The sequence below is a fragment of the Urocitellus parryii genome, chromosome 3 (assembly GCF_045843805.1).
Source record: "Urocitellus parryii isolate mUroPar1 chromosome 3, mUroPar1.hap1, whole genome shotgun sequence".
NCBI classification, from domain to species: Eukaryota; Metazoa; Chordata; class Mammalia; order Rodentia; family Sciuridae; genus Urocitellus; species Urocitellus parryii.
Genome location: NC_135533.1, coordinates 193607781 through 194091408, shown reverse-complemented (window position 1 = coordinate 194091408; position 483628 = coordinate 193607781). Strand labels below are relative to the sequence as shown.

The window sequence follows — 483628 nt, the reverse complement described above, 5'->3', positions numbered from 1 at the left end:
CTGACCCCAGATCTTACTGTTGTACAGCATCCTTCCCACCGACTGATATTATCAAAAACAGGGCCTCAAATGGGTCAGTGGTCCAGCAGGTACAGCCTGCCCCCTGGTGGCTACCATGTTGTAAGGTCTTTTTGGTGTTTAGCTGGATATGGAAAAAGACTTGTCTACCTGCCAGCTCTTTGGGGTATGTCATAGCCAGAGTGGGTCCAGTCATATCTCCCACTCCACCCAGCTGACATGATTTGCTCATCTTGTCAGTTTTCCTCAGGGTATTAACAGGAAAGACCTCAGGAATGTGAGGACCTGTGTGCTTGTCTGGAAGGTTAGAGAACAGGGGACCTGGAGTGATGTGCCCCATTTGGCAGCCAATCTTGGAAGAGGGAGTTAAAAAGGAAGAGTGGACGCTGGCTACTGGCATAGGAGAAAAGGGCAGCCAGCCAGGACTCCTGAGCACTGAGGAGAAAAGGACGTTTGGTCTAAAGTTGGTGTTACAAAGTGCTTTGGGGAATTTGAGAGCAAGACAAAGTCTGATCTGAGATAGACTCTGAACCCTTGGGGCTGAGATGGAACATTATCAGGGTACCCCAAAACCCAAGAAGACTCGATGGAGAATATGCCTTTCTCTTCCCTACTACCTGCAAAATTCCAGCCTTGCCCTACCCAGAGAACTTTTGTACAAAAAAGAGCACTGCTCTAGACTCAGCCCCAGGAACCCTGGGTTTGGGGGAAGACATGCCCCACCCTGAAACCTTATTACAAAGGAATAACCCCTGGAGCAATGTAGGAAGGCCCTGTGTGCCCTCAGCCCAGGAGTGGTTTAATCTCTTGAAAGAACGGAGTCTTGGTCTGGGGTTGTGGCTCAATGGTAGAGTGCTTGCCTGACATGTGTGAGGCACTGGGTTTGATTCTCAGTACTACATACAAATAAATGAATAAAATAAAGGTCTATCAATGACTTAAAAAAAAAAAGAACAGAGTCTTTAGTTGACTCTGAGCCCCTTGAGGTGGGACCTCATACTTTTAGCCACCACATAGATTGTCCTTTAATGCCTCTTACATATCTTAGGTACCAGCTATCACCTGGCCAGGATGATAGAGGCTACTGTTGCTTGGCTACTAACATCTGTGGCCTCTCTCACCCAAACTTCCCAGGTCCTGAGGTCTGGCTCAGTCATAGGTTTCTGGTGGTCTCTGCCAATATGGGCTGTGTTGGATTGCAGGTAGACAGAGCAGATAATGGCCAAAGTTTGCATCATTCCCAGGCTACTGATAAAGTACAATCATAGTGTGTGTGTGTGTGTGTGTGTGTGTGTGTGTTCTCGCACACATGCACAGCCCCACTGGAAGGAAAGAATGCTGCCTTCTCAAGTCATTTATAGTACCAGCTTTGACAGGAGGCTGCCTGTGGCAGAACCTCCCACTGGCACCATTCCCATAGGTGGGGCCCTGGCCAGGCAGCTTTGGCCTTAGATGCACATCTTGGCACATGCGGCTACATGCTCACTTGCACACAGGCTCACATACATGTCAGGACACAAGGTCCACGTGATAAGGTCGAGTCTGCCCAGGCTGGTTTCTCTATGTTGGTGCTGCCTGTTTCCCTCCCATCTTCCCAAGTGGCAGACCTGACAAGCACTATCCTACCCCTTCGGCTGTCCTCAAATGTAGCCTCCTGCCCTCTTAGTTCTGGACAGACTCTCAGAGCCTCCCTTATGTGCATAATCACAAGTGAGAGCAAAGGAGCCACTAAAGACAATGTCTACTTTTCACCAGGACTTACTGGGAGATCTTAGGGAGACCTCCCTAAGACCTTCCTATTAAAAACTGCATTCTGGAGAAATGGAGATACTATCCACCTGGATTTTGCTAGACCTTGAGGGTTCCCAGAGCTTTATAATGCCCACTGTCTATGAGTCCCTGATGGCTTTTGATAAGATAAATGAAGGGAGGTGTGGCACCCATCTACCAGCTTATTGTATACCAAGCTCTGGCTGGGTACCATGTGCCCCCAAAGATGAGAGGCCTCCTTGGCTACAAGGAATGGAGACTCTCAGGGAAGGACCAGTAGGAGGGTCCTGCAGCTCGGGTCTCTGCCCATCCAAGGCCTCCCAGCAACCTAGCACAGACCATGGAGAAACCTATTACCTGTCAGGCTTCAGGGTGACCAGGCCCCACAGCTGAGCTCTGGAAACTGGGTCATTCAGGGCCAGGGCCACTCCTGACCAGAATTCCTGAAACCCCAGACAAGTCATTTGTAATGAATGTGACACAGCTGCATCCCGCATCTCTGCTTCTCTTTTGGTCTGACCATTTATCTTCCTGTTAACAATTCAGTAATTTTCCTACTTTATATTCTGGAGAGAGAGAAAAAAATTAGTTTGGCTAAATTCATTATCATTTTTCAAGTGATTATGGATGTGCAAAAAAAAAATTATCCCCAAACTTAGTGCCTTAAAAAAAAGCAAAACTATTTATATGCCTATGGGCTTGCAATTTGGGCAAGGCTTGGTGGGGATAGCTCATCCTGCTCACCTGTGGTGCTGGGAGGCTGAGTGCTGGAATCGTCTGAAGCCTTACTTTCTCACATGCCACGCTGATGCTGGCTCTCAGTTGAGACCTTTGGACATTTACTGGGACACCTACAAATGATTGTATTTAGCCAAGTCTTACTTTTCATATGCTGATGTTTTAATATCTTGCAAGTCTTGCTGACCTTGGAGATATTATTCCTTTCAGAGATGATTCCTGGCAAACAACTCACCTGTGAGGGTGTCTTTCATATGAAAAACAACCAATCCAGAGCTCACACTGAAACCACCTTCTTCACCAAACAATTATGTTCCAGGGACCCCTATATTCTTGACCTAGAAACCCCAGAACTGGATAATTTGGGACAACCCTATGTCCCAGGGCTGCTGAAATGATTTAAACTTGCAGGTCCTGAATCTGTACCCTGTCTCACCTGTTCCTTCCTGTGGAAACTGCAATAAAGGCTCTTACCCTGATTTCCCCTCCTCTGGCTTCTGGATCAATCTTGATAATTCTTTCCTTGGAGGCCCCCATGGCGTGATGTTCCCTCTTCTTTCAGTGTGTAACATACTGTCTCTTCAGTGTCTCCTGTTTTCCTGTTGACTTCACTAGATCCGAATAATAACAATAATAAACACTATGTTTTTAAATAGGGGTTTCTCCAGTGGCCTGAGCTTCCTCATGATCTGGTGGCTGAGTTTCAAGGTGGGTGTCCTCTGAACAAGAGTCCCAAGTGGAAGCCATATCACATCTTATAATCAAGGCTCAGAAATTACTCGGTGTCATTTCTGTTGCATTCTGTTCACCAAAACAACCACAAAGCCCTGCCTGGGTTCAGGGGAACAAGTAGCCTCCACTTCCTGAAGGGGTGTGGTGAGATGTAAGAAGAGCATGTTAATTGAAATATTTGGTCAATTTTGGAAAATACAGTCCAGTTCTCCACTGTCCTCTCTGGGCAGAGCTCTTCATGCCAGCCCATCTCAGGGATCACAGGTCAGTTAGTGATTGGGCTGTTTACAAATTAGGTGACTAATCTGATCCCTAGTGTTGCTCTTAGACATGACCAAGGAGGGGTTCATTCAAGCCTTTGTCCTCTTCTTCATGGAATGAGAAATTTGCAGGATACTATGTGAAGTTTATGCAACCACAGTCCTGTTACAGAATGCACTTTGGGTACCCAGACTCTAGAAGCTCCTATCCAAACAGCTCTGAACGCACTTCTAAGAGGGATAGGAATCTCTTCAGCAGATCTGTTTCTTGAAGGCAAATCATACTATGGTGAGGAGAGGTTAAAAGGTGGTTATTCTCAGAGTGGAGTGGGGTGAAGATGCAGCTTGAACATATCTGCTGTGGAAGAGCCTACCTGCATGAGCATAGACTCACATGTCAGAGAGAAGGGAGGTTGGTTGTAGACCAGTAGCCTGATGCTCTGGGCCTGATGCTCTCTATGTTGTCTCCCAGTGCAGTACTCTTAAGAAGTCTGATCATTTTAAGTTTGAACCTGGTCTTTCAGCCTCATTAGATTAGATGGTGTGTGGGGGGGTCCCACTTAATTCTCTCGTGCCACAAATGACAGAGGTAGTCCAATCAGCATGGTTCAATCAGCTATGGGGAATGGGTGTAGAGAGTATGCTCCCCTGTTTTGGATAGATCCTAAGGCAGCTGGAGATGTATAAAGCCCTGTCATGGGACTCAGCCTTCAATACCCCTCTTGGAGACAGAGATGAATAATGACATTTTACAGATGAGGACACAGGCTTAGTGAGGTTAAGTGGCTTGCTCAGTCACACAACTGGCGTGTGGAGATGAGATGACAATGACTGCCCTCGTTCCTGGGTCTCCTTTCTGTCCAGGAAGCTGCTGCTCAAGATTATAGGCAGGTCTCTGGGAGACTTTCCAGATCTTGCCTCTTAGCTCCTGTCAATATTGTACATTTAAGTAGGTGGCTTAGAAAAGGATTCTACTAGATTTGTTTGAAGAAGGGATGGCATTGACAAAAATCTAGAAAATTACTCTGGGATAAATAATAATAGCACCCTTCAACCTGAGTGGAGATGTGTTTATTTGGGGTGAGTAGCAGATAGTCAGGCTGAGATGCATCCTGAAAAAGTAGGCCTGAGACCCAAAATTTAGTATATATGTGCCTACTGGGCTTCGATATCCTCAGGAAGCAAAACTCACAACTCTAGACTGCATATCTGTTGAATTGTCCCCAGAAAAATATGAAGAGAGAGATCTGACAGGCTCAAAGTTATATCCATTGTGTGCTTAGTTCTTGGCATCTTCCTTTCCCTCAGTCAGGAATGCCTTTCCCTGCCTCCCAAGGCCTGGACCATCAGGGAGCCTGGTCTGTGCTCTCCTTGGGCTATGAGCTTGTTAATAAGCAGAAAAGAGTGATTGAAGGCTGGGAAGGGGGAGGTAGCATGAACATCCCTTAGATCAATGTGCAAACTTATTTAGCACCTCCTGGCTCTGGCAAATTGGGCTGCATGCACCGAGGTAACCATCTCAAGCTGCACAGGGGCCCTGAAGGAGGCCCTGCTACTCACCTGGGTTTTCTTTCCTCCTTGAAAGGCTTGATATGCCAAGAACAACATTTCCCTTTTCAATAATAAAAACTACTTTCCTTTTTTTCATAACTTTATTCATTCACTTTATAAGTTAAAGTTTCTTTTTCCCCTTTATTTACATAAACATTTTTTTTTCTTCAACAGTGGGGCTCTGAAAGATTGGGAGATACCCCTCTAGCACTGTGTGTGTGTGTCTGAGACCAGAAACCAGAAGGGTAGATTGCTTGCACCTTTCTGAGGCAGCTAATGAAATGCAGGCCTTCCGTGGGGGAAGACTGTCTGGACCGCAGCCGCTTGTTTTCATCCCTGAGGACTGGAGCTGCCTTCAGATTTCAACTGCTTTATTGTCAAATTGATTATTTATATAAGAGCTGTCTCTGCTTCCTCACTGATGCTAGGCTAGTTTAAAAGTTCCAGATGCAGCAAAGCATGCACTGGCAATAGTTGTTATCAGCAAGACTGCTTAAGATCAAATCAAGAAAACAGCTTGAAACCAGAGACTGCCACTGAAGCAAAATCCAGCCCAGCAGTCTGTACTAGTGGCAGACACAATTTGTTGTTGTTCTTGTTGTTTTTTGCCTGTATGGTGCAGACTCTCACAGTGTTTTGTTGTCATTATTCTTTGTCATCTGTTAGCAGAGCCTCAGACATGCTAGGCAAGCACTCTACCCCTGAGCCACACCCCTCGCCCCTTTTAAACAATAATAATAATTACAGACCAAAGGAAACATTATGAAAATAAAGAATTCCTATAAACTTTAATTAGATTCCCCAAATATCAATGTTTATTCCCCCAGTTTATTATTGAAAGTGCTTGAAAATAAGCTGTGGACTTACCCTATTTACTTCAAATTTTCCTAAAATACAAAAACAGCCTTTATATAATCACAATACAATTATCAAATCAGGAAACTGATGCAGTTTGATTATCTAATCTATAGACCATATTCCCATTTCACTAATAGACCTACTCTGTCCCTTAAAGCAATAGAGAAAATTGATTTTTTGTGGTTTAGGATCCAATGAGAGTTTATGTCGCCAAGTTTCTTTGTTTTCCTTTAATCTGTATTATTATTATTATTATTATTATTATTATTATTATTATTTCTTCATGACATTGATATCAGTTTTTAAAACTACAAGCTAGTTATTTTGTAGAATGTCCCTTAGTATGGGTTTTTCCATTGTTTCCTCAATCTCATGATGACATTGAGGTTGTGCATTTGGGCACAGACACTCAACAGTGTGTGTCATCCTCAGCAGTGCGTGGTCTGAGGAGGCACACGTGTAGCTGTATGGCACTATTGGTGATAATTAACTTTGATCACTTGGTTAAGGCAATGTCTTTAAGGTTTCTACACTGCAAATTCTGTCCCTTTGTATTCTGTCCTTTGTAGCATTTTCTAAGCATGGGGGAGGTACTTTGAGATCACACAAAAATCTTTGTTCTCATTATTCTTGCCTGAATCAGTTATTGTTACCAGATTGACCCAGTTTGTCCAGAGAAATTGGATCAACTTGGCTTTTGAATGTTTTTGGAGTATCCCCTTTCTTCTTTGAGTTCATCCTTACTCTCTGCTATGAGATGCTCTAAGCTCATATTGTTCTTTCCTTCTACTAACCCTGGAATCAGTCATCTCTCCAAGGAACCCCCATTCTGTTTGATGGAGAATAGTATTTAGAAACCAAGAGCTGGGTACTGGATATGCTCATGGCTACTGCAGTATCATTGATTCTAGGCTCACTTGATGGACACAGCTATGTAAGTTTATATATCATCTATCTGTGTCAATCCATCTATCTGTCTACATCTCTGTTAACCAATCATCTATCTATGCTCCACCTCCTAAAACCATGAATTTATAAAGACACCTCAAATTCCTATCCCCAAACATGTGGGATATAGCTACCACTTTTGCCATATTTGTAACTCCCTTCTGATAGTGAGAAATTGATCCCATTATCTATGGTATGTTATTTATACATATACATGTATACTCAGTCTTACTTACAATGTCCAGAAAGTAGCTTCAGAATTGCTAACCCATTTCACCACATAACAAAAGCAAATCCAAAAAAAGTCAACTTGCCTTTTGTCAAAATAATGTATTCAAATGTTATTTGCTTTCATTCTTCTACACTTAAACTAGGGTAACTTTTTTCTGTTTATATTCCATTTTACGCCACTGCCACCAATCCTATTGATGATTAGTTTTTAGGTAATACGAACTTGATTCCAAAAGTGAGAGCTACACAGAAAGGTATTCCTAGAGAAGTGTTGTTGCCCTTGGACCTCAGTCTCAACCTCACCACCTTCTCTGACCACTTCAGGTAACCAGTCTCATTAGTTTCTGATTTATCTTGCCTGTGTTTTATGTTGCTCTTCTTATTTCTCATTTCACACATAAAAGGTAGCATACAATAGATATGCATTTGTGCCTTTCACTTAACAATACAATATAGCCTGCAAATCACTCCATTTTAGTCCACAGGGATTTTCCTCTTTCTTTCTCTTTATCATTGCATAGCACATACTCCACTGTGTAGATTTACCATGGTTTATTCAACCACCCTTCCATGTATGACATTTTGTCTGTTTATCAAATTTTGCATTAAAAACAACACTGCAGTAATTACTTTCTATGTTGTTGGAAGAGGATCTTAAGGGTAAAATTCTGGAAAACTGGGTCAAAAGGTCAACATATGTATCTTTGCTAGAAATTGCATTTCCTCCAGACATGTTCTGTGGAGTGGCATTTTCACCAGCCTCATAGCAGAGTGCCACTTTCCCCATAATCTGTAGAATGTGTGGTTATGTTAATTTTTTGCCAATCTCCCAGGAAAGATTGGCAAAAGTTTAAAATTGCATTTCCCTTGTAATTTGAACCTTTTTTAAAAAAATAAGCTTAAGCCTACTTTAATCTTTTGTAGTGAACCACTGACTCATGTTGTTTGCTTATTTTCCTATTCCTTTTAAAATCTCACCTCTCCCATTTTTGAAAGTTTTTTTTCCTATATTAACGATTTGGCCCTTTATCTGTAACATAGACTGAAAATATCTTCTTCCATTTGGTCATTTGACTTTTGATTTTGTTTATGGTGTATTTTGCCCAGAAAAAAGTTTTAGTTTTTTTGTGGTTAAATCAATCTGTTCCTTTATTGCTACTAGATTTGACTCATAGTTAGAAAGCCTTTCTCTATACCCAGATTTTGCAGGAATCCATACTAGTATTTGTACGTTTTCTCTTTTATAGTTAGATCTCTGTTCCATTTAGATTTTATGAGGTATGAATGTGGTTTTATCTGTTAGAGTAAGTCTTTGAGATTGCTACCTATATCGTATGCTACTCTTCTATGTTTTTGGGTTGAGCTCTAGACTTTTTATTTTGTTCTGCTGCTCTGTCTATTCATGAACTAATACCATACTGTTCTAATTTTAGAGGGTTTAAAATATGTTTTAATATATACTAGGGCTGGTCTCCTATCTCCATGGTAGCTTTTGTTTTTTTTTTTTAATTTCCCCTCACTATTTTTGTAAATATTCTTGCATATTTGTTTGTTCATACAAACTGTAGTATCACTGGTGGTGTGAAACTCCACATCATATAAAAACCACAAGAATGGAGATCTCAACTAGAATAAGTTATACTCTATGTATGCATAATTTGTCAAAGTACACTCTTTTGTCATGTATATCTAAAATGAACAAATAAAAAAAACTTTAGTGTCAATTTGTCTATTCTATTTAAAGAAATAAGTTGTCCTTGAAGTGTTTTTAAATTTTTAAATTAATTTCCAACATTTAAAATGGGAGAGACATCACATGAAAATCTGGATTTCTGGTTTTTCTTGAAAATTGAGAAGATCTATCAACACAGACCTTTTCTCTCCTCATGACCTAATAGCGTAAGGCCATTAGCTGCTACAGCCCTCACATGGGCCTTGTGTCTTCTGTCCTCCAGTTCCTCTGACTTCTCACCTTGATCCCTCACACATTTAAGGTCCCTCATGGCATCTGAATTGGTGACTCTGCCTTTAAATGATCGGGAAAGAATACTCCATGCCGTCCTTTAGTCCTCCGTCTCTCTATCTTACAATACAGATGTTATAAAGGGGATTTGTGTAAGCTTTGTTCACTGCTGCATCTCCAGGGCCTAAGAAGAGGGCATGGGGCATAGTTGGCACTAGGTCAATATTTGTTCAATGACTCAAAGTTTATAGATAGGAAACAAGTAATGGTCAAATGTGTTCTATATCTATAAAGTCATTGAAAACATATCAAATAGAACCAGAACACTGTTGGTGGGAGTAAGTCAGTATAGCCCTTAGAGAAGGCAATTTGGCATTATCTATCAAAATTACAAATGTATCAACCAGCTGTCTTCCCAGTTCCATTTTTAGAAATTTCTCCTAAACTATGTTTGCACTCAGGTAAAATGATAATGTACAGGATTAGTTATTGAAGTAGTAACAAAAGATTGGAAAGAACATAAATTTTCCTCAAAAGGAGGCTGATTGCATAAATTATGGTTTGTTCACATATTAGAACAAAACAATATTACAGCAGTGGAAAAGAATGATGATCCCTGTGAACTAAGAGGGAAAAACACAAAGTATAGAATAGTATACATCATAGGCTACTTTTTGTATATAAAATGAACACAGACCAAAAAATCCATATCATATTTGCTTATAAGTACATAAAGAAAATCTGGATGCATTCATAGGAAACAACAGAGAGAGCTGGGGGTGTAGCTCAGTAGTAGAGTGCCTGTTTGGCACACATGAGACCCTGGGTCAATGACCAGCACCCCCACACAAAGGAAACAATACGGAGAGAGGATGATGAAGAAGCTGGGCATATGGAGACAGGGCGGGAGGGAGAATTTCTTTCCATGGTTCTGAGGAGTAGGCTTTAAACCAAATGCACACACACACACACACACACACACACACACACACACTGTGTAAGTACAAATACATACACCTATAACAACTGTCAAACTAAAGTGACACCAGAAGAAGCCATCAAACTCTGGAGACAACTATCCAGCTGGGACACTATAGACAACTAGATGATGGAGACTCTGAATCACACACTGGAATGTTCATCCACTCATGCTACAAGATGATATACTGTGCTTGCTAATTCTAGCTGGACAGAAAAGACAATGAAATATGTTTCCACTCCTATTATCTTGCATCAGATAATCCCAGAGAGCACTTTACAAATTGACAGTTAATAAACCACTTCACCCAGTGGGGGGAGAGAGAGCAGATTCCAAGATGGAATGGTGATACCCTTGCCACAGGGGATGGCCCTCCAGATGCTTTATGATAATAAAGGGAAATATCCAGCTAGTGAAAACAGCACTGGGAATTTAGCAAAGAAATAATTTATCAAGGAACTATAATTCTAGAATGATAGAAAGCAAGATTTTCTAAACTATTGAAATGCAAATTTAAGAAACCTAAAGAGAATATGTTGTACAGAGTCTATCACATGGCATATGATGAATGTAAAACAAATAAAAAAAGAAAATTTATTAAATGGAGTGCCATTGCTCAAATAAATTAAGTAGATGGATCTGTCTCTGTCATAGCATATATAAAATATTTTAAATTGGAAAGCCCAGAGAATAATTAGAGTAAATATTGTGACAGATAATATTTTTGGATGTATGTATGTCTCAATAACTTTTGTCCTTTTGGAATTTATAATTTAATTTTCTTCTGGGATTGCAATAGTTTGTTTGGTGTTACTAGCTTTAAAAAAAAAAACTCTCAAATGTCAAGTCATACCTTTGCCATGGTCCAGTAAAAACAAATGTTAACATTTTTGGTAGGCAGAATTCTGGCATTTTAATTCATTATGTCACATCTTAAGGTCATATTGTCAAAATAAAATATTTACATACAATCAAAAGTATTTTAAATGGATAGGCTCAGAGCACACAGTTAAGTATCCATACACACACAAACTAGATGTCTGAAGGAATCTGCACTGAGCACAAGAAGAATGTAAATAGCTGAGAATCAAAGTACATCTCTTCTACTTCATGAGATGCATTTAAAATTAACATTTTTAAAGTAATTCCAACAAAATTGTAGAGAAAATACTGCAAAGAGGTTCCCATTGATTTAAGGCATTTTGCCCATTGTTACAAGCAGATTAAGAATGAATCCCCTTGACAATGATAAAATTGGTGGGGAGGGAGTGGGGAAAATAGGTTTCACAATGGTATATAGAAAATGGTCTCTTTTCAGAATGGATCATATCTTACACTTCATCAGAATTCTGCATTTCTCAAGAGTTCTGCAACTTGAAATGAATGCCCCGTTTTAAATCTGCTTTTATAAGTTCATGGTTGAAGTATCTTGTTCTTTTAAAAGGTACTTGCTTTCTTTTCTTTTCCCGTTGCTACCACTAATTGCATAACTTCATTTTCTTGACTATTGTCCCTCAGCGTTACTTCACTGAAGTTTTAGAAAGTTAACCCATTATGTTCCATCGTCCTATATGTAGGACAACTATAAAAACATCTATAAAGTTTTTATAGGTGTCCTATATACAGGATGACAATGGAACATAATGGGAGAATTTCTGTTCCCATAAACACCAAACATCCATACAATTGGAAAAGCTGCACTGAGGTGTCCTGGCCACCAGGGGACGGCTGATAGTCAGATTATTTAATTGATAAGGCACTGCTTTTGAACAGGCAGGGAGGGCCTATTCTTGCAGCCTCCTGCTAGCATCAAATATGAAGCGAAGGCCTGGGATGTTACCCTGGGAAGTCCTGAGCCCGTCCTGGATGGACACACTCCCACAGCCAAACTTAGAATAAACATATGGACTGATAGAGGATGTTTTACAGGGAAAGCCATGACAATCAGTAGCAACTTTGGTGGCCATGAAATTTGGATGCAGAGGTTTAAGGCCAGATACATCTGTTGCCGATGTAGAGGGCTACACCTCTGGAACTCAGATGCTGTGGTTAATGAGCCAAGCTCTGTATCAGACACCTCTTCTGTGTGGTCCTCCAAGACACTTCTGTGGGCCCTTAGCTCATCAGTGTAGCTAGCACCTGGCTCTGGGTTCTGATGAATACTGCAGTGACTTTGTGAGGACTTTGTCTTGCTACTGCTGCTGCCTGTCAATGCTTTAGGACTTAGGCAAGCTTCATGACATAGGACATGGGATCTGACTCTCCAGCAGCTGGTAAAGGAGCTCATATCATCATTTACTCCCAGAGGATGGGAGAGTTAACTTCCAGTGAAGCAGACTGTGACCACTGGATCCAGGAAATGGAGGAGAATCAGATAAATTACCTCTATTTCAAATGCCCACTGAGCTCCATTGTTAATGCATTGAGCAGTGGCCACCTCTGTTTATTGCTTTCCTTTCTTTGAGCCACACTCTTTTCCCTTCACATTTGCTTCCCTGGGATCACACTCCCAGTAAAATGTTCACATATAAATCTTTGCCTCAAGTTCTCTTTTCTGGGGAATCTGGGCTAGGACAGCCCCGACTCCACACACACTGCAATTGCTCCCTTGCAGAGCTCCCCTGTGACTTGTCCAGGCTCCCAACACTGCACTGCACTTCCATCAGCCAGGCACGCTTTCTTTGGACAGTGCAATCGATTAGACTGACCCTTATTTCATTATAACCACAAATCTGTCCTGATTCTCAGAGACCTATGTTAGCCTGTGATAGATAATTCCTTTAGTTTTATTATTTCTTCAGGTAGTTGATATTATCCTTCACAAACGATTTTAAAATTTAGTTATTAATTAACTCGTATCAAAATTACAAACCACAAAGTTTAAAGAATCAAGGAATTCTATAACGTCTGGCACAGATGCCTACCTGTTGTCACTCACTTCCATTCCCCACTCCCCAGGGGCAATCATTTTCAACTAATATTTAGGTATTTGTGATCATCCTTCTAAATAACAATAGGCATTGCCTATTGATTTCCCCCAAAGGAATAAGATCTAGTTCATTTTTACAAACCGCATGTCCACCTGTAGTGCACACATGCAGACTTCCTGTCCTCTTTCCTCCTAATGTTGCAGTGTCAGTTAGATCAATATTCAGTGTTTGCTTTATTATGACTACAGACAGCTGTTCAGAGATGATACAAGTGGTAAACTACGGATCATTTTCCCTATTCTGTTCAAATTTTGTTTTCCTTGAAATTAATAATCGTCTGTTTGGGGCTCTAGTCTGGACATTTGTGTCCTCCTAGAGTTCATATGTTGAATACCCATGAGAAGAGCTCTCATGATTGGAATTATAAAAGAAAATCTAGAGAGATGCTTGTGTCTTTCGCCATGTGAGGACACAGCTAGAAGCCACCATCTACAAACCAGAAAGTGGGCCCTTACCAGACACCAAATCTCTGGGTACCTTGAATGTGGATGTCCTAGGCTTCAGAACAGTGAGAAATACATTTCTATTCCTTATAAGCTGCCTGATTGACGGTTATTTGTGGTGTTTTAGCAGCCCAAATGGACTAAGGTACTTGTTTTTTTCTCTGTAATTCATCCTTGAATTTAGCTTGGGCAGTATGTATCTTTCTCCTGCCTTTATATCCCACATGTTAGGCATTCTTTATCTTTGATTTCCTGACGAAACAGCATCTCCAGAGCCTCCTCACCTGCTCAGTAGGACTGCTTAACTCACCATAGTGCCCGCTCCACGGCCAAATTGGTTATGGTTCTTCCTCAGCACACTGGCCTTTTGCTTTTTTCTTTTTTTACTTTTTTTTACTTTTTTTTTTATTGGTTGTTCAAAACCTTACAAAGCTCTTGACACATCATATTTCAAACATTAGTTTCAAGTGAGTTATGAACTCCCATTTTTACCCCAAATACAGATTACAGAATCACATCGGTTACACATTCACATTTTTACATAATGCCCTATTAGTAACTGTTGTATTCTGCCACCTTTCCTATCCCCTATTATCCCCCCTCCTCTCCCCTCCCATCTTTTCTTTCTACCCCATCTACTGTAATTCATTTCTCTCCTTATTTTTCTTCCAATTCCCATCACAACCTCTTTTATGTAGTTTTTTATAACAATGAGGGTCTCTTTCCATTTCCATGCAATTCCCCTTTTCTCTCTCTTTCCCTCCCATCTCGTGCCTCTGTTTAATGTCAGTCTTTTCTTCCTGCTCTTCCTCCCTGCTCTATTCTTAGTTGCTCTCATTATATCAAAGAAGACATTTGGTATTTGTTTTTTAGGGATTGGCTGGCTTCACTAAGCATAATCTGCTCTAGTGCCATCCATTTCCCTGCAAATTCCATGATTTTGTCATTTTTTAGTGCTGCGTAATACTCCATAGTGTATAAATGCCACATTTTTTAATCCATTCATCCATTGAAGGGCATCTGGGTTGGTTCCACAGTCTAGCTATTGTGAATTGTGCTGCTATGAACATCGATGTGGCAGTATCCCTGTAGTACGCTCTTTTAAGGTCTTCAGGGAATAGACCAAGAAGGGCAATAACTGGGTCAAATGGTGGTTCCATTCCTAGCTTTCCCAGGAATCTCCATACTGCTTTCCAAATTGGCCGAACCAATTTGCAGTCCCACCAGCAATGTACAAGTGTACCCTTTTCCCCACATCCTCTCCAGCACTTGTTATTGTTTGACTTCATAATGGCTGCCAATCTTACTGGAGTGAGATGGTATCTTAGGGTAGTTTTGATTTGCATTTCTCTGACTGCTAGAGATGGTGAGCATTTTTTCATGTATTTGTTGATTGATTGTATGTCCTCCTCTGAGAAGTGTCTGTTCAGGTCCTTGGCCCATTTGTTGATTGGGTTATTTGTTGTCTTATTGTCTAATTTTTTGAGTTCTTTGTAAACCCTGGATATTAAGGCTCTATCTGAAGTGTGAGGGGTAAAAATTTGTTCCCATGATGTAGGCTCCCGATTTACTTCTCTTATTGTTTCTCTTGCTGTGAAAAAACTTTTTAGTTTAAGTAAGTCCCATTTGTTGATTCTTGCTATTAACTCTTGTGCTATGGGTGTCCTGTTAAGGAATTTGGAGCCTGATCCCACGATATGTAGATCGGAGCCAACTTTTTCTTCTATCAGACGCAGAGTCTCTGATTTGATATCAAGGTCCTTGATCCATTTTGAGCTAATTTTTGTGCATGGTGAGAGGAGGGGATTCAGTTTCATTTTGTTGCATATGGATTTCCAGTTTTCCCAACACCATTTGTTGAAGATGCTATCCTTCCTCCATTGCATGCTTTTAGCCCCTTTATCGAATATAAGATAGTTGTAACTTTGTGGATTAGTCTCTGTATCCTCTATTCTGTACCATTGGTCCACCCGCCTGTTTTGGTACCAGTACCATGCTGTTTTTGTTACTATTGCTTTGTAGTATAGTTTGAAATCTGGTATTGCTATACCACCTGATTCACACTTCCTGCTTAGAATTGCTTTTGCTATTCTGGGTCTTTTATTTTTCCATATGAATTTCATGATTGCTTTATCTATTTCTACAAGCAATGCCATTGGAATTTTGATTGGCATTGCATTAAACCTATAGAGGACTTTTGGTAATATCGCCATTTTGATGATGTTAGTTCTGCCTATCCATGAACAGGGTATATCTTTCCATTTTCTAAGATCTTCTTCTACTTCTCTTTTTAGGGTTCTGTAGTTTTCATTGTATAAATCTTTCACCTCTTTTGTTAGGTTGATTCCCAAGTATTTTATTTTTTTTGAGGATATTGTGAATGGAGTGGTTTTCCTTATTTCCATTTCAGAGGTTTTGTTGCTGATATACAGAAATGCCTTTGATTTGTGAGTGTTGATTTTAAATCCTGCCACTTTGCTGAATTCATTTATTAGTTCTAGTAGTTTCTTTGTAGACCCTTTTGGGTCTTCTAGGTATAGAATCATGTCATCTGCAAATAGTGATAATTTAAGTTCTTCCTTTCCAATTTTTATGCCTTTAATTTCTTTCGTTTGTCTAATTGCTCTGGCCAGTGTTTCGAGAACTATATTGAATAGAAGTGGTGATAGAGGGCATCCCTGTCTTGTTCCTGATTTTAGGGGGAATGCCTTCAATTTTTCTCCGTTCAGAATGATGCTAGCCTGGGGCTTAGCGTAGATAGCTTTTACAATATCAAGGTAAGTTCCTGTTATCCCTAGTTTTTATAATGTTTTGAACATAAAGGGATGCTGTACTTTGTCGAATGCTTTTTCTGCGTCTATCGAGATGATCATATGGTTCTTATCTTTAAGTCTATTGATATGGTGAATAACATTTATTGATTTCCGTATATTGAACCATCCCTGCATCCCAGGGATGAATCCTACTTGATCATGGTGCACAATTTTTTTGATGTGACACTGGCCTTTTTCTAAAGAATTTTTGTGATTGGTGATGTGATTGGCCTCCAGGTGGGTCTGACTTCTCCCAGAGATTTGAAGGCATTGGAGGAGTTAGATAAGAGAGTCACACAAAGAGTAGGTAACTGCATTGTTATTTCAGGGTCTTCAGGCAAAATAGGAGTGGCCTCACCATACAGGGGCAGAGGAGGCTTGTGGAATCCTCTCACAAATCCCCATCCCCAAATCCCATTCCCACTCATGGTCGCACTCATTTTTTTTTTTTTTTTAAATCAGTGGCCTACATTTCACATGAAAGATCTGAGGACCTGTGGATTTAAAGAACTTTACAATTTGACCACCCATAGGATTCAGAGTCTAACTTTTGCCAACCTCAATCCTGTGGCTGCCTGAGAGATTCTTTTAGCCCCTTCATACAAGTGTCTTGTTCCCTGAACTCACCCTGAACCAAGAATTTTGAATTTGAGCTGCTTGTTCTTTTTCATTAAGTTGTCCAGGGCAATTAGAAATAACCAGGCTACCCTATAGTCTTTCAGATCCTGGCACTCTCCCTGGAGTTCAGGAGAGTGGCCTCTCCAAGCCTTGAGCCCTCTCCAAGCCTTGCCTTCATTCCAGTGGGCTCCTATTTTGATAACCTGCTTCAGGCTTCTGGAACATCACCCTTTGACATCTAATGGATCCTAACTGCTTTCAGGCTCAAGATAAATAACAAGTCCAGATCCCCATCTCCCTGAGGGGCTATCATGTGCCATCACTCCTGGTCCTAGCCTCCAGGTCAGACAGGATTCTGAATTGCAACAAACAGAACACACTTCTGCTAGGTTAAGCATAAAATGATTGTTGACCTAGAGAAAGAGTCTTGATGGCTCCACAGATAGTTCCAAGACCTTGGTTACGCTGCTGAAGAACTTGAGATTTTTTTTTTCCTTTTGCCAGTGCTGGATTTGTGGTACTACTTCAGGAGCCTCTGCCATCGCCAACTCTGAAGGCTTAGTGCTTCTCCACCTTGACCCCTCCTTCCCTATCACCTACTTCCACGTCAAAGCTTTTTCCAGCTATATTTCACCGGCAGTGCCTGGGTCCTTCAGCTTTAAGAGCGGCTGGAAAAAATGAGTATCTGGCTTACAATTTGTAGGGGCAACATATAAGATGGAAAATCCCCAATGCATCATAAGTAGTTGAAAATCTTTTTTAAAACATATTTATTTGTACATGGATACAACACAATGCCTTTATTTTTATGTGGTGCTGAGAATCGAACCCGGGTCCTGCATGTGTTTGGTGAGCTCTCTACCGCTGAGCCACAATCCCAGCCCCAGTAGTTGAAAATCTTAACAAAATTTCTGCTGTGGTTTAGATTTGGAACATCCCCCAAAGGTCCACGTGTGAAAGGCTTGGTCCCCAGCCCATGGTTCTGTTAGAAGTGATAAACCTTTAGGAGGAGGTGCCTAGTGGAAGAAAGATAGGCCATTAAGGGTATGCCCTGGGAGATAGTGGGACCCTGGCCCCTCAGCTCTCTCCTTTTTTGCTTCCTGATCACAAAGAGTGATGTAGGTCTAAATTATTTGCTAAAATCACTGAAGAGCAGATAAAAATCTTTGTGGCCATCACAAGGAAACTGCTTAGCTAAATTACGGCTCATTCACTCAGTGGAATACTGAGTAGTTGTAAACCGTGAGCATGATCTCCAAGATATGGTGTTAAATGGAAAATGCATGGTGCAGGACAGAGTCTAGAGCAGGCAACTCTGTGAAGGAAAAATGGAAATGAAGAAAAGAATAACCATGTGCAGTCACTTATTTAGGCCTAGAATAATCTTTGGAAAGACCTTAGAAAACTGGTCAGGTGTGACCTCTGGGAGCTGAGGAAAGGGAGCATCTCACTGATGAAGCCACTGTTTACCATGATAAAGAAGCTTTGGCAGTGGTCCTCACACTCTCCTGTGGTCCCTTCCATGAGGTTCTGGGACATGGAAGGTTTTGGAGGTAGTGAGGATTGTATTTCCACTCATCAAGGCTCCTCCTTTCTCCCTCAGGGCCCTGGTGGGTGTGGCCCTCTGCTGTCCCTGGGTGCTTCTCTCCTGCTGGGCATTCTCCCATGATCTGTCTACTTCAAAAGCTCATCCTCTCACCCACCCCTACGCTGTACACGTCACACATCTTCATGCCAACAGGTTTGGTCGCAACCTGTGACATGAGAGAATATTTGATATTGCAAATAACCTGGGAAGGTCTTGGGTGGAGAGTCCATGGATAGCTTGGGAAACAGCCTGTAATTCTGTTATAGAAGGGCTTACTATGCATTTCAATATGTCTTAGAGCTAACGCCTGTCCTGAGAATGTGTGGTCCATTTAGGAAGCTGGATCACTCCTTATACTTGGGTTATGTAATATACATTGTGATTCCCACAACTCAAGGGAGCTAACCTAACAGGCACCAAAAGAGGACAGAGAAAAAGTCTAAAAATGCAAACACAACCAGCAAATCACCTCTGCTTGATCTTTGACACCTTTCAGAGACCTGACCACCATTCACTAGTTGAAGAACAATTCAACACAGAAGCAAAATCACATAATCAGATAACTGTATTCCAAGATACATACTCATTTTCAGAGGTCTAGAGCAACCCAACCCTTGTGGTCCTGAATAAATATTGTTATACTGCCTCAAGAACCTTCAAGGAGCACTCAAGAAATTATTTGGCATCTATAAGGGTATACTTTCTTAACCCCGTATAGAGAAAGACCCTACATACGTCTGAAATTATGTATCTTTTTCAGATCCCACCCTTCTTAGACATTTCCAGTAAGTTTGGGTTTCCAATATTTGCTATGGCTACATGAGCACCATAAAAATCTATCCTAATAATTATTGCTGCTGATATTACACATTGACAAGTGGGATTTTAATTTATACCCTGTTTCCATCAGTTCATATGTTCACATGCATTTCAGCACACAATTAATCACAAGTGCAATATAAAATTAGTTTTACTACAGAGAGCTACTGCCAATAGCTACATCGAGAGCAGCATCATTAATAAAACCCTTCAACTAAAAGGCAGAACTCTAAAATGAAAAACCCAGAGGAAGCAAATAATTTTAGAAATGTTATACAGTTATTTCTCATCTTCTTTGCTTTTGGAATCTGATAAAAATCAGTTTTTACACGTGTAATCAGAGTTTTACTGAGTAAGCTCTTAATAGGGTACGTGAGAATTACTTGATACTAGAAGACATTAGTAGGTTTTCCTTTTATTAGATTAAAAAGTATGACATCTTCAGATTTATGGAAAAATACAGACTTTCAGCTCTGACTTGCTGAAATCATCTAAAAGTGAAAGATAAAATCTTTCATATTTTTTTTTCTTAAATTCCTGGTGAAATGGCAAGGAAATAAGACATCTCAAGCTAAGCACTCAGTTAAAGAGGGTCCCGGGTGGGGGTTGGAGGGGGTTGGTAAGCAGAATGCTAGAGCCAACTTCTGCCCTGGGATATTGCTGGACTGAGCAAACCCGAGCGTCAGTTTTCACATCGTGGGGCACAAGGAGCTGAGATGCAGTCCTGGAATCACTCAAGGAGGGGAATCTTGAAAGTAGTCTCTTCTTTCCAGAGGGCTGCATCTTCAGTGTGAGGGCAAATCAGAAATAAGCTTCTTGCCACTCCACTTCCAAGATGTATACCAAGGAAACTGCCAAACTAGAACCCTGGTTTTGAACAGAGAGGGAATAGCTCCTGAGAGAATTCGAAACCTCAAGCCTTCTCTGACCTCAGTCTTCAGACTGACTAAACATGTCCTGGGTGGTCTGAAAAACCTCAAGGCAAGAATTAAGTTGAAAATGGTTTCAGCTTATTAATTCTCTCAGGCACTTTGTAGAAGTAAATGAAAATCTTCTATGGAGAAAACTCTCTCAAATTCCCACAGATATGTTCTAAGGAAAATGAGCAGTTTATAGTAAAAAAAAAATTATAAAACATGAAAGGAACAAGGCACTGAGAGCCACAGAATCCAGCAGACAATGACCCCAAAGACATCAGTTCTTGGAAATAACATACATGACATAAAATAATTAAGCTTAATGTGCTTAAGGCAATAAAAGAAGGGCTTGGGTATAGAGTTCAGTGGCAGAGCACTTGCCTGGCACTGCAAAAAATAAGATAGAATAAAAAATAAGTAAATAAATAAAAGAAAAGCTGAACACATGTGCAGGGCAGAAAAACAAAACAAAATAAAAACCCAAGTAGGGTAAAAAAGAATCCTTAAGTTACAAAAATAAAAGCTATGATTGCATGAAGAACTCAAATGGATACATAGAAACACTGACATTCAGAGAAAACTACATTCCACCTGAAACTTACTGATATGCATAAAAACAACATAAATGAATGGGTGGGGAGAGGGATATCTAAATCATGGCAAATCAAATATGATAAAATTTTGGTAGATGCTAGACGGTAAGTACAGGTGTTCACTGTAAAACTCTTTCAAATTTTCTGTATACTTGAAAATTTTTGTAATAAAGGAGATGATGAAACTAGACATTTGAAAAGTAGATATTAAGATTTTTTTGATTCAGGAATACAGGTAGACCAATCCCCCTAATAATATCAACAACCCACTAAAAATTAAGAACAAAAGATTTTAAGCCACATGTTTTATTTATTTATTTGGTAGCAGGGTTTGAACCCAGGGGCACTCTACCACTGAGCCACATACCCAGCCCACCCCTCTTTAAAAAAAAAATTTGCTCCTTTTCTGTTTGCAGCTTCGCTTTTTTTTTTTTTTTTTTTTTTTTTTGGTACTGGGGACTGAACTCAGGGGCACTCAACCGCTGAACCACATCCCCAACCCTATTTTGTATTTTATTTAGAGACAGGGTTTTACTGAGTTGCTAAGTGCCTCACCATTGCTGAGGCTGGCTTTGAACTCACAATCCTCTTGTCTCACTTTTTTTTTTAACATTTTTTCTTTTAGTTGCAGTTGGACACAATAACTTTATTTTTATGTGGTGCTGAGGATTGAACCTCATACATGCTAGGTGAGCGCTCTACCACTGAGCCACAACCCCAGCTCATCCCCAACCCTTTTTATTTTTTATTTTGAAACAGGGTCTCACTAAGTTACCAAGGTTGACCTTGAACTTGCAATGCTCCTGCCTCAGCCTCCTGAGTTACTGGGAGCAACACATTCTTAAAAGCACTGAAGAGATAACAAAACTGAATTTCTCAAGCCAAAACCGGATGAAGGTGGCCATGCTGAGGCCAAAGTGGAGAGCTTCAGTCCCTTTAGTGCTGAGCATACATCAAATCTACCAAAATTGAGATTTGGTTTGCACAGCTTTGCAGGACCCAGGGGTCATAAAGTGCCACTGTAAGTCTCAACCCCAAATAGACATGCCATTCTTGCCAGCACTCCTAGAGGACCAAGGGACTTTGAAGAAAGTTGCCTTGGTGCTGAGTCAAGGGTAGGTGGCTGTGGTGAAAGGAAATTCTATCCCTGGGAAGAACCCACCAGGGCAGGTCTTGACATGGATCTGTGGCTCACATTACGGGGGTCCATACATGCTCAAGGTTTGATGCCAGATGGGGACCTGGCAGAGGTGGAGGCAAATGATCCCTAAAGAAATACATTTCATCCCAGGCCTCAAAGAATTACCATGAAAAATTTCCCAAGCAAAAAGAAACAATAACCCACTAGGAACAAAAGGTAAGAAAGCCCCCTGAGTGAGAATCCTCAGGGAATAAAGCTCTGAAAATAGACTCGCACAAACTTTACTGTGCTTATCCAGACACAAAAATAGAAACTATGATTATCATGTTTAAAGAAACAAAATTGAATGGAAATTATAAAAAGTGAGAAATAAAACACAAAGAATTTCCAATTGTATTTGAAGGAGAACTAATTAGATCGTTTTGTTGTAAGAGTAAAATAATTGACATTCAAATATCAATAACAGGTCTAAAAGCAGATTTGACACAGCTGAAAAGACAGTCGATGCAAAAATAGGCCAGGTAGTCCAAAATGCTGCAAAGAGAGAAAATGAGAAGAATTAGGGACAGAAGGTAAAGAAGCAAGAAGGAAAGCAATAATAGAATATTTAATCAGAGTGAGGGAAGGAGAGACAGTGGAGCAGAGATAGTATATGTTTATTTATTTTCATTTTTAAAAATATTTTTTATTTGTCCATGGACCTTTATTTTATTTATTCATATGCGGTGCTGAGAATCGAACCCAGTGCCTCACACATGCTAGGTAAGGGCTCTACCCCTGAGCCACAACTCCAGCACCCAGAGATAATATTTAAAGAGATGAAGCAAACTGATGAAAGACATCACACCACAGTAGCCCAGTGAATCTCAAGCAGAATAAGTAAAAACAAATTCCACGTGTTTATCCCTCTGCCTTGTTCCCCTCTTATTTGCTCTAGCTTCCACATATGTGAGAAAACATTAGACCCTTGACTTTCTGATCTTGCTTATTTCACTCATCATGATGTTCCCAGTTCCATCCATTAACCCGCAAATGCCATTATTTCATTCTTCTTTATGGCTGAATAAAACTCCATTGTGTGTGTACACCACATTTTTTTGTATCCATTCATTTGTTGATTGGCACCTGGGTGGGTTCCATAACTTGGCTATCATGAATCATACTATCAGAAACATTGATGTGATTGTATCACTACAGTATGCACTGGAGTTCTTTTGGATAAATGCTGAGGAGTGAGATAGCTGGGTCATATGGTAGTTCCATTCCTAGTCTTTTGAGGAATCTTCATGAAAATAGAAGAGAGATCAGTGGAGTAGAGGAAGGGGATGGAGGGGAGGGAAGAGGCATAGAAAAGAGGAGGAAGGATGGGATAAAATTGACAAAACTAGCCTATGTACACATATGGATATGCCACAGTGAATTTCACCTTTATTAAAAATTAATTTGAAAAACTATAGATTGATAGAAGGAGTAGAGTATAGGAAAGGGAACATGGGGAGGTGAAGGGGAAGTACTGGGGACTAAATCAGAGAAAATTATATTCCATGCTTGTATAATTATGTCAAAATGAATCCCAATATTATGTATAACTATAATCTAATAATAAAAAAATAAATTCTACCTAACACATCAGGGTGAAACTATAGTGATGAGAGAAAGAGAGAGAGAGAGAGAGAGAGAAAGAGAGAGAGAGAGAGAGAGAGAATGTTTTAAAAAGCCTAAGAAAAATGACACATCTTTTTAAAAGAAGTGACAAATGGGCTGTCTGATGACTTCTTTTTTTTTTTTTTTTTTTTTTTTTTTAATGTGGTGCTAAGGATCGAGCCCAGGACCTTGCACATGCGAGGCGAGCGCTCTACCACCGAGCTACAACCCCAGCCCCTGTCTGATGACTTCTTAACAGTAAAAATAGGTGCCACAATGATATATCCCATCCACTGAGAGAAAACTGCTGGTCTAGAATTCCATACAAGCAAAGAGTCAAGAATACAGGCAAATTAAAGACAGCTTCAGATGAAAGTGAAACATTGTCCCTAGCAGAGTCTCACTGAAGGGAGCTCTAAAGCATATAATAGGCATGAGGAAAATGATCCCAGGAAAAATGATCTGAGGTGCAAGAAGCCATTAAGAGCAAAGAAAGCAGCAAATACATGGGCAAATCTAGCCAAACTCTTATTACAGAAAAACTATTAAAACAACAGTGTATGTAGCTTAAACATAGAATTTAAATACATCAAATGATAGCAATTAACTTTAGATTGTGGTCTGTTAAATAAGTGACTGTGAACCTTCAAGTTCTAGAGTATCTGGTGTCTGCTTAAAGAATAAAAGGAGAAGGAATAATGAAGGTGAGGAATAGAATGTGAAAAAAGAAGAGAGGCAGGGAAAAGAAACCCAAAAAGATGAGTGAAAGTAAACACAAAACAAGATAATAGAAATAAGTCAGATATTTTCATTAATAACAATAAATATAAATAAACTAAATATTTTGGCAAAGTGACAAAGATTGTTAGAGTGGATTTTAAAAAAAAAATCCAACTATATACTGTTTACAAGTGACATATCCAAAACTTTAGAATGTAGAACTGTTATAATTAAAAGTATGGAAAAAGACATGTTGTGCAAATAGTACCCAAAATAGACTTCGAGTCAAGAAAGTGCTGCTATATATAAGGAAGGAAAACTGCAGAGGGATAGAATGATCAGTTTCATTTGTCAAAAATAACTAATTCTAAACTTTTGGATACACAATAAAATATCCTCCACCCTAAATAAAAGGCAAAAAAAAAATGGACAGGATTTAAAAAAAGATAAAGAAAAATCCATAGCAATAATGGATACGAACAAAGAAACAGGATTGTGGCTGAATGATCCTGAGAGCCCCTCAGGGCCTGGCCATAAGTTGAAAGGTCCAGATGCTCTGTTTCCCCCAGGAGGAGGGTATCATGGCCTGACTTCTCCAGACGCCAGTAAAGGGTGTTCTATTGTGCAATTCCCCTGAACATTTGTCTCTCAAGCTTGCTTCTACCTCCACTCCCTACTTATACATAGACTCTTGATGGTGCTGCAGAAGGCAGGTGGGTTTGTTCTCCAGGAGCACGATCCATTATTCTTTCAGCCACACCCAGACAAACATGCCTCTTCAAGGGAAGCAGAGAGCCTGGGTGGGAGTCTGTACATCCTCTGGCCTCGCTGGGCTATGCCCCAGGCCCTCCTCTCTCTTGTAGGTGGGAGATTTGCACACATCTCTCTGAGTAACTGATAGATCAAGCAGACAAATAGGATTTTGAAGATTTGTTGTAATAAGCACCTATAGAGCAATGCATCCCATAGTGGCAGGGTATGTTTTTTTTTTTTTTAAGTACTCATGGGACAAAGATGAAAATTGACTACATATTGGGTTATAAAGTCTCATTCCAAATGATTGCTGTAATACAAATTACCATTTCTAACCACTATGCGATTAAATAAAAATGGCAAACTAGATAAAACCATATGTTTTATGTTTAGAAATTAAGATATTTACTTCTAAATAACTCATGGAACAAAGAAGAAGTCAAAAGGAAAAATAAAAAAAAAAACATTTGGAATGAGCATATCCAAATGTGTGGGACACAGCCACAGAGACATATGTAGCATTAAATACCCAATATAGACAAAAAGATGGAAAGTTGACGAGTTAAGCATTCATTTTAAGTTAGAAAAAGAATAAATCCACTAATTCAGCCATTTGGCACTGAGTACTTTGATGTGCCATATGCTCCACAGTGTCCTGTGAATACAGTTGTGAACAAAGCAAGGTAGTGGGGTACACCAAGATGGGAGCCATCACCTGGCTTGAGCAAAGGATCAACATGGTGTGACTTGCATCACTAGGACCTGTTGGCTGCTGTTGAGAATACATAGAAGGAGCAGTAGCACAGAGACCACTGAGGAGGTTTGCAATAATATAGCCAAGGGATGACGATGGCTTGGTCCAGAGCAGTCATGGTGGATCTAGTGATGTAGTTAGGTTCTGTCTCTATGATTACAGTAAATTTGGCAAGAATTTTCAGTGGATGGGATATAGGGTGGAGAGGGATGAGTCAAGGATGACTACAAGGTTTTTGGCCAGAGCCACCGGGAGAATAAAGCTACTGTTTCCTGAGATGGGGACAGAAGTGGCTCAGTTTAAAAGTTCTGTGGTCTGAGTGAGCAGTTTGATAAGTGAGTTGAGAGTTTAGTCACAAGGGCCAGGCTGGGGACCCATATTTGGTGACAGTTCAGGCCAGGAGCTTGGGGGTGGGGATGTGTATGGAACATAGATAAAGAAGTCTTCAGGACGGGATGTTCTCCCAACTTAAGAGACTGGGAAGAAGAGTAGGAGCCAGCTGAGAAGTGGCCAGGAAGCTCAGAGGGTGGGTGATTCTGGAAATCAAATGGAGAGAGTGTTCAAGAAGGTCAGAGTGTTTCCAGAAGAGGAAACCCAGACGGCTAAGAAGATGAAGAGACGTTTGTGTATGGCAACCAAAAATGCTCCAACCGAACTGAACTTCATACTTTATACACGGGACTGGCACAAAAGTCATATAATTCATGTTGGGAAAGGATATGGGAACAAGCACTGCTGCTTGGAGTGTCTACTGTATGGTCATTTGAGAAGGAATATAGCAGAAAAATGACACCTTAAGATGTAATACATGTCACATGTATCAAGAGAGATCCTGGCTCCATGTTCCTGAGAATCTCATCCCCCATCTTCACCCTAAAGGTTTTCCTCTTGCTTAAATCTTGCCAGACTTACAGATTTAAAGGCACATGTTTAGAGCTTAGGGCAGCTATAGATTCTGAAATATCTTGGTGGGTGTGGTAACTGTTAGTCGTCTCCAATACGTACTCTCCTCTTAGTCTTTAATACATTGCCCACCCTCCTTTGTGGATGGCGCATCTATGATTAATTTCTGACCAATTTATACTAGACTCCTGGGAAGGCTAGTTAAAAAGAAGGGAGCACATGCTATTTTATCCTCCTCTGCTGTTGGCTTGAAATGATGGTTGGTGCCCTAGTAGCCGTATGACACCAAGAGGCAACCCTGAGGATGGAATCCACATGTGAGAAAGACAGGAGCTGGTGTCCTGATTACCCCTGAGATGGCTACACCAGAACCTGATGACTCACATCTGGTCTTCTTTTATGTGAATGAGGGATACCATCTGTGTTTAAACCATTGTTATTTTGGAGTTTTATCTGGAGCCAAATATTCTCCTAACTGATCAGGTGGATTCTGAATAGATGTGGGATTGGAGAGAAGTTCATTTTTTTCCTCCTCTGCCATTTCTAAGAAGAAAGGTTTCCTAGAGATCCTTTGTGAAATGCCTCCAATTTCTTCACCAGATTGGTGTCTTCTAGAGGCAGTAATTAAACCTCTACTGAGATTTGTTTTAAATTTTAGAATTTTTCAATTACTGAAGAGTCAAAAGTATGAAAGAATTTGGATTAGACTCAGGTGAAGCAGAGTCTGGCAGCAGGCCCAGATTCCAGAACAGAGCTAGCAATATCACATTATATACTTTCTAGTTGGATGTGCCCATCGAGTGATCCAACGTGATCTTAGGGCCACCTAGTAATCTTGCTGATGGAGGGCCACCTTTTGGTTTGCTAGTGTAGATTCAGCTCTCAGTAAGCAGTTGTGTGAATTCTATTACTAAACGCAGTTAACCTGATGAACAGAAGGACTTCAAGGGTGAGAGGTAACCTGGTGGTTAAAATTCTGACTGATCAGGAAGCAGAGCCCTAATGCATGATTTCTCTTCTTTTTAATTTTGTATCTTTTGATTCCTTTGAGTTTGTTGAGGCCCTTTCCTGGTTTAGGAAAAATGAACTGGGCCAACATAGAGGAGCATGTTTAATTAGTATTAGAGAGGGAGGCAGGTTTGTTAAACCAGGAAGCCCCCGGATTTAAAATGCTTGAAACTGTTCACTAGATCAGTGTCCTGAAGGGTCAGACTCACCCGTGCTCTTTGCTGAAGCATGTTTCCTTTCTTTCCAGACTTACAATTTGAGGTCTCTTTTAGCTCAGCAATTCATATTCTCCTAGATGTAATTTTGTTTCTTCTTTTGAGGATTGAATCCAGGGCCTCATTCCTATGAGACAAGCACCCTACCATTGAGCCATGTCCCCAGCTCTCCTGGATATAATTTTATTTATATCCTGAATATACTTCTGTTTAAATAAGACCTGAGATGGGAATGTCATACTTGGTACTGAAAGGCAAAAATCAAATAGGCTTCAAAAGGGAGAGAAAGGTATTGTCTATGGTTCAAAGGATTCAACCTGAGATAAAATATACACACAAGCATGCATGTAGCTCAAAAAAATAAATAAAAATAAATAAAAAATAAATAAATGGATTATTCTAGGTTCTGACTTCTTGTTGGCTTCCTCTCCATATGCATTCCCTGTGCCATTCTGTACATAGGATGAACCAGAACCAAGGCGGTACAAATGACCACGATATTTGGCATCATCAATGTTTTTCAAACAACATTTCTCTCCTTTTGAAAAAAGCCATTCTTGTAAGAAATGGATCAGATCCTGTCGGATGTTGTGGTCCTATCCAGCTCTAACTTTTGAGCAACTTGCTATAATCCACTTTTAAGATTTTTTTGCAAAAGAGGTACAGTAGTAAATGCCTGTAACCCCAATGGCTCTGGGGGCTGAGGTAGGAGGATCGTGAGTTCAAAGTCAGCCTCAGCAACTTAGCGAGGCCCTAAGCATCTCAGCAAGACCCTGTCTCAAAATAAAAAGGAATGGGGATGTGGCCAAGTGGCTAAGTGCCCCTAGGTTCAATCCCTAGTATCCCCCCCCCCCAAAAAAAAAAAAAGAAAAAGATTTTTGCAGCTCTTCATGAGTTACTTCACCTCGTAAGTGACAGGAGAAAAACAATCGAAGGATCTCAAAGAAGTCAAGTTCTTCTTTGGGCAAATTAGAGTTGGTCAGGATTTCTGTTCAATTGCCCAAGTCAGTCATGACTTATGAAATGATAATTGGACCCCTTTGCAGAGGACCACTCCTGAAATCATTCATAAGTTCTGCAAAGTACTGAGTCTCAACTCCTTCCTTCTTATGTTTCCTAAACTGGATTCTAAATGTTGTTAGTAGCTCTACAGAGCCATCAAATTAAATTTTAAATTAAACCGCCAGGTTGAAGTACCTGGAGGGTAATGTCAGTCCTAGCTGAATTATCTCGAACAAGTCTACATTACATCACAAAAGCTGGTACCGATAGTCAGCATTAGTCCTGTATTCCCTCCTGGCTCTTGCAACCACACCTGGCATCTCGGTGCCCATAGCCACTTAATTATATTTTTGGATAACTTGGCAGATTTTCTTCATCTAGGGTACAAGCCCAAACTTCACAGATCCCTTGACCATGATCTAAAGTTGTTGCTGGCACACTGAGGGCACAGGGGAGTCTAGATGCCAAATAGCAAAATGTTCTATTTGATTGCTGAATTGTTTGATAAAATACTTTGTTCTTCATTTGTGTACTTATGTCTCTGAACGTGCACTCCTCCTCCTCCTCTTTCTCTTCCTCAAATAGAAGCAGCATCCAGCAGTGGGTGGCAGTGGAGGTATTGGTGGAGTAGGTGCCCCACAGACACTGCTTGCCCAGCAACTGGGAAAGGGGAGCCAGAGCTCCACCACACCGTAGCTTCTTGCACATCCTCCTGGATGCAATTTTATTTAAAAATAATTTGCTTGTTTCATTGCTACAGAATAAATGCTTACTATAAAAAACGAAAACTCAGATGAGTAAAAACAAAACATAAAGCAAAAACATTGACAACCCTGCCTACGTAAAGACAACCATGCTTAAACTGTGTGTACCTTTTCATACCTCTTTGTGGTGTATGTGTGAATTTTAAAAATAAAGGCAGTTAAAGATTTTAATTCCTATAAAAACCATTTAGTGATGAAACAAAGCAAAAACCAGTAGATTTGATTGGTACAGCCAAAGGCCTATTCTCGAAAAAGACTAATGTAACAGATGGATTTTGTTGGTGCCATCTAAGAAAAAACAAAAACAAATGAACAATATTTGTGTTAAGAACAAGTTATAACTAGGCAGGTGGAGATTAAAAAAAAAACTGGAGAAGATGCAATAGCTATAAATGTGTAAGATTACTACCAAAGAGCTTCTGGAGAAATGCTTAGTGACTGGGGGACACACATAGGAGAAGTCTATGAAGAATGAGAAAATCTGTGCATTTAATTTGGGCACATTTATCTCCAGATCCAGATCCCAGGTGTAGCCCTTGGGTGGGAGGAGGGTGATAAAGAGAAGGTGGTGGCCACAGCAGGATTAGGGCAAGGATTAGGGACATTTCAGCCACATCAAGAGAGTTGTTCATGTGGAATTAGATGGACATTGAAGTGCTCTTGAATGCTCCTGTTTTATTACAACTTAGAAAGTTCTTATTAGCAGAGAAATTGCAGACTGAACTCCTGAATCATTTGCAGCCATTTTTTGTTTATTCCAAACATGTATTTTTGTAAACCTGACATTTCCCAAACAGTGCAAGTGAATTAGAAGTGACTGCGTAGACTTTAATAAAGGAGACATCATACAGAGGAACACCCTTCCCACCCAATTCCTCCACAGAAATGTACACGGATGCCTCAGTAAAGTTCTGTAAGTGGAGAGAGCGTGGGTGCACTGCCATGCAATTAATCACTCTTAAAGCTTTTTAACTTATGCTGCCAATCACACCGTGCACATTAGAATTAAAAACAAAACACCTTAACAAAATCTGAAATCTAGATCATTGTGCTATAAAGCATTGCACCATGTTGGGAAATTTGCTCCTTATCCCTCCCATGTGCTGAAAAGTCAGAAGACATTCTAGAAGGTTCAGTTTGGCCCTATGGGCTCCGTCTCCTCCTTTCAGCTATTGTTGCAGAAAATATTCTCAACTGTGTATATTATTACCCTATAGATCAAAACAAGACCAACTAAAACATCAGTTAAAACTGCATTCGTGGGGCACGTCTGAAATAATGCTCACTTCCTGCCTTCTGTCTGCTAAAGGGGCCATTTCTCCCAAATGGCAATTTCTGATGTTGTTGTTATGCTGGGGATTGAACCTAAGGCCAAGTGCATATTAGACAAGTGCTCTGCCACTAAGCTACATCCTTAGCCCATTCCCCAAATGAGAATTCTTTGTAGCACCTATATATTCTGGGAAACTGGAACCAGGAAATCAGGACTGGTTTACCAGGTGTACATTTCACAAGTAATCAGGCATAACTGCATTACCTGGCCATAATGCCTCACCCCAAAATAAAAGTTATGAATACCTTTTAAAAACCCACCATGCTGGGGTTCAACAGGTGGCACACAGCACCTGGGTCATGGGAAGTCCACCTTAATTAATTGTGCATGGAAGACAAGCCCCAGGTGTTTTGGGAGTGCCACAGCTTTTCTGTTTCCTGCCAACCTCCTTTGCCTTTGCTTCTAGAACAGCAGACTACCCATGACTCCGTGGAAGAGGACTTTCTAAAAGTTTGCCAAATCTCTAAAAACACTGGTGGTGCCAAGAGAGGTTTCCTGAAGCATTGTCAAAGGAAATCTCAGTGGCAGTGATTCTGAATGTGCCTGTCCATAACCACAAAGCCAGTGGACCCTGCTCCTTCCTACTAGTGTCTCCTTGCATCTGAACTTCATGGATACTTCTTGATGACAGGTCCAGGGCTCACTGTATGAATTGAGCATAGGGGAATCTATTTTTGGAAAAGGGGCATTATCTTACTCAATTTCTCCTAAGTTTTTTTTTCCATATTTAAAAAGCATGTTAGTCCTTCAATAGCTGATTGAAACCTGAAACAGACTGGAATAATGGTACCCAAGAGAATATGTGAAGATTCCACAATAAACCTATCCATAGAAGCAAGAAGGGTGGAATGGGATACAGGGTGGGATTTAGAGAGAATCCTTGGAGAGGCAATGCAGACACACTAGCCAGGCCTGTCTGCTTCCCAACCCCAAGACTAAGGAGAGCTATGGGGTTGGAATGGAGCAGTGAACTGTCCAGAGCACTTCTTTCTCCATCACTGTGCTAAATGACTACCTCCCGGTCTCTGTAGTCCCACCAGCCACTCAGCAGGATCTGACAAGCAGAGGTACCATCCTTTCCCAGATGGGTCCTTGGGTGGCTTCCAGTATTTGCTCCTGGTGGTATCAAGTATAGTTCTCCTAAAAACTGCCTTATGGAGTCTGAGTGACCTCCTGAGTATGTAACCACTCAAGTGGGTCTACTCTTCAGAATCAAGCAGAAGTGCACGGATCCCAGCTCCAGGACTGCCCACAGGGGTCCACAAATGGGGCTTTGCTTTCTAGCTGGCAGAACCATGGACCTTGTGAGTCACCCTTCTACACTGTGATGGATGAGTCTGAACCTTTCTCAGGAAAAGGTTAGTGGCAATAAATGCATTTGGCCAAAGCTGATAATGGAGCTGTCCTGGGTTTACCACCTAAGAATCTTAAATGATTTGCTAAAGGAAAACATGGTAAAATTAATGAGAGTCCATCCAAGGAAAGTTGCAAATGGAGTCTCATAACAGAATCCACACTCTACACCCATTAAGGGAGGGCCCGACATACCTGTGATAATCTCTGGGGACCCTCTGGACCATCTGTATGTAGCTGGGGCTTCAGCAGGCTCAAATGAGTCATTGAGACCCTTTGTCAGACTCTCTGCCTAGCCCCAATTTCTGTCTTGTTCGATGGTTATCCAGCAGCAGGGACAGCAACCATAGCTTCTAGTAGCTACCGAGCATTCATCAGGGGCCAGGTGCAGTATTGAGCATGCTCCATCCAGCATCTCAGTGCCCTTTTAGAAATTTGCACCACACTTAGAACTGGACAGCACAGTGTATCTGACACCAAATACCATCAAGTAGACAGTTTGAATACTGATGGCCATAACTCAGCATTACCGCATGTGGGAGACCAGGGGCACATCGGTACTCTGCTCAGATCTCTGCATACTTTCTTTTGCACCATTTCTATTTTCCTGGGCTGGGGGTGCACCTGTAGCTCTCCTGGGGAGGCGAGAGCCATCTACCCCCAGCTGTAGGCTGTGGAAATACCAAAGCCCAGCTGGCTTATCTCCAGTTGGGACAACTCTGAGGCATCATTTGCCCTGAAATGGCCCATTTGCCTGGCTTCCTCCCTGCCAGGTCCTACTCCCCCTCCTCCCTCACTGGTATTCACCCTCCTGCCCCCAGAACACTTCCTTAATAAGTTACTTGCAAATGAATCTGATTTTAGGGTCTACTTCTGGAGAATTCCACCTAAAACATTTGAAATAATAAAAACAATTTTAAGAGAACAGTTGAAAGTCATCTCTAAGAAGGAATCTGCAATCAGCATGAGTTGGGAAAGCAAGAGTAGCAGGAAATGGAGTCCTCTGAACCAAAGCAACCATGGAAAGGCAATGCCTCAGAGCTTTCAGAATCATGTCTTTGTGTGGGAGACACTGATGGAGCCCTGGTCGGGCGTGAACACTGATGCACGGTGTCCAGGAGAATATGCCACCTTGAGGTTTACCAGATGACCAGCTGGCATTGCTCCAGGCTTTCATCCATCAATTCAAGCAGAAAGAGGGGGAGATGTCTGCTGCATAGAGGTGACGCAGAGTAGACTTGCTGCTAGGAATCAGGTTTTCCATCCAAATTCCTGTTGAGAATCTTCCATTGAAAGGTACAGTTGAAAAAGCAGTTATAATTCTTTAGCACATGACTCCAAAACTTGACTCCAGGCAATAACGATGAGAAGTGTCTTGGGAGGGTCTTGCCACATCCACAGTTTCTATGCGGTACTGCTCATTCAGTGGATTTGTTTCATGAGGTTTCTTCAGCTTATTTTATCTGCAAGTGCTTTTTTTTTTTTTTTAATTTTTTAACAGCAAGTTCCAAAGTACAATAAGATTTTTGTCCTTTAAATTTTGTATACAGGTACATGTATTTCCAAGATTTCAGGCCAGATATCAGTGCTTGAGTGAATTATATAACTATTTAATAGAAATAATAAAACATTGATACAAATATAAAGACATAATCAGTATAAAAGGCTTATATTTATAAAAATACTTTTAGGTAACAGTTTTCCCCTGAGGGTTGACCACGCATGTTGCATCCATAAATATTGCTCGGCTCTGTAGCTCCTTTCCAAAGTTCAGAGTTCATCTTCAGAAGGAAGTGGTGGTGGCTCCCGGTCACGGGACCTGGCTGAAGTGGCTGCTTGGGCCTGACACCTGGGCTTTGACACAACGAGGAAGAGAACAGCATCAGTGGGGCCTCCGAAAAATCTGGAGAAGATTTTTTTTTTCTTCCAAATATGGAAGATACAAGGATCAAGGATGACAGGCCCGTGATTGGGTCATGAGAATGGTGTGGCAGGTCACTGGTTTTTCTGGACCCAGTCCCAACTGTCTTCGTTCTCTTTCCGGTTCTTCTCAGCTTCAATGATTTCTTTGTACCTTCTGCGGAAGAAGCCCATCTGAAAGGCAGAGAGAGGAAGAGCCGGATTAGTAATGTGGGAGGATTGGCTATTTTGATTCCAAGACATCCTGGCCTATGACTGATCCCCTAGGCCCGGAAAGCCTTGAGTACTCCTCAGATGAGAAAACACACCGGAAAGCGAAGCATTATATGAAGCCACTTTTCAAAATGCACGGACATTCTGCAGGCTATTTTGTGGCAACCTGTTTGGTCCTTGAAACATGCTTCTGGTATACTGTTTCCCAAGCTGGGTGCCGGGGAACACCAGTTACTGAGAGTTACTCACAGGAATTCGGGAGTAAGAAAAGGCCTGATGGTCAAATAAGTTTGGAAAATATTCCATCCTTTCTTCGAGAGATTTGCAATCTATAGTAGAAGACCAAAGGATCTCTGGTGGGAAAGAAACTCAGGGGCCTAACATTTCCTCGGCTTATTCAATTTTTGACGAACTTACCGATATCCTGAGAGTTATTACACATGTGTGGGACAATTTGACAAATAACGCTCTGATATGATAGGCTTTTGAAAGCACCTGCAGGTCCGCAGTCTGCCTTGCTGTCATCTAGATCTCTCTCTCATGCCTGTAGAGCTCGTGGGGTCTGTGCAGCGGAGTCGTCAGTGTGGACTCCCTAGAGCTGATTCTAGCTGTGGGGGGAAAACGGCCCCCTCCTCTGATGTCACATATGGTCTTCTGACTTGTCACATATGCTAAGACAGTTTCCAGTTTTTCCTCACACGATCATCATAGGAACAATGGCCAGGCATTTAAACAACTTTTGGTAGACCAGATCTCACCTTTTCTCCCATGCCCAGAGAAATCTGGCATCTCTTGTTCTTTGTGAACCAGCATAAGAGGTCTCTGTTTCTCAGGTCAGACATCCCTCCCTGTATCTGCCCTTCACCATGACTCACTAGAGCCGGTGCACAAATACCCCAGCTCCCTTTCACCTGGGCTGGGAGATCCCTCCTCAGGGACATGTTCTACACATTTTCCCAGTGACACTTGCCCACAGTGGTGGCCAGCTCCATAGAACACCTTTATTGCTTCCTTCCTGTCCCTGCCTCACTCCCGTCTTCCAGAAAGTGTTTTTTGAGCTCACTTCCTAAAAAAATGAGTTGCATTCAAGTCCTTGTTTCAATGCCCTTGAATAGGGAAATCAAACAGTGGTACACACTTGACCTGCTTCTAGCAGAGCTGCTGTACCACAGCGTTCGGCTCCACAATATCATTTAGTTTGTAATTCCCATGGTCATATTTGAAAACCCTCGAGACTAACCATCTCTGCAATCTGCTGCCAACAGTGAGTGCAAATAAAAAGCCTGCCCTCAACAAATCATGCAGCAAAATCAGTTCTCACAGGCACACTTAGCCTCTTTGTTCTGTGTGCACGTGTCCTCTAGCTTCTGCCTTATGAGCCAGGAATTCAAGGAAGCATCCATAGTCACTGTATTGGTCCATTTTTCCTTGCTATAATGAAATACCTGAGACTAGATCCTGGGTAAAGAAAAGGGGTTTATTTAGCCCATAGTTTTGAAGGCTGAAAGTCCAAAAGAGGGTAGAACCATTGATTCAGTCTCTGGCAAGGGCCTCACGGTGAATGGGAGCCCATGCAAGAGGGAGAGATTACGCAAGATAGGAAGCCAGAGAATGAGTAAGGGTCAGGCTTATTCTAATAACCTTTTGATGAGAACTAACAGGCGTCCCACAGGAACTAAAACAGTTTTTTTCAAGGGCAGCATCTCCACTGACTCAATCACCTCATTAGGTTCCACCTCCCACCCACCATTTTTTTTTTTTTTTTGGTATCAGGGATCGATCCCAGAGGTGTTTAACCACTGAGATTCATCCTCAGCCCTTATTATATTTTATTTAGAGACAGGGTCTTGCTGAATTGCTTAGGGCCTTGCTAAGTTGCTGAGGCTGGCTTTGAACTCATGATCCTCCTACCACAGCCTCCTGAGCTGCTGGGATTACAGACATGTGCCACCACGCCCGGCAGGTTCCACTGCTTAAAGGTCCAAATACCTCTTAACATTGTCTTACTGGGGACCAGGCTTCCAACATATGAACTCTTGGGGAACACACTCATAGCATATATCCAAACCACAGTAGTTACCCTGATAGCCACAAGTTCCCCCAGAGTAGAGAAGCAAGGTAGAGATTAGGAATTGCCTGGCTGTGCCACCTCCCTATCATTCAGAAGGGGTGTCACTGGCCTAGCTGAACATGAGAACTGTCAAGAGGCTGCCAGGTACTTCCCACATTGCCAAAGGAACCCCGAGCATTTTCTTTAAGTAGGGTTGCCAAGGCAGCACAATTTGAAGGACTCAGGGGAGCAGGGACAGAAGCCTTCTTAAAACATCTGGCCAGAGTCCCATGTCTTGAGCTTTAATAATGAGGTCGTTTCTGTAAAGAGACACTGAATTCCTGGTGTCTCCAGCCCTAGAGGTTCCTTCCTAGCATAAGAGCACCTTCGTCAGAACCCTACCTTCTGATGTCCCCACGCATACACTTTTCTCTCCTTAAACCTTGACCACCTTCTCTCTTCTGCAGGGGATGAGGGAAGGGGGCTTGACATGAATATTCTGGATCATTAGCAAAAGTTACCAGGTAAGGAACCAGAAATAAAGATCAAGACTCAATGGGTAGATGAAAAGGTCTCCCTAAGAAGCGACTGCTGGAATTAAAAAAAAAAAATTTGTAGTTGTCGATGGACAGCATGCCTTTATTTTTATGTGGTGCTGAGGATCAAACCCAGTGCCTCACATGTGCCAGGCAAGCACTCTGCCACTGAGTTACAGCCCCAGTCCTTGAACTATTCTTTAGAGATGGAGATGTGTCTAATTGGGCACCTCCTCTGATGAGAGGAATATACTCATGAAACTTAGGCTCATACCTCTGGCTGCTGATAGTGTAAAGTCTCAATAATCCCAGCTGACTCAGTTTTAATTATAGAGAAATGACATATACCTACAGTGGCATCAATTAAGCCAAATGGCCACAGGCTGCTCCCATGTTAGCTTCTGCATTTGTCTTAGGATTCCTTGAGGGTAGGACTTGGATCATGCTGTCATTGGTACCAGTGATAAGTTGCAAAAATGCCCACAATCCTTCATTCTCTGGCATCCCTGCCCTTGACCATATATCTGCAGCTATTTCCAAGGGGCTCCTGACTTGGGCCCAACCTTGATTTTTCACCAAGGCTTGCTTTGATAATTGGATGTGAGGGAGGTGTTGCTGTATCTCAAGCACCAAGGGGCTTTGCATACTTCCAGTTACTTTCTCAGAACCTTTCCCTGCTTCCCTGCAAACAGAGGGGTCCAGCTGTTGCAAGATGAGCCCCCAGCAGAGGCCCTCCCAGACCAATCAGCCTCTAACTGTTTGCAAGCACACGTGGGAGTTCAGCAAAGACTGAAGAGCTGCCCAGTTGAGCTGGGTCCAGATGGCCAACCATGGAACTGTGAGTTACCTAGATGGATGCTTCTCTCAGGCCACTGGACTTCAGGGTGGCTGGTTGTGCAGCAGAAGTTAGCTGGTACAGAAATCAGTTATTTGTTGGTTGACTCACTGAATGAATTGGAGGATTCTAGAAGGAAAGGGCATCAATGTGCCTTGTCCTGCAGAACCAGAATTGTTCATCTTTAGGAAGGAAAAAATTGGCTCACTTCTAGCCATGCTAGTGAAGGGATCTGCTATGGAGTATGGTTCACAAGTGAGGATTTAGAGCACTTACTTAGTCTAACTAGTGCTTTCACGTGGCTCTCATGTCTCATGCTTTTCTTTCCTTCCTTCTTCCTTTTATTTTTTTTTTTTTCTTTTTTCAGTGCTGGGGATTGAACCAGGACCTCATGCATGCCAGGCTTATGTTCATGTTTTTATGGATGTCATTTTTGTTTCCAACACAGTGAAGGCCCTGTCATCTCTCATACGCATACAGAAGCAAGCTCTCTTCTTTAGTGGAATGACGTTGGCATTAGGCCTGAACGCCCCAGCTGGCAGTGCTCTCAGAAAAAAAGCCTTGTATGAGGATGTGGGGGGAAATGTACACTCCTACATTGTTGGGGAGACTGTAAATTAGTACGACGACTCTGGAAAGCAGTATGGAGACTCCTCATATGGAATGGAACCACCATATGATCCAGCTATCCCACTCCTTGGTATATATCCAAAAGAACTAAAATCAGCAAACTATGGGGATATAGCCACATTGGTATTTATAGCAGTGCACTTCGTGATAGCCAAGTAGTGAAATCAGCTTAGGTGCCTGTCAACAGATGAATGGATAAAGGAAAGAAATATGGCATATACACAATGGAGTTTTACTCAACCATAAGGAAGAATGAAATTAAATCATTTGCTAGTAAATGAATGGAATTGGAGAATATCACGCTAAGTGAAATAAGCCTGACTCAGAACACTAAGGTTTGAATGTTTTCTTATGCAGAAGCTAGAGAGAAATAAGGAATTAACAAAAAAGAGAGGGATCTCATCTCATGAAAACAGAAGGTCAATAGAGTAGATGGGAAAATGGAGGAACAGTGGAATGAAATTAACCAAATGATGTTATGTGTATGAACATTTCATAATGAATTTCACTTTTATGTATAACCATAATGCACCAATTAAACACACACACACACACACACACACACACACACACACACACACACACACCATCCTTGCAACCTTCATATTCCACTCTACCACTGAAGGGTCTCAAGAGTCCTGTTCCCAAACAACCTGCATGTGACCTCTTGGATGGAAGTTAGTTTCTGCTGTTGATGTACATCTGTCTCTGAAACCCAAAGATCATTTCTCAAAATAGGGTGCACTCTTGTGAGTAGAGAGTGCAACTTGGCAGTATAGTCTGAGCACTGTGTAGGCTGGGTGGGGTGCCACTCACCTTACGGATGTATACGTTTGTTACAACTATTTCCCAACAGATGGCAGTAGAGTGTCTTATTCTAACAAAATCAGTATATGTACTGATTTTTTTTTTGACAGATGGAAATAAAGAGTCTTGAAGAAGTGGTTGCTATTGACTAGCTGGCCCAAAGGTGCCATTTGGTCTAGTGGTGACCTGTCAAACTAACATGGTTTCTTATGTGATAAAACCAATTCTATTTCAGGAAAGGAGCATGTTACTCTTGTGCTTTGGTTTAGAGACTGGTTCTGGCTTTGGTATGGAGCCCATTGACAGAGAGCATTGGTTCCCCAAACATGGTCATTGCAGGCTTACCTGGTACCATGAAGGCCAAATTACAAGGGATGTAGGAAAGAGATGTGGCAAAAGAGTGCAGAGTCCTGATTACTATACAAGCTCCAACTAATCCTCTCTGCCCCATAGGAGAGGTCGTTTTCTTGAGTCCCAGCATCTTTATTTCTACCCCCAGAGGTCAAGGGCATCCTCAGACCTCTTCCATCCCTGAAACAGGATGACAGCTCTTTCTCTTGCCCCCCCCCCAAATTCAGAGTTTCTGATTGTAGGCCATATAACTATATACTCTGGACTCACACAAAGGTTGGACAAGAACCTGGCTCAGTGGCTGGGGAGGCTGAGACAGGAGGACTGCGAGTTCAAAGCCAGCTTCAGCCACGACGAGGCACTAAGCAACTCAGTGAGATCCTGACTCTAAATAAAATACAAAATAGGGCTGGGGATGTGGCTCAGTGGTACACAGTGTCTTAATCCTGGTAGTCACCCCCCCCCAAAAAAAAAAAGTTGGACAAAGTGTAGAATTCTTGACCAGTATGGATTTTTCTCAAAGATTTTTAGAAAATTGAAATCTTAGTTTTCCAAGAAAACAAGTACAACATAGTTTAATGATATTTTAAGTAATTATGAGGCTTTTGAATTCATAAAACATATGCAGGTATAGTCATTAACTTTTATAGGCTTTTGAATTACAGTGTTTTAATCTCAACTTCACCAATAAGGAAAGTAGACAAGCTTTGAAAGAGCTGAAGCTCTTGATCAGATATAAGTGTCAGAGTCCTATGTAAGTCTAAGACTCTTAGGTAACAGTGACCTATAATTTCATCAGGAATGGGGAAAATATCAATCCTTTTGTAAAAATGTCAGAATGAACAACTTGTGAGAACAAGCCACCTAAAGTAATGTGCAATAACTGGAGAGACCTCTAAGTCCCCCGTAGGTGTAATATTGTGTTCAACTGGTCTTAATAAGCACAAATCAACAAATCAAGAAGATCTGCCCAGCTAACATTTTCTAATAAAATGTCAATTAAGAATGGGACAGTGGAAAACTAAACTTAGCAAGCTTTTGTCATCCCTTGAGATAAATGATAAAGATAAATGACTTCGGCCAGGTTTGGTGGCATCTGCCTATAACCCTGGAGACTTGGGAGGGAGGCCGAGGTAAGAAAACCACAAGTTCAAGGTCAGCCTCAGCAACCTAGCAATTTCGTGAGACCCTGTCTCAAAATAAAAAATAAAGGGACTGGGGTATAGCTCAGTGATAATGCTCCCATGAGTTCAATTCTCAGTACTAAAAAGAAACAAACAAAAAAACCAACTCTGAATTTAATCATCTAACAAGTATTTACACCTAAGAGACACTTGTTTTATATCATAGCTCTTAATCTACTGCCAGAGGAGGCTCACAAGACCCTTTGACCTGCTATAGTGTCTCATAGCTACTGCACAGCCATCCCCACCTATTCCAGTAGTCAGTACACCCCAAAGTCAAGCATTTGAGAAAGGACATCAGTTCACCTGTCAGGCATGTGTGACTAGAAATGTCACCTCCTTCCTTTCCATTAGCCATCTTCACATCATAAAAGTTTACAAACTGGCTTAGGAACTTATAGACAGTTCCTAAGGATCATAATCAAGAGAGTTCTCTGATAAGTTCTGAGAGCTGGAATATTGAAAGAAGACACAAAAATTAGATATTTATGAATAAGGAAAAAACTGTTGCTAATAGGTAGAGAATCAGGAACACCTTTATCTTCCACAAAATCATCCACCTGCTTTACTGAGGCCCGACTGATAGTTTTTAAAAGTGTAAAATGTGTCGGGCTGGGGATGTGGCTCAAGCGGTAGCGTGCTCACCTGACATGCATGTGGCCCGGGTTCGATCCTCAGCACCACATACAAACAAAGATGTTGTGTCCGCCGAAAACTAAAAAATAAGTATTAAAATTCTCTCCCTCTCTCTTAAAAAAAAGTATAAAATGTGATATTTTGCTACATGCATATATTAGGAAATAATGAGTCCAATCAAAATAATTAATATACCCATCACCTCACATGGTAATCCTTTTTTTGTGTGTTTGGTGACAATATTTCAGATCTGCTCTCATAGCCAATTTCCAGTACCCATCTATGAGTTATCTTTTATATTAAAGTATCTATGTATTATAAAGCAGAAAGAATTGTACAATTCTTAACAATGATGTTAAATCAAGACTTGAAGTACATTTCCCTCCCTCAGGCCCCTCTCAGCACACACAGTGGCTTCTGTTAGTATTCTTGGGTATTTGGGAGAAAACTTGGAGAAGTGCTGGGCAAATCTGCCCTTGCTGCCAACTGAGCCTACACCAAGGCTGCCAGGAAATGATTAATAATGAGGTTCAGTTGTACCCACAGCAACCCCACACTCGCCTCCAATCCAATGGAGTCAATGTTTTCCTGAACTTTTTTTTTGAATCTTTTGGGGCTTGTTCTGCTGCTTGAGGGGCAAGAGGCTCTGTTTATGACTATTCTGTTTGTAACAGACGAAACAGAAACCCTAGATGAGAAGCCTCAAGCCAAGCTTTGCTCGGCTGGAGGCCCAGGGAGCAGCGTGCTTTCTGGTTCTGTGTCTGTGCTGATCCTCATGGGGGCCTGCATCCCAGAGAGCAGCTTCCTGAAACGTCCTGACTTACATGATTTTCTGATACAATCTTGTATTCAAAAGCCTTCCAGAAAACTCCTTGAGAAACAGCAGTTTCCCCCTGAATAGCCCTTAAGGGTGGCTGCTGCCTGAGGCAGGGGACCTAGGAGATGTGGCCTGATGGGATTCTGGGGGTGCTGGCCTTGGAGCATGAGCCTCTTCCTTCCCAGCCTCCTCTGGATGAACAACTGTAGGACATCTGGTGTCTTGGGGGACACCCCTCCTCCGCTTCCTGGGCAGCCATTTCAGCGACCTTGGCTTAGTCCTTCTTTGGACTAACTCAAGGCCTCGTGTTTACCAGTCTCTTCAGTTACTCGACTATTTACACAGCATGTCTCTGTCTAGAGATGTTGACAATGCGACATCAGAGCAATATTTACTTCCAAACATAAACAAGCTCCCGCTGAAGGCCTTTGGCACATGGTTTTAATTGAGGCAGTGTTAGGGCATATATGCACGTGAACACGTGTATGGTTTCTCTCTGGGGAAAAAAGCTAGGATGGCTTTTCCAAGGCTGGTCTGGAGGTAAGGTGATAACCTTGGTGACCCATGCAGGGGTCATCAAGCCTTGCACATTCTCTGGGCCATTCCACAGAGGCAGCTCACTAAGGTTTTTTTTTTTTTTTTTTTTTTTTTGAGGTCAGAAGTAATGCTGTCAAATACAGACCATGAGCCCAAAGAAAGCCCCATACGCAGCAGGCACTTGGAAGGGCCCCAGCTGATAGAGAGCTGGAGGCAGCCTCGTGTGAGCATCGTGAACGTGTTCCACAGCCTGCCTGTTCGCCACTTAAGAAGCAGGCCCAGGCCTGTGGGGAAGATAGCCACAGAACTGGCAGAGCAAAGGCAATTGGCTCTGTTGCAAGCCATCTTGGTTTGCAAAAGGGTGACGCAGGAGAGAGGGAAAGAGATGGAGGGTCCTTGGCTAAAAGCGATAGAGGAGGATTTCTCTTTCATTAAGTGAGGACAAACTGCACACAAACGGGGACAGGAGGAAGAGTAGATGGAGGGACAGAGAGGGGCAGAAAGGGGAAAGGGGTCCCCTAGCATCTCTTTGCTGTATTGCCATAGAGCCCAGAGGCTGGCTGGTGTAATGAGCTGAAAGCATTTCTTAATGGTGCAGATTACAAAGTTCTCCTGCTACCTTTGAGCCATTAAACTTTCTCCTCATAAACAGGCCTTTTATGAAAGAGGCACAGGGCTCAGGCATCTTCGAACCCAGTCAGGAGCTGGAGGAAAGGAGAGGGGATTCATCTGGATTTTTCTCCCGCAAAAGAGTTTCATATTTCAAAGTTTTCTTCCTGCATGGTGGTTTGGCAGGCTACTGTAATCTTTGCACATAAAATTTAAATTATGGCTCCCAGTGTCTGCTAACATCTCGGCTTTGGGAAGGCTGATGAGGATCCATTTCAGTATTTGAAGAAGGGTCTGGTTAGCTTGGGGGCCCAGTGTGGATTTTGTGTGAAAGCCAGGGATAGTGAACGCCAAGCATGAGAGAGTGCCTGAGATGCCAGCAAGGGGCCTTCTGGAAGGTCCTGGGGGAGCTGCAGAGGCCGGGGGGAGGCTGGGGGGAGGCCGGGCTAGCCTGGAGTTAAGCTCTGAAGAAGGCATTTGCTGACCCTACCAGGGGTTTCTGTTGTAGATAAACATGTGCACATGCAGGATGGGCCAGGAACTGGTATCCCAGGCCAATTCCTGTTTGCCTCTCAGGTCTCTGGTCAGTCACCATCTCTAGTCATTATACTGCCTCTCAGAGGTTTTCAAGATTGTATGAAGCTCTGCTATTCATCTCTGTCCCCTTGCCCAGGGCCTGCCAGCTGGCAGGGGCTAAGTACTGTCTGCTGAATGAAGGCACCAGTCATCTTGTGAGCATCAGGTGTGCAGCCCTGCAGGCCCGTGCATACTCTGAGCGCAAAAGCATGGCCGGCTGCTTTGCTAAGCATTACTACGGCATCAGGATTCACTTTTTTTTATGCCACACTTTTGGAACAACCACTTGTGGCTTGACCATGAGGTCAAGGCAGTGGCAAGCAACCACAGGTAGCAATGTTATGAGCTACTCTGAAAGGAAATTTAAGAGGTGTGCCCTATGAAGGGAAGAGGACTTGAACACTGGCCACCCGTCTTCACATCCCCTCAGTGAAGCCTTCCCAGGTCGGCTGTGGCAGTTGGCTTCCCTTTGAAAGGAAGGGAGGGAATTTGATACACAATAAGGTAATAAGCCAGAACCACCGAGACCACCCATGCGAGTCAAATACTGGGCTGGACTTGAGCCCCATTAGTGGGCAGGTTTCAGGGCACTGCTCTGTCTATGTGGGGTTGGATCTCTACTCGCTGCACATGATACATCATTCTTAAACACAGAAATCAGTGTTGACGAGAGGTCTGTAGCTAAAGCTTTAGGAATACACAGGTCTTTAAAATAATACTGCATTTCATTTTCCCTTGTCGACCTCTTCTAAAGTTGTTAGATAGCTGGGCACAGCGGTGCACACCTGTAATCCCGGTGGCTTAGGAGGCTGAGGCAGGAGGACTGTGAGTTCAAAGCCAGCCTCCCCAAAAGTGAGGCACTAAGCAACTCAGGGAGACCCTGTCTCTAAAATAGGGCTTGGATAGGGCTCAGTGGTCGAGTGCCCCCGAGTTCAATCCCTGATACCAATCAATCAATAATTTGTTATATAATTAGCCCTTTAAGAATATTTTTTTTCTAAACAGCCCCCTCTGTCCAGCCCCTTACCACCTTTAGCTGTCCCTGAACAGGTTGCCCACTCTGACAGGAATGCTGATCCAGGACTCACTCTCTTTCTACCTCGTCCCCAAAGGAGTTCAATTATGATCTTTGCCTTTGACACTGTAGAAGACAGGTGACATCTCATCTACTTAAAAACAGAATAAAACTGGTAGTTAGGTGAATCTTCCTTTATAATCATGACTACTAAAAGAGGAAGATGTTGTCCCTATTGCTGGACATGATGTTTGTAACAGATAAAAGATGACCACCAAGCCTCTGTCACTCCTCCCATTGAGAAGCGGGCCCCTGTCCCTTCCCTTGACTGGGCTGGCATGTGACTGCTTTGGCCAAGAGAATATGGCAGAATGATGCTGAGCCTGTTCCAGGCTGGCCCGTAGAGAAGGGGCAGCTTTGACTGGGCTCTGTTGAAAGGTCAGCCACCATATACTCTGGGGGAGGACCACCTGGAAGGGCCCCGAGTTGACATGGACAGGAAGAAAGGGCCTGGTGGTGCCCAGCCTTCCACTGACCCCACCAAGCGACTAGGAACATGAGGTAAGCTGTATTGGACTTTAAGACCATCTCAGCCACAGGGAAATGCACTAAGAGACCCTACTCATTGCCATGTGGAGAAGACTCCCAGCCAAACCCTTCCTGAATCCCTGGCCCATGCACTTGTGAGATATGACATTATAATTGTTTTAAGCCACTTGATTTGGGGGGCAGCTTGTTATGCAGCATTACTAACTGGATGATATAAATGCAGTGTCCCCACCACTGACCATGCTGTCCTGCTGGAGTGAGCACCTTTGGAGGCTCTGTCTTAGTTTCCGTCTTTCCAGAGAGACCCCTGCTATCCTGTACTCTTCTCTGACTCCAGCCTGAGCTGTCTGGGTTTGTGGGAGATAGGCAAGCCAAGCTGGGTGACCCAGGCAGATTCTGTCAACTCCTACCTCTAGCCACAGTTGGCAGAGGTGGACAGTGACTTAACCTGGACCAGAGAGATCCTCTCTCCTGGACATGTGGACCCAGGAATCAGAAACGGCTGACCCTTTTATGTCTCTGATTAGGAGTTGCTGAGATGTAGATCAGGAGGGCTGGAGGTGATCATTTTCTAGTGTGTGTAGGGAAATGAATGCAGAGAGAGCCAGCGTGCGCTCTGGGGGAAGCATGATACGGTGTGCAGAGTCGAGGGGAGGAGCTGGCAGAGAGAAGCAAGCAAGGGACGCAGGCAGCTGGCTATGGGTTTGGATGTACACATTTCCTTGGGATCTATAGGGCTGCCCCTGAACCCTTAGAATCCTCTTTCTTTCTCTTGCTTGAGCAGTCGAAAGGATCTTTTTTTTTTTTTTTTTTTTTTTTGCAACTGGAAAAAATGGCCTATGTGATGTCTGGATGTCTGAGGTAAGAAAGAATGCTCAGCCCTGGAAACAGAAGAGAAGACTGCCCAGGCCAGCGGGGTGACAGTAGTGTCCTTCTGTTGGCCTTCCCTCTACAGGACAGGGGTGGTGGTGACTGGGTGCCAATCAAGCCCTGGTGTCCTGCAGCCACCGCACAATAGGAAAGCACAACACCACACTTGTCCTCTTCCCAAAGGCCTTCCAGTCCTACCTCTGTCCTCTAGGGTGGCTGTCCACTGTCTGAGCTAGAAACAGGAACAGCTGCGACCTCTCAAGTTCAAGTGGTCACCAGACCTAGGACCACAAGGCCCCAGCTCTCATCCACGCATGCTCCCTTGTTGTCGAGGTGGGGACTTGCAGCACCTCCTCTATTTCCAGAGCAGCACTTGCCACTCTCCATTGTGTTCACTAGTCTACCTGGGGAGGGTTCGAGGGCAGGGCAGGGACATAGTCATCCGTGCACCCCAATGCCTTGTCCAGTGTTTGGGTCAGAGCCAGAGTTCAAAGAGCACGGACTGAAACGAAACCCTGCTCTCTGATGACTTGCAAAGCTATTTGACCCATGCGGCCTCCTGCGACAGCTTCCTCAAAGCTTTCCTTCCACCCTTGAGCTGTGGCAAGGTCTTGTCAGGGTTAAGGCACATAGGGTGACCTCCGATGGCAGTGACCCTGTTCTTTCTCCAAGTCTGCCTCAGTAGGTGATGTCTGGCTTCTCAGATCCTCCCTTTTTGGATTTCACTCAGCTGAGGGACCTCAAGGTTCTGGTCACACTATGACAGAGATCTCCTGCAATTACCCTTTCTTAAGCAAATGTGACAAGAGCAAAGCAAAGCAGATGGCAGGTGGGACCAGGCAGGACAGCACCCACAGGAGCTGGGACACCCCTGAGAGAAAGGGGCGTGCACTCCACAAAACAGAAGTGGGGACATGACCATGATGTTCCCTGCTCTGTGTCCCTGTCTGGTCCCCTACGCTCAGCCATGGAGAAGGAAAGCACTGCCTCTCATTTCAAGAACCCATAGAAAGACAGAAGGAAGTCTCCTTCTCTGTCTCTCTCTCTCTCTCTCTCACCCTTCAGCTGGAAGCCTGTCTCTGTGGATTCCAAACACTGAGCAGGCTTTGTTCTCTACCGCAGACCAGAGGCCCTCCCGGCGGGAAGGAGTTGGAGTTGAGAAAAGGGAGAATTCAGAACCCATGTGGCAATGAAGATTAAATAAACAGCCAATTAGTGGATTAAAACAAAAAGGTAATAATATTCACTGTTGGCAAGTAGGCAGGAAAATGGACGCTTCAGACACACGGCTCCTGGGAGGGAGTCTGTAGAACCTTTCCAAAGGGCAATTGGCAACATAAGATAAAAGGCACAGTCATTCCATTTCTAGGGTTTCGTTCTAAGGATATAACAAAGTATTTGTGCAAATATTTGGCTCCAGAGTTATCCACTCTTAAAGGAAGTGTGCAACCAGGAGCAACCTAAATTCCAGCCCCAAGGGACCAGATGAATAAACAGCAGACTCTCTGTAGCTTTAAGATGTGTCTGGAAGTGGGCTCTTCACGGTATGGAAAGACAGTCACAGTATTATCTTCAGGGGATAATAGCTTGCAAAATAGCACCCAGGATGCCTAAAAAGCATGGGAAATGCATTTTCAAGTAATATGCTTAAAATTTCTTCCACGTCAAGACACCTTTTCAGATGAAGTAACCTTAAGTTTAAAGCAATGGTCTGATTGCTAACCTGAGATAAGTACAGTACATGCATTATTTTTTCCCTGTATTTCTAGACATTTTGGCTACGCTTCTGAAATATATTTATTATGCTGGGAAAATCTAACTAAAGCATTATTGAGAACTAAGTTGATCCTATGAGAACCCCTGGTTTAGGTCTGTATATGCAGAGGAAAAGGTCAAGAGAGACAGTGCTACACTCACTGTGGTTATTTCTGGGATGTGGACATATAGGTATTTTATATTTTTTCCCTTAATGATATGTTATTATGTTTGATCAGTACCTACTATTATCTTGTAATCCCAAAGAAATTAATAATTTGAATTTAATGTATTCATCTATAATAATCTAGGATAACCTGAGAGTTAGACACTGGAGAAGTCTGGGGGCTTTGGTGTCACGAACTCCCAGTGATGGTCCCTGGTGCTGTTTTGGATCTGGGGACACAGTGGAAATAAGGAAAAGACAGGCCCCACTCACCTGGCCCATCACTGCCCCGTGGAGGGGACAGACCTTCATCAGATGACAACTCTGATACCATTGTTGATGAAGATGGAGACTCTGACATAAAAAGACTCCAGATCTCAGAGAGTCAAGCAAAGAAATCACCCTAGGCTTGGGGGTGAGGATACCCCTTTCAACTTGAGAGAATGATGCTTGACATGAATGATGAGTAGGTGTGCCCTGGTGACAGGGATAGGGCGATTCTATACCCTGGCTCAACTCCAAATGGACCACTACAGAGTTGGGGGAACAGAGCTCTAGACCTGTGGCCATCTCAGTTACTGAGTCTTCTGGGCAGAAATCTTTCTCATATGCCATGGGGGAGGAGGAGGTGGGAAGAAAAAAATACATGGCTCTGTGGTTTCCTTTTTTATTCTTTCTTCAAGCAAATGATAAACCACTCTTCTCCCAGCTGGTACCTCCCAAGGTTGTTCTGGAGTTGGGTTCCCAACATCCCACATCAGGACTGGTGTAACTCTCTTAGAAAAAAAGAGGAGAAGAAACTGAGACCTTTGTTCTCTCTCTCTAAAGTGGTCCAAATCCTCAGTTGTGCATGGCCTCAAGAGCAGCAAGATTCCATTCCCTGCCTGAAGAAGACACTGACGTCCCCTGTACCTTCTACCACAAAGGGAGTTCCCTATAGGAAACCTCTTCCAAGGTGCACCCACCCCGGAGAGGCAGGAGAGCTGGGTGTCTACCGATGGTGACTCCATGGAGACCTGTGATCTCCAGACTCACCTTCCAGAGCAGCACAGCCAGCAGCAGGAAGATGAGGATCCCCACCAGCAAACTTATGGCAATGATCCACCCCACGACGTAGCCACGGGGCTCCAGATTGTGCAAGGCTTCAAAGACCACCTAGGAGGCAAAGCAAAAATGAAAACATAAAAAATAAGTCCCAGGTCTTGAAGGCACTGTAATGATAATCACCTTGATTTAAGTATCATGGAGTGAATACAAGTGTACTGAAAAACTGAAAAACACATGCTACTTTTTTTTTTTTTTAATTTTGATATTGGGGATTGAACTCAGGGGCACTTGACCACTGAACCACATTCCCAGCCCTATTTGTTGCATTTCATTTAGAGACAGGGTCTCATTGAGTTGCTTAGTACCTCTATTTTGCTGAGGCTAGCTTTGAACTTGTGATCCTCCTGCCTCAGCTTTCCAAGCTGCTGGGATTACAGGCATGCATCACCGCACCAATTACACACTACATTCTCAATTGAGAACAGATGACAACAGTCTACCTTACATTTTTTTTTTTAAAGAGAGAGGTGTGTGTGTGTGTGTGTGTGTGTGTGTGTGTGTGTGTGTGTGTGAGAGAGAGAGAGAGAGAGAGAGAGAGAGAGAGAGAGAGAGAGAGAGAGAGAATATGAGAATTTTTAATATTTTCATTTTTTAGTTTTTGGTGGACATAACATCTTTGTTGGTATGTGGTACTGAGGATTGAACCCGGGCTGCACGCATGTCAGGCGAGCGCGCTACCGCTTGAGCCACACGCCCTGCCCTGCATTTTGGTTTTGAAACAAAGAACGTAGGGTGCATTCCATGCAAGATAATACTTCTTTTGGGGCATTGAGCTCAATGTGTAGTTTAGTGGAATTATCTGACTCATGCCAGTTTACCCAATAGATTTTGGACCCTTCCAGGGTCTGAATGCATTCTGTCTTGCGTCTCATGTTGGTGCCTAACAAACGGAAGGAACTCACTCAGGAAGCCATGCTGTCTGTGGTTTCTAGTGTGAGCCATATACCAGTGGAGCACATGTCTCAATGAGGCAAGTATTTCCAACTTTTATGGAAATTCAGTGGCTCACATCAACTCATGACAGCCAAGTGTGTGTCTCTTCCCTATTCCATATCAGGAATATTTACACCATGGAAATTGGCAAACACATCAGGGTTTCCCTACCCTCCTGCCAGAGAACCAATTGCTAAGCATACATCAACTCACCTCTGACAGCATCCTTCAGCTTGCTTTAGCTCCACTGGCCACAGAGGAGTGTGGTTTGCAGAATTCAAAGCATCTATTGTGCCCTCTGCTGCTAAATAATCCTTCCCAGCTCTCCCTAACACAGGGTCTCGTTCAAACTCCTTACTGCTGAGGAGATGAAAATCCTAGGCCTGGGCAGTCATCTCTCTTGGCTCCGAACTGGCTGGCCTGACCGCAGGCCTCTGCCCAAGGAGTGGCTGTCCTTGGAGCTCCCATCCCCTCTCAGCCTTGCTTGATCCTCAAGGCCAACTGACCTTCCGCCTCTGCCAGGAGACTCCACTGCTCTCAGGAGACTGTCGGTCCAGTCCCACACTCAAGTCCAAGCAGTGATATTGCCCTGCTCCTGCTGCCCAGGACTGCTCATTTTACCTTTTTAGGGTTTGGCTTCCACTCTTTCTAGTATTTGCCAAATGTTCCTCTGTGCCAGGTTCTGTGCTTCTCTTGGGATCTCTTGTCTAATTCACACAATCACCCCATGATGGTTTTCTTTTTTCTTTTTTTTTTTTTTTTTGTATCAGGGATTGAACTCAGGGGCACTTGACCACTGAGTCACATCCCCAGCCCTATTTGTATTTTATTTAGAGATAGGGTCTCACTGAGTTGCTTAGCGCCTCGCTTTTGCTCAGGCTGGTTTTGAATTCACAATCCTCCGGCCTCATTCTCCTGAGCTGCTGAGATTACAGGCATGTGCCACCACGCCTGGCCCCCCATGAGGTCTTCAACATCTATTTTATAGAGAGGGACATGGACATCAGGGGTGGGGGACATGGCTGTAGGCTATGTAGCTGAAGTACAGAGTCAGAATTTGAACCCAGGTCTTGCCAACATAAAACCCTTAAATCTGAAATTGTAACCAACACCACAGAGTACCTGGCTGATGGTGGCCCTTTTTGTCAATTAAATGGATTATTTACTTGGTTCTTCCCTGGTGGCAAGGCAAGAAAATACAGACATCTCCATCTCCCTCTTTGCCTCCCTTCCTACAGCTGGGGTAGCAGGGAGTTTGTATGTGCTGAGGATTAGTGGGGGCAGTCATCCATAAGACAGATAGGCTGCCAGTTTCACCTATGGATCCTGAATCCAGAAGATTATCTTAAGGAAAATGAGGCAGAGCATAAACCACACCTTGCTTCATGGAGAAAAATGAGAGAAAACTGCCTATAAAACATAGCAGGCCCTTCTGAGAACAGACATGGGGACTCTTTATAGAACTTACTAGCTGAGTGATCTTGGGTGAAGTACTTAATCTCCCTGAGCCTCAGTTCTCTCAACTGTGCAACAGGAACACAATAGCACCTCCCCAGTGGATTAAAAGGAATGATGTGTACAGGCCCCAACAGCACTTGGCACAGAGACCATGCTGACGAGTGAGATGTGCTCCTGTTAGCATCATTATCATTGCTTTTGAGGTTATGCATGCCTTGCTCTATTTAATTCTTAAAAATTATTGAAGTCTACCTAGAGAAAACCTACAATTGACTGTGGGGTTCGGATAAGCAATTCCTGTCTTTAAAGGTTCATGTCGTTGGGTTCTTGCTGTGGATCAAATCGCCTCTCCCACGCTCAGGATCCCTCATCCTGCCTTGTCCAGATGAGTCTGGAAGCACTACAACCAAGTGAGAAGATGTGGAGGGAGGAGGGCCCGCCTGGACCCTGTCCTGGTGTGACCGAGGGCAACTGGAACACTACTTTGTTTCTTTCCCTGTGAAATGGGGAAAATACCATAGTTCTACTAGAGTGCCTGGAGCCTGGTGGTGAACGTAAGCCCGATAAGCCTTCCCATCGACAGTGCAGGGCTGGGCCAGGCTGCTGCTTGGGCGGGGGAGGAGGGTGAATTGTAAAGCAATTTACCATGTTAACCCAGATGGCTCAGGGATACTGAAATCCCGGCCCTGGCAAACCCGTGTTGGAGGTCTGGCTTTGTGGATACAGAGACAGAGTAGCTGCTACAGTTTAGTCTGGCCAATTCCACCAGCCTGCCCTGTCACTCCCCTGGAATGCGCCTCATCTTTTTGATTATTTTTCAGTGATGTCCCCGGTCCTCTTGGACGCGTGCTGTATGCTTTGGCAAAGCCCAGACTCTCACATCACGACTCTGGCGAGCTCGTCTGCGGGTGATGATCTGAGTGTCTTGCAGTTCTAAGAAGTCATCTCTTACATTGAAACCAAACCAAACAAACAAAACATAGAAGGGTCAGCAGCAGGGACCCCCCCCAGGTCCTGACTCCACCACTAGGGAGAAGTGATCCTGGCCAAGGCTCTGGGCCTCTCCTCTGCTCTCCATCCTCTGGTTTCCACCCCCCGTTACTGCCCCAGTTCAGGCCTGGTCCTTAGCTCACCAGCGCTATCTCAGGAGCCTTGGAGAGCCTACCTGCCATGAGAATTGTCTTTCTAAAAAAGCATGTGTCTCACCAGCTCACTTCTCTCAGCTCACACTATTGATGGCTTCCTTTTATACTGAGCATCTAATTCAGGACACAAGGCCCTATGACCTGGTCTTCTTCCTTCCTTGACAGCCCCTCCCAGGACATGAATTCATATTCCAGCCATCTTCCTGTGAGGCCAGAGGTCCCCTGCCTCTCTGCAGGCTTCTTTTGCCATCTGGAATGTCCTTCCATCCTGGTCCCTTTGATAGGCTCCATTATAGCTCATCTTTAAAATGTTCATACTTTTCTTTGTTTGGTACCAGGGATTAAACCCAGACCTGCTTACCCACTGAGCCACATCCCCAGCCTTTTTTTTTTTTTTTTTTTTTTTAAATATAGGATCTCACTAAGTTGCTGAAGCTGGCTTTGAACTTGTGATCTCCCTGCCTCAGCCTTCCGAGCCTCTGGGATTATGGGCGTGCATCATCAAGCCTGGCAATGTTCATATTTTCTGATTCACTAATTCTGTACTTGAAAACATGCCCCAAGGCAAGAAATATAAACTACAGAAAGATAAAACTGCAGAAAAAATTTTAATGCTCACTCCAGAATTATCCATACTGATGCAGAATCAGAAATATTCAAAAATAATAGGGCAATAGATGAATAAATTTATGATCAATCAAAATGGAATATCATAGAATGAATAGAAATGATGACAAAAAAACTGACAAAGCACATTTTTAACAAGTTAAAAACATGACAAATATACAGTGAATGCATGCGAATGATTTATATAATTCATTATGGAGGCAGTAAAATGGTGAAACTAGGTCAAAGAGGGATCTGAAAAAAAATGTATAGTCATAGAAAAAAAAGAGAGTTCTGAAATCAGATACAAAACTGTCCAATACCCTACAGGGTGATAAACTATCATCTTTGGGATTATGTTTTTGGTCAGACAGAAATTACTTTTATTTTTACTGGCAAGAGTCATTTATAACCTATTAGTATTCTACAAATTAATGTGTAACATCACAGAATCTGAGCCCCAGAGAACTGGGCAGGCTTGCTAGATGAGTGCTTCTCAAAGTTTACTGTTTACGAATAGCATGAGGTAGCTTGTTAAAAATGTAGATTCCGGGATGTTCACGGTGATGCAAACATGTAATCCCAGTGGCTTGGGAGGCTGAGGCAAGAGGATTCCAAGTTCAAAGCCAGCTTCGGCAACTTTGATGAGGCCCTGTGCAACTCAGAGAGACCCTGTCTCAAAATAAAATATAAAAGAGGGCTAGGCTCAGTAGTTAAGTGCCCCTGGGTTCACTCCCTGGTACCAAAAAGGAAAAAAAAAAAAAAAAAAGGTAGTTCTGAGTTGGATGAGGCTTGAGAGTCTACATTTCAAAGAAGTTGCCCATGATATGGATACTATTGGCCCATGGTCCATGCTTTGAGAAGAAAGGGGACAAGAGAATGCTCCAGTATGTCCATGTAATCATTGTTTTGCTTGATTTCCAAATTTTAGGTACTTCTGAAACCATGGAAATAATGTGGGAAAAATGATTAGTGTCATGATAATAAATTAAGAATCAGAAACATCAATATATAAAAGAGTTTTAAGAAAATGGAATGAAATTTAAAAACCAAAAGGCATGTTTTGAGATTGTAGGTAGTTTTTCCTCATAATTTGTACTATTTAGCTTTCTTTTGAACGGAGCATTTTAAAGTCAAGGCAAAAAAATTTTTCCTTTGAGAGACTCTTCTCTAAGGCAGTGATGACCTTTCTGTCTGTGGGTTCTAGGCAACTGTTCATTCTTACAAGAAGAGGACTGCATATATTCTTGTCTTCTGGACCAATATAGTGATTCATAAATGAACAGATTAATAAATGCAACATCCTTTCTATTGTAACATCAGATGAAGTATGACTATGACCCAGTCTGCAACCAAAGAGATGACAAGATCTGAAGGTAGAGTATCTGGGTGGGTAGAGTATCTGATTTTTTTTTTCTCTCAAAATCTATTTGTTTTTTCTTTTGAGGATGGGGTTTGACCATCCATCTTCTGTCCACCCATCCTTCTATCATTCCATCCATTAGCCCATTCACCCTGTTCATCTAAGTATTTGTTTGTCCATCCGTCCGTCCGTCCATCCATCCATCCAACAAATGTGTGTGTGGCGTCTATGTGCCAGATACTGTGGAAATTCACCAATGAATAAAACAGGCAGTCTTCAGCCTCATACAACCTGCAGCTCCCAGAGAATACTGGCCAATCAGACAAATAAATGCAAAATTACAATTGTGGAAAGTACAAATAGGGAGAGGATCGTGGCTATGAAAGACTCTGAGATGGGCATGCAGGTCAGAAGAGTTCCTGGAGGAACTGCTTGAGAGAGGGCTAAAGGAGAGCAGAAGTTAGCCAGTAAAGAGAGAAGGGAAGCTCATCCTAAGGGAGGGACCACCATGTGCAGCACCCCTTCGGCAGGAGCGAGCTTGGTAAGGGTGAGATGCTGTTCTCAGCCAGCAAACAGAATAGACAAGAAGCCACAGGACGAGGTTCAGAAGAACTGGAAGTGGCATTCAGAATTCTGTTTGAATGGGAGCTGTGGCTCAGTGGCAGAATGCTTGCCAAGCATACACGAGATCCTGGATTTAATTCCCAGCACTGCTGAAATGAAAAAAAAAATGATGTCTATCTGGGCATGGTGGCACATGCCCATAGTCTGAGTTACTTAGGAAGCTGATCCCTTGAGCCTACGAGCTCCAGGTCAGCTTGGCAACACCATAAGACCCTGTCCACAACAACAACAACAGAATTATATGCTTTATCTTAAGCAGGATGGAAAGACAATGGAGGGTCTCCAATGGCCAAGTAAGGGCATGGCATGATTTCCATTTTGCAAAGCTCACTGCAGCTGCAGAAAGAATCCAGGCTAGAAGGCAGAGGTGGGTGTGGGGGTCCAAGGAACAAGCAGCCCAGTGAGAGGGTTGCAGGGAAGTGGTTTCCCCAGGGTAGGTTTCTGCTTCCAATAAGAAAGGAGGTAGTATGAAAGGAGATGTAGGGCTGAGCATTGGAGTGGAGTGTCTGCCAGCACTGGGGGAGCAGCTGGGAGCATGGTAGGAGGCTGAGAGATGGGAAAGGCAAAATTTTGAGTAGCGAAGACATTGATAATGACATGGTCATGGACTGCAGCTGAGGGCTTATGGACTGGACACAAACAAAATGAGCAGCCTGAGGCTGTCTCAATGGAGTCTTAGAGGAGCCAGGCACTGGGCATCCTGCCAGCCGCTGTAAAGTTTAATGCACCTGGGATTGGCAAGCTGCTGTCAGAGAATGACCACAACCCAACTTGCAGCCTGAGGCAGCTGGTGAACCTCAACCGTAGCACTTGGTTTACTCCTGTGTTTCTGGGAACTTTTATGTTCTTACCACTGCAAATACATTTCATGCAATTGCTAGAAATACCCAGGTCTCCATAAGGCCCGAGAACACGAGCAACATGAGGGTACAGCTGGACAGAGGGTTTCCAGTGATGGAGAAGACACCATGGACAGCACTGTCAGAGGGGATATTCAAGCCCAATGCCAGGCCTGCCAAAGGTCAATTACAATGACAAGATGCTCTCAGTGGGTGAACATCGCATGCTTGTTTCAACAGAAATCAGGAAATCGGATAATTTTTTTTTTTTTAAGTAGAAAGAGAAGAATATCTGGGACAAAAAAAAAAATTGACATTTTCACCTGCTTCTGATTACATCCAGTAGCTAACGGAGGTATCAGGGAGGGAGGAGGGAGAAAGGGCTGTGGGGGTTGTAAGAAATGTCAGCAGAACAGGTCTTCCATCACTCTCCAAACACAGCTCAGAATGCATGCCAGCTGAGAGGCAGAGAGAGATTAATGGAGATGATAGGAGTGAACTGTGCCTCTGACAAGGTGGACCCTGTAAGTCTCTGCCATGATAAGCAGAGACATGCCCTGTGCCTGCCAGGTCTGGGTTTTAGAAATCTCTTGTTTGGTTAGAATTTGTCAAGGAGTGATCTGGGAAGATGCTAGTTCCTTTGTTACGAACCACGGTGGAGCCATTTGTGAGACCCATTACTATGAGCCAAGCTCTTTGCTGAGAAGTTTTATATCTATGACCCCTGATGATACTCATGACCACTCTCTAAAGGAAAAAGGAAAGATGGGGACTCCCTGACTTCACACGATGAAGGGTCTCCCAGGAGGGGTGATTCTTCTCTTGACTGTGTATCTGGAACAGGCCACAAAAGAAAGAGTTCCATAGTCAACTGGCCACTGTGTCGGAATGTGACGTGCTTCTCAAGCCACCAGAGCCTGTGAACACAGTTATGTATCACCCTACGATTCCTGCTGCCTGATCAGGGAGGGGCTCCCATTGCACGGCACACTGAGCAACAGGAGCAGGGATTCAAGATAATTCGGGGCTCCTCTGTGGGCCGTTTGGGTGACCAGTCCTGGATCATCCAATGACAAGCTGTGAGCTTATAGGCAGGGCCCTTCACGTCCCAGAGCCTCAGTTTCCTCAACAGAAAATGGAAGTGATAGGAGCTATTAGAAAGTGACAGGAGACAATCACACCAGAGAAATGAGCAGAGACCAGCATATATAAAGCAACAATAGAGACACAGCATAGAGCACCCAAGGCCTAAGCACAGAATAGTTCCATATGTAGCACGTGCTCTGCTCCGAGCCTCCTGGGTCCTCTGTGTGGGGTCAGAATGCCCAACCCCAGCTTTTGAAGGCTTTCCCTTCTAATGGCATTCTGCCCCAGACAGAGAGTCAGTCAAGTGCCCTGGAGTGCACCACCTCAGGGACAGCCTCTTGCCAATGACCAATGAATAAAGAAATATGAAAGCCCAGGTCCCACACTTCAAGGCAGGATGAACTCCAAAGGGCTATTTGTGCTTCATAGTCCCCTCTAGGATCCAGTAGAGGCTAGAATGTCCCCTCAAATCTCGCTCTTGCTTCTCTCTTCCTTTTCCTATCCTGCCCCCACTTTTTTTTTTTTTTTTGGATCTCACCAGGAGCACCTTCCTACTAAACCACACAGGTTGTGCTTCTTGAGAATACATCCCCAAGACACCACCTGACTTTAGTTCAAGAGTCTGGCCTTCCCTGGTCCACCTAGAATATTCCTTCTATACTTGTTCAGAGGTCATTTCTCCCAAGAAACTGACTGGACCTCTTCAGCACAGGTGCTCTAAGCACATTGGCATACTGTGCTGCAAGGGTGTGTGTGTTTGAATGTGTGTGTGTCCATGCACACGTGTGCATATCTATGTACTGTGCAATGAGTGTGGGTCTGTGCATCTGTGTGTGTGCATGGGTCCATGTCTGTGTATGTGCCTGAGAGTCCCTGTGTGTGCTTGTCTGGGTGTTCATGCATGTGCATGTCTGTGTGTCCACAATTGTGTGTGTCTGTGCATGTGCTTGTGAACCAAATGGTTTTAGAGAACAAGCAGTTGGAACATGCTGTTCTGGCCACTGAGTGCTTGACTGGGCAGGTTTCTTTAGACGTGAGAGCAGGAATGTGGTGCTGAGGCTAATGCTGGGATGGAATGCAGACTTAGAAGGGAAGCCCAAGCTAGGAGGAGAGCCACTTGCAGCCTGGAGGAGCTGGCTGGGCTACACACACACCTAAGGAGTTTGAACAGAGAGACTTTAACACAAATCTGTTTCCTTTCCACATTGGACACTTTTGCCTCTGACTAGCTCCTTCATCCGGAATGGCTCAGTGCCTTCCTAGGTGACTGAGTGGCTGCAGTGAAGAGGGGAAAGGACCAACACACTGGGAGTCCAGAGTCCTACCTTATCCTTGTCTCAGCCACGGTGAGACCTTGGGCAGGTCATTTCTTCTCCCCATATGTCAGAGACTCTGTGATTCCCTAGAGGAAGGGGCTTAGTGGTTCTCACCAGGGAAGGCACAGTGGACTCTCTTAAAATTATGCCTTCTCTCTGTGCAGAGCCAGGGCGACTGATGGCATGTGATACGTGAAGGAAGCAAATCTCTCTCTAGACATATGGTCCCCGTGACATTAAAACTTATGAATTTTTTATTTCTGGAATTTTCTATGTGATATTTTCTGATTGTGATTGACCACAGGTAACGGAAACTGTGAAAAGTGAAAAATTGTGGATAAGAAGGGACTCCTGCACCTTTCTGAGATGAATTCCTACTCTTCATGAGGACCCACGTTCTGGGGCACAGTCAGATGTTTCCCTTGTTCTTAATCTCTATGATATTTGTGAACTCCAATCAGTACTCAGACAGAGGGCAAAGGCCCTCAAATGTTCGCTCCATTAAATGAGAGAGGCGGCGTTGTTCATTTGAGCACATTGCTTCTTAAAAGAGAACAAAGCAAAGAGCTTGCACCCTCCCCAACTACCTTAGGACAAAGATTTTTGTGTTCTCTCCTTAAGATTGCAACTTGCCCAGGAAGCGGCCATCAAAAAAGAAAAAAAAAAAAAAGGTCGAAATGATTGAACAAAGACTTTCACTCAGGCCTGCTCCTGAACTTCACTAAAACAAAAAGAATGTAAACCAAAAAAAAAAAAAAAAAAAAGCCCCCAGCATGTCCAAAGAGACAACTGTCGCTTTTCAGCCTGGTATGCAAACCCATTCTGGTGTTGGAGAATCCTCCACTGTGTAAGACACAGGGAAACGTAGGGTCCCTCCTCCCCACTACAAAGTCCAATAATGCTGGTGATCTGGTCCCCCAGGGACAGAGGCCTAATTTTAGTCAGCAAGAGGCTTTAGCCTGACTCTGGAGCAAGAGGTCCAGAGAGGCCAGGATAGCTGGGTCTCATGTCTAGGGTTCTGAATTCTTCTTGGGGCTGGACCCGGTCTGTGGTCCTGACCTCCCACATTTCTTGACCCCTCTTCGTGACCCCCCGTCTGGTTCTCTGGCAATTCTGAGGGTCTCCCAGGTATCCTTCTAACCTATTCTGATTCTGCTCAAGCAAGACAGAGGGGATCTCTCCTCTTGTACCTAAGATCTCATATGGTTCTACTCCCATGGCCACAATCACTTCGTCATCTGTGGACTTACATGTTTATCATACCATCTGCTACTGGGAAAATACAAAGAAAATAGCAAGGATTCATGTCAGTTTCTAATACAGACTGAAAAGGGAATTTGAGATGGTGTCTTAACACTGCTTATTAGAACAAAAATTCTATAGTGCAAGACTCCAAGAGTTTGCGTTGGTGGAATTCCTGGCCGCAGCTGTTGGTTGCTCTTCTTAAAAATATAGGGTACTTCCTGAGTCTCAGTAGTAGCCAATTCAGGCGTTAGAGAAGTTCCCTCCCCAAATCTTTTGATGCCTTTTTAATGACTGTAAGATTAGAGCTAAACATTTTTGAAACCCATCCTTATTTTCATTCTGTAGGACAGCTGTCTCCTTCTCTAGGACCCCCAGTGGGTACCTGAAACTGTGGATAGGACTGAACCCTATATATACTATTTCTTTCCTATACATATATACCTCTGAAAAAGTTTAATTTATAAATTAGGCTCAGTAAGATGAAAACAATAAAATAGAACAATTATAATAATATCGTATAACAAAAAAATATTTAAAACTTATGAATTATTTATTTCTGGAACTTTCTATGTGATATTTTCAGATTGTGATTGACCACAGGTAACGGAAACTGTGGAAAGTAAAAAATGGTGAATAAGAAGGGACTCCTGCACCTTTCTGAGATGAATTCCTATTCTTCACGAGGACCAACTTTCTGGGGCCTAATCAGCTATGTTTCCCTTGTTCTTAATCTTTATGATATTTATGAACCCCTACCATTACCTTTTTCCCCTTTTCCCTCAGACCTGTAACTCATTCCCTGTTTTTGGATCTTCAATGTCCCCTGAGAAACTCATGTTAGGTAAATACAGGAATGTTCAAGGTGAAATGATTTGATTATGAGAGGTGTAACCTCATCAGTGGATTAATCCACTTGATGGATTCATCATTTGAATGAACTAGTGGGTAGTAACGGTAGGCAGGTGGGGTGTGGCTGGAGGGAGGTCACTGGGGATGTGGCCTGGACTACATCTGTCCATAGCCCCTTTCTCACCCCCAATCCTCCCCTCCTTTCTCTTTCTCTCTCTGCTTCCTGGCTGCCATGAGCCGAGCAACTTCCCTCCACCATGCCCTTCTGCCATGACATTCTGCCTCACCGAGTTCTAGAGCAACGGAGTGGACCCACCATGGACTGAACCTCGGAAGTCATAAGCCCCCAATAATCTTTTCTTCCTCTTAAGTTGTTCTTGTCAGGTATTCTGGTCACAGTGACAAAATACTGGCTACGAAATTCCCTGAAAAGTCAAGTCAGGTTGGGTTGAATATGACATTCAATGAATTATTGGCACCTAACCACCAGTACTCACAAAGGTCTTGTCTGGAATTCTCAGGTTTGGGTCTGTATGAACCAGATGAACTTGCTGTGGTTGGGCCTGAACACATGCTAACATGCTACCTGGGAAGTACCCTGGATGTATATATTAATAAATAAAGCAAATCTAACACTATGACATGTTTCTATTTAGTTATCCAAATGTAAAGCACTACTTGTACCATGGTATTTTTATTAAAAAAATAAAATAAAGGACCCAAGAATTACAGGAAAATTATTTGGTTTTCCCATCAGTTAAATTTACCACCATGTCACTTTTTTGTAATTAAAATAAAATCCGATTGTTTTCTTCTTCTCACCCACACCCTGCTCGATACCATACACAAATACATTTCCTGTTCATTCCAAGGCCACAACAATTTGGTGCCTAATCTGCAATCTTGTGAAGCTTTGTCTGATTTGAATCTGGTCGCTAGCCTCTGTGGAAATTCCCCCTTCGGATGGCTGACAGAGAGCCAGGCATTCAGAAGAGTCACGCAGGGAAGAACGTGCTTGTTCTAAAAATGAAAGCCTTACTACTTAGAAATGATTTCTTTTTTTTTTTCCTGCTAGGAAAGTTGAGAACAGATTGCAGAATTTCACCTTAGCTCGCAGATTGAAAAGGCATTTATGCAAAGGAGGGAGAAGGGGGCATTGTGGGATTCCTGGGTGTATTCATTGTTTCTCGGGAGCACAGAGGGGAAAAAAAAAATAATCAGCTTCTTCCCCAGAACTCTTAATCATAAAAATATCACCACGGTGCTCAAAATGGAACAGAATCTGATGGAAGTGGTATTTTGGAGGCAGATAGATGACTCAGAATCCTACAGCAGGATGTTAAGCAATGCTTTCCTGGATCCCACAGCTTAGTCCTCTATTAGAAGGCAACGTGCCCAGTGATTTTCATTCAGCTAGCAAAGAATTTCATCTGTAGGAAACCTGTTAGTTATTTCCATTGGCACTTTTTTTTGGGGGGGGGTACCAGGGATTGAACTCAGGGGCACTCAACCACTGAGCCACATCCCGGCCCTATTTTGTATTTTATTTAGAGACAGGGTCTCACTGAGTTGCTTAGTGCCTCATTGCTGAGGCAGGCTTTGAATTCACGATCCTCCTGCCTCAGCCTCCAGAGCTACTGGCATTTCAGGCCTGCACCCTGTGCCTGGCTTCCATTGGCTCTTGTTAACACAATTAGGGACATTTTAAATCTCTGATGTTGGGCATGTATTTCATTCTATAAGACTTTTTAACCAGAACTATTGCGACAAGCAGGGAACCACTGATCGCCTTAACTTCACAGGTGATGGTCCCCATCGGTAGTTAAACAGCCAGAAGGTAGGAGGAAAAGACAAAAGGCCAACTCCAAGTGACTGACCTTCCGGAAGAACTGACGCTATGGGGTGAAGGTCTTGGAAGGCCGCTCTGTTCCGTTTCTATTAGTAAAACTAGTGCCTGGGCAGCGTCCCCATGTGAATCAAGGAGCACATGTCGACAAATGGCCCTGCATTCCTGTACTGAGCGTGGAGTATCTGTCAAGCAGCACTATCGCACCTCACCTGCCCAGGTGTCCCTGCTCATTCCAGGTTCCCTGACATTCTCCTCTCTTACTCACCGACCACAGGAACAGAACTAAGATTTTACTGAAATCTCCAAGGGTTTATTTTCTGTAGGAATCCTTCCAGCCAGGGTCTTAAAAGCATGGACTTTGGTTGGCTCTGGATCCTGACATTTTAACATGTGGAGTCTCCAATGTTATCAGCAAATAAGTCAATAATCTTTTTGTGGTGAGTTCATGTGTACGTACCTCATATTTATGAATTTATCAATTTTGTAAATTTGCCATAGCAACACTGACTCTTCCCAGAGAAGGCAAATCTCTCTCTCTCTCTCTCTCAGGAAGGTAAATTCCAGGGAACGGGATGAAAAACAGAAGTGCCCTGGCAAAGCTGCTCATGGGTTTCTGCACTCCCCCTTCCTATTCTCCCAGGATCTGTGGTGGGGGTCAAACAACAGGTGAGTCCCCCTGTCTAGGAACAAGAATAAAAGCAGAATTCCAAGGCCATCATCTTCTTCCAGCCTCTCCCTCACCCCGACATCTAAGCCCCGAGGTCTGCTGCACCCTCCCCTTGTCCCTGATGCCTGTGTGCCAGTTGCACCTTATGGAGGACAAGGGGACAGGGAGAGTGTGAAAGAGAAGGTTCCAGGTCTTGGCAACGTGGATGTGACCTCTTCAAGTTAACCAAATAGCTTGTTTTTAAGACAGTGTTTATCCATGGGGCAATGTGATTGGGAAGGCAGATGAGATTTGGGGGAAATGTCTAAGACACACAAAAATAGTCCTGGCTTCTGGGTAGAAATCCAGGCCCCACCAAGGGCACGTCCAGACTATATTTCCTTTGGCCAATCATAGCAGGAAACTTTCACATAACCATGGCATCCTAAAGAACATGCTAGTGTAACAAGAACAAGCCATAGCTCTGCACGGGAGCCTGGAGGCCAAGGCAGGCAGGTTCCAGGTCTTGGCAACGTGGATGTGACCTCTTCAAGTTAACCAAATAGCTTGTTTTTAAGACAGTGTTTATCCATGGGGCAATGTGATTGGGAAGGCAGATGAGATTTGGGGGAAATGTCTAAGACACACAAAAATAGTCCTGGCTTCTGGGTAGAAATCCAGGCCCCACCAAGGGCACGTCCAGACTATATTTCCTTTGGCCAATCATAGCAGGAAACTTTCACATAACCATGGCATCCTAAAGAACATGCTAGTGTAACAAGAACAAGCCATAGCTCTGCACGGGAGCCTGGAGGCCAAGGCAGGCACGGTCCTGGGTCTACCACTAACCCGACACCTTGGCTCAGAGACTTTCTTCTCCTTCTCATTCCAGCTCCGGGTCTCCAATCACCCAGCTCCCCTGGCCCTCTGAGGAGGGCTATCACCGGGGACGTGGTACACTCACCGTCATCTCTTCTGGGTTCCCATTAGCTACTTCCACCACCCTTAGGGCGGGATCCACCTTCACCTTGGCTCGAGCCATGAACTGGATGACAGATGAACTGTCCTGTGGAGGAAACAACAGCTCACCGTAAGATTTTCCAATGACAAGGACAAATGATTTTTCCTTGAGAGGGACTGGGCAGAACTGAAATTCCAAGATTCCTTGTAGACCAGACAAGATTTTTTTTTTTTTTCACTGAACTAAAAACTTCCCCATCCTGGGAATCCACATAAATGTATACTTCCAAAGTTTCTCTTGAGAATTTTTTTTTTTTTTCCGGATGGTGGTAGATGCAGAAAAATGACAGTGTTTGCCAGTAATCAACACAGGCAAACTTGTGTGCTGTGGTTTCCAAGTGGTAAGACCCAGATATTTGGATGTTGATACTGATGGATTCGCAAAGAGCTGAGGATAAATGAAGCCGTTTGTGCGCAGCAAGCCCATGCCTGGCATTCCACTGAAGCCATCTGATTCCTATTTTATAGAATCTTCCTGCCCTGACCACAGCCCTCAAGCGCTTCTTTATAGGAGTTTCTTTTAACTCTTTGCTTGCCCTTAAATGAAGCCGTTTTGGGGACAAAGCCATTATACATTAAAAAGAGGAGCCTCTGATGGAGAGATTCAGAAGGGAGACACATTTAGCTTATAAATTAGGCCTACTAGAAAGGGAACCAGGGGCAGGGGCACATCTGAGACTCGGGAATTACCTGCTAGCAGAAACAGAAGCCTTTCATGGGCTCAGATTCAAAGCCATCAATCCAGACAACCAGAAAATTTTGGCTCCAAAGCAGGGATAGAGAGCGAATTTGGAAAACATCAAGAAGAGGCAACATGGCCGAGGAAAGGTCCAGGATCTTGGGGTTAGTGGTACAAATGGTGCTGCATTGACTGTGGAGCCAAGAGGTAACTGGTTGCCATTGTGGAAATGAAAGGCACAGAACTAGGGTATTTGCCCCCCCCCCCACTGGGGTGGCCTGTGCTCTGCCAGCAAGATGCTCATTGACATGTCCACCATATTTATTCAGCTTGCCTGTCACTCTGGAGGCTGCAATGGTTTGGGGATGTCCCCCCAGAATTCCTGTGTTGGAAACTTAATTCCCAAAGTCACATATTAGAGATATTTGGAGGTAAGACTTTGGGAGATAATTAGGATTAGATAAGGTCATGAGGGTGGGGTCTCCAAGATAGCATTAGTGGCTTTGTAAGAAGAGACCTGAGCTTGCCCACTTGCTCTGTCTTGCCATGTGATACCCTTTGTGCCAGGTTATGATGCAGCAAGAAGGCCCTCGCCAGATGACAAGCAGATGCCAACACCTTGCTCTTGGACTTCCCAGTCTCCAGAACTATAAATAGGCTTTTACTCTTCATAAATTACCCAATCTCAGGTATTTTGTGACAGCAACAAAGGATTGGACGAGTCAGAGGCTCTCAGATGCCAGCTTTGACTCACTTCTGGCTAAACCTACAGAGAAACAGGAGAGTGGAGGACTCTTCCTCTAGCCTAGTTCCACAAGGTCTCTTTTCTCATCTCTGCCAAAGAAACCACAAAGGATCTTAGTTTGTGTACTTTAAATAATTGTTCTTTTTTAAAACATGAGACATATTTCTAATTTTTTATAGACATGTATTAATTGTGTATAGCAATGGGGTCCAGGGTGATATTTCTATACATGCACATAGTATAAACTGATCAAATACAACCATTTTACAAACTCTCCTGCAATTAAAAAAAAAAAGTGTGTGGGCGTATGTACGTGCGCGCCGCGCACACACACACACACACACACACACACACACACACATATGGATACATAAAATACTGGAGATTGAATTCAGAATCATTTGACCTCTGAGTTACAGCCTCAGCTTTTTTATTTTATTTTGAGGCAAGGTCATGCTAAGTTGCCCAGGTGGGCCTTGAGTTTGTAATCCTTCTCCTAAGAGACTGGGATTACAGGTACCCAAACATATTTTAATGCTTCTGGGAAGCTAGTTGTTCAGAGGATTTGCTCCAGTGAACTACTTTAAGTGACAAATAATTTTACATGCAAGTAATCTTTTAGCAATTTAATAGTTTTATAAATATGTGGTTTTAGGTATAGGGCAGACTGTATTTGCAACCATGGATCATCATTATCACTTCAGGTATTAATTATGATAATAATGATGATGTTTGGCCAAGTCAAAGGCCAAGCCGATGAGGAGCCTGGCAGAGAACAGGCCCCTGGTGGTTACAGAGACAGTGAAGGAAGCCTCAAGAACTGAAAGAAGATTTTCAAAGAAATCTGAATCCCCTGAAGCTTTAAAAAAATCAGACCCTACATTTCAAATAAAAACTTAAGGTCAAAACAATAAAACCTCAAATTCCCTTGTCTAGGGCCAGACCTCAAGGTCAAAAGGAAAATAAACACAACTCTAGGCCCAGGCAAAACCACAAGGCTGGAGCTTTTCCCTGTCCTTAGGGAGGCTGTGATGGTCCCTGAAACATCTGGCTCAGCTCCCTGTGGGACCTGGCGTCAGGGGGACCCACACTTTGCATTTCAAGCTCCAGGGGCATCCAGGGCTCCATCTGCCTTCCAGGTCACTGCATTCTAGGCTCTCCTCTGCACCTGGAATCTCTGCTGAAAGGGCACTTAGAGAATAAACCTCCATGGGCCCACGTTCTCAGCTCTCTTTTCTGGGGCTCCCCTGGCCTGAATGACATGGGGACAGCAGTCCGTGAGACATGTTCCTTGGCCAAGGATCATCAGAGGTCACGAAGAGAGAGCTGCAGAAGACCCCGCCTGCAGAGCTGCACACATGACTGATGGGCAAGTGACAGCCATATGGTACGAGGGTGCGGAAGCATCATGGTGGTTTCTTGCCATCAGGGCCACGAACAGAACTTGGTGGACAGTGGCAAGAGTGACATGGGAAATTCAACTGTCAGCAATGTCATCCGTCCAGAAGATGGACAGAACAGGTAAGTCTACAGAATCACAGGCCCTCCAACCTCAGCTGGGGACCCATGCCAGGAAGGGACACCTGTGACATGGGGCTTCCAGATGATGTTGCGGAAGCCGAGGACGCTAGTGGAGTTCTAGTTCATCCCTGGTTCATCCCTAACGCTGTCCTTTATAAAGGTTTCACCATGGAAGCACTGTGTGCGAGTCCAACTTCCCCCAAACCAGTTTTCATCCTGAGCAAGCCAGAATCTTACCCAGCTCTCCGTGGGCTTGTGGAGCCTGCAAAAGTAAACGTAGGGAGAAAACATTCCCCTTTGCCTGTCTTTGCAGGTCAGCATGTTATTGCTGTGTTTAATTTAAAAATGACCACAGAAGGACTACTGTAAGGATATTCATTTACCCGCTGATTGGCTTATCACACTAAACACATTTAGTCTGCCCAAAGGAAAATAAATAGAATCTTTGCGGCGAACATGCATATTTTGTTTTATCTTCATATGGAATTATTTTTAGAGCTTCTTGTTGGAAGGGATTTCTCATAATCGGCAGCACTTACATTAAAACAAATCAGAGTAAATTTATATAATTCTTCAAGGGCCACCAATTCACTGATATAAAGATATAGATATAGATATGACCCCCCACTCTCAAAAATAATTTAGATTTCTCTGAAACAAGGACCACCAATGCACTGATATATAGATAGATATATATCCCCCTGCCCTGCAAAAAAAAAAAGAAAAAAAGAAAAAAAAGAAAAAATTGGATTTCTCTGAAACAAGTAGTCAGCAAACTACATCTCATGGGTCAAATTTGATCCTCTGCCTGTTTTTGTAAATAAAGTTTTATTAGAATACAGTTATGTCCATTCATTTGAGTATTGTCTGTGGCTGCTTTTGCAATGTGACAGCAGATTCGAGCAGTTGCAAGAGACTATATGGCCTGTAAAGCCTAAAATAGCTCCCACAAGCCCTTTACAGAAAAGGTTTGCCAACCCTTGATCAAAAAACATGTTCGCCAGACCAGCGGTACTGGCATCACCTGGGACCCTGTATGACTTGCAAAACCTCAGACTCTACCCACAAGGAATTAGAAATTTTTTCCAGGTGATTCTGATGTAAACTAAAGAATGGGGAACAAAATACTTGGGAGGCTTGTTAAAGTCACGATGCTGATTCAGTAAGTCTTGGGGGAGGTATTGGGGGTGGAACCCAGGGGTGCTCTACCACTGAGCCACATCCCAACCCCTTTTATTTCTTCTTTTGAGACAGGGTCTTGCTACCAAGGTGCCCAGGCTAGGCCTTGAACCTTCGATCTTCCTGACTCAGCCTCCGGAGTTGCTGGGATTATAGACATGCATCACAGCTCCCAGTTATGATTCTAACAAACTCCCCGATAAAGCTATTGCCCTTACAATACACTTTGAGTAGTGAACATCTGATATTTTCCCCTTGCACCATCTGGAGAATTACTGATGGCACATGCCAAAACAAGTTTTAAAAGGAGCAGCCAGAGTGTCATGAGGAAACAAATTCAAATGCTTTTCAATGAAGCCCACGAGTGCAGGTCCTTAGGACTCACCTTCTTTAATATTTCTGTGTTCAGCAGCATGTAAATGTCTAGAGTGCGACTTTCCTCTTTGGTGAGAGCGCTAAGGTTACAGTGCATTGTTAGGCAAGAAATTCCTGGCTTTTCACAATCCTGAGAAGAAAACAAATCAGAGCACTGTCAAATGATGTAAAAGCAAAGTCAAAGCCACAACCATTTATAGAGCAGCAAGCTCTAGGGCTTCTGTTGTGGTGACTAAGTCAATTCCAGGCAGAGGAAATCAAACAGAAGATTCAGGGCTGAGGGTGTAGCGCAGTGATAAATCGATTGCCTAGCATGTGCAGGGCCCAGTACTACAAACAAACAAAAAATAATAATGATAAGGATGAAGATGACAGTAACGATGATACAAAAGGCAATTACTCTTTGTCACCACCAGAGGGCATTCGAGGGATTCCAGTCTGACAGGCAACAGAGCAGGATTCAAGAGTCAAGCGAGTAGGGAAAAAAGCATGTCCAAAGTTAATCCTACCAAAAAGTTGGATTTCACAAAGAGAATATTTTTTTAAAAGAGAAATAAATTTCTCTTTTACATATTCTGATAGTATTGATAGTTTGGAACACAGGCATATTTCCTACATTATGTAATTTCTGCCTGTGTAGTAGCTGGTGTGTGTGTGTGGCAAATTTTTAGGTAGGGGAAATTAGAGGGATTCCAAAGTTATGTGACTCTTGCTCAAGAAAACACAAAAATTATGTAAAAAGAAATAAAAATAAATTTAAACAAAAAGAAATAAAAACACATGAAAATAAGGGTCAACTTCATTTTCTCTTTTGTATTGAAGGATCATGCTTCAGTTGCAGGTGAAATTTATAGTTTGATACAGAGTTGTGTCTATCGAGAACACTTGGTGCTTTATCACTACATCTAAGGATTCTAAGGGCTTTTAAAAATAGAAGTACCAGGTAGTGGCACATGCTTGTAATTTCAAGCTCCGGAGGATAATGAGTTCAAAGCCAGCCTCAGCAACAGCAAAGCGCTAAGCAATTCAATGAGACTCTGTCTCTGAATAAAATACATAATAGAGCTAGGGATGTGGCTCAGCGGCTGAATGTCCCTGAGTTCAATCCCTGGTATCAAAAAAAAAAAAAAAAAAAAAGAAAAGAAAATGAAAAATAAAAGTACCATCCTCACTTTGTGAAACAATCCAAACCTTTCAGGTGACCAATAGTTGCACTTCTCCACTGTGGAAGAGAGTGAGGAAGGAAATGATAAATGTGAGATGTGCCCAGGATGAAATGAAGAGCGAAAGAAACATAACCAGGATTGGGGCTGTGTGCAGCACGTGCCTAACACATGTGAGTCCCTGGATTCAATCCCTATCAAAAGACTAAATATATAGGGAGAGGGGGAACTGAGAAAGCATTTCGGTTCCATCTCTACCACCTTCACTCTTTAAAAATGCAGTAAATAGAACAAATCTCAAGTGTGTATCTTGATACATTTTCACATATTTTCATACCTAGAGAATCACCACCCTGAACACAATGTAGAACATTTCTGTCAGCTAAGGGATGCCTTCACACCCCCATCCCCCTGGTACTCCTCCAGAGGAGCTCACTGCCCCGACTCCCACTGCCACTGATAGGCAGGCCTGTCTGCTGGCCTTCCCTCCTTCCTTTATGGTACGGGGGACTGAACCCAGGGATGCTTTACCACTGAGCTACATCCTCAGACCTTTTTGAGATCGGGTTCCACTCAAGTTGCCCAGGCTGGCCTGTGATCCTCCTGCCCTAGTCTTTCAAGTAGCTGGGATTACAGGCATGCACCACTGCATCCAGCTTATTTTTTTTCTATTCCTGAACTTTGTGTATATACATTGGTCTAATACATTGGTCCTTTTGTCTTTGGCTTTTTTCATTCAGTAGCATTACTGTGAGATTTACTTATGCTGTTATGTGCTGAAGTAGTTTCATATATTTCATTGGTGTGTGATATTCCAGGGCATGGATATACCACAACTGTTTACTCATTCTCCTATTGATACTTAACTGAATTCTTCTCTGCTTTGGTTATTATAAAATTGCTATTAACAGTCTTGTCCTAATTGTTCAGAAGATGCATGTACTTATTTCCCTTGGGGATAGACCCAGGAATGGCAATATATAGCTGGGTAATTGTGTGTGTGTGTGTGTGTGTGTGTGTGTGTGTGTGTGTGTGTGGTTTTCCTAAGTGGTTGCACAAGAATAATTACTCTTGTTTAGATTCAAACTAGTTGGGGAAACATTTTACTTTGTGCTTGGAGGTTGAAAAGGTTCTCCCTTTGCCAGGCAATGGAATTTGGAATATAAATTCAACATTAGGATTGAAACCTCAGGCTTGTGATTTTATAAGTCGATTGATGAGAAGCAGACTTGGGAAATAACAAATACTAAAGAGAAAACTGGCCTCTAATCTCAGTCTTGCCTTCTGAGGAGGACCACCCATGTTACCCCCAGCCATTGGGCAAATCCTTACCAAGACTTTTCTTCCAGACTTTGTGAAAAAAGCAAATATTGTGTGGAAGATATTTTCTTGTTCTTGAGGGATGATGCAGGGGGTTGGGTTTTTCTGGAAAGAGCAGTTTCCTTTCTCTTGGCCAACCTGAAAATGGAAAGAGGCTTGTCAGTATGGCTGATCCCAACCACAGGCCATGTTCCTGGAGTCCCTTGTCATGAAGAAAGTACCAATTGAGTTTTTTTTTTTTCCTCCTTGTTCATTCTCTAGTGGACAGGAATGGCTAAAAAGCCTTTTATTTTAAAGATATGTATTGCCCAGATTGGCCTGGAGCTCCTGGGTTCGAGCGATCCTCTGCCTCAGCCTCCTGCCTAGCTGGAAGGTGCTCACCCTGGGAATGCAGGTGCACACCACTCCACTCGGCTCTGGCTGAAAAGGCTTTAGGGCAGAAGCTGAAGCATCAATAGGGCCAAATATTAGAAAATGTGGATCTTACGTCCCTAAATCATCGAGAGGAGATAGCACACAACATGTGAACGAGATGCGACTAGGAAACAATAAGACTTGGAACACAATAAACTTTTTATGCTTCATGATTTCCAAAGTACATTTACAAACATCCTTGCAACAATTCTGTTAGGCACTGATATTAGAGTAGATGAGGAAAAAGAAACTTGAGTCACTTGCCAACACACATACAGTCAAGAGCCCAGGTCTAGAACTGGGGTCCTCTGAGACCTTAAGATCTGTAAGAGGACCTTGGCCAGAAGATAGTCCTCTGCTAGAAGTCTTCCTAGAGCCCTCAGGGTGTTAGGAGGAGCCCTTCTTGGGAGGGAGAAAGTGTACTAACGCTGCTCTGGGCCCTATCTCTCTGCTCCAACTAGAGTAGCAGCCACATATGATGCCACTTAAAATCAGAGTTCTGATTAAAAAAAAAAGCTGGACAGACACTGCACTGAGCCAGACAGGGACTTCGACATTCGGTGAGCTCTTGGTGAGTCATCTGATTTTATTTCTGACAGCCATGGCAATGGTGCTGAGCAACAGCACTCCAAAAAACAAAACACATCCAAACAGTGGTGTGCAGCCTTTCAGGTGGAGTTCTTGAAGAACAGCGCCTTTTGACATCCACCTGGAGGAACCGTTGTACAAGGTCTTCTTTATCCATCTCCCTATACCCTGGTGATAGCTAAAGACTGAACAGGCTGTTAGGCCAGACCAGAATGTTAGTAATTAGTAATCCATAATTTAGGACTGTGTTTACAATCCCCTTGCTAACTAGAATCATCTGTTTAAACTTTCCTATCTTTGATGCCTGCGAATAAAATATAGTGTGTTTGAACTTTCTCAAGAATGTTTCAACTTCCCATTTGTGCTAGGGCGCAGGGTTTAAAGTTTTTACATAAAGAAACTTCCAACGTAAGAATGATCATCTTTTAATAATGCACTATAAAACGAGACCACCAAACTTCGCTTAATTAATCTCCGCTTTATCTCTGGTCTGAACACATTCCAAAATTTACTATACATGTCTGAAAATAAACAAAATGAAGTTTTATTTCCTCAAGATTAACGATGAGAAAAATGAACGTTGCCTTTGAAAATGTCTCGTCCTTTGGGACCCTCTTGTCCTTTAAAAGTGCTCACAACTTGGGATTCTTTCAATTATCTTATTTGAAATGCAAAATTTGGGGAATATATATCAGCCAGGAATCTCAGGACTCAATCTTAACACTAGTTTGGGATGATTTTAGAAGTTACTAGAGGAACTAATGAAAAGGAGGCACTGAAGTTTAATGCATTTTTGATGATTATCTCATGGATCCGATTGTTTAAAGTTATGATAAATATTTTAAAGTTCATTTTAGAAAGCAATACACATGTTGTTACTGGGGTAAAAATCATGAATATTTGCTTATAGGACAAATGAGAAAAACCACCACTGTGGGGTAAATGAATATTTGTGCGTGGCAATGAAACTTCAGACATGAACTCAAAAAATTCTGCATTTCAAATAAGTAAGATCAAAGATGATATATGCTGGAAAACTTGTCTTAAAAAAGTGGCCTAGCAACAGTGCTCTCAAAGGATGCACATTTGAATAAAAGTATTTGTAAGATGTGAGAAAATGGCCAGATTATTATGAATGCTACTCTTCTACGATTTTGAGTGCACAACTACATAATTAAATATTATAAGTAGTTGACTATTCCTTTTCCGAACACTTTCAACTGAAATAAAATTTAGATTCCCTCTATTGCAAAGATTTTAAGTGCAGTTTGATGAACTTTGACAAATGAGATCACCCATTAACCCCCCCCCCACACACACACCCCCATGTAAGTACGGAACATGTCCACGACTCCAGAAAGTTCCCACTGGCCCCTTTCCAGACTCTTATCCAAAAGGCAACCACGGTTCCGATTCTTATTAAGGGAAAAAAAGGTAATGTTCCCCTTTTGAGGAAGGGAGAGGGTTGTGATACTTGGGGGTGACACTCTGTTCAGGCACATGCAGTACCTGCTGGATGGAAAGCATTTGTTACAGGGCACTTAAAAGTTGGGAAGTGCACGCTCTGGCTCTTAAGCCCCATCCTCTTCACTCTGAAGCATATGGGGCTTCACTTTCCCTGTTTGACCTCTGGAAGATGGTCTTCCGCAACCCTGTGAAGATCACCAGGCCTGGCCACCCAATCCATTTGGTCAGGCAGAACTTTACAGGATGCATGCGTCCCTAATTGAAATCAGAGGTGGGGCAGAGTCCCTCCTTGCTCTACAAACTGGTGCTTTGGGTTTCCAGGCAGAGAGAGGAAGCAGAGACCCAGCCTGGCCAGCTTCACTCATGTGCTTTGGGTGTGCAGAGCTGGCTCTGCCTTCTGTCCCAGATACCAGCAGAGAAAGACAGAGAGCTGGGAGTGGCGGGGGTGGGGGTGGACTAAGCCTAGCATCAACCTGAAGAGACAGAGACTGGCTCCAAGTTTACTTTTCCTCTTCCACAGGGAGTTTCGATGGGGGAAAGAGTGGCTGTCAAGAGGGAAGTGACCATAAGGTGACGTGATTCCACATGACAATCTGCCCCTGGTGGAATGGAGTCTTGGCCAGTTGTGCGCCTGATGGTGGTTACACAGAAATCATTTTAATTGGGAAAACTTTTTTTTCCCCCCCTCTGGCAGGTTCAGGGTGGTCCCGTTTCACAGGAAGACTGAAGGCTGTTGGGTATTGTATGGGTGTTATTCAGACTGAAACTCAGTCCTTGACCGGGGTCATCAATGGGAGGCACTCTCTGTGTGCCGGACAGATCACGTGACAGCCAAGATGCTGACATCTGGCACCTGTCCAACCCTTCCTTCCTGCATCCTGGCTCTGGATCGCTTTCCACACATGCACATTCAGTCCTCGAAACCACCCCGAGGCAGGGGCCTTGATCTCCTGGCTTCCCGTTGTGGAAACTGGGAGGAAGGAGAGGCCAGGGGAGCAGCAGAGGTCTTGCAGCCAGCAGGCTGCAGAGTCCCGCTGGGACACACACCATCCAGCTCTGGACCTGCCTATAACCTCCGTCCTGCACTGCCTCTTAGGTCAGAGGCTGAGAACAGGGCTGCTGATGGGGTCAGGGAAGAGCCATGGGGGAAGGAAACCATCTCTTCCCATTCTTACCCAGGTCAAAGGAACTATCAGCTGAGAAACCAGGAAACACTAGAGTCCTCCATTCTGGCACATTTCTCCCACTGTGTCCCCCCTCCCCCACCCCCCCACCCCCCCAAAAAAAAAGAGAAAAAAAAAGACTTCTACCCAGACCATGGGAGGTAACAGCGCCTGCAGTCTGGGAGGCCAGGCTGCTCTATCGCTGGAAGTCGAACAGAGCACCCTGGAATGTTGTTTCTGGAAGGCCGCTCCAAGATCATGCAGTCCCATGGCCTCAGCTGACAGATAAGGAACCAGAGGCCCCGAGTCCAGTGACTTGTCCAAGGTCACGTGGTTGGCTGTGAGCCTCATCCGGCACCCAGTGGTGGAATTCTTGGTGAACACTCAAGGGTCCCAAGCTGCAGCCTAGCTGTGCTGACTCAGGTTAGGACCTCGCATTCCTTGTCTATCATATTAGGACGGTGGCCTACATGGTTGTCCTCAGATGCTAACTGCACACTTTGATGACTCTCTGTGCGTTTCATTTTCCTTAGAGCATGGGGTCACTTCATCTCACATCCCATACATAAAAACAATTGCCGACTACTCTCCCTACAACCTGGTTTTAACCACATTCGGCTCAAAAATCAAATGAAAGTAATGCTTTCTCCCCATATTGCAAATAATCCAAGCGCCACCCGGCTAGAGTCCACAGCTTCATTTCCTTGGTGGGCCGAGAACATGGTGGCATTGCCCCACGGTCATCTTGGCCCGCTGACTTCTCAAGTATTTTCCAGATTGTTTGAGTCCAAATGCTTCCCATGGCATGGCTGCTAATCTTGCAGGACCCCTGGGAGCTGGAAGAGGCCTGTGGCTATTGGAATTTGAACAAAAGAATCTAACTGAGCATACAAATGAGGACAAGAGGACCCAGGACCCAGGGACAAGGCTGAATTCTGCCAAGGCAGTTATTAAGGGTTTTCTGTTGGTATCTGTCCTCCCCTCACCCCAACCCCAAAGAAAACATTGTGCAAGCTGAAACCAAGAGATGGTGGTGATTTGGGAAATTGTCAGGAGCCCTGGTTATGGGAGACCAAGGAGAATTATGGACATCATATGGTGGCAGAGTCTGGGTCCGTCTTGGTCAGAGGAATCTTTGTGGCCAGAAGCTGCCAAAGTGTCAGGCCTATTTGCTCCAGGCCTGACAGGATGAAGTGCCCTGTTTGCTCCATGTGGTCTTACAAGACCCGGCTTCCCAAAATACCAGCTTCGAAGCATGAATTGGGACTTTTGTTGCAGGGATGATGCTGCAAAGTCTCCCTTTTGCCTTTTTTTTTTGGTGGGGGGGACAGGGGATTGAACTCAGGGGCACTCAACCACTGAGCCACATCTCCAGCCCTATTTTGTATTTCATTTAGAGATAGGGTCTCACTGAGTTGCTTAGCACTTCATCATTGCTGAGGCTGGCTTCGAACTTGCAATCCTCCTGCCTCAGCCTCCTGAGCCTCTGGGATTACAGGCATGGGCCACCACGCCCAGCTCCCTTTTGCTTTTAATGTCACCGTCACCTGCGCCCAGGTGGGAAAGGGAAGCCCTGAGCTTTTATGGAGGCCTCTTCAAGCTCTGGTGGGTACAGAAAGCGATTGGGAAAACAGGGGCATCGCCCCTAGGCTCAGGAGGTGGAGCTTCCTAGAGCACAACAGCAGACACAGGTCTTCCCCCGAGTTCTCAGAACAGAGTGGCTCTAACACAGCCCCTTGTCCCTGGGCCCAAAGACTAGAGGGACAGAGAAGTTCTCTGGCCATTTTTCTAAGTTTTATGCTCCAAACACATCATCCAGAAAACCCATTTGTTGCCTACAATGCCTCTCTAGGCTGAGGTCACATCTGAAAGGGGAGGGAGCTAGTAGCACGGGGCGCCATTCCAACAGTCAGAGCATACCCCAAATCTGAACACCACCATGTGCAGAAGGCGCTATCATCAGTACCGTGACCTTATGACTCACCATCTGAACGGGGACTTAAAAAACAAACTTCAATTGATGTATATTATACTTATGGAGGATGGTGTGAGTTTTCAATACACATATACAATGTCTAAGGATGGGATCAGGTCAAAGTAATTGGCCTATCTATCACCTTGGACATATGTTACTTCTTTGTGTTGGAAGCATTTAAAATCCTCTCTACCAACTACTATGGAATATTCAATTAATTGTTGTCAACCAGTTATCCTGCTGTGCTAAGGAACATTACAGGTCACAGGTACAACTGCATCCCGTGTACCTGTTAACCACCTTCTCTCCACTCCCCTTCCCAGGCCCTTGGAACCACTCTCTCTAATTCTGAGTTCAACATTTTTAGCTTCCACATAAAATAAGATCAGGCAGTTTTTTGTCTTTCTGTGCCTGGCTCATTTCACTCAACATAATGTCCCCTAGGCCCATCCATCTTGCTGCAAATGACAGGATTTCATTCTTTTTCATGGCCAACATTCTACTGTCAAGTGGCACAACGGTTTTAGGAGTGAAATTGGGGAATCAGCCCCAGAACAGCAAGACATTTATCAGACGTCTATACCAAAAGAAAATGGTGACCTCTAGTCTTTTTAACTTTCATCCCCATTTTACAGATGAGAAAACTGAGGCCCAGAGAAGTTAAATAAACTGCCATGTACCCATGAGCTCTGCATGTGTGAGAAGCACATCTCCAAAGTCTTCATCAGGAAACTCCCTTTCTGTCTTCTTGGTACCTAGGCCACACTGCAGCTCCACACACTGTGGGGGTCAGACACAACCCCACCACCACTGCATTCCTAGCCTTGGGAACAGGGCTCCTGTTGTGATTGTAAATATTTTCTAAGTGTTTCTTCCCCACCAGGAAATCAGGCCTGACAGCGATTGGCTTTCTTCAGAGGAAGTGGTACTTCAGGCTGATCAAAGGATAAAGAGAATGTCCAGGGTTAAAGAGGAGGGAAAGGGAATCCCAGGGAAAAGGGAACAGCATCAGCCTGAGAACCTGGTGCACCCCCGAGACTTGATCTGCAGAACCTGGTTCACGTGGATGAGCAGTGGATCATTGCTGGGTAGCAGTGGCCAGAAGGGAGGCAGGAGGGGTGGGCTTGAAGAGTGGAGGGCTGATATGGCTTGAAACTGTTCCCCAAATTAGAATCTAGTCCTTAGGATTTAAGAACTAGAGACATAATCCTTAAATTCATATGCTAACAGTATTAGGAGGTGGGGCGGTATTAGGAGGTGGGGCATTTGGGAAGTGCTTGGGTCATGAGGGCTCCGCCTTCATAAATGGATTAATCCATTCACAGACTGATGGATTAATCCACTATCATGGAAGTGGCTTTGCTATACGAGTGAGCTCTCTGGCTAGCTTACTCTGTCTTGGCCATCTTATGAGGTAGGGAAGAGCCCTACTAGAGGTGGGCACTATGCTCTTGGGCTTCCCAGAATCCAGAACCACGAGCTACATAGACCTCTATTCTTTATGAAAGAACACCAGTCGAACAACAGAAAACGTTCAGAGACAAGGGCCTCGTAAGCAAATCTTGGAAGTGGGGTGAGTGGAAGCGGTTACCCAGAGGGTGGTGGGAGCCAGGCTTGGAATCAAAGCAGGAGCCTGTATGATTTCAGCCACACAGATCAACACATCTCAGAATTAAGGACCCAACTTTAACCTCAGGCGTGTGTTACAGTTAGTGTATTTTTAACAGGCGGAGGTATAGATGCCCCCTTTCTATCAGCAATGGCCTCATCTCTTCACCATAATCCAGCTGCCTGGGCCTTCAGGGAGGGGAAGGATCCTCCAAATGTCCCTGGATCGATGCCCCTTGAATGCTGTGCCCAGCCAACGGCAGGGAACTGGAAGACTGAATTAGCAGAGGAACAAACTCCAATGAGCCATGTTTGGAGTCGTCATCAATGCGGTTCTTGGGTAAGGTCTGATCTAAAAGCTGTGTTTGTTGAATTGACTTGGATTAAAGGGGACAGGCGGTTCATTCTCGCCTCACATGTGTTTCGTGTTAACTCCCATTTCTCTGTTAACCATTGACTTTCTGTTCCGTTCCATCTCTGGGCCACGTTTCCATATCGTGTTACATCATCACAGCTGATGGCAACTGGGTAAACCTGAAGGGCCCCGACTTAGAGCCTGCTTGTCTGAATTCACACGCCCTTTGAGGTTGGACGACACCCCTCCCCCCCCAGAATGTTTTGAATGCCTATCCTGCTAATTCAATTACCTACTGCCTACGCTGGGAACCAAGGCCTCAGAAGACTGCAAGTCCCCATCCTGTCACCAGAGACTCCACATTTTCCTCAGTGACTGTGGTGATATTAGTTTTAGGACTTCAAAGTTTGAAGTAAAAATAATATTCATAAAATGACCAATTGCTTCATTAGGCTGACCTAAGATGTTTACTACTAGGAAAAATAAGGGCCTACTTTCTGTTCAGCAAAATGCAAAGTATATTCACAAGTTGTTTGATAGTCTTAAAGTCTTTCACATTATACCTTCTGTTCAATCACATTGCTCTGATTGACTCTTGCATGTTTCCTGGTATTGACTGAAGAACAATAAAAGATATATTTTAATGACAAATCCCAAGACCAATATTTTCCTGTTTGCTATTTACTTCATGCCTTTGTAATAATGTCAATCCATAATAACCTGGAGGGGTGGACACTCAAAGCGTCCACTTATTTACTGATTTTTCCATAGAAAGGATGCTATTTAACATAAGACCAGAGGCAGCAATAACAAACTTGGATAGCTCCTCATCATGGATAGACCTTGCTTTGTGTTACCAATGTATTCAAAGGTGGAGAACATAATGTTGGCGTGCCATCTGGCCACTGAAAGGTAACGGGGAGTTCTCATAGGCGTCCTTTGTCATATCCTTCTGAAGAGCGACGGATTCTTTTACTTTGTGAAAAGGGAACCCTTGCTTATCGGTTTGGCAAGTTCTGATTTTTTCCTGATATTTCTCTCTCTGGGCAACAAGAAGCTCCAATGTGTTTGTTCGGACAGACAGAAATCTGAAGAAGAAAACCAGTTTGGTGACCACAATAATGCCTGTAAGCTAATAGGTGGCTCCAGCTTTGTTTGAGCCCCTCTAGCTTCGACATTCATATTAAGAGCCAAAGGAATGAACAGCTCATAGAAAGCGTTCTGGTTCTGAACTCAAAAGGGAAAAATGAAGCCACGGAACCACTGTCCCCCAATAACAGCCCACTCCAAATCTGTATATTTGGAGACAGATCATGAAATTAAGAATGACCTAAGGCTGATGCAAAAGAGAGTAACATTAAAAAGCCTGCAAATTCATAATTTTAACTCTAGATATCTTCTTTCTAATTAAAAACTGTCTTCTAAATAAAATACTTGCTTTCCCTAATCCCTTCCCCACCCCTAAAGGCCACTGCTACTGTGACAAGCTGCATCTGGTCTGGAAAGTTCAGGCTGTGACTGAGACCAAAACTGAAACCTAAAATAAAAGGACAAATCTTCAAAAATCAATGTTCCAGAGGAAAGGGAAAGCATAATCCATTGTAATAATTTTGACCTCCGTGTGAGTCAGCCATTATTTCATGAGCAACTTTGCCTCTTAGGATAAAAGTTGATGGATTTTTTTTTCCATGAGCTTTAGGATTTGGCTAAATCAGTGCTCTCACCCCCCCTGGCCCTGGGTGACAGGCCAGCATGCTGGAGGGTGGGGAGCATGCTGGAGGAAACGTGGTGTGCACCATACCAGGCTCCTTGCAAAACAGAATTCATCTACATTCAATCAGAGAAAGACAGGCCCCTCACAGGCGTGGGGATGGCCTTTGCTGCAGTTAAAATGATACAGATGGGAAGTAGTTTCAGAGCAGCAGTGACACCAAAGAATTTCCAGATGTGGTCAGATTCTCTTTAGTGAAAAAGCGAGACATAAATATGTTATCTGAGCACTTGACATGCATGCCACAAATGTTTTCCTTCCACAGATAATGAAACATTTTGGAAGTTGAATGGTCTGCTGATTTGGATAATAAATGAGTCCGTAACCCCCAGAAGGCACACAACAGAGACCTCAGAATTACATCAGTTTAAATTCCAGTTCTAGCCCTCGGACCCCTCTATGCTAAAGAACAAAGCTCATCTCCTACTTACATTAAAGGGTTCACTGGGTTGGCTCTGCAGGTATTATTTGTATGGCTCCATTGTTACTCCTCTATCAAAAGGTAAATGATAATGGCTTTCTGGATGCCAGGCACCGCCATCTGCCTGACTTCTCATGCTACTTTCCTAAGGGTATCTGACGCCACAGTCATGAAAGGTGAGACCTAGATGTTGTTCATTAAGTCTAAGATTTCAAGGGCTTCACGGGAGGCCTGAAATGTGCCGAAGGCCTTAAGTTTAGGTAATTAAAAAGAAGTCGGTGAGGTTGGCTCCTGACAGCTGGGGAGATAACTGCCTCTCAGCGTCTAATGATGTCGAGGCAGTTGCTCTGGCTCAAAAGAAACGTGGCGTGCACCTCCAAAAGCCGCTTTCCTGCTTGGCGCTTCTGAAGTGCACACAATTAGCCCTCAGCAGGTTAAATGAGAACCATGTGTTGGTCGGCAGTGTCCGATGAGCTCTGTTTATCCTCAGCCACATTTCCTGTTATCGACTTCGGTAACAATCCATCAGCCCTGCCATGGAAGGGCTCTGTGTCGTGCTGCTTTTAAGGAACGAAGGGAAGTCAACTGCATAATCACTAACTTTTAAGGCCTATTCACTTGAGGGACCAGAAAATACAGAGGCATCGGCATTCCAACTAGCCAGCACACGGGCAGTAAGGCCTTACCACTTCCAGATGTTGTAGCCGCTGTGAGTGCAAGACACTCGGGGCTCCTTGATAAGGCCAGGCGCCCCGGTCAGCAGGGAGACGACACTGCTGGCTAGATTTATTCTGTGTCCACACGGTGAAAGGGCAACCTCTGACCTACACCGCCCAGGGACAGCCTGAGCCCTGAGCCTGCAGCTTGTCCTCGTGACCAGTGGGAGTGTATTGAACATGGTCTGTGCATAGAAGCAAACACTTCCTCCCTCTCCGGCTCACTTTGACAAGAGCCCAGGAATGTAAACTCCTGCTCCAGAATTCAAGGAGCCATCCCCACCCTCTGCAAAGTGTTTGGCTTTTGTTATACAATAAATAAATAAAATAAACCTAATCCTGACCCATTTCAGGAACTTGACTGTTCAGCTCACATTCATACATGTGCAAAATGAAGAAGGAAAAAAAATAAAAAGTCTGGGGGCCATGGCCGAGATGGGCGGATGTGTCTGTGGGCCAGTGGTTGTGGGGGGAATGTTTTCATAATCTCTCTGCCCAAAGTTTGTGGTGTGTACTTTTTGCTCTTAGAAGTTCTCATTTAGGATAAGTGATTCAACTTCATTTCAAAGTTTCACCTTCTTACCTTTCCCACATTGAGATTAAGTCAACTTCTGCCGTGGGTTCATGGGATGGGTCCAAATGCCTCCACTTGAGGATTTCGATTCAAGGCAGATTTCTCAAGTTCTTGGGACACAGGAGGTGCTCTGCTGGCTACATTGCAGGGCACCTAAGGACTCACCCCCTATGCCAAGGTGGGAAAAATATGTCTGGGGCTGGGTCTAACAGGGAGGGGAGCCAGTTCTTTCATTTATCTGAGCACAACCTACAGTCCAGGCACCCAATGCTAGACATGCACAGAGAACAAAAGTCATACCCTTTATACTCTTGGTGTTTTTAATCTCATGGAAGAAGTCAGAGAATCCAAAATAGTAATCGTACTTAATGGTGAGTGCTATGAAGAAAATAACCCACGAGGAAGTGGGACAGAGATGGAACAGAGAGCAGTGAGGTTTGCAACTGCAGGGAAATGGTTGGAGATGACTTGCTGAGAAGGGGAACTATGGGTTCAGACCTGCACTTCGAGGAGCCAATTATGCAAAGGCCAGAGGGAGGCGTGTTCTTGGCAGAGGCTGGACCACCCACCCTGGAAGGCATAATGGAAGAGAAGACACGTGAATGGGGTCTGGAGGCACCAGTGGGCTTTTCATAGCAAGAGGGAAGAAAGAAGCCATTAGCAAGGTCAAGGTGCCCAGGGAAGAGCATGGTGGGAGTTCAGCCAGTCTTCACTGTCCAGAGTGGCTGGAAGACATGGTTGGGGAGGTTAGGGGGAAGGGGTTGTGTAGAAAATGGCCGGGGGAAAGCAGAGTTTCAGTCTTACAGTTTTGGCTATTAAGATCTCCCTGATGGCCTGATGCGAGGGTGCACACCTGTAATCCCAGATGTTTGGGAGGCTGAGGAAGGAGGATCATGAGTTCAAAGCCAGCCTCAACAAAAGTGAGGCACTAAGCAACTACGCAAGACCCTGTCTTTAAATAAAATACAAAATAGGGCTGGGGATGTGGCTCAGTGGTTGAGTGTCCCCGAGTTCAATCCCTGGTACCTGCCTCCCACCCTTAAAAAAATTTCCTTGATGGTTTTTCCACAGACCCTCAGTGAAGTCTCCGAGTGTGACACAGAGAAAGATTATGGCTGGAAGTTGGCACAGATAAGTAATAACAGCTAAAGGTCTTGAGCGGTTTCAGTCAGCTTTTGCATTGCTGTGACCAAAACACCTGACGGGAACAACTTAGAGAAGGGAATGTTTATCTGGGGCTCAGTTTCAGAGGTCTCAGTCCATAGACAATTCCATTGCTCTGGGCTCAAGGTGAGGCAGAACATGTGGGAAGGGCCTAGCGGAGGAGAGCTTCTCAGGACATGGCAGAGTCAGGAAGCTGAGAGAGCGAGGGGTGGTAAAGGAGCCATAGAGAAGATGCATGCTTCCAGGACATGACCCCAGGGACCACCCCTCCTCCAGCTATGCCCCACCCACCTACAGTTACTATACCGTCAGTCCATTCAAACGAGAATGAACTGATGAGGTTACAGCTCTCACAACTCCATCATTTTACCTCTGAACATTCCTACATTAACCCAGGAGCTTTGGGGAGACACCTCATACCCAAACCATTACGAGTGGTAAATCAGGGCTTAATGCCTAAGGGGTAAGAGTTTGTGATGAGAAGCGGGCAAAGAGGCATGGTATTTGAGGCTCCGTTTTTTGAAATGTATGGATTTGGCAAATATGGAGAAAGCAAAGAGGATTCACTCGGATGGGGAAAAGAGAATTAAAGGAATTGTAACACTTTTTTTTTTTTTTGAAAGACAAGGGGGAAGAATGATTACGTAATGTAGCTCAACAACTTCTCTGCAAATAGGGAACTAGGCAACTGTTTTCCATTTTACTAAGAAAAGGTCAGGGGGGGAAATTAGAGCATGAAGAATTGAGCATAGTCATAACAATGAGATTTGAGGGATTCTGGAACGGCTTAAGGAAGAGAACTTGCTGGAAACAGGTTCTGTTGTACTGGGGAGACATCTTGATTGTATTCTGTACAAAGGTGGAGGATTGGATCCTATAATCCCCCCAAAGCTGCTCTGGGGCCGTATGTGCATCTGTTCCTGCTAGAGAGGGGTTCCTGAGCCTTGAATCCTCATTGGAAGGAGCCTCTTACCCAGTGAGCTAGTCTGATATAGGGCAAGTCCTTGAATGTCTACAGAAAAAAAAAAAAAACTGAGGGTAAATCGGGGTAGGGAGTAAGAAGCGTGTTCATGACAGAGGACGGTAGTAGAGACTGAAAAAGACGTGTAAGTTGGAGGATTTTGTTTTGGGTTATGTGCTGGGTTGCTTTCAAGTCCCAGGCTCTGGCTCCTGTACAAGCCGAGTCTCAACTGCAGCAAGCCCTGCTGCAGGGGAGGCTTCTAGTTGCAATTATCCTTCAAGCATGGCTAAGTCGTAAAATCCAGGACTTTTCTCATGTGAAATGTGCTGGCTTAGAAAACCAGTGTCACTGTCAACTGCTATTGCCAGAGAAATAAATGACTCATATTAAGGCAGAAAACTCCCCCGGAGGGAATGCTAGCGAATAAGCACACGCACACACACAGACTTCTGGATGTCCAGTCTGGATGCCATGTGGGCATGGCCTGGAGGTTGGCATTTCCAAAGACAGAAATCAAATGGGGCTAAAATCAAGGGCAGATACTTGTCAGAAAACACAAACTTGGCAAGGCCTTCGAGCACAAAGAAGATCTCATTACAAGCTCCTGTAAGAGAGCCCTGGTCTCCTTACCCTGAATAAAGCTCACCACAAGACTTTAATCACTCTTTAAAATTACCTCTCTCCCCACTTCCCATCCCCTGGCCTCCTTTATTTTCTCCATGGCATTTACCATCATGTAATGAACTACATTTTTTTACTTATTATTTATCTTTCCCCACCAGAAGGTACACAAGGGCTGATAATTATTATTTTTGTCTATTTTGTTCTCTGTCGTAACCCAATGCTTGACATACGCTGGGTGTAAAGCATTTGTTGAATGAATGGACATGTGGATTAAAAAACCCTACCATAGCCCCATGTGGCAAGAACTGTCATCACCATTTTGCAGACATGGAAAGGGAAGGGTGGAGAGATTTAAGCATCAGGCTTTGGACCAGGGCTTCTCAAATATTGATGTGCAAACGAACCACCCAGGATGTTGTTTAAATGCCCACTAGGATTCAGCAGGTCTGGGTGGAGCATCAGTTTCCACATTTCCAACACCTAGATAATGCCAGGGGTGCAGGGCAGCTGCAGGTCCAGAAAATAATGGCCCAAGCCCTCGAAGGTGGCTGGACAGCCCAGTGATAAAGAGCAGAGACTGTTAGCCACCTACCCACTGTGATCTCCCTTCTCCTCCTTAAATCTAACTCCTTAAAACTGAACCGTGCAGCAGGCCACCCTCCAAATTCAAGTGGTCTTCCCTTCACTAGCCATAGAGCTGGTGCTATCTTGGCCCTCTCTTAGACCCACGTTCAGGGGCTCTGCTTCATGTTTCATCTCTGCAGAACCGATGCCAGGTGAAGTGGGTAAGTTTTTCAGGCCAGTTCTCATCAAACTGCGTGAGAGAAGATATATCCTCAGTTCCAACAGGTATCTTCTCTAAGGAGCAAGTGGCTACAACTTGCCTTACACAGGCCATCTTGCCACAGAGTCACTGCCCTCTGCAGTGGCCAGAGGGTCATTTGCTGACAATGTGCATGGCGTGCGTGCAGTTAAACAGCTTTAGGTGACAGGGCGTTGGGTTGTCCCTATTCCTAAGTCAGCAGAAATGAAGGCCCAGGCCCACGAGTGTGCTCATACCGTGCACCCAGAACGAGCATTAATTTACCACTATCATAGGACTGACCAAGGGTTAGTACTTCCTGTCATCCTGCCGAGATCTCTGTCTGCTGTACACCCCAAGGAAAGCACAGGGAACAGTCACCTTTGCCTGTCTGTATAAGAGCTACATGGAAACAATGGAGAACCATAGCTCCAAGTACAGAAGATACACTCACTCTAGTGGCTATGACATCTATCTGGAAGGTTCTCCTCTTCACCTGCTCTCCTGGTGACCTCCTACACATCATTTAGGCATTGACCTCAAAGATCCAGCTTCACGAAGCATTTCCTGCTCCCTCCCCAAGGTGGGCATTCTACCCCTATGTGTCCCTTGGGCCTGGACGTGCCTCGTATGTGGTAATGCAATTGCATATTATATATCTGTCGACTACAAGTGAACTTCTGCAGCAGCTTTGTAACTTGAGCCTTTTCTTAGAGCCTTGCACATAATAAGTGCTTGCTCAGCCAGTGTTTCAAGAATTTATTATTGGTAGTGATGTTACTTTAGACAGACTAAAAAGATCTGTGACTCTTTTCTATTCTTTTCATTACAACTTGGTTTCCTGATGGACACGAATTCCACAATGGCCTGTCCACATTTTCTCTTTGCTGTGGGAAATCATTGTATCTCCACAGGGTTCCACACAACCCCTGTGGGTGGAAAGCAAAGGAAATCAATGGCCTTTCTTAAGACCACCATCATGGCTCTGTCTCTAAATAAAACAAGCAGAGTGGAGGGGCTCAGGGTCATTTCTATGAGGAAAGAAGATCATGAACAGAGGCTTAGAGTGTGGAGTGGTCTCACCTCATTGGAATCCTCTTAAAAATGTCTCCTATACAGGCAAAGTTTTCACTCACAAACATCTTTGACTTCAAGGCATCCTCCAGACAAGCACAGAAGATGCTCTGGTGATAGAAAACTGCCAGATTCTGGGCCAAAGGTGGGGACTAGCCCAGAGCCAGCAAGAACACCCTCTTGCTGACTATGTGGATGATGACCAGGCAGCGTGGATGCCAAGGGCACTGCTGAAGGGAGAGGAACACTCTGAGGGTCCTCTGGGGTGTGGGGAAGGATGACAGACATCTGCTACTAGGTTTCAGCAGGCTTAACACATCCAGCTGGTGCCTGGTGCTCAGTAGCCTGTCAAAGGCTGGGAATAGTAGTTGCTGGGAGTGAGGGTGGGAGGGAATGCCACCAGGCTCAGGGGCCACACGGAGAAGGAGCCCTGGTTTCTCTAAGAGGAGCGAGTTTGACTAGCACTAAACCAGCCAGATCTACAGATTGAATGCCCTGCTCCATTTAAAGTCCCTGGACACCAAAGTGGGGGACATCATGAGCTCTATAAGTAGCTCTGGACCCAGTGAGCATTCTCAGGCTCCGATGAGCAAGGGTGGCAGCAGGACTGGGTACTTGGCTGAGCTGCAGGACGCTCTTACTCTTAGAAACTGAAGGTGAAGGGTAAGCCAGCTTTCAGCCTATCAAACAAGCATCCGGGACTCTTGTCCCCGTCACTGCAGCATGTCACCCCATCATGCTTGTGTTTTTGTTTCTGTTCTCATCATTCTGGCCTCCAGTGGCAACTGTTAATAAGGATGAGCCTCGCCACTTGCTCAGGGAGAGCTATCAGTGGATTTGCTTTTCCATAACACACGAATGCCATGAGCTGGTCTGCTCACCTGGTTTGGTGCCCTTGAGAATTCTATCACAGGCTTTATGTAGTTTCGAAAATCCAAATCTCTTTTGCAAACAGAGAGAGCAGATCATTGCCAGCTCATACCACATGGAGTCTGAGGGTCCACTCAGCTAGACTGACAAGGCAGTGCTGCCAATCCTCAGGAAAACCACGTCTAAAACCTTCCATGAAAGCCAGCCATTTAGAAATGTGCTCCAAAGTTCTTTCCAGTGACTCTTCCTTGGCTTGATGATTGGTAAGGAGGAAAAAGCGTGTGCTGGGTTCTCAGATACCTTCAGAATCCAAGTGACTGAAATTTCCTGTTTTGGTCCATGAGTGTTTTTGGCCTTTGGAAACTCTGTCTCTCTACAACATTGTAGAAAGTTTATTGAAAACTCTTAGCATGCCTTATGAGACTATTCCTAGATGTTGGAAGTGGAGGCACAAGGTGAAATGGTTAGGATGATTAATAACATTTAAGAAGAAGAGGGCTGAGGGCATAGCTCAGTGGTAGAACGCTTACTTGCCTAGCATGTGTGAGGCCTGGGGTTCCCAGAACATTTAAAAAAAAATAAATTTAGAGGATAGACAGGCATATGTGGTTTGCTTGAGGGTTATAACCAACTCAATAGGCAACGCAGGCTGGCAGGGAACTTGTTCTACATTCAACATTCACATGGTTCTGGTTTCTGGCCCATGTGACCCAAGAGAGGAGCCATGCCAGAAACCATGACAGTATCACACAATGCTCTCTGAGCCTCCACCCTGTGGGCAGGGTCTTCTTTGACTATGCTCTGATGTGTCACACGCTGTGAGTTTGCTGCCCCAATTTTCAAACACTCCAAGGAGAGACTGTCCCTCTCTCTGCCTGTCCCTTCTGTGCTCATATAAAGAGCAATGCTGTCCCGAGTCTCTCAACAGGAGCCACTGCCAAGAGCTCCCCTCTCGGTGGCTGTCCCCAGCTCTGTGGTCCGTTCTTCCCAGGGGGCTCAGCAGGAGGCACCACTTCACATTGAGTCACTCTGGAGACTGGAACCGAAGGGCTCCCAGAGAGCACTCTGATAGGAGAACTCGAATTGGACATGCTAAAGCATTTTCAGCAACCAAAACTCAAATTACTTAGCAAAGGGATTCATTTCTGTTGGAGATTTTCTTAGGGTCTGGAACAGGACTGTCCCCCAAAAGCTCATGTTAAAGACTTGGTCCCCCATTCAGCAATGTCAGAGATGGGGCTGTGGGGGAGTGGTTGGATCATGAAGGCTCTGAATTCATCAATAATTTATCCTTCGATGAAGTCAAAGATGAACTATTTATTGGAAGGTTGTAGAAACTTTAAGAGGTGGACCTTGGGGTTGGGGCTCAGTGGAAGAGCACTCTCCTAGCACCTGTGAGGCACTGAGTTTGATCCTCAGCACCACATAAAAATAAATAAAATATTGTTTCCATCTACAACTAAAAAAAAAAAAAATTTAAGAGGTCAATCTTAGTTGAAGGGAGTGAGTCCTTGGGGTTGTGCCTGTAGGGACTACATCTTACTCCCAATCCCTTTTCTATTTCTTGGGCACACTATGTGAGCAGTTTTGCACTACCACATCTTTCTGCCAGATGAGGCCAGAGTTGACTCGTGACAGGCCGTGGGGATAGTGGAGTTGCTAGAAGAATCTGGGGAGAATAAAAGCCACTGGAAGGTTTTGAGCAGAGCTGACTTATACTCTGGAAGGATCGCTCTGGGGCTGGGTCCAGGGCAGAGGCAGGTGCACTAGTAAGGAGGCTACTGCCAATAACCTGGGCGACAGATGCTGCTGCCTGGGACCAGGGTGCTGGAAATAGAGATGTAAACAGTGGTAACCTTCTGGATTTGTTGTGAAGGTAGAGATGTTCGGCCTGCTGATGGATAGGATGTGAAGAACAGGAAAAAAAAAAAAAAAGCATTAAGGATGACCCAGGCTTTTTGATCTAAGCAACTGAGAATGGAGTAGCTATGTGCTGAGCTAGGGAAGTTGTGGGAGGGCAGGTTTGGAGGGGCTGTAGTTTGGGTATAGCTTGCCCCTTGAGAAACTCTCCTTAGGGTTTAATTTCCACTGTAAGGCATCCAGAGGGTGGAAACTTAATGTGACTATGGTGTTTAGAGGTGGGGAAGAGATTAGGGTTAGATATGGTCATCAGAGGTGATTACTCCCATGACTGAATGCTGGTGGCTTTATAATAAGAGAGAAGGGAGGCAGTGGGGACAGACAGGTGCTTGCTGTTTCCCACCATATAATGGTCTGTATCACCTTAGGACTCTCCTAGCAAGAAGGCGGCCATTGCCAGATGAGACCACTCAACTTTGAACTTCCAGAACCATGAGTCATAAAACTTTTCCTTTATAGCCCGTCCAGTATGTATGGTATTATGGTATCAGCAATAATTAAAAAAAGAAAAAAAAAACAACAACATGATGACAAAAGAGTACTATGAGAGCTCACTTTTGGATAAAGCTGAGATACCTGTCAGGCATCCAGGTAGAAATGGGCTGAAGGTAGTTGGCTGTTCACATCTGGAGTTCGTGGGAGGGGTCTGGGCTAGAAACAAGTGGTATTGTCAGCACAGACTGGATTTAAAGCCATGAGTCTGGGTGAGATCTCAGAGACAGGATGTAGAATAAAGGAGGCCCCAAGGCCCCCTAGAAGGTGGGGAGATAAGGACAAAGGCCAGCGAGAAAGGGGAAACTGGGAGAAAGTGATGTCCTAGAAGGAGAAAGATGGCAATGACCATGTTCCTATTATCAAACCCTTGAGACCAAGTCATCTACGGTGGACTCAGGATCCGACAGAGGGGCGTACTCCACATGTAAACTTGAGTTGCAACCTACACTTACATCTGAGGGATTAACCTTTATCCTTGGGTGTCAGTAGCCTTTTGAGAATCTTTATGGACACTGTGGATCTTCTCCTCAGAGAAATGCAGACACATGCAAGACAGTGGACGGTCTCTGAGGTTCCCAGAGCCAGTAGAGCCCATCCCAAGAGGCGGGTCCACAACCAGCCATTCCCCACCCTACAGCATTAACCAAACTGCCTCACTGAAGAAATTCAGGAGTCCCAGGTCCTCCGGCTTCCTCAGATAGGTTTCCAGGGGTAGAATGAGTTGGTTCTCTGGGTTGATATTGGGGTGGGTGGGGCACAAAAATTTGAAGAGGCCGATATAAGGCTCAAAGCAACTGAGAAAATAGAGGACTCACCATCATCTCCTGCACCAGGAACATCTCTGCACCACCAGATGACAGTCGGTTGGGGAAGGAGATGCTGACAGATGACCCAGGAAGGGTGCTGGGGCCAGTGTTATAGACCTGTGGGTGTGGAACACACAGAGCGCATTTCAGTGGAAATCAGAGAGCTTCATTTCATGTCCTGAAATATGTACTCCACACACAGATGCTCCAGGGTTTGGAGCTGGGTCATAACTTTAGGTGAAATGAGATGCTGAATGGTGGGGAATTTTAACAAAATTCTTAATGAAAATCCTTCACATAGGCACCTAAAAACCCCAGACTTCCAAAGTACCATTCCCTTTTTTTAACATTTTCTTATCCTCTTCTTACTAAAAATTATATTTATTTTGACATACCAATAAATTAGACTATTCTATTGGGTGGGAAAGCAGACATAATAATTTAGTTCAGTGGTTCTCAAATTTCAGCATAACATCAGAATCACCTAAGGGGCTTTTTAAAACACAGACTTGGTAGTGAGGGGTGAAAGGGGGGTCATGCCAAGAGCTCCCGAGGCAGTAAGCAGGGTGAAGCACCAGCATTTCAAGTAAGTTTCCAGGAAGCTGAAAGCATGGTGCACACCCATAATTCCAGCTACTTAGGAGGCTGAGGCAGGAGGATCATGAGTTCAAGGTCAGCCTCAGCAACTTAAGGAGGCCTGTCTCAAAGGGCCGGGGCGTACCTCAGTGGTAGAGTGCCCCTGACTGCAGTCCATTGTTAAAAAAAAATAATTCCAGGAAATGCTGCTGCTGACCCAGAAGCCACCCCTGAGAACCACTAATATCTACTTCCTTTCTTTTACAGTCTGAGGTAACTGAGACCTTCAAAGACCAAGAGGGTTGCCCTGAAACCAAGTGATCTAATGGATAGAAAGGGCTGTTTTTACTCCACTATCCAGCTCATTTAGTTTCCGTGCAATGTGTAGCTAGTCATGTGTTAACACTGTTTGATGGCCTCTGTGTCTCTTTTCTATCCTAGCATTTGGAGCCATAAAACTTTCCCCTTCTTCTCTATCATCCTTTTTATTTTCTGTCTCTAGAAGCCAGTCATCTCCCAAGAAATGAGGGAAAAGAGAAAAGAAACCAAAAAGAGGGAAGACAGAGCAAAGGCTGATCATAAGTAGAATCTGGAGGAAAAAAGGAAAGAAACAAAAGGTGAGTAGATCTTTGGGGACAGAAAGAAGCTCAGGATTGAGGTCAGGGAGAGTAGGGAGGGTTATAGACAAGCAGGTGAACCGGACCTCAAAGATGTCTGTGTTCTCATCTGTGGAACCTGTGAACATTATGCTGCATGAAAAGATGGAATCATGGTTGCCCATCAGATGACCTCAAATAGATTATTTAGGATTATCCCAGTGGGCACATTTAATCACGACGAAGGCCCTTACAGAGCGAAGAGGGAGGCAGAGAAGTCAGTATCAGAGAAAGAGCCCAATGAAAGTTTCGACTGGTCTTTGCTCACTTTGAAAATGGAAAGGGCCTTGGGCCAACTAATTCATGCAACCTCCAGAAACTGGAAAAAGCAATAAATGAATCCTCCCCAGACCCTCCAGTGAGGAACACAGTCCTGCCAAGACTTTGATTTTAGCTCTGTGAGACCCATTTTGGACTTGTGGATCTCAGAGTTGTACGATAATAAATGTGTGTTGTTTAAAGCCACTAATTATGTGGTCATTGGTTACAGCAGAAATAGGAAATTGATCCAGACTTACCTCACTTTCTGATACTTCATTTTACTGTGCTTTGACGACACTGCATTTTCTTATAAATAAGAAGTTTGGGACAACCCTGTATCAGGAGAGTCCATTGGTGCCATATGCCCGTATTTTGTTAATTATCACCACCATATAATAAGTTGCTTCATGATTATTACATCTCTTGTGGTAATGGTGATCTGTGTTAGAGATTTTTTTTTTTTTTCCTTTTGCAATGTTGGAGACCTGCCCAGGGCCTTTCACGTCCTGACAAGTGGTCTCTCCCAGCCATGTGGTCAGTGATCTTTGATGTCACTCTCCTAACTGGGGCTGCCATGAAGGGTGTCCACATAGGACAGCAAACTCTTTTGATAAATGTGTGTGTTCTGAGGGCTCCACCAACAGCTGTCCCATCTCCCTTCCTCTCTACAGTCCTTTCTATTCCCCGAGACTTCCTTCCTTTTACAGCCTGAGGTCACTGAGACCTTCAAAGACCAAGTGGGTTGTCCTAAAACCAAATGATCTAATGTACAGAAAGGGCTGAAATTAGGCCTTAACAATTCTCTAGTGGCCTCTAAATGCTCAAGTGAAAGGAAGAGTCGCACATCACCTCAATCAAAGTTGAACGTGATTAAGTATGATGAGGAAGGCATGTCAAAGCCAAGACAAGGGGCAAAAGCTGGGCCTCTTGACCAGTTGGCCAAGTTATAAATTCAAAGGCAATGTTCTTGAAGGATATGCAAAGTACTCTTCCAGCAAACACGTGCATAATTCCTGATCGGAGAAAATTTCAGTGGTCTAGACAGATCAACCACCCATGGAATTCCCTTAGGCCAGAGCCTAATCCAGAGCAAGGCCATCACTTTCTTCAATTCTTAGGAAGGCTGAGAGAGAGAGAGAGAGAGAGAGAGAGAGAGAGAGAGGGGAAGAAGAAGAAGGAAGAGGAAGAGGAGGAGGAGGAGGAGGAGGAGGAGGAGGAGGAGGAGGAGGAGGAGGAGGAGGAGGAGGAGGCGGCGGCGGCGGCGGCGGCTACAGAAGTAGTAGTCTGAAGCTAGCAGAGATTGGTTTGTGAGGTTTAGGAAAAGATGCCATCTCCTTAACATGAAAGCGCAAGGGCCAACGGAGAAGCTGCTGCAAGTTATTCAGATCTATCCATGGTAACCGAAGCAGGTGCTACATCAACAGCACATTTTAATATAGACAGATGAGTCTTACATTGGGCCATCTAGGACTTTCATAGCTAGAGAAGCAAGGCCAATGCCTGGCTTCAAAACTTTGAAGGCCAGCTGACTCTTTTATCAGGCACCCATGCAGCTAGAAACTGGTGACTTAAGTTGAAGCTAAGACTCATTTGCCATTCTGGAAATCCCAAAACCTTTAAGAATTACACTAAATCTGCCAGTCCCGTGGTACATGCTTGTAATCCCAGTGACTTGGGGGGCCGAGGCAGGAGGACTATAAGTTTGAGGCCAATATCAGTAACTTAGCAAGACCCTATCTCAAAATTAAAAAAATAAAAATGGCTAGGGATGTGGCTCAGTGGTTAAGTACACCTGGGTTCAATCTCTCGTACAAAAAAAAAAAAAAAGAAAGAAAGGAAGGAAGGAAGGAAGAAAGAAAAATCACCATGCTATTTAAGTAAACCAAAAAGCCTGTATGAAAGCACATCTGTTCCCAACATGGTTCACAGAATATATTAAGCCCATTGTCGAGATCTACTGCTCAGAAAAAGAGTTCTCTCAAAATCTCAAAATATTACTGCAAATTAATCATGTATCTGGTCACTGGAGAGCGCTGATGGAGAAGTTCTACAAGATCAATGTTGCTTCCGTGACTGGCAACACAGCACCCACTCTGCGGCCCAGGGGTCAAGGAGTGATTTCAACTTTCAATCCCTATTAGTTAAGAAATACATTTAATCAGCCTATAAGTTGTCATGGATTGTGATTCCTCTGACCAATCTGGGAAAAGCAAATTGAAAAGCAGGAAAAAGCTTTTAAAAGCAGGATTAACCATGAAGAACATTCATGATGCATGGTAGATGGTCAAAATACCAACAGTAACAGGAGTCCGGAAGAAGGTGATGCCGACTCTCATGCATGTCTTTGAGGGGGTTCCAGACTGCGTTGGGGAAGTATTTGCAGACATGGTGGAAATAACAAGAGAACTCTCATTTAGAAATTGAGCCTACAAAGGTGACTGAATTGCTGCAAACTCACAAGACAACTTTAATGGATAAGGGACCACTTCTTATGCATGAGCAAAGAAAGTGGTTTCCTGAGACAGAATGCACCCCTGGTGAAGATGCTGTGAAGATCATTGAAATGACAACCAAAAATTTAGATTGTTAGATTTAGTTGATAAAGCAGTAGCAAGTTAAAGGGGACTGACCCCAATTTTGAAGGAAGTTTCACTGTGGGTAAAATACTACAAATGGCATCACTCACTATAGAAAAATCTTCCATGAACAAGAGTTAATTGACATGCAAACTTCATTGTTGCCTCATTTTAAGAAACTGCCTCAGCCATGTCCCCTTTAGCAGAGAACACCCTAATGATCAGTTAGCAGCCATCAACATGGCTTAGATTTAGTTTTATCAACTAAATCTAATACGACTCTTTACCAGCAAAAAGACCTCAACCCACTGAAGGCTCAAAAGACCTTTATCAATTTTTAGCATTCAAGTATTTTTGGGTGGGGGTTACTAGGGATTGAGCTCAGGGGTGCTCAACCTCTGAGCCACATCCCCAACTCAACTCTGTATTTTATTTAGAGACAGGGTCTCACTGAGTTGCTTAGCACCTTGCCGTTGCTGAGGCTGGCTTGGAACTCGTGATCCTCCTGCCTCAGCCTCCCAAACTGCGGGATTACAGGTGGGTGCCACTGTACCCGGGACATTCAAGTATGTTTAAGTTAAGGTATGTATGTTATTTTTTAGATATAATGCTATTGCACACTTAATGGAGTACAGTATAGTATAAGCATGATTTTTATGTGAACTGGGAAGCCAAAAAAATTCCTGTGACTCACTTTATTGTGATGTTTGCTTCATTGCAGGGTTCTGGGAGAAAACCTGCAATGTTTCCAAGGTACATCTTTATATCACTAATGGGAATAGGGTTTCTTTGGGGTTGATGAAAATGTTCTCATATTCAATCATGAGGATGGAAACATCATTCTGTAAACATACTAAAAATCATTGAATTGTGTACTTGAAATAAATAAACTTTAAGGTGTGTAATAGCAGCTCAGTAAAGATGTTATTCTTTTAAAAGATAAATAAAAATTATACAAATATTTTTGGGGAGTGCGGGGTTCCAGATTGAACTCAGGGGCACTCAACCACTGAGGGCCACATCCCCAGCCCTATTTTGTACAATTTTAATGTGTGGGAGATGGAGATGAGTGGGAGAGAGGAGGAAAGGAACTGCTGCCTGACAGTCTGGGGACTAGACCGATTCAGGGTTCAAGGTGACTGTGAAGCTGAAGTCAGAAGGGCAGAGCCAGAGGAAGGGCGGACATCTAACCAGGTCTTCCCATATGACAGGAATGAAGAGCAGCTAGCTCCAGCCAGCCTTTCCCCCAGAACAGTAGCTGGTTTTGTTTCAAAGAATAGATAAACATTGATAGAGCAGATGAACGGTCGGGGCCAACTCTTGATGCAAAAAGAACAAGATTCACCAAAAACAACAGCCCTGAGACACAAGCCAGGGCAGGAGTCTCCAACCACCAGTGAAATAACTAATTTGAAGTGAAACATGAGAACACAGAACTGAAAAGAACCCTCTTGACATGTCTGGGAAATCCTAATTAGAACATGAATGGGGGTAGGCAAACGAGAAAAAGATTCGCTGGCACCATGTTGCTTATCAGAGCCAGGCCTGAGGGGTGAGTTTGAATGATCATATTTATTTAACAATATCTTAACATTTGATTTTCTGGAAATGTTCATGTGTAATGTCTGTATTACTTTCTCCCCATTTCCAGGTGGGGAAATGCTTTGACTTCTAATGCAAAAACAAAACCCCAAAGTCTACCAATGGTCAACTAATTACTGTGTGTCTGTTTAAAAACAAAACTGTTAAATGTAGAAAGCAAACCCAAGACTAGTATCTCTTTCCCTCATCTGCATTTAAGGTGGAGTCCTTCAACAATTACGTTGTTTATTGAAGAATGGATTTTTAAAAGACACCGGAAAATCTGTACTCAATCTTATGTTCTTCTTCAGGAATGAGGTTTCTAGAAAGTGGAAAAAGAAGAATTTTCTCCCTATTCCTGACCCCTTTCTCCCCTAGTATCTCCATTTCTTGGTTGTTACCACCACCAACACTAGTCAGTGACCTACCTGCAGGACAATGTAATAACAGCAATTCTACCCAAAAATGAGTCATCAGAGACCTCTCAAGGAAATGATGGATTTTGCTAATACAGAGGCATCACCTTCTGATCAATGGCACCTCTATCAATCTCTCAGACCCAGCCGTCTGGCTCAAACTTGGACTGAATGCTATTCACCTCCACAGGCATAAACTCCTGGAGCAGTTTACCCAAGGGGCAGACCAATCACTCATTCCTGGGGACAGGAGTCAGCAGCCTGGGTCCTGTTTTAGGTCAGATGTGAAGAAAAGTTCTGGGCTTAAACTCCTTGCAAAATCACCTTTTAGAGAAATGACTGCAAGAATCATCTCTGTGTCCTCAGATTTCCTTTTCTTCCCTCCCCCAGGAGGAGATAACATTCAGTTTCTTCCCTGTAACTACTATCCCTTCTGTTTCCTTCTTCCAACTCCCATCCGTTCTTCATTATATGGTCTACATCATTTAAACCATTCTAAACTATTTTCTGGACTCTCATCTTTTATTGCAAGACATCTCAAAAATTACGAGAATATAAACAATTAAAGTGAAGTAAATCCGCTTGGTCTTTATCTGTTTTCTATCCAATTGCAAAAAACAAAGGGAATGAATGATACACAAACTCTGAGAAGCAATTCAGAGACACAGAGGTGTGATTCACAGCTCTCAGTCTCCAAAGAAAGCTCAAACCCCATCTTTTACTTTCTCCCCAGTAAATCAGGGACAGAGTGTGACAGCTGGAGCTTAGCTGGTCAGGAGGCTCATCCTCTCTGAGGCGGGGACATGTGTTATCCATCATGGTTTCGGAGGTCTCCTGCCAGCGAGAGCACTCTGGAGAGAGGGAGACTATTGTCTGCAAGAGCCCACAAATGTTTTATTGCCTCATTCTCTTGCACCCTCGCCCCACCATTATTTGTCAGCTCCTAAATCCACTTAGGAGAGGCCGCAGGAAAAGAAAAAATAATCATTATTTGGCCATAATAGTGAATACCAGAGTGAGAAACCATCCTCTCCTTGGGGGAAGGATGGAAGAGACAGTAAAGAACTCGGAGAGCAGGTACTGGGAGTTCTAAGAGGTGAACTTCAGTGTTCTATGGGTAAGACAAGCCGTTTCTCCTTTATTTCATCCACAGCTCCGGGTCCAGTGGGGTCTGGTCAAAGCATGACCAGTCCTGGCCCAGTCCTGCCTCACCCAGTTCTGGGACCTCGAGCACATCTTTCTTGCTTGGGTCTACATTTCCTTGTTTGTCCTCTAACAAGAATGGACTAAATAATACTCATCTTCCTCAAACTTCATATTCACAGAGGCACATGTTGAGCAGCTGGCCTGAGAGTTTATACTTTCAAAGCAGGGATCAGCAAACTGTGGCCTATAGGACAGATGTGGTCCCATGCCTGTTGCATAGCCTGTGCACTAAGAATTGTTTAAGTCATTAAATGGTTGGAAAGGGGAAAAAAAATCAGAACCACAATGGCATTCATGACATGTAAAAATTATGTGAAATTTGAATTTCAGTGTTCATAAACTAAGTTTTATTTAGGTAGTATCCATAGCAGCTGTTATGGTTTGGGTAGAAGGAGTCCCCCCCAAAGCTCCTATGTTAATGCAAAAATATCTAGAGGTGAAATTATCAGATGATTAAATTGCAACCTAATCAGTTCATCCTGGTTTGGATGGACTGACCAGGTGGTAACTGTAGGCAGGTGGTGGGGCATAGCTGGAGGACGTGGGTCACTAGGGCTGTGCCCTGGAAGAGTGCATTGTCTCTGTGGCCCCTTTCTCTCTTTGCTTCCTGGTTGCAATGAATTGAGTAGGATCCCTCCATCACACTCTTGCGCCATGATGTTCTGCCTCACTTTGGGCCCAGAGTAATGGACTCAGTTGACCATGGACTAAACCACTGGAACCATGACCCAAAATAAACTTTTCCTCCTCTAAGTTGTTCTTGTCAGATATTTTGGCCCCAGTGAGGAAAAGATGACTGACACAGTGTCTTTTGAGCCTCAGGAGGTAGCACGGCTAAAAAGTTGCCACAGAAATTGTGCAGCCCGCAAAGTCTAAAACACCTCTTTCTGGCCTTTCTCGGAAAGTTTGCCAACCCCTAATTAAGTGAAGGGACAATGTGCTTCATAATGTCCACATTCCGTGGACCTGCTGGAGAAGACAGGGGATTTGGATGACCCCACCCTGGCTCAATGAGGGAGCAGTGCGCTTCTTCCCGCATAGTGGTGGGTGGGAGGGTCACATGGGCTCACACTGCTGTGCCTCTATAAAACCGCACTTCTGAAAGGCTGTTCCCCTAGGGGAGGATGAGCTTTTGGCTGAGTTTGCATGAAAATCCCAGGAAGAAGAGAAGGCAGCAGACCTTCTGAGGCTCCTCTGAGCCCAAGGTGAATGAATGACAGAGAAGAGACTATGGAACTCTTGGAGCTGGGATATGGGCCCAGGTCTCAGCCATCCAAAGCCTTCTTAGGGGAAGCTGCTTTGCCTGGTGGGGCTCTCCTCTCAAGTCTTGAAAAGTAGAGGGGACTGCCTGGGTGGGGTTACAGAGACCACGCACTCACACACACGCACAGCAGCAAACCAGGCGGGGGTTTCCCCTGAAAGCAGCCTGGCCCTTTAGCTGCCTTTCAGAAGGGGACACATCCTGTGGCCTTCTGTTGGCTGCCAGTGACAGAGGGGTTTCTAGGGGTGGGTACCTGAAGGGTGACGTTGAGGGGCTGGAAATGGCACTCCAGGTCATCCAGCTGAATGAAGTTGGAGGCATCCACAGACTCGCCATACACAAAGGAGGTCGGGGATATGATTCTGAAAGAGGAAAGCAGGAAGGTCGGCATCCCCACCCACCGTCCACGGCACTGCCGCCGCAGCCCTGGAACCCATCATCTGTTTGTTTCATCCCGTGTCTGCCACCGGATGCTTCCACCCCGACTGTGACATTTTTCTCCTGTGAATGGACACAGCCAGTCTGTGCTAACCAGATTGTTCTACTGTATCTTCTCACCTGAGGTCACATTGATAAGCTACATCTACACTGTACAACGGGATTACACTTCTAAAATAAAAAGGTTTTTTAAAGATCGAAGCCATGTCGACTTTTTACAAAACTGGACTCCAAATTTATGGATTTTCTGTTTGTCACTTGGAAAACATTTTGTGGGTCAAATAGGCCTATATTAAGTCTTCAAGAAATAAATGCAAATCAATCGTATATTTGGCATCCTAAGCCCCACCCTGTGACAAATTCATTTTAAAAACTTAAATGTGTCAGACTACCACAATCCTAGAAATTAGGCACTTGAGAGCTAAGTCAATTTGAAATAGCATTTCCCTTAAGGTTTCATACCGTGGCTACCTGAGCGGTGATTAAGAATTCAAGCTCAGTCTGTAGCAATACTTTCACTTATTGCTTATGTGAACAGACCCCTTAGGAAAAAAAAAAAAAGAAGCTCAGACTTATAACCCCAAATAACAAATCCTAGGAGCTTGAAGCTGCTCATCTAATCACAATGGAAGGTTTTGGGGATCAAGTCCAAATAGACAACCACCCATCTATTTTCAAAAGTTAAGCGAATTACTTTAGAAACAGTGAGTTCTTGGCATTGCCAAATGGCAAGAACTGGTTCATTTGAACTCATCCTGTTTTACATTTCTGGAAAGATCAGAGGTTGACTCATTTGTTTAACTGATGGCTGCAGCAGGGGCTGTTAACACCTCACAACGAGGTCTCCCGGAAGACCTGACAACACCATGGAGTGTGTGTGGGAGGTGTTTTCTCTTTATCCCCAAGGATGGGACTGGATTCTGGGTACATTCTCACTGTGCCTTGGGCAGGACAAATAAATAAACCATAGGGTTAAAAATAGAGCTGCGAACAGAGGCAAGTATATGCTAATTTGCAAATATATTCCACCAACGCCTCGCGTCTAAAAAATGCAGTGGAAATGCCAAGAACCAAGGAGCAGAGAGGCAGGGCCAGGGCTCTGCTGGCTCCCGACAGAGCAGGAGCCAGGGCGGGATGGCTCCTCCCACGACAGGTCAACGTTTCCACTTGGAGCCAAGACGGAGACCCAGAAGCCCTTGAAAACTGAAAACCGAGAAACTGTGAACCTCCAGAAAGTTCAGCCTGCATTTGGGTCAAGGGTTCAACGGGTCCTCATTTGATCTAAACCAACTGTGCAAATCTTTTTTCCACTATCAAAGAGGTATGCGTGCATTCTGTTTGCTGAAGCCGGAAACAGGAATGGAGTTTCTCAGTTTTCCAGGCCTGGGCTTTGGCTGAAAATGGACCCGGATTGTTGTGGGTCCCTGCAGACCAGAACCTGCAGCCCTGCTTTCCAATAATGCCAGCAGCCCTGAGCCATGGACCTCATCCAGGCAGGTGGTGTGGCCGCTGTGCTGGGTCCCCTGCCTGCTCCAATGCCATACAGACATCAAGCCACACAGACATCTCAGCTCTGCAGAGAGTTCATGGAAACATGGAAAGCCAGCACTAACTGTGAAGCAATTAAGACAGGCAGGCCTCCCGTGAGCCAGGACTTTGGGACACATCTGGCTGTAACCTCTGGCCCAACAGGTTTTGGCTGAGATTTTAATCCCAGGAACCATATTATCTTCCACCATATGGATTCTGTGGCGGGGCTGGTCTGGGACTAGAAGTATATAAAGATGTATGGAATGTTCAAAGAAGTTATGGAGTTTAAACTTGTCATCAAACTTCTGTTACCAACCAGGTGGGTGGGTAGCTGGGTCACAGGAGAAATAAGGACAGGAGAGTGTCAGTCACGACAGCTCAAGCTTCATTCTGCTTTTCAAGGCTTGGGGGAGGTGACAGGGCTCCTAACTGGTTCCATGTGCAGACACAGGAGATGCAGAGCATTCTACTGGAGGGCACCCGTGTGTTCTGGCAACCCAGGGCTGGGCTACTCACCCAGTGATGGACGTGTCCACTTCGTGCATCAGCGGTACCGTCAGTGTTAAGGTGTTGTCGTGCAAGGCCTCAGAGCGCTCCACGTTGCCACTGTGTGGGGAGAGAAGAATGAATGAACGCTGGCCAGTGCTAGCCAGCCCGCAGTGGGCTTGCTTGCCCCACACTGGAGCCAAGGACAGACTCAACATACTTGTCCCCAGTTCCATTTTTGGTAGAATCCCTTGTACAGAGACACTATACGGAATTAGTTGTGTTCCACTTACAAAAGCGTTAAGGGCAAGTAGCTTATTCAGGAGTTGATGCCAGGAAACACCCCAGGTGAGCTGAGGTATATCCCTGTACCTCCCTGCCTCACAGATGAGCAGGATCCAGCCAGAGAAAACTTGGCAGGAGCCCATGAGAGTCAGTGCTATCTTGTGCGGGTGCAGGTGGAGCACCTCTTCTGTGAGCTGCATCGTGCTTATCCCAGAAAGAGTGGGCCAGTGAGCTTAGAGCTCTGGAGTCAGGGAAGGGTTGCTATTTGCCACCTGGAGGGATCACCCTTCATCCACGGTCAGTCAAGCCCAGGAGAGAGGCCCTAGCAACCCTGCCTCCATAAATATCCTGGACCCTCTTGCAACAGATGCACTATAGCATCTCTCACCAAGGCACCCCCAGGCGAGGAGCAGCTCAGAAAGGTCACAGTCACACTGCAAGCTAGACAGAGCTGAGACTCCAACCAACTCGGGCTCTTTCCACTGTGATTCCTTCTCCTGACACCAGACTGGGGGGCAGGGGACAGGAGGAGATGGCAGCAAAAAGGAAGGAGAGAGAAAGAGAGACAGAAGACCTAGTTTCCCTGTACTATATTATGAAACTTTATCCTGAATTGTGGTGATTCTTCCAGGGAAGCAGCTGGAAAAGGCAGGGCTGTTGGTGCCTATTGCTGAACCAGCACTCAGAGCTGGTTCCACCACAGGAATAGAAGGGGGATCCCAGCCAAAAGCCAAGTTCACCCTCCAGAGGTAGAACCTAAGAGTCCCCAGGTCCTACTGAGGTTCGATCACAATGGGTCCTGACCTCTCCCCACCACACCGTCCCCTGAGCATCTGCTGAGTCCTGCCTGCCCTGTGCCCTCCCCTCCACCCCACCACCTTCCTCTTCCATTCAGCAAGTGCTGAATGGCGGCAGAACCTAAATAGCTGTCACATCCTCTCTCCCTCTCTCTATTGTTCTGAAATAATAGTGCTCTGCGACTCTGACCCTGCAGGGCCACAGTCACTGCTGCTGGGTCCTCATCTGTCTTCCGTACATGGGATGACATCAGTCCCTCCCAGGGCAGCCACACCATGTAGGAGCAGCAGGGTCAGGTGCCCACCCAGCCTAACTTCCTTGCCTTTCCTTTCCCAGGGGATGATAAAAACCTTGAAGTCATTGCCACGGGCGGAGCAGGGGCGACTCCCCTGTTGATGGGATGGCACCGCCCTGGCCTGATCCCCTTTCCATCCCTCCAGCATCCTGCCAGGTCTGAGCAATTGGCTCCTGATGGAACAGCCACCCCTTGCTCTGCCATTTGTCCAGCCACCTGTGGCTGCTGGCAGATCTGGCCCGACAGTCTCATCTGTCATCGGGTAACGGCTCCAGCATGAGCCAAGTTGAAAAGTTGAGATAAAAAGGCCAAACATCAAAAAGGCTCCCTGCCATCCCAAAGCCCATTCTCTGGGATGTGTTCCAGAGGTCTGCAAAGCTAGGCTGCCGGCTATGGAGAGGAGAGGCCTGAGACACTGTTTAGTCTCCACTTTATGCCCTCCTAAGCCTACAAGTAGGCAAGAGACCTTCCAAGAGTAGTGACGACAGAGAGGAACGAGTGATATTTTAATTGTGGCTTTCAAGATAAGGTGCTTTAAAGATCTATTGTTGTAACAGGGAGTCAATTGTGAGTGTCCTCACGGGCAGTGAGATCAGATTTTCACCAAAGCCTGTGCAGCAACAAGTGCCTCAAGTGTTCTGCTGTGTGTTTAAAAGGTAACGGGGTCTCCTTCCCATTTGCGATTCAAGGAATTAGAAACTCTCATGCTTAATCATGTAAGCTATAAATACTAGGTCTCCTGATGCTGTGTCACACTATCAATGTACATTAGGGAATGTTCTTGAATTCAGTAAGTTATTGGCATTTTCTGACATGACCCACACTTAGTGGTGCCACTGGTAAATAGTCGGTGCTTGAGAGAGAGTTACTGAGTGACAATGTGTCCAACACAGAATAAGGGACAATAGTGGCCCTCAGCCTTGGCGGCTCATTAGAATCATATGCTGGGCCTTTTCAAAAATCCTAATGCCAGTGGGGTATGATAGTACATGCCTGAAATCCCAGCAACTCAGGAGGCTGAGGCAGGAAGATAGTGAGTTCGAAGCTAGCCTCAGCAACTTAGCAAGGCCCTAAGCAACACAGCAAGAATCTGTCTCAAAGTATAAAAAAGGGCTGGGGATGTGGCTTGGTGGTTAAGCACCTCTGGGTTCAATCCCTGGCACATAAGTAAATAAATAAAACCCCAATGCCCAGCTCTCACCACACAGCAATTAGATCAGAATCTCAGGGCCAGGAGGGGGAACCAGGCACCAGTAATTCTTAAAGCTCCCAAGATGATTCCAACGTGCATCCAAGACCAGAGTACCACTGCTCTATGGGCACGTTATTCTAAGATACAAATCTTTCCCCATCATAACCTGAGTTCCACATCCTCTCTGATCCTTCTGATCAGCCATGAATGAGGCTGGGCAGGAGGTGGTTCCCTCTTTTTGGACAAGGGAAGTTCTTTCCATGTTATGTTCCTTCCCAGGAAAACTGGCTGCCCCAGGATTTGAAGGATTGAGAGAGCACAACGATGGGGTGAGTTTGCAGTAGATCCAAGAAACGGTGGGAGAACGAGAGTTTTCAGATTTGAATAGACATCTGCCTTGTATGTTAAATTCAACGACCTCATGCTCTCTGTCAAGCTGTTCTATTCTGTCACTCTCCTCTTAAAAGGCGTTCAGTAGGTCCTCCCTGCTGTCAGAATGCAGCCCCCCATGGTGCCCAGCCCAGCTCCTCTTCCAGCCTCATCTTGCACCGCCCATGTAGGCTCCCACCCTTCCACTCCCAGCCTGACACACTCCCATTCTCCTGCCCCCAGGGGTGTGACACAGCAGGATGCACCATGAACCCTCAGACTGCTGTGCCCATCTGCTACCTCCCCAGAAGCCCCTCTGGATTCCAGCCATGGAAATGGCGTCTGCTTTCTCTATTCTTTGCATGCGTTCCTATTAGGTCACAGTTGTGCAATCTTCAAAATAAAATTAGAAAATAACCAAGTCTCGTGGACCAGTGAGAAAGTGGCTAAAAAGATATTATTGGGACAATGGGCATGATGGGAATATGAATGTAGACTAGATAATTGTATGGTATCAAGGTTTAATTTCCAGAACTGACTGGATAACTATGGTGGCAACTTAAGAGCCTCGTTCTTGGAGAATACATGCTGGGTAATAATGGATGGAGGGACATGGTTTCTGAAACTGTCAGGTGGTTAAAAAAATTTATATACAGAAAGAGAATGATAAACGAGGCGACATGCTAACATTGGGTGGATATAAGGGCATGAAAGAGTTTCTTGCATTATTCTTATAACATTTCTGTTTAAAATCATTCCCCCCCAAAAAAATTTTAAATAAATAGGTTGCCTTGGGTGTTCTATCACCACCCCTATCAGAGCTTGAATCCTCCTATTCACCACCTAAATGGCTCCCCTTGCATCTGAGTTTCCAGCCAATCACTACCTAGCTGTGGCTGGTCTAGGGCTAGCAACTGCGGCTGGTCATCCCCTTCCCCATCTGTCCACTCAGCTTCCAGAACAATCCTTCTGTCAAGGAGCATCACTTGGGGGGTCTCTGCCAGTCTAAGGCATGGCCAGACCCTCAGGCTGCAGATGCTCTTCCCACTATTAAGGGGTGCACTGGTATGTCCTTGAGAAGCAGCTGAGCCAACCTGGTGACACACAGAGGACATCTGATTTGGAAAACATGTGGCCAAGTGGGAACTGACCAACCATGTGACCCTGGACTAGAACTTCACCCCTGCAGGCCTGTCTCTCCTCAGGTAGAGAATCATTACTTCTCACTAGTCGATAAGCAGTCCCTCCCAGCTCAGTGGAAAGTGGTGACAGTGCAAGAAGAGCTAGCCAACCACCACCCTCCAGGTCTAATCCCACCTGGTTGGGTGGTCGGCTTTATCATTGAGCGACTGGTGCTCTCTCCTCCCCATCCTGGGGAATCATCACAGCGTGACCAGGGCACGTCCTCTCCTGGTCCTACAAGTCTTTTATCCTTAAAAAAAAAAAATGTTTAGGTCCCACTTACCTCTGAGCAGTGATGATGAAGCTGAGAACTTCCTCTTCCCCAGACAGGTGGCTCGTATCAAAGATCACGCTGAATTCATACTAGTGAAAAAGAAAGTTGACGTTTGGCACCAGCAATTATTCCATATTTATGTGTTTGCTACAAAATTCTGCAGCCTGTGATCCCCAGAGGCTCATCAGCATGGCCAGCTTTATTTTCTATGCATGACTTTCTGAGAGTCAGGCCAGAGGCATGGCTTTCACAGAAAAGTCCAGCCTGATGCCCACTCAGTGAGAGGTACACAGTCCTTTTCAGTCACTGAGGTCCCCCTTAAGGAGGTAACATTTGAACTGCCAAACCTGGACTTTGTATATTTCTCTTGCATCATCTCAATTTTTGTGATATCTGCACATCAGCTGGTGATGTTCACTATAGCCCCAGTCCCCGAATAATCTTAAATTCTTCTTAAATAACCTAATAAATCTTAAATAACCTAAAGTCATCTTAGTATCTTAGTGCCCCAATCCAGTGGTGAGCACCCAGTGATTTGGGGAAGAGTATCTTAAACAGATGGTCTTCACTCTATGCACATTAGGCATATGTGCGAGTATGGGAGGGACCCATGGGTGGGGCTTATAGAACCAGGCTCTACCACAAACTGTGATCTTGGCTAAGAAACAATCTCTCTGATAAAAAGAGGAGGTCAGACAAAGTGGGTCTTCAGTCCCACTGAACTTGGAGAGTCTATAACTTATTTAATGTATTTAAATGACTTGGGTTCCACCATGACGAATTCTAGGCACTGGTCTGATTTTTGTGACACTGGATCCCACTGAACTGAACGCTGCTTGAGAGGAAGGGGCAGTGGACCATCACACTGGAACGTCTCCTGCAGTGGGACATGTCAGTTTACCGGGAGGGTGGGGCATGGAGACAGGGCTGGAGGACACAGAGGAAAGGGAAGCATCAGTGTCTTATCTCAGGAGAGTCAGAACTGGCAGGCGACCTGAATTAAATTATGTACGCCACAGATCAAGGGGACGGGAGAGGCAAACGATTGGGGTGGCAAGTCAAAATCAGTGATGAAAGCCTGAAACTTGTGCAGGGTAGCCACAAGAGACTGAAGCATATAGACAACCCAAGAGAGCCAAGTGTAGCCAGGAGGCTTGACAGGTGGTCTGGGGCCTGATGCCCCTCAGGGTCTGCAGGACAGGGGAGATCAAGTGGGGCCACAGATAAGACCATCATCTTAGTGTACCCACCTCAGTGGTGAGCTCCCAGAGATTTGGGGAAGAGTGCCTTAAAAAAAGGGTTTTCATCACATAAATGTTAAGCATGTGTGAGAGAGCTCTGTTCCTGCTGGTCACGTGCTGGGGTTTTCTTACCCTCTAGCTCCATGCCCCACCTCCGGGTTTAGTCTCACTGCACCATCTATGTGCAGGAGAAAAGTTGTAGTATCGCCAACCAAACAAAGTAACCTAACTTCCCTATATTCTGTTGGTTCCATGAGTATTTTGAGAGTTAATAAATTTCAGTAAAATCTCACACGCCACTGGAGACAGTAGGACACATATTAGGTTTGATTTGTGCCATAGGTAAAGATTTTACAATGAAATGGCAGGTGTTAAATTTTCTCAGGTAAGTCTATTTTCTGTGGCTCAAAAGGATTTCAATTCACTGAGTATGTGTTGTGGGGAGGGGGTGGTTGCCCATGCTTTACTCTGGTCAGAGGTGTTCAAAGATCAGGGTCTTTCTCCTTCAACCCCATCAGCCTCCCACCTGGAGATTAATGGGACATGGCCTATACTTGGCCAGGTATGTATAAATATAAATCCACTTTCTAAGGGTAGCCACTTCTTGAGATTCCCCTTCACCTAGAGCAAAAGTGGCAAGAATTGAGGAATGGAGCCGGAGAAAGACTGAGGAATCATGGACTCAACAGCCACTATTGTTTGGAGCAGGTACGTTCAATGGGGTTGACGGGCTGGAGAATGATTTGCAAAGAAATGAGCAAATCTCCCTCCTCACTAGAACATTCTTACCACTGCTTTACAAAACAGCTGCTAGGTACTGGGACCAAAAAGCCTGAGAAATTAAAATGACCGGCTTCCATAAACTAGGCAGGCAGAAAGAAAGATAAAGATTTTTTTTCTTTCTTTTCTTTTTTTGTTTTTTGTTTGGTTTTGTTTTTTGGTTTAAAGGGGGAAAAATTATAGACAAAGGTTTCCACCCTCCCAAATCAGAGCAGGGAACACAGCTTTCATTTCAAATGTCAGAGCTGGTCTTATAGGTTCTAGTTTTGTCTTCTCAAATCAATCTTCTATTCATCTTTGTATCTTCTTATGACCATGGCACAGACTAGAAAGTTCTATGAAGGACTGGATCTGCTTTATATACAGCATTACTGCTGGAGCTTAGGAAATCTGTCTCTTTATAAATACCATAGTGACTGTAATAACTTTTATTTTTCAAAAAATGAAGTGTAATACATTTTGAGAGGTCTCCAGAAATTTTTGAGTGCCTAGGGGAGCGACAGAGGCAGGACTGTGGGTCACTGGCTCAGACCACGTCTTCTCCTGGGTTATGTTGGAGACTTCAAGAGTGGTATGGAATGTTCCAGAAGAAAACATTTCAGGAAGGCCAACTGAGTGCTGCTTGCCAATGCAAAGTGGTGTTTTCTCCCATTTCTTTGGAGAGAACATCACGGGGATCCAAGAGAAAGACAACAGGACCACAGTCCCTCTGGAGTATACGGCCAGTGACAGGAGCATGGCAGGGCTTCAGGGCCATCTCGGCTGTGGTGGGAGGCAAAGGTGTGGGGAAGACCACGGGGGAGACAGTTGCAGAGTCAGAGGCTGCAGCCAAGAAGTGTCCCATCTGTGCCCTTACCTTCGACTTTGACCTCATGAAAGGAAACCCCACGCTGCATTTGAGGAAGTCCGATTCCAGCAGCTCACAGGAAATGCCCATCTCCTCCTGAAAGAGAAAACACACAGACAAATGGGCAGACTGCATGGAAGACAGAAGTGTGGGAGTATTTCAGAGCAATTTCTAGGCAGCAGTCCCTGGGGCTGCTGGTGGGCTAAGCCCTGTGACCAGGCCCAGTCCCCAGTCCTCCTCTGGCTGCCCATCTTCCCAGGGGTCCTCTGAGAAGACAAATACAGAGCACAAAAGTACTGTTCACTCTAGTTTAGGGTCCAAACCACAGGATTGGCCTGGTCAATTGGGCTGAGCCAGAAGCCTCCTGATGTTAAGACTAAAAAGCAACCAAATCATCTTTGTGGCTCTTTTTCGTAAGTCCACTCCCAGATCCTGTCTTTCAAGATGTTGCTAATTTAGGGAAGACAAATTCTAAGAAAATCACACCAAAGAAAAGAAGGCTGTTTTCTACAGCCTGCAGCAGTGAGGATGAGCTGGCCCCTTGCAAGTCTTCCCAGGTTGGGATGGGTGCCAGGGTGAGGAGATGTTTCTGGCATGGCTGGACTCTGCACACCATGGCTTGAGAGAGCCCAGGGAGACTGCAGGGAGCTGCCATCTCCCCACCCAGGTGTACGGTTTCTCCATCACAGGAAAGCCAGGAGCTCTTAATAACTAACAGGGCCTCTCTGAGCCACAAAGCCAAATCAAGACTTCCAAGAGGAGACAGTATGTTTGCAAATTTTGGAGAAGGAACAGGTACAGAACTAACTCTTGCGTCTACCTTCTATCAAAACCAGGACACTGAAGTTCAGTGAGAAGGTCATGTAACTTTCTCAAGGTCATTTAGCTGATGGGGCAAAGTTAAAAAAAAATTGGGTTAAGTTTGGCTAACTCTAAAATGTATCTTTTTGTCCCCTCTATGGCCCAGAATTTCTAGAGAATGAGCAGAGCCAATGACAATAGCAGCCTAAAGGAACTAACTCATAGATTATGGCCCTGAAATGCTGCCCCATGCTCCTTCCTCCAATTTTGAAGCCTATATCTCAGCTCAGACATCAATTCCAGCACTTCAGATTGGCAGAATGAGATTTTTTTAAATTGTGCAATCAATTGGCAAGAAAACAAACATTTGCCACGATATGTCTTTAAATTATATCATTATTCTAATATATTCTGAACATTATCAAATGTACAAAAAATAGAAATGACAAAAGATGAATATCTTCTTTAAGGATGAGTAATATTCCATTGTGTATATATACCACATTTTCTTTACTCATTCATGTGTTGAAGGGCATCTAGGTTGGTTCCATAGTTTGGATATTGTGAATTGCGCTGCTATAAACATTGATGTGGCTTCATCACCGTACTATGCAGATTTTAAGTCCTTTGAGTATAAACTGCAGAATGGGGTAGCTGGGTTAAATGGTAGTTCCAGTCCAAGTTTTCTGAGGAGTTTCCATACTGCTTTCCATAATGGTTGCACCAATTTGTAGTCCCACCAGCAATTTATGAGTGAAACATTTTCCCCACATCCTTGCTAACATTATTGCTTGTGTTTTGGATAATTGCCATTCTGACTGAAGTAAGATGAAATCTTAGAGTAGTTTTGATTTGCATTTCTCTAATTGCTAGAGATGTTGAACATTTTTTTCATATACTTGTTGATTGACTGCATTTCTTCTTCTGTGAAATGACCATTTTCTTAGCCTATTTATTGATTGGGTTATTTGTTTTTTTGATGTTAAGTTTTTTGAGTTATTTATATATCTTGGAGATTAATGCTCTATCTGAAGTGCAGGTGGTAAATATTTTCTCCTATTCTGTAGGTAAATGGATGGATCTGGAGAATATCATGCTAAGTGAAATAAGCCAGTCCCCCAACCCAAAGGCCTAAGGTTTTCTCTGATATGAAGAAGCTAATTCACAATAAGGGGGTGGGGGCTAGGAAAGAATAGAGGTACTTTGGGTTAGACAGAGGGGAGTGAAGGGAAGGGAGGGGATATGAAGGTAGGTAGTAGAATGAATTGGACATTATTTCTTTGTGCATATATGGTTACGTGACCATTATGAATCTGCATTGTGTACAACTTAGAAGAGTAAGAAGTTGTACTCCATTTATGTGTGATGTGTCAAAATGTATTTTACTGTCATGTATAATTAATCAGAACAAAAATTTTAAAAAAAGATGAATATGTAACCTATAGGGTTAGAAATCAAGACAGTAATTAGGGAGGCAATAAGCAGAAGGGGGCCCTTAGGGTGCTGAGAACGTCCTCTTTTTTGATTTGAGTACTGGTTACGTATGTGTGATCATTTTGTGAAAATGCACCAAGTTGGGCATTTAATGATTTATGTACTTTATGTATGAAACACCAAGACAACTTTACTTAGAAAACAGCAATAAAACAAATCTAAAATACAATTGAAAAAACAACAGGAGACAAACAAAAGGAAACTGCAGTATCCTTTTGGACATCTGATCTTGGCAATAACTGATCTCAATGGTTATTATTTCCCAGTGGATCTCCATGCTGCCCTTCACCAGCATCCCCACATGAAGACCCAGGATCAGCTGCTCAGTATCACGCTGGGAATGTCTTTTAAAATATAGACCCTGGGCCTCTGTTGAGGTATTTTCAATAAATGCTAAGGGACAAAAGCAGCAATTCTGATGTGCAATGGCTGAATTTGCTTTCCTTTCTTACAGGCTTCCAGAAGAACCTTCTTAAAACATGCCTCTTCCCACTGCAAAGGGAACAAAGTTCAAAACCCTGATCCCGGCTTCCACACTGGCCCATGCTTTTCTTTGTTGTCCCCATCCCTGCCCCACCTCACACATGCATTTCTATTCACAGACCCTCTGCCTGACATCCTTTCTGCAGTGTTTAAATCCTCACTGTCAAGACGCCAAAGGTTTCTTCCTCCACCTTGGCCCAAACACTCACAGGCGTGAGTGTACATATGGAAAGGGAAATACTCAGGATTCAGGATGGACCCTGAGCACCCAGGTCATCGAATCATGCTTGGCACTGAGGATGCGGGTCTGAACAGCATCAGTTCCTGTCCTTGTTGAGCCCAGAGCTGAGAAGGGCAGACCTCTCAGCACAGAGACATTCATGATGGCAGCAAATGCCAGGGCAGCTCTCGGAACTAGAGGACAGGCATTGGCCACAGTCTTCTTCCTTCAGTTACTCCTGCTAGAAGCAATGTGACCCTATTTGAAGATACTGCAAATCCTAGCTAATTGGTTCAGAGGTAGCAAGCCCAAGCCCTTAGCTTTCTTTGTTTCTCTGGGACATTCCTGGTTCATGTTCATCATCCTGGTGTAATTATTCTTAAGAGTATTCTACATTTAAACTCACATACCCCATTTACCCAACCCAGTTCTTAACTCCTCTTGTAATGCTGAGTACTTCATTGGGAATCTCTTTCAAACCAGGAGAGAGATTTTTCAATTTACGTCACAGGTCTATCTGTTCTTGAAGTAAAATGTATTGCCCCAAACACTTTAGCTTTTTGCATAGGTGTGAAAGAATGACTATGGCTTCAAAATCTGCTTTGGAACTCAAGGGAACCTCAGTTTACTTGGCTTTGACCTAAGGCTAATTACCATTATTAAAGAGCTGTATTACTTTGTTACTGTTAATTCCAAAAAGCTAAAAAATAACATTGATTGTGGATTCTTTTTTAGCACTGGGCTTTACACGTTAGCAGGCACTCTACTACGGAGCTACATCCCCAGCTAAAAATAACATTTAAACCAGAGTTTATTTCACCATTCCAAATCTTCTTCCACCAAACTCAAATAAAAATTTCAAAATTCTGGTTGGATCTTGATGAGGACAAGCAAAAAGAGCGAAAATCAAAGATGTTGCTAGGAACCAGAGAGCAGACCATCTGGCTCTTGCCTCTCGGGCTTCCAGGATGCTGCTACAGGAAGGAATCCCACGGTGTCCCTTCTGCACCGTTAGCACCAACATAGCCGCCTGCAGCCATTGAAGCTGCCCTGGCCAAAAGTCTTCAATTCCACACCTGTCTCTCCTAGAACAGCTGTTCTGCACAGCAGAACATGGACTTTGGCAAATACCAGGACTCCTGTGTAGATGGCATCAGTGCTTCCCCAGAACTGCCCTCAGCTGCATGGGAGTCGCTTTGCCTGGGAGGTTATAAAGTCCTCCCCAACAAGCATTTGGCAACCTGGCTGACATGGGTACCAAAGGAACTCCTGTTGCCTCAAGATAAGACCAACTCTGTGGTACAATTCCTGTTCCAGATCTAAGGAACTGAGCCAAAGAAGTCGCAGCTGAGACTTCATTCTTGTATGTTTCCCTCCTTTGTCCCATTCTGTCCCTCTACTCCTCTTCTCTCAAGGTCATTTCTCCAATAACCACTTGCATAGGAATCCCCATCTCATGCGATGCTTCTGGGGAACCTGATCTCAAGGAATACCCTTCCCAGGTGGGGCTCCCAGCATGGCACTGAGAGCCATTGGGACATGCTGGGCATTTGCTCCCAGGTGGGGAGAGGGAATGAATGAGGAACAAAGGAATACTTTTTGTTTATTAATGCTAAATTGGTCGATTCTATACTGAGGGGGGGGTAGGGAGGGAGGGAGAGAGAGGGAGGGAGGGAGAGAGAGAGACTGTTTTAACCACAGTTTATAAAATCCATGCGGCTCTAGCCTATGAGGAAGACAATTTGAGTCAAGGCAACTTCAGTATCTCTTTGTTCTCTAGGGTTCAGGTCATGTCCAAGCATAGCTTTAAAATAACAGGGTCATTATAGAGACATGCATTTCTTTGGCAACCAGGTGGGCACCCTAGAGTCACAGGAAGACCCTGAATTTTTTTTTTAAGTCTAAATAAAAACATATTTACTTTTTAAAAAATCAATTTAAAAAATCAATTCAATTATAAAATAAAATTAACTTTGGGGAGATGTGGCTAAACTTAGCTGTGCTCTGGCTTTAGAAAGTATGTCAGTGGATGGTATTTGGGTAGGGGTTGCTCATTACTTCTACTAGGTATTTGATACTGGCCAGAAAGTATACAGGAAAGATTTTAGGGACCAGGCTACTCCTGTTCTGGTTTCTTCTGTGTTCCAATCATTGCTTACACTGACTTTAGAGAACTCAGCTTTAGCATTTATGCAAGTTTTCTGATTCTAAATTCTCAGTGGACTGGGAATGCAGACCAGTGAACCATCTGTCTAACCAATATCCCTGATTGTCAGGCAATGTAGACATCTCATTATCTGATTCAAGCAAAATGCAAATCTATTGCAGAGTGAAATTGAAACCTTTTGCCAAAAAAAATAAAAAATAAAAAATAAAAAAATGCAGAATTGCACAAATGTAATAAAAGCAGTGTGGAAAACCGGTCCAATCTCCACAAAGCCACTGATACATCTGGACCTGGCTATTATATCAGTTAACTGTTGGGGCAGTTCAAAATTATCCTGGATGCTCTGATGCTTTCAAAGACAAAGATTTAAGTGAAAGAGATCAAGAGGAGTCCTTGGAAAATAAGTGGTTGTAAGAGATGATCCTTTTGTGACTGTACTAAAAAAAAGAGAGAGAAAGAGAGAAGGGGGTGTGGAGTAAAAAATGATACAGTGGCAAAATTCACATCCCTCAACTGTCTGTCCAGCGTTTAGTTCCTTCTTTCGTTCCAGAAATCAGGCACAGTTATTCTAAAGATGCTAACAAAGCAAATAAGCTTTTTGCCTTTGCTCTAAGATACCTTTGACAATCCTACTTATGATGTTACAAGTGCTATTAAATGCAGAATAAAATAAACCTACAATATTTTAGTTTCACTTTTCAAGTGAAGTCCCAATGAAAACTTTCAAAAACATTTTGACTATGAAACTTTGGATCCTATTCTAAGAGGATCCACTCACTGGCCTTTTTCCCAGCCCCGTTTTCCTTAGCTAGCCAAGACAGCCAATACTATAAAACACCATCAGGAGCCCTCCCTGGAGATGATAGGTAATTCAATTTAAATCCTCTACCAATACATGTTACTCCCAGGATCAGGAAACCATCAATTTACGTTTTTCAAAACACAACGATGAAAAGAGTGTTTGGTCTGTGTGCATCTGCTTCCGGATTCTCAGTGCCTGGCACACGGGAGCCCCCTGAGTTTACATGTACTAAATGAACAGACCTTGGCTCATGGGAGGATTTGGACGAGGGGTCTGCAAGAAGCAGCTCATTTGCTGGTCTGCCTGGCATGAGGGATGCTTGCCTTGGCAAAGTTCTTCTCTTTTCCAGACATACCTCGGCTGCCCAGCCTGGGGAGCCTGGTCAGTAGAGCCAGGCTCTAGCCCTCTTTGGAACAGGAGGTGGTTGGAAGAATCAGATAATGAACTTAATGTGCCTCTTTGGCCTTCAGCCCCCCCTTCCTCTCATTCATATGAGCATCTGATCTCAGTCTGGAGAAGGGCTTTTTTGACCACCAGTGCAGCGGTTCTTTGGGAACAGAAAAACTGTGGGGTCAATAATGGGTTTCCTCTTAGCATCAGGTGGACTTTGAGGTTGGACTCCCCATTTTCCAGCTCCCACGTTTTTGTTACACTGGAGGTGACCCTCAGGTTTCTGTATCTGGCAGTCAGTTCTTCCAAGACCCTCTCCTTCTTTCAGATACCAGGAGCAATCTCCGTGAGCTTGTGAGCAACTCATTTGGTTGATACGGAATTCAGCACTATGGAAATGCTTTTTCTGAATCTCTGAGAGTCACAGCAGAGTGGAGGTCATAATACCCAAGTCCTGGGAGTCAACGAAAAGAGGATTTATTCCCAGAGAATACTTCACTGGCCCCACTTGGCCGTGAGGCAGCATAAGTCTCACCAGTGAAGTCCAAGTTCCAGAAGGGCATTCTTTGGAACAGAGTCCAAAAACATCACTACCACGGATAAACGAATGTGGGCTTGCTGCTTAGAAAGTACACGTACTTTGGCATTCGTGCGCACACTTTGATTATCAGTTCAGATACCCATCTTCAAACCACTTTTCTTTCTGGTCCTGGAGACTGAACCCAGTGTCTCAGGCCTGCCAGCTCAGCGCTCTACCACTGAGCCACACTCCCAGCCTCTGTCCTGTAAGCATCCTTTCTATGCACCTCCACTTTCTCACTTGTAAAATGCAGTCATAACACCTGTCTGATATGACTACGGCTGGAGCGCCAGGGCTGACGGGTGCCAGATGGAGTACCTAGGTGACCCTGACTCCAATGGCTGTGTCAGGCAGTGAGCCATTATGTAAGGACTCCACGCAGTGGCTTCCTCTGTATGCCCATTTTACAAGGAGGAAACTGAAACTCAAAGAAATTACATCATTGGTCTAGAGTTTCCCAGCTGGCAAAGGATAGAGCCAGGATTTGAGTAAGCACATCCCTTCCCAAAGCCTGTGCTTATAACTGCCTCTTTACATGTGTTTCTTCTTTTTCTTGGTTTTTTTGTGATAATGTTGGGGATTGAACCCAGGACCTTGTACATGGTAGGCAAATGTTTGACCACTAAGCTACATGCCCAGTTCTACGTGTTTTTTTTTTTTTTTTTTTTTTTTTTTGTGGGAGGGTACAAGGGATTGAACTCAGGGGCACTCAACTACTGAGCCACATCCTCAGCCTTATTTTGTATTTTATTTAGAGACAGGGTCTCACTGAATTGCTTAGTGCCTTGCCTTTGCTAAGGCTGGCTTTGAACTCGCTATCCTCCCATTTCAGCCTCCTGAACTGCTGGGATTATAGGTGTGCACCACCGCACCCAGCCTACATGTTCTTCATAGATGTTAACTTCTTTCTTCTGACCACCCTCCACCCAAAACATTCTGTGAAACAGACTCGTGCTTTGAATACACATAGGTGTGAGGAAGAAACTTATAGTACAGACTTCAGCTGACAAGATCCACTCTTCTGTGTGCCACACTCCCATAATGTCCTGCTGTTTGCTCTGGGCTGGACTATCCCTCCTTAGCTGAGGGTTTGGCAAGTCCTGGAGTCAGAACACCCACAGGCCACAGCACTCCCAATTCGAGCGAGTGTGTGGTGCAGACCTGTAACAACGTGGATCTCCCACTGCTTAAAGCCACAGGCACCAGCACTCCTGCAGACGCCTGCTCTCGGGGCAGCCAGGTGCTCTTTGAACAAAGTGGTCCAAAGCATCCTTGGGCAGAGATGCAGAGGATAAACCGTCTTGCTGATTACCTGATCAAACCTCTGAAAGAGGCTCTCAGGGCCCTTGAAGCCACTCTTCGTGGAACATGGAACATGAGAAGCAGATGGGACCCGAGAAGTCATGATGGGCGTGTTTTTCTTTGAATCTAAAATATTGGCAACCTGACCATTGGGTAAAAGCCTTCCCAGGCCTTCACATAAAGCTTCCCTGGATAAGACTCATACATCATCCATCCATGAATTCACTCACTCCCTTGTCATTCACCTGGTAAACACCTACAGAATGCCAGATGCAGAGCAGAGGACACAAGTGACAGATAAGAAGGGATCTCTGCTTTTGAGGAGATAGCACTTGGTGAGCCGAAGACTCTTAAGTCTGTGCCTTTTAACACAGAGGGAAACGACCCAGTGTCCCCAAATAATGAAGAAACACAATAGGGTCCGTCCAGACAGTGGGGTATCATTCAGCCACAGGAAAGAGTGAAGGGCTGGCGCATGCTACCTCTGGGGGAATCTGGGAAGCATGGCACTAGACCAAAGAAGCCAGTCACAAAAGGACTGACTGCATTGCATATAAATCAGACTGATCATATGAAGTGTCCAGAATGGGCAAGTCGAGACAGACAGACAGTCGCTTCACTGGTTTCCCTAGACTGGGAGGAGATAGGGGATTGCAGGTGGGAGCCCAAGGGAACAAGGATTCTTCTTCAGGAAAGAAATGTTCTAAAATTGATTACGGCAGCTGTCTCCCCATCTGTTCCACAAATGGGCCCAGATGAATCTTAACATGTAAGTTTTCTGCTCAAAAGCCTTTAAAGGTTATTAATCAACACTCTTCACTGATTCCTAACAGGGAGTGCGCCCGGTACCACCCTGGAGCCAGAGATGCCAGGTACAAGTGTGCTGGTTGTGTACTGCACACAAGACCCGGCTGAGGACTGAGGCTGAATCCCATTGCATGCCACTCTCACCAAGCCCTGGCACAAGGCTGGGAACCACCAGAGGGGGCACCTCTCCAACTTGTGTGATGCTGCTGGAGGGATGATAATGACCCAGTGCAAAGCTTTATAAAAAGACCCCCGTGGAGGCCCCACCGTGGACCCACCAAATCAAGGCATGCAGCCCAAGTGTGCTTTCGCCGAAAGCTCCTCAGGTGGTTCTGATATGAAACCATGTTAAGAAACTTCAAAAATTAGACTGCATTAAAATTCTCTGGCTTGTTAGACTGCAGATTGCAGGCCCCACCCTCCAGAGTGGGAGTCATTAGGGCAGAATCCTGTGAATCATTGGCCTTGAAGGTTGGTGCCAGCACAGCCAATATGGAGGTTAAGGCATTGAGACTCAGAGTGTTTAAGGGAAGATACTCTGGTGAGGACCAAGGACCATGCCACTATGATCCTGCCTGTTAGTCCTCAGGCTGTAGCCTCACACAACATACCCCAGGTATGATCATGGCTGGCTCCAACACTGATGCCCACCAGCTGCTGCCCCCAGAGAGAGCCCGCCCATCCATTCATCCATTCATCCATTCATCCATCTACCCATCCATGCCTTGAACACATGTTTCTTATTTTGCCTCAAAAGGAAAAAGCTTTTGTAGAATGATTCTCATGTTCAAGAGAATTTTCTGTCATGTTACGTTCGTCGGTTCATTCTCTCATTCAATAATTCCCTGTTGGGTAGCCATAGTGCCCTTCATTAGGCCCTATGCCTTTGTAACACAGTCCTTGCTGTCTCCAAGGAAGAGACCTCAGCCTGGCAGAAAGGAAGAGGACCAGATGGTTCAAAGAACAATGGGCAGGTCCTCTGCCGGAGCTTAAGCAAACTGTGTACAGGGCTGAAATAAGCATCTTTTCATCTCCCCAGCCCCATTCATAAGTCTTATCTTCTAACTCAATATCACTTCCATTCTCTTGCCTTTTAACTAACTAAAAAGTCCACAAGTTCTCAAAATTATGGAATCCAAGACTGGACACAGTGGTCTACCAGTTATACTATTGCTCACTTTCACAGAAGAATTAGCTCATCATTTGAATGCACAGGTCAAAAGCTATAATAAATGATAGTAACAACAACAAAAAAAAACATTCACAAACTGCATGACATAGCTGAAAGTCCTCTTACTCCAGAACTCTATCTAGCAGACTCAAAGACTATACACAGACCCTATGGCTAGTGCAGAACCTGTGCTCTGCCATCAATTTATTCAACAGATATTATTAAGCTCCTGTCACATGCCAGGCATGGAGGTGCATTAGATACACCCCTATCCTCAGCAAGCTTTTCTGTTAAATACCAGTGTGGAGGGGGCATAAGGGTAGGAAAGACAGTGAAATGCAATGGTTTTCATTAGCCTAAGTACATGTATGAAGACATGAAGGATTTGACTCTACTTTGTGTACCAGAGATATGAAAAACTGTGCTCTATATGTGTAATATGAATTGTAATGCATTCTGCTGTCACATAGAATAATTAAAATTAATAAAAAAAAAACCAGTGTGCTAGTCAGCCTTCCACCACTATGACAAAATACCTGAGACAATCAACTTAAAAGGACGAAAGGTTTATTTTGGCTCATGATTTCAGTCGATGGTAATTGGTCCACTGCTTTGGAGTCTGTGGTGAGGTAACCCATCATGGCAGAGTGTGCGCAGTGGAGAAAAGCTGCTTACCTCATGGTGGCCAGGAAGCAAAGACAAGAGGAAGGGGCCAATATCCCACACCCCCAATGACCTCACTTCCTTCTATTGAGTCTGGTCTCTTAAAGGTTCCACCACCTCCCAATAATGCCATGGGCTGAGGCCCAAGTCTTCAACACATGGGCCTTCTGGGGATAGTCCATATGGACACTATAGCAACCAGACATAAATTGCCTTGGAAGCTGATGTAACAGAGGATCATGTACCAGCTGAGGGCTTGAGCTTTCAAAAATGCCCTTTAGGGCAGAGAAGGGAGTAGAGGCCACATCTTAGGTGTTTATGTGGTGCACTCACCAAGGAAAAGCCCAAAGCCAAGGACTTTGGTGATCAATACACAACGAGAACATCTGCAAGACAGTTTTACAGGAGCCCTGAAATAACAAAGACCAGCAAATACAAATGCTGAAGTTTCGCATCCCTTACGTATGTTTTCAGATTCAGAGACTAAGCTTCATTGTTCTCCAGGATTATACTTGGTTCTCTTCTTTATTTGGTTTTAGCATTTTCGGTCCATTATCCAGTTGTTTAAAATAACTTGCACATACGAAGAGTCAAGGGTTGCTTTTGGTTGTTCTAATGGCTAGGTTTTAAATTCACTCTCGTTAAGCATCATTTGTAGAAAATGACTTTTCCTGGTCCTCTGAAGACGAGGCCAAGCCATGGGGTCAGGAGATAGCCCAAGACCCAGTGTGTTTTCTCAGAACTTTGTGCATTTGTATGTGAATGTATTACATGTCTGATTATGTGAGGAGCTGCCTTATATGTTGGGGAGAGACGATTATGCACTGGTTTATTTATGACATCCCTGGCTCTGACCCTACCGTGGTAACTGATGAATCAATCTCTTCTGCTTCCATAGGTCGTCTTCTACATGTCTCCCCCACACAGGATGGTTTTGCTCCTTTTAAACATGTTTTCATGGCTTGTGCTTCCCATACTGGTTTTTAGTCCTGCTGCAAATGGCTCGACTGACCACAGGTCATCTCTCTCAGGGCAGGTGAGGGGAGGATAGCCATCCCCACTGGCAGAGCTCCACCAATGTCCCCACAGCGCTCTCCTCCGTATGTGGCCATGCACACCAACTTCCCAAATGCTGGCGCCAGTGTGTCATCTGTTGGATGACGACCCTTGGGCTGCTGGAACCTACCTTACCTGGGAACATGGAAGTGTTTGGAAATTTCCATTCCTTTGGAAGACGCTTAACCAAACTCCCCTGTCCCTGACTGTGGCCCTGAAATGTGACCTATTTGTTGGATTGTACCAACGTTACCCACCTGGGTCCTTCTCAAGATTTTTTTGGGGTATCGTGTTCTAGCTTGGTCTCCTTCCCTTCCAAACCCTACTTTCCCACTCCTCTGGGTACACTTGGGTCCTTCATTCCTATATGACATCTTAGGATGTGGCTTTAGGGAATGCAGCTTATGAGAGTAGGAAAGAGACTCACATAGAAATATCCAGAGTCCCTTCCCTCTCCGTGCCTCAGCTCTGGGGACGCCTCCCTGGCGTCAGACTCTGAGAAGAGGGTCTCCTAGGCCTTGTAAATGTCTCATCCTCTCTAATGCATGTTGCCGGGTAGAGTTGCTTCACTGGGAATGCCAGTTACAAGATGGGGATCTTTTAAAACAAAGAATTCCACCCATGAATTAAGGATGTCAGCTAACAGGGCTTCACAGCCTCACTTGACTACATATTGATTTTAATCCACTTAAGTGCCTCTTTAACATGGACTCATTTAATTATCATTCCTGTGTGTTTTATTCTTTGCCCACTTTGGGAAGGATGCCTCCTGCATGGTCCTCGCCAGGCCCTAGGGAATGAGGGCAGAGGCCCTGAACAGCTGGCTAAAACCACTTTCCTCCTTACAAAGTTCCCCAGGGGACCCTGGAAATTCTTCAATTTATAATCAATGATTTTTTTTTCACCCCAAGCTGACATGTGTTCAGGTCTTGTCTTTACCATTTACTGAGTAGTATCTTAAGTTCATCCCTGTAAAACGCAATGGTAGCTGGGCACAGTGGCACATCCCTGTAATCCCCGTGGCTTGGGAGGCTGAGGTCGGAGAATTCCAAGTTCAAAGCCAGTCTCAGCAACATAGTGAGGCCCTAAACAACTCAGTGAGACCCTGTCCCTAAATAAAATACAAAAAAGGCTGGAGATGGGGCTCAGTGGTTGAGTGCCCATGAGTTCAATCCCTGGTACCAAAAAAGAAAGAAAGAAAGAAAGAAACCACAATGGTAATTCCTACCCTATGGTATTGCTGTTAAGGATTTAACGAGTTGCTATGGAGGCTGCCACCAGAGTCACTTTTGTTGCTATTTAGTCTCTATAGAGATGATTTCTAAGGGTTTTCTTTGCTCTTCTACCGATAGCTGCTGGTGGATGTTTCGGCTGTTCAAAGCTCCCTTCAACTGGGCTGGGGTGCCTGTAAACTAAGATGACGGACGGAGCCAGCGTGCATGAACTCTGACCACGCAGCAGGCGCTGTCCTAAGCATTTTGCTACGATGAACCAATTTATGCTTCTGAACAACCTAACATAGCTAAGTGACAGGGTCATCCCTTTTATTTGTTCTTTTTAGTTGCACATGACAGTCGAGTGTATTTTGACATTTCACACATACATGGAGCATAGCTTCCTGTTCTTATAGTTGTACGTGGTGTGGAGTTACACTGGTTGTGTATTCATATATGAACATAGGGAAGTTACGTCGGATTCATTCGACTGTCCTCCCTATTCCCCTCCCACCTCTTCAATCCTGTGTCTAATCCAATGAACTTCTATTCTCCCTTGCTCCCCACCCCTCCCAGTATGTATTAGCATCTGCATAGCAGAGAGAACATTTGGCCTTTGTTTTTTTGGGATTGGATTATTGGATTATTTCACTTAGCACGAGAGTCTCCAGTTCCATCCATTTACCAGCAAATGCCACAATGTCTTCTTTATGGCTAATATTCCATTGTGTATATGTACCACATTTTCTTTATCCATTCATCTGTTGAAGGATACCTAGGTTGGTTCCATAGCTTAGCTATTGGGAATGGAGCTGCTATAAATATTGATGTGGCTGTGTCACTGGAGTATGCTGATTTTAAGTCCTTTGGTATAGAGCAGGGAAGTGGGATAGCGGGGGTCACGTGGTGGTTCCATTCCAAGTTTTCTGAGGAACCTCCATACTTCTTTCCAGACTGATTGCACCACTTTGCAGTGCCACCAGCAATGTAAGAGTGAAACTTTTCCCCACATGTTCCATTTTCCAAGTGAGGACTCGGGTCCACTGAGTGGGAAGGAACTAGTCAAGGAAGCACCCACATGGAAGAGCTAGAGCGTAGTCTGACCATCTGACCTCAGAGTGCTTTGCTGCCTTGCTGGTGCTACCGTATGAGGGCCTTCCCAGGGCCCAGGGCAGAGTGTTCTTTCCCTGCTCTGCAGTCACCTCCCTGTAGCACAGTGATTCTCAAAATTCCATGCACCTCAGTCACCAGGAGGGAGGCTCAGACTCACTCTAGAGTTTCTAATTCAAGAGGAATCCATGATTGTGCTTTTCCAACTGGGTCCCAGCCCACATGGATGCTGGTGGTCAGGAGACCATGCTGTGTGTGGTGCTGATCTAGATTCTAAGAAATACTGGTGGCTTCCTTCCCGAGGGAGGGGAACAGGAAATGGTGGGCATCAGCCTGCTGAGCCAGTGGACATCTGAGTGCCTCTTCTGGCCTGGAGCAGAGTATGCTGGGAAGTCTGCAGGGCCCTGGCCAGTTTACCAGCAGTCACTGTGCTATGGGGTGTCCCCTTTCTCTAAGCTGCAGAACTACTTTATGATAGTGCTGTGGTGGAGAAGTGCTAAAGAGGAACCCAGAGGAAGCGGGGAACAAACATTTGTGGAGTCTGGGGGAGCATTCGAAATCAGAAAGTCTGAAATGATCCCAAATTCAAAGCTTTCTCAATACTGACCATCTGCTCAAAAAGTTTCAGATTTTGAAGCATTTTTGGATTGTGGGTTTTTGTATTAGGGATGCTCAACTAGGTAAAAATCTGCAAATATTCCAAAATCCAGAAAAACCTCTGAAATCAAAAACACTTCTGGTCCCAAGCATTTCAGATAAGAGATGCTCATCTTGCACCTTCTTCCTGGCCCATCTGTTTTAATCCTGACACCGAGGTAGCTCTTAGAACCCACTGCACAGATAAGGAAAAAGAGGCTCTGAAAAATTGGGCAACTTGCAAAAAATGGCTATTAATGATCTGAAACCAGAATTCTAATCCAGGTCAGGGTGGGTCTGTAGCACCAACATGTGATCTAGCCCTGGCTGCTCCTCTGACTATCCTGAGGGTGGACACCCCACCTGGGACATAACCCCACAGCTATCTTTTGCCAGGACCCTATGAGGCCTGCAGAGGGAGGCCCATGGCTCAAAGCTGTTTCTGCCAGAAAACAAACTGTTTTGTGTGCAACATTTCAACCATGAAGCAGACTCTGTGTGGAACTTCCAAAATCAAAAGCTGGGGTGGTGTCTCATCCACTTAGAGCACCCACAGCGCACCCTCAGCTCAGATGGAAGCAGCAGTATGACCCTTGGCAGAATGGTCTTGGCATTGCCCAGGAGATCTTTTGCTGATGGCCAGTGTGCCTGTCTATGGGTCCTGAGCATCAGCAAACTCGTGAAGGCGGCTCAACAGGCTTTTTGTAAAAAAATAAAATAAAATAAAAAAAAAGCAAAGAGTTTTCTTTGGCTTGAGAGTCAGATTTCCTGCCCTGCTCCATGACCTCACCAGGGAGGGCTGAGAGCACCTCCCATCACCCCACCTGGCTCTGGAGTCAGCTGCACAGCTCAGACTTTCTGCTTATCTGAGGAGAGAGTTTGCTTCTTTTCTGAGTGACACCTGGCTAAGAATTCTGTGTTCAAATCTTGTACTTAGGCAGCATTAAAAAGGCAAAAAGAAGAGAGAACTTTTGTTGTCCAGGGCCCCCAGTTCTTCAAAGAGTTTCCAAAGAGACAGAAATTCTACCCCCACACTGCTGTCTCCACCTGTAGGGTGTAACTTGGTCACCTCCAGAGGCACTGACCATGCCCTAGAGTTTCAAGTGGACATCTAAGATGACCAAAGAGCATTGAGGAATAGGGGCTGGGGTGGAGAGAACATCTTCCTTCATCAATATGAGCGGGGCAGGAGGAGCAGGATCCCTCGCCTGTAACTGAGCTGGGCACTTACTTGCCTGCTGAGTCCCATAATCTTCCTTGGGGAATGGGGCTACAGTACTATAGCAGACCCACATCTGAACGCTCGTCCCTCAGGGGAACCACCTACTCCCCGCTCTCAGCCCACCAACTGGGGGGCACTCCACCTCATTCCCACCCCCATAAGAGGGGCATATGACCGAGGCTTAAGTCAACTGGAAATGAAACTCGATGACATTTTTCCTAGAACTTCTGTCAAATCAGAGTCCTTGTTCACTGTGCATCTTGCAACCCTGAGGGGACAGCCTGTCTTAAACTGGAACCAAAACAAGAAAGAGAAGCTGACAGGGAGAGAGAGACACAGTGACAACGTTTGGAGGCCCAACAGGAAGCGGTGGCCCAAGCCAACCCTTGGTTTTCAATTTGCAAAACAATCAATTCTCTGTTTTCTTGGGTTGGTGCGGGTTGGGTTTCCTATTGCTTGTCACTGAAAGAGTTAAAACAGAACAAATACCTCACAGTGTTCCGAGGTCCCTGAAAGGGCCTGGCTCAGTGGGCTGGAGAATGTCCCCCTAGGGCAGCCCTTGCACGAGGGGTCTGAGGCCTGGCTGCCCTCAGTGGGAAGGAGAAGCAGGCAGGATGGCTTTGAGCGCCCAAGGGCAGGCAGGGGTGCTCACCAGCGGGTTCCAGCATGACTCCTGGGAAAGTTTGAACCCAGGCAGGATGCTCTGTGGCCACCTGGACCTCACTGAGCAGTGACCTCATCTGAGGAAGCCTGAGATCTGGCCTTTGTCAGCTGGGAAGGTGACCTGGGCTCCTCTAGACCCAGCAGGATTGCTAGGCTGGCTGTCCATCAGCATTCAGGAAAGAGCTGCTGGACCTCAGATTCTGTTCTCAGTGGGTGCCAGGTGGGGGCTGCAGGTCCCCCGCACACAGTACTTCACTCGTTAAATTCAGAACATCAACCCAAACTACGGTGGTTGCAAGATGGGCCCACAGCATATGTGATGATTCTCCTTCCCAAAGGCACAGCCTAGTTCTCTTCCCCTGGCCTGTGGGATAGACTTGGTGACTTGCTTCTGGAGAACAGAACGTGGCAGAAGCAATGGCTTGTGGCTTCTGAGAGTGGGTGGTGAAAGGCCAGCTGCTGCCTGGTTCTCCCTCTCTTGCATGGGTCGCATGGGGGGAGAGAGTCACTGTATCATGTGTCACTAATGCTACCTGTTGGAGGGGGTCCACGTGAAGAAGAAAGAGGCCCCTGCCAATTGGTCGGCCATGTGAGGAGCCTGGGGCCACGCGCGTGACTGTGCCTAACACGGTGTGTCCCTCCCCTTCCCAGCACCGTGCTGGGCTGAGCATTTGTGAAAATAAATCCAGAGCAGGAAACACAATGCTAGACTTTGTTTCCTCGATCACAAGAGAGAGAGTCAGAATCCTTTCTTCTTCCTCGTGTTGGAATGGGAGTTTAATCCAGTATGTAGAAATGCTAAATTCACACTCTCAACTCTAGACTTTCCAAAACCTATCTTCTCACAACTTCCCACCCCACAGGCTCTCAAAATAAGGGTGAAGAGCGAAGGTGTCACAACCCCCTGCTATGATGTCTCACCACTCAAACTCATGTTGAGGCTAAATTCCTCAACGTGGCAGTGTTGGCAGGTAGGGTCCAGGGGGAGGTGTCTGGGTTAAGAGGGAAGAGCCCTAGTGAATGGCTTATGCCCTTCTCTTAAGAATGAGTTAGCTATCCTGAGTCCAGCCTCCTTTCCTTCCTCCACAAGTACCTGCTTGCCCTTCAGTTTTCTGCTAGGAGTTGATATAGGATAAGGTCCTCACCAGCACATTGTTTTGAGACTTTCCAACCTGTCATCCAAAAGAAAGTTCTATTATTTTATAAGTCAGCTGGTCTCAGGTATTCTGTTACAGCATCAGAAAACAGACCAATGCACTCCTTGCCCCATGTTGTTCATGTTCTGACGTCATCATTTCCAAAGCACGGACTAATTCATGTGGTCCCCGTTTTGTCCCTGATCTCAATGGCCTGGCAGAGGTTTTGGGAAAAAAAAAAGGTGATGATCAAAAATGATTTGCATGGTTCAGGGTCTACCCTGGAAGGCACTGATCTGTATTATATGCAGATCTCAGAGGCTGAGAGTTATAGGAAATGAACACCATTCTCACCCCTCCCGGTCTCCACATTTTTTTGCAGTTTGGATTTATTTTTCCACCTTGAATTTGAGAAGGATTCATGATTGGCTCTCACCAATCAAACTCAGCAGAAGTGATGCTGTGCCAGTTCTGAGCCCAGGACTCCTGAGACCTTGGAACTTCTCAGTCACTCTCTGTTCAGTCACAGTCTTGGAACCCAGCTGAGGTCACACGAGCTGGGGCTAGTGTGCTGAGGGACGCAGCTCCGTCACTCCCCTGTTCCAGACAACAGCTGGGCTCCAGCTGATCTGCCAGCTAACCAGAGACACATGAGCAAGGGCAGCCAAACATCCAAGCCTGGCCCAGAGCCCAAACACTGCCTCGCTACCTCCTAGAGCCATGAGCAAGAACGGTTGTTGTATTAAGCCAATAAATTTTAGGGTGGTTGTTACTTTGATGGATACAGAGTTATTGTCAAGAGTAAATGAGAGCACCTTTGAGCTCCCTAGACCCTATGCAGCCCGCAGGAAGCACTTGGGAAGGGATAGCCTTGATGATGAAGGCACCTGCCTCTTACAAAGCCTGTGCACTCGACTTTCTAAGATGCTAACGTTAACCCTTCTGTTCTGGTTAAAGCCTCCAGAAGTAGAACAGACAACCGTAGGTGAAAACGTGAGTAGAGAAAGAACAAGAAAACTGCAGAACAGTAGCATGGATTTTATCAGGCTCCAAGGACTGAGATCACAGGCCTGAGTCCATCTACTAATGAGAAGGGAAGACGGGGCCTGGGGAGATGTGGAATGCACACAAGAACCCCTGACATGGCTTCATTTCCCTTTGTCATTATGTCCCCTGGGGCTGAGGAATGAACTTCTGAACACTGAGAAACATGCCAACTCAGAAGATGGATGCCAAAAAATGACCATCAATTTTATGCACTGTCCCTAAATCTTCAAAGTACTTGAGGGTAGTGCAAATAAAATGAAATATAAGAAGAACACAAACATAATAAAATCAAGGGAGGCGTTTCATAAACTCCTTCAAAGAATATTTTTTCCTCTCTCTCCTGTGGAAGGTACAGCCACTCCCCGAGAGCCTACTTGACCTTTAGAAAAGAGCTTCTTGGTAAAATTGCTCCTTAACTAAATATTTGTAAATTACTGAAGCACATTTATTTTTTATTTGAATTGCACTGAACTGTGTTAGGAAGCTTTTTTTTTTTTTTAAATTTCATATGATTCATTTTGTAAGCAGAAGGAATTTGTGATTAAAGTCAATTCCTCATTTACCTTTTTTGAAGTCTGGATTGTACTTGTTTAGCTCAACGTTTCTTTAAACGGTACAGTCTAAATGTCCTAACCTTTCAGACAATTTCAACATTTTAAAAGTTTTCTTAATTTATATCCAGTGTCAAGAACAATGATCAGAAGAGCCCCATGCAGCTCTCCCCAGAGCACAAACTCTGTCTGCTCATTTCTACTTAGTATGTACAGGGGTCTCTCTTATTCACAGGGGATATGTTCCAACACATCCAGCAGATCCGCGAAATGCACACAAGAAACAGAAAAATGGCCAATTTGGACAAACTCTGTATGTCCTGTAGCATTATCACATAGTACCAGAGTTAATCTGTTCTTCCAGGTTTTCTGCCCTGGTGCTTGCTTTGCATTGCTGTTCCTATACATGGGGGACACTATTAAGTAAAATAAGGATTACTTGAACATAAGCACTATGAGACTGCAACCGTCGACTTGTAGAAGTAATCCAGAGGGCCGTTAAGAAACTAACGGGTGGGTAGTGGATACAGTGTGGATACTCTGGACAAAGGGATGATTTACACATCCTGGAATGGATCGCACTCAGAATGGCATGTGAAATTAAAAACTGAACAACTGTTATTTCTGGAATTTTCTATTTAATATTATCAGACTGCAGTTGACCATGGGTAACTGAAACTAAAGAAAGTGAAATACAGACAAGTGGGGGGATACTACAGACTGCTTTCCCTTGGGGCTTGTAAAAAAAAAAAAGAATCTCAGTAAACCAGTTGTGGCTGGGAAAAGAGCTGACTGATGCTTTTGCACAACTGCAGAAATCAATTACTATTTGAATTCATGTTTCTGAGAGGCCGAGCTGTGGCTCAGTCAGAAATGGTTTTAGTGTATGCATCAGATTACCCCATAGCTTCCTCCTGACCCAACTCTCATTCCGGCTCAGTGCTGTCTTTCAGGGGCACTCTCTCATGCCAGGGCAGGACTGACCTTTCCTTTGGAGCAGTCCTCAACCAACAAGGAATGGAGCTGGTAAATGAATGCTCTAGTCTGTCTTAAAGGTAAACATTTCTGGGTGACTTTCTGTATGCTTCTCAAAAGTCCCAGCACTACCACAAGGGACCTCAAAAACAAGCCTTTATATTGGCTTTTCTTTCCTCCTTCCTGGGACCATTATTCCACTTTAGGCTTTGCAAATAGAAGGCACCATGTGTGGTTGAGTCAGTAACTCTTAAGAAAAGTTCTGAAAAATAGCACGTTGGGAAGAAGCTGAATCCAAGATCCCAGACTGTCTAACTGAGATGGACAGGGAGACGGCCAAGGGAGTAGGTGGGTATGGGACACCCTGAGAACTTGAAAGGCCAGCAGAGAAGATTCTCACAGACCAAGAGACCTCCTGGGGCAGCCCAGCAGGTGGGTGGTGGGAAGGAGAAAGCCAGAGTGTAAGACGTAAATTAGCCTGGGTCCTCCTTCTGCAAAGTCAAACTTCCTCGAGTTTTACTTCCACCTACCTCTCCATCTTACCCCCACAGGCACACCCAGCCCATGGAAACTGCTGCACCACTGGCTGGCCTTTCTATTTTCTGCTGCCCCATCCTGAAGTCCCCAGAAAGAAGAGAATGAATGGATTACTTAAAAAAAAAAAAAGAAGAAGAAAAGAAGATACCACATGGGACCTGGTCCTTCTAGAACACATCTTCCTTCCAGATGGAGGAGTGGGAGGGTTGAGTGGCTAGTGAGAGCTCACTCAGGAGGGGCCAGAGGGAGTCTAGGAAACCTGAGTGAATCATGCTTTAAAAAAAGCCCAAAAGCTCAATATACACTCTTTCCTCTCACTGCCCAGCTCATTCATAAAGCAACATGAAATAAAATGGCTGCTATGTACTTCCAGCCAAGTAAAAGAAACTTCATTTCCCAAAGCCAAAGCTAATATTGCACACTGGAGCTGGCTGGAAAACTGATCCCGAGAGCAGGTAGAGCATTTCAGGGCCTACACATCATAACCCTGGGCTGAGGGGGAGTCCCACGTTCTCCTGCATCAACAGCACACTCAGGGAGGCCAAAGAAAGAAGGTATTATTCAGAACCTAGATTTAGTTTTCTTAAAAAAAAAAAAGAAAAATAAGGACCATATTTTTTGATATACTATTTGGCTTTGTGATTTTAATAGACCATGTCCATTATAGTGAGTCCATCTGGGAAATGATTTTAAGGTTCTTTATAACTTGAGCTTCTATCTTCCTATGACAAGGTTCAGATTTAAAATTTGGATCCAAACACTGGGTCATGACCATCAGCAGTGACCAAGTATGTGTGTGTGTGTGTGTGTGTGTGTGTGTGTGTGTGTGTGTGAGTGAGAGAGAGAGAGAGACAGAGAGAGAGAGTGTGTGTGTGTGTGTGTGTGTGTTTTAATGACCATTCTGGTCTCAATTAAAAAGCCTCTATTTTTATTAAGAAGTTTCTGGGCTTTTATTTAGGTGGGGAATTATCTTCTAAAGTGAGGAAAAATGACAAGTGTATACCCTTTCTTCACCAGATTTCACTGCTGGACTAGAATTTTATAATAAATAAATATTCATAAACTTTTTTTTTTTTTGGTACTGGAGATTGAACTCAGGGGCACTTGATCACTGAGCCCCATCCCCAGCCCTATTTTGTATTTTACTTAGAGACTCGCTAAGGCTGGCTTTGAACTCACGATCCTCCTGCCTCAGCCTCCCAAGCCAGGATTACAGGTGTATGCCATTGCGCCCAGCTTTATCAACACTTTTATTGCATTTACTAAACATATTGGGGGCTTAAATACACAGGCAAAGTAGAAGCTGTCACACACATGTGACATACCCATTTACACAGTTACCCTATCATGGACCTTGCAAGGGCTGCACCATCTGGCCCCACCTGGGCCTTCAGCCTGGTCTCGGGCTTTTCCTCTTGCTCACTCCATTTCATTCACACTGTCCTTTCCTGTATTCCTCCTAGTCTCAGCATTCTTCTACTCTCTGAAAAGCTTCCACAATGGACATCTTCCCTAGCATTTAATAAGGGATTTTTATAAAAAAATGTTTTTTTAAGTTGTAGATGGACACATTACCTTTATTATATTTGTTTTTATTTTTATGTGGAGCCAGGGATCGAATCCAGTACCTCACACATACTAGGCAAGTGCTTTACCACTGAGCCACCACCCCAGACCCTAGTAAAGGCTTTTAAAAATTGCCAGCTGAAGCTACCACCCAACACTGCCACACTACACCTCTATACACCAGCAAATTAGGACACTGGATTCTAGTTGCAACATGATAAAATTAATAATTTCATAACCTATCAATTTCCTTGATTTCTAGAGGGATTTCAAACCCACTGTGCCCAGAATACAAAACCATCAGCATCTAACAAGTGGCTCATGTATTTATTAAGCTAAGAGATTTGGGGGTTTTATAACAATATCTGGAACTGAGTTGGGACAATGGTGGACGAAACGTGGTTCAATCCTGGCTTGGGTCCACCAATGTTTGGACCTTGAGTCAGGGACAGAGCAAGACAATTCAAGCCAGATCCAAGACAAGAATGTGCGACTCCATCTCTTCCTACCTTTCCAACCATTCAGAGTGCAACAGGCAGGTGGGAAACCAGGATGGACTATGCTACTTCACCTTCCGGGCCCCATTCAAGGGCAAAGCTCTCCGGTGTCATCTCCCTTTATTTGAGTTCACCTGGGGACAATTTAATTCCAGAGAGGAAAACTGAAAGGTGAGTCTGCTGCCAGCTTCCCAGGACCCAGTGTGGAGACATGTGACCACCACAGGAAAGCTCACTGCAGGGGGACCCAGGTGGGGGGCAGGGTCTGCATGCCAACATCCTTGGGGTATTAAAGAGAGCCTTCTTCAGACAAATCACAGCTGCCCCAGAAAATTCATCAATGCTTCCTTGACTGCCAGCCCCTGAACAAAAAATGGGTTATGACATAATGAGAAAGATCTAATTCATGAAGGGCCTGGCATCCAGAGGGTAATATCCACAAAGCCACACGTGCAGCCAGCTCACCTGTCAGATATGCAAATGAGCCCCTTTATGCAAAGAAGATGCATCAGAGCCACTGGAGTCCTCCACCTGTGCCTGAACCCCAGCTCATGATTTACCAGCTGTGCCTTCCTCAGCCTTGCTAAGCCTCGGTTTCCTCATCAGGAAAACAGAGATCTTCCTGGGACACACCCAACTGGGTTGCTGTGAGGATTAAACATGCTAACAAGTGTTAAGTGCTGAGCACGGAGTCTGGCATAGAATTAAGCACTCACTAAGGGCTGGCACCTATTGCTTGCTGCTGTGACTATACCAGTTACATGTTTCCAGAGGGAGAAGGCAAGCTTTCGGCTTATTTTCACAAACTCTAGCAAAAGTCTAACACCAACACTTGACACCACACAAGAAAGCAAACCATAAACAAATATCGTTTATGACTACAAATACAAATATACTAAATAAAATATTAGTAAATTGAACCCAGGAGCATACCTAAAGGATGGTAAAGAATGATACACAATGATAAAGAAGAAACACATGACAGTAGAGTGTATTTTGACAGATTGTACATACATGGAGTATAACTTCCAATTCTTGTGGCTGTAATGATGTGGAGTTTCACTGGTTGTGAATTCATATATGAACACAGGAAAGTTATGTCCAAATCATTCTACCACTTTTCCTGTTCCCATTTCCCTCCCTTCCCTCCATTCCCCTTTGTTTAATCCAGTGAATTTCTATTCTCCCTCCCATACCCTTTTTGTGACTTAGCATCCATATATCAGAGAGAACATTTGGCCTTTGGTTTTTTGGATTGGCTTCTTTCACTTAGCATGATATAGTCTCCAGTTCCATCCATTTACTGGCAAATACCTAATTTCATTAAGAAGGGGGAACTTAGGGCTGGAGATGTGGCTCAGCGGTGGCACGCTCGCCTGGCATGCGTGCGGCCCGGGTTCGATCCTCAGCACCACATACCAACAAAGATGTTGTGTCCGCCAAGAACTAAAAAATAAATATTAAAAATTCTCTCTCTCTCTCTCTCTCTCTCTCTCTCTCTCTCTCCTCTCTCACTCTCTTTAAAAAAAATTAAAAAGAAGGGGGAACTTTAAAAATATAATTCATCTTATTAAAAGGTCAAAAAAGAAGCTATGTTAACAGCTTAACATATGAACATTTTAAGAATAGTTCATAAAAAAAGAAAGCTGCAGTTGCCCAAAAATTTCAGATTTAACTGAAACAGATTGGACCTCATTGGAATAAGTAATCTTGCAGAACAAATGCTTACAAAGTAAACTGAGGTTGAGTTATAAAGACAAGACTCTCTGTCTAGAGTCATGTGAGGGAAGACTGTGGTCACACACATCCACACAAAATCAAAACATACTGAGGGTCCAGACCAGTAGTTTGGGAAGTTTTCGCTGTAATGAATCAACCCGACGTATAAAACGTTAGATCTGGCTCCCCAGAACCAGACAAAAGATGTACAAAAATTGTGTTCCCAAGAAGGACATCAAGGGAGTGGAGGATGCAAGACAGTGATGGGGAAGTCCCCACAGAGTCACACCTCAGGGCCTGCCTGACCTAGGGTGCTGGGCTCTCGGATCTCTGCACCAGGCCTCGAGGGGGCCCAGGTCTGGGCACTTGCAGCCATTTATGACTCCGGAGAAATCAGCTCCAGTGGCCTCAGTCAGCTTTCCAAAGAAAAGTCAGGGAACTGGGTGTTAAGAGAAAAGCCAACCAAGCTGGAGGGGCAAAAATGACGAGAAGGGACTGGAGGAGATCCAACACCAACATTCATGGTGACTCTGGCCAACTGGATAGTGGACCCCAGGACCCCATCTCTGACACCAGCCCTCGTCCACACCTCAGGCTAAGAAGGTAACCCTAACTCTTCTGGGAAAGTCAGCACAAGTATAGCCCCAGGAGGCCAAAATGAGAATCGGGACAGAGATAATAAAGAAATTAAAATCCCCGATATTAGCACTTAGGTATTTGGCATTTAGCGTTAGCCTATGGATCAGGGAACCAGGAGTTTGCCTTTTAAGGCACTAAAGCATTAAGAGAGTCTGAGGCTTATTTTAAAAATTCGATTATTGGCTTGCATTCAAAGGTAAAATGGGAGAATCTATTAGGTATGAAGCATATGAAATTGGCCATATTTGGCTATCTTTGACATGCAGTAGTATCAGTTTCCTATGGCTCAACCTAAACCTCTAAAATTCCTGTTTTAATTGACAAGTTATGTAACCACTATGGGAATATGTGTGAAATAATAGTCGTTTCAAAATAAATGAATGGGATATGAGACAGACTACTAACAGAAGTGACCATTCCTTTTCAAGCACAAAAGCCCCTCCAATAAGGAAGGACCTTACCAATGGACTGAACGCATATGTGACAAGATGTTAGCTCCGTCTGTGATAGCGCCACCTCTTGGGCATATGGATGCCCCAGGAGCAGCCCTCAACCAATGACGACTGGGAGTTGGTGGATGAAGACCTCAGGTCCCTCCCCCTTGGGGAGAACTCTGGGTGCTTGCTGTACGGAGGCAGAGCTCCCTGTGGGAGTACCTCCAGTTGCCCACAGAAGTACCTGGCTGGATAACTTGACTTTTTTTTAGCTGCTTGCTCTCTGCCTTTACATTTCCTATCTCCCCCCTTCAGCTCCCAACCAAACCCCTGCACTGGAATTCTTGACTTGGAGCTTACTTCTGAGGAAACCTAACCAAGACATAGGTGTTTCTTGACATTCTTTTAAGAACCCATCACACAACTGATTTTTAAGTTCAAGGGACTCACATCCCAGCCTTACCACAGTCTGCAAACCTGGGGCCACCAAAGAAACCAACGTTAACATAGCGTTCCTCTGGTGGGAAAGAGATGCTGGCTTCAGCTGAGGAGGGGGTAAGAGAATTTGTAGGCATGGCCTTGGTCCACTGCCTCTCTCCCCCTGAAAGGCATGGACACGAGATTGCCCCTTAGGGATGAGTTTCAGCACCAAAAGATTTAACCCCCCCTTTTCAGCTTGACTCAACCCAGCAAGACACCATTGACAGGGAGAAGAATTTCTCTATTTCTCTAAATTTCTGGTAGTTTCCCTCTCTAGGGAGATTAAAAAAAAAATTAGCATGTTTCTCCAAACCACTCCTCCATTTTATCCTTAAAATCTAACAGTACAACTTATTAAAAATAATAACTAAGAGTAATCATAGAAGGACAGAGAAAGATGGAAACATCTATCATCTATCCACATACCTCCACCATTCATTTATTCATTCATTCAATAAATACTGAAGTCCTGCCACATCCCAGGTACTGCTGTACCTAGCAGGTATAAATCAGCACATAAAAAGTCATTCCATGTTGTAGGGAGCTTCTATTCCTACAGGAGAACTAGGCCATTCAGCAACAAACCAACAATAAGCCAGATGACAATAAATTCTATGGAGAAAGCAGAACAAAGGAGTTGAGGTAGGGATATACGGAGTGATAGGGTGTTTCTAATCAGGTGACATGTGATCAAAGACAAGAAGACAGGAAGGAAGTGGGCCATGTGACAATGTGGGGAAAGACTCAGCGTAAAGGCACTGAGGCAGAAATAACCTGGTGTGCTATAAGAAACAGCAAGGAGGCCAGCAGAGCCACAGAAAAGAAGGCCTGGGGGAGAGCAATGGGTGACATGTTCAGAGAGGCAGCAATGGTATGAGGTCTTACGGGCCCCTCCAGGTGTTGTAAAGAACTAAGATTTCCAATGAGATGAGAAGCACCGGAGGGTTCTGAGCAGAGGAGTATAAGGCAGCAAGGGATCAACTATGAAGGAGGCTACTGCAAATCAGTAACCAAGTGAAAGACGGGGACTTGGGCCAGGGTGGAAGCAATGTTGGTAGCAGGAAAGGGCTGGATATGGACATACCCTGCGGGTTCAGCCAACAGGTTGTTTCTGGAATAGATGTGGAGTTCAAGAGGAAGCGGAGAGCCAAGGAGGATGGTGATGTTTCCCTACACATGGAGCATGTTTGGGGGCATTCGGATCCCATTTTGGACACCCTATTTGTGAGAAACCTGTTAGACATCAAGTGGAAGATGGTGAACAGGCCAACTGATACCCATGCCTGAAGTTCAGCGATGAGGTCTGGGTTGGAGACAGACACTTGGGACTTGACTAGTTTATCTCATGAATGACGACAGACAGAAGGGCAGGATGTCAAGGACTGCACCCTGGGGCTCTCTAATGTTAAAAGGTTGTAAAGATGAAGAGGAAGGAAGCAGAGAAGGAGTGTCCAGTGAGGTAGGAGGAACAGAGGATGGGGTGGGAGCATCCTCATGGTCCAGAAGACGACTTGAATAGGTATTTTACAAAATAAGTGAAAAAGCACATGGAGAAGTTTATTAACCACCTTGCAGAGGAAAATCCAAACCACAAAGCATTTGAGATTTCTCCCACGTGGATAATAACTCTGTGAAAGACGGGTCAAAAGGTATGCTCAGCACCAGCTCAGCCACCTATTGAGTAAACTCGGTCTTGTTAACCTTTATGAGTCTTGAGACCAAAATTATTGTGTTCCCTTAACCCTGGCAAGTCTTTGTTTTCTCATGTATGCATTGGGAATCAAAGTCCATGTGAAGGTAGGATAAGAGGAGAGACTAGTTATACTCAGAGGCCGGAGTAAAAACCACAGCAGAAGACATCACAGAGCACCAGGTCTAGGAAACCCTGAGCCATCCGTAAGTCTAGCCTTAATGGGATGAAATGACAGCTCAAGGATTGTAATGGTCTGCCGGTGTGTATTCAGGGTCTTTGTTAAATTCGGTGGGTGTCTGCCTATGTCAAATCCTCAAATCAGATGCTGGCAGACTATCAGTGTCTGTAATGGACCCTTCAGAACAGGGAGGAGTCCAGTTGATGGTAAACCTACTCTAGTAAACATTCTCAGGGTTCTACTTCTATACTCTGGGTCCCCTTTAGGGTTGCATTTGCTTCCAAGAGCCAGCACCATGTTTCCCTTGGCTCCTGGAGCCACCCTGTGGGGGTGGAAATGACCAGGAACTTTTTATTCTGCCCTAGGTGGCCCTTGATCAATGCCTGCTAAATGTGAAACAATAAAGGTCACACTCTCTGGTCCTGAGATGGGGACAATGCTAGTTCAGAGCTCGGGTGCAGGATCAAGTTGAGGCCGTGCTCTGAGGGACTTTGCTGAGATTGCACCCTGCCCTGTCCTGCTTCACCCGGCCCGCTGCCCGTCTCCCTTGGGAACACACCCTTCATAAACCACTTGCACTTGAATCTTCAGCTCGGTATCTGCTCCAGGGAAACAGCCTAGTCCTGGATACTTGGAGTTGTCTTTTATTTGCCTCAGCTTGGCAGTCTACTTTCATGGCTTTCTTTTTTAAGAGGTGCTCTATTGCTTCATGAAAAAGTTCTAGAACCCAGGACACTCCCCGTTCTCCCTTAAAAGAAGAAATTATTAAATTGTTGTTTTGCAACTAATGGGTGGGTGAGGGGGGAACCCAGAAGTTTAACCATACACTTTTCTAAACGCCTCTCGAAAATTTGCCCAAGTCGCGTGGCTCTGGGAAACGTTGTTCTTTACCGCTACGGCTCTGTTGACATTTCTAAAGCAAAAAAGCAACCTTCCTTTCAAACGCAGTGAATACACAAATGAGTCTTTTCATGCCCATGAAAACTGAGCCCTGCCAGGGAACACTGAGGCCACTCTGTGACTTGAAATGGACATCTGGGTTTCTCCACCACTTCCTCCTGCCAACCGCCACAGAAAGTACCCGTGCTTTCTCTCAGGCCCTTTTACTCTGGGCTCGGATCTCTCTGACCTCTCTGCTGGGACAGGAAAACACACACACACACACACACACAAAGAAAACACAGGTAAAAATTAAAAATCCAGGTGAGCAATTACAAATAGGACCTCAGAGCACCTGCTCCCCACCACCTTCTCTAGTTCCCTTAAGGACAAAGGCCAGGGGCTGCAGCAGTAACTCCAACACTGAAGGGTCTAGAGAGAACATGGGATTTACTTTTGATGAGGGCTAGAAAGGCCAATATTGCAAGATAAGGAGCTGGGTCTGTGCCGGAGCTCAACTGGGCCAAGAGCCAGGTGAGGGGTTTTTGCCTGGCATTTTGCAGGAAGTTCAAGGTAAAGTCACCAGGGTTTGGGGCACCGGATTAAAGCAGGAGAGGGCGGAAAAGACTTATTATTTACGGAGTATAGATATCCACCCTCAGGGTTCTCTTACAAGGGCAAGCAGTAAGTTCATTCATCATCTTAAAGTTCATTCATCATCTTAATGGCTGGGCCAAGATAACTATTAAGATCAGAGGGTTGCATTTGCCTGCAGGCTACTATTAACTTGACAAGAGACACCGGAGAAAGCCCAACACAATGGAAATCAGTTCCGGCCTCAGAGGAGAACAGGGAGACTATTTGTAACCGGCTTACACACACTCAAGGATTCCCAGTGCAACTCTGCCTTCAAACCACTCTGGCTCCCTAGATGCGACTTCCTGGCTGTGCTGTCACATTGGGTTTTGTTCATATGCACAAATGCACAGGTCTCTGTGTGGAATCCTCTGTCTGGGTACAGGAAAGGTCCCTCAGATACAAAGGTATACAAGGGTGTAGCCCCTTCCTCCTCTCTCCAGATTGGAAAGAGGATCCAATCTTATCTCCTGGCGCCATCTTGAATGGGGAGCCTTGAAAGTGAGGAGACCCCTGAAAGGGAATACCCTGTCCATGGTGAAGGTAGATATAAACTGGAAGAATCCTTTCACCACAAAAACAAACTCGCCAGTCCTCCATGTCACCTGTCCTCAAAAATAACTTCTAAGACCCAGCTTGGAGGCCCAGTTTAGTTTGGAATTCAAACCACTCGCTCCTCCAAACAGCAAAAATGAGTTTACCTTCTAACACGTGTGCACACCTCCCACCACAGGCTTTGTCATGGAGGAAATAAAAGGACATAGCCTCCCTCTCCACCTCAGTCTCTCTAGGAGATTAGATGATGATGCTGTCACTCCTTGGCCACATTTAGCAACTACCAGCTAACCAACACTGAGCATGAACTCTGTCTCTCAGGGCCTTGGAAGTGCTCTGCTGGTTCTCCCCGCTGAATCCAGGATCATTCTTCCTCACTGGCTCCTTTCTTCCAGTGGTCTCAACACTGATTCTCACCTTCTAACCTCCCTGGCCTGGTTGCTCTGCCTCTATGATGTCACTGGCACCGTCCAGCATCACGAGGAGTTACCGCATACTACTAGAACAGGAAAAGGTCAAAGTTCAAAACTGGAAACAGAGTTTCTCCTGCACCATCATAAGGTTGAAAGGTGAACCACCCTAAGTTGGGGACCACCTGTGTACCTTCTGAGGAAGTGAACAAGCTATAGAGTATGGGCTTAGGTGTGGTGGGAGTCAGGGCCCACCGTAGGTATGCTTCATGTTGGTGACTAGCTTGCTGCAACCTCATTTAATCCTCAGAAAAAATCCCACTTTATAGAAAAAGAAACTCAAATGCAAAAGATGACCTTTGGCCCCAGGTCACACTGATGATAGACACAGGGCTGGAACTTCCTCTGCATCTGCTGGTGGCCAGAGTCACACATTCCTTCCACTACATTCTGGAGCCTATTCCTGACTTCCACTTTTGAAATCCAAACTCCAGATTAGTTGCTTCTTAAAGTTGCTGCAAAGTATACATATCCCAGCCTCATGTGGTTTTTTCAAAACATCATTAACTTTAAAAATTCCACAAACGTTACTTTTGGGTTGAACCCCTCCAGGGTCCTCCCTCCCCCAGACACGCACACACACCTGAAGCCCCCACGCTCCAGTCCTCTTGGCGAGCTTGTCTGCTGCCAAGGGAAAGACGCGAGACACAACAAGGCTGCAGACAGACTTCAGTTCTACCAGAAACACAGATCCGTGCGACAGCTAGGCGGGCGAGAGAATGGACCAGAACATATGGGAAACAGCTAGGCTGGGGGTCACAGGCTGGTGGCCTACAGGCTGGATGTGGTCAGCGGACATGTTTTGTTTGGCTCAAACAATATTCAGAAGACATTTTAATTAGCTGCCAGAGTCATGAGGCTTCACATAAAAATGTGGATTTCTAGTTTTTCTTTCTTTTTGGAAAACAGGGCCTGGCAGCATCCTCCTCACTCCTACCTGCAATGCTTGGGTACTGCCTTGAGTCTGGAGCCCTCGTTTTCCCACCCCTGGTCCTCCTCACCTGTTTACATACCTGTCTTGCCCTATCCCTGCAGACCATGAGGTGTGCACCACTAGTTCTTGCACTAGAACCTCAATGGGGTTCCATCAGGACAGCATGCAACTTCTTGGCACCTAGAAAGTGAGGTGTTTGCTAGCAGATGCTGGTGAGCCCCTGCCACATGGCTGGTACCTTTTACAGCGTTTCAGCCCACTCTTTATTTTTTTCGTTGTTAATGGTCTTTTATATATTTTTTTTTTTATGTGGGCGCTGAGAATCAGACTCAGTGCCTCACACATGCCAGGCAAGTGCTCTATCTAAACCACCACCCCAGCCCCTTCAGCACTTTTTAAAAATTTTTAGTTGTAGATGGACACAACACCTTTATTTATGTGGTGCTGAGGATTGAACCCAGTGCCCCGTGCATTCAAGGCAAGCGCTCTACCACTGAGCCACAAACTCAACCCCTCTAGCCCACTCTTGATGGGGTGGTATGTAAATCCTGTGGATCCCTTACCCCCTGAAGGATGTATGCTACACTGTTTCCAGAGCTGCCCTCCAGGATTAACCCGACTGCCCACTGGGGAAGCTGGCTAACAGCTCACTTTTGATTCACTGCCTTCTCTTGACTGTTATCACCTTTCCTCCCACCCCCACCTTGTTTTCTGTATCTCCCAAATAAACCAACTGCTTTCAGTTCCTTGCCTCCAGGTCAGCATCTCATCATGTGTGGAAGAGCCAGGTCCAGGAGCCTGATCCTTCTCTTTGGGCACAGCTTCCTCGGTAACTCTTCAGCAAATGGCTGTATCCCCTTGGGGTTACCCAAACTCAGCTAGGAGACCTCTTACACTTGGCTTGAAACTTGTACATTCAAGTCCAGGTTTGTTCCCTTGTGGATCATGGATTGGGTTAAACCATGAAAGTGTGTGCCTAAGCCTATCCCCTTTTTATATAGTTTATGGTTTGGAGCTTCAATGTCCCATGTGTTGGAGGCTTGGTTCCCAACGCAGCCATGTTCAGAGATTGGGCCCTTTAGGAGGTAATTGGATGAGAGCTCTGACCTCATGAGTAGATTAATGCATTTATGAATTCATAGCTCAAGGGGCTAGAGAGAGGTGGTAGAAACTTTAGGAGACGGGGCCTCATTGGAGGAAGTAGGTATTATGGTTTAGATACAAGGGGGCTTCTGAAAGCTTACATTTGAGACAATGCAAGAAGTTTTCAAGGTGAAATGATTAGATTATGAGAGTCGTAACTTATCAGTGGATTAGGCAGGTGGTAGGCAGGTGGGATGTGCCTTTGGGGATTATATTCTGTCCTTGCTAAATAAAGTAATCTCTCTACTTCCTTCCTGGTTACCATGTCCTGAGCTGCTTTTCTCCTTCCGCCATGATGTTCTGCCTCACCCAGGGTCCAGAGCTATGGAGGCCACAGGCTATGAACTGAACCTCCGAAACCATGAGCCAAAATAAACTTTTCCTCCTCTAATTGTCCTTAGGTCTTTTGGTCACAGTGATGAACAGTTGACTAAAGCAGTAGGTCCCTGGGAGTTGTGCCCTTGAATGGTATATTTTGTCCCCAGTCACTTCCTTTCTCTCTGCTTTCTGGCCACCATTAACTAAGCAGTTTGGCTCCACCACACACTCCCCACCGCGATGCACTGACTCATCACAGGCCCCAAAACAAGGCAACCAAGTGCCCATGAACTGAAACCTCTGAAATTGTTTTAAAAAAAAAAATAGTATATCTTTCCTTCTTTTAAGTTATCTCAGGTATTTTGTCACAGCAGCAGAAAGCCAAGTGACACATACTCAGTCCCTCTCCCCCCTCAACCCCTTATAGTCGCCTGAAGGCAGGAGTCCTAACTGCCAAGCCTAGAACTACAGGCATCATTATTCCTAAAATGTTCTGATGTCACCTGCTGCCAGGAATGTTACTGGCCCTTGGTCCATGGGGCAGCCTCTTCTACCGGGCTGCCCCTCCTCCTCTGTCCTCTCACTCCTGATCCAGCCCAGTTCCCTCCTTCATCAGATAAATAAGTGGGCCCAATCGGTGCCAGTTCCTCACCATCAGCCCCGCTCACTGCAGCTCTTTCTGAAGCTCATTCATCTCCCCGAAGCATGTATCCAAGGATTTGCCCAACATGGGGCTATTCATAGAAATGGCTGATTTCACCTTGTCACATCGGGGCTTCCCATCAACCTTTCAGTGCCTCCGTAGGACAGTTGGCACCTCGTACTTTAATTACTTGCTGACATGCCTTGGCCCCATCAGACTGTGACCCTTGGGAGCAGGGACTAGATCTTTTGCGTGCTTTTGACTCCCAGTGCTGGTGTAGTTCCTGGTGACTTGCAGATACACAATAAATGTTGTCCAAAGACATTGCTGTTTCAGAGGGGCTAGCAGAGCCAAGGCCCTAGGGGTGAAGCAGCACCACAGCAAGAACAAAAATATGACTTTATCTTGACTAAAGGGTCACAGAGCGGAATAGCTTCAAGGGCACCACACACATATCAGCAGAGTTGGGTCCTGGGGATGTTGCTCACAAAGAACCCAATGAGAACAGCGACCCCAGAGCCATCCAATGTGGTGGTCATCTATTCTTCCTTGGTCTCCCTTTTAACTGGACACCCTTCATCCACCCCAGGAGCTCCCTCTCACTGCTCCCACAGGGGACCCCAGGAATAATCCCACTCTCTGGTGAGGCTTTCCCTGGGCCACCCCTGTTTCTCGTCTGGCAGGGAACACGGTACACTGGGGGCTGCTCCCTGCAGAACCCCGGTTGCTGTTAATTCTACCCTGAGCTCTGGTGGGGCAGCCACCAATAAATTAACCAAATGAGCAGTGTGATTTCAAGTTAGCTTTACTTAGGTGAGAAAAAGTCAGCAGGTGGTCAACCATGTATACCCCATAGATGTATAAACAGCCTCCCCTTACAGGAAAAAATAACCCAGAATAAATCTATGAAAGCAGCCTTGCATTAGAAGAGCACAGAAAAACCAATTCCAAGGGGTGTTATAGTTTGGATCTAGAGTGACCTCCAAAGGATTAAATGCTTGGTCTCCATCCAGCCTGGGGTGTTACTGGAAGTTGGTGAATCTTTGGGAATTAGTGTTATTGGAAGGAAGTTAGGTGATTGGCAGTGTATCCTTGGGGTGGGTATTGGAATGCTGGTTTCTCTGCTGCTGCTTAGCCTCCATGAGGTGAGCAGCTTTGCTCCACACATGCTCCCCCCATGATGTGCTGCCTCGCCATAGGCCCCCCAAACCATGGCACCAACCAACGATGGGCTGAAACCAAAATAAACCTTTCCTCTTCTAAGTTGATTTTTCTTAGATGTTTTGTCACAGCAATGGAAACCTGACTGATACAAGTTGTTTTGGGTGTTGTTGTTTACTCTCAGAAGCTAATATGTCATTTATCAACTGCAGTGACAGAGAAGACGGGAGACCTTGAAGACCTGTGCTCTGAGTTCCTCTGTGACTTTGGACAAGAGCAATACCCCTCTATTCACCCACCTGTTAGGGGACGGGTCCCATGCAGCCAGGCCAGGAACCCACATAGGTAACAGAACTTACATAGGTAACGCCTAAGTTGAGATTTCAGTGAAAAATAGTTCATTAAACAAAAACAGGGGCATGGGGGTACCTGGGTAAAAGCAGCTTCAGTAATAAATGAGGAATGATTTTGTGTGGACATCCAAGGGGACATAGTGAGCAACGAGTCTGAGTAGGAAGGAAGCTGGGAAGGGCCCAGGTAACAGAGGATATAGCCTCACAGAAACAGCTGAGGAATCCGATCCCCACCCTGAAGAATGTGAAGCAGGACCAGAGACAAATTATCAAATCTGTATTAGATACATGAGATCAGAGCCCTTTTAAAAAAAATTACTCTTTTAAATTATATATTATAGAATTTTGGGGGCATTTGTTTACTACCTTAAACATTTATAAAATTACTTTTGTTTCATTCTGTGTCTTTACCACATTTTTTATTCAACAACTTTCATATTCCTGAGTGGTTTACCTGTCCGTAACTATTTTTCAGGAAGTTTTGTGGTGACTGCAGTAGATACTACAAGTACCTTGCTCTCATGCAGTCCCTACAACCAACCAGGGCACTGGCCTCCTGAAGTCAATACCCTCCAGTCTAAAGTTTCCTACATCTTTCTGTCTCAGTTGCTTCCTGACCCAGGGAATATGGGCCATAGTTAGGGAAGGCTGGACATTCCTGAGAGTTAAAGTCCTGGAACCATCCTCCATGAGGAGTGAAAGGAGGGATACTCCTCTAGCAGCCTTGTCACCTCTGAGGGGAACGATTCTGGGGTGTGTTATACCCAGGTTCTCAGAGGATCTGCAGAAGATGAAGCCAAGTTGCTCACTGTGGTCATGAATGCATGGTTTTCTGTGTTCTCTCTCTTCTTTGTCTAAGTTCTCCACTCCCACACAGCAGCTCCCGAGATCACTCCCAAATAAACCACCTGCACCTACATCATTGTATCAGTATTCGCTTTGAGGGAAATCCAAACTAGCAGAGCCAAGAGAATATGAATCCTCATGTAACTAAGAATCTCTATTTGGATGTCACAAAGGAGGGCAAGTTAGCTAGGTTACAGAATTTTGGATTGCTCTCAGGATTTGGAGGATCGTCCTCCCATCTGCTTTTCTGGTTGGCCCTGACTCTTACAGCCACATGATGTCTCTGCAATAGGATATGCTGTTTTAACGTTTGACACTAATGTTATGGAAAAGTTTCTAGAAAACTTGTTTTCGATTAAGTATTTGTAGTATCATTTTCATGTGAAAATTGAAAATTTCATGAAGCTATGTGTAGAAAGCAAAATGTTTTTAATATCTGTGTCTGGTGTTTGCAGCATCCATTTAAGACAATGGAGATGCGGCTTCCATGTCTAAGGAATGATGTCTACTAGTCGTCTTCTCTTCCAATTTTCCTGGAACCATTTTTGCTGACCCCTCTCCCCCCAGCTTCCATCTTCCACATTACCGTCTCCACGCTGTCAGCTTTCTTCCTTGGTTTGTTCTTCTCCATATTCTCACAGATCCTCTACAATCATGAATAAGTTTCCGATGCTTCTGCTCTTTCCTGATTATCACAAAACACTAATTCTGCCATTGCTTTCTTGGTCTCATTAGAACAGTTCCTTACCCCATCCACAAGCTTTATTTTTAGTTGACTCTCAGTCATATCATGTCCATCCATTCTACAGTTCAACTATCTGATCCTTCACTGTCCTCATTTCTTCTTGAATTTCCTCAAGGACACAAGTGGATGTTCTGGAAATTTGACTTTAGTTCTCTATTAATAATCTTAATAGTTATACCTTCCCTCTGTCTCCTGAGTTATGCTTTTCTTGGTTTGTGCATTAGGATCTTTGTGGAGGGATATGCTGCTTCAATTAGGTCTATGCATTGTTACATAGGTGGGATGAGCTCTCTTGGCTCCCTTCATTATCCACGGATGCATGTGTTCTTAGAATCTTACCCTGAGCACGGTGAGGCCACTTATTTCCTATTTCAGAATAGCAGTTGTCATGGGAAGGGAATTTTTGTTTCTTTTCCTACAGCCACATGATATCTCTGTGCCCTGCCCGACTCTCACACTAACCTTTACCACATCCCGAAGGGCCCCTGACACCTTGTCAACTTTCTGCCAAACTGAAACCTAAGGTTTCCTGTGCTAAAGATTTTACAGGATGCTGGAATTCCATGGCAAAGAGATCAAAATGAGGTGTTCCCATTTTCCCAGGGCCAGCTACAGAGGTGAGGACTCATTCCTGTGGCCTTCTGAGATATATTGTCCTTGACTGACCAGAGCCTCTTTGTCCAGAATGCCTGGGAGGCTACAAACCATCCCCCATGCCCTGTGCCCATAATGATACAGAGGTAGAAAATGGTGCTGTCCCCTGCAACTTCAAAGGGGGATAAGTCTGCTGAATGACTTATGCTCTTTGATGTTCCCCCTCTTCTCTCCACCACATAGAACAGATCAAGGCTAGGTGTGACCTGACAGCACACTCCTGCACAGCCTTCCCTTTCCTATCTTGCTTCTCTCACTGCTCTTCTCCCGAGAGCAAGCCTTCAATAAATCACATGCACTGCATCTCATGCAGGGAGGAAGGAATGGAGAAATGTTTGTAAAGTCCCTGGGCATTGCAGGTACTCATTACTGTTCATGAGCCCCCCAACCCCCCAAACTAAGGATATGATCATTTGTTAATACTACTATCTGTAAAAGATGTTTGGTGCAATATTATTTTTTAAAAGAATAAAAAACTGGCTAGGTGCAGTGGTGCACACCTGCAATCCCAGCAGCTCAGGAGGCTGAGATAGGAGAATCACAAGTTCAAAGCCAGACTCAGCAACTGTGAGGTGCTAAGAAACTCAGTGAGACCCTGTCTCTAAATAAAATACAAAATAGGGCTGGGGATGTGGCTCAGTACCCCAGTGTCCCCAAGTTCAATCCCCAGTACCAAAAAAAGAATAAAAAACTAGAAACCATTTAAATACCTAGTAAGAGGAATTTGTAGATATATCCATTTGGTAAAATATTATGCAGTCTGCAAGCTAATAAAAAACTGGAAATAATCAATCTATGCAATAAGAGAAATTTGTAGGTGATGCTTAGTATATCTATATGATAGAATATTATTCAGTCTCCAAGCCAAAGAGGAAAACACAGTGAAGGGAAGGAAGCAAATCAAGAGTCAAGTGGTTACTTAATTCATAAAATAATACTCCAAGTCCTACATATTGGCAGAAGCCAGCTCTGAATTTTCTAGCAACTGGTAAGAGCGAATGGAACCTGATAATTCACAAAACTGTTTTCAGAGGTAAAGGCAAACACAATGCCCAAGAAAGGCATAGCTCTCTCTAAGCCTGAGAAAGAAGAGAAATTTCTCCCATAGGTCCTGAGAGAGAGGAAACCATGTAATTTAATGACCCAGTCACCAGAGACAAGCTTCACAGGTCTGGTCCCTGAGTAAACCCCTTCCCCTCAGCTGCCTTCCCACCCCACACAGGGAGATGGCATCAGGGTACTTGCAATTAGGAGTGGTCAGAGATGCCGGAACCCGACAGCTTACTTGGTTCTCTCTTGACTGGGTTTAACTCAGGATAATATTTAGGGTGGAGACGGTGGATGGATTCCATGCCCTTCCCACAGTCCTTGATGGCTTTTTTGGCCTCCTCTAATCCAGAAGCTGCTGAGAGCTATTAAGCAGCAGGGATTTGAGGTGACTTCTTGGAAAGTTCTTGGAGTACCTCCATTATGGGTGGCTCCGGGAGCTTCACTTGCCCTCTAGGCTGAGTAAGTTTGGCACAGTCCTGTCAAAACCATTGAGCCTGGCAGGGTAGGTGCCTGAACAGAAGGCTGCCCACTTGCTCAAAGGTGCACCGATGGGCACAAATGGGCTCGCTCAGGAGCTAGGAGGTTTTCCTCAGAAAGCGATTTGGGTTCTATTTTAACACAGAACCCCAGAGCAGCCCAGTTCAAATGCTGTACATTCTTTGAAAAGCTGCAAAAATTCCCATTTGAACAGCTGTCAACAGAGCCACTGAACAGAGTGGTCAGCCTGGGTCACTCCCTGCTCCTGCTGAGGAACCTGTCCCTTTTCCTCTATAAAGACAGTGCCTGGAAGGGTTCCCTGGGAGAGAAGAAGTATTCACTCCTTTTTTTTTTTTCCTTGAGTCACACTACATATATTTCAATTCATTCAAATAAATTAACCCACTCTATAAGCCCTCACCTAACTCATGGACACAAGTTCATTCCCTCAATATCCTCAAATACCGCAGGAAAAATTAATATGTCAAAGTACACGCTGATAGAAATGACGAATAGAAAACATCAAGAACAGTATTGGTGATAACAAGCACGATCAGCAGTGATCTGTCCTTATTTCTTATGTTTCACAGCAATATCGCTTTAAACTTGAAATTTTTAGAACATGCATGTACTGGCAACCGTGACTATAGCATCTCAGAGAAAGGGCAGAGATTAGTCATATAGGGAGGGTCCTCAAGAGAAAAGGGATGGGAGACAACGTAAGATACAGACACTTCTCCAAGGTATTTACAGCTGCTTCTTCAGTTATACCAACAAATTCTCTAAGGTCGGGATGAAGAAAAAATTCTAATAATTCCAAATAACGTTCTTTGTGAACGAATGGTCCTTGTAGAATCATTGTGTAGTCCAAGCTATGAAGAAAGTCAGCGAGTGCACTGACTTTCTTTTGGGGGTGGCCCCCTTACCTTCTGCCACATGTTGATGAAGAAGAGCTCCCGGGACACATTGAAGGACACGTTGGCATCATAGGCATCGTCCCCGAGGTTGGAGATGGAGATGTTTAGGGAGATATTCTTCACAGCTCCCAAAGCTAGATATGGGGTTTTCTCATCAATACTACAATGGAAAACAAACAGCAATTAGTACTCTGAAGCTTACATTAAGCTAGCCAATCCCTAAAACACAAATGCCAAATGTCTTCTTTGATATAAGGAGAGTAACTAAGAACAGAGCAGGGAGGAAGAGCATGAGAAGAAGACTAACATTAAACAGGGATGAGAGGTGGGAGGGAAAGGGAGAGAGAAGGGAAATTGCATGGAAATGGAAGGAGACCCTCATGGTTATACAAAATTACATACAAGAGGAAGTGAGGGGAAAGGGAAAAAAAAAACAAGGGGGAGAAATGAATTACAGTAGATGGGGTAGAGAGAGAAGACGGGAGGGGAGGGGAGATAGTAGAGGATAGGAAAGGCCACAGAATACAACAGACACTAGTATGGCAATAGGTAAATCAGTGGATGTGTAACTGATGTGACTCTGCAATCTGTATACGGGGTAAAAATGGGAGTTCACAACCCACTTGAATCAAAATGTGAAATATGATATATCAAGAACTATGTGATGTTTTGAACAAGCAGCAATAAAAATTTAAAAAAATATATATATAACCTAAAACATCAGGGGATAGTTGAGTGCAGGGATCAGAAACTGGGATCAGAACTCCAAATGCCAGGTAGCTCATTAAGGACAGCCACGTGTCCTTAGGGAATCAGGGGCCTCAACCTCCTCACCTAAAACACTGCCTCACTCACTCACTCGACTCCTACGTGGGCCATAGGAAATCTTAGACATCAAACTTGGAAAACTATAACACATTTAATAACCTATACATATAATTAATTCATATAGTTATTTGGGGGTATTTACTCTGTTCGGGTCACTATGCTACATGCTAGGGAGACAGCAGTGAACCAGATTTATAGCTTCAGGAAACACAGAAAGAAGCAAACATAAATACTAGATCAGGGAAACTTAGTATAAGGAAGATAGAAACTGCCAGGTTTGGAGGGGGAGTGGCTTGCGGTTTTAAACAAAATGGTCAGGGAAGGTCATGAGGTCACCTCTCAAACCTGGAGGAAGAAAGGGAGCAAGACAGGCAGAAATTCAGGGCCTATCAAAGGAAAAGTCCTTAGGGTGTGTTCAGGGAACAGAAAGGAAGCCAGTGAGGCTGGAGAGGAGTGTGTGAGCAGCAGAGTAGGAGGAAATGAGCTTAGGGGGTGTTATGGTTTGGATGTGAGGTGCCCCCCAAAAGCTCACATGTGAGACAGTATAAGAAGGTTCAGAGGAGAAATGATTGAGTTGTATGAATCTTGACCCAATCAGTGAATTCATCCCGATAGGAATTAACAGCGTGGTAACTGAAGTGGTAGGGTGTGGCTGGAGGAGGTGGGAATTGGGGCCCGACTACTGGGTATATATTTTGTATCTTGGGAATGAAGACTTCTGTCACTCTGCCTCCTGGTCCCCATGATGTGAGCTGCTTCCCTCTGCCACACTCTTCCACCATGATGCTCAGCCTCACCTTGAGCCCTGAGGAATGGGGCTGGCCTTCTATGGACTAAGACCTCTGAAACCGTGAGCCTTCAGATACACATTTCCTCCTCTATGATTGTGCTGGTTGGGTTCTTTAGTCACAGAAGCTAAAAAGCTCACTAAAACAAGAGATGAACGGCAGTGGAGTCTGCGGGTCCTGCAGGGCCTTTCAGGCCACCATCAGGACCTTGGTTCAACTGTGCTAGATGGGCACAGTGCGTGGAGTGGTCAGGGGAGACTCAGGGAGCCCAGCGAGGAGGCTCCTGCAATAATCCAGGCACGAGCAGATGATCAAGTGCTCAAACCAGGTGGGGGCAGCCGAGGTCGCAGGGAGAGGTCATGTTCTGAAGATGCTTCAAAAGTCACCCAGCAGATTTTTCTCATGGATCGGATGAGGGGTGTTCAGAAGACAGAAGTCTAGAAGGGCTCCAGGTTCAACAATTAGAAAAGAAGGGCTGTCATTCAGTGAGAAGGGAAAGACTACGGTAAAGAAGATGGAGCAGAGAAAACCCAAATAAATGCCTGTTGGATTTTAAAGGCGCTATGGAGGCAGTTAGATGCAAGATTCTGGAGTTCAAGGCGGCCTCTGGGCTGGAGATCCACCTCGGTAAGGACCAGATAGGACACCAGGGAACAAATGTAGGTAAATAAGAGGTGTCACAGGAGCTGAAGACGAGGAGCAGCCAGCAAAGGAGACTGAGAAGCAGCCAGGGGGGGAAACCATGGAAAATGGCTTCCGGGGACCACAGGAGACACATTCCAAGGAAGGAGTGGTCAATTCCGTCACATGTGGCCATAGCCTGAAATTATCTGAAGAATCGGAACTGGCCACTGGAATTGGCTATCTCGAGGTCACTGATATAAAGTGCCTAAGTGGAGTCATGGGGCGGGGAGTCTGACTGGAGTGAGTTTAAAAGACGGAGGAAGAGAATAAATGGGAACAGTGAGTACAGATGACTATTTAAAGGTTTTTTTTTTTTTTTTTTCCTCTCTGTAAAGAGGAACAGAGAAATCGGATGGTGGCGGTGGGCGGAAGTCAGCTCCTGGGAGAGTGTTATTTTTCTAAAGGGGGAATTATCATTGTATATTTGCAAGCTAATGGGAAGGATCCACCAGAGAGGGAACGAATTAATAAAGAGGGGATGGGGGACAGTTGCTGGTGGGGACCTGGAGAACAAATGGAAAGGCTGGTGGGAGGTAAGGAAGTGGCGCTTAAGGGCAGCTGCAGATGGGTGGGTAGAAGTGGTGGGAACATGTGGCTTCCTTCTTGATTGCTTCCACTTTGGGTAAAACAGAAGCAGAATTAAGGAGGGGGAAAGGGAGGAAGAGGGTGGACGATGGAGGGGCAATGAAATGGAGGAATCGTTCAGGAGAGCAGGGGAGTGAACAGGCCAAGGGTAATCATGGGGATGAGGATGGGCGCATGAGACTGAAGATGACTGTGTGACGTGAGATTTGGACAACATAAACTCATGTCAGCAGCCAGTCTCTAACTGGGGACCAGTTAATGAGAGCTGTAGTGAAGCATTAAGAGGGTTGATGTAATGGAAAGTCATTATTTTCAGCCACTCAGTCTCCTGATCTCTTCCTGGTTTGGAGGACTTTAGATGGGAGGGGTACATCAACAGAAAGGAGGCAGACCCTCCCTTCCCATCCTTGTGAGTGCTATGCTGTGGGCACCTAAGTGCAGTCATGTGACCTAGGATGGTCAGTGGCCCCAAGATGCTGACAGATGCTCCCACACAGGGCTATGAATTTTGAGTGCTGAGCTAAGACATGGGGACCTTATGAGATCCTCTGAAGTGGCTGCTTGAAGGTCGAGTATTTCCCAGCTTCCTGCCCGAGTTGGTTCTCTGGCTTTCTGGCCTCTGCTCCGAACTAGCCTATGTCTTTCCAATAAATTCCTTTTCTGCTTAAATTAACCAGCATGTGTTTTGGTTGTTTGCAATCATTAATACAGCTAATACAGCATGAAAGAGAACTATTTGGACTCTCAATAGGCTATGATAATTTGAACTACACATTTTGGGGGAAAAGAATCATCATTTCCCATCCATGGAAAGAGGACCTTGCTCTCCTGCCTGTCTGGCACGTCAACAAGAATAATATGTGCAATGAGCAATCTGATGGCCTTGCTGTGGAAGCAAGAGCTTGGAGGATCCAAACAAGATGTGAAACATTAACTCAAAGAAGAGTTTCAAATTCTTGAATGGCCTCCAATAAATTAAGACCCTGACCTCAAGCTATTGTGGCAATTATTTATTATTGTTGGCCATTTTAGTTTTAAACAATTGATGGGTTATTTCTGTCCTCCTGTTTGCTTTTGTAAGATTAAAGGAGTAATTGCCAGACCTTGAGTTAGAAGAGAGGGCTAACCCAGGTTTATCTGGAGAAGGAATTGCACGTAGACTCATGAGTAGCCAGTCTCTTCCGAGTGACCATAGTCTGTATGGCAGAGTAAGCAGAGAGGCGATACAGATGAGCAGAGGACCACTGGGTCGGGGCCACAGTCTCCTTCCAGTGCTGTTGTTCACATGACCAGTCACTTTCTATCATGTGCAAATGTCAAGGGCTCAGGCCAGGGATGGCTCAACCTCCACCAATCCCTCACACTTGGGCCTCAGTCACTTAGTCATACGGCAAGGTCATTCCTGGGGGGTTTCATAGTCAAATGATTCAAATGTGGCTCTGTGATAAAGAGCAGCCAGGGCAGAATGGAAACTCTGCTGTTTTAAAAGAAGCCTCTACATTGTTTTCATTCTTTCTCCAAAGCTAAAACTCCATGACCAAAACAGTACATTTCTGCTTCCAGAGTTATTCTCAGAAATGAAATGAAAATGTAACCTGCCAGCATGGTGCTGGGTACTATCAAACGTGTCACCCTTTGGAAACCTCACAGTAACTGTCAAAAGGACCCCACATGGGTTCCGTTTTCAGAGATGAGGACATCATGAAGCAGAGACAAGGCAACTGGCCAAGGGGTTGTTCTGGCCGAGAATCCAGTGGCTCCCACGCCTTCAAAGCCTGTTCCTCTCCAGGTCCCCTCCACGGTCCCCACATTCCCACCTTGCTTCTCACGACCTCAGGAATCCCTTCCCGTCTCCCTGTTGGATGACATCAACCTGTCCTGAGCTCCCCACCTGTGCGCCCCCATCAGCCCTTCATGCACTTACGGAGGCTGTGGGCATATGTTTACTTGTGTGGCTCTTTGATGAAGGGCCGTCTGTCCTCACACTGGAACACCAGGGAGCGGGGACCTTTGTCTGGTTTTGCTCCTCACTGGACTCTCAAGAGACAGAAATGTGGCACAAAAATTCTCAGGGAATAAAATTCCTTGAGAATCAAAGATTTTTTTTTTCCATAAATAAATAAGCCTCCGTGAAATGTCTGGCAGGAAACCTCGGAGCCTGATCATTTTAGTCTTTCAGCAGGACTGCCACAGAGGTGGGTCTCTCGTGTGGGTGTCTAAAGAACTCTAGTGGCACAAATGAATGAAAGCCTGTAACGTCCCCACGACATATCAGCTCCACCTTCCCATTTCTCAGAGAAGAAGCGGAGCCGAAGAGAGGGGACCCCACTCAATGGAGGTCACGCAGCCACTCAGGGCATGAGCTGAAGCCAGCACCAAACTTCTTCAGACATGAAGGCCATTCCAGCTACGGCTCGTACATAGATGCCAAGTCAGGAAGGGCTTCCACAAGAATATTCTTTTAATGACATCTGAAAAGAACAGGATTCCACGAGGACCAGGTTCTCTGACAGCCAAAAGATTAAAATGATCAGGCACAGGGGTTTCCTGCCCAACATTCCACGGGTGCCAATTTATTTATTCAAGAACAATCTTTCTGATTCTCAAGGAATTTTATTCTCTGGTAAATTTTCCCATTTAATTCTAATTTGTGCAGCCTTTTTCATGGGTCATATTACTTTATATCTAGATATCGTTGGTGAATTTTTATATGGAAAGCATCATTAATAGTCAATGTAAGATATGATCTGTTCTGTTTTGGATGATAGCAGCAAGTCATGCGTCTGTCCTTCCTTCTTTCCTTCCTCCTCTCCTCATTCTTTCTTATCTGCATCCTTCTTCATCATTAATCCATTCATCCATTAATTTTAAAAATTAATGCATTATGGATATACTTAATCATGGAGTTCATTTTGACATATTCATCAATGTGTATGACAGAAGTTGCTCCATTTCAAACCCCAGTACTACCCCCTTCCCTCCCCTCATCCATTACTTTTTTAAAACTTTTACTGCTCTATACTCAAAAAAAAAAAAAAAAAAAAAACACAAAGTAAAAGTTGCAGAGGATGTGGAGAAATCGGAATTCTCATGTACTGTTAGAGGGGATATAAAAGAGAACAGTCACTTGAAAAACAGTATGAAAGTTCCTCAAAAAAATTAAACATAGAATTCTCATGTGATTCAGCAATTCCAAAAGGAAAAACAGGGACTCAGAGATTTGTATACATGTGTTCCAAGCAGTGCCACTCATAAGAGCCAAGGATGGAAGCAAGTCAAGTACCTAAATTCAATCTAAATTCAATCCCTAGTTAAAAAAAAAAATAGTATACAACTTACGTAAAATTTACTTGGCTATCGTCGTAAGATTAGAAATTAAACTGCATTTGTGTTCTTAGAATTTAGAATACTTAAAATATGGGATGTATCATCTACAAAAGCTAAATGAGGCAGGGCTGGGGTTGTGGCTCAGCGGTAGAGCACTCGCCTAGCATGAGGCCCTGGGTTCGATCCTTAGCACCACATAAAAATAGATAAATAAAGTCTCGTGTATAGATGCCGTCTAAGTCAGGAAGGGCTATTGTGTCCAAGTATAACTAAAAAATATTTAAAAAAAAAAAAACTAACTGAGGTGCTTTGTTTTCTTCCTGACAACTTTTCTTGAAATTGGTAGAGACATTTGGGATGAGTCCAGACGGCTTTAGCAGCTCTCAGGGGCCATCTCCTCTCTTGGTACTTTATTGACCACTGTCAAGGCTTTTCAATTACTAGAGCTCACCATTACAAACACGAGTAAACCACACAACTACAATTACTCATTTAATGTCTTCCTATAAAGGATGTGATCACAAAGTACCAAATGTATTGATTGTTACATGAATAATTAAGAAATGGGTATTAATAAAGCCCCAGGGAATGGGCAGGAACTGTCAGGCATCTCCTGAGTGCATGCTAGTGAGTTACCTGGGAAATACATCACAAAGTTGATAGGAGTCACCGAAGGACAGGTACAAAATTAGATGCAAGAGAAACTCAGGGGAAGAGTCCAGGTAGAATGAAGTCCTCTGAGAGAAGTAGGAATTGAGCCACATCATAAAGAATGAGGAGTACATGAGTAGGTAGGGAAACAGGAAGTACATTCCATCAGAGAGAAAAATAAACAGAAACTGAGGATAAGGGTGAGTCAGAAATAATATGGAAAGTAGCAGGAAAAGGATGCTCTTAGCATTGAGGTTGGTGGGAGGCAAGTAGAACATGCAGGGTACAAACAGATTCCCTTTAATCTTGAATGTCAGACTTTGAGGTTTATTCTTTAGGCCAGGGAACTGAATTGGGATACCTCAGTCACCGATGCCAGGTACATTACAAGCAGTGTTTTAATGATAAGACACAAGCGTGAGGTCACCACAAAATGTAGTGGGCTATGTGGGTTAGCCCTATCCCTGGCTCTTATCTCTGTTGCCTGCATAGGTTCCATCCACCAGCATTCCTATGTCTTTGCTAGAAGGCTCCTCCCTGCCATCTAGCAGAGTGCTTAAGAATGGAGTCTCTGATGGCCCTGCAGCAGCCTTCAACCAATGCCTGATGGGAGCTTGTACATAACTACCCAGCTCCCTCATGGATTGGATGGAACAATTCTGAAGTCCATGGTCTAGACCTGTGTCACTTAATAGGGTAGCCGCTAGTCATATGTGGCATTAAGCACTTAAAGTATGGCTGGTCTAGTTGGATGCCATGACACAAGCCTATAACCCCAGCTACTTGGGAATAATCCCAGAGGCAGGTCTTCAGGTAGCTGTCCCAAGGACACACCCCAAGTGTCATAGTTTCAATTTCTACCAATGCTTGCAGTCTACACAGACCTCGTAGTCCTGCCGTATATGGGTGTGGGTGACCAACCCTGAGCCAGGACTGACCATCAGTGGGTTGCATCAGTGAAATGGTACTCATTATCTATGGCTGTGGGACAAGGGTTCTTACAGGCCGGTACACCCATGTTGTACAGGTTGGTCATTATTTTGAATATTGCCTCTGACTTAAACTAGTTAAGGATAAGAGGCAAGATACCCCTTGTGGATTCTGTGGTGTGTATACTTCTGTGCTTCCTCAGGGCGACTCACTCTGTGTACAATGACCAGAATCCATTTGAGAAGACAGAGATGGCATCAATTACAAATTTCTGAGCCCATCTCCAGGGAGCATGCACTCTAGAGAGAGAGCCTTCTCTCAGTCTCCCAACCTGAGAAGGCATCTGCAGGTAACTTCCAAAGCACAAGAGTATTCGTGTATTTTGGTCCCAGAATGTGGTTGTAGTGTTTACTCCTCAGCCTCAGTTTACCTCTGAGGGTTGAGAGCTCCCACAGTCAAGTCTACCATTGTATCTGAGAGTTATTACACAGCCCCCCAGGTTCCCCACAGACACTTTCCAAAGAGCCAGGTTGGTGGGGGGGGGGGTCCGCTCCTTTGTGACAGTAGCAACTCCTCTTCATAGAAAGTTAGCAATCTATGTCAAACTATATGAAAACTCATTTTAAAAGACACCTTTCTGTATTTACCTCAACTAATAAAGTTGCCAACCTCAGCCTTTAGTGATAAGATACTAGGGTCAATCCCTCATCCAATACTGCACACATTGTATATGATACAGGTGAAGGCCACATCTTGGATGTAAACAATAAAAACTGTCCACATCATAAAGGTTAAAAAAAAATATTACAACATTTAAATGACTATGTATTAGGAGATCCAAGTTTAGAGACTCACGGACTTTCATGTCTGAAAGGGACCTGGAATCAACCTCCTCCCCATTTTTGCAGATGAAAATTTTGAGGACTAAACCAGGCAAGTGGCTTGTTAACTTCTGTGGGTTACTAGTGGTAGGCCCATTTACCTAGTAGCAGTCAGTACCAAGATTCAAGCCCACTGTGCATCATCATTTAGGGTCCAGACAGGAAAGCAACCTGACACCAGCTAGTTCACTAGAAGAGATTAAAATGGGAAACTAGGTACAAAGGCGTAAGAGGAGCCTGAAAAGTAAAGGAGGGGAGATGAGGAAAACCAGAGATGGGAAGAAACACCCCTAGGACTGGAGCCATAGAGGAAGGAGGTGGATGGCTCCAGGTGAACTTCAAAGAAGGGGCCAGGACCACCAAGGAGAAAGCTGCATTCCTGGGGGTGCTGTTTGCAGAAGGTGGGGCTGGGGAGAAAACCCTGACCCTTTCTCCCTCCCATCACTGCTGGCTAAACGGAACAGGAAGCCTGTGGGCAAGGAGCCTGGGAAATGTAGTCTTTCCTGTAGGCTGAGGGAAAAGGTGGTGAACAGATCCACATACCAGTTTTCACATGGTGAGTCCATTGTGCTCAGCAAATAAGTTAAAGAAGTTTCTCTTTCCCCAACTTATCACAGTCATTCACGAGAGATAGGATCTGGGTAAGGAAAGCTTAAAGTATAGCCAAGAACTGTAGTGGAGTCAGTTCTTACAGGTTTTTCCAGCAGAAGCTCCAAAATTTCTCTTTCCCATAGGGGTGGGAAACTTTTTGTCCTGCTGTCCCATTTTGCCTGCTAGTGACTGCCTATTACTTTGTATTCCTGCAGATTTCATTAAAACAACAGATTACTGAGAACCCAAATATCAATTTTCATTTCATGAAAGCTTCCCGATTTATAAGGTTCTAGTTAAGGTGGTAAATATTTAGGATTTAATTAACCAAGAACTCCCAAGGATAACACTTCTTTTTTATTGTAAGGACAAAGATCATCAAGAAATATTTAAAACAGGGGCTGGAGGCATAGCTTCGTGGCAAGATATGTATTTACCATGGCCTGGTCTCAACCCCCAGTGGGAAGGGAATGGGATAGTCAAAGAGAACATGGTACAAAAAGGGTCCAATTCTATTTTTGTTTGTTTTTATTTTTATGTGGGGTGCTGAGGTTTGAACCTAGTGCCTCACACATGCTAGGCAAGTGCTCTACCACTGAGCCATAACTCCAGCCCAACAATTCTAAATATAGTTAAGAAATCAAGTCTCATTTTATTCTGTATTCTAATATACTCTAGATTGAAAGAAACTGTTATTTCTCCCCAACTATTGATTGGTCTTATCCCGTGGTTATCCAATAGCTGGCTCCATATAAACATAGGCAGCCTCCTGAGGTTACAGTCTCAGTCCTGGACCTTCTGCTCTAACCCTTCTGAGGTCCTTGTTCCTGACAAGCTCAGGGGCCTTTCATTTTATATCCTACAACATGTTTCCCTTTGTTCAAAACTTAGTGCTACATCTGAGACCTGCCCACTTCTCTGGCATGTCCATCCCACCCTACCTTGGTGAATTCAGTGGATATTATATAAACGTTAAATAGAAAAATTCAGTAAACAATTCACAAGTTTTAAATAAAGCAATATTCTGAGTAGCAGGATGAAATCTCAAGTCATACCATTTCATCCTGCTTGGGATATACATCATCTCTGACCAGTGTGTCCACACTGTATATTCTACCCACCAGATAATCATTTAGTAGCTTTTTCTGGTTTTGAATACGACAGTCCAAAAGTTCATGTAACCTTTGTTTTATTTACTACTGATCCCAAAGGGCAAGAGGAGTGATGCTGGCAACTTTGCTACACTATATTGTCACGATTCTTCTATTTTATTATCGTTGTTCACCTCTCATTGTGCCTAACTTATAAATTAAACTTCATCATAGTAGGTATGTATAGAAAAAAACATAGTACATAAAGATTGGTACTATTCTACTATTAGTCTTGAAAAATCTCTCCTCTGAATGGGGGTAGGGGAGTACGGTAGCTTTAATTTTCATATCCTCAAATACCACATAAACCAATAACACTATCACTTAACAGAATATGCCACACATTTATATATGTATACTCCAACGATAGGTTATTGTTACATATAGTTTGAGATGTACCTTGTATCTAACTGTGTTCTATAAATCTCTTCCAATCTTGTAAAACAAACTCACATGGTTATTGGTTCCAGCTAGAGATTGGGAGGTACAGTCTATAAGGCACCTCAATTAAAAGTGACCTTGGGTCAGGGAAATGAGTCCTGGGACTGAATTCCTGGGTTGAAAACCCACATATATGAAGGCAGAAACACCTCACCTCCTTCCTATTGACTATCCACCTGGGCTCGTGCTGTGCTCATAGAATGAGAGAAAGAGAAAAGCATTCACCAAGGCGATTCGAGTCAAAATTGTGGTATTCCTAGCAATATTCCAATAATTGAGGTAAACAAGTGTTACTTCAAAAAATAAATAACATGCCTGCTGACTTTGGCCCCAGCTTTGATTCTTTTAACCACTCACATAATGGCAGAATCAGTACTGGCTTTAAAGGTCATCTTCTAACAAGGCAAACAAGCAGGAACAGGGTCCTTCCCCGTCTCTCTAAGCGGCTAGGGGTCCCTCCCGCTCCATCTATGCAACCGTGCAAGGAAATACTGATTCCTGGCAAACAGAGGAATTCAAATCCTCATCATCCTTTCAGAGCAGTCTCCTGGATCACTAAATCTCAGGACATCTGGAACAAATCAGGTTCATTCACTGTAACCACTGCATTAAAGACAAAGAAGACTTTGAGGGGCAGAGGAATTCCCAAGATCTGTGGGCTGCTCAGAGGTTTGATGTCATACGACAGGGATGGAGGGCGTGATGCTCCAGTTGACCTAGCCCTGGCACACGGCCACACTGTGCCACACGCACGTTGCCCTGGAACCTGGCTAGGCTCACCATGCGAGAAGCCCACCTGCATGTCACAGAAGGCAGCAAGCCAGACGACCCCAGAGAACTCCCATCAGGAGGGCCAGAGTGGTCCCTGGATGGATAACTCTGCAGTAGCCGCAACGTTTCCCTGCTTCTAGTTCAAGAGCCAAGTGGGAGCTCTAAATGGCTCCAGGCAAGAAAACATACTGAAATTACTAGTCTCCCTGGATTGTGTATCCTTTTTCCTTTACAGCCAGTCAGTCGCAGGGCTGGAGAAAGCAGCTCTTTCCACCTGGGTCTCTGCGTCTCTGGAGGTCCCTGAAGGCAAAAGCAGGTCTGCACTACCCAGACGCAGCACCTCCAATATCAATGTATTTTGTCCACACGGACCAGATGCCAGCTTTCTCCGCTTTGGGCCTGAAGCACTGGTTTTCTTGAGCTCATCAAAGCCCTGGAGTTCCTGGTGTCTTTAATAAGCAAGCAACAAGGAGTGAATGTTTACCTTGTATCAGGGTCACGACGAAGGTTAGGAGCCACACAGGGAGGGGAAACACTTTCTCCAGAGGCTTCTAAATTTTGTCTTACAATGTATGCCTATAATCCCAGCAACTCAGGAGGCTGAGGCAGGAGGATCCCTCAATCCCTAAACCACATCCCCAGCCTTTCTGCTTATATCTTAGAGATAGGGTCTAGTTGAGTTGCTTAGGCCCTCACTAATTTGCTGGGGCTGGCTTTGAATTTGCGATCCTCCTGCCTGAGCCTCCCAAGCTGTTGGGATTACAGGTGTGCACCACCACCCCCAGCTCACAGAACACTTTCTGAAGAAGAGCCCAGGGACTCTAGTGTGGAAGTCCAGCCATTCCGACTGAGCGTCCTGTGTTCCCTTATGCTACAGGAACAGTTTCTGGTCCCCTGCCTGTGAAAATGTTTTGCCGAGGAAGCCATCTCTCACAGGGTGCCCCTCTCCCTTTCTCTCTTGGGTCCCCTCTAAAAGCAAAATCCCAGGAAAGAAGCATCCAGCAGCAATCCCTAGGATCCAAGTCCCAGGATGGCCTGAAGGAGCACCCCCCCCATCACTCCATGGCCCAGTTTTCAAACATCAACATCACCATCTTCCAATTCCAAGAGGGAAAACAAAAAGCACACCAGCAACTGTCTCATCATTAATGTTTGATAAATACAGGTAACTTGAAAAACAAAACAAAACAAAAAAAAACAAAATCAGTCTGCCTGGCCAGAAGAGATAAGGACAGACACACACACACACAGCAAGTGTAAGTCCTACAGTTATCCCCAGATGCAGCATCTATGACACGCAGTGGGGGTTTGCTGGGGAACCAGGGAAGCTGGCCTTTGATGAAGTCCAGCCTTGGCCTGGTCCACAAGAGGTTCTGGAGCACAAAGTGCCACAAGTACATCTGCACTTGAGATAATGGCTGGCCGCCTGCACCCCAACCAAACAGCCAGCCAGCAGCTGAGGGCTGCCCTCTGGGGAGACCGGGTGTGACCTCCCAGGAAAGGCAGTCTCAGGACACCAGTGACTCCCCCAGCCAGATGAGGGGCAGCTGTGAGTCTTTGGCTGCCAACATGGCAGGAGGGAACAGGCACCTGCACTGTGAGGGACCTGGGTGTGGAACCAATTGCATGCACCCAGCTCGTCCTGTTTGGATCAAGAACACCTGGAATGAAGTCAGGAAAGAAGGCTCATAAAATCTACATGTTTCTAGGAGGTACCTCCCCTCTCACTACAGCTGCAGGGACTATGATTTCAGGGAAGCTCATGGTAAACCCAAGCCTCACCTTTGGATGTGACAAGTGGGGACAGTGATCACTGGACACCGCCACCCCCCCCCCCAAAAAAAAAAGGTTCAGCCTTCCTTGGCCACAGCTGTCTTTGGCTTTTCATCCATGGACAGCCCGCAGGGAATCCTGACCCTCCCAGGGTTGTATCAGGGGGCTCAGAACAAACTTTAAAGAGATGTTATATGTCAAGGTATACCCAGGGCCATAAGAAAAGTGTGCAGAGAGCAAAGCAACTGCGCAGCTTCAGATCTGGCCTTCTGTCACAGCAACGAGTCCCCTCTGGGATGGGCGAGTCTAGTATTCAGTGGCAAGAGACCAAGGAACATAGTCCCACGAAACAAATTGCAAAAATCTTAGTGAAGAAACAGCACATGGCTTCCCATCTGAGAGAAGGGAGGGATCTAGGGGCTGCATTCTCTCGATAGGTCCTTTCCTTGGGGCTGATCAGAAGGAAAACGGTCATCTCACCACCACCCTGCTGGAAAGACTCTGTCTCACACATAATAGATCTCCAGTGGGTGGCTACGTTTGGAAGACGAGGAAAATACTACTGAGTAGAATTTTATTAGGCTCACAGTGAGGTAGACCCAGACTTCCTGGGAGTCTCAGGAAGCAGGCCTGCAGTGATCACACCCCTTCTGTGGTTGCCATGGTTACTGCCTAGGTCCCGCCTCTCACACCCCTCTGTGGATCCCCATGGTCCTACTCTCCAGAAAGCTAAAGCTGGAAAATCTTGATCAGTGTCTGCTTAGCAGTGGGAGGGCTGCTCCCTGAAACATGCTCTTTGTTGGGACAGATCTGTGGCTCGTGTGTTCTGGTGGGGCCTTGGAAAGCTCCCTCAGCACTTTGAATCTGTCCCACAAAGGAAAAGGGTCAGTTCCTTGGGTGGTGGCCCCTCCGTCCCCAGTCTCATACTCAGGAAACCACAAATCAGATCCTCCCTGCCATAGAAGAGAAATTCCAAAAGTCATTTCCACCTAGAGATAGGCCAGGCTCTCCAAGCTGTGATGGCTATTTAAAGACAAAGGCCACCAGTGGAACTGCTGGAACAGGGAACTCCGGAGCTGCCCACCAGGTGTTTTTCTTGCTCGCTGGCCGGTTGACTTTCTTTTTGACCTCAGATAAGTGACTCAAATCCCTATCAGCTTCCTGATCTGCCCCAGAAATTCCGTGGATCCAGGTACATAGATAAAACACACCAATCTCAAAACAACAACAACAATAACAAAAACGTGCTGGGTTTGTTTCCAGCCAGCTGGATTACATATATGACAAATGAAGTGGCGTCATGGAGCCACTGGCTGGGATTATTCCTGGGCTGGGCTGCAGCCAGAGCTCCCAAGAAACAGGGTTCTGGCTGCAAGAATGAGCCTGGACCACATCAATTCCAGGATGCTGGAGGGCTCTGGAGTCTCATCCTCTCTGCCTGGGATCAGCCGTGGACAAACCCCTCACCTGTCCTTGCTGCCATCCTTAAGGAAGCAAGAAGAAAGCTTTTGGCCCTACCCTTGGCTAGTGGGTCTGCCCTGAAGAAAAAGCCCCTCTGCGTGTCGGTGATGGCTGTTATGCTGGGTAGGGATGGGGGAGGAAACAAGACACAGAAAAAGTGCAATGGGAATTACCGTTGCCACAGTCAGGAAGTGCTTGGGTGTTTGGCAAAACAGTCAATGTTGGGTGTTTGGCAAAACAGTCAATGTTGGGTGTTTGGCAAAACGTGGAGTAAGAACATTCTCAGGAAGTTCATGGGAAGAGGCATCCACATCAAAGGTGATTGAACACTCCTTTTAACACTCCTGCAGGAAACTCCATGGTAAACTCATCAACTGAAAATCTTTAAGAAAGTGGGTATACGAGACAGCGTCCTTGTCCCTGGCCATTGCCCTCAGACTCTTCCCAATGTGCTGGCTGACTTCCAGCTACCAGCCTCTGCATCTTTCTGAGGGTCTTTTTCCAGGACTAGACAAAGCTGTTGCATCCCAAGAATTGATCGCCCCCCACCCCAGCCCCAGAGTGGTCCTCAACCCAGGGGTCGCAGGAGCTGGTTTTCCAGTTCTTAGATGCAGTCGTTCTAAGAGCCCCATTCTGTGGGAGCCCCACAGCTCTGCTCCCTGGCATTGACCTGCGTGATGAATCTCAGTCGGCCGCTGTGCCAGCTGGGTCTGGAGGCCTGCTTGACAGTCTCTGTGAAGTCACACCCTGTGTTCTGGGGCTTCACAGCTCCTCCCAACAGGAAGCAGAGTCTAGTTCCCCACCCCTTAATCAGACTGATCCTGTGACTTGATTTTGGCCAACCAAATATAGGAAAGTGACAGTATACCAGTTTTGCAACCAGGCCTCAAAAGTCTTGGGTGCTGTTGTTCCTTTTAGGACCCCCGCCATACTATAAGAATAAATATGGCTGGGCATGTTGGTGCTCACCTGTATACCCAGAGACTCAGGAGCTGAGGCAGGAGGTTCATGAGTTCAAAGACAGCCTCAGCAACTTAGCAAGTCCCTAAGAAACTCAGCAAGACCCTGTCTGTAAATAAAACAAAAACAGCTGGGGGGGCTGGGGATGTGGCTCAAGCGGTAGCACGCTTGCCTGGCATGTGTGTGGCCCGGGTTCGATCCTCAGCACCACATACCAACAAAGATGTTGTGTCCGCCGAGAACTAAAAAATATTAAAAAAAAATTCTCTCTTTAAAAAAAAAACAAAAACAACAACAACAACAAAACAGCTGGGGATGTGGCTCAGTGGTTTAGCACCCCTGGGTTCAATTCTCTAGCACCAAAAAAAAAAAAAAAAAAAATTGTGAGCTGACATGCTAGAGGATGAGACCACGAGGAGGGAAACAGAGGAGCCCCAGTGAAGAAGTGCCAGAAACAAAGGCTACTAGACAACCTGAATCTGGATGCAGACACACAAGGGAGCCCAGGCTGAACCGCGGAGCCGCAGAATCAGAAGTAAACACATGGTGGTTATTTTAAGGCATGAAGTTCTGGGGTGATTTGCTGCACAGCAATAAATAACCGATATGCTGGTGTTACAGCGCACCCTTATTGGCAAGCTTCCCTGTTGATACTTCCTTACTCTTTACCTTTGCTTCCTGCACATTTCACATAAATTATTTGCACTCGAATCCTCGTCTCCGGTCAGCATCGAGGGGAACTCAACTCAGACCATATGGAGTACTTCCTCCCCTGCGCCTCCAGGGAACTCCCTCACATTGCCGTCATACGATGATCATGGTAATGACGACACGTTGCTGGCATGCACGTCTGCATCTGGACTGAGAGCACTGTGACGCAGCAGCGTGTCCCTGTTTACTTCCATCAAGCCAGGCACATCCACAGCAAGTGTCCCATCCACATTTTTCAAATAAACGAATATATGAACACCCTGTCACCTCTTGACAGGTGTGCAGAATCTGGGCTCTCCAGAAGGATCTCACTTTCAGTATCTCTTCCAGAGTGTGACCATCTGTCCCTCGCTCTCTTGACACCACTGATTGCCTACCCTAGGGCCTGAATCCCACCCTTGGCTAGGTGACTCCTACAGGAGGCCCACCTACATGCTATTCACCCTTGAAATGTTCCCGCAGGGTGAGGAGAGGTATCTTCTGCCTCCTCTTAGGGACCCACATCAGAGCAAGGGCCAAGGCGTGTTCTGACAGGGGAGGAGGATGGCTTCAGCCCTCATTCAGAAAGTTCCAGCCACTTGAGCATTCCACCCTGCTTTCAAGAATATACCATTGAGAAAACCAGAAAGAACTACAAAAGCCAGCTGCTCCCAATCAACAAACCTTGCCTTTTTTTTTTTTTCCTTAAGTGGCTGCATTCAATGAAGGGGGCGGGGTGGGGAAATCACATGGTTCATGTTCTGACAACCGCAAAAAGTTTTCCAGGCTTGTGATCAGCTCCCAGTCACCTTCCCTCACAAAATGGTAATAATAATTGTTCTAGTTAGTGTCGCATCACCGTGGCTAAAAAATACCCAGCAAGAGCAACTTAGCAGAGGAAAAGTTTCTATGGGGCTCATGATTTCAGAGGTCTCAGTCCACAGACTGCTGACTCCATTGCCTTGGGCCCAAGATGAGGCAAATCATCACAGTGGAAAGGCCCAGTAGAGGAAGGCTTCTCAGCTCATGCAGTTAGGAAGCAGAAAGATAAGGGGGAGAAGAGGCCACAGGCATGATGCACCCTTCCAGTGCATGCCTCAATGACCTACCTCCCCCAGCATGCCCAGCCTGCCTACGGTCTGTCCATTCCAGTTTGAATGGGCTGGTTAGGTTACAGCTCTCCCAATCAATCATTTCACCTCCGCTTTGGAGGACACCTCATATCCAAACCCCGGTGGTAACTATACTCATGGTGATGTTGTTGCCCCTTTGAGGAATCTGCTGGCACACCAGCAACGAGTTCATGGTCAAACTTGAGTTCTCCAAAGAGAGAACATTGAGCCTAGACAGAAAAAAGAATGCAGGGTCTGCCACTGACCCAGTTGACAGGTGGCTCACATCTCCAGTGGGGAAAGTCACTGCATATCCTCTAGGTCACGTGGTACATGGGGAGGGTGTGTGGGAATAGAAGGAAGCCATCTTTGATCATGGGCTTTCCATCCAACTACCTCCCTCCTGAACTGGGGTTTTTACAAAGAGGACCCTCAGTGTCCCCACCTTGGTACTTCCGGTGCACAGCCAGCTGATATAAAAACAGCATCAGTTTGAGGCCAACATAAAGCAGAATGCAGAACCAGGCACTCCCCACTTTGATTTCCCCCATAACACGAGCCCTTGAGCAAGTAACCTGGCCTCCCTAGCCTCCATATCCTAAGCACTAGAAAGCATGTAACCATATCTACTTCTCAGCGTTATTGAGAGGATTAAATGGGAAAAAATGTAGCTCTCATTTATAAGTGTTTACTATGTGCTAAGCACTTTTAGAAGTAATTAAATACATATAAATTCATTATCTATAACCCTATAAGATGCTGGAATTATTTTTTCATCTTACAGAGAAGGAAACAGAGGCACAGAGATGTTAAGCAATCTGCCCCATAGTAAACAGCTGGTGAGACACTATGGTGCTTTTCTATATACCAAGTACTCTGTAGAGTACCCAGTGCACAGAGGGGCAGAAAATATTTTCCCGTCCCTTGACTTTGGGTATGACCATGTACCTTGCTATGGACAATAGGAAAGTCTGATATAATAGTGGGGCAATTGTGTCCCTAGGCCTTAAGGGCCATTGCACCATCAACAATGCTCTCTTCCCCTTCATAAGTCAAGACATTGTTCCTTTCCACCTTTTGTGATGCAGTTGATGATTCTGACCACTTTTGAGAAGGAAAACAATTTGATTTGAGCTAAATCACTCTCTAAGTGAAGTGGTCGTCTTCTAGAAGGTTGATCATTCGTAGATGGTGCCAGCCATCTCCCAACTAGTCATAGGTTTGGGGTGGGGGACCTACTGCACTCCACCCCCAATTCCTGTGATAATAGCCATAAGACAGTTACATGTGGCTACGAGATGATTCCAACTTCACAATTATTCCACTCTTCTCTTAAAAGATTTTTAAAAATATTTTTTATTTAAGTTGACCACCTAGGAGACAGAAACATTCCACTGATCTCCAATGAGATGCATCAGGAAAAGAAAATTTGCTTGACTATAATAACCTATGTTTTTCTTGATCTTGATCACATGTGATGCTATCTTAGGTACTATGAGCCTTCAGACAGAAAAAAACATAGGCGCATCCTTTTATAAATGAAAGTTTCTACTAAACAGGACTGAAAACATCTAAACCGCTTCCTCCCTATTCCTGGATAGTTTAAAAATGGCATGTTCTAGAACTAGGTTCAACTCATTAAAGATCACGGCCTTTGTTTAAGTTATAGATGGACACAATACATTTATGCATGTATGTATGCATGTATGTGTGTATATGTATGTATGTATGTATGTATGTATGGTGGTGCTGAGGATCGAACCCAGGGTCTCTTACATGCCAGGCAAGTGGTCTACCACTGAGCCACAACCCCAGCCCCAAGATCATGAACTTTTAATTGAGTTGAATGTTTTAAGTAACAACAGATCCTGCCAAAATTCATACTCCCTGCGGAGAAAGAGAAAAACATCCCTGAGTGTCACAGGGAGCGCTTCCTGGCTTGATCCCTGGTCACTCTGGGTGACCCCCTCCCTCCCAGATGTCTTTCCCTCTGTTGTAAGACTCAGGCTCCTCCATCTGGTGGGTGTTCTGCCTCAGCCCTGAACTTCACACAGCCTGCCTACCCCGTCACTGAAGTCGTCTCTCCCTTACCCGCCTTTTCAATATAGTGAGGGTACAGCTGACATGAGAGCTAGGTCCTAAAGACAGCATGAAAGGCAAAAACTGTGTCCAAACTGCCATGTTGAAGCCCTGGGGGAGCGTGGTGGTGCAGAGCCACCTAGCATCCCTCCAAAAGCCCATCCCTGCCAAGGGCACTCCTTCACGGAGACAAGTGGCAGTGGCCCCACAGAGCTGTGTCAGGGAGGTAGGAACTGAGATGGGTGGAAAGAGGGACACACTCAGAACTCAAGCTGGAACATGCCGTTCATTGGAGGAGATGGACCGACCCACATCATCCCTCCCCCTGGAGCGAATCTAGTTGCATTCCTGGGAAGTTAATGTACCTGAGCTGGGACTCGGCTCTCCTGCACTGGCTTGGAGATGCAGCCCCAAATCACAGGTGTGTCACAATCCAGCTTCTTTCTCTCTCTCACACTCTGTTCTCTTCGACTGCAGACACCTGCGGTTCCTCATGGGAGTCCTCTGCTCACCTTTTTCCTCTGCCTAGAGTACTGAAGTCCTCCTCCCTCCCTCCTCTTAATACAGCCTCCTGGAAGTCACCCCATGCCCTGCCAGGACCCACTCACCTCTCTTATACGAGGTCATGCCACGCTGTCCAGTCTCCCTGCCCTGTCCCTGGCCAGGCTGTGCACACCAGGGGAGTGGGCCACATATGGTTCACATCTACAGTGGTGCCCAGTACTTGCTCGAACAATGAAGGAGTATACATCCCATCCCAGGCAACAATGACTCAGAGCTAAATGATAGCTGAAGCTGCTCACCCACAGTTCAGGCTCCTAAAACACCCTCAACCAAATCCAGACCCTGTTTCTGCTCCAGTTTGCTGCACATTGCGCCTGGCTCTGCAGAGTGAGCGTTCCAAGTCTAGGGCCGTCCGGTGTAACTGAAACCACAGGTTTAGCTTTATATCTGCACTTATCCCATTACCAATCAACATTTCCCTGATGGCTCCTGTGGGAACAGCTATGGGTCCAAGAGTATAATGAAAGTTTCTTAATGGAGGATCCTGCCAAAAGGCTATTTTGAGAGACTGGGAGACCTCCTGGGAAATAACTCATCCTTCAGGAAAGGCTGAGAGGTCCTCTGGTCCAAGAACATTGATTTTGAGGCTCAGGAAAACTCCTCCAGTCTCCAGGGCTCATGTCTGAGTTCTAGGAAGATGGAATTGCAAGAAAGGCTGAAATGGCCCTGGAAGCTACAAGGCACCAGGGAGAGTGACAGGGTTCCCCAGGGCTCACATGCTGTAGGAGATGGCCTTGTTGGTCTCAGTCCTTTACCCTATATTCATGCCCTTTGCAGTGTAAATTTGTAGCTCTCACTAAAGGGGCAGAAAATATTTTCCTGTCCCTTGACTTTGGGTATGGCCATGTGCCTTGCTATGGCCAATAGAAAAGTCTGATATAATAGTGGGGCAATTCTGCCCCCTAGGCCTTAAGGGCCATTGCATATTTCTGCTTATCCTTGAGCAATTTCATCATGCAGTGAGAATATGCCCATGCTAGCCCACTCGTTCCCTGGGGGAAATTAAAGACACATGGGACAGAGTTAAACTGGGCCACCCAAGACTGGAGTTTACCTTCCACTGAACCCAGATGCATGAACAAGTCAGCCAACATCCAGCTGAATCCAGCCAATCTCACCTGACCTGAGAATAAATGATTGCTGTCTTATGCCATGTGTTTGAGGGTGGTTTGTTATGCAGCATCTTTGGTAGCAATAGCTAGCTGATACATGTGGGGTCTGGTCCCTGGCCACCACATTAGCTATTCTGGCATTATTGATTGGATCCACAGGGTACACCTGATACTAATCACACTTCTGAAAGACCAAGTTGGGGCAGAGGTGGCAGCTTTAGTCATACAGTGCTTTACTGACCATGAGCTTTGATTTTTATATCTTAATCCACAAAAAGCATAACTAAAAAAAAGCTGGATTTGTCTACCCACTAATGGGTAGCAAGAGCAATAGGATTTTCCTTACTTAAAATTTTAACCTTGGATCAAGTAAATTATTATCCCACATCAAATTTTCTATGATCTGAAATAAATTTCCAGCATTTATAGTCTGCTTTGAAGTTAAAAAAAAATCCATGTAATTTTGTTTATTACTCTTTCCCTAAAACACTTTTTGGAAGATCTCCTCAAAATTAAAATTAATGAGCTGATAATTTATGAAATTTCTTTAGAATTGGTTTTTCTAGTAACCCTGGAAGGCCTTTCTGAGTTAAGCAATCCCAATATCTACTTCATGAGTTTAAAGTAATTTTTTAAGATTGGCAAAGAATATGCCATTTTTTCCCCAGCCTACAAGTGATGTTAATGAATTAATATTTAAGTGGTTTGGAAGAGTATTTGTGTGTATGTTGCCGTTGGGAGAAGGTGGTTGGGGAGATACACCTTCCTGTAAAAATTCAAAACAGAAGAAAAGGCATCTTAGCATTGATAAATAAAATATTGTTTATTTTTGGTACTGAGAATTGAACCTAGGAGCACTCAACCACTCAGCCACATCCCCCAGGCCTTTTAAAATTTATTTTGAGATAGGGTCTAGCTAAGTTTCTTAGGGCCTTATTAAGTTGCTGAGGCTGGCTTTGAACCTGTGATCCTCCTAAAAGATTATTTATCATAAAAAAAAGCAAAAATGCCCTAGTGTAGTTACTCATTCATGATGGGATATTTCTTTAATTCCATCCCAATTTAACTCTCTCGGCAATGCGAGTAAGGGACACGTATGGCATTTTAGAGACTAGCTATCAAAACTGAGGACTGCTTTGAGAAATGGTAATAAATCTTACAGAGGGGTTTCTGGCCCCAAGGCTAACGACAATCTTTCAGAAGGTATTGTTCCAAAAGGAAACCATTCTTGAAATGGGGCTCAATGATTCAGGACCAGCACCTTCATCCTAAAAGAAGTCTAAAATAAAAGGTTGGCAAAGAGGAAACAGAAAGCCTCTGTACCGTTCACCTTTAGCCTAGGGGGACTTGCATACTGCAGGAGGAAACCCTGAAATAATAAAGAGACAGTCTGCTTGGATCAGATCAGCCTGCCCCTCGACTCCACCCCTGTCCTGCTACAGAAACACGACTTGCTGCTAAAGCCAGAAAGACACCACTGTTCAGTATGTGGGGGTGGGGGAGGGGGGATCTTTATGTAGTAAGAGGTTAAATCATGACATCATCCCCAAAGGCCCAACGTTAGCAACACCATATGGTTCAACTTAATAGGATGAGTAAACATAAAATACCCTCCCAGTGCACGAACACTCTTAAAAATTAGAAATCTAAATTGTGAGATATGTGAAATTGCCAACGATATCCAAATTGCAAACAATACCCAAATCATAACTATTGTTAAAATTATAACATACTTAAAAACACTCGCACACGCACACACACACATACACACACACACACAATATAGGACCATAACCCACCAACACTGTTTACCTTTGTGGTGGGGAAATCTGAACATTCAGGTTTGGGGCCTGGAATTAAGAAAAACTGAACTTCTCAGGACAATGTCATAAAAGGAACATTGACATACCTGGAGAGCAGCAGTTTACCCCGGAGCTGCAGGTCGGCAGCACAGTCCTCCGATCGGCAATTCCTTTCAAAAACAGTCTGTGAAAGAAATGATAGAAAGGTTGGAATAGGGTTTAAGGGCAAAGCAGTAAATGATGGCCTACTGCCTCTTGCAAAGCAGTAGAAATTCTTCCTTCAGGCCCTCCAAGGACTCTCCTCCCACCTCCAAGAAGCCGGCTCCCTGGCAGGGTGAGGGAAGTTTCTCGAGGTTCCACAGAAGCCTAAATCAACAGTGGTCTTGATTCATGAGTGCATTCCTTACTTGATCCGCTTCTCAGTCTCCTGAAGCACTTCTTCAGGAAGCATGCATGACTGGTGTCCATCTGTCTGTGCTTTTCTGACCAAAACCTTTTAGATGCTCTTGGACATGCATGAATAATCATTCCATGAAGTCAATAATTCTTAGATTACAGTCAGGTCATTTTCCCCATTTGTTCTCTTGGGGAAGAGAAAAAAAATCTGCATCGGAGATAGGCTCGGCCTAAGCAATGGGACCATATTAAATGGTTAGGGCCAAAGGGAAATGTCAAAGGCAATCGGGCCATTAGACAGAGGGCAGCGTAATGGGACAGAAGAGATGCTTTCCAGTTTCTCGGGGAAGCAGCTAGTGGTTAGTAGGGAAGAGTGGCTTTTCTCTAACCGAGACTAGGCCTCCACAGTCAAAGCCCCACCCAGTGCTGGGGCCTGAGGTTCTGTGGTTAAAACCAACATTACTTGCAGAGAGCTTGCCCAAATGTGTAAGGAAGCTTCATGGAGGGTGGCCAGGGAATCAGGAACAGCACTTTGTTGTAAGGGATAGAGTTTTCTTCTCTCTGCAGCACATGGATAGCTTGTTAGTATGTCCCTCCATCTGATCTCCACCTCTCTGAGGTTTCTGATGTAGAGACAGCAGTCTCCCTATGCTTCGGACGATGGAGACGCTTCACTATTGTTAAGATGGCTTTGATCATCTCAATGGGATTTGGAGACGAGAACCTGATGCCCTTGTTTGTTGTGATTTATTTACCATTTAACTTCATTATCACTCCTCATGGCTGTGAGGGCTTTATTTTTTTTCCTCCCCGATAGCAGAGTTTGGGGTAATAGCCCATAGCAGAAGCGTAGGTGGCTTCTCAGAGTGCCAGCGTGGACTCCAACAAACTTGCTGGCCAATGGATAGTCTAGACTCCACCAGACAGGGTAATTTTGCCTATGGAAATTCATATTCCTGTGCCACGTTTCCAAAAGAATACAGTGTCCTAGCCAACATTCCCTTCCTTGATTATAGGAGGAAAAATCATGGAATTCTTGGGCAATATGAGGAAATTCCTATGTTCTTTTGGACACTAACAGGGGCAAGGAAAGAGCCAGATCTCCAGGAGACTTCAGAGTAAGACTTTTGTGCTTTCTTTGCCATCTCAAAGCAGGGGGAAGAGGGCTTGGAGCTGCAACACCCCAAGCAAGAAATGCTTTGAGAGCCTAAAACATAGAAGCATCAAGGGTGGCCTCACCACCAACCGGATCCAACTTACACTTGAAGGTCCCCTGACAGGGCCCCTGCATGCCTTGAACCCAACTTTGTATTCACAATTCTACATTTTTTCCTTCAAGCCCTTCCCTCCCCCTCAACTGTAGAGACTTTGGGCCCCACAAAACCCAGATGTACCCCTGGGTCAGTCTCTTCCACACACGTGCCTCCCATCACAGAGGTTGGTCACCATCTGACCCCTGGGCTTTGGAGGTGGGATGGAGGGGCATGATGGGTGGGGGAGGAAGCAGGTGAGAACTGAAGAGGAAGATGTCACCTAAAGCCCTCCTGTGACATACAGGCTGCGAGTTCCAGGCCCTGGCCTCCTGATCTGTCATTCTGGCTCTCGTGCCAGCTGTGCCCTGGACTTTGCCTTGCAATTTCCTCATTACATATAAGTGAACACCACTGGGGCCTCCTGGGTGGGTGATAGTGACGAGAAAGGACAATGGAGATGAAGAGCAGATGCGACTATGTCTCTACAGGTGACTGTGCTTTCCACGTCCAAAAACGACACTTCCCAGTGTGACTTTGACAACCCCATCACGGAGAGGCAGAATCTAATGCTTCCTCCCCTGCCATGGGGAGGATCTGTGGTGACGGTGGCAGTAACGTTATGTGACTTCCAAGGCTCAGCCATAAAAAGCCATCGAGCTTTCACCCCTTTCGCTTGGGGCTTTTTTTCTTGGAGCTCGGCCACTCTGCACAGAGGAAAGCCCAGCTGGCCCGGGAAAGGCTCATATGGAGAGAATAGGCAATCCCCTCGGCTTGAAGGCCAAGTGAGCCATCAAGGAAGTGGGACCCCCAGGGGTCCTGACAGGTACCTGGTGGAGCAAAGATGAGGTGTTCTAACCAAGTCCTACCAAATTACCAATTCACAATTTTCCTTTTTTTTTTTTTTTTTTTTGCTGTTAACCAATTTCTTGCTCATTCCCTTGTGCTTAGGAAATTTGTTAAGATTTGTTCTGTGACTCAACACGTGTTCCACCCTGAAACTGTTCCTTGTGCACTTGGAAAAACCTGTATTCTGTCGGAGCAAAGTTTTATATGTGTCCATATGTGTCTGATTTACAAACATTGTTCAAATCTGCTCTGCCTTTTATTGATTTTCTGTTTAGATGCTCTATTCGTTGTTGAAAGTGAGGCACTGAAATTTATTCCTGTACCGCTGTCAAGTTCTCCTTTCAGATCTGTCAATATTTGCTTTAGGTATGCAAGTATTCTGATGTGGGGTGCATACATATTGATAACCATTGTATCTCCTTGATGACCCTTTAATCCCTTCTTTGTATCTGGAGAAGCTTTTAACTGCAAGTCCACTTTGATGTGAGTAGACGCTGCCCCTGCTTTCTCTGGTTTATCATTGCCTGGACTCTTCTCCCATTCCTGTGTACATCCCTGAATCTAAAGTGAGTGAGCCTCTTGTAGATAGCACACATTGGACGTGTGTGTGTGTGTGTGTGTGTGTGTGTGTGTGTGTGTGTGTTTAATCTATTCAGTCACCATGTAGCCTTTTATTGAGGAGTTTAAAGTAAGTATGAATATGGAAGGGTTTTCTAAGCTGGGCATGGTGGTGCATGCCTATAATCCCGGTAACTCAAGAGGCTGAGGCAAGAGGATTACAAGTTTGAGGCCAGCCTTAGCAACACAATGAGACTGTCTCAAAATAAAAAGGACTGGAGATATGGCTCAGTGGTAAAGCATGCTTAAGTTCAATCTCTAATACCAAAAAAAAAAAAAAAAAAAAAAAGAAGAAAGGAATTCCTGTCATTTTGGTAGTTTTTTTCCTGTATGCCTTATAGTTCTTGTGGCACCTTTTCCTCTTGCTGTTTTCTTCTGTGTCACTTTTTCTTTTTTCTTTTTTTTTTTTTTTTGGTATTGATAGACTGAAATTTTTTTTTTTAACTTTTGGGTTACTTCTATGTGTATTTGTAATTACCAATGGGCTTACATAAAGTGTCTTCTTGTAATAAGGTCTCCTCTGACAGTCTATTAGAAGCTGAGAGCTTCACCTATACAAAGGAACTCTGAGTTTCCCTTTACTCTTGCCAGACATCATATGCTGTTGATGCCTCAATTTACCACAACTAGCACCATTTATAGTTCCTTTTATCTTTTAACTGCTACCATAGAATTTCAGGTGATGGTCTCACCCTTCTACAGTGGTATAATGTTATGTTTCTGTCTGTATTTGCCTTTGCCAACAAGTTTCCCATCTCCTCATTTCTCTTATTGCTGCTTAGAGACCTTTCATTTCAATTTGAACCCCTTTAAGCATTTCTGGTGAAGCAGGCCGAGGGGCAAAAGAAGTCTGTACACCCCCCTCACTGCTGAAGGGAAGGTTTTCTAGATAAAGAAATCTGGGTTGGCATTTTCTTTCCTCCAACTTTTGAGTACCTCAATTCCACGCCTTTCTGTTCTGCAAGGTTTCTGCTGGAAAAGCCACACTGTGGAAATGCAAATCAAAACCACCTGGCCCTAGGATGGCTATTGTCAGAGAAGAGATCGCCAGAGTCAGGTGAGGGTGTGGAGAAAAGGGAGCCCTTATGTGTGACGGACAGAACATGAATGGGTTCAGCCGAGATGAAAACCGATATGAAAGTTCCTCAAAACATTGAAAATAGAACTGCCATAGGATCCGGCAAGTCTAAAGGAAATGAAATCAGCACCTTTTAGGGAGACCTGCACTCCCAGGTTTATTAGAGCACCATTCACACTTGCTAACATAGGAAGCAACCCATCTGTCAACAGGTAAATGGATGAAGAAGTTTTCATAAGTACAAATGCTCCTCCTCTCCTAAGGGGGCCAAAACCTGAAATCCACTCTTAAGTTGAAACTATCTTAAGTAAAAAATGCATTTCATACACCTAACCTGCCAAATATCATAGCTCAGCCTCACCTACCTTAAACATGCCCAGAACACTTACGTTAGCCTCCAGTTGGACAAAATCATCTCACATGAAGCCTATTATATAATGAAGTGTTGAACATCTTAAGTAACTTACTGATTACTATACCAAAAGTGGAGAAAATAAAAACAGAATGATTATGTGGGCACACTTTCATGCCATCATAAAGAAGAAAAAGCATAAGTCTAACCATCATGCATGTCTGTCATGGAATATTATTCAGTCTTAAAAAGGAGATCCTGAGCTGGGGTTGTAGCTCAGAGGTAGAGCGCTTGCCTAGCATGTGTGAAGCACTGGGTTCAATCCTCAGCACCACATAAAGTAAAATAAAGACATTGTGTCCACCTATAACTAAAAAATGAATATCAAAAAAAAGGAGATCCTAACATTTTGGACAACATAAAGGGACCGTCAGGATATTATGCAAAGTGAAATAAGCCAGACACAGAAAGAAAAGTACTGCATGTTCTCACTTAGGTGTAGACTCTAAAAAAGCTAAAGAACCAGAAACAAAGAACAGAATCTTGTTGGTTACCAAGGGTAAGGGATGAGGGGAGGGAATGGGGTGATCTTGGTCAAAGGTACATAGTTACATTGGATAAGTCTAAGGATTAAGGTACAGCATGACCAATCTAGTTAATAACATTGTATTGTATACTGGAAATTTGCCAAAAGAGTAGATTCCAAGTGCTCTTCCCACAAGTAGGGGTTGGGGTGGAGGGGAGTAACTAGTGAGGAAACAGATATGTTTCTGCTGCACCGTTGTCATCATTTCACTGCGGATGTGTTTATCAAAACATGACTCTGTGCACCTTAAATATGCACAGGCACGAGAAAAGAAATTCCTGAGTGGTTTGTTATGCAGCCATAGATTTAACAATCCATTCATGGAGTGTTCTAGAATGAACGCTCCACCCGCCTGTAAGCTTTCCTTAACTAGGGCAACACTACAGACAAAAGCAAGCTGTACAAACTAAGCCCTGGCTCAGGCAAGGCTGGGAATGCAGTTGTTTTGAGGGTAGAATTCAAGACACCCAGGAATCAAGAGACCTGTGCCATGCACTGGAGGCGCCAAGGCTGAAACTCAAATCCTGTGCCTGGGTCTGAATTAGTCTCTAGGCAAAAGGCCAAGCGGTTCCTAAGGAGCTGAGAAATCTGTCTCTGAGGCAGGAGTGCAGGCATGAGCACTCTCAAAATGCTACACGACAGCAAGTTTTCCAGGAACAAGTAGAAACGGCTTTTCTTTTGTGCAAAGTACCAAGAGTCCAGCTTCTCCATGAAGCCTAGGGGCCACCCTCCTGATTTTCCTCTGATGAACAATCCCAACAGCTGCAAGCTGGACCTCCAAAAACCTCCATCTGCTTTCACCACATCCCCCCTGGTCTTCTAGGCCAACACAGGCTTGGCCGCCTCTATCAGACAAATCCCAATCCCACTTGGAAGCCGTCTCTCCCTGCTGTCCCCTCCAGCCTCCACCTGCAGGTTGGCAAAAGCCATCTGTTGGCATCCCTGGAAGCATCTTTTCCAGGACTTGCCAAAAGGTCTCAGACTCCATCATGTCCCAACCCTCCCTGGGGGCAGGAGGCTGAAACCTCTAGGGAGAGCAGCTGCTTCCTGCCTCGGGCCTCCAAGAGCCAAGGAATGGCCACCCCGCAGCCTCCTCAGCCTCACAGACTGGATTTACATGGGGGATCCTTCCTCGCCTGCTCTTCACCTTGGGTGTCCCAAGAGAATACAGTTTTCTTTTGGAAAGTCCTCTAGTTTCTCACCAAATCCTTTTTCTACTTGGTTTAGAACAGGGTTGGCAAGCTTTGGCCCCAGAGAGTCAGATGGTAAAGCGGGGTGCGGTGGTGCACACCTATAACCTCAGCCACTTAGGAGACTGAGACAGGAGGATCACAAGTTTCAGGCCAGGCTGGACAAGTTAAGACCCTGCCTCAAAGACAAAAATTTTAAAAAGGGCTGGGGCTATAGGTGACGGGTAGAGTGTCCCTGGGCTCAATCCCCAGCCACACAGACACAAAGTCAAACCAGAGGCTACAATTCTTCTGAATAGGAAAAACAAAAAACAACAACAACAACAACAAACAAACAACAAAAAAACATGGATAATACATATAGGATGGTCAAGAACATACTCCAACAAAACTTTGTTTAGAAAATTAGGTAGCCTGAACGTGGCCTGGGGGTCCAGAGTTCACTGAATCCTGGTTCCTCTGCTCCCTTTGGAATCCAAACCTAAGTCCATTTCCCTCTGAGCCAGAGCCCAAGGCTGCCGTGGGCCTGCTTTTCTCACAATGCCACCAAGGCCAGGGCAGCCTTGGGGACATTTGATGTAGGGTCTGGCAGCTCAGAATCTGCTCCTGGCTGAGGGCGACTTCAGACAGGAAGTCATCCAGGTGCTCAGGCCTTGGGGGATGCATTTCTTCTACTCAAATCCTTACTAGAAAGTCCTCCCTTCTGACCTCACAGGAAGGAGGATTCTCACTTCCAGCTGTCACCTTCAGAGGACAACTCGGTTTTTTGGATTTGGTTATATTTAAAAAAAAAAAAAACAAAACACACACACACATAATTACCGACCTGGATTGGATGCTTGTTTATAGGGTTGCCATGGCAACCAAGCCCCAAGCGAAGCCTGGAGAAAAGGAGAATTAGACTAGGTGGGGGATAAGTGCTGTTCAAATCCCACCCCAGGGGACTCCCTGGGAAGGCTATTTTAAGCTGAAAAATGAGCAAAGACACTTCCTGCTGAGTAATGCGACTTCACAGAAGGCCTCTGCCCTGGAGTGTGGCATTCTGCCTGGATGTCCGGAGTGACACCTCTGAGCTGGTGCTCCCCTAGTCCTGCAACCCTCCTGACCCAGCCCAGAGCTCAAAAACCTTTTTGTACAACTGCCATGACCCGAGTGTAAGCGGTTCCTCCCTCCGGATTCTGTTCCTTTCTCCAGAACCCAGCACCACCCTTCACGTGGCACATGGTAAGAACGCAGGGGGGGGGGGGGTCCCAGGAATTTCAGCTCCACTTCAGCCTGCTCCCAGCTCAAGGAAGGAAGGAAAAGGCCCCTGGCCTGGTATGTGAAACCAGCCATGCAGAATACCATGTCCTCGAGAGTCAAGGAAACGCCAACAACTTTGTAAAACCAAAGCTGTGAAAAGCCTTCTATCCCAAGGTCTGCACAGATGGTCCTCTTAGGGTTTGTGATCCTGGGAGCAGAAAGCACTCTGCGGGTCTCCCTCTAAACACGGCACCGATTTGGCGTCAGGCCCGTGTGGACGCTGGAGGTGAGGAGTTCCCCCGTCTTGGCATCTTCTGGCTTATTCTCCGGCTCCCAACATTGCCCACCATGACATCTTTAAATGACCCAGGTCAGCCTCCGTGATGACTGCAGGGGAGCTGACTGCTCAGGCTAGATGCTACCAACTACTGTGGTTTGGACCAATGTCCCTCAAAGGCCCAGCCATTGAAGGCTTGGTCCCCAGCCCGTACACTATTGGGAGGCCGGGAGGTAGGGGCTTAGCAGGAGGAGGTTAGGTCAGTGGGGGTGCGCCCTTGAAGGGGATATTGGGACCTCAGTCCCTTCTTTCTTCTCGCTCCCAGTCATGGAGTGAATGAGTCTTCCCTTCCTGAACTCTCCCCCAGGATGTCCTGTGCCACCACGGATTCCAAGTAACAGGGTTAACTGGTTATGGACCAACACTCCCAAATTGTGAGCCAAAATAAACCTTTTTCTCTGTTTAAGTTGATTTATCTTGGGTACTTGTTTTGGTAACAAAGTTGATTAACATCAAAACTTCATCCCCTAAGTCATATGTTAATGGTGTCTGCAGTAGGTACCTTTGGGAGGCAATTAGTATTAGATGAAGTCATGAGAATGGGGACCTCCTGATGGCATTAGTGGCTTTTTAAAAGACCCACACTTTGCTTTATCTTCCCATATGATGCCTCCAGCATGCTATGATATGCAAGAAGGCAGCAGGTGCAGAGCAGATGATCCTGGATTTCCCACCTCCAGAGCTGTAAGTCAAATACTTTTTTTTTTTTTTTATAATTTACCCAGTCTCAGGTATCTTGTCATAGGAACAGAAAATGGACCAAGAAAGAAGTCTAATCCACTCTCAACTCCCAGCACAGAGCCCTTCTGAGATCTGCCTGGGATTGGATGGCCTTTTATGGACCATATTTCACGTCCCTCTCTACAATACCAACTTTTAATATCAACCATAAACTTTCTTCTAAGGAATTTCTGCCTCAGGAGATGAAAATTTTTCCTCCATGATTTTTATCCTTTTGTGTTCTATGTTTTTTTAAAGTTGCTATTAATAATTCACAAAAGGGAAAAAAAAGAGTGAACATGGGGCGGGGGTTGTGGCTCAGTGTTAAGAGCACTTGCCTGGCATGTGTGAGGCACTGGGTTCGATCCTCAGCACCACATATAAACAAACAAATAAAAATAAAGATCCATTGACAACTGAAAAAAAATTTTTTTAAAAAAAGAACAAGTTCAAATAAAGGGTCTGGTGCCATTAGAGAGAAGGCAAAACTACGTGCACTAGTTCTACTTCAAGAAACTGCTAAGCCAGAATTGAGCAGGCAACTAGGAGTGAGAAAGATGGCTCCCAAACTGGAGAGGACCCAGGCAGACCTCTCCCACTGACCTGGAAGGACACCTTCTTAATATGGGCCCAGTAGACTGCCAAGAACAAGGGCCTCACATTTGACTCCTAAAACATCCCAGAAGATGAGAAAAGAGGTGCTAATGTTTCTGGCCCAGGCAGAGACCGGTTACTGGATGTGTTCCCTGGATCATTCACACATCCACTCTACATGCTCTCAAAGTTTTCAGTAAGACCAGACAATACAGAAGAAAACCAGCAAGGCTTGAAGAGTTTGGGAAAACCCACTATTTTCTTCTAAAAAGACTCCCAGAAGAGCAGGAAACATTTTCTCCATAAATTGCAAAGATACAATATAACACACACAAAAAATTTTTTTTGCAAATTTAACAGGTCACTTCAGGACACAGCCCAGCCTTTGACAGTAGAAGCCCCCTCTCTCCTTTGCCCTTGGGGTTAACCTTGGAGAAGAGGCCTACGGCATAGACACACAGCCAGATGTCTCTAGTTCCCCAAGATCGTTGGTCTACTTGTGTTTTTCTCACACTTCAAACTAGATGGTTTTCACACCTCTTGCACCATAGTGCCCTTCTAGAAAGTATTAGCCCAGAAGCAGATGCTTATAAAAGTAGGGTGATCTAGTGGAAACCAGGATGCCGGATAGGAACCTAATATCCCTTCCTCTCCTCCTTCCTTTCTTGGTGCATCCAAACTCTCCCTGGCTCCCAACTGTGCAATCTGGAGTCCGCCAGGCTGAGTGGTCTTGGGATCCTCTTTGGTTCTGATGTCTGGAGTTACTCTTCTCTCGTCTTCCCTCTCAACCCCTCAGTTTTCCAGTTCTTCTGCAGAGACATTTATATCTGCTAAGGAAAATAAGCCTTGGAGTTGTACATAATGGCATTTTAAGCCAGCCGGGCACCTCAATTGGGAAAGTATTACCTAATGTCCAGGCTGTGCAAAAAGTGGGTTTTCACAGGCATGGGACTATATGCCTGCACACTCAGGCCCTGAGGGTCCTGAGGTGGGAGGAACTAACACTAATTTCTAGCACAAATTTCTAGCACAATGGAGACCCAAAGCTTATTCCTTCAACATGGTTAAAAATTAACATCAGGGTAAAATGTTTTTCATTTAGAGATAACAAAAGTGGGGATTTCCCACCAATGTCACCAGTCATACCGGTTTCATCTTGTTTTTGACAAGCAGACTCTTGTGCACACATGTACTGTGGTTTAAGTCAACAGAAGACCTCATCACTGTCTCTGGTCCATGGTAAATTCCCAGAGGGATCATGGAGTACTTTTTCTTTTCTTTTTTTTCTTTTTTTTTTAAAAAAAAAACAAACAAACAATAGAGCTTTGTTGAATCTGTCAGTGGAGAAACTCTGATGTCCACACTTTGCAGAATGGCCTAACCTGATGTTCTTTCAGAAGGGCTTTATCAGCTGAGATATATTTACTAAGCACTATTATAAGCCAAGCAAGATATTAGGGATAATGGCCAATAAGGTAAAGTAGACCTCTGCTTTCACTGGCCTTCCGTTCTAGAGAAGGACACATAAAAGCAAGCGGATGAGAGAATAAACTGCAATTGGTATCAGGAAGGATTGAAATAGGCTGCGAGGTCAAGGAATACAGGATAGATGAGAGAGGGCTCTGCGAGGAGGTCAGATTTAGGTTGAAAACCTAAAACATGAAAAATTGGTCATTAGAAAAATGAAAAATTGTGCTATATATGTGTAATAAGAATTGCAATGCATTCCACTATCATATATAAATAAAAAGAAAGAAGGAATTTTTTTTTAAAAAGCAGGATGAGGAGCTTTAGAGAAACACTATTGGCATGTACAAAGGTCCTGAGGCAGGAAAGGGCTTGGTAAGTTTGGAGTACTGTAACGGATGGCACTAGGCAATTCTGGAGAGGTAGGGGCCCCACTGAGCAGTCTTGTGGATCTTGAGGAAAAGCCATTGGAGGGGGTTAAGCTGGGAAGTGACCTGGTCCCTATTTGACCAACAATGATGGCCTAGTCTGGGGGAGGGGAGTAGAAACAGAAATGGAACAAAGAGGAGGGATTCAAGTACTATTTGGGGTGCAGCTGGCTCTTGACTTCTCATTAAAAATCAGCTCTGCTTCCTGGAGTGGGCCTAGCTCTCAACTGCTCTGCCCCTTCAACTGGGCCAACATCTGCAAGACACATGGAGGAATCATGGAAGAATATCATTAAACTATCCCCTCCCCCTCTCTTTTTTTTTTTATAATTAGGGAAAAGCAGAACAAGCAAGAATTGCTCTCTCAGAACACTTCTCGGGCTCCTGGACAATATTCCCAATCCAGCAACAATATTTTTTATCTTTTAATTTCAAGAGGAATTATATGGTTAAAAAAAAACAGCCCCCGGCCACACACCTCCCATAACTGTGCCCTTCTCCCAGGGGAAACTACTATCGCACGTCTGCGTTTCTTTTGGTGATTGTTTCCACGTCTCTAGAAAACACGCCCACAGGACAGCTCCTGGGTTTACCAGAGGAAGATGCTCTCTCACCGAATTCCCACCACGAAAGACAAGAACTGGTCTCAGGGACACAAGGGCTCCCTCCCTCCCTCCTGATGTGACAGGCAGATCCCTCCCTTCAGCTTCTTGATGGCCACGTTGGCTGAGTCAGAACCTCAGGTCAGCCTGCTCCCACAGACTGTGGGACCCACCCCAGGGGTTTCTGGGTATTTTTTTTCGGGGTGGGGACTGGGTTGGCCCCAAATGTTTCTTTCTCAACACACAAGATCCCCTGAGAGGCTGCAGCTGCTGGTTCAGGGACCACACTTTAAGAAGTGATGCTCTCCTGGTGACCTCTGCAGGAAGAGACAGCTATTTCTCATTTCATCAAGTTTTACCGTATCTCTTGACTCAACCATTTTTAAGATTAAGGTATGAAGAGGACGTCTGTCCGTCTTCCTTTATCTCTATACACTTGAATTTGATGACATTTGCATTTCATGCTATCACCACAGCTCTGATTTCAGCTCGACTGTGAAGACTGATAACCCACAGTGCAAATGTTATGATGGCTACCCGATTATGTCTTCACAGCAGAGACAGGACAGCTGTCATGGTGATACACCCTTCTCTGCGGAGACACAGGTACAGTCCAGGAAGATCCGATTAGTGCTTATGGGAGAAGGTTCTGCTGAGAAGTATCTTCCTTATACTCTTCTACTCATTCAAAATCCCACATTTTGATGGAACTGGCGAATCATGCTAAGTGAAATAAGCCAATCCTCAAGAACCAAAGGCTAATGTTCTCTCTGATGTGTGGATGTTAATTCACAATAAGGGGGGTAAGCGAGGGAAGAACAGAGGTACTTTGGATTAGATAGAGGGGAGTGAGGGGAGGGGACATGGGGGTAAGAATGAATCGGACACTATTACCCTGTGTACACACGTGATTACACAACCTGTATAACTACATCTTGTACAACCAGAAGAATGAGAAATTATATTCCACTTATGTATGATGTCTCAAAATGCATTATACTTTATAATTAAAATTAAAAATTCATTTAAAACAAAAAATCCCACATTTTAACTTGCTTTATACTTGAACCATGACATATTGATCATCTCTCTATTCTTCTAGGAGTTTTTATTTTTCCTTATATGTGTATATAATTTTGTTACCTTACTTATAAATCAATGGGCCCTTAAATTTCCCTTTTTTAAAAAAAATTATTTCTCTTTAAGCCTAGGAAATTTTATCTCTTATAATTTCTTTCTTTTGTTTCTATCTTTCACTTTTTCTGGTTTTCTCATCACTTGGACATAGAGTTTTAGAGATTTATCCTTTTGGTTGTTCTGAGATTTCTTACCATTGTCTTCTAATCCTTTCACTGAATATTTGGCTCTGGAGTGATTTCCTTGTTCTCGGATTCTTCTTTTGAAAAGGAAATAGAGGCTGTGCATGCTGGCACAGGCCTATAGTCCCAGCAACTTGGGAGGCTAAGGCAGGAGGATCACAAATTCAAAGCCAGCCTTAGGGAGGCCCTAAGCTACTTAGCAAGTCCCTCTCTCACTATAAAAAACAAAAAGGGCTGGGGATGTAGCTCAGTAGTTAAGTGCCTCTGGGTTCAAACCCTGGTATCAAAAAAAAAAAATTTTTTTTTAAAAAGAAAGAAAAAAGAAATAGAGGGTTGGGGATGTAGTTCAGTGGAGGAGCCCCTGGCTAGCATGAACAAGGCCCTGGGTTCATACTAGCCATCCATCAAAACAGAAAAAGAAATAGGATCCCACCCATTTACCAATGAATAAAACATGTTCTTAAATCTTTGTGTTCACTGAATAGAATTTAGGATTTCTTTTAAATTTTTATGGTTTCTTTTATTCCCTGAATAATTTGTTTTTTCTAAGTCAATCATGCTCTTTAGATTTATACTGATCTTTCTTTTCATGCATCACCTTTCTTCCAATCTGTTTTCTTTGGTTGTCCATTCATATTCAAGAATAAGGTAAAGAGCGGATTGGGAAGCCCAGGGGTGTGCTTGGGTGGGTGGGCAGAGGGAAAGCTAACTCATTGGAGACTTCAGATGCCAGGGGTGAGGCTTTCCTCCTGGAACCAGCTCATGCTCACCGTCTCAGTGTGTTCAACTCTTCAGCCAGATGGTGAGCGAATGACCTGCATGCTGCTTGCTAGTCTGCGAGTCTGCAGCATGCAGAAGTGGGCACAGAAGTGGATCACTCCTCCACATACCCATCCCCAGGTAACACTCCTCCCCTGACCCCATTTTCAGTCCTGTTCTCTCTCCTGTCCCCTCTGCAGCTGCTGGCCCGGCTGAGGCTGCAGCTTTTCCAGTTCCACATGGAGGAACCCCACCCCTCCGTGCATGGTTCAAATTCACCCACTAAATGACACTCTTCCACCTTCCACTCACTCCAGAAAATCATCCTGAGCCGATTCCTCTTCCCCACAGTTCTCCCTGTTCCAACTGACTTCTCTATAATTCTTGCAGTGGAGTCTCAGGAGGCAGAGAGACATTTGTGCTTGGTCAGCCATCTTGAACCCGAAATGACCAAGAACAATATTTTTTTAAAATATATTTTTAGTTATAGATGGACATGATGCATTTATTTATTTTTACATGGTTCCGAGAATCAAACCCAGAGCCTCACATGTGCTAGGACAGTGCAGTACCACTGAGCTACAACTCCAGCCCAAGAACAGTATTTCAATACTAATCTGTCCTTGGATTTCTGGCTTTGATCCAAAATGTCAGTAAAGGTTCTAAGATGCTCTTCACTAGAGAAGGTCCACTTTTGTACCCTGATGAATGCATAGGAGTGAGAGTTGGGTTCATTGTAGAAACTGTGCCTCAGGCTTGAGAGACACTGAACTGCGCAGGCAGCTACCTCGTTGGGTCAGTTCAGAGATAACAAAGTTTTAAAATGAGTCCTGTACCCCCTGCTTAAACCATTTCTATAACACCTATAGGAATGTTTATCAGGCCAGCAAGATTTTGCTTTTGAAAGTAGAGTGATCCTAGCACTAGGAAACACTTTCCTGGAGTTATCATAATATTCTGATTTACTAGGTCTCCAGCCTGGCCTCTTCCCCCCATTTCACCGTCAGAGGAGAACATGAAGCTGTAATTCCCAGGGGTCTTCTCTCTCTCCTCTTCTCCCTGCTTTCTTCATGCTGCACGTTAAGGCCAGCCCTCCCCTCTGCCCCCATCACTCAGGTACCCTATGTACTTTCATTTCTCCCCTTATTCTACAGGAGCCTGTTCCAAGCATCAGTTCTAAGCATCGGAAGGACCTGCAGGCCACCCTCTCATGGCACTTGTGCTTCGAGAGAAGCTTATGCTTTAAGTCAAACACAACATCGTGAAAGTGAAACCAGTCTTGAAAATCAGGATTGGGTCCCATTTTCCCCCTCCCCACCCCGCAAAGGACAAGTAGCTGATTATCAAAAAAAAAAAGGAGGTAGGTAGATAGCAATCCCCACTTACCTAACAGCCTCTGGGGGAGGGAAAGGATCACATTTTCCAACACAAGCCCCATCACCCCCTGGATGGCTCTCTTCCTGCACTTTTGGTTACCATGTAGGCAAGATGGGAGGAGGGGACATGAGAAGAAACGAAGCCTCCCATCTATGCAAGGGGCAAGACACCCCCAGTCCTTTGGGCACCAGCTCTGGACCCCTCCTCTCCAGACGAGTCACTCTCTCTGTTCTATCCTTTAAATAAAACTTTTTGCTCTTGCCTCAATGTTTCTTGAGTGTTGAATCTTCAACACCAGGGAACAGGGACCCGATCCTGATGTTTAAGACCAGTTTCAAAAGGTAGTAGTGCCCAGGGTGCATGTGTGTGCAGCAGGCACTGACCACTGCAGGCCCTTCCCCAGCGGACATGAGTGGAGGCACCAATGGTCACCTGCACATCCTTCCACAGAGAACTGTCCTCAGCTGGGAGTGCAAAGAGGGCTGCACTCTCCTCCACCCCACCCCCAGGGCCAGCCAACACTGACTCATACCGAGTACAAAAGGTGCCAGCATCATCGCCTCCGAGGAGGATGATTCTCAGGTGTCATTTATGCTCCTGGGTCTCCCAGCTAGACTTGGAGATGATGTCCTTGTTCAGCCCCTTGATCTTTACAGACCTCCCCCAAGGGCACAGTCTCATGGGGATTCCAAGTGCACATCTCAAGCTCTGAATCTAGGACAACTGGCCCAAGACGACATGGGAGAGACTCTGGGAGAAGTGAGGATGCCTTGGCAAACCCCACACTCACTCCAACACGTGGATGGACATTTCCAAACCCACACTCCCCTGAGCTTCCATTTCCCACTTAAATTTGCAAGGCCGGGGTCACTGTTCTGCAGTTTCCCCCTCTGTCCAGGGCAATCTAAAGAATTGCAAAGGCAGGTGGTTCTGAAAGGCTCTGCCCCTGCCCTGCCCAGAGGATTGGATTACCACCCCCCCCCCTTAAAAAACAGTTTTTCTGACCCTGCCCAGGGTCTCGGACCATGGCGAGTTTGTGTTTTAATGAAAGATTGAGAGTAAATTTGAGATCACACATTCCTTGCATATTTCCTGCACTGATCTCAGTGCGGAGCATCTCACTGATGGCTCAGGGCAGACTGAGTCAGTTCCCAGGCTCACCTCTAGCTCAGGTGCCCTAACTCCAATGTCATTTCAAAGCTCCTCCACAGAGCAACCCATCCCAGAATCTGATGAGCATGGAACAGGTCAGGTCCCCACCCGCATTTGTAGGGGTCTCTGGCTTCAGGGGCACGTGGGTCAGGCATGTTTAACTCTGCCACCATTACAGTAAGATGGCAATCCTTGCTTCTTTACTGTACTCCCTCTCCCACCAATAAAGCATTCATAGAGTACCTACTGTATACCCATCTAAACTCTGCCAACAGTCTCGAAACAGCTGATGTATCATTTTGCAGATTCGAAAGGGAAGCCCAGTGGGGGGGTGTGCCCTGGCCATTTTTCTGGGTCATTTCTGTGGGCTTTCAGGGTCTGACCTGATTCTTTTGGGCAATCTTTTGTCCCTTCTTCCAGCGCAGAACTGGAGTCAAAGCCGGCAGCTCCCTCTCCTCCTCGCCAGTCACATGTGCTCCGAGGCTATAGGTGGCTTCGAACACGATGGGGCTGATGACGTCCTGCACCCTCCGCTGCAAAGACAAACAAACAGGCAGGTTAACCACAGGTCCCCACCGACAGCCACGGAGATTCCTGTTCACAAAGGCTTTCACTCACGGGATCCTCACAGCCACCCTTGTGAGGTCAAGTCTGATAACTTTGGTTTTTCAGATGAGGTTAGCCCAGCCTCTGCAGTTATCATCTTGCCTCACTCTGCAAATGGAGGGGGGGGGGGCTTTTTGATCCACCTTTCATGGTGCTAAATCATCTCCTCTTGGGCATGTGAAGCACATTACTTTACTCATCTTCCAGAAATTCCTAGGTGGGAAAGCATTGGCACTCTACAGCTAACCCTCTACATTCATGGCACTTGGATAATCGAGGCTCTTTTGCATTGAGATTATGGATTTGTTGTTAGGGCAGGGGACTCGGACACCAGTGTACCTCCACCCCAAGTCAGTTATCAGGGATAAAAGTCTGACTTCTGGCCTTGTGTTCTTTCCTCTTCCACCAAGTTAAATGAAGTTAAAGAGGATTCGACTCTGCCTCACTCATTTTTAACTGCACTTGCCTCTGAGAAGGGGGTATGGCCCCTGAGTTTACTGGGCCATGGAACCCTGTGTTTCCTCAGACTTCCTTGGGCTCAGTGTTGAGAAGAACATGCTCAGGGATGTGGGAGGGTAGATTAGAAATCTCTCATAGCAGCCCAGGAGGGGAGAAGGGAGGACAGAATCCAGGACAGCATGAGTTGGGGAGGCAGATGTGCCTGGGCCCATGACTCCCTAGCTGTGGGGGACGGGTCAGAGGGGCACAGATAACTTCAGAAGTGGATTGCTGAGTGACTAACAGATATAATCATATCTGTGCTCACCAAAGCACTTGCACAAATAGCATAGGGGACCTCTCTAGGAGGGTGATGGAGGCAGCTTTGGATTAACCGTTTCCAGAATATTCTCAGGAACTCCAGATTCTAGGAGCAGATTTTAGATTCTCATCCTTTCCAGGAGTGAGCCACACACTCACTCTCCAGTACCTTCCTGCCTGCTGGCTCTGCTTACCACACCTTGAAGATGTTAGGTGATATGGAGAAGAATGAACGAATGCAATCCTAATATGTTTATAAGTAAATTTTCTTTCCTTAAGCCTGTCTCAAGTTTTAGCATTTAAGTTATTCATGTCAAAGTCCGCGAGCTCTGGGCTGGGGATGTAGCACAGTGGTACTACACTGTTGTTCTCAGGGAGGATGGAAAGATGGCAGTGGGGGACCGCGATCACTTCATATTTCCCCGTTCCCAGCTGATTTCAGGGACTGGGCTAAGCCCTTTCATAGACATTTGACTGAAACCTCACAGCCCCCGAGTTGGTAGATTACTGTCTCCATTTTACAGAGACAGTAACTGAGATACCGTCTCAGTTCAAATAAATTCCCTCCATCCCAAAGCGAGTTAAGTGCTAGAACCGCAAGTAAAAAGACCTTCCTTGTCCATTAAATACTATTTTTAAAAAAGCATTCCAACCACTTTCAGTTCCAGAATAACTCTAAAAAATGACTTATTTGCTTAAGAGCATATTGAGCCAAGAAGCAAGGGAATGTGTCACACACTCTAGGCTGAAGGTGAATGAATGACAAATAACTAGAAAACGGGCAGTTTTCAAACATGCAGTCCTTCAAGCCGTGGCTGATGGGGAGGGAACCTTTACCCAGGGCCTATCTTATTTGGGGTGAGTATTTTGACATCTAGGGGCGTGGACGCTGCTCTCTGGAAATGACAGGATGAACCTGTCTTAATTAAGAAATTGGAAAAACAGCTTCCTATTCCATGGAGCAGACAGGAAGTCAAACCCCACAGAGCTGTGGGTGGGGACAGAGGAGGGTGAAGCACTTAGAACCGGGCCGACACCCCCAGGGGCACAGCCTCTCCTTCCTGGACTGGGCTTGTTTTCTTAGAGCTGTGGAGGAGAAGTAGCGGCCCCATTTAGTGGTTTCCTGGTCATTTTCTAGAAGCACAGATTCCCTCTGCTCAGCGATTAAGTGGAAGAACTCCGCAGGATGGGGAGAGGCCTAGGGCTCTGGCACAGACCACCGTTACCGAAATTTTACTACTTAACGTCACTTTTACTACGAACTGAAACTTCTGAAGGTGAACCTGTTCCGACCAATGGGAAGGTCAGAATCTACCTCTTCCTGTTAAAAATCTACAGGAGTAGATTTGAACACTGCAGGAGCCCCCATGGAGAACACCCAGAAGGGAAGCAGAACTGGCAGTGGCTAAGGTTTTATAGGGAACTTAACATACGCTCCATTTGGGATTTATTGGGTGCTTACTTTATGCCAGGCAGTGTGCTGGGCCATGGGGAGCCAGACATGAAAGACCTTCTGGGAATTATTGGTCACAGGGGACACAGGCCCGCAGTGACAGTGCAGAGCACAGGCAGCAGGGCAGAGGGGGCTTTGGGGACACAAAGCAAGGACACCTGGTTCACACTGTGCTGGCAGGTTTCCCAGAGGAGGTTCCCCTGGGCTAAGTTGGAAGACAGGAGGGCAGCCAGAGAGCGGGCAGGAGGCCCAGCTGGCACAGCAGTGGACAGAGGGCACTAGGTGTCTGGCGGACTACATATGACTCCCAGAGGTGGGAAGGTCAGGCTGGCCGACCAGAGTGGAGAGGAGGCTCAGGCCCCAAACCAGATCCAAGGCAGCCCGGAAAGCTGTGTGAACGTCATTGTCAAGTTCTGGAGGATGGGGGAGGGGGTTAACATGGTGCCAGCGGCTATGTTCTAGAAAGATCCTTCTAGCTGCAGCATGGAAGTGACCTGGTGGTGGTAGGGTACAGGAGGAGGCAAGGGAGGAGTCTACCAACGGGAAAAGATAATGAGGGTCTGAATCAATGGGATAGAGAAAAGGGGAACTGGCTACCTGGCCAAAGGCAGGCAGGTGCAGCTGCTTGGGAGAAACACCCAGGTGACTGGGTTGCACCCCTGGCTCTATGACTCTAGGCAAGCTGGACCTGCAGCCTGTGGCACCGCTGCCTGGCCGTGGGACTTAGCAACCTGCTCCACAGCTGCTTTTCCCCACTGAGAAATAAAGGGCTTTTCTCTTCCTCAGCTCACCAGCAATGACGGTGAAATGAAAACAGGAAGAGCTGGCCTCACTTTAAATTTGCAAATAACACAGAAGGTCAGCAAATAAGCAGTTAGCATTAAGCCAGTTAACTGCATTGGGGAAAATCCTCTAAGTGTTTTTTTTAAAGAGGCCACACAATTTTTTTTTTCCCCCAAAACATGTGATCCTTTTGTCCCCTCCAGCCTGTGTCCTATTGCTCTGTATCCAACCCCACTTCTGTCTAGGATGACCTTGCAGACGCCTGGAAATGAGAAATCTTCACACACTAGACGCCCTTTCCTTCATCAGTATGATCAGGTCTCTCCACAGACCCCATGTTCAACAGTGGCCCCACAAGACTGTACCGCCAGTGACCTTCCAACCGTCTTTGTGTAACTACACTCTCCTGTGCTACACGGTGGCACTTTTATGTCAGGGGCTATTTTAAAATTCTCATACACTCCAAGATTCTTTTAAAAGCAAACTGAGAATTTCGCATTTCCAGAAATACAATGACTTACTAAAGATGGATCCTCCCAGTGGCCACTGGAAATGCTGAACATGCAAATGTGCACCCCTACTTAAAAGTATCAAGGAACCATCAAGACAGCCAGGACTTCAGAGTTCAGGGTCCCAAAGAAAAGGACAGAACAGAGAGGTGGCCCCAACATCAACTGGTGTTTTCACCACTGGTGGGTGAGTCTCCAGATTTGGGAGCAAGCAGTGTGGGATGAAGCTGAACACGAAGGAATGGCCAAGAGGTCCAGGGTCTGGGCTTCTGAGCTCAGCTTCAGGTAGTCTTGGGAATCTGTGGCGATGACATTTAGAGCTCTGGATTCCAGAGGACAGGTCATGGAGAAAAACAAGCATACTGAGGTGAGGCCAAGGTTGATGCCACATTTCTCCACAAGGCACTGGGTAATTCCACAACAGCCTATGAGAACAAGCAGCCCACAGGGCCACAAGACCAAGATACCAAGCCAAAGGCAGAGGCCCAAATTCTAAGAAGGCAAGAGAGTTTAACTGGAGACTGGAAAGCAGAAGAGAGGACCATGACCTAAAAGGGTAAGCCAATAGGAAATATTCAGGTCTAAGTGGAGAAGAATAGAAAATGAACCTGAGAAACTTACATGATTACATAATATACCTAGCACAGTGACGATCATAACTTAGGTGAGAAGTAAGCGGTGGCTATTATTATCTTTGCTGTAATTTTAAAAATGACTTCATAAGAAAATTTGTCAAAACTGCCATATTGCTAAAGGTATTCTTATGATGAGCTGTGCGTGTAGCAGGACCTATTTTTTCATCTCATAAGAAAATAAGTTGAGACCAACTGTGGTTTTACAATGAATTACAAAATGAACCGACAAATGAAAACCCAGGGAGAAAATTCTAGAAATAATCTTACACAAAACTTTATGAAAGGCACCGCGGACTACAGTAGTTTTCCAACAAGGATTTATGATGGGCAAAGGCGACAAAGCTTTGTCTTCAGACGAGTTTAGTTATAAACATTGGCTAGACAGCCAGAGCTCCAAATCCAGTTGAATTCAACCAACTCTAGAAATCCCACCAGGACAGCAGGAAATAAGTGGTAAGCAAATCAGTATATCTGGTTTCTGAAAGTTTCTCAATGAGTTGAGAGATTTTAATTATGGCCACATTAATTTATATGCAATACCATATCACATTAATGGATATCATCAGTCTGACGCGTATGACCCTTTGGCAAGCATTAGTGCTCAGTAAGGGTAAGAAAGCTCTCTGATTAACATATTTACATAAATTATTCTATTGGACTATGAAATTCAAAAACCCCACTGATGCTTTAGACTCTTTGAAGATAAATCAACATCTAACTGGATATTTGGAAAATGATTTGCTTCTGTGGTTTTTTTTTGTTGTTGTTTTGTTTTTTGGGGGGTGGGGCAGACTGTGGCTGTGGGAACAGGATCTCAGCTCTGCCTTGAGCTCCCATCTCCTGGACAATATGGAGCATGCTCCTATCTGAAAGGGTGGAATGCAGCAGCAGTGTCCGGGACACAGAGCTCAAGGTAGGGCTGGGAATGACAGGTGTGTGGAGTGGCTGAGCAGCGTGAGGGGCAGATACTGCAGTGACCATCCATGAGGAACATCCATGGGGAACATCCATGGGTGGCCTTCTGCCAACACTTGGCTGCTGTGTGCCTTTTTCCTGGCACCACACAAGGCACAGGGAAGCAGAGAGGATGCAAGCAGGGAGAGGTGAGAGTGAAGAACAGAAACGCAGATGAGAAGGGACCCAAGCAAGAACTGTGCGGACCCGATGAGGGAGGAATCGCGTCTGACCCAGAGGGGAATGGATGCGGGAGTGTCGAGGTCTTGGAGAGTAGATGGCCCTGCAAGAACTGAAAGTTCAGCAGGCTGACAGGGGGATGGGGGAAGCATGATAATAGGGAAATCGAGGACTTTGAAATCAGATGATGTTTGGTCTGAAGGGGACCCAAACCGTGGGATCTTGGTCACCTCGCTTCCTCTCCAAACCTGTTTTCTGAGATGTAAAGTGGGTCGTCAGAATCAACCTTGCCCAATTGCTTTGAAGATCAGACACGCTAAGCTACCCATCAAGCACCTTGGAGAGCTCCTAGCACTCTGGGGAAACTAGGGGCTGCATCCTCCTGATCACCACCATCTCTACCTGAGGAGAGACAGCAGGGCAAGACCACAAGGTGGAGGGCAGCGAGGTTGGGAGACGCAGAGGGAAAGCAGGGCTCCGGTCTCAGGGCCTCAGGGGAAGGAACTGGCCTTTCATTCTATGGCAATGAAGATAACCATGAATTTTTTGTTACCCTTAAGGAAAGAACCCCAGAGGCAACCTGAAGGAATGATAGAGGTGGAAGAGAGCAAGGACAGGCTCTTTACAGGGTGTGTGCAGTCCAGCTGCATGCCCTCCAGATGCATGCTCGTAGCCATCAGCAGGCCACACCTCCTGTGCAGGAGACTGTCCTTGGTCAAGTGAGAGCCATCTCATCTAGGGTTGATATTCTTCACTCCTTCCCACAGGGCCACCCCCAAGCCTGACTGGCTGCATAGGGGCACAGAAAGGACCCCACACCTCAACTGAGACAACTCTGAGGTACCATCTGTTTTCCAGAGCTTTCTGGGGTTAGTAGGAGGCTCATCTCCAGCCAAAAGCTAGTTCTTACTCAGCTCCTTCTCCTGTCCCCTCTGGCTTCCCTGGTTCTTCTTCTGAGACCTCCCCCTCCAACTCACACACACTCCTGTGTGAACTTCAATCCATCTCTCAGGTTCTGCTTCTAGGCAGCAACCTCAAGTTACCCAAAACTGTGGCAACAAAACACACTCACAATATATAGATAAAATATGAACGGTTGGAGGTAGGGGGGAAGAGAGACCCCCCTCTTCATTCTGTGCTCCTAGACTCTAAAGGACACCAAGAAGGCAGCAGGGATCTGAGGAGGAAGCTGCAGCCAGGGAGGTCTGTGAATCAAAAAGGAGAGGGATGCTCCCTCTGCCCTGTGAACCCCAGCCTCTTCTCAGGAAGCGTGGCCAAAAGATGGCTGCAAATGGTCTCGAAAATTAACCAGTCAGGCCCAGACAGCTCCCAGGAGATGCTGGTCTGCAGGAGACCAATTCCTCCTGTTCAGACTGCGGCCTGCACACCCAGCATTGAGTGTGCCATGTATCACGTAATGACTGGTCCTCATGCCCATCTCTACCACCACCACACTCTAAGATCAAAGTGGCTTGATCAGATTCGGAAGGCAGCTCATTCCACATCTGCTCAGACATCTATTGCAGCGGGTGGAGGAGGGCAGTAGGCCTGAGAATAGTTTACTGCATGCCTACTGCATACTGGACTCAGTGTTGTGTGATTTACACAGATAATAAACTAAGTCCATTTCCCCCATATTTGATTGGTGCATTATAGTTGTATGTAATGGGGGGATCTGTTACGTATTTGTACATGCACACAATATAACAATATGATTGGGCCAATATCATTCCCCAGTATTTTTCCCTTTCTCTTCTATTCTCTCCCGCTGTGGTCTCTTTCCTCTATTCTACTGATCTCCCTTTGATTTTCATGAGAGCCCCCCCACCTTTATTTTCCTTTTTCTTCTGTAGCTTCCACATATGATCCATGTGACCCTTGACCTTCTGGGTTGGGCTTATTTCATTTAACATAATGCACTCAAGTTCCATCCACTCTCCTGTAAATGACAATTTCATTTTCCTTTATCGTTGAATAAAACTCCATTGTGTACATATGCCACATTTTCTTTATCCATTCATCCACTGATGGACACCTTGGCTGGTTTCATAATTTGGCTATTGTGATTTGTGCTGCTATAAACATGGGAATACATGTGTCACTGTAGTGAGATGACTTTAATTCCTTAGAATAAATACCAAGGTGGTACAGCTGGGTCAGACCTCTATTTTGAAAGTCACAGACGTCAGGAGATTCCCATAGTACAGCAGCCACTATCAGTGCCCTGGACAAAGGCCCTTGACCAGCTGGTGTACCTATTCCTAGGTGCTATGAACTTCGGCCATCCACATCTCATGTCTACTCTACAGCCTTCTCAGAGCTGCCCTGGGAAGGTAGGTACCATCTCTAGAGTAAGCCTTCAAAGAGATGCCCTGTGACAGGGAGAATTCGAAGATGACCCCCAATGACCCATGTCCTTGTATAATCCCCTCCCCTTGAATGTAGGAAGAATTGGATGTTGGTGGATGTTATTGCTGTGATTTTGCTACATCACTTGGCAAAGGTGAAGAGAGTTTGTAGATGTAACTAAAGTCCTGAATCAGCTGAATTGAGTTAATCATATGGGAAGTATTCTGGTGAGCCTATGTGGGTGGCCCCTTGGTGACTGGAAGCGGTAGACAATCTCCTGATGACCTTAAAGAAGCCAGTCACCATGTGCTCCACAACTGTAAGGAACTGAATTCCACCAATAACCAAAGGAGCCTGGAAGACAACCCCCGACTTCAGCCAAGACCCCAGTCCAACACCTGGATTTCAGCCTTGGGAGACCCTGAGCAAGGGACTAGCCACACCCAGACTCCTGATCCATAGAAGCTCTGAGATAATAAGCATGTGTTGTTTCCAGTTGCAAAGTTCGTCATTTCTTGAAGTAACATAGAAAATGAACTCATGCTTGACTCTTCTAGCTGGGGGATACAGTGGGATAACAGCCCATCACCCACATCACTGGGTAGGATGAGCTGTATTCCAGAGTTTCCCCATGGAAGAGACTGAGGCTGGACTCTTCCTGAAGCCACAGGTCTACTCAGCTTTCCCCTGCTTTATTCTGTGGCCCTCACTCCGACAGCGTCCCTCACCAACACCAGTGAATCTCAGGCAAAACTCCCCAGCATAGATTCTGCTTCTAGGAAACAGGATGCAGGATACCATGGAATAAATTCCCTACTGAACTTGTGGTTTAAGTCTCCTCAAAGAGGTGAGAAAGGCTGGATAAAGTGCCAGGGTGACCCAGAGCTCTGTCTGACCAGAACCCAAGGAGATCCTCATCAACTTTGGGGAAAGGAAATGGTTCTCATTCTGACCACTGTTCTCCATTGCTTTCCAACCTGGACTTTCAACTTTGCCCTTCTTTTATTTATTCTCAAAAATAACAGAAACAGGTCTCCAAGAATAAATCTTAGGACTCAAGGGGTAAAGATACAGAGCAGATCCTGGCCACCTCAGGACACGTGTGTGTGAGTGTGTGTGTGTGTGTGTGTGTGTGTGTTTCTCTAGCTGTTCATGAAACATCTTTGTCTGGTGTGTGTATGAGGTACTGATGTTGATGAAATACAAAGCTTGGGTAGAAAAGGACCAGGGCTGGGCATGGTGGCACATGCCTGTAATCCCAGTAGCTCAGGAGGCTGAGGCAAGAGGTTGGCAGGTTTGAAGCCAGCCTCAGCAACTTAGAGAGGTCATAAGCAACCTAGTGAGACCCTGTCTCAAAATAAAAAGGGCTGGGGATGTGGCTCAGTGTTGAATGCCCTTGGGTTCCATCCTTCAATCCCTGGTGAAGGAAAAGAAAGGAAGGAAAGAAGGAAAGGGCGAGGACTTAGACCATCTGCAAAGTTTATAATGAGCTCCTCAACCCTATTCCTACAGGTCACATAAATAATACACTGTTCTATTACAGTGAACCAAAATTATATCCTCAAGCAGAGGTCTATAACCTCAGGGAGTCTGTGAACCTAAATGGAGAAAGAAATTAAAACTTTTTAAAAAAATATATTCATTTTTAGTTTTAGGTGGACACAATCTTATTTTAAATTTTTACATGAGGCTGAGAATCATACCCAGTGCCTCACGCATGCTAGGCGAGCATGCTACCACTTGAGCCACATCCTCAAGAAATTACAACTTTTAAAAAAAAAAATTTTCCCAGTGGCAGATGGACAAAATACCTCTATTTTATTTATTTTTATGTGGTGCTGAGGATTGAACTCAGTGCCTCACGCATGTTAAGCAAGTGCTTTACTACTGAGCTACAACCACAGCCCTATGTTTTTATTAATATATAATCAAAATTTAATATTTTCTTCCACCACAAATTTAAGCAGCAAACCACAGAAGCTCTAGAAGGTCCTAAGACTCAGTCATCAATAAAATCTTCAATATTTTCACATATTACTGTTTTAGATACTTTGAAAGATTGTTGCTTAAGTCCTTTAAATTTTCTGATATCATTATGTAATGCATTACAAAAAGCAGGTCTATTAGTACATCACAAGTTGTGGTTTTTAAAAAACATTTCGCATAACTGCATTTCAATATAATTGGATTTCTTTGAAACAGTTCTATCGCATGCATTTAAAAATATTCTTCTGAGAAGGGATCTATCAACTGTTATAGGAATCCATGCAATGCACAGAAATGGGTAAGAACTTTAAATAGTAAAGGATGATGAAAAGGATCATCCTGTGATCTCTGAAATGCTTCATAAGACACTTAATAAGTACAGAAAGAAACATTATGTTGCTTCAGTCTTCATGGGTTAGATGAATGCCCCAGTCTCAGCAGTTAAAAATATACTGTCCATTACACTTTATGACAGGTTCAGGGCCTGAGCTCAAGATCACCCCAGGATTCCTAGGATTTTAGGAATTGGGTCTCGAATAGCTGTGCAGTCTGGATGAAGTGAAGCCACTTGGAAGCTGGGAGCTAGAGGAAAGCATCTGCTTTGCTGCGTGAGCCCACAGGAGGGGAAGGGCAGAGAGAACGGGCTCTCTGGGCTCCCACACAGAGTTGGCTCCTTTTACAAAAAGGATCCTGACCTTCCCAGGGCAGGCCTGCTGCTTCACGAGCCCAAAGAGGGTGTCCAGAAAGCTGAGAAGCTTCCCCTGGACCTTGGTGATGTGTGAAAATCCTGAACCGTGACTGGAGTAGAGGGGAGTCAAAATACCAACCCTACGACATTTCCAAGTTACTCAAACCACAGTGGGTCTATATTTGCTCAGCTTTGGGTTAACTGAACCAGGACCCTTGCTCTGAATGATTTGTAGCTCAGCAAGCCAAGAAAGCAGCTCCCCCTAAACCTATAATAAAACAAAGCCATTAAAATTCCTGCAAAAATCATCAAAACGTGCTCTCTTTTTGGTCTAGCCTGTTCTCCTTTTGCCATTCCATTCAGAGTCGCTAAGGACCACCATGCTATCAGATCCTATGGACATTCTTTTTCTGTTTTCACCTTTCTTGACCCCCACAGGCACTTTTTTTTCCCTCTCAAAGTCATAGTCGAATTTCTTTCTCTGGAAGTTCATCTTTCCCTGACACCCAGGAGATGCCCCACTCCTCCTGTCCCCACTGCCTTATCCTTCTGGGGTGACATCTAATGCATCAAATGGCATTCGTTGGCTAACAGAGCTCCCCAACAACTGGACTGAACTCTTTGGGAACAAGGTCACCCTTCTTCATCTCACCATGTCCAGTCTTTAGCTGGTTCATGGAACAGAGTGGGTCCTCACAAAGACGTTTGCCAAGTTGCACGGTGTAGTCAATGTATACGTATCAACAGGTTACTAACTTACCTGAAGCTTTTGTTGATGTTTTGTTCTGCCATTACTTCCTTTTGGTGTTTATGGCTTATAACTTGGTTGCTTTTCTTTTCCAATCTTCCTTCCTTTTTAACCTTGGATATTTCAAACATCTTTCATGTTCAGAAGAAGTGGTATCATAGCTACCCATGAAACTTTACTAGACTGCTTAATAGATACTAGCTACTATCTCTCTTACCGAGAGCTTCTGGGTTTGCCAGATAACATGAGGTTCTAATTCAAAAAGGAAGGATGGGCTCTTCTTTGTAGGAAAAGGTGGAACATTGACAAATGGACACCCTTCACAAGGCCTTCTTTGCTTTGTTCCCTGAAGCACTTGCATCTGGTCATATCTGGATTCAACTGACAGCAACTGACCACCAAGGCTCAGGATGGGACTACCTACTTTTATAGTGTATCAGATACAATCTCACCATAGTTTTCCTCCTCCTCGACAGGCTCAGACAAATTAAGTCTCTGCATGTGCCATTTTACGATCCCAGGAAACTGATAACACAATCATAGCAGAATATTTTGAACTCTCATTACATTTCTGGAATCCCTAAGAATAGGTAATAAAAGAATAGAATCATTTATCATATCTCCTTCTCATTTCTCCCTCCTCTATTTGGGTATGCCTTTGTTTTTTCTAACTTGGCCATTAAATAGATGAATTGAGTTTAAGATGAATTGAGTTTTAATTAAAAAATTTAGAGAACAAAAAAAATCTCATCTTTCTCATGGGTAAATATGATATTAAATAGCCCTTCCTTCTCAGAAAACTTGGAATGGGACCACCATTTGACCCACTCCTCAGTTATATCCAAAGGAATTAAAATCAGCATGCTACAGTAATGCAGCCACATCAATGTTTATAGCAGCTCAATTCACAGTAGCTAAACTATGGAACAAATCTAGGTGTCCCTCAAGAGATGAATGGATAAAGAAAATGTGGCATATATACTCAATGGAATATTACTAAGCTTTAAAGAGTGAAATTATGGCATTTGCCAGTAAATGGATGGAGGTGGAGAATATCATGCTACACAAAATAAGCTCATCCCACAAACCAAAGGCTGAATGTTTTCTCTAATATACAATGCTAATTCCCAATAAGGCGGGGTGGGATGGGGCACTAGGGAAGAATAGCGTTACCTTAGATAGGTAGAGGGAAGTGAAGGGAGGAGAGGGGATGTGAAGCTAGGAAAGATAGTAGAATGAAACAGACATTATTACTGTATGTATATATGTGATTGCATGACCAATATGATTCTACAACATGTACACTCAGAAAAATGAGAAATTATATCCCATCTATGTATATCAAAGTGCATAAATGCATTATACTGTCATGTATAATATATTAAAACAAATTTAAAAATTAAAAATTTTTTGAAATGTAATTTAGGACACACAAGAAACCTCAACTAGCCAGTCATTCTGGACCTGTCCTCAATTGTTCCCAAACAAGACTGTTCATCCTTATTTACGTACCTTGACTGGGATCCCTCACTCCTCCCCTATCTCTCATCAAAGTGCAAGGTGAATCCCAGTATCCCTTCTTCCAAGACGTTTTCCCAAGTGCCTCTCTGTTACCTGGTCACAATCTGTGATGGTGCCACACATTCGGGCATTCACCTCTCATTGCAGACTTTTTTCCCCCAAACATAACCAAAATAACTCCCACTCCATGTGCTTTCCTGCAATGTGACCCTGTGATTTATCTCATCAAGAGTCAGGGTCTAATCTCCTCTTCTTGCAAAAACACTTCCAAGCTAGAAGTGCCAGGCCCAGCTAAGCCTGGCCTTCTAAGCCATCCCTGTCAAGATTGGAGATATGTGAATAAAGATGTTCACATGTGCGTGCACACACTCAACACGATGCTTGGACAAAGATTCTCCAGCATCCAGCTCTTCAAGCACCTCAGCTGGAATTCCAGCATTATGGAACAATGACCAGCCATATCTAGTGTTCCCTGTCCAAATGCTTGCCCACAGATTCTGTAAGATTGATAAATGGCTGTTTACACCATTGAGTTTGGGGTGGTTTGTCATGCCGTAGCACATGATTGAAATATATATTGTAGGCTGGGGCTGTGGCTCAGTGGTAGAGCACTGCCTTGCACATGTAAGGCACTGGGTTTGATCCTCAGCACCAAATAAATAAATAAATAAAGATATAGTGTCCATCTGCAACTAAATATATATAAAGAGAAATATATGTTGTAATGTATTAGTTACTTAAGAGTGTTGCGAGTGGTGAGGACCACATCATTCTTTGACAAATCTTCCACTGTGCCTGGCATGAGAATGTGCACCTAGGTGTTAACCAACTCTCAGTCATTCAATAAACGTTTAGAATATACTCTGAGCAGGGCAGAGTGTCGTAGGGTTTACAAAGGTGAACGAGGTATTAACCTGACTCAAGTGGAGCTTAGAATTTTTCTTTAAACGAGACACTTGTTTGCAAATAGCTCCAACCCAAACCTAGGAAAATGCATAAGAAGAAGAAATCCTTCCCTATTAAATTAAGGGATGGGTGAGAATTGGTAGGAGGAAGTGCATGGGGGCTGGGGATGAGAGCAGAGTGCGTAGAGGAGGGTGACCCCCGGAGGAAGAGAGCCAGACAAGCCCAGAGCACAGCCCATCTCACAGGAAGGTCAGGGAAAGGACTAGTTATGTTATTTTAGCAAATAATTTGTTGCTCTGTGAATAAAAAAGTATGGGTGTCACGTCACTTACTTTGGGGGAGTCACATTTTCAGAGGACCATGGCCTGTACCTTAGTGCAGCATGGCACAGTACAGCGGCCCTTCTAAACACATACTGCAGTCTCTGGTTCCAGGACCTTGGAGCTGGGGTCCATCATCTGCCACATCCCCACCCTTAAAATGGGTAACACCAGAATCAGACAATTCAGCTATTTTTACTGACAGAAAATATGTCTACAAAATACCAGTGCCAAGAATGGGTTTAGTGGAGAAGATGCAAACCAATGAAGACTGGAACAAAAGCCTTGTCGTCATCCTTGGATCTAGTGATCAAGACGGCTGGTTCACGGACTCCAGACAGCTTGTGAGGACTGGGCCCATCATCTTAGCCACTTTTGTCCTTGGGACCTCAGATCATTCACGGTATCCATGAATCATCTTAGAGGAGCGTATCCTTGGTACAAACAGAACTGCACCAAGGTGTTTGGAGATACTTTCTTTTTCCAATGAAAGGCCTTGACCGCACTGCTCCATGACATGAAGTCGGAGGTATAAATACTAGACGTCAAATTCCAAATGAAAATTAGATGCCATTCACAATGATCACCTCAACTGGAGAGCTTGGGCACTATGTCACTCTTTTCTCACAGACTAAAAAGAAAAACATGGGGTCCAGTGTTTGGGTCCTCCAACGCTGTTTCCCCTCTGCACTAGAAATCATCTGCCAATTTTCCCTGCATGGACAACAACTGAGCTACCCCATGTCTGGCCATGATTCTAGAGAGTCCCATTAGCTCATCCATCCACCCACCTGCCATCCATCAGAGGTCACCTGAAAACACTCCTGATCCTAAGGAAACGGACAAACGCACAGAGTTCCTTGTGGAAGGTGAAGGGAGCCACAGGCTGGGTGGCTATTTCACCCCTGCACATGGTCTTGATCCCCCAGAAAAATGTTATAAGCCAAGAAGTAGACAAGAGCCAAGAAAGAGCCGACTTTCCAGTGTTTGTCAGAGGGACGACATAAATGCCAAGAGTCGAGAATGACCAAAACCCTTCCTGGGGACTTGCTGCCCTTTAGAGCCACAGCTCTGGGGCACCCAGAGATCAACAAGGATCAAGAAAGAGCTGGAGCAGCCTTCAGAGGGGATCATCCCACCCTGAGGACAGCCTTCTCCAGGGTCCCATTTTATACCACTTCAATCTCACATCAAGAACAATAATGGCCAACCCCCATGACTCTCCACCAAAGGATAGAGGCTATGGCCTTCCCTGAGCCACGGGAGGTACAGAAACATGAGGGATGATCTTTATGGGAATTAGGGCAGTTTGTAAGATTGCAGAATCACAAGATTTAGGGCTAAGAGGAAGCCTCTTCTACAAGAAAGAAATTCCTCTAGAGCTATGCTGCCCAATCCAACCATGGGTGGCTATTTCAATTAAAATTTTAACTGTTTTAAGTTCCAGTCATACCAACCACATTTCAACTGTACAGTGGCCACAGGTGGCTAGTGGCTGTCATACTGAGCAGGGCCCATCTAGCCCCTTTCCTCCACTGAAGCTCTAGTCCATGAACATTTTAAGTTGGTCTCTCTGGGACCCACAGAGGCTCTCTTGAGTGACAGGGCAGCAAATCTCAGCCTGTGCTGGGTGCCACCACCGATGATGGTGTTTGAAATTGGATATTTCCTTGAAATTAAAATATTCCGAATGGCCTTACACACTTGACAAGAGGTGTCCATCTTTGCTTTGTCCAAAACATAGGAAGTATTACGGAAGCACCTGGGGTGGGAACATGGCAGCCTGCTGGACTAGGGAACAGGACGGTCCATCAGCACCGGTTGAGTGCTCAAAGTACCAGGCCTCCTGTCAGGGGGAGAGCAATGGTGGTGGCTTCTGGCCTTGCTTAGGGCTGCTCTCACTTTCTCACTCAGCATGTCACACACACACACACACTGCATCACACATGCATGCGTCACCCACAGATGGTGAACAGAGACCTTGTAGAAAAAAAAAAAAGGCTCAACCATTCCAAGTTATGACCCAGTAAACGACTACAAATAAATGACCACACCATGTGATTTTTAAACCAGCCGCTCAGCCTCAGAGAGACATCCCCAGCAGTAAAGAAACAAAAGCATCTTTTTTAGCCTGGGGCCATAATTTAAAAAAAAAAAAAAAGCGTTGCTCAGACAGAGGCAGCAGAGGGATTTTTCCGACTTTGTAGGAGTCCACCTCCTCCCTCCATGCTTCATGCTTCAGCTCAGATAAGCATATGGCCTGAGTTTATAGAGGACTTTATGAATACTTAGGCCTCCTAGGAGCCACATGAGAAAATACTTGTCCCTATTTTATGAGGGGTGAACAGTGGAATGCCAGAGAGATTAGGAGACCTGCCCAGAGTGCACGGTAATGAAGTGACAGAGGCAGAATTAGAATCCACTCCAGTCCCTTGAGAGGGGAGGTGGTTTCTTGGCCAGCGCTCTCTGCTAGCTCTCCTTCCCGTTTCTTTCCTGTCCGTGCTCCAGGCCAGAGCCAGGGTAATCTTAACGCACCAGCAAGACCACGCTTCCCAAGGCTGAAATGCCTTCGACGGCTTCCCGCTGCTCCTCTAATTAAACCCACCCACGGAGCGTGGCCCACTGGGCGGCAGGAATGGGCTCCACGGGCTTCGCCACCACCTCCCACCTTCCTTCTTGTCCCCCAAACTACAGCCACATGGGCTTCTATGGACATTTGCTCCTGCCTCCAGGACACCATGTCTGCTGTCCCCTTCACACTTGGCGTGAGTGACCCCTTGTCAAGTGGGCTAGCCTGGTCATTTCCCTCATAGTACCTGCAACATAGATCTCCACTTACAAAGTACATTTCTGGCTTCTATTGCTCCTATTGGCTGGTAAGCCCACCCCCGAGTAGCCAGCCCACCCAAGGACCCAGTCCATGAGCTGAATCAATGCACAAACTGGATGGAAGACAGAGTGCCTCTCCTAGGCCTCACGGATGATGGCCTTTGGCCTGTTCACGGATGGGAGGAGATGAGGAGGTGGGTTCTCTACACCCGTGAGAACCTCTGCACAATTTCCCTCCCACTTTGGGACACTAACTCTCCTTTCAGAGGCTGAAAGGGGTGGAGTGAGAACCACCAAAACTCTACCAAGGACATCTGCCAAAAACTACATCTTTCGGGTTTCTGTTCAATGGTGAGTAAAGAGAGGACATTCAGTAAAGGCGAATCATAAAGACTGAGCAGGACTAGAGCCACACATGATTTCTACGCCATTCCCCAAAGTGACACAAAGCCCCAGTGTGGAAGCCCTCTGGCTACACTGGCTCCAGGGGCAAGGTTTCCCTGAGCGCTTGGCTCATGTGTCTGATCCCACAAGGACCCCGTGTTTCTGCTAGGCTGCGGTTACACCGGAGAAGGTATCAATTCCCATCAACTGCTTTTAAAATGTGCCAAAAGGGGCAGCTTCAGCTCTCATAAATCTGAGAGTTCACCTGACGACTAGAATGATCCATCTGTTGTGGGGTTTAATGCAAGGGGAAGGAAGTATAGAAAACTGGGAAAATTTGGATGATGAAATGGGAGGTTCTGCTCCTTTCTGCTCAGTCCTCTCCAAAACCATTACCTGCACTCAGCTAAGAGGTCTCGCCCTGCTCCTTTCTCCATGCAGAGCAAAGACGCTAGGGGACTTCAGAGGCCTCAAAAAATGTTTTACAACTGAACCGGCGTCCAAAAGAAATCCTCAGCCTTTGTCCATTTCCTGGCTGAAGGAGGCAGCCTGCTTTTCAGCCCTAGTAGAGAAACTTGGGAAACCAGGTCAGTGAGGACTGGGCTCAGACGTGCCTCTGATTGTAGTCGATTCTGTCATTCAGCAGTGGATGCCCTGCATGACCTGCTCCGTGCCAAGGAGACAAAATAATGGCAGCATAGTGTGCTGGAAAGAGCTGGCCACTGGCAGAGTCCCTGGGCTTTGAACCCCTTTGGCTGTTGACCACCTAGGTAAAGAATTTAACCTCTCTGAGCCTCAGTTCCAAGGGAAGAGATGGGAATGAACGTGCATCTTACAGAGTCTGGCACATGGGATGAAGGAGTCCTTGTCACATGGCCCCTTGTCTATTACTTGTCGGCAGGGAAACTTAGAGATGCCCCATCTAAAGTTTAGCCAGCACCCTTTCATTCTCAGGAAAGATCACATCACTTCCTTCTTATGATAACGTGTTCAGTGGGGAAAGTACTGGCACTTAGTGAGACCCAGACATCAAAGGGCTGAAAAATATGATTCTCTACAAGATGAGGGAATTGAAAGTCTGGGTCAAGTGGAGGGTGCTTCGTGATTTGGCTGCATCCAGACCACACCACAGGTCTAGAGCAAGACATAGTCATGGGAGGGGACTGAGGCCTAGAGAAATCCACCCAAGTGTTACATGGAACATTGGAGAGGGAAGGATGAAGTCACAAGCTTTGGTACAATGGCCAATCAAGGAACCAGACTGTGAGCCGGGTATGTGGCACACACCTGTAATCCCAGCAACTTCAGAGGCTGAGGCAGGACGATTTCAGGTTGAGACCAGATTCAGCAACTTAGTGAGGCCCTAAGCAAATGAGGAGGGAGGAGGAGGAAGAAATCATACTATAAGGACTGTGAAGAGCAGCTGAATGCAGTAGGGTATCCATCAAACTTGGGGGGAAAGTATGAATCTATCATTACCAGAACTGTACTATGACCTCACTGAGACTCCTTACTTGAATGAGCAAGTAACCCTCATCAAAGATTGGGTGAGCTTGTAGCCAACTTGCACAAGACACATAAAGCTCAAATCCGATGAGGCAGACTCTCTCTTTGATGAGCATACCCTGGGAGACAGAGATGAAAAGAACTCAGCCTTGAGCTGACTTCCTGGTCACCAAGACAGTGCATCCCCACTGGGGGTCCCTTCACCTTTTCTATAAGTTGGAATTAAATGTTTGCATGCATTCTTTCACTTGCTCCATTCCCGCAAATGAAGAAATTTAGTACCCACCCACCCCAAAAAGAAATACACAAATATATTCTGCTATGTAAGACCGGCTTTCTTCCTTGCCCTTCCCTATTGCCTCTCCATATGTGGCCACTGGTATCAGCCATACAGAACTTTGAGAATGGGTGTTGTACACGTATATAAAGTTGTGGGGGCTTTCAAGTGTGTTATTGATGGTGTCTATGGTTCTGCAACTCTGTCAAAAGCTGGGCTTCAGGGAAGGAGACCAAGATAGGATTAGTGTGCGTGGTGATGACTGTATTAGACAGTGCCTTTGGGGTTAACCTCTGGGGAAGGGAAGGGACAGAGCTGGACTGGGAGGAGGGGGGGAAGTTGGGCTGCACAGTCTCAATGGAATCCTCTGCCAAACAGAGTCCCCAGGCAGAATGAACTTTTGGAGTTAAGCTGGACCAAGAGGACTGGGCCTTCATTTCTTGAGGAGGACCCACCATTGATTGCAGGTCACTACAGGAAGGGGATGTGAACTCGGGCAAGGCTAAGGGTGGTACACAAAAGGACATGACAGCCAAAGGCCCTAACCAGAGGGAAAAAGTCCATTATATCTGGAAAAAGATCTGGACCAAGAGTGGTACATCAGAGAATCTGCCAGGTTGTTTTCATTCTCACAACAGGGTCTCTAGGGCTTGCTATGTTGGTACCCAGGCATTATCTTATTCATTGCATATTATATAGTCCATATATTATTCCATTAGAATTCATAAATCACCCCATCTTTGAACATTTAGTTTCAATTTTTTTTCTGCTGCTATGAGCAACAATGTACAAATATTTCTATGGAGAAGATTTTAAAGAGTGAATTTTCCCAATTGAAGGATTGAACAATTAAAATACTTGAAGTCAAAATACACTCTCATCACCGGTAAACACAAATAACTTGTTTCCCCTTTTTCATCCACATTTGCTATTGTTAATTTTCTTAAGATTTTGCCAATGTGATGAGTGCAAAAATGCTATTTCACTGTTTGGTCCTTCCTTGATTTTAAGTGAGAATAAGTATTTTTGATTGTTTATTGGCTTATTGTATTTTCTGGACTCTGAACTGCCTCTTTATACCATTTGTTTCTTACAGGTGATATATGGTTTTATGGTTTTTGGTTAGGAATCTTCTGCCTATCAAAATATTATCTACTAGTCATTTTTTTTTCTTCAAGTCAATTTTACTTTGTTAATGTCATCTTTTTAAATTTGTTCTTTTTAGATATAAAAATGAATGAATTTTTATGTCTAATTCATTCTACTATCTTTCCTATTCCCATCCCACCTCCCTCCCCTTCATTCCCCTTTGTTTAATCCAGCGAACTTCTATTCTTCCCTTCCTGTTCCCCCGCTTATTGGGTGTTAGCATCCACATATCAGATCATTCAGCCTTTGATGTTTTGGGGACTGGCTTATTTCATTTAGCATGATAGTCTCCAGATCCACCCATCTACTGGCAAAAGTCAAAGTCATTCTTTATTTGGATGAACAATATTCCACTGTGTGTGTACACAATGTTAGGAATATATTGTTGGTTAGGAATCTTCTGCCTATTATAATATTATCTACTAGTCATTTTTTTCTTCAATTTTACTTTGTTAATGTCATCTTTTAAAATTTGTTCTTTTTAGATATATGTGAGTAAGAGGAGGAAGATATACATGACATTAAAGTGTATTTTTACACATTAGGCTTATTAGGTATTTTACATTTGTTACTATTGAGAATCTGATTTTTTCTAAATTACATTTTCTAAGTGCTAGTGTACAGGAAGGCTATTTATTTTTATGTACAGTAAGTTGCTAAAATCTACATATCTAACAGCACATCAATATTTTCTAGGTAGGTAATATCATCTATAAATTATGGCAGTGTTCTCTTTCACTTTCCATTATTTTATTTTCTTGTTTTATTACATTGGGAAGAACCTTCAATAGACAGTAGCAGTGACATCAAGTACTCTTGCCTCTAGTTCCTAATACAAATAATTTCTTTGTTTCACCACTCAGTATGAGGATTGTTGTGGATTTCTGGTTGACGTACTTTAATAAAAGAAACTTACTTCAGTCCTCAGAGTTTGTGACCTGCATTTCAGCTGTGATCCCTGTGCCACTATTACTGCAACGCAATGAGCAGAGACCTCACGATTTCACTTGGGTTTTTTTTCCTCTAAAACTGTTACTGTCTCACAAGAGGTCCCAATTAATGTTAGTTCAACAAATTGATGGCAGGTAAGAACGAATGTGCTTTTTAAACAACATTTTTGGCTATTTTTCTATTTTTAGAAAATAACGCCATCAATTTTGGCTTTAGTTCCGAGATGTGAGATGTGAGAATTTCAATAAAGCATGGGTTTCCAGAGTTCAAGTTTGGTTAATATCAGAAATAAAGTGCAATATTGTTAACGTTGATGGTTAACAGAAGCCATGGAGTCTGGAAGTTATCAATATTTTATCTGGAATCCTTCGCAAAATAAAAAAAAACGACATTTAAGAAGCTTCTGGAGATTATACAAAACTACCTCAGGAATATGCTGACTCTGGGAAATTACCAACAGGGACTCGTGTTCCTGGAATGTTAAAATATGGATTCCAAGGCTGATGCCTCATCTGCATTTTCCGTCTCTACCTCCTGGGACCACCACCTGACTAGTGACAAAGAAAACTCTGCTTTCACAAGATCTTTGGTCCTCCTGGCCTCTGGGCTGTCTGCTGGCTATGACAGTTTCTTTGACCGACAGCTGCTCTGGCCCTATTCACATTGCACCTCCTTCTCCCCACCCCACCAAGCAGACAGAGTCTGGTTTAAGAGCTTGTTTTGCTTAGCAAAGATGTTATGGAGGGAGAAATGGAATCTCCAAGGGAAGGTGGAGGAATGACAGAAAGAAACTGCTGTTCCCCACTTTCCTCCAATATGGCTAGGAGGTAAGCAGGAAAGGGGCCTAGAATCTCATGAAGCTGCTGGTGTGTCTTAGAAGGACTGGTGGAGTGGAGGAGAAGAGATCTAGAGTCCCATCATGGGTCCATGGGGGAAACCACACTCAATGCCTCCTTCCAGTCATATGGCTAGTGACTATGGACAACTTCAACTTCTTCATGCCTTTTAGTCAACTACATCTGCATCGTCCAATATGCTACCCTTCTCATCCAACAACTGAACACTAAGAGAGGAGTGTGGGGCAGGCTATGTAGCCCTTGCTACTCACAAATGCAGGAGTGTGTCTTTGATTAGGAGGTTATCATAGCCTGTGGGACTCCTAGGGTGGAGGACACTGTCAGTGGGTGAGGACGAAGGCAGAAGACAGTTGATACCCATGCAACCCTGAAGGAGATCAGAGTGGGTTCAGACCTCTTTGAGGCAGGCAAGTCACTGTGAGGTATGCAGGGCAGGTGGCATCCATTAAGGCCTCTTGAGATAGAAGTGACAATGTCCCGTCTCTGAACTCTGAGCTCCCAGGTCCCAGCCACATGCTGGCTCAGGATCCCCACACTCAGTGCAGGTATCTGTCAGCCTGGCTGCCCTCTATCACCCATCTGCAATGGGGAACCCATTCCTGATCTGGGCCCGCTAGCAAGAATAAAGCAACTCAGGGTGTATATGGGGCAGAGGGAAGAGTCCGCTTTGGCTTGTGTATAGCAGAGGAACAGGACCTCGAGGGAAACCCAGAGGCAGGGTAAACTGAGACCACAATGTGAAGGGTCACACACATCCTGCTTGAGAACTTATATGGGCAGTCAGTCCTCAAGAGTTTTCTGGAAAAACAATACAGGGTAATGATGATAATGAAAGCTTTAATGACCTCTCAGTCTGTCTCTGGTTGCTAACGAAGAGTCTAATATATAATTAGTGCTTACTTTTACTGTTAAAATTTATTTGGGGGATCACTATTCTTATAGTCTTAGGATGTTAGAGTAATCTTGAAGAAGACTGGAATGAGAAAGGATGAGACGTTCGTCTTCTATTTGCCTGAAAGACTCACTTTATAGGTTCTTCTACAAAGAACAACCTATAAAGTGAGAACCCTTCCCCCCCTCCTCTAATTTCTCCTTCTCCAATTTCCAAAATGGATAAGTATTCTTCCCTGTTTTCCAGATTACAACTCTGAGTTCATATTACACCAAGATGGGGTGATGATCATTACCTAACTGTCAGTGAAGGGTCATATTTTCCAAACTAAAAAAGCAAATGATACAAAATTAGTTTCATGGAAAATGCAAAATATACCAAAAAATATTTTTTTTCTGAGCATTTACTAAGCATCAAGACTGCATGCATTGTGTAAACCTCAAAATGATCTTTTGAAATAAACACTATCAGCATTTCCCTCTTACAGATAATAGATAGAGTTAAGGGAAGAATCCAGCTTGACAGTCTCATGTGACCCTAAACCCAGGCTCTATCCACAACACATGGCCACAATTTTCCATGGTAGTTACTATCAAAAGGTAGAGTGTAGGGGGCTGGAGATGTAGCTCAGGGATAGAGCACTTGCCTGCCATGCATGAAGCCTTGGGTTCAATCCCCAGTATCGCAAGGGGGTTAAAAAAGAAAATGAGAGGTAGAGTCTATTTCTCCCTCCTTTGAACTCCCTTTTTTGCCAACATAATGCATAAGAAACAATATCATGCCACTTTCAAAGCCCAGGCCCTTGAAAGGCCTTGCTTCCCTCTCACTCTTACAAACATGCCCAACAAGTGCAGGAGCAATACTGACCCATGGTGGTGCTCAATAAATGCTTGCTGACCCACCCAACAAATCAATGAATGAATTGCAGAAAGAACCCATCTGCAACCAGGAAGCAGCATTTCAACCATTCTGCCATGGTGGGAGAAGTAAATGGGGCTTATGATCACCTCTCAGGCCTGGCGAGAAAGGCAGACAAACACACATGCCAGCACTCTGGTCTTGCCAAGGGCTAAGTCACTATCCACTGCCACAACGACAATGCTCTTAAAAACTGGGGGAAGGAGACTTCCCAGAGCTTCCTTCAACATGTGCATGACCACTGTGCTGGCAAACCCAACACCGGGCCAGGAAAGGAATGGAATGGAGAAGCAGAGCGCCACTGTTTGAACACGGGAAAAGCCAAGTGAGGTCAAGGCGATCGGAGTTGAGCGCCACTCCTACCACATTCCCAGTGCCACTTCTGATTACTAAAATAAAGAGATTAAGTAGCTCGATTTGTTTTGCAGTGTTTATGCTTCTTGGGCATTTTCTGGATTGTGCACTTTGGATGGGGAGAGCAAGTTTCTCAACTCTAAGTCTGTTTGCTTTCAATTATGGCTGTTATTTTCTGTGCAGTTTTCAGACTCCAATCTGGTCACCTGCATCAGAATTCCCTGCCATCTGCACTTCTTGCGGGTACGGCTTTTTCTGTTTTCTTCTCTCTACTGGCCTGGTCTTGCATTGCCAAGGGCACCACCTGGACTGGCAGTAGGACAGGATTAGATGCTAATTTGCAGAACACTGACACGCCATTAACGGTTTCAGTCTGGAACAGTGGCCCCAAAGGTTTCAGTTCTATCACCCTGTAGAATATAAACCAGCTTCAAATCTAACTTGGAATCTTATTCTAGCATCCTTCCCTGAAACCCCACTACAGAGATCTTCGTCTGGCCTGTTCCTTACCCCCGGCCCCTGTGCTCCAAGACTCTCCCTTCCTCCCCTCACACCTTGCTCTGCACCACATATTCGAGAAACAACTCCCACCGCCTCAGTGGCAACCCCCCAACACACACACACACACACACACACACACACACACACACACACACACTTCCAGGCATCACCAGAAGGTAACCTAGAGCCTCACACTGAATCCCCAAGTGCTAATAGGAAGGTAAGTAGGTAAGTTGCTTCCCACCTGTTATGTATCACCCACTGCCTGATCCTTCGCTATCTGTGTCCCCCAAGTACCCAACGGCAGTAGAGCTCAATGAACACTGTGGCCCACCACCAAAGCAGGGTGAGGGTGAGGGTGAGAGTGAGCCAGGTGAGAGTCATGGGGAAAGAACGCTACACCAGCAACTGCTCCTCTGCGAATTCGCTGGGGCAAGAGTTGAATGGCATTTGCAAGGAAACTCTTAGCCAAAAAAAATTCATTGCTTGATTTAGGAAACAGTACCGTGTTGGATGGGTGAGAGTGTTTTGGTGCTCTCTGGTATACACCTGTGGTTCCATTGTCGGGAGAGATTCACTTTAACCGTGTCCTACATGTGGCTGATTTTACGCCATGAGTATCCCTCCAGGACTATTGTAACCAACTTCAGGGTTCCAAACCTACTGTCTTTGCCTCCTTTTAGAATCCAGGGCAGGTTAAACTTCCAGCCCCCACAACCCAAAAAAATACCCCTTTGTCCCCTGTCAAAGCAAATCCATATAGACCCAGAGAAGGTTTCCAAGTAGCAATCAAGGAACCTCAGGTTGGCAGCCAGATGGAAGGGAGGCCCCCAAGGCCCCTACTGCTGGGGACAGCAGGAGTACATAGACAGACTCTAGAGGCCAGCCAGGAAGGAAAGTGCCAGAAACATTTTCCAAATCCTGCAAAGGCTCAAGCAATGGCCTGAACAGTCCGCTTTTCAGATCCCCTTTTAACCAGAGACAATTGCCCTCCTCAGGGGCAGGCCACGTTGCCAGGGTCTGGGGAAGGAGAGACCTTGCCTGGCACAGCCAACCTAAATGGGGATCTCGGCGTCCAATCTGGACATCGCTATGGAAACTTTGCCCTTGGACTGTAATGCAGAAAGTTCAACTCTTCTCCTGCCTGCTTTCCGTCAGATGTGAAAGAGGGACAGCTGAGGCCTGAGAACATGGGACCTCAAGGCAGGGAGAGTGGGAGTATATGCGACTGTGCTCCTGAACTGGAGGGACAGATCCCACTGATCCCTTGGAAGCCGCTCACCAGGCTGTTTGGGGGAAATTGCCTGAGATAGGAGGCAATCCCATTTGAAGTATATTTGCAGGGTTCCTGGAATCTTCACAACTCTGATTCTGGGTTATTCTGAGAACTTTAGGTCTTTCACACCCAATTATGTTCTTCTTCCAAGCCAAAGAAGTTTCAAGTCTTCTCCTCTGTGAAGCAGCTACACTCTGGGACAATCAGGGTTTGAGTCCTGGATCCTGGACTCTGAGGCTATTTCGTTGTCTGTACAATGGACATAACATCACCAGTCTTCAGGGTTTGGGGTTTTGTTTCATTCTGTTTGGTTTTAGGATTAAAGGCAATTGAATCCCAAAATAATCCCTGTGCAAGCAAGCTGTCCTTTATTCCCACCCCCTACCCCCGGCAGCAACCTCCCCTGTGCACAGAGTGTCAAAACGGCACTGGAGAAGATTGTCACCACCATGCACAGCTGACAAGGGCTGTAAACATGAGGATGCATGTCTCCTTGGGGAAGTGACTGGGAGATTCTTGAAGGAGAAGACTGGGGAGAACTAGAAATTACCACTGCCATTTATACCCCTCCTCAACTAACTGCTAAAAACACCTGCTTTATTATATGCCAGGAGCTAGTCTAAGCATGTTGCAAATATTATCTCATTTGGTCCTCGAAATGCTCTTAGGAGGTGGTACTGTGGCCACCAGTTTACAGGCAGGGAGACTGAGGAATGAGCAGCACGGTACTTGTCCAGGGTTGTAAGTGGCAGAGTCTAGTCTCAGGCCCAGTTGCCTGGCCCCCATGTCTCCACCCTGCAGCCCCTCATTGCCCAGCCATGTGTCCTGATCTCCTTTGGGGCCAGCTGCGACCCCAAAGGACTAGTCCTTACCAATGGAAAGTGAGAGGATGGGATGTAGGCCACGTCTAGGAGGGTTTAAGAGGTGAGTGAGCCATGTCAACAGCTCTTTCTCCTGTCACCAGACAGCCAAAGACTTTAAGGCCCTAAGGAGGGACAGCAGAGTCAGCAGTAAAAGGAACATGGAGTCCCAGAATCACTGCTCGGAGGAGGTTACCTCCAGGGAGGAAAGGCCTTATTCGACTGACACATACGCAATGACCACATTTCTAGAGGATCAAGTCTCTAACGATGGAGGGTTTGTGACAGCAGTTAGTGTTGTGTCAATATGCAGGTATGTGCAGGGTCATCTTGCTCCGAACAAAGGTTAATAAGCATGTTTAAACAGAGAAATGACGTGAAAGGGAGACATCTCAGGCCATAGGAGGAGAAAGAGGAGGAAGAGGAGGAGGAGGAAGAGGGCAGAATGGGCTCTCTACCGTCTCCCAACATGGGAGTGCAGAGAGGGAGGCAGGGGTACCCTCCTCAAGACTATTGTAACCCAACTTCAGGGTTCCAAACCTACTGTCTTTGCCTCCTTTTAGAATCCAGGGCAGGTTAAACTTCCAGCCCCCACAACCCAAAAAAATACCCCTTTGTCCCCTGTCAAAGCAAATCCATGTAGACCCAGAGAAGGTTTCCAAGTAGCAATCAAGGAACCTCAGGTTGGCAGCCAGATGGAAGGGAGGCCCCCAAGGCCCCTACTGCTGGGGACAGCAGGAGTACATAGACAGACTCTAGAGGCCAGCCAGGAAGGAAAGTGCCAGAAACATTTTCCAAATCCTGCAAAGGCTCAAGCAATGATGCTCAGGCTTTTTCCTAAGATCCAGAGACAGGCTGCTAGGAAGGGTCCAAGTTTTGTACATGAGGACAATCTAACCCCCAAGGCCTCCAGCTTAGGAGCCTCCAAGCAGACCTGTGAAGTCAGAACCCCACAAAAGAAATCTTTCAGCTCGAGTCTAACTGCAGCTCATTCTTCCTCCATCGGTTCCTTCCACTTCCCCAGCTCCCACCTCCAGCAACACAGGGGCAATCTGAACATGGGGAGGGGGTCACCCTCTCATAGGAATGGCTAAGGGCTGGGTGCACGGGGGGCCCCCACATGCCAACGGGATTCATTCCATCCCAGGTTGCATAACCTCCCCGGCCGCAGCCAAGGTCTGAACTGACTATGAAAATGGAAAAAGCTCCAGCAAATAAATTCCAGGGGCATTAGGCAAATGGTCCTTTTAAATAAACAATAGCTTTCAGTTTTCACACAGACATAATGAAAAAGAGGTGGGAGAACAGGGTGAGGGAAGAGAGAGAGAGAGAAATGGATCCTTCCCAGATCACAAAGCTCATACTTAGCAGAGCACAGGTCTCTATTTCCCCCCAAAACCCAGAGCCCTAGGGCCTTGGGAGGAGAGGCAGCATAAAAGTTTCCCCCAGGTCGACACTGCCCAGGGGACAGCAGACTGTCCTGCAGGCAGGGCAGCAGGACTGAGGACTTCCTCCCCTGAGCCGCCCTGATAACCACAGGGTTGTTCCAAGGGAGATGGGTTTCCACTGGCACAGTTCTTCCTGCAGCACAAGTTAGGAGGTGCCCTGCCTGTGCTTGGAGTAGGGGTAGGGTGCGGGCATGGAAGCTCTGACTCAATAGGAAACCCTCTGACCCAGAGGCCACCTCTCATCTCCACCTCGGGGAGCAGGGGGTGCAGCAGGCCCCGACTCCCCTCCTCTCGCCTCCCCCCAGGACCCACCCACCACGCGGCAAAGGGGGACATCTGCACTTTGGCAAAGGACCCAGAGGAGCCTCCCAGACCAGGCAAGGCCATCCAGGCTGATGCCAAGGGGCAGGGCGGATATATCTAGGGAGGTGACCGGACTGATGTCTACAGCACAGTCATCAGCAGAACCAGGGCTGGCGTGGCTGTAGCCGAGCATCTAGGCTCGACTACAAACATGCAGAGGAACAAAGCGTCTTCAAACTGAGTCCTGAAACCCCGTGGGAGAGACATGATGGGGAACAGGTTCAAGAACAAGGCCCAGCCCTCCTTCCTACCGGCTCCCTAGCACACCCATCAGCTGTACTCCACCGGGACCCTCCACCCAGCTCTGGAGTATCTTCCTCCCATGTTCTCTTATTCTATCATTGCTCCGAGGATAAAGCCAGCCAGGAGAACAAGGGCCTGGGGTAGCCTGAGGATAGGCCGTGGCTCCACGGGAGAGCCCAGTCAGAACAAGATTCCTGAAAGGGCAGCCTCCTAAAAATGAGAGAAGCACCTATGACCTCCAAAGGGGTGGGTGGGTGGACCTAGGATGAGTGGCCACATGCGTGCAGGACTGTCCTGGCTGGGCCATTCTCACACATGCATGGGAGACCAATGCAATGGGGGATGGAGTCAGAAAGGAAGAAAGAGGGTGGTAAGACATGGGCCAGACCCCAGCCTCCCAGGATGCTATAAGAGTCTATCAGGGTACAAGGACAGAAAAGAGCTTCTTCAATATTATTTTGATTTATAACTTTTAAGCATTTAGATGTCCACTAAGAGAAACTCCATTTGCATTTTGGTACAAATGACGGGAGAGTCCAGACAGAATTAGATTCAAATTTCTTGTGATTGTTGTTTTGGGAGTACTGGCCATTAAACCCAGGGGTACTTTACCACTGAGCTACATCCCTAGTCCTTTCAATTTTTTCCTTTTGAAACAGAGTCTTCCTAAGTTGCCCAGACTGTCCTCAAGCTTACGAACTTAGGATCCTCCTGACTCAGCCTCTCTAGTTTCCGGGATCGTGGGTGTGTGCCACTGCACCTGGCTCATATTTCTGAGCGGTTGTAAATGGCAAAGCAGAGAAAGGAGAGCGGACGAGTCTTTCAGTTCCACTGACAACCGGAAGATACCCCCAGGGACAGAAGACATGGCAAGCAAGGCCTGTTCCGGCTCTGGCCTGCCACAAGCAGGCACATACCACTCTCCAAAGGAAGAGAAGGAGATGCTGCTCTGGTCCCAATGTCCCAAAGATGTCTCGGGCCTGCTCCACTTTACCTGCCCAGGTGAGCTGTGGTTCTCTCATAAAACAGAAGATACAATTCTTAGCTCCCAAAACTGCTTTAAAGACTGGAGGCTGGCTGACACACAGTAGGTGTATCAATAACAACAATAAGTGATGATTATTATTATTACTATATTAACGAACCTAGCACGTAAACAGTGCCAGGTATTGTGTAGGAGTTATGGAATGGGGGTGAATGGATGCATGAGTGGGGTGGGGGTAAATGGATGGGTGGGTTTTGATTTGGTTCTTTAAAAGACATTATAAGATATGCAGCACTCAGAAATCTCCCCATCCAGGTGTGGGGGTGTATGCCTGTAATCCCAGTGACTCTGGGGCTTGAGGCAGGAGGATGGTAAATTGGAGGCCAGAATGGGGAACATAGTGAGAACCAGTGTTAAAATCTAATGAATGAATGAATGGATGAATAAATAAGGGCTGGGGGTGTAGCTCAGCTGTGGTTCAGTTCCCAGTGCCCATCCCCCAACAAAAAAAATCTCTCCCCATTCAGTACTGATCCATCCAAAACTGCCCTTGAATTGAACCTCAAATATCATAGCAGAAAAACTGTCTTTCAGGAAGAAAAACAATACCCAAAAGCTTGGAATTCATCACTGGATTAGGAAGTGGGGCTTCGACGCATCCTCCCAACGTAGTTCATAGGCAAATGTGCAAGTTCAGTTCTGGAGATGCATGTTTCAAGGTCCTTTGGGTCTCAACCACATGCCCTGATCTCAGCCTTGGGAATGGAGACTTTTTGAATATATAACATTTACTGGTTCCATTAATGGAGATTTGAATCTCAGTCGATGCTATTTTAATAGAGAATTTAAAAAATAAATATCATGTGTATCTTTGCAGATAAACAAGGCAATATATGGTAAAAAGAGAGATGCTAAAAAAATCCAGACTAGGATACCACCACCAATGAGGGTGGTAACAATAAGCACATGGACCTCATAGCTCCTGTCCTCCCAGCCCATGGGCTTGTATTTATTCAACACTGCCACAGACCCTGCAAAAGGCCGGAAAAAAAAAAATTATGCCGATTGGGAATGAAAAAAAAAAATGAGAGAACTAAATGTCACAACAGAATGTGTGGGGCAACAGAAAAACAGAACAGTTCACTCCTCCAGAGAACTCAGCTTTGCCAGCAGGACATTTCCTGAGTGGTTCACAGAAGCAAGAACCAGATGATCTCTAAGTTAATAGGAAGCCCAGGCCGCCCAGAAACCGATTAAAATCCAATAACATGATGCCTTCCCAAATACATCAATTAATAGTTTGGAAAAAATCTCAGAACCCAATAACAATGCATTTGATATCAAAGGCTGCGAAGCCATCGGGCATCTGAGTAATTATACATTTTCTAGGCATGGTTTTCTGCAGAAGTACTTCGGTAAAGACATGGCCTTCTTAAAGAGAGGTTTCATACCTGTAACAAAGAGCCATTGTGTCCTATTTTAGGAGGGAACATGGTGCTCCCTTCCAGATCACAGTGGACCGAGATTCCCCTTGCCTAGAGATGTCTGCCTAGAGCCATCTGTCAGGGACAACCCTCTTCAGAGCTTTCTAGAAACACCTCTTGCATGATCCAGGCATGGAGTGAATTGAACGAATCTTATCAAGAAGTCATTCTCTTGTTGTGTATAACTAATTAAAACAAAAATTAAATTTAAAAAAAATCATGCAGAGGCTCCTAAAGGGTGGGCTGTTTGCCTGGTGCTTTCATATTTATAGCATGACATTTTCTGTATCTTTGCATCGGGCAGTAATTTGGCTATTTCACAAAATTCTGCTAGTACCATTCTTCCCGTTTCATTCTGGTAAAATAATGTTGGCAATGTTAGACAAGAACCAGCCCCCAAAGGGCAAACGTGGTTACGAGACCATACATGTAAAGCCTCAGCAAACCGTACAGCGCTTTGTAAGTGTCATATACTCTTGTTCACTGCCATTATCATCAGTGGATTTCTCCTTAGCCAAAAGACCAATGTGTATGAGAATCGCTAGCCAGGCCCAGAGCTTCCTGCACATGATGAATATGAATTACCTGGGACACACGTTGGAAACAGATTCCTAGGCCCAACCCAGGCCCAGGGAACCTGAATCACTGGAAATCTGAATTTTTAAACAAACTACAATGTTCATTGGAGGCAGTTTGGGAAATGCCCCCAGGGATTCTCAAACTCCTTCAAGACATTAAAATTTGGGGGCCCTTTTTCTCCTGTTTAAAAAAAAAATAAACATACTGTCCTGTCCTATGGAGTCAGGCACCACAGTGTTTAGCTTCTTGCCCAAATTGAGTGAGGGGATTATTATTGGTGGGTTTTACATACAGTTCCTCATACTGAGCCTTCATTTAACTGCACACATTTTCTGTATCCCCTTCTGGGAACACGATAGGGCAGAAATCACTTCTGGGACATAAATTTTCCATAGTTGATGGGGAAAATGTTGCAACCAAGAGAATCCTTCCCCAATTGTCTCAAAGGGTGTGCCAGAATTTCCAGAGAAGGAAAAGAAAAAGAGATTCTGATGAATTTCCTCTGCTGGGTGCTCGGGAGAGGGATGCTGGCTAGACAAGCGCTGGGGAAGGAGGGAAGGATCCCAGATCTCATATCCCACGGGGTTTTCAGGCTAGAAGTGACCATTAAGTAGAGACCAGAGGAAAGGAGAAGCAAAGAGGCCTGATAATCCACTGTGCACTTATTGAGCACCTATCCATGAGGGTCCTAGCCAGAAACGGACGTCTCTTGCAAACAGAAAGACTGAGAAAGGGTCACTAGAGGGGCTATTTGCAAAAGAGGGGGCAGGTATAAAAGGGAGACCCCTGTGGTAAAGCAGCAGGGAGCTACTACCACCCCATGTCTCCAAGGGGCAATGCTTCTCGCTGTGTGCCACAATTTCAGGTGGTTTGTTGTTAGGCAGTTGCAGCTGACATCAGCCAACCCAGGTAAATAAGCCCTCCCAATTCATTAACAGAGGATCCAGGTGTCGAAGTTTAAAGGGGAAAGGTGAGCATAGTTGACAGAACCAAGCAGGATATGAGAGCTACAGGTCAGTGGTATCCAGGAAGGAGAGTCTGTGCGAGTCCCAGGTTTAGATGTGGACCTGTCCAGCATGGGCATCCACTCGGGGTGGTGACATAACCCTCCTCTCTCAGGGGGTATAGATGCTTTGCTTGTGTTTTTAATTCATACGCAGCCTTGTACAAACATGATTCAAGGCTGCTTACCAAAATGCCCCTGATAAAATGAGCAAGTAGGAAAAGTTCAGTAGCAAGAAAATGACAGAGTGTGAGATCAAGGTATCAAGGAAACACGTGCCTGCGTGTCCTCCACTGGCCCTGAAGTACAGAACTGCCTCAGAGCTTCCCAGAAGGTGAAGCTAGAAGTAAGAGTCATGGAAACTTGATGAAATTTTCAACGCAATCATAGTTCTTGTCATGGAATGTAACAGTATTTAATGATTTCTTTGTATTTCCATATGCATCAGAATGCATCAGCATTTGCAGGCTTTGTTTGGCTATCCCATTAAACTGCCAGAACTGAATTACTATTCGCATATCATCCTCCTTTCCTTCTTTGCTAGAAATTGCTAGAAAAAGTGCATCTGGTTCCTAAGATTTCTAACTGTTGAGAAAAATATACATGTTGATGTTTGTGATAGCATTGTATAAACTAACCTATGAATGAGTTCTTCAATCTGCCTAAGCTATTTTCTTATGGCTTATGAAGTTATATGTGGTTTGTTACACATTGTCCTTAATTTTCCTTTTCCAGTATGTTCTATATTGTATCATGTGGACTAATTTCTAAATTAAAGGATCGGTGAAATATTAAAATAAGTAAATAAAGAAGAGTCATAGCATAAGGTAGTCACTCAGAAAAAGGACAACCGTTTCCTGGCACTGAGATCCAACAGACCTGTCTTTCATGGGGCTTCAGAACAACGTCCTCCACAGAACCTTACGGAAATCACACTAAGGCCACAATGACAGTGACAAGAACAGCTACACTTCTGCAGTGCTCGCTGTGCCCAGGCAGGTATTTTCTGGGCGCTCAACATGCAACAAATTATTTGACCCTTTCCTTACTGTCCTCAAGGGAAGTGCGGGGACCATTTCCCAAAAGGACCGAAAGCTCCCTTTGGGAAGACTGGGACCTATGCACAGCAACCTGGGTCCCTTGAAGGAAGAAGTCTAAACCAAGGATGGATCTTAGAGAACCCCTCAAGAACACAGAAATCAAGGTGTATCAAAAAAAAAATCCCAGCTTTTAAAATATTGGCCATTGTGTAGGCCTGTATGATGCAGGGCCCACAAAACACCAGTGTGCAAGATTCGGCCAGCAGGACAGTTTCCAACCTCTGGCCTAGAAACAAATGGGCCCAAGAACCTTCAGGTACAACATCCACAGAAGTCACTTCAGCCAACTTTCAACTACTGAAGGGCAGGGGATGTGAAGTCCTACTGGCTGAAGAACTCAGGGATGCTGACATGCCCACATTTTTTTTTTTTTTTGTAGTTCTAGATGGACAGAATGCCTTTGTTTGTTTTTATGTGGTGCCCCACGCATGCTAGGCAAGAGCTCTGCTGCTGATTTACAGCCCCAGCCCGCCAGTATTTTTAAGTATAGATACGCTTTGACTTAAGAGGGAATTATATTCCAGTAAAACCAATGTGAAGTTGAAGATATCCTAAGTTGAAAATGTACCTGGTGCACCTAACCTACCAAACACCAGAGCTAGGCAACACAGTACACCGAGAGTATGGTGGATCTCCCTGGTGATCACGCGGCTGCCCAGCGTCATGAGACGGTGTTGTTCCACACATTGCTAGTCCAGGAATGGATCAAAGTTCAAAGTATAATTTCTACTGAATGCATATAGCTTTGGCACCAAAGAAAGTTGCAAAATCATAAGTCAAACTATCCTAGGTTGGGGACCATCTATATTGAGGCCTGAGGGCTGCTTAGAATAGAGCAGGTTGAACACCTTTTGTGGGTTGTGGAGCAAGACATTGACCTCATCCCTTACTAGAAATGGGAGAATGAAGGTATGGAAGTCAGTTATTCAGTCTTGGAGAAGTCATACTGCTATTTCTTCAACTATGAGTTTACTTCTTCCATTTAAAGGGTTTGTGCCAGGCACAGTGGTGCACGCCTGTAATCCCAGTGGCAGAAGGATCTCAGATTCAAAGTCAGCCTCAGCAAAAGTGAGGTGCCAAGCAACTCAGGGAGACCCTGTCTCTAAATAAAATATAAAATATGGCTGGAAATATGGTTCATAGAGGTCCAGTGCCCTTGAGTTCAATCCCTGGTATCAAATAAAGGATCTGTGCAAAACCCAGCAAGACCAAACAGTTGGACTCTTGCCACCAGTGCTTGGTCTTGCTGTCATCAAATGTGCCATCCACAAGCAATACCACCAGCATCTCTGAAATCCTGCCACCGGACAGCCCCACTTCCTCTACTAAGAGAGCCAAACTCTCCTTTCATGCCTAAAAATCAGGCTTGGAGAGTGGAGAGAGAGAGGGAGAGGGAGAGTGGAGAGAGAGAGAGAGAGAGAGAGAGAGAGAGAGGGAGGGAGGGAGGGAGGGAGGGAGGGAGGGAGGGAGGGAGAGAGAGAGAGAGAGAGAGAGAGAGAGAGAGAGAGAGAGAGAGAGAGAGAGAGACACCAAGAAATACTGTATGCATTCAGACATCTTCCTTCCCTCAAAAATCAAACCCTATTTGGAAATGTTTGCTGCCCTTTCTTAAACAAGACAAATGACCTCAGACCCAGAGAAATAAAAATCCCCTGCCTGTCCCGACTCAACAGGTTCCCTGACAAGCTAAACACAGCTGCACTTGAACTACTATTTTTAGACCCTATAAATTCTGGCCTCCCTCTTTCCCCTCTCTGAAATATTCTCTACAGATTTGCCAAAGACTTTTATCTAGACTCGAACACCACGACAATACATGACTGCGAAATCGTCACTGTGGTGTTCGCTTGCTGCCCTTGCCATGATTTGGGAAGCATGCTCACAAAACACACGTTTCTTCCTGGGGAGGCTGCCTGCCTCTAATTGCTTCCAGAGTCTGAAGTATGAGCAGGAAGGAGTTGCTGCCACCAAGCTAATTAAAAAAAAGAAGAAGAAAAAAAAAAAAAGGAGGAGGAGAAGGAAGAGGAAAAGAACCAGAGTAAGGCCACCCAGAAAACCTTCCAGGACAGTGTTTCTCAAAAGGTTCCAAATCCAGAGATGCATCCGTCCAATTGCAAATCCCGCGGCGCGAGGTCCTGGACCTGCCTGTTACAGTGATGTCACTGTAGCAATCTTTAGGAGATTGCTCAGATTCTAAAGCCCATGCAGATCCTACCCTGGCCCCCTTTCACTTCATTCTTTCTCTTCATGCACCAGAGCCATCTAAGGTGTTCACGAGGTGGATGAATAGTGGGGACCCTATGCCCATCAGGAGTCTGTCACTCCTTGCTCAATACTGTCCAACTCAATTCTGGAAGCTGCCATCTAAATGGGGTAGATGAAAACAGGTTCAAAGGAAGAGCAGAAGTGGAACTTGGCCCATCCCCCTGCATTCAACATCCAGCGTGGCCCAAGATCATGTGCACCTCTCTCCTCCTGATGCTCTGGTCCAGCCAATATTTTGTAGGCATCACTCACAGGCACTGTCCTCTACAACGCTGTCCAACAGGCACTGCCACCTCTCACACTCAAGGCCCAAATCTGGGATCCACGCTTGCTTGTGGTCTTTCATCCCTTTTCCATGTCTAAGGTATCAGCTATTCCTACAGTCCTCACCTCCAAATGCTTTCCAGACTCTTCTGTCCCCTGTGCGGTCACACTAGCCCAGCTCCCTTGCCCAGGGTTCTTATGTTCTAGTTCAGGTATCTGCTTCCACTCCTGCTCATCCACACCAAACCCACGTTCTCCATAAAGCCCAGAGTGATCTTTGTTTTAAAAGCATTAATCATATCATGTCACTGCCTTGCTTCTCAAAGCACATAAATAAATTCCAACTTCTTAGCATGGCCTATGTAGCCCAGCACAATATGGTCTTCATCTCTTTGGATTTTTATTGATTTCATCTAATCTTTGTAACAATCCTTGAAATTTGGAATTAAGGTCAGTTTACAAATGAAGTTCAGGAGGTCGAGAGAAGTAAAGCAACTTGCCCAAACTCTCACAGCCAATAATGATAAAGCTAGAATGCATATCCATGTGGTTAAAGCACCCAAGTCCAAGTTCTTTCTACTTGACTTCTTAGTTCTTGTTAACTGGGTTCAAAAACAGAAATACTGCAGGCAGACCCCTGGGTTCCTCAATCATGCATTTCCAAAGATCAGACCTGAGTTGCTTTAGGGAGAGCAGAATGGCTGCATACGTGAGCACATCTGAATAAAATGAGAAGAGACAGGAAAGAAAAAGAGAATGGAGGAAAGAGACAATAAGGAAGAGGAAACAACAGAGCCTTACAACCAGTGCTTAAAACAGAATTTACAAAACGTAGCTGCAAACCTCCATCTGCTTTTGGCCAGAGCCGTGTTACGCTTCCAGTGCCAGAGACGGGGGCCAACAATGATTTTCCCCTCTCCCTACAAGTTGCAGTCCCTGGTTACATCACCTCTCCCGAGACTCAGCAGACACAGTGAGTCAGCCAGTCACGTGGTAAGGGCTCATCAAAGACACGACCCACGAGGACGTCCTGGAGCTTCCTTCTTCCCGGAGTAGAAGGGCAAGCCCTTCCTTCCAGCCATCCTGAGCAGATCCATCCACGGAGCTTTCTTTCAGTGAAAGAAAAATCTACATAACTAGACTTCCAAGGAGGATTCCCTGCCCTTCCACGAACCAAGTACTGACACATGTGTTCTCAGATACATCCCCTTTCCATGTTGTTAGTTCAAAATTCAAACAGAACCGAAACAAGAAGCAATTTTTAAAATGAATAAAGCTCTCTCCCTCACAGTGACTAGTGGCAAAACTATCTCGTTTTGCCAACATCTGGACTCGGTAGTGAAACTTTTTATCTACCAATACTGCTTCTATGTCAAGGCCTAGAATGATGCTGTTAATTTAACTGCTAACTCCACAACCATTAATAGTCTATTAAGTATAAGTCGAAGTATAAGTCAAAGCTTCCTGGGAAGAAGTCATTTTTTAAAAACGCTTAACAAGAAGGCACTTATAATGGCAGATGCACTAAAGGGGAGCAGGGGCTGAATCTGACACATTCAAAAGAGATGGCCTGTGAACCAGCCGTCCTACATGCCCCGGGCTGATACAAGTGTCTGGAATTCCTGGCAGGACATGTTAAGGTTCACATGTGAGGTCTTCAACTACGCTAGACCATAGCAGAGACTGCTGTTTGCCTGGCTGATATTCATGCTCCGTTTTTCACTCTTCACTGAACTCTGTTTTATTCTAGTCTGCAAAGTACCTGGCTCAAGGGCAATATTTCCCCGTCTCCCCGGGAAGAAGAGGTGATCAATACGATGTAAGCAGAGACCATCCTATAAGGCTTCCAGGCAATTTCCATGGAGAGAGACAAATAAGCTGTGAGATAGACTCTTTTGTACTCATCTTCTCTCTTCCTTCTCTTTCCTATCTGGAATTTGGGTATGATGGCTCAAACTCCAACCACCATACTGAGCCACGAGGTCGGAGACTAGCTTTGAGACTAGATGCCACGTTCTAAGGATGGTGGAACAGAAAGAGAAGGATCCTGGATCCTCAGTGACCATGCAGACACCGTATCAGTGCCAACTGCTCCTGTGGGAGCATGATACACATCTGTGTTTTAAAATTCTTATTTGGGTTTTCTGTGACATGTGCTTTTTCTTGGCCTAGAAGGCTGGCAGCAGCATGGAGAGGGTAGAAGAGGAATGGAGAGGATGAGAGTGCTTCCCTGGGGCAGCAGGGAGGTCCCTGCCAGACACCAGGGGACAGGGTCTCCAACTTCTCTTGGGAAGAGCTGGAAATGTAATGTTGATGGAGGGGACAATGACACACACTCACACCTCTTGCACTGCCCCTCCCCCCCGCACTGGTTACACACCATGGTGGCCTCCCCAGCCCTGCTGTACCCCCCCTTCCCAGCCCTGGATGACAGCGTGTGATGGCACATGATCAAGCCTTAAGCACATGGAGGAGATATCTTGGGCTCTTTTCCTTCTTCCTTCCCTCCCACCATGAGGAGGCTATTCCCTGCAGGCTCCAGGGACCTGGACACAGAGCCAGGGGAGGACTTGCCAGGAGGAACTGTTTTGAGTGTGCTGAGATTTTAGATGATGGGAGGCACCTTCCTTTCATCTCTATTTTTAGGGACTAAAGGATGCCAAGCAAAATTCCTCATGCTATCTAAAGCCAAATCAGAAGAGTGGGCCGGGAACCCCAGAGAACAGTCTCTCCTGTCAAAGTCAGCAGGTGTAACAAAGATGGCCAAGGTCGAGGATCCCCTGTGGCATGGCCAGGCCATGGAGACCTCAGGATGGGCAAAAGGAAGAAATCCCTCAAGGGGTGCCAAGACAAGACTGAAGGAGAACAGGTGCCACCTTCCTTAAAGTTCATCGCAAGCAGACTGACTTTGATGTTTCTCACCAAAAAGCACCAAGGCATTCCATGTCCCTCTAAGGACACAGTCCCTTTTAAAGGAGGCAGTTTTCCCTCCCCTTGTCCTGTGCTGGCTCATAAGATATGTAATTCCTTCTGAAATGAGCTCATCCTCAATTTCCCAGCAATGAACTAAAATTTAACAACACTAAGCAGCACATTTAAAAGTTCCAAAGTCCAACGTCCTGCCCCTCACCCCCGTCCCCCACGTGGGGAACAGGAGTTTTTAGAGAAAAAGGAACAGGAGGCAGAGAATCTTCCCCCACAGAACATTTCTTGCACCTCGTAGCCACAGCCACCCCTTCACCCCTGGAGACAGGGAGAAAAATCTCTCTAGAACTAAAAATACCCAATGTTGCTGAATATCTTTTTCCTGACTAGAAACCATGTTTAGGCTTGAGATTAAATAGCCAGAATTCTTCAGAACTACATTATTTTACAAAAGTAAATAATGACCAAGGGGAAAAGAATCCCAGATTTTTCCAATACAACATAAAGATGATGGTGCAAGATAATAGCGAAGCCCTTTGGGGAGAAAGACCAACATGCAAATCATTTAGGGCCTATTTATACTCTGAGTGATGCTTTCGACTAAATAAAACTGGGCATCTCCACAGAACTACTACTTTTTTTTGCATGTTCTGTGCACTTAGTCATCTTTTGCAGGAAGAACTTACAAAGCTTCACCATAAATGTGAAAAATGGAAGGTTTTGTTAATGGCTCCTTTTGTACCACCACGTGATCAAGTAGGAGACCAAAAAAAGACAATTCAGGAAAAGTCACTCATGGGATTGGGGAGTCTAATTATTCCAAAAAATCAGTGAAGCCACTTATCTTTCCAGTCACCATCCTGCCACTTCTTTACACCTTTTAAGGATATCTGAGAAATACAAAGGAAAAAGGGTACAAAAATCCACTTGGGTGATAGATCCAAAGCAGAAATAGCTGGCACTACTGTTGGTCCTTGGGCTTTGTGCAGTCACATCTGGGGGTCTCCAAAGAGCCCAAGGACACAAAAGGCCTGTTGCTCTCAACATTGTCACCTGCAAGGGTGAGTACCACACTTGGCTCAGCTGAGGCCAGAAGCATCACTTGGGTTGTAGGATTACAATCACTCCATGTCCAATCAGAGTCCTCTTATAACCAAGAAAACGAAAACAAGGAGGCCCAAGACACTCTCACCTCGGGAAGAAATGGGAAGAGAGGCAGTGGGCCCAAGGCTCGGCCACGCCTGCCTAACAGCACGTGAACGTTCGCCTCATCCACAGCAAATGTCATAGGCAGCACCATGGGAAGCATATGACCCTCTGGGTGGAACCCTCAATCCCTCTCATCTTCCCAAACCACGACCACCTCATCACATCAGAGAACAGAGCTTAGGGACTGGACAGCCGGGATGTGTTCCTAAAGGGCAGGCATCAGCCTGTGTCAGACGAGACGATTTCCATCCAGAAGCACAGGTCCCTGAGCTGTGACCGGGGGGGGGGGGCTGACTCGATTCTGTCATTTGTGCTTTTGTCACAGGGATTGTGGCCGGGATCCACGTGCGTATCTGTGGCTTTCTCAGCATTTCCACACACCTCATGGAGTCCCCCCCTTACTCTCTCCTCATCTTGACCTCCAACCCCAGGTGGGACCTCTCCCGACCTCCCTTGCAGTGGTGCCAATGAAATCCCTCAAAACAAAACCAAGATCTCCACATTGAGAGGCCACGTCCTCATCAAAAGCTTGGCCTCCTCTTCTTAATGGAAAATATCAGGATTCCACACTTAGCCCATCTGCAGGAAGGTGGCGAGCGTCTCCATGAAAAGGTGCAAAGAGACTGAGGATGTAGCTTGATGGTAGAGCACTTCATGCTCAAGGCCCTGGATTTCGGCACCACCAGAGACATGTTCGGAGGCTGCTCCAGGCCAAGGCCAAATGCATCTTCTCCCTGGTGTTCCCCCAGTCCTGTGTGCCAGCTGCCAGAAGGGTTATTTTGCACAAGCTGGCAAAATCAACTGTGTCCTCCCTGAGGATGAGGACAGAGGATTGGCCATCTCTGCATCCCCAGTGACCAGCAGTACCCAGGGCAGGCACTACACAAATAATGGCCACAGTGAAGCCACCTGAGGCTCCACTGGCTCTGGCAGCAGGACAGTGAGTTTTCCCTGAGGCACTCTGGACCTTTCCATCACTTCTGACAACAGTCGGTCCAAAAGAAGCCTTCGACTCGACTCTAGTATATTTTCTGGAGACAGATTTTTCAGATGATCTGAAATTAGCCCCCTTGGAACTCAATTCTGAAACCTTGACCTATGGTCAGGTGGGCGTAGTCAGCATTGGATAAATACGAGCCACCAGCACCAGTGTTATTTTTGCAACTCTTAATACCTTTATTGACCATCAAATAAAAGACAGAAGAGAAAGCCAAACTAAGACGCAGCCTGAGCGAACTCTAGCAGCTATGGATCTAGGAATATGCTGTTAGCCACCTGCTGGTGGCCGGCCAATGATCCGGGGCTGCTGCCCCTGGCAGAGCTCTGTACCAGCAAGCAGGATGATATTTGGATCTGTGCCAAATAGTAGTGTATGAAGTGGTGCCACACCAGTGGCAGGGGCATGGGCACCCCGGGTGACAAGCCGTCTGTGGCTGCCTAAACTTCCTCCCCACCAAGATTCTCACCAATGGATGTTTTTTGTTGCTGTCCAACACTGAAAGGCAGCTATGTACAGCTGTTCCCCACCCTCTCTATCAGCCTTGACCTGAAGGGTCTCCTCTGGGAACTGCCTTGAAGAAAATAGACTCTGTACACAGATCAAAAAGACCCAAGAAGGCCATTCCAGGGCAGGTTCTTCTGGAAGATTCTGTGAATGTGCTCCAGTTCTGGAAGTCTGAGCCAAACTGCTCACATCCTGCCGGGGTCCCACTGCCCAAGTGGACCCACTTTTCCAGTGTGACCTCAGACCTGCATCACCGGAAAGGGCCGAGCGTGCCCCGCCAGGAGAGCTGTGCCTCTGCAGCAAAGGAACACAGCTGCAGAGACAGTGACCTTAGAGGCTCACAATTCCTATCCCCCACTCTGATGGGAAATGGCAGAGAAAGGTCAGGGAACTTTCCAAAGGCTAAGAAATCAACTCTGGGGCTAAGAGGAGACAACTCAGGAAGTTTAGGAAAAGGTAACCACCTCCCAGGGAGAGTTCAACAGCTTTGTAGCTTACTGCTTTAAAACCTTAAGTTTTAATTTCAGATTGGATCTTAATGTAACCATCCTTGGCTGTAAGACCTGCACGAATGTGGAATAACAGGAAAGAATAATAGGGAAAAAAAAATCAGCAAAGGTGACTCTTGGGACGGATACTTTGTTACACCGCACTTGATCCTAACCCAAAGGTCAAAAAGCCATCAGATTTTACTCTCTACTTAAATTGGAGCTCCTCCAGCCATTATTTAAAGTTAGACACTCTGAGAACATGAACATGATTCAAAAACAGAGAGAGCTTATTCTGGGAGGGAGTGGCAAATGAGAAGGAAATACACGATTAACGGGCTTAAAAGAAATACCCACCCCACGAAGAACACCAGGACCAAAAATAAACTTCACATCCATGTAAAATAAACTTTTACAACCCATCTTCTCCGGGTGCCGATTTTTTTCCTTCCCATCGGACTGAAATATAAGCCAGACAGGACATGGGATGAACTTTTCACTTCTTAGATAGTAAATGGAACTTGGTAAGGCCTGCACTAAACATAAATAAATCTTAAAAACGGTCTTCAGCGAGGTCAAATTTTCAATGGGATGAGAATTTACTAGAAAGTCCGAGGACTGCATGTGAAGGGATCGTCTGGAGCACCATGTCTGGGTACCCTGCTCACTCTGCCTGACTCAGAGACGGACAGAGCAAACACCTCTGGGTCAAGGAATGACCCACCACCAGGTCGTCCAAGCTGACCTGACCCTCCACCAGGACCCTTACCCGTGGTTCCCTGGGCCTAGAACACATAGGTCATTTTCTCTTCCCTTAACATAAAAATGTATTTCCCTCCTTGCAGTCCTCTGCTTTCCTGTAACGCAACCTTGACATTCCTCCCTGAGTGGTGGGGTCCACATGCCTTCCCCTTAAACTTGGGCAATTTATGGACTCCTCAAATCACTAAGTCTGTGACTCTGGGGCTGGATCATAAAGGCACCGTGCACTTCCACCCTGTTCTTAGGGACTGCCACTAGGAATCCAGCTTCCACACTCCAAAGGAAGTTCAAGTCAGCCAAGCAGAGGGAGCATGCCGAGAGGGGACATGTGGGTATTCTGGCCAACAGAACATTTGAGGATTATTTTGAGTGAAGAATCCCAGGTGATTTCAGCTTGGTGGTGGAATCTCCCCAGCCAAGGCTCCTGGTGTCATGAAATACTGACAAGCCATCCTTTGTGTCTGGTCTCAATGACCCACAGAATCCACAAGCAAAACAAAATAGTTGTTTCACACCCTCAAGTTTTGGGGTGGCTTACTATAGAGCAAGAAAAGAGGGGACATCATCCTTCAATGAAAAGAATCATTTGAATGAATGAGACTCCGAAGTGACCAAGCAGCTGAGCACTATACCCCCGAAGCCCCTAAGGTTAAAATCCCAGCTCTGTCACTCACCAGCTGAAGAGGCTCTGACGTCATCACTGTATGACTGTAAAATGAGATTCACAGAACCTAAAGAGACCACTGTCAGGTTTAAATGAGACAGAGCACACAAAGACCCTTTGAAAGGAGTCAAGCGTGAGGATAGGGTTAGAGGTGTGTCATCAGTGTCACACATGGGGTCTTCAAAATCACACACATCTTCAACTTACAGGATGTATGACTCAACAAGGCTTTGCAAAACTCACTGGAAAATTAGAATAAGAAGCAATGTTGAAAGCAGTAAAAGGAGAATTTCAGGGCTGCGCCATTTCTCCTCCCTCCAGCTGAATTCCTCTTGCATGTGCACTGGTAGCTTACTACAAAGCAGGGTCAGAAAACTAAGAACTCTATTCCTAAAAGAGTCCCTGCAGAAACATCACACTGCTCAGGTCGTCTAATGCCTCAGGGCTTGCAGTACTGCTCAAGGGCTTCAACTTCCTTCTGTAAGTGCTGGGTGCAGTTCTAACTGCATGAGGCGTGCTACCTTATTTAGTCCTTACAGTAATCCTACTGAATAGGTTCTACCTTTATCTCAAATGCACAGGTGAGGAAATGGAAAGGTAGAGGGCTACATCACTGGCTCAAGATTGCAGTGAAGGAGAAAAACCAGGATCCTATCTGGTCCCTGATGTCAAGGCACTGCTTCTGGCCACTTGGATCACTTCCCACCCAGAGCTCCTCTGAGTTTGCTAAGCAGGCTCAGCCTTCTTGTCCAATTGTCTTAATTTTTACCTCAATTGCCCCTTTATTTACTGGCCCTGAACGGTGTGTAACAAGATGTGGTTTTGAGATCCAAGTCATCCTGATAAAGATGGCTTCAATTCTGCACCTTTTCTCAAGCTCGTGGACAACCGTCTTCAGCTGGCCTCCCTGTCCTGGGTGAACATGGCCAGAGAGCAGCAGCTCCAGGCACTGGCTACTGTCATGGGTCCCCTCCTGAACTTCACAAGCACCGCTGTGGAGACACCTCCCGTCAACCACCACCAATGCCAGGGACTAGCCGTTTGGGCATATTCTTCTGTCTTCAGTTACCAACCTGAAATCTAACAGCTCCTTCTCAGAACAAGTGAGATATACGTTTTTGGTCTTTTTGAGCCTCCATTTCTTCAGCAACCCAGAGAGGGAGGGGCCTGATCTAAAAAGGTCCACTGATCTCTGATACATTCCTAGCATCCAATACAAACAGCTCCATTAGAGCCCATATTTGGATCATTAAATTAGGGCTTTTTATTTCTGTCTCATCAGTGGGTTCTCATAACTCAGCTTCTCACTTAACACCACTTCTGAACTATTTTTTTCCCAATATTTTCTCATCTCTACTCCCTGCAGTTATTTCATCCCATTACTATTTCCCTTTGCAATTTAAAAGGGGCGGGGGGGAAAGGATTAAAATAACAGCCTTCATATCTTTGGAAACTGAAGGAAGCTCTCAAGTGTCAAAGTTTGCCTTGGCGAAAGGTACAAATGCTCCCAGCGGGCCTCACCCAGCTCCACTACAGAGGCAGATTCGCCACCCCTGGGAGCCTTTCAGGCTTTTTGATTGGACATGTAATGAAACACCCCAAGGGATTCTGACAGATGCTACCAAGGGGCAGGAGGAGGAGGAAGGGAGCCACCTGTTAAGTGGAAGCCACCAAATCCATCCAGAAATACCAAGCCCCTCCACAGTCCAAAGACACCTGGTGAAGCACCCTGGTCTCCACACTCCTCTTCACATCTCAGAGCTGCATCATTCTCCACTACTAACCCCATTTGCTTCACATAGCTAAGATGCGATTTGTGGATTCTTTGGACCCTGTGTTTTAGAAACAACCAGAATAACCCCCAGGACCCCAAAGCTCTCCAGCAAAAACTGCCAAGCACTTGAGAGGGACATTCTAAACCCTTTGCCTTCATCCTTTACTGTGCCCTTGAGAAGGAGTTCAGCCAGAACCAGCAGTGGGCAAACCCAGAGAAGAAATGCTGGGACCAGGAAGGATTAAGGCAGCTACTTTGGGATACAGTAAAATTGCCAACTAATCCACATGGTGTGCTCCTCAAATAGTTGAAAGCCTCTCACTGGCACGACTCAATGGTGTGCATTCTCCAAGTAACTTCAGTAGCATCAGTATTTTGTGGCAGCAGAAGTTAAGAGGCCAATCTAATCCAGCTTCATGCTCAGCCATTGTTCTTTCCCAGAGACCAGTCTATCAAAGACTTCTCAATGCCTCTGATATAGGACATACAAATGCCATGTCACAGGACTCTATGGTCCAGCGCCTCTCTCAAACTACTTAGACTAAATTCCAGGAAGGTGATCATTTGGGCAACTACATTGGCATGTAACATCACAGGATTCACAGTCTAATCACTGTTAGCTACAAACTCTGACAAAGCAATTGAGACACAGGATTTTCAAGCACTCGGGGAGCGCATTGTATGATTCGGTCAAATTGAACTCATCTCACCCATGCCCATTCTCAGGATTGGAGACAGAATTCCTATGGCTCATGCTTGAATAACTCAGGTGATAAGAACTTCAGTACCTCATAAGATAGTCAATTCTAAAGGACAAGCTGGATTAGCCACAGGGCATGGGTAATGAACATAGGAAACTGGTCCAGTCTAGATTCTTCTCCTTGGTAACCAAGCTTTGCAGAAGACTTAACAAATCTGTCTCAGAAACCCAGCACTTACCCTGCCTGGCATTACCAAAGTGAGGATAAAGGTAATTAAAATTGATTCCTGGCTTTGAGCTCTCCTTAAAAAAAAGATAGGACATGTACCTAGTATGTGCAAGGCCCTGTTCAATCCCCAACACCCAAAAATCAAAAAGATAAATAAGTATTAAATTAATTGACTTCCCAGTTTTAATCAAATACTATGAAAAGGAAAAATTTTAACATTGGGAGAAGTTGGGTGAAAGATACATGAAAACTCTATTATTTGTACCTTATTAATATTAAATGATTAAAATAGCTATTAAAATTAGATACATAGAGGTAAATCGATAATAGAAGCCATGGTCACTGTCCCCAGTTTATGTGCCCATAATGGAATGCTATGGGCGTGGGTTTGGACATAGTGAGGTCTCTCTAAGGACCTATGAGAACTACTAAAAAATACTGCCAACAGTGACACTCAGGAGTCCCCAGTATTTCTAGCTAATTGTTTCCAAGGTTACTCAAGGTCATCTGGGGTTCCTCAATGTAGTTCCCAGACTAGCATCAGCATCTGACCATGTGTTACAAATGCAGATTCTCAGTGCTTGCTTCGGCAGCACATACACTAAAACTGGAACGATACACAGAAGATTAGCATGGCCCCTGCACAAGTATGACATGCAAATTCGTGAAGCGTTCCATATTTTTATTTACACTAAAAGCAGAAGACAGGCGTTAAAATCAAAGCTGAAATCAATGAAATCGAAACCAAAAAAAAAATTGAAAAAATAGACGAAACTAAAAGTTGGTTCTTTGAAAAAATAAAATTGACAGACCCTCAGCCTTGCTAATGAAGAGAAGGAGACAGAAAACTCAAATTACTAACATACATGGTTTTAAAAAAGGAAATATCACAATAGACACTACAGAAATACAGAAGATAATTAGAAATTATTTTGAAAACTTGTTCTCCAATAAAAGGGAAAATATCAAAGGCATCAACAAATTTCTAGAGTCATATGATTTGCCCAAATTGAACCAGGATAATATACACAACTTAAACAGATCAATTTCAAGCAATGAAATAGAAGATGCCATCAGAAGCCTACCAATCAAGAAAAGCCCAGGACCGGCTGGACACACAGCTGAGTTCTACAAGACCTTTAAAGAAGAACTAATACCAATACTTTTTAATTTATTTCAGGAAGTAGAAAAGGAGGGAGCACTTCCAAACTCATTCTATGAGGCCAGTATCACCTTGACTCCAAAACCAGTCAAAGACACATCTAATGAACACATGTAGATATATACAATGAATATAGATGCAAAAATTCTCAATAAAATTCTGGCAAATCGAATACAAAGACATATCAAAAAGATAGTACACCATGATCAAGTGGGGTTCATTCCAGGGATGAAAGGTTGGTTCAACATATGTAAATCAATAAATGTAATTCATCACATCAATAGAACCATATGATCATCTCAGTAGACACAAAAAAAGCATTTGACAAAATACAGCACCCATTCATATTCAAAACACTAGAGAAACTAGAAATAACAGGAACATATCTCAATATTGTAAAAGCTATCTATGCTAAGCCCCAGGCCAACATCATTATAAATGGAGAAAAATTCAAAGCATTCTCTCTAAAAACTGGGAACAAGACAGGGATGCCCTCTGTCACCACTTCTATGTAACATAATTCTTGAAACACTGGCCAGAGCAATTATACAGATAAAAGAAATTAAAGGGACACAAACAGGAAAAGAAATCAAATTAGCACTATTTGCCAACGATATGATTCTATATCCAGAAGACCCCAAAAATTCCACCAGAAATATTCTAGAACTAGTAAATGAATTCAGCAAAGTAGCAGGATACAAAAATCAACACCCATAAATCAAAGGCATTTCTGTATATCAGTGACAAATCCTCTGAAAGGGAAATGAGGAAAACTACCCCATCTAAAATAGCATTAAAAAAAATAAAAACTGGGAATCAACAGAAGAGGTGAAATACCTCTACGATTAAAACTACAGAATGATAAATAAAGAAATTAAGGAAGATCTTAGAAGATGGAAAGATCTACCTTATTCTTGGATAGACAGAATTAATATTGTCAAAATGACCATACTACCAAAAGTACTATACAGATTTAATGCAATTGCAATCAAAATCCCAATGACATTCCTCATAGAAACAGAAAAAGCAGTCGTGAAATTCATCTGCTAAAGCAATCCTTAGCAAGAAGAGTGAAGCATCACTAAACATCACTATACCAGACCTTAAACTATACTACAGAGCAATAGTAACAAAAACAGCATGATATTGGCACCAAAATAGACCTGTAGATGAACAGGACAGAACAGAGGACACAGAGACTAACCCACATAATCACAGTTATCTTATATTTGACAAGGGCTCCAAAAACATGCATTGGAGAAAAGACAGCTTCTTCAACAAATGGTGCTTGGAAAATTGGAAATCCATAGGCAACCAAATGAAACTAAACCTCCTTCTCTCACCATGCACAAAACTCAAAGTGGATTAAAGACCTAAGAATTAAACCAGAGACACTGTATCTATTAGAAGGAAAAGTAGGCTCAAATCTCCATCATGTCAGATTAGACCCCAACTTCCTTAATAAGACTCCTATAGCACAAGAATAAGTGAGATGAATTCAAACTAAAAAGCTTCTTCCCAGCAAAACAATCAATCAGTGAGGTGAATAGAGCGCCTACTAATTGGGAACAAATTATTACCACACGCACATCAGATAGAGCACTAATCTCTAGAATATATAAAGAACTCAAAAATCTTAACATCAAGGAACAAAACAAAAAAACAACCCAAGGATTAATGGGGACAGTTTATCCATTCTTTCAATCCCACTGGGCCAAGGAACTGATCAGACACTTCTCAGAAGATGATATACAATCAATCAACAAATATATGAAAAACTGTTCATGTCTAGCAATTAGAGAAATGCAAATCAAAACCACTCTAAGATTTCATCTCACTCCAGTCAGAAGGGTATCTATAAAGAATACAAACAATAATACGTGTTGGTGAGGATGTGGGGGAAAAGGCACACTCATCATACATTGCTGGAGGGACTGCAAATTGGTGCAGCCAATATGGAAAGCAGTATGGAGAATCCTTGGAAAACTGAGAATAGAACCACCATTTGACCCAGCTATTCTACTCCTCAGGCTATATCCAAAAAATTTTAAAAACAGCATACTACATGGGCACAGCCACATCAATGTTTATAGCAGCACAATTCTAATAGCTAAACTGTGGAAGCAACCTAGATGCCCTTCAGTAGATGAATGGATAAAGAAAATGTGGTATGTATACACAATGGAATATTAGCATTATTCCATTCAGCATTAAAAGAGAAAAAAATCATGGCATTTGCAGGTAAAAGGATGGAGCTGGAGAATATAATGCCAAGTGAAATTAGCCAATCCCCAAAAAAAACAAATGCTGAATGATTTCTGATTTAAGGATGCTGATCCATAATATGCTTTGGGGGGGGCGCATAATATGCTTTGGGGGGCTGGGCACGGGAGGATTAAATGAGTTCTAGATAGGGTAAAGGGGAAAAGGGGAGGGAGGGGAATGGAGGGGATATAGGGGTAGGAAAGACAGTGGAATGAGATGGTCATCATTACCCTAAGTACATATATGAAGACACAAAGGATATGACTCTATTTTGTGTACAACCAGAGATATGAAAAATTGTGCTCTATATGTGTAACATGAATTGGGATGCATTCTGTTGCCATATATAACAAATTAAAATTTAAGAAAAAATATTTTCTCAGGTTTCACAGGGACTCACACCCAGATCCACAGCCTCACCCAGTATATGCCAGTTCTATATCCAGTTATGACCAACACTAATGAACATAAATATTGCCTTGCATTATTTAAAAAAATATGTATAAAGCCAATAGAAAAATTACACATGACATGTATTAAATAAGTCTGTTAAAAATCTTTCTGAAATAAAATAAGTGCAGATTCTCAGATCTCACCCAGACCTACAGATCAAAACATCCACAGATTGGGCCCATACTGTGCTTGGGGAGGGTGTGAGGGGGATAACATAAAATTTGCCATTTTAATCGTTTCTAAGTACACAGGTCTGAGGCATTATGCCGGCTGACATTGTTATACACCCATCTCCACCACCTATCTCCAGAACTGTTTTATCCTCCCCTTCTGAAACTCTGTACTCAGCAAGTCCCAGGTGATCCTAGGCCTGCTCCCGTGGAAAAACCACCCCTCACACAACATAGGCTCACAGGCCACATAATGTCGATGGCAATTGTCCTTTTACATCCTTGGTCTCCAAGGCCTCCTTTTCCATCATCAGGCAGGCCTGCCAGCCCCCTAAGGCCACCCCAGCCTGAGGCTACACACAACAGAAGGTGTGACCCTACTCACATTCATCAACCTGACCTTGAACCAGAAGCCCTAGGAAACTAGGAAAGTATATGGACCCATGAGGAATGTGAGGCAGAGTTAAGCACCCTCTGGGGCAATCTGGATGCACTGTCCCCATTAATGCTCACCACAATCCCATGGCAGCTTTTATCCCCACCACTACCACCCGCCTTCTCTTCTCTTGGTGGTGAGGGATTGAACCCAGGGTGTGATGCTATACCCTAGGCAGACACCCTCCTGAGCTAACCTCTTGGCCCTAGGGTCTTTGTTTTACTGGGATTAGAAATGGTGCCTTGCCTCACAGCCTGATGGGTGCAGAGGCACAAGTCATATTCCAGTTCATTCCTCACTCTCTGCAGGAAAGCCTCAGACCCTTGGACTCTCAGGTCAGCAATTACCTTAGACAGGCCCCAAAGAGCCCAAGAACTTGCCCATTTTGCTCAAACCCTTTAGCTTCCTTTAGGCCTTGAATTCCAGCTCCCATTTCTACTTCCCTCATTAGGGTTGGTCTTTCAGAATTCCGGTCAATCCCACGGGGCTTATTTTAGCCACTTTCTCCTCATTAAGTCTGGATGAGGATGGCCACGGTTACACTGTTGGGTGAGCAGGGCTCAAGGCCCAACAGGGAAAGCCCAGGACCAGCCCCACATGGTATCTGCGCACACAAGGATTTGACAGGTGGCTGTTGAATGAAGGAGCAAGTAAGTATATTTGTCTCGATAATATGTCACAGTTTTTAAAAAGACACCCACTTATCCAGTGGCCACTTCCTCAGGTCATAAATCAGTAACAATTTAACAACAAGGGAGGAGGAAAAAGGATCATATTTTCTTCCATTAAGACCAGCAATCAATCAAACTTGCTAAAAGTCCTGCTAAATTTAACACAAGATATGGGGCTTTCAGAAAGGCTTCTACAGTGTAGGCGGCCACTAAAAATATAACAAAACAATTAAGTCACCATTGGGATTGATTGAAGTCTATAAATAGTGGAGACCCTAGAGATTGGTATTAGGCCCTGTAATATCTTTAAATAGGTTTTAACGATGAGAAAGACCTAGAGAAAAATCTTTAGTAATGGAAGGACTTAGTGATACTTAAATATCTAAACAACCTTTGCAGGGGGGACCAGGGATAGAACTCAAGGACACTCAACCACTGAGCCATGTCGTCAGCCCTCTTTTGTATTTTATTTAGAACCAGGGTCTCCCCGAGTTGCTTAGTGCCTCACTTTTGCTCAGGCTGGCTTTGAACTCACGATACTCCTGCCTAAGCCTCGCAAGCCACTGGGATTACAGGTACACGCCACCACACCTGGATAAAATAAAAAAATTAATGGACTTTTATTTATATGTGGTGGTGAGAATTGAACTCAGTGCCTCACACATGCTAGGCAAGCGCTCTATCACTGAGCCACAGCTCCAGCCCCTCATTACTAAAATTTGAAGCTAGAGTTTCTATATAAACAGAGAAAAAGACCCATGAAGACATTAGATCAACTTAGAGAAAACTAATCTGCTTGTAGCAGTATCTCCTAAACCTCAAGTGTTCCATGGTGAAGAACATTAGGGAAATGTAAAAACACGTGTCCTCCTTGGGTACACTGGCTTCTGAAGGTTTGCAGGGCCCTGCCATAAAGAAATCTGCCCCATGTTAAAAGCAGTGCGTTGGATACAATTTGTTTCAAAATTTGAGCATGCAACTTTATCTGGGTTTTTGATATAAAACTTGCCACCATCCTTATTTAAAAAAAAAAAAAAACACTGGTATACAGAGTAATATTCCTTATGTTGTCAAGTCATTAAAACGGACCTGGGTCTCATCAAGGACTGTTCATAAAAAGGATTAGCTGGTGCATTACCGCTGCCAGGCAAAATGAGCAAACACCAGGCGCCGACAGAGAAGATGTGAGCAGCCCAGTCCAGCTCAGCATCTGCTGCTATGGGGCAGGATTCTGGATGGGTGTCAGTGGACAGCGCCATTGCCCAAAGCCAACATCCATGGGAATGTCAATGGTCATAACAGTGACCAAGCAAAGTTACAGCTGGGAATTTGCCCTCCAGATACAACAGGCAGGGCCCAAAGGCTCATTGCAGCACTATGGCAATAGCACTCAACAAAAGGGGATGAGTGGTCAAGTGCAAGTGCATCCAGAATGGGCAAGCGTGAAACCAGGTGTGGGCCGAGTGCCACCCATGCCATGACCCTCGAGAAGGGCTGGTAAAGAAGAATGCACTGCTACAGCCCAATGATGACAATCCCAATTTCAGGGGGCAGAGGAAGTTCCCAGCTGACCCTTCCAATGCCATCCTTAAAGTGCAGGAGCTGTCAGGTGACCAAGTGTTGCAAGTTGACCATCAGGTTACATGATCTGACAGGTATTAATCGACTCATGATGACAATATATTTCTACAACTGTTGAAGAATATCTTGGACGATGCACACACACAAAAAAAATTTTAACTCAAAAAATAGATTGCTGACCTAATGCAATAACTAACACTGTAAAACTTTTAGTAGAATATCTTGAGCATATGTTCATCTTGGACATAACCCAGCATCTTTGAACATTCAGTGAACATTTATTGGGCAATTAGTCAATGTCAATTACTCTGCTTGGTGCTGGGGATATGGAGACAAATGAGATGGTCCCTGATGCCAAGCATCTTAAAAATCTTTTTGGAGCTCTTTACAGCTTTATTATTAATAAAATCATCCCAAACTTCTTTGATTCCTTGTATGCTTTTTGCCAGTATTACCTTGGTTGTAACCCAAGTTTGTGGAATTTGGGGGCTTATTAATCAATCAAGTAAGGATACGATCTGCCATATGTTAACAGATCTCTAACAAGACTGATGGAAAGAGGACAATCAAGCCAGGGGAGGGGGAGGATAAAGGAAGAACAAATGTCACTCAGGAGCGCCCATGAATAAACATCACTGTTGAATTCAGACCGATGTGTCACTGCCAACGTGGCAGAAGAATCGCCAGTTGTGGTTCCAAGTGATAGGACTGTATCAACCAACTCCAGGGACCTGGCTAGCAGGAAGGAAATGAAGATATCCATGTACCCAGGCATCTTCCCTACCACTGTTGCTGATGAGAAAGCTGAATTTCTTAGTTGAATTTCTTCTTTATTTTCCCTGACCTTTTTCAGGGGGAGGTGAGGAGAATGTCTAAAAGGTCAACTACAGAGGAAAAGGGGAATAAAAACAAGTATGAAAGCATCCACTAGCAGAATAACAAAGTTCTCAGGAACTCAGGACGCTGAGCCTGGGGGAAGCAGGAAGTGGGGATCGGATGAGGGGAGACAGACGCCTGAGGCTGCTGGGGGGTAGGATTACATAGAGCTGGACCCTGGTTCAGCCTAAGGAAGGGCTTTCAGATCATTGACACCTTCCACTGCCGGTTGGGCTGTCAGATACAGTGGGATCTTCCCACAGCCAGTTGAGCAGAGCTAAAGCTCTGGCCCTCAGTGCCCCATTCAGGGCTCAATGCTCTGAGAACAGGAAGAACTCCAGAAACAGAGGGCAGAGGGGTTGAGGCGGCTGGTGCTACATTTCCCAGGCATGCAAACAGGTGGGGAGCATTATTTGTGGCACACAGGAAATGCTTATGGTCTGACTTCAACACAGGAAGCACTTAGCCAGCAATCAGCTCATTTCCTTCACCATCCTGTGCGCCCATCAAAGCCTTGATAGTGTTATCAGGGCCTACAAGGAGTGCCTAGAGGGTTTGAACTTGAGCCCCTTGGTCAATGGTGGGCCTCTCTGGTTCCAGGGACTTTTTTTTTTTTTTTTTTTAAGTACTCAGCCCCATCCCTCTAAGGCAGGACACCAAAAACCCCTATAATGTCATCAAAAGGGTAGCCACCGCATGTCAAAGAGAGAGGTCTCAGGAGGTTTGACTTTGGACTTGCACTATCCAGTATGGTAGCCCTTATCCACAAGGATTTAGTGAGCATGTGAAATGTGGTTAAAACACATGCCAGACTTCAAAGCCCTAATCCAGAATAAAATGTAAATACTGCTTAATAAATTCATATTGACTATAGCGTAAAATAATATTTTGGCTATACTGGACTAAGTAATGTGTGTCACGGGCTGAAATGTGTTCTCCCCAAATCCATATGCTGAAGTCCTAACTCCTATGCCTAAGAATGTTGGATATATTTGGAGAAAGGACTTTTTAAAGGGCAACTAAGTGAAAATGGGGCCATTAGAGTGGGCCCTTATCCAAAGGGACTGGTGTCCTCACAAAGAGGAAATCGGGACACAGAGATATCAGGTATGGGTGGAACAAAGACCACATGCAGCCACAGTGAGAAGCCAACACAGCAAGCCAAGAAGACAGACCTCAGGAGAAACCTACCCAGCCGACACCCGACCCTGTGGCTTCAGCCTCCAGAACCATGGGCGAATACAATTCTGATTGTTAAGCTACCTAGTCTTAGGCCTTTGTTACGGCCAACTAATTCACATGCCGTTAATTTCTTCTGGTTAACTTTTTCAGTGTGGCTTCTAGAAAACTCGTAACCCCTCTGTGGTTTGAAGGACACTGCACAGTGCTGCTCTGGAGTTCCTGCCATGGGGACAACTCCTCACGCTGGCTAGCAGTGAGGCCCTGGGGCCCAGGGACAGCTCCCTTCATTGAATCAAGGGTCTCACCACTTGCCACCAGGCCCCCCAGCCAGCGAGCTGCCTTTCCACACAGCGGTCTAGTTTTCTTAAAGGCAAAGTAACAGCCTTGAACCATTTCCTGAAATTGTTTGAGTCGCTCCCTCATTCCCCCCAGGCAGGGTAAGGAAGCTGGGGAGGCTCAGAACTGAGCCATCACCACCTGGTGGGTCTCTGTTACTAACAAACAAACTAAATCACAAAGGGTATCCAGAGGTAGCAAGGACACCAGCCTGGAAACTCCAACTCAGTGGACTCTGCGTGCTGAGCTTAGCTCTCCATAAGCAATGCCTCACTTCCTGCCTTGTACCACCCCTAGGGGTGACCATTTCTGGCCCATCTTTTCCCTATATTAGGTTTATACCCAAGGACAGAGATTATCCAGAAACAGATTTTATATTAAAGACTCTAAAACGGTTATGTCATGTGTACTCATAGAGTCTTACATACCTAATTCTAAGGTTCAAAAAGTCTGATCTACTCTCAGGAGGTGGGGGGTAGGGGAGTATCTCGAGTTCAATCCATTACCTCTATCGATTCTTAGAAATGGACAGAAGGAAGAGGTAACACTTGCACCTGCTCATTTAACCAGTCTTTTCAGGGTCCATGCCCAGGCACGGCCCAGGGTGATGGTGCTCACTTCCTAAGCACTCTGTCCTACAAGAAATGAAAACAAATCCACGCAGGAAGCAGCTGCCAAGACAGCCATCGTCTCAGTGGGACCAGAGGGCCCCCAGACCAGTCTCCTGCGGAATAGGGTGGCAGAGAGGAAGCGGGGGGGTCAGACCAGATGCCCGGGCAGACTAACAGCTCCCGAGAGGTCCCAGCGGTCTCCATCTCCCTGGGACTCAGAGTGGCTGGCACCCAGTGAATGCTCAGAAAATGGAGTGTCATCCAAACTGGAACACTGGAGAACCAAGCGGGAGCTACCAGCTGGGTCAACGGCCAGCTGAACAGGCTAGGTCACCCATCCTTCACCTGTAACTTTAGGTCCCTATTTCTCCCAGTTCCCTACTTCATGGACCTGCAGCAGCAGAGTCACCAGGGAACTTGCTAGCAATTCACCTCAGATGTGCTGTATCAGGATCTGCAATTAACAAAGGCCCCCAGGTGCTTGGCGATCATGGTGCCCTTTGAGGAATTGTGTCAACGGGCTCAGGAAGACAACCGAGAGGCTCTGCCTTGCTCTGTTCCACATGGAGAAGACAGATGTCAGCAGGAAGAGTTGGGCCACTATTTGCCCTCTTCTTTTCCCACAGAGATCATTTACTTTTTATTTTCTTTTCACCATCTGCTTCTAATCATTTAAAAAAAAAAAATTCTCCAAACACCTACGACACAAGTCTTGACTCATTCTGAATGCAGCAGTCAGATGGGTCAAAGATACATGGGGTAGAGGTGAGGGGAAAGGGGGATGATGTTTACCAGACGCCTTCTAATAAACCAATATGACAATTATTTTGAGTCTTCCCTTTTTCAGTTTGAGGAAGCTGAAGCTTGGCAATAAAGATGAGGAAACTTGCTCAAGACCACAAAGTTGACCAGAGAGCACGCTGGCCTGGTCCACCATGCCCAGCCCAGCCCTTGCTGTGTCCCAAGCAGGAAAAGCACTGCAGTTCATGCACTTGGCAGATGCTGGGTTGAAGAGGAACGTCTCCATGCAGCAGGAGCATCAGGAAGGAGCACCTTTCTAGACCAACGGGCAATTCCATAACAGGTCTCCATTCTCTTATGTTGCCATCTTTTATGCAATTGAGAATAGAACACATCAGATCCAAGACTCAAAGTTCTCTAATATGGTTTCCTCCAATGCATGAGCGTCCCATGCGTGTCGACACAAGCACTTGTGTGTGAATGTTCCAAAAGAACCATGTTCCACGGTATGGCCCCATGGGTTCAATCCCCACTACCAAAATACAGACACCCCAGAATTAGACCACTTCTCACCTTCACTGTGATTAGTCCAAGCAGAGCTCTCATAGCTAACCAGTGTCCCTGCTTCTGTCCCATGCCTACAGTCCATTCCAACACAGCAGCCACGGGGTCCTTTAAACACAGAAGTCGGGGCACATCATCTCTCTGCCCAGATCCCTTGCACAGCTCCCATTTCACTCAGAATAAAGGCCAAGATCTCCTCAGGCCCTGTGAAGTTCAACATGGCCTGCATCTAACACCACTGCCGCTCCATCCTCTTCTCAAATAGGTGACTCAGGTTCCTGTCTGAACACTTCTCCAGAAGCCTCTGTGCTGCTCCCCTGTTCCTTCAAATCTTCGCTGAGATCTCACCTTCTCATGAGGTTGCCTGACCACCCCAGCCCCAAGACTGCACCATCTTGCTCTAGTTTCTTGTTTTCATAGCTCTCATCACCTTCTATCAAACTTCAGTTGACTTCTCTGTTCTATCTGCTGTCTGTCATTCCACTGAGATATGAGCTCCCAGCGGGCAGGGATCCTTGTCAGTTCATGGTTGGAACTGGCCCACTAGACCAGGACATTCTAGCACCCAATGCACAGTTCTTGAAAAAGTGGAAGGTCAAGAGAATCACATCCTTAAGCCACTGGACCAACATCCACAAATTCTGTTCCTCTAGAAGACAGAAAATTCAACTGGATATGCTTCGACCCTGTACTGGGGTCTCAGGTCCTGACAGCTGAACAGAATTCCCAGCTGATACCTCTAGAAAACAGAGGCACCCTGTTTTTTTCTCAGACTGCAATCCTGTAGATACCATGGTGCTCAGACCGTCATCCCTTTCCCAGGGGCTGGAACTTGCCTCTGCTCCAGGGTGCAGAGGAGAGAGGTGGTAAGCTCTTCTATTATGATCACCTCCCTTACTACTGAAAGCCCCCTGATGGGGAATGGCCACTGAGTTTGGAAAACCAGACTAAAATAGTAGCCAAAATACACCCGATGTTGGATGTATATTTTTAAATACATAGGACACAATTATTCTGTGATATTCCTGCAGACAAATGTACATTTTGGGTTCTGTTTGGGAAAGTGGGATAAAGACTCTGAGGTATAGGTAGGAGTGGATACCTGGAAGGACGGTCCACTCCCAAAGCAACAGCCAATGATATATATCGGTGGAGAATGTCAGAGAAAATGAAATAAAATCCAGGGATCAAATCAGATGCAGAGATTGTGGATATAGAATAATGTACAAGAAACGAGACCAAAGATTGGTGGGTTTTGATGCTTGATGAAACATGGAAATTCAGGAGTATCTTCCTTTGTACTTGGATTTGACCATTTAATGTTTGTCACTGTACAGCTTTTCATTTAGCACACTTATCTTATGAATTATATATATATATATATATGATTTCATTTTCCAAACCAAATTGTGTTTAGGTATCAATTTGTGTAAAGACTTTTTATTTAATGAAACGACTTAATTTTTAAAAAACATACATTTTTAATCAACTTATGATCAAAACCAACCCAAACAGAAGGACCTTCTATAATGCAACTGACCTGTCCTATTGAAAAATGTCAAGGGCATGGAAGGGTAACTCCTAGTAATGGCTCCAGGCTAGAAGTCACAACAACACTTGCTCTGGGGTTTCTCTTTCACTAGAAGGACGTGAGGTCAACTGGCAAAATGTGAGAAGTTCCATGATGAGATAATAGTAATGTATATTTAAATTTCCTGACTTCAATAAGCATGCTCTGATTAAGAGTGTCCTTGTCTGGGGGCAAGATGCCTGATGTACGTAGAGGAAAAGGAGTCTTGCCAGTAACTTTCCTTCAAGGGATAAAGAGTATGATAGATGACAAAGCAAGTATGATAATGATGGTTAACATTTGGGCAACCTGGGGGAAGCATTTATGGCCGTCCTTTGTGCTAGCTCCGTAATTCTTTTCTAAGTCTCATTATTTAAAGATAAAAATATTTTACATAAAACATGTGAATGTATAGACACACATGGAGGGAGACAGGGAGAGAAGGAGGGAGAACATGCACATGGGATGTTTGTCAAAAGTCTGCCCAATTCCAAACCAACTGGAATCAGGTGTTTTTGTGACTTTTTACCCTATTGACTTTACTTCCAGCCAGTCAAATGCTTACTGAGAAAATGACTTTCTTGTTCAAGGGCCTAAAACCACCCTTCCAAAATAAGAAGATGCCATCTTCTTACACTGACCAAAACTAAGAACTTCTCTTTAATCATACAGGCAGAAATAAAATCTATATTTTTATAAAAACAAAAGACAAATAATCCAGTGGTATAACTGCTGAATATAATGGTCCTCTCATCTCATGTGCTAAGGCTTCTGGGGCCAGGCTTGCTTTCCTTAGAGCAGGTGGACAGACTACCAGGGATGTGAGGGAAGGACAAGGGTGAAAGTTTGAGATGTGCTGGGCCTTCAGGAAACCTTAGCTGGCTCCAAGTCCTTCCTTAGAAGAGCTGTGGGCAACCCTCACACCCCACACTGCCATCATCCAGACACGGCCCCAGACCAATGCTTTTATCCATGTCCATCTTGACATGGTGCACAGCATGATGGCGCATGGCTGGCCCCCACTTCCCCTTTCGTGATTCCCAAACACATGACTTCCATTATCAGTTCTGCCTTGAAAGCCACTCCCCTCATCCTCTGCAGCAGGGCCTGGGGAAAGCCCAGGATGCATGGGAGGGTGGACCACGGTACACTCCCTGCACAGGAACATTGCCGTCTTCATCCAGAGTTGTCTTAGGCCCTTCCACATGGAGTTGAAGGCGTCATACACAAAAGCTCTACTTGGGAACCCAGAGTCTGGCAGAAGGTGGGGCGTTCTGATCAAGGCAGCCTGTGAGACCAGCTAAGGTGATTCCAAGACCTGCTGCTCCTCCAGCCACATGGGGACTCACTTAGCAGGCCAGAGAATTCCCTGAATGACTTGGGAAGGGGTGGAGAAGGTAAGGAAGAAAACCACGGCACCATTTGGGCCACCTTGATATGCTGTGTCTGGTCAAAATAATTGGTAAGAAAAGGGTAGGACGAGCCCTTCAGTTTTACTTGATGAAGTCACAAAGCAAGAAGACCAGAAGGCTAAAAAATAAAAGACTCAAAGAATATCCATGCTGCACTAAGGCAGACTTGGTCAAATTCAAGTTCAGGAAAATAACAAATCCTCAGGGTTCACACAGACCCAAGGGAGGTCATATCTGCCCTTTCTCAGCCCCTCCTCGCCTCCAAGCAAACACAAGATTCAGCAACTTACTCCTCTTCAGCATGCAGAGGCTGCTGAGCAGAATCCCCACATGCTTGTGTGAGGCCAGGGTGAGGAATAAAGCCTCCATTCAGTTAAGTAAAATCCTTTTCCATTATTTGCAATGTAAACTTCTTACATGAACTAATAAATTCAGTCAAAACACCAGAGTGCCTCTGAACCAAATGTACAAACATAAAAGCTGTAGTCTAGTGATTAAACTGTCCTCACAAATTTACTTTCCTTTTATTCATCAATTTAAAAAGCCACAGGAAACCAAGATAAAAGACTGATAATGACATGGCCACGGGTTAGACATGGCTGCAGGGATGTGACCAGCTTATTATCACAGCAGACGCAGCGCTGTGCTGGAGCTTGCTGGCACCGGCTTACAACAGTCCACTGTTCAAGTTCCAGAAGGTCTTTAAGCCAGTGTTAAACACAACCATCCAGAAAAGTCAAACTGGGTACTTACAGTAAGTTGTATTAAGGTAAAGATCATAAATACTTAAAACTCATCACTTCCTAATTATTTTACTGTATTGTACTAGCATCTATGCTCTGGAGGTTATTTAGATCTATTGGGAATACAAGAGTGGGCTACTGCACCTCTCTTCCTAACTACACACTCAGTGAACTCATACTGGTAGCTTGAAATCCACCACTAGGAGAATACTGACATCAGGGAAATGGGCAAAATGCTTCAAGTCAGGTGACCCCTCCCCGAGAGCCAGTTGTTAATCACCAGTAGCTGCCACCTCTGGGCCATGTGCTCTGAGATGCTCACAGGATTCATTATGGCAAAGACATGAAGCCTCTCGCTAGCCTTACAACCTTGGACAAGGTACTTCTATTCACTTATCACATCCTAGAATAGTATGTGACACACAAGTACTAGTTAGTTCTATATTATCTCTATGAGCAATGGTTAAAAACCCAGGATTGCTAGGTTCAAATCCTGTCTCTACTACTTACTAGCTGTAAAAGCCGTAGGCCAATTCCTCAGCTCCTCTATATCTTGACTCCCAAACAATAAAATGAGGATAAAAACAGTAACTATTCTACATGTAGTAACTGGCACATAGGAAACACTCGGCTAGTGTTAGCTGCTTCCATGACTATCACTCTAAATATTGTAGTTTCGTTTTTTTTGTTTTTTGGTTTTTGTACTGGGAATTAAACCCAGCGACTATTCAACACTGGGTCACATCCCTAATCCTTTTTATTTTTTGAGACAGGGTCTCACTGAGTTGCATAGGGCCTCACTACATTGCTGAGGCTGGCCTTAAACTTGCGATCCTCCTGTCTCAGCTTCCTGAGCTGTTGGGATTACAGGCATGAGCCACCTTGCCCACCTTGAATATTGTAAAAATTCTTTATGAATCATTTCAAAGGGAGGTTGACTACTAAATAAATTTCTAGTGCTAATTTCTATATTATCACACCTCACTTTTCCCCAGGCACACACTCTTATCTACTAACCAGGACCACTGAGAAATATGACTATTTCCAAAATTAAAATTTCCTCCTAAAGAATAAATATTTACCCAAACAAAAGTGAGGAACTATATAAACCATGAAGAAAATTTTTAAATAGGAATGATGATAGGTATGGTGGTGCACACCTGTGATCCCAGTGACCCGGGAGGCTGAGGCAGGAGGATCATAAATTCTAAGCCTGGCACAGTGTTGCACACCTATAATCCCAGTGGCTAGGGAGACTGAGGCAGGAGGACCACAAGTTTAAAGCCAGCCTCAGAAAAAGCAAGGTGCTAAGCAACTCAGTGAGACCTGTCTCTAAATAAAATACAAAATGGAGCTGGGGATGTGGCTCAGTGGTTGCGTGCCCCAGAGTTCAATCCCAGGTCCCCCCACACCCACCCACCCCACAAAAAAACAAATTCTAGATCAGCCTTTGCAACTTAGCAAGACCCTGTCTCAAAATAAAAAGGGCTGGGTATGTAGCTAAGTGGTAGAGCACCCTGGGTTCAATATCTAGTACCATACATACACCCAAAGAAGGAATAACTAGAAAATGATTACTTTGAAGAGAATCACCTTAATAGATATGTAAGTTCCAAGTGTGAGGTGGCAGGATCTTTGTAATCCTTTACAATCACATCTTAAATAAAGATAAAACCAGTAAGAGAGAACACATTTTCATGTGTGACTTCCAAGAATTTTGTTGTTATAGGGACATCACCAGCAGATAGATAAACTCAATATTAGTGACAGTAAATAATAGAAAGGTGCCTGGGACAATTTCACAAGAAAATTTCACCTACAGCAATGGCTATAAACTTTATCTTACACAAATTGTAAGTAAGCTTCTGTTAAAAATCATTAAAATGTCAATGGCCTGACTATTTATATTTATATCAGCCCTATTTCAAAAAAAGAATTCAAGGTGAGAAAATCCTTGGATTCAGTTTCTGAGCCTTCCTTTGCTAAACACAATGTCCCCCAAGGCAATGTCCAAATGCAGAATACGAAGAACCCTTCATTCCACCCAAAGAAGAAATCAATGGCCAAACAGCACTTACAGGACAATATCAGATCCCATGTCAAACATTCCCCACACCCCTCCATTCTTAATGGGTCCCATTTGCTCTCCAGCTATGCGTGACATGGCCTCCCAGAGTAGGTACTCAAGCAACCACACTTAGCGAGCTACCTTCCAGTGTGGTCTCTGAAGCCCCGATGTCTCATTTCCCAATGGCCCCCATATGACCAGACCCTATCATGAGCAGATTTACCTCTGGGCTGGATGATGCTGTGGCTTCTCACTCATCAAGTCTACTACTCCCAGCTTTCCCACCCCCCTGCCCTAGTTTCCTGCACCCCTAACTGAACATTCAAGCCATGTCCACTACCAATAGACCAGGAGAACCTGCCAAAGGTGCAAAGCTAACACAGGAGTCGGGAACATTCCCCCGCATTTTCCTGAGAGGCTTGTCCTTTGAAGGACATGTCCAAGACTACCTCAGAGACCACTAGGGTCCCTCCATGCTGCCCTCTCAGGGGTCCTAACCAATCCTCCATCAGAACACTACAGGTCTGGGACAGGGAGAAGGAGCTGGCTGCAGTAGGAGAAGGTATCTCACTTAACGTCTTATGACTTCTGCTCCAGTGGGGCTATCCCCCTTTCCACGACAAGTTTCAGAGTCTTCTGTAAAGGGACTCTGAACCACTTTTGGAGAAGAAAACTGAGAGTACCAGTCTATAAACTCCAGATAAAGTCAGTTTAGAAATGACATTTAAAGGCTGTCCTGAACAGGTTAAATAAATTAAGAGACGGCCTTTTGAGCAGAGTGTCATACAGACGTGAAAAAAAAAACAGGTAAATTCTAGTTGCATAAGTACAGAAAAATCTCCAAGACATTAAAAAAAAGTTTGACTGAAATAGTTAACATAGACTAATATTCACTAATTTTAGGTATATACTCCTGTGAGCTTTAATAAATGTATTCAGTTACACAACCACCACCACAATCAGCATCTAGCCTTCCATTGCATAGATTTGCCAAAATCTGTATATTTGTTCCACCACTGGACATCTTAAAAGAAAAATTAAGGTTGTTCACACAAGTATGTACACAGCAGCATGCTGCCATTCAGGAAAACAAAAGCAAGCACAGACACTGCTTTCTAGATTTACAGACAAGTTCTTTATAGACACATAAGAATTAGAACCATGGCTGCCTTTTGAGGGGCCAAGAGACACCCTCTCTGTGCCTAACTCATAGCTTAAAAACATTTTTAGGCCAGGCACGGTGGCACACACCAGTAATCCCAGCAGCTTGGGAAGCAGAGACAGGAGGATCACAAGTTCAAAGCCAGCCTCAGCAAAAGTGAGGCACTAAGCAACTCAGTGAGACCCCGTCGCTAAATAAAATACAAAATAGGGCTGGGGATGTGGCTCAGTGGTTGAATGCCCCCGAGTTCAATATGTGGTTACCCTCCCCCACAAAAAAATATTTTAACTACTTGCATATACTAGTAATTAAAAAAAAAAGGTTTTAAGACTTCCTGTAGCTAAGTCTGCGCCCTTTTTTTTGCCAAACCCTACAACTTTTTTAGTTATGTCTATGAATTATCAAGATGACCAAGACATTTAGCATATTATTCTCCAAATGAGGAAGGAAACTATTTTCCTTTCTCAGAGTTTTTACTCACTCCAACTTAATCACCCTTAACTATCTGCTTTTTATTATTATTATTTTCTTTTTGGTATTAAACCCAAGAGCACTTTATCACTGAGCTACATCCCCAGCCATATTTTTTTAATTTGAGACTCATTAGGTTGCTGAGGGTCTTATTAAGTTGCTGAAGCTGGCCTCAAACTTGTGATCCTCCTGCCTCAGCCTGCCTGAGTCATGAGGGTTACAGATGTGCACAACACCTGGCTATCTGCTTCTTAAATAAAAAGCCCCCAGCAGCCCTGAAACCCAGGGATCAATGGATCCCAGAACTCTGCACTCCACTCGGCATACCACGTGGCTGAGCGAGGGTCCTGAGGCATTGTGTGGGATGAGAACATGGAAACAGATTCAAACACCAGGCAAAGCCCCAGGAAACCATGGCCAGTGTGACATCCTGACCAGGCCAGCCAGGGCATCTGCCCACCCCCTCCCAAAGTCATGAAGATACAATAGCAACTTAAGAGTCCAACTCCCTGAAAACACCTCTAGGAACATAAAAGAATTATCTCATGAACATTTGCAATTTCCCAGAAAGCCAAAGTGCTTGCATATTCCCTTGTCGGGAGTTTGTTTATCAATCAATCACTGTTGTCGGCCTTTTTGATAACGTCTGACATGTGGTTCTGCTCAACAAAGGTTTCCTGAAGGCCTACTGGAGGGTGTCCCTGATCCTCACAGGAGGCAATGCATGACCTTCCTAACGGACCCATACTCTGTTTTGCCTGGACTTCCCCACCATTAAATTCGACTGCCGCCACGGTTGCTTGGCTCCTGAGTGGGCTGCTTGCCTGCCCATCACACACAAGCACTCGATTTCACACAAGGCTTATTCTGTCGAGGTACTGTGCAGGACCGGAGGTGGGAGCACTGCTGTCGTCCGGACAAATACACGTAAGTCAGGAAACACCGCAGCCGCGATGGGGCAGTGGTACCCACTCTTTAGCACAGGCCACACATTGAAATCTCCACCTTCTCACACCATTGCATCCAGCACACAGGGAGGTGAGCAAGCCCTGCTCCCTATCAGAGGCTCCCCATGCTCCCCAACTCCACCTGGCCCAGTTGGTCCCTCCAACAAAGTTCCGTTTGTAAGTATTTATTCTGGGCCTATCATTCCCAAAGCAGGAAACAGGCAGCATGGAACCAGCTCCAAGACAGGAAGATGAAGGTAGCTTCCCAGGGGCTCGGCCAGTGGCTGGCACCAACCCGTGGACTGACTGAGCCTCTCAAAACAGACAAACCTTCAGCAGGAAAGGTGGGGCGAGGCATTTCTGATCAATGCAGAGCCTGGTTAGGACTTTGGGGGGGGGCAGGGATTATGAAATGATTTTTGATGATCCATAGACGTGGCTCCATGGTAGGATCCTCTAATTTGAAAGGCTAGTTCCCCAGTTGATTCCCCATCAATTCTTCTGACTGCATCAGGGAGAAAGTTCCACTATGATGGAATACTCTGGCGAGTGTCTTTAATGTTCCCCGGGGCTGGGAATCTCCCTTTCTAACACAAAGGGAGCATGGGTGCTTCTGCAGAAACTGGCAAAGGATAAACTCCCACTAGAAGTCAACGACACTGTTGTCTTCAGTGTGTTTCCTTTTACAGTCACTTTTTGTTTGGGACATGCAATAATGAATTTTCTGGTCATGGAAGGGTCAAAGTTCTTGTTTCGTAAGACTAAAAGGCTGAAAGTCAGCTGGTTAAAAGAAAATATGAAATAAAAAAGTATGAAGGGAGGTAGAGATTTAAGACACCCCCCCCCTTTCAAAAAAATGCAAAAATCATGCAGGTGGTACTTGTTTTTTCTACATGGATACACCAAGAACCAGACCTCTGATAACTACAGAGCAGAGCCACTGAGGTGAGCCCAAGAACCAAGAGAGGGAAGCATGAGAGGCAGCTTTGAGGAGGAACGGGAAGAGCTCATGGCAAGAGCCCAGGCACAAGTGATGTGGGGGCAGATGAGGCGGCTAGAAAGGTAAACCGAGGCCAAGTCATGGATAGCCCTGAGGCTGGAGGTAGCTGTCTGGCTTTCACCTGTGACCGTGGGGCCCAGCAGAGCTCTCTGGCCCTCTTGACAAGTAGAAGGGGTCCCATCCCCAAAGCTGGGCCAATTTGGAGGAGGAGGGGAGATAAGCCGGGGTGCATGGTGTCTGCGGAAAGGTCAAGGAAGCAGCTAGAACTACGTCAGCACTGACCACAGTCAGGCCTTGAAAAGGAGGATGTGGCTTATCACCAACTCAGGAGGCCCCACCAGGGTGGTGAATGGAAGGGAGCATGAGAGGACAGGGGCGGCTTGGGAGGCAGGTGTTAGCCCAGGCAGGCTCCTGCAAGAGATAACTCATCACCATATTTGGGATGAAAATTTCTAAGGAATAAAAAAAAAAATTGGAATAGGCTTAAAGGGGAGGAAAGAAAAAAAAAAAAAAAAGACCTAAAGATAGCCTAAACAAAAACTCGGCCCCAGTGCCGGCCTCTCTGTCTGCTGGCCATATGGCGTGTGATAAGCCAGAATGCGTGTATTTATCTTCCGTGGCTGGTCTGTAAAGCGGAGCGCCAGCCCCCTGCAGTAGAGACCCTGTTTTGCTCTTCAGCCCCCCCTCACAGCTCCCAGTCCTGGGTCCTTGCTCTGGAGGCGATGGTTGTCACCTCCCTTCCCCCATCCTTGCTGCTAGCCTCAGCACCCCCACGAGCCACGGCCTCCACAGCTGTTTTCCCACAACCCGATAAACCACAGGCCTTGCCCGTTTCCTCCTCAGCCAGCCAGGCCGCACTGTGGGCAGCTAGCTCGCTCCTTAGCATTCGCCCGAGATTGTGCCCTCCGCCATCCTGCAGGTCCTCCACTGTGGCCCCGACTGTGACTGGTAGAAAAACACTTTCTTTGTGGCTGTCGAGGATTAGCGCCTTGAACACTCCTTAAGAGCGATGTTGACATGTGGACCCCACAGGGGTTGTATCTTCCTGGTGTAACCCACCAGCCCTTCTTCTTGCTTTGGAAAATGGCCAAGCAACATCATCATCATCATCATCCCAGTCCACTGACTCAGGCCTGCTCCCTGGCTCTCCATATCATGACCCAATAACCACATAAAGGTCCATTATGGTCCTGCGCCCAGGAGTTCTGTTCTCAGCCCCTTCTCATGGCTACCTAAGTCTTTCCTTGGGTCAGCCAGGGTTTGACCGAGAAGTCCTGCTTACAGGATGGAGGAAGATCACTTGAATGCAATCTGCTACCAGGAGGCCAAGTTACAAGTGAATTTCACATCAATGACACATTGTTTTTAGTATGTCCCACGAAATATTTGGGATATATAATAACCCTTTACTTTTCCATGTTCCAAAACATTCCATGTATACATGAAACCACAGATAGGACGGAACCTTATACATACTTTTTTTAAAAAAAAAAGAGAGGAGAGAGGAGAGAGAGAGAATTTTTTAATATTTATTTTTTAGTTTTTGGCAGACACAACATCTTTGTTGGTATGTGGTGCTGAGGATCGAACCCAGGCCTCATGCATGCCAGGCGAGTGCGCTACCACTTGAGCCACATCCCCAGCCCCACATACCGTTTTATGTATATGTATACATATGTATATGTATGTTGTATATGAACCAATGCTAAATCTCAATTCACAAATTAGGCATAGTAAGAAATAAACAATAATTAATGGCCAGGCGCAGTGGCACATGCCTGTAATCCCAGCAGCTGGGGGGGGTGGGGGGTGGAGGCAGGAAGATAATGAGTTCAAAGCCAGCCTCAGCAAAAGTGAGGCACTAAGCAACTCAGTGAGACCCTGTCGCTAAATGAATAGGGCTGGGGATGTGGCTCAGTGGCTAAGTCCCCCCCCCCAAAAAAAAACAATAATGGTAAAATACAACCATTATAATGGTCTACAAAATGAATTATTTAAAACTTGTGAATTGGTTATGTCCAGAATTTTCTATTTAATACTTTCAGATCTAGATTGACTTCAGATAACTGAATCCTCAGAAAACAAAACCATGGCTGAGGGGGAACTTGTGTGTGTTTGCTAAAAGAAATTACTCTTTGCTCAGGTGAAATTCCAATTTAACTGGGAATCCCATATTTTTTACTTGCCAAATGTGGCAACCCTAGATTATCAGGAAGTGGCAGGACTAACCCTGGGGCAGCCCTGCTCTCACCCAGTAGCCCTCACAGGCCACAGAGAGCCCTGCTGAGGTCTTGACCTCCCTGTTGACATCCCTGAGTTCATGTCACAAAGGCGTGCAGGTTCTCTGTGGTCCCGAATTGCAGAGGTGATTCCCCGTAGCTATGCACAAAGGATAACTTCTCAGTCAAAGCAAGAAGTTACAAAGAACCCAAAGGAAAGCACGATGGCATAGACCTGGCACAAGGAAGCGCAAGAGAAGATGCCCTGTCCCCAGCAAGTGTGAAAACACCAAGCACGGACACTCAGTGCCTTTGCACACAAGCCTGTCCTGAGCAGTCTCTCACATACCCCCAAGGGCAATCACAAGCCAATGGAATCCAAGAGCAAGAGGGGCAGGGGCTGGGGACTTAACAGGAACGTGGGCAGCTTTATAAATGGCCGGCACCTCAAGTGCTGGGGCAGCTGGTCTAGGCAGGTCCCAGCACGAGTCCTGGCAGGGGACAGAGCCCAGCCCCAGTGAGAAGCATTTCAGGGGCACAGACTCATAGGCTCTGGGCCAGACCAAGTGCCCTAGATGTGGGGACATTTCTCTCTACACACCCCAGAAGCAGCTGTTATTCTCCTGATCTGGCACCATCAACGTAATAATAGAAAGAGACTTCATCTCTGATCTATACGCTATTTTTACTATCAGTCAGAAATCCACTGGCTCCTAATATCAAGTTAAGCTATAAGAAATTACCATTTTTTTAAGTCGAAAGTGTTAGGATATTGGCAGTTCAGTGTAGTCCAATCAAGTAACACCGAGTACCTACTGTTTGTCAGACTCTGTGCAAGTGTAGGCTGCACAGAATATAAATTGATCATCACGTGTATGTTAATCACACAGTGTTCAATTCACGTGGCCACTTTCAAGGCCATTTCATACAGTCAGAGACTGAGTCACAGAGAGGGCACAATGCTCATCCAGTCGGATGCACACGAGGCCTGTATGACTCTAAAACCCACATGCATTCCACCTACCTACCATGAGCCCTGCCATGGATCAGTGGCCGACCATTCCTGCAGTATTAAGCACTTCCAGGAGTCTCACCTGGCAAAGGGACCACTCTATACTCAATCAAATCTAGTATCCTGTGTTAGCAGCAAAGTGTATTTCACAATAATTTCAAGAGGAACAAAGCATTTGGAAGTTGATTTAGAGATAGGAGGGAAAGATCAAACATGCACTCCTAAAAGAAACAAAAGTAATCAAGCAAAAAAAAATTTGGTCAACCAGTTTTAAAATGCCTTCATTCTGCCTATGAACAAATATATAGTGGGCTACTGAGAAAGCCATCAGTTATGGTGAGATCCAGCACAACTGCAAGCCTGGAGGCATGTGTTTCTGAGGCTGCCCTCCGGGAAGACCACTGAACTTCACAGAGGAAAGAGGATGAGAACACTCCCGAAAGTCAGGATCATCACTGGCCTCCTGGCCCCCATAATCCCTCTCAGAGTCTGAGACCAGTACTATCAAACACATAAAAGGGATGTCAGAAACTTAAAACAGTAAGAAGAAATAAACATCCTTCTCCTTGTGAAACAGAATTTTGGACGTTGGAGACCACATAAACACAAAGTAGCTTCTACTAGTTCCAAAAGAACATTTAACGCCATCAGAATCCGAGGATGAGGAGGAAGAAGGGACTGACCTTCACGTGGGCCACGTAGTGACGACATGTCTCCTCCATGTGGGTCAGCTGTAGTTTCTCCGAGACCTGGCCGGCAGTCTCTCCCAGCAACACAAAGTAGACCCTGGGCAGCTGGCCCTTCTCCTTCTTGGACACATCCGCTGTCAGAACGTAATTGAGGCCTGCCAATAAATAAGAGGTCAAAATGTCAGAAAAGACAGAGGGGCCAGGCCACCTCCCCAACCCCTCACAGGATCCATGCACATTTCAAGGGACACCTTGCCCTCCAGAGCATGGAGGACCGTGGCCCACGTCAGGACCTGCTGGGACAGACGTGTGCAGCCAGGTGCTCACAGAATCTAGACAGAACCAGGATGCACTCTGTCTTTCTGGTGACACTCATGTATGTACCTCATGACTACCCCAATTTAAACTTCATGCCGCCACGAGGTCCCAGGGGAGCTGCTGACACACTCGTCAACCACTAGCTGTACCCGACCCAGGGCAGTGTTCAGAGAAGCAAGCATCGTGGCAAATCTGCAGCCGGTCACTAGAAGCCACCGAAATGATGGTGGCACCATGCAGTGACTATCCTGGGTGATACGCACCCACATCAAGAATGCCGAGTCCCGCTACTGTGTCCACTGGACTGCAGCACTCACAACTTACTGAGCACTGACTACATGCCAGATGCTGTTGTGGATCAAGTAGGGACAACACAGGCAAGGACATGCCTTCATGGTGCCCACATGCTTGAAAACCCAGAGGAAGGCTGCAGATCTCGTTCCCAGGGAGCCAAGCATGGTGACCGTGCACTTCAAGGTGCCCATCCCTTCAGCAAAACCAGGGCCATAGTGGGCCTAGATAGAGGTCCACCCCTGGGGAAAAACAAAACAAAACTCCTCCCCTGTACCTGAAGGTCTAATGGCAGATGGCAGAATGACTGGGATGTGAAAACAGGAGGGTTACAAGGTCAAAGGCATGCTGGAGAAACCCAAAATGTTTTACCCCCATCATTTCAGAGTCCAAGTAAATTATAACAGTATGCTCCTTAGGTAAATATGGCTTTAGTATTGACAGACCCCTCTCACCGTTTTTTGGGGGGGCACAGAAAAGTGGTAACTCTTTTTAACTGTTTCGTGGATTCAGAAGATAGTGATGGTTTTAAATAAGATAACAGGAAGCTCCATTCCTAAAGCAACTGGAGGAGATGGCCCAGCAGTGGGAAAGCAGATGACCCAGGCCCATCTCCACACATCTGCCTCTTAGAACCCAGGGTCACAGTACCAATAAAATGCAGTTCTGTGTCTGCCAGCCATTAGGTCCATGAAGCCAGGCAGTGGGCAGCTCTGGTTTTTCACATCAAAGGGGCCAGCCACCAGGGGAGATCTAAACAGGGTGAGAGGAAGGTGACCCGGGCAGGCTTTCTGCTGCATCTAATTACTTCTCTGGGATACTGCCACGTCAGGGCTCTTGCCACACCAAGCAGGCAGATTCCTGGTTAGCAAGGGCAAGCCTGCCCTAACTTGTTTGTTCCAGAAACAGCTGATTTCCAAAGCAAGGCTGGGTCAGCAGGAGGGACCGAGGTCATGGATCATCCCAGGATAGTATTACCGTTAAGAAGAATGGTATGAATTGGGTGCAATGGTACAAAGCAGTTACCCCAGCTACTTGGGAAGCTGAGGTAGGAGGATCACAAGTTGGAGGCCAGCCTGGGCAGCTTCATGAGACTGTCTCAAAATAAAAAGGGCGGGGTGTAGCTCAGTGGTGTAGTACTTACATAGCATGTATGAAGCCCCGAGGAGGAAGAGGGAAGGAGAAGAAAAGATGTATATGGGAAACCATTTGAACACAGGCAACACAGGCATCAGTTCAAGGGTTACACGCCAAGGACTGTGGATTCACAGGCCATTGAAGCTTTGCAACAATGTGGAGACCAACTAGTTTAAACCCTCCATCTTTAAGATGAGGGGACTGAGGTCCAAAAGGGGAAAAGGCTTGTTCCAAGCCAGAGCCATCTGCCAGAGAGAGCAATCTAGAACTCTAATCTCTGGTTTTGGACTAGTCCTATCAAGTTGGCTCTTGTTTATTTATTTATTTATTTTTTTTAATTACCTGACCTCACCTAAAAACTTATTTTTTGGATACAGAAACAGAACCAAACACAGAAAGAGATCCAGAACCACTGAACTCCAACCAATCTGCTTTCTAGTGATCACAACTCCCCTGACCAATAGTTTTTAAAAAAGTGTGGAGGGGTGTAAATTGAAATGAAGTGAGACTCCAAGCCCCAGTTAGCTGGAGAGTACACTGCTTGCTAGAAGACAAGCTGAAGGATCCTGGCCGGGAACTTACTTAGGGTGGCCCCAGCCTAGCCTTCCTCCCAGGTGAGAGAACTAAGGTGCCAGCCTCAGGAAAGGGAGTAATGGAGAGAACAGTAGAACAGAGCTATTGTGCCACAGACAAGTTGGCTGAGCTCAGAGAAAAGCCCGGGTGGAAATGAACACAGGAAGACAGAGCGGATGGTATTGATCCCCCACCCATATCCTCCTGGCCTGAACCCTTTCTCTGCGGTCCAGCCCAACCTGCAGCTGCCAGCACCTGTGTCCCTTTACCCAGGGCTTTCTCTAGTGGCTCTGCCAACATGCACGGCAGGCCAGAGGGCCCGAGCAGCCCTCTGCGAGGCAGGATCCCTGTTCCCTCAGCCTTTGGATGGGATAGTGGAGAAGGTGCCTCAGAGCTGACTTTCAGGGTTCCCCCACAATTCCAACTGCCCACATGGGTAACTTGCTAAGTAATGCACCTATATGGCTGCTAGGAGAGTTAATTTTATGTGTCAATTTGGCTGAGTTGTACAGAATACCCAGATATTTTGCCGAGCATCAATTCAGCATTACTATGAAGGTATTTTTCAAGTGAGATCAACATTTAAATCAGACTTTAAATAAAACAGATTGATCTCTATACTGTGACTGTGGATGGGCTTCATCCAATCATTAGTCTAAAAAAAAAAAAAAAAAAACACACTAAGGTCCCCCCACAGAAAGAAGGAATTCTGCTTCTAGCCCGCTTTGGATTTGAGATTTAACTTCAACTATGCTCTGGGTCTCTAGCCTATTGCCTGCCCTGCAAAATTCAGATGTATCAGCCCCTACAATCTCATTAACTAATTCTTTAAAAATCAGTCAATCAAGGTCAGGTGTGTAGATCTGTAGAGCTCTTCCCTGGCATGTAAGAGGCCCCTAATAATAATAATAATAATCCAACCAACCTCATATTTATATCTGTTTTCTGTCTCCCTCCTTCCCTCCCTGTTCTGTTTCTCTGGAGAGTTCTGACTACAGCTGCCCACCCTTGCTGTCTCAGTACCCTAGTTCCCCTACTGGTACTGCCAGGGATCACCCCCGATTTTGCTGGTTTTGTTTTTGTGATGCTGGGGAATTAGCCCAGGGGGTATTCTACCACTGAGCTACATTCCCCAGTCCTTTTTTAAATTTTTTTTTAATTTTTTTACATTTTGAGACAAGGTCTTGCTAAGTTGCCCAGGCTGGCCTTGAACTTGTGATCCTCCTGCCTCTACCTCCTGAATTGCTGAGATGACAGACATGGGCCACCGAGCCCGGCTCAGGGTTTACTCCTAAGTCAATGATGTGCACTTGGATCCTTGACTCTAGATCTATTTGGGGGATGACCCAGATTAACACAGGGAAGTCAAGAAAAGGGAATGTATTTGACCTTCAACATGTGCCCAGCACTGGGTTGGGTACTTTAAAAAACACTGACCTCCATCCTCAAAGCCCTACTCACTGCAGAACTATAGACATGTGGCATCTCCTGCAACTCAAGGAAGGGGAGGAAGAGTGGCAGCTCAGAGACTGAGCTGAAAATGAGGCACACTGCTCTGCCCCAGGCGGGAGTGTGCACGCCAAAACTCTCACCTCTCAGATTTTTCTGAAATGTTAACAATCGCGGACAGACTGAATTAGCCTATTCGCCAAGTGCAATCATTTTGGAAGCATTTCATCTCGAGAACCGCCTACTTATTGCTCCTTGGTTCAAAATTTATTTCGACATTTGAAATGACCCAAAAAAGTAGTCAATTCTCTGTCGGACTCTTCTAGAAGCAAGACGCACCAAGAGAAACCCTGCCCGAGTGAGGAGGGTCTTGTAGCCGCAGGCAGTAAGAAGAAACAAAGATCATTCTGCAGCTCTGGGCTCCACTGGTAGTTTTAAACAGCACTCGCCCAAGTCCCCTCAGGGGTTGGGAAGGGGCTCCCTGGGAAGTGGAGAGCAGCAGCCAATCAGGTCACTTGGTTTGGGGAGTGCTGTAGCTGCCCCTCACGTGAGGCAGATGACCAGCCCCCGAGAGGGCGCTGGTTCTGATCCGGGCCCTGCTCCAACAGCACATCTCATGGCTACAGGTTTTCCATTCTGGCAGCTCGTGTTCCTGCCACGTCAAATGATGTCATGTTGATGGAAAAGCTGATGAGCCCCGAGGGATGCTTTCCCTCCCTCCTTCCCCTGCCCCCAGCTGGTTCTTTAGGACCCCCCACACCAGCCTAGGCCAGGAGGGAGCCAGCTGTCTCCCATCAACTCTGGCTCTGGTCTCTCCCAGCCAGTTTCGAAACATTCCCATTCTCCATCAGAAGAAGATTTCTGCTGGGAAAAATCTACTCATCAATTCTCCTTCCAGGGTTTCCCTTAGAGTTTCCCAAGAGAAAAGGCGAAAGGGTTATTTCTACTTTAACAGCTTTTCTAGTTTTCTCCCTCTTTTCCTCAAGGAATGACACAGTCATTAGCAGACGGAAGGTTCCCCCATTCCTCACACATCTTCACTATCCCTTGTTATCCCATCACCTGCTTCTCAAAAGACCAGGACTCAGAGGATGTCCTCTGCATGTCAACACTCTCCAGAGTAGAAATGCATCCCTAAAGCAGAAAAAGGGCCTATGGTCAAGTTACTCATTTCCACCCTATTTCCCCTATTAGTGTGAATGGCCAGCTCTCAGGTCCTGGGCTCGATAGCTTGTCCAGAGGCAGGACAGACACCTCTGCTCACTCATGACTTCATCAGGCTATCTGACAGCCAATGGAAACGGAGGAGCACTGGGTCAGTGTGCAAAACAGAACCATGGAGGGCTCACCCCCCACCCACCCTGGTTTTCTTTCAACACTGGTGAGAGTCCAGAGGTGCCAGCCTGGATTCCCAGCCTTCAGGGAGAGAAATGAACAGGTCAGGCTTCAGCCTGTCCAGAGAGGAGCAAGGCACTATCTACCCTTCGTTTGGCCAACCAGGAGGCTCCATGAGGCCGTAGGCAGCTCTCCAGGGAAAGGATGAAGTGACAGGCAGAACTCTTTTTTTTTTTTTTTTTAACTACTTAAACACATGATGAACTTGCCCTTGGGGGAGTCCACTGTTGGAGTGAGAAATCTGTGTTCATGCACCAGCATAAATCTGCCAAACAAGGAGCCTGCAGGTGTCTAGAAGAATGAGCAAGAAAGACTCCTCCCCCCAAAATAAAAGCCCCATGAGGGCAAGGATTATGCCCATCCTGTCTATTACTCTGTGCCCAGGGCTGAACAGTGTCTGGCACTTTGTAAGGGCCTCATAACTATTGATCGAACATGGATTTGCCTCACCATCCCACCTCCACGCTTTTCAAGAGACCACGAAGGAAATCAAGAGAATGGCCCTGGCCTGCAAATGCTCTCTGGAAGAGAGAGACAGGCTTTTATCGTGTTTTTTTGTTTGTTCGCGTGGAATTTTTCTTTCTACTCAATCAGCCTTGCCAAATACAAAGAAAGCACCTATTAATCTACATAATATCCTGGAATCATTTCCTCCAAATGATCCCGTGCTCTGCGTTGTAATCAACACTGACCCTGTCTTATTCTGGGGCTTCATCCAGTCTCTGGAGGCAGGACAGCAAGTCAGCCTTCCCCCCAGTCTAAGAAATAGCAGGGACAGCTACCACCTGCTTTCTCTGCGCTGCCAAAGCAGAGCCCCCTCTTTTGCAAACCTAAGCCTTTGAAAACTCCACGTTCTGATCCCACAGTAAATGGAATAATCCCCCCGACATCTGGCTGATGCTGCAAACTCCACAGGGAACCTCCAAAGTCCCATCACTTCTTTTTTTCCCTAACTGCATGGAATGTTCCATAAGACCCAGGCTCCTTGGCACTACATTCCCACAGCCTGGCCCACCCATGGTCCAGTGAAGTTGAGTCTGGTCCACGTACATTGGGCAAAGGATGCTCGTGGTCCAACATCATGTGTCCTAGAGCTGTGGATGAGCAGGAGAGAGAGGGGAGGGAGCTCTGAGGGAAGGGGTGTCCAGCCCACCCATCTGCTGCCTGCAAAGCCGGCCGATGCAGGGCAGGAGGAAACTCCGAAACGTCCCACAGCTGCCCACCATCCTGCAATCCTACTCCAGCCAAGACGTGTAACCCGAGCCCTGACTCGGTGACTCATTACCAATTTCTCCCGGAACGTGTCTGCCGTGGAATCTGAAGCAGGCCGTGACGTTCAGGCAGTTCACAGGCTGTTGTCCATCATGACATTGAGGCGCCGTGATGTTGATGGAGCCTGGGAGGAAGATGGAGACGTCCACCGTAATGACCGGCCTGGCCCTGCAGGGCAAGAGGAGAAGATGACTCAGTCATGGTAAAGCTCTCGGGAATCAAACAAGACCTACAGAGACAGGATAAATCCTGGGCCTTCAGCCAGCATTTGATTAAAGTATGAAAAAAAAAAAAACCCAAGAGAGAAGGTCCAGTGTGCTCTGTAAATACTTTTTCTGGTCTTAAAAGTAGCACATTTCCTAATATATTAATGGTTCGCCTTCTAATAATAAAGGCAAGTTAGTTGTTAAACACATCTGGTTGAAGCCATAAGTGAACCACCAGATGCTGCCGGGTGATTACTTAAAAATTTTTTTTTTTACCAAATAAGTTCTGATTTCCACTTACTAGGAAGCTAGGGGTGTATTTAAGAGGAGTTCCTACACCAGAAGGCAGGGCTCAAGAACTAGGGGCAAGCTCAGGTGTCCCCCAAAGCATTCACTGCCATCGTAAGCACAAACTGCAGTCCCTCCAACTGGCTGAACCGCCTCCTTCATTTATCTCTACCCATTCAGGGACCATTTTTCTCAATGACCTTGATTAATGGAGTCCCTGCTGGTGACAGCAAAGCACTTCAAGGGCAGAAGCAATCAACCCGCCTGGCCTCAGAATCCAATGGAACCCAATAAACCCTCACAGTCCTCTCCCTTGACACGGCCCATCCCCCAGCTCTTGATGGATGGTCAGTGTCCATCCAAGCCAACAGATGGACAAAATTCTGCTCTCATGGCACACATCTGCTCAGGGAAGTTTCACCTAAGCCTCCGCTTAACCTTCCCCCCTGCAGGCCTCTCAAAGAGACCCTTTTACCTCTAAGGAGCCCCAGTGTCAGTCACAGGGGTGACATAATGAGATTAAGGGACATTAGCGGCTTGGGAACAATGACCTCACTTATATACCATGCTCCCTTCAGAGAGAGCCCAGGGTGATGGGCAGATGGGAATGACAATCCACCAACTCCAAGAGAAGGAAGCAGCAAGGAAAACCTTGGTGGGAAAAGGAAGTGAGGCCTGCGGCAGATGGCGCGAGGGTGATCCAGCGGCTGCCACCACTCCTGTTGACAGGGTCAACAGAGGGGCAGCTGTGACCAGGGCAGTGGGACTCCCTGAGCAAATCCGGCTGTAGGGGCAAAAGGAAGTGGGACAACAATGGTGCCTGAAGGAGATCAACATCCTGGCCTCTCAATTTTCTTCTGGGTTCATTCTGAGAAAATGCTAGAATTACCTTAGAAAATGGATAGGCTATCCCTGGTCAGCATGATTGTACAGATGCCAACCAACACTGCAGAAAGCCCCACTGACCATTCAATAGCAAGGTCCCTTCCTCCCAGGAAGCTCCCAAGAACCCCTGGCTCCCTCGGTGGCCCCAGCTCCACCACCCTTGCTAAGGAGAACAGTGCTTGGTTTTTCCAAATCAGTCCCCCACCAAGAACCAAGATCCCAATGAATTCATCCTTATGCTGGACACTACTGCAGGACAGGAGATGTGTAAAGTAGGTGTAAACTTTACTGCAGCCCAGGAAACTGAAAATCACAGCAGTGTCCAAAGCTTCGAGAGACACAAGAGAGACCAAGAGGCATCAGGTACCGGAGAGAGCTGGTTTCTGCCTGGGACAGACAGCCCCACCCTGCAGTCCCTGAGCCCTCTGGTCCTGGAACCCAAGAAAAGTCCATCTCCTCCTGCTCCCCTGGGCCAGAGGCCACGTGGTCAGGGAGCGGGCCGAGTTCTCCTGTCATTAGAGAGCTCTGCTGCACAGCGCAAGGCAAGCAGGAGGCAGAAACAAGCTGTCCCCACACGATGACCTTGAAGGTTATGAAACAATCCTTTCAAACAGGCGGCAGGGACCCTCACGGGTACATCTCCTTCCAACATCTGTCAGATCGGTTCCCTCAAACCTTTTTGTTTCAGCTCCAAGTATTGTTTTTGGATGAGGAAAAGCCCAGAAATCTTTCATAGAGTCTCTGATCACTTCCTTTACCCCTTGATGGCAAAGCCCCAGGTACCTATCACCCTAACACAGAGCCTGCCCTCCTGAGCAGACTTCCTGAGGGCAGAGCAGGGCCCACTAGCCCGCCCTCCTGGGGCAGGAGACGGCTTTTCACAGTCCTGCCTGCACCAGCCTCTAAGATAAAAGCAAAGGGCACCCAAGGACAGCACTGCAGTACTTTCCAGACTTCCCAGAGGCTGGTAGTTGGAATGCTCGTTTCTTACAACTGACAGTTCGAATCTTAACATTCCATTTCTAGGTGGGTAATAAAAGCAGCTGGGGCACCCTGTGGCACGGTGGTGCTTAAACTTTTTCTTATCTTCTGCAGAGTAGAAACAGGTGGACATATAAAGAGCCTACCCTCTTGGTGACACTTAACCACCAGCAAGCCCTGGGGCTCTCTACCTCCAGTAGACTTAGGTCTGTTTACACAGTGGAAGGCACCCTCAGGCAGGTCTTCTTTGAGCTGCAGCCCAAGCATTCCTAACCTCTGCCCCTCTGCAGTCTCTCCTTGAAAAGATCAAGTACAGTGTGGACATGGTCCTGGGCCTCCCCTCTTTTCTGGTCCCACCCAAAATCTGAGGTCACTCAAAAATCCATGAACTTGCCCAGCATCCAGGTCATGTCTGAGCACCCTACTGAGATCAGCTGAAGCCTCCAGGCCTTCTTGTTCCTTGTCATTCAGTCATATCCCAGGAACCTGATCCTAATGATGCCACCATAGATGTCCAGCCTACATGGACAAGCTTGATGGTTCCTTTGCCTGTCCCTCCTTGCTCCCTCCACAGTTTAATTCTGAAACCTCCACTGTTCCCCAAGACCCCTGACCTCCTGGAATAGACTCGGGGGTTAGCATCCTCAGCTTCACCCTCATCCCAAGCTGAACCTCCCCTTGACTCTATTTCTATCCTGAGACACCCAGAAGATGAGGCCCCCACACCCTCCGGCCTGCGTGCCAAATTCCCTCTCCAGCAGCCCTGTCCTTCCTTACCCCCCACCACCACCCATGGCAACCTCCCCTTCTCCCTCATGTCCCTCAACCTCTCCAGGCCCCAAGGGAGGAACGGGGTCAGGGTAGCAGGGCTCAGATGAATGGGGGTACAACTGAGCTTGACCACCTCTGATCCCTTCCAGGAGGGTTAGGGACTTGGGAGATGAGAAAAGGTCTCACAGATATCCTTGGCCTAACCCCTGCCATCCTTAAGATACCCTCTCTGAACCACCTGCCAATCCCATTTGCTCCTTAGCCACCCAGCTTCTGGAGAGGCAGTCAAGAGTCGCTCTGTGCCCTCAGCTTCTCCTTCCCTCACCCACCCACAGCCATCTGGCTCAGGCCCCATCACTCCTGCAAAGCTGCCAAAGCCACAGGACCACTGGCTTCTTACTGTCACCTCCAACGGGGACTCAGCCCTTCCTGAAACCAAAACCAGTGCCCTTGACCTCATGACCCTGCTTTACTCTCTTCATGCCATCTGTAATTACCTTTTTTTTTTTTTAAAGTTAATAAAACCTGCATGCCCTTGATCTCTTTACCCATAAAATGGGAGTGATAACCATACCTATATCATGGAACTGGTGAGCAGCAGGGAGTCAATGCATATTCTGTCAAGAGGAAAGTGAACAAACCCCAGCACACTCAACACAGCCCAACGCGGAACAATTTTGAGAACATCGCAGTGCATTAAAGAAACCCGAATCGAGAGCCCATTCTAACTCCATTGATGCGAAATCCCAGAACAGGCCAAAGTGATCGAGGGGGACAGAAGTCACAAGAGTGCCTGGCTGTCTATCGAGAGAATGGGATAATCAGAAAGAGCACAAGGAAACTTTAAGTAGTGATGAAATGCTCTTTATCTTAATGGAAGATAGCAGTTATACAGGTATGTCTGCTGGTCAAAACTCATTGAGCCATACACGCAAATTGGCACATTTTACTGTTTGCAAATTATACATCCACACCGGAAGAAAATGACCACAAAGAAGGAAAATACCAGTCACGTGACACATGCAACATTTCATGGAATGGCAGACCGCGTGTACGGTAGAAGTCTGGAGATGGCATCACCTAGGGAATCATAGGTTCTGTAAGCATATGCTCTGACACTTATAGTGACAAAGTCACCTAGCCAAGCATTCATGTCTTTGAATATGAATAGTGGTTACTTGATGCAGGACCGTATGTAAAATGCTTAGACAGCGTCTGGCGTATGGTAGGTGTTCATCCAACATTAGTTGCAGTTATTATGTATTTGTATAGGAGCTAGACCAGGTCTGTCAAGTTCTCTACTGCATCCCCAGGATCTGACATGTGCGTAGTTGCATCTCAACAGGTCAACATGACAGGCTGAGTAAGAAGTGAAAGAATTCCTGGGATCTCAACATCCCCATGTGCTCCTCCACAGCTGGCCTGGCCTCTGGCTCCTCATCCAGGCTGGGGCTCTCAAGTTCCTTTCTCAGGCTCCTTCCTTGGATCTGTGCTCTCTCTGGCATTCTCCTCCCTGGATTTCACATTTGTCCCTAATAAGTTTCACCTCATCAGACTCAACCCCTCACCCTGGGCTGGATTCTGAGATCTCAGGTCCACTAAGCAATCACTTCCACATTCACATCCGTGTAGAAGACAAAAAACACTCATGAAGGAAAGAAAAGCCCTTTGGAGCTCGCATGCACCTCCAGCCCAAAAGAAATTCAACAGACAGAAGGAGGATGATAAAATAACCTACAGAAGGGAACTTAAAGCCAGATGCTCCCGGGGTCAAGAAGGCCTATTTTCAACTGAGAAGCTAAGGAACGTATCATGGTGTATCTGAGAGCAATCTCAACAAATGGGATCAGGCTGCTCAGGAGGTGAAGAGAGTACGAACATAGCAAGGAAGGCGAGTGAGAACTACTAGTCATAAGCTGAATCTCCTCCATCATCTGGAGCTTCAAAAGTTGTCTTACGCAAGAGGAAAATCATCACCCAAGAGAAAAGGGTGATAAAGTAAAAACCCAGTCAAGATGGAGAATTAAGCACCATAGAGGTTTGATCTCGGTGAATCCCTGCCTGGGGGATATACATGTTACCTTCACATGCTGAAGGGCTGCTGTGCAGAAAATACTAGACCAGGAAGCAGAACCTCAGTGAGGTGAGTTTAACCCAATGTACATCCTAAGACTTGCTAACCTGGGGAGGAGGAGGCCAGGCTCTGCTAGGAGCACTTTACACTATTTAAAAGAGTTCTGGCCAAGAACATCCTATTCTGCAGACGAGCATCCTGAGGCAGAAGGTCAGGACCTTGCCTTTCTAAGGACGCAGGCAAGGTTTGAATCCAGGCCACCTGGTCCTCAAGGTCACACTCAACCTCAAGGTCATTCTGCCTCTTTAACAATGCAATATTTAAGAGTTATCCTGGGGATCAACTGGTTCCTTAGAAGTTCCTAAGCCATGGGCACCTCATTCAGGAGGCTGTGTGTGTGTCTCTGGGGGAGACTCAGAGAAGGCAGGACTGAATGAGAAGAATCTGGGGCGTGGAACTACATGGCCTCTGGGATCCCTTCCAGTTCTAAGATCCTATCGGTCTATTTTAGAACGTTCTGCCATGAGGTTACTAACAAAACCTAAGAGTTGGCTCCCGCTCCAAAGTGTAATTCTGCCTCCTCTGACTCACACAGACAGAAATACTTAGAGAGGGTTCATGGGTGGTGATGGCGCCCACCCCCCCACACACACACCAGTCTTTGAAGGAGAGATTCTGACTCCATGGGCTTCAGTGAGCACTGGACTTGAGCTCACAGCCCTCACACTTCTGCTGCCACCCAACAGTGAAGTGCCCCTGATCTCTGGAAGTTGAGAGCTGCCTGATATAAAGAAGCTGGGTACAGAGAGATAAAAACGTAGGAAGGATAGTACTTCCCAGCCCTTTGAATATCATAGCATCCATCAAAAATGATGATATTTATCATTGATATTTATGTTGCTGTTCATGACCACAAGGAAACAGCCCCCGGGTTTAGGTCTCTAAAAATCCTGCTACCGTCCCCCACCTATCAGCCACTCAAGGCCCAACAGCTGGAGGATAAGAATGAGACATTTGCATCCACTAAGCACTCCCAGCCCCCAAAAAAATTCAGCAGAGGGAAAAGCTGCCCAACAGTGAATACACACTGTGCCCACCCCCACCAGTCCCACCCCTTCCCATGAAGGGCACACCCCAGGAGCAGGGGTGAGGCACCTCACCTTAGAAGAACCACACTGTCGGACATGAAGGCTCCAATAGTGACATCTGAAAACAAGAAGTCACAGTAGTCAGAAACTTATGGAAGGCCACCCACTGGCCCTGGCATGACACATGACAGCAACAGACACCTCTGATTGCCATTGTCTGCACTATGTAATGATTGTAAGAATCAGAGTCACATTGTCCCAAATGGCAGCCAACCCACATATGGCTATTAAGACCCTAAATTGTGTCTGCATTGAGATGGGCTCCAAGCGTAAAATGCACACCAGATTTTGAAATCCTAATTTTTAAAAAAAATTAACTCATTAATGGCTTTTATGTTGATTATGTATTAAAATAATATGTTGGCCATTTTGGATTAAACATTATAAAAATTAACTTCACTTATTTTGTCTATAATTCTAATGTGGTTACTAACATTTCAATTTACATATATAGCTCAGATTTTTTACTTTTTAATTGGCGAGTTAAAGAGAGGGATACCCTAAATTAAATAACTCTTAGAAAATGCTCTAGGGTCTCCGAACCATGGACTAATCCCCTTTCACCCTCAATCTATGTGACCTCAGTGTGTCCCTGTGTCCTTTTCTGTGAAGTGTATAATCATTATTTGCAGGACCATCTTCAAAAGCTGTCAGCACTTTGTAATACTTGAGAAAAATTAAACATGTCAAATATTGCTATTACACATGCTGAATTAAAAAATTCATAAAAATACTTGGTAAACTATAAACCAAAACACTGGTTTAACTATTCATGTTTTGTGGTGCAAGAAGAGTTCTCTTTTTCCTTTGCCATGCTGAGGATCAAATGCAGGTCATCACATATGCCAGGCAAGCATTCTACCACTGAGTAGCACCCCTGCTGTTAGTAATTTTTATTTATTTCTAAGTAACTTTAATTTAGAAAGTATTCGCTCATCCAATAGCTGTCTGCCTTTCCTTCTCACCCCCATCCCCATCTCCTTAGCCCTAGGGCTCCATCATAGTTCATAGATACAAGCCTCTGAGTCCAAGAGTCTAAATTGGAATCTAAATCTGCCCATCATAAACAGAGAACATCTGTACACACCCTCATTAAGGAAAAATACAGCAAATCCATGAATTAAATTGTTCCTAATGTTTCTGCACTTGGGTGTATTTATTAATTTTGTTGTTCTTCAACTTTTTTTTTTTTTAGCAAACTGGTATTTGAAAATTAAAGAACCTGACAAATTTGTCATTTCTCTTGAGAAAAACTCGGAAAAAGTCATTCAGATCCATTGTGAAATGTGAACACATCTGCTTACCATCATGCATTTATAGAAAAGCAGCAAAGCCACCCAGAGACCTGAGTCCCGCCCATTGCTGCAGGCTCCGGTCAGTCTCCAACCCCCTGAGACAGATGCTAACTATAAAGTGGGGAAATACCCCCTCCCTTCCTCCCTATCCCTATGACATCACTGAGATCGCCATTGGATATGGCAGCATTCTGCCTATCTTGAAATGTTCAACCCATATGAGATGTTCGGGGATGACCTTAGATCACCCATAACAAGAACCACCACTTTCCTAAACCTAAAAACAAACCAAAAAAAGACGATCCAGGAGGGTCTACCTTGGGGCCAAAGTTTCCACACTATCTCCTCTCTATTACCACTCCTCTCTGCTCTGTAGTCTCAAGGACATTCAAAACTCCCATTTGTACAAAAAATAGGCATCCTCGTTCAGGACAGGCATCAGTTTGCCCAGATTTGAGAAGAAAAATATTTTTCTCAAAAGCAAGATGAGTATATATTTGGGGAAGTGTTTTCAGAACTTCATGACGACTTTGGATGTTTTCAAATTCTTGTCTGCACGTCCTCATCTTCAAACATGCAAAGAACCACTTGACCTAAACCAGGTATCACTTGGGGTGGGTTTTGAAACTAATTTTTATTCAATTAGCCTCAACCACTACAACACACCAATTAACCCAGAACACCAGCCAGCCAGCCAGCCTTGAACAGTGAAGGTCTGCTCTCCATCAACAGAAGAACATGGTTTTCTTCTTATCCAAATCTTTCAGTAATTTTCTTTTGTGTGCATGGGGAGGTGCATGCTCCTTTTCCCTCTCAAAAATGAGACATCTCTGAATATGGTCAAATATTTTTGGAAAATGAGGTTTCACTATATAGCATTATGAAAGTGGACAACGCTTTCTTTTTTCTTCATTAAACTGCTACCACAGAAATCACTAAAAAATCCACCTGCCTGCTACTTAACCCTGTCAATCATTTTAAAACTCGGGGGGGGGGGAGGGGGGGAAACGTCAACACTATTTTTACCTTAAAATCAAATACTAGGTAAAAGACCCCATTCTACTGTGTGAATTGTCCTAATCCCAAATGGATGCAACAAAGGCTGTCCAAAGTGAAAATTATTGTATTTCATGAATCTTCATCTCATGCGTTTTTAAAGAAAAACAGCTTACCCGGATAGCCATTTCCATCCATATCAATGCCTCCAGATATGGACTGCCCAAACATGCGCAGAACAGGGTTAATCTTCCTCCCAGACAGTTTCTAAAACAGATAACAGGGAAATGGAGTCACGGGAAAGAAGCAGAGTCACATACAAGAACCTGGGATTCCTTGAACCCAGCTTCCCCAGGGAACCTGGTACTAGGTTGAAAAGAAAAAGGAAAAAAAAAATCACAGCCCTAATTTGATCAGGTAGGGGGTCTCTGGTAGGCTGTTGAAGACCACACACTGCTTTATTATTTGCCTTGGCCAAAAGTCATCATTCTGAAATTTTGCTTAAAAAAAACAAAAAAAAATCCGCCTACACCAGCGCAATAGTTTGACATGTAAAGTTGACATGATGGATGAATCTTCCATTTCTAACAGGTTCTGTTTCCTTGTGACTTGGGTATACCTGGCTGAAATAGGAATAGCATATTTCCCTCCTTTCTACCCAAATAGTTGCCAGATAACACTTCCCCCAAGATGCACCCAATAATGGTCTCTTCCCTAAATGGCCAGATAATTAACCCATCTCGCTGGAAAGATGGCCACGTGGAAACCACCCCAGGAGGTCTACAGTCTCCCAAGCTTCACAGACAGGATTAAACAGTTTTGTCTAGTAAACAACTAGGTTCACAACTCCACCACCACAGGACACGTTAGCACCTGCGCTTATCATCACGTGAATCAAGAAAACTTGTGGTACAACCAGCCCGTCTCACACCAGAGCTGTGTACTGACGGTCGATCGTGTGGCAGGGTTCCTCACAGGACACCAAACTTCCTCCATCAGAAAAGTCCCATCTTCTGGGACCTGACCAGTCTCTCCTTCCCTGGATCCAGTCTCCCTGGGGAGGCTCACCTCCCAATACCCACATTGTGGATGACAAGAGACACGCTTAGTTTTCATGTGTCATAGCAAAATCCACAATGGGACCAGGCTTGTGGATACCGGGGGCTCACACCGCCTTTCCTTCCTTTCCCTTCTCGCCAAGTCATCCTGCAGAGAAATCATGAGTGTGTGCAGGGGGAGTTTCCACAGGAACTACAGAAGGAGATGAGGATATCCCCGCTCTCCAGCAGCTGATGATAACTGCCAATAACCCTCCCAGAAATGATCCGGGAGGGCCGCTTGCCACCTTCGGTTAAGCCATCCCAAAGGAAACATGAGAGCATTGCAGGAACAGTACGGCAGCACTATATGCAACATTCTTGCAGAACGGGGGTGTCTGAACAAACAAGCATGCGAGTCTGCATACCTCTTAAAAGCCATGCTTTGAAGCAGACCATCTTGGCTCCAAAGGCCAAGAACACTAGTAGTAGCTCACCCTGGGTTTGCATTTCTAAGGTATGCTGTGGCTGGGACCAGGGGGAGAGTGAAGGGGTGGTCCATTTGGGGGTGGAGACGTAGGCTTAAGTTATCCGCAGACATCTGCAGGCCATTATGCTATAAAGCCAGGAAGATAAGTCTGCTCAGGACTAATAACCCTAAATGGAAACCAGGAACCTTGGAAAACCTCCACTTGACCAGGTTTATATGCAGTGTCCGTGATGGCGAGAGAAAAGATCAGAGGGGCCGCCATGACATGCCCCGAGGGCTCTCAAATCGAGAAAGGCACACAAGGATCTTAAAATCAACACTTTTCAGGGTAAACTCAAGAAAGAGGAATGCGCTCAAGAGTAATGTGGAAGAAGTTGAGGAGGCCCTGATCTCACAATTTAGCCAGCAGAAATAATACCAATCTGGGCCAAAGAAAAGGGATCCCGTGGCCCGGATTCGTTTCTGATTTCTCCCTCTAGTTCCTTCACACAATGCCGGCTCTGTCCAGGAACTGGGCCCGGAAGAATCCATCATTAAAGAATTTTTTTAACCCTTTTAAATCACTGACCTTATCATATACACATTAGCAAAATAGGAAAGTATAATCAGAGGGATGTGTCTTTTTAAAAAAAAAAAAAAAAAAAAAAAAAAGCTCCAAACCACTTCTCTGTCAAAGCTAAGGAGCCAGCATGTGCTGACAAAGGCTGGGCGGTCCAGCTGCCGATCCCTGCTTCCTACTACAGACGGTCCATGCTAACCACAAAATGTATGCTGCAGCTTTCTGCAGGGATTCCACCCAGCAACCAAACAAAACACTGCAGGGCGCTGGGTGGAGGGGAAGCAGGGGTCTCCACAGGTCGCCTCCCTGTGTGATTAGACTCCCAGGTCCAGGAGGATGCCTGGGGAATGACCCTGACCCCCCGCTGAGGACAGGGTTCCTTAGATGACTTTCACCTTGTCACATTGGGAACAGCATCCCTGAACCACATCAGTGCAGCTCTTGGGGCACAGATGGGAACTCCACACAGCTCCCAAAGCCTCTCCCTGTAGCATGTCAGCCAAATCACCTGAGATTCTCTTGCTCCCACTCTTATTTCTAATGAAAAAAAGCAGGATCTGTGCAGCTAGATGTTCCTTGGCATAAACGTGACTCGTGCGTGGCAAAATAAGTTTCCATATTCCTAAGCCGTCCTCCTAAGCTGCCTTGAGGGGGACTTTTCCCAGTGTGGAGAATGGTGGTCATGATCAACATTTGGGAGTCAGAAATGGTGAACTGTGAATGGTCACATTGTCGCCTACAACCTTGGGCATGCAAAACACCTTCTCCGAGTCACATTTGCCTCATGGAAGAACAAAGGATAATCTAGACACCCACTTCACATAGTTGCTGGGAGGAACCATAGTATGAAAAGGGCAGAGACCTCCCCCAGGAAACAGTCCCTCCTGTCCCAGCACCTCCCTAAGCACCTGTCTGTCACAGGCAGGTCACCTAACTAGGCAGGAGGCCAGCAAAGAGGGAACACAGGGTTCAGCTGGCCACAAACCCACCACCCCAAACTTACACCTGTTTTAGAACAATTACGAATGTATCAACTGTACTTTTACATACTGCCTCTTAATCTACACATGTAAACATGAAAAGTACATAGCATGTAAATATTCAGTAATAAGTATTCACAGATAGGAAGTTTCTCAATGTGTGCTCTATCTCCGTCACTGCTCCACTGGGACAAAGACACAAACCAATGCCCCTCTACACACATCCACAAATATCCTGACCGTGCTGTCAAGAGCGTGACTTCCTTTTTTCCCATAGGCTGGGCTTGATGCCATCAGCAAGATTAAACACCAAGCTGATACGGCGAAAAAACAGAACTCACCACTTCCACGTTCCCGCGTCTGGGGTGTGAGGCCAGAGCTCTGACTAGCTCCTAGTTCTCATGCCAATTATGACAACAGCCCATAAAAACTTCCAGGACCTCGTCTGAATCACTCACTCTCTCTAGATTGTATTTTAAAACGTATTTCTAAGGCTTAGCAGCACAGAGATAGTTGACAAAAGAGTCGCCAAAAAACTAAGATTCTCTCTTAAGTAGGTCTCACTCTGGATAAGAATTTGGATATGACTTTTTATAGGCAAAATGTATCCTTGAATGTGAGCAAACTCGGGATCTATGAATACTTCTTTGCACTTAATATAGCAATCTCACATGTTTTTTTCTTCCACTAGAGGGTGGGCAGTCTGAAGACAAGACAGATGTGTTTTCATTTGTACCCCCAGAACCTGGGGCATAATGAGGGTTTCATACATGTTTGTGGAATGAACGTATCAACAGTTACCATATCACTCTCACACCAATTACCATTGAGTACTGGGGGACTATCCCACCAGCATCTCCATGATAGATATAAATGGCCCCTGCGAAGTCATCTTCTTTGGGTGCGCCAACGGCCACATCTGGGGAGATAAAAAAGACACGGTTAGAAAAGCCACATGGAATAACATTCAGTGTCGCTTCCCTAATTCTCCTTATCACATCTGAGACCTCAGCCAGGAATTTGGGGCTATTGATTATTCAAGCATTCAATCAGGCATCTAGTCTTAGATCAGTTTCTACCTCATCCTCACAAGAAAAAGGGCGGAAGTATTAAAAAAAATTTAAACATAAACTTCCTATCCTAATCTCTAACCAAGGGGAATTCCACTGCCAATGGGAAAAGGCAACTCAATTCCTAGATAAATACGTGGAATGGCATTCACTACACACACACACTCAACATGACTCTCACAAACTGATAACTCCTGAAACAAATCCCCATCTTTCTTACTTGCCTTTTTCTCGTGGCTTCTTAACAGAAGTCATGTGTCTACAGAAGTGAGGTCAAGGGTGAGGGACATGTAACCCCATGACCTTGAGTGAGAGTTGCTGGGTCTCTCTGAATGAAACCCTCAGTAGTCAGTGGCATGGGGCATCAAAGGTCATCTGGCCCACATAGAGCTGTACCCCAGCCCTGGGACATACTGTGCCCACGGTGCAGAAAAGAGGTATTAAACAGACCAGAGGCTGTGGAGGATATTGCTGTCCAAACAGGACATCAGGTCTGCGTATCTCCATCCCTGCAACATACACACACTCGCACACTCACCACCATTATCAGGGGAAATTTCCTTGCTGACTTTCCTAACAACATGGCAGAGCAGCCTGAAGCATCTGAGACTCAAAAACAAGAAGAGTTTGCAGCCGAGGAAGCTAAGTCACACTTATCTACCATGAGAAGCCCCCAGTGGACCCACCCCAAGGTTCGGTTCCCCTGCAAACACATAGCAGAGCCCTTAGCTGAACAAAGGATTATCCAGAAGCAAACCCGCAGTGGGCTCAGCACTTGGCTCTGAGTGTGACCTCACTCACCTGGGAACCCGTCATCATCAAGATCGTCCAGGCTGGCAATGCTCTCCCCAAAGTGTGCATTGTAAGCACCATCCCCATTCAGGGTCAGCTGCTCCTCCAGGGCTCCCTGGGAAACAGGATGGAGGAAAAAGTGGGATGAAAAAAAGAAAACAATAAAAACCCAGGGCTCAGAGGCCCACCCTCCTACAGAACACCCATCAGCAGGAAACACCTGGGCAGAGTCACAGGAACACAAACTCCTCTCTTCTGGGGGCAAAATGAATCCCTCACCTGTGCAGCAAGAGGGTCTCCCAGAGCCCAAGATGCACTCTAGAGGCCAGGGGACTATCACATTGACAATGACTACACCCTCCCATCCTATCGCTCCACAGACCAACCAGCAAGCCACCTGCCTGCCTGTCCCCACAGTAACTCCTCAGCGTTTCCTATGACATGACAATTTCCTCAAAGTTGTTTTCAAGGGGTAAACATTCTTCTGTTTGTTTTCTCCTGTGCCTTTTGGTACCAGTTCATATCACCGTTTTGCAAGATGCACGTTATTAGCAATCTCAATGGAGGGGATCATAGTTCAGAAAATCCAGGAACCCAGTAGTTCCTGGTCAGGGGGCTGTAAGATACCTAACCATGCTGTCTTTCATGGCTCAGGAAAGAAATTCTGAGCAACCATTAACAGAGAGAAAGGGGTCAGGGGTGTATGGTGGCAATAAAAGCCATCTAAAAATACCCACTCTCCCCGCAAATCATTGACATGTGAAAACCAGAGGGTTAAAATGCAGTCTTAGATTTAAAAGCATAAGAATATATAAACCTTCCCCATTGTAGAGGCATTTTGGACACACCATATACCCACAAACCATCCCACGAGGGTCTGGCTTTTGTCTTGATCGACAAAGATCTTTCCCTATAAACACACCCTGCAATGTGGAAATAATAAAGATGTGATGATTTCTTGAGTCAGTGAAATCCCCACCCCAAAACACAAAAGAGTTGTCACTCAGTATCTGTGGGGTATTGGTGCCAGGACCCCTTTAATTCTAAAATCTGCAGATGTTCAAGTTCTTTATGCAAACTGGCATGGTATTTGCATATGACCTATGCACACTGTCCTGTGTACTTTAAATTATTTCTAGAGTACTTATAAGATCTAATGCAATGTTAATGCTATGCAAATAGTTGCTGTACTGTATCATTTAGGGAATAATGACAAGAAGAAAGTCTGTACATGGACAATACAGATAATAATTTTTTTGTGCACATATTTTCAAATCTGCAGTTTTAGTCTGCAAAACCCACAGATACAGAGAACCAACTGCAAGTGACTTCTTCCTAGTCATGTGATGGGGAAGAGGAAAGACACCAACAGGCAATTCCTTCTATGTACCATGCATTGTCTGTCCATCTCCTCATTCAGACTTGAGGTCCTTTCCCCTTTCACAGATGAAGAAAACTGAGGCGCCAGTTATAAGCCATCTGTTCATGTCACCGGCTAGGAACTGACAAAACCAAGATTCAAACTCAGGCCTATCATTTTCTCCACTTTTCCATGCTGCCTTACAATCACGAATCAAATGGAATAAGCTTGAACAGAAGTAATAGGGTGACCTACAACATTCAGGCATATTGGGTGAGGAAAGTTGAGGGGCAAGGACACACATGGTTGCAACATGCCCAGAGGAAGTCTAGGGGGGATTATCATGCTCCAAGATCCCACCTCCTTGCCAGGCATGGTGGCACATGCCTGTAATTCCAGTGGCTCAGGGGGCCGAGACAGGAGGACCTGGAGTTCAAAATCAGCCTCAGCAACTTAGCAAGACCTTGTCTCTAAATAAAATATAAGAAAGGGCTGGGGATGTGGCTCCGTGGTTAAGCACCCCTGGGTCCTATCTCTGGTACCAAAAACAACAACAACAAAAAAATGCACCTGCTCCTCTGGACACAGTCAAGCTGTTGGATTTAAAATCATGCAAATGCTTGCCTCCTGCAAACATAGCAACAGCCACAAAGTGCCCATTGCTCTCATCTACAGAATCATGTCAGTCCTCTCTGCTCTCCCTCCCAGGATGTCAGTGGGGCTGCAGGTGCCGAGAGCATCTTCCCACCCAGGTTTTAGATCCACCTTCCCCCAAAGTCTGCAAACATCCCAGGCAGCACGAGGCTTAACATTCCCTGGCTCTCCTCCCCCTGCTGGCCCTTCCTCCTGGCATCTGCCCACCTGATGAAAGTTAAACACCACCCTCTCCCAGTACTACCGTCTTGGTCACTGCTTACCAGTACCTTTTTTTTTTTTTTTTTGGGAGGGGGCGTGTACCATGGATGGCACTCAGGGGCACTTAACCACCAACCCCCTTTTTGTATTTTTTTTAGAGACAGGGCCTCACCAATTGCTGAGGCTTTGAACTCATGATTCTACCTCAGCCTCACACTGGGATGACAGGCGTGTACCATCGTGCCCAGCAGATTTTCTATTAGGAAAGATTGCCATGTCGCCATTTGGATAAAAAAATCAAACAAAATCTACACAAGCATCACCACCCAGAGACTTGTTATGAACATTCTCTGTGTACCACGTGTGTTAAGGTTATTTGTAACATAATAGTTTTCACTATTTTAAAAAATATTTTTGTAATTGTAGATAAACCAAATGCCTTTTTTTTCCCCTCAAATTTTTATATGGTCCTAAGGATCGAACCCAGTACCTCAAATGTACTAGGAAAGCACTCTGCCACTGAGCCCCAGCCTTCATCCTGGCTTTTTAAAACACTAAGTATTTTGTCATGCTACCTAAGGCGTGGGACCAAAATGCAGTTATTGAACCCTTTTCTTCTCGTTGAACACTCTAGTTCTAGATCCTGAGATGCCGCTCTCTCATGGGCCCTCCACCCACCCACCTTCCCTTGGCTACAGAGGGACAGAAGCATCTTTCTGAATCTGTCCCATCCCTTTCATGGTTTTGCACAATATGGGACATCATGATTACAGCCAGAGGCCACTTCATCAGCCTCCACCATGAATTCGGGGCCCTTCCGCCTCACACCTCAACCCCCTTGCCCAGTCCTCTGCTGGGAGTTCTGCCAGAGCCCAGCCTATCTGCCTCTTTCCTCTAGATTCCTCCCAGCTATCAGGGCCACTGCCTCCCCAGAGCACATGTCTATACACTCTCAGAAAGGCAGCATAACCTAGAGACCAAACATGGGAGCTCTGAAGCCAACTGACCAAGGTTTGAATCCCAGCCTCACCACGACTTAGCTGTGTGATTTGGGGCATGTGACTTAACCTCTCTGGGCCTCAATGTTTCATCTGAAAAATGAGAACCCTGGACATCATGTGTATGTTGCACTGAAATCACTCATGGGAAATAAGGAAAAATAGTCCCTGGTAGAGAGTCAGCCCTTAATAGTCTTCCTGGCCCCAGCCTGTTTGCAGTTATAACACTGTACAAGATTCTCCATTAATGGACAGTGAAGCTTCTTCAAGGCAGGAATTAGGTCTTTACACCTCCTGGGTAATGAATGGCCCAGTGCAGGCCCAGAGGGTGCTCAGCCACTTCCCCACCCCCCACCCTGCCCAGCACCATACTCACGTTTCCTTTGTTGATGTAGACGGTGACCTGCCCCTCGTCTCTGATCTCAGAAAACATGGGGGCCCCCACCAGCAGGTCAGAGAGGCCGTCCCCGTTCAGGTCAACTGCGCATAAGGAGGAGCCGAAGTAAGAGCCCATCTGCAACCAAGTCGATCGCAACAGAGCATTCAGTGTCCGCCCTCACACACGAGGCCCTAGCTCTCCTCTGGCCCGTTGGCTTAGAAACGTCTGCTCCCAGTCCCTAGAGGCAGGATGCCTAGGCCAACGGGGAAGGCTGGCTCCCTGCGGTCTTCTGAGCCTCAAGACACCAAAGCTCACAGGCTCAGCAGGCCCCTGTCCTGTCCTGGAGCCCCATTCAGGGAAGGCTAAGAGGCCGGTCCCTGGAGGATGTAGCACTACTTTAAATCAAGCCGAGGTTGCAAATACAGGTGACAACCAGGAACAAGTGCCCACTATCAGACATTTGACAAGGCCAAGGTAGCAGGAGTATGGAATTTCACAACACGAGGTGGACATGAAATGATGGTTACAGGCCGGGTGCCGTGGCACACGCCTATAATCCCAGTAGCTCAGGAGGCTGAGGCAGGAGGATCGCGGGTTCAAAGCCAGCCTCAGCAAAAGCCAGATGCGAAGCAACTCGGTGAGACCCCTCTCTCTAAATAAAAATACAAAATAGGGCTAGGGATGTGGCTCAGTGGTCGAGTACCCCCACCTAAAAAAAAAAAAAAATGATCGTTTCAGGGGAAAATGGATTATCCTCCCTGCATTCCACCCCACTGTTGTGCATACTAGAGACTGGTCAGGAAGGAATGATCTGAGGAGACAGAAAAAGGTACAACTCAAAGCCTGTTGGATGAGGGCACAGCGCCAGCTTCTGCAGGGCCTCCCTCAGGCATAATTCATCTAGTACCTGTGGTTTTACATCCAGAGTCTCAAACCCAAACACTACTGGGGTCCAGGCAGGTAACAGAACAGGTGTGAGAAACCTAACAGGGTACGTGTGCTTACAGGTGGCAAGGGACAATTGTCCTCCGTGTCTGATAACAGGAAGTAGAGGAGACTGCGGCAGGCTGGGGCCCACAGGGCTGCATCCCATTTTCCCAAAATTTAAAACTTTATTTGAGGGACCTGTTTTATAAATGCTGACAATTTATTTGTATTAAAAATGATAAATGAATACTGTACAGGCCAAATGAAAATGTGTGCAGGTTGTAACCCTTCTACAGACAGCTAACTTGTAACTTTTTTTTAAAAAGTATGTCCTTTTAAAATACAGGACAGGACTCTGGCTCTGCTGACCCGAGGAGTACTTTCTCCGGCTGTCAGAGTTGTTGGCAGTTGACTCAGGGGAGGTGCAGAGAGGTGGGAGCACTCCAGTCGACTTCCTGCAGCTAATGCTGGCCCTGGAGAGCTTTGAGGAAGTCACTCAAACCTTTCCCATTCCAGGGACAAAGCCGATCGCCCTACTCTCCAGGAAGGAGGACATCGGAAAGATTTGAGGAGGACGGGGAGGATAGAAACCAAGTTGCCAGTCACTAATCCCACAGCCTCTCCAATCTCCCCAGCTGAGCTTGAGTAGAAGAAACTGGTAAGACACAGGCAAGGCCAGGAAGAGCAGAGCCAAGGGGTGCTCTCTCTGGCTGAGCCCCAGGAGAACTGCTTCCTTCGTTCCAGTGGGCTATTTAACTTGGCGTCTTCAGGGATCTTAGATCAGAAACCCCTGTAGTGGAAGTTTCCCATCTCAGTTTTGAAATGCAAACACGTCTCCAGTTAACTCAATAGGACATCGACACAGCTACGACAGGCTTTGGGGTGAGCGATCCTTGACCTCACCTCTCCGTCAATCTGGAATTACAGGGGCGTGCATTTGTGTTCACATCTGAATGGCACACACATTTATCATTTCTTATGTGCACTATTTTTGGGATATTAACCCATAAAGACCAGAATCTGTTTTTCTTTTTTTTTTTCTTCTTCCTAACAGGATACAAAACAACCTGACCAAATTCTAGGCAAATAAAAACTGGAGTGAACTGGGGGCTGGCTGTGGGGGAACTCTCCTCTCTGGGTGTGGCCCAGGGGTCAAGCCAAAGCACCCTTGGAAAGCCTGGGGATCATGTCCTCCCCCTAGGAGATAATGGAGAAGTCAGAGAAACAGGAATATCGCATTTCTTCAGGCAAAAAAAAAAAAAAAGAATAAGATGCAGAAAGAGAGGTAAGGACCTATTTCAAAATCAGAAGGCTGATGAGGCGTGTAAAGCAAGCTGGAGAAATTGGCAGAAGAAAGGGAAAGCCACAGAGCCAGAAGGGTGAGGCCGGATAAGGAGAAAATACAGAGTGGGGCAAAGGTTCTGGAAAGATGAGGCAGATGGCTATGCAGCTGGGGGCCTGGAGGGTCAACATCTGGACGCTTCTGTCCCCGAGTCAGGGAACCTAACGTATCTTGTCACAATCGGGGAACCTATCATTTATCTTGTCACCATCAGGCATGTCTCTTTTGGAACCAGATAGCATTAAGTTCTAAGTTTGGACAAGGAAAAGTTCTGAAAGATTTCCCTGAGCCCTCTCACATCTACCCCTCATAACCTGACCAACATCTGGGAACAGGTGGGTGGCCATGGAAGGTATCATCCAAACTGGGAGGTTTTCAAGGAGAGGGGGGTGCAATCAATTGCTCATTAGGCCATGACATACAGCAGGACCCCAGGCACGAATGGGGGCCCCTGTGCTGGGCAGAGAGTGGAAGAGGAAGATACCAGGAGGCACTGCCACAATCGAACAGGAAGATGCTCAGAAATAATTTTATGCTTTCAAACCCAGTACCTTTAAGGGGAGGGGACAGTTTGTAGACACACACACACAAACCCCCATTCATGGGGAGGTTTTTTTGGAGAAAGATCTAAAAACGTTAGGCTTAGTAGTATTCACACCCACTGTGCTTGTTGGGGCTGTTTTGATCCACAGCGGTATGGAGCTATTTCTTTTCTAACTTTAGGGGCAGTTGGAAAGTCTTTTCTGCAGAATAGCACACTAGTCCCTTTTCAGTGCTGCTGCCTCTGGGGTTTTGGAAATGTTAAAACAACACAAGTCAGCGTGGTTCTCCAAGGAATAAAGAACCAGTCTGAGGAAAAAATGCAAGACCAAGTTAGATACTGCATTTTTTTTTTATTTTAAAGGTTATGACAACTACATACTAAGTGTGCTTATTAAGGTTGATTAGAATTGCAGTGGTGTGCAATTTCCGTCTCAACCACTCAGAAGGCTGAGGCAGGAAGATCACCTGAGCCCAGGAGTTGGAGGTCAGCCTGGGGAAGGTAGTTAGACCCTCATCTCAAAAAAAAAAAAAAAAAAAAAAAAGGAGAAAGGTCTACTGGTGGAACGAGATAGACATCATTACCCTAGTTACATGTCTAAAGGCAGGAACGGTGCAAGTCTACTTTGTGTACAGCCATAAAAATGAAAAATCATGCTCCACTTGTGTACTATGAATCAAAATACATTCTGCTGTTATGTGTAACAAGTTAGAATAATTAACTTTAAACGAAAAGAAAAATAAGAAGGCCTACTTGTGAGATTTTTTTAGATCTCAGAATATGGTTTACACCAGAATAGCATGAAATGATCCCAGGCTGTCATTCAGCAAGTTTCACTTAACAACAGAGAACAGAACTGGGGCCAGAGGCATGTGGCCCAAGAAGGAAATGATCATTTTCCCCCTCATTTCAGGATAATGTTAAGTAAAATCACCTTTTGGCATTCTCCCGTCTCATAGAGGCTCCCTCCCTACATCTCAGACCTGCTGTGCATCTTCCCAAAAGCCCAGTGAGGCCTCCAAATTACACCACACCCCTCCCAGCCTTAACTGCGCCCCCTAGAGCAGCCAGTCTCAGCCAAACCTTCCTACTCACCTAAAACCACGCACAACTGTGCAGAGCTGAGAAGCCTGCAGAGGAGCAGAGCTTATGAATCAGAAGCCTCTCTAACCAGCTTCATCTACTATGCTGAAATACAAGGAAAACTGTAGGAAACAAGGGAATCTTGTAGGAAACAGAGGACCAGGGACAGGGTGGGAACAACATATGCAGATGAACCTTCTCCAGGACTCTGGTCAGGCAGCTTCCTGAGCTACTTCTATATCAAGGTTCCAAGAGGAACTGGATGATCTCTGGGTTTTCTTTGTATGACAACAGTTCTCCCAGCATTGACAGAGGAGGGAAGAGGGTGCAGACAGAGGAGGGCAGAGGGTACAGGAAGAGGGGGCAGCCTCAGGCTGGTGAGAGAGACTGAGGAGCATTTGTCCTCCTGCACCCTTTAAACAGGATCACTGGTGTCTAATGGGTTTGCTACCTAAACCTAAGGAGTGAGGAAAACAATCTAGTTAGGATGCAAGCAACGACTCAGCTGTACCTGACCTCTCTGGAGGCATAGATGAGAGGCAGATGGAGGAGGGCTAAGGTGAGAGGTGGAGAAAGGCAGAGATGGAGCAGGCAGCACTTGGACGAAGTGTCTAGACGGCAGCAACCTTTTAAAATGCTATGCGTGTATAAACTCATCCTGCTGCATGACAGTTCCTAAAATGAGCATGAATCCCCTAAAGCCTACAGGTCACACACACATGACTGAGAAAGTAAAGGCACCAACACAGAGAGCTGTCGTGTAAGCATAGGGCTGAGGCAGGGCCGTTACCGGATTGTCTAAAAGGAACCTGCTCCCACATGATCTAATCTCTCAAACAAACAAAATAGTCACTTACACCAAGAACCTCACCTTTTTACCTGATGCCTGAAAAATCTTCATCAAGGTGCCTGATCTTCGGTCCACTCTAAAAATATAAACCTAAGGAATAAAAAAAAAAAATGGAGTTAGGACGAAGCAATGACCAATGATACGGACCAGCATCTTCCTGTCACACCGTAGCTGTTTAAATCAGCTGATGACAATGAAGACACCACCACAAGCTCTTGTCTAACCCATCCTGCCCAAAAAAGTGTTCTTCAAACCTGAGGCAAAAGTGTCACCAGCACCGATCTGGAGCAGCCACGTCTGATAAGACCAAGGAATACCCAAATTACTAGTAAACAACTCAACACTCAGGGGAAAAAAGTCTTTTCTTCCTGAAAATGGTCCTTCAATCCCTTTAGTTACACCTTTAACAGGTATAAGACAAAGGGATGAAAGAGCATTTTAGCCAAAGTTATTCTCCAAAGTGATTCCACATACTATAAGTGCCATAGAGTCTATGTGGGTAAATATGAGTTGAGGCTAGAAAATGCAAAGTAAAGCATTAAATAAATTCCTGCATGGGGTCATGTCTTAGAGCCTTTAGCATGGGGATTTAAATAACAATGAATCTCACTGACATTTAACTTTCTAAGTGTACCCAAATATGAACTTCTTTTTCAAGTTACATCTTGTGGACTATCTCATGAGACTCAGGGTAGGGGGCCTCTCCCCTGGGTAAGGAACTGCCATATTAGTGTGAAGGCTTTTGCACCCCAACATGGGAAATGGATACCAAAATCCTGAAGGCCAGAGGTCTGTTTTGTGGTCCTTGGAGAGCAATTCTGCATGAGCCCTGGTCCCTGGGCATGTGAGATAATGAGCAACTCTGTCCACTACAACCAATTTCCCCAGTGACTCTCAGTTCATGCAACTGAAAGCAGCATTTTCTATTCTTTTTTTGTTAAGTAGATCCAGGACTCCTTTCTGGCGCTCTCAGTTGTAAATAACCATCCTTGCCTTCAGACCTGACAGGGACCATGCAACATTCCTGTCATCTGAAGGAGAAACAATACAACCAAAGCAAGTTTTCTGCAATTACTGAGAAAAGAAAGTCGCTGTCATCAGCACAAAGGTATCTGTGAACCAGGAGGTAAGCAATTTTACCGCCTGACAGAGAAGCCTAGTGACAGACAGTTCCTCCCCGGAAGACGCCATTGAGGCGGAGACAGCTCCAAGTCCTCTTCCCTCCACCGTGAAGAGGAATTCATGTGACTCAGACTTGGAGTTATCAAAGTTCATGTGCATGATGCCTTATCCACTGCATCAGGGCCCTGGTTTATCGGATTCGACCTCTCTCCACAGTATCAGCCTAGGGGGAGGGAGGCATACTCTGAAGAAATATGAGCAGTGGTTCCTAAGCCCTGCCCAGGAGGGTCCACAGAAATGGCCCTCGTGAACTCACCTCTGTCATGCCCATCAACTGCACGGTCTCTCTGATCTGCCTACCAGCCTGGCTGCAGGGTCCCAGTGACAGTGGTCTCAGCCCATTTGGCCTCTCTAGAACTCAGAGCCCGTTTCTCCAAGTCACAGATGCAGCAGCCAGACTCTACCACAGGTCCAGCCTTGGGGCTATGGATCCAAAGTTCACACCACTGCTCAGTCTTCCCCATCAGACAAAAATGCAGATTCCTTGCCCATGTGGACATCCCCATTCTATGATTCCTATACCCTGAAGCTAAACAACGAACATAGTCCCCTTGGAGGCCATGATTCCCAAAGTGAGTCAGATAGATCAAGACCCACAGGTCTGTTCTACACTGTGGACAGACTTTAGAGAAAGTCAGAACCACATATTGCTAGAATATCCTTGGGTTCCACCAGTCTTGGGAACCCAATGGTCCTTCTGAAACACTGGGGAAATAAATGGGAATCTAAACTTTTTTTTTTTTTTTTTTTTTTTAAAAAGGGCCTAAAGGTACCTGGGACTCTCCTGATTCTATTTAGTCAAAGCCAAATCTGGTAAAGTCAGGAAGGTGGGGGATTTAAAGTTGGACAGCACTGAATACTTCTCCTTTGAAGGGCACCCTGATGCGAAGGGGAGTCTTACAAATCATTCTCTCTCTCTCTCTCATACACACACACACACACACACACACTTAAGAAAAAAAGAAAAACCCCATGAGAGAATAGATGGTGTGAACAGTATTCACACTCTGATGATGCTTTCAAGGTCATCTCTCCAAAGTTGTTGGAATGAGACGTCCAAGGGTTCCTCATGATTTCGCTTCTTACCCACCAGTCACCCAAGAGAATATTCAGGTCAAAGTCAGTTGGCAAACCCCTACGACAGGGCAGCATGCCCCCCTCCTCCGTCTGATCCCAGATATGTCACAGGTGTTTCCCCTCACCTTTCCAATGCCTTCATCCTGTGGGGCACCTCCTACCACATCGGTGGTAGACGGGTGAGAGAAGTGGCCAGCGGTCACTGCATAGCCTAAACAGGATGATGGAAACCAAGGACAAGGTTGAAGAAGGCAGCAAGAAAAATATTCATTGGATTCAAAAGAAAAAAAAAACATTTTTCAAGCAAGTTTCATTATCTGGGCAGCTATGGTCCAGTTATTCTTAGAACACAAATGGAACCAGGGAACAAATTGGCAGCTGTCGGTCTCCTCATGTTTAAATGGCACATATCACAAAAAGCCACATTCACCAGGACCCTGGGGCAGGAAAGAGTGCCGAGTATCCTCTCCAGGACTGGTACTGTGCTAAACGGTCTGTTTTTTCTTTTTGAGATGTAATTTTCATAAAGTACATGCATCTGAAGTGTAGACCTTAAGGAGTTTGTACACACTTACATGACCATGCTATCGCCACCAGGACCAAGAAAGTGAACATAAACCAAGAACCACAACCCTGGAAGGTTCCTCAGCCCCGTAGGTGGCCATTATTCCGATTTTTATTATTTATGATACTTGATACTCATCGATGCTGTTGCCTGTAGTAGTGCATTGTTCTTTCCATTTTTGAGTCCTGTCCTACTGGATGAACATACCATCTCTTTCTCCTCCTGCTGAGCATGTGAATTGTTTCCAACTTGGGGCAAGTAAAGCTGTTGTGGGCCATTTTTATATATCTTTGGGTGACATTTATTTCAATATAAAACTCTATGAAGAATGCGTGATCATTTCTTCTGTTTACAGATTTGCAGATAGATAAAACGTGTCCAAATTCACAGTCCAAATGTCTCCTGCCTTCTGAGGGCCTTGCTTTACGGGCTGAAGGCACTCCTCTGGCAGGCAGAAATGCTAGACAGGTTGCCTGCATCATGTTCCCTGGTCTCGCCATCATCCTTGAACTCTAATGCTGTGATCATAAGTTATTTGAGTTTTGTGACGATCCCTATCATCCAGGATCTCCATGTGGCCAATTTCTCTCACACTGATGATTTACATTGCCTGAGAGTATCCCGAGTGACATACTCTCAACTGTCTCCTGTTAACCCTTGTAGCAGATAAAGGGCTCCGTTTTGTACACAGGGAGAAACCACAGACCAAGGTTCATAACACATGTCTGAGGCCCCAAAACCCCCATCCAAAGTGGGCTCTCTTCTGCCCTCTTCATTCCGAGTCAGGAAGCATGTATTCAGCTCCTGCTCTACACCAGGTATTGTATATACCAACTCCTGGGAATGAGAGAAAAACTCCCACCTTGGATGTGCGCACAGCCCAGTGAGGGATTTGGTACCAGTGGCAGATGCTGTTCTGGCAGTATACACAGAGAAGCAGCTCAGTGTTTAGACCCTGCCTCAGAAACAACAGATTTATACCCAACTCTGGGGCTTATGACCTTGGAAAGTTACGTAATGTAGTGGTCAGCTGTTTCACCTACAAAGTACGGATAATAATGGCAAACTCAATTTCAGAATGAAAAGAAATAATATACAAAGCCCAGCATAGATTAAATGCTTAATAAATGACAGACCGAGGAGCTATGTGAGCACGGTAGCAAATGCCCCAAAGACTTATTAAAGTACTGTTGGGTCTGTGCTGCTTGGGGGCACACTAATGGTCAGAAGGGAAAAGGTGATTCACCAACTCCCTGACCCCATCTAACAGAGATTTCAATGACTCTATGCCCAAAGAGTGGCAGGGCCTCCCCCAGTTAGAGTTATATGTACTGAATGTGAAAGAAGATAGTTTTGTTATTATGAGACCTTCCTAAATATAGTTCTAATTCCAGTCGGGAATGGCAGCCCTCAGGGCCTGGGTTGAGTCCTGTGACCGTCCTCTCCCTAAGCAAACATAGTTTATCTCTGTCTTTAAATGGGCACTGTTTTGCCCCAGCATCTTCTTTGCCTGATGGCTGCTAAATTAAATTGTACCTATCTTCTGTTCTAGAAGACTAAGAGGGTTCAGAAAAGTAAGAAAATTTCTGAGCCTTTAATTAAACTTCAACCTGGGGTGCTACTTGTCATGATAATTTCTGGTAATTATTTCTATTTGTGACTAGGAAGCAGAGACTCCATCCCCAAGGGATGTCCAAAGAATAATACTAGGATTCTATTGAGCTCATTTTGCATCTGATCATCTGAACTTGAGTGATTGCTAAAACAAGGAGATAAGACAATTGAGCCTCCAGAGAAGGCTTTTTAATTAAATCAGTTTTAATTCAGCTCCCTCTTCTGTCTTCTATGTGAGTTGCTAGAGGTTCAGGTGTTCTAATTAAAGAACTGGAGATTGAAAAGTAAAAGCCAACCAACTCTCCCTTCCACCAATAGAACAATAACCAGTAATGGCTCCCCCATTTGCCTCTCCTTATCTTGCCTCTCCCCCAGCTACTCACCCAGGTAGGTGTACCGCCTGCTCATGATCGCTTCATCATTCAGCTTCAAATAGGTGTTGTCCGTGAGGTTCAGCACTTTGATCGTTCCAGCCCAATAAAATGATCCGGGGGCGCCCATCACCACCAGCTCCTAACCAGAAAAACCCAAATGTAAACGGGGAAGCCAAGAAAGGGATGAAGAGATGTAGTAAGACCACAGTCGCACAAAGGAGAACTTGGAATGAAATGAAAAATACCTCACCACGGGTTTTTTTTTTTTTTTTTTTTTAGCATATCCATTTAAAAAAAAAATTCACCACATTTCCTGGCATTATAGAATCTATTGTCCAGTTGGTATGTCAGGAATGAAGAGGCGAAGTTAACTGAACAAGGGGACAGATGGAGCGATATGCATTTACTCAATCTTATACCAGGATTCAACATGAAAATGGCAAACAAGGGTGGCGTCCTGTGGAATTCTGGGGAGAGCACTCAGGCAAAGACAGCGATGCCTCACCTAGCCTGGACCCAGGCCCACTATTCAATGGCTCCATCCAGGGCACAGCTGAGCTTTACAAAAACTGTGCACTAATGCCCCAGGAAAATCCCCTCCAGAGCTCATCTAGGCTCCTCTTCTCAGGAAGGGTTGCAAAGGTGGGTTTTCTGGCCACAATGGCCCACTGCAAATTCGGAAGGACAAAAAGAAGAAACCAAAAAGCCAACTAAGGGAAGTTCATAAACTGGAAAGAGAACAGACCACAGGCAGTAAGAGACAATAGCCCTAACTAAAAATAGACTCCAGAATACAGAAGACGCAGCTCTCGGCATTTAAATGATGGGAAAATGGTCCTGCAGCCACAATCCTGTGCTATAAAACCATCTGATGACCAATACTGATGATAATCCTAAATGCTCCAAAACAGTTCAGTTGCCTTGGGAAGTCAACAGGGATATCTGCATGATCTTGCCCACAAGAAGATGCATTTAACTGTGCCAAGTTAGAAACAACCTGAATGTCAATAAGGCTTCTAAACTATAACACATGCATTCAACAGAACTTAATGCAGTATTAACCACACCACAGAAGACCTAATGACACTGAGATATTTACAAAGTGCTGTTAAAAAGAATACTTAAAGCAATATATATGCTGTTAATCATGTTTTATAAAGAAAAAAAATGAACATGTGCACAAGTTCACAAAAACCAGGTGGACAGGTCATAAAACATTTTCCCCAAAGTGCTGGAACTATGGACATCTCTTCTTTCACTCTCTCATAGTTTATTTTTTTCTGTGTTTTTAAAAATTTGAGAACAGACTGTTTTCCAAGAGCACAGGTCTCAGGTAAAAGTCAGCCTGTCAACTGCTCCAAACATATAAGCTCCTCTCCTGCCAATTCCCTCCCAGACTGTACACTTGGGACGCTCTGCTCTTTGACTCTCCATTCCTGCAAGGCCCTCGTGCGTCCTCTGCCTGAGTAACCCTTCTGCAATCTACAAAGCCCAGCTCAAGTGTGGGAGACAATGTTGGTAAGAAAGAAGAGCACAGGTTAGGAGTCAACTCATAGAAAGTTCTAGAATCAGCCAAAAAAAAAAAAAAAACGACTCTATGGTGATAAAATTCAGAACAGTACAAAAGAGGGGCAGTATTATCTGCAAAGGGACGTGAGGAATTTTCTACAGTGGTGGAAATGTTCGAGAGATGACATGAGTGTGCACATTTATCAAAATTCATCAAACTATATTTAGATGAGTGTGTTATTGGATGTATTGAACACAAAAGACTTGATAGTCAAAAGTTCTAGAACAGTTAATTAAACACTGACCAGGAAGTCACCTCACAAAAAATGCAAAATTGCCAGTGAAATGACATCTTACAAGTGTTCCAGTGAAGCCCCCGGAGGACTGAGCCTGCACTGGGATAAGCAGCAGCAAGGTCTTGCACACATTAGAAGTCTCAACAGGGAATCTCCTTTTGATTATTTATATTTTCTAAAGTATCTGCACTGCCAGAAGAAATAAAACTTATTTGTCCAACAAATAAATCATTTTTTCTGTACTGGGGATTGAATCCAGGGGTGCTTAACCACTGAGCCACATCCTCTTTTTTTTTGTTGTTGTTTCTATTTTGTTATTTTTGAGACAGGGTCTTGCTAAATTGCAGAGGCTGGCTTTGAACTTGTGATCCTCTGGTCTCAGCCTCCCAAACTGCTGGGATTCCAAGCATACGCCACCACGCAAAATCATTAGTTTTTTTATTCAACAATATTTACTAAGTAGCTACTATCATGTATGTAGAGCTGGTGCTACATACAAAGATAAGGTTCCCTGGCATGACACGCTTAGGATAAGGCAACATGGAAAACCACAAGATAACTGCGTAGGCTGACGAAAGCTGCTGGTTTCTGACAAGTCCCTGGAGGCTTAGTCCCTGCCAGAGAGCCATGAGTTTCTGATCATTTATAAAGTCACCAAAGGATTCTTGGAGTGCAAGAATCTGCAAAAGCCAGAAAATTGGGGAGAAAAAGAGAGAGCCCATGGGCAAGAGGGTGAGGCTTTGAACAAGGGAGTCTATCAATCTGGGAAGAATCGAGACAACGACTAGGGAGTGAGTGCAGGTGGAAGGAAAGTCCCTCCCTAGATTCTGGTCTGAATGGCTTGCTTTTCACCCCTCAGGTAGGCGTGGACAGGCTGTCAGTGAACACTTCATTGGAGGTTCTGAGATTGACACCCCCTCAAAGGCACTACCCAGATAACCCCGGAGGTATCTCTGCGCTTTCTGCACTAGGGACCCGTCACTGGGAACACACACAGTGGGGCACAAGTTCTCTCCTCCCCCTGACCCTTGCCCGTTTGGTGTAAGGGCCTGTGCTCCTTCTAGAAAGCTAGGAGAAAGACAAACCCTCGGTTCATCAGAGGACAGAGACTTTTTTTCCTGGCCTCCAGTTTGGAAAGGAATTTGCAATCAAGTGCCCAAAAACAAAGGGCGCCGAAGAATGTCATGAGTGATGGCCTCAACACCAGTTGTATACACAGCGTGGAGCGTTCTCCTTCTGCAGCTTTTTACAAGCCAGAGCTCCGAGCATAGGCACAGGCCTGTCAAGGCTCTGCAGGACACGAGGCATGGACAGACTGCTTTCTGATTTAGAAATTAATCCAGGATCAAAGTGGAGAAACGAGTGTCTACTGTACCTCTGGGTTCTCTCAAACTACAGAGAGGACAAAGGCAAAATAATCGCATTCCTTAGGAACTTTTGAAACACATAGTTGTTTTCTTCCTCTGTCCTCTTAGGGTTCACACTGTCTTTCCCTTCAATCCAAATTAGATCAACTGGGACCAAGCCTGTGACCCTCAGGGCCGGGCTGGGAGGCAGAGCGTCTTCCGGGAAATCCCTTGAATTTAGCTACTTGTGTTCATTTTGGATGTTGTTTCAGTGGCATGCACAAGTGTCAGGAAAATGTGATCAAAGCTTTGCTTCCCATCTCCCAAGGAACAGCCAGTACAAACGTCACACCCCAGAACCCAAGCTTCTCCTCAAGCGAAGGCCACCACTGCCTAATCACATCAGGAGAATCCCATAAAACAGCCTGGGCCTTCTCCCGAGGTGCGTTTTACTAGCAGAATCTCCAGAGGCACTGGGACCCCTGGGTGTGCCTGAAAGAAGCCACAGGCTCTTCTCTACCCACTCCCCAGAGGGGACCCTCAGGAAGGCAGAAGAACGCAGGGATCTACGACAGAAGTCCACGCTTAGGAAAGTTCCACCTAGTGGTTTCCAACGGCGGGGTCATCCCCAAGTCTTCTGTTGGTACTTAGAAGTGTGTGTCACCTCTATTGCTCTAGTCTACGAAAATAAATAAAGTCCCCGGGAAGCTCTCACCCTCAATGATGGGCTAAAACTCATGTGGTATCCATAACTCAGAGCTTTGATAACCTCAGGGTCACTGACCCACAGGTCAAGCAGGCCCCTTGGGCCAGAATATTTGGGGCCAAAGCGGCTACATCCAGGATGGTAGGGAAGCCATCCGCCTTGGGACGCAGCTGTGTGCCCCAAGAGGGGGACAGACAGATCAGCTCACAGCACAGGCAAGTGATGAGGTCAGCAGAAGGGCAGAGGAGGGAACAGCGCGCCTGCTCCCCCCCTTCAACCACATTTCCTGCTCAGCCACAAACAGCTGAGGTTCCAGACACAAGGGAGGCAGCGAGTTCAAAGACCTCCTGTTTAAGGAGGCCAAAGGCCTGGGAACCAGAGTGAAGGCTGAAATCCCAGATGGGCCAAGAGACAGCAGGCTGGGGTCAGAGGGCTGAGCAGCAGCAGGGGGACTGCCCACGCCTCTCCTGCCCCTCTAGACACTGTGTCCCCACTTCTGTTGGTTCTGAGCCCAGCCAGCACCTGCCAAGACACTGGGGCTCCCTTGGGCTCTGAATCCCAGAGGCTGGGGTTTCCAACAGGTCCTCTCAGGTCTCTGGTCATCCCAGGCTTGCCCAGCCTCCTGGGCTTCCCTTCCATACCCAATGGCCTCCCAACTCCTCCTTCCATGCCCTCCTTCCAGCGGCCCCATGCCCTGCCTTTCCCGACTTGCCAGCCGGTGGGCCCACACTGACGCCTCCCTCCCTCCCTCCCTCCCTCCCATGTCGTGGTGAGTGCCGACTTCTGTGAGGAATCAGTCCTCCTCCCACCATCCAAGGTGAAGCATCTCCCCGCAGCCGCAGGCTCAGCACACTTATCCCCTCCAAGACCAGCAAGGGCCAAGCCTAACTTCCTGGCTCAGACTAGGGTCCAGTCCCTGTGTCCAAGGCCTTATAGGAGCAGCTACGAGCATGTCCCAGCACCTCACAGTGTATCTGAACCAGGGGTCCTCCTTGGGGGTCCTCTCCACAAGGGGCATCGCTCTTCTCCACAAACCCAGCTCAACATCTCCTTCCTCTGCCCCACAGGGCTCTGGCCACCCAGCCCATGGACATGTCCTTATTATTCTCTGATGACCCCAATCACTTTATTCCTGCCCTGTTGCCTCATGGTTAGAACACATCATGGCCTCCCTCAGGAGCATCCTAATCCAAAGTCCTGGGCACACCCACCCCAAATGGCCTTTCAACACTGCCATCGGCCATGTTGGTCACCCACCTCTGATAGTACAGTGGGTCCCACCATCTATTGGATGGAGTCATACTGTACTAGACCTGCTGCAGGACCAATGGCCAGGGCAGTTACACAGCCTACATGCTGAGAGGGAAGTGAGTCAAGTCAGCACGTGGCAGGATGGTGTTTCAGATCAATGGGGATAGGAAAAATGGTTCCACAAACCAGCGTCAAAACCAACAACTATGCATTTAGGAAAACAATACAGTTTCTACTACATAAAAAGATATAATTTCAGAAGGAGTAAAGATACACATCTCTTTTTTTAAAAAAAAAATCTGTAAAAGGACTAGAAGAAAATATAGGTGAATAATTTCATATTCTTAGAGATATCCTTTACTAATTAACAGAACTCTAGAATCCAGAAAAAGTATATTTGACCAAACATCAATGTGTAACACTAGTACAACAGAGACACACACAAAGCAGTGTTAAAAGAACCCAAGCTGGGCGCGGTGGCGCATGCCTGTAATCCCAGTGGATTGGGAGGCTGAGGCAGGAGGATCAGTAGTTCAAAGCCAGCCTCAGCAACAGCAAGGTGCTAAGCAACTCAGTGAGACCCTGTCTCTAAATACAAAATAGGGCTGGGATGTGACTCAGTGGTTAAGCGCCCCTGATTTCAATCCCCAGTACCCCAAAGAGAGGGGGAAAAAAGTACGACTGATCAGAATTTTTTTTTTCCAATAAACAAGAATGTTGAAACTATGTAACAAGTTTCTACAAATCAGCAAAGAACAACAAAATCAGAACACTGGACTAAGAATTACAAGTAATTTACAGAAAAATACAAATGGCCAATGTTTAAGAAAGATAACAAATTATACTAATAATCAGCTCATGGGACATTAAAATGAGATTTCCTTTTCCAATGGCAAAAATTGTTAACATTGGTAAGAGAACGATGCGACAGGTGTGACGGAAGTGGGAAAAGTGTCAATTAGTAAACACTTTTGTAATGCAATTTTCCCGAATGTATCAAATTCTGGGTATTGCTGGACCCTCCTACCCATCTCCTCTGTGCATGCACTTGTGCACAAAAAGCTGGTCGCCAATCCCCAGCACGCTGCCACAGTGAGACTGTGGCCTGTTCGTACAGCATCTCACTCACTGCAGCTGAAGGCAGTAAGCCGAGGCTAGGAATAGACGAGGCTGGAAAAGCAGGCGGACCTGGGATGTGGGATGAGGGGAGGCATCTGGATTTTATTATAAGTGGATGGGAAGATACTGGACAGTTCTGAGCAAGAAGCAGTGACACTTTTGTGCATAGAAGGTCCTAAAACTTGCCTGTCAGGAGGGAAGGGTGGAAGCAGGACAACAGGAAGGCTCTGCAGTGTGCTAAGAGCAGAACAATCACAGCTGATTTGGGGGGTGCCAGAGGATGTGGAGAGAAACGTGTGTTTGCACAATAAGTTTTGAGGGCAAAAGGGGTGGGACGTGCTGGTTGCTGATACCCCAGTGAGAGGGGAATTTTCAAAGCTTTTGGCCTCACCAGCTAGGACACTGGTGGTACCATTCACAAGGCCCAGGGCAGAATTCTCTGGAGCAGTCACAAAACCAACGCCTGCGTGAAGGGACACAGTAGGAATTACTGGGGGTTGAGAGGGAAGTGCCTCCCGTTTATTGGTTTGAATAAAAGACGATTAAAAAATTCGACTTTCTACCTTTCATTTTTGCTGTTTGCACACTATTGCCAACTGTCTTTTTATTGACTTTTTAAAAAATATCAATGACAGTGGAATGCACTACAATTCTTATTACATATATACAGCACAAATTTTCCATATCTTTGGTTGTATATAAAGTATGTTGACACCAATTCGCGTCTTCATACATGTACTTTGTGGATAATGTTGTCCATCACATTCCACCACCCTTGCTAACCCCCTGTCCCCTTCCTTTCCCTCCCACCCCTCAGCCCTATCTAGAGTTCATCTATTCCTCCCATGCTCCCCCTCCCTACCCCACTATGAGCCAGCCTCCTTATATCAGAGAAAACATTCAGCATTTGTTTTTTGGGGGATTAGCTAACTTCACTTAGCATTATCTTCTCTAACGCAATCCATTTACCTCAAATGCCATGATTTTATTCTTTTATTGCTGAGTTAAAATTCCATTGTGTATATATGCCACATTTTATTTATCCATTCATCCACTGAAGGGCATCTAGTTTGGCTCCACAGTTTAGATATTGTGAATAGTGCTGCTATAAACATTGATGTGGCCGTGTCCCTGTAGTATTCTGTTTTTAAGTCCTTTGGGTATAGACCAAGGAGAGGGATAGCTGGGTCAAATGGTGGTTCCATCTATTTTCTCTGAATTAAAATAGACATTTCTAAGATCAAGACGGCCAGTTTCACTCCTGACTTAGAAGGAACGCTCTGCAGAAAACTTTGAAAACCTGACAGTGGGGTCAGTCCTTACTCCTCCCCCAATGTCACATGCCCTCTTTCAGCTCTCTGTAGTCCTAGAGCAAAGAAGGGAGAGACAGGTGGCAACAGAGTCAAGCCCTTAGGCCAAGATGTGTCATGAGAAGCCAGAAAGTCTACATGAAAGGTCTGGCTTTGAAAGAATCCTTAGGCTGGAGTGCAGAAGACACACTGCAAGAGCCAAGCACAGGCACAGCCTGGGACGGAGAAAATGTTTAAAAAATAGACGATGGTGACAGATGTGTGACACTGCAAATGCACTAAATGTCACCGATCCCACATTTAAAATGGTTAAAGTGCATTGATTCGATGACTATAATAAAAGGGACAGAGGAAACCAACTCAGGGCCAGTGTATCGCCAGGTGAGGGTAGTGGCCCTTCCAGACACGTGGGCTGATCGACTTTCTACCTTTTTCTATATCGACCACTGTGGCGATACAGAAAAGCCGTCATCCGGGATACATTTGGAAACTTCAAACAGTAAGATTTCAGAGGTACTTTTTATGTGAGGCAAGGGACCACACAGACAACGGTGCCACTTCCAGAGCTTAGCAAGGAACTTCGCAGAAGGCAAGCGGTCCTAAAGATGTCCAAGGAACGAGGAGAAGCAGCAAAGAACAAACTTGCAGGAGATGAGAACAAGTAAGAAAACAGTAAGTAAGAATGAACTACAGGCCAGATGTCACAGGGCACATTCAAGTGTAGGGTCCTTGAGAGGTTGAGAAAAGGTCTAGGGTTGTATGTCGAGTCCCTCCATCAAGAGGAACACCGTGAGGTGACAAGTGTACACTTAGGCACCAGCTGCCTGCATGCTGTCTCAGGGACGCTTCACCTCTGAGCCACATCCCCAGCCTTTTTTATATTTTATTTACAGACAGGATTTCACGAGGTTGCTGAAGCTGGCCTCGAACTCCCAATCCTCCTGCCTCAGCCACCCAAGCCACTGGGATTACAGGCCTACACCACCATGCCTGGCCATTGTATCCCTTTAATCAGGTCCCTCCAGAGGCCAAAACTGGACCAAACTGACATGTCTGGAAATTTGAGTGAGTCAGGCCACAGCAGCCTCTGCCCAGCCAGGGCCCCTGACCAGGCTTAAACAACCCTCCCCGATGTAAGGACCAGAATCCACTAGCCCACAGCTCGAGTGTCTGGGACACTAACAGCACTCCCCTCCAGAGGTCACAAAATATCACAAAAAGCCAGGAAATGAGGCATCCCCAGGCAGAATCACCCACCTCAGTGAAGAAGCCTGCTATCCCAGCCTGGCAGGAGCCATGTTCCTCTCCATACTTCTTCTTATACTCTGGAGGGGGAGAAGGAAAGAGAAGCAGACCAGACGTGTCAGTGTGCGCCCATCGAGCGTGGACCCAGCCCCTTCCCCCAGTGCCTCTGCGAGCTGGGCCAGGGATGCCGACCAGACTCGGGCGCACAAGGAAAGTCTCCGGAATCCACGAGACCTCAAAAATCCAGGCTCCGGTACTGCCATCAGGTAGCAAGGCTGCCAAGGGCCTCAGAGGGCTTCCTCCGCTCGCTCGCGTCGGGGAGAGAGCAGCCGCCGCAGCAGCCACAGTCATTAAGTGGGAGGCTGGTGACAATTATTTCAATGACTTCAGAAAGGATCAAGATCCCTAGTGGGTCCCGAGGAGCTGAGAACCTGACCCAGACATGGGAATCCTGTGGCCATCCTAGTGTGGAGTCCCCTGGAAGGAGACCAACCTTTCCCCCAAAACACTTGGTACAGCTAGAGGCAGAATGCTCCCAAGCATCCAACCAGAAACAAGCCATCCACCCCTGGGCTAAGAAAGAGGGGGTCTACCAGGACAGGTCCCAGAATGGGGCCTTGCTGTCCCCCCAGGTCAGAGGTAGCAGGCACGTGTATTCTTGTGTGGAAGCAAGAGGGACAGATCTCTCCAGACCAATAGAAAGCCCATGGATGATCTCTTTTGTCCCAACACCCTACCCAACAAACGGGGACACTCCGTGGCCCGTTTTATTTTCACATCGGCAAGAAAGAAACTTTTGATGAGAGTTTAGTAATGCCAGGCTTTGTGGTATTGCCTCCACTAGCATCATTTCATTGATTTCCCCACCCCCATCCCTGGGAATCTATCTTCCTATTTGTCAACAGGTAAATACTAAGGCTCAGAAAGGTTAGGTGAATGGTCAGGGTCACCCAGCTAGTGAACTCCAATCTCTTAGATCTGTGGCCTAGGAAAGATGTTGTAAAGTAGTTTCACAAAATCATAAGAAGCGACTGGCTGTTGGAAGTCATCTCAGGAGTAAAGACAAGGAGGGAGGTTTCGAGGGACTCAAATGAATCACATGTGCCACATGGCTGGATAGCCTCAGGCTGGGGCTACCCGGCAAATAACCCAGTGACCTTCTGGGGGTCTTGGCAAGTCTCTAGTGCCATTAAAATCTAGTACCATGAAAATGTGATTATTTTTGAAACACAAAAATAAATAATCCAAAAGAACAATGAAGCCGTGATTGCAACACAGTGCCACTTCCTGCAGCTCAAAGCGTCTACTCCAGGCGCAGCGGGGAAGGGGCCCTGGGGAAAGAGGCAGAGTAATTCAGTTTCTAACAACACTCACCGCAGAGCCTAGTAACATTTTCCAGTAAGTGGCCATTAACCGACTGCTGAATTACAACAGAAGGTCCATGAGGGACTCCTCTTCCATGAGGGGGGGTGCCGTCAGCTCCTCCCACCTTGTCCTGCGACGCTCAGGGAAACTTCCAGCCCTGCCAGGGAGCAGCGCAACAGCAACGGAACCCACTTATCCCCAGCAAAATCTTGCACCAAGATTATGGATAGGGGTGCAAAGAATTAAACAAATCCTGCATCAAATAACACAAGGACTAGAAAGAGCAAAATGTCCCCAACTAGACAAATGAACCTGGAAGGTCTGGCAAAAAAAGCTTATCGGTGCCCCTATCTCCAGGGGTCAACCTCCCATTATAACTCCTACAAAATGAAACAAAGAAGATCCAGACCCCAAGGGCTGAATAAAACGACCATGCCTGACACACCAGTTCAGCCTTCTGTGGCATGAATAGGAACTGTGTGGTGTTGTGGTTTGGATACGAGGTGTTCCCCCAAACCCCTGTGGTAATGCAGGAATGCTCAGAGGGGCAAGGATTAGATTCCGAGTGCCATGGCCCAAGCCGTCCATCCTCCTTTGAATGGAGGAAACTGAGTGGTGACTGTAGGAGGGGGCGTGGCTGGAGGAGTGGTCATCTTCTCTGCACCCCCTTCCCACCCCCGCCCCTGCTTCCTGGCCACCAAGAGCAGGGCAGCTTCCTTGTCCTGCAGTCACGTTCCTCCTCAGAGCAACGGACTCACTCGGGTGACCATGGACGAGACCTCGGAAACCACGAGCTCAAGTCAAATTTTCCTCCTCCAAGTTGTTCTTGGGTATTTTTGCCACAAAGAAAAAAGCGGACAAACGCATGGAAATCTCACATCTTTTTAAGTAAAAATAGTCTTGAGGTCTCTTTGTGACAGGAACTGAAAAAACAAACAAACAAAAAAAAAACACTCAACACCTTTCTCAGCCTCCTCCCCACACGGTGCTTGGAGTTTTCTATCCTGGAACAGGACCTGGCATTTCTGAGGTGGTCGTGGTCTTATTGGAAGCTGGGAGTGTCCCACTCCTGGCCCAGGCTAGAAGACTGCAAGGGGAAGCCCTTACCAGCACCCTTCCATTTTATATGTGGGGCTCCAGGATCCAAGGAGTCTGGGATCCAAGGGGGTCCTGAAACCAGTCTCCCTCAGACACCGAGGGACAATGTCACATAAGGTTATGCTAACTTTTTCCTAGCCTAGAAATCTTGATTACAGCAAAAACAATTTGATTCTTCTTCTCTAGACCCGAGACAGCAAGACACACTAGAGAGTGTGGGAATAAAGTTGGGTAGAGAAACAAGGGGCTTCCCCCAACACCAACCCGGAGAAGCCAAGTCAGACATCCTGTCTCCACTGAGAAGTTCAGAAACGCAGGGTGGAGGGATTCAAGAGAGGGCAGGTGACCTCCCATCTCCTGTTCCCAGGAAGAACTTTGCCTTCACAAACACAAAGGCCATGGGGCCAGAAGCTGGCTGCTCCTGGGCATGTCCACTCAGCCTTCACACGCCCCCAACATGATGGCCCAGCAGAGAGGGCTGCAAAATGCCATCTCCCTCTACGAACAAAGCATTTATCCAGTTCAAAGAAGCTGAGCAGAAACCAGGCTTCGCAGGGTGACAGCAGCAACTGATGCTGTCACAAACATATTAAATTGGGAGAAACTGAACTTGGTAAGCAAAAGATGAAGTCCAACAGGGGTCTGAGAAATATCTTGGAGGACCTGGGATTCGATGGGAGAACTCTCTGCCACACGTGGGTTTGAATTACTTGGCCTGTGTCACATGCTTCAATTTGTTAAGTCGGATGGCTCCTCCATTCCAAAAATGGTAGTATTTTCCTTGGGTTAGCTGCTGGTTTTATTAAACCCTCCCTAAACAGAAGGCAATTCAGAAAGAAGAAAAAAAAAATTACCGATTCCCAAATGTTCAGAATCCGCAACTTCAATGCATGGAGTCAACACTCATGAATTTTAATTCACTCAAGGCGGCCAGTGATTGGGCGTGGTCACTTCTGCACCCTTCCTAAAACTCTGGGATGTGTCAATCTCCCAGAAAGATCGACATATGCACAGTATAACACTTTCCAAAACTCTCTATTACATATTTGAGAAAGTTTTATCTTTCAAAGCCAGTCTTTTTAATACACTGATTTTTAAAATAATTTCTCCATGGTTCCTTAGCCAAGCTAGGAAAATACCAGGGAGAAAATAGCTCTTCTGTATTAAATTATTTCTGAATTTCACCAAGGAGAGGCAAATCTAAACAACTGATCATTAAACAGCAATTTAGAGAGATCTCTAATAAAAAGGGCATTTAAATACACCCCCCAAAAATGAAAAGATGATAAAACTACCCATTAGGAGGCATCTCTGTCCAAATGAGGGGGGTGGAGTAAATGATCTCAATAACTAGGTTAGAGAGGAAGGGAGAAGAATTTATCAAAATAGCTCATGATTAAACAAAGTGAACACTAAAATGCAAATTGTACCAAACCAGAGACTTACAATTAAGTAAGAGGTTTTTAAAGGGGAAATAATCTTCAGAGAATATCTAATAATCCCAACCTTACCCATTCATTTTACATCAGTATGTAATTGCTCAGAACAAGTGGTTTATTTAAAGCTACATAGCTCATTAGTCTCAGAGTCAGCACTGAAGAGCAGGGGCTGCTGGCCTTCCCTCTACCTCAGCCACACACGGCATGCTGCATAAGAACAGGCCCAGTCTTGTTATTTTTGTTTAAAAATTTTAAAAAAAAGCATTGTCCATCACCAGACAAATAAATGAAGTATGGTATACACCTATGCTATTCTACCTTTAAAAGGAAGGAAATTCTGACACATGCTACAACATGGCTATTTCCTGAGGACACCACATTAAGTGAAATAAGCCCGTCACAAAAGGGCACACGCTGTGCGCGTTATGCTTTGGATGTGAAGTGTCCCCCAAAAGCTCATTAGCAAGACAATCCAAGAGGGTTTACAGGAGAAATGATCAGAACATGAAAGCCTTAACCCAATCAGTGAATTATTCCCCATAGGGATTAACTGAGTGGTCAATGAAGGCAGGTAGGGCGCCGGCTGGAGGAGGGGGCTCATTGGGGGTGTACCTTTGGGGTGTGTGTATATATATATATATATATTTTTAATCTGGTAAGTAGAATCTCTCTGCTTCCTGATCATCAAGTGAGCCGCTTCCCTCTGCCACACTCTTCTACCATGATGTTCTGCCTCACCTCAATCTCTGAATGATAGAGCCGGCCTTCTATATGTAGACTGCAGCCTTTGAAACCAGGAGCCCCTAAATCAACGTTTCCTCACATGCAATTGTTCTGGTTGGATCTTTTAGTTAAAGCAGCAAAAAAATCTGACTAAATTGGTGAGACTCCACTTACATGAAGTCCCTAGAACGGCCAGACAGAAAGGAGCATGGTGGTTGCCAGGGGTTGGTGGGGAGGAGGATGAGAGTGTTGCATGGGGACTTCCTTTGGAAAGAGGAAAGTTCTGGAAATGAATGGTGGGGAAAGTTGAACAACATGGATGTACTTAATGCCATAGTACTGCATGCTTTAAAATAGTTACAGTGGTGATTTTTATATGCCTTTTTAAACAATAATAAGACAAAATAATTTTTTTTTTTTTTTTACACAATTGTTAAATAGTTCCTTGCATCCAGAATCCAGCAACCCCCATTTTGTCAATTCCCTAATTCAGAATAATCAGCAAGCTACCTTACAGGCACATAATAATGTATTTTCAACTTAGCATATGCTATGTCTCATGTCATCTGTCATAGAAACTGACCTGGACAGGGATCAGTCACATTTCAGTGAGAACCTCAGCTCAGAACCAAGTAGAATTCAATCGTGTAACAGAAGCTAAAAGACTCACTGGCACTAAAACACGGACAAATGACTGGAGTAAGGAGAGACCCAGGACATAGAGCAGATCAGCTCTAGCTACATGTTACCAGGCTAAGGGGAACACCTGCCCCTCCCACACTGTACCTGGAGGACTTACCCATGGATTGTTTAAAACAGAAAAACTGAAACATGGCTTAAATAGTCCACAGCATAATGTACTAAACACTTAAAAGATTGACAAAAATAGGAGATTTTTCTCTGTGATGGGTCACAGCACCTAGTCATCACAAAGAATCCCAACATCCTGCCAGGTATGATGGCAGATGACTATAATCCCAGGAGCTCAAAGCTGAGGCAGCAGGATTGCAAGTTCAAGGTCAACTGGGCAACATAATAAGACCCTGTCTTGAAAAATAAAAAGGACTGAAGATGTAGCTCAGGAGGTAGAACACCCCTGGGTTCAATCCCCAAGGCTGAAAAAAATGGTAAAAATTAAAAAACAATATCTCAACAGAACAGGTAACACAGATTCCTACTCTGGACTTAAGTCCCCAACTCCACCTCTGTTTAATAATCCTATGACTGTCACCAATCTCTCTGACCCTCAATTTTCTCACCTGTACAATAATAAGAATACCCTAAAATGATGTGATTACCTAGTAAGATGCTGAGCACCAAGAACACGACCTGGCCATTGCTCGATAGACATCAAGTGAATCTGAACCTGCTAGTTTCTCAAAGCACAAACCCCAAGACACCCAGCACCACACAGGGAGTTTTGGAAGAGACTCCAAATGTGGCCATCCACAGGGGCAATACTAGAAGATGCAGTTCAAGCAATTAATTTCACACAATGCATGGAAACATGTTTGAAATATAGAACATATTTTTGCCTAAGACAAAAGTCCTTGGTACCAAAGGGAAAGCTTAATGGGGTTTCTGAGCCACTACCAGAGATGCTGGGACCTCTTTCCAGCCCTGGCTATCCTTGGGCCACTCCCTTTCCCCCTCAGATCCTTCTCTTTAACTGGTCATAATGCAAAACAGTATCCTTTTTAAATATGCTATATTTGCTTAAATGAGATAATGTTTATGAAAGCTCTTGGGAAATCATCAAATCCCATATAAATGCAGAGGTCTTTATTTAATAAAAATTTATGGGGCTCATTTCTGGATTTTTAAATGGATCAACTCAGCCTTTGATGGTTTTCTCCAAAAGAAAATAAAAAACAACAGAACCTGAACTGCTTTTCATTTGTAAATGGATCATGATTGATTTTTACCCCCTGTGGAGCCACAGCCTTTAACATTAAAAGGGGAAAAAAATTCACTTTGAATAAGTGATCCATTTCCTTCCTTAGAAATGATCACTGTCTTGAGAAATGCAAATATGCCTTAGAAATAAAAATCCAGCTGTTCCGACAATAAAGAACACGATATAAAAATCTTTGGAATCAATGGGGCAAAAGACAACAAAATTTGATAAATTCAGACCCCAGCAATTTCAGATTTGAGAACATTTAAACAAGGCATAAGCTAAACCTTAGATCATGTATAAAAAGAGGGGAAGAGAGTTTACCAAAGAAATAAATCTTGCAAATATGATTAAAGGTATTTAAGTAATTATAATCTTATCAAGGGCTCTTAAAATCATGTTAATGCTACCCAGTTTCTATTCTTCAGTATATATTCACTAAAGCAACCCTGTTAGCTCAGAATATTTACGAATGTTCTGTCACCTAGAAATTACAAAATTCACATTTATTGAGCACACACTTGGAGCCTGAAACTACTAAACATTTTAAATACCTCAAATACCTATGTGTATGTACACGTACACATACGTGTGTGTGAGTGCAACCCAGAAGATTGAAGCCAGGGGTGCTCCACCACTGAGCTACCATCCCCAGCCCTTTTTTAAATTTTAAAATAGGGTCTTACTAAGTTGCTGAGGCTGGCCTCAGATTTGTACCCTCCTGCCTCAGCCTCCCGTCTTCAGTAGGTATTAATCTCCCTATTTTATAGATGAAGACACTGAGGCTTAAGGAGCCTGCCCAAATTTACCAAGTCTGAAAACAGGGACATATAGGTTCAAATACCAGAATAAATGGTAAAGTCAGAGGCTGCAAGTTAGGTCTAGTATACAATCGTACCATAATTGCCTCTAATTGCATTTCTTTATCAGTGTTTTCTCTTGAACGCTTTTTGTTAATTTAGCTAAGCTACTCCCAAACTATTCCATGCTCATGAGATTTTTTCTGTCACAATAAAAAGATGAGCTGTTTACAGTCTCACTCCTGCCAAGCTCTGCCCCCAGTGGGCTCAAAGGAGAAGGGATGAAAGAAAGGTCTGTACTTAATTTTATCACATGCACCGACTTCGGGGATTCTTAAAATATCCTGGCCCGGGGAACAGTACCTAGACGTTTCCAGTGCTCCAGTTTACAGATAGTTTTTCCCACATCATCCACTGAAAGTATCTTCTCGCGCATGAAACCAAATGACATATGGGAGTAGACATGCAGTTTTTGTGTCACGCAGTAAATGCAGACTAAGCTTCTACTGAAGGGCATGCACCGTGAGTTTATTTTATGTCCTCAACTCATTTCTATTTCCCATTCCCTCCACCTTTCCTGGTTCTGATAGGATATTCTGGTAGCCTCTCCCACCCAACCAGAAACAGGAAGCACCTGAGAAGCCAAGAGAGAAAGATCCTTGGACCAAACCAAAGACCGGTGCAAAAGCTTGGGGCTGGGCACATGGCTCAGTGGCAGAGGGCTTGCCTGGCATGTGTCAGGCCCTGGTTCAATCTCTAGCACGGCCCAAAAATAATTTAAAAGCTTGAGATGGTTTTGGAAAGGTGCCCCCACACTTGGGAGGGTTTGCTCAACCAAACCTACCCTCCAGCCTTCTAAAGAGAACCCAGTTAGTCCACATTTACAGAACAAATCAGTGGACTTCCTGAGCACTTTGGCCAGCATTTTCTCATGAGCTCCTCACCAGAACCAAAAAAGATAAAAAGCGATGGAGACCTGAGTGTGTCCACTGCACTGCAGGACCCAGCAACTCGTCCAAGCCACAGAGGCAGCCATGTGGACAAGCTAACTTCAACCAAGCTCCCCGCCACCCCCTCCCTCCCATGTCTGTCTACCACTGCATAGGAAGTACATCTGGAGGCAGCGGTCCCCTCTGCCCCATGCCCATGGACATGACCACCAGTGGATTTCCACCACCCTCTCTTCCACACCTGCAACAGGCCACAGGTTCTAAGAGAGATTCGCCTTTTTCCTATTGTAGATGAAAATAACCCTTTCTGCTACCCAGTAGTCACACATGGGCAGGGAATTGTCCCCCTTTAAAACAGATACTTTTCCTGCAGATAAGGGACTTTTGAAGAGCCAGAACTATGTCACTTGGGTTTTGACTAGTGCTTTCCAGGAACTTAAAATTAAGTGGACTCTATTCCCGGGACACAAGTCAATCACCCTTCAACAATCTCTTGCTCTGCATATCTCAGAGGCACACAGCAGTAGAATTAGTGCCTACACACTGAGCATTTAGTACACTTAGATATAGCCAGGGGCTATTCTAAGAACTCACCGGGAATTGACTCAGTCCTCTCCACGACCTTGAGGTAGCAGAGAAGCTTAACAACTCATCTGATGTCACACTATTAATAAGAGTAAGTGGCAGAGCTGGACTTGAACTCTGGTGTTCTGGGTCCTGAGTCGGTCTTCCGAACACCATGCCACTTTGCCTATCCACACTCGAGTATGGCATGTGAATAACACAACAAGAGGAAAAACCCGGGCTTGGGCAAGTTTCTGAACCTCAGGACAGACAGGAGGTTGGCCTAGGTGACATCTCTGAGAGGGAATGTCAAACTCTAATACTTCCGTTGTACTTAACCACAACGTGATCCCCACCTAGAACAGAGAGCTGGCGTCACTGAGATTTTCCACATTAAGAGAAGATAATGGTTGCTTTAAGAGCCAAAGTAGGTTTGGTTTAGACCACAAAACGGGGAAGTGGAAATCTCCAAAGCCAACAGAGCTCAGGCGAGAGCTCTCTAAGGGGAGCCTGCCACCCACCCCACCCTGCCAGCACGGTCCTCTAGAGAAATCTAAGCATCTGCCATCCTCCTCCTTTTATAAGGCCAAGAACACAGTAACTTTCTTTTCAGTCCTGTTTCTAAGGGGCTGCTCGTATACCCCAACATTCCCTACCCCTCACTGTTGCCTAGGCCATAGGATATGGAAATGTGTGTGCCATGAACAAACAGGAATGGATGGGGGCAAAATATTGCTCATTTGTTCACTGGCTCCATTTGGCTGCCATGAAGTCAAAGAACCATCAAAGCAAATAGACTTGGGCTCATTCCACAGCTGCATAGCATGAGTAATCTAGACTCCTGAGTCCTGTATCAGTCAGCTATCACTGCATAACAAGCATGAAGGCTCCGTGACCGTAACGAACATTGATTTCTCACTCATACAACTATACGTGGGCTCTGGCTGCAGGTTCAGTTCAGGTCTGCTCCACATGATTCTACTGAGACCAGCAAGCTACGTGGGACATAGCACATGGTCAGAAGTGCTGAGATGGGTGGGTGGAAACACACTGTCTGGAGCCCATGCACTGATGTGCACAAGGGGCACATGCAGCCACCCCAAACTGAACCTGCCCTCTAGACTTGCAGCTACCTGCCTCAGCTCGCATGGGCACCCACATTCCTGCCAAGCATCCCATCACAGCCCCCAGCAGAGGAAGGGGAAAACTGGCAAAGCCTCAATAGGGAGCAGTGACATGCAAAATGGTCACACTCCTCTAACCTCATGATTTGAGAAAATTCAGTCACCTTTTGTTTTGTGAGGGTTGTGGATTGGCTTTTCTTTTTCCATCTGGAAATTTTTGTTTTAGATATTTGTTATAGTACAATGCATTTATGCACTTTGATATATCATACATAGCTCATTTTTCTGATTGTACATGTGGTAGAATCACATTGGTCATGCAGTCATGTACGTACATAAGGTAATAATGTCTTTCATTCTACTATCCTTTCTATCCCCATAGCCCCTCCCTTCCCTTCACTCCCCTTTACCTAATATAAGGTAACTATTCTTCCCTAGTGCCCCCCCATTGTGAATTAGCACCTACATATCAGAGAAAACATCCGGCCTTTGGGTTTTGGGGATTGGCTTATTTCACTAAGCATGATATTCTCCAACTCTATTCATTTACAAGCAAATGCCATAATTTCTTTCTTCTTTAAAGCCAAGTAATATTCCATTGAAAAAATATATTATATATATGGTGTATATATATGTGGTGATATATATATGTGGTATACATATATCCCATTTTCTTTATCCATTTATCTATCAAAAGACACCTAGATTGGTTCCATAGTTTATAGCATAGTTTATAGCAGCTCAATTCACAATAGCTAAACATTGACATGGCTGCATCAATTGTAGAATGCCAATTTTAAGTCCTTTGGGTATATACCAAGGAGTAGGATAGCTGGGTCAAAAGGTGGTTCCATTCCGAGTTTTTTGAGGAAATCTCCAAACTGCTTTCCATAGTGGTTGCACCAATTTGCAGTCCCACCAGCAATATATAGTGTGCCTTTTTCAACACATCCTTGCCAACATTTATTATTGCCTGTATTCTTGATGATTGCCATTCTGACTAGAATGCGATGAAATCTTAGTTTTGATTTTGCATTTCTCTAATAGCTAGAGATGAACATTTTTTCATATGTTTGTTGACTATATTGGCTTTTAGTTTTCAGTTTAACTAAAAAACTCCCAAACTAACAAATTGTCTCTAACTCCTGGGGCACAAAATGGTTTGCTGAGTCAGACAGATGCAGAATTCAAAAGCCAACCCTACCATTTCCTAATTGCCTGAGGACCACAGGCAATTGACTTGGACTTTGAGTCTCGGCTCCCTCACCTCTAACAGGGAAATAGGGACAGAGAAGCCAGCCTCTGAGTGGCCCACCCTGTGCCCTCTCCTTACCATGTGCATGACACAGCCTAATAGCCAACTGCCACCACCCCCATCTCCATGCCTGGGCACTTTCCTAACCTATACTCATGGCAGGACAGGGTGCGGGGGATGAAGACCCCAGGGAGGGTGACTTGAAGTGTCTGTTCCACGCAAGGCCCAGCATCCCCCACCTAGAGACTGCACCCCAGTTACCAGTGGTGGCGACTTGCTGGTTGGAACCTTCTTCACAAGTTGCCTTCCCTTCTCTTTCTATCTCACCCCTACATGGTATCCTCTAGAATTATTTCTAAAATCAACAACTTATAATCAAACCCAAGTGAAAAATCGTTTTTCAGGGGGGTTACAACAAAGGAGAGAATGTGAACAGTCCCCAGACCAAACCTGCCTCTGGCTGGTCCCATGGCTACTAAGTAAATAAGAAGTGTGAGCCATGGTGGACGCAGGTTTACATGGACATTCGATCCCAGCACGCCCTGCAAGGAGCCGATGTCCTTTTGCTTTCCGGTGCTTATGTGGCATGCAGAGGAACCACTGGGGACAGCAATGGGTCCCCTTTCACGACACATCATTTTTAGTCCTACTGCATGAGTAGATTGGGCTCAGGAATCACCACCTCCATGGCCTCTGTGGATTCTTTTCCCCAGCCCGATGAGCTACCCAATTAGTTGTTCCAGAGGCCTTTCCGTTTTCTTCCTGGAAGAGGAGGTGGAATAAGCTGGGTTGTCACAATAATCCTGATACATTATCTCAAACTATGCACCCTCTTGACATGGTGGTTGTTAATTTCATCTATTTTTAAGATGAAAGTTTTCCTTCGACTAGAATGTTACAGAAGTGCAGAGGGCTAGAGCTCAAGATGGTGCAGCCAGAGTCCAACAAATGCTCACACAGAGAAACGTACATAAAAATGGCTCACCTGCATAGAGAAGGGGTTTGTCCCCTACAAGGACACTGCTGGTTCTTCTGTGGGGGCCACATCATAAAGAACCTTGCTCAGGCCAGCCACCAACATGAAACCTGGGAAATCCCAGGGAAGCCCAAGGCAGCATGGATGAAAAATTTGTGTGTCCAAACAAATTAATTAGGAGGGAATGAATTAAAAAAATAAACAGCCCAGCACTTAGAGAGGGAGCAGATTCCAGTTCACTGAGCTAGGATAAGAACCTTAGAGGACAGGCGAACACACTGAAGGAAAGGACAGCCGTCTCTGAATCCCTCGAACCAAAATTCCACTAGACTACATAGTGATCGACTTGATTGTCCCCAGTGCCCAGGCATTTGAGGTTCTTCTATGCAGCCACCTGAAAGAACAGGTGGTATTTTTCAGTACTAGAAATTAAACCCAGGGGTACCGCTGAGACACACCCTCAGAACTTATTTTGAGACAGCATCTCACAAAGTTGCTAAGGCTGGCCTCAACTCTGTTATCCTCCTGCCTCAGCTTCCCAAGTCCCTAGACATACTTTCTTTACAAGATCCCAAGTGTCCCTTGATGAGGAACTCTTAAAACTTGTGGAAGGTATACTTGACTCTCAGGAGTCTACCCGAGTTCCAGGGTCATATTATCAGGAAAGCCAGACCTCAGATGTCAGGAGATGACCTGATGGGTGGAGGTGTTACACTCCTGCCACAGTGTAGCTTTATGAGTCCTGGGTCTGCTCTGCACCCTGCACCTCAGGACACTTGTCCCCCGGGGCAGCTAGGAGCTTCTGGCACCACATGAGGCAGTAGAGGTCATCTGGGCCTACTTCTCACCTTTCAGATGAGGAAAATGAAGCCCAGAGACAGTTTCCCAAGGTGCCACAAGCTCTGGCAGTGCCAGGACACCAAAGGGACTATTTGGACACTTGCCTGAGGGTTGGTGAATTTGGGTGCCTGAGGTTCATAAAGTACTGTGGGCTCTGGCAGAGATGGGCCAAGCTGGGAAGGGCCTAGGACTGCTACCCTTTTATACCCCTGGACAGAGCCTCCATGCTAGAGGCCATCTGCGGACAAAGAGTGTACCCTCTCAATAGCCTGTGGGAGGCTGGGAGAGATGCTTGGGGGAGGGGGTTGGGAAGAAGGGAGCAGGAGTTTAAGACAAGACATGGGCAGGGGCATGAGGGAGAATGCCCCCACACACATACTCACCTTCGTAGCAAGGGATCAGCGTCCTGCCTTGGGCCTGGAGGTTGGATGGGATGATGTAGCAGAAGCCGTGAGGCAGGATATGGTCTGTTTCATAGTAGATGTTCTTCCACCGGTGGGCACAGGCCTAAAGGGACAGAGACGGGTCAGAGAGGGGAGAACCACAGTGCCAAGGGATTCTGTGAAAGGAGAGAGGAGCAGAGGGAGAAGCTAGCTACCTCCTCTCCTGCCCAGACACATCAGGCCCTGCCCGCATGAACATGCCCCGGGGAGGCTCCTGGGGGGAGGCAGATGGTCAAAGATTGGCAAATGATTATCATAGCAAGGGCAAGCGTAAGCTTAAGAATGAGGGTTATGGAACAGCGAATCCGAGAAGGAGGGACCGTTTCCATCTGGTGGTCAGGGAAGGCCTGAAGGAAGAGAAAGACCTAACCACAAGGAACACTTGGGGAAGAGGGTTCTGAGGAAGGGGGACCACCAGTGCAAAGGATAGGAAGTGAGAGACTTGGGGAGGTCTAGAGAAAGAATGGAAGTGGGCAGGGCTGGTCTGGAGAGGCACTGGTAGGAGAGGAAGTCAGAGGGAGCCAGGATTTGGGGGCCGGTTTCAGAGACTTCGAGGAACCTGTGATTTCAGCAGACAGACAATGGAAAGCCAAGGAAAACCTCACACCGTGGCTGATCCACTTTACAGTTTGTGAAGATCATTTTGCTGCTGCACGGAGGCTATGGGTGGGCAGGAGAGGCAGTGAACCACCAGGTGAGAGATGCTGCTGACCTGGACCAGGATGGGCAGGGGGAATGTCATCAGGACACGGGCTGAAGGTAAAACTAATGAGCCTGAGGAATGACCAGGCATGGAGAGTGCAGGAAAGGGAGCACCCACCCACATATAACTCTGCTTTTACCTGCAGAGACACTTGAGCAGGCAGCTCCTCAACTTTCTAGTAATAAATGCTTGCCAATGGCTTGTTTATTGGAGTAGATTGACATACAGCAAAACGCAAACATTAAATGTACCACTTCACAAGCTTTGGCAAGTGCACACACTCATGTCACCCAAGCCCTAGCAAGACATCTCTTTCCATTTAACCCAAAGGCTCCCTGGTGCCAGAGCTGGTTTTCACAGGCTGCTCAGAGAGGCCCTCTGAGGGGGGGACAGGAGACATGAACCAGGGGGAATATTCAGGGCAGAGGGGCAGGAGAGAGTTTGGAGAGCGGGAGGTCATCAGGGACAGACAGGGCACCTTGGCCATCTTGGAGAGCAGCCTCGGGGTACATGGCTCGCCAGCCTCAGTGCTGGGGACAAACCTGCAGTAAGAGGCTGTGAGTCAGGGCAGTTCCCACCAACAGACAGGGACCAAGTGCCAGCAACTAGAACTCACACCTGGCCATCCTTCTGTCCCATAGAATGTGCCCCTGCCTCCCATTCCAACAGGAGAGTGGTCTCAGTTCTGTGTACGTGTCTCTGCACAACAATGACAAGGACCCCCAAAATGCACATCTGCCTGGCCCAGCTCGCCTCTCCTGGGCATGCACCGCTGATTTCTGTTATCAGCTTATCTCATTCTGGCCAATGGCTGCATGGTCTTAAAATATTGAATTTTAAAACAATTATTTGATGTCTGTTTCCTTCAAATACACCGATTCCATGGGTTATAATGGTCCACCTTTGACTTCTGGGATTCTAGAAGATGAGCAGAAGAGATGTCCTATAGAATCTCATTTTCTTTACAGTAACACTGAGAATTAGTACTGGGTCTAAGCCATGGAGCAAGTGCTGCAAACCAGGCTGGAATCCACAGTTTCTAAATCTTGTCTCACTGCAAAGCATTCTGCATCCACGCTCCCAATTCCTACCTGAGGAGTCATCAACACACATCCCCTGAAGCAGATCTGGTACCAGTTTATCCTCTCAGCACCCCCCAAGGTCCTAGGACCCTGAAATAACCACCCTCAGGCAGATTGGGTGCTCCTGAGTATATGGGGGACTCCCTAGGGGCACCGATTTCCCAAGGCCATTCTAAGACAAGATCACGGCCTCCTAAGCAATCTGCTTTGGATCCCTCCAGGCCAACTGCCATCAGGACCCTTGACAAGCCACTCTGCCCAAAGACAAAAGAGGACACACTCAGAATGATTCTCAAAGCTGGACAGCCACCCTTGGTCTCTTGTCTGAAGACATTAAATACAGAAATCAATCTATTATCACTCCTTCTACTGCAAACCACCTTCCTGCCTCATCACTCGATATTGTTTGTGCTTAAAAAAAAACTCACACATCTCTCAAAACATAGAAATAATATGCAGTACAGAACTAAGACATCAATAAACAAAGAACCACTTCATACCACCCCATAGAGTTGTCCCTTGGTACCCAAGGCAGAGTGGCTCTAGAATGCTATTCAGAAACCAAAATTCTCAGGTGCTCAAGTCCCTTCTAAAATGGCATAGTATTTACATATAACCTATGCACACCCTCATGTATACCTTCAGTCATCTCTGCCTCACTCATAACATCCAATACAGTGTAAATGCTATGTAAGTTATTATATTTTTAGTAAACAAAAAAAGTCCATACATGTTCAATGCAGGTGCAATATTTTTAAGATATTTTTGAGCCAGTTATTTGAATCCACAGATGCAAAAAAATCCATGGATATCTGGGATATCAGCTATAAGTGATTTTTTTAATTATCAATTCTGACTCCGTTCTGATGGCTTGCACACTGGAATCACTTATCACCTAATTCATGGGTAAATTAGTTGTACTATAGTTGATGGCCAGGGCTTAGAGGGCTTACCATGTCCTACTGCATTTCTGGGTTGGAGAGGAGGATGTTTATCACTGCCGACAGCCAGCTGCACACTGACACATATCAGGAAGGACTTGCAGTATTTAATGTCTAGTATATTGTCTACTCTTTTAAGTACCATAAACTATTTAGAGAAGGACCTTGGAGAATTCCTAGAAGTTCCCACTACTGTATTTCACACTAAACAAAACTAAAATTAAGGCATTCTGGGAAGTCAGATCAAAATGTCGAAAGCAGGCTCCATGCAGGGAGACAGCACAAAGTAAATTATAGAAAGAAAACACTGCCTGGAGCCCGATTATCCCTATGTACACACATCCATTTGACCCCTAAACTAAAATAAAAATTCTGAGGGGCTATCTGCAAAGTATTAATAACTCAATCTCTCCCAGGAGTCATTATGAGGGAAAAGGAGAACATTCTCTGGAAACAGCAGGACTTACTCTGGGATGAGGGCTTAGCATATACGAGGCCATCCTGGGTTCAATTCCCAGGTGGGGCAGGGGATAGAAAAGGCAGACTCACTTAAAATCATTCTACGAAGAGGGAGGAGGGCCTGCCACCATTCCAAATCTTAGAACCAGATGTATTTCAAGCTAGAAGGGTTGCTTTTCCTCCCAAGGAATAAAAAGAGAAAGAAAACCAACAATTTCTTTCAAAGGCCTTTTTTCTTGTATGGAAACAGCATGTACTTCCTGGGGGGTGGGTATTGAGCCTCTCCAGGTGGCTCGGCCACAGAGATCCACCCTACCCTCCTACACACTCATCCGCCATGTACAGATGGCCGAAGCCTCTCTCATGCTTCCAGGTCCACGGCTCACAGCCAGCCAGGCCAGGGCCACCGAGAACATCGTGTGCAGTGTGCACAAGATCAAAGTGAGGCTGGGATGCCACAAGGCTCCCCTGAAGGAGTTTCTGGATGGAAGAGGATGCAATGACTGGGGAGGCACCAGGAAGGGACTTGTGTGGCACTGGGAATGTTGTTCCATGGATGTCCCCCTAATGAACACTCATCAAGATGCACGCCAATGGCTCACGCCCTTTTCTGCATGTGCCCCAGCTCAATAAAGAATTCATACACACACACACACCAGGAAACAGAGCAACAGAAAGTAAATGCAAAAATGTACCCTGTGGCTTTGAAAGAAGTACACACATGGGAAGCGGTCAGGACAGCCCTGATGGCTAGAAAGGAAATGGCAGAGAGAGAGCCGGAGAACACTGCTTCACCCAGAAATCATCGACAAGCTCAAATCATTTGTTGTCGTCTGAGCCTTGACAACTCTGATCAAAAGGATAGATGGTGGGCTTGAACTTCCCGAGCCACCCTCCACTGTGTGTGAGAAGCACCGGTGCCTGTATTGGGTTCAGCAATGGTGACTGTAAGAAGTGATGACTTTATATCTTGCCTGTTTCTTAAAATATCAACTGCACACTGGTAGGGCAAGGTGTAAGTACAAGAAGGGAAAGGGCTCACCCCCCCATTCCTGATGCTGTGTTTACACTGGGGATCATTTGTTCCCTGGGGCAAAACTGGAAGGTCCCACACTGCTCACAGAGCCCAGATGGACAGGTCTGAAGCCCCAACAGTCTGGGTCTTGCCTGAGCTCATCCAAATGATGCCATTTGTCAATCAGAGGCTTCGCTCCCCGTCACAGCTTTCCAGTTCTCCATCTGTTCCTTACTTTGAAATCAAGACCAGATGCCCTTTTCAAAGCACCCTGCCACCTCTCCCTCTTCAAACCCAACCTTGGAATCTGATGCTGTGCTCCCTAGGGACCTAGTTCTCATCCCTACAGCACCTCCTTACTGGATTTTCAAAATGCATTCAAATGACACAACATCCTTTCTGGTTTTAATTTTAAAATACTTGCCTCCCAGAAAGCTTCAACAGGGAGAACGAAGACATTAAAGAAAAAGCAAATGGATCAAAGGCCTCTGAAACATGAATGTGGACAAGATGGCCACTCATTGTACCTTACTGTCACCTGTCACTTTAGAGCAGTTTGCCTCAATGACTTAGAATCAGCCACCAAGAAAAGATGGCAACTTGGTTTCTAGATGTTCTAACAAGGATGCTCAGGCCTCAGGTTATGCAAATACACTTTAAGATACCATTCCTAAGAGATGTCCGCCAAGCATGGAAAGCAAGAGTGGTCTCTGTTCCCAAGTAGGTTCCATTAAAAGGACACAAACACAAAATAAATCATATGTGCAATATGAGGCAATAACGTCACCTTGAGTTCCAAGGACACAAAAGATATTCAGCTTGTTCCATACAGGCTCCAAGGAGGAAGCAGAGCCCAACTGGGGAAGCAAGGTTGGGTATCAAGGACACAGGGGACTTAGGAAAAGCCTTTCCTAGAAAAACTGTATAAAATCCCTGAAAGTCAGTCAACAATAAAAGGTACAATTCCATTTTAAAACAAGCAAAGACTTAGCCACTTCTATAAAAGTACAAATGGCAGAAAAGCAAAGGTAAAGATGCTCAACATCACCAGCCATTGGGGAAAAGCAAACCAGATCTATAATGAAATATTACTTCAATGCCCACTGGGACAACCAATATATATAATTTTTTTTTTTTAATGGGGAGTTCTGGTGACTCAGAGATGTAACTCAGTGGCAGAGTGATCAGGATGCACAAGGACCCTGGGTTCCATACCCAGTATCAAACAGCCAAAGAATGAAACCCTCAAGAATGTAGCAAAACCAGGACCCTTGTGTGCTACTCGTGAGAGTACAAAATGGCGCCACTTTGGAAAATAGTATCAAGGTTTCTCAGAAGGTTAAAAATTAAATTACCAAGTGATCCAGAAATCCCACTTCTGGGCAAATACCCAAAAGGATTGAAAACAGGATCTTGGAGAAATATTTGTAGATGCATAAATATTTGTAGATGTTTACGACAGCAATTAGTCACAATCAGTCACCAGCAGATGAAAAGACAATTTGACTTACATGTGTCATGAAATACTATTCAGCCTTAAAAAAAAAAAATCGGTCATATGCTGCAACAAGGCTGAAGCTTGAGGACATCAGGCTAAGTGAAAGGAGCCCATCATGAGAGGATAAATACCAATTCCACTCATGTGAAATCTAAGACTCAGAATAGAAATTAGGAGCAGTTGCCAGGTACCAAGAGGAGGGAGTAAAGGGAGTTTTTGTTCAATGTATAGTGTTTTGAGTTTGCAAGATAGAAAAATTCTAGAGATCTACTTACTGTATAATGTGCATTTAGTTAATATTAAATACAACATAAAAAAGATTAAGAGGGCTGGGGTTGTGGCTCAGCATTACAGTGCTCACCTAGCATGTGTGAGGTCCTTGGCTCAATCCTTAGCACTACATAAACAAAAAAAAAAGTAAAGGTACACCTACAACTAAAAAAGATACTTAAAAAATATTTTTAAAAAAAAGATTAAGATACATTGTGCCAGTCAAGGTAGCACATGACTATAATCCTTGCGTGTGGCTCTGGAGGCTGAGGCAGGAGGATCTTGAGTTCCCAGCCAGCCTCAGCAATTTAGTGAGGCTACTAAGCAACTCCGTGAGACCCCATCTCTAAATAAAATATTAAAAAGGGCTGGGAATGTGGATTAGTGGTTAAGCACTCCTGGGTTCAATCCCTGGTACCAAAAAAAAAAAAAAAACCCAAAGACGATACATCGTATGTTACATTTTTTACCACAATTGGTAATGAGACGAGATGGCAGATGCCCCTCTCCTTCTCCAGCACCCAGAGTGGCTTACTGAATATATGTAATCAATGTGCAAGACATTAGAAAAACAGCTCTGCACGCAGTTAATTAAATGGGATTATCCAAAGCACCACTGTCTACAAATACTCTGCTCCGCCTTGACATCCTTTGCCAAATCTTCCCCTATGGTCCCCCCTGCTGCTTGTGTCCCCAGAGACAGCCCTTTCTGGCAGAATCTTTGTCTTGTCCCTTGGAAACAAGTCTCAGCCACAGCAAGATCATCCTTCCACCAGGCACAGTGGCAACCCTGGAGGCTGAGATGGGAGGATCACCAATTCAAGGCCAGCCTCCACAACTGAGCAAGAGCCCATCTCAAAATTTAAAAAAAAAAAAAAAAAAAAGGCTAGGGATGCAGCTCAGTGACAGAGCACCCCCGAGTTCAATCCCAGTATCCAAAAAAAAAAGAAAAATCATCCTTCCATGAGAAGAGGAAATATTTTTTCACAGGAGAAGACTCAGCTCTGGGCTCAATGTTCTTAAAAGCATTTTGTGACATGCTGTCGCTAGGCCACTGCCTTCTCTTTCGTTCTGAATCACAACTTCAGAAGGTGCTTTGATTTATAGATGGCTGGCTTCTTCCCTTCGCTTTCTCAAAACGGCAGACACGAGTTCTGGCCCTTCTGGGGCCGAGTCCTCCTACTGAGGTCAGGCCACCAGGCCTGGAGGAATGTGACAGCTTGGCAAGGGTCCAGGGCCATCAGTGACAGTGATTAAGGACTGGAATCCAAGGAACACATCAGGCCCGAGGAGCACAAAATCAGGCTCCTCAGAAAAGACACAAACATTTTGTTTAGATCCTCAAGGAAGATCTGCTTCCCCGGGCTCAAATACACATATAACCCTCCCCTTTATGGCTGGGGGCCCAAAGGAAGCCTTGGTGAGTGACAGCCAGTCTCATTTTCCCTTCTCGATCATGTGCTGTTATAATAAAAACCCTCCGACAGCATTCAAGAAGAGCCAGGGGCTGAAGAGACCTGTGAAGTCAAACGGTGATGCTCTGGAAGGGCAGGGGACTGACTGGGAAAGGGCACAAGGACACCGGGTGGTGTGTCAGCAGCAGGACACCTAAGTACATGTCATGAAAAAGTCACCAAGCTGTGCTGGAGTCCTGCATGTTCAGTGCCTTAGTGTTACATCTCAACGGAAAAGTTTACAAGAAAAAGAGGGGAAATGGGCAAAAATAAAACCTCCACGGCAGTTAAATTTCTTTTTTCGAGTCCAACAAAACTTTCTGGGATGATGGAAGTGTTCCCCTGGCTGTCCGATACACTAAGCAGTGACCATACGTGGTTATGGCGCACTTGAAGTGTGGCTAACATGGCCAAAAGAACTGAGTTCTTAATTTAATTTTGATACATTTAAATGAATTCAAATGCGGTTGCCTCACTGGGCACTGCAACCCGAGGCCATTAGGAGCCTCAAAGGCAAAGATTTTGTGTCTCCTCCAAAGCACATAATGGATCAGAAGACATCAAATGCATTTTGGAAGCCAAATAAATGACTAATTGAAATAGCTCATGCAATTTGGGCTGGGGATATAGCTCAATTGGTAGAATACTTGCCTTGCATGCACAAGGCTCTGGGTTCAATCCCCAGCACCAAAAAAAAAAAAAAAATAGTATGCAGTTTAAGGTAGGCACAGTGATGGGCACCTGCAGTCTCAGCTGCTAGGGAGGCTAAGGTGGAAGAATCACTCCAACTCAGGAGTTCAAGGTCAGCCTATGCAACTTAAGAACCTGTCTTAGAAATTTTCATAAAACATGTATTTCATAATGTAATATCATCTAGGAACAAATTGGAATCAACTACTGAAGCCAGGAGCAGTGGTGCTTGCTGTAATCCCAGACACTCATGAGGCTGAAGCAGGAAGATCACAAGTTCGAGGCCAGCTTCAGCAACTCTGCAAGACCCCGTCTCAAAATTTAAAAAGGCTGGGGATATGGCTCAGTGGTAGAGCATCCCAATTTAAAAAAAAAAAAAGAATTAATTACTGATACACACAACATGGATGAAACAGATCTTCAGAATACTTAAATAAGAGCACATACTATAGGGCTAATATGTGGTACTACCAATCACAGCAGTGGTTGCCTCAGGGTGGAAGGAGTTTACTGGATAGGAAGACAGAACTGTAGGGGACAACGGAAATACTCTATAGCATGGTGTGGAAGTGACACGGGTGTGTGCAATTGTCAAAACCCCCAAACACAACTAAGAATTGTGTAATTTATGTAAATTATACCTCAAAGACAAACAAAAAAATTATGCAATGAATGAGATTTACAAAGTTCTTTTCACACATCTTGTCAGTTCTCTACATCCATGTCTCAGCATCTTGGGATGAACATTGACATTTGGCAAATAAAAAATAAAAATAAGGCAAGTCATTTGTCTATGGACTAGGGCAGAATCTGCAACCTCAAAGCCATTCCTTCTTCTCTGTGCCATCCAGCTTTCCTAACAGGTCAAAGTCTATCAGTCAGGGAACCATCCCCTGCCCCAGAAGTCCTTACCAACACACGGCCATCGGCCTTGGGCTGCCGTGCCAGGCTCACCCCCATCCACTCATCATCCCGGTCTTCTCGGCAGGTCTTTCCACAGGGCATGCCCCGATTCTTCCCTGGAGAGAAAGAGGAATGTCAGACTTGGGTTGAGGCATGATCTCTACTGGTCACTATTGAGAGGTTGGTGAACAGTTGTCTGTTACATGTAAAGAAATAGAGGCCTTATAACAAAATGTCAATCACCTCCATTACTATGCACCATGCTTAATTCAATTTTGTTTTCATAGGGAGACTCTCAATGATGGAAGCAGTGCAAAGATTAATGCTCTGAAGCAAGCTCCTCCATTTGTATTATACCAGTAAGAAACAGTTGGCAAACTAGTCACTCTCAGTAGCACCAGCAGACAGCTGTCCTCTGCTGCTAAAGAAAATCACAAGAACTTTTTTTATTTAAACATAATTTTTAAATAATAATGCTGGCCATGGCTGGCATATACCTGTAATCTCAGCATCTCAGGAGGCCAAAGCAGGATTGCAAGTTCTAGACCAGCCTCAGAAACTTAACAAGGCCCTAAGGACTTAGACCCTGTCTCAAACCAAAAAAAAGGGAGGGGGTTTAGGGATGTGGTTCAATGGTTAAGCAACACTGAGTTCAATTCCCAGTACCAAAATATTATAATTATAATAATTCTTCAAAGATCTTGATGACAAAGGGCTCTGGAGAAAGTAGAAACTTGAAGTAATCATAAAAATGACTCTTATTCATTGAGCACAGTTTTACATGTGTGCTCCCTTATCTGGCTAATCTCCTCAAGCCAATCCTTGTGAGGTATGTATTTTCATCTTGGTTTGACAGGGTGCAAACTGAGGTCCAAGAAGCTACAGGGCATTCCCAGTAAAGTCCAGCTGGGCTTTGAACCCAGCCAGATCCATCCTATTCCAAAGATGTATTTTCCGCTGGATCAAAGTGAGCTTTTAAAAACATCCATCAATCAATCATTGTTCCCCACTTAAAATCTAAGGCCTAACATTGATTTTAACATCCTCGCCCTCATACACAGAAAAGACTCCTAACACCTCACCCTGGCCTGCTAGGCCCTGTGTGACCTAGCCCCAGCCCTCCTTTCCAACCTCCTCTGCTTCTGTCCTCCCTGCCCACCACCCCAGCTACACAGTCCTTGCTCTGCTAATCCCTCTGTTTAGAGGTTCTCCCTCCCAGACCTGCCCGGCTAACAAATATGCATCTTCTAGTCATGTGGAAAGGTCCTCAGGGAGCCGTTCCCTGTCTTTCCAAGATGAGATGAAGTATCCACCTTCCCTCCAGTCTTCTCATTTGTTTTCTCTTCTGACCATTCATGTTCAAAGCCAAGGATGACAGGATCCTTGTTTTGTTTACCAGTACATCCCAGTGCTTAATAACTAAAAAGTACTTAACAGATGTTTGTCGGAGGGAGGGATGACAGACAAGTGGATAAGGATCAGGCCACCCTGGGGAGAGAAAAAGCACAGTGTGAAGTTGCCCGTGGAAACCTTGGCAGTGACATCCACCCACCTCGAGCCATGTCCAGTTCGGTGCATCTGCGGTCAGGGTTGGTGTGGACGCGGCACTTAAACACAGCCCCGGGGGACTTCACCGAAGTGCTGTATTTGGAATCTGCTTTTGGTGCACCCACCAGGACCCTGCATATCGAGAGGAAAAGGCATTCTGTCATAACCCAGTACCAGGCAGGTGATTAAATCCTCACAATTCATCTGAATGCTCACTGGGAAATCATTACACATGTGCTCGAGAGTCCTACAGTTAACCTGTTAGCTCTTCTCCGGGTGCATTAAAAGTTTAAGGGAGGGACAGGAATTGGTTCAGTGGTAGAGCACTTGCCAAGCATGCATGAGGCCCTGGGTTCATCCTCAATAGTGGAGAGGTAGGTAGAAAGCGTAAAGGATGGTGCTGAGGAACAGCTCAATGGTAGAGCCCTTGCCCCACATGCACAAGGCCCTCGGTTCATACCCAGCACTGGGGGGTTGGTGCGGGGGGGGGGGGTGGCAGAATCCGAGGATAGCTGGATGGAAATATGCAAAACCAGAAGGTTCCTCCTCAGAACACAAACTCGTAACAAACCCATAAGAAAAACGCTGACAAACCAATAAAATGACGAGACACCTCACGAAATGAGATAACCAAATGGGCAATAAAAACATGAGCAGGTGCTGTCAAGGATGCAGGGCAACTGGCACCTCCACACACTGCTGGCAAGAGTGTGGACTGCTAAAACCATTTGGGAAACTAGTCATGGTTTCTCCTAAGGCTGAGCCCGTGCCTCCTCTATAACCCGATCATTCCATTTCTAAGACTACACCCAACACAAGTGCACATGTGGGCTCTCCAGGGGGCATGCACAAGATGTCCCAGCTGAAAGACCCATCAGTGCCAGAGTAGCAAATCTTGGTGCAGTCATGCCTTGAAGTTCTAGGCAGCAAAAATCCAGACATCCTCCTGCTGTAGCCGCAAAGCAGCAGCACACAACAGAACCCCGAGCAAGAGACACTGGACTTAAGAGCTTCCTGCTCCAAATCCACGTATCTGAAGTTGAAAAGCCAGTGAAGTTTAACTATGGCATTAAGGTCAAGAGGATGGTTCTCTCTCCAGGGAGTAGAAAGGGAGATTGTAACTGGTTTCACCTGTGCAGTGCTCAAATTCATAATTCATTTAGTTGTGACATGGGCACTTTCAATTAAAATAAAAGGGGAGAGATTTAAAGATGCCATTTCTCTTCTCTGCCCTCCTCCTCTTGCCGCCCCCTCCCAACCTCACAAACATGTCCAACATCAGTGGGAAATCATAAACCACATCCCCTATCCCAACAGAGAAGATGGTTTGCCCTCAGACGAAGGCAAGAAAGCAGCTCTGTATGCTTCACTTTGAACCACAAAGCTACAAAGCTGGGCCATCCCCAGTGGGCCCCGCTACAGGGAAAGCGGCACACCATGAGGAGGAAGAGTCAGGTCTGAGCCTAGGTGGGTGCAGAACACGGGGGAAATGGCTGTAAGTCCCCTCCCAATGGTACAAACATCCTCTTGCCCTATAGTTTAGTGGCTTGCTTTTAGAAAGTTGTCAACCAAACATCTACAGCAGAGATTACTAAAAAACACTAATTAGACACAGTTGTACTGAGTTGTGAGCCATTTGGAAAAGTCTTGTAGAATGAGACTTTAAATCCACACTGATGTCCAAAGAGTAGAAAATTCCAAGCCACTGTTGAATGAGAACGTGAGTGGTTCCATCTCTCTCGCAGGCTGGAGAGCAGAGGAGGCCCACCTGGCCAAGACATTCATTCCACTCAGGAAACTCATCCTCTCCTCCATGCCTTGGAGGACGACACATCTTCTGCTAAGCATCTGTGGGGAGGTGTCCGCCAGAGACTGGAAAGATCCTAGACAGCCTCCCTGAGGACGAAGCAAGCATGCCGGGGCTCCCCTCACTCCGTCCCGAGAGTCACCTTCTTCTGAGGGTCTCATTCACCCAGTCACCCCCACTCTGGCCTCAGAATGACACTGCTTCCCCACCAACACTCTGGCTAGGCACACAAGGCCTCCCTCTCACAGCAGCCATCTGAGACCCTCAAGCAGGACTGGCAGACATCACCAAGAACCCTGGTGCCAGGGTTCAGGGGAAGGCGTGGGGATGCCGTCTCAATTTCCAATGCCCCCGAGCTGAGCTTCCACACCCTGAACCTGAAGGATCCAGAGCACACACAAAGACAGGGGGGTGCCAGCAAGGTGGAGCACACCTGTAATCCCAGTGGCTCGGGAGGCTGAGGCAGGAGGATCTTGAGTTCAAAGCCAGCTTCAGTAGCTTAGCAAGGCACTTGGCAACTCAGTGAGAACCCCCGTCTCTAATAAAATATTTAAAAAGGGCTGGGGATGTGGCTCAGTGGTTAAGCACCCCTGGTTCAAACCCCAGTACCAAAAAAAAAAAGATTTCCCCCTTTCCCCAAAGGATCTCTCTCCAGGTCAGTCTTGGAGGGTATGTATTTGCTTCTGTGAGGATGCCCAGCTGAAGTGTGACATAAGGGAGGCCCTCCACAGTCAGGGTACCCACCCCAGCAGCCCTACCCACTTCAGTAATGCTCTGGGTGGTTCTTGCTGGGCAGCTCACGCTCCTCTGGTCTCACCAGGGTGGGCCACAGCTACAGAATTCCCAAACAGAAGCAGGGCTGGAACCCACAGCCCTTTGGAAACCTAACCGAGCACTTGCCCAAACAGACCACACACTGCCTCGCTCTCCCGCACAAGGGCAGTTTGTCGGCCCTTGGCTGCTCTAACACAAATGCATAATGACACACAGAAGGAAACTCCAGTGAGAGAAAAAAAAAAAAAAAAAAAAACCACATGAAGAGATTCATTTCCCCCCTTTGCTTCTGGGGCTGAGCCTAGAGCCACTGGGGTAAATTAAGGATTGTGCGCTCTAACACCAGTTGTTTTCACAGGTGAGAAGAATTAGCAGTTGGACATATCAAAACTGCTGAAGCATCGCCAGCAGGCCCCCATGTCGAGTCCTAGGAGCTGGGGACACAGCTCCCTTGAAAACCCCAGGGCCACAGTGCTGGGACCAAATATTCCCAACTCCAAATTCACATCAGCAGGGCGAATAACTGCCATTTGTAATTCACTTTTGAAAAGTCAAAAAAAAAAAAACACACCCACATACACACACACACACACATGCAGGGCTTGGGACTGGGGCTCAGTGGTAGAGTGCTTGGAGTGCACTGGATTCAATCCCCAATATCACCCCCATCTCCAAAAAAATAAGAGAAAAAATACCCAACCATCATAGGTGATGAAATGGCTAACGGCTGCAAGAATCAATCTATGATGTGCTGCAACTGTCATTGCGACTCTGGAAACTTCAGATAGACCAGCACCCTCAATTCACAGTTTCCTAGGCATGTCCGACCCAGCAGGCAGGGAGTCTGAGAGCTGAATCCTCAACCACTGCTTCTAGACCTTAGAGCCACAGTCCAGTGGGGACAAATCTTTCATCACAGAATCTAAAGTAGACCCTTTCCAGCGTTCTCCAGTTCCATCCATTTACCAGTGAATGGATGCAATTTCAATTCTTTATGACAGTAGATCCCCATTGTGTGTGTGTGTGTGTGTGTGTGTGTGTGTGTGTGTATACCCACACTGAAAAAATACACTAGAATCCAAATCCAATGTCTAATGTTCTCTCTCATGTGTGGAAGCTAGAGGGAAACAAATACTAAGAGGAGGATGTCCCGAAACTAGAAGTGAGAACAGTAGAGTTGAAGCCAGAGATGGAGGACAGGGAAGAGGGGGTAGCAAAGGGAAAGAACTGGAGAATAAAGTTGACCAAATTGTGCTATGTGCATGAATGACTACCTCAATGCATTCCCGTTTTATATATAAGTATAATGCACCAGTTAAAAATAAATACATAGAATAATACTGATAGAGAAGAGGTAGAAGATCAGGGGGAGTAGGAAGGAGAAGGGAAGGAAGGGAAGGTGATCATAACCGGGAAAATGAAACAGAAAACTGTTTATAACTATGTCAAAATGAACCACACTGTTATGTGTAACTACAACGCATTAATTTTTTTTTCAAACTTTTAATCTAACAGACAAGGGACCTAATGAATAATTTCTTTCTAAGCCCAAGGTACTTGATGGTTCTAACAATGGCTGATGGAAACACTGATAATAGCCCCCTAGTTAAAACTCTGATCAGCTGACCAGATGAGGTTTTTTTTCCCAAAATCCTGTGCAATGGAAAATAAAGCCAGATAGAGAGACAGGTGTGCACAGGTGCAGGACACTCATGGCTGGCACACTGGAGCAGGCATTTGTATCAACACTTACAGAACCCTGTGGCTGGCTCCACCCGAGTCACTTATTTTTTGGTCCAGGGATTGAACCCAGGGGCACTTAACCACTGAGGCCACATTCTCGGGCTCTTTTGAGACAAGGTCTCACTAAGTTACTTAGAGCCTCAGTCACTGAGGCTGGCCTTGAACTTGTGAACCTCCCACCTCAGCCTCTGGGATTACAGGCATGTGCCCTTGCTTCCAGATGAGCGTGGCTTTCCTGAAGTTCATTCAACTGGCTATTTGCCAGGCTGATCCTAGGAGAGAGAGGACAATAGCTCAGAGGTGAGGACAAGCCACTGAAAAGATGCCAACTGTTTTTTCTCATTGTTCCCGGTTATATTGACACTTCAACCACTTCAACCATCCCCCCCAAAATCTTCCCTGATTCACCTAATACAACATGTCTTTCCTCTCTATGGTCACCATACCGAAGGACTTGCGCATTTCCAACAGGCTCCGTCAATAAACCATCTTGCTGATCCTCACTTCTACCAGCTCCTTCAAGTGCAGTCCCCAGACCAGCAGCATGGAGAACATGGGGCCCTTAATGAAAATTCAGAATTCCAGGCCATCCCAAATGGCTAAACCAGAATGTGCACTTAAAGCAATCTGTAGTCTAGGAAGTGCTATATAACAACCTACCATGATTACAAATGACCAAGTTCAGTTGGAGCCAGCAGACTGCCCCCGAGAAGTGAGGTTCTCCTCCTATCTCAGCCCCAGTTAAAGACGCCACAAACTTCAAAGATCTTTGGTGTCCTCTCATTAGCCTAGGACTCTGGGTTTCTAATTGGGGCAACTGTAGGTAGCAGGCATTTAGAGCATGCGTGCAGGTTTGGGGCAGGGCTGTGTTGAATTTAGTCTCTACAGCAACCCACTGGGACATACTATCATTATCCCTGTTTCACAGACAGGGAGGCAGAGGACCAGAGTGGTCCCTGGATCTGACCCATCCCACAGCTGCCAAGCTGCAGCATATGCCCCAGCAGCAGAGGGGGAGACTAAAAGACGCATGCCCCTGGGCAATACTGCCCACTCCTGGTCCTACCCAGCTCACATCAGCAAGAAGGGAAAAAGGAACCATTGTGGATGCAGTGACTTTTCTTCTGGTCATTCACACACATGGCCATGCCCGAGAAAGGCCAAGGAAGGCTCTGTGGGAAGCTCTAAGGTTAGAGCTTGAATCTGGAAGCTCCATCAAATCAGAGGATAGACCAGGGTTTGGTGCAGAAAAACCTTTCTCTACCACCACCACCGGCTCAAGTGACCCAAGAGATGAATCCCAGTCACCTTGCTTTTCTAAAACACTGGCACTGTGGCATGGTGTTAACTGGAGGTTTAGCCCCTCTTCAGAAGTAGTTAACATCCATGTTGGACACAGGAGCCCATCTGCACATCTGCCAGCTCCAGCTACGCTCCCAAGTCCGATTTGCTGCTCAATTCAATCCTATCAGGCGCCTTCTTGCAAGCATTCCACTCAGACGCACTCGGCCACACCTCTGCTACACAACAGCTGGGACCTTAGCCCAAGGCGACTGTGTCCAGGGGCATGCTTCTTTTAGTCTCCCCCAAACTCCCTCCTAGCATGGCAGTTTCAATGCCTTGTTTTTGCAATGGAGCTTCTTCCTCCGTTTCCCCATGTGTGGTTGAGTGGCTGCAAAGGTTCCATCCCAGCACCCACCTTGCTCCAAACTCCTCCCTCACTCCTGTAAATTACCTGGAGGTAAGTTTCCTGGAGAACAGGTGGCAGAGAAGGGCTGAGCCACAGCTGCCTCCCTGGGGAGGCCAGGAAGCGACAGTATCTAAAGGTTTCCTCCCTCCCCGCAAATGCCACCACAGCCACTCCACAGAGCAAAATTACAGCTAGATCCAGGACAGCAACTGGGGATTACAAACTTTAAGCCCATTAGGTTTGCTTTCATGTATTTGATCCCAAAGCCAAAGTTCCCCCCGAGGGATCCACATTTCAGTTACATGAGTAGAATTCAATCACTGTGTGTCCACCACAGGGAAACCCCAGGAATCCCTCCACATCCCTCACTGGGCACAAAACAGCCAAGGCTTGAGCAGAAGGAGGCTGGTGCCAGAGAGCCACCTCGGACCACAGTGGGCCCTTCATTCCAGGAGAGAGATGATACTCCAGTGTTTACCAACTGGAGCCGAGACCAGAAAGCCTCAGTAGCTCTTCTATTTGAAGAAACTGAGGGTCCAGGTATTTAAGCAGAGGGAGCTTTCCAGGAGTTTTAAGGGCTTTAAACTAATGGTTGCACCTGAATTCTAAGCTCTGTGGGCCAGTACCTCAGGGTGATGATGTGTAAGATGCACAGGGAGTAACACGAAGGTCAAACACTGTCTGTTGGCAAGCTGTGTGACCTCCAGCAAGTTTCTTACCAACTCTCAGTTTTCCTCTTTTGTAAAATAGGAGGAACAAATCCAAGATGGATTCTTGTGATGTTTAGGCAAGAGGATATTTACAAAGCGCCCTGCATGGTACCTGTTACAAAAACAGGCAAGTGTTGGAATGTTGGGCAGCCATAGGCCAAACACCTTGACAACCCACTGTCCCAGCTCCACCTCTTGGCAGTAACTCAGGAGCTCAGATCTTTAGAACTGTGGTTTCTTCTCTGATGTGCTAGGCAGGAATTGATTCAGACTCTCAGTTCACATAACAAAAATCTGGGAGTGTCCAGGATGATTTCCCCACCAGCCACAATAGAAAAACAGCCACAGTTCTCCACCTGCCCTTTTCAATGTAACTTTGCAGCTTCTTCCATCAAGAAGTATAGTCTGAGGTTTTAGCTCAGCTGCAGAGCACTTGCCTAGCACATGGGAAGCACTGGGTTCGATCCTCAAGACCACATAGAAATAAAGGTACCGTGTACAACTAACTACTAAACAAAAAAAACAAAAAAAAAAAAGAGAGGTGCAGTCTGTTCCCCCTCCTCTCAATGCAGGCCAGCCCTGCAACTCACAGAGGCCATCAGCACACAGGAGCAGAGATGTGGTCTGGCCTTTGGACTTAGGCCTCAAGAGACCATGTGTTTCTTCTGATGGTCCCTTTAGCACCCTGGCCAGACACATGTGCACCAGCCCAGGTGAGCCTGGAGAAGGGAAGACAGTACCTAAAGAGATGAGACACCCCAACTAAAGCTTTCCTACCCCAGTCAACCAGTCGACCCAGAAGTGGACCAGATGTGAGAGGGAGCCCAGCTCAGAGCAGAAGAAACACCCAGCTGAGCCCAGCCTCAGAATCATGAGCTGACAGATGGTGGCTGGTGATAGGGTGGTTTATTACACAGCAAAATTGTGATAACAGAAACACGGATATATCAACCAGCAAGGGAATGCTACTTCTGAAGGAAACCGGGCCATGGGAACTCCATCGCCCACCAGCTGCTCTTACGTCCAAACCAATTAAAACTACCGCCATCCCTCCCCTGGCCACCTGATCTCCTTTCCCTCCCCCAAGGGGATCTTCGTCACCAGCCAGGACCACAAGCTTTCTTAATGGCCCTGATGTAACAGGCAGGGTGGGGTGGTGGAAATAGCCCTCAGGAGAGTGTCTGGAGTCACACCCAGGAGTAGGCCAGCTCCTCTCCAGCCAGGTGACCACAGAAGGTCCCCTGGCTCCCACCCCTATCTCTGGACAAAGACAACAAATGCATGGTTCCCCTCCCAGGGCAGCAATGAGGCACAAAAGGAAATATGGCAGACAGCAAAGCACTGGGGGTGGGGGGAGACTGTGCACCCCAGGTGAGTGGATTAGGGTCTTTCCTCTGCAAGGCCAAGGGCAAACAAAAATGCTCCCAGCAGCAGCATGGGGCACTCTTTCTTCCCGATTCCTTGAACAGGAGCTTGATATACATCTGACCCTGAGAACAGTCAGACCAACAATAAAATAGATCCGAGTTCCTATCATAGCCCCGAAATGTCCTTCCCAAGTATCTTCCACAAGTGACTTGGCCTCTGTGTGCCTTGGCAGTAAACCCCACTGCACCGAGGTAACTGAGCACAACGTCCCCAGCACCCTGCACACTAGAAGCATTCCTACAAGGCGGGAAGAAAAAAAATCTTACTATGGGAACTATAGGTTGTAGTAAATAAGAGGAGGAAGAGGAGCACGATTATACAGGAAAATGCAGAGTTAGAAAATGATTGAAGCCGGTGGAGTTCCACACCCAGCTTGGAAAGAGCAGAGAGGCCCAGGAAACATCCCCTTGGCGGCACTGGCAATGCTTTTACATTTAGTTTATGGTATGTATGTGGGTTTCCCCCCACCACCACCACCTCTACCTCACCTCGGAAACGTACACCTATTTCCCAGACTTATGTGGAGCTGGGGATGGAACCAGAGCACCCAGAACAGGGCTGGGGTGGCCTCCCACCAGATCCCTGGCTCTGCAAGACCACAAAGAGGCACATACAACTCTAGGACTTACAATTCCACAAGTCTCTGATTGAAGGCCCTGCTGTCACCCTATGTCTGGCATTAAAAGAAGTGTTCTCAGAAAGATGAGGCATTCCAGAATATTCCATGGATTCACCTAACCTTCTTGGGCTGCTTTGTCACCACGCCTCACCCACTCCAAGTCTCCTGGCTCCCACCATGTACTTAGGAAGCTCAACCTGGAGAACAAATGGGCTGCTCCAGCGGCCGACAGTATGTGAGGGAGGAAGATTTGTAACCCCAAATATTTGAACACCAAAAAAAAAAAAAGAGCAGGAAACTTCCTCCATCTCAGCTCACCCCTTCACCTGGGAGGCTGCCTCTCCTACCTGTTGCTTTTGCCAATTCAAATGCACAGAAGTCCCTTTTGCTCACCTAAGAAAAGGTTCCAAAGACTAGATTTTTTTTTTAAACCGTCTTAGACTCATTTTAGCTTCCCTAAGACTGCCTCTGGCAAAAAGGAAGGTAGGGATAAAAGAATTTATTCTGCTTTGATTGATAGCCAAATCCACTTGGCTAAAAGGATTTGCAGTTCAGAGAGCTTGATGGCTCACCATGAGGTACAGTCCTGGCCTCAGAAATCCCTCACCTGCAACTTCTGATGTTAGAAAGCTATAACCTGTCAGCTGAAACAAAGATGCGCTGGATTCTGCATCTGGGTCAGTTCCAAGGCCCTGACGTCAAGCCTAACTTTCCATACCCCAACCAGAGTGATATGAGCATAGACAGATGAGCCCAGCCACAGGACAGGCCAGAAGCATATCTCCCAGCTTCCTAAGGCTACTCCTGCATGAAGGGCTCCAGGGCAGCCTGGAGGTGTGCATCACCTCCTGCTTACCGGAGGCCAGGGGCAGTAGGGGACAGTCAGCTGAAGCCTCCAGATGCTGCCCCTTTCACATCCTCTGCAGTGGTCGAGCCAAGGCAACCCCTCCTCCCAGACAGCTCCAGCCCATGACTGGTCATGACAGAGCATCACCATTTCTGCCCAATGGTCCCCACAGGGTTAACTGAGATTCTAATCAGATCTGCATCACAACCTGAGGCTCTCTGCTTCACCCCCCCCCTTTCTCTTTGCCATACCACCCCTCCAACAATTCTCTTACACCCCTGTCTTTCAGCATCTGCTTCTTGAAAATGCAAACTAACAAAGTCCCCAATAAAAATGATCTCATAGGATGAGGTGTAACTCTAAGCCACAGCTCCCCAACTGCAAACTAGAAACCACACGTCAACTTCGCAACCATTCGGCTGAAGAACATGATGCCTATGGAAGCATCTGACCCTTCCTAGATGCCCAGAAAATATCTGATGGAAATAAGTTTTGATTTTAAAAGTTACCAGTCGATTATTTCAGAGAACACTGTGGCTGCTTTTAATAAACGCAAAAACATTTTCCCTGGACAAGTCATAACAGAAGTTATCAGAAGGAGACCATTTCCTGAACAGCAGCATGTCCACAGGGAATGGCTGGGGCCTGCCCTTCACACCCTCACACCGGGCTGTTAGACACTGGCTGGAGGCAGCTGCTGTCTGCTCACTCCACAAGGCTCTGCCCTAGGCAAGACAGCCGCCTCTGCCCGCCACCTTCAGCACCAGCTCAAGAAACAGCACCCTGGCTACTTCTCAGCATCTCCAGGGAAACACCCCAGAAGCCAGGAGAAGATGCCTTCTGGGTCCTCTTAGAAAGCAGCCCACACATGTGTGTGGTCCCTTCCCAAGAGCTTAAGAAAGCAGGTTCTGCAGGGCAAGCAAGGTCAGAAAATGTCATTTCCAGAATACGCAGCTAAGGAAGTACAACTGCACCTTCCCCTAGGAGCCAACCTGGGACAGAGGAAGTCAGGAAGCACGCCCACAGGGAGGTTATGAGAAGGCAGGCTGCCACCAGCACATCCGGGTGTTTCTGAACAATTGCAAGGCAGGAGCCGTGGAGCCCATAACTCCAGGTCCACATATTTCTCCTTCACATGAGTCTCTCTTCCACCCTTAGAGCCACCCAGGCTGTCTGAGAACCAGCTCCCTACAACTGGAGCCTATGCCATATCAGATTTTGTCCAAGACAGACTAGAACCCCACAATTTTCTCATCTACCCGATTTGCAGGTGGACTTTAAATTCCTGACTCCCCACTCCTAAGCCCAGAACAGGCACGCTAGTGTCTAATGAATGAAAAGAATCTATTCATCTGCTCACAATTTTCAGATTTAAGCACCTCTGTTTGGGTTTTAGCACTCGAAATATGCCAATGGTTGATTTTTCATTTAAAATCTTTTGATCCTTGTCTAGCTCTGACTAAAATCATTGCTCTAAACCCACACTGTCCAACAGACCCTTCTGCAGTGAAAATACCCTCTCTGTAGGCTGTCCTAGACAGTAGCTAGTAGCGACACGTGGCTACTAATGTAAGCTAACACAACTGAGAAACTGAATTCTTTAATAAGAGTTTCAGTTCATTTCAATTTAAATAGCAAGACATCTGGGCTAGTGGCGACCACCCTGGGCAGCTCCCCAGAACTGTCCAGTTTGCTCCTTTTTACCCTCAACCTGAATGCAAATTGAGGACTCATTCTCCTTGGCTCGGAACAGCCCATTTCTCACTGAACAATGCTCTGAAGATCTTCTCAAAGCAAAAAGTCAAGTGCGTCTTCCATTTCCGAGCGCTTACACTGTGCCTGAGAGCAGCCGTCTCGACGTGTCCCAGGAGAGGGGGGCAGGAAGCATGTCTCCAGAAAGGAAGCCAGTGCACCCAACCACTCCAGGGCGTCTGGGGTGTGGGGGGTGCACACCAGCAGGGCCACATTTATTTATATCACAAAGTGTTACAGCTGTCGGCTCTGCAGCTGAGGAGCCGCCAGGGAACTAGACAGAAGTCAGCTTTGTCCGTGTTCCCTGGCACCTACTGCTGTTGTTTAAAGGATACCAGAAGATGTGCAGGGGGCAATAGAGGAGACCTCTGGATAGGCCGACATGCTCTAGGTGTCATTAGAAAAAAAGGAAATTGAGCCAATTGCATGTTTGCACTCAAACTGATAAGAGTGTCATTAGGTTATTCTGGTCCAATTCTCAGTGCTCTGGGCATAGTGACAGAAGGACCATCAAATAAGCACTTTGAGAAAAGCTGGGTGTGTGGCTCTGTCCTCAGTAGAATATGGCCATAGGAATCAGATTCAGCACCAAAGCTCAGAAAAGCAAGATCACCCCCATGCTTTACATAGGCACCTAGGACCTGCTGATCAGTGACAATTTCAGTTAGCAAAAAAAAAGGTAGAAATGCTGTTACAAGATTGAAGCAGTAGTGATAGTTCTGACAGCACATCCACATGCTCTGTGATAATGCACGGACAGGGGGCATCTCTGAAAATGCGGTGTAGATTGAATCTAGAATGTCCCCCACAGACCCATTTGTTAAAGGTTTAGTTCTCAGCTTGGCATTATTGGGAGGTGGTGGAATCCTGAAAAGGTGGGGCCTTGTACAAGGTCACAGGGGATGTCCCCTGAAAAGGGATAGTGGGATCTCAGCCCCATCCTCTCTTTTTGCTCCATGGCTATGAGGTGAACAGCTTTGCTCCTCCATGTACTCCCATTATGATGTACGAACCCACCACAGGCCCCAAAGCAATAGGGTCAACTAGCTGTGAACAGAAACCTGAAACCTCCAGAATTGTGAACTAAGATACACCTTCTCTCTTTAAAACTGTATCAGGTGTTTGTTATAGTAACGGAAAGCCAACAGGGGAAACCCTCAGCTCTGCTACCCAGTGTCCCTTCCACCACATTCCCTAAATCCAATACAACCTCTCCCTGTAAAATGAATAATTAGCATGAAAACATGGCAAATCACCAGAGACCCAGTTAAGCTAAAGAGTAATTTCTTCCAGCTGGGTAGTATGGCACACACCTGTAATCCCAGCAACTCAGGAGGCTGAGGCAGGAAGACTGCAAATTTGAAGCTAGCCTAAAGATACAGGGGTTACTTAACATTTGTCATGGTTTCCTTTCAAAGTTTCAACATGCTATTTTCTTTTTTATGTCTAAATTGCTTACCTTCCTCATCTACCTGTGATCACATATTTGCCAGCACCACATAGGTGTCTACTCTTCCATGACACAACAGCAGCCTTTTGCTAAACTACTCCAAAACCCCAGTGCTGGAATAAACTGATGCACGTCCCAAAAGTACACATTTGAGCTTCACTGGCACTTTGGTAATTCAATAGAGATGGCCTCAAAACCTCCATCCTCTCTGACACAGCAATTCTAAGCCCAGGGATTGATTTGAAGGAAATAATTAAGGATGTCCGCAAGGATTTAGTCATAAGGATGTTTAATAAGGATGTTTACCCCTGCTCTTGTTAATAATTGTGAATAATTAGAAACAACCTACGTGGCTCTGAAGTGGAATTAGAAGAGCCAGGATTCAAGGACTGCCCCATAGTAAGAGACCAATAATCACTTCATCAACCAAGATTAAAAATTAGAGACTTAGGATAGATGCAGATTTCGTAGGACCTGAATCAAGAGAATGGAAATGAAGAACGGCAAAAACTAAGAAGATAATTAAGGCAATGTGGGGGGACAACGTGCTTCAAAAAGATTTTATTAGAGTGCACCTGAGAAGCTACAGGAACAAGCACTCCAACATAAAAAGCAGCTGGCTCAGCATCAGACCAGGAGAGGACACTGGGTTCCCATGGACCCCAGAAAGAGCAGTCCCTCTGCTGGCTACAAGGCCAGGCCCCAACTTTATCCCCAGTTCCTCCCTACTATCTACCCAGAGTGCCAAGTTTAAAAGTAGACCATCTTTTCCTGCACTTGCCAAATGTATTAACACAAAGCTTTTCCTCATCCCTTTTGTAAAAGCAAAGCAAACTGAGCAACTTCTCTGTCAGGTGTGTTCTTAACTCTACCCACCTGTTCCCACCTGGAGAAATCTTGACCAGTGACCCATGCAAATCCAGGTGAGGGGAGCTTGACACCTCTCCCTCTAGCCATTAAAGAATTGGAGAGCACATCAGGCAGCAGCATCTGCAGATTGCACCCAATGCCCTGGCTCACTCAGTTGCCTGCCCTTTCTTCAGCAACCCCTACCCAGAGCAGCCCTGCTGTTTTTGACAGCTCTTCCCACATGCCTAGTACCAAGGTCACACAGTCTGGGAGCCCAGCATGGGCTTCTGGGATGTGTTCTCCAACTGCTTCTGCCCAAGTTGTGTCTGTACCAAATCCAAAGCCCACAGTAGACCTGAAGTCTGGAGAGCATAGCAGAGGCATTCAGTCTTTGTTCAAAAAGATGGATTTAGCAAGTGTAGGAAGAAAAAGTCCAGTCAAAAACTCAGCAACTGGAGTAAATGTTGGGGTTGGTGGTGTAGAACTAGATAACAGCTGCACAAGGACTTTGAAAGCTAGGAGAGCTGCCTCCAAGAAAACCAAACAGCATGATTGTTAAGGAGCCAGCTGGTCAGAGTTCTCTCCTGCAGGAATGCCTAAGGACCCCCATCTACACACCACCCTTTTCCATTAGCCTCTGCTCCATTAGCAGTGGCTCTCCAGCATCTGTGAATGCACAAGTGACACTGATCTCCACCTCCCACCTGCCACCCCTGAAGATGCTCACACTGCTGATTAAACAATACAATCAAACCCCTTCCCCCTCAATAGCTGTCACCTGAACCCACATGGAGGCATGATACTGAAGAGATGAGGAAGAGGGAGGAGCTACTCACAGCCTCTCACTCTGATGGAAAAGTAACTATGGAGTGGTTATTTTATTCTCTCTCCTTCAGAAGAGGTGGCCAAAAAGCACCAGTCTCCTTAGTCCTCCAATAAGGCTGGGCACTGAAACTCTGAACACAGCTGATGGTGCCTAATGAGAGGCCCCACCATTTCTTCCGACCCACCCCTCTGGACTGGGGAGCCAGGGTGCAACTGGACACTCTGGCCTCTACAAAACCTAAGCTCCTCTCCCAAGACACATTGTGTCATTTGCCTCAGATGGTACATGACACGATGACCCAATCACACAAATTTTGTCACTTAGGGTTCCTCCCTTATTCTTCCCTACACCCGGCGCCTCTCAGATCCTCTTCCACAGAGGAGGCTTCTGTCCACTGCGCCTATCCTGGAGGACCCCGCCGCCCCCACGTCCCCCACCTACCACACACAGAGCCCATTCCCCTCACACAACTCCGGGTTACTGTTTCCTGCATGCAGTGGCGCTGGACAGACAAAACTATCCACAAGAGTTGCCCTGAGGTCTCCTGGGGTTCCTGCGGAGTTCGGGATGCTCGGCCCCTGGGAGGCAGATAGGTTGAGTTACTTTGCGTTCGGGAGGGTAAAGTCGAACCTGACAACCGGAAAGGTTCCCCCGCACGCTGCACACTGGGACCCCCCAGGGAAGCGCCCGGCCCGGCCCCCTCCGCCTTGGGCGCCGGCGGGGACGTCAGCGGGGCCGGGACCGGGCGTCCTGCCTCCTCCCGCCTTCTCCCGGCCGCAGAGCCGCGCGCAGCGGAGACATTTAAATCGCCCCCTCGGGACCGCAGCGTGGAAGAGGCCGGAAAGGCGGCGACGGCGGCTGGCTCTGGGGCTGGCCGGGCCGGGGTCGGGGAAGCACTCACCAGCGCGTGTTGTCGTGGAAATGCTCCAGCACCGCGTAGCCAAAGAAGGAGCCGGCGGGGCCCTGGAAGCGCACGGGACGCTGCGGATCGAGGTTGTAGGCGCCCGCGGGGACTCCCGCCGCAACCAGCGTCAGGAGCAGTGCACGGAGCCCCCCGGCGCCCCTCCGTGCCGCCGGGCTGCCCATCCCCAGCCGGCCTCCGCCCTCCCCTCTGCCCGAGAGCAGAGCGCCGAGCGCACGGGCCGCCGACGGCCAGGAGGCTCCCCGGGACTGGAGCGCTGAGCTCGGACACTGGCGGGATGCGGGCAGCGGGCCGGCACCGGAACGGTGGTTTGATCGAGCGATGAAAGCAAGCACCGGGGAGGCCGCGAGCGGGCGGCGTCCGCAGTCTGGCTGAGAAGCCTGCGCGCTGGGAGAGAGCGGGTCCCGGGCCGGGCGGCGCTGGTCTGCAGAGAGGCGCGCCCGCGGGGTGGGCGGCCCGGACAGCCCGCGGCAGGACGGCGCGCCAGTGCCCCCTGCGGGCCGCAAGTCCCCTGCGCACCGCCCTGTCAGGGAGTTAGTCCCGGGACGCCCCTGGGCGTCCGGTGTGTTCCGGATCTCCTAGGCCACCCATCCCTAGCCGCTGCGTGCTCTACGGGTCCTTCCATCTCTCTCAGTCTCACACTCACATTCAGGACCAGAGCAACGCGGATGCAGGACAGGGGTCTGTTATAACCCTGCCCATCAGCGGATCCTAATAGCGCGTAGGCAACTAGCGCTCAAGGAATGTCAGGTGTTAATAACCACAATTAGCCACGTGGACACCAGCAGAGCGCCGCTGCGTGTTCTACTCACTTGGTCTCCTAAGCCAGTGATTCCCTAAACGTGGTCTCTCGGGACCCGCAGCACCGACATCACCTGGGAGAGCTTTTGTCAGAAATGCAAATCCACAGGTCCCAATCCAGATCTGTCGAATCAGAAGCCAAGCCCAGGGGGTTGGGGGTCTTGCATTGTGTGCACAAGCGCATGTGCGTGTGTGATTGGGATAGAACACATAAAGTTTATCATCTTAACCAGCTATTGTACAACCAATACCACCACTCAGCTCCAGAACGCTTTTCATTTTGCAAAGCAAACCACCCATTAAACAATAACCTCCCTTGTTTTTTTTTTAATGTATGAAAGATGATATGTCATGAGCTTTGTAATGTTTTGAACAACCAATTAAAAATTAAAAAAAAAAAAAACCAATAACCTCTTGGGCGGGGGCGTTGTAGCTCAGAGATAGAGTGCTTCCGCAGCGTGCAAGAGCTCCTAAGCTTGATCCCCCGGCAGGCAACATACAAAGAAAAAAGAAAAAAAAAAAAAAAAAAAACAGAAATCCCTCCCCACTCCTCCCTCCTCCCAGCCCCTGGCAATCTTCATTCTATCTTCTGTCCCTATAAATGTAACTACTAAAATTTGGGATTCCTACTGAATTGACATTCCTCACTGTGAACTTTTGCCACCCTTTCGTGCTTTCCCTACCTGTTCTCTGCTTTGGGGCGGGGGAGGGGCGGGTCATGGGGTAACTGAACCCAGGGACTCACTTGTGCTAAGCACAGACTCTGAACTTTTTCTTTATAAATAGCCTATACAAGGCATTTCCTCATAGTGTCTAAAAGCATATTAGTACAAGGACCTTGAGATGCAGAGACGTCCCTGCATTTTCAGGGTGGGCCCAATCTAATCTTCTTTTTTTTTTTTTTTTTGAATTTTTTTTAGTTGTAGTTGGACACAATACCTTCATTTTATTTATTTATTTCTATGTGGTGCTGAGGATCGAACCCAGCACCTCACACGTGCTAGGCGAACACTCGCTCAGCAGCTGAGCCACAAACCCAGCCCCCAATCTAATCTTAAAAGCAGAAAACCTGTCCTAGCTGGAGTCAGAGATGTGAGGGTCAAAGAGATGATATATTGTGGTGTTTGAAGAGAGAGGAGGACATCCACAAGCAAGAATGCAGACAGCTCTAGAAGCCAGGAAAGGCAATATAATGGCCTTCTGAAGTTGCCATATAGCTTCATGAAGAAACACACCCTCAAGACACCTTGAGTTTAGTCCAGTAAGACCCAGGTTCTGTTTCTGACCTCCAGAAATATAAGGTGTATTTTGTTGTTTTAAGCCAGTATGTTTGTGATTTTTGTTGTTATTATACTGGGGTTTGAACCCAGGGATGTTCTACCACTTAGCTATATCCCATCCTTTTTATTTCTTATTTTGAGACAGGGTCTTGCTAAGTTGCTGTAGCTGGCCTCAAACTTGCAATCTTACTGCCTCCACTTCGGTGTATCTGGTATTACAGGTGTACATCACCTCCCTGTTTTGTGATAATTTATTAGAGCAGCAATGGAAAACTCATACACCAATCTTCTATGTAAAAGTGTATATGTATATTTCTTAAGGAAAAGAATTCATAGATTTCAATAGCTTATTCAATGATAAGGCAGTTTTTAAAAGTTTAGGGACCACTGACCTAAAACACCCGGATTTCTATTTAATAAACTAATCTCATTGGTCTTTGATTTCACAAAACTGCAGCTTCCAAACCTGACTGTGTATCAGACTCTCAAGTAACCAGTTAAAAATACAGATTCATAAATACCACTCTGCGTTGATTTCTAGGGATGAGACCAGGAAATCTATATTTCATACTCCTCTCTGGAAATATGCGAAGTAATCAAGTTTAAGAAACACTGTTCTACAAGAAAGAGATTCTGAATTCTGCATTGTGGTCCTAAACATATGGCACCGTGATGCTGTAGGAAAATCACAGGCATCCAATGAAGAGGATTTAAATCCCACATCTAACCAGCTGTGTGAGTCAATGAAACCAAGAGACTAATAAACATAAACCTATCAGTGGGCTGCTTGGGGCAGCAATTTTTAACTTTAAAATTCTGAACATTTATTAGTTATTCATATAATCTGACATCAGCAGTAAGCTCAATATTCTAGTTGCCAGAATAAGCTTTTCTGTCTCCAGGGTGACTGGCAAGAGAGCCATTCCATTTCAAACCTGCCCAGATAAATGAAGATTTGCTTCCTGGGACTGTGCCTCCTGAAAACTTGTACCTCTTATTCCATTCTTATCCAATTTTCTCACTGAACTGACCCCTCAATGCTCTCCTTTCCTTTATGAAAATAAAGAACTAATCTGGAAACTGGCAGGGTGGTGCATGCCTGTAATCCCAGCGGCAAAGGAGGCTTAGGAAGAAGGATCACAAGTTCAAAGCCAGCTGCAGCTGCTTAGCAAGACCATGTTTCAAAATTTTTAAAAAATTAAATTAAAAGGACTGGGGATGTAACTCAGTGGTTTAAGCACCCCTGGGTTCAATTCCAATACAACCTCCTCAAAAAAAGAAAAAAAAAAACTAATCTGAAGTTTTTCTGTTAACCTCAGTGGGCATACACTAAACAGCATGCACTATTGACTCACCTAGCACTAGCCTTCAGTTTCCCTAGGTACACTTGACTTCCGTGCTGATGAAGGCTGTTGAGAGCATCGTTACCACAACAGGGCAAAAATAATGGTTTTGAAACAGGAGCTCCCTCCCCACCCCAGAGCAGAAAGGAATATCGAAATGACTAGGGACGGAAACAATGTTGGTTTGTCATAAGCTTTGAAAAAAACCTTAAGGTTAATTGGCCTATTTTTTAATCCTTTATTTCTTTTTCTTCTTTTTTTCTCTTTTTTCCCCTTGCTTATAAATTGATCAATTCTTATTTTCTTCTTTTTCTTTTTTTTAAATTTAATTTTTTTTATTAGCTACACATGGATCAATTCTTATTTTCTAAATACTTAATTACTGGGTCAAAAGCTAGGAAATCTGAGGCTCTTAATATAAGCTGATTGACTCAGCAACCATCAGGTTCACAATATAATTTTTCATTACAAAAGCCTTTTTATTACAACAGAAAATAACAGTTCTTCCCATTGAGAAGGCCCATAGAGTGTTACCAGGCCCTGTCACTTGGATCCTGTTCTCCTGGAGTGTCCTTCCCTTGCCCTCCAAGTGGAAACTCGTTCCTGCTTGACAGAGCTCCAAACGTGACTCTCCAGCATCGGCCTTGGCTCCTGGTCAGTGCTGCCCAGCAGAGCCCTAAGTGGAGGTCTAGACACTTATCAGTGGTGAGGGGAGGCTGGTTTGCACAGACCGCATGTGCAACCACAGAAGCAGGGCAGATGCTACGTAAAGCTGGCCAGCCTGCCAACTACAAAGCGGGCACCTTTGCTGTGTGCACAGGACACTTTATACATTGTTTGATCTCAGCTAAACTTCACAATGGTTCAGTTAGGAAGGCACAGGCTGATTTGATCTCAGTTACCATGGAACCTGCATTTGATTTCACTTACCATGCAGCCTTCCTGTATCAAGGCAGTCATAAACACAGTATCCTAGTCCCAAACTCTCATGACAGGGAGGTTTCTGAATTCATATTTTTTCATAATTTAGAAAATAAGACAGCATACCCACCATTTATTACATACTTAGCCCACAAAACAAATAGAAGCATGTGAGTGTTCACACTTGTGATAGGCAGAATGCCCCCTCTCTTGCAAAGATGTTTATTTCCTGTCTCCAAAACCAGGTATACCTGAACTTACATGGCAGGAGACTATAGATCGAATTCTCCACCTCAGGATCTTCAGGAGGAGAAATTGTCCTGGATTATCCAGGTGGGCCCAATGTAATCATAAAGGTCCTTATAAGATCAAGGAGAGTCAGGGTCCACGAAGATGGCAGAAGCAGAATGATGTCATCAGCGAAAAACTGTAGTGTCTCTTGGGACCAGGAAAGGTGAGGAAATGGATTCCAAAAGGAGGGCAACTTCCAGAAGACCCCTGACTTCCCAAACTGTAAGATAACAAGTTTGTGTTGTGTTAAGCTCCCAAGTTTCTGAAAACTTGTTTTATAATCAACTGGAAACATACAAGCATTATTGTATAAGATCAACTTCGGTAAGGTTTGGCCACCAAGTTATTTTGGAAAAATATTCAGTTCCCAGTTTTTTTATCTTTGACAATTGTAAATTTCCTCATCCAACTCCTATCCCCACTTTATCCATGGGAAAAACAAAGACACAGAAAAACCAAGGTGTCATGCAGATATGAATAGTAACAACTGCTAAGTTTTCTATAATGACTAAATCAAAGAATGCAGGTTGACCTCAGCACAATGTGTATGTAGCACATAAGAAAGCCTTTGTGAATGTTAGCTATTCTTCTTTCATTTTTTTTCAAATATTTTTTGAGTGCTTACTATGTGTTAGACACTGTTCGAAGCTCTGGGAATTAAGAAATGAGCAAAATACACACACACACAAACAAATTACATTTTATCTCACCAGGCTTACTTTCTATTGGAAGGTGGTAAGCAATAAATAAGATATATAAGTGATCAGAGAAAAGATGTCATGGTACTGAATGTCACAGAAAAAGAAAACAGGAAAGAGTGTCAATTTTAAATAGAATGGAAGAGGCCACTGAGAAGGGGGTAGCTACAGGGATATTTTAGTTACATTACGAGATATACATAATGTAAGGAAGGATGGTGTACATTTCTTACTAATGCTTTTATTCTATTTAGAATTTGATGAGCTTCCTGACTTTAACGATTGGCATCTTTCCTCGATCCAGGGAAGTTTTCAGCTATTACCTGTTTGAACACTGCTTCTCCCAGTTCTATTCTCTCCTTCTGGAACACTAATTTGGTCATTTTTTTAGGCCTTCTTGCTCTATCATCCACATCTTTAAACAACTTCAACGTTCTCCAGGTTTTGCCTCTTTTGTTTCCATTTTTAGTAATTTCTTCAGTTTTATTTTCAGTTTCACTAATTCTGTCTTCAGCTATGTGTAACCTGTTTAGCCAGTTCTTGGAATTTATAATTTTCATTAAATACCTATATTATATATGTATTATATATATATATATATATATATATACACACACACACACACACACACACACACACACAAATATACACATACACACACACTTTTGGAGGGGGAGGGTACTGGGGATTGAGCCCAAGAACTTGCACGTGCTAGGCAAGCAATCTACTACTGAGCTATATACCCAGCCCTCATTATTATATGTTTTAATCCAAAAATTCTAAATGGGTTTTCTCTCTCTCTCTCTCTCTCTCTCTCTCTCTCTCTCTCTCTCTCTCTCTCTCTCTCTCTCTCTCTCTCTTCCCTTTTGTGGTGCAGTGCTGGGGATTTAACCGAAGGCTTTGTGTGTGCTATGCATTTGCTCTATCACTGACCTACATCCCCTGCCCTGTGGTCCTTCTTTTGAAAACTGCCTTGTCCTTGTCAACTTTGATAGTCCCCTGCTCCTTCATCATACTTTCAACATGTTCCTGAATGCCTTTAACTAAACTCACACTCTGTTTCTGGCCTTTTAAATATCTGCAGTCTGTACACGTCCTTCTCCAGCTTACAGTTTCTGCTTATTCTCTCTCATGGTGGTTTATTTCCTTGTATATTTTGTAATCTTTGACTGTGAGGTCATGTTCCTTGGAATTTTATCTTTTCTTAGAATATGTTCAGCCACAAATGATCTGTGTTTTCTCTGCCAGATGTCCTGGGTATTACTGATTTGCCACCACTTTAACATAACGATCAGGTTTTGACATTTTTTCCCCCTAAATGCATGTCATGACACAGACCATGGTTTAGTATTCTCAAGAGCTAATATATATATTTTATTCCACCAAAATTGAAGGCCAAAACAAGAAAAGACTTCTGACCGTCTTTCTTGGTAGGGCAGGTTATCCTCGTTTACCTGCTAATGGGGATGAGCTTGAGTTGAGGTCCCCAAAGTGACTACCCCCAGACTTGGGTACTCTGCTTTGTCTGCTATTCCAAGCATATATAAGATCCACTTAAATCCAGATATACCTGAAGCTAATGCTGATTTTGGCATTCACTATTTCTTCTAAGTTAGAATTTTTTTCATTATATATGGCCTCTGAACATTTGCTTCATACCATCCAAGCCACACATTTCTTTTACTTTCATATTTAACTCAGTAACTTTAGGTGTTTTGTACCAAGAAAGAGTTCCAGATATCTGAGCATTTATTCTGCCATAATGCCAAATTTTTAACCTGCTTTTTCTGTGTTATTTCAAATCCATAGAGAGGCCAGAGTAAATGTGGGGCTCTGGAATTTGAAGGTCAGGTCAGACTATCTTCATGAACACTGCACACTTCACAAAACTAACCTCTTTGTAGTTCCTGCCCCTCCAAAGAGTAAGACCCAAAAAATCAGTTCTCTTGCTCTTGGGGCACATAGCATCTCATGCAAAGGCAGGTATTCCCTGGTGCTAATTCTAAAGAATCTTTCAACTGGATTCCTAAGATTGTTTAGTTGAATCAGCACTTCACATGATCTTGTTGCAAAAGGATAACAATAATTTTAATATGCCTACGAGGAATGATACCTACAGCATATGCAAGGTAGACTCAACGTTCCTTAACATGTCCAGGATGACCTGGTGCATGTGAATTTTCATACATCTATATGCATATGTGCACATAAAAGGAAATCTGGAAGTTTACCTCAAATGTTAGTAATGGTTAGAGTTGAGATTATAGGCTATTTTTGCCAGTCTGTCTATTCTCAGTTTATCACCTATCCTTCCATATCTTTTGATTGTCAACAGTTAGCCTGCAGTGGATGTAGAAGATGCTACCTTCATAAAGCCCAAGTCTCTAATCAAAGAACCCAATCAATAAAAGGGCTAAGGAACTGAACAGACACTTCACAGAAGAGGAAACACAATTTATCAACAAATATATGAAAAAATGTTCAACATCTCTAGCAATTAGAGAAATGCAAATCAAAGCTACTCTAAGATTTCATCTCACTACTGTCAGAATGGCAATCATCAAGAATACAAAAAACAGGGGGCTGGGGCTGGGACTCAGAGGCAGAGCGCTTGCCTAGCACATGTGAGGCACTAGATTCAATCCTCAGTACCACATAAAGTGAAATAAAGACATTGAGTCCACCTATAACTAAAGAAATTTTTTAAAAATACAAGAAATAATAAACGTTGGCAAGGATGTGGGAAAAAAAGGTACATTCATACATTGCTGGTGGAACTGCAAATCGGTGCAACCACTATGGAAAGCAGTATGGAGATTCCCCAGAAAACTAGGAATGGGACCACCATTTGACCCAGCTATCCCACTCTTTGGTATATATCCCAAGGACTTAAAATCAGTATAATACTGACACAGCCATGTCAGTGTTTATAGCAGCTCAATTCACAATAGCTAAACTATTGTGGAACCAAGCTAGGGTCCTTCCAGAGGTGAATGGATAAAGAAAATGTGGTTATATATACTCAATGGAATATTACTCAGCTTTAAAGAATAGTGAAACTATGGCATTTGCCAGTAAATGGATGGAGTTGGAGAATAGAATGCTAAGTGAAACAAGCCAATCCCACAAAATCAAAGGCCGAATGTTTTCTCTAATATGCGAATGCTAATGCACAATAAGGTGGGGTGGGGAATGGGGGGTGAGGGGGGTGGCACTAGAGAAGAATAGTGTTACCTTAGATTGGGTAGAGGGAAGTGATGGAGGGGAGGGGAAGGGATGTGGGATAGGAAGATAGTAGAATGAAATAGACTATTATTTTATGACTACATGACAATATGATTCTGTAACATGTACACTCAGAAATGAGAAATTATATCCCATCTATGTATGATATATCAAATGCATAAATGCATTCTACTGTCATGTGTAACTAATTAAGACAAATTTAAAAAATAATAAAAAATAAAACAATATTTTAAAAATGAAAGCCTGTTAGAAATAGAGAAACAGTACACACAAAACCATCTGCTCTCCAAATGAGAAGGAAACTTGACCTTCACAGGACAAGGAAAGGAAGCAGAGCCAAAGGGCAGCCACCATTATCCATCTACTGATGAGCCCAGCCCTGAAATCCTGGCCACTGTGGAGGGGCTGACACCCACTTCCTGGGAAGGGACTTTGCCCACAGAGCCAAGGAGGAGGCCAGCCAACGTGTAGAAGAAAAATGGTCAGTTGCCAATGACTCCTCACAGTATTTTTAAGGGAGAGAGAGAAACATAAAAAGGGTCCAGGTCACTGGCATACCAGATACTCATTTTCTCAGTGATGGACACTTAGCTAAATGAAATACTTGATTGTCACTTCTTTAAAAGTTGCTTGATCTTACTTTTGATACATAAGACAGACAATACCTCACATGGTTTTGAAATACAAAAAGTTCAGGGGAAGGGCAAATACTACCGCCAAACCTTCAACTATAATAGCAGGCAGAGATTTAAGCAAATACTTTCCCACTGAAGTCTTCCATAAGCCAAAGGTCCAACTGTTATTATTGGGTGCAAATTTTCCAACCTGTTTGCATGTTCAAAAACTTTTTTTCCAGAAATCTAAATGTAGTGAAACTGCTTTAAGTTAGAATAGACCCACACACCATATTGCCAAGTTTTAAAAACATTTTTCACCTCAATGTAAATATTAAAAGTAGCCTTGTCAAAACATAAAAATATAAAATGATGATTCAGGCAATACCCACTTTATGATGATTCTACTTAGGATTTTTCAACTCTATGATGGTGTGCAAGCAAATACAGGCCACAATTCTGTTTTCCACTTTCCATATTCAATAAATTACATGAGAAATTCAACAGTTTATTACAAAATAGGCTTTCTAGTAGATGATTTTGCCCAAGCCCAGGCTCACTTAATTATTTCAAGAGTGTTGAACGTAGGTTAGACTAAGTTGCAATATTTGGTAGGTTAGATACATGCATTTTCCACTTAAGACATTTTCAGCTTGCAGTTTGTCAGAGGAGGAGCACCTATATTTCTAGGAGGCAGTTTAGCATCATGCATGAGGACTCTGGTGCTTGTATCCCAGTGTGGTGGCTTGTCAGGTATATTGGCCCACTTAGGCTGCCGTAGCACACTACTTCAGACTGGGTGGCATAAACAACAAAAATAAATTTCCTCAGAGCTCTGGAGGCTGGCGGTGTGAGGCCAAGGTGTCAGCAGGATTGTCTGGTATGAACTCTCTTTTGTTTTGCAGATGGTCACCTCCTGCTGGATGTCAGGTGACCTCTTCTTTGGGCCTGCATGGGGCACGGGGAGAAAGCACACAAGTGAGCTCATATGAGGACACTAATCCTATCGGATCAGGACCCCACCCTTATGAACTTAGTCCCTTTCTTACTTCAAATACAGCCGCACTAAAGGTTATGGCTTCAACATGTAACTCTTGGGAGAATAAAATTTTCAATTTATAGCAATAGGTATGTGACCTTGAGAAGTTATTTAGCCTCTCCAGCTCTCAGCCCTATTTGTAAACCAGAGATCATACAAAGAGGACTGCTGTGAGGATAAACCTGAGATCAACCATATAGTGCTCACTTCAGCAGCACATATACTTAAATTAGAATGATACAGAAAAGATTAGCATGGCTCCGTGCAAGGATAACAGGTAAATTTGTGAAGTGTTCCATATTTTTTGAAATAAGCCAAACCCCAAAAAACCAAAGGCCGAATGTTTTCCTCTGATATGCAAATGCTAATTCATAATGGGGGTGGGAGGCTAAGGAAGAATAGAAGTACTTTGGATTAGACAAAGGGGATTGAAAGGAAGAGAGGGGAAATGGGACTAGGAAAGACGGTAGAATTAATAGGCATTACTATCCTAGGAGCATATGTGATTACATGACCAATGTAATCCTACATGATGTACAACCAGAAGAATGAGAAGTTATACTCCATAAATTTATAATGTATAATATGTCAAAATATATTATACTGTCATGTATAACTAATTAGAACAAATTTTAAAAATAGGTAAAATTTAAAAAATATAAAGCACATTGCAGAGTGTGGGGCTCATGGGAAACATGATAGATACTAGCAACTTAATGCTACATCATGCTATTTATTGCACTCTTAAAAATAGCTATTTTTATTTGGCATAGAGAAGAAAAATCCAAGTCACTGTTCTAAGGTTTCTTTTTTTTTAATTTTCTTTTGTCTTTTGTTTGTTTCATGGTACTGGGGATTAAACCCAGGAGTGCTCTACCACTAAACTATATCCCCAGCCCTTTTTAAATTTTATCTTGAGACAGCGTCCCACTAAGTTGTTCAGGCCTCAAACTTGCAATCCTCCTGCCTCAGCCTCCAGAGTAGCTGGGATCCCAGGTGTTCACACTCATGTCTGGACACACACAGGTAAGAGAGATTCACTTCTGTCATGTAGATGCAGTGCAACATTAACAAAAATAACCGGAGGGAACTGAACATATCAGAAATTGGCTATCATAATGAAATGCATCTAAAATCTAGGAACGGAGAGTTTGAGGTAGAGAAGGGGGCAGGAGATGAACCTTCAAGAGAAATGGAAGGACAGTTCTAGCTTCTGTGTCTTCCATGAGCCAGACTCTAAGCAGAGGCAGACATCTTCAGGGAAGGACAAGTCACTGAACAAGGATTCGAGTCCAGTTTTCACATGCAGGTTCTGGGTTCTTCCTTCTGTTGAATATCTACACTGGAAGATTCCTTGAATGGCAGGAGGTATGGATGTTTAAGATATAGATAGAGATGCTACACCCTCTGGGCACATCCAGTTTATTCTGAGTTGCAAAAGAGGAAGAAAGAACTTGTAGTGAGACTGGGATGGCCCAGAATCAAGTTCAGTGACAGGAAAGGCCCCAGAGTCCCTACCATGGAAACCAGAGATCCAGCTTCCACACGGGATTGGGGTTGAGGCGGAAAGAGCCGGAGTGAGTGTGGGAGAGGAGAGAGCCAGTCCTGGTGGCAGCCATCGTTCCTGGTAGCAGGCTCACTCATGGTCTAGGGCTGGTAAATGGCGGAGTCAGTAGCACCCAGGGCCAGGCCCATGCTTGTTGAGTTGCAGTGGGAAGAGAAGACAGATCTTCATGCCCCAGGGTGCATGCTGGCAGTCACGCATGGGACAGGAGCAAGACACCCGGCCCTGGTCTCGCGGCTGGGATGCCATAAGGCTAAGCTGCCCATGGGCATTGAGGCATCTTCTGGCCTCAGCTGGAGGTTCAAAAGCAAGGTGGAAGGGACAGAGTCTGGTAATTTTGGATACAACGAAGCTTTGGGGTCTCCTTTCCTCAGGGGAAAACCCAAGGCATTTCTCAAGACGACAAGATGAGGGCTCAAGCTCTTTCACTGAGATATTAAAAGAAGATGGGATTTTTCTTACATGCTTTAAGACAGGGAAACAGCACACACTAGCTGCTTTACCAGTATGGAGAAGGGACTGCCTCTCCACCCCTTCCCCTTCTGAGTCATAAGCTCTTCAGATAAGCCACTCCTGAATTCCTAACAAAAAAAAATTATACTTATTGTATAATTATACTTATTACAGAATTATACTTATTGTGTTAACCCACACTGTGTTTTGAGATACTTTATTACATAGCAATAAAAGACTAATTCTAGTTTGGGGGGTAACTTGTTACCCAGCAATAAACAACTTCAACACACCTCTTTGCCTTGCTGATGGGGGTCGTGGGGGCTGGTGGGTAGAGCCACATGATAGACTTGCACAGCCATTCCTGCCTTTCTGAGGCCATTATGAAGTCAAGGGGATTGATTGTCCCCATATTCCTGATTGTGGGACAGCATTATGGTACAGGAACTGACCTAGCTATGGCCTGAGACTTGAGATCTGACTCCAACTCTAGATCCACCACTTACCAGCTGCCAGTCACAATGCTAGTTGCTACTTTATAAGGGACCCATTTCCTCATTTGCAGAGATGGAAACAATAGTATCCACCTCACAGTTAGGAGGAAAAGTTAAATGGAAGTGAGTATAGGAAAGTAACCACCAGACAGAGAAGCCATTGAACCCAAAGGAAGATAGACTAAATACATAGTTGCCAAGGTTGGCCTCAAACTGGTGATCCTCTTGCCTCAGCCTCCCAAGTCACTGAGAACATAGCATGTGCCACCAAGCCCAGCCTGAAAATTACATTTTTAAAGACATTTAAAGCATGAACGACTAACATGACAGCTATTTGTCCAGTCAGCTGCCCTGTTTGGCCTCATGTTCCCAGGAGTCCTAGGAACACAGACCCACACAGGCCTGAGAGAAAAGGTCTAGGCTCTCTTCCCTTTGGCTCTTAGCTTATCTAAACTACATTCTAGATTGTGACAGGCTGAGATTATTTTCATATTTCAAACACACTTGAGAGATAAGCTTGGAGTTAATTTAGAATTGAAAACACTTTGTGGGAAGTACCTAGACAGCACTGTGGACGTTGTTTTTCTGTCTGTGCCTTTGAGCATCAACCCCTCCCGACCATCCTGGCAAATCCTCAGGCTCCAGCACTTCAACATAGTCTTCTCCTTAAACCAATGGAGAGAGGAGGGTGAGCAGAGGCTCCACCCTCAACACTTGTGAAGCTGAGGAAGGCCCTCCTTGGTGCTGGCTGCTGGAGGTAGCCTCCTCGGAGGCTGGCCCACTGGGCCCCACCCCTGTTCTAACAGCCCCCTCCCTCCTCTCCTTCTAGTCTCCAGCCAAACTTCCCATTCTCAAAAAGGCCTGTGCTCTCCAAGTATATGAATGAGAGCAGACAGCAACCAAGATGGAGAGAGAGAAAAACGGAGCCTGAAGGACCTAGAAAACCAGTGGAGGCTCCATTGGAAGGTCAATGAGAACCACAGAGAAGGAAGGGAAGGAAAATGTTCAGATTTCCACTTCTAAAACATGGTTGTGCTTTTTCCTCAGCAGGTGAGCCCCACTGGACCTTTCCAAAGGAAATGGATGCATCAAAGTCTCAAACAAAGCTTCTGTGACATCACCATAACGTAAGTGTTCTGCACACACAGGACTTTGAATACCAAGAGATTCTTCGACAGGTGCTAATTTTGCCTGCAGGTTCAGTTCAGGCTAGAGGACTGAGTATCCTTTACAACATCCCTCCACAGCACAGGTCTCTATAAGTGAGACAAAATGTGGTGGTGAAACACAAGTACATTAGAAAACTAGAAGGGGGTTCCCTATAGGTGTGAAATCTTGAAAATCTCCTGAATATGGAAGGCAGTGGAATCCAGTCCCTGTATTGAAGTATCCACAGGAGATGACTCCAAGGGCACTCAGCCTGGAGGAACAACAGTGGGAACAGGAGCGCCTCTCAGGGCCTGATGGAAAATCAGCTGGGGAGCCAGAGTAGGAGCGGCCAGGTTGATAATCCCTGTTCCTGTTGCCCCTTGGACTAGGTGATCGCCATAGAGGTGTCTGCCTCCATGTAAGAGCAAGACGAGCCTTTAGAACAGAAAGCCAGAATGGCGTCCAGGGGACTAAGTGACAAAGGAGGAATGAGGAGCTCTCACCCCAAGAAATCCTTCCCTAGTGTCTGTGTCTGACTCTCATCCTCCATCGCGGAGGTGGACTTTAGTAAACAGCTACAGAAGAGCTAACAAGGAGCCTCATGCCCAAAGTGGTCTCTGAGCTAAGAATTACCAGGCAACTGTGAAATCCACTCTGTGCCTGAAAAAACATCTTCTTACCAAGTACAGAACTTACACCTGAGGAAATAGAGCTGATAGACTGTGCTGAGCTGAAATACTACTATTCTCAAGGAGATGCACGATTACCATGTTGCAGCATTATGAATGGTTTTTATTTTAAAAATTAAATAAAAATTGATAATTGAGAAAAACTCAAAATATAGGCAGAGTAGGAGAATGGACTGCCAAAGAGCAAATTTGTAAGTAGTGATTTCAAGTCAAGAAAAATTTCCAGAATGTAACTAAGATTTTTTAAAATGCAAAATAGAGCTTAAGAAATGTAGAATATAAATCATACTTCACTAAAATTGAAAACTTCTGCTCTTGAAAAGACACTGTTGAGAGAATGAAAACACAAACCCGGACTTGGAGAAAAATCTTCACAATACATATATAAATTATTGTATCCAGAATATGTAAAGAACCCCCAAAACTCAATGATAAGGGAAAAAAACTCACTAGGTGTGAAGGCTCTCAGTGGCTCTGAGCACCTGATGGAAAATTAGCTGGGGAGTCCAGACTACCATTATCTGGTAGTCCCAGATACTTGGAAGGCTGAGGCAGGAGGATCCCACCAGCCCAGGAGTTTGGAGCCAGCCTGAGCAAAGCATTGAGACCTGTCCCTTAAATATAGAAGAGTTAAAAAATATGCCAAAGATTTGAACACTTAGCTAAAGAAGATATATAGATAGCAAACAAGAACATGAAAAATACTCAATATTATTATCTGTGAAGGAAACATAAATTAATAATTTTAAATTATTAAAATAATAATAAAGGGGCTGGGGATGTGGCTCAAGCGGTAGCGCGCTCGCCTGGCATGCGTGCGGCCTGGGTTCGATCCTCAGCACCACATACCAACAAAGATGTTGTGTCCGCCGAAAACTAAAAAAAATAAATAAATAATAATAATAATAATAAGTTAATATCACCATACCAAAAAACTCTTATTATGGCAAACATTAAGAAAGCTAAGCCAGAGGCAGAAGGTGTGGGGAACTGGGACTCTTCTGCACTGCAGGTGGGAATGTAAAGAGGTACAACCACTTTGGAAAGCAACTTTACGGTTTCTCTGAAAGTTAAACACACACTTAGCATATGATCTAGTCATTCCCATCTTACTTTATCCAAAAGCAAAGATAGATCATACAAAGACTTGACCACCAACATTGATGGGAACTTCCTTTGTCATAGTTCAAAAACTGGAAACAACCCAAGTGTTAGATGAACAGATAAACAAATTACTGCTTGTTCTTACAGTGGAATGCCACTTAGCAACGTAAAGGAATAAACATACAATAACACGAAGGAACCTCAGAAAAATAATACTGAGTGAAGTGACACAGGAAAAAATAGTGCCTACCTCAGGACTCCATTTATACAAAATTCTAGAAAATGCTGCTAACCACAGAGACAGAGAGCAGATCAGTGGTTGTCTGACATCAGGAGTGAGATGACAGGAGGGATGTAAGGAAGGAATTACAGAAGGGCAGGAGGAAATTTTGGAGAGTACTGGGTATGCTCAGCATCTTGATTGTAGTGAGGGTTTCCCAGGAATAGATCTTTGTCAAAATGTATCAAGTTGTATGCTTTAAATATGTGTAGTTCATTGAACATAAATTATACTTCAACAAGGCTACTATGGTGTACACGTATGCGTGTGTGCACGTGCGTGTGTGTATCTGTGTGTGTGTGTGTGTGTGTGTGTGTGTGTGTATTGATATGTCTATCTGTATTGGCATTTCTCAAATTTCTTTGGCCATGACACATTTTCCCCACTCACCTGCTAACCCATTTCTCAGAGCCATGACCTACACAGTGAGGCAGATTTGGGCTGATCCTGGCTCTACTCTCACCTGGCTGTGTGTCCCCCTTTAGTAGTAAGTTGTTTAGCTCTCAGAGCTCCGGTTTTCTTGTCCTTAAAATGGAGTGTGGTCAGGATGAAATCAGTGAATGGCCAATACCTGCTCCATAATGTAGAAGTTTCTTGAACACTTGTTTATTTTTATATTTTTGATACTGGAGATTGCACCCCAGGCTTCTGACATGCTAGGCAAGCTCTCTACCTCTGAGCTACATACCCAGCCTCTTGAAAACTTTCTTTAGTCTACCAACCACCCTAGAAATCAACCCAGCCATATTTACGGTTTTCCCCAAAGGCATTCCCTTTATTTTTAGCTAAGAAAACCAGCAACGCTCTCAGTCATCTTGAGTCCAAAGGTCCAAAAGGAAAGATGTTGAAATGCTTAGCGCTGCCCGGCAGCCCCATCTGCTCCGCATTAGCCGGCCTTCCTCTGTTTATTATTCCTCGTGTTAAATCGCCTCCAATTCTTGTGTGAAAAGTTCGAGCACACAATAACCTCTTTATCACATTTTCAAAATCTGAGCCTGTTCTGGAAAGTTGACACCTTTTTCTTGCTGCCATTGTTTTCGTGGGGACTTGGGTTTCTGAAAAAGGCATTGGGAACATTTTGTTGAAAATGCTTATGTGTAAGTTGGATGCAGATGAGCATCACCAAAAACCAAAAATGAGACATCAGAGGAACTGCACAAGCATGGAGTAGGTCTGTGATGATCTCAGCTATTCCTATGCAAGGGGAACCTGAAACCCAGGCTGGTGGTTGGGAGCCTGGGCCTGGGCAGTACCCTCAGCCTGTTTCCATGGGAGGTCGAAATTGAGTATCAAAGAGAAAAAGAGAAACATGCCAGGTAGAGGTATACAATAAAAAGATCCAGATTCTCTCCCTCTCCCCCTTCCTTCTTTCTGGCTTTTACTTTGGGTGTCTTGCAATCAGCTGGTAAGTTCTAGGCTCTGTGGTTACTGTCAAATGCCTGTGTTCTGTACCTTACACTACATCAATCAGGAAAAAAGGAACAAGCCTTAGAATTCCCTTCTTTCAGGGATCCAAAATAGATCGTGTGTCCATCTCTGAACAGAGAATCTGGGTATTTGCAAACCTCTTTTGGAGCTACTTGATTAAGCCTCACTTGAAACCAGAACTAAATCTGGACTTTTAACTAATATAACCATAAAATGCCTTCATGTAGCCAGTCCCTTGGAGGTGGATTTCCTGTCACTTGTGGTTGAAACAGTCTGAACAGATCACAGTGGTGGTGTGTGTGGGGGGGGGGGAGGTAAGTAAGAGAAGTTGATGCATGAAGCCCATGGGGTAGATGTCACAGGGGAGCCCACACCCCGGAACTAAGAGTAGAACTAATTCCAATCAAAACACCAAGAACAGAACAAAACAGAGAGAAATGGAAACAGGATTGAGGTTGATCAGAAAAGAAAAAATGGATGCTGGACACACACATCCAGAAAATGCACACAGTAGAATTCATTCATTGATTATGAAAGTGTGCCCAATAGTATGTAGGGGCTAGGAGACATTAGAGCATGAAAAAACAAAACCCTAATAGCAGATTCTCCTGATGCCCCCACTGCATGTGGCCTTCCGAAGCACAAGGACTGTGTGCATCTCTGTTCCTCTCCCTGAAGGCCTTCTCTAGCACTGGGAAGCTTGCTCAGGTCCTGTACAAGGCAGCCTGGAATGTACCAGACGTTTAATAACCCTTGGGGACACCCACAGCCAGGAAGTTTCAGGAATTAGGGACAATACTCCAGTTTTCCTCTCCCCAGATAGGAAATGTCTGAGACCTGTTCAATGAAGATTTTCAGAGGATCTCCAAAAGATTTCCCAGAGCACCAGCGAGCCTATTAATGTGTCTATCATTGATTGATCTCTCTCCCCTGCTCCTTCTTTCCCAGATCCCTCTCTTGGACTTCTCAGGATCACCTCCCAAATGAACAATGTGTACCAAATCCCCTGCCTCAGGCAGAATGGAAACTCAGACCATCACTGTCTTCGTGAGCTTACATTCCGGTGGCAGGAGGAGAAATATAACAAATAAAATAAATAAGAGCAAACTATATAATGTTACATGGAGATGGTGCTATGGGGGAATATAAAAGGAACAGGATAGAGTGATGGTGTCAATGTGGTACAATTTTAAATAGGGAGTAGAAGGCTTTGCACAAAGGGTGACATGAAGAAGGGATATTAGTCAGGTTGACCTGTGTTATGCTGAGCTAACAAGCAGCCCCAGATCATAGCAGTTTATACAACAGAGATTATTTTTTACTGAAACTATGCACTGGAAACATTGTTCCATGTGTCCTCATTTAGTAACCAACGAAGGAAACAGTTGCCTGTCATGGAAGACAGAAAAGAAAATTCTGAAGGACACCATACTCTCAAGTAGAAGTTCAGCCCTGTACTTATACACATCATCAGTTCTACTCATTGCCCATTGCCAAGAACTGGTCGGGTGGCACCACCAATCACAGGGATGGAGAAGCACAGTTACCAAATATCTGAGTGGTAGAGAATTGAAGATAGTCTAAAGTTAGATCTAGCTATATTACAGACAACCATCCTGCTCATCAAATATTCAGACAAAATCTATACACTAACTCTCTAAGGGAAAAAATATGACCATGGAATCTATGCTGATGACATTCTTTCAAAGTCCAAAATAACATATATACAAGGACATTCATTACTGCCTGATTACAAAAGACTAGGAACATCTCAACAAATGTTCACCAAATGTTATTCTGATTGATTGAATAAATTATGGTCCATCATGCAATGAAATACTGATGCAGCTCTAAAAAGAATGAGGACCTCTGGGAACTGGACTTATCTCTAATATTGCTAAATGAGAAAAGCAAGATGCAGAGCAATGTGTATAATATGCAAACTTCAGTGCAAGGGAAAAAAACTGTGTACAGTTGTTTTATTTGTTTGCCCAAGAAACATTGAAAAGTAGGAGAGTGTTGGGTGATGTATAGGAAAGAAAGTGAAACTTTTCTGATAATCCCTTTTACTATTGCTTTGACTTGGAACCATGTAAATGTTATACATATTCAAAAATAAAATTAAGCCTGGTGCAGCAGCGCACACCTGTAATCCCATTGGCTCAGGAGGCAGAGGTCAGAGGATTACAAGTTCAAAGCCAGCCTCAGCAACTTAGCAAGGCCCTAAGCAACTCAGGAAGACCCTTTCTCTAAAATAATAATAATAATAATAATAGAGCTGGGGATGTGGCTCAGTGGTCGAATGCCCCTGAGTTCAATCTCTAGCACGCACACACACACACACACACACATACACACACACACAAAATAGAAAAAATGCAAACCCTAAAACTGAAAGTAACACTGCGAGGATTTGGTGGTCACTGGATGTCATGTAGAAAACACAGGGGTGCAGGAGAGAAACTAGAAGATAATCTTGCCTTGAGCTGTTCCAGGGCAACTGGCGAGGAGCAGACTCCATAGGATAATCAGGCCTGGGTGTTGGTCATGAAGTTCAAGATGCCTATTAGACATCCATCCGAGGACCCAACATGGCGGCTGGCGAGGAGGCAGCACTTTCAGTATTTCCACATTAACGGGATCTGAGAGACCCATTAATATGCTTAGATTCTACCTGCTGAGAAACATCTAGCAAAATTCCGCTGAAAGGAGACCTGCCGGGAATTAGTAAGTTTATTAGAGGTGACAGTTTGTCCTAGATGAGTGAATCTCGGCCACATGGTGCAGAGGTCCAGTCCCGCCAGCCGCCACCTGCCCGGTTCTGCAAATGGCCCCTGGTGGCCCGGCGCGGCAAAGGGTCCCTGCCTGGCCCGGCGAACAGCCCCGCCTGCCCGGCTCAGGAGGCAACGTGAAGGGACTCTAACCAAGCCTTTATGAAATAGCGAACTGGGAACTAAAACCAGAGATTGTGTCAGACCAGAGACAAGCCAGTCCCACCCCTCCCTTCAGACACTCCAGCAAGGAGCCAGGGGCCCGCCATAGCAGAGAGGGGAAGTCACCAGAGTTCGGCCAAAGAGATTCCTTCCCAGCGGAATCTACTTTAGCAGGTGTGTGACTCCCACCCACATCAGATACAAACAACCGGGAAACTTCAAAAATCTCTCCGTGGGCGTGACCATAGGGCCAAGGGACTCCCGACCCCCAACTCCCCCTACTGCCAGTGACGTGGGCGTGACTGTAGGGGCAGAGGGAAGCAGAGAAGACTCCCCACCCCCAACTCCCGCAACCGCCAACTGAGAGGGCGTGACAGTAGGGGCAGAGGGAAACAGAGGACACTCCAGACCCCCAACTCCTCCTACCGCCAGCGGAGTGGTCGTGAGTGTAGGGGCTGAGGGTAGCAGAGGGGATCCTCGACCCCCAACTCCCATTACGACCAGTGGCAACACCCAAGGTCTTAGCCGCCAGCTTCCAAGGGCATGCCCACCAAAGGGGTCTGGAAAAATTAAACTATTGACTTCCAGACCACAGCTCCACAGCATTGGGGCTTAGATGAATGACAGAGAGAGTGCTCAGTCGTTCGGGAAATAGGGCATATGGTGGGGCTGCAAGTATAACCAGATCCTTGGGGAACCACCTCCGGTGAACAGGACCTGGCTGGCTGGCAGGAGGAAGGGGGGAGGGGCCGGAGAAGTGAAATGGCTCTGGACTAACAGGATTGAAAGACTCCCAGAGCTGGGGATGTGGATTGCTGTCGTCACATAGAAGGCAAATCTCAGCTCGGAGGGCACAGCTCTGCCTACGGGAAGAGAAGAAAATGGATCTCTAAGACCTAATTTTATTTCTTATTTTATTTTATTTTTTCTCTCCCCTTTTCCCTCTTTCTTTCCCCTTTCAAGTTTTATTGTTCTTTCCATTCTCCTCTATTCTATCTATTTCCCTCTCCTTCTTTCTTTTCAAGAGCACCTTCCTTCCCCTTCCCCACAACTTTCATCCCAAGCATTACGTCCTCCATTACGTGTAATTGTCTAAATGCAAATAGGTGAATGTTTCGAGGCTGTCTACAGGGCTCCTAAATACCTAGCTACTACCAACACCCTGATCCAATCGACGATTAGTATCTCCCTTCAGTAGAGCAACCTTCTAAAGTAGCCAAGACATACTAACCCTTATACCTTCATAGCACCTAACCTAAAGTCCTAAGAACAAACAACAAATCACTATATGCATACAGAATCCGGAAGCCCTTTATAAATTGAATGAATCAGCTCTAAAGTACAATAAAGCCCAACATCTCTAGGCATAATCTCCCACCACAAAGGAGAGACAACAGAGATATACAAAGCCAAAACAAATGTATAGGAGAAAGCAGTTACAAAGCAGTCAAACAGAGCTGGAAAGTAACGTGAACAACATGAAAAAACAAGGGAAAAAAGGATTACAGACAATGCAGGACAACTTAAATCTACAGGAGAATCTAGAAGCATCAGAAACATGGACAGGGAAAGAAATCTAGGCATACCTAACTCAGATGGAACGGAATATTAGAGAAGACATGAGACAGCAAGTCCAAGCATTGAAAGTATATTTTGAAAACGAACTAAACAAACAAATTCAAACTGCAAAGAATGAGCTTTACCAGGAGATAGAGATCATAAAAAAAACAGTAATCCTAGAAATGCAAGAAACCATAAACCAGATTAAAAACTCTAACAAGAATATTACAAATAGACTAGATCAAGTAGAAGTCAGAACATCAGATAATGAAGACAAAGTTTATCAACTTTTAAAGAATATAGTCAACACAGAAAAGATGCTTAAATCTCACGAGCAATCTATCCAAAAGATATGGGATCTCATCAAAAAACCAAATTTGAGAGTCATTGGGATAGAAGAAGGCACAGAGGTTCAAACCAAAGGAATGGACAACTTATTAAATGAAATAATCCTAGAAAACTTCCCAGAGATGAAAGATGGAATGGATTGCCAAATCCTGGAAGCCTACAGGACCCCAAACATCCAAAACCATAATAGACCAACTCCAAGACATATAATTATGAAGATAGCCAACATACAGAACAAGGAGAGAATATTAAAAGCTATGAGAGAAAGGAGGCAGATTACATTCAGGGGTAAACCAATTAGGTTAATGACTGATTTTTCATCACAGACTTTGAAAGCGAGAAGATCCTGGAACAACGTATTTCAAACACTGAAAAATAATGGATTCCAACCAAGAATACTGTATCCAGCAAAATTAAGCTTCAGATTTGACAATGAAATTAAAATCTTTCACGATAAACAAAAGCTAAAAGAATTCGCAGCCAGAAAACCAGCACTGCAAAGCATTTTGGGCAAAATTCTACAATAAGAGGAATGGAAAAATAGTTCCCAAAACTAACAGTGGGTGGTATCTCAGTAAAGGGGGAGGAAAATAACCAAAAAGTAAATACTAGCCAAACTAAAATAAATAAATAAATAAATATGACTGGAAGTACAAATCATATTTCAATTGTAACCTTAAATGTTAATGGACTAAACTCACCAATCAAGAGACACAAGCTAGTAACCTGGATCAAAAAAACAAATCCAACAATATGCTGCCTTCAGGAGACTCATATGATAGGAAAAGACATACACAGGCTGAAGGTGAAAGGTTGTGAAAAATCATACCACTCACATGGCTCTAGGAAGCAAGCAGGAGTGGCCATACTCATATCGATTAAAATCAACTTCAAACCTAAGTTAATCAAAAGGGATAAAGAAGGACACTATATCCTGTTAAAAGGAACCATCCACCAACAAGACATAACAATTATCAATTTGTATGCATCAAACAATGGCGCGGCAACATTCATAAAACAAACTCTCCTCAAGTTCAAGAGTCAAATAGACCACAACACAATAATTATGGGTGACTTCAACACACCGCTCTCGCCATTAGACAGATCCTCCAGACAAAAGCTGAATAAAGAAACTATAGAACTCAATAACACAATCAATAACCTAGACTTAACCGACATATATAGAATATATCAACCATCATCAAGTGGATACACGTTCTTCTCAGCAGCACATGGATCTTACTCAAAGATAGATCATATACTATGCCATAGGGCAACTCTTAGTAAATATAAAGGTGTGGAGATAATACCATGCACCATATCTGATCATAATGGAATGAAACTGGAAGTCAATGATAAAAGAAGGAAGGAAAAATCCTGCATCACATGGAAAATAAACAATATGTTACTGAATGATCAATGGGTTACAGAAGACATAAAGGAGGAAATCAAAAAATTCTTAGAGATAAACGACAATTCAGACACAATATACCGGAATCTAGGGGACACAATGAAAGCAGTTTTAAGAGGGAAATTCATTTCCTGGAGTTCATTCCTCAAAAAAAGAAAAAAACAACAAATAAATGAACTCACACTACATCTCAAAACCCTAGAAAAGGAAGAGCAAAACAACAGCAAATATAGCAGAAGACAAGAAATAATTAAAATCAGAGTGGAAATCAACAAAATTGAAACAAAAAAAAAACATTGAAAAAATTGATAAAACTAAAAGTTGGGTCTTTGAAAAAATAAATAAGATCGACAGACCCTTAGCCATGCTAACAAAGAGAAGAAGAGAGAAAACTCAAACTACTAACATACGGGATGAAAAAGGCAATATCACAACAGACACTACAGAAATACAGAAGATAATTAGAAAGTATTTTGAAACCCTATATTCTAACAAAATAGAAGACAGTGAAGATATCAATAAATTTCTTAAGTCATATGATCTGCCCAGATTGAGTCAGGAAGACACACACAATTTAAACAGACCAATAACAAAGGAAGAAACAGAAGAAGCCATCAAAAGACTACCAACCAAGAAAAGCCCTGGACTGGATGGGTATACAGCGGAGTTTTACAAAACCTTCAAAGAAGAATTAATACCAATAATTTTCAAGCTATTTCAAGAAATAGAAAAAGAAGGAGCTCTTCCAAATTCATTCTGAGGCCAACATCACCCTGATCCCGAAACCAGACAAAGACACTTCAAAGAAAGAAAACTACAGACCAATATCTCTAATGAACATAGATGCAAAAATTCTCAATAAAATCCTGGCGAATCGAATACAAAAGCATATCAAAAAAATTGTGCACCATGATCAAGTAGGATTCATCCCTGGGATGCAAGTTTGGTTCAATATATGGAAATCAATAAATGTTATTCACCACATCAATAGACTTAAAGATAAGAACCATATGATCGCCTCGATAGATGCAGAAAAAGCATTCGACAAAGTACAGCGTCCCTTTATGTTCAAAACACTAGAAAAACTAGGGATAACAGGAACTTACCTCAACATTGTAAAAGCTATCTATGCCAAGCCTCAGGCTAGCATCATTCTAAATGGAGAAAAACTGAAGGCATTTCCTCTAAAATCTGGAATAAGACAGGGATGCCCTCTATCACCACTTCTATTTAATTTAGACCTTGAAATACTAGCCAGAGCAATTAGACAGACAAAAGAAATTAAAGGCATAAAAATAGGAAAAGAAGAACTTAAAATATCACTATTTGCTGAAGACATGATCCTATACCTAGAAGACCCAAAAGGGTCTACAAAGAAACTACTAGAACTAATAAATGAATTCAGCAAAGTGGCAGGATATAAAATCAACACGCATAAATCAAAGGCATTTCTGTATATCAGTGACAAATCTTCTGAAATGGAAATAAGGACAACCACCCCATTCACAATATCCTAAAAAAAAAAAAAAATACTTGGGAATCAACCTAACAAAAGAGGTGAAAGATTTATACAATGAAAACTACAGAACCCTGAAGAGAGAGATAGAAGAAGATCTTAGAAGATGGAAAAATGTACCCTGTTCATGGATAGGCAGAACCAACATCATCAAAATGGCCATATTACCCAAAGTTCTCTACAGGTTCAACGCAATGCCAATCAAAATCCCAGTGGCATTTCTTGTAGAAATAGATAAAGCAATCATGAAATTCATATGGAAAAAACAAAAGACCCAGAATAGCAAAAGCAATTCTAAGCAGGAAGTGTGAATCTGGAGGTATAGCGATACCAGATTTCAAACTGTACTACAGAGCAATAGTAACAACAACAGCATGGTACTGGTACCAAAACAGGCAGGTGGACCAATGGTACAGAATAGAGGATACAGAGACCAATCGACAAAATTACAACTTTCTTATATTTGATAAAGGGGCTAAAAGCATGCAATGGAGGAAGGATAGCATCTTCAACAAATGGTGCTGGGAAAACTGGAAATCCATATGCAACAAAATGAAGCTGAACCCCTTTCTCTCGCCATACACAAAAGTTAATTCAAAATGGATCAAAGAGCTTGATATCAAATCAGAGACTCTGCGCCTGATAGAAGAAAAAGTTGGCTCTGATCTACATATTGTGGGGTCGGGCTCCAAATTCCTTAATAGGACGCCCATTGCCCAAGAGTTAAATACAAGAATAAACAAATGGGACTTACTTAAACTAAAAAGTTTTTTCTCAGCAAGAGAAACAATAAGAGAGGTAAATAGGGAACCTACATCCTGGGAACAAATTTTTACTCCTCACACTTCAGATAGAGCCCTAATATCCAGAGTATATAAAGAACTCAGAAAATTAGACAATAAGATAACAAATAACCCTATCAACAAATGGGCCAAGGACCTGAACAGACACTTCTCAGAGGAGGACATACAATCAATCAATAAGTACATGAAAAAATGCTCACCATCTCTAGCAGTCAGAGAAATGCAAATCAAAACCACCCTAAGATACCATCTCACTCCAGTAAGATTGGCAGCCATTATGAAGTCGAACAACAATAAGTGCTGGCAAGGATGTGGGGAAAAGGGTACACTTGTACACTGCTGGTGGGACTGCAAATTGGTGCGGCCAATTTGGAAAGCAGTATGGAGATTCCTGGGAAAGCTGGGAATGGAACCACCATTTGACCCAGCTATCGCCCTTCTCGGTCTATTCCCTGAGGACCTTAAAAGAGCATACTATAGGGATACTGCCACATCAATGATCATAGCAGCACAATTCACAATAGCTAGACTCTGGAATCAACCTAGATGCCCTTCAATAGATGAATGGGTAAAAAAAAATGTGGCATTTATACACAATGGAGTATTACGCAGCACTAAAAAAAACGACAAAATCATGGAATTTGCAGGGAAATGGATGGCATTAGAGCAGATTATGCTAAGTGAAGCTAGCCAATTCTTAAAAAACAAATGCCAAATGTCTTCTTTGATATAAAGAGAGCAACTAAGAACAGAACAGGGAGGAAGAGCATGAGGAAAAGATTAACATTAAACAGAGACGAGTCGGGGGAGAGAAAGGGAGAGAGAAGGGAAACTGTATGGAAATGGAAGGAGACCCTCAATGTTACACAAAATTACATATAAGAGGTTGTGAGGGGAAAGGGGAAAAAAACAAGGGAGAGAATTGAATAACAGCAGATGGGGTAGAGAGGGAAGATGAGAGGGAAGGGGAGGGGGGATAGTAGGGGATAGGAAAGGTAGCAGAATACAACAGTCATTAATATGGTATTATGTAAAAATGTGGATGTGTAACCGATGTGATTCTGCAACTTGTATTTGGGGTAAAAATGGGAGTTCATAACCCACTTGAATCAAATGTATAAAAGATGATATGTCATGAGCTTTGTAATGTTTTGAACAACCAATAAAAAAAAATGTTATGTCCACCGAAAACTAAAAAAATAAATATTAAAAAATTAAAAAAAAAAAAAAAGACATCCATCCAAGTGGATGGATTTGTGAATCTGGGAACCATGGAAGCTGTCTGGGCTGAAGACGTAAATGTGAGAGTCACTGACATACAGCGGATACTCAAGGCCATACAACAGGATGAGGTTATGTAAGAAAGAGGAAAGGCCTAGAGCCTGAACCTTAGGGTCCCCCAACACCCAGTGGTCAGGGAAATGAGGTCGGACCATTTGGCAAGGACAGAGGAGAAGGTAGGAGCCAGGTGCCCCAGAGGCCAAGTGCAGGGAGGGTTTCCAGAGGAGAAAGTTCCCACCCACAGAGAATCAGGATAGAGAATGACCACTGGCTTAGCAGCTGACCTGGCCAAGAATGGTTTCAGAGGGAGGAAAGAGGGGTCTTGACCAGAGAGGTTTTAAAAGAAGCCCACAGACTGGGGATTGTGAGCACAGCATCTCTCTCTCTTTTTTTTTTAAGCATTCATCTCTACTAAAAAGTAGGAGAGAAATAATACATAGAGGGGGACAAGGATTAAGAGATGATCTGTGTTTTTAACAGAGGAATGATGATAGGTGTTTGTATACATGATAATGATCCAGTACAGAGGGGAAACTGATGAGGACCGGGAGAAAGCCTTATCCTGTCATTTGTAAGGACAAGGGGCAGACGGCAAAGACAGGTTAAAATGGTGTTGGCCAAGGTCACAGAACAGGACATGGCCCACACCTCCAGCCCTCCTGCATCCCGGAATGATCACAACAGGGCTCTGGCTCTGCCCATACATGGCCACAGACCTATAAGTGGCTTCTGCCCCAGGCCGCCGAGGAGACAGGCTGCCACAGAGGGACAATAAAAGTGAAACCGCCTGCATTAATCAGCACTTGGGATTAGATAGGAATGGCTGAAGTCCTGCCAACAAGCTGCAACCACAACAGCTATCCTGGGGGGACTCAGGAGGCCCTTCTGCAAGAACATGCTGCTGAGCGCCTCCGTGAAGCCCATCTGGGAGAATGTCACCTAGCTCAGAAACCACTGTGTGGCCTAAGGGCAGTGGACCCGGGACCTCCCCGGAACCTGCCACTGCTACAAACAGAGCAGCAGACCAAGAACCTATGAGAAGCAGAAAACAGCCAGGCACAGTGGTGCACGCCTGTAATCCCAGCTGCTCGGGAGGCTGAGGCAGGAGGATCACGAGCTCAAAGCCAGCCTCAGCAACTTAGTGAGGCCCTAACCAACTTAGTGAGCTCCTGTACCAAAATAAAAATATAAAAAAGAGCTGGGGATGTGGCTCAGTGATTAAAGGCTCCCGAGTGCAATCCCCAGTACAAAAAACAAAAGAGAAAGAACAGGAAAATTTAAGATTCAAGGATGCAGAATCTCTCTCCCCTTCCTCGCTCACAGTTGGGAGGTCTGTACACTGACCCAGTGTGGTCAAGATTCATAAAAAAATGACCATAGGTTTCCCCCTTCCTATACCCATGCCCAGAAGCAATCTGCTCCCCAACCCTTGAATCTCAGCCAGTCTGTGACCTGCTTTGACCTCTAGAATATAGTACGAGTGATAGAGTGTGGGGTCTGACCCTGGGCCTTAAGGGCAGCCTGAGAGCCCTGTCAGATGGCCATGGAAACAAGCCCGTGCTGACCTGTGGAGTATGGGGGACATGCAAAACAGGGATAAGCCGTGACCGCCCCTCAATGTGGACTTTCCAGCCTCCAGAACCATGAGAAATAAATTTCTATTTATTATAAATCAGCCAAGTGGGCTGGGGAGTAGCTCAGTAGTAGAGAACTTGCCCAGCGTGTGAGAGGCCCTGAGTTCAATCCCCAGCACCACAATAAGTAAATAACTCAAGAATAAAGGACCTGGCTATTCTGTTACAGCAGCACAAAATGAGCTAAGACACACAGGCAGCCCTTCATGCCACAGGCCAGGACACAGGCCTGTGACTCCATGCCTCTGCCCATCCACTCCAGCATACATAGACCAGGCTTCCTGGGGCCCCCTGTACCCCTTTCTTTGAGGCAGGACCTCCCTGGAGTGCACACAGCCAGTGCCCACCTTCTCTCATGCTTACTTCTCCTTAGCCTGTCCACCAGGGTCTGGCTGCACACCCTTCCTCCAGCCATGGGGCTCACAGGAACACAGGCACTTCCTGCACCCGTGCAGAGTGCATTCTGGGGACGTGACTCCCTTACACTGAGGACAGGCCAAGTCACTTACCCAACAACCTTTTCCCTTCCTCCCCTACAAACAGGACAGGTAGCAATGGGGCAGGTAAAGACAGCGTAACCCACCTCCCCTGCAGTAAGGGTGGCCACACATATATTCCTCCAGGATTTATTGAACACCTACTGGGATTCAGGCAAGTTCTGGGATCTAGAGGTGCCCCAGTGAACAAAATAGATGAAGTCCTTGCCCTCACGGAGCCACGTGCTAGTGAGGAGAGATGATGGCAATCAGCAAATGCCCACGGGGAAAAAAAATCTAAACAGAGCATATTATATAGAGATGACTACATTGGAAACCCAAAAATGTAGGGTAAGAGAGAGTTTGCCTAGTAGGGGTGGAAGCACTAATTCTTGTAAGATAGTCAAAACTGGCCTCTCTGAAAATGTCCTATTTGAGTAGACACCAGATTCAAGATGGGGGAAACATAACAATGTAGTATCTAGTGTAAGAACATTTCAGTGAGAGGGAACCGCATGTGCCAAGACCCTGGGGTAGGAATATATCTCAAGGAGCTGCCAGCATCTGAGGAAGAAGGAGAAAACAGCAGAAACAAGAAATCAGAGAGGTGATCATGTAGGGCATTAGTGGCCACTAATAAAAATGGAATCTACTGTGAGCCAGAGGGCTGAACAGAGAGTAACCTGGTCTGACTTACTTTTCAGGGGGATTACTCTTACTGCCATATTGGAAAGATATTTTAGCTGGGCCGGGTGATACCCACCTGAAATCCCAGTGACTCAGGAGGCTGAGGCAGGAGAATCACAAATTTGAGACCAAACTGGGCAACTTAGCAAAATGCAGTCCCCAAACCAAAAAAGGGCTGGGAATGTAGGTTGGTGGTAGAGAACGTGCCTAGTGTGCTTCAGGTCCCGAGTACCATCCCCAGTACACGAAAGAAAAATCTAAAAAGAGGGAAGCAGCTGGCTAGAGAATGGGAGGGATGAGCATTACCTTATGGACGGTGCAGATGGTAAGAGCAACAGAGCTAGAAGATTCTAGAAAGAGAGAAGGAGCAGCAGCCTGGAACTGCATGGTAGATATGACTCTACCTTCAAGCCTAGTAATCCAAGAGGACCTGGGTGGGGGAAGCTCCGGCTCTCCCACCCCATGTCCAACCTTGAGAGAGCTGCAGAAGAATCAAGAGTCCCAGAAGGGAAGAAGAGTTTCCCTTAAATAAAGAAGTTAAAAGAAAAGTTCAGAGCAGAGAGAGAAGACATTGGAGATTTTGGTAATGGTTGAATGCATATTTGAGGGGGTTCAGTGGTTTGGGAATCACTAAATCTATTATGGACCAGGCTATATGGGCAATGACCAAACAGACTCCAGTTTACCCTGAGACTCCATGTCCTGTAAGAAATGCTTCTCCCATAGAAAAACTCCGCCTCTGCCATCCTGATCCTGCTCAGCACACCCTGCTTAGAAATGCAAATGCTTCTATTCTTCTTTTATAATGTAAAATTGTTCCCATTTTCCTTGAACAGTGTACCCTATCACAGAATGATTGTCTGGACGTTATTACTGGGGTCATTTTGACCCACTTCCCTTTTTGCTTATGATTTTAGATCTCATGATATTGGTTTATGGTTTTGAATCATAGCAACAGACACTTATGATTAATGTGGTTTTGGACTATAAAGGTGTACTCTAACCTTGGGAGGGGGTGGAAGGGCGTAGACTTGCAGCCTGCCCCTTGGCCCTCCAGCTGGTGAATCCAGACCACAAGCTGGTGAATAAAGATGGTTCCGTCTCCTGCTTTAACATCAACTCAGTGATGGATTGCAATCTCGCCATAACAAATCCAGGATCGGATTCCTGCCTTCCCAGTTATTAGCGATGTAATTTTGGGCGCACTTGAGCTCTCAGACTCCTTACCTAAGGCCCTGGTGGAAGTTAAAGAAAATAAGGCACGCAAAGTGCCTGGCATAAACTGACATTCAACCAGGGCTACACTTCTGAGGATCAAAGATGTTTCAATGACCACGTTATCAGCTGTTTTCAAAGCAAGAGCTCTGTCTCCTGACTGCTCTTAGATTTGTTCTCTCTCTCTCTCCTGCCCCCATCAGCCTGTGGTTGAGCAATTCTAATATATCCCATTACTCCTAAGGAAAGAATCCAACTGTATGTTATCACTAGACCTGCACCACAGGGCACCTGACCTTTTTTTTTTTTTTTTTTTTTTGAGACAAGGTCTCTCTAAGTTGCTGAGACTGGTCTTGAACTTGAAATCTTCCTCCCAAATCACGGAATTACAGGCATGCAGCACTGTGCCTAGTGGCACCTGACATTTTCTGATCCTTGAGCATTTTCTTGTTGAGGTTTCTATCCTTGTTATGGCTCAATAAAACTCAATTTCAACTTTTTAAAAGTCATTACCTATGGCCAAAGGTGAATCCTTAGAGAAAAATGGGAACAATATCACCTGCACCACCTGGGAGTCCCTGGTGCTGAGCCTGCAGGAGATGCTCCACCATTGCTCCTTTCCTTCTCTGTCCCTCTTACAAGACAGCAGTGCCCTCTGTGGGTCTCCTGAGGCAAATCTAGCATTAGTGCCTAAAAATGAGAGAAAGATAACTACTCTTGGTGTAAGAAGTGAGGAAGGGGCTGGGAAGAGGAGGAGAGGGGAGTGGGAGGGAAGAAGCATATCCGGGTCAAAATTCCCTGATTTCTGCTTAAACATAGAGGTTTCTTCTCCCCACTCCTCAGCATAAAGACTGGGCACTGGGCCATACCAGCACCGAGACCAGGGTCGCCGTACCCAAGGAGGCTATGAACCTGACTTCTTCAGGTGGCCCCAGAAGATGAGCAGGAAGACATTACTGCTTTGTCCTCTGCATGTATCACTCTCCTCTTGCCCCTCTCTGCTCCCAGCTCCCTCACCACTGGCTCCCCAGGGTGCTCCTCCACCCTTGTTGATGATCTCACCTTCTACACCTTGACCTTGGCATCACCCCTGGGGTCCAACTTCCAGTTGGGTCCAACTTCCAGTTGGGTCCAACTTCCAGTTAGGTCCAACTTCCTAGTTCTTTTTCAGAGTTATTTGCCCAGCCTGCTTCTTGTACTTTGAGGGTCTGGAACATTCTCTACTCACATCTCTGTAAACCATTCCCTTGGTTCCCTTCTGGAATTCCCATGACCTGTTTGGACATGTTTGCATCCTCTGTGTCTCTGAACTCTTCTTCTGGGGTTTTGTTTTGTTTTGTTTTTTTGTTTGTTTTGTTTTGTTTTGTTTTGTTTGCTTTTCTATATTGGGTTGCAGGTTAATTCCTCAAACTTTCTCCCCTAATCTTATCTTTGCCTAAATTCCAATCTGGACTTTACCCCATCAATATGCAATTTTGTTCCAATAAATAGAGTTTTATTAATTAAGGTAGTGCCAAAATTTAAACCATGAAGATAATAAATTAATAATTGGGACCCAGCCACATCTGGAAATTTGTTACAAGACAGGAGAGCTTCCAATGGGCTATTCTTACCCGGTGTGCTGTGATTCTCAGGCAGATGAGGCTCCCCTGAGGGGTGAGTCCCAAGCAATTTCATTCATTTGACAAATGTTTCTTAAGCACCCACTATGTGTCAGAAAATATAGGACAAGACATCTGGAAAAGTTAAATGTCCACAGAGTGTTAATTGCCAGCCAGGGCTACACAGAGAACTAAAGGAGATGACTTGTTCGGGAGCTGGGTGGCAACTTGGACCTGGTGCTTTGGAAAGGCCTATATGACTGAAATATGAGTTATAAGGAGTTGTCAGCTGAGGTATAGAGAGAAGAGAATTAAAAAACTGTGTTCATATAAAAACTTGTACACAAATGTTCATGGCATCATTGCTTACCACAGCCCCAAAGTGGAAGCAACACTGAATTCATCAATGGACGGGCAAAATGTGGTGTATCCATACAAGGGAATATTATTGTCAGTGAAGAGGAATGAAGTTGATACACATGTTACATCATGAGCAGGAAGAGACATTGCTGTTTTGTCCTCTACGTGCATGGGTGAACCTTGAAACATGATGACTGATAAAAGAAGTCATTCACAAAAGACCACATATGATTTCATTTAAATGAAATGCCTCCACGAGGCAGATCTATAGAGATAGAAAGTAGATTAATGGTCATCCTGGGCTGAGGAAGGGGGTGGAGAGAATAAGAATTGACTGCTAGAGGTTGCAGGGTTTTGGGTTTTTTTTCGTTGTTTTTATTTGGTGGCAAAAATGTTCTAAAATTAGATTGTGTTGATGGTCATAAAACTTTGAATATAAAACCATTGAATTGTACACTTGAAATGGGTAAAACATGTGGTACCTGAATAATAGCTCAATACAGCAATTTTTAAAGAAGACTTTATTAATATCGCTCATGACTCTGCTGATTGGGCTCAGCCAGGTGGTTCACTTGGGGTCAGAGTCTTCACTCCCTCCCTTGAGATGGCCAGAACACCTAGAGACTCATCAGGCCTCTCTCTCCAAGTGGCTGGCTTGGGCTTCGTTATGAATATGGCCAGTTGAGGGTAGTCAGACTACCTAGGTGATGGCTAGTTTCCCTCAAATTGAGCATTCCAAGATGAAAGTGGGAATTACTCATCTTTTAAAAGTCCTGAAATCTGAAACCAGTTCGTTGTCACTATGCCACATTCTATTGATCAAAGCAATCGTACAACCCACCTAAATTAAAATGGTGGGGACAACAGATTCACTTCTTGATGGGAGGAGTGTCGGAGAACCTGTGGTCACTGTTACTAGGCCTCAGGATAGGCTACAGCAGGGACACTGCACACCTAGGAAGAGAAAGGAAGGCATCTGCCTGGGCTGAGGTAGCCTGGTAGACTTGCGGGTGAAAAGATAAGAGTATTTCTGCGAGAAACAGTGTGAAATCGTTATTTTGGAGAGTGAAAGGGAATGTACATTAGGAATGCCCATCTGAGGTGCAGCAGAGGTGACCTTGACAATGTGCCTTCCAGAGCTCTCTTTTGGACAGAGCCTGTCACTCAGAGCCAAGGAGAGCAGTGAGTGAAGGTCTCCCAGCTGTGGGACCTTCAGAATCTGCCTGAGCACTGCAGCCCAGGCTAGCTTTCCCCAAGCAGCCCCAGCCAGTGGCTGAGCAGAGCAGGAAACTAGGGCCCTAGTCTCACTGGGTAGATGTGGGCCACCATGCCAGGGAATTTAAATAGAGGGTGGTAGCTGAAGGCAGACTGAAAAGGCTGAGTCCCTTCCCTCCCACCTGGTCTTTAGCCTTAACCTCCATCTTAATAGAGTATTATTGGGGGAAGGGCCCATGGAAGGAGGGAGAAGGCAAAGCAGAGCCTCAGGGGACCACAATGTCAGCAAAGACCTGGAGGATCAAAGGGAAAGATGGAAAAATAAGTCACAGGCAGGCCCCCTTCCACTGACGTTCCAAGCAAAGCTGGCCCTTGGGCTCCAAGGACAGGATTCTGTAGCAAACTGATCTAGACAGAGAGACTCATTCCAGCCACTGAGACCAATCTAGCTGTACTTCACTGTCCACCAAGGACTGCCAGATGCTAGGTACCAGGGAACACTAATGAGCTTTGCTTTTCTTTTTTTCTTTTTTAGATGAACAAACAGAACAACTAGCCCAAAGAAAACAACTAATTTAGAATAAAGGTTTAAAATGTGTTTGTTTGTTTTTAAATTCTAAATGGTACCCTCTGAGAGACTTAGGAGAAAACTATATTAGATTATTTTAGTATAAAAATTATTCAATTTACTAAAATCATGTATTTAGAATTTGTTTAAATTTATGTCCAACTAATATATCTCATTTTTCTAGTTATAAATCTACTTAATGCAAGAAGTGAACTTAAAGTAGGTATTTTTTTTCTTTCTTTTATTTTTTTCAGTGCTAGGACTCAAACTTCATATAAATAACTTCATTATTTTCTCTTAATATTTGAGATTGCTCATTTATAAATTAAAATACTGGAGTTCCTTTATGAGAACTCTTTATGAGAATTTCACTTATTTATCTCACTGAAAAATCTTCCCAAGTACTTAAATAATTCCTTAATTACCAAAGTTGATAAATCTGTTTATATTTTAAAATAACAATCACTTTAAATATTCCAATGCTGTTTATAAACTTAATAAAATTCAATGTAAAACCACAAATCTAAATCAATTCCTTATTCATAAATTGTAAAATAAATCATAAAACATATTTGTTAGATAATTGTGCCAAATAATTCACAACTAATCTCCAAAGATTAGAACTACAGATTTGTTCTCTTTGGGGTTTTCATTGTATTTAATTAATGTTTATTTATTGGTACTCGGCATTAAACTCAGGGGCACTTTACCACTGAGCCTCATCCCCAAACCTATTTTTTTATTTTTGAGACAGGGTTTTGCTAACTTGTTAAGGCTGGCCTTAAACTTAGGATCTTCCTGCCTCAGCCTTCAGAGTAGCTGGGATTACAGGTGTGTGCCACCGTACCAGGCTCTTTGATGTTTTTCTTGGATTCTAAATTCAGAATCATCCTAAAAGGTGATCATGTCCTTCTAGAGAGTATTTGGCTGGGCCTGGATATTGAATTAGCTTCTGGAAGGCTTTGTTTCCTTACCTGGGCATGGATGCCTGAGAGGGTGAAGGGCCTCGGAGCTGAGCCCGGTGTGAACAAGTGCTCAGCATGCTTCAGAGCCACTGGTCAGCTACAGACAGTTCTCAGTCTGAGTTGGCTTCCCCAAGAGCCCTGAGATGTTCTGGCTCCTGATTATCAGACTTAGCTCCCAAGCCCACGTGAGGCCTATCTTTGGGCTACTTTCTGGGAAAGATACCTAGATTCTCAAACCCACAGACTAAGAAGGCCCTAGTGCCTCTGACTCCTCTTTTTTGCCAGTTGCTAGGGTGGGCTCCCTAGACTGGCCAAAAGCCCTTCCACTACCTTCTATGGATCCACCAGCAGCCCCCTCCTCACTGCTGATTTGGATCCAGGAGTAACCAACTTCATTGAATGAAAGAACAATTAGAGCCAATAACAATCAGGGAAACACGTTAGAGAGGGCAAGTGCAGGAATAGGGAAAGAAAATAGAAATAAACCATCAGGGATGACCTAAGTAGTTGGGACTGAATCAGAATCTCTGCAGCTGAAGCTTTGGAATCTGTATATTAGAAGTTCCCTAGGCCATTCTGGTTCTAAGAATTATTAAACCTGAATTTGGCATTGACTTTCCATGTGGCCAAGGTGAAAAGAGAAACAGAATATGTTGCATGAAAGAGTTCTCATTGTCCATGAAGAGAAAACATAAACATTTCCCTGGTACTTGGCTGTATAATAAATTTCTCACCGATGACTGACACTCATAAAACGATTGTAAAGAACATATAATGAGCCAGGCGCTGTGGGGCACACCTGTAATCCCAGCACTAGGGAGGCAGAGGCAAGGAGGATGGTGAGTTCAAGGCCAGCCTCAGCAACTTAGTGAAGCACTAAGCAACTAAGCAACTCAGTGAGACCCTGTCTTTAAATAAAATACAAAGAAGGGCTGGGGATGTGGCTCAGTGGTTAAGCACCCTGGAGTTCAATCCCCAATACCAAAAAACAAAAACAAACAAAAAACATATAATGACGGGTTTCCTGAAGTTCTTTCCTATCATGGTCCTTGAGGAGAGCCTGAAACACAGCAAGCAGGAGTCCTTCTGTAGGGACCAAGGAAATCTATGCTAAGTAGGCCTCTCTGCCAGTTGATCTGAGTGCATCTAAGGAGCGAGAGCTTGTACAAGTTTTTTTGTTTTTTTGTTTTGATGGCAAACTCTTCTTTTCAAACAAAAGTGGAGCAAGTCTAGGTGAGAAGAAGGGTCCAGGGCTCCTCCTTTCTGCCTTCTCTCTCCCTGCACCATCTCTGCCTCTGCAAGGAATCCCTGGGAGCTACACGAAACCTAGTTTGCAAATCCCGTATTCTAGTTAATGAAAAACAGGTCTAGGCCATGTCTGCAACTCAATTGAGAAGCTCAATTGAGTTTTGGTGAATGGATTGCTTTAAGTGCCCCGAGTCTTGGAGTCTTCGAGTCTTCGGCCCTCTCTGTGTGACACTCCTCAGGCTGTGACTTCCAGGCTCCTCCCCTCAGGAGATGGTCTGCTCCTCCCCGTCCCAACATTCTGAGTTTGGTTAAGGTTGTGACAAAAAAGTGCTCTCAGGTCACCATTTCTGCCCCTGCACTTCTGCTTTCCCTATGAGAACATGACTGGCAACTCTGGAAGAATGACAGAATTTTCCAGAGAGTTTTCCCCTGCAGAGCCAAGGCTCCCTGCAGAGAGTGTGCAACATCAGCTGAGCCCCCCGACAGGTGAGTTGCTCACTAGCCAACAGCTGGCTGCCTCCTAGACCACGGGCGGGGCCTCACAAAGACCAGAGTAGTTCAGCCTCGTCACCGCCCCAAAGAATGTGTGCAGCTACATTGATGCTTGTTTGAAGCTGATGAATTCTGAGTGGCTTGTTATGTATGCAGTGTTTATTGGGGTGACAGAAACCTGAGACAAGTGCTGAGAGTTGTCTGCCTCAGGAACCTGGTGTGGGGGTGGGGGCAGCTGTGTCCGTGCCAGGAGCTCTGGGAGAAGCAAATGGATGGCACAGACTTCAAATCATTCCCCATCTCCTGCCACTCCTGGCCTGCCCGTGTACTACACACCACCGGCAAAAGTCCCACATCAGAGGCTCACCCATGATCACTCTCCTGACGGTGGATCCTGAGGCAGGTCCACTCTTGAGCCCCCTTGAGGTGCTAGTGAATCAGCAAATGGAAGGGAGGTGGTCCGGCACCTGCTTACCAGCAATCCTTTCATAACCCACAGCTGGGCAGAGGGAGGAATGAGTTCTTAAGTTCTTGAAAGGCAGAGACCATCCCCTCCCCTTCTTTAGTCACCCTCCTATCATTCAGCTGGATTGACTGCAGTCCTTCACACCCACAGATGGACATGGCACAGATGTCCCATCTCATGAGTGGGATCCACTTGTGGATCGGTTCTATAAAAAAGGAACCGTAGGCCAAGTAGCCTGGGGTCTGATCCAAATCCTTGCCTGTGAAGCTGTTTAGACTGTGGGTCTTGGTGGCAAAGGCCAGCTGGCTGTAACCTCATTTTCCTGGGCCCAGACAGCAAGCCACGGGGTACACACAACTCCAACAAACAAACCTGACCTCAGGCAGCTCCTTCCTATCCCTCCCTCCGAGAGGCCCAGATTACTCTGTGCACAGCTGGAGCAGTGGAACTCCCCACGTGCATTTCATTTTTCAGAGTCCACACTGGCAAAAGGTGCTCTTGGAAGAGTCTGGTCACAAACTTTCAAGGAAGGAGTTAAATGGCATTGAGCTGAAAACATCCAAGACTAGTTCAAGTTGTCTCTTGCTATGTTTAGGATGAAATCTAAGAAATAAGCAAGGAAGATGTGGCCCTGAGCATCTGGCCCCCTCTGCCTCTGGCCTCATTTCCCACCCCACCTCTCACCTTCTGCATCAGCTGCTCTCACTTGCTGTGGGTTCACGTTCACTCACAAACCCAGCAGTTTCTTACCTCTGAGCTTTACAGTCCCTTCCACCTTGGATGCCTTCCCTGTTCTCTCCTGCTCCTCTTCCAGGACACAGATCAGCTGCTGTCCTCTCAGGCTCAGCTGGGTGCTCTTCTTCTTTGTTTTCCTCTGTGTGAGTATATTCCAGTTTCTCCCAGATGGTTTTTTTCTTCCCTCTTGCAATTGTATTTGTGTCTGCTGCTTCTCCCTCTCATGGATTTGTTTCCTCTTGCTGCTTGGAATCTTTCCTGCCAGCTCATCTGTAGAAAGGTGATTCTCCAAGTGAGTTCTAGCCTCTGGGAAGTGTGGGCTTCCCCATAGGGAAGCTTCTTGCTGGCTGGCTCATGCTGGGGTTCCTAGGGCTCCAGAGAAGTGTCTACATGGTTCCTTGTGTGGGGTTCTTGTGTCACTTAGGTGGAGAGAATCTAACTGTCACACACATGGTGCAGGCTCAGCTGTGGATCTCTTGTGAGCAACTCTCTACTGACGTGGGCAAAGGCCAGCTTCTGCTTTCCCAGGCTGGAGAAGAGTTTTTTTGTTTTTAATATTTTTTCTTTAGTTATAGATGGACACAATGACTTTATTTTTATGTATTCCTTTTTTTTTTTTTTTTTTTGTGGTGCTGAGGATCAAACCCAGTACCTTACATGTACTAGGTGAACACTCTACCACTGAGCCACAACCCCAGCCCTGGAGAACAGTTTTTCTGTTTCTGGTTTTAAATAAATGGACTGTGTTCTGTGTTTCCCTGGGTTTATGCAGGAAGTTCACATCTACCTTCTCACCTCACAGAAGCCAGTCAGGAGCTCAGAGCAGACCCACCTGGGCTCCAGTCACATCCTCTTGGCCTCATCTGATTCAGCCACAGCTTGAGTGGACAGTTTCATATGCAAGTAAGTTCATTTCATACACACAGGCCAGTTCCATTTCCTCCCCCTCTGAGTCTCAAGGACTTGGGATGGGCCAGGATGCGGGTACAGGTCCAGCCCATGCAGGATGATTTCCTGGGGCAGCCGTGAACAGGGGATCCTGAAGGTTGCAATTAGGTTAACCCTGAGAACATAATCAACATAATCTTGAGACTGAGCAAAGTGAAGGTAAAAGGAAAGGGCCAAGAAGGCCAGTCCTGGTAGTTATGGCAGGAAAAAGGAAGGTGTGTCCATTCTCACAGAATATTGGCAAGTAGGACTCCTGGGTGGCTGGTCACTTTGCAGACCTAGGGCAGAGCTGTGTACAAGCCCTGGTTGTCCCAGGGTAATAAAGCAAATAAAGCAGGGACAAATAGAGCTTCTCATGACAACACTGGCTTGCAAGCCCAGAAATCCTGAGTCTTCTCAACAGATGCAAAGCTGCCCTCCAGACCTGCGCCCAGAGATGTCCCAGCTACTCGGATGACCATGGGCTATGGCTGGTGAACCCCAGCCTGACACAATTCCTCAAGGAGCCCTTCAGCATGGGGCACAGGGAGTTGGGAACAGACCCACTCAGAGGTGGGTGCGTAAGGGAAAGGAAAGAAACTGTTTAAAGCAGGGCAGCTGGTGGGAGGGTGAGGGTGAGGGCTGGAGTGGATGCCCAGATCAGTGAAGCTCCTGCTCATGATGCTTTTCTGCTTTTTTAATGTCTTGCTACTTCTGGGCAGTGTTTGGCTACCTTCTTTGGCTTAGGCTATTCTCTGTGAGGTCTTCTTGATATTGGCTGAGGTTGCTTCATTATCATGGCTAACCACAACCAGGGTCTGGCTTTAGTTTTGTTTGACGTATATTCCACCTGGCACTGTTGCATCCTAATAGTTCATAATAGTCCAGTCTCATGTGCTGTTAACAAGAGGTTAGCAATAGGCAATTTTTATTGAGCTCTTACCATGTTTCAGACCGAGTCTAGGCATTCTATAAGTATTAATTCAATCTTTTGACAACTCTCCAAGGTAACTGCCACTGTTATTCTCATTTTATAGATGAAGAAATGGAGCCTTACAGGTAAAATCCCCTGCCTAGTGAGGAAATGGTCAAGTCATCCCTGGAAGAATGATTGTCTTAGTTCTTTTTGTGCTGCGATAACAGAACACCACACACTAGGTAAGTTTTAAAGAATAGAAATTTCTCACAGTTCTGGAGACTGGAAAATTCAAGATCAATGTGTTATAATTTGGTGGGGGGACTTCTGATTGCATCTTCACATAGCAAAAGGCAGAAGAGCAAGAGAGAGCAAACCCAGGTCTGCAAGATCTTTTTATACCAATATTAACCCAGTAATGAGGACAGAACCCTCATAACCTGAACACCTCCTGTTAGGTCCCACCTCCCAACACCATTGCATTGAGGTTTAAGTTTCCAACACATGAATTTGGGAGGACACATTCAGACCAAAGCACTGGCCACAGGGCCTATACTTCTAGCCAGCATACAAGACTGCCTCCTAAAGAGATTAGGAAAAACCATTCTCTTTGGACTGTCTTTCTCTGGGCCTAAGCTAATCTTGGAATCCAAGGGCTCAATGCCAAAAGAAAAACATCTAGAAAAGTAGGAATGAAAGCCACAGAGGAGGGCTTCTCTCTAGCTCTTCTCATTTTCACTGATGTGTCCTGATCAATTGTGAGAAGATCAATGAGTAATTTATTCCTTAAAATACCAGTATTTATTTGGGCTGGGCGCAATGGCTACACGCCTGTAATCTCAGCAGCTGGAGAGGCTTAGAGGAGGATCACAAGTTCAAAGCCAGCCGCAGCAACTTTGCAAGGCACTAAGCAACTCAGTGAGACTCTCTCTCTAAATAAAATACAAAATGTGGCTGGGGATGTGGCTCAGTGGTTGAGAATCCCTGAGTTCAATTGCTGGTACCAAAAACAAAACAAAACAACAACAACAAAAAAAACAGTATTTAGGGCAAAGGTTGTAATTCAATGGTAGAACACTTGCCTAGCACATGTGAAGCACTGGGTTCAATCCTCAGCACCACATAGAAATAAATAAAATAAAGGAATTGTGTCCATCTACAACTAAAAAATGTTTTTTTAAATAGCAGTATTTACCAAAAATCAATCGCTTTTCTACATACCAACAATGAATCCTCAGAGAAAGAAATCAGGAAACAAACAAATGAATTAGGTCATGTAATAGCAGAGATTAATACAGGTTGTACTACTGATTATCTATTCACAGTAGCTTAAAAAAGAACTTGGAAGTAAACCTAACCAAAGAGGTGAAAGAACTCTACAAGGAAAATTACAGGACACTGAAAAAAGAAATTGAAGATGACACCAGAAGATGAAGACATCCTATGTTTATGGATAGGCAAAATTAATATTTTTAAAATGGTTTTATTACCAAAGAAGATCTACAAATTCAATTCAATCCCCATCAGAATATCAATGATATTCTGAGAACTAGAAAAACAAATCCTAAAAGTCAAACGAATAACAAAAGACCCAGAGTAGTAAAACTAATCCTGAGCAAAAAGAGAAAAATGGAGGCATCACGTACCAGGCTTCAAATTACACTACAGAGTCACAGTAACAAAAGCAGCATGGCACTGGCATAAAACCAGACATGTAACCAATGGAATAGAATAGAAGACACAGAGACAAACTCACACAGCTACAGTCATCTGATGCTTTAAAGGAGACATTGGAGAAAAGACAGCTTCTTTAACCGTTGATTCTGGGAAAACTGCATACCCATATGTGGAAGCATGAAATCAGTTCCTAACTCTCTTCCTGTACAAAAGTCAACTCAAAATGGATCAAAGACCTAAGTATAAGACCATAAACTTGGCAACTGTTAGAAGAAAAAGTAAAGGAAATACTTCAACAGAGAGGCACAGGAAAAGACTTCCTGAATAGGACCCGGATAGCTCAGGAAATAAGAGAAAGACCTACATAGGGTGGCATCAAATGAAAGCAAAGGAAACAATTAAAAACCTTCAGAATGGGAGAAAATCTTTGCCAGCTACTCTTCCAACTGAGGAACTAAAAAAACTCAACATTTAAAAAAAAAAAAACCCAATCAATAAATGGGCAAATCAACTGAAATGATCCTCTCAAAAGAAGTACAAATGGCCAAGAATTATATGCAAAAATGATCAACCCCTTTAGCCATCAGGGAAATGGTCTCACTCCAGTTAGAAGAGCACTGATCAAGAAAACAAATAACAATACAGGAAAGCAAGGATCCGAAGGGGAAAAGAAGTTTTATGCAGTTAGTGGAAATGTAAATTAGTACAACCACTGTGGAAATCAATATGAAGTTTCCTTAGAAAGCTAAAAATAAAGCCACTATATGACCCAGCTCTACCACTCCTTGGTATTTATCCAAAAGAATTAAAGTCAGCATACTTTAGGGATACATGAATTCCCACATTTTTCATACCACAATTCACAATAGCCAAGTTATAGAATCAGACTAGGTATCTGTCAACATATGAATGGACCAAGAAAATGTTATATATATGTTGATATATTTCACATATATAATGTGATAGATATATTATCTGTATACACACACATACACGTACACACAATGGAGTCTTACTCAGCCATATCTTCACAAAATTATGTCATTTTTTCATGGACACATCAATGTTTATAGCAGCTCAATTCACAATAACTGAGCTATGGAACCAACCTAGCTGCCCCTCAACAAATGAATGGATAAAGAAATTGTGATATATTCACAATGGAATATTACTCAGCCATAAAGAAAAATGAAATTGTGGCATTTGCCAGTAAATGGATGGAAGTGGAAATTAATCATGCTAAGTGAAATAAGCCAATCCCCCCCAAAACCCAAAGGCTGAATGTTCTCTCTGATCTGAGAATGCTAACACACCATAAGGGAGGAGGGTGGAGAATAGAAGTTCATTGGGTTAGATAAAGGGAAGGGAGGAAGATGGGAATAGGAAAGACAGTAGGATGAATCAGACATGACTTTCCATGTATTCACATATGAATACATGACCAGTGTAACTCCACATCATGTACAACCATAAGAATGGGAAGTTATACTCCATATTGTACAGTATGTCAAAATATATTCTACTCATTTATAACTAAAAAGAAAAAAACTAAAAAAAAAATGTCATTTTTTTTTTGTAGGAAAATATCATGTTTTCTCCCCTGTGAAATCTAGGGAAAAAAAAAGGATGTCCTGAAGGCAAAGTAGAAGGGCAGAGAAAGGGGATCATTTGGAGAGATCATGTTATGGGACCACATGAAAGATCTAATATTGCACCATTGAAATCGAGAAGGAGAGAGTAAAGGTGGAAAAGTACTCAAAGAAATCATAGCTCACAATAGCTAAACTGTGGAAGCAACCTAGATGCCTTTCAATAGACGAATGGATAAAGAAACTATGGTGTATATACACAATATTACTCAGCATTAAGAGAGAATAAAATTATGCCATTTGCAGGTAAATGGATGGAGTTAGAGAATATCATGCTAAGTGAAGTAAACCAATTCCAAAAACCAAAGTCCAAAGTCCAAATGTTCTCTCTGATGAAAGATGGTGGAATTTGATGGACAGTATTACACTAGGTACCCCTATGACTGCACATATGCTGTGATGCTACATTGTATACAATTAGAGAAATGAAAAGTTGTGCTATAATTTTGTACAATGAATCAAAATGCATTCTGATGTCATATCTACCTAATTAAAATAAATAAATTTAAAATTTAAATAAAAAGAAATAATAGCTGAAAACTTCTCAAACTTGACAAAAGACCCACAGATTTAAGAAACCAAGCAAACCATATACAGGATACAAAAACACATAATAAATAGTCAAACTTCCAGAAACTAAAGACAATCATTTTGTCTTGCAACTTTTTTTTTTCTTGTCTTACCTACTTCCAACATACAGTGGAGCAAGAGGGGTAGGAACAGACAGGGAACACACTATGCATTCCCTGTTTAAGAGCAGAAAGTAGAATGAATCAGACATGTTTCCTGTGTTCCTATATGAAGATACGACCAGTTTAACTCCACATCACATTCAACCATGAAAATGTGAAGTTACTCTCCATATATATACAAACCATCTGACTGTCATGAATATACTAGCTGGCACCCCACACTTCCCCTTCTCTCCCTGCCATGGACAGCATGCTTCAGAAGTTGCTATTTCAAGTCATCTTTGACCCTTCAAATCTGGGTGAAGCCCAGGTCTGACAGGTAATGTTCTAAGAGTTTACGAACTTGAGAGTATTTTTCTGTGCTTCATAGCTTGGAATGTCAGGGAAAATGGTGCCAGACAAACCTGGCACACAGTAAGTTGAAATGTGTCCACTGGTTGGGTAGCAAAAGCTGCTGAGGGAAAAACAGGCTGTCCTAGTTCATTTATTCAAGTATTTTCAGACTATGAACATTAAGATTATCATGAAGTATTATTCAATGAAGGTGACTACCTGTAACCTAAGTGTTCGAGAATTGATAAACAGGTTAAATAATGGCATATCCATAGAATAAAACACTATGCAATTAAAAACAGCTTCGAAGAAATTTTAATGACCATCAGTATAAGCATGCATGTGTACGTATACACACACACACACACACACACACACACCCAGCATATGCTTCCATCCATTTCTTCATGTATTAGAAAAAGACTCCCATGATTTAATGCACTCAAGTAGTAACAGTGACTTCCTGGTACAACATTCTGGAGGATTCTTTTAAAAAAATGTACTACTCAAATATTCTAAAATTGGGGAGGGCACTGGGGATTGAACCTAGGGGTGTTTCACCAGTGAACTACATCCCTGGTCCCCCCCACCTTTTTTTTTTTTTTAAGACAGGGCCTTGCTAAGTTGCTAAGTCTTTTTTCAAACTTGTAATCCTCCTGCCTCAGCTTTCTGAGTTGCAGGGATTCCAGGCATGTACCACTACCCCCAGCCCATATGTTCTAAAATTTTAAATGTAAAAATTTCATCGAGAATGAGCCTGAATTTCAGAATCAGGAAAAAAAAGTTTTCTCACCTTCTGTTTGCTTTTTTAAAGAAAAAAAATTCAATCTAAACATAGTAGTTGACTGCTTCTGGCCTTGGTCTGTAGAGGATGAGGAAGCCATACTAGCTGAGGCAACTCTTCTGGGTTATGTTGCAGGGAAGAGAGAAGACCACCATGGCCTGTGTGTGCTACTCACTCTACAAGGTAGGAATTGGTTTATTTGTTTTTTGTTTTGTGGCTACAGGAGTTTTGAAAAGCTTACACTTTTTTCTTTAAAGAGGCAACATCTTAATAACACTAATACTTTTCAAAGTGAAATGCTTGCTTCTTGGCAAGACATTTTCATAGTCTTCGGTTCCAAGTCCCAGTATCTGGATTTTAGTGCCAGGATCACAGCTTTTCCTCTATGGCGTGGGGCCAAGCCTGCCATCACAGACTTTTTTCCTATTCTGCAGGGATGAGACAGTAAAAGACAAAATACTCAGCAAACCATAATCCATTACGCAAGCATGTCCTGTAACTACTCTTGGAAAAACTGTGTCATTTCCCCCAGTATCAATCAGCAACAGTTATAGGGTATTTAAGAAAAGAACCCAGGTGGGCTTAATGTGTTGACACCGAGCACAATGTAAAGCTTCATCTTTCTCATCAGAACAAGTAACACTGAAAGAATGTGACCACAAATCTTCATTAAGGTGATGTGAGCTTGCTATACCCTTACCTGAAGGAGGAGCTGCATACCTGCACTGAGGAAAAATGGTCAACTCTTTACATATTAACTGATTGTCACTCCTCCTTTCACTCCATGTTCATAATCTAGGTTGTTTGCTTTCTCAGGGGTTAGCAAACTATAGTCTACAAGCCAAATCCAGTCAGCAGCTTGCTATGTAAAATGGTTTATTGGAACACAACTATGCTCATTCATTTACATGTTATCCATGGCGCTTTTGCAATGCAATGAAAGAGTTGAGAGGCTGCAACAGAAACTATGTGGCCTAGAAGATCAAAAATATTTACTCTCTGGTCCTTTATGGAAAAACTTGCTGATTCACTGATTTGTGCATTGTTGTTTCCATAAATGAGTTAAGGAAAAATTATAGAAAGTTGTAAATGGATTTCACTGAGAAACTGCCATTTCTAGCCTAGAAAAAGGTGTAAAAAGGATAAGAAGTCATGTCTGTTGTCAGAAATTGTTTAGTGGAACGGAATTTTGCCAATATAACTATAATTTTTTTGAAAAAATGTAAGATGACCCTGTTCCCTTACAAGAACACTAAAGGAGCTGGCTGCAGGACCCCACTGGAGGACCCCACTGCTCAGCATCTCCTCACCCAGAGCTTCCCATTCTTTATCACAAAATAATACACACCAGGAAAACTAGGGTCCAGGCTGGCTGGGTACTGAGATTCTATCATGGGACAATGTTTCCTAGAGTATGAAGGGTATATGAAACCCTTTGAGTTGTTCCCAACTTTTCTGTCCAGGAATTTGTCAGCAAGATTAAAAAGTAGCTATGATCTCCAGAGAGAGGTGGCATTCCCAAGTTGGCAGAATCTTAAACACCAGGGAGTAGGTTCTTGATTTCATACACCTTCTATTTTGTTTGGACTAATTTTGACCATAGGAAATCATTCTAAATGCTCAGTTTATAGCTATTCTAATAGTTCCTCATTATATACCTCCATCCAAATAGAACAAGGATTCTTAACCATTTTGAAAGAGATTTCAACTTAGAAAGCAATACAATAAGAAATGTTATATAGTAAATAAACTTTATTTGTCTGTTCCTCCAAGATGACATTGCCAGTCACAGATTCGTGTACAATACCATTATGTATTGACTATTTACAATTTACAGTAGTATTTTTTCCTCTGAAAAATATAAGTACAAAAGCTAAGTAAACAATGAGGTACTGCCATTTGGGATTTATCATGTGTACATAGCTTAAAGAACTAGTCTTTAACAAATAGTCAACAAATCAATCTAGGTAATAGTCAATTAAATGCTTTAATTATTTTTAAAAATCTGCTGTTTCATCTCAAAATGTATTGCACAAGTCTTTAAAAAAGAAAAAAAAATCACTCTAAAAATAAATAAGAAAGACAAGCAATTCTTTAAAGGGAGGAGGAAAAAAAATGGAAGAAACATTATTGAGTCCATAAATCAGGTTAAGTTATTCAAAATATCTTTTAAACAACATAAAACTCTTCCCAACAGAAACTGAAAAAAAAAAAAAACTATCACCATTTCTCCACTGATAAAAATCTATTTAAAAAGCAGTCTGCAATATATCTGTGGGTCAATGTCAGATTTTTCTTAGTCTTCCAGCTGCATGAGGGACGCTGAATGACAGCTTCATTATCAAAGAGGAGCAAATGTGAAAAGTTTCAGAGCAGCAGTTGCCCAAAATCACTCTCCCCATTTCTTCAAGATGAAGATCGGAGCCATGACTGGAAAAGAAAAAGGAAATGATGGTGGATAATAAAGAAAGAAAGAAAGAAAGAAAAACCCAGCCTTTTAAGGTCTAATTTTTGGGAGACTTGTTTTTTTAAGTTAAAATAAAACAACATCTAGAGTCTGGGGATTGCAATAAAGAAGTAGAAATATTCTGAAAATTAAATCCCAATGGAATCTTCTAGAAATTAATGTCACTGTAATGATTCAAACTAACTGATATAGTCAGCAATCCTGGAAAATGGTGTTTTCAGCTGAAATTTGGAGCTGCAACCTTCTACCACGTAACAAGCTGAAAAGAATCCCAGAGTACCAGACTGATGTGGAAGACTACCTACCACAAAGATGCAGCTCTTCAAACAGAATTTACAAGGGACAAAGAGCTTATCCCTCTCTCTCAATATGTTGATTTTTGTACATACTGCAATTCTTTCAGCATGATGTACATGGCAGCAAAAAAAAAAAAAAAAAGTGTGAAAAGCTAAACTTCATCTGGAATTAATAAACATAATGTATTAAATTTTAAATGCTATGAGAAATGAAGCCAAAATCTTCCTAGGAAAGTTTTTCAGATTCAAATACAAAAAGCCAGTGTCAAATCAAGTATAAGGTTTAAAAAGTCATAAAAATAAAGGTTGTGGGGCTGGGGCTGTAGCTCAGTAGCAAAGCACTTGCCTTGCATGCTTGAAACACTGGGTTCAATCCTCAGCACCACATAAAAATAAATAAAGATATTGTGTCCATCTACAATTAAAAAATATTAAAAAGATAAAAAATAAAGGTTGTGGCTCAGTGGTAGAGCGCTTGACTAGCATGTGTGAGGCACTGGATTTGATTCTCAGCACCATGTACAAATATATAAAATAAAGGTCCAGGGCTGGGGATGTGGCTCAAGCAGTAACGCACTCGTCTGGCATGTGTGCGGCCTGGGTTCAATCCTCAGCACCACATACAAATAAAGATGTTGTGTCCACCAAAAACTAAAAAAATAAATATTAAAGTTCTCTCTCTCTCTCTCTCTCTCAAAATAAAATAAAGATCCATTGATAACGAAATATTTAAAATAAAATAAAATACAATAAATGACCAAGTAAGATTAAGTAATAGATATAAACTTTTCATATATATTGAACAGAAAGGGGAAGTTTTAAAGTCTTCTCAATTTGGAAATGAACACTATGATCCACTATTCAAGACATACTCCGAATAGTGTGTTATTTAATTCAATAATCTTGTTGGTTCTAGGAACCTAAAGAAGACATGAAAAATATCTTTTGCTGTTATTTAATAATTCCTTTGTCAGTTATTATTTTGAACCCTTAGATAGAGCTATTGTAGGAAACTAAATTCTTGGACAATTCAACAATGTAGTATAATATCAATGTCATAAAATACAAAAGGGCCAAGAGATATTTTCTAGTTTAAAAGAAAACCAGAAGCGGGGCACAGTGATGCACGCCTATAATCCAGCTACTCAGGAGGCTTAGGCAGGAGGATCCAAAGTTCCAGACTGGCTTAGGCAACTTAGTGAAACCCTGTGTCAAAATACAAAATAAAAGGGGATGGTGCTGTGCCTCAGTGGCAAGTGCTCTGGGTTCAATTCCCAGTACCACAATATATGTGTGTGTTTGTGTGTGGGGGGTGTGTATATAAAATAAGTAGAATAAAATATATGAGAAAAATATGACAACTAGATGCAATGTACAATCTTTGTAGATCCAGGATTTTTAAAAATTATGAAAGACATTATTTGAGAAACTGGTAATACCATATATAATGGTAATTCATATAGACACTATATGAATACTATATATTAGATAATATTATGTTTGATGAGTGTGATAATTACATTGTAGTACTAGGGAAACATCTTTCTTCTTAAAGATACATTTTAAAATATTTGTTTATGTTTGCAAGTGTCAAAAAGTAACTATAAAATGTTACAAAGAAGGAAAAACATATATAGGATCAAGAGTCAGAGTACAAAAATTTGACAAAATGATAATAGCAGGCTAATCTAGGTAAAGGGTATATGGGTGTTCATTACACTATTTTTGAAAAATTTAAAATGTCTCAAACTAAAAGTTGAGCAATCAGGTAATCAATAAAATATTATGCAGTATACATTTCCAGTGATAAGTGATAGTATTTAACTTCAATAATATAATAAGTGTGGTACTTATTATACAAAAAAAGAAAATATAAGACTTCATGGATTAGATATAGAATTTACTTTTTAATTCAATATTCATATATTTTAAAAGTAACCTAATGGAACCATGCATTTCACTACTAGCCACCATAATGTAGACAGATAGTTCTAGATATCACTAAGGCAAATTAAATGATATACAATAAAATCAAAAAGGAGATCCAAATATAGGCACAAAGGATTTTTAAGGTTTAAAGTTTTAAAAAAAGAAAGGCCATATCTCAGCATTTTAAACCTTGATACTGTTTGGTAAGTACTGGCTGAATCAACAATCACAGCTTTAAATTAATTAAGTGCTATTAACTGGGATCCAACTTACTTGTGATCTGTGAAAATTATGGCAAAGTCAGAGTTAAAGATGTACCCTGTTTAAGGGGGTTTTAAATCAAGTTAATAGCAAGCATAATATGTGAAAATACACAACCAGTGTAACTCCACATCAAGAACAACCACAAGAATGGGATCCTAATTAGAAAAAGTTAGACTCCATGTATGTATGTTAAAATACACTCTACTATCATGTATACTAAAAAGAACAAATTAAACAAAAGAATAACGTGTGGAAGGGAGGAGAAGGGTTTTAAAGGGAAAAAAACAGTTAACTTTGTGGAACATTTTAGATGCTCAGATTTCCCTGCAATAATAATCAGAAACAGCCACATTCAGTTAAAGTGAGCAGCCTTAAGAGTATCTTCAGAACAAATGTGTCATCTTATGTTGAACTGAATGATCCCCAAAAGGCATAAATCTAATTTTATTTTTAATTAACCTTAGTAGTTTTCATTATTTCAAATCTGGCCTTGACTGTAGTTAAGCTTTATAGTATTTTTAATTCTGGATTTGTGAAATATGTCACTTTTATCTAAAAGATTATTTTAAAAAATTTCTTCTTCACAATCTTTATTAATTTTAAAAAACACTGCTGGTGACTTTTAATCTATGTATTATTAATCTATGTAACAGAATTAGCAGAAAATATTTATATTAACCCAAAGCATAATCATATGTTCATTAAATGAAAGTAAAAGAAATTAAGCAAAATGGTTAGTACCATGCAATACATTTGATTTACACAAAAGACACAAGACATTTTATTCTCCACTCACCACATGCTAACTAAGCACAGACTGATGGTTTACTCAGAAGATACCACTGCGAGGTGAAGTAAACTACAAAGCCAGGAAGAAAAAAAAGCTTATTGGGTTAGTTTTAAGACTTAGAAGAACACATAGATTATATGTGAATATGAAGTTTACAGGATTAAATAGACTGTACTTAAATTTTTCTCAAATCTCCCCAAATCAAGATATTCAGGCAACATATAAGGAATGTGTAATACTCCCCATACTAAAAATAATATTATGTAGTTCAGATTTTATTTGCAACTTTCATTTAAAAATTTAAACAACATAATGAAAGGTGCACTTGATACTTTAAGTACATATTTAACCACTATATAAATTAGGGAGTGATTATTTCATTATAAAAGAGTTTTAACAATAACTCCATTAAAGTATACATTAAAATTTGATTTTACATAATCTTAGTTTATTCTCAAAAGTACCTGGCAACATGCTGATGAGTTTACAGCACAGTATATATATATATATATATATATATATATATGTAAATTAAATTTTCATTCCTAAAATTGTCAATTTCATCACTAAATTACTCTTATAATTCAACAGAAAAGAACAAGAACAGTTTCAAGAATGATGACCCATGCTAAAATTTCAATTTAAAGGAACTCAATCTCAAATATAGTTTTTTACCACAGCAAACTAAAAGATTCTATGTCCTATTTTTTAATGGCCATAATCCAAAAATCATTAATTAGTGGTTTGCTTTAAAAATGGCAACACCAAAAACAAAGACTGTTTATAAAAGCTGAGTATTACCAACTTGGGAAGTATCATTTTAATTATATTTTACATTTAATGTGAAGTTAGTAGAAAGCAGCAAAATCAAAACACAAACTCGAAAATAATGTTTTGCAACACAGACAACAAATAAGATTAATATCCTATAGGAAAACTTGCAGAAGTACGCAGAATATATGTAGGATATTCCCCGTGTCTAAAAACAACCTAAGTGAATTAAGAAACCAGTGAACTAAACTGTAGGATGGCTATATGTTATATAGAATCTATATAATCATAGAATCAGCCATTAAAAAAGAATGAGGTAGATCAATTTGTAATGAGCTGAGATAATAAAATGACATATTAAGTGAAAAAATCAAGTTGTTGCACACTCATTTTTATAAGATAAGTGATAAAGCACTGGGTTCGAGTCTCAGGACCGCATATAAACTAATCCACCACTAAGGAGAAGATGATTGCTTGCTTTAGTGAGGGGAAAGAAGAGAAAAGCAGCACTGGGGTCATGAAATAGATTAAGAGATTGGGGGGAGGCTACAGAGAGCTCTGCAAAAAAAAAAAAAAAAAAAAAAAAAAGGATGCGGAAAGAGACCTAGGAGCCAGACACAAACTTCACAAGCTTCAGGTTCTACCGAAAGTGGTAACGTTCTTACCGAATTACTAGCCCAAGGCAGAAAGAAACTAAGCATGGGGAATTTTACATAATTTATGAAGTATGTGTTTGTTTCATTCTTCAATCACAGATGATTTCACAGCTTTTAAAGATGTCTGTCTACCTTTCCCTTGTAAGACACCAAAATCTCAAAAATGCTTAAATTCTTTTATCTAGAATTAGTGTATATGGAAATCATTGAAATAAAGAAGTGTAATCTATAAAACATCTCTCATCACAATATAATTTGATTTGAAATAAAGTTATTACACGATATACCAAAACAAATGCCTTTTCCATCCTTTCCATAAATAGCTCAAGTTCTGGAAATCCTACATAGCACAAATGGGCACCAACCTCAAATATAGAAGACTTCTGTTTCACTTGAAGTCACACATTCACATTTCCCTTGGTTAAACTTTCTTAATGTAAATTTCTTCTCACTTTTCAGACTATGGCAAAATCAAGCTTTAGAATTTTTAAATTTCTTTTATCAACTCAAAGTCTTTGTAAATGAAACAATATAAGCAAATGAGATAAAGTCACTGCCTATCTATATTCTATTTTTAAAGCTTACCATTAATCGAGCATCTTCTCTTTCCAAAATTTTCTGAGTCTGATCATCGGGGAACTTCAATACAGTGGTTATAACTTTTGCCATGGTCTACAAGAAAAATGAGAGGTCATTACTAATGGACAGTGAAGCGGAAGGAGTCTCAATCCATTCTGACATGTTCTGCTAGTGGGATTCTTAGTGCTCTCAATGGAAGCCACGAACAAAGAAGTATGATGTGAAGGTATTAGTCAAGGAGCCAATACTAAAATTTTTATTTAAAAGGACTGCTTACAATGTCTGAGTTTATTTTAAGATGTATATCCAATAGCATGAAGCTGTATAAAGATCTAATGCTCTTGGCCCTTTGTCTTATTAAGATGAAACTTTATTACTCATTTATTTTAAAAGGCTTTTTATTTGCAGGAATCTATAAAATGATGTATTGCCAAAGCATATGCTCTAAATAATCAGAATTAGATGGCCCCAAGTTCAGCTTTCACTAAATCACATCATATATCTCATAAACATGGGCTACTGCATGAACATGAACATGCTTAGTAGATACTTTTCAAGACATGCAGCACATCAGCCTAATAGAATTACAGATTACATTTTAAATAAACACGAGATGTTTTGTCTGGTAGAAAACATGATGAATTCAAAACATTACACATGGTGGCTTGCAAAAACAAGATCATAAATTGTGCAGATCTAAATACATATACCGTAAATCAGACTGTCACCCATAAGCTCCTGGAAAATTCGCCTCAAAGGTTGAAACTCCCTATTTTGTATCAAGATGAGATGTTTTGAGGGAGACAGAGAGGAAAGAAGATACCACTTATGAAATAAGTAGGATAACAAGTTCAGTGCTTACATACAAAGTCAAGTGGCAGTGCTCTCCTGAGGATAACTACTGTAGGGGGGAAGAGAGCCCAGAAAAACTGACTCTATTCTTTGTTCATAGTTACAGAGACTCTGTGTGTGGGGTGGGGCCTTGGTTATGGGAAAGGTCATTAAGAAAAAGATGGCACAATACAGTTAACCAAAAGTTTTGGGAAATCACATCATTAGAAAAATAGTATAATTATTTCCAGAAAGGAAAGAAACTAAAACATTGTTTAAAAAATTCCTATTATGTACTAAGCCTAATCAAGACACTTTACATATTTCTAATATTCATTTAAACTAACAGATTACTAATACTGTTCCTCCACCACAAAAATTCACATATAACAAGATTTTAGTTTGTTCTCTTCCTCCTTGTATCTTTGCCTTTACCATTCTGATTGACAGAAAGAACAAATGAAAGAAAATGCCATTTAAAATATTATTTAAAACAACTTAGTTCCTGGAGAATTCAAAGACATTTTATAAAACCCCTCATTTAAATTGTATTAACCAGAGCTGGGGTTGTGGCTCATCGGTAGAGCGCTTGCCTAGCATGTGTGACGCACTGGGTTTGAGTCTCAGCACCACATATAAATAAAGGTCCTTCTACATCTAAAAAAAAAAAAAAAAAAAAAAAGGTATTAAACAGGGGCTGGGCTTGTGGCTAAATGGTAGAGCACTTGCCTAGCATCTGTGAGGCACTGGGTTCGATCCTCAGCTCTACATAAAAATAAAATAAAGGCATTGTGTCCATCTACAAACAAAAAAATATTTTAAAAAACTGTATTAACTACACAGAACACAATCTTGTATGTTAACCTAAAGTCTGAATATCAACTACATATGTGGCATGAAATGGCAAGAAAAATAGGAAGAAGTAACCATTTCAGTATTTTTTTTTTTTAAATTAACACTCTGAAGCAACTTACTGTATACTATCTGTGAGGATCATTTTTAGGAAGTACCAAAAAAACAAAAACAAAAACAAAAAACCCAAAATGTAAGCATTCACAGTTATAGGGGCCATTTCTCTAATTTCAATACCATATTAAGCTCAAAATACCAAAAAGTCCACTTATGTTCATTATGAGAACCATACACATTTGTGCATGAGCATGTTTGGGGAAAAAAAAAACATAAAAGAATTGTGATAGTTGTCTTTTCACATTTATAGACAACATTAAATGGTAAACCTACCTCTAAATTCATCAGCAATTCAGAATCTGCTGCTGATATGCACCACACCCAGTAAAGCCCTAAAGCTTGCCAGAAAACACTTTACCCAAGAAGCCCAGGCTCTTTGTTACACCATGGGAAAGAAATCAGACTGTCTCTTCATATCCTCAGGCCCTGGGAAGGGAAAGTTCATATGCACCACCTGATTTAGGAATGGCCTCTCCTGCCAGACTTTCCATAGGAAGAGGCTTCTTCAATAAAAGTTAGGAAGAGAAATAGCTTTTAGGCTAAATTTCAGTATCAACAATAGTGTGGAGGATCAAAATCTAAGAAAAAGAAAGTAGAAGGAGAGAAGAAAGGAGGGCTTACTTAACCTCATACGATAAGAATGTGTGTACTATATAGTCTTCTTTAGAACATCAACTGCCTGATAAAGAACTTTGTGTGCAAAAGTAGATGAAGAAATAAGTGAGATGACACACAGAGCCTGCTAGAAAAGAAAAAACTGCAGATGGTCATCAAATACAAAGATTTCAACATTCTCTGGCTCATTCTAAATCACATCCTGGTCTCCATTTCAAATTCTTTGTTAATGCATAGAAATTAAGCAAACAGCAAAAGATGTGTCTAAACAACTCTGATCTTGTCACCCCCTGCTTATACATTTCAGGGATAACCTCTCTACCATACTTTCAGGTAAAACTCCAAAAATATTCAAGTCCCTCCACATTCTGTAGCCTTGTGGAAGCACTTTCACTTCTCAATAGTTTTGGTTGCACTAGACTTTGTCATTCCAGAAAGTCATATACCATTTCTTGCCTTAGACCTGCCTGGGCTGCCTCTACTGACTGGGCTCATCTATCAAAATTTAACTCTATACCACCTGCTCCATGATATCCTCAGCAACCCTTCTACAAGAAAATATGAGGACTCTGTACCTCTCTTGTAGCCCTTACTACTTTCTACATCACAATATGGTTAATTGAGAATAGCTCCATTTTTTACTATATAGCAAACTCCTTAAAAGTTAGGGATGTTGTTAAATTCATTTTATTATCCATCACAGTGCTAAATAAAGGGCTACATGTAGTTAAGTGTCCAAGGAATGTGTAGTAAATTAAACCTGTTACCAATTCTCCATATTTAGCTATGAAATGTGATGGTACAATGATAGACTATTTCTCCATTTTTAGTAGCCAATAAAGTACCATGAATGAAGATAAAGACAAAGCAAGCACTATTTCTCAGCATGCACTCCTAGACAGGCTTAAGATGAGACTGCTTGTGCCAGAGGGACATCCCTTTCAACTATCTCCCAAGTCACACCCTAAACTGAACTGCAAGGCCAAGAAAAGAGGCCTGGACTTGTTTAAAAATTGTTTTGCTTGTGCTGGGTCTTTCTTCAGAGGTTCAAACTCTATAGAGATCTCCAGAAAAACTAGGTTGATGCAGCCAGTCTCTCTCTATCATAGTTCAAGGAAAGATTAAATTATTTACTTAGCAACAACATTTGCATTGGAGCGTTAGATTCACTAGTAAATCAGGGTAGCTAAAGTTCTTAGAGCCATTTTATTATTACTATTTTTTTAAAGATATGCCTCTCTTCCCTATTAGGCAACATGAAGTAACGTCACCAACCTCAAATACAGACTACTGTTTTATGGACACAATAAGAGAAAGTGATACCTCATTAGTTTCATTTTTAAAAGACAAGCAGAAAATCAGTTTTAGCTGTCCTTGAAAAATAATAAAAGTCCTTAAGAAAAAAAATGACACAAAAAAAGATATATTAATATATCTCTTTCCTATGACACATGTTCAAAATCATATTAGGCATTACTTTAATTTGAAAACTATTTGATATAATGAAATGCAATTATATAGATAGGAAGGATTAAAATGACTTCCAGCAGCCCTGTAACTCCTCGTGTTGAATCTCCAATCCATAAATTCAGACTATTTTTAAAGATTATTTTCTATGACTTTTCTTTTTAAATTTTAAATATATTTGCCAAATCAATGCCTGAACTGGCTTAGTATCCTATGACTCAGCAACTCCCACAAAGCCAGACATTAACACTGAGTGCTTCCAAGGATAGGAAACTCATTATTCCATTCTCAGCCAAGATACATAGATAATGTAAAGTTCCATAAAGGTAAATGAAGAGTTCCAACAATGTCCAAAGCAGAATCTGCTTAAAATGAAAAATAGTATTTGAGGAAAGGCTCATGAATTTCCCTAAAAGCATTCTATTCTATTTACGATATAGTTACCAAATGTCCAATACAAGGCTGTTTTTAAAACAGTGAAGAAGATAAAAGTAAGCATAAGGCAAGACTCTATACTTGAGGATTTTACAATAAATTTAACATTTAGAAAACAAATTAGCCAAGTATTATTACTTACATGATGTAGCAATTTTTAAATGATTAATATTCCATATGTTCAGAAATGATTTTCGTATAGTAACTAAAGTAAACAATCTTCCTAAGAAGTCATTGCTAATTATGACCATTTCCAAATTTTACCAACACCATCCTAAAGTCTCCTTGAAAATAAAAATTTTTCTCCTAATTTTACAATCCGAAGAAATAAATAGCCACAAGCTTCACAAATTATTAAGTGAAATTTTAATTTTTAGTATTTAGCATCATTCCATAGCACTTTAAAAATTAATTTTTATAAATGTAACAAATATAAGCAAGATCTATCAATTCACTTTTGTTTACGAAGAGCAGTAACATAATTAGCTATTGCTCATAATTAGCATGCATAGTCTAATAGTAAATATATGGTTATGTGTGCTAAAAGTGAAACGTATTGTCTTTTAGGTTGAGGCTTATATACCAAATCACCAGACATGATTTATACCTTAGTCTCCCGACCCATCATATATTCAAAAAGCACTTTTCGCAGATACTCAAACTCAGTAGGTTCTCCCAAGAGTGAGACATCCGTATGGTACAAATTGCTACCTGTCAAATAAAAGACAGTTCAAATTGTAAAATCAAAACAGGATAAACTACTTGCTACATATAAAATAGACACATTAAAAAACAATCAATAATATAAAGAGAGACACTGAGTTTAAATTAATTGTACTGTATACACGTGAACACACTAAACATTCTAACTGGTATGTTGAAAGAGAAAACAAGAATTATAACAACTCCAATTCTCCTCTTTTTCTCCTCCTCCTGCTACTATTTAAAAAGACAATATAGCTAGTACAAAAGTTTCATAACATTGGTACTTCTAAATATTATGTGGTTGGCTTCAGATGTACTACAATGACTGAAATTAACATTTTTATTTTACAAAGGATTTAGTATCTCAGAACATTTCTCTAGTTTTTTCTTTTTTTTACTATTCCAATCTGAAAGCACTTAGTTTACGTTTTCAAAACTATTTTGAAACATGGGATAGATAATCTGAAAGTGCATAGAATATTAATGCCATTACAGTTTGAAATATATTGATTTGACATCTTAAAAAGATTTTTAAAAAATCTGTTAATCAAGCTCTCCTTCAATCTAAAAATAAAGCACATAAGTCACACACTGACAATTTTTTTAAAAAAATTTTCTTTTTTAGATGTTGATGATCCTTTATTTTATTCATTTATTTATATGCAGTGCTGAGAATTGAACCCAGTGCCTCACACATGCTAGGTAAGCACTCTACCACTGAGCCACAACCCCAGCCCACACACTGACAAATTTTAATGTGAATAAATTAATCTATGCATCAGGCATATACTTGTGCCTATTTCTAGCAATATGGTACAACAGATAATCCCTCTGTTACCAAGAAACATCTAGATATTACATAAAAACATTCTAAAAGCATAAAAAAATCCCTAAAGGGGTAAGGGACCAGAGGAAAATGAAACTACAGAAGAACTACAGAAGTAATAGCAAGGCAGACAGGAATCTGGGGATGCCTAGGGGTATTAAAAAAAAAAAAAAAAAAAAAGTCCACATTGAACAGTTTTGTAAGAAATAGAAGACCAGCTTAGGGTCCTTGCAATGTGGGAGTGCCAAAATACAGACTCTGATATAAAACAGGGAACTCTGCCTGAAAGGCAACTTATTAGGAAACCTGTCCTTGCCTCTGCTTGAAGTAGAGGGGAAAAAGTAGCTCCTCTGAGAATGTGTAACCAGGAACTTACTCTTAGAATATAGGACTCAAAGTTAAAATATTTTTTTCAGGCAAGGAATTCTAAAACTAAAAAAACACATTTGTTTAAGACTGGTTATGCCCAATATCTAACAGAAGCAAATGGAAATTCTTTCTGACAAAATCCTTAATCAAACAGTTCACACTCAAATGAGTTCTCAATATAGAAAGAAAAAAAAATCATCACATCACAGGAGGTAAGCCCCCATGAGCAAAAGTTTGCAGAAAAAATAAACAACATATATATAACCCAGAAAGCTTCTGATAATGAAATTGTCACAAATTATAAATTCACTGCTTGAAATGTTTAAAGAATAAAAGACAGTTTTTGTTATGGTTTGGATCTGGAATGTCCCCCAAAGGCTCATGGTTTTGAAGGCTTGATGTCCCCCAATTAAGAGATGGAGATTTGGGGAAGTGATTGGATCATAGGGGCTCTGACCTTATTTACTGATAGAGATTCATAATTTGATCGCATTATTGAGAGGTGATGGAAACTTTAGGAGGTGGGCCTAGTTGAAGGAAGTAAGTCAAAAGGGGATCTTTGAAGGGTGTACCTTGTCCCCACACACTCTTCCTTTCTCACTCTGCTTCTCCATTGCAATGAAGTGAGTAGCTTTTGCTCCACCAAGCCCTCCCACTATGATGTACTGCTTTACCACAGCCCAGAAACAATGGAGCCAGCCATGAAACCTCTAAAACAATGAGCCAAAATACATCTTTCCTCTTTTGTTTTTCTCAGGTATTTTCTCATAGAGGTGGAAAGCTAACACAGTACTGAAGAAGTAAAACTATTTGTAAACGACATGATTTTATATAGAGAGAATTCTTAGGAATCCACTAAAAAACTATGAGACTAACAGGTAAGTTCAATACTACTGCAAGATACAAGATTAATAAATAAAATTCAACTGCATTTCTATACATCTGCAAAGAACAATCTGAAAACAAAGTTTTAAAACATTTTTAATTACAACAGAATCAGGAAAAATAAAATTCTTAGCAATAAATTTAGACAAATATAAAACTTACACTCTGAAACTACAAATGCTTAAAGAAATATAAAAGATCTAAATAAGTGGAAAGAAATCTCACATTCACGGATTAGAAGAAAATACCTCTAAAATGGCAAGTTCCATACATGACTGAACACAATCCCCATCAAAATGCCACCTCGCTTCTTTGCATAAATGGACAAGTTGATCTCAAGACTGATATGGATATTCAAGAGACCCAGAACAGTCAAAACAATATTGAAAAAGAACCAAATTGGAGGACTCATTGTTGGCAATCTTGAAACTCATTACAAAGCAACAGTCTCAAGACAGTGTGATATTAACAAAGAGATACATTATTAATACCTAGTATATCTATGTATTCTCTCTCCCCTCACCCCCTTTTATTCTCCAAGTGGTAGAATCCAGAGTCCATAAATAAACATATATACATACAACTGACTTTAACAACATTGCCAAGATAATTTAAAAAGGAAAAGAATAGGATTTTTTTCTTTTCTTTTTTTTCTTTGGTACTGGGGATTGAACTCAGGGGCATTCAACCACGGAGCCACATCCTCATCCCTATTTTGTATTTTAATTAGAGACAAATCCGAGTTGCTTAGCACCTTGCCATTGATGAGGCTGGCTTTGGACACATGATCCTCCTGCCTCAGTCTCCCTAGCCACTGGGATTATAGGTGTGTACCACCATGCTCAGCAAGAACAGGATTTTAAACAGCACTGGACAACTGAATATCCATATACCCACAGAAAATAAAGTTAAATCCCTTCTTCACACCATATGCAAAAATCAATTCAAAATGGATCAAAGATAAAAATGGAGAAGTTGAAACTATAAAACTCTGAAGAAAACATAGGAGTAAATCTTCATGACCTTGGATTAGGCAATGGTTACTTAGATATTAACACTTCAAGCAGTCAGCAACAAAAACAGATAAAATGAACTTTATCAATATCAAAAACCATCAAGAATGTGAAAAGAAAACTCACAGAATGAGAAAATATTTATAAATCACTTAGCTAATGAGAGACTTATATCTAAAGAGCTCATGCAACTCAATAAAAAAAGATAACCCAATTTAAAAATAACCAAAGGAGATATACAAATAGCTAGTCGATACAAAAAATGCTTACTATCAACAGCCATCAGGGAACTACAAACCAACATTACAGGACACTACTTAATACTGATTAGGATTAGAAAAAGACAACAATAAGTGCTAGCAAGAATGCAGATAAATTGAAACCCCCATATATTCCTGATGGAATTTTTGGAATATGGTATAGTCACTGTGGAAATCAGTCTGAAGTTGGTGATAAAGTTAAACATAGAGTTACCATAAGATCTAGCAATCTCACTCCAAGGTATACATTAAAGAAATATGAAAACATACATTCACCCAAAAGCATATACACCAGTGTTCAAAGCAGCATTATTTATAATAATCCCAAAGTGGAAACAATCAAAATGTTCATTAACTCAACTGATGAATGGATGAATAAAATGTGGTATCCATACAATGGAATATCAATCATCAACAAAACAAAAAAGTACTGACTCATGCTATAACATGGATGAACCTCAAAAACATTTTACTAAGTGAAAGAAGGCAGTCATAGATAATCACAAATATATGATTCCATTTATATGAAATGTCTAGGACATGCAAAATCTAGAGACTACAATGTAGATTAGTTTTTCTCTGGTTGGAGGGAATGGACAGAATGAAGGAAGATTAATAAAAGTTATGAAATATCTTTTTGGAGTGCAAATATAAAAGTTCCAAATCTGAATGTGAATAATATAAAATGAAATCTAATAGCATGAGAATTAAAATATAGAATGAAAGGAAATCTCTGAAGAGATAATCACTGTGAATTTCCCAGAACTAATAAACATTAGAATCCACAAATTTAGAAAGTACAATGTATACCAAGCAGAAAAAGTTAATCTATACCTACACAAACTATATTGAAATTGAAAACATTAATGAAGAGAACATCTTAAAAGCAATCAGAGAATAAAGATTAGCAACTGGAGTCAAATGATCAGAAAAACGTACAACCAGCATTTCAACAACAAAATCCAAAAGACCATAAAATAATAATTTCAAATTGTTAAGAAAAAAATCATTCTCAACCTAGAATTCTATGCCTAACAAAATTAACTTTCAGAAAAGAGAAACTGACCAGCATGGTGGCACACGCCTATAATCCCAGCAGCTTGGGAGGCTGAGGTAGTAGGATCTTGAGTACAAAGCCAGCCTGAGCAAAAGAAAGGTGCTAAGCGACTCAGTGAGACCCTGTCTCTAAATAAAATACGAAATAGGGCTGGGAATGTGGCTCAGTGGTCGAGTGCCCCTGAGTTCAATCCCCAGTAGCCCTCCAACCCCACCAACCCCGCCCCCTCCAAAAAAAAAGCAGAGAGAGAGAAACTCCATTTTTTAAATGCTCTCACCATAAAAAAAAAAAAGCTAGGTGAGGTAATGCACATTAATGAGCTCAATTTAGCCATTCTAAATTGAATAAGTATTTTGAAATGTCATGATGCAAACAAAAAATACATACAATTTTTATTTGTCAATTAAAAATAAAAATGAGAAAAAATAATATAGATTAGTAAAGACAAAAACTTTTAAAACCATCTATCAATAAGAGATAATCATGGATTACATGACCTGAAACATCATTCTTACCTTTGCAAGGTGTTCCCACAGTTGCTGCATATAGGTTATTTTCATATTTCTTTAAACGGTCTTCTAAATTATTAATCTAAAAATAACAAATATTCAAATCATATCATAAGATTTGCATAGAAACCAAATGTAAGAAAAATATGATTACTGTAGCCACTAGGTTTTTTTTAATGCTGAAGACAAAGTATAGGTAAGTAAAATTAATTTCTTAGATTTAAACCAAAAGACAACAAAAGAAAAAAAAATAGAAAGCTGTGCATCAAAGGACAGTATTAGGGGTTGGGGCTGTGGCTCAGTGGTAGAGCGCTTGCCTAGCATATATGAGACACTGAGTTCAACCCTCAGCACCACATAAAAATAAAGAAATAAAATAAAGATTGTGTCCATCTACACTAAAAATTCTTTAAAAAAAAGTAAAAAAGACTACCTACAGAATAGGAGAAAATACTTAGAAATAATATATCTGATAAAGAATTTGTATCCAGAATATATAAAGAGCACTTATAATTCAACTATAAAAAAAAACCCAACTAAAAAACATGGGCAAAGAACGTTAATAAAAATGGCCAACAAGCAGAAGAAAAGATGCCTAACATCATTTAGTCATTAGAGAAATACAAATTAAAACCACAATTATATTCTACTTCATAAAGACTCAGATGGCTATAATCAAAAAAACTTAGTAAGGATGTAACAAAATTGAAAGTCCTTACACATTGTTGATATAATGAAAAATGGTGCTGCTGCTATGGAAATATTTTGGCAGTTTCTCAAAAAATAAAAGAATTATCGTATAACACAGAAATTCCATTCCTGGGTATACATATACCCAAAACAATTAGAAACAGATTTCAAACAAAAACCGTGTACACAAATGTTAGTAACAGCACTATTTGCTATAGCAAAAAGGTAGAACTACCCAAATGTTCAACAATCGAAGAATGGATAAACAAAATATGGTATATCCATACAATGGGATATTATTTAGACAGAAGGAGGAATAAAGTACTAAAATATGTTAAACATAGAGATGAATCTTAAAAACATTACGCTAAGTGAAAGCCAAACATAAAAGGTCATGTATTGTATGATTCCATTATATAAATACCCAGCACAGGGAAACTCATAGAGATGAAAAGCAGATTAGTGGTTGCCAAGGGGTTGAGGAAGGAGGTAACAGTGAGTGACTGTTTAATGGGTGTGAGATTTCTTTTCAGGGTGATGAAATGTTATAGAACTAGATATAGTGAATGTGAATAGTGACTGATATTTATGAATAAACTAAATGTCAATTAATCATATACTTATTAATCATATTATTAAAATGGAAAATTCTATATGTATTTTACAACAATAAAATCACAAGTATAAAAACTTTGTGCCATAACAGTTTTGAAGATTTAAGGATACTAAAAGAAGAGAATTTTAAAGCACTAATCTTAAGAATTAAGGAAAGGACTGGGGTTATAGCTCAGTGGTAGAGCATTTGACTACCACGTGTGAAGCACTGGGTTCTATCCTCTGTACCACATTAAAATAAATAAATAAAATAAAGGTATTTTGTCCATCTACAACTAAAAAAAATAAAAAATAATAAAATTAAGGGAAAAGTTAAAGCCCTGAAGAAGTATGGGGGGAAATGTAATAGTTGAACAATGTACCTGTCGTTATGAGTTTAAAAATATGAAAAATTTGAAACATATTCAAATAAAGAAAGTATAGAACAATTAAAGACCATAAACCCATTTATCACCCAATTTCAACAATTATCAAGATTTGTCTGGGGCTAGGGATGAGTGCTTGCCTGGTATGCATGAAGCCCTGGGTTTGATCTCCAACACTGCTAAAATAAAAAATAAAAAAAGATTTTTGTTTGTGTATATTTTAAGAGAACTGGTAAATACCTGGGAATTTAGCCTTCAAACTTAGCCTACTGACTTGAGCCACTATTGATCCAAAGTTTGGAAAAAGACTTCACCAAGGATCAAGTTACACACAAAATGTGTATATGTGCTTGTGTTGCATGTCTGGGATTATACCCACACATATTTAAACTGCAGTACATATATTGTCTTTGGATAATAGGTGGACAAATCTTATTAAATTAGAACAATTTATTTAACCACTATGAGAAAGCACCAAAGATGATGTCAACATATTTTCCCCTGATAAACCAAAAAAAAACAAAGTTCTTTTTAGAACTTAAGTTATTAAGTTGTGTTATTTTTTTTAATTTAAGTGCAACCTCTTTTTTTCTTTTTTTAAAGAGAGAGTGTGAGAGAGAGAGAGAGAGAGAGAGAGAATTTTTTAATATTTATTAGTTATCGGCGGACACAACATCTTTGTTTGTATGTGGTGCTGAGGATCGAACCCGGGCCGCACGCATGCCAGGCGAGCATGCTACCGCTTGAGCTACATCCCCAGCCCTTAAGTTGTGTTATACAAACACAAATTGTTACCCAAAATGTTAAACACTAGAAATAATAGGATATAAATGTTTTTGTTTAAAAATATGTGATCATGTATTTATAGCCATAACCTCTAGCACCTCTGACTTGGAAATAAATTTCCCATGTAAAAAGAATATCAAAGTCAATTATTAGGTCAGTTATTTTTGTAAAATCAGTTAAAAGAGATCCAAGTCCATATTAACATACATTAAGTTAGTTAAAAATAAATAGCACTGATTAGCCTGTACCTGTTCTCTGAACTCTTGCTCTTTCAACTTTGAATCACTGATTAAAGAAGTCTTCTGTGCTAGCTGAGTCTGAAAGAACAAAAAACAGATCTGAACTGTACATGGGTTTCATCAATGTCTGGACACATTTCTTTACTACTCGAGAAAATCTTCCTCATTAAAACATTTTTTTTTTGTTTTAGTTTATTTAAAAAAAAAGCATTCCTAAAATGCATTCTTTAAATTCACTGAACAATTAATCTTACCTGTAGTGCCATAATTGTTACCTGAAAAAGGCAAAGAAAAAATAATGAGTGAATGCAATAAAATCTGCAAGTAATAAAACAGAGCAATATGAAATTACAGGGAAATAAGTCAGTATTACAGTATTAAGGGAGTGGTCAGATTTGAGATAAGGCATTTTAAATATTTGCTTTCAAACCTGGTTTATTTTGCTATTTAAACTATCTACCCACAAACAAAGGTGAATACAAAGAAAAAGACTACAAAGTCAATCACCAAACTTCTAACAATGATTACTACATAAGGAAGGTGCCCCCGCCCATACACGTTTCATGTTGTATACTTTTGCATTACGTGACTCTTTCCACAATAAGAATATGTTTGTTGGGCTGGGGTTGTGGCTCAGTGACAGAGTGCTTGCTTCGCATGTGTGAGGCACTGGGTTCAATCCTCAGCACCACATAAAAATAAATAAATAAATGATTAAATAAAAATATTGTGTCCATCTACAACTTAAAAAAAATTAAAAACAAATGTTTGCTTATTATTTGTAAAATTTCTTTATTAATATCTATTTAAAGCACACAGGGAAATTGCTGAATTACTGTGTCTTGGAACTCACTCTTTTTTTCTTTTTTTTGGTACCAGGGATTGATCTCGGGAGCACTCAACCACTGAGCCATATCATCAGCCCTCTTTTGTATTTTATTTAGAGGCAGGTTCTCATTGAATTGCTTAGCCTCTTACTTTTTGCTGAGGCTGGCTGTGAACTCGTGATGCTCCTGTCTCAGCCTCCCAAATTGCTGGGATTACAGGCATGAGTTACTACACACGGCAGGAACCCACTCTTTACTATGATCACAAAGTATTTTTCCTAGAACTCAACATGTGTGTATAAATCAAAATATCTAGAAGCTCGGTATGGTAGCGTGTACCTGTAGACCCAGCTACTCTGGAGGCTGAGGGGAGGATCACTTGAGCTCCTGCTTGTTCCAGACCAGCCTGGGCAACACAGCAGGACTCCATCTCGAAAAATAATGATGCCTAGTAGATTTTTAAATTCCCACCACAGTGTGAGCCTGGACATTTTATTCAACCTCTTTGATTCTTTTACTGTCTGTAAAAGGAGACAAGAATCTCTTGAAAGGTTTGTTAGAATTAAACGAGATGCTACGTATGTAGGTCAAGTCATGGAAATGACAATGTTTTAAAAAAACACACTTGAATTCCTCTCACATTATCATTGCCAGAATTTTCCTCCTGTTGAAGCTTTTGCTGGTATTTCTTCTGTAGTTCCTCAAGCTGAGTTTGCAAGTCCATTACTTTGGCAGTCATTTCTTCTTCACGAGCCTTTAGAATAAAAAATAGTAATAATGTGGTAGAGAGGCAGCATGGTGTAGAGAAAACTTAGCTCTGCAGGAGAAATAAACAAGTTTTTGAGACATACAGTACTATTTGTAATTAATTAGTATGATCTAAACAGTTTCCTCCATGCCCTACTTTGAGCTCCAAGCCCTTTCCAATGCTGCTCACTATTCCCAGGATGACATTTCTTACACCCTCACTCCATTACCCTCACCAAATAAAGCTCATCAAACTGTTTCTTTGCCCTGAAAATACAATTTTTGAAGGTTTGAAGCATGAGATTATAACAGTGTGTTGTAACAACTATAATGCCTTTTCCATATTGGGATCTGACTTTCAGTAAACATTCAAAGAAATAAAGTAACTTGTATAACTAATTAGAACAAATTTTAAAGTTTTTTTTAATTAAAAACTAAAATAAAGTAGCTATTTTTATACATAGCACTGTCCATCCAGCTGGCAACTTAACTGATCTAAAGAAGTTGTGGGGAAAAAATAAAATAAAGAAAGACATTATGGAATTTTGGGGTTTTTTTTCCTACTTCCTTTGGATAGGCTGTATAACTCAACAGTTGGTCTTCTGTCCTAGACTGGCAAATTTACAAGCACATCTTCTACACATCTGCCCCCAAACCACATTAGGGGTTCCTGAGGGTACAATGTACAATTAAAATCTGTCCTTGAAAAAAAAAAAAGCTACTATTTTGTTGATAATCAACGTAAGGTCTCCATTTGCCTAAACTTTGCAAAAACTAGACATGGCTAAATTAGAAAAAGTAATATGTGACTTTTTGACTCAAAGAATCTACTTAGAAAATTTGGCACAGAAATCATTTTCTCTTCAGTTTTGACAGCCTTGGTAATAGGATGTTGCCAGTCCTTACATTCCTTCATCTGTCTTGGCAATTGCTGTGATTTACTATCCAAAGTAATCCAGATCTTTCCTCAATCTTATAAATCTTGCAATAACCTTTATACTAAAAGAACATTTGGAATTAGAATATTGATCTGACTTGAATAATAAAGACAATTGTTTGCTGACTAAGGAACTTAACAGGAAAAACAACCACAGACAGGTATCTGATTTAACAGATGCTGACTTTCCAGAAACATTCTCTAAGACAAAAAAACAGACGGTTAGGCCCCATGGCACAAAATAAGGCAATGTGAGCCATAAGACACTTGGACAATCTAATTTCCAATACTACTTGTCATGAAATTTTCTCTAGTAGTTGAAAAAAACAAATACCTTCTCTCAACATCAGCAAAACTGAAATCTCTAGTCTCTAGCCTCCTTATACATTGCCCCACCAAGGCAAACCTTAACCAGGCCTCCACATCTAAAACACCATCAACCAGAGTTATTGTAAAAATATTAGTGTCCTCAGTTCTGGTTTACTTTTTTTATTTTACTCTGACATATCGCTCATGGCTGTCTGTGTCAATGTGGTTCAGACTTATTTGAAAAGATCACCTCCATAGCTACTTATTCATCTAAGCCCAGATTTTAATATGACAATTGGCACTTCCTTTGATAACTGTAGGACACCAACCTAAGGCAAGCCCTCTAAGAATTAGGAAAGAATCCTTTATGAATTATTTCTAATTTAGTAAATAGTTCTGGTGCTGGGATTATAGCTCAGTGATAGAGTGTGTCTCTGGCATGTGTGAAGCCTTGGAATCATAGAATCACACCCGCATGTGTACACACACACACACACATACACACACCAGTTCTGTAATTTTTTTTATAAATGCTTGTTAGTCTTCGTTACAATAAAAAAAGATGAATGTATGCAATTTTCATTAGATACCATTTTTAAATATACTTTTTGTATTATTTTTATCTTTTAGCAATGTGAATGTTGTTCAATATTTTCCCAAATAAAAGTTAAATTAAAAACATTTTTTAAAAAATCCTAAAGAATTGGGAACATGAGAAAATGAAGAACAAACTAAAGTTGAGTTTAGCTGGCATACACTGATCACTGGGACAATGGGGAGCCATTAGACTTATTTAGGAGGTGAAGTAATATGATTATCCTTTTGCTGCAAGATAGAAAATAATTGTAAGAATGTATGAATATATCAGAGGGGAAAATAAAAAGATAAGTAGAAAGGAGATCAGATAAGAAATTAAAACAATAGACTAGACTAGTTGAAAGATGGCAGCCCAGACTGGTAGCAGCAGTAGAGTTAAGAGAAGAACAGCATAGAATATAATTAAAGGAGAAAATCATATCCTAAGAGCCTGTTGTATTTGGGATATTGGACTGGCAATGAAAGCATATGCCTACCCTAACAAATACACGGACGCTTATGTGTGAGGGACTTAGGAAGGTGGAACCAAGGATGAAAAACAGTTCCTAGTTTATTCAAATAGGCAATGATAAGTATGTTACCTAAGATGGCAGGAAAAATAAAATCTCTCTGTGCTCAAATTTTAATAAATAACAATTTAACAGATAAGAATTATTTTAATCAATAACAAAATGTAGCCTTCTATAATGTCATCACTGAGATAAATCATCAATCTTTCAGAAGGGGAAAAATATAGTATTAGATAATACATACAAATCCCATACAAATTTTCAACCTGAAAATTTTTTAAATGGAAGAATGGTAGAGAATAGACCTCAGAATAAAAGCAATATGTGTTTACTGAGAATTGCTAATATCTCCTTATTACTTACATTTTTAAAAAACTTAAGGTGAATATATATTTTGGATGCATATTTCTTTTTTTTTTCCTTTGATACCAAGAAAAACTCTTCAAATGAATAAGAATTGAGTAAAGTTAACTGGTTGCCCAGAAGATCCCATGTAAGCAGCCCCATTCAAAACACACTAACTGTCCCATTACTAAAGACTTTACTCAAACACAGGCTCTGCAATCTTAGTATAGTTCTCTTACAGTTCTGTCTGAATCTATGAGGAAGAAGGAAAAGAAGATTCCTTTTTCCCCTTAGAAACTCACAGTTGCTTCAATACTAGCAAGTGGGCTGTACCGACTAGAGCAGAATCTGATCAGGAAACTACAGTACTGGCAGAAATCAATTAGACTTTAAATCTACATATAGTACAGAAATATTAATTTGGGTAATATTATAAAAAAACCTTCAATTTTACCATGAAATCTACTATACTAAATTTCAAATGAGAAAGAAAATAAGGTACATCAAGGATTTCTTCATATCTTTTGGCTGTTCTTTTTAGATCATCATCTTTCTCTGCAATTTTTTTATGTAACTGATTTGTCTCTTCTCGATGGCTTTCCAAAAGTTCAGCTTCTACCTCCTGGGCCTTATCTAATAGATAAAAAGAGATATATACAAGAAAATACATTAGTCAAGAGTAACTACCTATATCCCAATTTCAGTAAAAATTCTCGCTTCCAATTATTTTTGCTAAATTTCAATTTAGTGTGAACATTACAAGATGTTAAATGAGACAACCAGCCCAACAAATGATCAAAATGATCAAAAATGATCAAATGATCAAAAGAACTCTGTAAGAACTGAGCATAAGTACAAGGTCATTATAAGCTAAAACTTTAGGATTCTTTCACTCACTCCTCCCCATCAAGGCAAGTCACTGCCAGGTACAGGTAAAAGAACTTTCTAGAGAAACTAATAGAGAATTTTTGGGGGTAAAGACCATTTTTTCCTCCAGTTTAATGACTTACAGCACTTACCACAACTGCAAAAAAGAATAATCTTAAATTATAGCATCTGCTGATTTTGATTTGTTCCTCATTGAATTTAAAATTATACTTACTGATGGTTTCTTTTATGGTCATTTCCAGCTCCTGCTCCTTTTGTGCCAGCTGAGTATTAAACTCTCTCATCAGCTGTTTTAATGTGGAATTGTGCTTCAACTCAAGATCTTCCTGTTCCTGCCTGAATAAAAAAATAAAAATTGAAAGGTTTACCTGCTGCCAACAAAATGAACAAGTTGCAAAGTTACCTGGTTTTCAAAACAGTACAAATAGGATGATATTACTAACATGAAAACAATTCTAATGGTGTGTGTGTGTGTAAGTATGTGTGTCCAGATACAGAAAATTTCTGGAAGGATATACAAACTATGATTACCTCTCTAGGGAGTGGTTGATTGGAGAATTTTTTTCTTTTCCATTTGAATTTCTACCAACACATCTACGTTACATATAATAATGTTACAATTAAAAATAATAAACCAAAAATAAAATAATTATTTGTATGTATATCTAATAATTATAATCTTATACTCTTCCCCCAAATGGACATGAATAACACTTACCCTAATTTGTTTTGTATTTCTCCTCAGTATTTAACTTACTAGACTTTTGTTTAACACTCTGGTAGGGAAATACTCAAATAACTTAAAAATAACTATATTAGGCACAGGAAAAAAAGGATACTTAATTAAGGAAGAGTACAGAAATAAAACATACTTGATTTTCTCCTCCATTTCTTGTTCACATTCTTTCTTTAATATGTCCAATTCTTGCTGATGTTCCTTTCTCAACATCCGAAGGTCTTTCTGCAATCTAACGATCTCCTTGCCCAGTTTCTGTTTTTCCCGCTCTGCCCCTGCTAATTTAAACTCCAGGTCATTGTGTACGGCTTCCACGTTACCAAGCAACTGGGGTTGGACCACATGTGATGTGGATTTTTCTTCAGTATTGTCTTCCAAAACTTCAGTGGGTTTATTTTTTCCATCCATCTGTTGTTGTAAAGTCTGTAATTTTTCATATTTTAAGGTTAACTCTTCCATTTCAACTCTATGTGCTTCCTTCTCTCTTACTAAGCAGGAATCCAGCTCTTTTATCTTTTGCTCCAAGGTCTGACAGGTTAGTTCCTGCTCCTGGAGGGTTTTCTGGACACCATCAGCCACGTTTTCCCAGTTTTGCTTTGTCTCTACATTATTTTTACCTCCCTCTTCTTCCACATGCTGGGACATTATCGAGGGATATTTCTTTTTTTCCTCAAGTTCCTCCTGAAGATGATCTATTACAATTTGATGTTCATGTTGCTTTGCTTCAGCACTTTCTAACTTTAATAAGAGCTCCTGGTACTTACACTGCATTTCAGAATAAGATGTAATTGCCTCTTCTTTTTCCTGCTCTAGTCTCTTCAACAGCTTTTCTTTTTCTGTTAGATTTCCTTGTAAAACACTAAGTTTTTCTTCATATGCCTTTTGCACACAGCCTTGGGAATCTGTTTCTTCTTGCTCAGCAGAAACAGCCACATTTTTGGCTGAGCTGGATATAACTGATGTTTCTGATTGTGGAGGACTTTCCATTGACTTAAGTTTCTCTTCCAAAATATGAACTTCCCTTTCTCTTTCTTGCAATTTTGTGTTTAGCTCACTCAGATGGCTTTCTGTACCTTTTTTATATTGTTGTTCTTTCTCTTCCATTTGAGACAACAACTGTTTCTTGATAGCGGCAATTTTTTGCTCAGCTTTCTTCTTCAGTTCTGCTAGTTTTGCAGCACTTTCTAACTCAAGTCTATCTTCCAATGCCTTTAACTCATCTTCTTTGCTTTTCACACATGAATTCACATGTTCTATTTCTTGCTTCTTAATTTCAAGCTCAGCTTCCATCAAAGACATTTGCTTTTCAAGTCTTAAAGCCTTTTCCTCAGCTTCTTTAATTCTGTTGTCCTTTTCTTCTCCTAACTCTTCAAAGTGTTGAAGTTGCTGAACCAATTCTTTTTGTTCAACATCTTTTTGTTGATTGTAATTTGTAAGAACTTCACGTAAAGACTCAATTTCAATTGTTTTCTGAGTAATATGGTCCTCTAATTCCACAATCCTTGCTGTTTGAGTCTTTAATTCAGTCTCTAAATTACACTCCTTTTTCTCCATCATGCTCATCTTGTCTTCCATTTCACCCCTTAAACATTCATATCTTTTATTTTGTTCATCCAAGTCTTCCTTCAATAAATTTATCTGCTCATCCTTTTCATTAGTTTCCTTTGTTTTTAACTCAAACTGCATCTTCAATTCTTTAATAGCGTCTTGATGCTGCATAAGTTTTGACTGAGCTTTTTTCTTCCATTCTGAGAATTTGTTGGACCAGTGATCCACCTGCTCAAGAGCAGACATTTTCTCTTTACTCAGGGTATCAACTTTTAAAGACAAATCTTGTACCTGATCCTGTAATTCACACTGCTGTTTGTTATACTGCTCAGTGAGAGATGAAATGGCTGCTTCTTTTTCAGTTAGGCTGATACTATTCTGAAGTTGAGTGTTTAAATCAGTTAGTTGTTTACTAAGACTGCTGATCTCAGATTTTTTTTCTGTAAGCTCTTCTTTCATCAGTGTGACAGCATTGATGTTTTCAGATAACTCTTTCTTTAACTGTGTGATACAAGACTCCTTTTCAGAGGCAGCCTGCTGCTGATTGCCTCCTTCCTTCTGTAAGGCTTCTTTTTCTGTCACAAGTCCTTCAATATCAGCCTTCATGCTCTTAATTTGATTTTCTTTTTCTTCTAGCTGATGGGTAGCCTGTTGAAAAGAACTATTCAGTGCATTTTGTTCTTGTGTTAGCTGTGTAAGTTGTGCTTCCAATTCAGAAACTCTGCAGGTTTTCATTAGCAGGGCCTCCTTAACTTTAGTTGTGTGGTTTTGACAGAGGGAAATCCTAGAAAGAAGGGCATTAATTTTACTACTACTAATGCTGATTAGCTCATTTGTTTTAGCTTCCAATAGAGCTTCAGTTTTCTTAGAGTAATCATCTAGCTGAAATGCTAGTTCCTCAGATAATGTTTTGAATTCCACGCTTTTGTCTTCTAGGCTTTTCTTACAGTTTTCATGTAAAGATTTCAAACTCAGAAATTCCTCATCCATAATTTTCAACTTGTCTGTTAACTCAGAAACCTTAAGGTTCTCTTTTTCTGCTAGCATTTTCAGTTCAACTAGCTGCTCTTGAAGAATAGTATTTTCCTTCAGAGAAAGATTCAAGTCAACCTCCAGCTTTTCAAGTTGTGCTTTCAGTTTAGTTTCATTTTGTGAGAGAGAGGTCATATGAACAGACTTTTGCTTTAACTGTTCCTGTAATTCATTTAATGTAGTATCCTGCTTAACACCTTCTTCCTTCAGCCATGTTATTTCCTTGTTCATCTCTTCTTTTTCACACCCAAATATGAGGACCTTTTGCTTCAGTTCTGCTATTTCTTGTTCTTTCTCTTGTAACTGGATTTCATGTTTTTCCTGAAGTTCTTCAGCTTGCTGATTAAGTTTCTTTTCCCAGCTTGATATGACATCACTGAGTTCTCGCCTGTGCGCCTCAGTGAGACTCTCTATTTGCTCCTTTTGATTTGTTTCCAGTCTTGATACTGCATCATTGATTCCAGCTGAGTTAGCCTGTGCCATTTCCAACATTTTCACATTGAACTGTTTTTCTTTCTGACTAAGTTCTAGAACAGTATTTTCAAGCTCTTTTTTAAGTTTGGCTTCCTGATCAGACAATTTTTTCTTTAATGTCTCTTGCATCTCCTTTGCTTTCTGCTTAATTTTTTCCATCTTTTTTTCTTGATTTTTAAATTTGTTTTCATATTCCTCATGCAAAATACTAATACTGTCCTCCTTGGCTGACAACTTCTGTTTGAGAATCTCAATTTCTTTGCTCTGTCCTTCTTTCATTTGTAAAATTATATGTTCCTTTTCCATCAAAATTTGATTTGTCTGTTCCTGCTCAATGTTACTATCCTTAAGTTGGGACTCATAGAGTTGGGTTAAAGATTTTATTTTTTCCTCCATTTCACTACGTTGTTTTTCAAGCTGCTGCATTAAGTCCTGCACCTGGGTTTTTTGAGTATCTAACTCGGTACAAACATCTTTCTTTTGTGTTTCAACTTCAGCTACCTTTTTGGTAAGAAGAATTTTTTCTGTTTCCAAATCCAGCAACTTCTGCTGCAACTGAGCCAACTGCTCCTCATATGCTTTTGCCTGTTCACGTGTGGTACTCTGGTGTGACTGGAAAAGATTCAGCTTAGCAGATGCCTCTTGGAGTTCTCCCTCAGACCTTTTAATATCTGCCTCTAAATTTTCTACATGAGCCTGATGCTCTTTCAAGTGCTTGTCCTTTTCTTTCAAGAGAAGCTCCAGTTGATTAATTTGATCTTTCAATGCCTTCTCCGTTCTCTGGATAGACATTTCTTGTTCTTTAATCATAGTATCAACTTGCTGCTGGTGACGGTTTTTCTGTTCATTCAGCTTGGCTTCTAAGTCTTGCTTCATTTTATCAGCTTGATCCCTTAGATCAGAAAGTTCCTCTTCTAGCTGGTGACGAGCTTTTAATACCTCTGACAATTCAGAAGATAATGATTCTAGCTCTGTTTGCTTCACATCAAGCTTTTCTAAAGTCTTTTCATTCATCTCTTCTATGTGGGCCTGGAAAAGAATCTCTTTGTCTTTCAATAGTGTTTCTTTTTCTTGTTCATATGTTTCTCTAAGTTTTTCCATTTCAGTCTGATGCTGTTGCTTTAAGACTTGGAGTCTTTCAGACCAAAGGTTATCCTGCTGATGCTGCAGACTCTCCAGTTCTGTCTTGTGTTTTTCAACCAAGACTGTAATTTCTTTATTGTGCTTATTTTTTTCAGCTTCCCAATGAACAGCTAAATCTTCTGACTGATTTTTGTTTTCTTGTAAGCTTTTCTCCAGAGAACTTTCCAATTCAAGAATTCTCTGTCAATGAAAATGAACATATTTTTACTAAAGTACATATTAGCTTATGAGCAATGATACACAGACATGATGTCTACTACTTATTTAAAAGATTAAAATTTAGATAAATAACATTACATATCATACCAAACACAAAAAGACAACGTGTGCTCAATTACTAAAGGAATCATACAACAAAGAAAAGATTCTATTTTTTTACAAAATCCATAATTCCAGATTTTTTTTCTACTTGCTTGGGTAACTATTTAAATTACCTCTCTTTTCAAGAATATTCTAATGGGTAGTCAAAAAAGAAATAATCACAAACAGATAATAGTAACTTCTGATCAGAAAATCAAAAGAAATCAGAATTTTTTCCCCTCTGCTTATTTAAGGCCTACAATAGTATTTTATTATTTCTATAATTTAATTTTGGAAGAAAAATAATTTATTTTATTTTTTATCACAAAAATTATTATTTAGGAGGTTTTCATCTGTTTTAAAAAGGAGGTACTTTTTACCAAAGACTACCAATATTCATGAAAACATCAATCTTGACTGAAGGAAAAAGAGCTAAGTAAAGCACAGCCATGGAATGTCAGAGCTGAAAACATCCTGAGGAATTACCAGATTCAATCTCTTCAGGTGACTGGGAAGAAAATTAAGGCACAATCAATTTACAAAACTAGCAAGTGTAAGATCTAGTCCTCTTCAGTGCCCATTTCACTCCACCATGCCACCTTTTATAAAGGTTGGTAATGAAAAAGTAAAGAACAGTTTAGAATGATGGGTAAGAAATGTGACTATCTTACTAATTCAGAGCAAATGGCTAAAAAAAGTTTAACCTTAGTATGTTTTCAAAATAGGAAACATATTTCAAATACTGCTGAAGGAAAAGGTCACTAAGCTTTAAAAATATGCACAACGAAACAGTGGTAGAGCACTCACTCGGTTAGAACGTACGAGGCCCTGGGTTCGATTCTATGCACCACATAAAAAAAATTAATAAAATAAAGGTATTGTGTCCAGCTACAGCAAATAAATAAATAAACAAACAAACAAACAAATAAATAAATAAATCTTACAAATATATTCATTATAGGATTATGTTAACTTGGAAAAACTTAAAATGCAAAAACAAGATATTGAGGCAAGTGAACTGTGACATAAGCCGAGAATGGACTGTATTTAGGACACAGCATGAGGTGAAGCTGGACAAGCAGGAAGAGAGCAGGGCAAGTGCTGCCTACACAGTGAGGCCACTTCCTAGAGAGCAAGGGTAAGTAAGCAATGGAGCAAAGAAGCTGTGGAACCTGAGTGCTCAGAGGCAGAGTATGCGGCTGACAGAAACACAGCCAGCTAAAGATAAAAACAGAAGCACCAAGTAGCAAACATAGAGCACAGAGCCCGAAGCACTCCCATGAAGAGCTCTCACCATCTAAAAATGAAGTGCAAGTAAACATACACATAACCCAGTAAAACAAAAGCTTCTCTGAAATCTTATATTGCTATTGTCTAGCACTTTCTCTCAGCTATTTGAAATGTGGTGCCTGTTTGAAAAAACACAAATTATTTTATAATAATTTCACAGCTCTAGAATCTGTATATTATTTAAGCTTACAGTTTTGTAAGTCTCTGCTTCTTGCTGAAGGTCCCGAAGTTTATTTTCACTGTCTATGAGGATTGCTTTTTTCTGTAACTCTAATTCTTCCAGGGCCAAAGATTCTTGCTGCTCTTTTTCTTGGGTGATCTTCAAATATTCTGATTGACTCTTTTCCTGTGCCAAAAATAATTAAGACCATCTTAAACCCACATTCCCAAAGTAGTTCCACAGGAATCATGCATTTCAGTTGATCTACACCCAGCCCTGTGAGGTAGGCAATATCATCATCTCTCGTCTTCTCTGCAGAAATGGCATTTTGGCTTTTCCAGTGTGGTCTGGCTGATCTTTGTCACAATTATTATTAATATGAAAAATTTTCTTCCAGAAACCCCACTATGTCTCCTATTTTTCCACTACTTAAAATGTTTTACAAAGAACTGCTAACTATGAAGGGCCACATAATTGTTGCTGTCTTTTCTGCACTTGAAATTGGCATTTCAACACTGTCTAAAAACTAGATTTTAAGTTAATGTGGTCTGTGAGAAATACCTCATTAAAATAGGGTACCTCACTTGGAAAACCAAATCAAAATCAGATGACCTGTGAATATATGGATAAGAACAAGGAAATCTCTTTAAAACAAGATTTCAGATTATCTAGGCTCTTTTGCCCCCTCGACTCTGAGAATTTTCTCTAATTCTCTTGATTACATATCAACAATCATACTAAAGGTTTTTACTATTTTGAGAAGAGAAACTCTAGAGAGTACTTTTTAACATAGGTTAGACATTAAAAGCTAATTTCTTGAATAAACTTCAGTTATAAGTGTATTTATCTATACCTATTGCTTAGGAATAGGCTGCCAACAGCAGTATGGTGAAGGACACTATTGTAAGCAATGATTTTGTACCATTATATGAGTGGATTGATAAGAAAATACAAATTTTTATAACATTGATTTTAAAGTTTTAACATACCATATTGTTTAGTGTAAACTATATTTTAAATGCATTTCTTATAAAAATGCTTATAAAAATAAAAGAAGAAATTTTTAAAGTCTACTGAATCAAGAAAGGGACAAGCAGACTTGTGTCCATGTTTTACTCTATTTGGAATATATCTGAATATATCAGTTCTTAGAAGTCAATATTAGCAATGGCCAATTATTAAGGCCTAGTGCCTGCAAAGGTCAACTACTTAGGCTGAAAAAGCATAGTGGGGCTTGATGAAAGAATTTTAGAGTCATTCCCAGTTTCATTTATGTCCTACTTTGTTCCTCAATTCCCTGCCCCTATTTTTAATTTATGCTGTCTTGTTATACTTTCAATATTCTTATAAACTGCTTGAATTCCTTTCTGAACTAACAAATATGTCTTCATTATTTGTATAACTACATACTAATTTCCCTAACCTCAGCCAATTGTACTATAAATTTACAAGTTTATTTGCCCCATAGAGCAGATTAGAAAACTTATCACCTTAGTTCATGAATCACTACTGTTGGAAATTCTCAAAATCTCTCACCCAATTAAGAAATCAATGTACAAAGGAAGGAGATTAAAATTTTAAATACTATTTCTTCATGCTTTCACAATGAACTCATTTTAAAAGTATACATACTATTTTAAGGATAATAACTTTATATAAAAACTACATTTTTTGCATTAACATTTTTTATGGTAACTTACATAAAAGGCTTTCACAATTGAAGAAAAAAAATTTTAACTATACTATTTCAACAAGGCTTTTCCAGTTATTGCTTTTGTCAGTTCAGTCTGTTTTTAAATTTTAACTTATTTTTTAAACATCATGTGGATTGAACATTGTCTCCTTTTTAAAAAGCAATTCAAACAAAACTTTGGTACACTGGGTCAATTGAGTTTTCAGACATTCTTCCTGAAGTCACTACTTCAATTAATCTCCTTTTCTTCCTCCTAATTACGGCCTACTGCTAGGGTGGAAGGGCTGGATAAACATACCCAAATAAACAAACTGACTGATGACAGCTTGGTAAATGAATACGTTTGATTTTAATATAATACTAAGCTAAGGTGTTCTGATAGCTTTTTTTGCCTACCTCCTATCTTCTCTGCATACCCAAAGGTCAAGGGTACCAGTAGTCTGAAATTAAGCTGAGACAGGAGCAGGGGATATCAACTCTTTAACTCTGTGACGTTTACTGATAGCAAAAACAAAATAGATACTTACAAGGGCTACTTTCATTTGCTCCTGTAATTCCTTTTCTCGGGTCTCAAATTTTTTCATCAATTCCTGCTGTTTGCTGGCCAGCTCATTTTCATGCTGCTTCTGCAGTTTAGCAATTTGTTCCTCATTGGATTTCTGAAAATCCACCAAGAAGATAAAGTGAAAACACCCAGAATAAAATAAGTAACTTCACAACTGAATAATACTTAATTATAGTTTAATCAAGCTAATTAAAAGGAAAAATTCTCTATACAGATCAAAGTTACTAAAGCCATGACAGTTAAAAAATAAACTAGGCATGGTGGCCTGTGCCTATGGTCCCTGCACTTGGGAAGCTGAGGCAGACAGATCACTTGAGACCAGCTTGGGCAACACAGCAAGACCCCACCGAAAAGAACAAAAAGAAAAAGGGAAAGGAGATTTTAAAAAAAGAAAAGAAAGAAAGAAAACCCAGTAATCCTTTTTTCTTAGTTTAAGAGTGCTGATGCAAGAGATAAAGTCCTATGGGGTTGAAACTGCATTTCCACAACTTGCCAGGAAGTTCCCCAGAACAAGAAAGCATATGGGGGATGAGGGGTCAGTTATGTTCTCAGAGAGGGCACTTCTTTGTGGCTGCACCAATCTGATTACGCTCGCTTTCTAGACATGGACTATTTATTAAAGAGTTATTGGCCTTAGCTGGGCACAGTGGCACATGTCTGTAATCTCGGTGGCTCAACAGGCTGAGATCGGAGGATCTTGGGTTCAAAGCCAGCCTCGGCATTGGCAAAGTGCTAAGCATCTCAGTGAGATCTGTCTCTAAATAAAATATAAATTAGGGCTGGGGATGTTGCTCAGTGGTTGAGTTCCCTTAAATTCAATCCCTGGTACAAAAAAAAAAAAAAAATGAGTTACTGTCCTTGTTCTTGCTTGGAGGATTCATTAGACAAGATAAATATGCAAAATATAGGCAATACTCTTCAAAAAAAAATAAGAGTAATTAAGGAAGACTACCAAATAGTAGGACATACTATAAAACTAGAGTAAACACAGTAGTGCAATACCAGTACATGACCAAAGCAACAGAATAGCACAGAGAATCCAGAAAAAATGACCCAATTTATTACTCTACTTAGTATGCAATGAAGATACCATGGCATATCAGAAGGTAAAGGGTGAATTATTAAATAAATAATTTGGAAACTACTTGGTAGACATCTGGAAAAAGCTTAAGTTGGATCTTTACCTCACTCCTCACACCAAATAAATTTCGATTGGACCAAACAGGTAATTCTTAAAAACAATGAAAGCATCAAAGTGCCGCAAGAAAAAAATAGGATCTTAGGGCTGGGATTGTGGCTCAGCAGTAGAGCATTTGCCTAGCACATGCAAGGCCCTGTGTTCGATTCTCAGCACCATATAAAAATACAATAAAGATATTGTGTCCAACTACAACTAAAAAATAAATAATTTTTAAAAATAGGATCTCATAATTGAGCATGTGTTTCTCTTTTTGTGTTCTGTTTTGTTTTGTTTGGCAGTGCTGGGATCCAATATAGGGCTTTGCACATGCTAAGTGCTCTACAACTGAGCTATATGCCCAGCTCTATAAGTGTTTTTAAACAGAGTAAAAATCCAGATAGCATTTAAGGAAAAGACTAATAAATTCAACTACTATGAAAAGAAAACTTCTTGGCCCAAAATTTAAAAAATAATAATTAAAAAATAAAAAAGCCAAAGAAACAAAAACAAAACAAATCATAAATAAAGCCAACAATAAACTGAGATTACTTGGATAAAAGCACCTTATATCCAAAGGCCTAATTCCCACCAACAGTAAAGAGTTTCTACAACTCTGTAAGTAAAGACTAACATGTTGCCAACAACAACAACAAAACCAAGTCTAGGATTTAGTCAAGCAATTCAAAGATAAAAACTACAAATTCCTTTTAAACATATAAAAATATATACTGGTAAAGATCATATATTTATCATACTGGTAAGATTTATACATATCAGAACTACAAAGAGCCAGGCCTGGTGGTGCACACCTATAATCTAGCTACTCAGGAGTCTGAGGCAAGGAGGATCACAAGTTTGAGGCCAGTCTTGGCAACTTAGAGAGATCCTGTCTCAAAATATGTGGCTCAGTAGTAGAGTAACCCTGGGTTCAATCCCCAGTACCAAAACAACAACAACAAAACCCTTATAATAATATTCCTTTTTTTAAGTTTGTAAGCTTGGAAAGAGAAAAATAAGGATAATACCATCTTTGTGACCAGGGAAGACATTTGGTATGTAAGACTGTCTAAACTGTACTCTACGTAACTCTAGCAACCAGGCAATAATTACAAATGCACATAATCTTTTCCTGAGTAATATTCTACTTCTAATAATTTATCCTACTGAAATACACATGTAAGCAAATATGTATAAGGATAGTCACAATTTCCAACAGCAAAATCTGAACTATCTAAACATCTAAAAGGAGACAATTAAATTATGGAAATCATACAATGAACTCAAGCAGTCTTTAAAACAGATGTGGGGGGCATCATTATCAGTTATCAACAAATAAGGAACAATCTCCTAGACAGATTATTAAGTGAAAAGGCAAAACAGAACATTTTACACAACATAGCATTTTTGTATCAAAAAAAATAAAGAGTAGATTATTAAACAAGTAGATTATTAAACAAGGAAATTATATGCAGAGATTATCTCTGGGAAGTATATTCAAAAAGAAAACAGTTTATCTTTGGAAAAACTAAGAGGTTAAAATGGAGGGAAATCTTCTTTCACTATATAGTTTTTAATCCTTTGGTTTTTATAACACAGCTATATTAGTATCTTTCAAAATAATTTATATATTATTATGTTGTTATATTCCATGGTAAAATTAAAATTAGCATATCATATGACCATTCAAAAGATTAAGATATAAGCAAACAGTCATAGTCAATGTCTTGTATTTCAAATAATTGGTCACAATTAATTTCTACCTTGAAATTCAAGTGTAGTTCATCAGAAGGTTTAGAAAACATGAAAATTATATAACTGGCTACTCTCCATATTCTATGCACAATATAACTACGTATATAATAAATAATAAATAAAACCACAGAAACCTTGCCCAAGTTGTAAAAACACACACTGCAACTCTAAAATCCAAGCCTCACCTATTGAGATCTGTAATTTATCTTAAGCCATTTTAGAGGCCATAATCAAATATCAAGAATGCAAATGAGGAGTCAGCAAAGGAACAGGATAAAGAGTCAACAAAGGCAAACATGACAGGAGGAAAAACAGGCAAAACTAGACCAGAAAAAAAATGTAGAGAAAAGGGAACTGGAGGCAGGCAATGTTATGGTATTTACATGTTTGTATTTCTGAGAAACTGGAAATCTTGGGATTCTGAAAATTCATCAGTTTCTAAAAGAAATTTTCAAAACACTAACAATTTTGAAAATGAGGTCAGTCTATATATACATATTTATTGTAGTACTAGGAATGGAACCCAGGGCCTCACACAAGCTAGGCAAGTACCTACCGCTGAACTATATCTCCAAGCCCCCATCTTTTTTAGATTTTGAGACAAGATCACACAAAGTTCCCAAGCTGACCTTAAATTTCTGGTCCTCCTGTCCCAATTTTCCAAGTAGCTGGGATTACATGCATGAGGCACCATACCATATAGACATCTATATTTTTAAGAGCAACCAGGACATTAATAATTATCCTTCAAGGGGCTAAAGATGTAACTCAATGGTAAGACATGTGCTAAGCATGAGTGACACCCTGGGTTGAATCCCCAGTACTGCATAAATGAACAAATAAATAATGATTCTTCAAAACATTTTAAACAACCTACTTTCAATAACTTACTCTCTCATTCCCTGAAGCACACACACACACACACCTTCTCAACCAAGTTCTGTAAAAGATACTCTACTCAATCAGTCAAGCAGCCTACCTTCAAGGAGCCTAAAGTCAAAAAACCAGGGAAGGCACAACTCAGTTCATAACACAGCCCACTAGAGAGACAGCAAAGCTTAAAAGGATCCAGATAACTACTTAAGTATTAAATTTATTTCTCTATCAAAGCACTTTTTTACTATATTCTGAACATAAAATGGTCAAGGTCTGAAAATACAAATTAATTCTTCCCTATAGTCAAAAATGTAGGCCAAACATCAGACTTAAATTTAAAAATTGTTATAGCTCATTTCAATACTGAATTATTCTTACTTTCATTATGTCAACAACTTCCTGTTTCACCCGGCTTAATTCCTGTTGAAGGCTGATGCGTTCCTCCTCACTTGTTTTTTCAATAGCTTTTATTTGTTCATCCATTTCTGCCTTCATTTTTTTCCGTGCCTCCTCTGTTTTTTGGGCTGTGCTCAAAGCTTTTTCAAGTTCCTCAAAAGCTATAATAAAAAGAGCAGAACACAAGTAACTCAAGAAATACTATCATTAAGCTAAAGTGTTTTGCATTCAATTTACGGAAACTAAGAGCAGCTGTAGCAGGACAGGTTAAAAGACACATAGTTATTCTAAGCCAAGAAACATTTCTGAGCTATTCACAAAGCCACAAGAATTATTCAGTCATTGAAACCTATTTTCACTGAGTTCTGGATTAGGTTAAAACTGCTTATGTAGACTAAGCTCAGAAGTTTGAAAAAATTATATTTTAAAGATTCCCCACTCACCTCACCAGTGTCCTTGTGGAGAACAAATTAAAAGAAACAAAATGTGTTCCTACTTCTATATTATATAATTTCAAGTGCTTTCTTACTTGTTATACAGTTTTAAATTTATCTTATCATTAGTAATTACATAACACTATTGTATTCTAGTACATTTTTATGAATGAATAAATGATTCTTTGGCAAATCTTATGTGCAAAGTCTTAACCATATAACAAAAGAGCGAGGTGTGGGGGATGCTTCTTTTTAAAAACAAGGACTGGGTGAATAACATATTTAAACAATATACTTTTGAGAAGAAGCTCACTACTTTTACAAGTTTAAAACTAGGGCTCTTTTTAGTTGACTAGAAAAAAATTTGATTCAATAGTACCAAAAAAGCACTACCAGCAGATAGGTAGTTCTTAAGTGAGATAACAAACTCAGGCCCTAACAGGCATGGTGGCGCACACCTGTAATTCCAGGGATTGGGGTCACTGAAGGGGAGGATGGAGAGTTCAAAGCCAGACTCAGCAACCATGCAAGGCCCTAAACAACTCAGTGAGACCCTGTCTCTAAATAAAATATTTTAAAAGAACTGGGAATGTGGCTTGGTGGTTAAGCGCCCTTGGGTTTAATCCCTGGTACCTAAAAAAAAAAGAAAGAAATCCCAGGGGCTGCAGAAATCATCATCATCATCTTAGCTAGAGTAAAAAGGTCTTTAAGGAAGCCAAATAGATTACATAGCATTTAACAAAATCAGATGGGATAGGTACAAAACTTGGGTAACTTGAACTCCAAAATATATACATGTGCATGATTATATTTGTATATATATATGCATGTACATGTCTGTGAATACATGTGTGTTGTGAATATATATTCAGGCATACATAAACACACTTTATTTGCATAATGACACTCTGTGAAAAATTCTACTGTACGGTCATCCTAGATTACTTCTTTTAGTCATCACAGAATAGAAGTTCCCAGACCTCCCACTACATAGAGATAGACTATAAACCAAACTCAAGTATTCAGAAAGGGTTTTAAATCTCATCAAGAAACATGTTCAGAGGACACAATTCATTGATACATGCAATATTTTCACTTCCAGTTTTGTAAGAAATGTGGGAACTTCAATGTAGGGCATTCATGGGGAAAAAAGGCCTTTTACTAAAAGGGCTTGGCTTAACAGTGGCTTGGGCAAAGACACTACATGCCTAAAGACAAATATCTATCCCAAAGCATTTTTTTAAATGGTAAATTTCATCAGATACAGAAAAAGGAGATAATAACTGGAAACACAACTTAGTGTTCACCAGTTTACAAAAATAACTCTTATGACAACCATAAATCTTTGATATAAAAGCCAAATCTATCCAATTCATTCATTTTACATATCCAAAGTATAAAGCAATGCTAAATAAGGTCTAAATTTCAAAGAGATTAACTGAAATCATTTTTCAAGATTCCCAGTCTAAATCTACTGCCATGTACCTGCAAACACCATGATCATAATCTTTAGAAATAAATTAAATGTTGGAAAGGAAAATACTTAAAGAAAAATATTTGCTTTATAGTTAAGTTTGCCCCATAATTTCTATATCAATTATACAAAAATAATTGACTGCTTGCTACTATCATGAAATGTTTCCTCACTTAAAAATTAGTCAAGTTGGGGCTGGGAATGTGGCTCAAGTGATAACACACTCGCCTGGCATGCGCGGGGTGCTGGGTTCGATCCTCAGCACCACATAAAAATTAAAAAAAAAAATAAAGATGTTGTGTCCACCAAAAACTAAAAAATAAATATTAAAAAATTCTCTATCTCTATTTAAAAAAAAATCAGACAAGTCAAATGACTGATTATGAGAAACATTCTGTAACAAGAGTACTTATTGCTCAGTTTTTGTTGATGACTTTTGGAATAACAAAACAAACTTGGAAAAGTAATGACAAATATTTTGTAATGGTTAGATGTCATCAGTACATTTTCATTCAATAAGTCAAACTGTATCTTAGCTTTCTAAGTACATCATAGAAACACCTTAAATCAGACTCTGGAGAATTTTAAGATAGTTTTGATTACCTTCCAAAGTATAAATAAAAAACTTTGTTCAATTAAGCAAAATAAAACAAAACTTTATATAGTGAATAACAAGTAAATGTTCTGTTTTAATTTCAGAATCAAATACAGCATAAAACTAAATGGCCTGGCAATGTGGCTCAGTGTTAGAACACTTGCCTAGCGGGGCTTGGGTTAATCCTTATCACCACAAAAATCAATCAATCAATCAATCAATCAATCCAAAAAACTAAGTGTGATATTCTCACCTTTCAAACAAAAAGTCCATGCCATAAATTCCTATTTAGATATAGAATTTTCTACTAAATAAGTTTTCTAAACACAAGCAGTAAATCTTGGAATATTTTGATATCATATTCTAATTTTAGTGTTTAATCCATTAAAACACTTTCCCTAAGTCACCTTATTATCTACTATATAATGGTTAAAGGAGAACAAATTTCACTTCACAGTTTTTATCATCTAAATTTAACTTTCTGTATGTTATGTCAGAGAACCAAATAATTTCCCACCTAGAAAGAAACCTCTGAAATCTTTAACTCAATATCCTTATTCAAATGAATTTCTGGTACCTCCAAATTTTCCCTCAGATGATAAATAAATTTAAAATAAGACTTGATGGTAGGCTTCCAATTCTCAGCTAAATGCAACATGTTATTCCTCTGACAAAAAAAAAAAAAAACTTACTGGTTTCTAGCTTTATCGTGATTTAAGGAAATAGCAAGTAAGCCCCCCCCCCAAATTAAAGCATGTTACATATATCCTCATATATAAAACATATTTCAAACCCATTATGGATTCTACGCTGCATCACAAATGAAACTACTTCCACACAGAAAGTCAGCCTCCATCAGTGAATCCCATTTCAATGTCTGAGGAGGATAACTGAGAAAGTTCACTTATTAACCAGCAGAAGTATCTCACCTTCTCATCCTGCAACCACCAGACACAAAGTAGAATCTACAGCCTGTAACACTCTACAAGTGAACTGCTACTCTTTCCAAAGTGAAAATATGCTAGGACTGTAGTATAAGTACCAAAGAAATATGTTCTGAATGTCTACAGAATTCACCTTTCAATTACCAACAAAAAAAGAAGGCATGCATCAACTGCAGCTGACGAGTCAGCCAACATGCAAGAGTGAGCAGGGAAAACTATGGGCAAGACACATACTGAACAGACAGGAAGGCTAAGCACAAACTGCTGCGGAATGTTGCAAGAACACACTGTGTTCTTCCAAAGCAAAATTCAATGTATCTCAGGCAATTTTTATTTAAACAACAACAACAAAAAGTTGGAAAATACTTCTAGACAAAAACTTAACCAATGTTAATTATGGTCCTCTATCAGTTAAATAAAATGCAGGGGAGGACTTTTATTGCTAACTCCCCATTTTCACTTCAGGTGGGGTTCACTCAAATCCTTGGGAATTATAAAAATGGACGAATGCTCACTTTAAATTTAAACAAGAAGTTGGCAATTTACAGCTCAATAATCTAACAATTCATTCATGGAATATGAATTGGATATTTACTATTCACCAGGTTAGGTTTATGTACACACAGAAAATATTTCCCAAAAAGGTAGCTGAACTAGTGAAGGAGGAAGGGAATTAAAAGAAGAAATTCTTAGATAAAGCTAGAAAGAATGTAGCATCGTTTTTGCCACTCTACCACCTTTTCTACTTTTCATCCTGAGCATCCTATTCAATCATAATAACAAATGACAGAATTTTGTGGTTCCACATAGCATTATTGTTTTGATGCTCTGACTTAGAGTATACCCTACAATATGGCTAATAGGACCCACTTCAACTTCTATTGCACGAAATAAACAAAGATGAGTAGTGTGGAAAGGCTGCCAATCAGATTAACTGCTGATTTTATGTCTAATGACATAAAAAATAACCCAGTACCTTTATCCTAGCAAAAAAAAAAAAAAAAACAAGCAAACAAAAAAACCCTGCTAAAAGCATGTGGTATTAGGCTTTAAAAAAACACAGGCATTACCATAAAATAAATAAAATGCAAATTAAAAGAAAAAGGAAAAAAAAGAATTTTATTAGAATTCCCACCCACTCATCAAGCCTCTTTTGTGAGTTTAAAAAAAAAACTAGAGTAGCAGTTCTCAGTGCGTGTTCCAAAGATCCTAGGGCCCTGGGAACCTTTTAGAGGATCTATGAGGTCCTCCTTTTTTCCAAATACATATCTGTGTAGAGTAGATTTTCTCCATATGCTTCAACCAAAGTAATGTAGGTTGAATGTAGAAACATGCATGAAAATCCAGCTGTGTTCTATTAAACCAAACAAAGCAATATATAAAAATGCAAAACAAGGTCCTTTTTCATACTATATTTTATCTTGGAAAATATAGGTATATTTTATAAAAATATTTATGCTAACATGTAATAGGTTTATAACTGCTTCTTTATATATTTTTTAGTGTCAATGGACCTTTATTTATTTATGTGATGCTGAGAATCGAATCCAGTGCTTCACACATGCTAAACAAGCGCCATACGGCTGAGCCACAACCCCAGTCCCTATAGCTCCTATTTTTAAATGGATTAGACTTTTTAGATTTTTAGTAATACAAAAAAATCAATATATAAAGCCCACATATATATAGCTCTTTGGTATAGCTCTCTGGTATTACAATAAGTTTTAAAAATGTAAAATGGTCTCTAAATTAAAATAGTTTGAAAACTACTATGCTACAGTCTATATAAATAAAAATAAATACTACCATCCAGTAGCATAACCCAGACAACACAATACTTATATATAATTGGGGGCTTTATAAATTTAATAAGCACCACATTTGCAATGAAAATCTACTTTTTGAGGTCAATTTTCAAAATATATAACAAGATTCATTCTATTCATTATGCTTTGACCTTCAAAAAAGTTGCAGATGTATGGCTCAGTGGTAGAGCACTTGCCAAGTATGTATGAGGCATTGGGTTCGATCCTTAGCATCACATTTAAAAAATAAATAAAGTTATTGTGTCCATCTACAACTCAAAATATTTTTTAAAAGCTGCAGATCTATCCAAATTTTCATGTATTCCTTAGATAGAAATTTATCAAATACCTTAAAAACATTAAGCAAATGTTAAAAAAAAATTGGACTAAAATAAAGCTAAATAAATTTAATTAAATTGGAGATAAGATCCTACACTCCCAGAGAACTGTGTTCTTCCAGTTGCTGATGCTTTCCACTAATAGTGGTGTTGCCCAGGACATAAATGCATTTAAAATGCACTGAAAATAATAAATTTTTCCATCAAATAATCATTTAGTGCCAAAATATGTATATATTACTTATCTAACATGGCACACTTAAAATCTAATTAATACCTTTTTTTTTTTTTTTTTTTTTGCCTGAGACACATGGAATTTTTTTTTAAAGCTTATTCTAAATACCCATGATAAGGAGGAAAAGAAAAGGGGGGAAAAAAAACAGCCCTTACCCCAGTCCTGTTCATACAAGGCTTGGGAAAGGCACCATGATTCACTTATTGGCATGTGTGGATGCACAAAAATAAGATGTTTTGTGAGACTTAAGACTCCAAGAAAACTATGTCACATAAATTATCAGAAACAAAGTACTTAAATACACATAATTTTAGTTTGTCATATAAAATGCATAAATCTTACACATTATTTAAATATATAAACTTTTAATGGGTCTGCTTCAAACTTGAAATAAATATGTTCAATTGAATGTCTCCGATATGTCAAGCCTAGACTATACAAATGATGGAAAGCTTATTTCCTGCACAAACACAACATGACAATAAAAAAAAGCAAAGAATGAGTTAATCCAAGTTTTTCAATGCATATAAAACACAACTTCACAAAGACAATTTACATGAAAGGAAACAAGAACTTATGAAAGTTAACATATTTCAGACTTTCCTAATTCAAGCAGAATATTTTATTCATTTTGCCTAATTGTAGACAAGAACTTTTTAAATTTAACACTGTGATGTTGATTCCTTTTTGTAATGGCTGTTTAAAGTGCTTGAAGGTAACTAAGAAAACAGACTAAAATTCTAGGGGTAAGATTTATCCTAAGAAGAAATTTTAAAACCTAGAATAAGCTATATCACAGCATTATTGTATTATTCATAAAATCAAAAATATAAAACAATTTAGGCATGGATCAATAAAAACATGGTTACCAAGTAAATGATGTGCTACTCTTTGACACAGCCATTAAAATGTGTTAATACCTTAACAATATTTAGAAGTATTCCTAACATAATGGTACATGGTAGCATAAAGAACATACAAATTATATTATTATAATAACATTAAAATATGTACTGGTTAAAGGACTACATGAGGTGTATGCCAAAAGGTGGTGGGCTTTCATATTCCCTATTTTCCAAACTTTTGGAAAGATAACTACATTAACAATTAGTCAACTATCCCTACCTCCCATGTTGGTCAACACATAAACACCACACTCACAGAACAGCCAAAATGCACTGTGACATTTAATAGCATTAACATTCTACATTAGCACTGCATGAAGATATAATTTTCAAGATGAATGGAAATATTTCCTTGCACCTAAAACAGCATTATACACTAAAGCTAAATCATCAGATTTCTCCAAGTTTAAAATCTCGTTACTAAAAGAGATGATCATCTGTTCTTAAGTAACACCTAAAAAGTAATAAAATGAACAGTTGTAGAAAGGTGTTTGTAACAGATATGTTTTTCATTTTATCAAGTACTATACTACCATATTCTTGAAAATATTCCTAACATTTCTACTAAAAAGTATACTACTTAAGTACTAGAGGTTGATAGAACATGTGGAGGTCCAGATTCGTGTCATTTGTGAATAATTCATGCAAAAATTATTCTTTGTAAAATCAGAGACATTCAGATTTCCTGCATTCTATAACACAGAGGAGGCATCATGGTTTATCTAGAAAAAAAATGTGATAGCACATAGATTCAAGTAAAGTAGCAGGGAATGTTCTTTAGTGAATTTTGACATCCAGAATAAGCAATTCAAGAGTTATCTATTAATATCCACATATCAAGAACTATTAACAATATCAGAACTACATTTTTTACAGTTGAAAATGCATTAGAAGGATTTGTTTTCTTTGATAACAAAAATTTATTTAACTTAGACACAGCTAGTTATAAAATCCTAACAACAGCAAATCATGTTAATGTTCCTTTTACATGGCCAACTCTTAGTGTTTAGCTTCTAAACTTTAAATCCCAAGAGATTTTACTCAGAAAAAGAAAAATATCTAATCAAAGCAAATGCATGCTCCAAAAGCCAGATGATATTCACAGAGTATAGAAACTCTACTTCCTTCACATGGACTTTTTTCTTATGTTAAGTACATAACTGAAATTTTTCTTTCATAGCATGTACACTTTGTATTTGAATGGAGAACCATTTTCTATTCGGAAAGTTCTGTTTATCTAAGACCACTAGATGAAATGCAGCTTATGTGCAAAACTAGTTTTCAGTATAGATTTAAAAATGTGGAACGAGTCCATTACGACTTTCATAGCCCTCTATAATTATGATTACAAGTATATGTGTTAAAAGTATCTATCAAAACATTTATAACTGTGTTATTTAGAGACTTTCCAAAGTAAATGTATGTATTAAATAATTTAAATCTTGGCTGGAGATGTAGCTCAGTGGTAAGGCACTCAAGTGCAAGGCCCTGAGTTTGATCCCCAGTACCACACACACATAAAAAAATAATAACAATAGTGAAAATTAAAATATTTTAATACTTATTTTTGCTATTTTGACAAAACAGAAAAGTTTCTCAACTTACAGGCTAGCAAATATTAATGAAAATTTTTTAGTTTTTAGTTTTGAGGCTTGGGGTTGTAACTCAGCAGTAGAGTATATGCTTAGCACACACGAGGCCCTAGATTCAAACCCAGCACTAAGAGGGAAAAAAAAGTGTGTGTGTGTGGTTGGGGTGTGTGTGTGTGTGTGTGTGTGTGTGTGTGTGTATACACATGTACACATACACATATATATTTATGAAAATCACATTTAAAAACAAAATACATCTGTGTTTCAGAGAAGGAACAAAGGTTGTATAATTAAAGATTTGATTGAAATATTATCTAAAACAATTTTATTCTCATGTGAATAAACTGTATATTTTATGTACCTTTTTAAATATTATAGTTATTCTTCATTTCCTACCTCCTTATAAAGTATACCCCAATTTAAAAAGAAAATTGAATTCCCTGACCAACATTATTTCCTTTGACTGGTTACAATAGTCAACAAAAAGCAGTCATAAAAATGGGAAGGCTTTAAAGAAAAGCCGAGACTACGCGCTGGGTTTTCTGTTTGCAGAAAATAAACATGTTTCACAATGTCCCATGAGGCTTCAGAGACTGTATTCTGAAAGAAGATGTCTATTACCTCTTTTCAAAAGGAAATATTCATAGATTTAATGTGAGCAAATTCATTAACTAAATTCCCCAACCACTTTATCCATAAAACAAATGCAAGAGATGGATATTTATGAATAGTCAGCCAACTATTTCTCTTAGCCAGACCCATTCCCCTCTAACACCTTACTTACAATAAGGTTTCAAAAATCACGGACATCATTATCCTAGATCCATGTATGATTGCACATATGGTGCGACACTACATCATATACATAGAAATGAAAAGTTGTGCTACAATTGTGTACAATGAGTCAAAATGCATTCTGCTGCCATATAAACCTAATTAAAATAAGTAAATTAATTAATTTTAAAAAGTCATTTCTCAAAACTGCATCCTGAGAATCAAATCCTCACCAAATTCAAAAGCCTTTTAAAACTATCTCCCCTACTTCCTGAAACATCTCTTAAATTCAGCCAGAAAACACAGCTATTCACAATTCCTATGACTTCTTGAGGTAACTTTTTTCTCATCTCTCTCTGCAAATTCAAAACCTCTATAAAAAGCACAGACTCTGAGCTACAATGCCTGGTTTAACCACTGTGTATGAATGTAGACATGTTACTTAACCTATAGGTTCTTGTGCTTTCTTATTTGTAAATGAGGATAATACTAGGAATATTTTCTAGAATTATAAGAACTTATTACAAGTAAATACAAGGAAAAGCACTGATAGCACAGCTTTGCTAAAATAACCTCTGGTCCACAGTATTAATAATGACCATATAAGCAGCAGCAAGTAGAACTAAAATAACTCCTACTGCCACTACTCTTAGTATTATTATAAAACTCACTCTTCTGGAGTAAAAAGTCTTTCCTACAGATTTAACCACAGGCTTCAACCTTAGGCTAATGACTCCTGAAAGATGTTCAGATTTCTTATTTCCAAAATGTTACATATCAATTTCATTTGGAAATCTCAGGATTGACTCAAATTACCTACATAAACTCATCATCTGACTCTAATCCTCAACTTTGCCATTTATATTTCCTATTCTAACTCCACAGTATCCAGTCTCCTAAGCTTAAAACTCTGAGGTCATCATAGAATCCTACTTTTCTTTGGCTCCTCCAAGTTGACCAGATGTCAAATTCTACACTCTCCTACTTTTCCTGTCCTTTCCAAAACCACCATCCCAGTCAAGATAGCTAAAGTTTTATCCTTCAAACCTGGATGTCTGCTATTACTTCCAAGTTTGACTTCCCATTTCATCTTTTATACATAAAACTCTAGCTTCCATCACATTTTGATTTTCTATTACTGATTTCCTATTGCCTTGTATGCCAAAGTCTAAATGCAGCTTCTCGTCTTTAAGACTCCAATAGTCAAGTCCTTCACAATCCAACTTCATTTCCCATTTTGGCAAAAATGTTTTAGAGTGGATTCACATGCCCACTATGATCATTGTGTCTGATAATGATCTTGTAGCAAGTGAAATGTCTGCTGTCTCCAACTCTCTGTTTAGGTCCATTCTATTCATAATTTATTTGAGGTCCAACTCAAAAGATACATTCTTCCTGACATGAAGACAGTTCATCCTGCTCTCTTCTCTTTCTAACAGGTCTCCTTTCCTAGTATTACTGGATACTGGACCTCAGTGAGTATTATGCTGATCTTTATTTTTTTCAGACTATCATTTATTACATCAAAACATAATTCTATATATAACACTAAATCGTTCATTATTCCTTTTAAAAACAAATTATGTCTTTTACTTTCTGTTTACTCTAAAGCATATATAAAGTAGCAGTTATTTAATAAGTACTATGCTGTGTCTACTTGAAAATTTAAAATTTCTAAATTTTTAACCTGAATTTTGATACTAGAAGGCAGTGGTGAAGCAAAATTTTCTATAAAGCAATATATTAATATCTTTTTTTTTAATATATTTATTTATTTATTTATTTTAATATTTATTTATTTTTTGGCGGACACAACATCTTTGTTTGTATGTGGTGCTGAGGATCGAACCCGGGCCGCACGCATGCCAGGCGAGCGCGCTACCGCTTGAGCCACATCCCCAGCCCTTAATATCTTGTTTTAAAGGCCATATTTAGTCTCTATAGCATTTCATTCTTTTCCCAACCATTTATAAAAGTAAACATCAGGGGCTGGAGTTGTAGCTCAATGGTAGAGTGTTTGCCTAGCACACATGAGGCACTGAGTTTGAACCTCAGCACCATATAAATGAATAAATAAATAAAATAAATATATTGTGTCAAAAAAAATAAAAGTAAAGTAAAAGTCACTTTTAGCTTAAGGGCTGGACATAAATCATGGGCTGGATGTGGCCCATAGGCCACAGTTTACTGACCTCTGCTTTTGGTAATGAGCAGTTTGCTATTTTATAAAAAGTCTCTACAGTAAGTATTTTTACCAATATTCAACTTTTAAAAACACTCATCAAGCACTTTAAATGACTTTTAAGTGCAAACCTAAAAGGTAACCTCTGAGTTCTTACCAGCTCTTTCAGACTTTTCCTTCTGTTCCCGTAATTCCTCTCCCTGAGTAGTCATCTGTTTGATGCGGCTACGGAGTTGAGCAATTTCTTCTTCTTTCAGTTCCAGGGTTTCATGCATCTGACGTTTAGTCTCTGCTATTACCATACCCTAAACAGAAGTGAAAACTCTAGAGCATTTGCACAAACAAAACTGCATCATCAATAGCACAGTTCAAACTTAATTTTAAAGGCAAAAAAATATTTCTTACTAAATATAGCATCAGAATTACTTCAGTATTTCATACTCTGAACTCTGTGTTCTGCTCTATGCCTCAGTTTACTGGCATAATATCAGGACTTTTTTATATAAAAATTATTTTACTATTTTAATGATAAATTTCATCTTTTAACCATTAAAATATGTTTTTAGTTAAAAGATTTATTTTATAACCTTTCTATAAATGTCTTATAATTTTCCCTGTCTTAAAAAACAGTTAATAAGGAAGAAAATACACCTTTTGAACTTGGTTCAGAATCATAATAAAAGTACAATTATTGATCTGTACTATTATACACAGATTATCCCAGAGACCATTGAGAGTGTGAGATGCCTGCTGCCCCACTGGATGGAGCAAGATGGCAATTCAGATCTATCTGGTTTTTCTCTTCTTAGACTGTCTCTGGTTCCACCACAACTCCTTACAGCTATCAGTAAGGTACCCTCATTCTTCCAATTTGCTAGTTGCTTCTGTTCCCTCTCTGTGAATACTCTATACTAGAAATGGACTTTGCTGTGGGGAAGGGGGGAAGGGGGAGATAACCAAATTATTATATATTAAATCAGTCATTCGGGACTAACAAAAAATGGGGTAGCTCAATTTGTCTTTTGAAAAGATGTTCAGACTTTTGTGCAGCTATTTTAGGGTCTTAAGAGGATTACTACCTTACTTGCAGGGTTTGCTGACCCCTTTGTTAGAATATGATTCTTCAAGATAGCTACTATTAAAGGACAGATAAAAACCAGGTAAGTGGAAGAGCACTGTTAAGAAGAAGTTTCAAAACAAAATTATGAGCCTTCAGTTTCTTCAAAACCCAAATCATAATGTAAAAAGAAAACAGAGAAGAAAATCAAACCTAAAGATTAAAAGTAAGTCTTTAAAGTTTTATCAACAGCAAAACCTTTAGCAACTTAGTGAAACCCTGTCTCAAAATAAAAAATAAAATGGGCTGGGGATCTGGCTCAGAATTTAAGCACTCCTGGGTTCAATCCTGGTATCAAAAAAAGAAAAGAAAAAAGAAAGATTGTATCAACCAAGTACAATCAAACAACTTCATCTGGATCCTGATTCATAAAAGGAAAAAGAATATTATGAGATAATAAGGAAAATCTGAAACTAAATAGATAGTAGATCACATTTTAGGAATTTTATTAAATTGTTAGATTAATTATGATAATATGTTCATGTTTTTATAAAAAAGACTTTGTTTTAAAGACATGTTAAAATACTATAGCTATAAACTAGCATATTAAAAAAAATGATGGATGATATGGAATGAACTGGGAGCTGCTTTTGAAAAGGACCCAAAAAGTTAGGGCTGAAACACACATCAAAACTGTTTACTCAAAACAGTTTCAGCCATCCCTGCTATGCAGCTACCGCTGACGCTCCAACTCCAAACTACCAAGGTAAGATTCATCCCTCAGTCCTCCAATCTCACATCCTAAAATCCATGTGTAGAAATTCTTTATGTTAATATTTAAATTATTACTTTGCTTTTCAGGCAACTTGTTTGAGAGATTAGTCTGCTTTCATAATATTTGAAGGAACATACTGAAACCATTCACATTTAGAATGACCTAATTTAACTTTTCTCTGAAAAGTAGATGTGTACCAGAAGTACAGACTTCCTTTGCAACCATTATTCAAATTTATAAACTAAAATGCTGACTAAGATCAAGAAAATATGGAGAAAATTGGCTTCCCATGATATAAAACTAATGCTAATAGTTATATAAATCTACAAATTAAGAAGATTTTTCAAGGAAGCAGTTGTAATAATTTAGAAAGCAGAAATATGAATGCTTCCAGCTGCTTTCCAAAGTAAATTCTGGGACCCTCCTGATAAGTTTTAGTATCATAAATTTTGTTGTTTTTACCTTATCTTGTTCAAGCTGTTCAATTAAGTTCTTTGCGTCACGCAACTGAGTGATAAGTTTAGTCTTCTCAGCCATGTGAAGCTCCTAAAAAATGTTAAAAATTCATTTTTATCTCTAACAAAGTTTCTCCTCATATGAGAACTCTAAACATCTTATGTAATCTAGAAATACATATTACATAGGAGAAAAATACATAGGAAGTATTATAAGTATGCTAAATGCAATCAAGTCCAGGGCACTTGGGTGCCCAAACTAAAACACCCTCTCCATCCTATTTGTGGAGGATGGAAGAAGATTTTCCAGAGAAGCTGCAGGCCATGCTGAAGCATGTAGATATAGCTCTACAGAATTAAATACAATAAAACTCATTTGCTCTTTTACCTTCATCTTTTCTAGTTCTTGAAGTCTTTCATCTAGTTGTTCTTGCAGTGCTTCTTTTTCACTGGTTAACAGCGTACATTGTTCCTTATGTGACTGAATTGTTTCTTTACAACGCTGAAGTAGATTCTCTTGCCTCTTAACTCTTTGCTGAAGCATTTCCAGTGTTTTAGCAGAAGCTTCATCTCCCACTAACAATAAAGCAGCATAAGCAGAGGCACTCATTAAGGAATATAAAGGAACTCTGGGAGTTAGTCTGTTAATACACAGGAGTTCATTTTTTTTATGTTTTTTTTTTTTTTTTTTTTTGGTGCTGGGAATTGAACCCAGAGCCTCACGCATGATAAATATGCACTCTATCACTGAGCTACCCCCAACTCCCAGGACTATATTCTTATACCAAAACTCTGTTATACTCTTGAGTGTGATCAAGAAGAGAGGAGACAACACTGGTCTGCTAATAAGGTGGCGCCCATCCAAACCTCTACTCTTAGTTACTATTTGTTTGATATTTATCTGTAGATACTAAGTAGTGCATTCACCTATTTTGTGGTTCAATCCCATCCTGGACTGGCGCAATAGTTCACTAACAATAACTGAATCCATCCTCCTTAAAAGACAGCTTGATAATCTTTTTATTGTTATTGTCATACAAAATTACCCCATGTCTTAGCTCCCATCCCAAATGAATTAATAAAAAAATTTTTTCCAATAACCTTTTAATCTCTTCCTGAGAGGAATTCTTTTTCCTTTTTTTTTTTTTTTTGGCAGGGGGGTGTGTGGGGTGGAGTACCAAGGATTGAACTCAAGGGCCCTCGACCATTGAGCCACATCCCCAGCCCTATTTTACATTTTATTTAGAGACAAGGTCTCATTGAGTTGCTTAGTGCCTCACTCTTGCTGAGGCTGGCTACCTCAGCCTCCTGAGCCACTGGGATTAGAGGCGTGCGCCACCATGCCTGGCCAACAATTTACTTTTGTTGGGCCATAAGTCTCTTTGAGAGAAAATGTTAAAAAATAAAAAGTGGGGATTTTACTGAACGTGTACCTTAAAGACTCCAAAAATAGGGAGGGTAATAACTAAATTTTAAGATAAAATTTAACTGTTTCTTCTTTTCTAGTTAAAAAAAACAGGGCAAATATCACCATCTTTAAATATAAAACTATATAGGCAATATTATTTTTAAAACTAAAACATGGCTGGAGCTGGAGCTCAGTGATACAGTGTTTGTCACGCATGGGTGAGGCACTGGGTTCAATTTTAGCACCACATAAAAATAAATAAATAAAGGTATTGTGTCCATCTACAATTAAAATCTACAACTAAAAAAAATTTAAAAACAAACTAAAACAAACTAAAATATCCAAATAATTACAAATAGCATATTTATTAATACTGAGAACTTACTTGTTCATATGAAATCTAGCTACTGCTATCAATAAAACAGTGTAACACAACAAATTTTAATTACAACAAAATTACGGTGCTACTTTCAGACTATGCAAATTTCAAGTCTTAAAACAAGTCTTATTTTCCTATAAAAGTGAGACAACAAAGAACCAAAAAATAATAATAATCCTTGCTTGTTGGTGGAAATGTTATGATCAAGGGCATTTTATATTTATCTCAATCCATGTCTATCTATTCATGTTCTAAAAGCTTTTAACAATCTCCTTTAATTCTTAAATTAGGCTTTGGATAAGATGAAGCTTACCTACTGGTTCTATATCACCCTCTGTGTTCTCTTCTTTAGTGAGGACTTCTGCCTGTGGTTCCACTTGAGGGAGTGGTTTCGATACATCAATATTCATAGGGCCATTTCGTAATCGTTGTTTCAGGAGAGAAACCTAAAAGAAGTACTTCATTAGGGGGAAAATACTATGGCAGCAGAACTTTCTTTAAAGCACACAGTGGATATAGTAAACAATATTCTTTTATTATAGAAGGGGAAAAATTAAATAAAAAGTTCATTCACAGTGCAATTGATTTTAACATGTGCTATTGATATTATCATTAGTGCAGTGATATTATCATTAGTCAAAAGACATAATAAAGACCAAAATCAGCCTTCTAATTAATTAAGGAAAGCCCAAAAGTTTTTAAAATAGGTTTTTTGTAAAATTTGGAACTCTTTAGATATCCCATCTAACCTTTGTATTTTTTCATTGAAAAAAATTCCACGTTTTTTTCTCTTACTCTTTTACCTGAGTTTGGAGAACACTGATATACTGATCTTTCTCCTCTAAAGATGCATCAAACTCCTCTTGGAGATGTTTTTTGGCTTGCTGATCCATTTGGAGCTCCTAAAACACAAAAGATTTCACAAGCAGTTTTCAGTATAAAACACACTTTTTAAAGTTTAAAAACATGATCAATCAAGATTTGCATACCTCTTAATATAAGGTAGCAGCAACAATAATTAGAGAATAATCAGAATCTAAGACATTAACATTATTTAAAACATTTACAGCAACAAATAATTTTGTTTCTAAAATAACACAAAGATTCAAGAAGAAAGTGTATACTTTCTGGAGCTATAATGATTGTTAAATTGTTAATAATGGAAGGAGGACTTAAAACTTTACTTCAAGACACCATACTGCTTTATATTATCTTATATTCACTTAATATAAAACTAAATTACAATATACCAAACAAAAAGCCAACTGTCTCCCTCCTTCGAAAACATGAAAGCATCAAATATTCAAAAACGTTTCTTATCTATAAAACAATAAACTTGTAGTTTCCAAAATATCTTAAAACGCTGGTTTCTTTGGATCATCAATAAACCTTTCTAATGGAATCCAATGATCTGAGATATTTCCCTGTTACACCAACCACAATAAATACCATCTCAAAAGACGTACCCACTTTCCTTGACTCTGAGTTCCTGGCCACATTTTTCTTTGTCCTCTATTGATTTTATTCCTCCCTCTAGGCTCAGTCCTGTGTGCTCTATGCTTCTCCCTTACACTTAACTCCCTTGGAATGCTAGGGGAAAACACCTAGAATACACTAAACAGTCTGCCCAAACCCCTTTATTATTCTAGGATTCCCACTTCACTAATTTCCTGAGCAAAATACTAAAAATCATGTTTTACTTATCTTTACTGATCCCTGCATAAGATTAAATTATTTTTATCATTTTCTCTACAACTTTTAGGGTCTTTTTCCACAACATAACCACAGCCCAGTTGGCAATGATTTTTGAATGATTAATTTCCACCAACAGCCTTCTAGAGATTCATTATTTCAAGCCTTCCTATAATTTAATCCATCCCTTAGAGATTTGCTAGAATAATTTCTTTTCAAACAGTATTTCAAGGGCTTATAAACAACTCCTTGTACTGTTTCAAACTTATTAATTTTCAAACCACTGAGGCACATTAAGTGTCCTCTACATTCCCCTGCAACTGTAAGGTCCCAAATTCCTAAGAGTCAGTAGTAAAGAATATTACATCTATGCTTTCCCATCTGTTAATAAAGTCCATTCTCCATTCAGCTGTACTTTCTTGAGGACAGCTTTCTTAGTGAGACTCCTTAGCGGGGAATGAGTGCAACAGGGAGAAAAAAAAGTATTCTTGTGTCTCCATATAGAACACCCTCAAAAGCTGATGTATTGTAATGTACTCTCTCTCTGAACTTCAAACATGTCTGCTGCACATTACTATCAGTATAAAACCTGAACATTTAAATTTTCTAACCAAAATAGAAATATATCTATTGTTAACACCCTTTATTTATTTACAAAATGCAAGATGAGAAGAAAAATATATTTAAATATTTATTTTTTAGGTTTTTTTTTAAGGTGGACACAATATCTTTATTTTACATTTATGTGGTGCTGAGGATTGAACCCAGCGCCTCACGCATACTAGGCGAGCGCTCTACCACTGAGCCACAACCACAGCCCCAGAATATATTAAACTAAAAAACATTAGCTTAATAGAAAAATGTTGTAGGCAAAAGTGTCATATTATTTGCCTCTCTAGTAAAAACAAAGATGTTTTTAGCTTATAAAAGCACTTTCTAGTAATATTAAGCAGGAGGGATGAGAAAAAAGAGAGAATGCTCTAGTTGTTATTCTCCCACCTCCCCCAGCATCCTTCCACATGCCCCCAATCTCCATACATGCTATTCTGAGCACTAGCTATCTTCCAAGTTGAACTAGAAATATGAAGCCCTGGGAAGACTACAAATTAAAGATTTGCTCCTTCTCTAACACTTCAAAAGTGTGTATTAATTTTTCTAAGGTATTAATTAACCCAAAACAAGCCATACAGATTTTCATTAAGAAAGGATAACTGTAATTATTTATATCACAAGGTCAATGCTTGTTGTTGTCAACAAAACAAAACAAAAAAATTACCCTGGTTTTCAAAGTCCTCTTTAGAACATTTTAAAGAATTGTTGAGGGACTGTGATAAATCACATAATCTCTTTTGTATCATTCACAAAAGCATCAGGAACTTGGATATATTTAAAAATGGTTGAAAGAGATATCAATCTTACTGATAATCAAACATACTATAAATAAGGATAAAATATTAATAATGTAATATAAGAAATATCTACATGATTAGTACTGATGGTTAACTCAGACAATGAACTATCATTAATAACAACAAAAGATATTCTGTGCTGGGCGAGGTGGCGCATGCCTGTAATCACAGCAGCTCAGAAGTCTGAGACAGGAGGACGGCAACTTAAAATCCAGCCTCAGCAAAAGCAAGGTGCTAAACAACTCAGTAAGACCCTGTTTCTAAATAAAATATAAATAAAATATAAAATAGGGCTGAGGGTGTGACTCAGTGGTCAAGTGCCCCTGAGTTCAGTCCCTGGTACCCAAAAAAGATATTCTGTGGAACAGTGTAGCTAGTGTTGATGATACCGACCGTTTAAAGAAAATAATACTCCCATGTTTTTCTTTTTTGCCTCCTTTCACAAATACACCAGCATTTCTCAATTGTTATTTGCAGATTTGCTAATCTACTTGATCCTTTTCAAACTTATTTATACTTTCAACATACACTATACTACTTGAACTGATAAATTCCACAAATTATACACTTAAAATACATATTTTTTTTCTAGTACTAGGAATCTATCCCACAGTCTTGCACATGCTAGGCAAGCATACTACCACGGAACTACATCCCAAGCCCTACAGTACATAAATTCTAAAATTACTCTGATTTGCCATAAAGCCATCTGTTTCAAATTTCTCAAAAACTCTGGGATGGGTAATAAAGTAACAAAAAGTACAAACCCATGAAGAACATTCACAACAAAAATAGGCGACAAAATATTTCCCATGAATGGCCACAATACAAATGGGTGGGGAGAAAGAACCAACAGCAGTGAAATATGCATGCTATTGGGATTTATATAGGATAAATTAGAAGGAAGCAATAAGCTATCAGATGGACTTAAGAACCAAAGAACTGGAAAAAAGCAATAAGTACTCACTGCAAAGCACAGCAGGCTGATTTGAGACAGTGGGTGAAACCAGGAGTGGTCTTGCCCACTCCCATAGCAGGTGGGTACATGTGGCCTGCAGTAAGACATAAAGGAGCTCAATCTAGCCCCTACGAAGAGCTGATCTGTGGTCTCACAGGCTGAGCTGGTTAGTTACTCCCATAACTAATTACATGCATGTGAAACTGCCCACCCCCCAGCATGTACTATCATTCTAAAAAATTTAAGAGACTGAATTATCATTCTCAGAGTAATAATTACTAAAACTTACCTCTCTTAATTCTCCAATTCTCCGAAGTGCTTTATCCTGACTCTGACTTAATATACCCTTTAATTAAAAAAAAAAGCTGATTAAACATCTGCATGGTATAGTAGTAATACAAAGCAAGTTTAAAATAGTGATATTAAAATATTATAAGTCTTAATCCAAATAAGATGAATAAGGAAGACAGGACTGAAAGTGTTGATACCATGCTGAAAATACGTAAAAATGTAAATCATGGTATTATAAAACTGCTCTGCATGTGGGAGTGTTTACCTAGACATTTGTTAAATTATGTAGACATATACCAAACAGAATATCAGTTTCACTGTACGTTAATTATAAAAACAGTAAATTTTAAAGCTAAATTTTAAATGCATTGGGTGCAATGGCACACACCAGTAATCCCAGCTACTTGGAAGGCTGGGGGAGTAGGATCATAAATTCAAGGCCAGCCTCTACAGCTTAGCAAGACCCTGTCTCAAAATAAAAATAGCTGAGGACATAGCTCAGTGGCAGAACAGCACTACAATTCCTGTTTCCACAGAATTTAAAAAAGGAAATAAATAGAAGGCTGGGTGTCAGGGATGGTGATGTAGCTCAGTAGTAACTGAGCATTTACCTAGCAGGTAGAACCCTGGGTTTGATTCCCAGCACTGCAAAAACAAAACGATAGATACCTCCCCTTCAGAGGAAATGGGCAGACAGAGACTAAGATACTAGGCAATGTGCTTGAAAGAGGCAAACATGCCTTAAAACCTCTTAAACATTGCAGGGATCTCTGAGGAAAACTTGTGCCCCAGAAGGGGTAAAATCTCTGGATCTCTTTAGCAAAGCAGCCAGAAATTATTTTACTGGGTTAGATACTCCGATTATTTGGAGAATTTTTTAAGGATGAGTTAGAAATATCTTACTGTAAGACTTATTTTAAAATTATATATGACTTAATAACAGCCCCCCAAAAATCACTTACTTGTAGCTTTTTCTTCTCTCTCTGAAGAGTCTGATAAGCTGTAACAAGCTAAAATAAAGTCACAAATAACATTAGACATTATTAACACAATCATTCTTAACTCTACCAAAACATCTCTTTATAAAAGTCAAAAGATAAACAAATTAGAAGACTCCTTTATAGATCACTCAATTTAATTCAATGTATAACAGTTAAAATTATATAACATAGTTAGTATATCTTTTTACAAAATACATTTCTAAAAAATTAGAAGGTAGGGCTGGGGTTGTAGCTCACTGGTAGAGCACTTGCCTAGCATGTGTTAGGCACTGGGTTCAATTCTCAGCACCACATAAAAAAAGTAAATAAATAAAGAAAGATATCATGTCAACTACAACTAAAAATGTTAAAAAAAAAAAAAACTAAAGACTATACTTTCAGGGATCATTTCTATAGTATGTTACTAAAGAAGTTTCTCTGATTGTGTAGAGTACCAGAAACCAACTATGAGGAGGAGTTGAATGTTCTCCCCTGAGTGTGAAGCTGGCTCTAAGAGTTGCATTACTGCAACTGCCTTTTGCCATTGATGATCGTTCTTAATTCTCTTAGAGATTAAGAGGGAGAGAACACATTCTGAGTGGCTTTCTTTAAAAAAAATAAACAAAACAGAAGGTAACTTGATTATATGTGACTTTACCTTAAGCACCTCTTTAGATTTCAGTACCTAATTCATAGGTGAGGATTAGCACCAACTTGCCTAGAGGCAAACTGTAATCATAGACTACATCAGCAATAGTTTCACCTTGGAGTTTGCTAGAAATGAAAAATCTGACCCCCCCCCTTAACTATTTGAAGGAGAATTGAGGAAGGCAGGATGAGAAAAAACAGGAATCTGTGTTTTAAGCAGTTCTCCAGTGATTTTTTTTTTTTTTTTTTTTTTGCTTTGGGCTATAAGAAATGATGCAAATGATCTCTGAAAGTTCCTTCTGGTGATAGGATCTCTGACTATGGCTCTATAAAAAACTGATGAAAGAAACTCATAACCAACAGATAGAAACTGGTAATTCAAATCCAAAAGAGATATTTAACCTAAATAGGAGATTTAAACATTAAGCACAACTAGATGAAATTAAGGATTAACAAATCTTTTTGAAACTGTAAATTATAGTATTACACATCTGCAAGCAAAACATACGACTCCAAAGAATTATTTGAACTCCACTGTAGAAGTGCTAGTGGTCTCTGAAGAATCAGGCCACAGCTTTAACCCACTATTATGAAGCTTGTCATTTTCCTTGGAAGGCTGCTGTGGGTCCCCAATGCCACTACTGATGTTTTGAGTCAAAAGACACACAACAAAAGAAGGCAAGTCTAGCAACAGACACAAGAATACAAAAATTTTAAAAAAATGCACCAGGAACCCTCTCCTCATTATCTTCAGGCCAAAAAGAACAATGGTGTTCAAAAAGGAAGTAGGGTGAGGAGGAAGAGTAACCCAAGAACTACACGTCACTTACAGCACTATTTTATCCTAAGTACCTTCAGTGGCAAAAGAAGCAGAGGTAAAGACAATGGGCTCTTGTTATCCCTAATAGGATGTCTGATTTTCTGAGATAGCACCAAATAGTACACACAACCAGAAAGAATTATAACCAAATTCAGACTTGTGTGACCTAAGCTAGTTACTTAATCTCTGAGTCTCCAATCCCTTTTCTACAAAATAAAGTTAATTAACATCTAATTCAGAGGGATGATTCAAAATTAAATGACATTATAAAATACAGTGTCTGATCCAGGCATAGTGGTGCCAGCAACTCAGGAGGCTGAGGCAGGAGGATCACAAGTTCAAAGAGCCTCAGCAATTTAGTAAGGCCCTAAGCAACTTAGCGAGTCTGAGCTCAATATAAAAAAAAATAATAATAATAAAAATGTTAGGGATGTGGCTCAGCCATAAAGTATGAAGGTGAATGGGGGATGGGGGTGGGACTAAGGTAAGTTAGTGAAAGTAACTTAAATATAAATAACAAAAAGATTCAAAACCATTATTAACTGTGGTGGAAATAAAAAATAAAAGTTAAAAAATGTATAAAGGAAAAAGCTGTCTGATTCTACAAGCCCTTCATAATACATATGACTTTCATGCCCTGTTTACATTACATCCTCTGGGTTCAAGCCAGCCTTTAGATGTTAGCCTGATAAATCTTTTCTATCTTGTCAGTATATTTTTGTTTGTTTGTTTGCTTTTAAAGATATTTTATATGTCTCATCAAGGTTTTTTATTTTGGTTTGGTTTGGTGTCAAATACAGGGTGAAACCACTCATTATTATACTCATAATTGGAAATAGAAGTTTTAGCTAACTTTATCCACTAACTCTGAACTTTAGCATTCATTAATTAAAATTAACTGTGATGTTGCTTACAAACCATTAAATAAATATTATCTATTAAGACAGACAAACAAAAAGCTGTGACAATCTATTCCACAAAGGTTTTCTATGGGAAGAATTGCTTTACATGCACAGCATGGAAGACAACCAATACAATTTAGCTTAAAAGGAAGGTGCTATGCTCCTGAAAGAGAACTGAGAAATGCAGCAGCACTACTTTCCTCTCTTACATTAAACAGGGTGTGTCTGCCATCCTCAAGGGGTCTGGCAATTAAAAGATTCATTTTAGGCCAGGTGTAGTGGCCTGTCATTTCAGTGACTCAGGAGACTTAAGAGGACCACAAGTTCAAAGCCAGCCTTAGCAACTTAGTGAGGCCCTAAACAAGTTATCCAGACCCTCTCTCTAAATAAAAAATAAAGGCCAGGCACGGTGGCACAAGCCTGTAAAGGCTGAGGCAAGAGGATCACGAATTCAAAGCCAGCCTCTGCAAAGGCAAGGTGCTAAGCAACTCAGCGAGACTCAGTCTCTAAATAAAATAAAATACAAAATAAAGTGAAGTAAGCCAATCCCCAAAAAACAAAGGCTGAATGTTCTCTTGTGGATGCTGATCCATAGTAGGGAGGAGGGGGCATGAGAAAAATGGAGGAACTCTGATTGGGCAAAAGGGAGGGAAGAGGGGGCATGGGAACAGGAAAGATGGTGGAATGAGATAACAACATTACCCTAGGTACATGTATGACTGCACATATGGTGCAATGCTACATGTGTACAATCAGAGAAATGAAAAGTTGTACTGCAATTGTATACAATGAATCAAAAGCATTCTACTGTCATACATACCTAATTAAAATAAATAAATAAAATACAAAATAGGGCTGGGATGTGGCTCAGTGGTTGAGTACCCTTGAGTTCAATCCCCAGTACCCCTAAATAGATAGATAGATAGATAGATAGATAGATAGATAGATAGATAGATAAGGGCTGGGGATGTTGCTCAGTGGTTAAGCACCCCTGGATTCAATCCCTGACACCAAAAGAAAAAGATTCAATTTAGGCAAAAGTTTAAATGTAGGTACAATGAAAAAGAACCAAATCTGCTAGATGATCAGACTTCTTAATACAGCAATAATAGGGATCTGGATGGCAGAAGAGCCACTGTCCTTATCCTTTTGGGAGCCACCATCCCTAGAGTAAATAAGGGAGGGAATAAAGTAGGGAATATGGTAGGGAAACAGGATGTCCTCTCTACCCTGGGTATCTAAGTGACATTGAGATGGAGGCTAGGAAATGAAAGAAAAACAGAATATGAGAACCAGAGGCTATAAACAACAGTCTTCTCCAAGATTTTACCAATTGTCTTGCCAAAAACCCTCTGTACCACTGAAAATCTAACTAGATATTGGTATAGACTACTTACCATTAGTAACAAGAGTATGTACGGGATCAATGGTTTAATCAGCCACAGGAGTAACAGCAATACAGAAATATGAATAAGAGGAAAAAATTTTTACATAGTAAAAAGATTATGCTCCTACCTCAGAATATTTTCCTCTGTAGCTACCTAGGCTTCGTTCCATTCTTCGCAACCGCTGAATCAACTGTTCTTTGTTGAGACTGTCTGAATTCCCTAGTGAGTCTTCAGCCTCACTCTCCATATCAGAGGGTGGATCAAAGGTAGCAGAAGAATAATCGAGATCAAGTCGATTCAGGGACTCTCTGGAAGATGTTCGTACCAAAGACTCTTTAGAAGAAGATCGGAATATAGATTCCTTTATCGGACTTCGAAACAAAGACTCCACGGAAGGCACCCGGAGCTGAAGCTTCTGTGCAAAAGTGGGAATGTCACCTGACTGCAATCAAACCCAACAGAGTGTGTGGATTAAAATATGTACATCTGGACTTCCATCATTCCCCAATCAACAGCAATAACCTGTTAAAAGCCCTGATGAATTTAGTTTATATTCCCGACTTTACAAAAATACCATTGCTAAAAAATAAGCATTCACTTATTTCTGAAAAAGCTCTTGACCTGGAGTTAGAGGACTGTGGTGTAAGTCCCAGGTCTGTCACCCAGGTCCAGCAGTACAATGACTTTTACTAAGTCACTTTCCTTCAGTTTGTACATCTGTTTAAAAATCAAATAAATAAAGGAAGCCATGCTTCCCCAGCTGACCCCACATAGGTTGATTGTGAGGATTCATCCAGTAATTTATAAGATTTTTAATGCAGTGGCCAACTGTATATAAAATCTGAATCACTAGTATACATCCAGTGCTTAAATATTATGTAAAATGTAACTGAATTCAACTGGGTTTTACAAGGAGAATCTATGAAGATGGGGATTCCTGATCATCCTCAACAAGAGAGGAGAATGGAAGCAGAAGGATAATAATGTATAATGAGCCCATTTTGTTTAAATAGAGAATGTGAGGTAGAGTTGACTTGTGACATAACGACTCTGCCCTACTTATTATTCTTTGAAATGGGAATAAAAACAAGAAATCATGGAGAATAGTTGAACAGTCTGAAAGAGAGACCTCCATACCATTCAGTAAGTTCAATGTCAGAAAAAGCAATATGGAAGACTGTTCTCTTAATAAATCTGAATAACAATGAAAAATAATACAATATAATTCAATTAACTATTCAAGCAGGATTATTCTGTTCAGGTGACCACAATTAGTATTTAGAAGGTGTTTCATAGAAACTCAGTGCAACAACAGGGTCACCAGGAAGGTCTTAATAGTGCCAGGGGTGGGGGCTGTGTAGTTCAGTGACACAGCACTTTCCTAGCATGTGCAGGCCCTGGGTTCCATCCCAGCATCTCAAAAAATTATAAAAAGATGAAAGAAAGAAAGAGAGAGGGGGAAGGGACAGAGGAAAAGAAAGGGATGCAGGAGTGAAATAAATGCTCAGGGGAGAACGTGGTGATGTGTAGGCAAAGACTACAGGAAAATAAAAATATTATTTTTGACATACAATTTTAAAAATCAAAACAGAAATGTTTTACTTATGGATTTTAGAAATTTAATTATAGGATTTCAGAAAATGGGAGTAAATAAGAGGGGAGAGCACACCATGGCCTCTTTGTATACACACAGGTTGTTTATAAGAGCAAAAACTAAAAATAATCCAAATGTTTGTCACTAGAGGTTTGATAGTATGTAGAAAGAAATTCAAGCTATTACAATTGAATGGGAAAAATTGAATTATAAAATAACATGTAGAGTGTGAATTGATTTTGACTTAAAGTAATTACATGTACTTTTCAATTTATATGTACATTTTCATAAACATCCTTAGAACTAAGTCATGAAAGATAATACCACAGGTTAATGGTGTCTGAGTGGTAGTAGGATTCGGGGTGGTTTTTATTTTCATTTTTATCTTTCTGTACTTTCTGGTGTTTTTTCACAATGTGCAAAGTTTTATCTTCATAATGAGGGCAAGTAGGGAGGTCTTAAAGAAGAATCCTTCATGCTCAAAAACTCAAGAACTGTTTACAGATAACTCCATCACCAGTCACTTCTGACCCATGTGAAAAATGCTCCAATTCATAGCAGACAATCTTCCCATAAAATGACACACTATCAACTGATGAAACAAGTTTTAAGTACACCAAGTTCTACACTATGTTCTGCAGACCTTAAGCAAGTTACTTAATCTCAATAGTTTTACTTCCTTCTCCATAAAATGGGGATAAAAATGATGGTGATGAAGACACTATCCACCTTGTATAGTTACCCAGAGACTGAATGAGTTCATACATACAAAGTGCTTACAATGTGGCAAATATACAAACATTAACAATTATCATCACAGAGGAAAAAAAAGACTTTAAAAATAATTCAGTGGCTCAAGAGGCTGAGGCAAGAGAATCTCAAGTTCAATAGAATGTCATCAAGGCTGGGGATACTCAATGATAGAGCACTTGCCTAGCTACATGGGGCCCTTGGACCAACCACACACACACAAAAAGAATGTCATTACAGTTTAAGTAGAAGGCTATCCTAGTTATAAGAGCTAAGATCACAGGCTATGAAGCCAGACTTGTTAGGCATAAGTCTGTGTAGTTACATAGCTCTACCATTTACTAGCTGTGGACTTTAGTCAAGTTACATAACCTCTCTGTGACTCTTTCTACCTACTTAAAATGAGGATAACAGTAACACTCCTTTCATATGGTAGTTTTGAGGAATAATAAATTAATATATATGAAATACATAAAACCATAACTGACGTGATATAAATACTATCACCTGATATCCAATCTGCCTTTCTTCCACCCCAGTTTTGTTCTGAGTAACAATACAACCAGGTAAAAATATTCACCTTCTCAAATACAAATCAAAGATTACAACATGGTATCACCCCACATTCACCAGGATGGCTAAAATTAAAACTATAGAAGATATACAGCATTAATGAGTATATATTTAATACATATTTAAGAAGATTTAACATTTTTACTAAAGCTAACGCACAAGTACCCTCTCTGAATCACCAATTCATTGTTAACTATATATCAACAGAAATGTATAAATATATAAATACTAATGATGTCAATCAATAGACTGGATAATAAAAAAAATTTAGTCTGTTCAAACACTAGCTGTCAATCCTGTTCACCAATGGAAACTTAAAACAGCAATGGGAATGAATGATTTACAGAGAATACAGATAAATCTCATAAAGCACTGACCTAAATAAGGCAGATACAAGAGTGCACATTTACATCAAGTTCCCAAGATGGCAAAATTAACCTGTAGTGTTAAAAGCCAAGACAATTATCTTAGGCAATGGAAAGGAGAACAAGGGCTCCCCAGCAGGTGCTAACAATTTGTTTGTAGGCTCTGGGAGCTAGGTACAAAGGTATATTTGTATAATGAATAAATCATCCTTTTCTGTGAATATTAAATTATGATACTATTACATTTCATACTAAATTTTTTACTTTTTAATTTTTCTCACACTCTTTCAGTCAAGAGTAGACCATTTGACAAAATTCAGTAATAGACATTATAAAAGAAAATCTATAGGATGTAATCTTTGGGGGCAGTTATTGTTTTTTTGTTAAAACAAAATATACCTTTTGTCCTAATCTTTACTCTTTCCTCCCAAGAATGGGAGATGTAATTTTTGAAGGCCAACTTGTCTTTGTGAGGGTGAAACACAAGGAGCAATGATAGCCAGAGACACAAGAAGTTAAGGAAACAAGGATCCCCTTGAAATGACTCTTCATTTGTAAAGTAGGAATGATTATAGCACTGCCCTAATAGGGTTGTTGTGAGGATTTGGTGAGTGAAAACATTTAAAATACTCAGAATAGTGCCTTATATACATAAGCCCTATTATTATTTTCCTATTATTGTGGCAGCTGCACACACACACCCTTGCCACAGTGCTTCCCATAAACTTGGTACTTAGTTCACGTGTCCATTACGATTAACTGTTAATGATAACTACCAACATTAAACCAAAGTAAACTTGTTTACCTCAAACACTACTATTATTATGATTTTTTTAAGGAGTCAAAAAAAATCACCTGAGCCCTACTCTACATGTAATTTTTCAAATCAAGGATAACCTTAATTCTCTAGAAGTAAAACACTTTGCATTAGAGCAAACTTTAATAAAATAAATCCCACTTCCTTCATATTCATCCTTCAGATTATATAATTCACCATGTCTCACAATGTGGCTATCCCCACAATCTTTTACAATTATACAATAAAATTTCATTTTTTCAACATTTTCACTTCACTGTCATTAATTTTTTAAGTGTGGCATAACAAAATCTTGCTTTCACTTGAAACTTTTTCCAAGTAATTTTGAACAAACCTGTATTTACCATACACGCTATATCAAATATTTGGACATCACTCTTATAATGTAATCAAATACTTATAATTAATAAACATTGGTCAAATTACTCCAAAGTTAGTTTTTTAAAAAAATATCATTAGTAACAGACCTGAGGAGTGGTTGGTTCACTTCCATTAACACTTTCGGGAGATTTTGTGGCATGGATAGATGCATTCTAAGAAAAAGAAAGAAACATCATTAAAAAAAAAAAAAAAAGAACAGAAAACTCAAGTTTTAAAACTGTTAAGAACAAAGTTTAAGTGCCAAATCCTATTAGACACATTTACCAATTAAACAAAATTAGTAAAAAAATTATTCATTTATTAGAATGCTTTCATGCAAGGCAAAACTAGTATAGTAAGTATTTTAGAGAATTCATTTTGTGTAACATATGGACCTAAATAGCAATGATTAGTATGTAACAAAATTTACTTCAAACTAATCACATACCTCTTCCCATTATGTCCCCAAGTTTTTCCCCATGACAAAAAGGAACGGGGATTCAATTAGCACAACTCATTCAAATAGAAAATTATCCAGAAAAAGAATTATAATGTTAGTTGTTCCCTACAATAAAATCATATTCAAATTATTTAAGCTATGAAAAATATCTTGATAACAAAATGGAAATGCCTCATTCATTTGAAGCCAGCAATTTAAAAGAAATTACTGCCATCATTTTTAGAAAATTACTAACCTCTTCTTTCCATGTAAAAGCTTTTGTTTTGTTCTGTTGGTATGACAATGCTCCAAGTTAAGCAACATTCTGATTACATCATAGCATTGATTTCATAGGTGATGTGATTCCCTGAGATTCACAATTCTATATTACATTGAGTCTTACCAACAAGTTGTTAGTATTACAGAAGTAGTTCATGATAAAATAATTCCATGTTTCAAACAAAAGCATTCCACAGGGCACTGGCCACTGTGTTTCAGTAACTGGTTAGCTGAAGAATGCTTCCCTACCTCTACAGCCCACCAAAAAAATGACAAATGTTTGATCTAACATGTCATAAACATAAGTGGAGAAAACACAATTTTGCAATGTGTTCCCAGATTTCTAAACACAAACTAGGTATTTAATAGGAAGAAATTAACTATTAGGTGTGATAAATCTGCTGTGGTTTCAAATTTTAGTCTTTATCTTTCAGAGATACATACCAAAATATTTACAGACAAAATAAGTTTAATTTGCTTCAAATATCTAAAGGTGGGGGGGGGGGCTCATAAGAGGAAGGGTGGTAGTGGTGTGGTTAGGGAAACATAGGAGTAGGATGGTAATAGATAAAACTGGATGATAATGAGTTATTAATTCTTGACACTAGGTAATAGATAAGGGGATAGGAGAACAGAATTCTTCTACCTATTTGTACTTTTGTAATATGTACTTTTGTAATATGCTTAAATTTTTCTTTAATAAAAAAATTTTAAGTATGTTCTCTTCCCAATAAATAAAAAGTTAGTAAATTTTATCAGTCCAAGACATTGCCTTAAAGTTACACAGAAAAGATGCTAGAAGACACAGGAATTAACTTTTATCTTCCTGTTCTCTGCTATTTCAAAGAATTACAAATTGCATATATGGCATATATTTATGCATCATCACAATGAATTCTTTTTAGCCCTAAAAATACACTACACTGAAAAACAATTGTTAAACTATGAAGAAAGAAAATGAAAGGGCTTTATAAAATAGCTTAGGAAGAAGAGTGACAAGAAGGTCCCTGTTCTAAGTAAATTACTTGACACATGATTGTGGTCCCTATAAAAAAGCTGCTGAACAACTACCTGAAATATCACCTATCTAACACACATAGCACACTTAAAAACTCTTCCTCCCTACATATATATTTCAAATATTTCAGTTTATATATGGGACAGTTTATGTATTATAAATAAATGCAGGACAGCTAAACAAAGTGTTAGTCTAAAATACTAATTTTGGCTTAAATTTAAATTGAAAATCTCTAGGAGCAAAATTTGTGATTTTGTCACTATCTGTAATGCTTTTTCCATTTCTTCCAGGTAAATTCCCCTTCATTTTTTAATTTTCACATGCCCCTTTCTTTGTGAAACTTTATATGGCTTACCTGCAGCATATACTCTATGCCTGTAGTTCTTCTATGAAACCATAATTCCTTTCGACTACATATATATGCTAATATCTCTCTTTACTAAACTCTCTGAGGACACGAACCCTGTGTTTTCATCTTGGTACCCAGGCCCTACATTCTACCTAATAAGCTCTTGATGAATGCTTGTTAAACCCTTATGCAGTCACTTCCTTCAGAATAAGACCTCTGAGAGACCTTCTCCCAGATAGAAGCCTGAAGAACTTGCTCAATACATGTCAATACTTGAGTTTATCAATATTTTCCACTGGAAGAAATTCTTTTTCTGAGGGGAGGGCATTTTATTGGGGATTGAACCCAGGGGTACTTTAACACCAAGCTAAATCCCCAGTTCTTTGTTTTTGTTTTTGAGACATGGTCTCACTAAGTTACTTAGGGCCTCCTAAATCATTGGAATTACTGGTGTGAACCACTGTGCCCAGCTCCAGAAATTCTTAGGTTAACAGGAAAACTCTTTAAGTGTGTATTTAATTAAAAAACACACACAAGTTCCCTGCCAAATTTGTCTGCAATTACCTTTTTCCCCCTCAATCTCTCTATAACCATTTTATGAACTTCTGAGCACTAAGGTTACACCAATTTTTAGAATGTAATGTAAAGAGATATCTTTTTTAAAAAACTGAAAGAAAAGTCAGCACCTGGTAAACTCATGATGGAATTAGACACTAAATTTTTATTGTGATAACAGATTAGTATATAGTTTCTCTTTGTTTCATGGAGAAAAATAAGTTTTTATCAAAACAAATACAAATTTAATAAGAAAACTTTTTTAGTCTACTTAAGTTTATTTTTAAATAATTCTAAAGCTCCCACTTTTACATTAAATACCATTTTTGACAACAGGATAGATATTCATTACAAATGATTTTAATGTTTCGTATTTATGGAAATGGGGCCATATGCAGTTCCTTAAAAAAAAAAAAGGTTCTATTACTACTATGTAAAGTATAAAGCAGATCAATCTCTGTTTTAAAGTGAACTGGTAACTTCCAACTGGGATTCCTGACTCACTCCCAAATCAGTTTTGAAAACAGATGTCACTTGTAGCCAAAGCCAAAGAGAAATCATCTTCCTTGAGACCAGTTTCTAAGATATCACTAGACATTCCATTTTCAACCTGAGTTGTTTTCTTCCCTAAAACCAAGTTTAAAAAATAATTAAAAATGGCTACTGGCCACATGCAAACAAGACTTCATTAGCTACAGAGGACTTAAGTACAGGAAAGTGCTACTTTTACCATAAGCTATCTAATAAGTTAAATCAGTTCTTATTGTGAAAAACTGCCATCCTGGTTCAGTTAGTGTCCAATCTAACATCAAAAGCTATCCTTACTGGGCAAACATTCTAAATTTTAATTGATAAGTTACAGATTTACCAGGTAAATAGGAAAATGTCCAATTTTCCAAAATAAAAATTACATGAGTTTAATTTAAAAAGTAAAATCATTATTTCCTTTCAGATGTTCAATGCTCAGAGAACTATAATTGTTATAACTGCAAAATAATGTAGATTATTTGTTGTAGTAGAACCTACCTATCTGCTGTTATACAATAACATTTTTTCCCCTGAAAATATGAGTCACATCTCAAAATATTCTTGGCTTCTTACCAATAGAACAGAGGTTTCTACCAATGCATAACTTTTTCAAAATCAATCACCCAACATTTCCAAAGAGAAAACTTAATAGTTTAGACCAAGTGAAGGCAGCCTCCAATATATTAGTGAAAAGTGTTATTTTGTTGCTGTTATGAAGCTACCAAAAAGCACACCAGCCACCAGCAATTTACTCTCTGATTTTTTAGAGCAGTGTTAGCAACAGGACACTGAAGGTGCTTTGAAAGAAGGTAAGTTACAAGCAATGTAAGACTTGCTGCAACAATTGCCAAATGATGTTGCTTCCCCACAGAGGGAACGCAGAAAGCGGTGGAAGAACTCACCACACTGTCACTCTGTGTTTTAGGCTGTTTGGAGGAATCCAAAGCAAAGATAGTATACTCAGAGAGAAAAGCAGGCTCTGCTATCATCCCGGCTAGTAGCTGTCTCATTCAGTGTAATAAGCAGAGGTATAAAAATAAAACAAATGATGAAAAACAAATCATAATGTCATGTTGCAGAGTGTTCTCACCACACAGTACACACAACACTATAATGGACACATGATGATCATCATCATCACCATCATCATCATCACCACCACCACCATCACCATCATCCCCCACAAGAGAAATAAGTTGTTGGGAAAGGTCAGGAAAAGAGATAAATTGATCAGTTTCAGATCTCAAAGCCCAATATACAAACAACTTGCTTATTGGCATACAAATAATAAATGCAACAGGCACCATGGCACACAGCATGTCTGGCAATTTGATATAAAAATCCATACCAATAAAAATAATACCTAAGAAAACAAAGTTTCAGTTATGCAAGATAAAGAAATTCTAGATATCTTCTATATAGCATAATGCCAACACTAACAATACTGTATTGTATGTGTAAAATTTTCTAGAAGGGCAGATTTTATATGTTATTATCAATAATAATATTCATCAGCATTATCAGGGAAACAGAAAAAACTTTGAAAAGTGACAGATATATCTGGAGCCATGATGGTGGTGAGTTTTACAGGTATATATGTATCCCCAAACTCATTGGTTGTATACATAACAACCTTTTACATGCCCATCATACCTTTGTAAAGTAGGTTTAAAAAATGCATGTAAAGAACATAAAGTCTTAGAATAAAATTCATAAATATTGAATCATTTATTTTTATATATTCAAAAAGAGCATGGAAATGTTATAGGGAAAATAGAACCAAAAAATTAAATTATCACTTATTTATACTTACATGCAAATTTACTTTTCTCCAAAATATGCACAGAAAAAACTTTTAAAATGGAAATGTTTAAGTTTTAAAGACAAATTCTATTACACTAGTTGTTCTGGTATAGAGTCTCTTCTGTACTTCACTTTTCTTTCACAAATTATGTTTTACACCAAATAATAGCAATCACAAATTAAATATAGAAATGATAACTAAAATGAATTAACAGTGGTAGTCACATAAATCTACACACGATTAAACTATACAAAACTCTACATACACAAACACACACACGATGAGCACATGTAAAACTGGTGAAATCTGAATAAACTCTATGGATGTCACAATGTCAGTCACTTTATTTGGGTAGTAGACTATAATTACACAAGATGTTACTATTTAAGGAAAGTGGGTGAAGGGTACACAGGGCCTACCCCAATCCAATTTTTTATGACCTCCTAAACATCAATAATTATCAAAAAATAAAAACTTTAAAATATTAACTTCACAGTTAATGTTATATAATAAACTAGATAACATACTATGTAATATATAATAAATATTTACTATAAGATGTTAGGTTAGTGATGGTGACTTAGAACAAAGCACCCCACGTGGAAAAGAAACATCAATCAAGTGCTGACAGAAACACCTGTCAATCAGTAGGCCCCCCTGGCCAATCCTGGAATTCAGGCAGCTCCCCTGACCAACTCCAGCAGGACAAGGGACCCTAAAAATCCCCTTTCCTGTCCCAAGCCCTTCCCTTCCTGCCGTGAGCCCCATAAAATCCCAGTCCGGTCGAGCTCCCACGTGGTTTCTCCTCAGACCCTTCTCCTGTCCACTCTGTCGGTCTGATGGAGTTCCCCCGGGAGTGATATCTCAAATAAAGCCTCGTTTGGCGGCTTTTTAAAATCTGCCTCCTTTGGTCACTGCCTGCCTCACTTGATCTTACATAATATATAATAAAGAACTTATTCTGAAAATAAGTATCTGCAAAAGCTTAAGAACATCTCGGTATCTGTGAAAGATTAACGTCATCTCAGTACTGTAAGGTTATAGATACTAACTGGAACCTTTACTAATTTTTCACCCAGTCCTTTATTAACCCTAATTATAGATAGGATGAAGTTTTTTGGTTGGTTAGTGGTTGGTTTTTTAACCCCACAGAGATGCACTGCTCGGTGATGAGGGCGGGGAGGAGAGGAAGACAAAGATTTTTAAGATCTTTTATGTAATGTTAATAACTGGTACTCCTTGGATACAATTAAAGAAGTGACTTTATACTAAATTCTAAATGTTAGTATTATTAGTAGTATACCAATCTATGCTAAATGCCTGCTCTAAGGAAATCATACTACTCAAGTTTCTCTTCTTGCTGAAAATCTTTCTGGGTAACTCAGAAAGATCATCCTTTAAAAGGATATTCATTTTAAGTTAAAGCAATACAAATTAATTCTCCTTAAGCTTTCAAAGTCAATTTTTGAAATTAAGTCATTTTTACCTACATTAGTAAGTAATGCAGAATGTTCTGGGAAAGAATATATTGAAATTTTAAGAGAAAAACACAAAAGCTTATGCCTAGCATAGAGAAATGTTGACTACAATTTCAAAAGATACTGCCAAACAAATTATGGACCCTAGCCACTTCAAAAGCTAAATACAAAGGCTGGGGGGCTCAATGGCAAAGCACTTGCCTAGCATGTGTAAGGCACTGGGTTCAATCCTCAACACTGCATACAAAAATAAGCAAATAAAGGAATGCTGTACATCTATGACTACAAAACAAAAAACAAAAAAACCTAAATATACCAAAATTAGTCTCCATTAACCACCACCTTGGGGCATAAGAGAACTCTCCCTACTTATCCTTATTATTTGCTTGTGAAAGTCTCACAAGCATAAGTTCCAGGTTGTGGGCATAGCTCTGTGGTAGAGCATGTGCTTAGTATGCACAGCCCTGGTTAAGATCCCTAGTGCATATACATAAACACACACACACACACACACACACACACACACACATATCAGTTCTAAAGTTTTCTCACTAAAATGCCAGCTCAACTCAATCTTTCTCAAAACTCTGTTCAAATTCTAACCCAAAACTATTTACTAAGAATTTAATTCCCTTCTTCTTTGTGGCCCCCACTGAAGCCATAAGCTAAACTAAAACTGAGAACTAAACTAAAGACTGACTAAACTGAAGACTATCTGAAACTCCTTGTGGGTGTGCACTGAAGGATTACACTCTATCCTGCCACCTCATGTATAGACACATATTTACTTTCCCTTAATCTCTGTTTTTGGTGGGATTGTCAGTCTTCTTTTTTAATTCCCTAATTTTCCCTGAGTTTTATTATGATGATTTTTATGTTTATATCATTTTTTTTCATTTTCAGTATTTCTAATTAGTTTCCATATCTACTTAGTCTAATTTTGTTCCACCTCCCCAACCACAAATTTCTATACTTAAGAAAATTATTATTTCATTTTTCTTACTGAAGAAAAAAAATTTAGTCTTTTCCAGGTTATTCTATTATCTTAATTTCATTTGAAATTAACTTACACCCAATTTCTGTATTTATTGGCTGCCTTCTTAGCATTTATTTTACATTTTCACTTACAGGCTCATTTTAAGAAAGGTATTATCTTTTTATTTCCTTTGGCAACTCTGCCTCTTTATCCAGTCATGGATAAACATGATTATGAACCCTCCATAAGGTTCATGATTATGAACCTCCATAAGGACAGTAATTTCCCTTAATATGCCAAGGACAGATCTAGATATAGTTAGCCATATCCTTTTGTAACATCCTTTTAGCAACTGCTAGGAGCCCTACCTTATTCTCTGGCTTATGGCACAAAATCTAACTTCCTAGCTTAGAAGATTCCCAGTCCCTCTAAACCAGAGTCCAAAGACTCTACCTAGAGTAAGGCATCTACTACACATAACGGAGTTATGTTATCATCTATGCATCTAGCATGTACTAATTTGATACCATCCTTGGGAAAATTAAGAAACCATTGTCAAATCATTTTCTGGAGGGCTTAATTCTCCCATAGAACTCCAGTTGAAGCAGGGTACATTGGCACATGCCTGTAATCCCAGCAACTCAGGAGGCTAAGGCAGGAGGATTACAAACTCGAGGATAATCTAGACAATTTAGCAAAACCCTATCTCAAAAAAAAAAAAAAAAAAAAAAAAAAAGGCTGGGGATGTAGCTCAGTGGTAAAGCATCCCTGGGTTCAATCCTCAGTCCTTTAAAAAAACAAATAATAAATAACTCAAGTTGAAAACAGCTGTCTTTATTCTAACCTAGAGTCACCTAAGACTAGGGCTTCAGTTTACCTTATTTGTGAATCCAGATATATATCTCCATTTTTAAAAGTTTTTGTTTCTTATTTATGTGTCTTTGAAATAGAGTAAATTCATAGCAAAATTTGACCAGAAGTTCTCCAGATGAAGATCTAGCATGTCAGGAACACAGCATTTGACTGCTTATTTATAATAACAGGCAGTATTTTCTTTAGAGAAAGAGCTTTGAAATTCTTTGAGAAACTATTACTATTTATTTTCAGTGATTTTTAGATTTCCTTTTATTTACAGGCAACAAAAGCTTGATTGTCATCTCTCATATATAACATAGAACGGGATGCTCAGAAATGTAGTACCTCATCAAAACTAAAAATTCTTTTGCCTTGAAGATAGCTGATCCTGTATCTATCATCCTAGGGGATACTGTCAAGTATAACCATCAGTAGCAATAATTACTATTTTAGGTGAATTAAATCCATTACATTCTTATTTGTGATTCTGTATACCTTAGCCAAATAGCTATGATGATACACCCTACAGAAGATACAAGAATAAATAAAATATAGCACAGCAGATGAGGAAATATGAAGCACAGGTTGTGAGTGAATCCCTTGGTCAAATTCAAACCACAATTCAAGTCTATATTTTGTCTATTTGGACATCTCTACTATATATACAATCTTTTTTTAAAAATATTTTTTTATTTGTAGTTGGACACAATACCTTTATTTTATTTATTTATTTTTACGTAGTGCTGAGAATCGAACCCAGGGCCTTGCATGTGTTAGGCAAGCACCCTACCCTGAGCCACAACCTCAGGCCCTATACATAGATTCTTTAAACAAAAAAAGTATCAAAAAAAGAGGAAAAAGGTATCTAACTTTCCCAAGCCCTAATCACAAATAAAAAGACTAAGAGTATATAAAGATGGAAGGAAAAAACATCAGCCCAGGAAACCCAGAGTATTTAATCAATGGATGTTCTACCACTATGCTACATTCCCAGTCCTTTTTTTTTTTGGGGGGGGGAGGGCAGGGAGTGAGTTTCACTAATTGCTGAGGCTAGCCTCAAATTCATGATCCTCCTAAATATCTAGCACATGCTGCCACTGTACCCCACAAACGTTTCTAAGTTGATTATTTGGGGCATTTATTATAGTAATAGAAAGTTAATATAGGTATGACATTTTAAAATTGATTATGGTATCAATATCTACTAAATAAATGACTTTTTACTTTTTTTTTTTTTTTGGTAGTGGGAATAAAAACCAGAGTTTCATGCATGCTAGGCAGGCACTTTACTAAGCTACAACTGCAACTCCTAAATAGATTTTTTTTTAACTGGTTTTTTAAAAAACCTTTATTGGGACAATTTACATGTAACTTTCAAGTTTTTAAATTTACACATACTGTATGACCCAGTAGTCCCATGCCTAGAACTCTATCCTACAGAATAATAGCATTACAAATGTATATGTACAATACTCATTATAGCACTATTTGTAATTCTAAAAAATTATAAATTTAATTTGTAATATTAAAGTTTCCTCAAAGATTAATCTATAGATTCAATGTAATTTCAATCAAAATCCTTATAGGTTTGTTTTGTGATCAGTGTACTGTATTTGCTTTGCTTTGAGTTTGTTTTTGTGGAACTTAAATATCTGATTCAAAATTTTATATAGAGGGGCTGGGGTGGTAGCTCAGTGGCAAAGTGCTTGCCTAGCATGTGTGAGGCACTGGGTTCGATCCTTAGTACTGCATAAAAAAATAAATAAAGGCATGCTGTCCATGTACAATTATTAAAAAATATATTTTTTAATTTATATAGAATTATATGGAAAATAATAAGAATAACCAAGACATTCAACAATATCAAGATGGGAGGACCGGCTGAGAACAAAAATATAAACCTATAGTTAAGATATGTGATATGAATCAATGACAAACCAACAATGAAATAGAACAGATTACTCAGAAACAAAGCCACTCAAAAATGGACAGCTTCTGCAAAATGTAGAGCAATGTGGAAAAATGGGACAGCTGGAAAGATATATCATGGGGAATAAAACCAACCCTATCTCACATTATCTTAAAAAAATCACTCCCAAGTGGAGTAAAAAATCTAAATATGAAAAGTAAAACAAGATAATACAGGTAAATACTCTCAGGGTAAGAAAAAAACATTCTTTAACAAGTAATAAAGAACACTAGCCATAAATTTAAATCTTGATAAACTGGACAGTATATTAAAACTAAGAACTTCTGAAAAAAGATACTTACAAAACATATACCTAATAAAGAACTCTTAAACACACTATATAGAAAAGAACTCCTGGGGGTTGGGGTGTAGCTCAGCAATAGAGTGCATGCTTAGCATGCACTAGGTCCTGAATTCAATCCATAGCACCACCAAAAACTACAAAATAAAAAAAAAAAATGTCCTATACATAAGTAAGAAAAAGACAAGCCAATAGAAAAGTGGGCAAAGTATTTAAACAAGCACTTCACAAAAGAAAGTATCAGATGGCCAATAAACAGACAAATAATATAATGTTAATCATCAAAGAAATGCCAATTAAAACTATAACAAACAACTAATACCACCAGAATGGCTGAGATTAAAGACTAACAGGGATGTAGAGCAACAGTAATGCTCTTTTTTTAATTTATTTTGTAGCTGTAGGTGGACAACATGTCTTTATTTGTTTATTTTTATGTGGTGCTAAGGATTGAACTCAGTGCCTCACATATACTAGGCAAGGGCTTTGCCACTGAGCTATAGCACCAGCCCCAAGAGTAATGTTCTTGAACTCCTGGTAAGAAAGTAAATTTCTATTGAAATACAACTAGTATTATCCTTTAAAGTGTTAAAACTAGTTATGTCCTATAAGGCAATAATTCTATTCCAGAGTAAATACCAATGAAAATGCAGATAAATGTGTAGCAAAAGAAATGTACAATAATGTTCACAGCAGCACAATTCATAACAGCCCAAAACTGGAGACAATCCAAATGCTTAATTATAATTTTCACATTAGAACATATACTTTCATGATAAAACTATAAAGAAAATAAAAAGGCAAATACCAAAAATTCAGGATGGTAGTAATCTTTCAGGAGGGAAGAAACACTAAAGTGCTGGAAGTGTTTCTTTTCTTGACTTGGGAGATTCATTTTGTGACAATTCACTAATTTTCACATTTATGTCTTACCCTCTTTTCTATATTTGTGTTACGATTCACAGAAAGAAAAAAAAAACGTTGGAAAAAAAATGAGTTTGAGTGTCAACTGCTAATTGTATGGAATCAGTTAAGTTACTTTTCAGTTTCCACTCACCAGATTGAAAATGCAGGGTTTTTACCCATATTATTCTATGCTGAACAAACTTTCATCAAATTATTCTGAAACTTTTAAATATTAAATTCAGAATATCTATCTTCTCAAATTAAGGTTCTTAAAAAATGCTTTACAAAAGCATAATCATATTTTTTAAAAGACTATATTACTAATAAAAACAATATGCAGAAATTAAATAATAGACCTCTGAAAATAGTTTCCCATCATTATTGACAGTAGCATTACATTTTAGATTACATTTCTTCTTAAAGAAATATATTTCAAACTTACCTCTCTATTGGGTGTACCTTCATCAAGTTGCTCTGTAAATGAAGATGTCCTGCTCTTAGTTCTTGTTGGTGACAAATTAGAGGAAGCCTAGATTTTTTAAAAAATTATAAAAATTAGAAACACTACATTGTCTAGTACACTTTGTACTTGGTAGTTCTTCTCTCAGTACATGTCCAAGAACTCAGTGAAAGAAAGGAAAGGCACAACCACATGAAAAGCAGAAAATAGCTAAAATATAACTAACCACGACAGGCTACTAACTGGGTCCTTAGCCTGACTCTGCTGCCAACTAGAACTATAATCTTAGGTAAATGAATTATTTGAATGTTACTGTCTCTTTATATATAAAGTAAGGTTGTGATTGTAACATAATTTGAAAATATTGGGGGGAAATGAAGCCAGATGAGGAGAATATGAAATCTCTAACTTTACAACTTTTCTGCAAAACAATATGATTCCAAATTTTAAAGTTCATTTAAAAAAATAAGATTGTTAATTCCATCTTTAAGGTCCCTTAAACTGTGAATACAGCACAATGAAATGCACAATTAAGGGCTGGGATTGTGGCTCAGCAGTAGAGCGCTCCTTAGCACAGGCGGGACCCGGGTTCAATCCTCAGCACCACATAAAAATAAAATGCATTGTGTTGTGTCCATCTACACCAAAAAGTAAATATTTTTTTAAAAGGAAATAAATGCATAGTAAAATAGCACTTCCCTATCTTTCCAGTTAAAGGCCTTTCTTTAAATCTATTTGTGCTCCACAGCTGGATACTGAGATACTAAGGATATCCTGACTATTGAAATCCTCAACACAAAAATCCTCAAAAGGGCCCAAAATTTAAACAAGGAGTCTGAGGTCTACTCTAAAATAAGAGAAAAACAGCCCTTAAAGTATAAAACCTAAGCTTGAATATACCTATAACAAAATACATGTGAACTCATCTACACATAGAAATGAATGTCTTGATGCCTACCCTTCTACAGTCTACACAGCTCTACATAAAAGGTATTTTAGAAGTATTTGTCAAATAAATGAGAAAATGAATGAACAAACAGAACTCTGATATGTCAAATCTAAAGTCAGTATGTAACACATACTGTTTCCGATAGGCTGGAACTGAGAGATCATGAGAAGTAGTGTACATATATACAAATAATATACATACATAGACATATATATTTAGTTTATGATAAACAACAATTCACATCAGGACAGATACTTAATAAATGGTATTGGGATGAATGTTTATTCATATGGGGAGAGAAACACCAAACTGAATCCTTACACTTTATACTTAAGCTTTATTCAAGATTTAAATTTTTTATTTGAAATACAAAAGAAAAATAAGTCTATTTATTTAATCCCTCAATGAGAAAGAGATACTATTTCTGTCAAAAACAGAAAACAAAATGCACAAGGGCTCAGATCCCCTGCATCACCAAAAAAAAAAAGGAAAAGAAAAAATTTGAAATCAAAAGGAGCAGTTTAATTGGGAAGAGGGAGACAGCATCTGGAAAGAGGGATAAAGCATCTGCAAATCTGACAAAAATTTAGTAATCTTTTTTCTATAAACAACTTTTATAAGTTCATAAGTTACAATTCTGAAAACTTGGGCTAGAGATATATAGCTCAGTGGGAGAGCGCCTACCCAGCATGCACAAGGTTCTGAATTCAATCCCTAACACTAGGGAGAAAAGACACAAAAACAACCAACCAACCAACAACAACAACAAAAAAAAAAAAAAAAAAAAAGGCAAAAAAACTCACTAACTCAGTCTTCTTTTTATCTGGGGCAGTAACTTGAGCTTTACCAACCAGATACACTCACATGAGACTGAGTCATAAGTCAGCGATGTGAGAAAATAGACATGCAAAATTAAAGTTCATCATCAGTGAGCATAGAACAGCTTCATACAGTCATGCAGACATGAGCTGTGAAGTGAAAGATGCACTGTTGCTGCCAAACTGGGACAATTGCAACATTTTTATTAGAGTAGCCTCCCAGTGAGGCTGGATGTAGTAATCAGCCCAGACTATAGGGCACTCAAGGAAATTCTCTGTTACTGAATATTCTTTAATAAGTACCTGCCTAATACAGTGACACATGCCTGTAATCCCTATTAGAAGGCTGAGGCAGGAGAATCACAAGTTCAAGGCTAGCCTCAGTAACTCAGTGGATCCTAACTCAAAAGTAAATTTGAAAAGGGGCTAAAGAAGCAGTTCAGTCTAGAACTCCACTGGGTTCAATCCATGGTACCACAAAAAAACAAATTCCTTCCTGCTTACCCAGATAGACTGTATTCTGCTGCTTTTAATTAAGAATTTCAACACATACACCCATTCTAAAGGACCAATCAGGAAATCAGTACCTGACAGACTGAAATTAGCTGTGTGTATAAGTCACCTTAAGGAATCCTCTACTACCCAAGACAAAACAAGAAAAAGAATATCTTAAAATTTTAAACAAGAGGATTAGGAGGTATGACTGAGTGGTAGAGTGCTTGCCTAGCATGTGCAAGGGCCTGGATTCAATCTCTAGCAAAGCAAAAAAAGAGAAAAAAATTTAAACAAGAAAATAGTTGAGCCGGGCAGGCATAGTGGCGCACACCTGTAATCCCAGCAGCTCAAGAGGCTGAGGTTGGAGGATGGCAAGTTCAAAGTCAGCCTCAGCAATAGCGAGGCACAAAGCAACTCAGTGAGACCGTCTCTAAATAAAATACAAAAAAGGGCTGAGAATGTGGCTCAGTGGTCAAATGCCCCTGAGTTCAGTTTCTGATGCCAAAAAAGAAAAAGAAAATAGTTGAATGTGATATAAAGCCTTATCAATGCTTTAAATGTCTAGAAAATATGACTAAAAGTCAACATTGTACTTAGAAAATGGGAAGGGAAAACACAGTCCCTGTACAGTGTTTATTCTAACTAAATTACAACCATTCTGAGTACTCCAGAAACAGCTGTTATTAAAAGTTTAAAAAAACTTTAATAAACTCTTTCCACACCTGGACCCATAATTCTGGACCCATAATTCTCCTACCATGCCAGCTTCAAAGGCTGCCACCAGGAGCAAAGAAGGTCTACTCATATCTAATATAAATGGTCACATGTAAGATCTCCTTTTCTAAAAAGGCCCCTGAGGGAATAAAACATTAGCAAAGTAATTAGAAAAGTATACAAGACTAGAGCAAATACCTTCTAACCAACCTGCTTTCTCTGCTGTAATCCCAAGTCTAAGAAATGTTTGGGCTATTAATTCAACTTTTCAAATGTCCAGATACCTAAACAATAACCTTTACATACTTGAAAAGTAAACCTCACTGTGACTTTTTAAAATTGGCACTAAAAAATTTGAAACAGAGTCTAGTAGTGGCCTCATCAGCTCTGTATAAACTGGCAAAATAAAGCAAGGAGGTTTTACAAAATTGAAGAGTAAGTTTTAAAAAACACTGTCCTCAGAAAAGTAGTACCACCTGGCAAATTTGGCCGGATGGCTTTCTTTTTTAATCTTTATTTTTATTTATTTATTTTTATGTGGTGCTGAGGATCAAACACAGGGTTTCATGCATGAGAGGCAAGTGCTCTACCACTGAGCCACAACCCAGCCCGATGGCTTCTTTTAACCCTCTGGAGTTGCAAGAGTAAGAATCTAAATGTACTTGAGCAGTTATCCCAGGTTTCTGGATCTTTAATAAGCTATCCTCACTTCAAGATATAAAGGAATTTAGGTTCCTTGAAACCAAACTTTGGCTGATTAATTCTTATAGCCATAAAAAATCTGGAGTCAGATTTTTCTAAGCTATTCTGCTAAGAAACCTGGTCACTATATTCAAGCTCACAATTACTATTTTATTGTCCACCAACTGGTTATTAACTATCTACAGGTTTCAATTACAGTATGAGGAAAACCATTTTAGTCACTGTGGTAAGCAGCATTCTAAGATGATCCCAAGTGACCCTCACCCTGTGAATACTGTGAGATATTTCTCCCATTATTATGTTACATTACATGACAAAACTAGTTTTGAAAAGATATTCGAGATTAATCATTTGACTCTGAGTTAATCAAAAGATTACCTGGATGGATCTAACCTAATTACATAAGCCTCTCAAATATAGATCTAGAAGGCAAAGAGATGCATTCTTTCTATCCTGGAAGAAAGCAAAATGCCTGTCAGGAGACATGGCAAGAAATTGATGGCTCTTAGAGCTGCAAATGGTCCTCCCTTCAACAGTCAACAAGAAATGAGGATCTCAGCCTGGCATGATAGTGCACCCCCATAATCATAATGAGTTGAGAGGCTGTGGCAAGAGGATTGCAAGTCTGAAGCTAGTCTGGCAACTTAGCAAGATCCTGTTTCAATTAAAAAAAAAAAAAAAAAAAAGGACTCGGGATGTAACTAAGTCAGGGGTAAAGCTCCACTGTGTTCAATATCCCCACCACCACCAAAATAGAAAAGAAAACCCATTGAGTGCAGTGGTACACATCTGTAATCCCAGCAACTCGGAAGGCTAAGGCAGGAGGATTGCAAGTTTGACACCAGCCTTAGCAATTTAATTGCAAGTTTGACACCAGCCTTAGCAATTCAGCAAGACCATATAGCTCCATGGTAAAGCACCCCTCAATTCAATCCCTAATACCAAAAAAGAAAAAAGACCCGGTTTCACCATGCCAGACTTCTGACCTGCAGAACTGTGAAGAAACTGGGTTATTGTGCATGAAAGTCATGTTAACCTCTTAGCAACATCAGAAAACTAATATTGTCATGTTTAGGAATAATGAGCTTGAATACCTTGTCACTGTACCATAACTTTCATTACCTAACAAGATGTTACCCTAACCCTCTCCAGAAATGTACAGTCATAACACCCTATACACACTGGAAGTACCTGTCTCTCAGTAACCATGGAACAGAGGCAAAATGCACCCTCTTCCAGGCAAATGTAATAGCCAGCAAGCATCTCACAGGCACGGTTAAATAAACACATGCTCTACAACTTCAAAGGCTTTCAGATACTTTATCATTTTTGATGCACATAATCAACATGAAAGGTAAACAAGACAGATATTATCATACCCAACATCCTGAGAACATCAGAAGCCCAGAATGCTTAAATAGCTTGCCCAGTTCACACTTCAAGATTTGTGTTAGTATGCAAGTCTTCTGATTCTCTTACCCACTTTCCCAGTATCTTTAGATGACTGTTTCTCAGATTTATTTCTCTGGGTTTCACAGTAAAAACAATAACAACAATGCCACGATCCACTTCAAATGGAGACACCTCTAAACAGAAGTTTTACAGAACAACCTTTTCTCTGTGTATACATACATGCAGTACTAAGGATCAGTGCTGGGATCAAAGCTGGGATCAAAGCCGGGATCAAAGCCAGGATCGTGCCCATGCTAAACAAGCACTCTACCACCAAGCTACACCCTCAGCTCTTACAAAAAAGACAGAAACATATCAAATTTCTTATTTTTTTTTCATTAAATTAAAAATAAATAGCTTCTCAGCCTGTGAGTGCAACTCAGTAGTAGAGTGCTAGCATGTGTAAGGCCCTGGGCTCAATCCCCAGCGCTGCAAAAAAGAGAGAGAAAAAGAGAAGAAAAAGCAGCAGCTCCTCCCAGCACACCAAATCACAACCCCTTGAGCTATTCTCACCATACCATGTTGTTTTTATAAGAACGAAGTTCTTATTAGTTGGCCACTAATTTTTTTTCTTTTTTCTCCTTAAGACAAGGTTTCCAATATCTTTCCCAGACTGGCCTCACTCAAACTCCTGAGCTCAAGTGATCCTCCTGTCTCAGCCCCTTGTCAGTAGCTGGGACTACAGGCAAGTGCCACCATGCCTGACAAACTCTTAAATCTCTGATCCCTAAAATATATTTAATGTTTTAGCTATATCAAAAAATAGAAATTAAGAAGTATCAATCCCATGTTAAACAACCCAATTTAAATAAAAACACAAATTTTGGGTATTCATATTACTAGGAAACTATATTAAAGTCAGTACTTTGTTAACCAAAGTTTATTCGTAAGGGACTGTATTACTGGGATTTCGATAAAAAATTACTCAAGAGAGTAGAATTGTTAGAGATAAAGATATAAATATATCTCCAAACTTCTTCAGTTTTCAATGAGATTTTTAATTGCTTTGAATCTATACTCTCCTAAATCAATTAACTAATTCCAGAAAACTGAACATAATTTAACATTTTCTTGGTCAGTTGTCACTCCTGTCAATATTTCTTCTCCATCCATTCTAGCTTGCTACTAGTTTAGAAATTGAGTAAATGTACTAATTGAAAATGTACTAACTGAATTGTAAACTATGTCATTAAATAATCATGACATAACTCTAAATGAAAATTTTTTAAATGTTTTCTTATGAATAACTTTCATTATATATAAAATATAAAGCTGGTGATGTCAACATTTTTGGCTGCTTATAGGCCTTTTGATTTATCTCCTAGTTAATTATCCCCCAAATAAATGAGATGTTACCTTTGTACAAGCATAACACGTGGTTCATTTCATTCCTTCTCCCTCCCATACCTATGGATAATCAGTCATGGCAGTGATATAACTATAGACTCCACCTCACAACACTGCTAAAAGTCATTTGTCAGATCAATTTGATATCCCAGCTCTAAAAGAATGGTTACAATAACTTGGGGTTGATTTTTCATATCACCTTTTTAGTTACCAAAATTACTGGAGCTTTTCATCATGTTCTTAACATAGTCTCTTCCTTACATCATGTCTAAGATAGTAGTGCCAGAAATGATACACTGCTCTTCTGTTCTTAATGCTTACCTCCCCAAAACAGCCCCTCAATGTAGTGGAATCCACTCATCTGAAAATAATTTAAGGAAACTTCCTGTTTAGATATGGAAGACTAACTATATGTTCTTGCCTTTCTCTATAGATCTCTCCATATATCTCCTCTCCCTGCAAAGAGGTAATAAGAAATTTCAACCAATTTTCAGAAGACTGAAGGTGAACAAAAAAATAGTAAAGAATTCGGCACAACTGAGGATATTACCACCCCAGGGATGGGCTCTAAAGAAGAGAATACTGATGAGAAGCAGCAAGCCTATTTTCATCCCAGAACACTGGAAACACTTACAACTTAAAGCAAAAAGTATATGCAAGACTCAGAAGTGAACAGGCAGGACCAACAACATGAGAACTGGTTGAAATACTTCCAGGTCCTCTGTCCAATCCTACAAAGCCACTGAAGAACAACAGGTTAAAAGACTTGTGGAGCAAATGGAGCAAAGAAGCTTAAAAGACTTGTGACATTAAGCACAGTAAAATAGGGATGAAGGGCAAAGTGATTAAACTAAAAGGGCATAGTGAGCTGTGAAACCCCTAGCCCACTTCCTCAGCCCTGCTTGAAAAAAAGAAACAGAATGCTTCTCTTAAAAAAAAAAAAAAAACTGAGTAATCTCTTTTAAAAGGCTTCCAGTTGCCAGGCTGAGGGCATGATTCAGAGGTAGACTGCTTGTCTAACATACTCAGGGACCTGGGTTGGATTCTCAGTGCGCTGTGCGCGCACACACACACACACACATACACAAGACCTCCAGCTGGGGAACAGTGGTGCTTGCCTGTAATCCCAGCAGGCTTGGAAGGCTGAGACAGGAAGATCAAGAGTTCAAAGCCAGCATCAGCAAGAGTGAGGCACTAAGCAACTAAGTGAGACCCTGTCTCTAAATGAAATACAAAATGAGGCTGGGTATGTGGCTCAGTGGTTGAGTGCCTCTTGAGTTCAATTCCCCCCCCCCCAAAAAAAAGACTTCCAGTCATCAACTTGTGAGGGTATTTCCCCCAATAATAAAGCCAGGGCAGTACTACCTTGCAGTAAACTAGTGTCTTGCTATTACATATTACTTCCATGTAGCATCAGATTGTTCATGACTCACATGACCAGATAGCCCAGAACACTCAATATTTGAAAAAGTCTCCAATGTAAAAGAGAAAGGCAAAAACATGAAATAAACCTAGAAAGAACAAAATCAATAGAGATTAAAAGAAAAACATCAAAAGGAAAAAAATCCTTATTAATCTCAGAAATACAAGACATATATAAGAACAATACTCTGGAAAAGCAGAAGACAATAAGAAACAGCCCCAAAAGACTTAAAAATAGGATAGCCAAAATTAAAAATTCAATTTAAGAATTAGATAAATTAATCTCTTAAAAGTAGGACAAAAAGTAAAAATAGAATGTAAAGGGTAGAAAAGAGAGAGAAAAAAATCATTCAGAAGGCACAAAAGCTAACTAAATACAGTTCCAGGAAATAGGAGAAAAAACAAAGGACAGAGAAATGTCAAACTATCTAAAAGTTTCCAAAAATTTAAGCACATAAGTCCCCATAAGGCGCCCACTGAATATTCAGCAAAATACATAAAGAAATCCATACAAAGGCATATTTGTCATGAAATTTCAGACAAGTGATAATGGAAAGATGCTAAGACTTCAAAAAGGAAATAGAAGCAGAATGGCATTAGACTTCTCAACATCATTACTGCAAATGAAGAACAGCAGAGCAATGCTTTATAATTCATTTTCTACCTGGCACAATGGTGGGCACCAATAGCCCCCGTTACTCCAGAGGGTCAGGCAGGAGGATCATTTAAATCCAGGAGTTTGGGGCTGGGGAGATAGCTCAGTTGGTACAGTGCTTGCCTTGCAGGTACAAGGCCCTGGGTTCAATCCTCAGCACCACAAAATAAAGAAAAAAAAAAAAAAAGCTATTCTTACAGGGATAGGTTGCCTAGCATGTGTGAGGCCCTGGGTTTAATCCTCAATGCCACATAAAAAATAAATAAATAAAGTTACTGTGTCTATCTACAACTAAAAAAAAAAAATAAAATACAATACTTAAATAAATAAATCAATCCAGGAGTTTGAGGCCAGCTTGCCAAATCATCTACTTTGGCAGGAAATGAGTAGATACTGTTTAAAATGTGGTATGGTTTGGATGTGGTTTGTCACCCAAGGGTTCATCTTTTGGAACTTGGTCCTCAGTGTGATATAAGAGAGAGCGGAATTTTTAAGAGGTGGAGCCTAGTAGAAGGTGATTAGCTCATTAAGGGTACCATCCTTGGAAAGAATTAAGGCTGGTTTCACACAGAATGAGCTTGTTCCCCAGGAGTAGTTTGTTATGAAAGAGCAAGAATGAGATGGACACAAGTGAATACACCCATAAACCTAGCTACTCAGAGACTGAAGCAAGGAGGATCATTAAGTTGGAGGCCAGCTTGGGCAATTTAGTGAGACCTTGCCTCAAAATAAAATTTTTAAAAAAGGGATAGAGCACCCTTGAGTTCAATCTCCAGCATGGCAAAAAGGGGAAAAAAAACTAGACTAGCAGGGCTTCATGACACTAGTTACCTCCACCATGTGACCCAAGTTTGACCCTAAAGAGATTAAAGAATGTTTGGATGATAAATCTATGATCACCTTTCAAAGTAGAGCCCTATTTGTTTTGGCTGACAGAGGAAGAATTCTTGTGAACTGTTTCCCTTCCCTACGCACCACCCACATAACAAACAATTTCTAGACCTATACACAGGAGTAGCAGGTAATAGCAGAGAAAACCTGTGGGAATTACCTAAGTGAATCAACCTCCAGGATTTCATAAATATAAACTAATCAACAAACACAAGACATGGGGCAGGAGGACACTTCATGTTCAAGATAGGTTCAATCCCCAAAACCAGAACAAAAAAAGAGGCAAAGCAAGATGACCAATTTGAATAAATATAACAAGAGACCCAGAAAAATCAGATAAATCAAGACACAGAACATAAATATATGTGTATATATACATGCATACACACATATATATTAGTGTGTGTGTGTGTGTATATATATATATAAATAAAATAAGATGATTATCTTTTCAGAATTTAGAGGCTCTAGTTTCTATAAAACAACCACAGCTGAAAACTAAAACAAATCAACAAATGTAGCATAGCAATTAAAAGAATGGACTTGGAGCCAGACTGCCTGGGTTCAAATCTCAGCTTTACCATTTCTTAGCTGTGTACCATAGACAAGTTACCTAAACTCTCAGCCCCAATTTATCCATAAAATGAGGACAGGAATTAAATTATTTTGCATATTAATTTAGATGATATATGCAATGCACTGAGAAACATACTTGGCTAAAAATAATCACCCAATAAGTGTTGACTAGTGTCATTTTTATTTGAAAAAAACTAAAAATATGATTGCTTGAATATATTCAGTGGATGCAGCTGGAATAAAAAGCTGAAGAAATCTTTTTATCAAGTTAATTCTGTAAAGAACTTAAAAATTCAAAATACATGTGCTGCTAAAAGATATTTAGTGAACTTTGATACATAATTTTTTTTCACTTAGTTATTAGTCTTCAGATAACCATCAGAGTTGAGCAAATGATTAGTTAAAATAACAACCAACAAAGAAGGAGTTCAAATAATCTTAGCACCAACCAAACAGAAGTGATTGGAGATTTATTAGAAGGCTGTCTTGTTTTGTTTTGTTTTTAAGAATTCTAATCAATCTCACTATTATCATAAAGTTTTACAAATGTTGTGATATAAATGGTTCATTTATCCCTAAATTATCTATACCTGACAATTCACTGTACTGGAAACAAATCTATCAGACAATCTTACCTATGGAAAACAAGCTGAAACTCAGGAAGTAATGCACACAAATTCTCTGAAAATCCAAAATGAATGTCTCAAATTTTGTATTAACACACTAAAATGCACTAAAGAATTCCTTAGGTACTTGTCCTTATTGTACACAAAACTTCAAAATAGTTTACATATGTAATTTATTTTTAACAGTAAAAAAGTAGGGAGAAGAAAAATATGTGGCAGATAACAAGCAGTATTATTAAATAACTAAAAAAAAAGTAGACCAAGAACAAATAGGGGGGGCTGGGGATGTGGCTCAAACGGTAGCGCGCTAGCCTGGCCCCAGTTCAATCCTCAGCACCACATACAAACAAAGATGTTGTGTCCACCAAAAACTAAAACTAAAAAATAAATATTAAAATTATTAAAAATAAATATTAAAATTCTCTCTCTCTCTCTCTCTCTAAAAAAAAAAAAAAGAAGAACAAACAAACAGGGGTTGGGGTTATAACTCAGTGACAGATCAGTGCTCAAATCAGGGAAGACTCTGGGTTCCATTTTCAGAACTGGGGGTGAGGGCAGGGGGGAGAAGAAACAAATTTTCTTTCTTTTTCTCTTCTGTGTTACTGGGTATTGAACTTAGGGGTGTTCTACTATTGAGTTACATCTCCAGCCCTTTTGAAAATTTTTATTTTGAGACAGGGTCTTGCTAAGTTGCCCAGGCTTTGAATTTGTGATCCTCCTGCTCCAGCCTCTAAAGTAAGTAGGATTACAGGCATGGGCTAACCTGTCTGGCTGGTCAAATTTTCTGGAATAAGCAAGAGAACTACCTTTCTCACTTCATTAAATCCCTGAGGGCATGGTGTTTTCAAAAGAAAAAATATACTTAAAAATAATGACTATGAGTTATTAAGATCATATTAAACAAATTGAAGATTTGCTAAAGAAAACAAAAGTGCTTATGAACTCTTGCAAAAAGATTGTCATGGAAAAACATTTTTGTTTCTTTTTTAATTTGTTCATGAAAAAAGTCCTTTACTCCTGAAATAATAATTCAGAATTTCTCATTTCTGAAGGGTTTTGAATAGCTAAGAGAATCAAGTTTCTATCAGTAGTAGATTACTAACAATTCACTTTTGAGTTTTGGATAAATACATATATTATCCAAAAGAATTATTTTAAATATTTTATACACAAACTGATTTTACTTGATCCAAATACACAGTCTCACCACAGGCATTAAGCTATAGAAACTGGGAGCGCTAAAATCCTAGCTTATAACTAGCCTTATTTTTTAAAAAATATTTTTAAATTGTCAATGGACCTTTATTTTATTTATTTATATGTGATACTGAGAATCAAACCCAATGCCTTACACATGCTAGGCAAGCACTCTACCACTAAGCCACCATCCAGCTAGCTTTATTTTTATTATTAATAATATAAACATCTTGGGCTGGGGCTGTAGCTCAAGTGGTAGAGTTTTTGCCTAGCATGTGTGAGGTACTGGGTTCAATTCTCAGCACCACATATAAATAAGTAAATAAATAAAGGTCCATCAACAGCTAAAAAAATCTTAAAAAATTAATATAAACGTCTTTATTAATGCACAAAAGCAATTCACTGTTAGAAAGAAAAACTAAACATTACAAATAAAAAAAGAATATTCAATGTTACCAGCACCTGAGAATGTATCCTTCTTAAACATACTTCCACAACCTGTGTATATGAATACACTTTTTTTTAATATTTATTTTTTAGTTGTAGTTGGACACAATACCTTTATTTTATTTATTTTTTATGTGGTGCTGAGTATAGAACCCAGGGCCTCACACATGCTAGACAAGTGCCCTACAGCTGAGGCACAACCCCAGCCCTATGAATACACTTTTATATATATTTTTTACCATAAAACTGGAATTATACTTTACATACTGCTTTTAATCTGTCTTTAATTTCTCTGTAGTTCTGACACCAACTATGTAACATTAAACATCTGTGAACCTTACAAAGGTTTATGTGAAATTAAATAATCTGTGCAAAATACTAAACAAAATACCTGTTATGTGGAGAAGACCAAATAAATTTTTTTGTTTTTATTTTTGGGGTACTGGGGACTGAACCCAGGGGTGCTTTACCATTTAGCCACATCTCCCGCCCTTTTTGTTTTCTTCATAAATTGCTGAAGGTCTCACTAAATTGCCAAGGCTGACCTCACACTTGAGATCTTCCTGCCTCAGCCTCACAAGTCACTGGGATTATAGGCGTGCACCACCATGCCCAGCAATGTTCACCATTTTAAAGGCTGTGCAATAACCAACTGAATGATAACTATTTGTTTAATCATTTCTCTACTGCCCTTTATTTTCAGCTAGTTTTTAACCTCTTAAAAACCTTAAACCAGGCTGGAGATATAGCTCAATTGGTAGAGTGCTGGCTTCGAATGCACAAGGCCCTGGGTTCAATCCCCAGCACCACAAAAAAAAAAAAAAAAGAAAAACTTAAACTAGGCACAGTGGCAGGTGCACCTAACCCCAGATGCTCAGAAAACTGAGGCAGAAACATGGTAAATTCAAGACAAGCTGGGGCAACTTAGTGAGACTCTTGTCTCAAAACTTTTAAAAAGGGCTGGGGATACAGCTCATTAGTAGAGCTTGCCTCGCATGCCCAAGGTCCTAGATTCAATCTTCAGTACTATGTGCGAGCATTCTTTCTCACTCTCTCTCAAATGAAAATACATGTAGTTACATCTTTATACATCCTAAATTTTCTGAAATTTCTAGAAATTGAATCCTGGGTCAGTGGTATTTTATTCATTCCCAAATATAAGTGCCTTAGGTTTCTTGACCTTTTGACTAAGGTCAAGTGTTGTATCTGTTTTTAATCCATTTAATATCTAATATGCCCTCTATCCAAATATAAGTGCCTTACGCTCGCTGTCCACTTACCCACATTCCTCATCTCTATCCACTTTTAAGGTTTCTCTTTGTTTCTTAAATAATATTTTTGTAAAATTAAAAAAGAATACAATAGGGGGTGGGGTTGTGGCTCAGAGGTAGAGTGCTCACCTACCAATCGTGAGGCACCAAGTTCAATCCTCAGCACCATATAAAAATAAAAATAAAGATATTTTTAAAAAGATTACAATATATGCAAAAGCACAATCCTTAATACTTAAATTTTAATCTCTATTTTCTTGGGAAAATAAGTCCTCAATGTCATATTCTGATGTTCTCTCAAGAACTGCTTACAGGGCTGCGGTTGAGGCTCACTGGTAGAGCACTTGCTTGCCTAACATGCGTCAGGCACTGGGTTTCATCCACAACACCACACAAAAATAAACCGATAAATAAAGGTATTGTGTCCATCTACAACTAAAATTATTTTTAAAAAATTTTTTAAATTGCTTTACACTACACAAGCTTTAAATTTAAAGAGAACAATTTGTGGAGCGGAGGGTACTGGGTTTAAACTCAGAGAATAAACCCAATCCTTTTTTTTTTTTTTTTTTTTTTTTTGAGAAATGGTCTAAGTTGCTGAGGCTGGCATTGAACTTGTCTAAGTCCTCTGGATTACAGGCATCTGCCACCATCCCCAACAAGAACAAAATTTCAATTTATAGTTTCACAAAAAATCTCAATGTAATAGTTACAAGATAAATGCTATGTTTAAAAATTAGAAATGACTTCAAATTAGTCAAAATTCAGCCTTTCCTGAACCACAGGCAAAAACAGAAACTATAAAATTGAGAACGAATTTTGTGCCAATCTGTTGAGAGTCAAAAAACTGGAAAGAAATTTAATAAATGTCCTCATCCTCGCTGGTAGTACTTAAAACACATTCCATGAGAATGTGTTATGAGACTGTTTCTTTAACACTAACACTAACACGCCCCCTTTTCCCCTAGAAACTTACTTCCTAAAGCAACAGCATTCCTGAAAAATAAACGTAGCCACTATTCACAAGGGCAAGCAAGATTGTGAACAGGCACCGGGCCCACCAGGACTCAGAGTGTCTGCCCCTTCGCCAGTCCCGGATCAACCAAGTTATGTGAAGTGACTAACTCGTGACAGCTTCGGGCGCTGGACCGCGGCCACACCGCCACCACTTTCAGGTCCCACCGCTCCAGCAAGTGCGCCTGGCCTGGATGGCTCAACACCCTGCCTTCACCGCTGCACCAGGGATTGCATTTAGGAGACTAAAATGACAGAAAGGAGTTCTGCGGGATCCTGGCCTTTCCAAACTCAATCTCAGGTCGGGATGGGAGAGAGGTCCTCAGAGATCAGAGATCACAGGGGACCTGGGTTTTCTCATTCCGCCCTCACCCTAGGTTGGGGTCTCGGAGGTGGGGGAAGCCCCCAATAGGCGTTAGAAATCATGCAAGGTCCGAGACCTTCGCCTTCATCCTCGGGTCAGAGTCAGGTATTAGGCGAAAACTCTTGAAATGTCACATGGGTTCGGCCACCCCATCTCTGGACAGAGTTTTGGAATTGGAATTGGAGGAATCCGGGTCAGGAGTCCCGGAGAAGCTAGACGGCCCTCCAGGACAGACCTCATTCTGGGTCCAGGGAATTGGTAAGAGTCCTCGGGTTAGAGATCAAAGGTCACGGAGGAACTCCCTCCTCCTTTCAGACTCGGCGGATATTTAGGGGTGTCGGGCCCTTCGTACCTGAACAGGAGCCAGCGCCTGCTGGAGCTGCTGCTGCTCCTCGCTGATCTTTTGCTTCAGTTTCTTGAACATGGCGCAACGCGGGGTCCTGAGTGTGAATGAGACCTGAGGGGCGAGAGCCCAGGGAGTCCCGGCCGCAGCGGCGACGCAGCTTCTCTACACCAGGGGCCGCGGGGGCCGGGCCTCGCCGCCTCCTCCTTGAGCTCGCGGGCGAAGCGAGACACTTGTCCTGCGGGTGTCGACGTCGCCGCCGCCGCGTCTCTTCTTTCCAGGTGCCACTGGCTGGTCTCGGCCCCCCATCCAGCCCGGGCGGCGGCGGCGGCGACAACGGCAGCAGGTGAACGGTGCTCTAAGGGCGCCTGCGCGGCCTACGTGGAGCTCACGGAGGGAGCCCTACGGAGCGCCACAGAGGACAAGCACAGAGGCAGCGCCGGCACATGCGCGCTCGCGCCGTCGCGCCCTTACCCGGTCGTGAAGAAACACGCAGGGTTCGCGGTGGCCTGGGCAGTGCGTGCAAAGGTGCTCCAGGCTGTCCAGAGCCCCGGGGAGGGCTGATCTGAGCGCTACGCTGATGCTCAGCTGGGCCTCGGCGCTGTGGAGTTGGGTGGGGAGAGCTCTGCTTCAACTGAGCGCAGAGAAGAGATAGACCCCAGGGAAGAAGGCGAAGAGTGTGAGCGTCCAGGGTGGGAGAGGGGGGATCCAGGGAATCTGACGTGGGTCCTGAAGGATTAGTGTATCAGTATCTATCGTTAGAATTTTGGAATTTTTTTTTTTTTTTTTTTTGGTTGTTGTTGTTGTTTTGCTGGAGGTGGGGGTATGGAGTATCCTGGATCAAACCCAGAACCTCATGGTATGGCAGGCAAGTTTGCAATTTACCACTGATTCGTATCCCTAGTCTTTTTGTTTGTGTGTGTGTGTAATTTTTTGTTGTTTGTTTTTGAACGACAGGGTCTAGTTGTGTTCCTTAGCCTGCCTTAGCCTCCCAACTACCTGAGACTA

General features: G+C 42.9%; 2 protein-coding genes, 4 non-coding genes and 1 pseudogene across 12 annotated transcripts; 3 read left to right on the top strand and 4 right to left on the bottom strand.

Moving 5' to 3' along the window:
* Window positions 1-28177: 28177 nt before the first annotated feature.
* Window positions 28178-29677, bottom strand: LOC113194465 (CCR4-NOT transcription complex subunit 7-like; annotated as a pseudogene).
* Window positions 29678-34159: 4482 nt separating this feature from the next.
* Itga9 (integrin subunit alpha 9) lies at window positions 34160-342107 on the bottom strand. The gene is made up of 28 exons (XM_026406057.2): window positions 341923-342107; window positions 326531-326658; window positions 324988-325094; window positions 315904-316027; window positions 302502-302569; window positions 293717-293846; window positions 291280-291365; window positions 288917-288985; window positions 284150-284287; window positions 280570-280675; window positions 279523-279617; window positions 275809-275899; window positions 273354-273399; window positions 267002-267156; window positions 260548-260708; window positions 189456-189605; window positions 172864-172940; window positions 149585-149735; window positions 109571-109657; window positions 106703-106782; window positions 102329-102418; window positions 100098-100206; window positions 91321-91428; window positions 71556-71681; window positions 69071-69190; window positions 64506-64607; window positions 49511-49630; window positions 34160-34513 (listed from the first exon to the last, which is right to left on the bottom strand). The coding sequence occupies exons 1-28, from the start codon at window positions 342105-342107 to the stop codon at window positions 34415-34417; spliced, it is 3108 nt and encodes a 1035-aa protein (XP_026261842.1). The 3' UTR covers window positions 34160-34414.
* LOC113195347 (U6 spliceosomal RNA) lies at window positions 236790-236896 on the top strand. The gene has a single exon (XR_003302387.1). It is a non-coding gene; the product is annotated as a U6 spliceosomal RNA (small nuclear RNA).
* Window positions 342108-352375: 10268 nt separating the features above from the next.
* LOC113195365 (U6 spliceosomal RNA) lies at window positions 352376-352481 on the top strand. Its single transcript, XR_003302392.1, has one exon. It is a non-coding gene; the product is annotated as a U6 spliceosomal RNA (small nuclear RNA).
* Window positions 352482-389563: 37082 nt separating this feature from the next.
* Golga4 (golgin A4) lies at window positions 389564-483335 on the bottom strand. 7 transcript variants are annotated; one of them, XM_026405834.2, is made up of 27 exons: window positions 482630-483334; window positions 467320-467406; window positions 459491-459589; window positions 455528-455593; window positions 451089-451403; window positions 447186-447233; window positions 446222-446278; window positions 442677-442775; window positions 442187-442319; window positions 440475-440662; window positions 440094-440177; window positions 437957-438104; window positions 432502-432522; window positions 426504-426682; window positions 422280-422411; window positions 420090-420245; window positions 414249-418489; window positions 413591-413712; window positions 412991-413121; window positions 409685-409798; window positions 408472-408492; window positions 408227-408295; window positions 405529-405604; window positions 400506-400609; window positions 395588-395674; window positions 393582-393644; window positions 389564-390259 (listed from the first exon to the last, which is right to left on the bottom strand). In XM_026405834.2, exons 1-26 carry the CDS (start codon window positions 482699-482701, stop codon window positions 393615-393617), a joined length of 6879 nt encoding a protein of 2292 aa, XP_026261619.1. In that variant the 5' UTR covers window positions 482702-483334; the 3' UTR covers window positions 389564-390259; window positions 393582-393614. The 7 variants fall into 7 exon arrangements, with proteins under 7 accessions (XP_026261619.1, XP_026261646.1, XP_026261625.1 ...); XM_026405861.2 differs by lacking the exon at window positions 459491-459589 and having other exon boundaries at window positions 482630-483335; XM_026405840.2 differs by lacking the exon at window positions 393582-393644.
* Trnat-agu (transfer RNA threonine (anticodon AGU)) lies at window positions 444309-444381 on the bottom strand. The gene has a single exon. It is a non-coding gene; the product is annotated as a tRNA-Thr (tRNA).
* On the top strand, window positions 447590-447806 carry LOC113195330 (small nucleolar RNA U3). Its single transcript, XR_003302383.2, has one exon. It is a non-coding gene; the product is annotated as a small nucleolar RNA U3 (small nucleolar RNA).
* Window positions 483336-483628: the final 293 nt, after the last annotated feature.

Excerpts from the sequence above, each read along its gene's own strand:
- Itga9 (XM_026406057.2), bottom strand. The coding sequence starts at position 342,107 with ATGGGCAGCCCGGCGGCACGGAGGGGCGCCGGGGGGCTCCGTGCACTG. Across the intron at positions 302,570-315,903 it reads GCTGATCCCTTGCTACGAAG|AGTATAAGAAGAAGTATGGA; the intron begins GTGAGTATGTGT and ends CTCCCCCTCCAG. Across the intron at positions 102,419-106,702 it reads TTCATCATCACTGCTCAGAG|TGGCAACGTGGAGCGCTCTG; the intron begins GTAAGTGGGACC and ends CTCCCCACACAG.
- Golga4 (XM_026405834.2), bottom strand. The coding sequence starts at position 482,701 with ATGTTCAAGAAACTGAAGCAAAAGATCAGCGAGGAGCAGCAGCAGCTC. Across the intron at positions 467,407-482,629 it reads AGGCGCTGGCTCCTGTTCAG|GCTTCCTCTAATTTGTCACC; the intron begins GTACGAAGGGCC and ends TAAAAAATCTAG. Across the intron at positions 408,493-409,684 it reads AAAATTCTGGCAATGATAAT|GTAACAATTATGGCACTACA; the intron begins GTGAGAGGAATT and ends TGCCTTTTTCAG.